Source organism: Falco cherrug, chromosome 2 (assembly GCF_023634085.1).
Source record: "Falco cherrug isolate bFalChe1 chromosome 2, bFalChe1.pri, whole genome shotgun sequence".
NCBI classification, from domain to species: Eukaryota; Metazoa; Chordata; class Aves; order Falconiformes; family Falconidae; genus Falco; species Falco cherrug.
In genome coordinates, this window is record NC_073698.1 from 21980557 (window position 1) to 22436270 (window position 455714).

Below are 455714 nucleotides of genomic sequence, written 5' to 3' on the forward strand. Positions count from 1 at the left end.
AGAGCTCTCTTGTCCTCACACTGAACCATTAATTTGGGTACAGAATAGTGTTCGTAATTAATAGACCAGAGTCTAGAGTCAATAACATGAAGCTGAGCCAGTCTCCCATATCCACAAGTTACAGAATCATTCAAGAAACAAAAAAAAATAAAAATAGGTGAAGTAATTTCTGTACTCTATAGCCTCTATCAGATACGATTCATCCATAAAATTCTCATTATTCAACATGTTTAACATTCATACACTATTATAAATGGACTATTTAATGCCCAGATTGGCAATATTAAGTTCATTTTATTTTAAGCTTTATGGATTTTCAAAACACAGACAAATACTTATTACAAAATTCCATTTGCTAAAGTTTCTTCAGGAATATATATCAAGCATGATCCCAGCACAAAGATAAATGGTTTTTACAGGGAATGTTACATAGAGCAATAAATGCTAGTGAAACAGCCACTTTCCAGATACATGACAATGAAGACAGTTTTCTTTCCCTTCACCACATCCAACAATTGAATTTTTTTATTTTTATTTTTTTTTAAAAAATAGCCAGATCTGAAGTTAAATTGTTTAAGTAAACCGCCTGTGGAAATCACCAGGCACTCAAAAGCCCTGAAAGGGAAAATAAGTGGTATTTTTCCAAGTTCACTAGTCCAGGGGTAAAAATGACACAGAAAAACAAATCAACCCATTTTCATTGCTGGAAAGATGTTTGTCAAGGGACATTGCTGACAGCCAGCCACAAGGATGAACTGTAAGACTGAAGAGCAACAGTAAGACAGAGCAAGGAAACCAATCTGTAATGCTAGGTCATAAGAAATGTCCTTGTGGGGCAGCATGGGCCTTCGCCAAGGCTGCCTACTTGCAAGAAAAGCACTCAGCAGAAATATCTGGTGCTTTGTATCTCTGCATGTATGTACACGTTAACCTTGTCATTAAAACGGAAAACGCTTTTATAGTGTGTGTCAAAAACTATAATCCTACTTAATTATAAACAGTATACAACTGACCTCAAGAGTTAAACCTATAAACAAGGATAAAGAAAATACTGCACCGCAAGTTCAAAGTTACCACCAGGACATTTATTACTTGAAGCCAGTAGGTTAAGAAACACAGACTCAGATGTACATTTCCTCTTGCCTGATGCCACTGCAGAGTTGTTCAGCTACAACTGTTTAATAGACCAGGTCACTGAATTCTCTGGGACCTGGAAAGTGACCTCAGGAGCAGCATGCCTCTGACCTTCCACCTCAGGACCCTGAGCTGCTGCTGGACATCAAAACAGCTCTACTGCTTCTCCTTTATTGAGTCGTACTCCAGCAGGGTCCTGTTCCTTGCTACATGCTGTGACAAGGGTCTCCAACCACATCCTTTTCCTTAAGCCTATGGCACATACAGAAGTTGCACCATGCTGGTTTTCAATGCTATTTAACATGCAGGCAGGTCAAGCTAGCTAGATCAAACATGAGCTCACCCACACTGTTCAGTAAGGCAGATCCAAGCTTTCAGAATAGTGGAAGGAAGTTGCAGTACTTCCAGCTTTTTGAAACATCCAGAGCATTAAGCCACCTGTCACATCTCACAGATACCAGGCACCACAGTAAGCAGCAGTTGGAGGGAAGTGTGGCCTAAGTGGCAAAAGCAAGTCAAAGCAAACTTCAGTCTAATCTACAGCTCTAATCCTAAAGGTTAATATAGGTTTCACAACCAGTATACTTAGACTATGATCAGCTACAGGTTTAGAACTATTAGCAACTAAAGAGTTTTAAGAGCAACCTTTAGGCTCTGACCTAGAGATCTATAGTTACCACTGCGGAGGGATGATCTAGTTTGAAATCAGATTATCTTTACACTAACTAGAAAGCAGCCATCACACTTATGCGAGGCCCTCGTGCTAGCTGTATTTGCTCAAGAGCAGGGCAGGACTCTAAAGAACAGCTGCTGATAGCGTGTGCCCTGTGCTATTTTAACACTGAATTTCTTTGTATTGTTTGTGTCACTTCCTTAAGTGGATGGTGGTGAAGCCAAGGTACCCCAGCCCACTTCAGCCCAACCGTGCATCTAGGTATGCACTTAGTTTACCAGAATGGGAGTAGCAAATTCTCAGAGATTTGCTGACGTGTTACTTCACCAAAAGGCCTTAGGAAAACAGCAGCTACAGAGGAAGACCACCACACCTTTCCAAGCAAGGCCTTCTCCAGCACACTTGCTTATCCTGAGGACGGGACACAAATTGTCACAGTTTTATTTGTAATAGCTTTCCCTCTAAAACAACATCACATTAGAGCATTTGCTCTACATAAAACCGCACATCCCTGTGGAAGGGTTGCTGTTCCAATTCTCTAAATGGACTCTCCAGACTTCAGGCTTTTGCCCTAGATTTAGGTCACTAGTAATTGGACATGTGTGGAAAATGCACACACTCAGTTCAGTGTTGCTTAATTAATTTCTTAGTCTGTTGATTTGGCAGTTGTCCTACAAAAGAGAACAGTTGGATATTTAAACTTGTATTGAAGAATATATTACAGTAATAGCAAGCCTCTTAAAAATAAACCCACCTCTTTCTGTACTAGTGAAATAAATATTTTAAATTGTCTGGAGTACAAAGTGAAACCAGTTGTAGTTGCTCAGGTGAGACTATCGGCTTGGTTAATTAAAAGGAAATATTTCTCTTTTATAGCACTCTGACTGGAAAAAAAGATCAACTACAGCACAAAACACAGAAACCCAAGGACTTTACCAAGACCTTCTCAAGATGAAGCACAGAACTGACAGGTGTCAAAGCCTTGCAAGCAACAGAGCAGAATCAACTCTAGCAACTTTTATCTGGGACATTATATTCCCAAGCAACTTGGTGAGTGTACCAACAACACAGTAATGCTGCAGCGTGAGAGTTCTGTGCATTATTTTGATCGTACCAGGCACCTTTCAGTGCTCTAACTGCTCTTGGAGCAGCACGTTCATTATGAAGAAAAGCTCATCCACTGAAATAATTAAAATTCTTTCTGCTCCTAGAAGGCTTCTGCCAGTTTTTTTTTTTCAGTCAGCTTGCTTGATGTTTTTTAAACCCTTCTTGAAGGACACAGAACAGCCCCACCCTGCTGAGTCCTGGCCATCCTGCCAAGCTTTCTGCTGAAGCTCACTTTGCTACTATCTATTTACTTCACCACAGGTCCCATGTGCTTTAGGTAGTTTTTGGCTTAAGCCTAAATAACAAATGAGAAGAGACAGCTGCCTCTCTGCAGGAACTTTTCTCGCTGGTGACCCTGGGGGCCGAGTTGGCAGAGCTATCTGGACTTTTTAAGAAGGCTGCTCTACAAAACAGCCTTATAAAGCTCTATGCGCATATTAACTGGAGTAAAATACTTACTTCAGATCAAGAAGTATGGTATTTTTTGACGAAGAAACAGGTTCTATGCCTGAGCAGATAGTATTATGGCATTTCAAAGCTGACCTAACATGCCTACCTTGATTTAAATAAAAACGCATCCCGATTCCTTTCGCTCAGAAGCAAACTCTGCCCATAAAAAGGGCCTGAGGACCAAAGTAAACTCACTTTAACAGTACTGAGAGGGAACACATCTCTTCAAAAGCCTTGTATACAGGGGCACTCAGATGGCTGTTAAAGTAAAAACAACATACAACAGTATTTGCAAAAAGGCTTAATATAATCTTTTGAGTCTATAAACTCTAAACAATAAATATGAAAAGTTTACATGGCACACCAGAGCAGCTAAATATTAAAACAAGTACATACAAATTATTAACACTTACCTATATTGCCAGCGATAAGTTGGTTTCACTACTGTGATACAATACAAGCTTAATATACATAAGATGTTTTTCCCAAGGAAAACCACAGAACTAAGTTGATACAGAAGTGTGGGAGAAGGGGAGACAATAAATAACAAGGCACAAAAACCTCTCTTGCTGCGACCCTGTAAGGCACCACTGTGCAAATGTGAAAATATCAAAACTTGTAGTGGAGAAATTCTAAGCATGTTTAAATGACTGGATAGTGTATTTTAAAGATGACACTATGGTCGTATCTTTGGGAATAAAAATACTTAGGAACATTTATTTACACTTATAGGCTTTTAAAAAAACAAATCAGTGAAATGGGTGAATTACTAATCAGATACAGGAGTCACAGTTAATTTCTCCCAGACAGCTTCACAAGAGCAACTTGATCATGACCCATACTGGCCTTGTAAATACGAGTCCTGGATCCAATATGGTGCAGAGGGAAACACTGCCAATTATGTTAAATTGTGTGGCAAACTAGTAATTTTAACAAAGCAGACTTCAGGGATTAGAATGAGAATAAACTAATTTTCACTTGTAACCAAAAAAAGATTTAAATCTAGAGCTAAAAGGTCAGTAGCATTAATCTATCATCATACCTAGGCACCTTAATACCCAAAGTTGTAATTTATACCTCTGTTTTAGAAATGGCCACCAGCATTTTTCTTCCCTGTTCTGTAATCTGCTCATAAACTTCATCATGAGACAAACTTCAGCAACAACCTTTTCCCTTACTAGAAGGTTACAGATATATAGTTAAGAAAAAAAGGGGGAACTCACAAACTTTAAGTTTGTGTCCCATGATCTCTACTTCATGCTTCTAGAAGTTTTTGTCCTCTCTCCAATTACATAAAAAACCTCCACAATGTACTGAAATTACTTCAAATATGCATAGATGGACAAGTTTTTACAAGACGAGAAGGGTGTTTCAATAACAACTAAAATTTTTTTTCTAGTGAAAGATTTAGGAGGCACTCAGTTTCTCATGAGCTTTGGACACATAAATGACTAACTTGGCAAAAGTGTCAATAGACTACACTTCCAAAACTTCTGTTTCCATTCTTGCAACTTGAACAACTGCACAGTACATAGTAAACAAACTGAATGAACCTGACTAGTCGGCTATTGGCTTATTTATCTTACATGATGTGTTTCACTCTTTTTACTCTACATTTAAAATACCTTGCCACAAATCAAAAAATTTAAGATCAGACAACCTGTAACTTCAACAATACTCAATCTACTGAGCTGCCAGAAAGGGGGAAAAAAAAAAAAAAATAATCAGGCCAATCATTATATTTTAAACAACAGAGGAAACTAAGAAAAAAGTCCTCAGTGATACATTAACATTCATACAGCTATTTGCTGAAAGACTGTGCCAGCTTAGGCGTACTTCATTCCTTATATTCAGTCCTGTTTTCAGGAAGTAACAATTTGAGCAAATGCAATGTAAACAGAGCCAGGTAGACTGCAGTAGTAAAGGGCAATATCATTGATCTGACAGGTTTAAGGCCAACTTTTTATAATCTGAAATATATCATACTTTTCCATGGCACTTAATACACTGAAAGTTAGTACTGGGTGACATTAAACAAGGGTATACATACTCATATCATATGCTAGTATATACATGTAGTTTCAGTTCCTAAAATATAAAGTTCAAGTTTTCTTGCCCAAATAAAATCAATTTGTGAAAGACCACCTGTTTTCCCATACTGAATAAAGTAATATTACTATTTTAATTTAGTGCAAACCGACTTGTCCAGAGACAAAGTCCAAAGACATACCATTCCTTGATTTTTAGTCACTACTCACCAAATGCCCTCATTTCTTTTAAGACAACTGAACTTTTTTTTCCCTTAAGAGAACAGCAACCACTTGACAACTAGCATGCTGTTCTAGTCTACATTGAAAAAACTTGCCAATATACAAATCATGTTTTGGTCATGCAGCACAGACCCATCCTCAACATGATCCATCTCTTAATTCAATCAGTCTAGAAGAGGAACACAGTGCAGGATTTTAATTAGCAGGTCATCCTGGCCACTCCATACTCCAAGCTGACAACAGCAGGCTCAGCTTTTGAGAACTCTGCCACAAATTCACTGTAGCGATTGTCTGCTGTGTTGCTGCCCTCTATAGTTCTCACAGCATCATTCACTGGGATCAGCGGCTGCTCTTTGAAGGATGGAGGGGTCTTCAGTGCCATGGGTGCAGGATGAGCAGACTGCTGATGTTCCTTCCCAAGGACTGCATCTGACTGCCCACTTCTCTGCTTTATTTTCTGAAACATAGATAATAGTTACTACAGTGAGCATGACTGCTTTACTGATAATATTCTGCCTTTAAAAGAACGCAAATCCATTTAGTTTCCAGGCCAACTCAGCGTCTGCAGAACCCCGTATTACATACCCTAGGTTAGATGTGTAACTATTATTAAGCGTTAGACTGTTGGACAAGACATTTTTCTCCAGTTTCCAGCAGATTCTACAAGTCCTGTATGCTTGAAATTTGCAGCCAAGCAGAAGGCAAAAAGGTTGCCTGTCAACGTCCATAGAGAAGGAGAGGTTCTTCCTGGCTTGCCCCTTGTTTAATTGCTATCAAGATGAGAATACTTCCAGGAGTGCAGGCAGAGGAAGGTGGCCTTGGAACTATTAACAAGCAGGAAGCTTACAGTAGACCACAAGTCTCTTAAAGACAAAGAGCATTTCATACTTAAAGCCCTTATGCCCTTCCTAAAAACCTTCTAAAATACTTTTCCTTTAGATCTGAAAAATGCCAATACTGTTTGTTCAAATGCAGAAATACACTAGATGTCGTCCACTAGAAAGCAGGACTGGAGGAAAGGACCTATCCTGCAAGCCTTGAGCAAGAGAAGAGGAAAGATTTGGATTAAGGTTTTGTCAGGTTTTTTTTAATTCAAAAAAATCTCACCCAGTAACTGGGAACTTGAACTAATTAACTGAACTGATTTTTTGTTGATGTGTTTGTGCTCTTAGAGCCGAGACCGAGTCCAAAAACTTCTGTCTCAACATCAACTTTTTGATGATGGAAACAGCAGTAGGAAAGTCAACATCAGTATTTCAAACAACTACATCTCTTCATCACTCAAGTGGTAAGTGGTATGAGCTCAGGTTACCAAGTTACACCTTGGAACAAGTTTTTAGAAAATTCAGAACTGAGACATCAGTTTACAGCTTGCTTATTCTTCTGCTTTCTTCATTTTGAGTTTTCATCTTGCTGCTTCAACTGTATAGACACTTTCAAATATACAATTAAGAATCAAAACAGTTTAATCTTAAGTGATGTGCACTCATTACATTACAGTAGGATCTTTTTAATAAGTGTCTTTCCTCCTAGAGAAGCTGTATTTCCTCTCTTCCACCCCCAACATCACATGCAGGAGTTGTGTTACCATTCCTAGCCACACAGAGTAGTAAAACTGGTAATTAGAGAACTTGTGCATTTCTTAAGAGGTATCATTCTGAAGTTTCAGCACTTCGACTATAACGAAGTATCAATTAAAAGCAACTGATTAAGTCATACTAGAATAAAGCGAGCTACACCATTCAGTCTTTCCTGACTGTTTACTGTAGCACCTAGAAGTCATTTCTATAAATCTGGTCTCTGGATTTAGCCCTGTCTTCAAATAGCATTACAGTTTATATGCCCCATAATTATGGTGACTTACAACAGCATGCACCTGCATATGAAGTTAAAAGAAGGACAGTAATTAATGCTTCCGTTTCAGTAGCTATAATGGAAATAAAATTTTCAGTCTCTTTGGTTTAGCACCACAGCTGTAGCTATGATGGGTACCTTGTTATCCAAGGTAAGTTTCACATAAATTTAGCCTACATTAAGCCATCTTCAGTAATGCTTTGACAGTAGAGGCACTTTCACATAATACAGTTCATCAGTAAAGCAAAATAAATTGTGTTTAAGAGCAAAACACTGGCTGCACAGTCTGGCATTCAGCATAGAAGCAGTGAAAGTCAAAGTCAACATTACACAGAGTAAGCAGCAGGCCATACAGTAGTGACATTCATGTGAAAGCAAGCAGCATTATTACAGACTATAAATATGAATCTGAAGAACAAGTCACAAGTACACACGCTTCTTTTATAATACTTACAGCTTCCAGTTCTTTAATGTCTTCTTCTAGTTGTTTATTTTGTTCATTCATGTTCATTATAAGATTGAGCACAGATTGCCTGGGATGCATACTTCGATCAAACTGATGGTACATATTTCTCCAAAACCTGCAGGAAGCATACAGTTTTAACTATGCAGGGTAAAGACAAAACTGAAGAAGATATACTGTATACAATTTAAGCTTACTTAAAATTGAATGATACTGTATTAGGCTCCAAAAGAGTCAGTTCTGGAGAAAAGTCTGGATTATACAGAGGATTCCGGTATTTCTTTTGTTCATTCAGAAGGAACGGCCACAAGGAATATGTCTTCTCTTTTAACCTTAAAACAAGAAAAGATCAAGGTCAAGACATTGACTGCAAGCAAAAAGAACAGAAGCTGCTCAACCCAATTACTCCTAACTTTCTTCAAAAAGTTACCGGAAATACTTATAAATCTTGAATTAAGAGCTCTTAGCAAAATCAACTTCTTCCTGGCATATGCTAATGTCAGATGTAACTGTCAGATTTAGAAGTAGTACTGCTTATGCTGTGCAAGTTTTGCCTAGTTGCAATAAATACTTTTAATACACAGTTTGAGACAAAAATGAACTGATGAAAACTTTGCAGAAGTTTTCAACTGAAAGCATTTGGAGACATCCTATTAAATCTTCTGACAGTAATCAGACTTGAGCAGGCAAGAATTTTAAGGTTACCCAAAAATAGATTGGGGGAGGGAATGAAGTAAGACTTCCAAACTTAGGCTTACCTATTTTCAGGGGGAAAGAAAAAAAACTACAATCAGAGGAGAAAGAAACCTTAACTTTCCCTATGGAAAATGAGCATGGGATTCTTCTCCCAGAATTAGAAAGACTGTCATCTTGTGCAAAAGTACAAGAAGCACTGCTGTTCCCTGATAGGGTTCAACATCACTTTCAGTACTATGAATCCTGTGTCTATTGCTGTTCAGAGCCTAAACTGCAGAAGATTCACAGGAGTTCTTAGTCTTCCAGAATAAACAAAAGACATCATGATGCCTGCTTACTTAAGTTCTTCTCGCTCTTTTTGACAGTTTCCAAGGAAGTTACCAAACTGGCATGAATGGACGTGTTCATGGATCTGAAGGAGGAAAGCTTCATTGTACTCAAAGGCTTGTGGAAACTGCTCAGTCAGATTCCACACACTTTCTAAAAACTGGGTGAACACTGGTGAGATCTCTTTTGGATCACCATCCAACTGACCACACCTGAAAAAGATTCCATAAACAGGTTGAAACTGGTTTAAGTTAGAAATCAAAAGTCTTAGTTGCACTTGCTTTTAAAAGACAGCATGTTAATTTGACACTAGCTTTGGTTTGGAGAGTAACCACCTAACTTTGAGAACACAAGCAATTTTTGAATAGAAATAGATCTATATTTAACCTGTTTTTCTGACTTGTAAATAATCAACACATCTATATTCAGTACAGAAGAGCAACACAAGACAGTTAGGTTCTTTTGTGTATTACTTCCATAGTCAACATTTGCAGTATAACAGCTAAAAGCAAATTAATAAGCAGTAAATAACAGCAAGGCTATTGTCATAGCTGACAATAGGCAGATCAAGGGGAAAAACAGAACTCTTAACATACAGGACTTCTAAAGGTAGATGTGACTTCATTAGAAGTAAACATAAACGTACACTCATTTTTACAGATATCAAAACTAAGTGTTTTATATGCCTAAATAGCGGGGACGTAGCTTGAGGTTCCTTTTGCACTGCCTATGCATATGTGCGGACCTAAGCCACAGTCATCAACATCTGAGAGCAAGGCACCAGTAGCACTAGAAGTTCATGTCTAAAACATAAATCAATTATCCAATAGGTATTTGAATAAATAGCAGTATACAAAATGCACTGCCTGTTGAAGATAGCTTACTCATTGCAAAATTTCTAGCAACACTGCAGTAGTTCAAAACCCATAAGTTGTCTTTTGCTTTTAAGAATATTTAGTTTAGTTCACTGTATACTTTTTACTGTATTGGAAGAGTGAACTACCTGTCAGAGAACTTGTGCCCAAAAGAGATCCAGTCTTTCTCTATCAAGACCTAGAGGGTAAAAAAACCAAAGTCTCATGTAAAAGCATTACTCAATCTTATACCTATAGTATTAACCTCACAGATTATTGATATATTGTATTTTAAATTTGAGTCAAACTACAGTAGGAGCAACTATTTGTCACTTTATAATTCTTTACTTTCTTGGAAGTCTTTCACAAGAGATTCTCAAAGTATGCTTCTAAAATCAGTAAAAGCGTTCAGCAAGTTGACAATCAGACAACTGCTGTTAAGCCAGGTTCCCTTTAAGCATACTAATGTTGTATGACCTCACAAGTAGATTATCAACCAACCTGTTAAAAACTGCAAGGCATAGGAAAAGTTTTAGTATTGCATTCCTGCTATCATGGTTTACATAAAACCACAGAATGTAATCTTTGTAAGATTTTTATATCATATAATAAGTTTGTTAACATCAACACTAGCTTGTGTTATTACTTCAGTCACAGTATGAAGCACCAAAAAGGGACTGAGTACTGCCTGCCTATTGCAGAAGTTTTCACAGAAATCTAATTGATAGTGAGGACAAAAAAAAAAAAAAAAAAAAAAAAGAGAGCGCGCTTCCCTAATGATTACACACATTCTCACTATTCACTAAAAAGGAATCCTCTAATTCCTCCTCAACTTTACTTTTGTTGCTTGTAATATTTGTGGTAGTTAGTTCTAACCAATACATGGAACTAGTTTTATGTACAATCTTTCAGGAGTTCCTATAATACCTTGTGCTGCCACTGCAAAACAGCATTGATTTTCCTACTCTAAAACATGGAATAATAAACTGCAATTCTTCCTGTCTATAGAAAGATGAAAAATTTAGACTGCTTAAGTATCTTCAGGTCTGTTATTAGCAGAGTTGTCGTTTTTAGATTTTAATAATGTTGATTTTGGGACAAGCAATAGAAGCAAAGAGCCACTATAATTTGTTATATCTACTATCTCACATAAGCACTTTATGTTATAGAAGAATTACAAAGTGCTTTTTTGGATACAAGAGGCAGTCGTTACAACACTTCTGCAGGGTGCCTAAAGCAATCCACTATTTGATTTCAGTTTAGATTTAAAATAAATAGTTCTTCCCAGCAGCAAAGTATTTTTAAAAGAAATACTTATCAGTATACTATAAATCTTATTTTTTATTTGTACCTACAAAAAAAAAAAAAAAGATACCAGTACATTTACACTGCTCCCTTACTAAAAAAATTTACGTCCTGTATTTACCAAGGAACAACTCAATAATGCAACAACTTGCTTACCATAAATCCTTTGATTGTTCTATAATAGGAATCTAGTAAGAGAGCTCCAAGAGAACAAACTTGGGAAGTCCTATCCCAGCCATCAGAGCAGTGCACTAATACACTGGCGCTCTCAACCGCTATTGCCTGCAAAACAGTTGTTTCTTAGTGAGCGTTCTAGACAGAAGTCAAAATTTAGTAAATAAATCCAGAAGCTACATTTATCCCAAACTCACAGCAACAAATATTTTTTATATTTTTATAATTATATAATATTTCTATATTAAGCCAGAAAAATATTTATTATAAGGAAAAGATCCTACCAAAAAGCTAGGAAATTCTCTCCATGGAAGTATGGAAAACTCCTTATAAAAAAAGAAATCCCACTACCACCTTTACACAAAGTAACAAGAACACCTACAGCGATTCCCAGTTCTCTTTCTACCCCTTATAAAACTAAATTTATAAAACCCCCTTGCAACACATGCTAAGAAAGCAGACTACACATTACAGACCAAACACGTTCAAAACCAAAAATAATGCAAACACACCATTAAAGAGACCCACTTGGTCCTCATTATACTACACCAAAGTTAAGGACTAGGAAATGCTTACTAGCTTCAGCTAAGAATTCAAATCCTGGTAGCCCAGGTATTTGCGAGTCATCTTTAGAATTACCCACTTTTCAGTAAAGTAACTCCTTGTTATTTCACCTACTAAAAACAAAGATCCAGTTTTTTTTTTTCACCCAGTCCCCCTCAGGTCAAGCCCGTGGCTTCATAGGTGTCTGGCAGAGGTAATTGTTCCTCTGAATTCTTCACAGAGTCCCATTTCCTTGCCACATTAAGTCAGTGTAGGCGGTTTGGCTTCTCTGGAATTAGTGCCCCGTGAGTTGTTTTTCAGGGTACACCAATTAGTTTGATCCATCCACCTCTAAACCAGTTAGACCTTTCATAAATATGTAAAAGAACCAGGGAATATAAGGATCCCTTCATCCCCCAATAAGGGGACCAAGCAGCATTCAAAAAAACCCCAAAAAACCAAACCCACGCACTCCAAAACATTAGCTAGCATATTCAACATCTCCAGTCATAAAGATATTTAAAACAGTGTATCAGATGGATCAGTATATATTAAGCATCTGCCTGCAAAAAGAAAAATCGCAGGATTTTACACATTACATAATATTAAGTATAATTTTGCCTGGTAGCAAGTCAAATTCTCATCAAACAAAGCAGCAGCACATAAGTTACCTTGACTAAGAAGACAGCAGCATCCAACACAGCTTTGATGTGACGCAACCATCCAGAATTCTCCAGACCAGACAAAAAGTCATTGACAGACAAACCTTTTGTGCCACAGACTGAAAGAAACCAAGAATTAGAAAGCCTTAAGCAGCTGCAGCTGCCTATACCCTGCAACGGAGAAAGAATAATTGTGTATTTTTTCTAATGCTCCATGTTGTGCATTGACTAAAAATCTTCCAGGAAACCACTACTCAAATAGTTGAGAGAGGGGTACTACAAAATATTCTCCATCCAAAATTCAACTCTGTAGAACTACAATAACCATGAACGACACGAGTAAGACCTTGGTGGTTTTTTTGACAAAGTAGCATTTAAAGTAAACACACTTGTTATCCCCAACAGGGAGCTTTACCAAGGAAGGCAACACAAATACCAAAAGCTTACCAGAAGTACTTAAAAATTACCACTACTAGTAGGAATAGCTGCATCCAGACAAAACATACAGTTCAGAGTAGTCAGACTGCCAGAGTTTCATCACCTTCCCCACTCTGCTTCGAAGAATAAAGTGAGTGCAGTAAAAGGACATTATGATAAACTGAAATCTGTTAAGATTTTGCCTACCTCCAGACCTGGTATACTACAATCCTGACTATTCTCTACCATTCTTCCCCAGTATACTTTGATCCCATAACAACAGTGGCAATTGATAAGGCAGCAAGAAAGATGCCTTGCACCACAGCAGCAAGAGGTGTAGAGGTAGAGTGACAGTTTCTCACACAGACACTTACCAATACAGAAATGGGACAGAGAACCTGGTTGTTGTACAACTTTGAGTAGCAACTCAGTTACATGACTGTGCAAACATGACAAACTTCTGACAACAAGAAATATTCAGTGGCTAACACAGCTTCATCTATGTTGTAAGACATACCCAAGTTGCCATTTATGGAAGTATGTGCCCCTATCACAGTGGAAACCTACTGTCTACCACGCTTAACTGTTGGACTTGATGATCTTAAAGGTCTTTTCCAACCTAAACAGTTCTATGATTCTAAGCTAACGGGCCCCAAATGAAAATAAAGAGGTTCTGTATCCAAAAAGCTGTCAGTGGGGATATTCATACCACAGCTGCAAAATAATCATCTCTGACTATGGGAGTGAGTCAATAAGGAAAGTAGAGAAAAACTTCACCAAGTCATTTTCTGATGCAGCTTGATGGTCACTCAAGTCCCCTACTGTAATGAAGGCTACAAACTCCTAAACCACTGCCTTATGGAACTTTCCTGCATCTGCACTACAGGTTTCTCAGCTTTCAGCCGTACAAGTTTTGATATATTCCTCACTGCCCAGAAAGTGTCACAGTGCCAGTTGCTGCTGAATGTTATAATAAAGACAGGCTTCCAAGAAGTGTCACAGCACCTTTTCTAAAGCCCATAGATCTTTGTCATCTACAAATCTATCTAGCAAACCACAGCACAGCGAGGCAACAAAACATCAAGAAACCCCTGGATGCAAGACCTAGTTTTAAAGATTAGTCTGGAAATACCAGTAAAAACAGAAAAAGCCATGCTAGTTTTCCCTGGGCTTGGAAAGAGCTAGCACTGTTAGGCAAGAGTTCTGCTTCTGAAAGGTCCAGCACATTGAGGAAATCAGCTGAGAACTACTTGATCCTTTCACCTAGCTCACGCTCTCTCTGCGCCAGTGGTTCCATACACCTGTTCCACCACAACAGCATGCAAAGAGGTCCACCACTCTATGGTTATGGTAAAGGAAAGAACGGAAAGCATTGAATTATCTAGAAATTCAAAACATGCAGGGAAGGGATTTCTAGAGGCTACTCATGGCTGCGCACCTCTACATTCTATAGCTCATGGCTTAAAGCACAAGCTTCCAGCTAGAAAATAAACAGCCTTCCAGCCCTCTGTTTTCACCCAGATACTGCTGTCAAAATCTGCTTTTGTTCAGAATTTTCAGCTTGGTAAAAATATTTACCATTACTATTTCCCTCTTCTAGCTAGATTTCTACATTTTTATAATCCAAGGCAGAGATACCAACACATATATTGAGCCCAAAGAATTACTCTCTATTTCTGTGAATTGACACATTTTTTATACTACTTAATGATGAAAAAGAAATTGTATTGACACAGTTTTGACACTTACATGCTAAAAAAAATATAAATCATTTTACTCCCTTATAGCCCCTAGAAGGGTCAAAAATGTTTAGCTACTTCACAATAACTATCATTCAAGATAGTTTTGGCTGCATGGATCCCATCATAAAAATGCATGCCCTGCATGCATGTGAACTCCAAAACCTGTATGTTCCACTGCTTGTTTGTCCTTATACACACTACTAGCAATTCAACAGGTGACTAGAACATGCAGACTGAAGCACAGTGGGTTGTGGGAGAGGATGTTTTTTAATAAATAAACCAAAAACCAAACAACTGCATCCCCTATATAGGCACTCCACAAAAAAATCCTTAGTTGACACACGTACATTATCAAAATACACACAGCAGACCACAGCAGCTATTATTGAGACTTTTCCTCAAATACATTGTTTCTTAACATCTACAAAGCCTTTTCGTTTATCAAACTTTTCCAACATGTAGTACTATAGTTTTGAATATTTAAGAACTGGAATTTATATTTAACACCACAGCCACAAGTTTAGTCTATGTGAAGATTCTTCCATTGATGTTGTATAGATGGACATTCTGCTCATCAGGGGAGCAGTATCATGTCCACACTGAGGAAAACTGTTTAGAAGTTTTGTTTCATGCAAGATATTTAAATAACAGCCGAATCTGAGATAAGAATAGACTGTAAATGACCCTAGCATGCGCCATGGTATAGTTTCATTACAAAAGGATGGTGGGAAGGATCTTACATTCTGCTTGCAAATAGAATCATCAGATTTGGAAGGAAACAGGGCAGATAAGCAACCTAGGAGCAGGACACATGCTGAAGAATGAGTAACAGTCATTCATGATAAAGTTGAGGACAGTCCCAGTTAAAATGGCTCTTGAACAAATGGGGTAATTGGTATCACATTCTTGATTTGAGAACATTCAGTTCAGCGTGTCCAGGGGAATCTAGTACACAGAAGTTAAGTGACTTTTCCTCATTTTAAGGTATGAGCCACTTGCATAGCATTTCCTTCCAGACAGCATATTTCTACAGGGGTCTGAAGAGTAAATTATGGTATACCTCCCTAATTTTTAAGGGTCCTTCCTACCCCTAAAGACAGTTGTACTTCTAGAATGGCATTCAGCAACACTCTAGTGAATTATACAGACTGAACAAAGGTAGAACTGCGTTAGTTTACCCCAAAAGCTGATCTGGAAAACAACTATAGACATAGACACAAAATCATGAGTAATCAAGTTCATTTAAACCAATCCTCCACACAAGGAAATACAAATAATCTTTCTGTAGCTTTCATTAAGGATGGAGTATATTTGGTAAGGACTGTCGGTAGGATGGTAAGTCAAATGGAAGGAATATGTAGTCTGAACTTTAACTGCATGATGCACACACTTCCACATCAGATGTTATTACACAGGAGCAGGCCTCTTCAAAAAACAACAAAAGGACATCGAGATGTATTGGCTAGTTTCTTGGAACTGAACATATTCACAAGACAAAGAGGATTATGTCAAGTTTAAAAACTGAAGTTCACGCTCATGCTGCTCATCTTTCCCTTCAATAAAGTTTGTGCAGGAATAGCCAAAAAAATATGTATTATCAGAGCTCAGTAGTATTCCATGCAGAGTGCCTGAAGAATAGGTTAGCAGCAGATACATGCTTAATGCAAGCAAGACTACATCGTCAGCCTGTAGGATTTCTTGACCAATGCAGCCAGAATGCCTTCATCTGAATAGGCTTCCATACAAGGGTAAACCTTTTCCATACCTGGAAATATTTACATACTTCTAAAAGGCATTTATATATGCCTTGTCAGTCAGGTGTGGAAGCCTGACTTCTGCCACTGTAATCTCAGTGTTAATACTCCACAAAGAGTCTCTAATTTGTTTTCAGCTGTTGACCTAAACAAAATATTAACAAAACTATTTAAAAGACTTCTGCCTCCCCATTTTCACCACCAGCTCGTGGTACAGTGAAGTGATTCAGTTTCCTCCTGCCCCCTTCTCTACAAACAATTTGAAAAGTACCTACAAGCACCGAAGTGGCTCGCCAAGCCAAAAAGCTCAACTTTTGTACAAATCATATGCTTATTGTGAATTCTGTGGAATTTAGTGCTCCTTGAAGAATCTGTATTCTATATATGAAAATGTAGGTACAGAACATGTGTATACATGCACGTATACTTGGAAAACACAGAAATCTTTCCCACAAGCCACTGACATACTGATCAAGTACACCCAAGACGTGTGCCACATTTAATTTTCTTCAGAATAACTTCATTCATTGGGTTTACAGTTTAAAGGTGAAGGTTTAAGGTAATTCATTAAAATAGAGCACAGCAAACTGGTACTAAACAGAGCTGGGATAAAATACAGAAACATCAATACAGTTTGTATAAGCTGTTATTAAAGACTTCAGAAAAATATTTATCCTGTTTTCATATACACTATTATAGTACCTTTAGAACATACCTTCCAGAAGTTTTTGTAAGCTGGATCTCATTACATGAATATTTTCAATGCCAACAAACTGGAACCTAATGTTAGAGTAGTTGTCCTCATTCTCATAGCCCTTCCCAGCAGCTCTGTTTGCCATTGCATTAAGCTTAAAAGAGCAAAATAAAAATACTGTAAACCGACATTTGAAGTAAAAATCTCAAATTAAGCAACAGAAGTCATGCAATTTCAATGAACTACACTGGGGAAAAAAACTACACAAGAGCACATACTGTAAACAGATTCTAATAATTTAATTCTTTGGCAAATCAACTTGAAAGCATGCAAGTGTAAGAAAGGCATGGTACGTAAAAGACAACAGGCAGCCTGCATTTAGAACTGACTTATCTGAATAATCCATTTAATGATTTCCTATTCTCTCCTTTGTATTCCCACCAATAAACCTTTATTTATTTCCAAATATTTCTAAGCAAATACTCTTTCCTTTTTAGGTTAACTTTGTAGTGTAAGACCCAGACTTAACCATGCACGCACTTTCCAGACATCCTAAAAATGTCAGTTTTGAGGGTAAGAACCTAATAAATTGCTGCAGCTATAACAATTACAACTACACCCCCACCCCCCCAGTTGGCTCAGCTTTGGTCTGTCAAACTAACCTACTGTTGAATCCTCTCAAAATCAGTACAGAGCCTGCAGTGTAGGATTTTCACTTTACATTCTCATTTTCCAGCTCCTGTGTTCAGAGATTTGAGTGAAATTAAAACCAATTTAAATTCAGATGAGTTTAAAGAGTGAAAGTTAACCCACACATTCCACCATGGGTCAAAACTCCAACATAATTCAATTTAATTAGACAGTGACCAAGCATGGTGGTGAGGTCCTGGCACAGGCTGCCCAAAGAAGCTGTGGCTGCCCCATCCCTGGCAGTGCTCAAAGCCAGGCTGGTTGGGCTTTGAGCAGCCTGGTCTGGTGGGAGGTGTCCCTGCCCATGGCAGGGGGCGTGGGACTAGGTAATCTTGAAGGTCCTTTCCAACCTGAACCGTTCTAGGATTCTATGATGACCTCTGAATGCTACAACAGAATTTCTCCTGCTAATTCCTGGCTAAGACAGACAGCGATAGCAGTTTTCACAGAATACAATACTCCTTCCTATTCTGAAAGAAAGCCCAACACAGCTCACCATTTCACAAGTTTAATTTCAAACAGTTACAATGACTTGGATCCCACTCAAATATTCACTTAACTCTGTTTTAAGTATTTTTTTAAACACATCTCCCCAAAAGTTCACTAGCATATTCAGTGAATTCTAGCTCAGTCCTGAGAGGGTTTCAGCTTCTTTAAGAAAGCAAGTAATCAAATATCTGAATACAAAGGCCTAACCTTACCTCTGAAGAACACTTTTGCCCATGACAGAACAATATTTAACATTTTTTTTCCCCTTCAAGATTACACCGTAGGCCTGTATTCTAACATTCAGGCAGAGAGGCTAGTCTGTAGAACCTGAAATACATACCTTTGGCCTGGTGTCCATGACATACATGTAGCGATTTAAAGGATTTGCTTTACTGATGGCTTGCAACATGTGTTCATCTTCCAGGCACCTGGCACTGAAACCTGAGAGAGGTTGACTGCACCTGCAAATTGCAGCCTACCACAGAAAACAAAGAACAAATTAGCATCTGTTTAATCCCGGTATCTGAAATGCTTTGCAGAATTCTAAAAAGACACTGAAACAAATTGTTTCCTTTGGCAGATGACAGCACTTAAAAACGTTTAGGTGTTCCAACTTTTTAAGTACATCACTTGCAGACCTTCAAACACAGTACCTACAACTTAAATCTAAAGGTTTATCAAAATCTGATCAGGTTCATCTATATGGGCAAGGTACCAGTTTATATAATAAACTTTCCCCAAGTATAGAAATTCCAAAAAACCCCACAGGCTGGAAAAAAATATGCCTCAGGAAAGCAAGTTGCTCTCTTGGTATGACATAAATCACAATTGGTTTTGCTACTGCAAGTACAATATGCTATCATCTAATATAATTTTCATCATGTCATTTTCAGTAACATATCACGTTTCAGAAGGTAATCAGGTGCATCTTCCAAACAGTAATTATCTCCAAATGGATCTAGTAGCTTAACACTCATCCTTCATAAATTCTTTAATTCAGCAAAGTGACAATCCTTCTCTCCCTTCAAAGATACCCACTAGCCAAGGCAGGCAGATGCTGCTTCACACCACCCTACCAAACCTTGCAAAGCTTATTTCTCATCTTCTAGTTCTTTTTACCTTGCAAATTCCTCCTTAAGGAGCCAGTTCTATTCTTTTGGTGACTTTTTTTTTTGGTTTTTAACCCCCATTTTGACCTAACATTTTATTCTTGATCTATCAAGGAAGACAGATGACTCGATGGAAAGTTATCTTAAGATAACTGAAGGTCAGCTACTGAAAACTTTAAGAGATTCAACTGATTACTTAAGCTAAGCCAGTTTAAAACAAATCCTTAATTCAGCATCCTGTTAGACACCACTACTGTCAGCTGTATTTAAGGTTATCATGAGTTATACCATTATCGTACAAGTCACTATCTCCTTACCTACCCTGAACTACAGCCAATTGCAGAGAAATTATCTTAACGCAAGTGTGCTGAAAAGACACACTATACCTCTTTATTTTTATGATAATATGACAACACTGGAAATCTTCCTTTGCTTCTGAACTTGGAGCTACCAACAATTATGGGCTTGCTTGCAGTTCTGGGAACATAAAGTTCTCTAGGATAGGTTTCACAAATCTGAAAGACAGATGCATAACATTATTTTTGTGTACAAGGCACAAAGCCTATACGAGTTTTATCGCATCCAATTTGAGATATGTTAGGTGAAAGAAGAGAGAAGACAAACACCAACATGTTTCTCTATATTCACATAAGTATCTCAGGAGACAGGCCATGGATAACGTAGTACAAATTAATAACCAAGTTATAGGAGCAAGCACTGCCATACCAGCATTCACCTCAAGGTTGCAACTCTTGCGCAAAAACGCCAAGAAAAATTTCAATATTTTATTTAAAACACATTTCCCTCATTTTTTGTATTTGCAGGCTACAAAAGGTGAAATCTTATCTGGGAATCAGTTGCACCACCACCGTCTCCCACAGCCGACACTGCAAATGCTAAAGTAGAAACCTTCTCAGTTAAGAGAGCTAAGAAAGCTGCAGAGCACCAGAATTGCTGGTGTTGGGTTTCAAACAAGTAAGAATACTCTAGAAACAATCTCAAAGAACACATGCATCCATGCACACATACTTTTTCAATGAGGCATTGGAAAAAGCCTCAGTTAGAAAGCCATGAGATTGCATACTGGTTAAGGAGTTAACTCTCCACCTGCAAGTTCTTGCTTATGCTGCAAGCCAAGTGATTTCATAGTATTAGGCTGTTTTCTGTAGGACTAGAGTCAGAGGATAAAGCAGAAACAGATGCAGAGCAAAACATGTTTTCATTACAACACTTACCTTATAATCACGATTTGCATCGGACAATTGCCAGTTAGCATTTGGCACTCCCATTCTCTTGTATTCTTCTGCTAGATCAATAAGCTGCCAACCTTTGACTTGCTCAGCTTCATTTTGTTTTGGATTATAGGAGAAAGCGTACAGTTCTTCATATTTTGCTAAAAGTAAAGAATATGACTATGTAATAAGTTGTCCCAAGAAAGGTCTGAATGGAGAAAGGTAGTCGACAAGTCCTGAAATTGCTCAAATTACAGAGAAAGTTTCAGGCTTTAAGATTGCCAGAAGAAAGCCTAAATAGGTACCTGACAATTGAAATATTTATCCTGCAACTATCATACAGTTAAGTGTCTGTAATTGTGTCAGTTATTTGAAGGTAGGTTATGACAGCTTTCTTGAGCGTGCTTGACCTATTTCAGCAGGGACACTTCTAAAGTCATGAGGGAATACAGAGGTCACAAAAAGACTGATAAAACTAAACAGGGCAAGAGCCAGAATTATTAGGCAACTTCACAAGAGCTAAAAACTCACCATTTCTGGAGTCAAGAAGTTTACATCTACCGACTTTTAAAAAGCACTAAATTTTAAAACATCTTTTAAAGCAAAAAAGATGTCAAACTATTTTGTTTTTCCTAATACACTCTTCACTTATCACAGATGACAACATTTTATGTTGTTCTAAACACAAAGCAGAAAATGCAAAAGAAATACTAGGTGACAGAAGTCTTCTGAAGTTGAACTGGTAGTGCTATTTCAGCGTCAAAACTTCTGCTTTATTTTTGAAACTGCACAAAACCAGTAACAAATTAATATTTGCTTAGTAGCATTTTATCTAGGGAACATACCAATTGAAAGACTATACACAATTATACTCACAATTTCAGAGATAACACTAGAAATGCAAAAAAGAAAAAACCCTAAAAGTCTCATATTCTGTTGGTGACCTACAAGAGCCAGACAGCACATCATCTGAATTTGTAGGCAAATTAATACTTAATCATTAAAATTTTTTACACACCAAATCCATTTAAGAGAATTTTCATATGTGTGTTATGTAAAAAAGCCATGGATTTTTTGTTTTCCACTCCCATCAACTCGTTATCCAGGCATATACTGCAATGTCTTTTATATTACCTGTTCTTGACAGCTGAAGCAAAGAGTTGTAGATGTCATGACAATCCCTTTCTCTGGGAACGACAAAATGAACTATCCTGAAGTTCTTGCACTGGATGACAAGCGGGCAGCCTGAAGTAGTCAAGGGAAGTTTTTCTACTGCAGCGATGTGATGATGTAGAATCTATGGCACAGAAAAACCTCACAGTGTAAGCACACTGCTGAGAAACAAGAACACCATACTATTTATAAGAACAGGTAAGACATTAATCAACGTTGAACAGGGATTTTGAGTAATTTTGTAAATAATTTAGTTATAAAAAGAAATAAATTTACAAGAGATCCAAGACTGGCATTTTGGTCAGGATACTTTGATTAGTCAATATTTAATTATTCTCTTCCCTCATATTTTGAGGTGTTTGTGAGGAACAGTAAATAGCCTTCTAGATGAAAAAGTGAGAAGTAGAACTCCACTGTGGTTGTTCAGTACTCTTCTATAACTTTGCTAACTGACAAGCTTACATCTAATGAAGGTCCAAACAGGGTATCTTTTTAAGAATCTACAGGAACACACTTCAAAATTTTCAGACAAAATAAAGCATGTCAGGCAAAGCAACTTAAAGAATAAGAAGAGATACAGAAGATGCTGAAGACTTTACAATTCCAGTATTTAACATCTACAGAACAAACAAAATATTAGGAAAACCACTTCCTGTATTACCCATAGGGTTATATAGACATGACAGTCTCTGCTACATGCCTTTCAGCCACTTTAACAGAAGACTGTCAAAACAATGAATATATAAAAGTCCTCCATATATTTATCTGTGCAGCAAATCTGCACAAGATTCAGGAAGATACATGGGAAAGTAACAGCTGTTCAGCCATGGGAAGAAAGCCACAGAAACATTACCTCAACCGAACAAGATGTTCTCGATAGAATTTCAATTACCTTACTGAAGCAATCATCTCCTCTTCAATATTGATCAGAATTGGACATGCATTTGAAAACTACACTGCCAAAAATGCATTTACAAAGAGAATATATCTTGGGGACATCATCATAATTATATTTGGTACTTGCATTATCATCACAGAAATGCAATACTTAGAATATAGGTTCAACTTCGCCCAAATTAAGCCTTTTAAGGTAGTGCACAGGGAGACAAGTAGTGCTTCTGAATCATGTTCTCCCCAATAATCCATTTTGTTCAAAAGGATAACAGCTTGGTTTGTACAAAATTGTATATTGTTTCCACGAACAAACCATGGAAAATTAACTTTTCTTGGAAGTACTGTGAGGCAACTAGTCAGATAACCAGAATTAAGGGTCATCTAGAAAAACACACCTATAGAAAAAAAATTAACCATACCTAGGGAAATGAGATTTCATCCTGGAGACACTAACTTTGTCAGGTAGCCAGGCTGCAGTGGAAGCCAGAACTTGATGTCCACATGTGTGCCACCATGTGGCAAAGAACAGAAAAACTAATGGTAATTACTGTACTAGCCAACTTTGATTGTACAACTGGTCTCCAAGAAACTGCAGTTCCTTTTATTGTGGAGATGAACACTTGGGAAGAAACAGCTGCTTACCACTCAAAAAAAAAAAAAAAAATAGGGCATGGGATCATCAGTATTTCACCAAAGCCTAGATCTTCAGATTTTGCTGTCTCATTTAACCTAAGCAGGATCTAAATACAAGGTAAGTTAATGCTGAAATTTTAAACCTGATGCTTAAAACTATCCAGCAGTCTCCCACTCCTGCCTCTGAATGGTGGTGCAAGTCAGTTATTTAAAGAAAACCACCACGCATTCACTCCCGAGCACAAATGAAAGCTACAGAAAAAATTACAGCAGCTTGAACATTTTCAACATTACCTGATGTCAAAAATGCAGCAGTGTCATGCAAAAATACAATCTGCAAATCATTAAGTTATTATGACGCCATGAACAAGGAGAGTGTGGGGAATAACTTATAACTTAGGTTGAATTCATTTACAAAAGTGTTCATCTTAGATCAGGAAGAAAAAAAATGCATGAGAACCTGTGTTTCTGAGCCATAAGCATTCATTATCCTTACCCACGTCTCTCTCTGGCTTGAATCTATGAATAACAGATGAGTTGCTGTAAGGTATAGAGTTCCCGTCAGTGACTTATTGCTCGTGCTGAACCTATCCAGTAATTTCACTTGCTCTACCTGTAAGAGAAAAGGGGAGTGGGAACAAAATCTAATTTTTGCAGGAAACAAACCCTAATTTTGCAAAAGCACTGTCAGTCTGTGCAGTAATTCCGAAAATGGTAGAAAGCATAACACAGCACACATAAGGCTATTCAGGCCAAACTATTATGAACACAATAACGGTCACATAATCTTTGAGAAAACTAGCTAGTTAAAATACCCTGTTTCAATACAGAAGTGCATAATGAAGGCACAGTGCTAAGCTCAACAGAGTACTTACTCCACATATATAATCACTATGGTTACTTACTAGTAAAAGAGACCAGGACATCAAGTTTTTAAAGAAATAATTAAAAACAATTATTAAGCTTTTAGACTGCTTCCCCAAAATAGAGCAAACACTAACAATTTCCTGGTATTGAGATGCCAGCACCAAATTAACAGCTGATCTCAGTAACATGCTTTTTTGGCTGTCTGCAGACTCAAAGCCACAAAGATTAAGTCCTCCTGACTTCAATTTTAGGTATCTACTGACTTTCATATCATCCTCAGCTTTAAAAATCTAGATCATCATTACCTTGCCTCACAGTCAAAATAAATACTAATGACATGCAAGTATTACACTAATAATTATAACAATTTCCTAGAAATTCAAGGACTGTGCAGGCGTTTGAAGCAGGTATTTCAAGCCCGAGTCTTGCAAGGGTAAACCTCTCCTCCTGGTATTCCATCAACATTGTTATCTCAATCCTATGGAAAACATTTCAAAAGAAAGCAATTTCTAGATAGCCTGCGTCTTATCTGCTGATTATAACTTCACAGGCTCCAGTTTGCTTCACTTGAAGCAAATGTTACATGATTTTTTGCGTGTCATACAGAAAAGGAGCATGGAGAATGGCTTACCTCCATGCATTCCTCTTTCTCAGCAGCACTACCTAATCAATGCCAAGTTAAAGGTCTTATTCTTGAGGCTTGCTGCTACTGCTGTTTAACGTATTGCAGAACTCCAAAAACTTGCACACCAGCAAGACCAGCGCTCAGATGAGGCGACTCGGAGAGCACATATCTACTGTGCTGATGTTAAGCATTTTAATCCATATTTACAAACTTTTTTTTTTTAATCTACTAAAAGCACATATAAAACACTGACAATTTGTCTTTTCAATTCAGCTATTTCTTATAAATTTCTTATAATCTAGCAAGGCCTAATTTTGTTTTTGAAAGTTAGAAAAGCAAATTAATGCATACAAAGAAAAACAGAAGAAATCCAAATACCTACTAAAAGCCCATGCTACTATAATAATCTAGATTTTAGTTTAGAAAGAAAAAAAAAAAAAAAAGCAGCTACACACATCAGTACCTCAAAATACGTTATGCTGTAACCAGCAAAGTATCAGTGCTCAGATACAGAGTCACATAAATCAATATAGCACAGCCAAAACCCAGAATTCATTTTGGGCACTTCTGTAGCGGTAACTCCTCAGGTACCTGGCACTGCATCTCTCCAGCAAATTGTGAAGTGCACAGAAACTGCTCCAGTTGTGTTACAGTAAAACAACCCACAAAATCCTGACATGCAAAGTTCCTTTCTCCTCCACATAACAAAGCAGCTATTCTCAAAGCTGTATTTCTATGTTAGATGAGGACAGGCGTTAGTGCTCCAACTTCCTCTTCGGTGGTGAAGTCTTCCAGAATTCTGAAAGCTAAGTTCTAGATACCTTCCTTAAAGACAACTGAAATGTAATTTAGATTGGCCTTCCACAGATGACAATGTTCATTTAAACTTGACCCAAACCAGCTTTAACAGGTATTCAGGTAGATAGACTTTTTTTTTCTTTTTCTCCTTTTTAATCATGAAGTTTAGCAAATCCTTAGTTATGGAAAAAAGTCAATCATTTTTAAGAGAATGGGTTCACAAGATTAAGAGATTTAAGACTGCTATTAAGTTTTTATCACATCTGTAAACAAAGGCCATTTAGGTAGTCAGAAGTGATAATTCTGACAGTAGCTACCACTAACAAATCAGTGAGTTTTTAAACCCGCAGAAATCTGAACAGCTACCTCAGTAATATAGAGTACAAAGTATCACCAAACAGTTTATTGGGATTAGGAGTTACAGATTATAGGCAATAAACCCCAAAGAAACGTTTCAATATAGGAGACAAGTTAGAACAGAAAGGAAGGCTGAAACTATACTTCTGAAGTCTTGCGTTAAAAAAGATGAGTGATTAAATTAGAACAATTAATCTAAAACAAAAACAGTTACAGTGTATGATTCCAAGATGCCTTTATTACGATTTTGTATGACATTTCCTGAAATTAAATGGCATTTTCCCTTCCCTATGTAAGTCTCAGGCTTGCGAACATAAATTAGGATTTAGCAGTCAAGCTAAGCAAAACTTTCCATCTCCAGTAGAAAACCCATCTGTATTTTCACTGAAAGAAAGATTTGACTAAAGAAATTCCAGTCTTTTTACTATGTTTTCCTTTAAAACATTTTTAAGGACACTATAGTTTTACAGCTTCATTGGGAAATTTTACCACCACATATTGTGAACTTGTTTTTATCGTTTGTTACTATTTCAGTACGAAATTTTCAGACAGCAGTGATTTTTAAGTTGACCTCGCTTCTTTATTCAACATAAGCCTCTTGGACAGTTTAATGCCACGAAAAGCTAAACTTAATTTCAGGTAGCTCTGCTGACAGTTCTAAGACAATTTTAACTTCAACATTTCCAGCAAACTGAAATTTGAGGACTAAAACCTATTTCACCATCTTCTCCTAGGGATGACAACTTCCTTGCACAGCAGCTAATTTGTGCAAGACCACACTTACTTCAAGCTTATTTAACTATTACTTTAATAAAACAAGTTGAAAAAAGCCATGAGGTGCTGTCAGATTGGAAAAAGTAGGTATGTCTCAGCACAGCTGGAATGAGTTCCAACTTGAACCTGCACAGAACTTAAGGCCCACAGTGCAGGCTATGCTTTAGTTTTCTTGCTTCCTGTAAGTGTAATAATTATTACCAACTAGCACGTATGTATTTCAATCCACCTGGATATTCAATAAACCAACAGCTTACAAAAAGCTAAGCAAGCCTCATAATTATAACCAAAAACTTCATCTATTTCTAGCCATGAAATTCTACAATAAGTTGGTTTATATTAATTATAAAAAAATTGCTTCATGTAGTAAGTCTTGTATCTTATAAGTTGTGTTCAGAGCTTGTTTGTCTCTTCATTTATATAGCTACATGAAGTATTTTCCCCAGCAGGGGCCCAACAACATGGAGAAACACAATCACTTGCAGATGCAAAGTCAGTCCCCTGTATCCTTTCTAGCCTCAATTTCAGGTTTGAAACTTAAACAGCTACTCGGGTCATCAAGACACTTTGGTTTTTGTCTACTTTTTGTTCTGAAATTAGCTATGGACTGTAGCAATACAATATTCAGTTCCCAAACAAGGAGTTTCAGGTTTAAAAGTAAATAGGCTGATAAAGAAACCTTATCTCCAGTCTGTCAGCCTGGTGCAAGATTATTCCATCCAGTAAACTGAAGTGCCATTTATAGTAGCTTCATCAGAGCCCTTCCTCTTATTTCATACATACACATGCAAATATATCTGAAAAATAAAATTAGCTATACACATTTTATATAAAACGTATATGAGCTATTACTCCAAAAAATTAAAAGCCTGTCCCTTCACATAATTATTGGTTATAAACCTACTATTTGGAGCTGAAATAAAACCACTCCTTTTATCCACACGTATCTAAGTCTAGTTTAAAGCCAAGACTATCAGATTAAGGAACTAATCACTTGACAAGTTCCAGGACCCAACAGAGAGGGGTTGTCTTTTCAGCAGCTGTTGCAGCCAGGGCTGATGAGCAAGATGAGAAAAATACTACTAGAAATGTAATTCTAGAAGAGCTGCAACTTAAAAACTTACTTCAAGCTTATTTACAAGAAAGAAGACTTTTTTTTACATTTTCATTATAGAGGAAGGACAAACTAAAAATAGAAGCAAATCAGAACATTCTAAAGTGTCAACTGCAGCTTAGCTTATTTTTTTGAATAGGCTAACACATGGCACGCATACTGACAGCCTGCATTCCTAACAACACACACCAGCCTTTGGGGGGGGAGGGGGGTGGGGAAGCAGCATTGTTTTCACAGCTGATTTGCCTGTAAAGCTGGAAAGAACTGCAGGGAACTGCATCCAGAGCACAAAACCCAACTGCAATCCCCTCCCAGCTGGCTGCTTCTATTCCCCACCCCGCATTACGACCATTGTCACACCAGAAGACTTTTTAGCGCCTACCCCTTATTAAGGAGGCGGTTCACCCCAGCAGGGCGCCACGGGCGTAGCCGGCACCCAGCTCCCCACGGCCGTTTTTACCCCGGGCTCGGAGAGGGCCCGACCCAGAGGCCTCCGGGAGCGGCCGGGCCCGGGGGGCCTGAGACTGGCACCCCCGCCGCCGGCGGCCCCCTCGGGCCCAGGGACACCCCGAGAGGCACGGGCAGGCCCGCAGCCCCCGCGGGAAGGCACCAGCCACAAAATGGCAGGAGAACAACAACGCCCCGGCCCACAGCTGACAGCGGCGGGGCGGGGAGCAGCCGGGCCCAACAGGCCCTCCCCGCCCCGCCGTTACCGGCGCGGCACTAGCAACGCCACCGCTCCCCTGTCGCCTGTCTCCCACCGCCCCTCCCGAAGCACCGCCCCAGCCGGTGCGGTGAGGCCGAGGCGGGGGTACCTTGGTGGTGCGGATGTGCTCCATAGCAGTGCCCGCTCAGCCGCAGCCGGGCCGGGGCGGCCGTCACCTAGAAACGCTTCCGGGGCGGGGCGCGGCGGGGCGGGACCGCTGCTGGGGCGGGACGAAGCCGGAGCCAGCTCCTTGCGGCGCCCCCCCGCGGTGGGCACTGCGTCTCCGCCGCGCTACGAGCGGCGCGCATGCGCACGCAGGGACGGGCGCAGTGAGGCGGCGGCGGGGACCGGCGGGCGCGGGCGGTGACGGGCCGGGCTGGGCTGAGCTGGGCTGCGGCGGCGGGGACCGGCGGGCGGGGGCGGGAAGCTGGGCCGCGCTGTGTGCCGCAGTGCCTGGGGATTCTCTGTGAGACCCAGGGGGAGGAAGGGGCAGTGGGTACTGTGCAGGGGGCCACGGAGCTCAGCGCTGGCCGTGAAGCCCCTCCTGGTGGCCAGCCCTGAGGAGAGAGCGGTCCTGGGCCCCGCGGCGGGGTGGCAGTAAGTGTGTGGAAAACAAGGGCCGTTCCCTGGTTGCCCAGGCCTATGTTCATGACACGGAGGAGTTTCAGTCTTTCAGAGTCTTAGGAATGGGGAAATTCCTGGAAGATGGTCCTTTTTGTTGTGGTATCACAGAGGGGCTGAGGTGGGAAGGAACCTCCGGAGGTATCAAGTCCAACTGGCCCGCTTAAGCTGGGCCACTGAGAGCCAGGTGGCTTTTAAATATCATCAGGGATAGAGGCCAACACCTCTCTGAGCAGCCTGTGCCAGTGCTCTGTCACTCTCACAGTAGAAAAGTGTTTCCTGATGTTCAGATGGAGCCTCCTGTGTTTCAGTTTGTGCCCATTGCCTCTGGTCCTGTCACTGGGCACCACTGGGAAGATTGATTGCATCCTCTTTGCACTCTCAATTATTTATATATGTGGATAAGATCCCCCAGAGCTGCCTCTTCTTCAGGCTGAACAGCCCCAGCTCTCAGCCCTTCCTCATAGGAGAGGTGCTCCAGTCAAGTAGTCAATGGTGTAGCCTCACCAGTGCTGCGTAGAGGGGATCACCTCCCTCAGCCTGCTGGCGATCCTTTGCCTAATGCAGCCCAGCATGCCATTCTTTGCAGCAGGGGCCCACTGCTGGCTCATGTTCAACTTGGGATCCACCGGGACACCCAAGTAGTTTTCTGCAAAGATGCTTCCTTGCTGTGTGGCCTCCAACAGATATTAGTGCCTGGGGTTGTTCCTCCCCAGGTGCAGGACATTGTACTTCTCCTTGTTGAACTTCATGAGGTTCCTGTCAGCCCATTACTTCAGCCTGTGAAGGTCCCTCTGGATGGCAGCAGGACCCCCTCGGATATCAGCCACTCCTCCCAGTTTGGTGTCAGTAAACGTGCTGAGGGTATGCTCTGACCTGTCATCCAGATCATTAATGAAGATGTTGAAGAGGACTGGACCCTGTATTAACCCCTGGATTGTAGTGGCCTCCAACTAGACTTTGTGCCACTGATACTTCCCTGTGGACCCAATTGTTCAGACAGGTTTCAATCCACCTCGCTGCTCATCCAGCTCATACATCAACAGCTTCTCTGTGGGGATCTTGTGGAAGACAGTGTGAAAGTCGTTACTGAAGTAAGAACTGGTAAAAGCGTGTTGGGATGGGGTGTTAGAATTTTAGGATGTACAAGAACAAATAACAATCTGCACAGTGCAGTGACTCATCCATGCTGTAGCTGTGTGGGTGTTGGTGCACAAAAATCTTGCGCGTGCTGCACAGTAGTTAAGAGACATGATAAAACTTAGCTTAAAGGTTGCAGAATGGGCTATATAAGTCTTGCTGGTTTGATAGTTATTATCTACATTAGAAATGGTTCAGTAGGATGATTTTTATACAAAATTAAGCTCTTTTACTAACAGACTTTGTGATCTTGAACTTAAAAGTTTTTGAGTGGTGACATTCATAGACTGTCACAAGTTATTAAAATCATATTACAAAGGCATCACTCTCCCTGACAAGTCCCCTTCTCCTGTTATGCCAATATATCTTGTCACTTTATGGCCTGTCTGATCAGAAGAATTTGTTGACAAATGACTCTGTAGAAATCATTCCATACATGCCACTTAATATTTCACAGTTTTGGGGCTTTCATTTTTTTCAGATGTTCAAAGATAGGCACATGCATGCAATATATAAGTAAACATGGACTAAACATCACAAATTACATTCAACTATGTGCCTGAAGCTCTGCTGTGTGTAGAGGGCAGCAATTCAGTCACACATAAATAATCTCAAAGATTTTTCCAGTAAATACTAGCTGTCGGCCACCCACAGTCATCAGCAGTCACAGCACTGAACATAGAGGTTTTTGCATTGCCTGGGATGCTTTGAGAAGCGCCAGAGGTAATAATATAAACCCTTTTATAGCACTATGACTCATCTAGACTATCAAGTAAATTTAAAAGAAAAGCCTAGTAATGGCTTTTCCTGAGCAAACGTGGTGTGTAGGATACTGAGGAACTCCCCTGCATTTCAGCAGTGGCTTCCTACAGTTCCCCGGTTTTGTGCGAGATGCGTCATGATCCAGCAACTGGACAGGGCAGGGATGGAACCATTTATGCAGCTTCACGCAGTGCCCCATTGCATTTGTGAGTGAAGCAGAGCTGGGCAGGGGAAACGTGAGCAGTAACGTGTGCAGTAAACGAGGGCTGCAATTAGTAATTGAGTTCGTGCTGTTCAGGTGCTGTAGTTTGTACAGGTGTTGAAAAACAAGGTGGGTCCTTGGGGAGGCAGATAAGGACTGTGTGCTGTTGTGCTGGCCACGACCCTGGGTTCAACTGGAAATTAAGTGGCTTTCGGGGTTTTCATGAAACTGGAGTTGGATTTTGAGCAGGTTTCCTGCTTCCTGGCCGGTTACCTGGAGGCAGCCGTGGAGGCATCACGGCCCGTCCCAGCCGCCTGGCAGGGCAGCCGCAGCACGGCGGCGACGCGGGTGGCGGGACCAGCTGGGCGGGCACCGCAAAACCCTCAGGAAGGCGGCCGGGTCAGCACCCGGCTCGATGACGGGCTTCGGCAGGAGGCTCTCCGTTATGTCCGCCTCTTGTGCGGGTCGTGCCCAGGCCCAGCCCGGCTGCCGGCAGGTGTGGCGCCCGGCGGGGGCGGTAGCCCAGGAGCCGTCGGCTGTCGCGGAGCCGCGGCCCCCCCCGGTTTTCGGCCGCGGATGCTTCCATCTTCCAAACCGAGTGTCTGCGGTGCCCGGGGTGCTGCAGAGCGGGCAGGCCTCGCCTGAATGGGCCGTTGCCGTCCCGCACGTTACTGCCGCTTTAAGGGCCGGCGGGCGGGGCGGCTGCGGCGCCGTCCCGTGGTGCATTGCGGCGCGCGCGCGGAGGGAGCGTGGCTGGGGGCTGCGCGCTCGCGACCGCCGTGCGGTTCGAAGTTGGCGCCGGGCGCGATGCGGTGCTGAGGAGGCCGTCGCCGCTGACCCTGAGGAGGCCGTCGCCGCCGCCCTCCCCCGCTCCCGCCGCTGGGGCTCGCTGCCATCTCCCAGGCCCGCTCTCCGGCCGTTCCCGCCGCTGCCGCCATGTCTGCGGGCTTCTCCTTCGGCGCGGGGACCCTGGGCTCCGCGGCGGCCGCCGCCGCCGGGGCGGGAGGAGGAGGAGGAGGAGGAGGAGGGGGCGAGGGCTTTTCCTTCGGAGCCGCCACGCCGAGGTAACGCGGCACCTCCGCTCGGCTCGGCCTGGCCCTAGCCCGCGGGCCCCTGGCTCCCGGGGCCGCCGAGCCCCGCGGCACGGCCCACTGTCGAGCCCGGCGTGCCCGGCCGGGGCGGACGCGGCGGGGCAGGCCCGGGCGGCACACGTGGGTGTGGGGGGGCGGGGGGAGCGCACGCCCTGCGCTGTGTGTCCTGGCGCCTTTCCAGCTGCGCTCGGGGGCCCGGAGCTCCGGTGCATGGCCGAAGGGGCCGTCGGTGCGCGGGTGAACCGGTTTCACCATGTCCGCCCCAGGGGGCGGGGGTGCCCTTCCTGCTTCATCTGCTTCATGGCCGGCTTCGTAAATACAGGCATAGGGATCAATCTGTTCAGCAGCTAGGAACAAAGGGAGGTGCTCTTCTAATTTTGCTGTATTTTGGCTTTGTCGGAGCAGCGTGTCTCCACAGTTCTCTCTAACGTTCTGAACGCAGAATGTGAATTGTAGGCGTATCTAGGTTTCAGCAGTCACCCTGAGCTTGCGTGTGCGGCATGGAGCTCGCTGATGTCAAAGCCCAAATGTTTAACGTTCAGATGTGAAATTGCCTTTTTTTTTCCCGAAGCTGGATGCAGCTTTATTTTTTCTGATACAAATAACCTTTCACTTGGTGTGTAGTGTCTTGGAGTAAAAGGAGAACTTGGCTGCACTTTGATGTGTCTGTGACATAAAGCACACTATATATTAAAGGCATTATTAGTATTTAGGTTTCTCAGAATAGGGAAGTCTTTGTTGTTGCTGGGGTTTTTTTCTCCCCTTTTTTCTTTCTTTGCACAGAACTGAGCTAGCACAGGTTGTTTTTTCTGACCTGCTTGTTCTTATGCCTCCATTGAAGATTAGAACTGTTGTAGTGGAGCTTTGCATCAGAGTTTTTCCCAAATCTGATCAGGTGAAATCAATCACTCAAGAGAACTTCACCTAAAGCAGATATATTGGAAAATACTTATTTGTCAGAATTGGCAGGAATTAGTAGCAGGAGTGGAAGGAAATTGAACATCTGCATGTGAAAGAGTATCTCTGGATTAAATGGCAGTATTGGTTTTTGGAAGCCTCTATGAGAAGGAACAAGTTTTCAGAGTCTCTTCTAATACTCTCAATTTTGTGGTCATGACAGATTGATGACATTCTTATGTTACCTGTGCTTGGTTTGGCATTTTCTGTTTGTGTTGGTTGGTTTTTACCCCCGCAGTTAAGGTGTGCTATATGGAATTGGTAAAGAACTTAAGGGGTTTTTGCTGCATGCCTGTTTAATGCAGGTTTCCTGTGATTAAAATGAGCAAAATAAAATAATATTTGTTTATTCAAAAACATTCTTCTAAATATACTGCCTTCAACAAGGGGAATGTTGATCTGCACTTGTTAACAACTGCCTACTAAACTTAAAAATACTTGTTTGTGGGTTTTTTTACTGTTCTGGCTGCTTTTTGATTACTTCAAAATAGTAAGTGAAAGTTTAACAGGTGCTAATTAATAACAGTATGGTACTCTGCATTTTTATTCATGTATTTATTCTTACAAACAGGATGAGTCTGCAGGGCTGTTGGTCAAGGAGTACCACAGAGGAAGAGTCCATTTTACTGCTGGATGATTGGTGAATCTTGAGCATCCCTACGGGATGACTTCTTTGAGACTATAAGAAGAAGCTGTTGTTCTTATGAGCTGGGTCTAAGACAGTATTGCCAGGTGTTGGGAGAAAAGAGCCTTTTTTGTGTTGTCCAGACATAAGTGTTATTCATCAGTGTGACCACTCAGACATAATATTCTGGTGGCTCAAAGCCTGTATGATACACCAGCCTACCCAATTCCTGCGTTGCACCAATAGCTGTTCATAGAGTACTTATGCTTGCTGTTCTTATTTAATTCATGTTCTCTATAGTATGCTTCAGGCAGGTGCAATGCTTTGTTCTAGTTCTAAAATTAGAGGTAAGACCTGACTTCAGTGACCTGAGCTCCTCTTCCTTCCATCTGTGGGGAGTAGATAGACCTTCTGGCACATGCTTTCTCCTACTGGTGAGAATGCTGTCATTGCTCTATTTCTATATTCTGGTTTCTTTCTGTTTGGAAAACAAACAAACAAAATGCCACTTAATTTTATTTGGGCTTTTTAGTTTGTTTTTTGTTTGGTTTTTTTTTGTCCCATAATGCTGAATTTTATATTGTGTACCTTAGCTTGCTTCTACTATAATGCTGAAACAAGAAAAATACTCAGTCACCCTTGTCTGTGCTGGAAAAAGATGAGAAACATGAACTCCTGACCAGTGAGAGAAGCACCATGTTGTATGTTTAAGTTTACAAGCCATTAGGTCATGGTGCTGTAGTTTGGTATGTTGAAATTCTGGGACTAAAGATGAAATGCTTTGGCTCCTGTGGAGTTGGATGATTAGTGAGTCTGCATTCTAAACAACTTTTGCTGGGCTTGCTACAATTGGTTTTGTAGGTATTTTGAAAAGTTTCAATCTAAAAGCTAATTATAACTTTTTTTTTAAGGATTTACTTTTGTGTTTAACTTATGTCTAGGAGCTGCGTCCATACAAAAAGAGAGGAGATAAGGGAATGATGAGAGAATACTGACCACCTGAAACAAAATACTTTGACAGCTGTTAGCATGAAGTCTGAATTGCATTCTGTTTCATTGCTGCTTTTGTACTTAAGCAAAAATTGTTTAGGTTAGAAAAAACTTATTAGTTCCTAAAAAGGCTCACAGATGGGGGCAGGAAGTTACTATAAGTAAGTTATTCAACTGATCTTTTGTCAACTTAAAGCAACATTTTGCATTTTGAAAATCATATATTCATCTGGCTGCTAGTACCTGTAATTTCACTGGTTAGAGATAGTCATGATTATTATATTCCCCTGTGTCTTGTACAGTAACTTAGTGTGTTCTTTGCTAAGTATAAAGCTTGTTCTCTATTTGCCATGAAACTTCTAAAATGTGTAGTTGCCCAAAATAAAAAAGGCTTAATTTTCCTAGTAGTGACTGATCTCTTGAGTTTCTCCTTCTTTCTTCCCCTTCATCTGTGAAAATAGCTGTGGAATTTTATTTCTGTAACTTTGACAAATATACATTCAGAAAAGAAAGTATGGTAGGCATGGATCCTCCATGGTTGACACCTGCAGGGGAAGGGATAGCATTTTGGTAAAAAAATGAATTCATGCATCAGTGTGTTTTGGTGGTAAGATATGACAAAGTTGTGTGGTGGATGTGAATGGTTGCATGTCTTTGCTTACCACTTAAGAGTTAAGTAAACATTGGTTGAGGTTTCTAGTCAGAGGTATCTAAACAGACTGGTAGCTTGCTTTTGTCCAGGTTTGTTGTCATCTTTGCGCTGCCTCTAGCATTTGTTCTCCCATCTCAGTAGTTCAGGGAGATAATAACGCAGAATTGATGAGATGATTTAATAGAGAAAAGTTCAAATTTCCCACTGGTCTAGCAAGATGTATCAGCTCAGCAAGGAGTTGAACAAATGCTGGAATTCAGTGTCGGGGAAGCAGTGGGAGCTGTAGAAGGAAAGGGGGAGATCGGCTTCCTCTTTCTGTTTGGTGTTAGGGAGCTTGGACTCTAGTCTTGTCCAGCTGCATTGTGTGTGGTTTGGGAAAATGAATGATGGCATGGGAAAGAAACTGAAATTCAAACTGTTTGATTTTTTTTTTTATTTTGAAAAATAATTATTGCAAATTGTCTTATTTTGTAATAGCTCAACAGGAGGACTTAATTTTGGAACTCTGGGCTCTTCCACTGCTACAGCAACTACATCAGCTTCTTCAGTGGGCTTTGGGAGTGGACTTTTTGGATCAAAAAAACCCACTGGATTTACACCAGGAGGCACCAGTACAGGTAGAAAACCCTCTTGTACAGCAGAAACTTGAATTAACAGTGAAGTAGTACATCATATGTACAGAAAAACTGGGTTGTCATAGCACGCTTGCTGCTTTTACAGTAGTTCTGTAGCTCAGAATACTACTTAACGTAGTTTTTTTAAAGGGGCATCACTGAACAGTTGAAAAGGTTATTAATCGAGAATTATGCAGTACTGATGCTGCAGAAACCCAAATGTAGTTACCAGAAAACTGCTTGCGCCTGTGTGTAAATTGTTCCCTAATTCAAATCCCAGTGTTTTCTAGAAATCTTAATTCTTTATCCAGGGTACTCAAAAAATATAATTTAAGATTGATCTGAGAAGTATTTTAAAACATTGTAAGATTATTAGTATTTGTAATGTGGTACTTGTAATTCTGCAGTAGTAAACATCTCTGGTTTTGTTATTTGGAGGTTTTTTAATGTCTGCAATAGCATGAAGAAATTAATTAATGCTTTCTTAGGTCTCTAATTCAGCCTATGAATGTACAGATTCTTACAGGAGTACCAGAGTGCAAAAAAAACCCCCAACTTTTCAGACTGGAAATATTTTCACCAGGCATCATTCAGACAGAATGAATATTACTTTGGCTCCAATATTGCTAACAAAATGGCCCTATTCTTTTTTTTTTTACTTGTATGGGTAGATAGGGGAAGTTCTAAGAACCAATCTACTAGAAATAAATTCAACAGTGGACTGAAAGCCAGTACTACTATGTTTGGCTACGTTGGGGTAATTTTCTTTTAGCTCTCAATAATTCTTTTGATCTTCTAATCAGATGGTGGTTTTAACATATGAAATGGCATAACACTGTTCAAAATAATCTCTTTAAATTACCAGTGGGACAGAAACCCTAAACCAAGACACAGGATTTTACAAAGACTTAGGACTCTATAATCCTCTTCATTATACTGTAAATCTGCTGTTTTACATGCTAATGTTAGGTACTGCCATATGGCTGAAAAAAATGCTTGATAGAATTACTAGTTTCTGTATTTTCATTCACTTTAATTTGCTTAAAATTTCAAACAATTTTCTATACTGCTGTGTTAACATCAGCTTCGCTGTTAGCAGATTCTTATGAAGAAAAATGACATTTTGAAGTCAGTTATGTTTTGATTTGTGCTGCTGGTGCTTACAAATACTGTCTTCTATGTTGTTTTGCTTTGAACATACTACAGAAAAAACTTGTATAATAGTCTACATATTGTCTCATAATGTTGCATTATTTTAATAGTTCATGTTTTACTATAACTGCTCTGTGGCCTTCAATTACTATTCTTTCTTTGTTTTCATTCTTAAAGCAGGAACAGCAACAACTATTGCTACAGGACTGACACTAGGTAAGGACCGAATTTGGGTATTAACGTTATACAGGCAAAAGAAAGATACAGATAGATCTTTCTTGTGATGTAGAAAGTTGGTAATCATATGTGAGATCTTTCCCCATTACTAACTGCAGTCTGCTTTGCAGCCCAAATGTTAAGGCTGCAAACCAGAGTGGAGCCCTGCAGTTCTGGGCACTGTTCCTTCTTAAAGGGTTCTTCCATTCCATTCCTGTACAGCAGTGACGGTGGTTGCAGTGAAAAGTTAGACTTTGTATTTATGCCTCCCTAATGAGTTTCATCCTTCAGCAGAGGGGAGTTGGAATACATTATCAAAGAATTCTTCTTAAATAATTTCTTGCTCTAATGAACTTCGTGTGAACAGGCCTGTTTGCTAATTACCTCTTCTAGAAGAATAGAAGGTTGAACTGGGAACAGACCTTGGGAATATTTTACTTTTCTGTGATGCATCTTTAGTGACTATTTTTCAGTTGGCATTAGAAATACTGGAATAAGTGGGTAGGTGTGGGGTTTGGTTTCTTTTTAAACACGAGCAGCTGAGGTCTGAGGAGAAGCTGAGCTTGCGTATCACAGATGTTAGGGGTGGTGCTACAAGACAGACTGCAGTCCCAAGATTTAGGAAGCTGTGCTGTGAATGAATTGGAAAAAATTGTGTTGGATAAAGAAGCAAATTAAATGGGTAGAAGAAGAGAGGAGCAGCATCTAACCCAGAACAGACTGTATGTTGCATAATCATATGTGGCAGCTATGCATATGAACATTAATTCTTTTCCGTAGCTGAATGAAATGATGTAATCTAAAACAGACACACAGCAATTACTGAGAACATAGAGTATGTGTTTCTTGCACGTGCTATTGTGGCTTGTTTATGTATGTGCATGTTCCTCCTTTACTTTGGAATATGGATTCTAGAATGTAAAATGTATTACCGTGAAAAATGCAGGAAGCAGAAGCTTTATTTGCTTCAATTTAAGTGTTCAAAAGCAGAGTTTGGGAGAATAACATCTCAACATATTTATCTTGCTTACAAATTGAAATTATGTGTGCGTTCATCTTGGCATGCACATCCAATTGAGAATTGTTAGTTTGTATTTTGGGCAATATTGTTTGCAGCTCTATTTACCAATATTTGGTTTGTCTATTAGATGCTCTTATGTGGTTTTTTTTAGTTTTTTTAGATTATCATTAGATATAATTGCCAGTCCATGATTCTGGAGCAAAAATGCCCATGCAATTAATGTAAACCTTTGAAATATATCTGAAAGTGCTATGGGGTTATTTTACTTGATGCACGTGATCTTGCATGCTGTGATGATTGTGATGGTTAAATGGGAATAGGTCAGAAGAGAAGATGAATTGAGCCTTTGTTCTTAAACAGAGTGTTCTTAGAGTGGTAATTGTTTTTGGGTTTTTTTAGGCACACCTGCCACCACATCAGCAGCTACTACAGGCTTTAGTTTAGGTTTCAACAAACCTGCAGGTTCAGCCACGCCATTTGCTTTACCTGTTACTTCTACCTCAGTGGGTGGCCTGTCGTTATCATCTGCTCTTACATCAACTCCTGCAGCAGGTAGGAAAATATTTAGGGGGGTCTGGGGTATTTTTTGTTGGGTTGGGTTTTTTAACAATAAAACTTTGTGGTAAAACAGTTCTAAACTCTGAAGTGTTCTAGTGTGTACCACTAGGAAAAAACCCCACATATAATCTTGTGGTACTTTTATGAAGTTCGTTGGACTTCACTAGTTCTAAATTTGGGTACCATAATACAGATAGATTTATGGCCATGTGAAATAGGCAGCATATAATCTGTCTTTAGAACTGTAGCGAGAGATGATTCATTGTGTGAAATCATTATTTTTGTAACTGTTAAGCCCACTGGAGGCTGAAAGCTTCCTATTTGCACAGCTGAAAAGTTTGGAAGATGTCTACCATTTGTAGATGGCCTGAAACGGTAAACCAGTAGTGGAAACAAAGTTTTCCTAGTGTAGTTCTCATACTGGCACACACCTGCCATCATATTTAACTCAGTTAAACTGCACCATGCATAATGATAATTAAGACTGGAGTTCATTTTTCTTAACCTTAGGAGTCTGCATTTGAGCTCAGCTATCTGTGCCCTCTGTGCTCTGTCCCTTTATACCTATGGTCTTTTTCTACTCAGTTCTTCCCTATCCTACCAAAAGCTGGGATGCCTAAGCCAGAAGGCTCAGACTACCAAGGAAATGTTCTTGTATCATGTCTTTTGTAAAATATTTCAATGTTTAACATAAAATATTAACATTTTGGCGTTTTAATATAAAAAGTCAATAGCACTTGTTAGATCCATTGTGCCATAAAATAAATTCTGTGTCAGTTTCTAGATTCTCTAGTGTTCTGGGGGACTTTTTTTACATAGTTGGAGGTAAATACGGACTTATCAGGATTACGATATTGTAGAACAAAATAACATCTAATTTGAAAGTCTCTATGACTTTGGAAAATCTGCAGGAAATAAAAAAACCTGAGTTTATTATCCATATTATTTGTGATAAATATGCTTTCAGACATTTCAGTTATTTCAGACTGGCTGTGGATGTATTTGAATGCAGTGTCTGCATGAAGCTGGCTTGCTTTTTCTGCAGGAACTACTGGCTTTACATTAAATTTGGGTGGCTCAACTGCTCCGACTACAACTGCCTCCACAGGCCTTTCCTTAGGAGGAGCCTTAGCAGGTTTAGGAGGCTCACTCTTCCAGAATACAAGCACAGCAGCAACAGGTGAAAGTTATTTTAGTTCTTCCCTCCTGTCTCAAAACATTGATATTTAATCTGTGATTGTGTAAATTCATAATGTAAGTTTCAGTTGATATAAAATCTTAACACTCTGAAAGTATAATTTTTAACAGTGTTTTAGTTAAGAACAGTGTTGCTATCCATGGACAATAAAAATGAAATCTGAAATCACTGGCAGCTTTTTCATTCTTAAATTCATTTTTACTTAATTTTTTTAAATAAAATGCAAGGTTTTGTCATTGCCATAATTGACTCAAGGAAGGTGATCATCAATGGGAGAGGGCAAATGATATACAAGTATCTCCTTTTAACTGCAGAGAAGTTAAAACTCGTTATTTTGGTGGCTTTTGGTCTGAATAAACTGTTTTAACTGCTTTTTTAACGTGTTTAAAGACATGTCACTTCATGTCTTCCTGTCTTTTTCAGCTCTAGAGGAAAACTGTTGTGCTGTGTTGTAGTCTGAAACTGCAAGCAAGATACGTGCTTTTATTTTAAGTAAGTTTTAAGTATCAGCTTTGTAAATGCAGAAATTCTGTGTGGTTTTATTGTAGGACTTGGGCAGAATGCTTTGAGTTTGACTCTGGGGACAACTGCGGCTCCTTCCACTACTGCCAATGAAGGTCTTGGTGGCATTGATTTTAGTAGTTCGTCAGACAAAAAGAGTAAGTTTGTTTTAAAACAGTCATATTTTTTTTTTATTGAGAAAATTATCAGAGCATTACAGCAAATACCCTTTGGCATTGTGTTAGGAGTATGAAATTAAAGCTGACACCCCCTGGCATGTTATTAATTTTGTTCTTGGATATCGTGTTCTTATAGAAGAACAAGATTTTGGTTGCAATTGCAATGTAATGTAAATTTATTTAAAATAAGTATAAGTCAATATTATACTTGAGAATGAGGATCTAAACGCTTTAGCCTTTTGGGAGTGAAGACTTGTAGGACCATTTGCTGAAGTGCTGTGGCAGATGATGATAAGCTGAGAGAGTTGGGGTTGATCAGCCTGAAGGAGAGAAGGCTCCAGGGATGCCTTAGAGCAGCCTTCCAATACCTAAAGGAGCCTACATGAAAGCTGGAGAGGGACTTTTTAAAAGGGCATGTAGTGACAGGACAAGGGAGAATGGCTTTAAACTGAAAGAGGGCAGATTTAGGTTAGACATTAGGAAGAAATTCTTTCCTGTGAGGGTGGTGAGGCCCTGGCACAGGTTGCCCAGAGCAGCTGTGGCTGCCCCATCCCTGGCAGTGCTCAAGGCCAGGCTGGATGGGGCTGTGAGCAGCCTGGTCTGGTGGGAGGTGTCCCTGCCCATGGCAGGGGGGTGGGACTAGGTGATCTTGAAGGTCCCTTCCAACCCAAAACACTACGATGATTTCTGTACAGCTCTATGTCAAATAACCACTAGAGGGGGAAACAGAGCTATGTTTAAGTAATGCGTTACAAATACAGAAAGTACTCGTTTGAAAACCAGCTTACTTCAGCTGTAACAGATCTTATACTTGGTTTCTTTTTTTCAAAAGCCTGGGCAATAAAAATTTCCTGTTTCTAGCTGTTAATCTTCAAAGCTGTGTTTCTGGTAGTGCATAGTTCCATCTGATACGTTCTATCAGGTTGTTAAAATCGTTAGAAAAACTACCTATGTGGTAGCTTTAAAGTATTTAAGTAAGGGAGTATTGAGCATTGACACATAGACACTTATTAACTTGTCTTGCTTTTATGCTTTCAGAGTAAATTTAACTAAAGCTGATTCTAAAATACACATTTTCTCTGGGGAATCAATACTGTTAATTTAATCTCTTCATTCTATTCAGGATCCAGATTTTAAATTAAGTATACCAGTAGCCAAAAGAAAAGGAAATACAGAAACTCTGTGAAACCATCTTTACAGAGTAACACAAGTTGTGGAGTCATAGTTCTTCATACTTGTAGAAGAGAAGACATATTGACTGTCCACGCCGGAGTGCTCTGCATGGTGCTTATTGTTTCTGGCATTAATTACTGAAATTAGGAGTGATGAAAAAGGTCCAGTTCCCAGGTTCTGTGGGATTTCCATTAATATTAGGATATCACAACACTTCCATAATATACAGGTATCTTAAAATGAGGACCAGAGAACCACAGACTCAAAATTGACTTCAGTTTGATAACTCTCAGCATTGTGTTGCCTAGCTCTTAAGGTAGAAACTTGAATGAGTACCTGAATTCCCATATGTTGCATAGTGAAACTGGGCTAGTTGAACTGTTGCTGTCAGGATGGTAAGCATATACCTCTCGGCTAAGCAGTGGGAAATGTTGAAGGAGACTGGTTTTTTGAGTTTGGTTTTTTTTTTTTTTAAGTTTAGGAGTGTTTCCCATAATGGGTAAGGCTGCTTAAGGCAAATGTCTCTACTTGTGTGCTGTTACTCTGTCCTGTTGGTACAATTGTTTGTACTGATGTATGAGGAACTGTGTCAAGGTTTGAGGGTGGTGCTTTTACGGTTTTGAGGGTTTTATTTCTTTTCCTTGGAAGAAAAGGAAGAAGACATTGCTACCAAAGAAAACTGCCCTAGAAATCTCAGCACAGATAGGGACTGGGGCCTGTGTTCTCTCTTCTGGAATAGCTTATAAAAGCTTTTCCTTCTGGAGACTGAAGACTGTTTAGTATTTCTTTAAAATACAGCTGCAGGAAAAGAAGCTGTTCTTATACATATTTTCCTCATCTATTATGAAAAAGAATGTAAAGAAAGGTAAAATCTGGAGCACTCACTTGCCTAGAAATCAGCATAATCTGATTTCAAATCTGTATCTTTTACTTTGTAAGTGGTGTTCTGATGTACAGCAAAAGTGGCTGAAGAGAGAAAGCAAAGTATACTTAGTTTTCTGCCTAATTTTTATCAGCAGAGAAAGCAGTCCTAAATTCTGGGGTTGACCCCTCCACCAGTTTTATGTAGATTTTTTTTCCCTTAGCAAAAGGCACAGGGAATGATTGTGGGACTCCAGGCTCTCTAATGTACTGGGTGACAAGAGCCAGCAGACAATTTAAGTAGATGTTGCTTCTAAAAGTAGTAGCTTCTCCTGGCAGGAGCATTGGCTTGTGCAGCTTGAAATATTTGTGGCACTAGCATTAGCTGCATAGCTACTTTCTGCCACAGTGGCACTGAGAGGGAAGTTGAGGATGTGTATTGCATCCAGCTGAAGAAGATGAAGCCCACTTAGGCTGAGTGAGTGTTCTTCCTGACAGATTACTATGGTTATAGGATGGATGTGATTGCAGACCCTGTGTTATGTTGCTTTAAGCTCCATTCTGTTACTCAGTCATTTGGCACCTTGATACACAGATGTAGTTTGGAGTACGTAGGTGGTAGGTGAGCAGTAACATCTTCAGTTCCGTAAAACCTTGTGAATTACTGGACTTGATGCAATAACAGAATTGTTAGGGAGGTCCAGTGGTCAGACCTTCATTGCCTTCATACTTGAGAACAGACTGCTATTGCTGAATTTAAACACTTCACCTGCACCCACAAAACATTCTTGGTGAGTTGTGGTTGCATAAGCAGGAACAGAGTTCTTGCACAACTGCAGTTGTGTATTGTATTTGCAGTGACTTGTACAGTGACACAAGGTGTTTTGCACTACTATTATGTGGCAAGAAATTAGCACCTCAACTGTTGAACCACTGTTCTTGAAAAGATGCTTCTCTGTGAAGGGGGAGTAAATGAAAACCGTCTTTCTTTTATGGTTAGCCTAGTCTCTTCCTTTTATCAAGAGAAACCAAGCAGATTGTAGTCGTCAGTTCTTCCCTAAAATCTCATTAAGATTGTTTTGTTCTTCAAAGCTTTATTTCTGACCTACAGTTCTTATTTCCTAGGTGACAAAACAGGAACAAGACCAGAGTAAGTATCAGATTTTCTTCGCATTTATGTCTTACTTGGTTTATATATAGTTTTCTAATATGTTGGCTTTTCTACAGCTTTGATCTTGAAAAAGGCATAAATGTCAATAACCAAGTTTTGCAATGTGACCAATGGTGGTTCATCATTTTAAACATTGAATTTTCCCATCAAATGCAATACCTCTGCTTATCTGGCATCTGCTACAGACTGATTATGTGGTCTGAAAAATGGTTTCTGTGAATGTGTATGATGCTTACACCACAGGCGTAGTATCTGTGTCATTAATCTAAATCATTCCTAGTTGCGGCATACATGCAATGGGTGCAGAACAGTATAATCCATCACTTGAATGTTTTTGTGATATTTAGTAGTCATGCAAAAATGTCTGGTAGGATTAAAGCACCGACTGAACATGCATTGTCTCTTGTAGAGATAGCAAAGCACTAAAGGATGAAAATCTACCTCCAGTAATCTGTCAAGATGTAGAAAATCTACAGTAAGTAGTATTTTTTATTTATGATAGTAAATTTGCTAAAGTATTGTATGCTGTTGATGCTCTGTGACAAAAGCACCCTACTGCAGGCTGCATGCAGGATAACTTACTAGTCAAGGCCTTTCAGGAGGTTAACCTTTGGAACAGAGTGGATAGATAGTTCTAATAGCTGAAGCCTAGGCTGTTTATTTTTTTTTTGACCTCACTTTTTCATGTGTTTACACAAGTGAGCGTGCCAACAAATATGCTCTTAAAATCTGATCCATCTCTCCCTGGGAGTATTGAGCCTGTTGCACATGCATAGTAAGTATTGAACCTTATGTCCATATTGCATGTGCATTGTGGATCTCATATGGAATTGAGAGAACTGTAAAAGAGCCATCCCTCAGGCAGGAACGAGGCAGGCTGTAGACTAGTAAAGGAGGCTGTATGTCACTGTATTTGTGGGTTCAAAGTAGTAATCACTTTTACTACATGCTATATATTATTATATATATAAAAAATACTCGATACATATCTTTGTCAGTGTTGAGCACAACGTGTTTAAGCACTTGCTATTGGAGTCTGGGAGGGTTGTTGAGTTTTTTTACAGTATTAGCACACTAGGAGTTAATATGGTGCTTTACAGTAGTTTTACTGTTCAGCACTTGATTTTGGAAAAATCAATTTAATAGCTATTTTAATGATGTAACCAGAATATAAACAGTTGGGTACTTCAGGTTCGATATATTATGTTTCTTTTCTCGCTCCCCCCTTCTTTTTCCCTTTCTCAGGAAATTTGTGAAAGAACAAAAACAAGTTCAGGAAGAAATTAGTAGAATGTCCTCTAAAGCAATGCTTAAAGTACAAGAAGACATTAAAGCTTTGAAACAACTTCTGTCTGTAGTTGCCAGTGGATTACAGAGAAACACTCTTAATATTGACAAGCTGAAGGTGGAAACTGCGCAGGTATAATTGAATACAAATTTATTAGGGAGATTTTCTGTGTCGGTTATTTCATATAAGATAACTAGCCTTCTTTATCATCAGTCAAGTTAAAATGTGCCCAAACTAAAAGAGTTGTAAATAAAACGAAAATTTGAATCCCTTCTAATCTATTTGAAGTTACCAGGGGAGACTGAAATATGTGAAGTCAGTATTTTTAGATAAGTACAACAGCAATAAAATTACTTTTATTCAGGAAAGCACTCCTACATAGCAAAGGCATTAGAAGGGAATGTGTGTCTACTTCAGTTTCAGTTATATATTCAGCTGCTAGTGAAGATGTATTTGTTACAACATCTTGGATTCTGGAGCAGCAGAAATGCGAGTACATTTTCCTCTGAAGACTGAAAAAAAAGAAAAAAAAAACCAAAAAAACCCAACCAAAACTCAAACGCTGCCCCATAACATTTCAGGGACCAAAATATCTTAACTAGCACTAGTATTCATTTAGTGAACTTGAGTCAGAATTCTGTCTGCCTGTCTGCATCTTAACTGTGCAACCAGTTTGAGCTCAAGTTTTGATGGAAGTGCTTTTCAAGATCTGTACCACTTAATTCATCTGGCATGTCAAAGCTGCTTGCTATATAAATAAGTATATTTTGTTCTAAAGTAAAAATGTTGATGTGTTTTCTATATCTTGTGATAACAAAAGGAAATACTCTGTAGTTGTGCCTTTCTGAGTTTTCTATGGAAACAAAAACTTGTTACTGATACTTTCATTATTTCTGTAAATGATGCAGTAGAGAATAATCACAACACCAGGCACTGAGAAATTCTTAGTGATAGAGTTGTTAGAAAGTATTGAACAGAAGCTTATGCTGTAATTGTCATGCATAAAAAGATCATTTCCATAGAAAGAGGCAGTTTTTTTAACTAGTTAATATTAAAAAAAAAATAAATGCAAAATAATCCTTTTTTTCTGTTCTTCTCTTTAAGGTGTTACTTCCTTGCACTTGACTGTTGCTTTTTTCCCCCCCTCTAGTCCTCAGTAATAGTGACAGGATTTCTGAAGTACAGTAGAAGTTAGATTTTATCTCTTGACAGTTAAGAAGAATATTTTTTTCAACTTCTGAGAGCTCAGTGTGCTTTCAGTATGTGCTGTTGTTTGTTGTTTTCCCAAACTTCTGTTGGTATTTACAGTTCTCCAGCTTTCTGGCAGTCTATTCTTTGAAGAGTTTCTGGTCTGATTCTGTCACATTGTTAACTTAAATATACAAAGAAAATATTTTATATAAATGAACAGTAGAGTTACAGCTGGTCTTTTTGAATACTTAATACAGAATCTTATCTTTTATTATTTTTTCCTATTTATTTAGGAGCTGAAGAATGCAGAAATAGCGTTACGAACACAGAAAACTCCTCCTGGTCTCCAGCATGAAAATACAGCCCCAGCAGAGTGAGTTACTGTTATTTGTAAATAATAATAATTTACCTTGGAGAATAGAAGACTCTGGGGAGACGTTATTGCAGCCTTTCAATATTTAGAAGGGGCTTATAAGAAAAATGGGGAGAGACTTTTTGGTAGGGCTTGTAGTGATAGGACAAGGAGTGAAGGTTTTAAACTGAAAGAAGGTAGATTCAGACTAGAAGAAGGAAGAAATTTTTTACAGTGAGGGTGGTGAAACACTGGAACAGTTTGCCCAGAGGGGTGATAAGTGTCCCATCCCTGGAAGTGCTAAAGATCAGGTTGGGATAGGGCTCTGAGGAACCTGATCTAGTTGAAGATGTCCCTGCTCATGGTAGGGCAGGTGGACTGGATGACCTTGAAATGTTACTTCGAGCCAAAACAGTTCTATGATTCTATGAACTTATAATAGGAATTTTTTTTTGCTTCTTTTTAACGTTTGTACTGAATGGAATCATGGTTTTATTTCTGTACTTGTTTATCCATAGACAGGAGGAAAAACAGTCTTTACTCTCTTCCTATTAGTAGAGGGATGTCAAGAATGTCATAGAACATAACTGCTGCAATTCATTAAATGAAAGTTGGCAGCTATTACAGATCGGATTTAAAAAGAAGTGGCAAACTAGTGAAGTTTAATCATGATTTCATTTTACTCATCTAGCTACTTCAGAATCTTGGTTGAGCAGTTTGAAGTACAGCTGCAGCAATACAGGCAACAAATAGAAGAACTGGAAAATCATCTTGCTACTCAAGCAAATAATTCACACATAACTCCACAAGGTAAATGTTTCAATTGTAGTATTTAGTACATTTAAAAAATTAAGAAATCTTACACCTATAAGGAAAAACTTAGTAATTAATCTCTTTCATTATTGTTGGCTTTTCTTATTCAATGTACAGAAATAAGCACTCAGATTCTGCAGTTTGTTCAATGTAAAGATTAAAGATTAAATTCATAAAGATTCTTGAGCTTTTTAAGATGGATCCAGTTCCTGAGGTGTAGTTTGTAAGCCTAGTTTGTTTTGATATCCACTATATCCATCTCTCTCCCTTCAGCATCTGTTAATAAAGCTGATGTCTGGCACCCCCTGTCTTGCACTGAGCTGTCTGACCAGATGAATATGGGCATCTGCTCTGCCAGTTCCAGATCAAACTGGGAATTTTTACTTAGTTTGGAGCCAGTTGGTGTTGCCTTCAGCTCTGACCAACCGCAAAAATTTAGTCTAGTTTGCTGTGACATCATTCAATCTTGGGAGAATCTCTGTGGTCAGAGAATACTGACCTCTGGACAGTAGTCTTCTAGTTGGTTACCATTCCTATGATTGTAGACATTTTTATCTTTTGGGTCTCACTTTAGGTACAAGTTCTCCAATAAACAGTGGTTTCAAGTGCATGTCTTCTTGTGCCAAATGATACTTGAACATTGTACCATCTCAGGATGGTACATAGACTCTGGACCTTATATGTCTAATCCAAGAGAACTGTCTAGATGTAGCTTCCAGAGTGGGATATTTGCTGAATCATGAGGGTCCTCTGTCTTTCCATGTGATCTTCTTGTTCTTCCAGAGTACGAGAGGGATGCCTTCACAGATTTTCCTCAGGTTTTTCAGCAGTTTCTGCTATAATCTAAACGTAATCTAAATCTTGTGTGGGCAAGGCTTAATCTGTTGTGCCAGCGTGGTCAAGCTGTCAGCAAATGATCTAGTGATCTAGTCAACACTGTGCTGCATATGTAGCCTTTACCATACAGGAAATCATGACCCAGTATGTCTTAAATTTTGAGATGTCTAGTACTTGGTTTCAATAAGTTATCCCCAGACTCTCTGGAAACTTGTGGCCAGCCTTCCTAGATACCACTGCCTCCACAACCCTGCAGGTTGGCATGAGATTTATTCCCCAGCTTTTCTTTTTCAGAAAGAAATGCAAATTATAATGGAGAAATGCCCTTATGGAGAGGCAGACCTTTTCAGTTCAAGAATCGTTGCTAGATCTGCGCATCTTCAAGAACTTGATAGCTACTATTTGCATTTCAGTAGGTTGTATGCATCCTTCAGAGGAAATGCAGAAGCTGATCTTTCCGCAGTGAAAGACCACTTCAACCCTTTTCTGTCCTCCATTTTCTTACGTTGTCTCAGTGCTTCTTCCAGAAAAGCATTTTTTGTCAGCAAATGCCTGATTTTGGCGAAACTTTTGAGATTTCCACTTTAGGATTAAAGTTTTGCGTTAGTTGGGTCAGTGCACTGAAAACACTTTCATATGTGTGTGGGAAATAGGATATCCTAAATCTAAGACTTTATGTAGGCAAGAAGCTCCCCATTGCGTTTCTCTGATATGCCTGTGGGTAGAGCTAGAATAATTGTTCCTGTGATACTTGTTAATTGCGTCTTTAAAATATAAGTTTCCATTCTACTGCTCTGTCTTTGGCAAAATCAACTGAACGTTTAACTGTACTTTAATTCAGAGTGGAAAATATATACAAACACAAGAAAATCTGATTTAACTATGTTTATGTAAAAACCAATGAGGTAAAATGTTCCTGTGTAATTAAATAGTTAGGCTAATATATTTTAGCTTTGTTAAATGATAGAATTATAGGAAACAAATTCCATATATATAAAATTAATCTGATAAAAGAGTACTTTTCAAAATACAGTTTGAAGCCCTTTCAAAAAGTAGTACTTGGGTAACTTGTGGCACCCAGTTGCTCTCAAATTGTGTATCTTTTGCAGACGTCAACTTGTTCACATGCGATTGCCTTTGTGCTTTGTGCTGTATGTATTTTGGGGGGGCTTCTTGCTGTGGTATAAACATTAAATCTTTTCTCCTGGTAGTGAGATTGTCACTTACCAATGCTTTATATGCCTTTTACAGATTTGTCTATGGCTATGCAGAAAATCTATCAAACATTTGTAGCTTTAGCTGCACAACTTCAATCAATACATGAAAACGTAAAGGTATGTTGGTTTGATGTGTTCCTGTGTATTTGGTGGAAGAACTACAAAGTCACTTTTTGAAAACATAATATATTTTCAGTTAATCTGGTGGTTTTTTTTTTCTTTTTTTAACTTCTGTTAAATTAACTGCTTTTAAAAATTTTCAAACTGTTCTGGATAAGTGCTTTGGTTAAAAAAAAAAAGTAACTTTTGTTTAGCTGAAGTCTAAAATTTGAATTATTCACTTACAGTGATGATAGCAACTGACCACAATCATTTAGGTAACAAAATGTTACCTATATTTTCTTTGTAATCGTTGATCAATTTTTGAAATGTTTGTCTTTGAGCTCATACTTCTATGTTTTGCTTTTGCCCAATGATCTCTTGACCTCAAACAATGATGATCTAAATCCACTCTTACTCAGATAAGTAACAGAAAAAGTAGGTGTTCATATGTAAGATTTTTCAACATATCAAAGAATTTTGGTGAAAATTGTGGTTTGGTTTGTTTAACTTTTTTCAGCCTGGTTTTCATGGAAAGTCATATGTATGGGGGGCGGGGGGAAAGACTACTGTGAAAAAAATACTAATGTATCAAAGGTCCTAGTTAGGCTTGTTTTTTCTATCATGGACTCTGCTTGAATTTCCTGTTTACAGTTTGGGACATATTGACAAATGTCAATGTTCTACAATCCATAATTTTTCTTAAGATCGTGAGAACCCTTCTTGCTCACAAAAAATCCCCTGAACTTGGAGAAGTGTTTGGGCTTGTTTCTGTGAAGTGACTTCCTTAATAGGAATAGTTCTGGTAAATTTTTGGCTTGTTTCCTTCTCGGAGTTTTTCTGCACAATGTTGATAGTTCTCTAAACATCTGAAGCTTTTTATTTTTCCTCAAAGAAGTTCAGGAATACTGAGGATCTTGCAATGCATGGAATCTAGTTCATACATTGCTTCTGTCAGCATGGATATTCACTGGTTTTTATAGCTACCTGCCATCAGATATTTGTTCTGCTCTTACTGAACTCAGTTTTGGTACCAGATACAAAATATATCAGCATTTCCATAATCTTGGCAGAATTACACAAAAAGGATCCCAGGTGTGTGCTGGGCTCTTCACTTCTGAGATCTGAGTGTACCCTGAACTCATGCGGTGGTCTTTGATGGTACATTTTTGTTGCTCTTCAATATGAAGAGCTGGATTAATATGCAAGTATAAGTAATGGTATCTTCAGTACCTTGTCAGCATGACTGAATAGGAGTGACTTCAGCTTAAGAAGTATTCTATTGCTTGAAACTAAGGGGTTTGAGGATTTTTTCTTTCTTTTGGGGAAGGTTTTTTGGGATTTATTCTAGTGGGTGGACATGAAGGCTGATATTTTAGAAGACACATTTATAACTAAAGCTTCAGAAATCAGAAAAATTAATATACTGCATAAGTGGATCTATCATTCTGAGCATCTATTTTAGTTTATCAGCTAGGAGATCCTAGGAGAGCAGAGCAGTTTTGAAACTCCTGTTGCTGCCTTATTTGATGGTTGTGATATGGTTTGTGAAGGCAGAGCTGTAACCACAATTGATTCCTTTGTCTGAAATAGGCTTTCTGATTTGCACGTATACTTTCATTCGAGGGTCTGGAGTTGTAGAAAAATATGGCCTGAAACATCTTTGTATGGGGCTAGTTGTTAAATATATTTATATAATTTATGAACATACAGATACATTCTGTATCCAAGATCAGTGAAGAGTAAAATGTGCATGGGCACAACTTGGGTAGAGAATGTCATTAAATCATTCTGCATAGATTAGCCTTAAAAACTGCTTTACATTGTCTAATGGCATTTCTCAGCTCCTATGGCAATCAGTATGACATTGTACTAAATCATATCAGAGTTCGGCACATGTCTCTTTCTTTCCAAAGACAGCACACCTGATGTGATAATGAAGTCAATCTTTGTGTTTCCTGGTGTTGCTGATAGACAAAAATCACAGTTGTTCAAATTCTGGGTCTGAATTTTTGGACCGTAAGCTCCTCTTCTTGGAAACAAGCATATCCTTAGCCAGGAACACAGGATGTAGTATGGCTTCTGTAAAATTCAACTGAACCTACTGTTCTTCGGCTTCAATAAATCTATTACTTTTAAAGATTCTCTGTTAGAAGATGGAAATCATTCTATTGGTTCTTTAATTGAAGCCATTTATTCTTTTTGTTACCTAAGATACCCATAGTTCCCTCATCTGTGACGGGTAGAAATGGCTCACAATGAACAGGCCAAGCTAAATGTTGCCACGGAAGGGGGGTGGGGTGGGGGTGGAAGGGGCATAGGCAAGGGGGAGGGGGAACATGACAACATATTCAGGCTACTTGTTAGACTAAAGCATAGTGATCTATTGCATTTGCACAGTGTTATGCTGTTGATGAAATGACTCAGAAACGAGTGAATTCTAAAATTCTGGTAGCTGCTTTAGCTTTGTACTAAGAAGGAAACACAAGAGTGAAAGGAAGGAAAAATAGGTGAAGGGGGTAAGGGAGCAAAAGCAGGCTCCATGCAGAAACGGTAGCACTGAAGAAGAGTGTTATTTTATGGTATAAGCTAGCAATGTGACTGTATTTTGCCTCTTAGGTCACCTAGTGCAGTGATACAAATTGAATTGTGCTGATTTGCACCAACTGTGAAAGATTTTTATACCATTCATTATGTCAGTCAGGCTTGACTGCTTTGCAGGATTTAAATGAAGAACCTCTTCTGGCTGTAAGTGATGCAAAACATTTCTCTCCAGCTTGCAGCTTGACTAGATCCTTCCAGATTGTGGGGGCTTTTTTTTTTTTCTAAAAAAAGGAAATGTTATTTATAATTCAGTGTTTTTCCTTATTAAGTTAAGGTTTTATGTCAAATACACTGAACTAAAATGGCTTCCCCCCCACCCCCTTCAGATGCTCAAAGACCAATACCTTGGCTACAGGAAAACCTTTCTGGGAGATGCCATGGATGTGTTTGAGGCAAGACGAGCAGAAGCTAAGAAGTGGCAGAGCGCGCCACGTGTTACCACTGGACCGACCCCTTTCAGCAACATACCAAATGCAGCAGCCGTTGCGATGGCTGCAACACTTACTCAGCAGCAACAGCCTGCTACAGGTCTGAGTGCATTCAAGTTATAGATTATTAGTGTTATGACAATAATAAATTTGTGTAAAGCTTTCTATGAGGTCTTCCTTTGTGTTAGACTAAAAATCTAAACGTTGTGACGAGCAAAGTTACTGATACATAGCCAATAGAAAAATGCAGGGTAGACTTAGCAATAATTATACAACAGATACTTAATCTTGTGAATTTACTTGTATTAGTGATATTTACTGTATTGTTCTAACTTAACCCCTTGGAATGTGAGTCTTCGCTCTTAAGTAACATCTCTGAATACATGTAGTATAGCCTCTTTCCAGAATTGTATGGTTATAGTAAATTATTTCACATCAGTGAGGAGAGATTATCTAAATACATATTACCTTTTTCTTATGTAAAACTAATGCATTTTTATATAGCACTTTGGACCTGTAAAATGGAAAATGCTGTAGAACAGGAAGGATAGTGGAGCAGAATTCTGTAGACTATGAAGACTGATGCCTGGCTTACTATTTTCTAGCCAACTCCTTTGTCAGGGTGATGATGGAGCATTTTTTGCTGGCTATTCTGCTGTTGCAAATAAATATTAGAGCAAGTAGAGCATATCAGTGGTTCTGTGTGCATATGTGTGTAAGAGGAAGACCAAAACAGAGGAAATGCTTGACCCACTGCTAATGAAGAATGGATATGCGTATGGCAAAGGAAATAACTTTAAGGCACCTTAGTTGACATTGTTACACTAACCAACACTTCTCAGAGAAGGATTTGTGAATGTAGAGAATTGAATTGATATTTAATCATTTAACAGAAATAAGAAAAATTCCATTTAATTTTACTTTAATATAGATATGTCTGTCAGCAAATATGAAAAGGAGATAGGTAACTTTATTCTACCATTTATTTTCTAAAATGTTACCACAGGTTTACTGAAAGTCATATTAGCACCTTTTCCTTCTCTTTTAACAGCAGTCATATTTTGAATGGTTTTGATTAGAGATCTATGCACCAACCACCCTGTTTGACAAATGATTAGATTGCCTTTGCCTTCTTCATAAAAGGAAAATACAATGTGCTTCCAGCCCTGGCCCTTCTAAACAACAAGGGGATGGGTTTAAAAGGCAAATATATCAAAATAATTTTGAACACAAGAAAAAATGAAGTCTTCATGAAGCATTTCTCTTCTGAATTTCCATAGTAGACCACAGTCTTCCTGTTGCTGCAGTGTTAATCCATGGAAGTTCTGTAGAAGTGACATCTGCGGAAGAGTCTGGTTTTAAACAGAAAACATGACATAATGTAATGTCACACTTCAAGGTTTTTAGTACAGATAGAAGTGTGGCTTCTGCAGCCTAATGTTGCCAGAGTAGTTCCCTTTCCCTTCATCTTTCTCCTTGTCTGAAGTTTTTTGTTAAAGTAATCTCCACAATCATTACAGGATTAGTTGTGTATGAAAGTCATGTACTTGGGATGTCACATTTAACGTTATACCTGCATTTTCGTGAATTGGGGTGACGGATTTGAACTTCCTAGTCCAAATTCAAGGGAACTGCTAATAACTTAGATGCCATTTGGTGTGATTTTGTGAGTATTCTCTTAGGAGTAAGAGTGAAGAGGAGGGGCAGGGTGGAGGACAGAACTGACCTGTACCAGCACGCCTTACATAGGGTGACTTTATACCTTGAGGTGTTTTGTGACATTCTGTAGTGAAAGGAGCAAATGGGAGTGTGTGTAGGTTGGTTTTGGGTTGGTTGGTTGGTTGTGTTGGTGGAGTATTTCAAAAGCCAAAAACGTGCCAACTACAAACATGGTGCAGATAGAACAAAGCCATTAACTTTACATCAAACATGCTAACAGAAGTAGACAACAATTTATTTACTACTTACTCGGTTTGAATACTACTCCCCTCCATGCAACTCATGGGAGGACCTGGAAAAATAGAGGTAGATTAATGTGGTGAGTGGCACTTCAAGAGTACTTAAAAAATAGGGTTAGATGGAACTTGAAGTCATCTTTTCTGTCCCTGTAGCTCAAAAGCAGGATTTGTCAGACCTGAACTATTTCAGAGATGTTTTAAAGTCTTAAAAGCATACTAAAAAGGAAAATATCACACCTTTCCTAAATTACTGACTTCAGTGTTTGACTTTTTCCCAACATTTTATCCAGAACCTTCTGAGCTTCAGATAAGGTTGCCACTTTCTGTATTACTCTTAGTAGAAAAGGAGAAGAATGTATCCTTTCAGTTTTATAAGAATCTTTTAAACATTTAAAGATTGCCTCTTTGTTTCCTTTTCCTTGTTTGAATTTTCTGATGGCCATTTGCTGCAGTAAAACAGCAAATGTTCTGATGTTTTGCCTTTGTTAATTTATCAAATTCATAATATCTGCTAGATGTTAAAATCATGCTTATTTCTTTGCAAGATCTAAGTCCTGAAGAGTGAGGTAGATGAGGAATGGTAGAAGGTTATGAGAGAAGACTATGAAATGAGGTTTCTGTAAAGGGCAGGGAGTGTCTTTGTACTACCTGACCTGTTGTTGCTGTTCTTGAAGATAAAAATAAAACAAGAAAATTAACCTGGGCTTCAAAGTTTTGACTAAAATCTAATATATGGTACTGTTGTTATTGAGGGGTCAGGATGGTTAGTCTCTCTTTAAAAAAAATATTTGATGTTTACATAGTTAAGTATTTCATAAGATGATTTTAGTGTTAGTTACCGTTCTCTCTCTGAAAAAGAGAATAATTTATTTTAAATTTATGTTCAGAAGTCAAAAGTTTAGTAGCTACGTCTAAGCTGTGGGATCAGGGAAAATGTTTCCCCAGTTCCTGGGTGTAGATATGCACCCTATTTATGTTCTCTCTGTATGCCAAGATACGTCTGGCTTCTCTTGAAAGAAATACAGCCAGTGGATCCTGGCCATATGGAAGAAAGGGAGCAAAGATGTACTCCACTGTTCTCCTGGGGTGGATAATCAGGATACCAGGATTGTGGCGTGCATACTGAAGCACGATTTTTGTGCAGTTTTTTGAGGCTAGAGATATTAAAAGTATGCTTAAGTCATGTCTGCACACAACCTTTCCTCCCTAGTTTAGCACTTTTGCTCTGAGCACAGCTTTATTGGTAGCGGTGAGGCTGGTCGTGCTTTTGTGTGGTAGCAGCTAGGGTTTTAACCACTGCCTCGCCTGCACCTTCCCCAAACAATCTTGAACAGCATGGAAGTTAAAATGATGGTGGCTAGTCTACCTATTTCTATCGTTGGGACTAAAGTAAAAGATTTTAAAGGAACTTAAAGCCTAGTGAACTAAGACCTGTGAATGCATTAGGCTGAAACTGATGATTTTCTGGTAAGACTAAGTTGTCTTAAATGCTTTTCTTCAGACTCACATGTCCTCTTCTATAAGTAAAGTAGTCCCCCAACAACTTAGTTACTCTCTCCTTAACTGGTGATGTGCAGACTTAGTCAAAGCATTATCAAGCTGTTAGCACACTTTCTTATGTTTTGACTTGACTTGGCATGAAATTGAAGTGCTAATGGGAAAGGATACTGAAAATGGCATTTAAAATTTGTATAGTGTGATTTGATACAAACCTTGGTTAAAATTAGTCAGTGTACTGGTCTGTCAAAATCAGATATAAGTTGTGACACTAAATTTGTTCACTGTTAGGACCAGCTGCGATTTTTAAAAATTGCAGAAAGTCATTTTAGGAAATCTGGCTGACCTGTCTGGACTCTGTTGTGGGTCCTACTCATTAGACTGAAATGCTCTACAGGGCAAATGTATATCAAGTTTCAAAACATTAAAATAGTTATTATAAAGAATTTGTTTCGTAACTATAATAGCCAGAAGTGCCAATTCTTTTGCTAGTACTTTTGGCATCAAAGAATCTTTATTACTAGGCTTTTGCTATTGAAAATTATGTTTACTTACAAGAATGATAAGTAGTGATGATGCCTTCAGAACATTATGGTACCAAATCAACAAATACCATATGCTGTTGCTCAATGAAAAGCTTGCTAGCCTAAGGCATAAGAGCCTGTTTTATATGATCTGAGGTGTTTTAGAATAATGTTTTTTACTGGCTCTAAAAAGCATGTTGCATTTAGTAAAAAGCTTGGCCTGGAGGACTGTAGTGTTTTGTTTTAAGGTCTTCCACTAACAGTGCCTCCCACTGAGATAGAAACCTGTGCACTTAAGAAGGAACTGGATATGTGTTTTGGGGTTCTTTTAGTTTATTAGATGACTAATTGACTTGTGTAGGGTTTTTTGTTTTTACTGATAATTTTTTTTTAAAGAGCTGCTAGGTACATGTATCAGTATTTAAACTGGATGTAAACAAGTTTAGTTAATGTGAAAACTTGTAATTACAACATCTGATACACTTTTTTTTTTTTAGTTGAAAACCAGCTTGGGTTTCCTAGCTATTCCCTGCTAAGCAGAGACTAAAAGCTAACAACTTTAGTTGCCCTTAAAATTTAGTTTAACACTACTTTGAGTATACAGATGTCATTCGGCTTGGATCACATAAGAATTGTGTTCCTAGCAAAAATGTTACTTTTCAATATACAGTGCCTTTCACTTGATTCAAATGATTGTCCATTTAAATCTTCAAATACTGAACTGATTTTAAAAGCTTGAAATATCTACATTTTAAAACTGTAGGTAAAAATTAGTAAGAGGAAACTTTGTAGTATGAAGTAAGAAATTTTGAATGAAAATAAGCCTAAATGTGATAATGGTTTAGGAGAAAGACTGAAATCATCAGAGCTTTATAGTAATATTTGAATAAATCATCACTTTCATAGATATAGTACATTAAGTATGTTCAAAAATGGGAGAAAGCTATCTTAAGGAAAGGCGTGAATGTCTGTGGATTAAGAGTCTGGCACTGTATTTTATCTTCAATGGTTAAACTTCTTAACTAGTGCACTGAAAACTGTTTGAAAAAGACAGGAATATAAGATTGTACTGTGAAAACTGTCAAAATATATTAATTATTTATCAGAATTAATTATTTTAAAATGTGTTAGTAATGGGCTAGCAAGTTGATTCTTTATTCCCCAAGGTTAAGAGATTAAAAAAAAAAAAACTGAGGCTGTAAATTTCAACTTGGCAGACTGAAGATGTTTTTTGACAGTCCTGCATCTCAGTGTGAATATGTAGGGAAAAGTACTGTCAGGTTTTTTTAATTATGGGACAAACTCTGACTCTGAAACTTTGAATGTATCTAATTCATTAAGGTACACAGAACTGTGCCTTTTGTAAATGTTTATTTAAAAAGATGGTTTGACTAGTTTACCTTATTGAATGGTGTTATGTAGCAGAGCTTAACAGAACTCAGTTATCACTTGTGTGGAAAAGAATTGAATTGTCATGTTACTGTGTAATTGACTTGCTTAAAAATGACCAATAAATTTAATAAAATAAAGTCATTGTCTTGTTTTTTATCTTAGTGTTCTGTTTAAATTTGGATGGAATACTTGAGTAGCTTTGAAGATTCCTATTTATTAAATTAACTTTTGGTAATATAGTTTTGGTTACATTAGTGTCAGTTTTTATGTTTTTAATTTGAAGGTTTTCCCTTATTCAGATTCCATTAATACAGGTGGCAAAATGTTGTTACCTATGAGCTCTCTTGAGGTTTTGATTAATGTTTTGAAGTTTAAGGTGAGACTGGTTAACTTTTAAAAATACTTAATGATGTTATTAGCTTTTACTAGTTTCACCTCATTACAGTCAGTGTTTTCTTAGATTTTTACCAGGTGGACATAGAAGCAGACAGTTAAGTGAGAAATTATGATGAGGTAAAGTTTGGGATTTTAATGGGATTTGTTGAAAGCAATGATGTTCACATTATCAAATACTTGAATAAATAAATAAAGGACCTCTTTACTATGAAAGAGTAAGGCAAGTTTGTTCTCATTTTTTTTATACCAGGGCCACAGCCATCTCTGGGAGTTAGTTTTGGAACGCCATTCGGCTCAGGTATTGGCACTGGCTTGCAATCAAGTGGCTTAGGTTCTTCAAGCCTTGGAGGTACACTTTAACTTTTCTAATCTTTCATTGAATTATTATACCACACATCTGAATCTCTTGCAAACCTTTAACTCCACTAAGAGAATGATCTGTTTCAGGGAAGACCTTATAACTGGACAGTCTGCACTTTCCAGACTTCTTGTGAAAGGGGTTGCTAAGGCTAATACTAAGGCTAATAAGCCATTATAGTGAAAACCCACGGTGAAGTAATCACATAGAAGTTCTGTTCTGAAAGCTAGGGAAGTACATAAAGTACATCTATTATAACTACAACTTGATGTAATTTTATATATATGAAAGTTAGGCACCTGAGACACTGGGTCACGCTGTAGTTAATCCATAGTAGTTTTTCCCCTGTATGTACAACTGTTAACTACAGGGACCCATTTCTGCTTGGATTAAGATAAGAATAAATGCAAAAAAAAATTACTACAGTTCTGGGATCCTGCCTGCTGAAACATACTTGCTTTAGCTGTCACTCTGTCCCCTAGTGCTGAGGTGGAAAAAAATCCATCCTCAAGCTGAAAAGCAACATTTGAAACTGAGGGAAAAATACTAATCAAAATGTTAGTATACTGGTGGGGAATATATTCCAAGAGGACACATGGGTGTGGAAGAGTAGGTGGTAATAAAAAAATGACAAAATTAATGTAGACATTTTCATTTAAATATAACAAATTCTCAGTACTAGAACTACAACTAGAAACTTAAATGATTAGTAGACTGTAAATTTCCTATCTGTATAGGTCAGGGGTTCTTACAGTGCAAGTCAAAAGACACTAGTGTCCTCTGAAGCTTTTGTATGAGATCTGCAAAGAAAATTGTTACATCTGCTGAGCACAAACATACTTTGTTGTGTTTTTTCTTGTTGCATCCTCTTCTCTCTGCAGTACACATTTCTACATTTTGCCTCTTTGTGAGCCGAACACATGAATCAGTGTTGTAATGTAATTAAAATAATTAAATATCACTCAGTATTACAAAGATGTTGTAACTTGGACTTTACACCTTGAAATTATCTTTAAATCTACCAATACCTTTCTGATCAGAATTTAGGTTTTTTCAGATAAAAGAAAACCTAAACAGTGACAATAACTGAGAACAGTGAGCAAAAAGAAAAGTAATTGTCATCTTTTGACAAATCAAGAAGACTATCTGATAGAAGCAAATGTAGAAGAATAAGGGAATACATGCAAAATATCCTGCAGGTGTGCCCATGGAAACAAATTGGCAGAATGAATACTTAAGATTTTTTTCTTATCTTAAGGGTTGGTTTTTTTAACAGAACAATTTTTAGTGTATACTTTTGAAACATCATTTTAATTGGGGAAGTATGCTCTCTTTCCATGATAAATATTCTGTGAATTTTGTCAGTGATAAAACATAGAGGCTTTCGCATTTAAAGCATATATGATATGTAGCACATAGATCCTGTGCTTCACTAAATATTTGCAGACAGCTTGCCTGACCATTGGCAATTAATTTCAAACTAGATAGGACAAAAGAGTGTATCATTTAAATAAACTTATCTTACTTTCAAATGATATTTGTCATATACCGTTAAAACTTACTTTGATTTAAAAATTGCAGAAGACTAGGGAACACTGCTTCAGATAGTGTGTTCAATGCTTACTGGTTTTAAAATCTAAAAATTATTTCTCTGAAGGAATGGTAAAGGCTCAATTTGCAGTAAAATACAAGTATTTTCCCTGACATAAGAAACTTAAGATGGGGGCATAATTTCCTCAAATAACAAGTACTGTTCTCTTTTTGAAATCCTCTTGAGACGGCCACAATGAGAGAATCTATTTCCCTTACTGTTACTTTTGTCTGGCCTCTGTCTCAAACTGCAAATATCAACATACTTTTCCTTTGAAGTGATCTCATTAATAACACAATTTGAAATCTTGAGATATTTATATTATGAAATTATAAATGTTAATTACAAAAATAATGAGTTTTATTACAGCCGTATGTTTATGGCTGCCCGTTACCCCTTTATTGTCATTTCCTAGATAGAGCTAATCTTCCAGAAACCTGGGGACAGGGTGTGGGTGATTCTAAAATAAGCCAAATAAAAACTAAAAATGCTTACTCTGTTGCCAGTATAGAGAATTTTCCTTTTTCGGTTGTGGATGAAGCTTGTGACTTTTTGCAATAGAAGTCATATGACTTGTGTCTGAATTTTCTTAGAGTTGGCCTCTTTGGTTACCATTTTCTTGCCAGTTTAACAGCAATTCAATAGCAATTTTATAAACTGATAGTTTACTTCACCTGTTCTTGGAGCTTTTCCTTTGCTCAGGTTTGAGGGAAGTAGTTTTCTCCAATACTTTCCCGTTTGCAGTGTTTCATTAATGCAGTGCTGTTGAGAATAAAACACTCTTGAGGCAATAATCTTAGGAGTATTTGTTTATCAAATAATACTTAAAATTATGTTTGTTGTTGGAATACTTGCCCAAAACCTACGTGTCTTTAATTGCTGTGTCTGTAATTTTTTTGTTGTATGTCTTACTATTATTCTACTAGGATTTGGAAGTAGCTCTGCCTTTGGAAGTAGTGCCACAGCATCATTGTTTGCGTTTGGAACTACAAGTAAACCATCAGGAAGTCTAAGTGCAGGTTGGTTTGTTTCTCTTGAATTCAAGTTTATTTTAAAGCAAAAATGTTATAATCAAACTACCGCACTCAGTCTAAGAAAGCTACTGAAACTTAAAATTGCATGTGTATATAACCATTAAATTAACTATTTGCTTGCTAAATACACATTTTTGGAGAAGTTTTTAGGTTCTGGTAAAGGTCTCCTAGCTAGACAGTATTGAGTGAGCAATGATGTCTTCTGTTTGATGGTGTCTAATTAGGAGTGGAAGCAGATCAGATGCAGTCTGAGGTGCCGAAATGCAGTTACTACTTGAATGCATAGGCTATACAGTTACTGAGCTATTGGAATTAGTGTACAAATTTGTGACAGATATACCAGTAATTTGACTTCCTGTATTTACAAGTAAAGTTAAAATTGTTTTTTAGAAGTCCAGAAGGATTCTTTAAAACTGTTTATCTGTTTATTCTTTCTATTTGAATAGTAAGTTACAGGTATTGTACCTCTGCATATATCAGAAATTCATTGCATTAACTACAAAAACATTTCTGTGGCAATTGAACTACTCTATGCTCATTTCACTTTTTTGGTTTACCTTTGTTGATGGTGAGAAAATGAAAATATGGATGCAATTGCTCCTTAACTCAGGTGTCTGAAATCTTAGTCACTTCTACAGCTTGCATCTCTATTTACTTTTTAAATAGGAGTTTGGTTTTGAGCCAAATAACTTACTATAGTCTGTGTTACAGTCTTTCTCCCATGACAGATTGAAGGAGTATGGTGTCTCCTGGGATTTGCTTTTGGTAGCCTGTTTCTTTTTTTAAAAGCAAAATGGGGTTTTGTAACTGTTATTCATACAAACATAGCAAGTGGCAGGTGTTTATTAGTAAGTTCCCGGTAGGTTGGTTAGCTTGGACTCTTGTTAGTTGCTATGCTTTTCAGTTTGTTTTGTTTTTTGCTTGGTTAGTGATGAGTTACCCTGTCCAATTAGGCCTGTGAAGTATCTTAAGCTTTGTATTATGAGGTGGAAATAACTCACTAAGCTGGCTGTGTAACATTCATGAATGTGTTAACACCCTAGTAACTTCTTGATAGAACATCTCTTATTTTGCAGTGTGCAGTGTCTAAGCATCAACTTCCTTTTGCTTAGCTATTTTTTCCTATCAGAAGCAAGTGGAAAACTTACACTTTTACATTTCTATCTTGTAGCTTATTTTATTCAGCCTATTTTGAATTACCTATTACTAATATTTATATAAATAGATAGTCTTGCAGTATTTCAAGCTGCTAAATTACAAAGTACATAATTTTGTTTTAAGTATTTTAAAAACATAATTAGAAAAGCAGTTGTATGGATCAGTTGTCCACCACTAATGAGGTATCAAACCAAAGTAAATAGTAAGTCAATATAATTCCCATTATTTTGTACTTATAAAGTGGTCATAAAATCCTGACTTAGAGTGGGATTAGGGAATAGAAACCTCCATAAAAATTTGGTAGCCCAGAAGCACGTCAACTTCTACCTTTTATATCCTTATGCTTATGGCTTCTGGATCTTTAATTTTATTGAGGGTGTATAAATGGGTTTGAATGATGTCTGAGGCTAGCCAGGTTATATATATTTTTTTAATTTTTTGTCCTGTTTCTTAGATAACATTTACAGGATCTTGAAACAGTATTCTGGTGTATATTATTGTTATCTTGATTCTGAATATTTTGCTTTTGAAAAAAACAGGAAAATGGGGTGAATATGGGTTATAGGTTATACTGTTGTTACTGCTTGTGTTTCGATGCGAGCACTTAAATATTTTCCCAAAATAATGTCTAGTAAGTGTTCCTTCACCCTGTCCTTCTAGGCCACTTAGATAATGCCCCGAGTCTCCTCCACATGTTTTCCATCAGTTTGTTCTTATTTTAGAATGAAAGTTACTGATCCCCAAATTGCTTCTGTCAAGTGTTTGTAAGTTGTGAGTTGGATTTAATTGCTTTAAAGGATTTGAAAGTGTTTCCAGTAGTATTACTGCTCTTCTCAATTTCTATGTTTGAAGAGAAAAATTAGTCCTCTGAAAGTACTTGAGCATCTTCTAATAGTAAATTTGGCTTTGTCCAGAGCAGTTGTTGTATCTACTGTGTCCAGACTTCCCTCTGAAACACACACAGACACTGTGGAAAGCTGACTCCAAATCAAGTCCCAATTAATTCCTGCTCGTATACATCTGGTGGCAGCTGAAAAAGCTGATGTGAGTGGGATGTTGTAAAGAGCATTAAGACTCCCAGAGTGATGGGAAAAGGGGGAAAAAAAATGACCACTGAATTTATAGGTATAATGTTAAGGGGAGGGGAGATGTACACACGCACTATTTTTGTGGAAACTGAGATGGTAAATGTACTTTGAAGAGCTGACTTGAGAATTTGTGTTGGAGACTTACTTTTATTGAAGAATAGCAGCCTCAGTACACGGGGGAAAAGATAATCAAGCGGGATCGTGGCTGGACATACTCATACTGCTGAAAAGTGGACCTGAATATAATGCATGTGTAACTGTGAGCAGCTTGTAGATATGAAGGCTATAGTAAACCGGTCACAAAGCTGTGCTGGAAATCTTTTGTGACCTAGAGCATCTATTGGGGTTTTATTTCTGTGTTTTAAAAGTATTCAGACATTGAGTTGAAGATGCTGATGTGACCAAAGGATTGCTGTAACGGTCTGCTAAAGAACTAACAAAACTATGTTAAGTAATGCATATTGAGAATATATCTTTTTTACTTGTGAACCAGTCCCGTTTTTTCTTATTATTTTAATTGTTTACAGGTTTCCATACGCAACATGTATGAAACTATTTGTTAAATTCTTAACTTGTTTATGTCATATTTATATTATGATATTTTGTATGATTGGTGAACTTACTCGGTTTCTTGAAAGAACAGAAAGTGTAGTTGTGAAGTTTGCCTTCTTGTTAACTAATATTTGAGAAATTTCTAGGTTTCTTTAACAGTTTCAATTGTTACCCAAGTTGGTTGTGTGTAACTGATATAAATTCACAAAAGAAAGTAGAATGAGTTGGTGTTACTCTGGCTGAAAACTGTAGGCAGACTTTAACTGACCTTGTTTTATAGCTAAACCAGATCTTCGATTTGTTTACCTTGATAGAAGAGGGTAGAGGAGTTAAAATAGCACAATTTGCTCAGCTAATCATGCAGTTTTTCCAAAACTTTGTTTTCAATGCTGGTTTTTGGTTTAAGTCATAAAGGGCGTTTTTAAATACCAAGAGTAAGAACTTGACGAGGATTTCGAGCCTTTTCTACCTTCTCATTTAAGGTATGTTCTGTGCCACATACCTTATAAAGGCAGGCAAAGGTAGCCTAGTCAGTAGGGCACAAGGCTGGGAGCTCCAACTCCAGCTTTGCCATTTGCCTGCTGTGAGTGGAGTGGGCTGTGGGCTGTGGGCTGCTTGTACTTTTGCCTTCCCTCCCAACCTACGTATGCATTACGTATTTAGGCTGAGATGCTGAGGGGTTATGGTTCTTCTATTGTACTATTTCAGTGGGACTTTGGGTGCTACTGTTTTGGATAACGGTATAATAGATGTGTGATTTGGGATATAATTGTTTACAGTCACTGAGGTAGGCATCCAAGTTGTCACAGTAAGTCCAAGTGTGTTAGCAATGTGGCATACTATTGTAGTTCCGTGTTAGTATAGAGTATTACAAATATCGGTAATAAAGTGGTTGGCGTTCGTAACTACAAGGAGAACAAACTTGCAATCCTGATATAACTTATGTTTTAAAATATTTTTCCCTCCCTCATAAGGCTTTGGCAGCTCAACTACATCTGGGTTTAACTTCAGCAATCCTGGCATCACTGCATCAGCTGGCCTGACGTTCGGAGTGTCTAATCCTGCGTCTGCAGGCTTTGGGACAGGAGGGCAACTTCTTCAGCTGAAGAAACCTCCAGCTGGAAACAAGCGAGGGAAAAGATAGGTGCCCCTTTTAGGCAAGGGGAAGTGAATCAACTTTGTTCACCTGAAAAGTCTATTTTTCTAGATTGATGCATTAATTGAATTGCATCCCAGGAGATTTATAAAGATTTTGCTACTTTTCCCTAGTCTGAAATACAAAAGGAAATCATATTGAACAGCTATTTTCTTGTGAATAGAAACCCGTTTATGTATTTTTATTTTTGGCCCTAGTTTTAGAAATGTTCTATACTGCATTATTATTAAAGAATCTTGTAAAACCATTTATTTAACCTAATGTTAGTAGCAGAATATTTTTTGTTAATAAGCTTTATACCATATGAATATATGCATATTTGTTTTTTTGTACAGATAAAATATATTCTAGTACAAATGCTAGAGTTCATATCTTCTGTTCCTGGATATGGCCTTTAAATCTACTTCAGGGTCTTTTTGTGTATATGGATGTAAATATATACAGTACAGCGCACACATATGTGTGTATGTATGTGTATATATATGTATAAAATACAGATGTGCAAACCTTGCCCCATAGACAGGTCTCCTTTTCTTTATATGTTCCGTTTCTCCATGTTGCCCTATGGTCCCATTTCTTGATGTTCCTAAGAGTTTCAAATAGTGGGTCCTGGGCTTGGTCGTCATTGCTGCTTGTGTTTTATTGTTTAAGACCAGCTAAAATACAATGTTTACTATCTCATAAAGTTTGGTAAGTAGTGGTTAGTAGCTGGATTTTATTTTTAAACCTTTTTCTTGACCCACTTAGCAGCCAACTCTAAAAAAGGATCTAAGATTGACACACACATTTCATAGGTAATGTTTGCAAACTGGTTTTGGTTTTTTCTCCTGAGCTGAACAGTAGAGTTGCAAGATTTCAGCTGAAAGCTCAGGGTGCCACAAGGTCTGTGTGCAAGCAGAGAGTTGTTGAGCTAGTTGAGCTTTTCACTGCAACTAGGGGAGATAGGATATGCTATTCTAATGGAAACCCAAATTAGCTGTTAAAACCAGAGTTGATTCACTAGTTTCTCATAAGCGCTACTAGCATTGACTTTCAAGAAGTTGCGTATCTGCTTTCAATATGAGGTATAGCATGATAAGTTGCTGCTAAAGAATGGAGGAGGAAAATGATGTAATTGGAGGGTTAAAGCTATTGCAACAGTAGTTTATGTATCTTGCATATTACATCACAGCTTGTTATGCTGCATCTCCAATTTGGTGTGCACGGGAAATACCTGGGAAAACATCTTGAGGAGGAGGTAATAGACCAGTTGAATCTTTGCAAATAAAAGTAGAGCTTGAAGTGTGAACATGGAACTTTGGAGCCAAGTTGCTTTTTATGTAGAAGATGTTTTGTATATAACATGCATCAAATGAATATCCACAATCATTTTCACAAAAGCACCTTTTTTTCTAAAACACAGTTACAGTGCGTAAGATTTTCTAGTACCAGGTCATTTGCTTTCTGTTGTTAAAAGCGTTACTACCATTTTGTATGTTTTAGAAACAATGTCTGCATTCAGCAGTGTTTGCTTTTTGACAAATGTTCAGTTTGTCACTTGATCTGATAAAATTAAGGGAAACTGAGCAGAATTCTTCACTTTTGTACTTGTATGTTATTGCATCTTTGTGAGAAGTCCCTTAGGAAGGGATATAATGTGGGTTTTTTAATGTCTCAGAATAATAAAGCTTACAGTTTATTTTGATTTCAACATTTTTTAAAATTTTATTGGGCTGCAGTCAAAACCGTAATGTTTATTCCTTTGTTATTGCTTTTTTTAATAGTTAATGTGTTAAACCACTGGACTCTCTTGTAATGTATTAATTTGTGAAACTAAAATTGTGTACTGTTTGTCCATATGTGCAACTTACCATTGTGCAAACAATAAAACAATAATGCTGTGATCCTTGTAATACACATTTGCCTATTTGAAAGATCATTTCCTGCTGTTTTCCTGTGTTATGGGTGAAACAAAAATGTCATCAGCTAATATGTAGAATTGTTTTTCCTAGAATTATAGTGCAAAATTGTTCTTGATGAAGTTAGGGCCTTGATCTCTGGATTGTAAGTGGGAGAGGTATTGTATTGTGGGTTTGTCTATTATCTTCTCACAGTGCGCTGTATACATCTGGCTCGTGCTGGAACACAGCACTGGGTATGGCTTTGTAAATTCAAAAGCAGTCTGAGGCTCCTGGGTCCCTGTGTTCTGTTTTGTTTCACATTAAGGCAACAGTTATTAATTACAGTTATTAATTACAGTTATTAATAAGTTATTAACAGTCCTTAAATTAGCCTAAGTAAAGAAGTGATTATCTGACAGAATAATCATGTGCTGTACTAGAAACTAATGTTAAAATGGGATTTGAAATAATTATATTCCCACAATATTGACTTGAATTTAGCCATGGCAGGCTGGGCCGATGGGCCGAGGCCAGTGGTGTGAGGTTCAACCAGGCTCAGTGCCGGGCCCTGCCCGTGGGTCACACCAGCCCCAGGCAGCGCTACAGGCTGGGGCAGGGGGCTGGGAACTGCCCGGTGGGAAAGGGCCTGGGGGTGCTGGCTGACAGCCGGCTGGGCATGAGCCCCCAGTGTGCCCAGGTGGCCAAGGGGCCAGCAGCGTCCTGGCTGGTGTCAGAAACAGTGTGGCCAGCAGGGCCAGGGCAGTGACCGCCCCCTGGACTGGGCACTGGTGAGGCCGCACCTCGAACCCTGGGTTCAGTGTCGGGCCCCTCGCTGCAGGAGGGACGTCGAGGGGCTGGAGCGTGTCCAGGGAAGGGCAGCGGGGCTGGGGAAGGGGCTGGGGCACAAGTCCTGTGAGGAGCAGCTGAGGGAGCTGGGGGTGTTCAGCCTGGAGAGGAGGAGGCTGAGGGGAGACCTTATTGCTCTCTGCAGCTGCCTGAAGGGAGGGGGTAGGCAGGTGGGGTCGGTCCCTTCTCCCAGGTAAAAAGGGACAGGATGAGAGGAAACGGGCTCAAGTTGCACCAGGGGAAGTTTAGAGTTTAGATTGGATATTAGGAAAAATTTCTTCACAGAAAGGCTTCTCAAGCACTGGAACAGGCTGCCCAGGGAGGTGGAATCACCATCCCTGGAGGCGTTTAAAGGACAGTGCAGATGTGATGCTTAGTGACATGGCTTAGTGGTGACTTGGCAGTGCTGGGTTAACAGACAGATTCAATGATCTTAAAGGTCTTTTCTAACCTAAACTATTCTATGATTCTATGTCACCTTTTGTTTCCAGGGCATTCACATTTTCTTACACTTTTTTTTTTTAAGGTAATAGGGTTTTGTTAAACTTCAATATTTGAACAATCCTTCTGACCCATTTGACTCCTGTTGTTATGAGGTTTATTACTTAATGCCTTTTTTACTCAGCCTCAGGGATTTAATCTTTATAACCCATCACTGCAGTTGAAGTGCCACAGTGAGGAGGTGAGTAGGGTGCGTGTTACTTTGATAACTTTTTCCAAAAAATGGTTTGCTTTCCATTTTCTCACCTTTTAGAAGTAAGGTAATTCTACCTTATTATGAACAGGTTATGATTAAGTTTGGAAGCTTCTACAAACTAGAAAAGGTTCTGGATTGATTTAACTTTTATTTGAGTATAGATCTGCCCCCACCAGAATATCAGGTCAATTCTGTTGAACACGTGCATGGAAAACTCGGAATACATGCATACTCCTGTCCTAAACAGGTCAACAGCTGAACGGGCAAGAGCTATTTTTCTTGTTTGTTCAACTAGTGTTTCACAGACTGATGGATTTCCCTCTTTCTTTTCTCTTCAATGCAGGTGTCGCTCTACAGCATGTGCTTGGGCAGCAGCAGGACAGCAGCTTTCTAGAACGTTGTGTAATTGCTTCCAAAATTCAGTTCTGATTAGAGGCTGGGCAAGAAATCCCTCACTGGCTCTGTGTATTTAATGTGGCTCGTTGTGGTAAGAGGATATGCTTCAGAGGTGATGATCCCAGTCAGAAAGGCAAGCTAGGATGAAGAGGTTTTGATCAGATGCTATAGCATAGTAAAAAGGGGAAAAACACAGACTTGACAAGTATTCAAAATCGAACTATTTATTATATGAAACTTGAAATTCTGAAAAATACCATGTACTCTTCGTAAGAGAAGAGCCTAAGTTCTCACGCGGGGAAAAAAACCCGCCGGGCAGTTGACTAGATTCCCAGTTGGGTGAAAATTTGGGGAAAAGAATATGCACAAACTATGTACAGCTGAGTAGCTAAAGCCAGTCTGTTAACTCCATGGTTATGTACCTAGGTAGAAGCTACTCTAGACTGAAAAAATACAGAAAACCTCTAATTCTGTTAAGTGTTAGCATTTCCTGGAGGTTTGGACTACCTTTGTTTCTTCATCAACATACACATAAAGGAATCGAACCTTTGAGCATAAACACTTTTGCTGTTGTTCTATCCAGGCATAAGGCAAGGTACATGTGATAAACGAGTCCTTTTCCACCTTTTGAAAGGTGGAAAAAATGTCCACCTTTCAAAAAAAGACTTGGAAGGGCTGGGCCCAAAGGCTAAATGGTTGTTAGGCCAGCACTGTCCTAGTCCTTAGTAGCGTGGGGACATCATCTCTGCTGGAGATGGATGGAGGAGTGGTGGTGAGCGTACCTGTATCTTACCAGTATGTCGCCTTTGTTGATTTGTGCTCTCCAGCGTGTTGCCTCCTTTATCCTTAACAGCAACACCAAAGGTAGCTACGGTCATTCTGATTTAGCATTGGGTTGGACCAAGTGAACCTACAGAAGTGACAGCAACAGGAAATGTGCTAGCCTGAATGCCGTGGAAATGAGTCTTAGCATTATCTCAGTTTCAAATAGGAATGGTCTTTTCTTCCTTTTGCCTTTTATTTTGACCGCTGACTAGAGGAACTGGTGGCTGGCTGAAGGAACACGCTGCAGCTAACGTCACCATTGCTTACCCCCATGGTAGTGGTGTAATGCTTAAACAACTAGAGTAACTTTCAAGGAGCAGGCAGATGTTCACTTACCTCTGGCAGCCAAACCAGAAGTCAGCCTGATCCCCAGGGAGGGTGAGACCTGCTTTGGCCGTTAGCTAAGCTTATGCGGTACAGACCACAAGGGCAAAGCTCCTACTCAATCCCCTGGTAGTAAAGTGAAGTTGATGCTGAGCTCTGCTCTGCAAGTAAAGAGGGAAGGCTTTTAATGTTGTTTATGTTGGCTTCGGGCATGGTAATGCTCTGTCAGTACCAACAGCAACCTCCTGCCTGTATCGGAGATGTGCAGAAGTGGCTGGAACCACAGGGAGGCTGCGGGAGCCTGTCCAGATTGCCCCATGCAGGGCAAGAATTGTTGTACTGGAGATGTAGGTCTAACACAAATGCCTGTTAGCTTGAATTTATACTTTGTTAGTAACCGTATTTAGCTAGAAATACTTTTCTGTGTAATTTGTCACTTTACACTTGAGAAGTATCACCTTCCTCATCACCTCTCCCCACGCTTTATTTCTAGTGCCGCAGCAGCCGGTACAGCTGTTATTTGTTGCTCTGTCATGGTGATACCCGCGCTGTGGTGGTGACGGGGTCTGCCAGGCTTCGGAGCTGCTGAGCAATACTGGGGCAAAAGGCATGCTTGAATAAGATCGTGGGCTCAGGCAGATGGATGGTGATAGCATTCCAGCAGTGACAGAAATAGTAACGTTAAAAAACAAACACCGTTGCAGAGTGGCAGATGTATCATTTAAAATTACCTCTGAGAATTTGGGGGGGGTGGGGGGTGGGGATTCCGAAGCCTCATTGCTAGGTTATATCATCTTTAAGGTAAGTTGTATTTGAGCTGTGCTATTGATGTCAAGTCAAATAGCAATGATGCAAGCAGATAGTCTTTTTACTTCTTTTGTAAGCAGTATAAAAAAAACCTTGATCTAGAAAATGTTCCTGTAAATATTGTTAATGTTTTGCACCAGGTTGCTGATTCTTGCTCATCTGCACTAATAATCAGTATAAAATCTAAAACTGCAAATTAAGCTGTAGTAAGTCCTGTTGAACTGTACCAAGAGTAGCAGCACTTTTTTTTTTTTTTTTTTGGTCCTCACCTGCAGCTCATTAATCTTACTGTTCAGGCAGCAATGTGGACTACAGCTGTATAGTGATGCTACATTCACTATGTGGTGCCTGAATCCTTGTCTTGTGCTATGGTATTAGGAGGTGAGCAACAGTAAATTTGTTTTGAAATTATCCTTAGTCCTCTCTTCCTGCATTTGATAAAATGTTTATGCTTTATGGTCTGCATGGCATAAATGGGAATGTGAATACGGAAAATCATTGTACTTCGGGCATTTTCTTCTTTTAATGGAAATAACTTTATAATAATGATACCTTGTCAAATTGGCCTGCCTCACTGGGAGGGCAGGCTGTGGGAAGATGGATTTAGTCCACAAGAAGTAATTCTTTCTCTCTTTTTGCCGGGGGGGGGGGGGGGGGCGGGGAAGCTAACATTCTTTTCTTCTTGCTAGTGGCTGGAGTGATCGGTTAGAGCAGAAATTATAATTCAGTTAGGAAACCCCTTTCAAATTGAAGATGTGCACATCAGCTTTTTGTCCAGGCTTTTATATATTCTAACAGCAATCCATTGTGTCTGCAGTAAGTGGGAGCTCCAAAAATCAATATACTAAGATGCCCCAGGAGAAAAGCATGACAGTTGTATTGATCAGTGCCGAATAGTTGGAGGACGATGCTAGCAAACTCCCTAAAGCCCTGGTCCAGCAGGGCTCAGTGTTAAAAGTGGGGGAAGTTTTCTTAGAAACAGTCTCCTCCTTAATTTGTTGCAATCTTGCCCTGGTGAATTTGGAAGGTGATGTCCCCCAGCAGTTACAGATACCGTTACCTGGTCACCTCCCTTCAGCCTCCATCCTTTAACCCCATTATTGAGACACGGGTGCATTTTGGAGCCAGACGTGCGATACTGGAGGTGTCTGCAGCGGCTATGATAACGTGGTGCCAGCGCTGATGTCTGCTGTCAGTGCTGCATGCACTGAGGCAGCGAGCACTGATAGCAGAAGCTGAGCTCTGCACATTGATGTGCTTGCTGTGCAGATTCACAGGCCCAGCCCCTGAGGTGTGCTAGCTTCATATAATTTCATTCAGTTATTTTTGCACTCCTTTGACTCTTTCTGTGAGGGTTTTGGTGTTTGTTGTGTTTTTTTTTTTTTTTTTTTTTTTTTTTCCTTGGGTCATCTTGTTCTAATTATTTTCCAGGAAATGAGAGCCAATAAAAGAAAGCCTTTCTGCTATGAATACATGTGTATTTAAAAATGTAGATATTAAATATGTTCCCTAAGCAGAAGTAAAAACCAGTTTGGCTTATGCAAGTAATACCACAATCAGAGTAGCAGTTTGGGCATTTAAATATACTGATAGTGTTTAAATAATACTTACCACAGGTACAGCTATACTAGTGTAAAAGGTAGCTAATAACCAGGGCAGGAGGAGAAGGAAACCCTAGTAAGTTAAGCTCATATATTCTGGTAAATATCCTCATTTGGGAAATGACATTAATATAACCTGTCAGTAAGGACTGTGCTCTTAATTGCAACAGTTCTCCGTACAAACCCCTTCGTGATGGTGCTTTAATAACGCTACCCTTCCCACCAGCTTCACATGGGGGCAGCAAGGCATTGCTTTATCGGCAGGAAATACGGGTTTACCTGAGAAGCAATTTTGCCAGGATAAATGTACGATATGCAGGGATTTCTGACTTCAAGGTAATTTGTTTGGAAGTTCAAAAAAACCACCCCAAACGACAAGACAAACAGTTTGTGTGTTTTTTTTAAATAACTAAACCCCTACATACTCAGCTTGGCTTTCGGGTGGGAATTGATTCCATTACTTTATATTACCAGGAAGAGGAATCTAGTGATGAAGTACAAACTGCTATAAAATCCAGCTCTGGCAGTAAGCATGGCATGGCTTTTACATGCCAAGTAATCTAAACAATAGTACCATGATGATGAATTCTAGCTTGTCTCTGGGAGAAAGGAGGGAGAAGAATTCAGGTTACAAGTTTTCATCTGTACTTCTGATTTGCAGTGTTGTGGACACAACTGCAGAGCCAAAGTAATTGCCAAGTTTCGGATGAGGTTACAATATTGTTTGACAGTAATGATGTAATGGTAGATAGACTAGCTAAATGTAATGAGAAAGGTACATAGAAGCCTGTCTGGCATCCAGGGTTGGGCAATGAAAAGCAGGTAAACTCACTTGTACCCGAGTGACTGGGCTACCAAGAATGAATATCCCAAAGGAGAAGAGGAGGCGGCATCCACCCAACATCTAAAGTTTGTCTACAGTGAGTCAAAAGAAAAAGGGGATAGGAGTTGCTGCCGGTTCTGTGTGTCTGTTACCGTTGAAGGAGTGTGGTAAATCTCAGAGCATGGGTTGGAAATGCAACAGGGAAAGCAAAACATCCCTAACAGCAAGAGCTGCTTACCCGCCCACAGAAGCTCACGGCAGCTTGGAGAGTCGCGTCACAGGGTTTTCCTTTTCCCTGCTCTAAAGAGATTCCAACAAAAATAGAGATACAGAACAAGGTGACAGGTCTGTGTTCCTGCTTTGTCTTGGAGAATTTGTTAAGATGGACACCCAAGTGGGAGAGGCACTGTTGTTTCTTGTTGTTACAGTTTCTTCCAATTTGTCCTGTCTCTTCTCCCCTTCCTGCCCACAGCCAGCCCCGACAAATGTTTGTGGTACCTCACTGTGACCAGTTCAGCAGCTCAGACTCAAGGTGGGGTGTCCTTGCTTTCCCCCCTTCTGAAGTGGGAGCTGTTCAAGATGAAAAACGTGCTTTTGTATTATCCCTCTTTTCATGCCTTTCCTATTTCTGATGTCTTTTTTTGATGTAGAAGCAGTTGCATTTGCAAGGAGCTTTTAGCAAACGGGGCCTGCAAACCTAAGGAAAGCAAAGCACCGTGCTCTGAAGGCACATACTTGTGAAAAATTCCCATCTGTAGAGGGATTGTAGTAGTAAAACAGAAAAAAAGCCTTTGTTACAATAAGGACAATACCTGTCAAGGCAGTGACCAAATGAATCTACAAGGTAAGAAGACACCGGTGTTACACAGTCATTTAAGCATGCGGTGGCGATTAACCCACAGCAGCTTGGCCTGCAAGGATCAGCATCCTGGTCTGGCACTGGAACAGGGAGCTGTGTCACAGCTCCGTGCCCGGGCGTGCGGGTGTGTGGTTATCACTGCCATGGCCAGCGCAGTGGCTGGACACTGTGTCCTGGAAAAGCTGTACGGTGCTGTAAATGTACTTCCTCCCTGTACTGCTGCACAGGCAGTTTGCAGTTCAAAGCATCAAAAATGTTACGGAAAATGCACTTTTATCAGTTTCAGACGACTAACAAAAGTAATTTTAACTATTTTCCTTGCTTTGAGAAGATTTTTCAGGAATCACAGAACAGTGTGAGAGTTCTTCAAATGACTGAAATAAAATGTGGTACTTGCTTTCCTGGGATCATGCATTTGGCTTAAGAAGGGCAAAGAACATTTCTACTGTGCCAAAGGCCTCAGAAAACTACACCTGGTAGAAAGAGTAAAAATTCAAACTTCTAGAGAAAAATAAAGCAAAGAGTAGAGATTTATAAATGATGTGAGCATTACTGAATATCTCTAGGCTTTAAATATTTACCCACTCTAACATATATATGATGTTTCAATTGTTTCTAAAAGCTGAATGTGATCGTTTGGATGGGACCCCGTGAGCTTGGTGTCCTGTGCTCTGGGGCCTTAGTGATGGGTTTAGTTCATGTTGAAATAGATTGAGCTAGTGTTATGAGGTTGCTAGACACAAAGTGTGTGAGAAAGTTGCAGAGTAGAAAAGATAGTTGCTATACTGATGCATTTTTGCATATTTTAGTTTGGTGTTGGGGTTTGGTGGGTTTTTTTTGGTTTGGTTTTTTTTTTTTTTGTGCACTTTAAATTATACAGATATTACCTGATCAGCTTGTAAAGACAGCTAGAAAAAAATTCTTTATGCTGATTAGTCTTGCTGAATATGTTCTAAAGCATTTTGCAAAGTGCCAGATGTTTTTAAGTTTTACAAAAGCATCATGAGGTGTGCTATTATCTCTGGTTTTACCCAGACAAGCTGAGACAAATTCTGAGCTTGAATATATAAAGTACCTGTTACAGGTAATCTCGGCAAGGGATCTGGTGCCGGTATTTTGTTGCGATCAAGGGCTCCTGACTGGGAATACAGGTGGGCTAGACAGGTAGAAGAAGCCTTATCTTCCAGAAGCGTGTTACTGCTGTTGAACGAGATATACCTCCCCGGGGGTCAGTGCAACCATGGACGTGAGGGAGGGGGCTGGGAAAGGATTTTACCTGCCACGTACAAAAGAATCAAGAAGCTGCTTTTCCTATTATAAAAACGCCAGCCCGAGCCATGGGTGATGACAGTGGTCTTGTCGGAAGACCTCTGTGGACGCACGCGTTTGGCCGTGGCTTTAGCTCCTTCCCCAGGCGCCCCCCGTCCCTCGCCGCTGACCCACACACGGGGGAGGGGGGGCAGTGGGTGCTGTGGCACTGCGGGCCCAGGGTATGGCATCTGTCGTGGGGCGCCCCCCCACCCCCCCCGCCGCGGCAGCCGCTGCTCGGGTTTGGGACTGGAGCATCGCCGGCTCCGCCGGGAAAATTCCTGCGCGTTTCTGCCCGTTTGTCCAGCTGGGTCGATACGGGCGATGCAGAACCTGTCGCGCCGCAATCCCGCTTTTCATCTCGGTAACGACGCGCTTTCCCAGAGCTCCGGGTTCCTGATCCCTCTGAGGTGCGGCGGGAGACGCGTGGGAACCGCCTCGGCACCCAGCCCGGCCGCGGAGGGGACGGGGCTGGGAAACAACCGCTGCGAGCACGGGGGGGGGCCGGGGGAGCACGAGGGAATTAATTACCTGGGCCGTAATTTGACCAGAATCCGCTGGTCCAGGCTAATACCCCTGCGGAAGCCTGCAGCTGTCTGCGCAGCGGTGGAGGGAACAAAAGAGGGAGATGAAGGTGGAGGGGGAAGGACCGGTGTGTTGTTCGTGAGAAGCAACGATTTAATTGTAGAAGGAAAGCTTGAAAGAATGAGGGAAATAAATAAACATAACGGTGCGGTCACCTTCCTCGCAGCAGGATGGCAGCAGGATTTAAGAACAGCACCAGGGACCGGAGCTGCCCGGTTTCTGCCTTTTTCAATAAAAAGAGGCGGTTTCTCCCTCGGTGGCGAAAGTTTTGGTTGGCAACACGTGAGCCGGCTTCCAGGAGAGAGAAACAACAAACTTCCCGGCCGCTGGAGCGGCTCGGGCGGGCTGGAAAGCGCATCCCCGCGCCTTGGCGCTGCCGCTGCGCTGGGAGGAGCGGGGAGGCAAAGCCACGGCCGGGGGGCGGGCCGGGGGGCCGCCGCCCGGGGGGCTGGGGCTGGGCCCGGCTGTACCCCTCAGCGGGGAGCCCGCCGGGCCGCGCCGCTCTCGGAGGGGGTAGCGGGCCGCCCCCCGGCGGAGCCCCCTCCCGCGGCGGGCCGGGCCGGCCGGGCCAGCGGTGCCGCCCCGTCGGGCGGGCGCATGCGCACGGGGCCGCCACCGCCTATAAGGGCGGGGCGCGGCGACCGCCCCCCCCAGCGGCCGTGGCGGGCGCGGCGCCGGACGGGGCGCGCTGCTGGTCGCCCCCCGGGCGGGCGGGCGGAGGTCGGTCCCGCTGCCGCCTGCTTCGCCCATGGGCGCGGCGCAGGGCCGGGCCGCGGCGGCGCGGCGGCGGGGAGGGAGTCGCGAGTAGCGGCGCCGGCCGCCCCCCCCCGCGCTGCTCGGCCGGTCCCTCCCGGCGGTGGCGGCGGCTCCGCACCCCGCGGGCAGCGCCGGGCATGCGGCGGCGGCAGGACCCGCGGCGAGACTCCCCGCAGCGCGGCGGCTGCACGCCCCGGGAGGCCGGGCGGCGCGGCCCCGGCGCGGGGGGGCTCTGACCGGGCGGCCGCCCGCCCGCCGCCCCCTCGGCGGCGCCATGCGGGGCGGGCGGTGCTGGCTGCTGCTGGCGGCGCTGGGCTGGCTGCTGCCGGCGGGGGCCGCGGCCAGCGGCGAGTACTGCCACGGCTGGCTGGACGGGCAGGGCGGCTGGCGGGACGGCTTCCAGTGCCCCGAGCGCTTCGACGGCGGCGACGCCACCATTTGCTGCGGCAGCTGCGCCCTCCGGTACTGCTGCTCCAGCGCCGAGGCGCGCCTCGACCAGGGCGCCTGCGACAACGACCGGCGGCAGGGCGGCGGCGAGCCCGGCCGCCCCGGCAAGGACGGCCCCGACGGCGCGGCAGGTGAGGCGGCCCCGGCCCGGCCCCCGCGGGGTTGCGGCAGGTGAGGCGGCCCCGGCCCGGCCCCCGCGGGTCTCGGCGGGCTTCCCGCCGCCCCTTCCCCCCGCCGCCGGCCCGTCCGCAGCTGCTGAGCGGGGGCCGGGGCCCCAGGCGTGGCGGCCCCTTTCTCCCTCTCCCTCGCTGAAAGTCCAGCCCTGTCCCCTTTAAAAGGGGGCGACGCCGCGTCCCGGCGGGCACGGGCTCTGCCCCGCTCCGAACGGGCTCTTCTGCCCCCCTCGTGGGAAGGAAGAGACGAATGGCCCATACGAGCCAAACAAAGCAAGCAAGGTGACATGTCGGAATGACTTCTGGCTGGGCCCCCACTCTAATTGCGGGTGTTCTTCCCACTCGGGAGCCCCCACTTCTGACGAGATTAACTTTCAAGGATAAACTCTACCTTTCTGCTGCTGTTTGTTGAGGGATGCCTCACGCTCGCCCAGCGCCCTCGCTGCCGTCCGCACCCGCTGAATGCACTAGAAGTAGCCTGAAGTGATGTTATAATTAGGACAGATTTACTCTCAGAAAACTTGCCTGCTGCAGTCTGTAGCAAGTGTGTGCACCTGCTCAAGAGCTACTCCAGCACCAGGCACGGAAGTAGAGCCGATTTTTTGCAAGCCTTTTGTTAGAAAAGCGCTAAAATTGTGGGAGAAATGGGCCCTTTTGCTTATAACTTCCTCCACCCAATTAGCTGTGCAAGGAGTTGGTCTGACAAGCAGCCAGACAACCCCCCTTTTGCAGTTCTGAGAACAAGGCATTTTTCTTGACAATTCATTTTCTTGGTTAATATTTACTGGTTGGCAGGTTTGGGAGCCACAGCCATGTGCTGGCACTGGGTAACTTGCAGGAGGGGCAGCTGCTGTGCCAGGGCTGCCTTAGCGCTGGTCAAGTAGAGGTCCACAGCCCTACCTGTGCCTCGGCACTGCCGGGTTTCAGCGGGAATGATGAAGCCCAGGCTTGTCGTCCTGAGCATCCGCAAGTGCTAAAGGGAGGCACCTTCCCCTCATTATTCCTGGATATATCCATGCAGATTTCTTACAGAGGCAGAGAAAACAGCTTTTTCCCTGGGAACGCAGAACAACTGGAGCCCAGGTCTTTCCAGGGATGGTGTTCACCATCTGCCTTGTCAGGCCTCTGACCCCACCACTGAAGCATCACCCACGCTTTATGCTCCCACCCTTCACTCTTTGTGCCCTGATGTCCCTTCTTTAAGCCTCGCAAGGAGTGATGCTGCTCATCTGCTGGCAGTGAAGCTTTGGAGCATGGAGCTGTTGCCCTACCACCTCCCCCATGGTTTCTCCCTGCACCCAGAGCTGATGGGACGCGCATCTGGCTGCTCTGCACCAGGGCTGCAGGGTGGCAGAGCCCCTGTGGCTGGTGCCTGGTCACTGCCTGGCTGCCTCCCTGCCCCAAGGGGTGACAGCACCAGAGAGGGCTGGTGCTGAAGTGGGATGTGATGCAGCACTGGTGTTTGACTACCCTGTGCCCCTCGACCAAAACCCAGCGTTCTCTTGCCTGATTTTTCTAGTAGGGTGTATCAGAGACCCCATCTGGTAAGGTGTGGAGTAGTGGTTGATGTGGTCTAGACCACCATCAACAGCAGCTAGCTGTCCTCCCTCCAGGCAGGAGCAGTGGCCTTGCCTCCCTGCTAGTAACTTTAAAGATGCTTTTGGAAACGCTAGCCATTGGCTTTGGCAGCCCTTTTCATCTTGCCTGTGTAAAACGCTCAGCTGCCCACACAGCTTTTAGTGCTCACCCTGCATTGACCTGTGCTGGGGGTGGGGGGGCTTGGCTTGGGTGAGGGGGGGAGTCTTCTGCCAGAGCTGCTGCGGTTGGTCCTTGCCCCCCCAGTGACAATGTTTTCCTTGCTGTTGCAGTGCCCATCTACGTGCCGTTCCTTATCGTTGGATCTGTATTTGTTGCCTTCATCATCTTGGGGTCGCTGGTGGCAGCTTGCTGCTGCAGATGCCTGCGGCCCAAGCAGGAGCCCCAGCAGAGCCGAGCCCCTGGGGGCACCCGCCTGATGGAGACGATCCCCATGATCCCAAGTGCCAGCACCTCCCGCGGCTCCTCCTCCCGCCAGTCGAGCACTGCTGCCAGCTCCAGCTCCAGTGCCAACTCGGGGGCCAGAGCCCCCCCGACCAGGTCCCAGACCAACTGCTGTTTGCCAGAAGGGACCATGAATAACGTCTACGTCAACATGCCGACGAACTTCTCAGTGCTGAACTGCCAGCAGGCTACCCAGATCGTGCCACACCAGGGGCAGTACCTGCACCCCCAGTACGTGGGCTATGCTGTGCAGCATGACTCGATGCCGCTGACCCCTGTGCCCCCCTTCCTGGACGGTTTGCAGAGCGGCTACAGGCAGATCCAGTCTCCCTACCCGCACACCAACAGCGAACAGAAGATGTACCCAGCTGTGACTGTGTAGCGCTGACGCCTTCCTCCCCCTCCACACCCGGCAGATTTTAATATCTAAACTGAACGAAGGAGAAGTGCTTCCTCGGAACGAAGCTCCCAGAACATCACTTGTAAATAATTCTGAGAGGCTCATGCATGTCAGACAGTGTTTATAAATTTATTTTCATCGGGGTCCATTGCCAGAAACTGTAGGATGGTATCTCTGAATTAACGTTGCCAGATACGCTCTCATTCCAGTGCGTGATTTACGGCGGTAAAGGATTACGCTGAAAATGCATATGTATTTCAGATCACTGTACTTGCGAGATAAATGCTGGAGCCATTAAGTGCCCTTCAGGTATGACATGGTCAGAAGTATTTGCCTAATTAATTCGTAGAAAGAGTTTTGTTACACTGTAGAAGATGGCAGTACTTAAGAAACCTCTTTTCTCCTCTCCCAGCTCCTTAATGACGTTTCCCATTGCTTTACAGACAATCACAACCGAGAGCTGAACAGTGCAATCCCTGTGTGCTGGGTGCTGGTACCAGCCCCTGTGGCTCCTTACACACCCCACCCCCACCCCCTCCCTATTTTGGGGTGAAATGCCATGAAAGGCTTAGTCTTGCAAAGACCGATTTTCCTTGTCCCTGGTATTTATGTAGGAATTGGAAGAGCGTGAATTATTCAGCTCTTCCTTCCAGTGCACTTGAAACCCTTCTTGATTTGGTTTTATCTCGAGATCAAGACCCAGTAGTGGTTTGCACAGACTTTATCTTTGTGAACTTTTTAGCAAAAACAGGGTACCAGGTGCTTGCTCTTCCTGATGCTCAGCAAAGCTTTTGGTACAGCTAGCGGCATCTGAGCAGAGGCTGTCTTTGTGGAGAAAGGTCGCGCTGTGACTCCAGGCACGCCTGCTTTAACCTCACTTCCCATGAAACAGTAAACCCGTGTGACTGCACACTAAGCTGTCAGCCCTCAGCCCTGCTTGTGGTGGAGTCAGACCGTAGGAGAACGGGCTCTTTCCTCCCCCACCAGCCTGTCCCCAGCCCTGCTCCGACGCTTTGCACTGGAGCTGGTGGCTCTGACTTGCTTTGTTTCAGCTGGGGAGAAATACCTCTCCCGGCTGAAGATGAGCAGTGTGCTGGGAATAACTGGACTGTGCTAATTGTAATATATCACCCTGGATGCAACAAACTATTTAAGGCTGGTTTTGTCTCTTAAAAAGTCGTAGGTCTCTGCATTTCCATCCCTTTGCTCTTCAGCCAAAACACTGCAACAGAGGACTGGGGGGCATATACCAAAACTGGGCGATTAGTGTAACCAGACCAGAGCTGATAAAAGGTTTCTTATTGTCTGATACTGTATCAATATGTAGCAATAACTGTGATACTACTATTTTTTGTATGTCTGTTATTAAATTACACATAGGTGCAGAAGCACTGCCAGATCCAACGGTTTACTCATAAACATGCCACACACAGGCAGTCTGCAGCGGGCTGAAACGGTTTGACGACTGATGTAGGAAAATGAATAGGCGGTCTATCCCAGATCTGCTGTTCCTGGCCGTGATCGCCCATCCAGCATGTAGGACCTGGACAGAAAGGTTGGCTTACGAGCCCTGGCTTCCCCTCCAGCCAGGCTGGGCGGCTTCGGCAAGGCAGCGCCCGGCTGCTGGAGGTGCTGGGTGCCTGCTCTGCCCACACCACCTGGGGGAACTTTAAAGGCAGTACGTGCACCAGAGCTGGGTGCTGCCAGGCTTTTGAAGGACCCAGCGTGCACTCGGGTCTCGTGGGGATGTAGGGTTTTACCTGCCCACGTTACAGCTTGGTCCCACGCTGACCTTGGAAAGCTGAGCTGGTGGCAGGCGCAGGGGCTGGCATGCCTGCCTTCAGCTGCTGCTGGCTCCGGCAGGAGCTGGAGGTGCTCGACCCCAGGTGAGACCCAGTCTGTAACTGGTGGCCAGACGGCAAGCTTGTCCACACCTGTGTGATCTTTTCTAACTGTGAACCAAGCCAGCTATTGCCCCCGCACCAGCATGCACTGCCTGCCTTGCACCTGCCCTGGCAAGGACACCTCCTCTGACCTATGAAATTCAGGTGAATCTCTTTGTATATTGTTTACTTGTTTAAAAATAAAAGAATAAGTTAAATTTAAGTCTGTAGAAATTAATTTACAACTGAAGGCAGAGAAATCTGAGTTGTAATAAAAGGAAGTTCGCGAGATGTCGTGGGGTTCTTTTTAAATGTCATGTACAATAATGTAAAACTAATGTTACCATTTGATAGAGCTTTTAAATCTCTGAAAGGGCACTTGCTTTAAAGTGTTTCTTACAAACGAAGAAAAAAGGCCCCTTTGTTTCTTAATAAATGCTTTATGGTGTGACTTTGTTTGCTTTGTTACAGTTTTTTTTCCCCTCAGTTTCCTCTGTCTACAAGAGCCCATCTGACCAACCCAGTTTTCCAGTCCTGGCAGAAAGCGAAGTTTGGCTTTTTGGCTGTGTTTTTAAAGAATGACAGCAAAACCAACAATTTACATGGCTGAGTGAATGGTGGGGCACGTCTGAGGGTTTGGAGGGAAGGGGAGCAGGGAGAGGGCACCTCAGCATCAGGTGTGCTGGGACGCCTCACGTCCCAGTGGCCGCAGGGATGGTTGGGGACCAGTGGTGGGAGCAAGATGGGTAGAGCCCATGGTCCTCTCCCTTTCCAATTAATGCCAAATACTCTGCATACATACAAATCCATGCATACAAAATACACATTTTCAGAGAATTTTTGCTTTCAATTGGATTCACAGTTACCAGCAAAGCATTTCAAGTGCATAGCTCAGTAAGTGGCCGTGCTGTTCCCCACCTCCTTCTGCACAGGGACCCTTCTCACCTGAGCAAACGTCATCCTCGTGAGACAAAAACCAAGCCCCCTTGTGCAAGGGTGCATAACGCAGACTGGGACAAGGCCACTCCGCTTTCACAGTGATTGCTCCCTCCTGCCACTGGTGATTCCAGCACCGGCACTGCCAGTGCTGCACCACGAGGGCAAGCAGGAGGGCGGCTGGGGGAGCAGGAAGGGCATGGGTGGGAAGTTGGGCTTTCTCAGATCTGCACCTTTATGACTCAAATGAACAGGAAAGAACAGTCTGGGAAGAACATAGCCTTGGTCAGTCTGTATTGTAGTGCATCCCAAAATGCTATGTATGGCTTCCTGGCATTTGGGGGAGGTGAAGTAGCCGGGCTGGAAGCAGAAAGCTGGCAGGGAAGGAGAGGGGTCAGCCATGGCTTACAGCAGATTTGCTGAGGTGGCGAGCACTTTGCAGCAGGAAAGGCCAAAGGTTTGTGTCAAAGTTTTCTCCCATCTTTTCACATGGTTTGCTTTTTATTTTTATATTTGCTTGTTAGTTTTTTTTCCTTGGTTGAGAGGGGTAGGATTTTTCCTGCTGCAGATGGTGACTATGGATGGCATGGGGAAAGAGTGTGGAAACCAACTCTGTGCAAGCACAAGTGGTGGTTAGGAGAGGTGCCTTTACTCACCTTGTATAGGCTACAGTGCTAGCTGAGACCAGGATCTGTTTGGTTGCAACTCAGAAGGAATAGTCCCACCACGTACAATACGATCACTGGACCCGCCCGGCGCAGCGCCGCTGCACAGCAGTGCTGTGGCAGCCCAGGGATGGGCTCGGACCTGGGACCAGGATGGGCACGGCAGCTTCCAGGTCCTACCAATGAACATGCATCTGTTCCACAGGAGAGCTGATCTTCTCCCTTACAGCGTAAGAGCCAAAAATACGAGGATTAGAAAAAATTGCAGCCACACTTCTAAGCCTGCTGCGTGGCCCATAAATACTTTTTTAGCCTTATAAGGCTACAGAGTGATGGAAACACTCCCGCAGTCACTTCACCCACCCTGCCGCCCTGGCTGAGCGCTTCCCGTGGGGCTCTCCAGGGCAGGTCACACAGCTCCGTGTGGGATGACGGAAACCCGCCCTGAGAGGCCATACGCCTTTTTGCTTGTGCAATTTCATCTCATTACTCAGTTCCATCTTCCCAGACTTCCCTAAACAATTTCTCCTTTTTCCTGCTTGCAGGCAGTTTGAAGTATGTGGTGTACTTTTTCAGTGCCTGTTTCTGAACATTGCTACCTATTTAAGGCACTGAAGCGTCCAGTGTGCCATGCTCAGTGGCCGCGTGCACGGTAAGCAGTAACGATGGTGGGGAGAAGCCAGCAAAATCCATCCTAGCTGGGCTGGCACTGGTTTGCCCGTAGCACATACACCTCTAGTGTCCTCACAAGGGGAACTGTGGGCACGGCAGTGCCCCAGGGCAGCTATAGGCAATCCCGCTGGGCTCAGCCCACGCTGGTCCGATGGCTTAGACCAAGACAGGGGCCTGGCCGACCCGTGGTGCCCAAACCACTGAGCCATGCAGGGGAACAGCACAAAAACCAGCTTTTCAGGAGACCCAGAAAACTTTACACCAGCAAACCCAGTAGTCACACCCCCTCACATCAAGCCTGAGTGATATTTTCCATTTGCATACGCCATTCTATGCTCAATCCCCAACAAACTAGATGGAGTGTTAGTACTAGCCGCCTCTGTACTAGTACAATTCTTAAGACCTCTCCTCCATAAATCCAAACAATGCACAATAACCTTCCTCCCCCTCTCCCAACTACTACTCTGAGTCCTCGTCACCAACCCCTTTGTCCTAACATGAGCAGGCAGCCAACCTGTAGAACACCCATTCATCACCACCAGTCAACAAGCCTCCCTCACCTATTTCACAATCCTTCTAATTCTTCTTCCCCTCACCGGGGCCTTAGAAAACAAAATCCTTAAATACTAAAAACATTCTAATAGTTTATAAAAACATGGGTCTTGTAAACCAAAGAATGAAGACTGCACATCCTCTTAAGAGTTCCCGCCAGCCCTGAGCTGGCATTTTTGCACCAAGTTATCCTACAGCTCCCCCAGATCCACCCACAACTCACTGTGCCCCCCTGTCCCCCCATGTATAATAGTGCATTAATATATTTACCCCATTAAGTTACAACTCAACGTAGTAAATACATCTAATGTATGTACTGAACCCATTGCTGCATAACCACGCACACCCCCTACCTGCAGCCACCTATACTGTCAAGGATTATCTAAGTAATGACACACGGAATATACACTCTATCCCCTCGGACTAAATCCATCTCCCTCGACTCTATACATTAATAATTTCTCCAGGATATGACAGTGCTCCAGCCCATACCATGAATGGTAGCAGGTCATAATACTTAAATCCTTTCTTGCCAGACCGGTTTCAGGTATCAGGTTATCTACTAATCATTCTTCTCGAATGAAATCAACATCTGCCGTTGCACATAAGGCCCTGCATGATTAGCTTCGGGATCATTCTTTCCCCCTACACTCCTAGCACAACTTGCTCTTTCGCGCTTCTGGTTCCTCTGTCAGGGCTACAACTTGCCCATTCCCCAAACCTCGCTTTTCCATGAGTCATCTGGTAGGCTATTTATCAGCTGTTTAGTCCCTGATTATGGCATTTTCCCTCTTTAGCACTTGTTGTTCTCTTGTTCTCTTTTTTTTTTTTTTTTGGGTGTCTTCAGGCTGCCCTTCCAGTGCACTGGGTAAATACAATCTAAGACCTGGGCATCATGCAGTTGGCGGTCTGTTACTCAGGAGCTACTGAATGAGATGGTTTGTGTGTTTGGGGAATCACCTTGACACTGATGCACTTTGTTTTCCACTCCGTTACCCCCGCTAACACTGACACGTATTGCTGTTTATGAATGCTTGTCAGACGTAGCTTATTACTCTCTCACTCCCTCTACTTTCCCAAGCAACACCAGTAACCTCTTCACTATTCTATCCCACTCAAAGCCACGTTTATTTATTCACCATGAATTTCATCGTGTTCCACGTGTTTTCAGCGCTGAAATTACATGAATAAGTGACACCCCAAAACTCTCATCCTTTCTCCACTAAAACTTCAGACAAGGCCACCCCCCTCTCCCAAGGCCCAACACATAACACTGAGTGAACAACGAACAAGTCCCTGCAGCTTACAATAAAGCACGGCACTGAAGGTGCCAAGACAGCCTAACCTATACACCAAGGGAGAAAAAAAGACTTACTCCTAACCTTACCGTTGGTTTTGGCTCGACATATACATGCAAGTATCTGCGGCCCACTGTAAATGCCCTGAACCTCTTACTAAGATGAAAGGAGCAGGCATCACACTCAACACAGTTGTAGCCCCAACCACCTTGCTCAGCCACACACCCACGGGTACTCAGCGGTACTTAACATTGAGCAATAAGAGTAAGCTTGACTAAGTTATAGCAGCACTCCAGGGTTGGTAAATCTTGTGCCAGCCACCACCGTGGTTACACAAGGAACCAAAACCAACAGTCACACAGCATAAAGAGTGAGCCAAGGGTTATCACAAAAACTGGGATCAAAATGTAACTGAGCTGCCGTAAGCTGAAGATGCCCCCAAAGCCAACCTCAAAATGATCCTAGCACCCCTGACTAATCAAACCTCACGAAAGTTAGGGCACAAACTGGGATTAGACACCCCACCATGCCTAGCCCTAAATCCTGATGCTTGCCCCACCAAAGCATCCGCCTGGGAACTATGAGCACAAACGCTTAAAACCAGAAGAACTTGGCGGTGCCCCAAATCCACCTTAGGGAGCCTGTTCTGTAAACAACGACCCACCATAGACCCGAGCCCTCCTTGCCAAGGCAGCCCACACACCCTGCATACCCTGCCACCGGCTCACCCGACGGAGGGCCTCGCTGTGAGCACAACAGCCTACTCCCGCTAGTACAACCAACAGGTCAAGGTATGGCCCATGGGGCGGAGGAAATGGGCTACATCTTCTAGACCAGAATACTCATGGTGTGAGTGAAATCACCCCTGGAAGGTGGATTTAGCAGTAAAGTGAGACAATAAAGCTTGCTTTAAGCTGGCCCTGAGGCACGTACATACCACCTGTCACCCTCCTCACAAGTTACTAACCCTAATAGCTAACACCCCTACCAGCTGAAGATGAGGTAAGCCGTAAGAAGGTAAGTGTACCAGAAGGTGTACTTAGCACACCAAGATGTAGCTATAAAAACAAAGCATTCAGCTTACACCTGAAAGATATCTGCCACACGCCAGATCGTCTTGAAAGCCACACTCTAGCCCAACCTACAATGCCAAAAGCTAATCAAAAAAATCACTCCTCTACTTAACTAAAACGTTCCCTTAACTTAGTATAGGCGATAGAAGAGACCCGCTGGTGCAACAGAGTCCTGAACTGCAAGAGAAAGACGAAATAACAGTGAAAAACTCCAAGCAACAAATACCAAAGATATAGCCTTGTACCTCTTGCATCATGGTTTAGCAACAACCAGCAAGCACAGCGAACTGAAGCTTGCCTCCAACCCCAAGCGAGCTACTCATAAGCAGCTACCCCCGAGCAAGCTTGTCTCTGTTGCAAAAGAGTGGGGTGACTTGCTAGAGGTGAAAAGCCAACCGAGCTGGGTGATAGCTGGTTGCCTGTGAGATGTATCTAAGTTCACCCTTAGTTCTCCTTCGAGGACACTCGACCCAACCTACACAAAATGAACTAAGAGCAACTTAAAGGAGGTCCAGCTCCTTTCACAAAGAATGCAACCTCCCCTAGCAGGTAACTCAACCACTGGTGCTGTGGGCCCTCGGCAGCCAGTGCCCTCACCGGCGACACGACCCCCTCATAACACGCACGTGGAGAAGTGCTGTCAAGTGTCTTACCCATCAGCTGGGCATGATCAGAGGACAAAGCCCATCCCCGCCCCCCATGAGCATGGGGTTTGCGTGCCCCTGTACAGCTGTTAGCAGCCATTGCCGCGTTTATTAGGGGAAAGTGGAGGATGTTGCTTACATCTGGCCCACATGCCCACAGGAGAGCGAGCTGGGGTGTGGGTCCCAGCGCAGCACGTTAACCTCAGCACCTCCCTTTCAAATAGCTAATTTGCTGCTCGCTTTTGGTCTTGCCAGAGCTCTTCTTTCCCCTCCAGATTTTCTGCTTTCCCGTTCTTTTCCTCCCACTGAAGTTGTTACTAAATATTATTCCCTACATGTATTCCCTTGTATTTTTCCAAGCTGAATCTCATTTTATTGTTTCCTGCTCATATTTCTTGCTTCTCTGTAGGTCCCTTTGTATTATTTCTCTGTCCTCAGTGGGGTTTGCAACATTTTCCTGCCCAGGATCACTTGCAAATGGACCGAACTTAGGCCTGTACCATCCTTTCTCCCCTTCCCCATCCGCACTGAATGGAGCCAGTTCAACAAGACCCTCCCTGGGGGCTGACAGTGTTCCCTGTCCTGTAGCAGAGCATTTAATCCCTGTGCCAGTATTTCTGTGCAACCTGAATGGTGCTGTAACAGCCTCCCACGCCTTAGCAGCGGGGAGATGCCCACCACACTGGACCACGTGGTGGTTCATGTGGCATCATGTGAGCCAACACCACGGCGTGGTTGCTTTGCACCAGCCAAACACCGTCAGCATTTTCCCACCTGCGGCAAGCCCTAGAGGTGAGGCTGGCATGGGTGATCTCTCGGCTCAGTGCCCTGGGGCGTGCCAGTGCCCACCTCCTGGGCTGGACCTGGCCCTGGGCACAGCTGCCCCTTGGGGAGCTGCTACAGCCCTGGTGCAGGGCTGGTTTCTCCCTCCCCACTGCAGAAATACCCCTTTTGGTCACAACACTTATCATCTTGTAATTCGCCCACAGAAATGCTGTTGTATTTGCTTGGCTTCATTTGTTCTTTGTATCCGGAGAATCTCAGCACACTGACCCCAGGCTTTTTTCACTTGGCTCATGACCCTGCACTTCTCACCTTCTCCAGCTCCTCCACACTGGCTTGTCCATGATGTTTTCCCTGGGTTTTGTGTCTCTTCCATCTCCTGCCTGCCCCAACGCCAGCCCTATGCCCTGCAGGGAGCCGGGCATCACGGCTGCCAAGCTGGACTTCTCACAGGGGCAGCTGCGCTGGATGGGGGCAGCTGGTTAACAAGGCACAGCTTAATTAGGAGGATATGTGCCCATTCAACATCAAAGGTGATGCCTTCCTGGTTTTCTAAATACTGAGAGCAAGTAGGCAAACATTTCACTAGGCATGGCCGAAAAGTTGCTAGTTGTTTCAGAGGCTGAGTATCTGCTTACTCCCTGATTTTCATTAGAAGAGGGAAGAAAAGCCTCTCTGGAGTGTAATGGGAATCACAGCTCTCAGATTGCATGTGCCTCCAGCACTGTACTGCTCACTGGCTTTGACAAAAGAAAGTGAATTTACTTTTTCTTAATATTTATTGATTTTGGTGGTTATTTCTGATGAGATGAAACCACACAGGTAACAACCCAGTCACCTTCTGCATGGGCAAGGCCTGGTGGGTATGCACAGCTCTCCACGGACACTGTCTCCATATCTTGTCTGCACTGTCAACAGTATGGCAGGAAATATGAAAGATAACTCACCTTAAACCTTGAAAACAGAATCTTGTCTGCTGTCATAGGCTCTTTTCACCCATTTAGGCTCATAATAGCAAAAAGAAAAACCTCAAATATTCATGAAAGAATAGAAATAACATCCTTTCTTCTCAACGTGATAGCCCCTCACTTTCAGGTAAGCAATCCCTTGTTTGCTGTTATCAGTCCTTCAGAAAACCTCAAACAAAATCAAGGCAAACAATGATACATCAAACTGAAAAACATTAAGTCAAAAGATGAGTTGCCTTGCATGAAGCCTTCACTGTGTTTAATGCTAAAGCAGCTCAGGGCACAGCCCAGGCTGACACGTCTTTGTAGGTTAACTTGAAAACAAAAAAGTAGGAAGGCACCACTTTGGATCCTATCAATGCTATTAAGCTGGGGCGAGTGAACATCACGTCAGATGGCAATGTTAACGCAGTAATAAAATAAAATTACTTACCTATCTCCCTCCCAGGATATTGAGTAACTTCCTTCAGTCAGGCTTGGAATGTACTTTGAAGGCTGGCAAGGACAGTCTGGCAGAGTGCCTGATGCTGCTGGGCACGGAGGCGAGCTTAGCTGGGCCACAAACTTCCCGGAGCTCGATGGGGCTGCGGCCACTCGGACCAGAGCAAGCCTGACCCATTACAGGACACGGCTCCTCCAAGGCGAGGATGAGAGCGTGTTGTGCAGTCTCTGCCATGATTTATTACCTGAATGGTAAATATTACCTTATGCAGCTGCTAATTCTCTCAATATTTGCTTTTTAGAGAAAGAATCCTATTGACTTCACTTACCAGACAGTCTGCACATGACTGTAAATGTCTTGCTACAGGGGAAAAAGTGATTCTCAGGTTTACATCGGTGCAAACCAAAAGCAACTGCTGCAGACCTACTGTCCAGTCAGAATCAGGCTCTTGGTTTAAAAGGTAAAATGCTACCTTTACTATGTACAGGTAAATAAGTAAAGTCATTATACAAGATTTAATTAACATGTACGATACAGGTATGCCGTTCCAGCTCTGATACCAGGTACATCCAAAAGAGCTGACGCTAGGGCCACATTAAATTTTTTTTCCAGACAAAGGCCGGTACTAGCATGCTTGCAGGCAGTTCCTTCCACAACACGGAGAAAGGGAGCGGGGAGATGGACCAGCACGGTTACAAAACCAGTGCACTGTACGAACCCAACCCATCCCACAGCCCCTTTCTTCCAGTCATTTTCTTTCTCCTGAGGGACCAGGAGGTGTATCTGCTGCCTGTACTGGTTACCAGCAAGCACCACCAGCTCCACAGCATCCATCAGGACCAACAAACCAGTCTTGCTTGTTTTACTGTGACAGCTGTGCTGGATGTTTGTGATCAGGCTGTAGGTCAGTGCCAGCCAAGCCATCAGACACAAGGTGATGTGAGAGCCGAGGCTCCCAAGCACTTCAACTGTAGGATTTAAGTGCCAATACAATACGACTTGAAAACTCGTAGCTTCGTCACTCAAGGCCCCACTTCAAGTGACTCAGCAAGCTCAGTGTCCCCTCCTGCTCCAACACGACACCCTCAGGGGCAGCACCTGATACCATGAGAAATGCAGAGGGGAACCAGGACCGCTTCTTCCACCATCACCCCACGGTCCATCAGATCAATCATGGCACAAAATGCAACATGAGCTCCCTCCTACCAAGCTTCCTCATGGCACGTGTCCCATCTGAGTGTGGCCACGGCAGCCAGGTCTGGCCAGCGTGGCTCTCCATTCCCACCTGGGCAGCCCGCTCACCACCTGCCCTTAGAGCTCCCTCCTCAGCATGGACACCCAAGAACCAGCAGTGGCTTTCAGTGATGTTTCAAGCCTCGTTTCTCTGCATCCCCACATTCCTGCCAAGGAGGAAACAAGAGGATACCCACTACTCCTTCCAAGTTTCAGGGGACCTACCTGCTGCACCCCACATGCTGGGGGAGCTGGAAGAGACACAGGGCTGTGCTGGAGGAAGGGCTGTGCTAGGTGGCTGGGTACTGCCGCAGCCCGCGCTCGCAGAAAGGGATTATGTTTCTGAAATCTTCCTGCTTAACATTCCTCAACCAGACCTTTCTCAGTTACACTTTTATTTTTTAATGCTCCCATTTCAGACTTGAGCATTAATCTACGGGTTTAGGGACTTTGATTCTCCTTTGGTCTGGTATGAGGCACCGAAGTCTGCCGGCAACGGACTTAACAGCTGCTCCAGCAAATATTTGGCTCTGGGACATGAGCATGAGACGCTCTCACAGTCTTGCCTGTCAAACTGTTAGAGGGAAAGTCTCTGAGGTGATTAGTCAACTAATGTGTCTAATAAGGGGTTTAAGCAGCAATCCATTATATTTAACAATTCTGAGAATCATTTCCCATTGTGCAAGAAACAACAGTGCAGGCAGCAGTCAGCTACGCATCAAGTTCTCCCACCACCAACTGAACGAAGCTCATTCAAGTTTATCATCAATTTTCCTTTGGCATAATTGATTGCCCAGATGTGCAAGCAGTTTTACATACAGTGAAGTTCCTGCTGCTACACGCTTGCGGGCTAGACTGCTGCTACGGAGGCCCAGGGAAGGAGCAGGCGTTTACCGCAGCACAACAGGGATAAACAAGGTCATCGCTCACTTTTTATTTCTCTGCAAAGGAAAAGCAGGTACTAGGTCTGGCTTCTGGGATAAAAGTGTTTTGAAGTGTGCTTAAGCGATGACTCGTAAAGGGAAAAGGCGAAAGTTGGCCTACACCTCCTTTTTTGTTTCCCAATTTAAAATATCCAGAAGTAATTTGTTGTTTTAGAAAAGTCTCTCTATGCTCTTAAAAGCGGTTCTGTTGGCAATCTATAAAGAAAAAAAAACTTTCATCAAGTTATAGCACCCTAAGGAGGAAAAGTTTTAGCCAGACTATATATAAATATGCATTTAGTTCCTGATAAAATGTTTAATTCCAGCATCTAATAATATTTGCAACAAAAAGATCTCTTTGTTAGAGCTCATACACTTTTACTTTCTGTAGGGCTGTTATAAAGTGTGTTCCCCATGGTTACCAAAAATTGAGTAAGGCCAATCTCTGAAAATTTAACTTCAGCTGTGGCTCAGTATCACTCCTGACTCGGTGCACATGCGATGGTTTTTCTTAGGAAGGATGATGCTGTTGCCTCGAGTTGGCTGTGCCCTGAGCCCAGCTGTAAGACCGAGCTGCTGAGGCTCTCCAGTGTGCCACCCTCCAGCTTCCCGGCAGGTCCAGCATGAAGGACAAGGTGGTTCACAGCTCGCTATGAAAAAATACTCGTTAAATGAAACGAACATATTGTAGCAGAGAGGATCACAGCACATGTCCCCCAGAGCATATGGATGCACAGCTACTGGCGACACGAGAGCCTTTGAGCGGTGCTTCACGCTGTCAGTCTTGCTTGAGGCAAGTGAGCTTGAGAGATGCTTCTCCAGGTGAGGCAACGCAAGTGAGCTCAGCAGCGTCCGCTCAGCACCATCAGCGGAAAGTGGACGTGATATTCCTGATCAGGCAAAAGCAGGAGAGATCCTGGCCCTGCACTCAGGATTGTTTGCAGAAAGACATCTCTCATGGTCTTTGCAACACCTCACATCTCGATGCACCGTCAGACCGCTCACCCCCCGCGAACACAAGCGCCCGCAGGCCCAGGGTTAAAAAAAGCCTCTTTCAAATTTAGCTGCAAGAAGGGAGCAAAGATTTTAGGGCTTAATCTTCCCCTGCTGTGTCTACGTGACTTAACCAGGACAAAAGATTTCCTTCCAAGGTTTATTTTGGTGAAGCCTTGCTGAGATCAGATATACCATTTGTAGAAGAATATCTGTCCATCTAGTTTATATAAAAAAAAATAGTTTCTCCCCATCCCCGAGATGCTATTCAAATATCAGGTCCCTACTGTAAGCTCACCAGCACTGTTCTTATTTTGCCGTACTAGCCTTGCGTTTGGGGCCTTATTTGAGAGCTACTAAAGGAATCTGAGCCTTGTTCTTGGCATTAACAGGCCCTTAAAACACACCCAAAAGGTCATGAAAAAATAAAAACAATCCACCCACCAGCTTTGCAGGCTAAACCTCAAATGCATTTAACATTGAACGCTTGCTACAAAACTAGTGGGGGGGATAAAACAAACAAGCCTTGGTCCACTGGATTGCTTTAATAAAAGGTTTATTGGAAATACTTTTCTGCAGACATACATCAGTCAACAATGCTGTTCAAAGCTACAAATTTTCTAAGTTTTCTGAACCTTCTAAAAATACAAGTAAATGACCTTCATTTGTATTCAGTCTGGGAGGGAAACAAACTCCACTGTAATGCGATGCTGTATTTAAACTACCAGAGGACATTAATAGGACCTGAAAATGGTAACACTTCTACAGGAAAAAACCCACGCACCCCTGCTGCTCTGCTGGGAGCCAATTAAACATCCCCCCACAGCATTACTCCTCTCTGCATACCCAGATTAAAACCTCCCCATCTGAAACAATATTTAAGCGATTTGAGTACAGATATGACAGACAAGCGGGCACATGACTTGGCTCGCTGATGAAAAAGATGCTGTTAAAGATCCTGTCACTGAAGCTGCTGAATACTTGACCTCCCAGCGCAATGGGCTGCACTTCAGGGGCAGGAGGAGGGACAGGGGGAGGTTTTCAAGTCAGACGACTCTTCCAACACACACATGCACACACAGTCCCAGAGGGCTTGGCTGCCTCACTGCTTTATATCTGGAGCCCCCCTTTTTTTTTTAAAAAAAAAAAAAAAAAAGGGGGGGGGTGTTGAGAAGCAACTTTCAGCAACTTTCTAGTCCATGAGCTCTTGACAACAAGAAGAGCAAGTGCTTGCTTCCCTTTCGTGAATGAAAATATCAACCAGCAGGGCAGAGGGGAGCATATGCACTGCCTGCTAAATTCTGTGTTTTCTAAGAAACCGTGCGGATGTTTTGAAATTGATTAATTTATGCCAAGACAACATCTGGAACATCTTCGCAGGGAAGCCACCCAGTAAGGTAGTCAGAATTTAAAACAATCACGTCTTTCTGTTAATGTTGGCTTTTCCCCTTGGCTTCATCACTCCGTAATTACAAGGGTGCTGACCTCCCGGCTACGCAGTGACAGTTTGGCAATGTATTACTTTTCTTCATCATTAAACTCCTGCATGACTGCCCAGAGCTGGACTTGCCCACATAGAATTTGTCATTTACTCACTTCTATTTCTCTGTAGTAGCTACAGAGACACTGAGGGAGAACAATCCCCTCGTGGCAGACTCCAGGAGAACTTGCCTCACCTTTTCCATGCATAAAGGAAGGCTTTAGAGAAACACCAGCACTCAGCTATTTTACCTTCCGACCACACCACAAATAAGCAGGCCAGAAATCCAAATGAAACAACCCCTAGGCTTCACACTCTATCACAAAAAGACCCAGGTCCCCAGATAAACAATGGCCTATGGAACAGGAACCTGCCCAGGAGCAACACCTAAGAAGTCCCATTAACTCTCCCTGAATGATATTCCCCATCAGGACTGAAATAAATTTCGGTGCTCAATTCCTAAGTGTCCGTGAGGCAAACAGCAGCCCATAAACAATTTAGCAATCTGCCATAAGCCAGGAAACAACCTGCCAGTGCCAAAGGACACTAAGCAGGGGGGCTTCTGGCAGGGACGCGTTCCCTTTCTCCGAGCCCATGACTCAGCTTGACGCCAGAGAAAGCCCAGCTTCAGGAGGTAACGGAGCTCCGCAGGCACACACACAGCTCTCTTCCTCCCTTCCCAGAGCCGCAGGAAGGAAGCAGAGAAGTAAGCTCCATCACAGCTCCTCAGGGAAGCCCGAGGAATCCCTCCCCTCCCTCCCCTCTGACAGCAGCAGCGGTCTTGGCCAAGCTATTTCGTTCCGCAGTTCTTTCACCCCTCCAGACAGCCCATCCAGGAGCACGTTCCTGGCCAGATAAACCCAGCCAAGCTGTCTGAGCTTCCCGCAGGTCACCGGGAAGCCACCACCTTTGGGATTCGCTTGTGTGGCCAAGCGGCACAGGGCACCTTCTGGTTTCTGTTTGCCAGCAAGGCTCAAAGCCTCCATTAATTTTGCTGCTATGCATGGAAAAGGTATGGAAAAAGTTATTCTCCGTACCCATATGGATATATTGTATTGTCATTTAGCGTACCGACCCGTCCTGTGGCCTTACTCCAGACACACAGCTCTGGTCACAAACACTGAAAGGTAGTAGAGGCTTTCTTTGGTGTCTGGAGGATAACGAAGCTTTCAGGTAAGTGGATCTGAACTCTCCCCCCCTCCTGGAGCTATTCAGGTCTAAGAAGTCAGTGTAAGCAAGATTATAAGACTAGGGAACATGAAATGGGAACAGGGCTGGTTTAACTGTGTAATCAAACTGAGGAGACTTGCCCCAGCCCCATATAGAAAAAAGCTCTAAAAAACCAAAACAAAACACATTTAAATCAAAATGTATGGCTTCACCAAATAAAGCACCAAGTCTTTCATGTATGGTACAGAAAGTGGGTAAAAGAGTGTTTCGCTGTTCTAACAGGAGTTGCTTGCAGTCAACCCAGAAAGCTCAGCACCAGGAAGAACTAGCTCCGGGAAGACAGCACCTGTCTGAATGCGCAGCTCACGTCCAAGGCCCGGCCTCAGCAGCACTAGCAGGTCATTTCCAAGGAAGCAGGGCCCGTGCTTCTGAAGGAGCTTGTTTTACCCGTGCTGCTGCTGGCAGAGTCCCACCAGGCATTGTCCATGATAGGAAGACAACCATGCCACCATGCCATGGAACGGGAGCTCCCTGGGGCTGCCTCTCTCAGCATGGCTAGAGATCTGCCCTTCGGAGCAGGATCTGGAACAGAGCTCCTGCACAGAGGGCTTCTGAGGCAGAGTGACATGGCTGCAAACAAGCAACACGCTAAGGAGAAGCGTCGCTGCCTGTTCACTCACTCGCCAAGTGACACAGCTGCTCACACAGGGATCACCAGCGGGATGGGAATGGGCCGTGTACAAGTGCAGTCATCAGGTTCATAACCTGCTGACTCTACATCTCTTCTATACCTCTTTATACCGCCTGCAGTGACTATCAGGAGTTACGGCTAGTAACAATACCTGGATTTGAATTCAAAACTCTCCCCATTTGAAAGGCACTTTGGCTGTGCCTCTAACAGCTGCCTGTGGGGCAGCCTCAGGGCTGTGCCCAGGGGACCTTGCAGGTACAAGGTACGGAAGAGGGTCTTGATCTGCTTAGTGCTCAGCATCCTTGAGGAGCTGTGGAGCTGCAATACAGACAAACTCAGGAAGAGATGAGTACAAGGGTCCTTCCACATAGGACAGAACGAGCCCAGCTGTCTGGAGACTGAGGAACATACATGGTCAGTGCTACATTTCAGAAGGAAACTGCTACCCAGATGCATTGGGGTACAGCACAGACACAGCCAAATTCTCCTCCAACCCATCTCACCGTTTATTGTTAGACTCAAAAAGACACAAAGAGCTCTCCCTGCAAACTGGCCGAAGTTTAAGGCATTCATACTGTGCGATGATCCAAAAATTAAGGTAAAATACCCTCAGTGCCTTAAAACTAGGGAGAAATCTGACAAATCCGAATTGCTTCTCAGCAGCGAACACCCACTCAAGGGCTGCTCTGCTTCAAGCTTCAGCTGTGAGGCAGAACAGCAAAAGTAGAGTCCTCAGAGTATTTAAAAAATGCAATTAAGTCATCATTTATAAAACCAAGGAAGAATGTAAATAGGGTATCACTAGCCTGCACTGATGACTAGAGGCAATGCAAAACAGCAGATTTGGTGAGTTAGCCCCAAAGGACAAAATAAGCCTGCAGGACAGGGACAGCGTGAGGACCATAGGCCTCTCCAGCTCGTGGGGCTGTCCACAGAGGACCAAGTGGCACACCAGGTCCCTGCATTTCACTTATTCTGGTTCACCTGAGCTTTTCCTCTTTATTTATGGACACTGACTGTCTCCCGGCAAACACAATCCAGTATATGCTGTAAAAACAATGTGATCTTGGTAACACGAGACTTCTCTGCAGCATCTATTTGCTGGCTGAGGCAGGGGAAGACACTGCACATTTCTGGTGTGCACTAAGAGCCACGTGGTCTAGTGAAGTGCACATCAGTGAGGCTTGACTGTTATCTTAATTTACAGCCCATATAGTTCACGTTAACTCCACACACGCTCTTAGATACGTTAGCTGCTTAGTCTGACTCAGATACTTGTATTGGTTATTCACCATTTCTCCTTGACAAGTTATTACTGACTTCCATTGCTAGCTCCCTACAGCAAGACCTGAAGCCCTGTTAAAGAAAAGAAAATGTCAGCAGACTTCTCAGCAGTGCTCACCTCGGGCTCCAGCTCACCAGCTTTAATTTGCTACTAGGCAATTGTTAAAGGAACAGCTTCTATGCAAAGCAGCAATTATGGCATTACAAAAAGAAGCAACCAGATCCAGGTTTAATTCAGGAAAATCACCACTTCCTTCTGAATATCCAACCCCCCACCCACCCTCACTTTGGTCAGTGCAGAGAGCTGCCCAAGAACCACTTTTCTGCCCAGCGCTAGGCAGTTAAGTCTGGATAATCAAGCAGAAATCTCCCATTCTTTCTGCTCCAATACCCTGTCTAGTTGATAACACTTTCACATAGTGCTTTCAAAGGCTGCTGTTACTGCTACATGCATTTGCGTTAATGAACAAAGAATTCTGTTGATGCAGAGCAGCTGCCATTCTCCTTTTGCTAACACACCACTGGAATACACCTCATCATTGCTCACCAAGACAAGCATCTCCAACAGTCAGGCTACAGCATATTACAATACATTAATTCCTGTAATGACTCCAAAGAACAAGAAGAATGCCAGGTCTTGACCTGGGTGGGCTCTACAGGATTAACTCTGCTAGAGATTAAGGCCTTACAGTGATGATAAAGTCTGACCCACTAGCCCCCAGTGTCACATACTGTATAGCCCTGTGACAAACCCCATGTGTAATTCCCATTGAGCTGACAACCAACACACATACCTCGATCTAAGCCACCATTCACTCTAGGGAGGGTTTGTGTTTGTGACACACACTGACCTCAATTTACAGAGAGGTCAAAATGATACAGCCCATAGTCTGCACTAATAAAATAAATTACATTAGATGACAGCTGCTCCTCCCCAGCATCTCTCATTATGTTTTGTAAAATTTTGTTGCGCTAAGTTAAGAACAGGAAAGACTCCGGGATTGTTTCTATTCTCCGCTCAACACATTTACTTGCCCTTCTTCATTATCCAGAGGTTTTAAAAAGTTTTGTTCTGTATCCTCATGAAAAGCCTCCAAATTGTTTACATACCAACGTTTAGTGTGTGGCTTAGAGTACAAAGACTAAGCTGATCTCACTTTGTCTCAGTGGGAAGTTAATTTTCCTTGTGTTGTTACAAAAGGAAGGAACGGTTAGCAGTTTTGAGGACAGGCTTACACCACACATTTCCTAAACAGATTTTGTTTCTAAATAAAAGAAAGTGTTTAACAGGTTCGATCAGCATTAAGATTTAAAAGCTCCTGGGATCAGGTTTACCCTCCCCTCATTTATTCTCTGCACCAGTATTTGTGCCTTTAAACAAAATTTGTCTCCCAGAAAACACATACACCCACACTTGGCCCCTTGACATTCATGCCTATGGCAAAATTATTTGCATGTTTCGCTTATTGCATAATTGTCTCATTAGCGCTGCAGAAAGAAGGTGATGACTTCTCCCTCTGTGCCATCAGCCTAATCCAAGAGCAATCCTGCCTGGTGCTGCAGGAGCAAAATTTGGTTTTTAACACGGAAGGGGACTGAGCCTCTGAGGTGGCGTTGGGAATTGAACTGTAACACTTGAGTGCTGGCATTTACTTGCAACCCTTAAGGAAGGTTAAGCCGGTGGGCCAGGCTGGCATTTTTCTTTTCCTTGATGAACATAAATATTCGTATTGAAATTGCTTTCAGATATCTTTAAATCTATAAAAAGTTCTGGATGATGGTCAATAGGGCAAAAAACAATGCCAACTTTCTAAATGCACAGATGTAGTATATACATTAACTACGAAACCTGGCTAAAACACAGCAGTATTTACTGTATATGATTCAGAAACATGGCTTGGTGACTAAAATTAATAGAACTTGTCTGGAGGACAGCGTAAGCTTTCTAAGAGCTCTTTCAGCTTTAACTTATGCCCCAGTTTTTGTTTTTTTTTCAAAATTCCAATCTATGCAAAAGCACGTCTGTCCCACTGGCACAGTGAGACCGTGGAGCCAGCATTCCTTCCAGGGCTCACAGGTACGAGTGTGTTGGGAAGCCTGGTGATGGATCAGATCTAGAAGAGGGACTGGTTTGACTGAACAAACAAACGGCAGGTCTTCTCTTCACAATGACCAGCTCTGTCTGTGTACATGTGGGTGCACGCATGTGTGTAAACCCTTCCTGACTTCCCTTTGCAAACCTGTCCTACTGGCCAGGGGAATGCTTCTTTAGGGTTACAGTATCAGCCTCCTGTGTGGATGCACATCTTCTTTCTCAACATCTGGCAAAAGCTTGCACCCTTTAAGTTCTCACTGTTTTGTTCTGTTCTTAAAGTGGGAATGGGATCATGGGATCAGGCTGTGTTTGAAGTGCACATCCAAATGCATCATGAAGAGTTACCAGGAGGCACCTATTTGAGTTCATCTTTGTGCACAATGCCATGTACTCAAGACAGCTGCCCTGCTGAGCTCTCTGCCTTCCACATCCTGGCTTTGTAAGCTATTTTATTGGGTTTTAGAAAGCTAAGATAGAGCATTAATAAGTCCTATAAGAGGGCAAGAAACATTCCAAGTAATTCATCGCTATCTTCTGTTACTCTGTCATAGAAAGGCAAATAAGCATTTTTAGCTACAGTGTTGCAATCAAAAATGTTATGCCGAATTGTCTGTTAAAAATTTCCGCCAAATTAGTAAACAGTGAATATTAGGGGGAGTAAGGTCTGCATGCAGCCGTGTGCACTTGGTCTGCGTGTAACAAAACAGGAAATCTCAGCATCCCGTTCCAATTAAGCAAAGGCCGATTTCTCATGGAACATAAATTTTTTACTTCTCTCCCAGAACAACCTTATGCTGATGTTTTAAATAGTGGTAAAACATTGTTTCTAATTTCACACCTCACATAGCACAGTCAAAGGCTTCATAACAACATAAACAAAACTTTAGGCAAAGCTTTGCAACTGAATTCAAACAATGATGTTCCCCCCACAATACGTACTCAAGGTTTGCAGGGAGAATACAGAAACTTGTTGGCTAAGGCCACAGAAATGAGTTCTCTGGTGTTTTGGCTGCTGCTGCCAACCCTAGTCAAGAATGTGTTAACAGTGGATGCATTGATCCAAATCCCATTATTCCCACCACCCATCGAGTAAAGAACCATTTATTCTATTTCTGCTCTCCTTTTGGTTGTATCGTAGGATCGAACAACTTGCGACTGGGAAACAACACCGTGTTCTTCTTGAGAAAATGCATACCCATCTGAAAAAGCAAAGGAAGAAGAAAAAAAAAAAATCAATCAATCACTGGAGTCCAGCTCAAGGGCATAGCCCATTTTTCAGACATTTAGTTTTAGACATCACTAAAAAGTTACATGACAGACCGCAACGATCTTCATGTCTGTGCTACGCTTCTGACATTTACAGCTGTGCACTACGTTGCCCAGGTGGCACAGAAAGGATGCCCGCTGCCCGCTCTGTCTGCTGCTCCCCTCCCCAGGCCAGTGTCGGGTTCAGAGTCAACATATCCCTCCAAGTTCATCTGATTAATAAACTACAGATTTGGACACCATGCGTACCCCATAGCGGCACAGCTTCTTGAAAGACTTAGCATACAGGTAGAGATTTGCTTTTTGGCTCGACTCCTCTATAGTCTGCTTGATATCAGCAGTTTCCCTGGAGGAACATGGAAATGTCTAGACCACAACTGGATCTGAGTCACACCTTCCTCTTAACTCCATTCAGGAATTTTTTTTTCTACAAGTTTCCAGGTGGCATCTGACAAATCACACAGAGAAACTCTAGATTCTCTTGGCCGGTCACCCGTATTTTGAATAAAGCAGAATTTAACATGTTCTGGAGATCTTGATTTTGCTCAAGTTAATTCTGCTAGCTAGCACGATCCTTACGTCTCCCTAAAAATTACTCTCATGAAATTAGCCAGGTGTCTGATTTCTTTTAAAGTCTTGTGGACAAGGAAAGTGACATTTCTGACAATCTGCAAAACACTGCATTACTATAAAAGTCGCAAAAGCTAATAGGTCACCACAGTGAAACACCAAACAATATCTAAAGCAGACATAACCCTACAGAAAATTCTGAACAGAAAACTATAGCAAGGGACAACAGACTTTGTGACACCAAGGAAAGGTGATTTTCAGGTGTAAAAGGGTAACCAGAAAGGAGAAGGGCTAAGATTAGCATAGTTACAAAACCGGAAAAATGGGAAAGGCACAGGCTATACGGAACCACACAGTGCTGTGTAGTAGGAAAGCAGGCAAGAGTTCACGGATGTGAATGCTGCCTGGGAAAACCCCAAAATTATACCATGGCTAACTCTCCATGGGCAACTCTCCATCTCCCTCGAGCAGCTCTGGAAGCAGGAGCTTGTGAATTCTGAACTCCTGCCCCAGATTCGCTCCTGGCCAACAGACACAGCATCAGACAAGGACAGATGTCCCAATTACTACCCAGAGACCTAGCAAGTGTCTTTCAGGGGTCATCCCTTAACAGGCTCAAGGCATACTCTCCCCCCTCCAGCCCCTGATCAGGTACCGAGGCCAGGTAAGGCTGGAGCACAGCACAAGGGACCCTGTGACAGAAAGGCACACGGGGTTGAACACACTCTTAAGGCAGAAGGGATGTGAGGCCCCTCAGCAGCTTGGCGTAGGCTGAACTTGCTCCCCATGGGCCTGAATGCAACTCTGAAGAAGGTCACTGATGCTGGTAGCCAGGAGAAGCCCAGAGATGAATTGTATCCCCCGAGTAAGGACCGTTAAACCTTCACCTTGACAACCAAGCTGGGTCCGTGTGAGCCAAGCACAGATGCCCAAGCACTCCTACATCTTTTCCTCAAGCTGATGCCTGCACAGGGAGGGAGATCACCAATTCCTACATAGCTGTAAGCTGCCTGGAAGAGACTTCTGCAACACCAGGGATGACCACTGTTCAGTTAATGTGGAGAGTCTCCTCTCTCACAGAATGCAGGTACACGTCACTTCTGAAACCACAGGGGCTTTGTTGCAGATGTGAGCTTAAGGCAGAACACACGCTGCCTTAGCAGGAGAGCACACTATCAGCAGGTTAGCTGACCTGAATCACAAGCATGGTAGGAAATCTTTTCACCAGCAAACGGAGTAGCTTCAAACAGAAATACGTCATCCGGAACTAACTCCAGTCACATCTTCCTCTTGGAGGGATTGCAGGACAGTATGAGATTTTATTATGTGACCAACCATCCCACCATCCCATTTTATTTTCCTTTAGCAATTCCATGCCAATATACATACAGCTACAGAGGTGCAGGTTATTTTTTCCTGCCTCCAGCTGAAGGTTCACAGAATACATTCACAAAATGCAAACACACAGTCTTTTGGAAAAAAGTATGTGCGTGCTAGATAATTGCAAATGAAATATGCTTTACAAAACAGGCTTTCATTTAAGAAAAGGGTAGATTCACACTTAAATACCTCCAGTGGGTTTGTTCCTTGCTAAGGGCCAGCACACCGTTAGCTTTTTTGGCTAAATTCTCAATGGAGAGTCAACTTGGCCAAAGACCGCAAGCTTAAGCCCTAAAAGACTGAAGCCGATGCCCCGTGACCTGGTCCGCATCAAGACTGCTTTGCTGTGTTTACCTACCCGGTAAGATCGGTAAGATCATCCAGCGCAGTGGATTCTTCAACTGTCCTAACTACTGCAAACGCAGCACTGACCCCACACGGGCGTGTGGAGCCCGTCAGCCCCAGTGACCTGCTTGTTCCCAGTGCCAGCACAGGCCAATGAACAGCCAGGCAGCCCAAGCACTTTGAGAAGCCGATGCAAAATGCAACCAAAGAAATACGTTCACCACTCTCACACCAGTAGAAAACATGTTAACATGGCAACAACTGTCAGGCTAAGATCATAAATGGTTAAGAATACCATACACATAAGGGTATCTATACATCCTTATGTTCTCGATCCATCCTGAAATATCAGCAATGAGGGTTTGGCCATGTACATCATGGGAAAGGCTGCGACCCCACACTTGCACACTGCCCTACTTAATTGAAGCTCAACATTTGGTAGTTTATGTAAAACTTTCCCTGTTGATCTCTATACAGGAAGATGAGTTCATATTACATTTTTTTTATTCACATTACAATTAAATTCAAGCTGTTCAGGCAGCTGACCGTGCCTTGCGGAATCAGACCGCTGCAAATGCTTCGAGTCCCATCCACACTCCCCAAGCAGCTCTACATTTTCACTATTTTCAGACCCCATCCAAAAACAATGAAAGTTTCCATCTGCCAGTTACTAGGGAACTTTTCGGAAGTTTGAACTTTTTCCCCCAACTCCAGCTTTCAAACCACACCTATGAGCCTGCTGTGGGAACAAGGCCCTCATTGTTCGGCTCTCCTGCGGCAGCCCACAGAAGAAGCACGTTTCTTTGGGGCTTTCTGGGCACAACCCCACTCATGGCTGCCACAGAAGGAAGGACCTTTGTCCTTGGAGACTTCCCATTAATGGAGGAAAGGCACACTTCTCAATATCTGTCAGTGGGCTCCCTGGTTAACAGGAGATTCTTATTCTCATCAAATCTAAGGTTTCACTCGTACCAGATATTATCAGGCAACCTACTGAATTTTAAAAGCATCCTGTTGGTTTTTTTTTTTTAAAGCTTTGCTATTCTATTAGTAGATCAGAATCTAGTCTTCTGTTAGGTTTCTAAATTAACACACTTTTTCTGTTCACTGCAATGACTATTCTGGTCTGTCCAATGCTGAATTAGAGAAGATGTCTCCATGCCTGTCTCTTGAACACAGACAGTAACACTGTGCAAGCTCAGCAGCCCACTCACATGCAACAGCTTCCAAGACCAGAAAGGGTCCCGAATGCTCCTTTTATTCCAGAAAATCTGCTCATGGAAGGACTGCATACAGTTTTAGTCACTTGAGGGATTTATTTTAGAGACCTCCTACTCCTTGCATACCTCTGTTACAGCTGAACTGTCTGTCCCAGGTTTTGTTTAACCCAACTAGCAAGGTGGCAGCTCTTACCGGAAGCCTGTCAGAAACCTTGCCTCCTGCAGTACTTCACTATTTCATACATGCAGTGTTATTACGGCTTAGTGTAGTCCAAAGTATAAAATGCATTTTACCATCATGTTGTTCACCTTTGCAGAAAGATGCCCAGATTCAAATCCACTAAAATTAAGCTTTAGGGTTTGGGGGGGATGGGAGAGTTGTGGGGTGGTTTGGGTTTTTTTTTGGGAAAAAAAAAATATCTCTTTTTAGAAATGTTGCTTCTTAGATACCAAAAATCTCTCTGACTTAAAAATCAAAGTTAGGGCATCACTTGGCCAACCAGATTCTCTCTCAGGCCAAACATCTGGTTCTGCACAGCTTTGCAGAAGATTTGATATGATGTCGCAGTTCATATTTACCAATTAAACAGTAAATATTAACTCAGCTTTGACTTCTCCAGCAACCCTCTTCCACTTATCCTGGGAAAGTGAGAGCTGCTTTAAATCTTTAACATTTTGATTAATCCTTACAGAAATAATTCATTTCTCTGGTGATAAACTATGCCTGTGTTTTCTAAAGGACCCACGAGGAATTCCTGACAAATGGTCCCATCTCTTTTGTCCCAGATACTAACCTACTCATATTTGCATGTAGAAAACTGAGCCAGATGCCACAGCGTCAATTCTAAACTAATTATTCCTTTTCCTTAAGTTGATTTTAAAAGATTGCAACACAAAAAATACAGAATGTATACTGTATTTCAAACACAGGCAAGATAAGAGGAAAGAGTTTAAAAAGCATCTCCTGTAACTACCCTGTTGTTTTTCAAATCAAAATGCATCAGCAGAAAAGTGAAAGGAAGAAGGTGTCTGCTAGTGGAGAATAAATGGTGGGATTAGAGCCCTCAGCATGAACACGTTATTATTATTTATCATTTCCCAGCCCCCATACTGTGAAACAAACCTCAGATGACAGGTGCTTTTTCTCAATTGATTAATAAGGTGCACACCATACACTCTGTGTTCAGATTTACTCTGTGCAATCACCATGTTCTGTCAATGGAAGAGGGATTTTCTTTGCTAGCATAGGAAATCTGGGCCAAGTGCAGTAATCCTCATTCAGGCATGCCTCTCCACATTTCAGAGGGAGTTTTGCCAGAGCAGTGCTTAATGAGAGTGGGATTCAGCTCTATTTTTAAGAGCATGCTGAGACAAATGACAACTAAACACTGTCAGGAGGTATTCTGAATTACAGGAGGGAAACTGCACTAGAGGGACGTTATGGGACTTTCCTTACAGACAGGCCTGAGGGTGCCTGAGCAAGTGGGGAGCATCATCCTTCTCATCTTACTGCTGAGGCTCTGGGGCACAGGTGACACAGGCCAGTCATGCAGGAGGAAAAGAAAGGTCAACAACCATCTTTTCTATCTACAGAGCTTGTCTAAAGGAGATGCTACTGTGGCAGGAAAAAAAAAAAAGACACACATGAACTTGGATGGAAACCTGGAGAAAGCTCACCTGGAGAAAACCTCATTGCCAGCAAACCCTCTGAGAGGGAGAGCTTTTGGGAGTCATTATTGCTCCTCCCTCGAGTGCGAGCCCCACAGCACACTAAAGGGAAGGGTCCAAAGACACCTCTGAGAGCAGCCTGGTGGCATTTCCTGCTTACTCTTAAGAGGCTTCAAAAAGCAGATGGCAACAGGCAAATTCAGATCTCACTGGGCACCTTCACCAGGAGCTACATCAAACCCAGAGGCCATCATCATCACTGCTGCCTACAAGATTACACTGAAATAGTTTTATGTTAGCACATGGGCTTGACAACCATCTACAACTCTTCCACTTAAGTCTCAAGACATTACCACCCAACCTTTTTTTTCCCACCACCCACCACGAAGTTTTCAGAAAGCTTCCCAGAAGTTGTACTGGTAGGAAGGAACGACATGATCTCTGACAGTACAGCGAGTAGATAGATTCCTTTCATGTTTTTGACAGCTCTGTATGATTCAGGAACACAAAAACAAAGCCAGAGCAAGAAAAACCAGCCATGAAGGTCTTACACACTTTTAACACCGAGCCAGTTTCATTTAAGAAATGAACCCTGGCTGGCCCTCCAGTATGGCACTGGCTGTGTGGCTCTGCCACCAACCCTGGGGACTGGATCCACCAGAGCCTGGTGCTTCACGGGAGCACCCCAGCCATGCATCCTGCCTGACGGACTTGTGCTGTGCCAATGCTTTTGGAGGCAGGCTGGCTCCATCAGAGAACTAAGGAAACACAATTTCTTAAGCTTCTGCCTTTCATATGGGGCTATTCAGACCTACCTTGGTTGTCTTTTTCCTCCCACCACAGACCACTAGTAGTAGCCCGACACCCCACTATGAAATTTTCCTCCTTTCCATGTGATTGGAAACAAAGCTATTTAGGCATTGTTTATCCTCCAAAAAAATGGAAACAGTTGTTGTCAAAAATAAACTGACTCTCAAAAGTGTACTGCATCTTTATAATCTGTGCTAGGAAATTTTTCTTTCTTGTTGGGACTCATTTGGTTAAGCTTTTGTCAGCTCTAACTGAAAAAACTGTTTTCCTGCTTTATATGCAAGTGTCAGATTCTGAATTGAAGTCACACCAGCAGTTTTTGGAAGAAGTGGCCTTCACAGGCTGGGAACTTGGAGCCCTGATGGAAACATACAAACAGTTCAAGATTTCAAACACAGCGCTTGCAGCGTGATTTAAGGTCTTGGCCCAGCACATCAAGGCTACTGCCCTATTCATCAACTCTTTGCTTTGAAGACTTCTAGCATTTAGTAAACAGTTGTAGACTTTAGGGTTGTGAAAACCACGCATATGTTCCCTAGATTTCACATGGCTTTGTGCATATAGCAGCTATGCAATATTGGAAAATAACACTTGACAAGAGATGACAAGTTTTAAGAGTCATGGATATGCCATAAAAAGCGTTTTTCAATCCTAACAGCTTCACAATCAAAATTTATGTTCATGTCTTGACTCATTTAGCACTTAATCATTTGCATTTATAGGGAAGCTGGCTATGCACATTAGGGCTTATTTTGATCTCATTTTTCTTTCTCAATCACTATTCACCTATTAACAACGTGATGATGTGTTTTATCAGACTAAAAGCATATATGAAGTCTGACTAGTTACCACTGGTGTATCTCCTTTCTGCACTGTGGTAAGTCTCCACAGCAGACTACTGTGACAGCAATTTTTTAACGCATTTTATGGATTTCTTCTGCCAATCATTGCCTTTGGAATCTCCTCAAAGAGCATGTTCGCATGCCCAAAGCCGTGCTGCCACCAGCATCCCTGGCTCCTTGATACAAAGGATTATGTCCTGGCAGGAGCACATGGTCCACGGAGCTGCTCTGGGCACTGGCCTCTTTTCCCAGGAGCAATGGGATTGATCGCTAAAGGCCCCACATCTATCACTTGACAGTGATGGCCTTGCAACAGCTCTGTGAAGGATGAAGACTAGCAGATCCGTCACTGTCCCACTCCTAGTTAAATTCCCCATGGAAAATAGGAATGCCTCAGGCATTTGGGTTCTCAAATCCCAGTCCTGCTTCCGTGGCCCAAACCACAACAGCTCTGCTACAGAAGATGACACAGCCAGCAATGAGATTTGACTTCCCTGGGATTCCTAAACACTCAGGTATCACTTCTCTCTGCAACAGCAACACAAACCCCAAATCCTGAGTGCCTGTCCCTTGCCCTGTGTGCAGCAATACTGCATGCTGGGGGGCTATTTTCTTTAGCAAAATGAGCATATTTTGACTACCAGTTTAAACACAAGAGAGACTGCATTTTACCACTAGAAAGGGTTGACTGGAGTCCCTAGTCCCTTGAGACAGCAAGGTCCTTCAGTGTATCTGGCCTACAGAGCTTCCACAACATAAAAAATAATCTAACATTGACAAAAGACATCAGGTCCAGCAGATAAAGGCTTATCACATGTTCCTCTAGGAAGATGAATAAATGGAAAACCTCTGCATCAACAAGAAATGCAATTTATTCCAAATAGCAGCAGTAGTGAGGTGTGATGTTGCTCTTCTTCTCCCAGCAGAGGACAAAGAGGGAGAGGAGAGAAGCAGCTCTGCATGCCATGGCTTTCCTCATCAGAAACACACAAAACCCCTAAGTGGCATCCCTGAAACATCACTGTTATCAGCTAACTGCAGGTAATATAACTTTTCACAAAGAAACTGTTTCTATTTAAGCCAGGCTCTATCACAACATTTATTTTATCCTGCAATGTTTTTGATTTTACAGTATTCTTGAGACTATCAGGATTTTACATTTAGAGAAACTGCATATAGGGATTTTGTCATTTAGACCTGTTGATTGGATCCTAGGGAATTATCCACATTTGAGCTCCACTTGCCTAGGGCCAAATACACTAATTCCACTTCCAAATTTATGTGTCTTGCTTGGCAGCTCAGCCTCTACACTAGATTATCTCTACCTACAATTTAATTAAAAAATAATCACCCTTTGCTTCACTCATCTGGGACTGACTGCTGTGAAACCCACATGCGTACGTGATCCACTACTTACGTGATACACTTTGCTGGACAGAATGAGCACGGAAAAGGCTCGGAGGAGTTTTCCTGCCAAGCCTTTTTAACAAATGATCACGTTCGTTCACGCTGAGGGAGAGAAAAAAAAAAACAAAACCCAACAGTGAGTAACCAGATAACTTCAAGGTAAAAGTCAATTGTATTTAAAATACTTGGCAGCTGTGACTTCGTCAGTATTTAAGATGGTTGTAGCATGAATAAGTTTTCTCTTTCTTTATCAAGAGAACTCTCTAATAATGGAAACTCCTCCTTTCTAAGGCCACTTTGTGTAAGTCTACTTTTTGTTAATCCATCTCTAATATTAACCTCATGACTTCTGAATGGCCAATGCCTAGAAATTACTACAAACCATATCAGAAGCCTGATTTCAAGTGATACAGAACATTAAAAAGGAGATTTCTCTGTAGTACTATGTACATGAATCATGGCACCCACAAACTGCCTTAGAGAGAAGGAGCAAAGCGTTGTGGCTTAGCACATGGTAAAAGGCTTTATCACACCTGCAAAACGGCCGGGAGCAACTGAAGGTGGGACCCATAGTTAATTCTGTCTTTTAGAGAACACCCTTATTTTCACCTCCCGTACTGGAAAGAAAACCTTCTATCCAGGTTTTGATTAAAAACTCCTTTGGTTTACACAGTTCCTGTCAAAGGCCTCAAAATTATCACTGAACTTACAGGAAGTGAAAATACAACCTTAAGGGGAAAAATACAGTATGCTTACAATAGATTAAACATACGTACACAAATCATTACAAACATTCTCTGCTGATTTTTATTAAAAACACAACTCATTTCATCAAGAACTTTATGGTCAGAATTAACAAATGATGGCTAAGATCCTGGCCTTTCAAAGCACATAATTACATATACAAGTCCCACTAAGTTCAATGGGGTTTAAAAATAATGTAGGTGTCCAAATCTCACTGCACTGGAGCCTCAAATAACTTATACATCAGATTATTTTGAAAAATACAGTGAAGTCTATTTTAGTTCAAAGTTCCTCTGTGATAGGGTTGATTTTTACCATTTCACCCTCATTCCTAACACTGAGATGAAGCCAGGGCACAGGACAGATCTGTTTGCTAGTGCAGCTCCTTGCAGTGTCTTTACCCGATTTGTACTACATCTACACTGTGTTTCCATTTTCACAGTCTGTTTGTTCCTTCCCATCTTTATTCACCAGCAGTAATTCCACTGGTTACGCTGCAAACATGGATACACATCTGAATGCCAACATTGATATCTTTTTTGGATTAGATTACAAATTCACATACATTTGGTATATGGAATGGAAATCCCAGCAAGCACAGCTGCTGCTGTCAACAAGCTTACAACAGCTTCAAACAAACAACTCCCTTTCACTGAAGCAGTTTGCCAACTTCAAACAAGAAAGTAACCAAAGACTCTCTGAGATACCTATAATGTGTAATCCAGCCATGCAGGCTTGTATTACACTTAATAGTCCATTAGGGTAATATCCAGACTCAGTCCTCTGTGTAGTGCATAATGAGCTGTCCACAAAAGAAAGGGAGGAATCTTCCTCTTTTTCCTATGGTCTCTAAGCTCAGAACTAAAACCCTGTACGGCCTATGGATCCCTCCTCAAAAACTTGACAAACCGTCAGCATTTTCAGACACTTGGTCTCTTTCCCTTCTTCCCTTGGCACCACAGAATCACACCTGCAACAGATACACCAGGTTGCTTTCCTTGCCTGCAGTCATTGAATGAGTATTCCCTCCATATTGAAACAGAAGTTGATAACAGATTTGGAAGCAAAACTATAGGTACCAATTGGGAGTGAGAGCGTCAAACAACCTTTAAGAGCTCTCGATTCATGAGATCTGCATGCATTAAAAGAAGAAAGGATCACAGGTTTCCACTAAAACCAGGGTTACAGCATGGAGGCTTCTAAAACCTTCAAAGATCCAACTAGTTAAAAAACCGAAGACCAGCTGACTGTAAGAAAATCAAGTACATACACAAAGAAATCTCTAACTGCTCAAAACAGGCAGCATAACGGAAAGCATGTACTACGAAGAATCACCAGGTAAGGGTATGGCAGGAACAAAGCAAGAGATGACATTTCTCTAACCTTTAACAGGCTTACAAAGTTGTCAGCCTGCAGAATCAAGCATTGCCAGTGCATGTGCAAACTATCAATGCTGCACTGCGCAACCTCCCCCAGACCACGGAGGACTGCTAGGTAACTTGTAAGTCCACTGACCAGTAAGTGCAGTGAAACACTGAATCTAACCGCTGTCCTGTGAATGACAGAAGTGGAAGACTTGTTCATCTTCTGCAGGTGAAGAACATAAATTGCAGAGTCTTTCCCATCTCAGCAGGAGAACTGGAGGGTGGTTTTGGGATAGACAGCTTAAAAAGGAATCTTAATCTGATCAAAAAATATTTGTTCTAAAGCAACATCTGCTGTAAAATTCTTACACTAATAAAGGAATTAACCGCGTGTCATGGTTTAACCTCTGGCCGCCAACCAAGCACCACAGCAGCAAAAGGCATGAGGACCAAATTCTTCATCTGCCTATCTACCACACCGCAACAGAAGTGCAGGATGGCATCTGCTACAGGCCAATAATGGTGAGCTCCTCGGTGCTTCTACATGTAACGTGTGGAGGAAAGTGCTGTCCAAGGGACTTCCAAACAGAAGTGATGCATTGCAGCTCCAAGGAAACCAAAGCTAGACTATCTTTGATATCACTAATTATAATCAGCTATTTCAAAAACTGAAGTCACACCTGACTTTCTTATTTGGGTAATTGTATTAGATCGTACCTGTGCAGAAAAAGAAAAACTCACAGAAGAATTAGATCATTTGTGGTTTAATGTGAAAGGGATGACTAAATCGGCTGCAAGTCACCAACCGGTCAAGTACTATAAAATGAGCTCTTAATCCACAGAGGTAAATGTAACACAGCTCTTCTGAAATGGATGAGCGATTTATTAACAGATATTAGACCACCCAATACAAGCCCTGAAAGGAAAGTGAAGTTAAGTGGGTTTCTTAACTGAAGTATTTGCACTGATAATGAGTCCCTGCTTTCCAACAAAGTTTTGGTCTGCTACCAACAGATAACAAAGAGAAGACTTCCCAGTCTCCCTCACACTTTGATGCAAAACAAAGGATGACATCAGACCCCCGAGGCACCAGGTTAAGCCTTCCTCACAGAAACATTGCTTGTAAATCAACCCTAAGTATTAGCCGTGATTTTAAGTGTTAATTCTGCTTTCCCAGTCACTCAGAGCCAGTGCTTAAGGTCCTCCCACGGGACATAAGGATGTGCATCTTAAGATGCACTGAAGCAAAAGAATAAGAGAACATGAGATTGTACTCTTGAGTATTGGATATAGTTATGTTCATACTCGGGACCTCAAAAATGGTGTTAAAATGGAAGAAATCACAAACTCAGACATCTTTATGGGAATCAGTGACGTGGAAAGTGACAGTGAAATATGCTTAAGTTGGTTAGTTCGTGACCTCAGAAGGGGTGAGGGAGAGACACCATCTATCTGTAATTATATGAAGGACAAAGGACAGGCGAAACTCTTTGAACTAAACAAAACAAATCAGAGATTAGAACAAAAACTATTTTAAAACGTCCCAATTCTGAGGGTTACTACAAAAATAATTTACCAAGTCATTATTACTCAAGTCATCTAAAACCAGATTCATTACTATCGATAATGAAAAATACCTTGGGCCAGAAATACCTTTGCAATGGCTTCCTCAGAGGGTCAAGATGATTTCTGTCTGCCTGGAAGTCTGTGCTAACAACATTTCATGAATTAAGTGAATGACAAATCAAAAGGTAAACTAAAGGCAACATGTTATTTAATAAGAATATTTTCCATTCCACAAATAAAATGACTCTTCCATTTTCATATTGGAATTGCTCTAAGGTGTCAACAGAGACCTTAATTTTATTTTTCTGTGTTCTCTTCTCATCCTTTACAAAAACAAACAGCCCTTAAATCTAGGCAACAAGCATCTGGCTTTACACATTCAAATGAGGTGCATCAAAACAAACAGAATAATTCAAAGCTGACCACAAGGTCCCGCTGTCTCATTTGCTCAAGTAATTAAAAAAAGATGAGCTTCGCCACCAATTAATCTACTGAGCACTAATTAGCGTTAATGAGGATTTGCCGTACTTGGTATAGCTTGACCCAGAACGTCCTCCGGAGTCCACTAATTGGCTGGTGGCAAAAGCAGGGCTCACAAAAAAGGAAAGGTTAAAGTGGATGCAGGTGTCTCTTAAAATTGGATCTTCCCTGAGAAAACACACACATATCCCAGTTAAAAAAAAAATTCAGCCCCCTCCCCCTTCTCTCACAAGAGCTGAACTCTTAAGAAATCGTTTGTGTGTTGTTACGAGTTACTAGAGGAGACAGAGCGCACTGGCGCTCCAAATGGGCAAAGACACTTAGTTACCATTGGGTTTAACTCCCTGCCCTTCTGGATTATTCAGAATTCAGTCAGATACACACATATACAAATGATTTGGTTTTCTGTTTTTCTAGTTTCTAGAAGGAAGAACTGAGGTAACCAGTGAAGCCTTACCAGGCTTGCTAAAGATGACACAAATAAAACACAACAGCACATATCCCAGCTGCTATCCCTCTGCCTTAAAAAATCCAAAGAACCTGTGGCAGAAGCATGGCTCTTCACTGCAAGATACCCAGCGTCCATGGGTAAGCCCAGAGGGCAAGCACAGTATGTACGTCCATAGGTAAGCAAGCATGCAGCTGTTTTTCCTGTCATCTGAACAGCTATGAACCCCCACGCCCTACTGCCCACAGGTGCACTGTCACCGTCATCCTATTGTCCAGGGCTGCCACAGCATTTAGCAGCAGGTAAATCATTGCACAGCTTAGTTTAAAAAAAAAACTCTCCAAAGTATAGGCTGAAATTCTGCCCTTAACTCCTAAACTTCCCTCCTTGCCCATATGCATTTTCAAATGGAGCAGCAGACAAACCCTTGTTCAGCCTCTTTCCTTCTACTGTCACACACTCTGTTAAACATGTTGCTGCCTGAGAAGCCCTGGCTGGCCTGCATTCCTCTCCTGTTGGAAGAAACAACTTGCAACGTGTTGTTCTCACGCTGCGACAGCATAGAGGGAGGGAGGGAGGGGAGAAGAAAATGTTGTTTGCAAAATATATAGTGTGGCTAAAACACAAGGTAAAAGACCAGGAAGTTTCTGTCCCTGTCATCTTTAGCTGTGGATTAGGTTTTGAGTGGAGAAGATACTCTTCTCTCCCTTTTTAAAATTTAGAATAAACACCTAATAATGGATTTCTTCCATACATTCAAACAGTAACTTACACTGAATTTTGCTGTTTCTTTGTTGACATGTTTCTGTCACCAAAAGTTACATCAACATAAAATATGAAGAGCAAAAAAAATGGTCTGAAACAGACTTCTCCAGCTTTGAACAATCCTGATCACCAAACTGTTTACAAGTGGATTGTTGTTTTTCCTTTCAGTCTCTTGATTCTCAAACTTCATTACATTTCTTCGAAAGAAGAACCAGAGGTTCAAGCACTGCAACTTCTCCCCAAGCATGACCTGGCAGCGGGGACTCGTGGATCCCTCTGCAGCTGCTAGAACACACCAAGTATTCCTGAGGTTTATTCACAAGTTCCACCTGTCACCTTCCATGCAGCAGAATGCTGCTTAAAGACTTACAGCATCAGTCATGGCCCTGCTGGACAAAGAGCAAGTACTGTAACCCAGGCAGCGTCTGTGACCACAGCTTTGTAACTGGCCGGAGGAGACCTATTTTTCTTCCTCAGATGCTCCCTGTTGGCAGAGTCCACTCCCCCAGCACAGCCACAGGCTTCAGTTCAACTTGTTTTTTAGTTTGGACTCAAGTGCATTACCTGAATTCACATAAGGGAGTTGTTAAAGAGTTATGCAGCGGGCAGAGAGATGACAACTAACATGGACTCTGTGTAAGGAAAATGTAAACCCGTCGTTCTTACAGTCCAGGAATTAAAAATTAGAGCATGCAAATAATCTCAAACGCAATTCACACTAATGTTGGGGGTTCAGCAAAACTCTGAATACTCAAATACCCCAACCAACCTAGGGCTGTGGAAGGAACACTTGACTGGCTGAGTGACCAAATGCACCCCCATCCTCCCTTTGAACTTTGGAGACGTAACAGTGAGGAATCACCCTCCTACAGAACAGCAGAAGTAGCAGCTACAGGCTTCTGCTGGTTTTTCTCTTCCGATCCACAAAGGGGAAATGTTATTTTTTGTTATCTAGCATTGGATTGCAGGAATGTTTTACTATGAGGTCAGAGTAGGAGGTCTTTTTAATTTAAAAGGCAAACAGGCACTACTGATAATGAAGCTACAGTATAATCAAAGGAAATCTCTGGGGCATTTCACAAAGAAGTGTCTGAGGCATATAAACAGTAAAACAAAAATCAGCATTTTCTTTGCAGAGTCAGCATCAACACACACTGCTCTTTAATTACTCAGGATCCAACTGAAATAAAGAGGCATCCAAATCCATGCTCCTTTCACATTCTTCTGTAAATACTCGGCAAGCTGTCAACAAAAATCCAGACCATGGCTAGAAGACCAAAGGGTCACCAGGCACAAACCACAGGGAAATGAAGACAGAAGCATGGCCTGTGCCACTCACAGGCTGAGAGGCACAAGAAGCTACCCATCAGAGGTAACACCTGCACCAAGACAGCCAGGCTTTAGGGAGCACCGAGTCCTTGCTGAGGGTTCAGCAATAGCCAGCTTTCCAGGGAAGCTCGAGGCCTTATGCCCTGCCATGGTGTAACATCTCCAGACCTTGTTAATGCAGCAGCTCCCCTTCAGCTGCTTCCCAACCACATGTCACAGCAACAGAAGGGAAACTCCCTTTCCCTAGATAGGAGGCAATTATTTAAGGAACTTCCCTTCTTTGTGAGTTATATTTGACATGATCCAGCCAAATGCTTGCCCATTAAGCATCAAATGTATCCGGATGCGTGGCCCTGCAAGACTGGCCTGGAGCGTGCTTAAAGCAGCTATGTGGTGGCAAGCTCTCCAGGCCAGCAACACACAGCACCCAGCGCAGCGCATTGACAGCTGCAGGCTGTTTATCCTGCCTGGATGTGAAAAGGTTAAGTGCCACACAACTTCAGCAGCGACTCCTCGAATGTCCTTTGTGGTGACTGACGGCTAAAGGAGCTCCCACCTTTGCCAGTCAGTCGGTTGGAGAACCTGACAGTGCTCCCCACACCACCCCACTTCCTTCAGCTCATTTATCACATCGACCCACAAACAGCTGAGCTGATCCAACCGAGGAGACAGGGTATGGAGATGGAGATGGGCTCATGCGACCACGGCTGGTAAGGAACAGTCAGGGAAACTCTGAAGCCAGCCCTGCAACCACACCAACAAAACCCCACAGACACAGGACCCTTGCCAATGCCCTGGAGCAACACTATTGTTACAGCTTGTGATTTGGCCTGGTGGCATGCTACTTCACCAAAGCAGCAGCTTTCCTTCCCCATTACATCTCAGAGGTTTGAACGCAGGACCCCAGCATGTCAGGTGCAGGCACGTCTACCCGTGTTGGCACATCACCTTGTACCAGTGACAGAACCACCCTGCAACAGCGGGCAGGGGTCAAGGCACACCACAGGCTTCAGCCAGCCCCCCACGTGCAGCACCCGCACTGCACGTTGAGTTCTAGGACCAAATTCTCCACTTGAAGCCCACAAAATCCTCTTCTTCATGTTGATCCTTGAAGTTGTACAGCTAAAAGCAGGACCAAGCTTTTCCTTCTGGTGACAAGCAAGGACGATTTACATTTGGACAATTTACATTTCCTTTTGTCATTAACGATGTCCTAAGGTAGAAAGGCCAAACAGATCCCTCCTTTGACTCTTAAAATCACTTGGACAAGCCGTTCTAGCCTTCATTTTTGAGGCTGTTATTCCTAAACTTATTTCCAAGACTACTTCTTTGAACAGAAATATATTGGGTTTGCATGGCAAGATTGGGGGGGGGGGGGGGGGGGGGGCTACAGGGGTGGCTTCTGTGAGAAGTTGCTAGAAGCTTCCCCTACGTCCAACAGAGCCAATGCCAGCTGGCTCTGAGACAGAAAGGGAGTGACAGAGCCATTTTGGTGGGCACCTGGCATCCAGCCAGGGTCAGCCCACCACAAGGCAACAGTACTGCCAAGCACCTTTTAAAAGTTACCTAAATAAAGCAGACACTAAACATCGCGTACCTCTCTGAAAAGCAACAACCCCAAGACAATAACAAGATCTCTCTCTGCTTAGAGTGTCCTCAATTTCTAAGCACTGCAAACATTAAGCACGTAGCACATGTTTATGCATTTCATTACGAGGGCAGGGGGTATGTGGGGGTGTCACTGTCAGCTGTCCCCAAGCCAACTAAACACAAATTTTGAAGCTGCCCAGTTTTGCCTTCAGCCTTTCCAAAATGCGGGAATTGACTCAATTTAAATGTCTGAGGAGCAGAAAAGGCTAAGTGTGGCTTGCTGCTTTTCAGCTATCCTCCTTTTGGTATCAGTGCTGTTTACTTCTTGTCCCTAAGTGCCTCACTTTGCACTTACTCTAGTGGGTGCTTGGTCATATCCTCTATAGATAAGGTGACAATACAGTTGCAATTATAAACATTCTTTGCCTACTCACTCATTTTTTTCAGAAGTAGTCACCTTGGAAACTGAAGTTTTCCATGCTTGGTCTCTATGTAAAGGTGGGGGTTTTGTTTATTTGTCTGTGTTTGGTTTTGGTGGCTTTTTTTTTTTTAATCCGAACTTTTTGGTTTTAAAAAAGCCTACTTAGATACTTTAACCAAAGTTAAAACGACTGCTGTGTTCAAAAACTCTAAACTTTTCCTATCAGTTTTTTCCTTTCTTTTCTTTAGAGAATAAAAAGCTGAAGAACAGCTCAAGGCAACGAGGAAAACTGATGAACTTTGAAAGCCTCTGGATACAACTGAAGCGCAAAGCCCAGGACATTTGGTTAATCTGCAGAAAACCAAATTGCTTTTCTTTAAGCTTTTAAGTAGTTTGTAATTGTCCACTAAATACTTCACATGTAGTACAAGGTCTGTTTTCTTGTCCTTGCTACCCGTAACTTAACTCTTTGCCACGAATCAGAGGCGTGAACACAGGCTGTCCTGCCTCCCTGCCAGAGGGGTTAGCCGGTGGAGGAGCTGAGGCCAACTGCTGAAGCCATTAGGCTGGAATAGTTGTTATGGAGCAGTTCTCCTGCTGTGCAGCCTGGAGGGAAGATTTCTTCTTCTCTCCCCCCTGGAGTTCCCCAGTGCCCAACCCAGTAACTCAGGATTAGGCATCAGAGAGATTGGCCCCTTAATCAGTTTTAACTCTTGTCTTGTTATGTTCTCTTTTTTTCTAATCTTTCCTTTCAATTTACAGCTTCATTTTGGCCTTTATGCTGATACTGTACCTCTGTCAACTTTGACTTCACTAGTAGATTTGATCACAGCTCTAAATCCTTCTCCAGGTCACCAGGATTTAACCCTATTTGTGCACTGGATACCCCTCAAGATTATGTGATAGGCACATTCAGGATGCGAAATAAACAATTGCACTAGAGAAAGGGCATGTCAGCTCCCACTGGTTTGCCCTAGCAGCTGGGCACTTGGGTCCAAAACCAACTTGGAGAGTTTTTTGATTTAAAGTAAGCTGTGCAATGGTTTAAATCCCTCTTCATCCCTCTGGCTGGCTTCTGAAACCCTCTCTGCCCTCTGCTCCTTCCCAATTCTGCCCTACAGCCTGCCCACTGCTCAACCTGGAGCAGAATCAAACCTAATAACTTCAACTGCCGCATACACAGGGGTTAGAAATGCCGGAAATTAACAGTACATATTAAAATGAGGAAATAAAGTCATGATTCCTTACTGATATAGGACAGGAGGGAGGGAGAAAGAGACAAGAGTAAAATAAAACAAAATTACGCATTTTCCACCTACTGTACATGAATGTTTACCATATGGAATCAAAGAATTAAAAAAAACCCCATTGATATAATTTTATGTGCTTTTTGCTAGTAAAAGGAGTCTAATATCTTTTTACTAGAAGAGCTGCAAGGAAAAAATCGTAAATATGCCAGTCACTTTGTTGTGTACACTGGTGGAGAAATCTCGCCTTTGCTTCCCAGAAACGGTGTCAAGAACATCTGGAAAAATTGATAAAAAGACTCTGAAACCTCAAAACCCAAAATACACCTCTCCCCTTTTTCAACCGCATTTTACGCTCAGCTGCACTGGATGGGCCACGTTCACATCACAGTCATGCGTATCCTGAGTAAATACACTGAAGTCAACACATTCATGAAACAAGAATTTGGCTCCAAACACCCAATGTCATTTAACCAGTTGAAAACACAAGTCTGAGTTTGTTTCAAGTAAGATTCATTGTACCTGCTGATGTGAAGGGGCCGTACCGGCACGGTCTCCCTATTCAAGCAGATGTAATTTGAAATGCATCAATAAAGAGACAAAGTGCTTTGAAATATAATGAGCCCAAGCCTCATTCCTCTTGATCTTAATGAAAAAGCTTGCCTCTTCCTCAGGAACCATGAGATCAGGTCCTCAGCTCATTCATGGGTTTGTTAAAAGTTAAGTCTTTTTATCATTTCTGCTGCTGCCGGCACGAGGCTAAGGGCTCTGCTGCTCTTGGCGCCGAGCACAGCCACAAGCCTGAGTCAGGATTCCCACATTCTCTTCTTGCTCTTCCCCAGGGACCTGTGGAGTGGGCAAGTCTCCACGGGCACCTGTGTCAGCTCACTGATCGCCCATCGGGTCATGCAGCTATTGAAATGAGATAGGCATCTGCCCTCACCCACCAAATAAAACCGAGGCTAAGATAAATAAGACAGCTTGCTCTCAGGGTGAGAGCTGGTCATGCCCATTTCACTAAAGCAACAGAGTTAGATTTGGTGAGAAGCACTTAAATGAAAGAGAATCTCCACCAGCCCGTCTCCTTGTGGAAGGCAGACAGCGGAGAGACTGTAGAGAACTGCTGTTTTAGATACACTGAAAAACAGTGTTTGTTTTGTGAAGTGGAGATCAAAGAAAGAGGTGGCTAGCTATCGTCAGTGGGTGCCTGAAAGCAGCACAAGTAAAAAGGCATACTGAAAAATGCTGTGCAAAAGCATACCGCAGTGCTTTCTTCTTGCTCGCAACTATACCTTGCTAGTTCTGTACTCACTTCCCTTCACCTTTGTTGAAGACAAGACACTCCAGATTTCTGAATAATTCAAAGAAATTCTTCCTAGTACTCAGTGATTGGCAGGTACTTTTCTGCAACACCCCAGACGGACCCTTCAGCTCCTTGTAAAGTACTTAAATCACGAAAGCTACATTGTTCCTCAATATCAAACAGTTGTCTAATCCCGGCCACCAACTGATTAAAAACAGAACAGAAAAACAACCAAAAAGCTACTTTCAAAAAGGGACCTCTCTAGCAATTCCAAGACAGAGAAACCCTCTGAAACAGGAAATGTACTGTCGCAAGGAGGGTGCTGCACAGCTTTGCTTGCTCTCTGTTAGTTGGCCAGTGGAGCAATGAAGTGACATGGGTTTCCAAAGTAAAGTTTGCTTTGGTCCCTAATCAGGCTTCACTCCACCTGAACTCCTGCTGACTTCAATGAGAGGTTAGATGGAGTGAAAAGCAAACGAGGACTTCAAGATCTGACCCTCTATGAGCCAAGATTTCGTTGTAAACTTAAAGACACAAAAATCTCTACAGCTGAACTCAATGCCGCTTTTGAACACAAACCTGAAGAATACCTGTTTGTTTTCTCTGTGTAAATCTCAAATGTTAACATGGTTAGGTCTGCTGGGCAGGTGTCTCCACATGTCCATGTTTGCTTTGGCACACGAGCTGCCCCTCTCACCTCTCCAAATTCATGTAAATTTAGTGTTAAATCCTGCCTTTTGTTACATGAGAGTGCCAGGGAGCCTCTCTCCCGTCCTGCACCAAAGCTTCCTCACATTACGGCTGGGCTGGAGTCCAGCCCAGCACTGCTGGGTGCCAGGCTGGGGAGGGCAAGTGTCAGCACTCATCTTCCACAAGCAGGCAGGCACGGCATGGGATTCATCACCAGTCCCTTACTGCACACTCTCTCCTCTGCTTCCCAAACTATTTCTGGAGTTGCCAGTTTTCCAGATACTCGTTTCCCCTGATGAAATCTGCTCCTGGAATCATCTGATCCTGTGATCATCCCAGCTTCCAAGGAAAGTAAGTTTTTAGCTGTCCAGATGAGAGATAGAGAAATGAGAACATGGCCCTTTACAGCTCAAAACAATACACTTGATATAACGTCCACACATTACACTGATGTTATCTGCAAGGTTTTGGGGACCCAGGTGTAGTGCTCAGGGTGCTGACACTCTTCCCTGTGCAGGTCAGACACTCCCTGATCTACCATTTGCCTTGCTGTTTGCTCCCTGCGCAAAAATTTGCACCTGCTTTTTGAGATAGATACAAGAAAATACAATTTTAGAGACCATTCAAAGGGGCTAAGATTCTGAAGAGCAGAATAAGCACTAGTGTTTTTATTAACTTGGAAAAATGGGTCTAACAAGAACAGTTGGTAGGGTGAAGACCCTCTGAGACAGGGTGTGCGTATTTAGGTATCACGCGGCACACGCAGATCTCCCAGCGCTCCTTCCCCAAGTGCAGTGAGGACCCAGGTGCTACCCTGGTCACATTTTACAGAAATTCAGCTGAGCCACAGTAAATTGTTGGCATCCTGTTGTGCAAGCACATACGCACTCACTGCTTTCTGGGCTTTGTGAATTGCTTTTTGTTTAGCAAATAAATCCTAAACATTCAGATCTTGCACCTCATTTTTTTGCCTAAGGTCTAGGCAATGATAAAAGAAAATAGCTCCCTAAATCCTTCTCTTATCTGTAATTGGGTGTGATTTTGTGTTGTTTGTTTGTGAAAAACACTGAACAAAAATAGCATCCACTATGTGGGCCAGGAAAATAGACCCTGATGACAGCCAGCTTATCTTCCACAGCTGCCTGCACAAACCAACACCTAATGGGTATGTTTTCAAGAACACTTCCAACCAAGAGCTAACACTGTTACTTGGAGGTGACGGATGGACCTGTGCAGTTTTAATGCATCTCTCCACTTCCCGCTAGAAATGAGGAGACTGGTTACTTTCCCTTCCTGCATAGTGTCACACTGCCAGAAATATCCCGAGAGCAATGGGGTTGCGGGCAGGAGGGGAGAGCGGCGCGTGCATCTCAGCACTTGTTTCCACTGGCTTCAAGGAAATCTTTAAAAAATAAAGAACATGAACCAGAGAGGCTGTGACTGCAGAAAGTTCCCACTCAGCTTCTTTCCCACCCTCACCCTTCCCTTTGGACAAGCACAGGATTTCTAGCAGGTGTGAAAGAGCCAGGAGACAAACAAAGGAGATAAAAGACAGAACAACTCTGAAGAGCACTCAGGAGGCCACATCACAAGCACAGCACATCAGCTCCTAGCAGGCAGAGGCACTCTACCATTATCTAGTTCACAGATGGACCACCCAGAAAATCTGGGAGCAATTAGGAAGGAGAACAAACAAATGCATGGAAAAGAAGGGGGGAGGGAGAATGGGAAGGAGGGCCAGAAGGGATTCCTTACATCATCTCCATGCAAGCGTTTCGAGAATGAAGTGAAGCTGTATGGAGGAGGAATGCAGATGAAAGCGTTTGCAGTGAGTATGTAATAAAATGAAAGGCTACGAAAACATGTAGTATATGAATTAATTACAACACGGCCATTAAATTTACAGAAAGTCAGGACAGTGTATAAACACAGAAGAAATGCATCCAGTTCTTGGAAATACGTACAGGCACATATAAACAGATCAAATACTAACTGTCTCTCACACTATTAACAGTATGTCAAGCCACCTTGCAACCCAGTGACTCATCAGGCAAAAAGCTGACTCGCTCTCCTCTCTGGCTATTGATAACCGGCACTAAATACTGGCAGGAAAACACAAATGTTACACACCAGCACCAATGTAACTTCACATCCTATGCAATGATAGGAACCACAGCAACACCCAAGGGGCTCATACTACCAGTGCCACGTGCCTGGGAACGGCCAGTTTTCTGCCGGCTTGGATTCCACTTGCATGGCATCTGATCAGTCTGTCAGTCACCCCCTCACAACACCAAGTTACACCTTTCTTGCCTGGGAGGCTCATCTGATTTTGGTACCAAGCACTTTGGCTCCAATTGACTTCAAAGTTAGCCCTCTTAAAGGTTCGTTTTGAATTAAACACCTGATTTTAGGCATCTTTGTTGGTTTTAATTGTGGCACAGAAAGTTGCCTTTGTTGACCAATGCTGCAAACGTTGCTTTTTCTTTTTAAATTATTTGATGTGTAGTTTGCAACTTTCGCAAGTGAGCACAATTTATAAATCATGTTTTGTAGGATCCAAAAGTCACAGCAGAAAAATTACTCGAAATGAAAACTGAACATATGAAGTGTTTTGAAGTGATCTTAATCAATAACACTGTTTACTTTGCCTTGGCCTCTGAGAAATGAACTCTGGTCACTAAGGACATCTTATAAACTCATTGAAGTTCACACAAGCATTTTTAAAAGCTTTCCAGTTTACTACAGTCTTGGTAAACTCACTCCCTGATCATTTTCCCTAAAAATAGTGCTTATTAACTCACAAGTTCTGTTGAAAAAAATCTACTATCCGCTCGTCTTAGCAGCAGCTACAATATGGCAATTAGTTTACCTTAGAATAGACATCAAAGGTTCAAAGGATGACCCTGCCCCAGAAGAACAAAATCTTTTAAAAGCCCCATTCCACTCAGTTTGCTAGTTTATAAGGTTTGCTAAAATCCAGTTTAATGATCATGTAGTTTCTTAGCAAGTCATGTGGTACCATATTGTGTAAGGAACAGAAGAGTTGGTTCTAAAACCTTTTTGAACTTGGGGAGCTTTTCCAACCAGCTGATGCAGAACCACATTCTGAGTTGGTAAATGAAACTGTTGGATGCAAAAGCCTCACTATGATTTTCTTTAGCTTCTTTCAGAAGAGACAAAAGTTCCCACACAACACATACTCTCCCCTTACAATGAAAGATTCAATAATAGCAATATGTTCAAGTCCATATGGTGTGGATATAATGGAAAGGCACAACAAGAAACTGAGAACCCTGGAAGCAGGGGCCTGTAAGCTACAGTGGAAAAAAAAGCAAAAAAATAAAATAATCCTTCAAGTGAGACTGTTGTAGGGTTGTAGGGTACATTAGATCAGCCAGTTCTCCTCTTAGCTACAGTCTTCACATCTTGAGTCACAGACAGTTCCTTCCCCTGAGGGTTGTGTGTGTATGTGAGGGAATATCAGATTTTTTTTTTTTTTTTTTTTTTTTTCATACAAAGTCCTTTCAAAACCAGTCCGGCTCAGTGGCCAGGTAACAGCACTACATGTTACCAGGCAGAAGACAGAGCAGCAGTTTCCAACAGAGCCTCGCAGCAGTTACGCAGGAGAAATGAAACTGGAAGGGCTGATTTTGGTAGGGGCAACGGACGCATATGAAGAGGAACAACAATAAATTAACAATACAGACAAGAAGTCTTGTTACCCTGTCTAGAATCAGATTTGAACAGTGGATGAGACATAGGATGGGAGAGGACAAGAAGAGCCTGTTTTAAACATTAGCATAGGCTTGCCTCACCTCTTTCCATTACTGTCACGAAGCATGGCTTTTCCCAGCTCTCTCGTCTTCGTCTCCAACTCCTGAACTTGCTCCAGCAAAGTTTTATGGTAGGTATGCTTGGCCCTGTACCACAAGGGAAAGACAAAAAGGAAAACAAAACAAAAAGCGCCCTGTGAACATTTGTTTTGCTACAAAATCCCAATTTCACCTCTCAGATGAGAAATGCAGGGCCTTCCATTGAAAGATTTGGGAAATAAGGCACAGTGTATGTATCCAGTCAGTTCAGGTTCACAATACCTGGGAAATATTACATTAAGACATGAGAAATCAGAAGGACTTCAAATTGCGCAGAGCTTGGCCGCTTCAACACAACACTCCAAATGGAACCGAGCAGCAAAGCCCCAGGACCACGGAGACCTGACCTGCTGCCGTGGGACCGTGTGGGACCCGGGTGTTCACACAAAAGAGCTGGGATTCACTGAATATTCATGGCAGGAAAACATGATTCTACTCTGTCTTTTGAGCTACACGTAGTGCTGCTCTGAGAACCTGAGGAGAGTCTCAGATAATAATTGCCATTCAAGCCCCTTTATTTTCATTTATCAGTCTCACATGACTTGGAAAGGCACCTCTCGCCCCACTGAGCTTTCAAAGTGGCGGTAACAAGAGCGGCTATGTCCTCTTTTCTCGGCTGGGGGATTCAAAGAGCAATCCATGTACCACTTGTGCAATGAAAATTTGGAGAGCAATGTCCCCCATGAAGAGACCTGGGCCTTTTTTTTCCCAGTTTCACCTACTGCTCCCGTGCTCTTCAGCGTAAGTTACATTGATATAAGGACATGATCTAGTCCCCTCTGCTTGACGTGTACAAGCAATAATACAAACCACAGGGAACTTCCTCCAACAGGCAGGTTTTGATTAGCTGCTTCTTTCTGTGTAACTTAAAGAAGTCCTGTGAGGTAATGTTGATTTGCACCTGACTACACAATAAGCCTGAAAACAAGATGGAGCCGAATTGGTTGAGACATCACTTCCTTCATGGCATGATGAGAGGGCTGGAGCACCTCTCCTGGGAAGAGAGGCTGAGAGAGTTGGGGTGGTTCAGGCTGGAGAAGGCTCCAGGGACACCTTAGAGCAGCCTTCCAGCACCTAAAGGAGCCTACAGGAAAGCTGGAGAGGGACTTTTTGCAAGGGCATGTAGTGACAGGACAAGGGGGAATGGCTTTAAACTGAAAGAGGGCAGATTTAGGTTAGACATTAGGAAGAAATTCTTTCCTGTGAGGGCGGTGAGGCCCTGGCACAGGTTGCCCAGAGCAGCTGTGGCTGCCCCATCCCTGGCAGTGCTCAAGGCCAGGCTGGATGGGGCTGTGAGCAGCCTGGTCTGGTGGGAGGTGTCCCTGCCCATGGCAGGGGGGTGGGACTAGGTGATCTTGAAGGTCCCTTCCAACCCAAACCATTCTATGATTAAAGTAATAGTCTTCAACTCTAGAGGTGGCAAAAATTTCTTTACAAATTTTCTAAGAGTCTTATATGCAGATAACAATCTTTAACCAAAGATGTAAAACAATGTAAAATTCCCTCTAGCAGAAAAATAATAGCTGCTGTATAGTTAATTAAAATATAATGAAGATGCATTTATTTTTAAAAAGCATGATTCTTACTACTTCGTCCATGGGGAATAACAAAGACCACAAAATCTTTGCTGGTACTATTTTAGATGACAGTGTCTTCATATTAATACTAGGTTATCCAAGTCCTGTGGTCTTTGTATTGCTGATTAGGCCCCCAATGTCTCAAAATGAGAAACTAAATTAAAACTACTTTTCAAAACACATCTGCATGTAAGAGGAAAAACATAGAACAACAAAAGATGAATCACGGCAACATCTGGAGGTAAAGAATATCAGGATGTACTCAGAAGAGCACCCTATTAAAACAAACCACCAGAGGTGTGTGTTTTGCAAGGGAACACCAATGTACTGTGATGGAAGAGATCAGCAGCAAGGATGTTTTTACAGTGCATGTTTCAAAAACTGAAGTTACAAATAGCTGCACAGAAATTAATTAGATTCAAGTTCCGATAACTACTTAGGCTAATGATTAGACTGGTCTCCTCTTTGAGGAAGGGAAACTATAGTGATTAAAATGAGAAAGCTTTGAGCTATTAATTCTTATAATCTTTACAGTTGGCTTCACTATCACACACCTTCATTTCAGTAAACATTTAAATTTGAGTTACACTGAAATTTTGACCTTGAACTCATCTCTTACCTTTAAAAAGAGGCTATACCTACTATTGCAAACTTGAAGACTGAGCATATTTGGAACTTTTAAAATAATTTCCAACCAGTTTTCCCCACAGACAAGAACACAGAAATCTACAAGTTATTCAGCCTCTCATAAGGTTCCATGTTTATCTTGCCGCATACTGTAAGATATAAGAGATTTTTGTCTTTTCCCTTAGAGCGAATACTGAATTCAAAATTTTACAGAATGGAGCCTAAGCAAAGTCCAGTTGGTGTAGCACAGCACAAAGAGCCATTGCACAGCTATTTCACAATATGGAAAAAATACTGTTGTCCTAAAGTTGAGGGTACTGAAGTATTTTTTAAGTAGTGTGAAATGATGAAATAGATGGGCTCTGCCTCTGGTGTGGTGGGTATCCAAAAAGCAACAATAAACCCACAGGTAATTGTCATGCACTGAGTCATCCCTTCAACTTGAAAGCAAGAGCATCCATGAAAGAGTCAGTAATTAAGTATTTATAAAAAGGACCTGAGCTAACCTATCCACACGTTTCTCCAAAAGCAAATACTAAAATATGGTATTACAATTGCCTCAGAGCTTGGGATTGCTCCTATCAAAGTCAACTGCAAATATTCCATGGACTGCTGGCAGCAGGACTGGATACTTCATGACTTTTTCGCAACAGTGCATTAATAACTTCTGATATGCAAAAATACAGGTAGAAGACTTGGCTTTTACCTGGTACTTCACAAGTTGCCCTAGATGCACAATCAGTCCTCAATAAATGATGAGATCTTGTGTTCAGTGTTATGTTCAGCTGAAAACTGATGCACTCCATGAAGACAAACTCGCCTTTCCCCTCACACACTGGGATATAAAGATCATGGACCATAAGAAGAGGCAAAACATTATCTTTGTATTTTGGGTGGCCCTTCCCCTTCCAAGCCAGGGAAGCACACAGCTTCACTCCACTGCCTCAGGAGAATATTTAGGGGGTTTGGGAGGCCAGAATCTGCCAGGGAGAAGCATGGTCACACTCAAACTTTTCTGAAACACGACGACACCTGTACTCTGGCTCATTATCCTCAACGCCATTTTAGGAGTCTTATGCTCCAGGGACCACAAGCATGTGCAAGGACAGGAAGAGCTCCTCATACCTTCTCTCTTCTTTACACTGTGGAGTTGGCGTGTACAACATGTTTCTTTCATCACAGTAAAAAAAAAAATACATGAAGATTTTGGTAACGATTGGAAGGCTCAGACAATTTTTCACTGTAACACCGAGACATCAATTATTAATAAACCTTTGCCCTCTTGCCTAATTTTGCTGTAATACACTCTTGTGTTTTTACGGCTCCCACACTGATTTGTGGCTCAGCTATTTTGAGACTTCCTAGCACCAGTGACATGTATTCAAGTGACACATGCCAACTGTGAGGAAGCACTCACCTTACAAAGCTCTGTTCATTGCAATGGTAGCACAACTGGGACTTCTATCAGGAAAAAACCAAATCCAAACCAAGCCACTGCATTCAGGGTAGTGGACTGAAGTTAACAATGTGGTATTGCAGCCAAGTATTAATAATAAGCTTCTTTCCCTTAAAAAAACGTTTTCCACATTTCCTTGATTCACTTAAAAGGGGAGGAAAAAAAAGTAAATAAAACCCCCTGGAGCTGCAGAAAACACGGAAGATAAAAGGTGTGTTGGTAACTGTTGCCTGTGTAATGAAGGCAACATGTAAAACTAGCTCTTGCTTCCAGCGTTACAAGTTTTGGTAGGGGATGCAGAACAGCAGTTTAGAAACAAAGATTTGTATGGGTTTCAAATACACTTTCCTAACCCTTTTAACCTTCTTCCAGACAAAAACCTCTGTACTATATTTATTTTGTACTGAAATTAATCATGTACCTTTTGGGTCACATGGATGCTCTTTCTGTGCATAACTTCATGTCCAAAAGAAACTGAAAGGGATAAATTCCATGACTCTGAGAAGTCCGAGCTGCTGGAATTTTACGGCCAAAACCAGATTCTGTTGAATTACAGACAGCAATGTGGTGTAACCACTGCTGTGGAAATGTGCCGGCTGATTTCCAGAGGCCTTAGGCTCAAGTTTTGAATGGCAAGGCTCTTGGAAAGGAAACAGACCTTTACTCCTTCCATATGGCAGTGCTGATAGCTGTGTCATTTCATTTATCCTAGTTAAAATGTTAATGGTGTTAATTTTTCAGTGACGGGTTAAAGGAAAAAAAAGTAGCCCTGCCCAGAAAACAGATTTTTTGCTTAATGTTGATAGGAGCCTCCTGTTTAAAATCTGTTGGGAAAATACCTAGTATGTCTGTATATATACGTGTTTGTCTTGAGAGCTTCACAATCTCTGTACATTCTTGGTCTGAACCACTGAAAGGATTGTGTTGCTGAGGTTTCTCTAAGAAATACTGAAGAACAGGCTGAGTCAGTAACAGAATTTTAAACGAGCGATAGCTGAGGATGAGCCTACTTTGGTCTGGTCTTGTATTACAGTTCTTGAGACATTTTCGCCAAGAACCAATAAGAACAGAGAACAACTTCGGGACGTTCAACTATCATGAAAACATTTCAACAGCTAAAGAGTAATCTTGGACACCTAAATATGTATTTGATCCCTGATGCTACAAACAGTTCAGCTCCTATTTAGCTTTAATCACAAAAGTAGTTCCAATGACTTCTAAGCAGGTAATTTTAACTAATGCCTGACACAGGGGCAGGGCCTGTTATGCTAAGAGAATTCGAAGTTTTTGGTTTTCAGAGCTTTAAAAAGCAGGTCATAGACAAAGCTAAGTATCTAAATTTAAACATTTTGGCCCCAACTTTAGAATTTTAAAATAATTTTCACTTGGAGAAGTTTAGTGAGTGTAACAAAAATCCCTCTAGTGTGCTAGGCTATTAAATCATTTTTTGGCCTGAACAGAAAATTTACATTATGATACCTAGTTTTAGTTTTAGTAGTGTAGCTCATGAAAATTAAGCTGAAGAAGAAAACAGGAAAACATTTAAGAAGTGCTTACTGATTGGTAGATTTGCCTCCTACCAGTTTAATTTAGCTGTGCTATCAATGCTATAGGGAAAAAAAAAAAGACTGTCAGATATATGCATATAACCTGATTTATTCTTTTACGCTAATTTTGAAATGTGCCTGTGTTTGGGAAACTTTCTGTTTTTTTCAGTATTTTCTGCAATTCTCTGTAAAGAAAATAGGTGGAATTGGCAGTGTTCAGATAATGGTTGGACTGGATGATCTTAAAAATCTTTTCCAACCTAAATGATTCTGTGATTCTGAGAGTCTTCATTGGCTGACCAACAGCTCGTTCCTGGGGCATAGTGTTACGTACATGTTACGATGCTTTCACTTGCAGCCTTTGTGACAATTGACAAGCTAACTTATATTCCCTCATCTCCCCAGCTAGGATCTGTCCTGGGTCCTCCTCACACAAGGTTATTACATATCCATGTAATAAAACCTTCTTGGTCATAACACATCTTTCCAAGAGAAAGGGTGAAAGCTTTGGTGCTTAAAACAATTGAAAGCAAGCTGAACAAAACACTAGAAATTCTAAGTGAAAAGGATACTTCTGCATTTCAAATTGCAATGGTAAAGAAGGTAAGTTGCTGCTCCTTAAAATCGAAGTTCTTGAAATTGCTTACCTTCCGCAATGCTTTGAAACCACAGTTTTTAAAGAGGCTTGTATTTCACAAGGATTGTTCGTCCTCTCTGGGCAGGGAAGGAATTATTATGACTTCAACCATAAGAGTGCAGAGCATTGCTCTTCCCTCAGTTATGTCTTGGAAGACCCACTGTTGAAGGAGAGCCTAAAGAGCAGCTGACAAAGAACTTGGAGCTTACTGGGTATGGATTAGTGCACCACATTATTGCTTTCTACCTAACCTTAGCCAAATGGAACAAATTATGTGCTCCTTTTTAAGAGCAGAGAATTTCTGATGTCTGATTTAAATTTGCATTTAACTAAAGGCTAGACAACACAAATAATCATAAGATGACACATATTCATTACACACACATGGCTGCCTCCTTCAGATTCAGGACTAACTAATTCTCTCACACTGCAGGTTGTATCGGCAAGTGAGACAGAAATCAGTCCCACTTCACTTGGCTTAGACATCTTCCAAAGGAGTATCACCATTTTGCATTCACTAAAAGGCTTTGTAGTTCTTTATAGAAAATACTGGACTGGACAACATGTGCTACAGAATAATTCCTGTAACACAGAGAGGAACGGTTCAGGACTTACGCTGTCCATGCCACGTCTTTAACAAGGCATGCAGTGGGCACGAGAAACAAGCCAAACCAGAAGTATCCACATCTTAACACCATTCCAGCCTGCAAAGAAAACAAATACATAAATCATGAATATTTTCAAGCCATTACATGTTAAGGGGTTTGTTTACAAGCAAAAAGGTAGAGCGATGGCATCAAACAGATCCATGATGTGGGTGATGTTGAAATCCGTTGGTGGGGTAAGTCTCATCAACTCTTAACATAAGTCAGGCCTACAATTAACAAACAGCAATGGCATTTTCACATTTCGGTCATTGCTTATGATCTTAAATTCCTTATACATTTTCAAAAAAAAAAAAATCAAGCGTTTTGACCAAATCACTGATATTGATTTGTGGATCCAGGCAAACACATCTTCATTCATGGAGAATAGCACCGCGAGTATATTTAGATTGCACTTTTGACTGTCTTTTGTACCCTTTGCTTAATCTCTTTCTACCCACTGTTCTGTATCTCTGAGCAGCATCCAACTGACATGAAAAAAATTTTCACATTTCTCACTAAAATGCTTCAGTCATATTCCACTTAAATACAGAACTTCCTCTTCCAACTACAGCTGCCTGAAACCCAGGGTGGGAAAGATTCACTCCTATCCTACAAATGGGTTTTTTTTACAAACAAAGAGCTCAAAGTTTATATTTGCATTTTTCTTGTTGTAACACTTGAACAAAAAGCTTGGTAGGATTTAAGAAGGAAGATAACTGGAAACCCTTCCAGTCCCAGCATACACACATGGTTATGGAACAAAGTTGAAATATAGCACTGTTTACAGAAATGCTATTTTAGGTGATCAGAATCTTGTACGGATAAATTAATGGTAAGGCCCAGGTTTGCTACATGGAAGACTTGAGATGACCTCACCACCTCTTTCATGCACACACATGCACAATTCCCGTAAGAATCATTTAAGTTCTCTAGTGCATTAGAAACAGAAAAGATTTTTCTTCTGTAGTGATTCGTGTGCAGTACACAACTAAAACAGGGGCTGAAAGGTGGCAGCAGCATTCCCAGTGGTTAGCCACATTTTACTCACTTGCCAGTTAGGAATGTTACCATATCACTTCCCCAAAACCTTTATTTACTTCTCAACGTTTTGTATGCCACATACAATACACACACACACCTACTGACGTTCACGTGCAATGTCACCGAAGGCGGGGGGACCCATAGCCATGGACACAGCACTAAAGCAGCTGTCCCCCCGCAGTGTAATACAGGCTTGGCTGTGGCTCACAGCTGAGCACCCCGCAGAGCGGCAGCCTGCAATGCTGAAGCGTCAGGGCATTTTACAGACAAAGCTGAGCTACAGAACACTGAACCAAATAGGACATCTACTAGCCTTTGAAACACGTTGTGAGAAGACAAAATTTGTAATTATACCCTTCCTAAGACAATGTGGTTGATGGCAACAGAAGGAACTTGCACCACTCAGCAAAGCTTTAAAGCCGAGAAAAGCTATCACTGCCTTGCCAGGACGCCCACCCGTAGCACCCAGCATCCTCTCCTCGCGTTGATGGCTGTTTAAAGTTATCCAACTCACAACTGAGTCAAATATAACAGCAACTTGCCCTTCAACTGCCAAGTAGTGAGTGCTTCCAAAAGTGTTTTTCACTTCTGAATGTTAAATCCTCCATGCTGTTGCTGGACTGACAGATCAGCGGTAAATCTTGTACTGAAACCAAGAGCGTGCTAGACTGTGCTAAAACATTTATGGAGACTTTGCCACCCACACAGCCAGTAAGCAAACACACTCCAGCCCCAGAATCAGCTCTCAGTTATTTGTGAGCCCTCAAGCCTACTTTCACATGGGAATGCCAGAAGCATACGGGCAGTTTTGTTCTAGGCCTAAGAAAGATGATGTGCAGGAACAAGAAGGAAATCATAACTTTATTGTTAGCCAAAGAGCCAAACTGTAGTTACACAGTGGCAAAACATAATGAGATTTATCCTGATGTTTTACTTTTCTTTGGCTGTGACCCTGCAAGTGCTAGCAGTCTGATCACATCAGCATTTCCACTGACCATCCTTCCACTGCCGGTGCTAAAAAGGGCTAAAAAAGAGCCACAGTATTCTATATGCATTTTCTGCTATTTTTGCTTCAAATATTTTAAATTCCACTTTTTGCTTTTCTAGCTGAAAGCAGCTCTACACACTTTCAAAGTGCAGAACAATCTTAGTACATGTTCAATAGAAGTTTAAGTGCTGTTACTGTTACTACAAATGTTGATATCTCAAGTCAATGGCTATGAATTTGGACAACTCACACTGACACCAAAAAAACCCTCAAGCCAAATACTTTTGCCCGCAATTAAGCTTTTTACTCAAGTATTATTCTGTTCCAAAACTGCAGCATAACAGTAAAACTATTCATCTCACCTGAATCCTGTCAGACACACGCACTTTACTACTGGCAAGCATTTTTCTGCACAACCCTTTCCAAGATTTTACTCCAATGCCCGAGCCCATCTGGAATTTGGCTTCCCTGCTCGTCTCTAGTTTCCTCTTGGAGTTGTATGACCGCTGTGCTGCGGGATGGGGAACTGGTTTATCTTGCAGACACAGCTCTGCCTCTGAACTCTGCCTCCTCTCTGAAAGCACCACCATCTGCTCACAAGACGAGGAGCTCCTCAGCAGAAGAGTCACTGGAAACCACCTAACATATTCTGGGGACATCCACAGACAGCCTTTTTACGATATTCTCCAACTTGTGGGATAGAGGACTGGGTTATGAATAGAAACTATAGTTAAAACACCTATATATCACAACAAAGCCTTCCTCAGGCTTCACAGCTGTTGCTGTTCTCCATCCCAGTTGTTCAGCTATTCCTGACAGCAGCAAAGACAGTACCACAATACATCTTCGATGAACCACAGCATTTCCATACTCAGTCCCAATGAGTAACACACTTCAGCTATCAGTTATCACCCCCCGATAAAAAAAGCAGAGCTACTAAACAGGAATCACCACCATTTTAAATTCTTTTTAAGAAGGTCACAAGAAGGACGAGTAGAAATAATTTGGTTTTTAAACAAATTCAAAAATTGACCAGTTCTGTCATCACACAGGCCCCATGATATGCAACTAAGTAATTTTTATCCTGTCTACTGACGTAAACATTAGTGACTAGCACATCCAAAGCTAGCTACCAGAAGCCATTAATCACAAGGCATCCCAAAACCACTCCAGACTAATGCAAGTCCTCCTGCTGAAGACACTGCAGCCTAAACTGCTGCCATCAGTAGACTGCCTTCCAAGCACTGATAAGACCGCCACAGTAAAATCATTCATTTTACAGGAGTGATACCATTTGTTAAGATGAAAGAATGGGAATAAGAAAAGAAAGGACAAAACACATTAGCTCCAATTATTTCACAATTGAGAAGCAAACAATTTAGGTCCCAATACCTTTAACCTCCTGTAAAGTGTTTTTGTAAGGGTGGGTACTTCCTTTTTTTCTTTGAAACACAGTTAAAAAAAAATCAATACTACTGGCCAGTCAGAATGACTAGGAATATGTGGCTCTGCACTATTATTTCAGAAAGCCTAAGTTAAGAGGGTGGTTGTTTTTTTTTTGTTGGGGGTGGGGTTGAGTTTGGGTTTTTTGGTTTGTTTTAAGTGAAGGACATGCTCTGCACAAGTGTACCAAATAGGGAATGGATTGTTTAAAAAAAAAAAGTATCTTATGGAATAAATTTCAAACTCTTTTCTCCATTTTACTACTCTTAGTATGCAAATATGCATAATTCATAGTTTTACTGTTCCACCAATAGGTGGTGCCACTATTTTCAACAACAACTTCCCAGGAGAACAGAGCCTGAAGCGCCCAGGAGTGGGAAATCAAATAGCCAGAAAGTTTTGGTTTTCTTATCACAGCATGGTTAGACAACTACTGGGGACCAGTAAATGCTTCAGACCAAACAAGGGTCTCAATCATCTTACAACATTCAAGAAAATTGGGATGAAATTTAAATTCATATTTTGAATAATAAAAGCTTTTCATTACTTCATTTCCTCATATATCCATGCAACCTAACTCTGATAAAAAATGGACAGCAAAAGTGTAAGACCACGATAGAAACCACTGGGTTTATATTTGCAGTGCAACAAAAAATATTATTGGAAGTATGCCTGGATCCTGATTATAATTCTCTCCACGAGGCATGGATAATGACCCAATAAGCTGCTCAATTATGATTTCATATCCATTTAATTCCAGCTTTATACACCAGGGATCCAAATCCAACCTGCAGTCAGGTGACCACAGTCAGATCGCTTTGGTCCCCACTAGTCAAAAGCGGATGATAGCATGGCACTGCCTTTGGCAGCACTTGGGAAAGGAGGAGAGAGGATGAAGATAGCAACATTATTATTGTGAAAGGTTCTCCTATGATAACACCACAAGAAGTGTTCACTGCCATCAGATGCTACTGATCTAGACACCTGGGCCACTGAAGGATCCAGCTGATGAGAGACCTGCCTGGAGCTGCAAGTGCAGCTCTAGGAGCCTTGGCCCTGCTGCTCCAATTGCATTGCCTCAATAAAACAAAAAAAACCAGAAAGCAGTGCATCACCAGCAGGCAGTTAACCCCATCTTAAGGTAGTCAGCTGAGATGGACAAGGTAGTCTACCTGCCAGCACCTCTCCTCCATCAATTCTAGACTAATGGCTTGGTCTGAACACACCACTTGAGAAGGGCTAAAGCTGGGACAGGGAAATCCCAGTTGGTCACTCTGCTCCCAGCCTATGTTAGACAAGTCACTGGGAAGCATGTCTGTTACTCAGTCGATGAGGACAATCATCTTCAAAGCCTGCCTCAGCCCATCGCTCTGAGGTGCTCCTCCTAGGGTCTCAGTCTCAGACATTTTCCCACCAATGACAGGGTGCTACTAGCTTGGGCAAACAGCCACACTCCATTGATCCCAAAGTCCCAGCACCTCACCTGATGGCATGGTGTATGGAGAAATATATTATTCTCCATGAGAAGCTCAGGCCTCAACACTGGGACATTGCAGCAATGCTCCTACTTTACCCTGGAAACTCCCATATTCCTGGGGAAGACTGCATTTTATTCGCTCTGCAGATTCAGTAAGGCTGATTAAGAAACTGCTTTTAAGGTCTAGGAAATATTTTCAGTAGAAAGTAAATAACCTTGAAATTGTTGTACTTTCAGTGATGTTACATCTTACGTATCTTTGCTGCAGGTTTTTGGTTTGGTTTTTTTTTTAATGCTTTTCATGACTAAATTTGAAACCTCACTGCAATATGACCAGGAACAGATTCCATACATGAAAAAACTATCCGACTGTGAAGAATATCACTGAGCAAACTCCCTTGCAAACATCTGATGTATTTATACAGTTTGCAGACCACTACCCAGCTCTGTTTTCCTTTAGAGAGCTACACCGTGCATCCTCTGCATGTTTTGGGTCCTCTTAGGAGTGAGTGTTTCAGTGCCAGCACCGGGTAGTTTTCTTCTTTCACAAGACCTGGAAGTTTAACCTTGAAAGGGCAAAAATGTTCATCCTTATCAACCAAGTGGCTATTTTTAAGGAGACACAGGACTTGCCACACACTAAAACTGTAAGCACATGCCATGCAACAACTGGAAGATACTGTGTCAAAGCAATCCATTTTTTCATAAACTGTTCTGAAACCATCAACTAGCAATGGCTTTCTCCCACTTTAGGTGATAAACCAGCATCTGTTAGATTCAGTCAAAAGCACCTACTATTTCTATCAGCTTATGTGGAATGATCAGTATCTCCACCCCATGCTGCTACACTGTACAAAACACACAAATTCTGTTACAATTACTGGATTATGCAAGATCCTTAAAATGCTACAAATACCAGACCCACCGTAAAGATCATATACATTAAAACCCAAGTGCCAAGAGATGACAGGGCTTGCTCATGGTCACACAAATCAATTACAGTGCTGGGCAGATTGCCCAAGACCCTCAATTAAATCACACTACAGAGAGATTGAGTGTACTGGAGCCTGAGTATGAAATATAATCAATATTGAAGAATGCAGTCTCAAGGATTTTCCCTGTGCACGCTGGAACATAATCTAGCCTCAACATGACTTGGTGCTTAAGAACTTTTCCCCCCCCAATACAGCTGTAGCCAACTCCAGGATGGATAGATTTACTAGATTCAGGGCTGACAGGTGTGATCAACAGATTTATCAGCTCCCTCTTCAACAAGCATCTTGGCTGGAAAGGTGCCTAAAGAATAACCCCTTTGGGTTAGTGGCAAAGTGTTAAAAAATGAGACAGAAGAATTTGATTCCCCCTCCCGCTTAGACCACTGGGAGTCAGGAGTACCTCAAATGAAATCAGCAGAGTTCTGCCACTGAAAGGTTGGCTGCATATTTCCATGTCTGAAATAAAGATGTGCAATGTTTTCCATAATGTAAGAGTTTTCATTCTAAAATGACTCAGATGAAAACAATGACCTCACCGGCTGGCTGGATTTAACACAATGACACATTGGTCCAGTCTCAAACCTATTTCCTCCCTCTCGCAGTCTCCACTCACACAGCCATGTCCCCTTGAGAGCAGTAAAAGGAGGAAAGAAAAAAAAAGTATCAGATACCTCACTCAGATATTTTACTCCTTTTCCTTAATTTTATCAGTCATACTTACAACCATATAAAAGTCTAGAGTAAGACATCTATCCACTAACTAGCTTCTATGACAGTTACCAAGCTTATTGTTAATTTTAATGTAATACCTGGATATAAATGTAGGGAGGGATGACAAGAGCAGTACTTGGAGCAAAAAGAAAAATGCCAACACAGTATCACAAAAGGCACATAATTCAGCATTCCTAGTCAAGCTCAAGGTATTTTGAGATAGGTCTCAGGCAAGAAGCTTTTCATTAAAGAACTTGCTAGTTGCAATGGTTAAAAGAAAGCATGAAAATACAAACTAAACTCCAGTAAACCCAGAAAAATATAATGTCAACTCAAAAAAAGACAAACCAGTTGCTCAAAGTTCTTTCATGATCAGAAAATTCCAGGTACAGGCAATACAAAACTACAAACCCCAAAATTAGTATCTTCAAGAGGAAAGAAAAAAACCCACATCAAACCCAACTTCACATACACCGCCGTGATTTTGGAAAAACTATTTAGATAGGAGCGCAGTGAAACCCTCAGATCTTTTACTTCCTTTTATTTTCTTGTTAGGAACGATTTTTCCATAATGGAAGAACACAGTGAGTTAGCAACCTATTTGTATTCTATTTCTTAATGTAATTTACAAAATTATTATTTGATACATAAATTAATATATCATTGGGCAAACGTGTCCCAAAGGGTGTTAATAAGCTCTGTTATGTGTTAACTAAAATATATTCTACATACACAGCCTCACCTAAGAAAAAAAATACTATCTCATTACTTAATTAGTATACAACACTACCAATTAAACATGGAGCCTGCCCATGTTACTCTCTATTATAACTGTGATAGCACAGAATTAAGAAAATAAATCAGATTGTGTTTTAATTTGATTTTATGATTCACTTGCAGTGTAAACTGATGTAATTTCATCCAGCCTATCACTTGTTTTTCATTATTGGTTACATTAAGCTCAATAAAAAAAATGTAAATTAGTGTTTCTTCAAAGCCACTTACAGAAGACTGTTGGTTAAAAATTAGTAGCAAAACCATGCTCCATGTAAATGGAAATAAGTGGATTCCTGAAATTTTATTAGAAAACACAGATACCATTAACCAAAGAACCTTCTCCTTGAAGTGGATGAAATACATCAGTAAATCTTTACATAAATGGCAGCAGGAGCTAATTATTCTTCCTAGTTAAAAATAAACTATCTAAAAATATAATTCTGTTTTACTCTGAGCTCCCCCAGTACAAACTAAAATCACTGAATAAGAGTAATTCCTTCCTTTACATGCGTTCTTGTGGACCATGGACTCTCTGAAAAAAAACCCAACAAGCTACTGAGGCAGAAGACACTGCTGATGGCATCCAAGGTTTATTTTTCTTCACCCGAGTCAGGCTTGATACTACTCTGAATCATAAGATAGTCTGAGTTTTCCGAGATGTCTCCAATTATACAGTTGTGCAACACTATATAATCTTCCTTTATATTTCAGTTTAAGATGAACTCACCCTCGAGGACGTGGAAGAACAGGCCCACGGGTAGCTACTTGCTGATGGGTGGTGACCTGCCACAGTGCTGTAAACTTCACTCAGCCCAAGTCAAATCTGTAGGAAAATGTGCTTCCCAGTATAAAAGCAAAGTCACCCCTATAGACATTTTTTTAGAATCTTTGCAGTTTATCTTTCCTTCCACCTCAAAATAAACCAACACAGGCATAAATAGGAAGAACAAAGTAAATCTGAAACAGTAACTTTGGTAGACCTGACAATGAAACAGTTTGTTTTGTTCACAGATTCATGCACTTTAGTATAAACTACTCTGCATATAAAAAGAAATATATACATTATGCTTCTCCTTTTGAAGTCATGGTCACTTGTTTGGTGCCTCTAACTTTTTCTGTGCAGGTTTTAATAGTAACCACTCTTGTATAGTGGTTGTCCTTATTTAATAACTGTGCCTTTATCACAAAAGCTGCAGGGGGAAAAAAAGAATTAAATTTTACAGACCCCACCTTTGAATTTAAAACTCTAAGGGAGTAATTATGTTTAGCAGAAGCCATTCCTTGCCAGTGAAGATATAAGATATTTGTACAACCTGCTGAGTTACACCTACAAAGAGAATCAAAACCTTTGAGTTTCCTGGCTTTGTGTGTCTAAATTTTCCAACTGTGCTACTGCAACAACACTAGCTTCCTCGCATAAACCACATTTGTTGCAAGATACTCTTTCCTCCTCAATATTAGCAAAGTAGCACGCCTGAGTAAAAAGGTGCTCTACCAAAAGAAGAAAGACCACTTTCAGGAACCCTGGTCTTACTCCAGCTCTGCCATGGTTTCACAGTATGAATTTGGGCATCTGTCCTAACCTCAGAGAAAATACAGAAAAAACAGTCAACCTCACTGGAGTGTTTCAAAAATAACTTTTTAAACAACTGTTTAAGTAGTATATTGAAAAATAGGTTTGTTATATTAGTATCAAATAACACTTTCCCCATCTCACATGATTGTTTTATTTTTTAAAAATAATCTCTGAAATCTGCACTTACTCCTTTTCTATTTGTTTTGCCACTGAGTAAGAGAGCAGATTAAAAAAGAAAACATACACCACATTAAGCTATACCATTTCAGGTATATTTCAGGTAAGTATACATATTTCAGGTAAGTATAAATTAGGTATCATCCACTTGCCAGAGCCATCTGAATGATTTAATCTTCTGATTGAAGCTGCTGACCAGAACTCAAGTTCTACAGCATGTATAAAGATCTGGAATGGCCAGTGGCAAAATTGTCATCAATATTAAATTAGATTCTGCACTTTGTCCCCACATCTGGCAAATAAGTTGACTTTAGCAATACTGCTGCTCTCCAGAGCCCTGATCCAGCAATTTAAATGGGGCGTGCAGACATCTACGCTTCCAGGCAGCTGGAAAGTACAGTGACTCTACACATGGTTTGCTGCTTGCAGTGGGCTACAGCATCACAATCCACAAATGGGAAGAATGGGAGTTTTGCTATTTTTTGTTTTTAACTTATTTCCTGATATGATTTGAGATTAAGTTTACCAGGATAACATTATTCCCTATGTCTTTTATCTTGTAGATTCCTTAATAGTTCAAGAGATTCAGAAAACGGCTGATAATGACACAGCATGAATTAGACCTAGTAACTGCAAGGCTCAGAGAAGTAGGTATTATCCAGTTTTTCAAACTGGGGTATAGTCTTATACATCAATGAGCAGGTTGAATTCTTAGTGAAGTTAACAGCAGCTGAAAGTACATCACTTCCGTAGAGAGGGCTTTGTATTCTGCAAAACTACATCCTGTAAACTCAATTTTATAGACCTTCATCTGTTCTTAATCTGTTGTAGCGATGGTGACTTGCATCACATAACAGTCATTACTTCCCTACACTGTATTTCTCCAGGAAGACTAGTTTACTAGCTCAGTCACTACACATTCAGCTGGGATTTTATCTTCAGGCAATGGTTATTTCTTAAAGCATACTCTGAACACAGTTAGCTCAAAGTTTTCTTCACTGTAATACTGCCTCTCTTGAAGGCTCTCAAGACTTCGGGTTATTTTAGTTCGACTCAGATCAATGGGGCCTTACCATAGATGGGTACTTTTTCCCATAAAACCATGGTTCTTTCCTTCGTTTTCATTCCTAGAGCTATTTATTTCACTGCCTGAGCACACACGGCCGCTTCATACAGCCACCTTGCCTTTGTTCCTTGCATTATCATATAAGCAGTACACGTGCAGTGATTCCCACCACACCCTCTGGCCAAACCCGGGAGATGCACCGTCTCTCCCTTCTTCCTTTCACCCTTTACCGAAATCTTCATAACAGCAGCACAAATAGTAGTGATTTACATAAATTCTCTTTTCCACACCACATAGCAAATCACAGCTACAAATGCCTGCTCTGAACCTATAGATATATGAACGGCAGACAAAAGTTAGCTTCCCAGCCCGCAGAGATGCCCAACAAGCCCACTGGTATGTGGTGCACTGTTTGATGTCTGTAGGGGATAGCTAGTGCCATGACAGATCTTCCGCGCTGCTCAGTCTTGGTCACCTTGTGCCATCCCTATTTCTCCATACACGGCTGATGTCTGGGCATATGACATGCAAAACACAACAGCCAGAGACACACCTAACCGCTGAAGACAGACAGTCCCACAGGAAACGTTCTCAATCATAAAACATCGACAAAATGCCACAACCACCACAAGCACTGGCCCAAGGTGAGGAGGGCAGGCAGCACAGCCACCTCCTGTCCCTGCATCCCTTCCCAGCAAGGCAGACCAGGCAACCTTTCCACCTGTGATGTGCGACGGAGGTGGCACCACTTTTAAGAGATGCATATTGCCAGCTTCTTTGTTGGGAAGAACACTGCAGAAGTACAATACCATTTTGTGCACTAACTTTATTATATTGATTTATGCTCTCCCTTTAATTAAAAGGTACCAGGAAAACATTTGTTTTTGATTCCGATGCTCAAACCCACTGAGACTCCTTTCAGACAACTCCTCAGCACAGGTTCAGCAGGCCCTGTCTACATCACCACAATGAATTACTTCCATGAACGCACGGGCCAAAACCCTTCCCGAATCCTTCCCCCTAATCCCCGACATCTGTTCTGCGTCCAGGCTGGGCTGCGGTGGGGACCTGCCAGTGCCTGCTGTCAGCATGGCCGCAGATGAGTAAACACACCAGCGCCCGTGTCGGGCTGCCATGTGATTTCAGCTGAGAGCTCCGGACATGGAGCACGGTTCTCATTTAAAGCCTTCGTAACTTCGAGGAAACACCTGTTAAGAAACTATCCAAAATAAATTTACCATGAGCCTTTTAAGAAAGAGAAAACCCATGATTGACAACAGCCGTACAAGATCCAACAGCAGCAGAATTAAAGCCCCATTACAAACCCTGACCAATTAAATACATAAACAACACCATTTTTCATTTCAGGGTAACAGTTACTATTTCATTTCTCATCTTCCACTTAGAATAGATACTCTTCACACTGGAAGACTGAAGTCTGACCTATTTTGACCCGGTTTATTTTCTTCTGTGTGCAAAAATCCTACAACGCCTTGTTGTGTGTAGTTTTAAAAGAAACACTCCCATATGGTTCCTCTTTAAAATGTCAGCAGCATATCATCGTGAGCAGTTTTAAAATAGTTTCTGCCTGGCTAGTGAAAAAAGGTGGATGGTGATATTCTGCTTAAAGCCTGCAAGGTACAGTAAATGAAAATCAGTAATTTTAGAATTACTATTAAAACCGTAGAAGTATTCAAATTTTCCAAAACATTACCAGTGACACCAGAAGCAGACCCCGAAGTCTTTCAAGTTTTTGAGTATCAGAGACAACCGTCATTTTTTAAAAAAAAGCTTGCCAACAATCTTCTAATTTAAACCATTGTTTTCCCCCCCTTTCGGGACTCTGGAGGTTTACCTAGGCTGATGCTGGGGACCTCTGCCTCCTCCCCATGCACACATCTGACCAGCAACCACACTGCAGGCCAGTTACTAATGACTGTGGTATTTTTCAAGAACACTTAAGCAATCTTGGAGCATGGGTCAACACCAACGTTCAGGTAAAACTATACCAGTTATTTGCAATATTTTGCATTGCCCAGTTTCTTTCCATCTAGGGCTCTCCAGCAATAACCATGCTGCTTACTAATTTGAGCACTACACCATGCCTGTGAGGCAGGAAATTTTACTTCTCCTACTGTAGGTATGGAAATCCAACATTCATAGCAATTAAAGCAGCCTTCCCTACATCACACAGCAGTTTTGGGGCCAAGGGCAGTTGAAGCCAACTCCAACAGCAATTTCCTTGGGATGCAGAATGCCAGGGGTGCAAAGTGCCTGCAAGGTGTCATCCACCGCCCTGCTGCTGTGCCTGCACCAGCAGAGAACAAGAAACACTCTGGGCATAGCACAGCAGGCTGCACAAACAACCCCTCTGGCGTAGTCAAACCGACTTCCTCACCAGATAACCTAATTCTGCTTGGCCCAGCTTGATCGAGTCCTTTATCAGAGCTTCAGAAAATAAGTTACCACAGGATAACTGAGAAAGGTCCTTGCACAGGAGAGTAACCAGTTAGATAACACGAAGTCATTGGCATGCCTACAAATGCAGTCAATGGAGAGAGATCATCACGGGCGTTCTGCAGATGACTGTGCTGCGATTTGCACCAACCAAGATATTCACAGATGGTCTAAGAAAAGGGTGAACAGCAAGGCAACAGTTTGAGAGGACACCATCACCCTTGGAAACCATGTAAAATAATAAAAACTAACCAGCAAAAAAAAGGTTAACAGGACTTTTTGTGCAATAAAATAAAATTCAATGTCTTCAAGTAAAAAGTGATAGACATGGGGAAAAGTGATAGTAGTAATAATCAGCTGAAGGCCTAAGGATGCAATCCTATTACCTAGCAGTCCAAAAAACCAAACTGAATATTAGCACTTGTTAGGAATGGGATATGAGAAATGTGAACATTTTGCTGCTGTAAAAATCCTGTGCTTCCTCTACATGCTGCCTCCATTCCACAAAAGGACATCAGAGAATTAGAAAAGGTCGAGAGGAAAGGCAACAAAAGAAATCACAGTATGGTATGGCTTTACTGTGAGTAGTGGCTAATGTAATGACTTTCCTTTTTGGGAACATGGAGAAGAGACTATAAAGAGGCCTGTAAAGACAAGAATGACAGAAAGCAGGTAAACAGAATAATTGCTCCTTTCTTCCTCCAGTACAAGGACTGGGGAAACCAGATCAGACAGCCAGTGGCAGGTTCAAAACCACTTAGAGGTAATATGCTTTCATACATATAGTGTAAGACTCATGCAGGTTGTGGACCAGGGAGTGATCCCATTACTCGAAAACCTTAACCTCCTTCCTGGAAAAAACACACACACTGAAGATGAATAAATACAAAGGCATTGTTTCTGGGTGTTGAAATAACTGGAGCTGCTTAGAGATGGGAGACTATACCACATAAGTACCATTATATCCTTTCATATTCTTTTATTCTTCCTAATTACCTGCCACTGCGCATTGTCACAGCTAAGATGGTATTGGGACCAAATACGCATCATTTAGATCACATTGGCTGGAGGCTGCAGATAAAGGAGATATTGAAAGCACCAAGGATAAAACATCTTTTTCCTCTATCATGAAATGAAATCAACTGGGCACAACTGAGAGGATTCATAACAGTGAGGGGGCCAATCCCCTTGGCACTGCAGACCCCTACCCACCATCGTACTCTTACATATCCCAGAGCCCACCTGCTTCCTCTACCTTCTAGAGCACACTCCTCCATTGCTCTCATATTAAATTTCACAGTCTCATAATTCTGTGTTCATCTTTAAGGTGGTGATGCTCAGTGAGACCCAGCGTGCTGGAAAGCCTGACTTGAAAAGATGAGCAGAGTTGATAGTTCTCTGGGACAGTCATCAGCCATTATCAGGGATGCTTGTTTCCAAAGACAGATGCTGATAAAAAGGCATTTGATCCATTTCTTCTAAGCCACTAAGCATGCAATAAGGTCTTCTGCATGGCTACCTAACATTGTAGTGAGTAACATTGTCTCAAGATGGTGACTATATGGCATAGTTTATACCACTCCTTTCTCCCTCACTCTCAGAGGGGAGAAACTAAGGTCCTATGCACTTAAGAGCTGGGATTTGACTAATTCCTCTCACAGCAAGACAAGACAGCCACCAGTCTCAGCGATACTTAAATCCATTGCAGGACTGCTTCAAAGCTTTTAGTTTTGCTTAACAGGTAAGTAAGCTAAACTGATAAAGCAATGTGTATTCCAATGAAGAAGTAGGAGAACAGTAACTCAAATGTAGATACGCATTATGTAGAGCTCCATAAAGAATAGTTTAGCAGAGGAAAACCAACACTGGAGTGTGAGTCTCCAAGTAAGGTTCAGCTCCTTCAAAACTGACAAGCTTTCAGCTCACAAAACCACACAGTGTGGCCAACTTGCACCTTCCTATTAAACTTGCGCTGCAAAGTGAGGCTTTGCAATCCCTCCCAGTGACTATTCCCTTTTCTAAGACACAGACATGAACACAGCTACAGAGATACGGTCTGGGATAAACACTCAGAAGAGTATCTTTGTATCACTTCCTCCATACAAACACCCTTTCCAGCATGTCTGGGGTCAGTCTGATATGAAAAGGGGTGACTCTGAGCATGTTCTGAGCCCCCAAATCAAAACCTGAAGTCCCTTCCTCTCCTCCTTTGGAGACAGCCCCACACACAGAGGGAGAAGGATGCTGAGAATCTGGGCTGCACAGGAAAATGCTCACAAAACAAATCCCACAACCATACATAATTGAGTAATCCAGATTTTGGCTTACTCGGGTTTATGAGAACCAAAACAGCATTTTAAACGCTTATTTTTGCTTTCCTTTAATTAAGCTTGCCTTAGGCTCACAAGCCTATTGAATTTGAAACTTATTTTTAAAATAACTGACCTGGAGAGTTTTCCTACCTGCTCTGCCCCTTAAAGTACAACTCAAGTTCCTTCACCCACTTTCAGTGTTTTACCACCAGCTTGACAGCAACATGGCAATCATATAATCATATCAGAGGAAAAGACCTTCCTCACCCCCCCCCCCACCCCCACCCCCACCCCCGCTAGCTGATAAACATTAGCCATACCAAATAGTTTCAACCTCACTTGTAGACTCCAGGAGTCCTCCTGCAAGGCTAAAGATTAGGTGAGACAGCAGATTTTACATATAGGTTGTGCTCTCCTGTTTCTCTCTCAGCTCTGAAACTGGGGCTTTCTGAAAGGCCTCCCGGCTCCCACAGTAAGCCCATTTGCTACAGGCAGCAGAAGCATTATCAAAGACTTCGTAACAGTCATCAGAAGCTGGAGCTATTCTGCAACTGACAGGAAAAATGTGGGCTTGCAACACCAACAGATGCATCCAATAGTTTCTTGAATCTCCAAACAGGCCAGGAAAAAATAATCCAGAATATTTATGTTAAACCTCCCCCGCTGCTACCCCTTCCAAAAATCCCTGAAGTCAGCAGGGAAGTATTGCTGAAGCAAAAGAGATTGCTAAACTCAGTACAGCAACAAGGTAGCACCACACTAATGAAGCCATTCTGCTTTTGCACAGGCAGAAAGGATTACAAACCTGTGCAGCAATAAAAAAAAAAGAAAACTACCAGATATAAATACAGCTCTGAAGATAATTATTTCAAGAAGGAAGAAGCTAAAACTTTTTGTATGTGCTGCTACTACACCCTAGATCATTAACGAAACAATCCAAGACAAAAAAAAAAAAAAAATAAACGCAGTGCAGTGTGGAAAAGAGGATGTAGCTAGAGGAAGATTTAGAGCGCCAGTTCCCTGTTAATGGTTCAGATAAAATCAGATGGGATATGGTCATAAAGGTCTAGGGATTCACACATCTCTGCCTTAATTCAAGGCACTAATAACCAATCAGTATTTTAGATAAGACTATAAATATTTAATACTTTTAATCTTTTGAGTGCCAAGAATAATGCTTCCCATCGTGTCCTTGCCTTTCCCACAGCAACAATGATGAGATTTCTCATCTGGCATTGCTGGCATCGGCAGGATGTCAGGTGGTTTTAGTAGTAGCAGTCAATTAACTTAAGAAGTTACATCTAATTGATCCATTTCCTGCTCTGATAAACAATTGTAAACAAATACTTCTCTTCAAAGGAGAAGCTTTGTTCACAAATTAAAAAAAGGAAAGGGGCCATCTGAATCACGCTAGTCATGGCTGTGTCAGAGATTTTATTATAAACACTATTTTTAGGGCTCTAAATGAGCGATGTGACATTAAATATGAAGAGCCAAATTCTTCCCCAGTTTAACATGACAGTGGCACTTCCTCACACAACACTCTTTGCTTTTTTGTTTTTTTAACCTCTTCTGTGTTACTGACAGCAGTATGTGTGTGTATTTACACTGTTTTGATTTTCCTAACCTGTATTTAGCCTTTCTACTTCATGCTCAATTTTGGCACAGCAAGCTCGCTACCCCCCTTCTCTTACACTTCGGTCAGCTTCAGTGTCTGGTTCCTGAGTCTCAGCAGAACAACAGTCCCAGCAGAAAAACAAAAGCAAATGACTTCTGTTTCTGTTTGTAATTCCCATTACAGGCAGAAATCCATTCCCATTTTGATCAGTATGCATTTTTGTGGCCCTTTTCCATACCTTTCAAAATGTAGCCAGGGAAAAAATTCAGTGTAAATTTTAGGCTTTTATGCTAATTTGCGAGAGGTCACAATACACAGAGTCACTTGCAGTACATCAGCTTCACTGAAAGCGCAGCCTTCACTGAAAAGTCATGGTACTACCTATACTTCACCCTGCCCATCCCCCCACCTGTAATTTCCTTTCCTTATTCACAGAAATTGAAATTGTGATATAATGATCATGAAGATATTTGCTTGCCTCTAAATGATTACAGATCCAATGATAAAGCACACTACGTAGTTTTGCTACTACTATGTTTTCTCCTCTGGCAGAAGGACAGAAATTCTTAAATTTGGGGGATTTAAACTGCCACTGTCATTTAATTACCAAAAGCATTTGTTAAAGTAATTAGGAAAGGGTGGTCCATTTTATTTTTAATTTTGATATGGTCACATACCTTTAGTTCAGGAGTTCACATCTATTTTTATTAAAATGCACAATTCACGTACCACTCGAGTGAAAAGATCAAGAGATTGATTTCTACACGCTATCAGCTGCCATGTCTGTCTTGACAGATTCAGGGTGTTTCCACACCCAATTGCCCTGACCAGCATGGTTATAATATAAGACAGCTATTAGCATGCCAATGAAGTTTCTGAAAATGATGGTAGCACCATATATTATGTATTTTCAGGAGTGAGGTGCCTGCTGTTAATTTTCCAGTCCAGACGTCCTGTGTTTTACCTGACACCTTTTTAAAGACAGGAAATCAAGGCCAAGTGCAAACTCAAACTACACAAAATAACCTCACCCTGTGTGCCACTTGGCAATCAAGTTCCAGGGATGCTCATAGGAATAAGGTGTTTCCTCTAAGCCGGAAAAGGCCATATCCAAGCTGTTTCACCAAGCAGTAAAATGCTACACCTTATTTACTAACCCAGGAGCTTAAGTACAATATTCCAGGACTAACACTGTCTGAAACTGCAAGTTCTAGACATTCAATACTTGTAAGTCTGGAGAACCAAAACAAAACAGCGGCTTACAAAAGAAGTGATTCTCTGCAAAGTGCATTCAAACCAGCAGAAGATAAAGGTGTACACACGCCTTCCTGAATCAGTTATGAAGCATAACTGATCATCACCAAAGTACTGAAAAAAAGCAAAAAAGAAATGAAACATTACAATAATTAGCAGACATCAATCAACCTCAGGAAAGTAATCTAGTAACATGATTTGGTGCCCTTCACTTGACTGACAGCATTAGTCTAGTGCAAACAAGAGGACTCACTGTCAAGTCAGAAGAAGGTAAGATAGCTTCATCATGTCTTTACTATTACAATAGCAATGTTCCTTGTAGAACAAACAGGGAAACATAACACAGGGGACCTCACATACCGAAAGGAACTGGCCAACGAAAGGGAAGCGAACCTGGAGCTCTCCAAGGCTAAACCAAATATGAAGTGTCCAGAAGACAGCTGCTTTAACCTCCTCAAGAGACATCACTGCTCTCAATCCCTGGCAAAGCTTCTACTGTTGAAAACATTATCAGTCTTGAGTTCATTTCCACTGACAGAATCCAGGTTTATTTACTCCTCCCTTACTTGGGGTAGACTCCTGCACCTGCTTAGATGTCAGCTTGACCCCAATAGGCTTTGTGGTTAGGCTTGCCTACAACACAATTATTGCATAGAAAGGCTCTAACAGGATCCAGATTAGCACGTTCCAGCAGTAGAAGCTGATCAACTAAGTGTTCATGTGACCAGCAAGTTTGATGTACCTGAAAAGCAGGAGAAACCCCAAGAAACTGTTGCCTGGGGAAGCCAGAGTGCCTGGGCTCTTTTCTGCCATAGTCACAGCTCAGCAACCTGGAAGCGAGTTCCCCCTCCAACAGGCTTTTCTCCAGAGCACCTCTCTTCACTGATGATGTATATGGCATTACTCCCCCAGGACCACCTTAGAGCTTTCAGAGAACAACTTCACATATGTATAGGAATGAAAAGATAAGCATATTTCCACTTTTTTTTTTTATTTGTTAGTTATAAACCGAAAACCAAATACCAAACAGAATAGTCCTATTTTCAGCTAAGAGCATTATCCCCTTCTGACTTAAGACACCAAACCCCATAAAGAATTCAGACCAAGAGATAAGACAGTCAGCGATATTACTGTCAACATCAGAACATTTAAAAGAAATAAGATGTGAACCACTGTTGATTTTCACATCTTTCGAAATCTTACTGACCCTGGCAGCCTCAAGCCACCAGAGCTCACAGAACAGTAAGTACTAACCTCTGTTCTTAGAAAGAGGCAATGTAGTTATCAATGCAGGCTTTTAAAGCATTATCCTTCAAACATGTCAGGTCCCAAGGAAGTATACATACTGGAAAATTAGGTCTGGAAATTCAGACTGAATAGAAAGAGGCAGACTTTTACAAATAAAAAGCCAAGTGAGAATCGGCGCACGCATCCAAACGCTGATGCAGGGGTACCTTTCAGTTTGAAGGTGTCTGGGCCACGTTCCAAGTCCATACAGGGACAAGACACAAATGTGCAGGTGACATTTCCTACATTCCAGTTTTCATGGAAACTGAATGCTGGTGCGTGGGCTGGAACGGAGCCCACAGCTTATTTCAACATGTTCCTGACGTGGACCAGTCAGGGCACCCTGCAGAGCACTCCCAAGTGTCTGTTTAGACATAGTCAGTGAAATCAAATAATAGCAGAAAGTCACATGCCTGCATTCTGTTCGGACTGCGGTACCTCTTGCTGTTCTGATTCATGGCTCACCACCTTGGATTTTATGTAACAGTAAAGCTAGTACAGTAAGACTGAAAAATTTTCTAATGTAGTATTAAAGTTAATTCGGATGTTGTTAAGGCAGAAACTACGTTCCATTTTGATTGTAACAATAGATTGAAATTTAAAAACACTGCCCAGGATACATAGAAGAATTACAGTATGGAAAAGTAATTAATCTTAGTAACCCAGAGGGGAAAAAATAAAAGGAAACAATAAAAGAAATTAACACAGGCAATCAAATAACTGGAAGTGCTGCATAAAAGAACTGGTCTAGAAGGATATTTATAAATTACTCCTCTTTCTCAGAGGACAACTAAATACCATGCTTCTGAAAGAAATGAAAAAGCAGTCAGATGCTGAAACAGATGTATTATGAAGAGAGCTAAAACTAATAAACTCCTCATCTACAGCTTAACCGAACAGAAGGAAGTGAATTACAGGTATAAAAAAAAACCGCAAAACCAGAAGTTCAGTATAAAAGCCAGAAAAACTGCTGGTTATAACTGGCCAGCAGGGCTGGGGGAGTTCCGGGCAAGCCTGGATGCTTCCTTGTACAAAGATCCTGTGGAGCGATATCAGTGAGGTTAAGAGCCCACAGAGCTTGAAAGACCAACAGAGGAAGAGGGGTCAGAGAGGCAATTAAACAAATACAAACACAAAAAGCCCCAAGACCACACAGGTTTTCAGTAGAGCTTTATAGCAGAAGACCCAGCAGACAAGGTACACAGTCTCTGCCCACTCTATCTGACATATCTAGAACGCATAGAGGTTCCCAAAACCAAAAGTGAGGCCAGTCTAGCAGCACAAAAATAAACAAGACTGTTACAAGTATTACGAAGGCCAATCTTGTCTCCAGGGGATGGAGGAGAGGAAGTGTTCTCTCCACCTCCCCAGAAGAACAATAACCATCCTTCCTCAATCTATATAGTCTAAGAGGTTTCCTATGGAACAAATCACTGAGGCTCAGAAATGGGCAGCCAAGAGCTATGTAAGCACAGACGTGAAGTGGTAGCAATGCACACGTAGTATGGAACTAAATACACTAACACATCTAGTTAACTTCCAGACTGCTGCTGGCTTCTAACCCTACATTTAGCTGTTGAACCCACTGCTGCTCTACCCAACTGTACATACATACAGTAATAGAGGACACTGCACAAACCACCGCGATGACAACATGTGATTGCTATCTGTCAAAGGCTTCTTGATGCTTACGGAGTGACCTTTTCTGAAAATTCTGATCTTGAAGATGAGGTTTAGAACCAACGAAGACTTGTGTAAGCATACTAGACACCCACCACCTCCATCCCCCAAAATTAGCAGAGTGAACTCCACAATAGCTCAACTACAAAGACGAAGACACAGGTGTTCCTGATTTCCTTTTTTGTTATTCACCCTAAATGAGTTCCTGTTCACCCCCTGCCCCCCAAAAAGAACAACCCACCCCTCAAAAAACCCCACCCAATTCCAACGTAACAGGATGTACAACAAAGTAAAACATAAGCTTATGCTCTATTCACATAATCTGACACTCATGTTAAGCACCTTCTCTGACTTGTGTTATGAAAAATGTGGATGCATTTTCATAACCCATTAAGTTGTAAGGTTTCCAGTGTTACTATAATTTTAAGTACAAGGCTGAAAGAATCTGTAATTAAACAGCTCCAAGACAGACTGTAGTTTGTGTGGTCTGACCTAATCAAGTATGCACCGCTCCTAACCTCAGTCAGCTATATGAAATTAGTTTTCCTCTTGAAAAGAATTGTAGGATTAGAAAAAGCCTACATTTTTCTTGGCTATGCACTCCACTAGTGTTTAAAAAAAAAAAAAGGATTGCTAAAAATTGCTATTCTGATTTGGTATATATCAAAAGTTCCTAAAAAGCATTCTAGACATCACTCAAAATGGAATAATCGGATTCAGCTCTAACAGCAAACGAACTCCTAAAAACAATTATGGCTCCTGATAGCCTCCTTTGGCAAAACAAGATAACAATACCTACCAAAACGGGACTGGCTGGCACAACTTTATGACCTCCTAGAAATCTTACTGACCATGAGTTCTGAAGCTGAGGTTGAACAATAGGATGTAACATACCTATGTATTTCGCTGTTCGTTCCATCCCCAACAATCAGAATTGATGCAAAAAGGGAATTACCAGGGAAATACACATCCTTCACGTGTGGGATTTGTTATAAAGAAGAGAAACGTTTTGGGTCTACCAAATTCAGGAGGCCTTACTCTTGTTGTTCCACTAGTCTGGCATCTAATGCACAAAAGAAAGTACAGAACCCTAAGCCAACTCTTCTGAAGTGATAAAACATTAAAAATGAATACCAGGGACATCATATTAAAATGCCAAACAGGCTTATCTAGAACAGAAAATCTATGATAACTAATGGGAATTTCCAACTGTAAGCTAACTTGCCAGTCGCTAAACTCACACTAGCAGCAAACCGTCATTTAAAGTACACATTTATAATGCTTTCTCTAAAAGCTGCTAAGTGCTCTGCTCTGACATTTTCTTTTTCTTTTCTTTTTTTTTTTCCCCCCAGTATGAAGTTGCAGTCACTTTTGCACCACATTAAACTATTCATCTCCTCCTTCCAAAGTGATTTGTGTTTTCTCTCTTGCTCTACTACTGCTACTATTACAAGAAAGCTGTCCCGGAATTTCCTCACCCTGGAAAGCAGCTTTGCACAAGTACTCTTCAGCTGAAGTTTATACAGGGCTTGTTTAGCTCCCTTTGCATCAACATCACCCTTTAGCAATAATAACTACATCTCCTTATTTGGTGCCCTGCCTCCAAATCTATGTATTTTAAGTAGAACTAATAATAGTCAAGGTATATTTTAAGTAGTATTTCCCCCTCATGTTTGCTCTCTTGGAATGTATAAGGCAATTTCTTAGTCTCTTCTGCCTTCCCTGAGCATTTGAGTAGCAACCCTTAGCAGCTTTTGAATTACCTTTTCTTTAGTGAGACTGCTCAGAACCATGAACAGTATTATAAACTGAAAAAGTTGATACTTGATTCTGGAAATATTTTTTTTTTTACATTTTCATTCAAAGGCAAATGGCTTATTGGACAGTTTGTTTCATCATAAAGGAATAAAACTGTAGCAAAAGCAATCATGTCCTTTGGTGGAAAATCTACAGTTCCAAAAGCAGCTTTGCTCCCTGCATTTCCCCTGTCATCTTGATGGAAAACCACCAAGAGCACCACTTCCACAGAAAGGTTAAGGAGAAAGCAAGTGGTGATGTTCAGAAGATGGACACTTCAGGGATATTAGCATGGGGTCAAGGCCTCACCTTAGGAGGAGCAGAAAAGAAACATTTAGGGGCTCAATAAACGTCAACATGGCAGGGTGGCAGAAAACCGAGACCTTCTCCTCTGTGGATGTAATGTGGACAGAGCCACTAGCTGCACTTTTAGCTTAACTGAGAAACAAAATAACTCCAACCAAAGGTGTTAAACAAAAGGCAGTATGAAAAGCCATCACACTCCTCAGTGCATAAATATACCTGCTAGAGCCCTTCTGGCTACTAGCTGTAATATTCTTGATTGATGAAAATCCTGGAATTTTCCATCTTGACAGCCATCTAGCTGTCAACTATCACAAAGTAAATGGACATGAGGCTCAGTTAATGGGCCTGGATGTAAATTCATCATCACTAGAGGGTCTGAAAATGTGAGCAGGATCCTTGTACTTTGCAAACACTTCCCGAGTGTCTGAAATCAGAACAAGCTCATCACCAGCCAGCAAGATCACTAGCTTGCCTTGTGTTTCCCATTGCTAATCACTCTTGGCAGGAGAAAAGAAAGGGCAAGGGGATGTTCCAAGTCAAGGGGAGAGCAGGTTTCAAAGTGGAAATCCCTGCTGCAGAGCCTGAAGAATGCACTGCAACAAGATCTCTTTGAAGCAAACAACCTATGGAACCACAGAGCAACCCTCCTCCCCCCGCCGGCTCTTCCGCTATGAGACCGTGCAGCAAGAGCGAGCCCTCAGAATTCCTATGGGAATGCACCATGCAATTAAGAGGACTGCTCAAAGGGGGCAGTTCCTCCCATTTGCAACTCAGTGATGACTTTCTACAACTACCCAGTTGCTTTCATGGCAGGATAGTATGAGGAAAATATCTGATGTATTTTTAGCTTTCTTTTATTGTGGCTTAGCAGCTGGATTCAAAGAGAGCCAACACTGTGTGACCTGTGTGTGGATCAGTAACATATGCTCTACCAACCAGCCACGAGCCCTCTAAGACATGACGAAGAGGGACAAGTCAGGGATTACAGTTTTTAGGGTATAAATCCTCATGGATCAGGGCATAAGGTGCTTCCTACTGCCAACCACATTACTATGGTTTATCAGCAGCTTTTCACATTTCAGTCAATCCCTGATGGTTCAATTCTTGTTTTTTTGAAAAACACTACTACTACACATAACCTGAGTGAAGACAGAGAACTAACTGGATTAGTGACCTGATACAGCAGCAATTTGTATGGCTTGGCTTGCCATAAATCCTGTTTCAATACTATCCTCTTGCTTAAAGCCGGACAGTCAGTGACCCTCCGCCTGCTTGGCCTGTTATGGAAGTGACCAGAGCAAACTACTTCTGAGTAAACTAAATCCCTGCTTGCTGAAGAGACATGCCTTCACCTCGCAAGGTTGAGAAGGGCAGGGGAGAACATGCCTGTGCTTTAGGTGGAAATTTAATCTGTGCGGGGGATATTACCAACTGTGGAAACATCTGACTTAAAGAGTTATGCGTTTCCATATATTAACATACTTCCCGCACTTGCTCACATCTGCCCAAATAAGCTATGAAATAAATATTTTCCACACTGTAAATATAGCACGTATTTCTAATGCTCAGTGATGCATCACTTAATCCAGAAGCCAGCTTTTGCAACTAAGCTTTTCATGGTACAGCTCAGCAGGCAAGTAAACAAGTTTAAAAAAATTCTGCACAGTTTACTCTGTGTTCAGTTTGCACTTCTCTTGTACATAGAATTTGTTCCATTAAAAAAAAAAAAAGAAAAAGACTAGTATCAACAGCTTAACAGTTTAACAAGCAGCACACTCCCCTTCTAAAGGAATACCTGTGACAAGAAGAGAAACTTGCTTACGCTTATCTGCTTTCTCAATATTGGCCAAACGTTTGATGCACAGAATTAGTGAGATAGAATATTAGCAATAAAAGGTGACTAGCAAAACAATTGGCCTCTTTATTTCATTCTGTTGTATTTTAAAGATCTTGATTTATGCCACTAAATAATGCCTTTCTGTCATCCTAGGAATCCAGTCATGGCAATATGCAGCCTCCTTTACTTTTGATAAATGATTATCTCAAAGATATTTTGTTTAGTAATTTTTTTTTTTAACAAACATATAATTTCTCTAAAGGGCTTAGTTAAACTTTAATCAAACCCATCAATTTTTTTTTTCTGAATTTTACCAGTTTTTAACCAGAGAAATATGAGGTGTACCACATGCATGTTGCCCCAGTTTGAGAAATTAATTTGATATCTCCAGAACATTAAAGATTCAGTGTATGAAAGATACCCCTTTCTCTAAAAGGTTTAGTCAGGCAGCGTAATAGGTGTTAATAAACGTTGATTAAAAAAGTTAGGACCAGTATGATTAAAAAACCCCTATCCATTCCCACCTTCAGAGCTCTCCTGCATTGCCAAGATTTCACAAGCCAACATGCCTACCAAAGTAGCCAAGTAATAAAATTAGCATTTGAATAAAAAAAAAAAAAAAAGAAAACGTTTATGTAAAAAAACTTTTTACATGTCAGAAAATTTGAATGGTACATTGTAAAGACACAGTATGGGGAAAAAAACCAAACACACCACAAAACAAAGAATGTCAACCAAATGATGTCTACATTAAGACAACTGTAATAAAGAACAATTAATTCCCAGTCATTTTCTGGTATTTTCAGCTACATAAAATATTAAATTTAAAGCAAAAAATCTATTTGCTGGAAAATAAAGTACTTCTGAAAGCCAAAGCAATATCTCCCACACTTTGCAAAGCTGTAACTAAATGACAACTACTTGTCCTGTGTTTTAAAAAAATTCTAATCCTACTTTTCTGAAGACAGCTACCGCAAAAAACAATCAAGTTTGAAGTCTGTTCAGGATACCGATGTACTAGAGTATTTGTGCAGCTTGTATGGAAGGAAAAGCAAAGACTGAGGTAACTGCTGCTTGGAGACTGGTCAAAGACTGCGAAAGGACTGTTCGCTGGAGAATTCCTCTGCTTGCTTAGGCTAGTGTAATTGAAGGCCAGCAGTAGTCCAGAATTTCTGGAAACTTGACCGTAATATGTGCTACCATAATTGCGTTACATCTACAGCTTAGCTAGCTCTGTTTACAAAGGAAACAACAGAATAAACTGTGAGCTCCTTTGCTAGATTATGAAATACTTTATTGAAAATATTTTTTTACAAATATTTGCAGACTGACCATGCTTTCTCAGCCACCGTTAGTAAAGATGCCATTTTACTAAGTTAATACCAATTTACTAGAAATTTCATTGCAGTAGGATTAAATTCTAATGATCCAGTCTCCAAAAAACCAAAAATTAGGTTTCCTCAGGTGCTAAGTGGTGACAACTGTAGAGCTATTTTCTAGCATCCATGCTGATTAGAATTCTAAAGAGCAGAAAGAACTGTATGTTTTGATGGTATTGTTTTCAACATTGATGAAGCAATGCTATACTTAGGCCACTCATCCCAGTAGACTGTTCTCGGTGATGGCCACTATTAGGACTTGCTGTGGCAGAAATCCAGTAACCAGTGGAACAGCCGTTGGCACTACACAGGAGTTGCAAGAGGAGAGACACTGATAATTCTTGTAGAAATCCAAAGGGAAACGAAATGTTATTCTAAGCAGGCATGAACTACATATATTTTCACAGTTTATGTGGCAGAACTGCTTAGATGCAGTATTTTCGAAGGCTGCTTTATTGCATTTTTAACACCCCTCAGTGCAGCACATGATTTGGAGTAGTTTAATCACTCCATAGGAAAGGGATCTTTCACTAGCATTTCAATCTCACCAACCATCCCCATATTTTTGTAGGGTAAACCAGGCAGAAGACTGGTCAGTTTTGCTCATGCTACTGAAGTGTGGTCTTTATCTGCCAAACGCTCTTAAAAGCTTTCTTTTAGGTCAAATAAACTGAATCCTCTGAGCAATTTCCAATTCCTTGAATCAGGGATTATTTTATGTTTCAATATACAAGCTAAATCTATCTGGAATTTGCTTCTTCTAACCGCACATCACTGTCTGCTAGTCTGACAGTTCCTACTGAGCAGCCCTTGACAAACAGCTGCTCACCCTTCTCTCCCATCCCTCAGTTTGTCTGTCATAGAGGCTCACAAGGCCTGTGAAGTCTCCCCCACACACCAAAGTCAACCCCTCACTGATATTTTCAGCCTCTGTGCCTGTTTCAAAAGCAGGTGATTTCCCTTGTAATCTCCTTCATCAGTCTCCCCTCTGTACGAACTCGACAGGAGCTTCCTCCCCTCTTTTCCTACATCCTCCACCATCTTTGCCTTAAAGCACTGCTGTGTTTATATCACTTCACTGACCTTGTCTTAGTCCTGCTTCCTACCTACACACCTGCCTGAATAGTTTTTAATCCACACTAGTACTTTGCCCTGGATTACATGACTATTTATTTTCCTCAATAGAATCTTAGGAGGGGTATTTTGGGAAGCTTTTAGGAAACCTGAGTAATTTGTCTCACCCAGGTTGCCTTTATCTTCCATCAACTTCTTCAATAATGCTGATAATTTAAAGAACTACAGTTTCCTCACCAAAGCCACGTCACTTAGACTTAAGTTACATTAACCTAATTTTCCCCTTATGCTCTTCACGTACAAAATCCCTGTGGGCTGAACTCCATATTCACTTACATAAAACCGTATCAGGAAAAATTTAAAAGATAATTGATGGAGTTATCCATGGCTATTGCTGTTCTAATGGGAAAATTCATTCCTCAATTTCATTTCCAAAAGCTGAAGTAAAATTAAGTTATATCTAATTCTTAGGCTCTCCCTTGAGGACAGACTTCATTTGCATACCGTTAAGGTTTTCAGGAGCACTTGTTAAAAAAGAACAGGAAGGGATTTTGAAAGTGTTTACTACGTTCTATTCATACAATAACTATTTTATCAAGGAATTTATGGGGTACAGATTTATTGTTCTGTCTTGTCACTGCTATCGTGAGTGATTTACTACACTTGAATTTCCAATAGGTCTCCTAACTTTCTCCTAAAACATTAAGATTTGCTAAGGTCACACACTGATTTCCATTAAAAAATGCCCTTGGAATACTAATTTCCCCTTCATCTTCTACAATGAAAATAGATGTAAAATAATTCATAACTTCGCTGCCACCTCATCATCTAGTTTAGCTATCACTCAAGTCTTGGTGCTTTGCAGCAACTAGCCCTACAGTCACACATAAAATGAGGACAATGATCAACTGATATTTCTGCTACAGAGCACATAGGCAGGAAGATAAACCTTTATAATACTGATCTTGTTAACTCGTCATGACTGCCACCTCACTCAAACATCAGTGGCCACATCCCAAACTCTCTCACTGCTTCAAGCCCCACTGAAAGAAGAAAAAAAAAAAAAAGGAGCTTAAGAGAGGCAGAGGGGAGGACACAAATCAAAGATCGAAGCAGCCAAGAAATCATGGTAGAAAAGGGTGAAAAATCAAGGTTTATCTTCAGACAAAATTTTCAACAGTATCTGAAGCTGTTGCCCATTGCAGACTTACCACTTCGAGCCAAACGTCCTCAATTTCTTTGTGGCTGCTCCTTGGAAAACAGTATTAAAAGTTATTTCACTCTCTCCCTTCGCTATCCCACCTCAGAACTCCCCTTTCCTGCCACATCTGTGTACTCACCACAGTAAGGTACAGATGGCACTCATACTGTGCAATATTAAACGTTGTCTTTGAACCTCCCCTTTCTCTGGTGCTGCATATACACAGCACACTGCAGGGATAGAGACTTTTCCTTAGCAAGCCTAACAGCAGGACCATGAAGGCTCTCTGGAGTTTCATCAGTATGAGTAAGTGCACAGTTTGGAGTGAAAAGGGAAGGGTGAAAGGGCCAGGATGCTCTCAAGATGTCTCAGGTGTAGTGTATCAGCTCAAACTCTACCGAGAGAACATGCAGCCTCAGTCGGAGTTTAATACATCCTAAAAGTACATCTTAAAAATTTGGTTCACAGTTCAGAAAATACGTGTAGCTGGTGATCACTGATGAAGTACAACGAGCTCCCAATACCACTGCTGCTGCTGCGCTGCCATCCTGTCTTGGTCTGAATGCTTCCTCCAGAGGAGTCTGAGCTCTTTGCAAGGATACGGTTGGGTTTACTGGACAAAATTTATCCTCAGGCCTGCTGCTCTCTCCTGGCAACCTGAAAACGCTGAGTCTGAGTGACATGTAAGAACAGATTAGAAGGAGCAGTGAAGAGTGCATTTAAATGGAAAGAGCTTTCTAAGACTTATGTGTAATTAATCTACAACATTCATTTTTGATTCATACTCAGCTCACCAGCCTTCAACTGAGATATTTTTCTTGCTATGCTAATACCTCTGCTGTTAGTTAAGGAGCATGCAAAGCAAGAAGTGCCTACTTAAAAGAAGCATCACATTGGAAACATCTCTGAATTGGAATATATTTTCTACAGAATACTGATGTACCCATACTTCACAAAAAATATTCCCAAATGACAACACAGTGGATAAACTGAAATGAAATTCAGCACAAGGAGGCAATTCCATCAGATCTTTCTGGTGACCTTATAAACACAACAAAAAGCACCATTCATCTATCACCTAGCCAAGTCAATATTTATTTTCTTGCTTTATGCATACTTTGCAGGAGTGACCTTAATCATAAAAGCAAGGCACGAAAAAGCATGGTTTGGTCCAAAACTTGTTTTGGCAGGCACTACATAGATTTCCCCAAGTAGCTCTGCCAACATATCTCAAGCCAAACTTGCAATGGTCTGACCTAAAAGGACAAGAGCACTGTCATAAACAAGACTACAAACATTTCCCCCAGGAGCATGCTGTGTGCACAGCCTCCTTCCATGTTTGCAAGGGGGAGGGGAAGGGATTTTCCATGTCTGTATGTGTTTTCCACATATATTTGCCAACAGTTGCTAGATTATCCCCAGAGCCTACTTTGAACACTAGGATAACTGCTCTACTGTAGACTGTATTTTTTTACGAACACTGAGATTTCAGAATAGAAGGCTGGATCTTGATTTCTGAGTTATTCTGGGCACACCAACAAAATAAATGAACCCTGGTTTTACTTCAGTGTCAGTGAGAATAGATCTAACCCCTCCCCTCCATAGAGTCTCCTGAGATTTAGGAGTTGAAAGGAGAGTATAAGAACAGATTTCTTGGATTTTTATCTTCACATAAGCCCCCCGCCCCATTAAATATTTTACACTTATCAACTGCTTGTTTCTAATAATGTCATTTTATTCTTGTGCAAGCATAGGGTATATATAAAATGCTGAGACAGATAAGAATTCGGATGAGACAGTAAAACCCCTCTCTCATTATCCCCCAGTATCCCTGATGAAAATAGGCTCTTAACCCCCCCCAGACCAGAAGTAGCTGCACAACACTTGACTGCCTGCCTCATCAAGGAAAGATTCCCTCCATGTCAGCTGCCAAACTACCAACCCAATCCTTTTTAAGTCTTCCTTTGTCATCACAAGAAGTCTAAAAGCTTTCGGCGCATTTCCTCAGTTAAACTCAAATTAGTCCCCTCTGCTGGACTCCTACTGGGACGCCTTGGTCTGTCCCAGAGCCCTTGCTGAGAAAAGCTCTTTTCAGTCCAGCAAATCACCTCAGTACCTGTTACTCTGACAAGGCTGACGCCATTATTTATCACATAATAAGCTCTCGCTGCTGAGGGTCAGTTATTCCATTGACTGGGCATTACGATAATTCTTGCTAATTAAAAGAGGTACTTATGTGAATCTGGACGCATATTGAAAGAAACATTAGTCCTTTTGTTATTTTGGTAAGCCCTTGTTCCTAGCCCAGCCCAAGCAATTAGCATCTTCTGGCAATCCCTGTCAGCTGGGGTTTGGGAAGCCTGAAAAGAGGGTCACTCAGATGCTAATTTAGATACAATTGTGACAGCCGAGTTTAGAAGGAGCTGCTCCAAAGGCACCATCAGGGTTTAATAAAGCAAACAGCCTGGGTCTCAATGACCCTGCAGGGGTAATTAAAAAGACTGTTCTATGTTGCTGTGCCAAATGGGAAAGTGGCATCACGAAGCCCATCCACAAACCCCATTTTAAAAAGGCATATAATCACCCATTTAATCTGCTCATTAAACAAGTCTCTCATGCGGACTTAACGAGAATTAGCGCTTTCTAAAAAGACAAAATTTGACAGAAAGCACACAGTTCAAATGATTCTAAAGGTCACGATTCCTAAAGGTTTTCCCATTATTATTATTATAAACTCATTTAATGCTAATGCATAATATTTGGGGATATCTGCGTTTAAGACTATCCTTTTACTGCCACCTTCACAGGAGAATCTGCTTCTCAAAAGGTAACAGAGGGTACTGACATCAGCTTTAACAAAAGCAGGAACCCCAGACCTACAGACTTTGTGTAAATAACCCCACACTCAACCCACACCAAATTCTGTAGGAGTACTGCTGGCCCATGGTTTCCCAGGATGCATCCCAGTAAAATGGAAGCTCAACCTCTAACACACAACAAACATTATGTACCTTATTATAACCACCTCCTGTGTTCCCCAAGGCTGTTAAGAGTTAGAACCATCACTACTGACAGAGAAGCAAGTTACTGCTTTAGTAACTGCTTTGAAAAAAAAAAAAAAAAAAAAAAATTCCTCCTCTTTCAGTCTGGAAACCAAAACTAAAGTTACAGAGGTTGTAGGGCACAGAGTAAAGGGTAAGAAAAACATGTACTTTGGTTTGACAATGAACCGATGCATATCAGGGCAAGCTATTCACCTCCATGTAGAACACAAGATTTTAATTTTTGGAAAGCTATCCTGCTTTGGGTTGGGGTAACCCTGTAGCAGCAGTAAAGGAAAAAAACAATAGAGGAAAAGACAGAGGGTAATACCAGCTGATTTTTTGCAGTTTTAAATCAGCATTGAAAAAACCTGATCTCTGTACAAGGTCTGGAAGAGTATGCAGCTGGTAAGTAATCACAGAGGTTAAGCAATTATATTGTTCCCTGGATATTTCACTATACTGCATTCAAACGCAGCCTCCCAAACATCAGTCCTCTTCAACTTCCTACTAATGAGAGAATAAAACATCGGGGAGGCCAACTTGGCCCCAGAAATAAACTAATAACATTAGGCGTTGATATACGCTCAGCCCAGCTACTAAACTTTTTTACAGACTCATGAGGCTCAATATTACATGTGAACTCATCATTGACAAGCTGAGGTTCTACTGAAAGCTGTTAATTAAAGACTCTAGAGATGGTGCCAGCATGCTTTATATCTCTAGATACAACTGAGCACACACATCTTTCACAAGGCAGAGCGCTGAGCTGGAGTGACAACCTCAGTTCCATGCAAGCTAGGAAAAAAAAAGTATGATCTACTTGGCATGTCCACTTTATTTGGAAATGAAAGGCCAAAGTCAGCTTGAGGCCCTATGTGCAGGTCATTTGCTAGATCAGTGTGTTCCTCATTTTGTGGTCTGCAGACTGGTAAACGATGAGACAAGTATCTAATTCCTTTTAGCTCCTGCTTAGCACATCACAAACAAGATCCTTGTTGTAGAGTCAAGACACTAATTTATGAATTCTTCGATGGTGATTACAGAGTGACAAACAAAGCAAGGACTCAGCCACCACTGTTCATTCTGAGAGAGCTGACTCAGTCGGACTGCACAACTGCAAATATGAATTGCTCCCAACTCTCAAGATCACCAGTGTGCTGCAGTCACACATCTAGCCACTATTACTGACCTGACATTTCAGTGCATTATCTTTTTCCTTCCCCATTCCTCAGCCCTAAAACATTACAAAGCAGGAAAGAAAAAGGAGTAGTACATACAGAATTATCCTCCTTAGCATCATTAAGTGTCAGAGAACCTCTTCATCACAGACCAAAAGAGCTATGGCCCCAAAGCTACTCCAGTCCTGCCTAAGACAGCTGACAGAGGAAGCCATGCCCTAGCCTGGGAACATTACTCTGTACAGATATACTAATGCCACAAGGGAACTTATTTTCCTCCCTCCAAGAGGCTGAATACAGTATGAAACAGGACATGTTAGAAATTCTGAAAGACAGACAAGCCACCACCTACAGTTTGCAGGATTTGCTGCAGTACAGTGGGAAAGACCATAACCTTGGAAAGGAAACTCTAGTATCTTAACTGAGTAACACCACAAGACCACTACCTCCCAGGGAATCACTTAAGGAAAAACCTATTCTATATTTTACAAGAGTATGCCCAAGTCATTTAGGTCAAGGAACAACAATGACACAGGTGATGATTTTTATGCACATTCCACCTAGATCTATTGAGACCTGATGGTCAGAGCATGCTACTTACTTGCTTTAGGTTGTTCCTAAAACAAACCACCTACCCCTGGAACAAAGCTCTTTACCACCACAAAACAAAGCTTAAACTGGTAGGGGGAGAAAGGTCTTTCCCACCATGAAACAAATGGGTGTGGGATGGGGTGCTTGGAAATAAACAAACTATTGGTTTTCAGAACAAAATAAACATTACTTTAGACTCAAGTTCTTTTTTTCTTAATATGGGGAAGAAGGGAGTGAGGAAGACTACAATGATGAGAGAAGAGCAAAAGAACATAAGGAACAGCAGGAGAAGAAAGAGAGAAAAGGAAATAAATCATCGAAACATTTATAACCCTAGACTGCCTCACAGGGGAGAAGAGGGGAAAAAAAAATTAGACTATTCGTCTACAGCATGTTTGCTTATTATCTCTTGGGAGAGCTTCAGATATAATAGTTGACACCATTATATGTATGTGCAGTTAACCTCAACATATACTATTTCTTTGTACCTTTGCAGTCTTATGCATGCACGGAAGGATCATCTTGTACTGATAAACAGCGTCCAGCTTCCCTTAGTACTGTATAGAGAGTAATTCCTATATAAAATGATTACAACTCTTTCTATTTGAGTACATTTTGGTACTGACATTTGGAAATAGGTCTGTCTAGCTCTGACGACTACTCACTCCCTCTGTATTCAAGTGTATTTCCTAACACACTTGAGAAAGTAATTCAATAGCTGAGCTAACTACAACTACACTTTCAGGTCTATTTAAAACTGCAAAAACAATGTGTTCTTTCTCTTGGGAGAGCTACACTACCATTTGGTCAGACAGCAACACATTTTGGACTCACTTCTAAAGTAGCTGCATGCATCGTGAAGATTTATAGTTGGAGAGGGATTGAGACGGGTACAACTAACTGGAAAACACTGAAATCCATACATAGATGAACCATCACGGACAAAGTCACAGATGCTGTTTTCTGACCACTTCTGCCGCAAGGAGATGGGGAAATTTGCCCAAATACTACATTTTTTTCCTAAAATTAATCTTCAGGTCACAAATGAATGCGTTGCTTTGCTGCAGTGTGTAATACCATGGGTACAGTTTACTACTTCTCCTCCACCAGCATGTGTGACAGTCATTCCAGACATTCCTTCTACAGCTTTTTGTTTTCTCAGGGAACATTAAGAAGGCTTTTGTGTTAGTTGTATGAAGAAAAAAACCCCACAACCTACTTTATGAAAGCTCCTACAACTGTAAAGGAATCATCTACATAACAGCTTCTAAAAGAATAAATACAGCTGCTTAACAAAGAGTTAGAAGTTATAGGAAAAAGCACTAATGGGTGCCAGTCCAATTTTCTAAGAAGTCTTAAAGGCTGAGTCTGTCCTTTGATTCTTTGGAGTTTTATTATTTTATCTAAACTGTAGCGTTGTTTGTTGTTTCTTTTTTTAATAATAAAAAAAGCCAACACTACACTAGCAGTTATTTGTAGCAATAAACATATAAACTACTAACAAGAACAAAAGCTGACTTATTAAAAGCGTACTTCAGAAAAGCAGCATTAGTTACACTTAGAGCTCTCAAATGGAACTGAGAGATTGAAGACTATTTAGGAAGAAAAGCATACAGGTCAATTTATCCTCAACAATAAATATTCATTTATTTTTGGTCACGGGGTAAATCTGGGTTATAAAGCTATTAAACCAAGATTGTAATATTAAACCAAGATCTTCATATTATTAGGCACGTAGTTAAGACATAAAACAAATGCAACAGGGATATGACCAGTTTAAAAACCTATGTTCTGTATATTTATTTCTCTCTGGTAAAACAGCAGTGTCAACTGGAATTTGAAATGTTTTCTTTATTTAGATCTTGTAGGCTGAACAATAAGCCCTGACAGCTCCATCTCAGCCCTCTCGAGGCCTGTACCAAATGAAGCCTAAACTCACCATTCAGCAACTGCACCAGCCATGGGATGTCTGGAATTTGTTGTGTGCACTCATCCTTAAAATGGAACAGCTGCCATGGAAGGATGTTACAAGACACCTCAAGAGGCAAAAGGCTCCAGTGATACCCTTATCTACAACCTGATATGAACAGCTTTTGCTGCTACCCTGCTCCCATATCTAGGTGTAAAGTTACACGCTGTAAGGGTCCAGAATACTCCGCTCAGTAAAGTAGAAATCTGTATGGCTCCTGTTCCTTTTCATGCCATTAATTGTACATAGGATTACATCACCTATAAAATTTACTTATTTAGTGTAACACATCCGTAAGACCGCTCTAAAAACATGTTTAGAAATCTACATTTACACATGCCCCCACCCCACTGCCTCATAGTTTAGTAAAAGCAATAAGACAGTCCTTGGGCCGTGCTGGGCTTCCCTTACTCCCTGCCAGACTATATAGCCTATAAGCCTGTAGACTAGTTTCATGAGGGGCTCAAACAGGATTCTGCCATTAAGGATCAGAAAGCAATAGCAATATAGCAAAAATAGCTCTCAGGGGAAATATATCTTATTACTGCCAGACAGAATATTTCTTTAAGAGAAGCATTTGTGTAATTCTTATTAGCTAAATAAAAGAGTGGAAATAACCAGAAGCATAAAGACCCAAGGGTCTGAGCTCCCATCAGAGTCAATGGCAGATTTCCCGCTGATTTCACTGGATACGCAATCAAGACCAAATGTGGAATACAAAAAGGAAACGACCAGAAAAAAGACTCATTCACAAATGCATTCTGCATCTGCAAAGTTTGTACCTGCGACTGAATTGTGTTCGTAAATCAGAGTAGCATCTACCCATCATACAAACTGTGATAAGTTCCAGTTCTGGTGGGAAAATCATAAGAACTACTTCTATTAAAAAAAAAAAAAAAAAAAAAGAAGAGAGCTTCATTTCTACAGATGCACAGCACTTGGCAAAGCCTAGTGTCATCAGAAGGTGCACTTTTCCATGGGCATCCCCCCCATCACCTCACTCCTATGCTCGCTCAGGTGACCCAACCTGCCAGGCTCTGCAACCAACCTCTTCCTTCCACCAAAAGCAGGTACAATTTCTTGCTAAAGTTTCCTTGGTACATCAAATCCTCTCTCGAAAGTCTATATTGCAGAGATAAACAAATCTAAGTCTGTAACCAGACAGGAAATGTTTGCCCCTAAACTCTTTTATGCCTACATAAACATTGTTATAATTGCAACAGATCATCAGCCCCACTTCAGCCAAAGCTCAATACTGGCTTGTAGATGCTTCTTTTAACCAAAATACAACTTATTTGAGTATGTGGATGAAATCCCACTCCCTACCTCTCACACCTACCTTTGGGATTTTGCTTGGCCAAGTTTCCTTTCACTGCTCTTCCTATGAGCTATGATTCTCAGCAGGATACAATCCCACCCTCTACTGATGTTCTGGCCCAAAGTTTATATCCTGAGACATGCTCTCTAGTGGGACACTGGGGGTTAGCAGCTCTACTTTCCCAAGATTATGAACAACCTACTCCTTCAGGTGGATTAAGAAATTGGAGTCCCAGAACAATAAGAATATCTAAGGAAGCGAGGAAGAAAGAAGCTGAGCAAGATGACACTAATTGACTAATATGGAGAAAAACATGGCCAGGCAGACATAACAGCAGCACTTGCTGCAACAGGGTGGAGCATAAAGTGATCTTAATTTGGATGCATCAAGACACAGATATGTACAAGCCACAAACAGCATTGAATTCTGCTCCAGAGCTTGGCTTTAGTCTCCACCTCAAGATGATTTACCGGTAGCAAAAGAGACAATCCCAACATGAAAATCCCTCTCCCTCTTGGAAAGTCCTCTCAGGAGCTATTACACTTGCCTTTGTCCTAAGGCAGGCAGGTCATCTCAGAGCAAAGGGGAAAATGAGCCAAAACACCTTTTTTATCAACTACTGTAGTACATATTGGTCACAGAACGGTTTGAGTTGGAAGGGGCCTTTAAGATAATCTAGTTCAAGCTCCCCCACCATGGGCGGGGACATCTTTCACTAGACCAGATTGCTCAAAGCCATTCCCCCTTGTCCTGTCACTACATGCACTTGCAAAAAGTCCCTCTCCAGCTTTCCTGTAGGCTCCTTTAGGTGCTGGAAGGCTGCTCTAAGGTGTCCCTGGAGCCTTCTCTTCTCCAGGCTGAACCACCCCAACTCTCTCAGCCTGTCTTCGCAGGAGAGGTGCTCCAGCCCTCTGAGCATCTCCATAGCCCTCCTCTGGGCTTGCTTCAACAGGTCTATGCCCTTTTTATGTTGGGGGCCCCAGAGCTGAATGCAGTAGTCCAGGTGGGTCTCATGAGAGTGGAATAGAGAAGGACAATTACCTCCCTTGACCTGCTGGTCACACTTCTTTTGATGCAGCCCAGGATACAGTTGGCTTTCTGGGTTGCAAGCACACATCACTGGGTGATGCTGAGCTTTTCATCCACCAGCACTTTCAAGCCCTCCTCCTCAGGGCTGCTCTCAATCCATTCTCCACGAAGCCTGTACTGATTCTGGGGACTGACCTGACCCATGTGCAGGACCTGACCCTTGGCCCTGTTGAACTGCATGAGGTTTGCACAGGCCCACCTCCCAGGCCTGTCAAGGTCCCTTTGGATGGCATCCCTTCCCTCCAGTGTGCCACCTACCACCCAAACAGGTTCTGCTTGCTTTGGGCACATCTGGAAACAGATGGCTCTTTTTCTAAGGTGGTTGAGCCAACAGTATCTTCCGTCCCCATCACAGACCACTGAGATAGTATATTAAAACCTCATTCAGTATAATAAACAGATTTAAGATGCCCCAAAATGAGTCTTCCATCTTAGATTCACCATATTAAAACTGTCTTGGAGCAGGTTCCTTCTTACAGATTTGTCCAATTGTACATTTACTTCACATTTTCAGCTCTTGTTCGTTGATGCTTGTGATACTAACTGAACTTCCAGTTCTTCAGAGCAAAGTGTTGTAGCTGGAAATCATGCTAAAAACAGTAACAGTGAAAAGCAGCTCTTTGAACCTTCCTGCTCATTCCACAACATACTTGCGTATGAATCATCTCTTCTACTCCCTGCTGTTGACCTTCGGTTATATGGGTATTTCTGCTGCTTCCATTGCTGTGTTACACATTCTTCTAGGTGCACTGTATTTCAGTTACCTTGAGGCAACACCCATTGGTATCCAGACACTTCAGCCTCTCATTTTAGAGGTCTTCTGGAGTTATTTTCATAGCTCAGAATGATTAAGCCAAAGGCTCAAAACAGGGGAAAGAAAAAACAAACCAACACACACGACAAAAAAACCCTCCAAACCCAACTGCCTAGAGCTCTACTCCTTCATTAACAGAAACTGATGACTTGGCCTCCAGCTGTTCCTTCAGCCTTACCACACTGAAATCCCTTGTGAAACAAAGCCCTGGACACAAATCCTGAGAGCTTACTACTCAGTAACTGGAGGGGTTTTAGTTTTGTTAGTGTCATCAGACCAAAATCTGTCCCTTGGAATCCCACAGTCAATCCCATCCTCTTCTGTGATCCAGCAATGCGCTGTACAATCATGATACTCCTCTTTGGATTGGTACTGCATTTTCTTCTTTCTCTCTCCTTCTTAGTATTAATCCCCCACCTCTTACTTTCTCCTGCACAGCTATACTGGGCTTGTGTTTCCAGCTACATAGTTGTAAGATAAACAGCAATCTCATGTCTGGTCACTGAACTTCATGACCGTTCTGTTTAATGTATGCTCTGTTTTTTGTGGTTGCCACTAGACTCATTGTTTTACATCTGTTTGCATTAAAGTGAGTTTTCCACTGAATGACTCAGACACTTAAAAGATCCCAAATCCCTCTCAATAGGGTTGCATAAACTCTGAAGTGTTTGCTATTCCCTTCCTCTAACTTTGGTAGCATCAGCTAACATTTACTATGATCTTACATCTGATATTCTCATTCAGATTTTTTATATATGTATTATTAAAAAGATCAGTCCCCTGGAGTATGCCACTAGTAACCTATTTCCAGCTAGAGAAATTACCATTTGCAGACAATGTATATAACCTGTTGTGAGACATTTTTCAAGCCAACAGGCTATTCTTGCTCCTAAGACCACGACCCTGGGGTTTAACCAGTAAGTTCCTTTATGAAATCCTACCATTTGTTAAAGTGTCATTAATTCACACAGTTTCAATTTTCACAGTATTCTTTTCTTCATAACATGGAAAAATAGGACATTATCATGATGCATCTGGAAAGCCAGAATTCAGAGCACAGAGCATGTACTTGTATCTCAAGATTCCTTATTTTCTGTTTACAACATTTTTTTCTTCTGACAAACAACAGCAAAAGTACAAATAAGCTATGCAAGGGAATTTCAAACACACCAACATTACAGTGTTAAACTTAGGTCTCCAAATTTTCGCTCCATTTGTCCTGAGTTACAGTATTATTCATTTTTCCTTCAAAAATCACCAGCATTTCGGTATCTGACATTTGGCAAGTAGGAAGGGAAACAGTTTTAAAGATCAAATTAAGTAAACCTGATTGAATAATTCAGATTTGCCGTGGGACTATTTCTATTAGAAACCCTCATTTTTCACAGGAACAAGAAGTTATTTTCTTTGGCATCCAAATAATTCTTTCTTTTACTTCTGGAAATGTTGAAATAGTAGTTTCCTGAGGTTTTCCCTGTTAACTCTTTCCTATTTTTTCTGAGACTTTACCTGTTAACTCTAGCCAAAAACAATGACAGATACTCCAAGAACAAGTATACAGTAAACCAGGGAAGAGAATATTTTTCTCTCTACTATGAAAAGCATGATATAGATTTGCATACTGAAAGCCTACAGTATTTAAATAAACCTGTCAAAAACTGGATGGGTTCCCTCACAATAGAAGTATTTCTCCCACTTAGTGTAAGTGCATTCACAGGTACGGTTAGCCCTGCCTACACAACTGTAAGCAACGTCAATATGTCAGCTAGCTGGATGTCACCACAGTCCCCATGTCTCTCTGGAGCAGAGAATCAATGTTAACAGTGACAATGTCAAGCTGAGGCGAGGCAGCATCACACCTAACCACGCAAATCCTAGGGATGAAGTAGCAGAGAACCACCCCCAGACGATGGGTGCACTCATCCACCACTGCACCACGGAGGAACTGCTCAGCCCTGCACAAAGGGCTGAAACTCCTCAATCCCAGGCAGCCTGCAGGATCAAGTCAACCAGGCACTGGGACAGTGCTGCCTTTTTCAGCTCCAACTCTCAACGCAGTAGCCCAGGAAGAGAAAAGCTATACGGCTCATACCCAGGGCCTTATGCTGATAGGGGACATGCTATTAGAGATGACATCAATTGAAGGGCCTTATGAATAATTGAAGACTTTTTACTACACGACATGCCAACTATTTGGAAGAGGAGCCCCTGTATCAAAGTCCACTGTAAACCAACTGTGTTAGACTTGATAGTTAATTTCCCAGGAAACAACACACACACACCCCAACCCACCCACCTTGAATTCAATCCCTCCCCTGAGAGAGGATTCAGGAAACTTTCTGCCCAGAAGCCTGCTTGTGGTGGCAGAGACACTTGGCTATTGCCTGCTTTCCTCTCCCCACCTCTGATATGGCTCTACTCTCCTCTTCTTCCAGGGTACGATGTGAGCTAGATAAGAGTCTCCAGGGAATTACCTGAAGCACAGAGTACAGAACTGAAAGGGTTACCAACTTCGCTCTCAATAGGTCTGTGTCCTTTCACAGTAAGCCAGTTAAATCCCTTCATTCTCAGTTCTTTGCATTTATACAGGGGAGTCTTTTTTTTAAACAAGAATCTTTAGATGACTTTAGATGACTTGCCTGCAGAAGCATCAGGCAGAAATAAAGCCCTAAAAATTTTATTTTTTGAAGCAGAAACATCATCACTTTTTAAGTACATTTGAAAGTATTCCCAGGTTTCAAAAGAAAGATAAAACTTAACATAAGATGCTTTTTCCCAAAAATGATATTAAAAATTAATGTAGACTATCTTATAGTTAAATATAACTCAAAAGACAGCTGCAGCTACAGTAAAGCCTCTTGAAGAAACAGTGCCATTACCCATTATATCTAACATTTGTCAATGAAAACTTTAAAAGAAAAAAGCAAATAGCAAGACAGGATTCAAGACTGAGATAAATATCAGTCATGAACAAGACAACATACTGCTCTATACAGAGTGGTGGAGAAGGCATTTTCCGCAAGCAAAATGATCCTGTTGCTAGTAGAGTAAGATCGCACTTACTGTGATTGTAGAAGTGCTCCAGAGATCTGGTTGCAAGTATTATATACTCCTCTTTGTACTGTACTGCTGTTACAACTGTTAAGAAAGAAGTGCTTCCCCAACTTGGGGCACTACTAGCAGATTCAGTAACTTAATTCTGCTACACCCTTACTCTGCAACATAGAGGAATGAACACCTCTACCTGAGGCGAAACTGAACTAAGTGAAATATATGGAAGGGAACAGGTAGAATTACTTTGTCAAACTGAATATACAGCATCACTTTTCAAAACACCCAATGACCTTCAAGAGCACCTCCTATTTACAAATAATGGCTGTGTCTAAGCTGTACAGGAAGAACAGGCTCAGCAATTCATGCAGGTTTCTTAAATTCGATGACCTGCTTTGCTCTCCTTCTGCACCACAGTCTACCGATCTGTCTTAAAGCTTCTCCTCTGGATGATGCTGGAACTCACAGATTTTATGCACTTCCCAGTAGTCTGGGCTGCAATACATTCAGCCCGACGCACAGCCCATGCAACAGTGAGCGCAAATGCCCACATAGCCCTCCAAAGAGAGACAGTCACTAACTTCTCACCAAAATACTTATCTATTAACAATATGAAGACTAGCAGGAGAACCAGGATGCAAAAAGCCAAGAACTCCTCAAGGCACATGCGCTCAACGCAACTATGCTTCTGAACCTGTCAAAAGTATCAATAAAAGGATGTGGGACGAGCAAAAGTCAGGTATTTATCTCCTTAGCAAACTCTGGTATAAAAAGATGATGAAAACAGTAACAACAAGGCATGCTGAGGTCAGCAACATATCCCAGCAAGGGATAAAAGATGATTAATTTTCAGGGATGTAGTATCATTCTGGCAGACTCCTCACCATGCATCATGCCGTCTTGGTATAACAAAGTGACCCTTCAGTTACTCTATCATCATAGCTTCAAATTGTAACAGCAGAAGTTTGTGCTAAACAAGTAACGGACATATTTTTAGCCTCTATGTTAAGAATAACAATTAGGTTAACATGCCTTGTTCTGTCTGACTCTTCTTAAACTTTGGAATATATTGATTACATTCAAGTAAATTTGGCAGAAGATCCCATCTCAGTAGTAGTTGAAGTTTGCCCAGATTTCACTGAAATAAGAAGATAGCTAGAGAAAAGATGTTCCAAGTGTTCTTTGAAGTGGTCTGACAAGGGAAAAGCTGCAGGGCAGATTCATGTGTTGACCAAATAGCCCACAGAAGAGTGACCTAGGTACAAACCAAAGGTTTGACCACAGTGGAAATCATGTTGCAGCAGAAGGCTGGCTCTCATTTGGTCTCTGCTAAAGCACCTGTTCAACTGAAGTAATACCTCCCAGCAGCCTTGGTATGGGAACAAGATTACTGCCTTTCTACCTTTGGCCAACAGCTGGCCTGAAAGTTTTCTCTGCCTGCTCTGACTTCGTGTCTTTAGAAGACCAGTGCTACTGGGACCTTCTGCTGGCCATGGCAAAACTATGATTTGAGCTCAGAAAAAAGGCTACTTGCATTCTCTCGGCTCCATTACCTGCTCACTGAAGATGAGGTATAATGTTTCCATGGCAAATTCAAGAAAAATCTCATTTAAAAAACACTAAGAGGAGTCCCATTTCATGAATAAATTGCTTCAGGACACAACTACTTCAAAACATCTGATGCATGTTGTGGACTACAGCACAAACCGTAGCTACCAGAGTTTCCTCTGACTCCCAAAACATCTATTTGAAAATAACATATTTGTAGTGCAGATTATTTCTCTTAAAACATTTAAGAGTTAGCAACATAATGAGGACATGCACCAGCCTTTTCTGTCTTCAAATAAAAGGTGAGATTTCACATTGGTTTGACTTCACAGGAGCTGACTCCTGACTATTGACACCCAAAGTTGCTTCTTTCTGAATTAAAATTTTGCCCAATTCAACATAATTTCAGTTAGTTACTTTCAACTGCCTAATGCAAGTTAACTCTGATCATAAAAAAAGACTAAGGAAAAACAACCCCATTCATAAGAGGTCAAAGATCAAAGAACACGAATATTATTTGGGGTCAAGGCAGAACTGTAATGACTCAGCAAAAGAAGAGCTTACCCGATGCCTGCATACAATGCAATTGCAATACACTGTAGGAGAACAGACAAAAGCAGAAATCCACATTCATGGCTCTATTTGATTAAAATGCATTTCAACCTGGAAAAATCTAGGGCAATGTTAAAGAAAGAAATCAGTAGTGTAATCAGACATTTCTGGACTATGCACAAAGTCTCGTTTCCCCTGAACACAGCAGAAACAGAGCATCACAAGTCTGGTGCTTCCCCTTCTGACCAAATTTTAGTGCAGCATTTGGCAAAGGCAAGCTCCCACAGAACAACATGGGAAGTCGTCTTACACGGATGGGCATGCACAACCACCACAATTTCTGCTGTCAGGCAGGGGCCACCAAATGTTCAGCTGTTCATTACAACCACCTTGAAAGGAGTAGTAGATTCTGTCTATAACATACGCCTTGCACGAATACATTCTTTTCCTTCTTACAAAATTATTCTTAATAGAAAACTAAGCCCCAGAAAGGTTAGGGAGGACTGGGATGGATTGACTACTCAGCTTCACAAGCTATAAAACACTTATGACCTTGGTAGCGAGTAGCAATACTGAAAGAACAGTTACAAAATCATGAGTCAGTTCAAAGACAAATAAATTTTAAGTAAATTTCTTATTTCAGATGCTCTCCTAGAGAAGCACAAATGATGACATAATTTATCACATACATTAAGATGCTGTGCCCTGCTGCAGAACTGCCTAGAAGACAACCTAACCAAAGCCAGAAGGGGTCAGAAGGTCAACAGCAAACATTCTACACCTTGAAGAACTGTTAGCCTCCTGTAACACAAAAGGAAGCTTAAGAAACTGGAAACCTAGCAAGGTGGGAGCAGGTGGTAAAGTTTCACCTACATTGCTAAATCAAGATGCAGTGAACTTGAAGTACCTCCCGCCACCGTTTGTTTCACTTGCTTAATCTGACATCTCAGATGTACTGGCACCAGTTAACTCTGGGTGCACCAGCAGGGTATTGTGTACTAACATTACTAAGGAGTGAAACTAAACACAATAGCACTTGACGTGGGTTATTTGAAAGGTGAAAGTGGGCTTCTAGACTAGCAGAGAGATACTAGGACTATCTTTAAGCCATCTTATGTGCTGGGTGAATGCAAAGCATTATGACACCAGTGTGCATTCAATAAACCTACAGCACAGACTGTTTCTTCATTAGATAGTATGGCAAAGAAAAACATTTTTTATCTATCTCTATTTATACAAACAGGTTTTATTCCTAGTGTGTCTTGAAGTCACCCTTAAAAGCTTGTCTTATATGTTAAATGCGTTACCTGCCCAAAGTAACACCAACTACTAGAAAAGGTTGAGAGAGGTACATATATTCAATGTCTATCACTAACAACTGTGAAGATATGGGATCCTTGCCCAATGAACAGAGCAATTTCCTTCATGTTGTAGTACATCAGGTGGAGATTTACTCAGTTTCTAAAGCATGTGAAAGCAGAAGGGGTATACTGCAAAATGTCTCCTGTTCCTACGGCCTCCTGAGCAAAGGCCAGGCTCATGTTGCTTGTACTAAATTAGCAAGAGTTGGCAACAATAGAAACAGTGCATGAGGAGCTTGAGAAGGAATTTGAAATAATGCAGGGTCTGATTAATCGGCTAGAAAGAGAATTTTAGCTGCTGAAGCTCGGAAAGATTGGAAATATGACTTGGGAGTTAGGAATATCAAAACAGAAGAGTCTGGAGTAATCAAGGAAGAAGATAATTAGCATAGAAAGAACACAGCTTTTAGCAACAGGCACAAGGGCATACAAAAAATGCTTGTTAACTCTAAGATGCATTTGCAAGTCTGAGTTAAAACCCTACTTTTCCTCAGGGACTAATGCCCTGAATCCCCTTTTAAAATTAACCCTTTCCGTTCTACTATTTTAAAAAGAATAGGTACGGGAAGTTATTTAGAGCCGGATGGGGGAGCTGGGTGCTAGATGGGGTTCTTGCTTTTGTCTGATTTTGGGAGCTGGAATGAGAGAAATGCTGGCACACGGCATGCTGGCAGGTTTCAGCCCACACATGTGGAGACCCAGGATGGCCCCAGTCAGACCAACAAGTTACTTTTTTACCTGTACTGGAAAGGAAAGAGGACTCTTTGTCAGGGCAAGACAGACTTCAGAAGCAGACTGAAACATTAGACAGAGACAGGGATTATGGTTTTACAGGACAGGAGGATGACATTAGTGCCAGATCACCTTGCAGAGCTCTGTTGAAGGCCCCTCAGCTTGCTAGCAGTTCCTGGCGCAGACCCTTAGAGCCACACTAGAATTAAGGGATTCAGCATCAAGAAAATCTGTTATTGACTCTTCTTGGAAAAGTGGTATCAATCTAGTCATTGCTACAGTCAGATCTATAACATGTACTAAAGGAGGACGACATGTAGCCATATTGGTGTGATTGCCGTTACTCAGCCGACTCTCCACAGGAACCCTCTTCAATGTACTGCAGCAGTTTCAGTTAAACTGTCAGGGCATGCCTAAAAGTACAAACCTGTTCTTGAACACTTCACTCCGCACTGGTGCTTTCCACTTTACACTTGGCTGCACTGAGGTGGACCATGATCCCCATGTAAGTTCAAGTGGGGCCTGCAAGCTTGAATAATGGGCTAGTCCCTGTCTTATGCTTCTTAGACCACCTACTGCAATTCAAATATGATAGAAAATGGCAAACAGTTTCCTGATCTCTTCTGAGCAAAGGAATGCATCACTGAAAAACGTAGCTAGCCACTGGGATGGACAGAGGGAAGATGAGGGGTGGAGAAGGGAAGGTGGAGAAGCGGATGAGAAGGGATTTTCAAAAACAAACTGTAAACTCTTCAGGTGTTCACACTCACCTACTTCTTGTCACTACCTACACTTCTCAGCTTAGCCCAGTGTAACTGTGAAAATACCAACAATCGTATGAACATCATATTCGGCGCCTACCACTATCGTGCTAGAGTTTGCATGCTGTCTGTAAGAGGCCTATGTCCAGATGTCTGTTCAGTAAAAAGACATCCAGTGACACAGTATTAAAGAAATTAGCTTCAAAAAAAAAATTAAAAAAAAGGGGTCCAAGTGCTTAGTCAGAGCAGAAGTCTCTCCTCCAAAGCTCTTTACTGGACTGGAAGCTTATTCATTATAAAACCCACAGTGTTCTCCCTCCCCTATCCTTTCTCTGCTCTTGTTCATCCTGTGGTTTGTAACAGTTTAGAAAACTTTAGGGGCATTCCTAAGTGGTTACAGATGCGTAAAGGATGCACACTACGGGCCATTTCATCAAAAGGATGACATAACCCTGCATGCCAGGTTCAAAAGTAGCTCATTTAATACTGAACTCGGAGACACAATTGTCCCAGCCTCGCTGTGTGCCTGTTGAGAGTGATGGGATTATAACAGCAGCTGGCAGCCTCTGTTCCAAGAAAGCTCACAGCATTATTCAGTCTTGAGTTCCCTCTTCCTCTGTGGAGCCATTTGATCCTTAATCTCTTCAATGGATTCTTAACCCTTTTGATGTACTTCTCCCCTCAAAGTTGTACACACATATCTTTATACCAAAATATGGGTGAACACTATTAGTAAGATGTTACGGCTGCACCTCTATTTTGAATACCACTTTTAAGTGCTTGTCAACCATGAATTCGCATGAAGAACCGTCTTAGCATGAATTTAATGAAATTAAGTACAGAGAAATAATATTTTAAAATCCATTGCACTGCTTCTCCTGAATCAGACTGTAACTGGAAAACATTAGTGCGATGTTGCTTGGTACCTGTGACCACGGACTAATACAACTAGTTCCCTGTATCACGGGAGTACCTGCCATGTGCTTTCCACACAAAAACCCGCCATCGCTACTGCTTAAAAAAAGCTCAGAGCCAATAGTTGAGAGAATTCTGCTCTATCCATTACTCTGTCCCTGTTCTGCTGGGACAGTCTGGTTAGGACCTACTTTGCTTTTTCTCAGCAGTGTCTTGTATAATTAAAAGCTAACTACAACTTGCTGTGTATGATCAGGTTTCTTCCCCATATAAACTGAGATGACAAGACACTAACATGACAGCCTGGGACAAGAGGTGGCTTCTACAAGGAAAATGATACCAGCATTGTCAAAACAACAAGACAAAAAGGTGCCAATGGCTTGAGAATTAGTCAAGAAGGTGCCCCAGTCTGTGATAAGGAGATAACAGAACCAGACTGAAGACAGTCCTGGTTGAAGAACAAAAGTGGAAATTGCACAAAGTTACGGACATTATGGTGACCACAGAAACAACAGGAAAAAAGGATGCAGGGGAGTACTTTGTGAGGCAGGTAGAAAAAACAGTGTGATTTATTAGATGTCAGAAGAAACCAACAGCTCATTGAGTAAAAGAAGGTGAACGGATGCAAAAGAATTTGAGACGCAGCAGTGGTTTTTTTGTGGGGGTAGAACTGTTGGAAGGAGAAAAGAACAGTTCTGCTGATGGCATAAAAGAAGATAGAGCATCTACACCAGATCTTGATATCTTCCCTTAAAGATCCTACATGAAGTGGAAGGGAATACATGGAAATTACCACTGACAAATGAGTAAACAACAGAGGATGGGAAGATAACTGGGAATTGAAGCGGTAGTTCATGTAGGTCAAAGCTGGGAAATGGCATAGCTAGGGAAAAAAAAATGACCTTGAACTAGCACTGGTGAAGTTACTTTACAGAAAATTATACCCCTGAAGTACAATATTTCAATACTGTCATTAAAGTCTTTTATACATATTTCTTAAATAGAAATGTTATTCATCACAAGGGTTTCTTGTTTAACCACCTGATCACTGTATGAAGTCCCTTGTAATTTCCCCTCTTCCCTGTTCTTGTCTATTTACTCAGTTCCCACTATCAGAAAATCCAATAAATCTTTATTGAGTTAGACATATACGAACATATCTCTTCTCCAAGGAATGCATTTTAATAATTTAGATGGCAGCTCTGTACTGCATCACTTCTTTAACTTCAGGGGATGATGCAGTGGGCTAGAAAGCTAATTTAAATGGGCTTAGAATTATCACATTTCCATGATTATCCTATGTTCTAGTTGGTGTGTATGAATAGTTACTGTAATTTTTCCCCCCCTGTGAGATTTCAAGGAATATATCATCTTGCACATAGCACAGTAAGTAGCACTATCAAACATGACACATGTACCCAAGTCATGAAAGAAATTACACAGCATTGCAAGCTATTGTTTGAAGGAAAACGTGCAGTTATAGTAGCAGGCATATTTTAAAGCACACAGATGATGTGTGTCATTAATTATGATACTATGATTTAATACAAAGTTACATTAAAACCCACCCAAGCCTTACAGGGACACTGCTCAAGCCTACAGCAAGATTCTATGGGAAGCTGATGGCCATTTGGGATCTTTTCACCATAAGAACTCAACAATAGGAGATTTAGATTACCACAGAGGGGAAAATCCGCAGCTTCCCAATGAGAAGCAGAGAAAGGTCACAACCTACTAGTCTATAAAATCACAGCAATAATTACTTCAACACACTAACATTCCCATCCTCTCAGCCTTCCAGCTTGAGGCTTCAACAACAAAAGCATCCACCTTCCCTTGTAGATATAAAAACTATTCCTAATGGAATGAATGCAATTAAAAACATCCCTATCAAGTTTTTTTAACAGCATATCTGATAACAATATGTGGTAGAAAGCATATATTGGCCCATGCATAAGAATCTGGGAATCTCTCCCTTCTCTACTGCTGTAAAATTCAGCTTCTTGCTTTATGACACTAAGATAGATCAAACCCTCCACTGGCTCAAAGCTGAAAAAAAAAAATAAACCACCATAATTTTGAGATGCTGGCCAGTATAGACTGGAAAAAGGAAGTTCCACATTTAGGGTGTGTGTGTGTGTGAAAGGTGCCAAGGAAACCTCTTTGAATGTCTGATTTAATAAATAAAAATTCCCAGAACAGGCAGACCACAGGAAGCTGACCGGGCTTTGGAATGCTAAACCCTAACTGCAGAGTGCAGGTGTGGTAAAGGAGGGCTCTACAAGTCACTGTGATGACCACAGCATGGCAATGCAGCCACGTTTTAGGCTATCAAATTGATTTTTCAGCTTAAGGCTGCACGAGCTGCTTTTAATGTTTCATAGCAGAGTTCTAGCACAGATGTTTACAACTTTCCAAACTGTTCAACAGACTACACAAACAGCCAGCAGCAGCTGAGCAGGGAGAAAGGGTTCTAACTCAATAAGGTATTCTACTGTGATAAATTCTCTTTCAATGAGGCTGTGACTCCTGTCCTAGTTGAGTCGCTTTGGAAGAAAAAGGAAAACGAGAGGAATCAAATATAAAGCAAATAACTCACTGAAATGACTCTTCAGGGCCTTCCCTGCAGTTTTGGCACTCAAAACTGTACCTGAGCTCCAGTAAGTCTTTAGCCACAGCAGCAGTAATTAATTGAGGGCACTTCAGAAAATGCGCTTCAATCCCCTGCTGTGACTGCTGGACTGCTCACAAGATTTCTCCCCCAAGTCCCTTCTGCTCTTTTGAAGCGCTACTGGAATATGCGCTGCACAGTCTGGGGCAAGGGAGCAGCTTTCCTGGATGGGACCTTCCTTGAGCTGGTTAATTGAACAGGTGCAGGGGGCCCAGGCAATGAGTGGGAAGCAGGACCGTGGCTGCCGGCCCTGAACAGCACAGGGGCCCTGCAAGGAGCCAGCTGAAGAGAAACGGAGTCAAACCTGAAGCTGCAAAAGCTGCTCCTCAGCTGTCTCTGGCAGCCAGAGAAGGAACAGTGTAAATCCAAGGCATACAAGAAAAAAAACAGAAAGTCCTATCTACAAAAAGATGCACATACATTAGTAGAAATTAAGTTTTGAAGCACCGTATTCTCCAAGCATACACAAACAGCACTTGGTGCAGGCAGCAACGTGGTGAACTGGAACGAACGTGGCTGCACCCAAGCACACCTCTGGGGTAATATACGCCAGGGTGCTGGCGGCACCTATCTGGGCAGCTATGGGTAGAGAAGCTGGAGGCAAGCAGCCATGTCAGTGAGAGTGTGCGGCACCCACATTTTAAACTTTTCTGGATGCCTCTCTGTACATCAACGGGGAAGCCTGCAAGAGACAAAATACAAAATCACAACTGATTTTATTCCAGCCAAAGCTAGCGGCAGAGACTTCCAGGGGGACTTACACACGTGTTCAGATTCACTGTACTGAGACTGAGGAAAAAGCATTCCTTATGCTGCTCTAGACAAGAGCAGATGATTAAAATTCAAGTTTCTCAAGAATGGCAAAGCCAGCCAGAGGCTACTGACCCAGAGGCAGCTATTGAAAGACAGCAGGTGTGAGCAGATCTTGCTGCTCTTCTATTGCTAAACCTCACATAAGATGATGTTTGAAGTTAGTGGTGTCAAGGGTGAGCTGGGCTGAAAGGGGCAAAAATAACACTGGATGTAAACAATAGCTTAAAAAAAGGGGAGCATAAAATAACATACTAGAAGTCTCAGCGGTTTGCCCTGAGTTTTGACCACCACTGCTCAGGCAGATACTTCCCATACTTAAACAAAGAGATTTATGACAAGCTTATAATTAAACTGTCTGAAAGATCAGTAAACCTCTGCATGCCATTGTTTTTACTTTTTCAACAAAATTATTGCCAGCGTTATGTGTGACTGGCTCTATCCTTGCTTGACCACTGGGCTGCCTTTTCCCAGATTGCTGTTTTTACATTTCCAAACATCCATCAAGACTCCAAATTCAGTGGCACAAAATCTCTAGTCTGTTCATGGTTTCTCTTGCAGAGCAATAAGAAAAACTTATGATGTGTTGGGCAAAGTATTTTATGCGGCTCTGCTTCTGCCACTGAGACACAGCTATTTAACAAAATAGCAGCCAGTTCAGATTTTGAACAATTAATCTGCTTGTTTGTGACACTTCCTGGGTGCCTCCTGCTCTATCATCAGCCACACACAGGTGCCTGTACTACATCCAACAGGAAAAAAACGCCACAGTGGTAAAGTCAGAGTACATGCATATTTCAAAATGGTATTTAAGACACCTATTTTGAAATTTTTAAGTGATATTGAAAAAACTTTGTTACATTTAAAAAGTTAGAATTAAATACATAAGCACCTTTGTATGCACTAATTTATCTAATGTGCAAAACCAAGAAGCTTTGCACAGAAGCTCTGCAAACCAAAACCCAATGAACATCCAAATACTGAGCATTATTACTGCTAACATCAAGTTCTTCCATTTGCAGCTTTTGCTCTACAGTTTTGACCTTACTAGACCTTGTTTTCACATAGGTTCCCTTGCCAGCGCACTAAGAAAATTTCAGATATACACACGTTTGAACACAATGGAATTGAGATGAAAACAAGACCTACGCTGAAGTTGGTTTTCATTTGAGGAAAAAAGTCTCACGTTTTCATTTATCAGTAGCTATCAGCTTTCAAGTGTTTGGTAAAATATAATCAATTAATACCTCAAATACTGTTATTAAAGCATTAGTCTGGCTGCCTTTAAAATTCAAACTGCTTTAGCTCTAGGTGACACCATCAGTTAAAATTCTAGATTGAAGTCAGCAAAACCAAGGATTCTTCTTTGGTCAGGACTGTTCACTTGGTTTTGCTTTACTTTTTAAGTAATGTTGATAATACATATGTTAAATATATGTATATAATATATATAATATTATAGATAACATTGATTTTATATAACATTGAAGCTCACATTCAAATTACTTTCAGACAAATAGCAACTGCCACTATGAAAGAAAACAACACAACTGAAAAATCCACTAATTTAGAATCCATCCATCATTAGTGAACTGTTGCAGGACCACCCCTCTCCCAGCCCCAGCTCTGCAGCACCCACTGCATTCAGACAGACCCATCTGCCTGAATATTTGAGAAGGCAGCGGGGGAAGCATATTCTAGGACCATGTGAAGCGATGGGAATGCTGTGACAGGCACTTGTGGGGATGCAGTATCGGGAAGAGGACCGAACACTAAACTCCTCAAGACACAAGCCAGTTTACTTCATGCGGACAGTATATCTGACTCTGTACATAGCACACACAGTTACACTGCCTATAGACAATTGCTTGTGAAAACCCAGACTCAGGCTGCTCTGAAGACACTGAACGGTACCAGTTACAATTCTCAGGCTCCATTTTGAGGCTGGACATTTGGAACATGAACAATGCCATTAACCCAGAAGAATTAGGTAAGCCCCGTGTTTTTTTCAATGACTTAGGTTTTGTCTGCACTAATTTTACCTCCAAATCTGCATGTCTGAAACTGCACACACTTCCAAGTCTGCTTGAAATGATTACGTCTTTTCAGTAAATCTCAGATTGTTCTTTCTCCTGGCTGCAGAGCTGTCTGCCTGCAATTTCTCAAAAGAGCGCCAGGATTTCATGTCCATTGGCCCCTGCATTCCTGCCAAAGCCCTGCAGAAACGAGAGCTGCTGCAGCTGCCAGGGTTTATTTACACACATTCCTGCCTCAAATTGAATTAATGAGCATAATTTAACTCAGGCAATGTCCTCCACAGCTCTTGTTTCCCTTTGCCCCTCTTGACATTTCTTTCTCTCACACAACCCCTCTTGTAGTCTTTCTTAAAGCAGTACCTTAAAGCAATTCTGGTGTAAAAAGTAATTGCAGATGCATTTGAGCTGATAAACTCGTACATATCTGCTTACAGTCTACTTTATGGAAAGCCCAGAATCCCCTTAATGAGTATCCAGAAGGTCAACTTGAACTTATTTGCTGTGTGCAATCCATCAGTTCAGCAACAACCTTGCACAATTTCATCACCTACAAAAGGCCCAACCTTGGAAAGAGCTCTGATGCAACAGATGAGAGCAGCTGATGCTACAACAAATCTACAGTTGTTAACATTTGTGAACTAGATTTAGTAAATCGTTTCTACACAGGTCTCCAGGCAACTTCTGCCCTTCACAAAAATGTGAAATGCTGTATCCACAGCACAAGGGGTCCCAACATCAACAAGCCCTGTGGGCACTGTACAGACAGGTCATGTACAGGAAGCTCCTGTTATGTCACTAACCAGACCAGTGTAGCATTTCCCACGTTATGTCAGAGAGCGCGCACAAAAATATTCCTTCAAATATTCACACCCATGTGACTAAAAAAGCCCCTTCCCCCCTCTATTATCACCCCGTACTGTGTGTGTGTGTCACACACTGTGTATGCTACATGAAGCCTGAAAGACTTAAAGCAAAAGCCTTATACTGACACTAGAAGAGAGTGGGAGAAAAGGAACTACAACCTTTAATGGTAAATACATTTGCTACATCAGCACTTCAACCACATCATGGAAAAGAGCACTGCTGGCAACAGACAGGGTACACCTGTCTCAAAGGGGAAAAAGGATCTTTGCACAGGAGTTAGCAGGGCTCATTGAAAAAGCTTTAAATTCGATTTGAAGGGGAAAAGGGATAAAAGCAGACTTGCTAGAGATAAGCCTGGGGGCAGCGTGCCACTGTTTGAGGGACATGTGCTAGCAAGGGTCCTTCAGTCTGCCGTCTCAGTAGAGGTAAGAGACATAGATCCATGAGGCAAAGACACAAGGTTTACCAACGTGTTAGAAACCACAGAAGCACCCGAAAATGGTCACACAGTAATTATGGCTTCTCCTCTCAAAAAGGCGGTGGGATCAACAGCCCAACTGAAGTGCACCTACACCAATGTGCACAGCATGGGCAACAAACAGGACGAGCTGGAAGCTGTTGTGCAGCAGGAAAACAATTAAATATTTGCCGTCAAGGAAACACGGTGGGATGACTTGCACAACTGGAATGCAGCGATGGATGGCTATAATCTCTGCAGAAGACACAGGCAATAAAGGAGAAGCAGTGAGGTAGCCCTGTACATGACGGAACACTGTCTCCCACAGCATTCTCCTGGAGAGGTGGGCTGTGCATACCTTGCATGGGTGTCCTCTGTGCTGGGTTAGAAGCTGGCTGGCCGAGCCCAAAGAGTGGTGGTGAACGGAATTACATCCAGCTGGTGGCCAGTCACAAGTGGTGCTCCCCAGGGCTCAGTGCTGGGGCCAGTTCCATTCAATCTCTTTATCAATGATCTAGATGAGAGGATCGAGTGCGCCCTCAGAAAGCTGGCAGACAACACCAAGTTGGGGGACAGGATCTGCTGGAGGGCAGGAGGCTCTGCAGAGGGGTCTGGGCAGGCTGGGCCGATGGGCCGAGGCCAGTGGTGTGAGGTTCAACCAGGCTCAGTGCCGGGCCCTGCCCGTGGGTCACACCAGCCCCAGGCAGTGCTACAGGCTGGGGCAGGGGGCTGGGAACTGCCCGGTGGGAAAGGGCCTGGGGGTGCTGGCTGACAGCCGGCTGGGCATGAGCCCCCAGTGTGCCCAGGTGGCCAAGGGGCCAGCAGCGTCCTGGCTGGTGTCAGAAACAGTGTGGCCAGCAGGGCCAGGGCAGTGACCGCCCCCTGTACCGGGCACTGGTGAGGCTGCACCTCGAACCCTGGGTTCAGTGTCGGGCCCCTCGCTGCAGGAGGGACGTCGAGGGGCTGGAGCGTGTCCAGGGAAGGGCAGCGGGGCTGGGGAAGGGGCTGGGGCACAAGTCTGATGAGGAGCAGCTGAGGGAGCTGGGGGTGTTCAGCCTGGAGAGGAGGCGGCTGAGGGGAGACCTTATCGCTCTCCGCAGCTGCCTGAAGGGAGGGGGTAGGCAGGTGGGGTCGGTCTCTTCTCCCAAGTGCCAAGTGACACGATGAGAGGAAACGGCCTCAAGTCACACCAGGGGAGGTTTAGATAGAATATTAGGAAAAATTTCTTTACTGGAAGAGTGGTCAAGCATTGGAACAGGCTGCCCAGGGAGGTGGTTGAGTCACCATCCCTCGAGGCGTTTAAAATACATGCATATGTGGCACTTTGGGACATGGTTTAGTGGTGGACTTGGCAGTGTTAGGTTTACAGTTGGACTCGATGTTCTAAAAGGTCCTTTCCAACCTAAAGAATTCTGATTTCAGAAACACTTTAAACCCCTAGATCCATAGAAAAATCAGACTGCTTAGCACACAGCAGTTTGGCTTTCTGGAAAGAGTATTCTCATAAGACCATATCTTTCCAGTTCAGCTGATTGATGAAGAATATTTTCCTTCCCCTACACAAGACTAGCAAGATCCTTAAGAATATTTCAATGAGAAATCAATGTTTTCCAGGACTTGTGGCTGAAACCACAACAGATTCCATGGACCTGAGTTTGCAACCCCTACAAATAGAAACTATTTGAGTAGTTCCAGTAAAATAAGTAGCACTGACGGAGACACATACAGCTACTCACCACAATCACAGAGCAGGCAGGCACTCTGGGATGGGAAGAGTTCAAAGGATCATCGTAGGGTGAGCCTCTCCTGAAAAACTCACTCCTGCTGGAGAATGCAAGACTGATTTTGAAGCACGTGCCAGTTCTCTTCTACATACACAACATCAGAAGCTGATAAAAAACTCTTTGACACCACATTGCAGAAAGCAGCTTGAAGTGTGAAGGCAGCCAACAACTGGAGGAAGGTGTGTGTTCATCTTTGAACATCCACAACCGAAATTCTGAACTCCCAAGCAGAAGCTTGCTCTAGCCACAACCAGTAAAAGCTGGTTGTAAATCTCAGCAACATTTGGGCTGAAAAGAAGTGGCATGTCCTGAATCCTCTGACTAATAAAGAGATACAGGACATTACTGCCAATTACAAGGCTGATCATGTGTTGTGATTCTGCAAGCAGATTATTTAGATGAGGAAAACCAGGGGCTTGTGTTCCATGCCAAAAAGAAGGCTCTACAAAAAGAAGTCATTGTCTTGGAAAAAAATGGGGGAAGAGTATCTGGAAAGAAGGTGAAGATGCTGCCTGCGGGGAAGATCCTGGAAGTGTCAGAAGATCCCAGAGAACAGGGACACACATAGACAGCAATGCTGGGGAATGGCCATGGACCTTGACGAGTAATGCTTTTAGGTGATCAACACTGACAGCAGTGGCACAGCGAGAACCAACCCAACAGGAGCTGGGCTGTCCAGCTTTCCCAGGCCAACAGTGACCTCCCTACAGGGAAGCTGAGGTCTAGGGAACATAATGATATGGTAGAAGAAAACAAATGAGAATAATCAAGTTGGGTAAGAATGCTAATCTCTCTGGTTCTAAAATAAACCCCAATATCCAGATGTACCACAGGCTGTCATTTACTTTGTCTTGCCTGTGACAGCCAGCATCTGGCTAAATTTGAGTCCTTGCAGGCCACTTTCATTAGAAGCTGAAGCAAACTATATATGGCTTCAAAACAGGTCAGCCTGCTTGCACAGGAAGAACATTTTTCTGACTTCCAACATCAAAAGACTAGAACATACCTACTCTTCAGAGTCTCAGTTCTAAATCCAGCCAGTAATTTCACTGGAAAGCTCCCTCTCAGTCCCTCTCTAGCTATTTCCAACTTTTCAGTTTATTTCCACACCCCTTGGTAGTATTTTCTCATTTACATACAGTTGAAATCAGCTTGGAAAACATCTTGGATTTTGAGGCTACATTTTACCTTTTGGTCTGTACAAAGACGCCAGCAATTCAGTTTAACTGTCACATATATTTTGAATGAACATTAGTGGTAAGATTCATCAGCTCAGTGATATTTTGCCTAACCCCAAATAACAACAGTATGTACTTTTCAGAAGCAACTAAGGAAAACTGTTTGACAGAGCCTTGTTTTTTCTTGTTCCACTTCCCACCAGATACCTATTTTGTCACTCTATATGCTCACCTCTCACTCCTCCTTTTTAAAAAATTTATTTTTATATTGGCATTCAGTTTTATAAAAACACAATGAAAGTCAACTGCATAATGCTATCAAAGAAATTCACCATCATTTCCTCTGACTTCTGTTATCATTCCAGTGTACAAACTTCACTTGAATTTGGGAAGTCCTTCCCTGAATGCAGCTTCTGTAGAAGTTAAGCTTTAAGTGGTTACTTTTCATGCTTCTCTGAAATAGAAATGGCCTAAAAATATCCCTTTTTGGTATAACTCTCTTACAAATTGTCTCAGAACCCAAAACCAAGAATATTTCTTCCACGCATGAATATGAAATGCCAAACCAGCTATTCTAGTTTATGTACATATACTGTTGGATAAAACTCTACAAGCAACAGCTTACATACAGGAACCATACGACTAATAAAAGACATAAAACCCTTTAGATGTTTACTGAAACAGATGCTTACTCCAAAACACTGCACAAAAGTAGTCCTTGCAAAGGTGATAGTCATTTTTTGTTGAGCCTAAAATTATACTCTGCTAGCCACATTATCTTCTCTTCCAGTCACTCACACATTTTGCACACCTCATACAATGGCAAGCAATGAGTTGAGCATGGCATGGAAACTTTGAAAGCCAATGTTTCTTCATTCTGCCCTGTATATTCCTTGCCCTCTCTCCAACTAAGAGTCCAACTCCCTCTCCTTTCTTCAGTCCCTGGTGCAGCTTACAGACTATTAAAGGTGGAACTGGTAGATGTTCATGCTCTTTGCTCCCAGAAACCTTCCAAAAAAGAGAAATGCTCCAAACACACAATTTCAAACTAAATGAGTCCATCACTTTAGAAAACGAGATGAAGCAATTCGATTTGCATATAATATTTTTCTGGTTCATTTCTTTGGAATGAATTGGCATCTTCCAGTTGCTGAATGGAGTAAGAAGTGGCAAGAAGAACCTTCTAAGAAATGAGAAATGCTGTTTGACACCACAAATTTGGGCCAATCTACTAAAAAAAAAAAAAGAAGCCATTTTGGGTCAATTGTAACATTTATTGTACACTTCAGCCACTGTATGAATCCTTCCTCCTCCTACCCCAGCACTCTGTGCTACAGAGAAAGAATGTTTATACTTGATAGTGTGTGTGACAACACTGCTGTCCCAGCTTTCCCTGCACGAGTCTGCTGACACCACCATAAGCACCAAACTGCCTTCCGTCATACACCGGGAAAGGGAGATGTGCCCAGAGCTGCAACAGAGCCCTGCAAGATGTTTGGCAAGAGGCTGCAGCTGTAACTGGTGAAAGAAACTCACTCCCCAACATCAAGCTACTGAGAGGTGCCGTTGTTGCGTTTTATGCTACAGAGACCAGTGGTGGCACATCTAATCACAAGTGGCTCCTTCACACTCCAGGCATTATGTTACGGTCACCACCCTGTGTTATTCTGTTCTTGCTTCCTCTCAGTCCTACTGATTCAGGTACTAAAGAAAATACAGCTCTCTGGAAGTTTACGTGTCTATCTGCTTAGCACCACTGTTAGTCTTTTCCACAGCCCCCTTCCTAAGCCTTCTGGCAAGGTTACTGGTACAGATATACCAGCTCAAGTGATACACATACCCCAAAATGAGAAGTCACACTCTACAAGACTAATAGGTGCAGTTTGACTTCCCACAGAGACACCCAAAAGCACTCCCCAAAAATACAGCGTTCACACCAGAAGGGCTTTGTGTCAGCCACATCCACCAGCAAACAAGTAGCACAGATATCATCGCTGCTGCCAGCTGTTGTGGTAACGTTAAAGCCGTAGGGGCCAGGCTGCACCGGCTGCCCCACAGCAGCAGGCAGGGTACCTAGGAATGCTGCTCTCCTTCCAGCCTCACTACTCCTGAAGCCTGTGTACCCACGTCTGCCTTAGAACAATATAAGAGAGATCATTTCCACTCCTCAGGGCTTTTTGGATCAAGTTTTGACATAATACAATTGGGAAAAAATGATCTCATGAAACGTATACTGTAGGGAGGAAAGGGAATAAAGGTATGTTTCAAATTGATCTGGAAATATTTTCGCATATGAAATGGTTATGCTTGTTTCTTAGAAAAATGCAAGCCAACCAGCGCAGGGAAGAAACAGTGGCATGGAGCACAAATTCAGCTAAACAAACCCCCCCCCCACAAACAAAACCCCTTTATAGTAGGTAAATTCAAATAAAAACATAACATGACCCTCCTGTCCCCAAGGAACAAAGGGAAACAAAACATCCCAACCAAACTCCAGATATCTGCTCTCTGGGCTTTCCTGCATCCATCAGAAAACAAAGTCACTTAAGTATAACCAAAGCAAGCTATAAAATCTCCAATTCCAACTCAGCCACCTCCTGCCCTCTGGAATAGATCCCATCTGCTGCTCTTACTTTCTAAAGGAGCCACGGCTTCATTGCTATGAGCTTAAATGATCTTTTAACAACCATCCTACATACTCAAGTACCCTACCACCTTCCTTTGTGTCCTAGAGAGTATAGGAACAACAAGGCATGGATCTCTGTACTTTCATGTCCTCTCTTCTCCTGCCAATCCTCATCACACCAGACCATTTAGGCAATAAACTCCATGTAGAAACAGGATAGTGCTTGATGCCTTCACACTGCCTGGTTCTCATGTATGACAACCACAGACAGGAGTGCTGAACAGCAAAAGCGTGCAGAGGCAGACCCAAGCCTCTTGGCTATGAAGCCTTTTGCATTGCCCTCAAGCCCACCCTACCCAACCTCCACGTAGCACACTGCTAGCCTACAAAGTTCACCTGCAAAAGCTACCACAGAGGCAGAGCGCTTTGCAAGAGGCATAAAAGCAGTTTAGCTACTCTCCAGTTACACTATCCAACAAAAAAAAGTTTTTTTTCTTTTACTGAGATGCACACAAACTCTTGTCATACATGACAAACCCATCCTGCAGAGCTGTTCAGTTTTCCCCATTAAGTTTCTAATGCAGAACACAGCCTACACCAGAAATGCTCTGATCCAGTATGGCAAGCCAAACATTCTTATTATGTCCTTGCTCGTCAACAGGGCTCAAAAGACAAAGATTTTTCGTAGACATGAGTATTAGTACACACTGCCTCTGGTACAATACAGTAGCTGCTTTTCTATAAAAGCCAGCTGCTTCTAATTAAAAAAACACTGAAGAGGATATCTTCCAAACATCTTTCTGCAAGCATACAACAAGGCTTTGCTACTTTTAAATATATGAAAAAGTGATCTGGGGAAATTTTGAAGGACATTGTGCAGCCCTGGACTCCAAATTGAAAAAGATGTAATTTTTTAAGTAGTCTGTTACTGTGAAATGATAATTCCATCTTGAGTGAAGGAGCTTGTTCCTGGACACCAGTACAGCACTCCAAAACCAATAAATCTGGATAATGTGCCAATTACGCAGAAGTGTAAGTGTTCTGTGTGTGCACTGCATTTCTATATAGGCTACCGAGTAGCATTTAAACTTGTTAACGTTACCTGATCTCCAAACAGGCGCTGGCCAGACAGCATGGCTAGCATCCAGGTTACACTGCAACACTGAAGGAAAACCAGCTGACAAAGCCCTATGCACCATCTGTACAACCTGCAGGTAACCAGGTATCTCCACTCACTTTCCTATTGCTCCCCCACCTAACACACTAGCTTGCCAGCCACAGTTCTTCTGCAGGGCAGGAATAAAGACCAAAGGGAAGGTGGGCACCATGAAGACCTCAGAGAAGTTAGCAGGCCAGCTGACTGCCTCGCTCTGCACTGCCAGTTCCCAAACCAGAATGAGTCTTTATGCTCGTGGCTTTACCCTATTTTCACAGGGCTCTGTATAGGAAATGCCAGCAAGTGCTGAGTACAGCTGCATACACAGTCCTGCTTTAAAGCCTTCACGTAATACTTTCAAAAGAGAAGTAAGTCTGGGACATCTTTTAGAAATAGTTAGGATAGGTTCACTGCAGAGTTGCCAAATAGGTAAAGTGGCACGTTTGGGAGGAATTAACCTCCAGAAAATCAGCATGTTTAATCTATTAGTTTCACATTCAGGAGTTTTGTTTATCTCAATTTTTTCATCTTTCTGGTGTATGACTTAGAACACCACAATGCCAGGGATCTATAAATGAAAGTAATTTCTGAAAGTCAGATGTGGCTCAAAAAAATACCAAACCCACTCCTTCAACAGATGCTTAAAAATATATGAATGCTTCATTAGCCTAATTTGTCTGCTCAGAGCGTAGTCCAAAACTGCAGAAAAAGTTCCAAAACCACATCAAGTGCCATGGAGACCGCTGTGTATAATAATAAAAACAAACATGATCAGCAGGCATTAAGGACCTCAATCTGCAAAGTCTGAGCTAGGCCTAACAGCTGGATAAAGCATTTTCATCAACAAAAACACTGACACCACAGTGTAATGTGCAATTGATTGCAGACAAACAAACCACAATAAGAACTGCCAATTTTCTAACTAGCACCAAACTGCAGAAATATGAGAAGCCAGAAAGAGTAACAACTGAGACCTCTGGAAAAAGGTTCAGATGTAGCGAGAACGGCAAAAATTTTCTGGAAAACATGAAAATGGACATTAAGCTGTCAGTATTTCAAGCATTGGATTTAAAAGAACAGTAATGTAAACCCTGTTTATTGTGTTGCAATAATGATTATTATCTTGCCTCCAGGACATTTTGTCTTTGTTTTGTGTTGTTTCCAAGTCTTCCAAACCATGAAGTTCTCACATGCTTTGGCAAGAGATAAATCAGCAAGATTTAAGAGAGCTTCAGACTGAAAGCCAGCTAACAAAACTGGCCATGCAACCAGAGTTTATCAGACTCTCTAGATAACCTCCGCCCTCAAAAGCCAACAACATCATGCAATAGCTAAGGTGAACCTGTCTTGCTAATGGCATACATGTAGAGAGGAATGAGAAGCTTTGCTAAAAAGCGAGACAGATATTTTCTTCACAAACCATTAATACGAGTAAGTCTTGCTACGGTCACATTACATGGGATCAACAAGAGATCTCAATTACTGGGATCTCTTAAAAAGCACTCAATCCAGGTAAAGCCAATGCACAGCTTCCTTGAAATCTTTATGTAAGTGAACAAATAACCTAGCAAGAATTTGACAGTTTAGCTGGAAAAAAAAAAAGCATGTTCCGTCAAGGATGTGAGCAGCACTCAAACAAAAAGCACACCTAACATTACAGCTATGAAAGCAACTCTTCCATGTAGCTGTTTCCACTACGCAGAAGCAGAGCTGGTGGTACAAAAACTATTTTGATTGTGATTCTGGATGAATCTTCTATAACTGCAGTTATACTAAAGTAACTAGAAACTGCAGCAGCTCCAACTTCAAAACCTCCAGCTGTGACAAGGCTGGAAGCCTCAGATGAGAAAGGGCATCCTAAAGCTATCCTGAGATCAAAATAACGGGTTCCAAACAATAAATGGTTCTTAAACCTCTGTTTGAGATATGACCACACACAGCACAGAAGAGTAAAAACCTAGAAGTTAGAACCTGCACTTCAGATTAACCACAACACATGACACTCTCAAAAAGAGATTAAAGGCTCCACTCTTTTAGCAGCTCTCCTCCAGGCTGAAAGAAGATGGCTGATACTAAATTTCCTAAAGACATTTCCTTAATGGTAACAACTAACGAGACAGAGACAAAACAAACACTTACATTAAGGGCAATGTGGAGGGATCACAGCTCAATAGTATAGTCCTTTCTTCATCCACAACCAATAACAGATGCTTCAGAGGAACATTCCTCCCCTGACACCCCCACTCTCCCTTAAAACACTGAAAATAAAGTATTTTAGCTTGTGGTGGGGAAGTAAGATATCTGTTCTTCATCTTGAAGTATGTCTGGATCAAGACTCAATGCATGATCACTTTCAGACACTTACATACATACACATGCTTTCAAGTACAGGTATCTAGGTATGTGCATAGGTGGGAATACCTGCACACAGACCTATTTCCCATACAGTGTAATATTATTCCCATAAACCTAAAGTATGATACAAGTCCTATGAAGGAATCCACAGAGGCAAAAAGTACGAGCAGCATTTCACTGACACCACCTGTATGCAAGAAATGAGCTCAAACATTATTGCTCACTGTTCCTTTCAGGGCACCAAATCCCCATCTCCCAGGTAAACAAAATATCCAAGATTTTCTGAGGGAAGGACTATGGCTAATGGGCTGCTCAAGAAAATGGGTTATGAGCCACAAGCCCCCAAAATTCAAGAAAAGGTACTCACCTCCTTACAGCAGCACATTTCTGTACCATCTCTTAATTATTAAATATCAAAGTGGGTACCACTTGCTGAAAACACAGGCATCTCCTCATTTCCAAATATCTGTGGCAGCAAGTTGTAACTACTAAAAGGTGGGAAAGGATTTACATATCATACTAGATACTGTCACCTGGAATGCTCATTCAAAAACAGTCAGCTCCCATTCAAGTATCCTGGCTCCACAAGCAAGACAAAAAAATTGGCACTGACTTTTTCTGCGTCACCCTTCTCTGCAAATAGAAAAAAGAACTTCTCTTTAAAAATTACAAATATTCAGGAAAGCCAAGAGAGCTACCAGAGGGCTTCCTTGGTCTTACATCACTGCTTCTAATACTATTAGAGGAAAATGCTGCGTGTCTGAAAAGGTTTCCCCAAAGCAGCAATTGAGTTTACTTCCAAAGTACCAGATACTATACTATTGGATGACTTCTATTAAGGACTACTGAGATTTTTATCACAACATTGCCTTATTACTTTACACGCATTCTATTATAAATATTGTAGCGGAAACAGGAGTAGTATGTTGACTCTTTGACAGAACAGAATAACTAAGTTGATTCCCTGCTGCCATCAAGAAGGAAAAAACAACTGGTATTATTTTTCCTGTGAGAATGCTCAAGATATAACGGGCAAGAGAAAGAACATCGAAAAAGGTTTAATAAATCCCAGCAGAAAGAATCTTTTCACATACTTACAAGTCTGCAAGACTCCATGCTGACATTTGATGAATGGACAGAATGAAATGTGTTGCACCTCCTATGCCTTCTACTGATGGCAGAAAGTCCTGACTGGCATAGATGCTAAATAAGTCTTACAGCTAAAAAAAGCTCCCATCAAGTGCTAACTGGATATGTGTAATATGAGGATCTAAAATATTCTAGACTTCAGTTTATTTGAAGATAAACACACTAGCAAGATTTGAAACCCAAAAAAGCTTTTAAAATACCTTGATTACTTGTAAATGCAAAAAAGAAGATAGCAGGACTAAAGGAACAGTTTAAGTCTGGGAAGCAGCAAGGCAACTAACTTTACTGACTAAAGCCCAGCACGATCCCAGCCATTTCATCATGAGCTGGTTTTATGACAGTAATTGATTACTCAAGATACTTTGTTTAAGTTAATGCAAGTGATATGCAAGTTCCCTTTACCTTGGGAGCTGTCCTTGATTTTATAAAAGGATAAACAACAACAACAAAAAATAATCCACTCTCTTCCATTGCTGCTCCTAATACAAGAAAACCGTAACAGAACGGTATTGATCCCCACTCCCATGTCCCCAAAATCATACAACAGATTATTTCTGATTGCTTCTATTCAAAAAGTGTCTTTCTAGAATGATGAACAATCCTTAATATCTTTGACTAACGATTACTGACTCAAGGACACTGCTCCACAAGTGCTGGACCAGGCAGGCAAAGTACATGTTCTCCACTGAAAAAAACCACACCAAAACCTATTTTATTGTTTTCTTCTCAGCAAGATATGAATACCACTTCTCAAGTCATAATGCCAGAAAACCAGAGCATAAAACCAAAGCTTAAATAGAAATACTGTCTAAAAAATTATTCAAGCAAAACCAAAACTTTATTAACATGAAGCTTTTGTTCTGAGACCTGTGGCTTATGTCGGAGCAAATACTGATGACCGACACAACATGAATTTTGCTGCAGCTGCAATTAAAAAAAACAGGAGCTAGTTTTGAAAAAATGCAACACCAAACTAAAGCGGATAGCCTGACCCTTCTTGTATGAAGAAACTGCTAACCTTACTGTTTTTGTTTCAGAAGGCTAACATGTTAACAGCAGCACTACAAGTCTGCTGTGGAGTACATGTTTGTGGCTCTGCATGATACTCAAGTCAAACTTCTGCTTGATATATGAAAATCCAAATTGGAGCTTCTGATGTTGTATGTGCTGTGAAACACAAAGACCACCATGAAGTCCTATCAGACAACTGAGGCTTTGTCTGTCAGTCACTCACTTGCTGATCTGAGCCTGTCAGCTGTCACCCTTGCCTCTAAAAAGCTGTCCATGAAAACGTACCATAGCCTCCATTATCCCCAGTGTTTTAGCACAAGATAATAAAATATGTATTAGGCTAGAACACTAACAATATCATGCCTGACTGATCTTGTTGAGTACAAAAATGAAAGTAACCTCAAAAATCTCTAATTGTCTTGCAAACACTCTGGCTTTTTTATTCTTGTTTTCTAGTACACACAAGGGTGACATGCATTATGCTTAGATTCTTCGTTAAATTCTGTACCATAAACAGCATCTTTGCTGTTTTAGAGTTTTAAGAAAACTCTAAACTTGTTACAAAATAGCTTTTCGTGGTGATTTTGACAGCAGCTCCACTTCTACAGAAAAACTTTTTATCATACATTTATCAAGTACTTCATCGTTCATGGGAAACACCTATTTTAAATAGGCACAAGGCTCCCGAGTGGTTTTGACAGGCTCATGACTCAGTCTTCTCACCACAGGTTGAGATAATGTCACCAAAGGGAAAATTGCACCACCTGGAACTCAGCTGACACTGAAGAAACAAATTCAAAATTCCTCTAGTATGCTAAAAGGGCCAGTAACACATCAGCTTCCCTTCTGCTTCTGACCATCTCATCCTATGCTCAAGTAAATTGTGGTTTATTTTAAATGAATGCAGGTAAAAAGGAACAATGTGAAAGCAAAACATATGGAAGAGAAAGAATGCAGGAAAAAAACCAAACAACAAACCCCCAAACTAATAAAACTAGATTTCTACCTGGCATTTTATCAAACGCAAAGTCTTACCAGGAAAGCACTAGTGAAAGAACCAGTCTCACTACTATCCAACTGAATTGAGAATTGTCATACAGTATCCGCAGTGCATATCATCATGTATGATGTCATTTTTGGGGAGAAAAAGAGCTCTTCTAATGAGAAAATTAAGATAAATGAAGGCAGAGATTAAAAAAAAAGGTTAAAATGAAGTACAAGCACTCTTACTAGAGCACAATTCCTTTCCAACCATTGTGTAAGTGTTGAGGAAGCAGCAGGCAGCGCTGGCGACAGCAGGGTGCTGTGCTGAGCAGCTCACCACACAGCCAAGCATTCATACTGACCTGCCCCAGCATGTCTGGTGCAATGGGAAACGTGGGCCAGATGGCTGAGTAGACTCCGAAGAACACCAGCCAGAGCAGCATGCTTCCCCAGACGGCCAGGTGACTGAACTGTCGAGGAGGAGGGAAAGGAGGAGAGTCAACACAGGGCACAGCGTCCACCTAACCTATAGCTCTTTCTCTGTTCAGGTGTCTGCTGGTCTCACTAAGGCCTGTCTACTGCACTTGGTTTCAGGCCAGTAGCACAGGTTGTTTAAACAGCATAAACCAGTTCTCTTTAATCTTTGCCTTACAACAGGGCAGGCAGACAGTCTTCTTGGCCAACATGTCTTTCTTGGAGCTCCAAGAACACATCAGATTTTCCTTGGAACCCTGATTTCTCTCATCTTGTTCCTGCTTCCCGTCATGCACATGCCAGGTTCAACACACACATCAAGGCAGAAATTTTCAAAGGCTCAGGTTAAAGTTCACACAGACAAATCCCTTATGGTAGAATATATACATACAAGCCCACGTGCACCGCTCCTACCTTTCACAAAGGAAGATTCAATGCCAATTGAATTCAATATACCACAACCAACATCTACTGATCAGCTTTGCTTTTTTTGTTTTAAAGGTATCCTAAGGGATTTATGGATATGCAATCCAGTTTGTATACTTACCGCTTCTTTAGTCTGTAGACTCACTAAGAGTAAATAAGACTATTATTGAAGTGACCAAGAACATGTCCAGCACAAACTTCGTTTCAGTTGCATTAAAGTAATTTTTCCTACATATCCCAACTACTTTGCTGTTCAGGATGATTTAAGATGTTTTACTTTTACACTGCAGTGGATGGAATCAGTAATTTCAGTTGTAACAAGCAACTGAGCTCATTATTGGCTCCAGCTTTTCTGGATGCCAACAGCTCTTGTGGCTGATGACTTTGGCTCCAATTCAGAGAAGTACCTGCATAAATCTTAATTACTAATTGCATATGGGTTTAGGACCATGGGAATAAATTCACATACTGGTTGCTGTGGTGGGCACTGCGTCTGTTTAGTTCTCAGCTTTATATTTTCTATTTGATGATTGTATTTGTTGAATTTTTGAACAGTATGTCTGAGAACCAAAGAAGTGTCTGAGCGTTGTGTTCTGCCCACTAAGAGACAGACAAACTTCTGGAATTAATATTGCTCCTCCTCTGGAAGCACTGAGCATCCTCAGAAAGGAGAGCTTTCTCCAGCTCAGGCACTAAGAAAAACCAAACAAGCAAGGACTCTGCAGCACCAGTGCAGACTGGCAGATAGCTGGGAGCAATTGGAGACTGCCTTACAGTAGAAGTATTCACACAGCAAAATATCAGAGGTGATGGAAAGAACACTCTTCTAGACACTGCTGGAAAGCTGGAATTTTGTTCAACCCTAAAGTTGCTGGGCTAATGAGCAGAACATTGGACAGGCCCCTTCCTGGACAGACACAGTGGGCAAGAAGATTTGTCTTCAGATTTTACTATTTATTCTGTTTCACCCAGGAGATCTAACCAGCAACTGTTTTATTTAAGAAAACCCACATTTTCTGATTCAGTTTTAATGTGAGTAAAACTAACGGACTGGAAGGATTTTTATTTTTTTTTTTAAACTCCTAGACAAAAGGGGGGGATTTTATTCTTTCAGTCTACTTGCTTTTCTGAAAACTAGTGGCAGTTCATGTCAATATTTGGACTAAAATAAAACCCTGCCAGTGAGCAACTGTAGCATTCAGTTTCCCAAAGAACAAGTACTGCGAGGCTGCTGCAAGAATTAATCTTTAATGAAAGCCAGCCCCATGCAATGGCAGAACAGCACCAGCACTGCTTTCCCAAAAGGTCATTACACCTCTTGAGCTACACAGCCTTCTGTCCATCCAAGCGGACAGAAGGCTCAGTATAGCCTGGACTGATGCTTCCAAGCTGCAAAACTCCTACAGACTTTACGGTTATAAACCGGAAAGATAAAAGCAAGCTGGAAACCAATCTAAGATATAGTCTTATTCTGTAGGAGATTTATTTATGCTAGTGAAGTGACTTTTTTTGTGTGTGTGTGTCTCAGTCCTGTTTCTTTTTCCAGTCTGCTGGTAGAACAGTTTTTGAGTTTTGCAGCTCTTCACCTTGCCCTTTCCAGCTCAGCAAAGTTTGCTGATTTTATGTTATCTTTATCTCAGGCTTGTACCCACCTGAATTGCTTCTATACCTTTAAAAGAGCTTCTGCTTTCAGTAAGAGCACTCCTTGAAAGTGTTATACTCTCACCCCACCAACCTTTGCACTGGTGATTCTCCACTGATCTGTCATTCACCCCCAGAGAATTCACGTACAAAGCAAAAGCAAGTCCATCAGATGTATTAAATGAACAACAGTCAAAAAAAAAAAAAGAAGTCAAGGCTCTCCATAAAAAGTAGACAAACTGTATGGCTATCTTCTGCATCCTATTTATTTGAAATAGTTCATTTAGTGTGGTAGAGCAGTGAAGAAAGCTGTAACCGTTTGGGAAAAAAGCCTACTGCAGTGTTCCAGACAGTTAACACATAACATAAGCTGCTCCACACAGCTCCAACATGCAGGTTTTGTTAGGTGTCATGTTAACGCTTCTACCAAAGCCTTTCTTTCCATACTACCTACTGGATGTACCACTTTGAATCTCCATTATTCACCTAAACCTTTTGGCTGAACCCATTATGTTTTGCCAAGTGGCAGTGTCCTTCTCTACTCTCAAGAACAAATTGCTTGTAAACAATCCACTTGAGAATGGGGAAGAGGCTTAACTCAATGTTGTATATTTAATACTTTAAGTAACCTAAAGATTCTCTGCATGTTGGTTAACTCACAGCTGAAACAATTATTGTAATCAACATCAGATTCCAAGATGACTGGCCTAAACAATAAGACAGGAATTAGAAGTGTACATAGAAAAAACCTTAATTATAAACACGTTTCTGCGCATAATAATAATTTCTGTATAAAATGCCAGTGTTAACGAACACTGAGATCTACTGAACATTATGGTATCTTTTAAAACAAAGTTCGGAAAAGAGTTGGATCATGATTATCCCCAAATGCCTGAAAAGACACCAGCTACCCAGGGAAGGGGAGAGATGAGGACCTATCAAATAATTCACAAATAACAGGATCTAAACAGGTTTACATGCCTCCAATGCAGACTTGGATATATCCTCTTTAGTACATGAGGGATTAATTTAAATATTTTTGCATTTTAAAATGTTGATACACAATACAGAACCTATTCATAAACAACAAAAAAAGAACAGATTTTATTTTCAGATGAGAGAACGAGGCAGATAATATTAGCATCTCCCTAATAATTAAATAACCCATACAGATAGCATTTCATCTTTAAAATTCAGAACAGACATCAGCTCATTAATCTTAACAATTCCTCTGTGAGGAATGAAAGAAAACATTTTACAACTAACAGAAGCAATGAGGTTACGAGATTTAAGCCAAGCCCCTCCAAGAAACTAAGAATATGACAGTTCTCGAAACAGCTTGATCTTGAGAGCAGAGTGTATTAGTATGCCATGAAAGCTAGATTCCCACAAGGTATCTCACAGGTGTTAAGAAACAGGGACTCCATCAAAATCAAAAGATTTCAGAGGGGCTAGGGGAAAGAAGGGGAGGAAGGTATTGGGAGGTTCATCAACACAGAAACACTTCTACCACCCTTATTATTTAGAGGTCACTGCCCTGCCAGATTCGGACACCTACCAGTAACAGAGCACTCACTCACTGCAAGTAAATGACTCAAATCTAGGGATCAAAATAACTGTTTGACTTAACATTGTTATTACACTAGGTCTCCAAACAAAAAATCTCATCCAATGTGAAGTCACTAGTGCTCTTTGTTAGCTTCAAAGACATTTTCAAAGCCTGGTTGTTTATCTGTGGGTAGACACCTTTCATTCCCTATTGCATTAATTTTTAAAGGAGCCACAGAGTACGAAGATTATGTTCTTGATCTGTTTCCTTCAGCAATTACAGTAGTAAGTTGAATTTATGCAAAATTTTAAATATTTAGATAAGCTGGCCATATACTTTCAGTGCTCTTTTCCCACTTCTGACAGGCTGCCCTTTTTTATCACATGTATCATGTGATCTACGAGTTCATTCTCTCACATTCTTTACTTAGGGAGCTCAGCAGCTTATCCTTGCGTGAAAGATCAAATTAAAACACTGAAGTCTCAAATTATTTTCAGTACTTCTTTTCTGTATTAATACTCATTAGGGAGGAAGGTGTGCTAATAAAAAAAAAGATACTGAAAAGTACTTACTCTAGTCCACGCAGTTGTTTCCAAGCCAGCTTTCAGACAAACAGTGACTACAACATACTGCAAGGAAAAAAGACAGCTTCAGTACTAACATTCTCAAATTCAGTGCTGTTCACAACCCAATCTCTCCTTTACACCTAAAAAGTTCCTATCATTTAGGTAACAACCCAGGACCTTGGCAGTGTGGGATAGGGGAAGGACAGAGCAGAAGATATTGTTGCTGCATGTCAGGGTCGGGGGGGGAAGAAATGAAGAAAGAAGGAGGAAAATCATGCACACAGCACAAATTTGATTTTATTTTACTCATAGACTGTCTCCCGATTTACACCACTTTCTGAAGGCGTATAAAAAAATTAAATAAATTATACCGTGCAAAAATTGCTAGGGTACACAAACTCACAGTGTAAACTATGTTTCCAACAAATAGATAGTCAATTCCCTGGCCATTTGTGAATACTGCATCTGAAAGGAAAAAGAAAAAAATACCGTATTTTTTACCAGTATATCAACAGAACGGATGAAATAACAGGGAGATTTTCAGGACAAAACAACTGGTCCCAGCCTTGCCTTTCAGGATATCTAAAAGCACTTTAGAAGCTGTGCGGTAATGGCAATGCAGAAGCTGTGCTAAGGCAGGCCTCCGACACCATGCTTGGATAGCGTGTATATCCATAATTCTAGCTGCCAGAAGTCAGCCTAGCAAAAGGGGAAGTGTCTGCCACGGCTTAAGGTGTTACTTGCCTAGAAGAGCTGAGGTATGTCAGTGCCACTTCTTCTGCCACTATCTGCTCTGTGCGACTTATTGACACCTCTAAAAAAACCCCCATTATTTGCACTGTCTGTGGAGAAAAAGCCTGTGAAACACCAGCTGATTTGTGGTGAAACAGAGCTCAATTAAGAAAAGCTGCAAAAATTTCATCTACGAAAGACACGTGTAAAACCTAAAATACCTTACTGGAGATTAATTCAGTAACTGAGCAGCATTCAGTCTCCATGCACCCTTTCTCTAGTCAAGTGTGCGCAAGGGTAAGTGCATGTTAATCTATCAAGTGCCAACCTTGGCAATACGTCAAATGTCTGTTTAGTCTTTCTTAGCCCTTGTTGAATAAAACCGGAACACCATGAAAGCACATTCGACAGCCACACTAATGCCAAATGAACATGTACTCACAGGAGCTTTCAAGCATTACTCAAGCATGGTAAGTATTGCTGTTTTCACAGGTTTTAAGACAACTGCTAGAGAAATACACAAACAGCAGGGATGAAAAAGGCTTAAGATAAAACCTTGGACCTGTTCCTAAACACATACTGCCTAGCATAGTGCTTCTACTATGAGGGTACCATTTTGCTAGATTTGCAAAACTGAATCTGACAGTCTTAAACTAGGGTCATCTATTTAGTTAACTATGTTCCTATAATATAGGTCTCCAGGATCGGGAAGTTTTTAAGTCTTTAGAGGAGTCCCAGACACCCTAAACTCTGTGGTGAAGACTGCCAGGCTTACAGTTAAAAAGACTACATATTTAGTCAGTGCAGTTACCCCAACCTACTTGTCATGGTTTTCTTCTACAATAGCTACATGTGGTTGTCTCTGAAGAAGTGACAGGTTGTGGGTATTTTCCGTTAGTTGCTGGTGCTTATTCCTGCTTTCTTTTGTCTTCTGACGCCCAACTATTAAGGAACAGCAGCAAACTAGTCACTGACACGGCAGCAGGAGCTAAAGCCTGAGACAGTTTGATTGCGAATTGATTTGGTTTCTAGCCACTGGCATCTCTATCAGCCCAACTCCTCCCCTGGTACTCTGTGGCTTCAGGCATTTACCACATCATTCACAAATACACGTCAAGTTTTAACAGTCACTTTGCTCTTTCCTCTAGTGTCAACAAAGAGGGTGAGGAGCACTACAGAACTGAGCCTTCCATGTCCAATGAACACTGCTGATGCCTGAAATCTCAGTTTGCTAAGAAAAAGGCATGTTTAAATACATACCCATTTTGACAGACCTAGAACAAACTGACCTAATGACTCTGCCAGTATATTGCTCTAGTGCAACATCACAGTGCGCATTTAAATAATTGAGTAATTTTTGGTGTAAAACTCAGGGTTTTTCAAAGTTACATTGTAATGCAGTAAGTTAATGCCTTTTTTCCCAGTGATTTCCATGACCTTGCACTTTGGGAGGCTAAGCGGTCCTGAAAGGAATGATACTTCTGTTAATAAGAACAGCAGGACACTCAGCGAACACACATTTTTCTAAAGCTATACAAGTGCCCATTCATGGACTATATGCACTTCACATTCCAAGGAACTCAAGAGGTTAAAAACCATCCCAGTGTGAACAGCATATTTTTGTCTCTGGCACTGAAATCCCTTTTTGACTTGGAAATACAAAGAAACTTGAAAAATCAATATTCATTCCTCCTCAAAGAAAATTAAGCAACCTATTCAGAGGAACTCAGAAAATTATCATCTGAGCAGGTGAGTATGGCAGTCTTACTTTAATTGTTGAAATTAAACAAATGTACATTATCTATTTAGGAATTAGTTAAAAACATATATGGAAGATTAAAACAAAATCTGTATTTTTATTTAACTGTAGCCACTACAGACAAACAGTCTAAAATTTCTTAAGTTGGACTGAAAGAAGAGCTATTTCAGACTAACATTTCTTACAAAAATAGCGACACAGAACAATAAAACCCTTCAAATGAAAGCAAAAAACCAGCAACCATGAAAACCCCCTCCCCAAAACTGAACTGAGCTCCCACCCACGTATGGAAGAAAGGAAAGTCCCTTTCTTGTACGGTCCATCAGACAGTGTGTGAAGCTGCCACTGAGGTTACCATACTGACATTTTACTCAGCCAGATAAACATAAACCTGCCTTCCACAAGTATCTTCACAATCATGCCCCTGATGTGAGCATTCATCCTCCCTCTGTTTTCATTTCCTTTCACCTCCTCCCCAATTAATTTATCCTGGAACTGAGAAGGTTTTCTTGAAATTAGTGTTTTCCAGGAAAGCATTTCAGTTTTGATAAATTCATTAGTTCAAATAAATACTATTCCCCCCTTGCTGCCCCAAAATTCCTTATCTGATCTACTCCTATTTCTTACAACAGTAAAGGAACAGATTTCCCATGTCTTTTCTGTCCACACAACTATATTGTAAAGCTAGGCAGGAAGCATATGGGATTTACTGTTCCCTGAAATACCAAGTAGTTCCAGTACCTTTCATGAAAAGCAAAACCTAATATGTATAGCAAAAAGTCTCATTTCCCCAGTATCTCTGATTCTTGATTTGGTCTACCTCCATTCCAATCAATTTTTTCCATGGACCTCACCAGTAGTGAAATTTCTCTCTTTTATCCTGTTTTACATTACTGTGTTATGGAACAGGAAAAGGTCCAACAACATATAAAGCAAGTGGTTGCAATGCAGCTTCTCTAAGAACATTATAGAGTAAAAAGTTGAGATCTCAACCGTCTACCTAAAAAATACAGCATTTTAGAGAACATCCTTCATTGTTCAAAAGTGAGACTTTTTGGCAAAGGAGCAGTTTCATTTTTCACATATTCAAGTCACTATATGAACAATAATTATGTTAAATTAGCCTTAGCTCTGAAAGTCACTAGATAACTAGCCAAGTTCAGCAGCTACAGCCTATTGAACTGTCTGTCAGCATTATTTTCTCAGGACTTGTCACGACCTCCCATTCTGCAAACACACAGGCTCTGTAAGACTGAACATCAGTTACTGACGTAAGAAATAATGAAGCCTTTACCGTGCTCCAGCACTTTCAGGGGAAACCAGAAGAGAATGATGGAATGGATCAGGGCATTGATGCAGTGACCCCAGAAAACCTGAGGGAAAACAAACCAAGTCATCAGTAAAGTCCAAAACTCTTGACCTCTTTCTAACTCCTAACAAACACTTCATTGTGTAGTTTTAGAGTCAGACAATGTTTGTCCTGAAGTGAAATACCTAAACTTCTGCAGGATCTATTTCCTCCTACAGTTTCTGCTCTTTCACAAGAAAACACTGGTCCTGCTGAATGGTTTTATTCTAACAACTTAAAATATAATAGGTAAACATCCATGTAATTTAAGATAGTTATCAAAACACAGCAAAGAGATGGAGTAATCCTCCTTTAATTACCTCAAAAAATAATTTTAAAAGATCGATTCAGTACTATGAAATGTTCTGTTTTCTTTTAATGGGCAAATATTTTGTGCCTCACTGTGGTGACGCAAGTTGAGATGGACATAAAGCCACTATATCTACGTGGCTAGGTTCGGACAAAATGGCCAAAAATAGCATTTATTATTTTTACATATTACTTATGTATCTTAGATAGTACATGTGTCAGATGCTGATAGGCTTTCTGTCTTCTTCTTCTTGCTTGCTATTTGCTGTTGCTGTATGTGCCCATATGCTGCCGTTCTAAGTTCTGGGTTTTCACATCCTGTTTACAGGCTTGACAATTTGTGACTGTCTTAAAGGTACACAATTAAGTCTTTAAAGTCAACTAACCCGTCTGCAGACCTGCTGCAGACCCCAACACCTCACAACTTTTAACTTACAGGTTTTACACAAATTAAAGCTTTACATACTGTACAATTTCTTCTCTAAACAAATCAAATGTACAGTTTCCTTGATTCAGAAGGACATTTAGATGTACATGTTATAGAATAAAGACAGAACTCCAAATGCTAGCATTGAAGTAAAACATATTCTTCAAAATGCAAAAGTCCAAATAATCCAATTAAAATATTATCTTCCAAAAGAACTATGGGAATAGAACTATACTAACTGTGAAAAAGCCACCTAGTAGAAAGCATTATGACAACTTCTATACTAAATAAAATCCAGGTGATGTTATCCAGTTCCGATCAAAGTCATAAACTCACCGCTTATCATTAGTTGTGAATTGAAAAATCATACTCTGATACAAATCTTAATTTGAATCAAAGTTTATGGATATTTCAGGACCAGATTCAATCAAAGTCAGAGCAGAAAATCCTTATTTAAAAATAAGGATTTTTTTTTTTAATAAAAGAAAATACAATCCCTTGAAAAGAACTGGGAGGCAGAACAATCATTCTCAGTGGCTAGCATAAAGCAGAAGTAACTGTGGGGAATAAGTTTTGTAATGAGAAAGACCTGGAAAATATGAACACTCACGGTTTTTCTTAAAGAAACAGACTTTCCCTTACCCTTGTGTTGAACCCATCAGCATTTTGAGTAATTTTATATAGCTGTGGAAATCTAAGCATGCTATCTTGAGTACACGATCGTTCAAAAATTCCCAGAGTAAAGGGTGGCAGTGCTGTGAAAATCTGCAAGAAAAGCAAATACTAATTAAAAGCAGCTATTAGTTTTAAGTGGATCTCAGATAATACTTCAGTACCTAAACAATAGCAAAATTCCCACAAACATCAGTGAGGACTTACTTCCAACTAGCATGTTATTTGACATAATTTTCAAATGCCCAAACAAGTCCAAACATGAATTTCAGCAATTCATAACTCAAATATTGACTTATGAACAAGAGAAACATGAAAGAAAATTCATACTAATAACCAATTAGTTTAAACCCAAGTAGTCAAGCATCATTAGCTTCTGATGTACCAGCTAACCTAGCAAGGGTAAAACACAGACTGCAAAGGAAAGACAAGTACTTCTTCAAAAAAGCCTTGTGGGACTGGGTTCAAATACAACTGCAGTTGTAGCCATAATTAAATGTAATACGCTTAACCAAAGCTAAGTTCACAGACAAAGCAAATGTGGAAATCACATTAAAAAAAAAAAAAACCTCCTGAAAAACAAAAGCCATTCTGTATTATGGTGCTTTGGGGATTCTCGAGGCAGGCATGAACCGATAGGAACAAATTATCTGCAGTATGTGTCTGTGCTATGGATAGACTTTTAAGATGACCAAGCCTCAGCAGCTTTCCAGGAGAGGCAGCAGGACACTTTGCCAGAAGCAGAGTAAATTAGCCTCTGCCGAGTCCCATGCTGCTGCTCTTCAAGTGCTTCCAGGAGCCGAGGCAGATCATTTAAAGCCAGCTTGGCTATCCATGTTTCTCACAGTCTACAGTGCAGGCACAGAGTGAAAATAATACCAGGGTGCACGTCTGAATACTAAACTTCATTCACTTCCTTTTACATTAGCAGTTTAGATTAGAAATTATTTTTCCGATATGACACACAGATACATTTTTAACAGTTTGAGAAGTGTTCTTGAAGTTAAGAATCAGCTTGAAGTTACGATTTGTTTCTAGTGTTTATGCACGTTTGCAGAAGGTAGGCTGTGGCTCCCACCAGCAGTGAGCTGGTAGTCAGGGAGCAAAGAGCAACACAGGAGATTAGAGACTAGTGAGAATCAATAATTACATTCCTAGATCCAACTGGGAATGTGCTGCTTTTGCTCATAAATTGGTAAACCAGATGGTTAAAATGGCAGTAGGCTAATAGGGGTGGGAACTGAAGCTAAGATGGCTGGTCCAATATATTGCAAAAAAGGCACATTTTCATACATCTTTAAGGTATTTCCCAGGTTCCCGAGTTTATTGGGGTATTTACATTCTCACTGGAAGTAAATCTTCTAGTGTTTTTGTTTATGAAGGTAAGCCTCCAGTGCAAAACAGTGCAAAAGCAGGAATTACACTGCTACTGTAATTTCTTACATGTACGATTTTAATGAGACTAGTAGTGAAATAACAGGTTAATCTGCACAGAAGAGTATGACAGACCTAAGACCACTTCAAAAATCTAACCTCTTCAAATTATGGAAGTCCCTAATATCCTACTAGCGCTTGGTTCTTCATGAGTCCATGCGACTAGTTCTAATTTTAGAATATACTGACCATACAAAACAAGGCTTATTTTCTACTTCATTGATTCTAGAAGACTAGTTTCATCCGTGAGCTTTATGTAGGATAGGTGGATCCATCAAATCAGGTTTAAAGGTAATAGATGCAAATATCTAAATGTGAATGACAGAGACCGAGTAATGGTCAGGAAATTAGGATGAAGAGAATCAAGGAAGTGGAAAATCCCTGGACAAATACTGTCCATGAAGAATATGAAATCTTATGGGATATGAGGGTTTGTGCCATCACTTTTAAAATTAATGCGACAGAAGTTAAGTGTTTCCATTAATACTACTCAGTGATAGGGATAATTTGCTGGCTTCTTCTGTATTACCATATATTTGGAATGAGTAATCTTTAAAAAAATAATTTAATTTCCCCCCTCCAAAGAGAAATTCAAAGGATTTTCTAACACTGACAAAATGTCCTAATGGTTTATAAACCCAGACACCAAGTCACTCATCAGTAACATTGCAAAGGTAACACTCAAAATCAGTCAATGGCATGGAACTTGGTCCCAGAGATCGTCCAGACTTTAATGAAAGTTATCGATTAAATAGTAGTATTGATTTAAGTGAAAATCACGTGCGATACTGTGGCACTCTATGGAGCACAGCAAAAATCAGGAATCAGTCTTGGACTGACATATCTTGTTCTTGGTTCAAGTGAAAAATGCTGGTGATGCAGCAACACTACTTCCCGTTCTGGACATAGGTAGCACGGGTCAACCCAAAGCATCTGCATGACACTTCTCTGAGCATCTGTTAAGAGTCTGAGGGGAAAAAAACCCATCAAAACTCAAAGATTAAGACTCTGTGTCTATTTTGAACATGAACAGTCAGCAAAATATTCAGTACAAAAGGCTGAAGATGTTTTTGAAGACCAAATTAAATTCCCTCTAAAAGCTACAGAGTATTCTGGAGGTTATATTAGGCAAAATGTGTATTTCAACACATTTTCCCAAATTTATTTTTGTGATAAAAACACCACCGAAACCAAAATTTTTTATCTACCTCAGAGTGGATTCAAAATGGCTTTTACAAATGAACTCACCTTTCCTGACATACAACCGAGACAGTTACCTGTGAAAAATGGGGGACACAGTAATATACAAGTCCCAAGCACTATAAAGTCAAAACTTGTAGCACTTACCACATTATACAGACCAATGCACCACCGCTCAAATAAGATCTGTCCAGAAAATCCATTAATGAAAGCAAACCAAAGCTGAAACAAAGACAAGTAACAAGAAGTTTTAGATTACTACTGCAGCACATGTTTCCATTTACAGTAGAGGAGGAGCATGGAGAACACAAACCACCATGTGGAGACAGCTGCTTGTCATGCTCTAAAAATAATTTTCAGTACTGTCAGGCAGTTATCTTCTGAAGTCTTACATTTTAAATACTGCCAGAATAATGTTTATTTAAAATAAAATACTCAGGTGATGGAACAATTTGCTATATTTGCACCATTGCGCTAAAAAATTAAAATTGCCTCAAACTATTTCAAAGTCTTTATTGCTGGCAAATGCTTGAAGCCAGAAGCCACTTTAGTTTCCATCATGGTTTGCAAAGAATTTCCAAGGTAAATGTGTTTGGATGGATGCTCTGCTTGACTAGTGTCCTACTTTTACAGTCCCAGAATTCCAGTGACACCAACTTACCAGTTACATAGTCTTACTAATATTATAATCTTATTGACTAGATTGTGTAAGCATGGTATTTAATAAACTACCAAATTAGTAATAAAAGGCTGTGGAGTCTTCATCTTCTTACAAAACCTAGCTGAGCAAGCCCAGAGCCACCTGGTTTGAATTTTATGTTCACCCTACTTCAAACAAGAAGTTGGACTAGATGGCCTCCGAGGTGCCTTCCAGCTGAGGGGATTCAGTAATGCCACAATCCCAGGAAACCACTGCAAGCTGCAGGACATCGGTAAACTCTTTTTAGCATTCCCTTGGACCTAGCTTCCTTGAGCCTATTTCTTATCTTGTTTAAGCAGCTTTTTGAAGCAAGAAGTGCTTTTCTGGGTTGGAACAAAATTTGTAGCCAGCGGGCATTGAAAGAAGCTTAGAAAACAATATAAGCAAGAAGGAAAAGAATTATCTTACCCCAAGAAATTGGAAGAATAATCAACAGTTTAAGGGCATCCTGAAACAGTTTGCATGTCAACCATTGCACTTACTAGATAACAAAGGATTTCTGTGAATGTGTGGCTGTAGTCCATTTTAAACTCCACACTGCAACATGGCACTTCATTCAAAATTAGCTAAACATTATGTGTGGGAACACTCCTTCTCCCCACCCCCTTTCAACACATTTTGTCCTGCATTTGCTTTACAAGTTCATGTTGCACTGCAGGCATAGGTATTGCAGACCAGTCAAGGGATGCCCACGCCTATTCCCTTCTCACTGCCCGAGTACCCACGGCACCCACTCCAGGCATCTCTTCCGACACCATTCTGTCACTCACATACAGCAGCACTCTCCTGCCAGCATAATTTCTTCTCTGGCTCACTTGTGCGGTATTAGTGCCCTAGCAAAACACCTCCAATGACAATTAGTTAACTGTATGTCATCTGATCTCTTCCCCTGCTCCTACCCAAAACGGATAAAATTAAGAAAAACAACAAGAGAAGATTACCAATACTGCATCAAGACCTACAACTGTTGCCATAGATGCAATGTCTAAACAGACTAGGACTCTTCAGCATGGGACAGAGGCAACTTAAGGGAAGATTAACATATTTATAAGATTGACAAGAATAGCAAATAGTTGTTCAAATAAGAACTGCTGCAAGACAGTAGATTAGCAAGCTACACAAAAAGAAAAAGCAAAGGGTTTCCACACAATACGTGGTTGACCTAAGGGAACTGCCTGCCAGACTATGCTGTGGACGCCAACAGCAATTAGAAAAAAAAAATCATGGAAGGAAAGCTGGAGACCAGATGTGTCTGCCAGAGAACTACCACTGTTCACAGATAAGAGATCGGGTTAGTTGAACTCTTATCCTGACCCTCTACAGCTGTTCTTACATCTAGTATATCACCATTCTTGTTTAAAATTAATCATTCTAATGCACTCACTGTTCAAGTGAGAAGCAATGCCACTGATCTCAACTCATTTGCTAATAGATATGCCTTGCACAGTAGGCAGCTATTTGAATTTATTTCCTACAGTTTTTTAAACCTGCAACTGCTCTTTCCACTAGAGACTTTCTATCAATTTCACCCCACGTTACTCTGAAGTTTTTACTCTGCTATACCTGCTGCCACCTTCTTGCAGCTTGTACTTCAGAAGTGCCCTTGTAAGCTTTCTTAAGAGCCAACAGTTTCTTACCAAGTCCATTTAGCTGAAGGGCATCAGCCTAGTATAAACCACAAAATATTTCTCCAGTTTCTTAAAAAAATTCCTCTTTCTTTCACATTGTCAATCACACAATATATTAAATCAGCATTTAAGTATTCACCTCCCCAGCTCTGCCCAGTAAAAGGACAAAGGGAAGACACATTTCACATCACAGCTTTATCATTTCTACTGTATAAACTTGAATGATCACTGCTCTTTAAATCTTGCTCTAAAGACTCAGTTAGTGGCTCAAAGCAGCACACATAGACCAGTCACACTCTCACACTTGGAGTCTTTCAACCAGCATTTTAAATCAGCTACTTAACTCAACACTTCAAATGAAATACATAAAAGATCTTGGGTACAAAGCCTGATGCCCCAAAAAGAAACCACAATTAATTTTGAGCTGTTAGGTAAGGAACTAAACAGTTTCTTCTCTTAGGAAGAAACAGAGATTTAAATAAGGATAGTCTCAGATATTTAGCAATGACAGTCCAGGCATTTAGCATCTCCAGGCTTCTTACAATTAATTGCAGCTATGAATGAAGGCAGCAATCCTACAAAACATAAATAGCTCACAAATCAGAAGCCTGTCTGGCTAGCTGGCAACCACAACCTGTGCACTACTGTTTTCTAGACCCCACTGAGAAAGCAAATTTCAAAGATTTGTAGCAAATGTTGAGGCCTTTTATGACATTGGCTCATGCTACTTAGAAAATCATTGCTTTCTGAAACCATAGCCTCCCATAACTAGTCCTCTAGCAAGATGTTGCTGATTTTCCATCAAAAGGGTAAAACAAAGCAGCCAGACTTTATGTAGCAAGCCCAAGGCTAGGAGAAAAGCCCCAAACCAGGCAAAGCTAACATCTTAGATACACATTTCCCAACAAAAATACTAGCAATAATGAAGTGATAATACAATCATTTAAAACTTGGACAAAGAAAAGCTGGTATGATGCCCCACAATGCAGCAGACTGTCAAAGTACAAGTGAAAAATACCCCCTCAACAACCCAATTCTTTCTACTCTGAGTTCCTACCCTACCAGAACTCATTGAAGGACCCTGCTAAAATCACCTTCAGACTAGTCATTTACTAGAGAATAGTACTGAGATGGATGTGTCTGACTGTGGTAAACAGGTATTTAAGTGTCACTATCTTTAGCCTTCTGCAGTGTTTTTCAACATAGAAAGAACCCCTTAAAGAGAATTTTTTTCCTTATTTCAAGCTGCTGTAATTCAGAAGGCCAGGAAGTAACATTCAGAAAGTTCAATGTTCTGCTATTTCAAAAGCCAAATTTGAACTATTTTTCTTTTGGCAGGATCCACACAGGTGAAAATTCAAAGTGAGAACATTCCCAACGCTTATGCAAGTCTGCATGCACCACATGCTCCAGACAGAGGGCAAAAGCTGTTACAGCTACGACACACTGAAAAATAACAGCTATCCTTGTCTTCTCCAGAGATTCACATTATCAAATGCCAATCAACAGAATGTCATATAATTCCTCAATATCTTAATGTCAAGAGTAAATCAGATACTCTGTGTAAAATATACACCTATTTGAATTGAACATAAACCATAAATTGTCATGCATGGTTTAGGACCAGCTGTTTGTAAGAGAGAATATGGTATTCTTTAAGGTCAGCAAAGAGAAAAAAACCAACAAAAAACCCTCCACCTCAATCTTCCTGTTAACAGAATGAAGTTGCAACAACCCATACTTGACTCAGAGTTGGTAAGCTGGTAGAAAAACTTGCCAAGTCTGCCTGGCTTGCCAAGCTCCAGGGATTTGCAGGGCTCAACTCCAGTACTGCTATGAACAAATGGACCCAGAGTTATTAAACCGCTTTTCTGGCTGGAAAAAAAGAAACCTTTTCACTTTAACTATTACCTGGCTGCCAAAAAGCTGGAAAAGCTTATTTTTAACTCTGCTACAAAATATATATTTTTCTCCCAAGGACAAGAGGTCCAATTTGACTGTAAAGAAATTCATACCTGCGGCTGAAATTTGGGTTGATATATTGCCGTGCTTTATTATAGCAGACATTGCAAAGATCTGAAACCAGTAGGTATTGTGCACACAAAGTGGAACATGTTGCAAACTAAAAACTACCCCATGTTTCCTGCCTTGAAGTGTGGCCACATTCTTTAAGTAAGAAACCCCACTGCTGAAGCACTCAATGCCAGCTGTGATGTGGGCACTGTGCCACTAGAGAAGGGGAAAGAAAAAAAAAGGAGGGGGGTGTGTGGGATGTGGAAATGAGACTGCTGCCTCCTTCCAGAGGTCGACAAAAGCCAACAGATGGTAAAACTTGGTTAATATTGACTTGAGCTGCAGGCAAACTGAGGATCTCAAGGTAAAAGAGTCTGGCACTGCCATTTTGAGCCACGAGCCCATCCACCTGCTCTAGAGTACATTTTGAGAAAAGATCAAGTATTATTTTCAAAAAATATTCCCACTTGAGCAAGTTGGAAGGCAATTTTAATTGCATTATTGCTTCATGCATAATTACCGCAACATTAATGCCTGAAATAGTAGGAACTAATTTATTTAAGTGCTCTAAGGCACTGGGATAGCAAATCATCTATTCTAAACATGTATATTTACGAAGTCTTGATAATAGACAGCTTAACAAGTACTAGAAATGTTTTCCCAATTCTGCTAAAGGGCACAGAAAGCTAATGTAGTCAGGGTATCAACAATTGCCACAGGCACCAATTATAGCCAGACAGGATGCCTTTCCTATTCAGAAATGAATTTAATTCTAAAAATCTGGGCTCTCAGCACACACACATTTCACATGTTCTTACCAAACAGGCTCATTTACAGTTTGCTCAATAATGCAGGTTTGTGCATCTCCTATGCAGTTCATTAATGATGTGTCGTGATTAAAAACCTCTCATTACAGATGTCTGTCTCCATGCCCGACTCCTATGCCTGCCCAAATGCACACAGCCTTAAAACAATCGCTTTGTTAGAGAAGGTACAGCACCCACTTCATAACATAGGTAAAGAGCCTCGATAATAAGATTGGACAGGGTAAGCATGGCTGCCTAAGACTGACTTGATTTGCCAAGGAATATTTCCCTTGCTCCTTTTATTCCCCCACACTGTTTATTAACTCTTTGCTGAAAACAGATCAATATTTTTCAATCGAAAAGCATTCGCTCCAGGCCTATGCACTCCAAACAAGTGCCCATTTAAGCTTAAAAATCATCTCCAATATTCTCCACCAGTGTTCACACATATTTTAAAAGTTTTGCGCTGCTTCTATCTCATTAAAAAACCCCTATGCATTGATTGCAGAGCTTGGTCAGATAAATATCAAAGCAACCAATACAATAGAGATTTCCTGGCTTTAAACACTAGTTTATTAAATAACCCTGAACAGCTGCTATTTCTTCTGTTGTTGACTACAGAGAGACAGTTTATATTTCAGCATACTAAAGAGCACAGTTTTATCAGCTTCATCTTTCTCTACTTATAGAGGAGACTTGTAGAAAATTTGATTTCTTCCTTATATGTGTTGTTTCCATGCTGCTCTTCTCCAAGCAATCAGCTACTGACACCCATCCTCCAAAGCACAAGTAACATACAACAGGAGGGGCAAGCACAGAGAGAGCAGAGGAAAAGGGGGCATGAGGGCCAAGAGCAACATCACTCACAGTCATACAAACTAGCAATTCGTAGTTTAAATCCTCAGAAAAATTCTGAAGACTTCAAAATTAAGTAAGAATTAGTGAACCTGTGGGTTTTGTTTGTTGGGTTGTTTTTTTTTTTCCCTAGTGGTTACCATTAGAGAACCATCATGTTTCTTGCCCTAGGAGTTGTGAGCACTGTGGAAAGATACCACATCTGCAGATGACTATGCAGTATACATCAGAAGCAACTAGCCATTTAAGACATGAGAAGATTGCCTCTCCCAGCAACATTTGGCCACAACACACTAATTAACGTGTTTTTAAAAAAAAAAAACAAACCACAAAACATAGCAAGCCATGGAAATTCTTTTTCTTCACAGTAGGGTGGTGGGTTTCTTTTTTTGTGTTCCTTCAATTACACAAACATCTAATCAGTATGTCAAATTATGTATTTAATATTTACCTCACTGGTAAAATGAACATGCAGCCCATTAGAGCAAATTTAACAGAAAACTATTATCTGACTTATTTTTTTAATTCTTATGACACCAAGTAGAAAGGGTAAGATATTTCTCCAGCTCTTCTGGTGTGAAGTGTTCCAGGGTCTTAGTATTTCTCCAGCATACTAATTGCTGCAGAAACAAGCCTACAATAACGTGATTAGAAATAGCCTGAACTACCAAGGGACAGACATACTTGCCTAAAGATGTGGTTAAACTTAGCGGTTCCTCAGAACACTTCCCTTCTACAAACAGAACCAACTCTACTCTGGTAGATATTACTATTTTTCATCCATCCTTAAGTTTTCTTAAGCTGACACGGCTACACTAGGATTGTTTCATCATGCATATGTGTGACACCTGAGAAGTGACAGTACTCACATAGTGACTTTTTAAAAAACATATTAAAAAACAACACGGCTCAGGACAGTTCTGTCCAGGACGCAGAGTTTCAGCACACCTGCATAGTCAAAGGGGTCCAAAGCACAGCCAAAGCAAGACTATCAAGACTGCTGATGCTGGGAAGTCACCCATCATTACCCTACAAAGCCAGCAGAGCATCCTGCTCTGGCTGGAAGTCAGGCTGAGACAGATGGAAGATGCCAGCTGAGAAGAAACAAGACAGAAGCTCGTTGGCTATATCGTTTTTTCACCCCTGCTTGGGGAGTGAGGTGGGCTCAGCTGCTTGGTTGGCAAGCTGGAAGCATCACACCAGGCCACTGTCTCCTGCTACTACAGTGTAAACTCATGCTATGAACTCCCTGTACCATCAGCCCTTTTTACAAAACAAACATTACTCATTAACACTCCTTCAGCAAAAAGAGTGCAGCTGTAAAGAAAGGTTTCCATTGTCATGGAAGACGTGCTTACGCTCAAAGCAGCAGTGACTGCAGTGTTGCAGCCATTCAGTAATGTAAACGTTCTTGGGGCTTGTTTCTCCTTTTTTGCCTCCCAGATTTCCCTGCCAGCTCCTTTAACTGCCCTTGAGTACTAGCACATCACTGTGGAACTAGAAAGTACAATATGACTATTAATAGCTTGGCATGTATTAATGAGAATTTATGGTATCTCATCAGCATGTAATCACTCCAGACTGGTCTTGATACAACTTTCACAACTGTGTAATTGACCCACATCTCGCATAAAAAGATAAGGACGTGCTATTACATGGTTTTAAATGACCTGCTGGCTTTTCTGAAGCTAAATGGTATCTTTAGCCAACAATGAAGTAATAGAAGTGCTTTGGGTTTGTTATTCTTAATTTGTTCTTTAATGCTGAAATAAATGGATAAAAAAAAGACCCAAGTTTAGCTATTTATATTATTAGGTGAGGAAACAGAACAGTTTCAGGTAACTTACCCACCTGAAATTTTGCTAAACACTTAGAATCCAATAATAAAAATCATGTCAGAAAGCAAGAAAAGTAGTATTTGAAATAGAAAGATCAGGGAACTGTGGAAAAAAGGATGCTACTACTATTAGCCAAGTAAGGACAATGAAAGGGAAAGCAAGCACAGAAAGGGCTATAGAAAAGATCAACAGGCCAGCAAGTCTAGCATTTGATGTACAAGCAGAAGGAAAGCCAACAAAACACACGATGCTCCCTGAATGAAGCCTGATAGCACCATGAGTCAAAAATATGGCTGAACGCACCAAGGCTGTTCATACCTGGGATGTGCACTAGGGCTCACTGCAGCCTGAATAAAGCACATCACCACAGACCTGTAACCACAAAATTCATCAACACCTCTCGTACCAAAACAAGAACAGAGACCAGAAGCTTTAACACAAATCCGGCCCTAGAAGATCTGGCACGCACAGAAAACCCCAACATTGCGCGCATTTACAAAGCGGAGAGTGGAAATGTCAAACCTCCGTTATCTAAACACCCACATTGCAACCCTGTATCCTTGTGGAGCTGTAACTCTGTGGGACACTGGTGGAATACACCTGGTCCCACCCAAGCTGGAGCTAGCCTTACTGCAACATGCATTCTGTCACAGACATGTATGCAAGTACCTTGAGGTGACTAGCAAGCAATCCATTTCTCTAAAATCATAGCATTCCGTTTTCACATCCAGTTAGCTGAAAGATAAAATCCCAAACCCGGACCTCATTTATCTAGTACCCCAGAACAGCATCGCAAGAACACGGGAACATGTAAAGATTTCTTTGAAGCACTGCCCCTAAAGGAATAAGAGATCATCAGAATGGAAGAAGATAAGATTGAATTAAAAAAAAAAAAAAAAGAATGTATAGAATGCTGTAATTCATTAAGAAAATATTACTTTTACTCTTAGTTGTCTTCTTCCCATAGCATTGTGTAGCTGGCAATTTCCCTGTAGCCTATGTGTAGCTTAATGAAGCAAAAAGTTCCCAATCCACATACAAATGCATTCACTTATACCTGCATATGGTACAGGGCACCAGGATAAAAAGTAGTAGGGAGATCAATATTCATTTTATGTAGCTAAAATACAGTTGTGTGTTCTTATTTCTTGGATATAAACCTAGGCAACATCTTGCAGTAATCAATACTATTTTAATGTTTCCAAGGACCAAATGCATTCCCTATACTGACAGAAAAGCTGATGGTGAGGACCAAGACTCTGACCGTCACTATTCAGTTCCTATTTTACACTTCAATCCTTTCCCTTCAAACCTTTATTTGCAGTAGTCCCTTATGTTGCACTCAAACACAGTTTCACAGATTTTGCTTTCCTTGTCACCACATAAAGGAATCCTTCTGCAAAGCTGCTGAATTAAGTGCAATAGAAGCAGTTCTGTAGCAAGGTCATTTTAGGTCTGGAACCACAGTCCCCTTAGGATTCCCTATTATGGCTACATGAACTGCCAGGTGCCCCTTGCAAGTCTGTTCCCCCCCCTTCCTCCCTATGAAATAAAATTCAGTCTCTGTAAGCCCTTGCATTAAACTACTTTTATCCAGGAAGTTTATACATAGTTCTCTTACAGTTTGGAACCCAAGGAAAAAAAAACAAACTCAGCAACAGAAAAGCCAGACCACTATGGAAACAGCAGCTCATCTACTGTCATACTGACAAGAGCAAACCTTTACAGTTGTAATCTAGGGAGCAGCCCATGTTTCTCATTACCCACAACTCTATTAGCATTGCAGCACAGAGACAACATGCTAGCCCAAAACTACCAGGACTCACGATGCAATCTAAACAGCTCCCTAGTACTTATTTTACATTTATTCCAGTTTTATGTAGTATTACAACCATTTCCTTGGTCAGTGAGACAGCCTAAAAATAGACAGGACTTTCCATTTTCTTTTTTTTACACACCTGCTTTTAAACATGCTACTGCTTCCCTAAAGGCTCCAAGACTAGTTCAAAAAAGGTCTCTCCCCAGCTCTCACTGCCATTCCTCTCATGTGGAAAATACACACAATACTGGTAATTTAGTCTAAATGTATTTCTTTACATGCAGACAAAAGCTGAAAGACTTGGACCCTAAATACCTCTTGCCAAAATACGCAGCACATGGTAAGAACGTGCAATCATTTCACTGGTAAATTACTTCTTGATTTACGTCTCACTAAAAAATAACGTTTGAACTTCTTTTGGAAAGCAATTAGTTTTCACTGCAATACCTACAAAGAAATTCTTGGTGTGCCTTGAAAGCATTCACCGTATCTTCTGATAGAGCTGTGTACGAAGAAAAAAAATAATCAAAGTAGCTAAGAAAAAATACCTTAGATGACAAAAAAAATAGAAGTTCATACATAGGAGCAATGCATTCATGTGATTGCTGAATTCAGTTCAAGACTTCATTTTGTGCCTTTGGGAGGGTATTGGACACTCACTCAATACACCAAGCAAGCCTCAGAGAGTGCTTCTTTTTATGAATGACTCTCCTGAAAAGGCTGAGTAGTAAAGGAGAGACTATGGCAGGCTAATGATGCTTGCTACAAACCTGTTCTTGGTTTCACAATGTTTCGCAAATGATTTAACTCCAGCAAGCTAACTCACACCATCACCTTCCTGCTAGGAAAACCCTTCATGACAAATGACCAAATTGCCTCCGAATGGGGGCCAGCAACATACCTCTGGTTTCTGTAGCTTTTTACCAAGCTCCACAAAAACACAGGAAGACTGAGTGGTTACACACAACAAAAAGCTGAGACTGCACCTGAGGCAGTGCTCACAGGAACAAGGTCTACAAACAAAATTTGAGCTTAGGCAATGCTGTAAGTAGCAACTCTGAGAATTAAGACGTATTTTTCATCTTTTACGCACAACATGGAACAAAAAATTATGAAGAACAACTAACCACAAGCTTACTTCTTACTTGAAAATTAGGCAAATACATATTAACACGAAAACTCTATTTGTACAAGACTCTAAAGTTATAAATCCACTTTATCTCTGAAATAAACTGATTAGAATTTCCTTTAACTAACTACAGTAACGAGCATGAGTATTGCTAACTTTTAATACAGCAGACAGTGGGAGGCAGGGAAATATGCACAGCATCCATACCATGATTCACTTGATCTACACAGAACAGCATGACACTAGCTGCTGTGCAAGCAAGTCCCTTCTAGTCCTCCAACAGTAGTTGTGCTTCAGAACTAGACTCAGGTGCAGAAAAGCACCTACAGAGTGCAAGAGGGAATAAATGTTTTCCATTTGCAAGCCAAATGAACTAAATGCAGTTAAGGTCCATATTTGCTCCCTCTTAATAAATTCTTGGGACAGCAAGCTCTTCAGAACACCGCAGAGCTCCAAAAGACATTATTCTCTATGGAAATCATATATTATGTGAAAATTTGTCCAACTAAATCATAGTTACAGTTTTCCCCCTATTGTATTCTCCCCTCATTCTAGATCGGAACAGCATACATCTTTAGAAAAGTAGTTCCCCTTGCTCCTTGGTGCAGAATGAATGCATCAATTCAACATTGAGTTGAGACACACTAAGACTTTTTTTTTTTTTTAATAAAAAAGCATACCATGTAAAGTGAAGGCAACCAGGAAATAAGAAAAATCATCAGCTGTACGGGGATTCTGTGAAGTCATACGCATTACTGGTTTGGTTTTTTTTCTTTCCTTGAAAGCATGTAGCAGCCCTTGTAGGCTCTTGGTTACTGGAGAATGTGCTCACATCTCTAAAGGAGAGAAATCCAGAAAGAACTGCAGGTGCTAACTTTGCATAAGAGTACCAGGATGGTCATACGCATTCAGGCCAATGGCTCATCCCACCTAGTTGCTTATCTTCAACAGTACATGCATGCCAAGTCCTAGAAAAGAACACGAACCACACAATTTCCAGGTACTCACTCGGCATCTGCAAATATCCAGCTCTGTGCATTTTCCAAGTCTCCTGTATCTTGCCTATGTAACAGCTGTACCTGCAACAACTCTATTTTTTTCTCTATTTTTTGGTGGTTTCCTGTTTCCTCTTAAGCCCCTGTACATACCCTGCAACACAATATCCCTTAACAAGGAGTTTTAGGTAGGGTTCAAAACACCGAGCTCAAGTGCAAGCTTCAGCAAGATAGCGCAGCAGCTGACAGGTTTATTTTTCAGGACCTACCTGACTAGCAAGGGGAAAAAACATTATGAATGGGACACCAGTGAGTCAAGGAAGGCTGAGGGAATGTCTCTCCTCAGATTTCAACAACTCAACCACCTGGTTAACATGAAACAATGAACACTATAGTAACAACAGATTTTTACCAGTTCTACCTAGAGAATAGGGCTGGTGAGCAGTATACGTGAAACAGACTGGTACCCCATATCACCTACAGATGTTTTCAGGCCAAGATGGAAAAAAAATACTTGTTCTAAACAATGCTACTAAGAGGTAAGATAGTATTCTTTTATCTAGGCATCAGAAAGATTTCCCCAGTGGCAAAAGCATTAAAGTTACGAAATGTGGGCCATATGCAGTAAAAGACATCTAGCCTGAAATCTGGCACCCTCAACCCATGCAATCCTTTAAGTTGCCTTGGCAGACTTAGTATCCTCAAATATCCTCTTATCTTGCCCTATATCCACATCACTAGACTTCACTAATGCTATAAACACAGACCTCATTCTTTCCAGCACTTCAAAGGTTTTAAAAACCACCAAAAAACGCCCACAAACAACCAAACAAAAAAACGCAACCCCCAGTCGGTCTACTCAGTCCAAGTACACCAAGTACCAAGGGCCACCAGCCAGTCAGCCTACTCCTCCTCCAGGTGCTAACGCTGAGCAATACGGACACAAGCCAGTCCACATCTATAAGCCCAGTAATCAGCTCTCTAGAAGAGCTGAAAGACACAGCATAGCTATTGCTCCCTCCAAAGACACCCGAGACCCCTGTAGAATTAAACAAAGCAAACAACCCAGCTTCCAGACTCTCAGGAGCACTCTCAGAAAAAAGTCATTCCAGCTCCAAAAAGGATATCACAACAGACAATGACTTCATGTTTCATTTAAGACTGCGTCTTCCATACTACAGCACAATCAACTCAATTTAAAAAGCAGGTTTTAGCTCTGCAGAACAAACTACCCAGGCTATCATTTCAGTTTAAATCGGGCTTAGAGCGCTCACAGACCATTTGGAACCAATTTAAGTGGATTTACAATCACATCGCAGTTAAACCACTGTAACTTCCTTGTGTAGGCAAGTCTGTATGGCAGGCAAGGGAACGTTTGTTTATAGTTTGAATGACTATATGAGGAGAAAGAGGATGTCAGAAATAGCCTTTGCTTCACTGCTTGGGGATTTCAGCACCGAAGGTTGAAAGGTAGGGGAAAAAGCTTATTATTTTGCGTGCACTACTCAAATATTAGAAGAAACCTTAAACCACTTTACACTGGGGTCTGTGTCAAGTCACTCAATTCTAACAGAATGTACCACCACATACTGCCATGTCCAACCACTTCTGGGGAAGTATGTCCAAAATTTACATGGCAGATCGTCTACCCTTAGTAACGTACGCATTTTCCAAGTAAATTATTAAATATAATTAATGCTTTTAACCGTAAATTTTTCCTTTAATCTTGCTTAATCCCCAGAAACACTGCCTAATCCATTTTCACTACCATAATGTTAGCTCTTCAGATAATTTTAAGATGGCAAGTGGTTACTAGCATCAGTCATGTCACCATTAAAAAGCTGCCATTCAAAGGGTTTCCCCCCACTCACTGCTGACAATGACACACATAGGAAGATGACCAGCCTCACAACTGCCCTGTGTATGACTTGGCTCATTCCTGGGCTCCAGTAGGTTGCAAGTCCCTTGTAGGGGGCTGACATGCAAATGTGTGGACCTCTGTTGCCTTCAGTCATTCCTAGGGAGCTATTCTCTACCTTGTTAGTATCAGGTTCTAGCACGAACACATGTTCCTTTTGCATGGATACTACAATGCCCTAATGGAAGACAACCGAATATTTTCTTCTTGAAGGGAAGAGGATTTGACAAGTTAGGAAATATTCCCTAAAGTAAAAGCTATAGCTGCTGGATTTTAATCATCTCTATTACCCCACAATCAACATGCCCTCTTCAGGGTCAAAATATTTTTTATGCTGCTGAAACAGAGCACAAGTTATTTCAACCTTCAGCTGAAATCATCACCCTGCCCCCAGAACTGCAGTGCAACATTTCACATGTCCCCAGATTTCAAGCTCAAGATCCCAAACACAGACCACGCCTGAGAAAACAGATTATATTCTATAAAAGTTTTGACCTTCTGCCCAGTGCTAGAGATGCAACCAGAGCTTTAAGGAAGTGAGAAGTTGCCAGGGCTACTGTTGGGGTAGTTTTACATATAACAGGGTGCTTCTCTAAAGAAATCAGCTTAAATTAATACTTTTGAGCATCAGGAGCTCCAAGTTCCTTATTATTAAAAAACCAGAAGAGCAAGGCACCTGCACAGCAAATAAAGGGCATTCATTTAATAAGCAAGTTCACAGTATGACACATGCTTGCATACTACTCAACTGTAAAATCAACTCACAGTCATTCTCATGGACAAACCTGCAGGGTAAATTGTATTTAAACCAAGATACTGTACTCAAGACTGCTGCACTAATTTTCTCCAAAAATTAACAGAAGAGGAAGAAGAATATTGATAGTTACAGGTTTTAATTGCACTCAGCCTCAAGGTCTCTCAGATAAGGTGTAACATGGAGCCTATGAAAAAGTCGGTTTGCTTTGTACCGAAATTTTAAAAGCTTTTAAGGTTATTTCTAATACAGCACAATACTTTTTCTTTAACACAGCACCAGACTACAGTCCTAACCAACAGCTCCAATATCTTCAAACAATGAACCACATATCTTGAAGCAAATCCAGTGCTGCAAAATAATTTATACCTTTATACCTAGCTTAAAAAAAGACCAAACACACACCACATAACTATGTCACAAAAGCATATTGCAAGCCATTTCTCATGGGTGAGTGTTCCTACTTGCCCATAGCCATTACAGAGGTATTCCTCTTGGCTTGCTGTGCATGCATTGCCATCAGCTTGCCAAAATTACAGATATTGCAAGCAAGTTGTTACATCCTGGTGTTCCAAAAAGCCACAGAAGACAGCTGTGCAAAAGCAGAGCAAGGAGCCCCCCTCTTCACTGTTAGGCTTTTTAGCAATCCCTCCCACACTTACACCAGATTAAAGCAAAACAAAACCTTTGTCAAACTGGTAAAACTTAGGAAATGGTAACATATTTCAGACTGCAGTATAGTAATGACTAGGTTAGTTACATTTCTGGAATTCTTAAAATAACCTGTTAGCTACACGCAGCTTAGTTGTTGGTATTCGAAGGCAAAACCAAACCTCACTCATCAAGACCTTCATCAACAGAAGTAGTTAAACAGATCCTATTCCTTGCTATTGAGAATGTTTTTAATGTTAAGCCTCTGAAGAGTTACTAACATCACCATGTTCTTGTCAGCATCAAAATACAAGAGACAGGGAATGAGCAAAGCATCTTCACCTCTGAAAAGGTGTGTTTTTCCCATCCTGGCACCTGTATTGTATAGAACTTCATCTGAGATTCAAGAACCAGCAAGGAGAAGGCACTTATTACTTGGAAAAATCAGAAGCAGAACATGGAGTTCAGATGGCTATCTTGTGAGAACTTTCAGGAAAAAGTGAAGACGACAAATGAAAAGTCGAGGGAGGGGGGCAGGGGGAGGTGACCATGCTTCAAAAGGAAAAGGGCCTAGTGGTTAGGAACGATTGCTGAAGAGTGCATGGCAGTTTTCAGGGTTTTTTTCCCCCTCTGTTTTTAAAATAAAACTGACTTTAAAGCCTTCAGCAAAGAGGTCTATAGTTTAATAATTTAGCCCATGGATGATGCTTTATTAACGGCATGCATCAGACATTATCACCAGAAAACTGGATAGAAGCCCAGGTGTCTGGTTAAAGACCATTTTTATTTCCTACGTTTTCAAAACATTGCATGGGGCTTGAGCTGCACGACTCAGATGAACTTAATGAGAGTCACGCAGCTATGCCTGCATATGCTGCTTTGAAAATAGAGAAGCACTGTTTTGGGTTCTGTTTTTCTGAAGCTCTCCCTGGAGTGATTTAAAGCTGTTTTTTTCCTCTCAGTCTTTTCTCTAAAGGTCTTCTACACTTCACCTCACCATGTCTGACAGATAAATAGCTGAAAACTTTGGACACGTCATTTTTCAAAGATCCCAGCACTCAAAGCTTGTGTGGTACTATGAAACCAAACAGTAAACAGCCAGGCAATTATATTCAGCCAATTGTGTATATGTCTTCAATTTAACTGCAATAAGTTACTTCAAATCAGAATACTGCTGTGGGCACTGAGCAGAGTTACAACTTGGTATCAACAGATGTCATTTATTATGATTGATTACTACTTACTGTAAACCATTTTAATACCCACACATGATCAAACAATATAGGTTATTCAGGTTCAAATCAAAACTTCAGTATATACATTGCATTAACACTACACAGATTTCTACTGGAAAGCCATGCCATAAATTGTAAGTTAAAAAAAACATTTAGGGAAAAAAAAAGTTAAAGAAAAATCATTTACAACCTATTTAAAAAAAACCCATTTTGCTGTATTTCTCTTGGTAAGCTACAAGAATGATTTCAATGTACTTGCATCTTTTCAAATAGTTTAAAAGCCAGAGTTCCTTATATTCTTTCATTTTCTTTAAGCAGGAGTGCTAATCTTACTCTTTCTGAGCTTATGAATTGCCTGTTTAAACAAGAGCCTCCAGTCATACGGCAGTTGGCAAGTCTGCCATCAGGTCCATACAGACACCAAGCCTGGGAAAGAACCAGGACTTCACTCTAATCTCTCAAGTCTGCAGTGACATTGCAGCAGAAAACTGAAGGAGAATATAAAGATTGCTACTTTTCAATTTTCAGCACTCGTTTTATAGAAATAAATAATACGAGAGACCATGTAAATCTTTAACAACTTCATAACAAGTTCTGAGAGAAGGAGCAAGCAATGCAAACAGGATCACTTCAGGGAAGCCTATCTAGATCAGAAACCACATGAATAATGTGAAGAAAAAAGGATCGCCTGTGGTACACCAGTAAGAATAACTTTAGAGAAAAATCAACTGCAGTGCAAGGATCTTACCCTCATATAGAGAAGATGGACATGTGTACACCAATATTACTGATGCATAAGCTACATTTCTGAATCGCGTTCATAATCATTATGCAAGCCATGACGCTCTGGAAAAGACTCTCCTGAAGTTCAGAGATCCTCCTGGTCAGGAGTAACGTGGTAGGGACTACCACAAACAAGACCACAAGCTTGCAGTCCCATAGGGTTTAGCCAGAACGACAGTTTCTTCTCAAGTTCCTGCATTTCTTAAGACCCCTGGGCTCTACAGCGACTCATTCTAACTATAAAGACATACATGGTGCATCTTGTGTTGCCCAATCTGTCATCCTCCAGGCATTGCCCAGCTGTCAGTTTTGAGTAGTATTGGTTCATTCCTTTACTGCACTGAAACATTATGGAACAGGATCTTATATTCAGGTACATGAGGTTTTTAGATTGATAGAGACTGGTTTCTGGTAAACATTTAAAAATGGGGCAGAAAGACAAATAGGCAGCTCTGAGAAGCAGTAGGGAACAGCTCCAATCCTCCCACAAACAATAAACATGCTATTTTTCTCCCAGATTCAGCTTGCTTTCCTTCCCAACATGGCCACTGCACTTCTGGACAGAATATGAGTAATGCTGCAAGTAGCATCTTGCAGCTTTTTGTTGTAGACCCCATAATTTTTTATTTTATCTAGAACGCAGATGAGTTTGTCATATGAAGGAGCATTATTCTAAATGTGGAATTTAAGTTTACAGCTTTGGGGGCAGATCAGAGCTGGAAAAGAAGTTTCCACACATTATGTAATGTAAGAGATTTAAGCACAGAATTACACATTGTGGATATAGCTAGTATCTCCTAATGAGCATATATGAATTACGTGACAAACAATGCTTCATCCCTTGCTTGGGAGCCAGGCATTGCTTTTCATGACAAAAACATTTAACAACACAGATATAATAAACTAGGAGTAAATCACAGCTATGTCTTCAGTACAATAACCAGGACAGGCCAAAGCGTGCTTAATGGCACCTAACAGAAATAACGTCAGCTATACAGCCCATGCAGGTAACATTTCAGGACTTTTTTTTAATTTTTAATTTATTACTTCCTAGCCCTTTTGCTTTCAGGGCACTAGCCAGTGGATAAGTAACTTGACTCTTACTCCAACAAAACTTGAATTATTTCAAGGAAACACTAATAGTAGAACTGTAAGCTGTTCCATGCCATTAGTGTATGACAGTCACGCAGGATAAACATACTTAGGAAGAAACACAGAAGTTAGTTTACTGTTTGCTGCTTACAGAACATACAGTGAAAATAGATGGTATTTAGTTAAGTTACCTTAGTCCAACCTATTTTGTTTAGACAAGAGCCAGCGTAGACGCTGGGCTGTTAATGTTTGCCAGTGACACTCCTGAACACTTGACAATTGGTAGAGAGCCTCAGTCCACTTCACTTACCCTGGGCAGCAAGAAGGCACCCACGCTAACACTGAAGAAGGGGCTTAAACTATTTTATTTAAATATGAATCAATGCAAGGCCAATCTTTTTTAAAAGGACAGGGAGATTCCACACTTCATACTTAAGTCGGCCATGGGAACGAGATGATTTGAATCCAGTTCAGATTTACTATTTCATAGCAGCAAATACAATGCTACTCCCACCCTTACTGACCCCATAGGAGAGCTCTGTCTTCTCAGTCATGCTCAAAGATGAATGAGCCAAGGAAAGGAAACCTGAATAACAAAGGTGGAAATCGGGGTAGAAAAGAATTACATAAACAACCTCCCTGTAAATTCTGCCTTCCAAGCATCAGTTCTACAGACTGTAGATTTTCTTAGGGGCAGCTCTCAAGTAAAGTTTAAGAGTGATTACAAAAAACAACCAGTTCTGAGGGCATGTGGTTCTTGCGTATACCAACAAGATGGCCTTTCAATAGATTTTTTTCCTTCCAACATTAATGCAATGTCATCTCACTTGCATGCATATTTCCTAGAAAACATTAAAATGCACTATATCTTCATGTTGTTGTTGCCCTTTTAAAAGTAATAGTAGTTTACCTTAAATTTTATATTACTACATAAAGCGGATATAAATACATTGGAGAAGTGACCACAAATGACTTGTTGCTGCAAGAGAAGCTGTCACTCTAGGGAAAAATTAAACTGTGAGATAGTTTAATTTTTTTACCCTTTCTTTTCAGCAGCACCAGGTGAGAACATTTACACTCATACCACAAAGGCAATTGATTTGCTCCATCAGATTATTTTCATAAGGCTATAGATACTATTTCAGAAGATTTTATTCATAACGAAGTCCAGTAAATAATTAAATCATTGTTTCAGAATTTGGGAAACAGCCACCACAAATTCAGATTCTGAAAATGTTAATTGCAATGCCCCTTGTTCTACTCTACTCCTTTTACCTTTTCATTAGAAACTAATATCTTTTAAAAATGAAGGATATGGGAATTACCAAGTTTGACACACTGCAACTATATAGCCTCCTGCTGTACATACAATGGGGATTTCAAAACAGTTTGGGAAACAAGTTTAGGCAAGAGTAATGCAACCACAGGAATAGCTTCTTTTTGAGAAATACATCAAGGATACAAAAGGACATGCGCATCCAAGTAAGTCAGTTCAAAATGCTTCTCGGGAAATAGCTGAAACTCACTATCATTAGTAGAATATGTTAAGCTATTAATTCTCAGATGGAACTGCGGTGGACTTCCAGTTTTCTTTATAGTATTTCAAACAGCTGGAAGTGTGTTTCCATTTTGGTACTACAATTTTTATCCCTTTTTTTTTTTCCCCTACTCCTCTTCCCCAACATAGTGGAACAGCTGTGACTAACTCCTCTTATGAAGGTACCCTTTTTGCTTTACAGCAGACAGTAAACATTATGAATGGTCAAGTAAGACCCCTTCAGGTGGTGCATAAGCAAACATGCACATTCAATTTAGATGGAAGCCTTTCATGACTGGAAGGAAATAAACCCCTCAAAATACTGTAGAACGTGCATTTCTAGGAAAACCCCTTAAAGCCTCTAATTCTTCTCTGATTTAGTTGCAGTTAGTCTCAGGTGATGCAGCAGAGAGCACTTGAACAATGCTGGTATTAACCCAAATTATCTTTCAGAGATGCAACTTCCTACAGCAGTTTGGCAAAACCAGATAATGAAAGATTTTGGGGAACATATTCAAACAGAAAGTTGCAATGTAAACAGATGATTTCACTTTCTAAACTGAATGGTTTTCTGCTGACAAAAATGATCAGTTAGATTATTTTTTGTCTATTGCTACAAACAAACCCAATTAATTCAACACGAAAACCTGTAAGTAAATGCATTACAACTCCCCTTACTGATATCAAAGCTCAAATGCAACCACAACAGGTTTTCCAACACACCCATGTGATGCCAACATAGTTTCAACAGCATATAAAAAATTACTTTTTCTTCTGCTACTATTTTTCGAAGCTGAAAGATTCAGTGGTGAGGCAGAGCCATGGAATAAAAAGGGATTCTGTATTTTGCTGTCTAAGCAGGGATTTGAAGGAAAAAGACTCAAGGAGGACTATTCTCAGTGGGGTATTGCAGCTCCCAGTACAGGAGCCAAACACGTAACAGTGCTGGCTTGAATGCGCCCATGTCTTCCAAAAGATGACCCTGCCGCAGGACTCAGGCACCCAGTGGAGGAAGTAGCCAACCCTCAAAATTTACACCAGCTCCAGAAGTGCTGACAAGAGTTGATAGTACTTTTTAATTTTTATTTTTACAATGACACCTCAAAAGATTCTTCTCAGTATCTAACTCCACAAGACAAGGCCAGGAGAACTTCATATTTGTAATAGAAGCAGGAACTATTTAAATGCAATACAAAAGCCTTTTGGTTTAGGGTGGGCTTTTTTAGGGTATTATTCTTCACATACCATTAAGCAGGCAGTAACCTACCAAAATTGCTTTTTTGGAACGGGATACATACTCACTGCAAGAATTTACTGTGACTGATGCCGGGGTGGGGGGGGTGGGGGGGTTATAACTAAAGCCTGGCAGGTAAAGGTCTGTTTCTCCCCATTTGCTAGAATTACATAGCAATTACTTGAGACAGAAAAGAACAAACATTTCCTGCCCACCAGAGTCGCTTCCAGCCATACTCCAAATGGAGAAACATTATAATTAATGTTTCATCTATCTTCATTATTTTTAATGTGAGAGTATTGCTAGATTTTATATTATAAAAGTATATTCAGCAGCAACTTGCCTTGCAAATGAGAAATTCAACTAAGTGCCTGAGCACAACCCCAAGAGGAGTTTATCATACCCAGCATTTCTATCATTTACTGTTGCTTTGGGGCTGCAATAAAAGCCTGTAGATTTGCTTCTTCATAAGAAAGGAATAATGATTTCAGTGATTCATCTCAAGTGAGTACCAGCATGGTTAAATGGAGCATTGGAAGCTTCTCATGAGCATGATTTCCCCACTGATGCACCAGTGAAATAAGTAGGGAGACAGACTATCAGCACAATCAAAAAAAAACCCACCCAAGAAACCCTGGTCAGTCACCAACATGCAGATTACAGTGCAGTCAGCTCCATGAAGAGTGACAGGCAATGACCAGAGGAATTGTGGTGAGTTTCTCAAGAGCAAAGCTCTCAGGAGACCATCATTTACTGATCCAACAACCTCCTCTATAGGGAAGTCAGACTGGGGTGGGGAAAAAAAAAGTATATAAAAAAAAAAGATGAATCAACCTTCTAGACAGGTACACCTTCATGCTCATAAATAGTTAGTTCTCGCTGAGCGCAGCTATCCTGACAGTAAGGAAAAGCACACCACAGAACCATCATTCATTAGAAACCACGTAGGTACCAGCAATATATTTAAGCATCAAAATCAGCATGCTAAAAGTTGCATTATTTTATGTGTTACCCTTTTAAAAATGCAAACAAGGTAATGATTTAATTGTTAAAGAGACAACAGACCTCCTCAGGGAGAGATGCAAGGTAAAAGGGGAGGCTTTCCACCTATCCAAATGCCACCTCCCCCTCCAACTAATGCGGGCTTTACAAGCCCTGGCCTTGACAGAGATCCTTCACAGACCACCAAGGCCAAGAACGGAGAGCACGCCAGGCTTACTTATAATTTTTATGTAGTCAAAAACCAAACACATCGATTTCCAATCCTAATCCATATTTTAAACTGTTCTGGATTTTCTCTCATGCCTTCCCTAGAATGCTTTCTCACTAATATCAGGCAACTGGAAGAGAATGGTAATTCTCAGATCTTGCATCCCCTGAAGCACTATCCTGGTTTTGGGTAACATATTCCTGCTTCTTCCCCTAGATTTACTGCTCCCACCTTCTTGCTTGAACTCAACATAAATTAAAAACTGCTTGAAAAATAGTAGTAACTGCTTCCAGAAAAGCAGTCTGGCCAGGACTTTCTCTGCTATCATTTTATCACTCCTCCATTGCAGAAATACTTTGTATTTTAGCACAAGCCAACTCCTCCTTGCTGCCCAGATGGCCTATCACACATTCTTCACAATCCACCCCCTCCCCCCAATATACCACAAATCACACACCATAAAAATCCAGTAATTGTGCATATATTCTGTTAAAATTTGGTCTCCAATGTATTCTCAGTTTTTGAGAAATCATAGTTTCTTTGTGCATATGAACAACACATGACGGACGCAGGGAAAGGGGGCTTTGTTCAGATGTGCCTTTGGGATCAACTACTACTTCTCAACTTCCTTCCCTCTTCCCCAGCCCTATGTTTGGGATGTCTTTGAGTAACAGATACCCAGACAGCCCAAAAAAAGAAAAAATTGGTTGATAAGTCCCAAAGCAGTTAATGACATGAGATTACTAGGGATATCATGAACACCAATTCAGGCCCTTCACCTGGCTCTACCACCAAAATTTTGTCTTTTCTGCAGATGCACAAGACGACTGTCCACCTGAGCTTACTAAAATAACATGTACACTTAAACCTGATAAATGTCTACACTGCTATCAGAAGAGCTGGTCCTACCTCTCATCCAATCACTCCTGTGTACATCAGGAATGTGATCTGGCTGAACTCTAACCTTAAGGAGCTCCTCCTGCAGCTGTGCAAACACTAATGCCTTGGCAAGGAAGAAGGAAAAAGAACACACTCCTAGGGAGAAATGAAGATCAGGTGGCCCTTTTTAATGGCAGTATGCATTTACATTGGAGTAAAGCACAGCCCAATTGCTGATTCAGGCGATGGTGAAAGCACAGCCCAGGGATGGGTAAAGCAACAAGCATGACACCATTGGAGGGACTTGGACTTTCTAGGGCAAGCAACACCTTGAAAGCAAGCACCGTACAAAGCTCCCAGCGCAAAAAGCTGCTGGACCCACCACCACCACATGGTGTGGTGCCACTAAAAATGACTAACAAGGATTAATACCGCCACTGTGGAAGTCACATCTTGAAGCTTGCTGGATTTCATTTACTTACATTCAATCCCAACAGTAAATAATAATAAAAAAAAAATAGGGGTAAGTAAAGCAACTCAAAAGTCTATCGCTATCCTGAGTAGTACAAAACCACATGTCATTTTTAACACTAATGAATGCCAGCTGACAAAAAGCACAGGCTGACTGTCATACTGCTTAGCTGCTCCAGACACCTGTCACTCCTTGGCAACAAAAGGCACAAAAGGTCAGATACTGTTAGTAAACCCAAAAGGGAGACTCACTTTACTATCAAAATTGAACTTGACAGGAACCATCATCACAAATAATGTGAAAGGTTCAGGTGTTACTAGTTACTGGCAGTTTACACTTCTGCAGCTACCAAGCCATCTACGTATTTTTAGTCAGCTAACATTAATAAACATCTATCTGCACTGTCATTGACTAATAAAGATATCATTATTTGGTTTTGGATGAGAATACACAGTATTAAATTTCTTCTCTTACACACATAGCATTTATACAGTTTACACAAAAATATATATACTTTCACTGAATCCCTGCAGACCTTAGATACAGCTCAGGCTAATATATTCCATCTTCTCGTTTTCCAAATCCTTAATTGCTTTTGCATGAATGCAAAGAAATCCACCGAGAAGAAAGAAAGCAAAATAACTTTGTCACATTTAAAAGCTGGCAGACCAAGTTTTGACCTCCTCCACTCTTTCTGACAGCATGAAGTCATCAGTGGTTATCCATGTCTTTGTCTTGATGGGGCAGAACCATATTGTAACACACACAAACATGCATTAGGACCACTCAGTTCTTGTGTTTCCATAGAATAGGCCCCTGTTGCCTTTTGGGGTATAGCTCCAGGGTTTTAGCTTAAGCCCATGAATACTGACTTTTTATTCAACACGTGTTAAGATTACGGTGGTTTCAGCTTTTAAGCATTGTCCCTGAACCTCCTCTCCCCTGTCTGATGCAGGCCCAGTTACAGAGAACTGTCAAACATGGCTCAGAAATACTCAAAAATACTGGTCTAGGATGCCTTTACTTCGGAGCGGTTTATATTCAAATTGCAACGATTCAAGAAAAGAATATCAGGTTCTAAGTAGCAAAGAAGAGGAGAACTAATGGGAAACATTATGGTATGGCAATAGAATATCTGGGGGGAAAAAGATGCAACTGACTCTTTTACATCTTTTCAGAAAAACAGACTGTATAACTCAGACAGTACTACCACTAGATAGCGTGATTTGCTATTTCTAGTGCATTTCAGTGCATTCTAAATTATTTTGTTGAAAATAGCAAGGAAATATAAAATGTAATGACATACTATAGAGCATATAAATAACCAAAAGCTTATAACAGTCATAGCTATCTGCACCATGCTCAGCATCTCAATATAGAGGAAAAAAAAATAACCTGTTTTGGACAGGTTACTTAAAGCTATTACACTTGCTGTATGCTATCACACAGTCCAACACATCCTAATGCTGGGTCAAATGAAGGGATTGAGAGCTCCCACACAGGAAGGGAGCCTCCCAGGGGCACCGAGTCAGAACTCCTTTTCTCCTGTCCTCAGCCACAGGGCACATATTCCTTGGATCAAATACAGTCAAACCACTGAAGTGGTTTTACAGCAGAGGTGGCTGTAAAAGCACATTTGAAAGCAACACGTATGCTGCCCCAGATTTTAGGAATGGACAGATCATGGAGAATATGGTGCATTTTTTACCTCTGACCTGCTGTACTAAAATATTTGATTCAACAGCTTGAACTCTGGCAAAAGCTCCAAACCTATATTCTAGTTTTTTTTTTTTTTTTCACAAATGTAATATCCATTTTATTTTAAATCCTGTACGTACACTTAAACTAGGTTACAGATGCCTTTTATGAATCCCAAAATAAAACAATCTCTAGTGGTTAATTAGCGAAACTGGATAGACATTTTTATCATTAGTGCTCATCCACGTCAGATAGCAAAATTATTTTCTAGCAGCATTTAAAATGGAGTCTGTATTCAGTTAAATTTGGGCTCTGCCCTAGCTTCTCTGGGTCATGATCCTAAAAACCCAAACATACAAGATATACAAGATGTGTCAAAACAATCAGGACCAGCTCATCTGACAAAGCAGACAGTGGAAAGAAATGAATTTTATATTCAAAAGATCTGGTGACACTGCATTTCTGAGCTACCGTTCAGAAGATTTTTGTAGTTGTCTGTGAAGCAGGAGTAAGATAATTACGGACTCATCAACTGGATGCATCTGTACTAAAGGACACACCACAAAACGTGGCTATTACAAACATACTTCAGCAGTGCCTCCAAACATGCCAAAGAAACACCCTTAAGAACATGAAAGGCAAGTTGATGACGAGACTGCTGTTGGGCAGGAGCTCAAGTAAGGACTGAAATAAGGATACTTTTTGGCTCCGCTTCCTCAGCATGAAGAGACAGAAGTCATAAAATCATAAAATGCTTCAAGATGATGAATCTGAACACTGAAACAAAATGTTTCAGTGTTAAGATAAATTAGTTATGTTCGAAAAAATCAAGCCATACAGCCTGACCTTACCGCTGGGCAAGCAGCTGGCAGCCAGGCAGACTTTATGCAGTTTAGACAAGTGAAACGCAGCCCACCCAAACTAGCACACTTTTTGTCCACAAGCACACACCAAACTATATCCTAGCACATGGCTCGGAACAAATAAACCCATTTTATTCCAAAGAACTAATAGGAAAGTAGAAAATGCAATTACTATTCTGTGACTTCAGTGGGCCAGCTCACAGGCAAGCCACCACATATTTTCAGAAGTGGGCTCAAAGTTAAATTTCACAGTACTTTGGACTTAAATAAGAAAAAGGATTTTGTGAAATTGCACAACAGCATGACTTGTGAATCAATACTACACCTTGTCTGCAACACTTCCAAACTCCCTGGCAATACCTAAAAATGCTTTACTGAGAGCTCTGCAAAAAGAAGCACAAACCTCTCCTCACTCCTGGGCTAAGCAGTGTTTTTAAACATTAGGTTAACACCTGAGTTTAACTGCAGCAGGTAAAGCTAATTGAGTAAAGGTAATTCTGCTTTTCTCTCCCCTGGAAGACTAAGATCTTCCAAGTTGCATTAAGTTACAGAACATGCAAACTTACAGAGCCATTTTAACACAAGTGCCTCAAAGCTTCTAAACCGGAGAGTTAAACTCATTATTCCTATTTGCCAGCAGTCACTGGGGCCAGCAGGGTCTATCTCCAAATCCTCTAAAGTAAAATGTAGCCTCATTTGTAAGTATCTGTATTACCATTCCCCAAAGTTAGTAAATTGCTGTAGAAATGCATTTTGAAAACAGCCATCTACACTAGAGCAATGAGGTACAGGTGAAAAAGCAGCAGCCCTCACATCTTCAACATGCCACCCCATGGCTTCTGTCTAGTAAGAAACAAGACAGATAAAAAAATCCTTCTTCATACATACAATACTTATATGGGAATAACTGAAGTCGTATATATCAGGAATATCTCCACTAAAGAGAGTCTATTTATAGGGGTATAAGCCAGATAGAAAGAAAACCAGCACAGGCCGCCCAAAGGATGTATTTGTCAAGAGCTGTATTGCCATACACATGTCTACATATATATGGTGTTGAATGTTGAAGAAGTGCTCTAAAGATCACCACCTTCAGTGCAGTGTAGCACATACTGCTACATTCAGCATGTGCTAAGTACAAGCTATTCCCTGATAAGGTTTGTTTGCACTCCAACACTGATAAAAATGTGATTTGGCCTTCTCTGTACCCACAAGCGACATCATGTGCACTGAACATGGCCTAGGTAACAGTAGGATCTGTTCCCCTTCATTTTTATTCAAACAAGAGATTATCCAATATTTTTGAGCCAGAATACTCAATGTTTTTCAAGTTAATAGTCAAAGCCATAGGAAGAATTATATTTGATATGAAAACTTTTATTGTTTGGAAAGAAAATGGGGTTGAAATTAAGAACGATGAACTCCTGAATTTCAAAGCTGGTTTTCTTTGATGAAAACCCCCCTAGGTTTGATTTTTCCTAACTTTCATAAGAGAGGTTTAAGTTCCCTCTTAAAAGCTTCCTCACATTAGGTTATCTCCCTTCTAAACATCAACTTGCATTTTCATTGAAGACAATTAAACTGAAGAAACATTTACTGATGATGGAATTCTGGCTTTGATAAACACACGGCTCAAGAGATGGCTAACGTTCCACATTTAACAGCCTCAAATTTACAGAGCAACATTATTATTCCTTTGTTGCAAGCCCTCCATGTACGAAAAAAAGATTTTTCACGCCAAACTAAGCACATACGTTACGAGAAAAATATCACTGTACCTGTCATACACCCCTTACATATGTAAATATACACAAAAAACAGATCCAGGCACGCTGAACATACCTGCCCAATAAAACATCACAGTAGATCTCTTCTTGAAGTAGTCAACTAGGTGTTTCACCTAGAGATTCTTAGACCATGCCAAAGAATTTATCACCTGTAATATTTGGGATGTTGAAAAATTGCAAGCTGTGTTGGTTGTAGGGTGTAATGAGGGCAGTGTTCTTAAAAAGTCAGAACAATGCTGGTACTCATCCCATCACTTCTTAGAACGGTTGGAAATAAATTCAAAACCGGCTGTTTTATAGTTTAATCAATTCAGTTTTCAGGGAAGATGGACTGCTCTCTAATGATTCCCTGTGCAGTGCATAGCAGTACAAACTGAAAAGAAAATTAGCATGGATTTATCTTCATGACTCATTCCTCAGAAACTCTTGGGATTAACATACGCAATTACAAATCCAAAAAAACAAGAAGTCAATCATGGATTAAAGTGGGTGAGACCAGCCTATATGCAATTCTGAATTTCTTCAGACAACAGGGGGGTTGAAATATGGAATAAATTGTCAGTAGTAGCAATATAAACTAGGCACTGTAAATCAGTCAAGAAAAAATATACCTTAATTCTAAGAACAAAAAAGCACAGCACAATATGGACAATTTTGAATTAGGTTGGCCAACTATATTTAGGATATTCCAAGAAGTTTGGCAGGCTATTTGCAGGATCTGTTTTCTATAATTTTTGCTACTAAAAAACGTTTTCTTGAATTGGAGCCTACGATTACCTTTTTTGGTGGGCGGAACAGGGTAACGTCTGTGCTGCCCTAGGTCTTCTACTTGTGCATGTTAAGCCTGTGTAAGCAGCTGATAAGAAACAGTGCGAGAGAAAAATATGCACACATGTAAGACCTGTTTTTCAAAAAATTACCAAGAGACAGAGCCGAGTCTCACATGCTTTGCTCTTCCCACTGTGTCCATTACTGTGCTTTCCAGGTCTGCAAGTTCTGTAGTATCATTTCCATAAATATTCTGCACTTTTTTGGATTGATTAACATTACCCTATCTAAGGTTTTATTCACACATTTCAAAATCAGACGAACAAGAAAAAAAAAATCCTTCACTTTCTCAATAGGATTTAGTTACCTCAACACAGATCTCTTAGTAACGCCACTCCTGCTCCAGAGAGGTGAAGGTCTTGGGCACATCCTGTAGCACCTCTGCTACTCCCATACCCCCCTCCATGACCCCAAGCATCTATAAAGGCCATCTGCATGGATACCACATAAGTTTCTCTCAGGCACTTAAATTTACATGTGATACCAACCTTAAGAACACCAAACTCTACCTTTGCCTACCTGAAAGCACCTGTCCACAGAGATAAAGTTACTTATTCAGGATATCCATGAATTTGTGAAAGTTCAAAACCAGATTTCCAAATTACATAAAACGGAAGTCACACACAAATTCCTACTTTGTTTCATCCTGATAAAGTATTGTTATAAGCTTACCACACTAAGTATACACACACAGAAGTAACACCTATTAAATGCCTACTATTAAATGCATTTGAAATAATTGAACAAGCAACTGAATAATTTGAATACATAAGCATGACAGCTAGCTGCCTGTATTGCCATTATCCTCACTAAGAGAATTTTACAACCACATGTTCTTATTTTTTTAACACTGGGGGAAAATATTGCTCATATCTATCAACGAAGTTACTTTTTATGACAACAGTTATTGCACTTCAGTCCTCAACTCACTGTAAAAATCCCCATGCTTAAGGTTTTCTATTGCCTGGCTGTGCCCTCAGAGATGAAAAGTCAATTGGAAACAGAAAGCACAAGGATGTAGGTAAAAGTCAGATCACATAAATCAGAGATCAGCACACAGAAGCGTTAGAGCTGTATATTTTTTAGTATCATATCAGATACACTCAATTCTGCATGACATTTGGGGGTAAGGGGGCTAAAATTCCCATGCCTGCTTTCCATATTTTAAAAAATAGCTGTTGTATTTGACAGGAAAGCATGAAAATAAGAAAAACAAATGAAAGGTCTCATGCAGTAACGTTTCACGTGTGCTTTCACAGCTTGTGCTGTCGGCTAGTCTGAAGTGGTGACCACTGAAAGTGTGTGGAGCACTTCACAGCTCTCATTGCCAGACCTTGCTGGACTCACAAAATCACCACTTACTTAAAAGCATGTTTATCTAGGCATTGTGTTTACTCAGAGCTTTTAAGACTCGAAAATTCAGCTCTAAAAGAGAAACTATGATCCTGGTGTTTTGTTGTCTAGTACATTTATGCTGTTTGTTTAACACTACTCTCATATAAGACCTCCCTCTCAGCCTCCACAAAGAAACAGCTTTCCAGTTTGGGCTTACAGCTTATCATGATTCTTAAGGCAGAAAAGAAAATAATGCAGCATCAGGATATGCACACTATACTCTCCCCTTCTCACTTGTCATTTGTTTCTCTGTCATGGCCCTACACTGCCAGACCTTGACCAGACAGGGACTATCTGTTTCTTACCCCCACCCCCGTTCCGCAATACATAACACAAAAGCACTTCATAGCAAGCACATTTCAGAAAAACATGCTCCAGCAAAAGTATTGAGCACATTCTTCCTGCATACTGTGTTGGCCTGAAACCTATCTTCCGTGCTACTGTTTCCACAGGACCATTCCCAAATGCCTTGAACTCTTACCTGATATTTCTGATATCACCTTGGATCTTGCTGTGTTTCTACTTCTCCAAGCATGCCATCAAAGCAACATTCCTATATTCTTTTACATTTGAAATCAGCTATATTTCAAAGTTCTGATGTCATTAGGACAACTTCATACCATCTCCAGTGAAATATATCTGCTCAACAGATGTGAAACAGATCTTTTGTTTCACTACTCAGTTTAAAGCCAGCTACATAAATAATTGAAGGACATGGTGCTCTGTAATGATGCCCAGGAATTTGTCTGTCAAATCTTTAAAAGCCAAATACCTGTCACTGACCTTCTGCTCCAAGATGATGCTGAATGATTGGCTTTCCTCAGTAACTGCTTTAATGCACACTGAGACTGCAGCCAGACACAGGAAATACAGGAATGGACACCAAAGAGGAGCTTGATATTTCTATGTCATCCCTGAAGCCATCTTAGTAGCTTTTTATGTGGAATCCCTTGCCACTGTTAGGACGGACCCAGCACAGTCTGGAATGGGGAAGCAGCAGCAATTTATCTACCAGCCAGCTCTGTGGATGGAACGGTTTGATTCTGCCCCCTCTGCCAGCAAGTGAGGCCATAAGCGAGGGAACCCCAGCTTTATACCCTGAAAAACCTTGGCAGCAGTCATATGCAAGGGCTCAAGAATCATGTCTAAGAACCACAGCGGAAGGACTTGAATTTCCAGAATCTGCTTCTTTTTCTGCTTTTGATTTCTATTTCACCGAATCCTGTATTTTCAAAAATCAAGGGGGGAAATTAAGAGAATGGCAGGAGAACAGCAATGAAGAAATGAAAAAGGAAAAAGAGATCAGGTCAGAGAAAGGACAGCAACATCAAGTTTCCAGCTGTTAAGCCAAATCAAAATCTTCTCAGACTTCAATAACCTTTATCACTTCGATGACTTAAAATTCACCTCTTAAAAACACTAGGAAGTTCTAATCAAGGCAGAAGGGTAACACACTCGTCTCCATTTCCCCTGCAATCACTAGACTACAAGGCCTGCTTTCTGTTATATCAGCTCTCTAGCTGCATTAAATTGTCCCAATATTGGCGCACATTTTAGTCATGGTCAAAGCAGCTGAAAACAGTCTCTCAGGCCCCTGTCCGTCCACAAAGAATCAGCCGTTGCAGGAAAGTAAGCACCAGCCTTAAGCTAGCAGCATCTCTTAGGAGTAAAGCCCATGATGCCAGTCACCTGAGGATATTTCCCATCAAATCCCAAATTCTAGATTTTAACTACTACTTCACCCAGAAACTGAATCAAAGCTGATGAAATCTAAGTTTCAGAGATGCCACAGTTTGGATCCTCCCAGTATAACAGTGTTTGTTATCAGGAAGAACTTCTGTGTATATTTGGGTGTTTAACATACCAATGTTGGGATCCTAGGAAAGGAGACAGAAATATGTTCTCCTCAAGCATTTATCATTGATTAATTAACTGAAGTTTAATCTTAATGTAAGTCTCTGAAAGTTGTGTCCAGACGTTTTGTGTGCTAAGCATGACCGTCTCTTATTTCGTTCTGATGTTTGGAAAGTATCAAGGAATGAAAGTCATGATAAGCCCCAGTGCTTCACTGCTGCAAAATTTATTTACATAAAGCTAACTAGAGTTATTCCTCAGGTGTTAAAGCTTCATTGACATAAAGCAGATATAGCAACAAAAAGGTATAACCAACAGTCACATTCACTGATGTGCTTTTTGATTCAACTCTATAAATATTTACTCAGTACAATCCTTTAGAAGATTAACTTAGAAAGTAGTTCAAGTTCAAATCCCTATTTCATTACGATGCTAAAAGGATGTTCCCCATATACCACACATCCAAGCAAGAAATACAGGTAAATATTAAACTTGTCCAGAGCATTGGGAAACAATCAGGAACATAACATATGCACAAACAACAGTGCTGGAGTGCTGGGCACTCAGCTACCATTCCCTCAAGTTGAAGGGTTTATTCCCTCATGGAGCTTCTCTTTCACAAACATCACTCCATACCACAAACTGACTGGCGCTCTCGAGCCTCACAGCAGGAACACAAAACAACTCAGCTTTCTTTGTGCAAAGTTAAGGGAATTTGAGACATCTCTCTCTCCTTGTGCATCTCTAGGATACCAAAATTGGTGTCTTTTCGGTTTCTCGTCAATTTGGCTAATTTTATGCAGTTTTGGAGGGGAAATTCCTCAAGGTCACTAGTAAGGCTAACTCACCAGGGGAACTAAAAATCAAATTGAGCTCCTACCATTGCTGCAGGTCTACAAGACACATTGTGTCACTTTACCTCCCTTAAGCTTGCTCCCAACTCCTAGGCTGCGTAAGCACAGAGGGGTAACCAAGGCATAGGGCTGAAGCTCGTTACACATTTTTTTCAGCGCTCACGTGTTAGATGGAACTCACTGTGCCCACCCTTAGTCATGGACATCAGAAGACACAAAAGCTCATTTGCCTCAGTATGGTATGCAGGAAGAACTGAACAAAACCCAATACACTGAAGGGAACAACTGACCTCACATTCTCAGAGCAAACTTGCATTTTATGTATCGTATAGTGATATCTCTGGTTAATAAAACTCCTCCTTACAGTAAGATGATTAAAGCTACCTCAGGCTGGAGGTCCCAGAGGCCTTCACCTGTCTTCAACCCCTTCCACAGCAGCTCGCATGGGAAGGCATAATTTAGCTATACAACATTTGATGCAGGACTTAATTTTACCTGTCAGACTACAGTAAATGAAGCAAAGACACACACTGCTACAATGGATGAGAAGCAGGACTTGAAAAACTAATTTTCAGGTGGAGAAAAGAATCCTAGGAGGCAATCATGAAACTGTTACGCATTTTCTAAACAGTTCAGGGAAAACCCCAGCAATTCCCATGCTTATTAAGAAACCCACTAGAAAAATTCTTTCAAATTTTTTTTCTATTTCTTTTGCACAGTAATGAATATTATTGTCATCTCCAAGAACACTTAACAACCCTTACTAAAAACATGAGTTATGATCAGCCCAAGTCAAATTAAGGACTATTTCAGAAAGTAAAATATGAACCAAATCTTAATTATCTAAGCCCCACGGCAAGGGGGTCACAACTAGATGATCTTTAAGGTCCCCTCCAGCTGAAAAGATTCCATGATTCCCAGTGTACTAAATTAATCTCAGAGCTGTGAAGATGGCTTCTACACTAGGACAAAAAACACCTGTGAAATCACAAGAACATGGATTTAGGTTTGGCAGATAATTTAGTTAAAGAATTGGAACACAATTAATATGTGGATACTTAAAATTTAGAAAATAAATCAGCTCCTTGTAATATTTCATATATCTAGCATACTGTATGTCAGTCAACCATACTGCTCTCACACACCACAGATAAACACTGCCATTATTTTGACAGTAATGTGTAACTTACAGTAAACAGACCAATCTATGTTGAAAATTATAACAGCCAACCACTAATTCAAAAATAGCAGAGGAAAAATGGAGCAAATTAGTGGAAAATATTTGTTCTCTCGCAGCCTAACATCATGCATAAAAGATGATCATACCCTGAGGGAGTCAGGTATACCCACACTGACCATGACACGTTTCACTGAATAGTAAAATATTACTTACCCACTACCTCCTTTAATTGATATAACTAGCTGCCTAATTATAAATGTTCTAATTTTCTTACCTATTAACCTCATTCATGTCTGCTTAATTGTAGAAAGAAATAGAAAACCTAATATATACAGATAGGCATGCATAAATAAAACCGACTAACACGGAATTGCTGTACCAAGTGACCATGCACTACTCAAGTGACCAATCCATTGAGTTCAAGTTCCTCGTGTTTCTAACTACGCACATGATAAACATTCTTTCCTGATCCTTCTTAAATTCAAAACCATATCCTGAAGCACAAGAACTACACCCCTATCTATGCAGGCTGAAATGCCACGTATTAATGTTCCTAACAGTATTCAGTCCTCTTAAAAATCCAGTTTTAGTACTTGCCATCTTCAGGTAAGTAATTTTTTAGAACAGTAACATGTTAATTATTATTAAATCAAATAACCTGATTAATTTTAGAATTTCACTGGCATTGTAGGGCAAAATTATGCCCTTTTTCCCAAAAAGCAAGGCAAACTGATTTCAGTTCCAGCTATGATCTTTATCATTTGGAAGCAACAGGTATAATTTTTGCCTAGTTTATTATTTGCCTATAGAGTTCCTCCCAATTCTATTAAATGAACTTTTCATTTAAATTTAGCCCCACTCTCAAGTTCTATAAATATAAGCTCTAACTGAAATGTTTCCATGAATACAAAGAAACTTTCAGTAAGAACATTTACACAGATTAAATGAACTTTGTCCCTGACATCTCATATCCAAGGCTTCACTGTACTGAAACTTTCAGTTTTCCTTTTGCAAACGTTAACAGATTCAGGTGAACTAACTTAATCTGAGAAAGGAAAACAAGTTCTTAAACACTGAAAAAAACATCAGTCCTTTTAGTTCAATCCATTTGGATGAGTTTTACTTTTTGTACAAGATGGTTTGAAGAGCGAGTACCAGGAAGACACATCAATTTAGTTACTCTTACCTCAATAATATACAAAACCACATTCTTGTAGAAGCAATATAGTATGCACTTGGTAACTCTATTATAACTCCAAGCTCCATGGACCAGCAACAGCTTCTCCAAGTAGGAAAACTGAAAGAGAGAAAACAAGTTTTTACATATATGAACAACTGTTAAAAAACCCACAACTGGTTAAAATAAACCCCTGACCTCCAAAAAACTCCCTCAAATCAGGTATGAAAACTATTCTTCAAGTGTAGTATTTACATAGCTTAGCAGAGCATACATGCTAAAAACACCACTTAAAATATTTAAAGGAAACACCTTTTTTTGTAGCAAAACTCAATGTTTAAGTGGTCTTCATTGGCTTTAAACAGCAAGAAGTCTTCAATTAGTATTATTAGCCTGATGGCAAAATCAGGCAAGGTTAACATGACACAGCCTTAAGGATTGGACATAGATGTGAACTCATATTAATTTCATGGTCAAAGAAGATTCCTGTGTTAGAGGGCCTACAATGTTTGTAATCTCCTTTCTCTGTGTTAAACAAACAGACTGGTTAATTGAATTGTCTTGAGCTGAAATAAAACGCAGAAGAAGGAAGGAACATAAATGGAAAAATAGATAAGCATTGAGTGTTTCATAGAGTATGAATACTTACATTAAATTTTCAGCCCACATAATGTTTGCAATCTTGTGTTAGAAAAATCACCTAAAATACCATGTAAAGAAAGAAGCAGCATTTGCCAAAAAGGGCAAGCAGACAAATCTTGTAAAAACAGATACCTTTTAATGATAGTTTGAACCACAGATACGGCTCAAACTCAGCTTCTCAATTCAACGGTTTTGAATATGGACTTTTACAGAAGCAGTCTCACAATGCAGCCTAGGAAATGCATAATTTTCCAGTCTTGAATTTGTCAGTGAAATTTTTTATGACCTGTAGCACTCCCCTTTTGTCCAGTTATAGACAGCTCAAACTGGTGACTACATTTACCATGCAGCATATGTACCTGAAGGGTTCTTAGACATTGAAGTGGGACCATCATTTGCTTTGTTTCCTTTTCCAGGAAATGACTCTATGTGAAAAGCTTGACCTCCTAAATTTAGATTCTAGATCATTTATTTCAACCAAAACTTACCTGAAACTGAAAGCTACAATAATGAATTCAGACTGTCACGAGATAGCTCTGTTCCCATGATTTCCAGCACAAAAATCACTGAGCAATAATTCCTTAAGAGCAGCCTCTCCCCCATGCATCAGCAACTCCAATTTGTTAGGATATACCAGCAAGAAAGGAGAGAAAAAAAGTGAACCAAGCGTCATGGTTCAGTCTCTGCCCAACTTGAGTCAGGGCTGAAAGTGGGACACTCACAAGGGAGTAGTTGACCTACCTGGCACCTAATGCCTCTGTTAATATGCAGCACAGCTGCAACTGTCCTCATCAAAATTAATTAACAGAAGACAGCAGCAGCTATGGGAAACTTGCACCCTGACAAGTCACCCCAAACAACTCTTGTAGAGAATAGTTAGATACATCCTAAAAAATTTTCTCTCTGCTGAGCCTAACAAGTGACCATCTCAGAGGTAGTCTTCTCTGGAGCTCAACACATGGAAAAAAATCCTACCATTAATTGCTCTCTTGACTGTACTCTCAAGAAAATGAGTGCATGGTGTAGCAGAGCAAAGAAGATACCAGTAACCTAGATAACAGTTCTGAGTCTGTTCACACTGGTTAAGAGTCCCATTTAAGATGTGGCAAGGAATTAAATTTGGTTTGATGCTGGTCACTGAAATGACGCAAACGCACAGTGACTGGCGTACTTGAGCAACTACAGGTATAGGGCTCTATTAAGACACTGCCTTTGTTTGGACAGTACTGTATTTATGGGGTTTTAAATCAGAAGGGAACAGCATGACCATCTGGCTGGCCTACCTACAAAACAGTTTCCATAAGTTTTCAGTCATCTAGGTACCAACCCTAGCATAACTTTTTTTATACAGAGATTATCTTTTAGAAAGATACCCTCCATCTTGACTAAACAATGAGGTGATGCCATGAGAGGATGAGATGGACAGGACTTAAAGACAGTGAAAATGCATCCAAAACGCAAGCTAAATTTTCCGAAGAAGAAAACTGAAACATAAGCATTTGTTTAAGAAAGAAGTTTCCCTAGTTAAGAAAAGGAAACAGTCCCTAGACACCAGATGCTCTCTGGATTAAGATGATAAAACCTTTTACTGAGGAAAAAAGTTATTAAATTATACTACTGTCTCTCTAAACAGGTCATTGGATTTGGGAATTCTCTAAATATGGATCACTAGTGCAATATCATTTCAAGGTAAAAGGATGATTTAAACAGATGCTTCTTGCACCTGTGGAAGCTATTTGGAGCGGAGTCAGATACAAGTTGCATTTTTATTTTTATTTGGTTTATGCTTTGATTCCCCCTGGAATCCTGAAAAAGCCTATATCGAGACTTTCTCTTCCAGAAGTGACTACTTCTGGCACTGCTGTATTTGAAATACTATTTAAACATGAGATGCTACGTTACAGTGGCCATCTTAAATTACTCAATAACTGTGTATGTGTCTGTATATATATATATATATAATAACTCTGCCTTCAAGGCATGCACATACAGTAACACTTCAATGGGAGTTATATGTCTTTGCTGAAAGAAATACACCCCACAGAGATCAAGTTTTTCTTTTGAACACTTTTTTTGAAACACACATGACCACACACTACTGGTCTCCTTCACAAGAGGAATTTATTGACTATGTTTTCTAATCAGCAAAAAGCTCTTCTACACAATCACAAAAAAACCAGTTCCACAGCATTTTTCAAGTTGAAATTCTGTGCTGTTGTGACCAGCTTTTATTCCATATTGTACTGGGAAGATTCATTGCTATTGTCAGTAACTGACTGGCATTTAAACCACGAGCAAGTTACTTTCCACATTCTAACACTAAATCCAAAGACAGGGGGTTTTGTTAATGCAGAAGCAACACATGAACATGGAATTACTTCTGCAGTTTTAACATTAGTGCAATTAACACAATAGGAATTAAGTGTGTAAGGCCCTCTACGGACCAAACTGCTTATGCTTACTTATTAAAAAGGAAGTAATAAACAATCCAAGGAAGTTCGGATAAAGAGTGTTCAATTAAGTTACACAGTCTACAGAAGTTAAAAGCCAGAAAGTCATTGTAAGATAGCACAGACTTTAAGATCATGGCAGTTTTTATAATCATATGTATTTGGAATTTGCTACTGTTTATGACAGAATAAGCCCTTGATAAAATAGCCTAAAAGTTTCAAGATAAATTTGGTGAAAGGTCTCAGCTACTCAAGCCTGAAACTGAAGTCCCTTCATTAGGCTGCAGAACAGAGCAGCAATACAAGACTGCCACTTTGCTTCACAGCAGGGTCAACAGAATAAACAGTTATCTGTGCAAATAACATCATGATCCATGCCTTTTCAAAATCTCACCTGCTACTGAAACTATCAAAAGATTACAGTACATTATATCACTTGTTAGATAAAATTTGGCTATACCCCACCAAAAGAGAACATCAGCTGATGCTCAGAGATCACTCAGACTGGATCATGTCTGCTTCCTGTCAGCTCCACCTGTTCTTGCCCTGTGATCAATCTCAAACACAGAGAGAACCTTAGCTGTAAAAAAGTATTCAGAGGATGTCCAGCAGCTGAATTATCTCCTTCCTTTCTTACATTTAAGTCTTTATTCTACACCTTGGTTTCTTCATTAGAGAAAAAAAAAAAAAAAAGGCTTTTTACTCTCCTCTTTAGATGAAGTCATCAGTACTGAATTTGATGAGATAGTTCGGGAGCACTCACCCAAAAAACATTCAAAATAATGTACCTAAAATGAAAACACTGGCCAGTTCTCTAGAACTGTGACCAATTCTTGGATATACCATCGTGGTTGTGGAATAAGAAATGTAAAGAAAAGAGGAAGAGAAACCTCATAATAAGAATTACCAGACTCTTATACACCTGGTTACAATGCCTACTCATAGCAAGAGAAAAAACCTTGCACCAAAACAAGTTACACTTAAAAAAGCATATTAACATTAGCATTGCAGACAGTGCTTCTCCCTGCTTGCTGAAGAACCAGAATGTTGCAGAGCTGTTGGGAGGAAACAAACTTTGAGGGGAGGCACAGCTTTGCCCTAAAGAACAGAAAGCCATAATAACAAATCCCAAAACTCCATCAAAGATACCCATTTTAGACAGCTGTCTTGAAAAGGAAGCAAGTAGAGATGCTCCTAGCTTGAAGACTAGGAGAAACCATCAAGCACTTGATGACCACACAGTACATTTCCTACAACAGGATATGGCAGTTGCTCTTTTTTGCCTCTGACCTGTGCAATAGCATAATCCGAGCAATTGGTTGCCTGCATGCCCTCATTGCCACTGATCCCCACTCCAACGTGAGCTGTCTGGATCATTCCCACGTCATTGGCACCATCCCCAATGGCAAGTGTTATGGCATTGACGTGTTTCTTGACCATGTCTACTATTTCAGACTTCTGTAGAGGAGATACTCTGAAAAGGAGAGAAAAAGGTGTCAGTTTCTCACATGCTGAGCTATGCGAAACTTTCCCAAAAGGACAGCTGTAATCTACATTTAGAAGTAATCAAAGGGCAGTTGCTGGGACATTTCTTTATTCAACAACTAAGCTTCAGAACCTGTGCCAAACTATTTCAGAAGGAGAAAATAGCTTTAAAAAGATAGTTTCACATTTATCTACTTGCCCATGTTTTAGGCCAAAGACACCAAACAGATATGAAATGTTTTAAAGCTTAGTTTTCCAACCCTGGCCCCATCCGATGCACTTTGGTATACACACATGATGTTATGTTAGGAACACTGGAGAAGAGAATTTCCTTATGCAAATACAACAGTTTACAGATTAACGGTGCAGGTTTCCCTGTCCGCTGTCAACAGTGCATCTCCATCCAGGAGAAAAAAGACCACTAATACGTTCAGAGGGTAAATCACAAGGTATTTTCAGTGGTTTGGCAAGAGGTAGTGCAGGCTTACCTTATTCCGTCCTCCAGCTTACTTGCCAGGCCACCTACCCAATCATCAGACTACACAGCATCAAAAAGAATGAAGCTTCTCCCTGATCTCATGTAAGCCTTGTGTGCTGGTGCAACTCTGACTTCCCGGATGATGTTACTCAATTCCAATTCAAAACACAAAAGGCTGACTACATGACATCTGAATATTCTTATCAATTTTACAGGTAGCTACTTTAACCTGATCCTTCTCTCTTTCTACATTTGTTCCAGTTAAACAAAAATTCATGGAATTCAATGGAGTTAAAACTAGTTTAATCCAGAGAGAAGTGGAAAAATACTCGACTAGCTTACTAAATTGGATAAGACACCCAAAATGCCCTTTTTTCATGGAAAAGGTGGATCAGGTTACAAAATCATATGAGGTATTCTGGAAATACCTACATGTAGATTAAATATTTCCATTCTAACCCCATCTGTACAAACAACCCTAATTCCTTTCCTCATCAGTTTTAGTTAAAGTTTCAAATGATTTTATATTCCCTTAAATAAAGCTTTAGACAAAACTTTTCCACATCTCAAGTCAGCCACATAACACTCAACAAAGAATGTAACTGATATCTAAAAGCTTTACTGTTAAAACAGGGGAAGAATGGGGAGCCTGGGGAATGGGGGAGACAGAGGGGTTTTTACATGGCATTTTTTCCAGAGTCTACATCCTGTGGGAGCAACTTACATAGGCTTTTAATACACCTGGCTGGATTACTGCTGATCAAAAAAAGCAGAGTTATCTTGTTCAGCATTTTGCTTTATGGCCTTGATTTTGTTTAGCGCTGATCACCTCTTAAAATAACCTGATAAGTAATTGGGGGAGAAAGAGTTCTTAAGAAAAATTTGTTGGGCTCAAAATTCACATGTGAACTAAACCACCTGAAAAGTCTAGCAGCTGTCCTGTTCCTGAAAGCTGAAAACAGGAAAAAGTTGACTGGGCCATAAAATTTACTTTATGCCATTGGATAGATTTATTAAGCACTCAACTACCTGGCAATGAAAACACCACTTGGCACTGTAGGGGCCCAGTTAAACTACCAACACAAAACCTCAGCACACTAACCAACCTGTGGTGCACAAAAAGTGTCAGTTCATTATTATAATGCAGCTCAATACAGTCTGCATCAAATCTTAACTTCTCTCATACATACCCCACCCCCTCTCACATAATAAAATACTAAAACATGGAGCAAGGAGTCAACAAGGAGTTCAAGCCATAAAACGGGGACTCCTGAGGGACTCGGAGGCAGTTCTGGAGGGACAGGATTGACAAATGCACAGACCTCCATTACCAGCCCCCGGGGCACCTCCAGCGCACAGGACCATATACTTTTGGCAGTCCCCTCGTGCAATTATTTCACTGCAGCTGAGCACTGTGCATATCTGCTAACATCCACCTCAGACACACACCTCTCTCAGAAGTCCATTTTTTGTTCATTTAGTTTTCAGTTACATGGCAATAGAAATAGCTAAGAAGCTTCCTGATTCCAAATATGCTTAAAGTAACAAAGGAATGAAACAAGACAGACTGTGAACAGCATTCTGATTCTGTGGTTTAAACTAGCAGCTTGTCTACAGACATTTCAAACATCGCCAGATGTGGCAGAGATGTTGCAGCTAAACTGCACTCTAACAAGCTCGACCAAGTCAGGCAAGCTAATATAGCTTGTAGTCACTTCTGTGCCTGCAGTGTAGGTGTGGCTTCAGATTTTAAATCGACTTTGCCATTAATGACCCATTATTTTTCCAATCAATGGAACACCTCAATATAAACACATCTATCAACTACCACATAATGTACACAGACTATGCTTTTACTGACTTAACCAAATAAAGTTAATTATGTCCACAGTTATATAACACCCAATTAAAGACTAACAATTCTGTATGCCTAGTACCACTAAACAAGCTACAGGAAACACTAGGTATATACTTTTATCACCAAAAATATTTCAGCACCTGGTTTAAGATGATGAAATTTAAGACCAGATTTCAGCACAAAGTGTTACCTGATTACCGTTGTTTATTTAAACAGAAGCTTTATAACAAGCATCCTCTTCAACACCTCCCCATCAAATACAGCCCCAAGCTCCAGAGAACATGTTCTGCTGCACACAGTAATTACAGAAGTTGCAAACTGGATGGCTACTGAGTTGTGAGGTTTTACTCCCCTCCTCTTCCAGCTCACTCTCCCAGCCTCCAAACCTCTTCTGCTCCTTGTAACCTGTTCAGTATCAACACACTGCATTAGATGATGTTAATTCCCTTAGCCAGATGATCAGAGCTGCAGTCCATTTCTACACATTCGACAGGCTGTCTACATGAGTAACTGGAAGATTATAGCACAGGACACTATTAACCTGCAGCTTCCCCCCGGTGGTATCATGCAAGAGGGGGAAGAACAGCAAAGTTCAAAAAGATTCCTTAAAAAACCAATAAATTCAAACTAAGAAGCACAAAGAAAGAACTAACTCCTTCAGGGAATAATTCTGCAGTGACAGGCAACTATTGAGACTTACCAATTGGTGGAACAACTCCGGCTTTCACAGCAGAGACCACTGCAGTTACATCAAGATGTAAGCCTTGCCTTGATACACACCCAAATAACAACTAAGATGTGAGCAAAACATCAGTTGCATAAAAATCTCCTGCTTACTCACATATTCATTCACTGGTCAGACAGCAATGCTTCTTTAAAAAGTTCCTAGAGTACAACTTCAAAAAGTTCACTGGAAATGTTTATTTACATGTTAATTTTATCACCTCTGCTCAAAAGCATCTTTAACAACAAACACAATCAATTTAGTCTAGACTGATTCTTTTTTTATACATACTCCTGGGGGAACAAAAAAAGTCAAGCTTCAAATACCACAATTATAGCTAGCAGATCAAGTCTTCAGATTTTTGCTCAAACTGCTTCCTTGAGAATCTGAATTTAACCTACTCTGTCTGCAGAGAGCCTGGGGTCAAGACTGTGCCTTTATGAAGTGTTTAGCATTCAGCATTTGGCTGTGCAATAACAAGTGTTCATGGCTGATGGAAGATATGCGTCAAGTTAGGTGTCAGCCATTCAGCAGACCACCTCTGGGACTTCCTCCCAGTGGCCTTGCTCTTGGGAGGGTAAAGGCTGACATATAAAAATGGAAGGTTCTCAGTCTCAAACTTGTCTAGTGTTTATCAGCACCTTTAACAGATTAATAGAGAAAGCCGTTTCCATCCTGCATGAGATGACTGATGCCTTAATATCACATTGCTTCCTCTGTAATGGAATGGGTCAAAGCAAGAGGGCACAAAGCACTATGACCTTGGAAAGAAGCTGGGAGAGAAATGCAGTACAGAGCCAGGGACCCTTAGACAGATGTGGACCTAATTATCTTTCAGATCACTTAAATCCATAAGGTAACTGGTAGAACATAAGGGTAAGTAGTTCTCAAATAACGCAGTACTATATTGTCGCTATCAATAAATAATTTAAGGTCCCTCTTGTACTTAGAGGAAACTCGTGAAAAAAATATCACAGGACACAGGACAGAGCAGTAACACAGCTGGTTTCCACAGAGGACGATGTAAGTGGCTTCCCACTGACTTTTGCAAATAAACTCCCAATAGCTTTAAACCTTCAGTTTGTATTTATTTTTTCAGCCTGGGCACACTTCTTACCAGAAACGTTTTGCCTGTTTAGAAAAGTTCTACTCATACGATTTAGTCTTACGTAGTCTGTGAGGAGCAGGGAGCTAGACTCTATGATCCTTATGGGTCCCTTCCAACTAGAGATAGTCTTCTTAGCATTTTGCTGGGAAGTTTACTCTGGCTTAGTTTATTACTTTAAGAGAATTCAAGCACAAATGGAGGATCTTCCAGTTATATTTTTTTCATCAGGAATACTTACGGGACAACCACAGCAATTAACAAATTTGTCTCAGCTCTGACATCTTTCAGTGAAAGATTATGCAAAAACACCCAAAACAGTGCACTGGTGATACTTTCAAAAATAAATACCTAACATTTTACTTAGAAACCCATTTTAATAGCAAAATTTTTTAAAACCTCAAAACTAAGTAGAAGCAAAGCATTAAAATATCCATTTTAAGCAAGCAATGCAAGAGTTTTACCATCAAATTTTTAGGTAATTCAACTGATTTAAATCAATCAAGTCCTTTACCACACACTTTTTGCAATCTTGCAATGCAACTATTCCTCTTATTCCCAGACTCCATCTATATAATCATATATATATAATCAATAATATATCAAGATGGATACAGTCACAAATGAGACTAGAGGGACGCAATCAGCACAACCAGTCCCGTGACATAGGGCAGCTATACTCCACAAGATATCAGCAGGAACTGAGAAACAGTTAATTCTGTCCCTATCCATATCTGTATTTATTGCACAGTTACAGATGTATGAGAGCAACTGATGGCAACTGTAAATAACACTTTTCTCACAGGCCCTTAAACTACAGCTGCATCATTGCAGATGCTTCAAAGCATATAGACATAAACCACAGATACGAAATAAAAATGCAGTATATCAGAAAATTACTAGGTTTATTTATTGCATTGAAATCCAAAGGATCCAATGAAGAGAAAGTTCTTCTGGAGAACCGAGACTACCAATTGTAAATAAAGAGATATAATTAATAAAGAACAAGATAAGTAAACTTCATTGGATCCTTTTTGTAAGACATAAGCAAAAAAGGCCTAGGTAATTTATAAGAGATCAGTTCATAGCCAGACCATCTTACAAGACTATGAAGAGAAGACAGACCCACAAGCTCTTCCACACCTAAGCAAGGCACAGCTTGATACAGAGTCTTAGCATGCTGTTCTGTCGATGTGTGTTGGTTATTGTGGGGATTTAATTTGTGGGTCCCCTCCCCAAAAACAAGGGGACTACAGCATTTCTGTTGAAGACTCTGTATTTCCCCCACATGCGATGTGATACAAAATACTCTTAAGAGACATTCTTACCCACACTTTTTGATTTTCAATGTTCATTTGTGTAAAGCGGAAGGTAAGGAAGGAAGCTGTTTCAAGCATTACCCCTTCCTGCTTCTATGCTGTAAAGGGGATTAAACACCAAGACATTAATGTCTTTAACATGAAACATTAATTTGATATTCTACTTCCTTAAAATGCCTTGTTAATGCAATACAAGAGGCCCTTAAGAGCCTACCAGTATTACAAGGAACATAATTTTACCCTGTTCTGTTGTAAAATACAGTAGTGCTTCAAAATGCTCAGCGGCCTCATGTTCATAGAAGGCAGAGATGGGAGACACCCCAGAAAGAGCCAAGGGCTACCAATAATACTGACATTCAACTGTATGCACTGGTCCCCAGAAAAAGAAACAAGATAAATTAACACACCACTAAAAGTAACACTCACAGAGCAAGGAATGTTCCTATTACATCACACTTAGCAGTTTTTAATTACAGATTTATTTCTCCTGACACACACCAGGCTGCAGATTTCAACCATGTGTCATCCAAGCAAGGGCTAGTCTTGAATTACAGTTATGATGCTCTGAGATATCTTGGATGGACTTAAAACAATACAGTAACCCACACAGAACAAAACAAAACAAGTGAACAGTGAACAAAAGCGTACACATATATCAACTTAAAATGTGCACTGAATGCTTTTCATTTACCAAGTGCTCTGAATCTCCTTCACCTGCTGACAAGCACAATCTCACAGGGGCTGGCTCTGGTGCAGCACTTACAACTTTGGAGACAACACTGAGTGAACTGATGGATAGTTTAATGTTCATACAAAGGAACTGATCTAACTAAATGTAAGCGACCTCAGTGGAGACATCTCCATCTGCACTAACCATGCCATGCTCCTTTTATAGTCAATGGAGAGAAACAGACACTTCTGGAGTGCAAGTCATCTGGCTTATTTTAGAAGTACTTCAAGAGTATAGTTTGCCTCCTTTTACAAGTGCCCTTTTCTCTCCACCACAGTAAAGTGGGCTGAAGATAACTAGTTCATATTAAAAGGGCTACTAATGACACGTAAAATTACACAGAACAAAACTCACCTTACACTACCACAGTACTGAACACCTTTGAATTTATCAGGTGCACAAGCCTTTCCTCTCTTGCTTTCTGGCAAAGTGGAATGTCTGCTTGCTTCCAACACAAGCACGCGATGCTATTGATGTCATGCCCCCCTCCTCTTTAAAATTCTTGCTTCTTAACTCTTCTTTCCTACAGTAATTTCCCAGTCCCATCTCTTCTGAACATAGAATGCTAAAACTCTTACCAATCCCCCTACTGACTTCTTTAAGAACAAACACAGCTTCATAACCTTCTGTCATTTCAGCTGCAACCTCACTTCTCCATCTCATCCACGTTTATCAGACCTGTTTCAAGTCTATTTTTCATTTTAAAGAATTTTACATCCTACTTCACTTACCAGACATCTCATTTCATCTTACAACTAACAAAAATAAATGTATCTTCCTTCAGTTTTTCAGGCTCACTGACATGCCAGTCACACTTCAACTTTCTGAGCAATACATTACCTATAAATCTCACGTTATCCAGAACAGGGTATTTTTGATGCCTACCATGGCTTTAAGTCAAAACACATGCACACAGCCCTACATACATACTCACAGAACGTGTGTCAATTTTTTTATTAAACGGTTACCAAAACAGTTCCTTCTGCATCACTTCAGGTATAACAGAAATCCTTCCTTAATATAAAGCTCTCTTTGTAGTTATAAAGCCACCAAGACATACACAGTCTTCTGAACAGGAAAAAAATTCAAATTCATTTAGTACCTTTTTATCACAAACGTTTCTTATTATACATAATTTTTAAAAAAATTATGCATCACTAAATTTGTCATTTGCATTCCATATTTCAACTCATTTGCCACTGAAATGTTCTCCAAAGGACTCTGAAATAATATCTAAGTTGGATTCTATGTATTAAGCAGCATGAAATAATACACAGCACCCCAGCGAACACAGGGTTAAGTTTCAAGTCAGCATCTTCCTTCTCTTTGATATCCCTCCCTGCATGTTTGTCTTGATTGCCCTTCCCCCAACGTGCTTTATAGGGCAAAGATTAAATAGGGGAAATGTAGTTTGGAAAATGAATGATTTGCAAAGTGATGAGCTGGCATAAACACAGTATTGAATGGGAGATTATTTTGCAGTTTTAACTACGATGGTCACTAGTGGCAACAGCTCTAATATGTTTAAAAAGTGAAACTGAAGTATCAAATTAATTTTGAGCTTCCCTTGCACCAAGCTGATTAAGGTGCATCCATTTCCATGCTAATCAGCCTGAACAGCTCTTGTTCAGCACAGAAATCTGCCTTTTTCTAATGACAGAACAAAAAATTCAGTCTGTGAAACAGACTGTTTGGTGCCTTCATAACCTTGAGGACATGCACAAAGGGTGAGCACCCACGTTTCACACAGCAGAGTTGTTTATAGACTTTTGCAACAAATGGTGAAATTAAGTGACAATTGAAATTATGTCCGTGAATAAGCATGTCAGCCCAATTAACGAGGCTCTGCCCTGGGGGGAAGCCAACAGATCAGTTGGGAGGGCCAGTGTGAGCACCTGCCTCTAGCAGCACTACAGCAGCACTGTGGTAGGACCAACCACTCCACCTGGGCAGCATCACTGCGTGACAGGTGGCTCTGCTCCTCCACACCAACAACAGCTCAGAAACACAACATACAGCAGCTTCAGACAGCATTACTGCTGTAAGCTACTGCTTCTCTCAGGATCATACACTTAAGAACCAAACCACAAACATCGACATGGGAGGAAGATGAAGGGAGAGATAGCTAATAGATTTGAAATAGTTTGCCACCTCAGCAGTGCTACAAGAACCAACAGTTTTATTTCTTCATTCTGAGTTCTAATAACTCAGCAGGCTTTTTCTCCCTCTCTGAAAAAAAGTCTCCTGGAATTTGAAATGAGAAAGCATAAAAAGGATCAAGTTGCAACTACATGTTATTTATTGTTCAAAAGCCTAGGATCTCTGAATTACATGCTTCTGGAGCAAACACAATCCAAAGCGTGTTATCTTACCCAGTAGTTATTGTCAGAGGGCTACAATGCACCTGCATATCATGTTGAGGACTCACTACCCAAAAATCAAAGTACTGCCCATTTGTAAAACCTGAGATTTTCAATTTCAGAATTATCAGTGTACCTCAAAAAGTCAAGGGGAAAGCTGAGCTCCCAAAACCTCTTTTTTGTGACAACAGAAATGCAAGTTATTTCCCACCCTCCCTTAAATTCCAGTCTCTATTTAACAAGAACAAAGTGCTTGCAATGAAATCTTTAAATCTTTAGACATTTAGGAAAAAAAACCCAAAACACCGAACGAAACTTCTAGTTTTCACAATCCCTTTAGAACTGGGGAAGTTGAGCACCAGGGTGTTCCCACCAAGATTAAAACAAACAAACCAACAAAAAAACCTACAAACCACTTTTAAACAGAAAAGACATTGACAACTAGAAGTCTGACCAGGACCACCTAAGCTTTAGTCAACTCTTAAATGTGTGTTCTGTTCAAAGCCAGGTTAAGTATTAACGTACAGAAAAATGCTGACAGCATGCTTACTCCCAAACACAAGCAGCAAGAAAGGATCTTCCCATCCATCCCTAACCTCAGACTCGATACAAGCAACACTAAGAAAAGAATGGGGACGAGAAGAAGGAAAAAGAAATGAGTAATATTCTACAACAAAGTAAGTTACACACGAGGTTAATGATTAAATTGAAGCATTAAGATACAGCATCTAGGGTAAAGGGATATTTTTGTCGTGTCCAGTCACCACCTATACTCTAAGTTAACATGACCAGATTTAGATCAAGAAGGTTTAGTAATAGCACCCCTGCTCAAAGCCAGCCACTAACACCTGTAGGCTAGGACACCTGGAACCCTCAAACACAGGGTTCCAACACATCTGTATCTCGGTGAATGTTTCCATATTCAGGTTTAAGACACAAGTGCCCTGCGGTTTGTGAAAACAACGTTGATTAATAGCAGCTGCTTCAATAAGTGAAATAGAAAAACAGACACAGCAAACACAACATATATTGGTCCCCTACACCCCTGATTTTCAATCACCTTTCCAGCGTGAGGACCCCGATGCAGAGAACCGCCACAGGCTGTCACACAGGGCACGAGCCCACCACCTGCTGAATTAGCATTGGCAACTGTTGGGTGAGAAGAGATCAACCCAGGGCAGTCTCACGCCTGCCAGACTTGGGGAGCAATTGCTTGACTGTCCCCAGAAGCTTGTCCAAGCATTTTGGAGCAGTCCAGGCAGAGTCAGGGAATACCTTAACAGTACAGGATGGACAGTCACAGTCAAGTGTACATACTTGCTTCTCAGTGCTCTTATTAACAGAGCCTGCACCTACTTAAGAAGTACTTAACACACAAGGTAAAGCCTCACAGAACTCACCTTTTTTTTTCTTAACTTGCACTGACTTCAGAAATATGCCTCTTTTGAAAGCTCCAGGCTGGCCACGTAGCTATTATTGAAAGGAATCTTCAAGGGTTTTGAAAACAATGCATAAAAGAAATTGTATTTTTCATTTCCTTCGTGTGGCTCAACTGTCAGATTATTTTCTTTTACACATATGATTTTTAGTTTTAGTCTCATCCACATTTCTGACCATAGGATCAGCCATACCAGTACAAAGAGCTTTACAAAGGACATGGCTCCATGGAGTACAGTCAGTCAAAAAAAAAAAAAGCACAGCTATTTTGCTTAATAGCTCAAACATGGCCAACATTTTTTCTTCCTGATTTAGATTAAAGATACAGAACTAGGAGCCAGGTCTTCACAATGTCAAACCTTTGCACCTTTATAGAAAGGACACAAAATGCTGCAGTTCAAGTTTGGTAACATACTTGCCCATCTTACACAGGATATGCTTAGTGCTATTTAACAGCTGCCATGACAGAATGTTCCTTCCACCACCCCTTTTACTTAGGGAGAATAAAAGGAGACACTTGAACGATTATACATAAAGAGCTTTAGAACAGCAGAGAGAAGATAGGTGCATTTAAAGTTAACCTTTTCCTGAAACTGAGCAGAAGGATATTGCCTGAAGGACCTTATTTCAAAGCAGTTTTGAAACATTCCAATGGGAAATATAATGAGCCCTTTTGTATTAACTTACAGTCTTCTAAGGTTAACTGGCAGGCAACTGAGAGGCAGCATGAAGCACCAGTCCATTACTGGGTGCAGAGGAAGGCAGATTTCTTCCACGCACACTTTTATACCAGATTAGCCTTCGAAGAAGAGAGGCATCCCCTCACTGCCACAGTGATTTTAAGGACCAGGCTGCTTCAGGCCATTAGTGCCACAGTAACATTGAATTTGAGCACGTCCAAGTCATTAACATCAATGGAACCTTAAGTACCAGACAGACCTACCTTCTTATTGCTAAGGTAACTTAAATCACACATAGCCCAGGCTACAACTGGAAGACCTAAGTGAGCCAGGCCACATGAAACATTTTCTGAAAAAGATACCATGGAAATCAAGACAAAGGGATTGCTAGAAGTTGAACTGTATTTGCTGACACTCTTCATGACTCAAGCAAGATCAGAAGTAAAAAACCTGGCAGGAAAAGTGATGATTTGGCCCAGTGCTGAAAAATTCATAAGCTCTACAGAAAGCAGGGAAGCAACTTCTGTGACACTCTCCATTATGTACCGGAGTATACCAGCGTGGCTAAACTGACACTTTCTTTTTTAAATTCAGTCATGAAAAGCAAGTCAGCTTACAGTGCTGTCCCTTTAAAGAAAGGCTTAGAGCCTAAGCATGCTCACCTCACTTAATAAAATGGCTTTTGTAGCAACATGTAGTCTACTCTCAATTTATGCAGTAATTTTATTTTGTAGTTACAAGACAAGACTCAGAAGCTTAAGTTTACATAAACCTGTTTACTACATATCGGAAATTTTTAATTTCCTATATTTAATGCTCTGGCAAAATTCAAAACAAGAGCAATTAGTTTTTGAAACACAACGCACTGAAAAATTCCATTGCTGAACAGGCCACCGAGGTAAAAAGTGAGCCCCGCTTTCAAACATGACCTGGCAACTGGAAAGCTCCTAAAGCATGTTGTAGTAGCTGAACATAATGTGATAAGCTGTAATGTTTGATCAACTTAGCAGACATAAAACACCTTCTACAAGCTCCCACTAGCTCTACAAGCTAGTCCACACAACAGGATACAAGGCATACTAATTGTACATACTATCTTTAAACTGTGCCCAAAAGAGCCTAGAGAAGGCCAAAGTGGGGAAGATGTGGACAATACCAAGAGGCTGATCAGAAGCCTCCTAAAATCAGATGTGCAGTTGTTTTGATGGTGATAACTGTGTACAGGAATTCACTGTCACAGTTCACATCACCCAGCTTGTACTCTAAAGCAGCTGGCTGGCTGGGCTGCCAGCATGCATCTTTAGGACACTAGGTTCTCCTAATATAAGTTTTGAAAATCCATTTCATTTTGTATACATCTATACAATTTCCTATACTCTATTTCTCCAAATAGGGTCAGAGTAGCCTTGCTAAAAATTTGCTGGCAGTAATATGCAAGACAGTCAAAGGTTACTACCACAAAATTCCAGGAGGACTAAGTAACTCTAATATAACATGAAAATGGTCAAAACACTCAGTTCATGAAGATGGAGAGATATTATATGAGCAGCTCTCCCATGAGTATACTGGAAAAACATCAAGATTACAGACTACTAATAGCCTTACACTCACACTTTATCATGACTTAAAAAAAAAAAAATCAAAGCTAACACTTCGCATTAAAAAAACTCTGCAGAAACAGACTGAATGCCAAAAAAAGTAAGTTATTAAGTCTTCTGGATGTAAAAAAAACCCCAATTTACATGGAACAGAAAATGCGCTTATTCTCTAAATGCACTTGGCAGTAATAGTACCATAGATGCCCTGCTGTTTAATTTTTAGGAATACAGATTTTATTCTCGTTCACATTGTTCATATCCAATACAAATAACACCCCAAAGGCAAGCCAACATGTTAAAGCAGGACAGACTGATTAGGCCAAGTAAGGACCCAACTGCTTTAACGTATTTGAGACATAACTAATACATCATTCTTTGTATAAAAATACAGTTCACAGAAATAAAGTCAAATATTCAGTGTCTAACTGGCAGTGGTCAGAGTACCATGAAGGTCTATCCTGCTCAACATCATCAGTAACCCAGATGCTGACAAAAAGTATACTCTTGGCAGGTCTACAGATGACACTGAACTAGGGGGACCAGGTTACAAGGAATCACAAGGCTTTTATTCAAAGGAACCTCAAGAAATTCAGGAACTGAGCCAATAAATCTCATGGAATTCAGATAGAAAAAGGCAAAGCTCCACACCTGGGACAGAATAAGCCACATACTAGTGCAGGCTGGGAAATGACAGAGTAGCAGCCCTGCTGAAGTGGACCTTGTTGTTATGGTGGGCATCAGATTCAGTGAGAGGCAAAGCGTGCTGTTAGTGCGATCAAGCCACATTGTGTACTGGGCAGTGATCAGGACAAAGTAGTTATTACTAGTCCTCTCCTCAGTACAAGTGAGGCAACATCTATAACACCACCAGGTTTAGAGGCCAAGTTGAAAAAAAGGAGATAAACGTGAAAGAATCCATCAGGAATGCTTAGATAATCAGGGGCCTAAAATACATAACCTCTAAGGGCAGGTTGTGCCAGCTGGGCTTCTGCAGGTACAGTAAGGGGTGTTTAACAACAACAGTGTACTACCACTTAACACAGAGTTACTTAAAGTCTCCTGTCACATGAAACAGTGCAAGAAGTGCCAATGGCCACAGGTGCAAACTGGGAGGTTCAGGCTGGATAGCACACTGTTTTCATGAAGGTGTTGAGCAATGGAAGAGATCTTCCAGAGAGGTGGTGGAATCTCTGCCCATAATTGTTTTCCATGGGTCAACTAAAGTCAGTCGTGACTGACATGATCTACTGTAGATGCCAATCCTGCCTTGAGTCAGAGGCTGGACTAGCCCTCCAGAAATCCTTTGCGTCTAGGGTGTTCTGAACCTGAAGTCTCAGTTTATTGACAATGGAGGCACTTTCCTACTAAAGAACTGATCTGGTCCCTCCACAGGGCTCCCGTGTGGTTCTGGCACACAGAGGCCTGGATTTCAGACAAGTATGCTTAGTACATATGCTGCCTTGTGTGCTAAAGGTCTCCAGTGAGACACAGTATAACTGGGCACTGCAGCACAGAAGTGACCTCATCTCCTTCCCCCACATGTAGTCATCACTCCATGTTATTGGAGCACCTTCTCCAGGTAAACAGTCATCTTCCAGCCTTGACTTTTCCTCATCCATCAGCACTTCAGACTCTTCTCACCATCACATCATCCCCTTTCTTTTGCCTGAATAACCTGCTGGTGCTCAAGTTATTTATATAACTTTGTGCATCATTTCCTTAACTTGAGAATTTTGTATTTTAACAGTGGATACATTAGACTTGGCAACTTTAAGTTAACAACGCTTTTGGTAGACACTATAAAATTTCTTGGTTATTTTTATGCCACAGACTCTTCAGGGAAAAAAAAAATACAGCTGGCATAAAAGCCAATCCATCAAGAGAAATAAACGGATCTCTTGAGAAAGCTAGACAGCCAGCGTAGACTCAACAGAAACCACTCTGATCCAGCAAAAAAGTTCCACATGGGAAAGATTCCTTCCAAAAGGGTCAGCTCTCACAGACTTAAATCTTTTAGAAGCACTCTTCCACATTACTGTTTCCAAATCTAGCAAAAATTAACATCTTTCTCTCACTAGTGCATAATGTGTGATTATAACCCAGTTTTCAGAGCAAGTCAGACATTGTAGGAACAGATAATTCTGGTTTCTTTCCTTCATCTTTGCTACAAAATAGGAAATTGAGAACCAGATCTAATTCTCCTTATTTAAGAAGACTGATGAGCAATAAGTAGTACAACTGAAAACTGACCATAACCCTCTTTCTGTCTAACAGTTGCTATCAAACGTCAGTATACGTATCAAGAGTTGGAATCTTTCTGAATACTATGTCACATATATTTGTGTTTTACTGTGAAACTGTTTGACCAAAGAAACAGAGCTTCTAAAAAGAACCAAAACCCTTTACAGTTGCATTGTGTCATAATAATCGTTGTCAATGTTAACTTATACATTAAGATTTCTCAGCCTTTTTTGTATGAGCTACACTTTTATTCCTCTTTATCCTCTTCTGTGAAGGGAAGCTGACTACATATCTGTGACATCTGTAAAACAGCATAAATAAGACTATTAAAAAGCATCTGTGGCTTTTGTAAGTGGCTTTTTACTCAGTTTAATAGCTGACAGCAATCACTATGAGCCCAGAGTAAAACTAATCCTTCCATGGATTTTAATGGTGCTTGAATAAGGTCCAGATGATGTCAGTCCTCTGTAGACCTGGGTTCTCCCAACGAGTTCACCTTAAAAGGTCTCCAAAGAAAGTTACAGCCACATGTCACGCTGAAATTCTGAATATTTAGTATTAGCAACTGCCTTTGCATTGGGTATGCTAATCAATGAATGAAGCAAAACATCACAAGAGCCACAGAGTACTCTCACCATCTGTAGCACTTGCCTAGCTGCTAGAGAGACTAAAGGAATTAAAATAAACAAAATAATAAAAAAAAAAGGATGGGGAGGAGGGAACCTTTCACAACATGTAACCCAAACTGGAATAATTGCTAGTACAAACAGGCTCATTTTCAAATATACGTGGGTCAGAAATAACAGCACAGCTCAAAGCAGCTGTGGTCATACTGTTTACTCTCTTTTTTGACATAAAAGCCTTTTCCTCTGTGAACCGTTCTTAATGCAGAAACATCTAAATGTATGCTAATGCCCAACAGAGCAATAACTTCCTTTGATTGATTCAACAGTACTGAAAGTACCAGGAAAAAAGATCAAACCGAGTATTATACAAACAAGCAATGTCTTCAATATGGTACATGTCAGCATGAAAGCTGAAAGGAGCTGAACAAGCCAGCTATAATGTCTTACATGGTTCTGAAAGTGGCAGCTTTCTTAAGTGCTTGCAGATAAAAGTGTTTTTCTTAAGTTGTGACATCAATTTATAGAGCTCTATAATATAATGAAAGTGCTTTGATTTAACATGATTTATGAAACAAAAGCACTTCTGGTGTCTTCAGAAAAAGCACAGGAGCTTACAATAAGCAAAAGATAGTTAAGTAATTTTGCAGCCAGTTACTCTCCTGAAACCATAATTAGGAAAAACCAACATGACCCCCCTCTTTTCTTTTTATGCTGCTTAAAATTCTTTCTTCTGTCTTCCATTTCACTGATTCACCTTTCTTTCAACATCCTTTCACTAAAGGGCTTCCAGTGACAAACTTTTTCAGCATTACTTTAGTGAAGACGTTTCCAATTTTCAGCTAGTGCCGATACCTTGTTTTTCCACTAAGATGCTCTAGTGTTTACAGAAAAACACTAAGACACAGACCAAAAAAATAAAATGTGGACAAATGGTCTATAGTGTTCAAGTGTGTCAGAAGTAGTACAAACTCTGGCTGCAGAGTGTTATGTTTTACCCTCCCAGGGTTCAGCACTATGTCTATTATTTCTGATGTGTACTTTACAATTGGAAGTTATTTAACTGCTAGGAAAACAAACCTCCGGCTAGATTTAACAGTCCACGTCCCTGATGCACAAAACACACAGAGTTGTTCCTTTAGGTACAGACTGATGACTAAAGCCCAATTCAAGAAATGAGGATAAAGCTGGAGAAGATGAAGGCATCTGCCCTTGGGATAACTGGTGGAAGCAACAACAGGAATAGGATTTGTAAGTCAGGATCCACTGTCCTTTCCTCTTCAGCCCAGGAGTAGCCCAAAAGAAGATGGGTAGCACACCTTCCCTAAACGTGATCTCCACCCTGCAAAGAAAGGTAGCTGTGGGTTTAAACTCCTACAGTCTAAAGGGGACACTGAGCTTAAGCCTGCTTCATGGAGTATCTTCAATATGCACACCAAAGCCAGCTCTTAAAAGCATTTACACATACGGAGGTCTATTTCACGCATCTCGGGCAAATTCACACACGGTAGCTACTTGTCAGCCTCAGTCCTCCTGGCTTTGTCTGGGATGTGACTAGCTAAAAGCTGTATCTTTACAGACCTTCAGCAGATCAGTTGTTAGGCAAGGCTTCGGAGTAAATGACATCTCTGGACCTAGGAATCTCAGCTCCGTGTAAGGAAACTTCTCTGCTATGTCTAAAAAGAAAAACTTTATAAATCCACAAAATATAAATGACAAAACTCCACACTGTATAAGTGTATAAATCCATACTGTATCAACACTCTTAGTAGGCAGCTCTTCTCTCTCAAACAGATAAAAAGAACCAGAACAGGTCTAAAAAAACGAGGCAGGCAGGTAAAATCAAGTATGTGGAAGTTATCTGAAAGGAAGTGTATCTGAAAAAGTCAATATACTGAAGGCATTTTTGATGAGGTGGTGGGAAAAGCAGCAGTGAGGTTACGATTATTCATCATTTCTCTAAACACAAGAACCTGATGGCATCCAATGAAATTACCAGGTAGATTAAAAAACAAAAGGAAATACTTTCCCTGCACAGTATATAGCACCCTCTGCCCAGGGTGAGATGATAGGCTAATCTCAATTTGAGACAAAGTTTAACTGACTCAGAGAGAAATATTTAAAATTTATGAAAGACAAATTAAATCAATCAAGGAGTATGAAAACAAGATACAGATACTGCTGCTGGCAACAGAGATCTCACATTCACTAATTATATACACCGGCTTCCAAGGCAGCTACTACTGGTCATTGTTTGAAACTGAAAACTGGATTAGATGGGGCCTGGTCCGACACAGACATTCATATATGAAACCGGGCTTAAAATCACTAGCAGACAACTACAGCAAATAAAAGTTACTAAACGGATTTACCACAAGTCAGCGAACAGCTATACTGCAGCATTATTCACTAAGTTTGGAGATATCCTACCAAAAGCCTCTTGGAAGAGAAAAGGTAGAACGCAAGCTCACCTTTAATTCTAGGACTGCAACGAGGCAGACAACAATCTGTACAATGAAACACAATGCAGTGTCATACCAGGTAACTGATCTCATCTTGCTTTGAATGAAAATCCTGACAGTGGTAAACCTGCTTATCTACAAGTTTTTCTTCCAGGCAAAAAGAAATCAGTTACCACTAACAAACTGAATAATTTGTAGAGCAAACTGTACAAGAGATTTTGAAAAGTAATGGTATTTATGAACACTAAGCATCAAGTTTCTTTTTCTACTCTCATTGCCTATTTCTGTCTGGAGTAGGGCTGCATTCACAAAAGAGAAGTGAGCCTTTTCATGAACATTATGGATTAATCCGCTTGGTCTGCTGTCATCTCCTTACCTCAGATCTGGCTTTTTCTGCATCTGGCAAGCATAGGTCAGTTACTACACTCCTGTGTTGCAGCATCCCTTTTGCTTTTGTTCTGTTCTAGGCTTAAGTAACTCTTTAACTTTTGTAAATCACTTACCTGAAGGTTGCAATAACCTTTAAGAATCAAACCTTATGACACAATCTAGATACTCAGAAAAATATCCCAAGATAACAATTTCTAATAGAAAAGTCAACTGCAAAGGAAATTCAAGGATCTAATTTCATTGTATGCGTACCACAGCTCCTTCACCTTTATTTTAGCAGTAAGAGACAAAAATAAAAAGAACTTACAACAGCAATGGAATGTTTTAAGAAGAATATTCAGCCTTTGACACACTTTAACCATTAGTACTAAGGAAATCCTCATGAAATGGGAAGCACAGGAAAAAAAAGCACAGCTACCACCATTCCTAAAATGTCAGACAGCTAACAAGAAGAATTAAATTCTTCACCCACATAGTTCAGCATTTACTGATATTTTTGTTCCTTTGTTTCTTTGGTGGTAGTTGTCTTACATGCCTAATTGAGCTAATGCATTTGCAGAAGGCAAAGCAAACTGGAATGACAAAGGTAGAGTGCAAAATCCCAAGGAGCTCTTACCAGGAAAGGATAACTAAGCGGAAGATCTTACAACACCAAGATTTTTTGTGCCCCAAGGACAGTCTGACATAGTGCACATGCGAAAACACACTGAACACTTCTCCTTAACCACTCTCAAGTCACCCTTTATCATAAAAAGCAATCTCATAATCAGCCAAAACATCAAAATAGTATTTTGCCAGAGTACACCTACCTCTGGTAATGCTCTTATTTTTACTTAAAGGGGACGTGAAAATAAATTGCAGTGTGACTTGAATACAGATGCTCACCTGATCAGATGGGGGAGTAGGCACCACTTACAGGGCAGGAGAACAGGAGGGCAGTGGGTCTGTTACATGGCAGAGGATACTGATACATGGTCTGCAAGTGCCTTAATATAAATTGCAGTATGTGTTCTATGACAACATGCTGGGCACCACTATGTAACTAAGACTTCTGGCCACCAGTCTAGCTACTTCTGTTTGGATAATTGTATCCATTCTAATGAGTGATTGAAGATATCAAAGGGCTCTTCAGTCCACACATGGTACAACAAAATTTGCATCAGGCAAACTAAATTTTCCTGCTATTTGTCTCCTTTGCTAGTGTTTTACTTGACAGAAGCTTCTCAGCTTTACTACCAATGTAGCTTCTGAACAGAGAATGCTTAATGAAACCAGCAATTGCTCCATTAAAGGATATTTTTCCTCCTGCTGCACAGATTTGCTAAAAGGCTAAAGAACCTGCGTGAAGCTTTGCTTTCAACACAGCACTACGGAAAGCAGACAAAAAACTTACTGCTTCCTGAACACAGGAAATAAATACTCCTCTCAGTGCTCCAGAAACCCAGGGAAGCTTCCAGCTGTGAAATAAGACAACTTGATGACTTCTGCAAGAAATGCACCAACTAACACAATATTTTACAAAGTACACAGCAAGATGTTAAGGATCAGTTTTGTCCTGATCATTTTTCTTCTGAATCTGAAATAGAACTATGAAGTTTCTTCTACTTGTTGACACAAATGAAGGCTTTTTTAAAAGGCAGTACAACTAATGCCACACTCAGCCTAGAGACTGCTCCAGCACACCCATGAACCAGTGATGTTTGCTGTATCTGCTGAAATCTCATTCCACTCCCACTAAAACTCCTGGCTTTTGAAAACAAAGAAATTGATAGAAATCAAAGTTTCTCTGGAAGTTTAAATAAAAAAACCACACTAGCCCCAGAGGCATTAAAATTTGGACAGACTTAGTTTGATGCAGAGAATTGAATGATCACAAAAGAAAGTTACTATTCCCACTGTAATATGTTTACACCAGATTTTGGCCAAATTCCCACTCACATTTCTTTAATTATGCCTGTATAAATAGAACTATTACACATCTGATTCAGTATCATCTACACTTAGGGAAGAGACGTCTGTAAAAAAATTCTTCTCATTAATGGAACAGTATTTTACAAGGGGTCAGTGAAAGAATGCAAAGTCATCTCCACCAAGCAGCTGAACCTCTCAGAGCTGCAGGGTTCGGTGAGAATGACCTAAGCTGCAAGCACGTTAATACACAGTCAGCTTCCTTCTCAGCATCCTGTCAATACCACCAGGGGCTGGTCTTATTTCATTTACATATGCCATAAAATTCTTTCCTGAAGAAGAATATTACATTACCGTATGCAGATTTTCAACCAGGAAACTGAACTTGAGGACAGCACTCATGAGACTCAGCTCTTAAAAAAAAAAAACCAAACCAGAAAACAGGCAAGGAAAAAGGAATAAAGCAGCCAGTAAGCTAGCATACATTTCTTCCACACTTTTTTAAAAAAAAATTTTTTTGTTCATAAAGACACTAAAAATCTGCACCAAAAGGAAAGAAAATATGCAGAAGTCTAGCAGTGCCATCTGTTTCTTCTGGTACATAAGTGGGTAAGTTAACACCAGCATTCCTCACTGCACCGGCATCCTGTCAGACAGCTGCCCTGCCAGGAGCCTCTACTCTCAATGTCTGCAAAAGTTAAGCATGATATCCTCGCCAGTTTAGTCCTGGGGCCCCTCCTAGAAGATCCTGTTAATTATGCCAAGGTCTGTTAAAATTATGTGCAGGGTTCTCTCAATACATGTCTACTCAGCTAAGACTAATAGCCCTCCAATACTTTTGGTTTGTCAGGTCTCCAAATGAAACAAATGAAAACCAATGGAGAGATACTAAGTGTCCCCATACCCCTTCAGGAACGGATTTAACACCATTGAATTTCCGAACAGAATGCCACAAAAAAAAAATACAGGCTTTCCATTTCCTAACACACAGTATCACTGGATGCCTATACTGCCTGTTTGGGCAGCAGGATTAGACTCCCACACGCTCCTACCTACTTGACACTACCATCTACAACAGTGATTCATACAGCTGGTGGACAAGAAGTTCAGTATCTCCACAGATGGAGCAGAAGGTTTTCAGCCTGCTAAAAGCCCACGCTCCAGGGCTGAAGTGGGTGCAAGAAGCTGAAGAGTAGGGTAAGATACACATGATGTGAACTGGAAAGAAAAGCAAAGGGAAAGGCCAAAGATGGTCAAAAAGTTCGTGCTGGAAGCCTCTATGACACATACACCCAAAGCAGGGACTGAAATCTCTACAGCTCCAATTGTTCAAGAAAAACCCAAAGACAGGCTGAGGGGCCTTTGTGAGAAGGACAAGAAGGGAAAACAAGAGATGGGGGAGAAAAGGAACAAACTACTCAAAGGTCACGACATGAGACGTCGCAGGGTTTAAACACAGACTGAAGCTATTTCCTGTTATAAAACAGAGAGAAAGTATTGATTAATATCAAGGAGACTGATTTAGGATAACGTAAATCAAACTTTTCAAGAGTTGAAATGCCAAGAATGTTTTAGCTTTTAGAAAAGGGTGGGGTTTGGGGAGTGTCACCCCACCCCCAATAGCTTTGCATAAACACATTTTGCCTAATACAGAAGTAGAATACAGCACGAGGGTTTTTTTCCACCCCTGAGGGGAATGGAAGGATCTTGGTGGCAAAGGCAAAACTGACACAGACTTTTGGATCAGTGAGCTGAAAGAATTTCCAGTGAAGCGAAAAAACTCAAAGCACACACCTTTCCCAGGCAAGCAGCACTAATTCTCATGTTCACTCTTGCTTCCTCTTTTAATTTAGATCCATTTGTACATAATGAAAATCAAACAGAAATAAATGGCTTTGTACTGTAAGTTTTTGAACACTTATTTTCAACTGAGTTCATACAGTTGTTTGCTTTGCATCCCACCCTGTAAGAGTTTTTAAAAGAATGTGCTACCTATTGTCCACCTTTAATCTCTGCCAATCCTCTCCATAAAACAATGCTAGTGCCCGTTTAATACAGGATAAAGTTATTTCCTCTGAGAAATGCATTGCAGTACTTTGAAAGACTTTCCTCAATTGCTACAAGTCATCACCACACATTAGACAACAGCATCCTTTCAGCCCCATGCATTTGCCACATCATCTCCACCTACATATGCTAAGAGATGTTTTTTGTCTACAGACTATGACTACCCCTCTTAAACTTAAGGCGACCGCATTAACTCTCAAATTTTGATATATTCTAACTCCAAAAGGAAGTCAGTGTCTTGCTATGCGACCTGCTAATACAAAGTTAAAACAATATACAATTGAAGTGTCCCAAACTAATGGCAAGTTTGAGCAACTGCTAGCACTACAAGAAAATAAAAAACCCTATGTTTTAATATTCTAGCTTTGTCTCCAGTCTAATATCTAACAGCAGTTAACTCGCCTCAGAGAAGGCCTTCCTCTGTTATTTGTACAGTGTAAAACACTGGCCTGGGGGCAATTTACCTAGAAGTGTTCACAGGCCTACTTGCAGCTGACTGAAATGTCTTCTGTTCCCTGCAGCTCATGGTCAGACACACACCACTTCCATCAATACATCTGTGACTGTCTCGGTCCTTTCATATTTCAGTGCTCTAACACCCCACACCTTATTAAGCTGTTACCTGCTACCAGCCAACACAGGCTAGCAGACTATACTCCAGCTAAGGGGGCTTTAACTCGGCCTGTATGAACTCCCCATCTCAAAACAGAACCAACTACCTAAAGGAGTTCTGCTTTCCTTTGACACTACCTCACCTTGATAAGCAAAATGACATTCATGAACACCTTGACAAGAACCCTCCTCACACACATTCGAATCCGCAGCTCTTTTTTTTAATCCCTGCCATCCTGCCATGCATCCAACCCACTCACATTGCCTTCTGATCTACTGCCCCTATGCACGCATGTTATCTTTGCTTTGCAGCATCAAGTGACATGTGGTGGGAACACCTAGTTGAGTTGTAGAAGCACATTCCTGTGTTGTGCTGCACACTTACCCCTACACCATAAACCCCACATCTAGGAAATGTGGATGCCTGACCTGTACACCACTTTTCCAGTCCTGTGGCCTGCCCTGCCTCTCATAAGGCTCTGAGACTACTTGTCATAAAAGCTTAACCTCGGCAAGTTTTTCAGACCCAATTCAAGCCACAGGCAAACACTCATAACTTATGGACACCACGGTTTCACACGTCTTAAAACTGTGTGGAGAGAAATCTGTTCTTTAGTGATTTTTGCAGATTTGGGGGAAGGGCAGGAATTCTGTCCAACTTAAATCTCTCCTGGCTAATATAAGTTCTAAAAGAACAGAAATATTACAAATACTGGAGACCTAAAAAGGGCAAGTTTCCAATTCCTTAAGTACTTTGGTTTCAGAAGCCTTCACACCTTCACTTTCCATCCCAGAAAACAACAGAAGTTCTAGTAAAGCAGTGTTTGCTCCTCACAAGATTCAATACCTGCTTCTTAATAATAAAAAAAAATTTCAAACAAAAGCCCCACAAGCATTTATGATCCCCGCTTCCCCTGCTGAAATATCCTTCCTACAAAAATTAATTAAAATCCTTAAAACAAATGCTCTTTGTTCTTCAGCTCTCAAGCAAATAATTTTCACACTCATCTAACGTATTCAGATCTCTTAACATTGCAACCAGGTTTTCTGTTCTTTTTGAAAGGAGTCTTGTTAGCAAAAAAAAAATTGAAACCCCTGTTAGAAATCTTTAGTCACACACAGATTTCAAGACATGGAAATGTCTTGAAGCAAGTCATCTTCCAGCTTGATGTCCAACTTTCATTTTTACACAAATATAATAGGTGATCCAAAATAACTCCTCCACCAAAACACTGCCTGGTTCAAAGCCTGATGTTTCATTCAGCTCATCACCCAAGGCCTGATGCCCTTACACTGTGGCATACCAAGTACATTTTTTTCCCCCTATGTTGCAGAGATTTTTCCCTTTTAATTTCTTCTTATTGACTAGGCTGCTTTCACAACTTTTCATCTCAGTCTTTGTGAAAAGCTTTGAAGCACCACTTACAAGAGACACTGCCCCAGTGGTATGAAATTTATCTTCTCATTTACAGTATTTCTGCCCAGTTGCATTAATTGTTATCAGCAGCATTTAACCCTTCAGTACACCTTGGAAGAGCCATCTGATTGCATCTACCTGCAACTCCAGGGCCTTTCAGGAAACAGTCTCTAAAGAAGCATGTTACATGGCCACCCAGTCCACCCTTACATTGTCCCAAATCACCAAAAAAGCACAGCAGAATCATCTGGTGAAGCCACATCTGAAGACTTACCTAAGCTGGACAGGAGCAAGAAATAGTGAATATTTGGTAGGGGCCCACTTTGGTGTTTGCACACCCCCCCTCCCCCAAAACCCCACCTCTACAATGTGATATGAAGAAACTCGTAAGCTAGAAATAGTGGTAGATGTATTTTTAAAGAGCAGTTTCTAGTTCCATGCTGTAAAACTTCCACCAGGGCTTGGTTCATGAGGCCTCTGCAATGCTTGCTCCCTTCCTTCTCCGAAGAGTTTATCATTAACAATCCCTCCTGGATGGCAGAGACCAGGCTTGGCTCTTTGGCCATAAATAACATGACATACAAAGTCACAGGACCGATGCTTCTCAGTGCGCTAGGAAAAGCACCAGATTTCTCCTCCAGACTGCTTCCTGGTTTATTTTCTTCCAGCGTCCTTTGTAATCGCATCAGTACAATTTAAGTCACTTCATTCTTCCTTGCAACAGCTTTTTTACATCCCTAAACTCCTGTCCAGACTGAACAATCTCACAATTAGTTCTTCATTCATATTTCTAGAATGAAAATTGTGCTTACTACTCTTTCTTCTGTTGGTCCATACCATCTGCATGCACTAGTTCCACAAGCATGTCCCTGTTTGCGTGAAAACAGAATTAGCAACTGTTACTATACAGCAAAATGTATTGCTTTTTTAAATGGGAAAGTACCAAGTGTCTTTTTAATACTCCACACTATTCAAAGCTGTTATTCATGCTCATGAAAGACAACTGGTTATAATATTTTTGTAATTTTATAATGTTTTTATATTTTTTTCAACAGGTAGAGAATTTTTAGACTGTTTCAGCACAAAGCAAGAATAAGTTAAAATGTTACATGACAATAACATATTTAAAGTAATCTCCAATGCCTTCCCAGCTCAGAAGCATATTATCTTTTAACTGGTTAGATCCCTGTCTTGATCTTCATTAACTCCATCTAATTATCATAGCATAAAGCAAAACAGAAATTTTTTTCTTTTTTCAAATCTAGAGAAACAACTACAAAGTTATTCCAAAAGCTGGTGAATACTTGGGCTGGCAGGTAAAGAAACAGTGGGGGGTGAGACACATACCTGCCATGAACGAAGAGCAAAAACTGCTTAAGTAGAGCAGTTTGACACTGTAAATACCCAAAGAATCAATGGAGTAACCAAATAACTTTCTTTTACCCATACAGTTTATTAAAAAATATTAGGAAGAGAATCATTGCTAGCTTAACAAGTGTATATTGAATATGTTCTTTCCCTTCCCTGTTTTGACCTAGGCATGGGCTTTCTTTTTTGTTTTCAGGCCTGCTATCTGTATTTGTAGCCAGCTGTTACTCAGCATAACACAGTCCCCCCGCTAAACCCCACAGAGCACTGCTCTGTGTGTCACAGGGCTTCAGAAGAATTGCCTCAGACAGATGTCAGTTCTCACATTTCTCAATATCTGAAGCTGGCACCGAGCATCCCTCCCCTTGCCTAGCTGCCTCCTGTCCCCTCACTGGTGGAACCTTCCGTGCCTGAGAAAGCAAGTGTCACAGGAAGGGCAAAAGACACATCAAATTGCTTTGTGTAAATTAGTCAAATTAGGAAACAAAACATTGCTGCTGTGGGTTATTTCTTTGAAGGTAACAGAAGAATGTCTACGCTGTAGTAACAATTTAATTCTATCTTGGGCATCTCTCAAGCCCAGGCTCTGCTTTGTTGTTACTCTCTAAGTCAGACTACAATGACTGGGGGGGGTCTCTGGGTTTTTTAGGAGTTAGATTTTTTTTTTTGGGGGGGCGGGGGGGCGGGTGTGGGGGAGCTGACAGCAGTATAATAAAGGAAAGGAGACTGTAGCTTGTGCTTCAAATTCACTGCTTTATACTGCGTCTTAACTGCTACTTTCAGGTGAAAGAAAACAAACCCCTACCATTCCTTCTCACTCCTGCAATAAAATTCAAGCAAGTGCACTGCATTTCATTCTGTAGCATACAGCTGCCCCTATTGCATATAAAAAGGATTCAGTGTCTGTCTTCCCAAAAAATCCAGGCAGGCTTTGTAACAGTCTTAGTCCTCGTGGGTACAAGAGCAACCATAACCTTTTTCATTACACTGTAAGCAAAGATATTTTCACCATCCTGAAGGAAGAGGCAAAAGCACCATTGCTTACACTGAACTATGAATAGCTTCTAGCAAAATCTTCTATTACATTCCTGTAACAAAATACAATATGACAGTCAACTCCAGAAACAAGTAACTAACAGTATGAAGGCAGGAATTTCACATCACATTCTACCTTATTAGTTTACACAGGTTTTCATAACAATGTTATTTATTTGCTATGAATACAGCTGCAGCAACAAAATGATTCCATTATCGGAACCCACAAGGCAAAATTGTCTTTGACAGCTCTCAAACCACTTTTAAGCAAACAATTTCAGGAACTCTGACAATCCTACAACAGAACACGCTTAATTCATCATCATTCATGGGAACAGAAAAAGAGGAAGTCCTGAAGGTTTATTTATTTTAATTCCCAGATATAACAGAAAAATAATACTGTTAAATCTGAAAAACATACAATGCAAGTAATTTTGCAAATAAATATTATCTAAACAGCAAACACTTTCAAACAAGACAACTACTTGGAGTTTATACAATACTGCCTACAACAGGATGATGAAGACACCTCACCATAGAAGCAAAGCAAATATTCAATACTTATCTAACAGCAACGTTCTCACTTTGGAAAACAGATACATTAAAACCCAACTTTATATTACACTTCAGTAATGAAATGTCTCACTGAAGTTTTCCATAATAATTTAAAACATCTGATGACATGATATATAGAAGGAAATTACAATAAGAAACTGTGCCTATCGGAATTTCCTGATAATTGCTTCATTAACAGATGACTGAATTTTTTTTCTATTAATGTTATGTCCAAATCTGAAGTACAAAATACCGATGTACAAAATAAAGGATTTATGTCAAAGTCATTTAAACACAAGGAAAAACTGTTAAGCAGCACCTGAAGGCAGCTGTTGTTGAGCAGCCAGCTTTTTTGCATTAACCTGGTCCTGTACATTATAGGGCCCGTGTTACATTAAAAGATATTACATGAACTATGAGCTTTCAATGGATGAATATTTAAGTCTTTAAGACTACTCAAGGTGGTTAAAGTATAGCGAGTTGCCCATCACAAGGACTGCAGCTATACCCAGTCTCTAAGACAAACAGGTTCAAGCCTGCAAATAACAAGCATCCCAGAACTGAGCTCCCTTGCTTTTCATGGAAAATTCATTTTTACTCCAAAGGCATTAAGTACCATGCTGAATGTGGCCTCAGATAAAATTTTACCACCATCTGAAGGTATTGCTGCTCTGTACGGTTATGTTTCAATTCATGCCTTAAATTTTCTTCAGTAAAACATTTTTTTGTTGCTCTTCAACGTTTAGAGATTCGTTATTTCATTGCTTTGGCACTTCAGTCCAGTGCGCCTCATGACCTTAAACTTCAGTGCACAACATGTTTGCAAACCATCCCAAAATTCAGAACCAAGCCTTCTAATGCATATGCTTCTGCCTTTGGGGAAAAAGTCAAGAACAAACATGCTGGTCATAGTGTTCAATTATTGTACAAAAAACCCCACACAGTATGATAAGTTACACAAATCTCTCAGCCAGTTTAATACTTACCCTTATTCTGACTTTTGTTTTTAAACCACTTAACATTTTAGATTATGAATAATTTTTTTACAATATGGTCACAGATTTAAGTCAGAGTCAAATCTCATTTTCACCATTGTAAACGCCTTTGAAGTGACACCCAAATTTCAGTACTCTGTTCCTCACATACCATCTTCTTGACATTTCAAACATTCTATGGAGCCTTTTACCATTTCTTATTAGTGAAACCATCATAGGACCGTCACTGCACAAATCTGATTTAAAATCCTAATCCCATGTTGTTTCAAGCACTCAGCTTCTAATAGGAGGCATTCAGTACCTCCACAGCATCAAGTTGTAAAGAGAATTTTATTACAGAGTCTTTAAATCACATCTACAGCCAAACTTAGACCCCAGAAGACAGTTTGGCACCTGGCAGGAAAAGGAGATTTAAGTGGAACATACTGAAAACTACTGGGGAGAACAAGGAAGGGCAAAGGCACCACACATTGCCACCAGGCAATTTCTGGTTTTTCCTTCCTTCTTTTGTTAACTTGGTTTAAAAGAGGAAGGTGTTTTACTGCACTGTAATAGTCCAGGTCCCTTGCTAGACTAGCACTCATGTAGCCTTTTCCCCAACACATTACCACCCAAACAGAACAGCACCACCATGTCGAGTGGAAGCAAGCAAGGGGCAGAACCTCAGGTATTTCTAATAGCTTTGTTATTCCAAAGATCAAGAAAATTTGAAACATTCCCAGAGGAGAGCCACCCTTCACTGTACAAACATTTCACTCTGCTTTGTAGCAGAAGGAGCAGAAGAGGAAAAAAACAAAATGCTCACCTACTTCTATTTGTGTATATGTCAGTTATCTTTAGAGAATCACCTTGCTTGATGGGAAATAGCTTCATGAAACTTCCAAAACTGAGCTTCATGAAACTTCCAAAACTGAAGTTCAAATACAGCCAGATTGTTATGGTTAAACAACAAGAACAAGGATAAGCAATTTTAAGTGATTATTCATTAGGGTTGATTTCAAGATAGATTTGCATTTTTTTCTTCTACAAGGAAGATACTCAGTACATAAATACTCTGAAAGATACAGTACTCAGTAAAAACTGATTGGTTTAGCTCAGAGATCCTAAGAAAACAAAGACATAAAACCCAGGACACGGTCAGTGGGAGGGGAGAGTAATTCTCACCTGTAAAACCACTTACAGATAAACACTATGTCTGGCAGTTCAGTACATATGATGAGGCTGCCATCCTCAGGGGATCGGGAAGCTATTGCAGCTAATTTGCAGACACAATTTATGCCTGGACTTCCACAGAATAACTCATGTAAATTAACTTCTCCAGAACTGGCTAAGCTGCCAAGTATTAGGATGCCTTAAATTGCCTTCAATGTTATTTTCTGTAATCAACAGTCGTTTTGAAATGTTAGACTAAAACTAGATTGCAGGATCATTCAAGCCTTCTTCTAGCCATAGTGCTGTACCGTAAGCTCTCCAGCACATTTCAGAACAAAAGGTTTCTTCAATGTGTTGTCTTACAACCACGCACACAACTCAACCAGCAGTAAAACAAAGAAGAACAAATGGAAGCTTCTTCAGTTTTAAAGGTAAACTTAATTATTTCTCTTTCAACTGCCTCAAATACTCCTAGCATAATAAGGGTTTAAATGATAGATTTAAGTTGGGAGACAGCACACAAGAAGTAACACCATTCCAACCACTTCTGATACGTTGCCATGATTTGGGATCAGCCTTCTGGGAAAAACCACCACTTCTCTTGACTTTCAACCATTCATCCAGCTTCTTGCACACAGAGTTCCTTTCCCCAAAGGCACTGTGGGTGCCAGCTGTGAACAGAATTCCTGACCTTCTAGTAGCAGACGATTTCATGTCTGGTTCCTACTTTTACCATAGTACACACAAGCCATTAGTTTCTTTTCTAAACTGACTACTTCCCATCTAGTATATCCTTCATACTAAAGATTACTTGCACTAAGTTTGTTGAAATGAACTTTTACAGTTTTTCCATTACAGGACACCAAGATGGTCTCTATGCCACTTTCAACTATTGCTCCTTTTGGTGCAGGAGAGGGAAACCAGATACCCCATAAACTTGATTTAAATATTCTGTTATGCTACTTTTCTTCATCCTATTTGTGTAGCATAGAAGTTTGTGAAGAACGCAAGAAGCAAGCAAAACGTCTTAAATATGCTGTGTACATGAAGGGAAAAAAGTGCTCACACACATTGCAGTAGACCAACTGTTCAGGAACACTCAAATTACTAAATTCCAGACAATCATACCATTTGTTAGAGAGAAATCTCTAGTGAAATAAAGCTAAAAAACAAAGAAACAATAGAGACATGCACCACTGGATTGCTGCCAAACACCCATCAAAAGCTAATCAGTTTTACTAAAGATAGGCCTGGGTTAAATAAGTTCAGAACTTTGTTCAGATTGCAAGTCTAAGAGATAAGTTGGTATTAAAAAAAATTACCTTTTTTCCCCAGTATCTCCTGTGACAGGTTCTGAATCTATTGATATTCACAATTATCTACTGACACCATTAACCATCACCAAAACAAACACAGACTCCAATTTACAACTTGTGATTTAATATTCAGCAAAGCCCAGCCAACAGATTGGAATAAAATCACCAAGCTGATATCCATTTCTGTGGACAAAGTATTTACATCAAGCTTTCAAAGATATTGATTGTTGAGCTACGAGAAATTAACAGTACAGGAGAAAATGCAAAAGTCACAGCAGAGGCAACACCCTGTGGAGAACTCCCCTTCCAGTGAGACACTTCAAGAGCTCAGCAATTTTAATGCATCAAGGTTTACTCAGTTACAGTCTTTACACAGTGGGACAAGTTCTCCTTATTGTAGAAGGTGACTGCTTTTTTATCCAGGCTTGTTTTTATCTAGGCTTGCAAAAGTCACAGAAAAGTCACTGTCCCGTTGGTGAAGCTGGACAAGATTTCTTCTTTCTAGGAACAGTAAGCAAAAGCCACTAGAAAGATTTGTTTAAGGTTGTGGTAGATCCACTGTTTCCAACTAAGTTTTCTCCAACAGGCTCTCCAACTCCTATCTGAGTCAGTAATTACTTGTCACCTGGATATTGTTGCATACAAAAAACGGACAGTATTTTGACAATAAATCAACGTCTAAACCACCAATGTTCTTCCTTCCAACTCAACAGGAACACTTACTAGGCCAAAAAAAAAAAACCATTCTGGAAGTCAAAAAATGCTGTTGCCTGTTCTCCCTGTCTTGTCAGAGAAAAGCTGGGTCTACTGTACAACTCACCCTTCACGGTTCGCCTGTTGCTGCCTGTGACCACTGGTCAAGTACATCTGTAACAGGCCCCAGACTACAGAAACTCTACCTCCCCTATGGATCCCAGACACCATAATACTCCACGCTGCTGTATGAGATCCTTCAAAAAAATATATGGTTTTTTTTATCTTTGCCCACTGTAAGAATGTACAAGCTACATACAGGACTGAGGAAGATGATTCAATAAATGTTTGTCTGTTCATTGCGAAGAGGTTAAGCAGTAGCATGAGATTCTTCAGTTCAAATCTACTCTGGATTCTCAGGTAGCAGCCATACCTAACACCTGAAGGTCTGAAAATAGAACCCTTAATCCAACCCTCCTCATCTTCCACCAGCTACCACAATCCTTTTTACTTCTACAAACTCTGCCTTCCTATACAATATAAAATGCTGCTTCAAAGAGATTACTTACTCATGACCAAACCGATCTCAATTAAGTCTCAAAAAAAGATGCCTACTACATCTTACCCACAAACTAAGTGGCCTACCCTTTACTTCAGCTGTTCATCACTAATCTCTCAAGTGCCCCCAAAATCACTTCCTGAGCTTATTATTACATTTTTGCTCTCTCCACATCTCTAAGCACCTCTGTAAACAACTTCATCCTCCAGATTTTTCTTTCAGCTCAGCAACCGCTCTGTGGCAATATGCACAAAAAATTTTAGTGATTAAGTACCCAGTAACTAGGGTTCACCATGACATTCAGAGTCATCCTCTAACAACTGCCAGCAGCACAAACCCCATCATATACTCTGGCTATCTCTTCTCAAGGACTGGCTTCTTGACAGAAGTTTATGAACTGCCTGATGCAAAGTTTCCTGCTGCAGCCCACCCAGGTTCCATCCTTCGTTAGCTGAAGGATTTTTTCTTTATTCAGTACTGGCAAAACTGAAGAGCATCAAAACACGTTATGAAAATCAGTTATACAAATACAAGACATTAAGAAATATTCTGAAGATGTTCTGAACCAATGGTAACTGGGAATATCAGGACTTAAACCAAGAATTTGAAAGGTTTAATAAGCCCTCAAAAGATTTAAATTATTTGATAGGAAGAGTGGAAGGCTTTAGATAAGTTTATAAAAAGTAATTTTTCAAGAGTAATGACAAATGTTAAGTATTTTGCTTCATGCTTGTCTGTCTGTATTACCTACATTCAATCAAGCAGAACATATCAGTGGACATTTTGGAGAACATTGTCCAGTGTTTTCTATGAGAGAGTTTAAAACTTCTTTCTATAATAAGCATGACCAATTTGAAAACTGCTTACATTGGATTTCCTCAGTATTACACATTTTATTAATGTCATTTATAAAACAATGCATTCCCCAAGCTGTAATAATATCAAGCATCAGTTACAACAGCATCTAGTAAAATGTTTTTGGCAAGACTGACAAATATAGCACTATTAGATCCAGAATTGCTCTGTTCCCTGAAAACTAATGAAGTTCTGAATAGGGGATCTATTGAAAGCCTATCAGTATTCCTGACTCTACAGAGCACAACACAGAAAAGGATGTTTATCTCACCTACATAGCTAATGTAAAAAAAACACCAAGATCATTAACTTGCTTGTCTGAAATATCCCAGAGGCACCATACATCCGGGGGGGGGCGGACGGACAGGACAGGGACACATGACAACACATGGAACAACTGGCCCCTCCATCCTCCCGCGAGTGCCCTACAGACAGGAGAAAACTTGTTTCACTGAGCCACTTACTATTACATAATTTAGAGTAGCTTGCACAAACACCAAATAACAATAGGCTGAACTATAGCTTAGCTCAGGACATGAACTCCGGTAACTACCTCTTTGTGACAAACTTTTAACAAGTTTGATTTCTAAAGTATTAAACGTCCTCATTTGTTTCAAGTCCTAAGGGATACAGCCCCTCAGTGTTTTTGCAAAATCAGGCTGCTGTTTAGAGAAGCATGGTTTTATGAACAATAGGCTCTCATTTGTAACAGTATGATCCAAGTTTAATTCTTACCCATAGTCTTTAGCATCAATAAGAATTCAACACTCATTACAGCTGCCAAAGCACATCTCCGAACTAGTACAACATAGGCACACATACAGCCGGGCAGAACATGCTGAACAGACTTCTCCCACATAAAAATATGCCAGTTCTCTCTCTTCACCAATACACACACATCTTTCTTGTCTTGTTTCTATACTGTCTCCTAAGATCTAACCACTCCATTCTTTGTACTCCATCTTTCTTTGCACCTGAGCTTGCAAAAAAATCCCCATTTAGTATCAAGTTGTGATTTTAACTGAGGAGTTGTTTAGCCTCTTCCTTTAAATCATTAATAAAGACATTCAGTTTAACTGAGCCTGATACTTATTCTACAAGCACTGTTCACTGCCCTGCAGCTCAAATTACTGCCACATCTACTATTTTTGCTTAAGGTCCTTCTGTAACTTTCCAGTCCATGCAATATTGAGGCCAGTAAAGTTTTCTTCCAAGTTTTAGAAGGAATTTCTTCCAAATGGCTTGCTGAAGTATTCACTGCATAAAGTATTCCTCTATCAGCAAAATTCTGTAACTTGTTTTTTTAGAAAAGAGTATGCTTTTTGATCTACATATACCAGCAGTTTATCGGTCACTGCTCTATTATTCTCAAGTCTATTAGAGATGTACCTACCAGTGTTGGTGTGAGTATTTTAAGTAACAATGGATATGGAATTCATGTTGAGGACTCTTACTGTTAACATACATACACAGAGCAAATTTCTCCGCAGCAGACACTCCAGCAAGCAGATACACAGAGCCCAGCTACAGAAGCCTGGACTTCACACTATGCAGTTTATCCTGTTGAAGAAGCTGGTGGCAGCTGCAGCTAAACTACTTTAAGCACCTAAGCCACTTAGATATTTAATTAATTCCACAGTCAAACAGCAGTTTGTTCTTGTACTTAAGTTATTTGTGCTGCGTTTTTTTCTCCTATCTGTAACTATCACCAGCCTTTCAAGACCCACTTGCTGATTTTGTAAATTCAATGGCTAATCCCTAATCCCTTTACCTTTAAAAACAAAGCTATTCTTCATTTACAGATGTCTTCTTACTGTTATTGCAAAACAAATTCCCACCAACATATCTGCAGAACCACACCATTGTCTGAAGCCATCCTGGAACAAACAAGATATTAATACAGCCTCTCGCAGTGCAAAGCCTGCAGGAACAGGCATCGTCACATACATAACCATGACAGAGTGCTGAACTACACGAACATCAGGTGTTTCAAGTCTAGACAGCAAATTAAGAGCACAAGTCAGGTATTCAGACATCCAAAACAAGCACCACAGATGCAAAGCCACCCAGTTAATTCTGCTGCTCCTTGTAAAGTCCCCAGAATGTGAAATAGATTCTCAGCCTGTCTACTTCCAGAGAAGGCATTTCTGCCTCAGTATCTGTGCTGTTGTAGCCTGCCAACTTCAGCATTACAATTTGGACTTTCACATCATCGTTGAAATGAATTTTTTTGTAACGGTGTGACTACACCATATGCAGATTCAACCTTCACAAGGTCTGCATCAAATTGTAAAAGACATGGCCGGCTTGCACTGACTTAAGAATTTAATACATGATTCACGTGCCTATATAATGCATCACACTCAGAAATACAGCCTTCATGCTGCTAGCACTTAAATGTTCAGCACTCCAACAGGATCTCCTCATAATGCCAGGAGATAAGGTCCCACATCTCCGATTTCATTGCTCAAGAGTCCAAGGCAAAAATATTATTTCAGGTCACTGGCACCACTGCATGAATAGCAAGACAAAAGCTCACAGTATAGGAATTCCTGACAAACCACACCACAGACCATCTTTTGAAAGAGTTACTTTGCCCTCCACCTCTTCCCACCCATCCCCCTCATTTTTGAAGCAGATGACAAAAAGAATTATCAAGTTCGTAGGCAAACCCCGTCACACTTGGACATCAAAATGGATCAAAGCATGTAAGAGCTTAACTAAACAAGGTAAACTACTGAAAAAAACCCTTAATTGCTATACAATGCTATCCAAGCTACAATTCTAAAAGACTGAACATCAGAAAGCTTGTTTCTTTAAAACCACCAGAACGTACAGGAACAGAAGTCCTCTTTTGTTCAGCAGCTTTCCACTCAATAAAATTCCCCATTTGTCTTTCCTTTCCTAGACTTCTTTCCTCTTGCTAATCAGTGCCAGCCGCCAATTAGGACTGACAATAGAAGAAAGTCTTTTTATGATCTTCAGTCACACCACACTGTACTCCTGTGTGTGCACAGTACATTCTGGACTCAGTTCCTTCTTTTTGGCAAAAAGAAAACTTAAAATAAGTTTACTGGTGTTTTAATCCTTTTCTTGTTCTCAGGCCAAAAACAAAATTCTTTCCAATCCTCCCTTTCTGGACTTGGACTGTGAATACTGAGTATGCACAGTGGGCTTGTTTGCTGCACCTTCAGCTAAATTGCTGCTGCCGCCACTGTTCCTGCTCTCTACCATCTCATAAAATATTGATTTCTGCAGTACATACCTGGTAAAGGAAAAAATCAGTTTTCCCCTAGACACAGCAAATTGGCAACAACAGATCAGCCTGTCAGCCTGGTATGCAAGACTAGCATCCAATAAACGAACGGAGGAAACCACGTGAAGAAGGTGGGAAGGTGTTTAGGGAAAAAGAGAAAGCAAACTGTAGCTGTAGCAGAGAAGAGTCACACAAGAAAAGGAGACTATGACTGTGAAAGGTGTAGTGTATTACATGTCTAAAATTCTTATTACAACAGTGTAATAAGAGAGCGGTATCCTTTATCAGCATTTCTACAGGATTTCCAGTGACAGTCTGTACGATTCCATCACACTCATCTGCCCTGACAAGCTGTGGCATAGGCACTGAAATACTACAATATTTGCAAATAAAACTAACGTAATTAGTAATCCACAACAAAGAGGGTGAGAAAGTAGTCAAGTGTTAGTATAAAATGGCCACACATCTTAAAGCATCAACATAAATTTACAGAACCCATGCTGGAATGCCACAATAAAAATGCTCTTGTTCCTTAAACACAAAACCACAAGCAAAGTCTGATAACTAGCAGAGGGGAATAAGTTGTCATACGTTAACCAAATCAATTTGAAACTGTAAAAACTGAGCAATACAAATCTCCTGGGTAGGCTGAAGAAATCCCTTTCTCCCTTGCGACCTCCACACTCAAAGCTCCCTGCTGTCACCCCAGCAACTTCCACTTTCCAGCAGGCTCTCTGCAATACCCTCTACACTAACACAGCCCAGGAAAACACGCACTGCTGTGGAACACACTGCAATGACAGACCTGTCTCCATCACACCGTAGGACACCTGGCTCCAAGAAGAAATGCACCACCTCTTCACTGCCCTCACATACTAGATTGACCTGACCCCACTGTGCCAAGGTACAGAAAACACTGCTGGTGCTTAGCATACTTAAAAATATGCCTCTTCCAAGCTGCCAACCACTGAAAGAGCAACATTCCTGACGCCTGGTACCCTGGGGTGCTTCACATGACCCATCCTTTAAGCAACAGACTGCAGAGACCATGCACTGGCTTCACCCCAAGAGACGTCTGCAAACGTGCCAGAGCTCCTAGAATGCTTCTTCCCCTTTCAGCACAGCCAGGAGCCACACATCAGGAGCCAACCTTTGATAATAGGCACAAATATACATTAAAAACAGAATTCCAAATCAATGGAGCTTTTTATATACTGTAATAGATCCCAACTGTATCAAAACATGAATATTGAGCTCTCAGGACTAAGGATATGGTATTGGGTCCAGGACACATGCTTTTAAAAGGTCCCTAAATGCTTATTCATATAATAAGCCACAAAAGCTCTGAAGAAGCTGTTGCCATCTGTTTTCTGGACTCTGATGTTTCCATATGATCCCCTCCCTACCCCCTCCAACTGCTTTTTTCTAGGAAACTATAAAAAGAGGAGAGAAAAGAGGAAACTAGAAACAGAAAAATTAAAACTAGGACTGCATCCTTTAGTCGCAACACTTCTGAATATTTAAAAGGATCTCCAAAACTTTGCAACACGCAGTACAGTCAAAAGTTGTCTTGTCAGCAGAGTTTGAAGTTTAACTCTACATGCCCTTACTTTTGGACTCAATTTCTTTTGCTTTCCAATTTATCGTAAATTCATTTACTACCTGTGATTTGAAGTAGATGTGTTTGTTTTAAACTGACAGTTCAGAGGTGGCGGTTGAGGAAGAGACAATAGCCAAGAGCCAGGTCTCCTGTGATCCTCAGGGTCTTTACTTAGGACAGTTGAAATGGGGAGGGACCCCAATAACCACACTACAGCTTAGGTACTGAACCCATTCCGTCCACATCATATAAAACATTAGTCTTTTGGATGAGCAAAAAAAAGTAAGTCCAAGATACCACCAGTAATTATACAGAACAGATTTATAAAAACGGAATAATTAAGTACCTTTTTGCTTTTTCTATTTTTAATTCAAATCAGGTGCAGTGCTTCCTTTGGGGAGGGCTACAACTACTGTGCCTTGCTTAAGGGGCCCCCAACCACTAGCTACTGTTAACAAGTATCTCCTCCACCTCCCCCTACATCAGCTCTGACAGAGGTAGTTTACACACTCCAATCCCATCAGGACATCATGTTAAGTGCTTTAAAAGCCCAGGTAAAGGCCCAGTAAGTGACAGTAGGCACTGACACCCAATGAATACACACAGCCCTTCAAGGCCAGTTCCTCCCCCAGCCAAGGACATGAATTAAGCAGTCTCTTCTCTGCAGGAAATATCCGGATGACTGATCAGAATCTACAACACTGAACATTCACATGCTTCCTCAAAACAACTGGTTAAACATCAGAAACTGTGCAGTAAAAAGCGGAAATAGGATCCATCTTAATGCATACTTTCTCACAGCCCAGGACCTCCAGAAGCACAACACTGCCACAGCAGTGCACTGGAGAGCAGCTGCTGGGTCCAGCAGCCTCCACTGGGACATGCCCTACTTTCCAAGGTGGGCCAGCCCAAACGGGATGCCTGTGCCCTCTCCATATTGATCTCCAGGTTATCCACAGCATTTAAAAATATTAAATGGTCACAAGAAGAAAAAAAAATCTGCAGCTTCTTGTCCATATAATCTGCATGAACCTTGCACGTACTTGTATATACATGCCAGGTTCTTACAGACCAGAAAATCAAGCATAGTCATCTGCTTTATGAACAGCAAAGCAATATTTACTCTCTAAATGTGAAGGTACTTGGTATTTTACAACTCTAAAAACCAAACTTCAAAGTGTGAACAACAGTCACCTTGTCATGGGGAGAAGGAAAACTCTCTTGGTTTTAAGTATTGCCATAAAATGAGATACTGAACATTTCAGAAAAGCAGCGTCTAGTCTTCAGAACAGCTGTTCGGTAGTTTGAAGTTACTTCACCATGTCTATAACTTAACAAATTGCAAGAAGGTTAGTGGCACTAGCAGACAACTAAAGGACAGCAAGTCACCAGGTATCACCCCAAGTCCATCCTTAGAAGTAGACATGGCCAAAACAGGTGAACAGGGTTCTAGCTGGCCAGGTACAGCAGGCAGGACCGTCTCCTAGAACAGCTCTACTGCTGTAAACAAGCTTGAAGTGGACTACATTAACAGTTTCTCTTAAATCATCACTACTTACTTCACCCATTCAACTAGCCAGACACAACCAACAAATCCCATCAACATGCTAACAACTCCTGAGCTCAGCAATTGAAGTGAAAACATTCATTAGACTCTTACACTTGGACAGGACAAAAATTAGTTCTATGTTGCCTTTAAAAGCCTGCCCTAACAAAGTATCCCTGAACAGCTTAGATTTCCAGCCCGCACATGTTGGTTATCAAAAGAATTAGACATAAGAAACAATGAGGGAGAAAGCTTGCACACATTACTTCCTTAAGACTCCTAAAACTAGTTGTGCTGAAAAAACAGTTAGCAGTCTGTCCCAGTGCAGGGACAGTCACAAGCACCAGGGGTTAACAGTAATGAGCTCAGATACCTTTAAGGGAACTGCTTACAAGTGGTGTTTGATTTTTTCCTCCTGCAATGCAATTGGAACTTCTTAACCAACAGTAATGCAGTTACAAACAAGATCTTGCAGAATATCCAAATAATCAAGCAGATACTTGTTTCTCTGGAGGTTATCCCCAACCCAAAGTTTAACTCAGTCATGTTCTGGCTCCTGCTATACCCTAACAGTATTTAACAGTCTATAAAGACCCAATCTGAATTGTAGAAAATCCAATAGTGCAGCTGCTTTCCACTTATAAAAATTAAGGACCCAAACCTTGTCTCAAAATGCATCTACATCAACTCTGATTTTATGAGGTGGTTGCTACTTCTGTCAGTTTTAAGGATACTCATTGGAGTGTAGGAGAAAGAAGAACAACACATAAACGTCCCACAAATATCCCTCAACAGAGCCAAGATGCAAACATCTGACCCTTGCGTAGTGATCTCAATGCCATCACTGTTCAACCTGGGATACATTCATATCACTAGAGCAGTGAACAGAGTCAGTCCATCCCCTGGACAAAAAAAATAAAATAAAATCAGTGACCCACAGTTCCGAGACACCCACACAATTCAGACTGGATTTGGACAATCTGTTGGTACAACATCGTACCGAGGTATATAGAAGTGGATGCTTCCCTGCAGGGTGAGGAATGTAGAGGTAGAAAGTTTTGGACAAACTTGGCAGGCAGTGACTTTGACACTGAACATGCCATACACAAAATGACGCTCCACCTTCAAGTACAGACAGTTCTGAACTTAACACTTCACCAGATGAAAGACTAAAGTTCAGTGAGAGACCACAGAGAAGCCAACTACAGCAAATGCTTCTGCACACATACTGCAACAGCCTGCCTTCAACTACAAAAAAGTTCTGACCTTGCAGAGGCTGCCAAACCCTGCCCCTCTATTCAGGATGATCAGTTCTTCAGCCAGCAACCCCTGAAAGCTCAGCACATGCTTCTGAAGAACAAGAACCTACTTTGCAGAAAGATGACAGGCATTTCTATTTCTCAAACAGTGTATTCATCACACATGCATCCATTTAGTAGCTTACCTTCATTTTGAGACCCTGACACACATCACAGGCTTTTTTTGTTTGTTTTAAGCCTGACTTTTTTCCTTACCAGGGCCCACAAGTAACAGCCCTTTCAAGATCACATGTAAGCAAGTAAATACAGGTAACATCCTACACAAGTTTAGAAGCTCTGATCAAAGAGCTCCCTGTAGGAACATCACATTCTGTGTGTTGTACACAAAAAGTATGTGTCAGGCATAAATAAAACAACACTAGAAATACACAAAGACAGTATATTTAACGAAGACCGACATTTGACAGAAGATCTGTGACATGGAGCAATTTAAAGTGTTAGCATATGCTGTGGCATGGAAAACAGTAGGAGTTGGATACGAAGAAGCAAGACTAAATTAAGATGATCTTTTTCAATGCCTATCACTGTACCATCTATTCTGGACACTAGGGGAGGAACAAGTAGAAGAAAACTTAAAGCACACAGACACGACAAGGATATCTCCATGCAGCCTTCATAAAACAGGGTGGAGCCATCTAAACCTGATTTTTCATACATCACACAAGAAAAGCCTAAAGGTGAAAGTAGAAATCAAATTTTTACCATTTTAATGCTGCTGGTGGTATCCAGAATACTGACTCCTTTGAACTGAATGGTAGTTCAACTGCAGCAATTTTTTTTTTTTTTCTCAAATTCTGGAGTATATCTTTGCAAGTCCAGGTATCCCTCACATATTTGTTCACTTGCCTTTCATTCTAAATGCTCAGGAGAATTACTGACAAATCCTTCAAAACAGAAGAATCTGAGTTTAGCATTACCCTGCATAAGCAGATGAGCATCACTTACAGAGGACTGTTAGCAAATTGCAGAGTGCAGTACATAGGAAATCCTGCAGAGAAATACTTCTGCTGCCTGTGGACAACTGTGCAAAGGAAGGTCTAAATCCCCCCAAAATTCTCACACCATCAGCTAGGGAAAACACTTCTGCTAAATCACTTTCAATTGGGCAGCCTTGATTTCCTTGCAGAATATGGTGGGATTTACTTACACAGTTAAAGAAAAAGCAAATCTATAGGTCTTGTCACATCAACATGACAAATACTGCATAACCCACTGGAGCCAGTGCCTCTTCAACTTTCTAATCACATTAACAAACCCAAAGTATTTGATTCCTATTCTAGCCTGTTGAATCAAGTCAGGGTTACTACATGTTTTTAATTGCCGTGACTTCAGAGATACAAAGAGCAGAGAAATAACTCGAAGCCTAACCATTCTATTCAGAGCAAGATTTCTAATTATCTAGTATGGATTCAGCTATGCTCCTACTGAACTTGTCCTACTCTAGTCAGCTTCCACCAACACTAAGCACTTTTGGAAACTTCAACCAGAACCATTTTACCACTGTAGTGGTAAAATTGGTATTTTAAAACTTTTAAGTGCCTATTACTATGGTGCACTAAAGCTCGGAGTTCTCATCAAGTTAATTCCCTGCAGTACTAAGAAGCTTGCAGGACAGACTGTTCCTGCCTCTGTAATTTTATATCCGGTACTTTTAACAATGGAAATAAAATATTTAAGCTGGTCCTGTGGGATAGAGCACAGGACTTTGCTGTATCTTATGAAAGCAGCAGTATCACAGTTGTTTTCAGTGTCTTGTTTCTGAAAGCAATGCAGCACCACATATTCTTTAGAGGCGCTTGTCTTCTGTACATGCATGCATCTGGGTATTAGTGAAACTCAAATACTAAACTTGGAAGAAAAATAAGTATTTCAATAAAAGCAAGGAGTATCCTCAAATCCTCCCCTCATAAGTAAAGTTTTGACATCTTTTATAACTTGTCAATATTCAGACAAACATTCAGAACAGTAAGCAATGATCAAGATGAGGAGAGTTGTTTATTGCCTCATAATATCCTCCATCATTAGGAGCACACAGAAAAGGAAAAATATTTCATTGTAGTTGCAACTTTGTGAACAACGAATGAAAGATCTTTTCTATGGAGACAGAAGCCTTTACAAAGCAGCTGCAAGGTTGCACAAAGGCACAAGACCCTTGGCCTCCATCCAGCCTGATGGACCAGCAGGTAATTCCATAAGAGGAAACATTCAGTCACTCCCTGGCAGGCAACATACTGTTCCAGGAGCTCAGGAAAGGGGTATTTGGTGCAACAAGCAAGAAGCAGTAAGAAATAGGAGGACTGTCAAAAGTCTAATCATGCCAGAATGCCTGAACAGGAAAAAAATCTGTATTACTAAGGTCTTACAGAGATTCAGAGTGTCTGACACACACTTTGGGTTTGGGGAGAAGCTTCAGTTGAGACAGGACAGTTAGCCTACATGTCTCATCATATTAAGAAACTGTTCTTACCAGATACAGAAGTATATATGCCAATGAATGTTCTTCTACACCATATCAGAGACCATATGCTACATATATGACATAAGCCATCCTAAAAGAGCTCAAACATTTTGCTGATTACTAAGTTACAAAGTTAATTTATAACCCCACTGGCAAACTACAGATACTTGGGTAAGCCACCTCCCAACTGAAGAAAAAAGACAAAAGCCACCACCAAACTCGCCCCAGACTCCACAAAAAACACTCAACCTAATATCCATACACACTTTTGTTTCAACACAGCACTGATAACATTTATGCTTCTAAAATTATTTTTACAAGCCAGAAGGCTAAAACCAAGGCTCGCCAACAGTTAGACCTGGGTTTCACAAAAACAACCTTGCTGTAGCACCTCTGGGTTAAAACCTGGCTACCCTTAGCGCTCACACTGACAGCTTCACAACAGCTTTGAGTAGGAAGTGAATAATATTATATTCAGTAGAGAAGGCAGGGGAATTTCAGTGAGAAGTAATTGTTCAAGTTGGAACATCCCCAAAATACAGGGGTTAACACACTAATGCTTATGGAAAGAAAAATACACGAGTGCTATGAATTTCTCATGGAACAAGGTATTCTAAATCACAGATTTATCTTTCTTCTAAAATAGCATACGTTGCAGCAGCATAGTGTTTTCTCATGTGTAGTATCTACGGAATGTTTATTTTCCAATTTGGGAAGTGTAGCACTAAACATAGCACTGCTGGCTGCTCCTGCTCAGAAACTGAAAAGACTGGTAGCAATTTGGACAAGGTACTGTAGCGTGGCAAAGAAGCTGATCCCAATACCATTTGGAACTGTTTGCGAGTTATCGCACCACTGCTCAAATTTCACTTGCATTGTATGAAATTCATCAAGTGAAATACTAAGATTTTGGTCACCCAAATACTAGGCTCACAACGTAAAAAGGCAACAGATGGACTTTAGAAATAACACCTAGGGTAAACAGTAGTTGAACAAGAAACTTGTTTTATCAGGACATACAGTGTACTTTTCCTACAAAATTGTTTCTAACGAAAAATGAAAGTCAGTTACATTTAGCTGTATTCGTGCCTTTCCTCCAACTTTTTCCAAATAATGGAAAATTCACTTACCAGCATGTAGAAATGGTTAGAGAAATAGGAAGTTCAAGGTGACTGTAGTAGAATATTTCAGGAACTAGTTCTTCATTCATAATTGCACTTACGGGTATGAGAAGTCACTCGGTCATCCAGTATAAAAACAAATCCAGCACTAAAACAGGTACCCGAACTGGCCTGAAGCATACAAGTTCTAAAAACACACTCCAAGTGTATTCAATTATTTTTCATTAATAACTACAAAAAAGTGAACATTTTGCCAAATTGTGAATAACAGTGGAAACTGGAATAGCGGTTCAACTTTGAGATTACTTGGACTGAATCATTTCCTCATCCCAGACACACAAAGAATATGATTCTAGTTGCAGTTATGGTCCTAATAATGGGATGAAATTAAGCAAAAGAAATGTTTTTTAAAAATCATTTAAGTTCACGCTGTGAGACAAATGAATAGGTACCAAAGGGAAAGAGTGAAACATACTTCAACTGTGTCATTTAAGAAACAAATAACAGTCAAAACATTATCTTTAACTACTCTTCTAGTGTCAACAAAAATAATTCTAGGACAGTGAGTAAGTGGTTACAGATGTTTCTGACTTGATAAGCATGTATTTCCTTATAAGAGAAATACTCTGAGTCTGGGATGTTAACTTGGTTTATTCATTTAATTGATACAGCAGCATTTTTGAGAAACATTAGTACACTTAGAGTCAAGTCTTTGCTGTTTGGGTTCTCAGTTGACCAGACAAGCAACTACAATTGCCAGTAATTTTTTCTCCCCTTCAAACACCAGCTATGTGCTTGAACGATTTAAGCTATAAGTGAGGCTCAGGAGCTGTCGTAGCTCAGGACACTGACTAACACGAACAAACAGAAGCCAGAACATTCAGCAGAAGCTCAGTTGCTCAAAAAACAAGATAATTACCAAAATTTTTTAGACCAGCCTTCTCCTAAATTTTGCCCATTTCCAACACAGAATCAGTGGCATTTTGCAAGTTTACTTAGCTCTTGCAAAGCAGACTATAGGCTTTTAAGAAAGATAGTTCTAAGTCCCAAGACTGCTTTACACACACCTACATACACACCGGACAGTTCAGGCAATCATTTCCCATCATCTGTGAGTAAACGCTATCCAAGAGTGCAGAGCGCACCACGTCATGCTGCAACCCCAAACCCTCCTCCCGCTTCAATTATCTACATACATTAAAGCTGCTGGAATGGTTCTTCTGTGCTTTTCAAAGTCATGAGATGAATATTGCTGTCATGAGTTGTCAGAAGCAGAACAAAAGAATGAGCATTGATAATTTAGTAGGTGACAGATGAGGGAAAACATAAGATGTACATACAGGAAGACATAAGGCATCCATAATTTTCTTTGGGACCAATTAGTGTTAGAATCTGTTTGCATACTCTTAATCAGAATTGTGTTGCAATTTTTTGTCACAAGAATTGGGATCTTTTCTAATGAAAGTCAACAAGACACTTTTTTGATTTAATAAACACACACATTCTGAACTACAGCACAGAACAATCACTTTGTCAAATATGAGGCAACAGTGTAAGACTTACAGGCATAAATATTTACAAGGTATTCCAGATGTTCATTTTGTGAGCTATATTATTAGCACCTCCTCCACATGACGATCTAAGACCAGAAGCATCCAAGCTATGGCCTTACAACCCAGAGTGCTGAGACAACTTCCCTCTTATACCCTCATCTCCTCGTTACCTAGTTGATGAAGTGACATTAACAATTAGCAACAGGTACTTTTCACAGGCTTTTTTCCTTTCTTTCTCCCACCTTCTGCTTTCATTTATTAAATCCCTTCCCTTTTAACACCTGAGCAGACACCCTAGGGAAAGGGCACCCTCATTTCTGTTCTCTGAGTGATGTTTGTGGGTGCATGTCCTCACTCCACCCACTCTGCATACTATTTGAAATAACAGCACAAGTGGAAAACCAGGGGATTTTATTGTTGGGGGTGGGTGGGGGAGTGTTTAAAGAACATGCATTTTCTGACCTTTTTTACTTCTTCCCTCAGTTCCTAGCCATTATCACTACAGCTCCACAACTGCTCAGGGTACTGAGAGCAATAGTTTGTGTCACTATCACCTAACAAAGCTATTTGGTGAGGTTAGGCATAAGTCCTGCAGTCAATTCTTAGATACTGAGCAACAGCTGCTCACCTTTCATACCTAAAAGCTATCAATATCATGCCAATGTAGTAGCCATGAAATGGCAAGTATCTCTGTGGAAACAGCAGACAGTCCATAGAAATCACTGTTGCTGAATTTCCTCAATTTCTGTTCATGCCGCATCAGTTTACAGATCTCTGCAGAACAGGACATCTGATAAAAGTAGGGCTTAAAAGCTGACATCGTACAGCAATCTAGACTTCTTTTGGTGTTCCTCTTGCTTAAAGATTATCATGAGCCAGAATCCAGCAACAAGATAAAACCTCAGGAACACTCAATTGCTCCAGACAGACACTGCAATCTCTTTTACTAAGAGCAGGCTTCAGGCTGATGAAGTCACTGTACCTTCACTGAATTTCCCATGGTTGATGTCTACTGATTTCTACCAGCACGTGAACAGTAGAAGCAGATGAACGCTGTATTGAAAAAGCCACACATCATGAAGAGCGAGTGGTGTTCCAATAGAGACAGTCTCATGCAAAAAATGCAGGAAAAGAGGCTGGTTAAAGCAACTTCATTACCTTTAAGCAGAATTCAGATCCAGTGAAGCATCTGTGTCTCTTTAGAGGGACAGGATAGAGCAAAAGCACTTCCTTGTACAAGCCATTTTTTCACAACTGGCTATGAAATAACCAAATAAAACTGACTGGCCTCTACATCAAATTATACACAGTGGATGTTTGAAGTGAGTGATAATCATCCAAACGTTGTATGGCAACTAATCTCCTCCATTTAGGAATATACAAGTTCTAAACTGCAGCTCTAAGAAGTCGGGGGGTGGGGGGTGGTGCTGCTTTTGCTACAAAGGCCCAAACACTCTCCAATAAAGGCATCAACTCATCATTCCCTCAGCTGAGCAAGGCTTTAAGTACAAATGATTTAAGTACAAAAGTTCAGTTTAACATTCTTGTTCTCCAGATACATGTGCGGAAAAGTAATGCTCCACCCAAACAACATCCTAGCACCATCACCTCACGAAGTATTGCAGAAATGGCCAGTAATACAAGAAAAAAAAAAAACAAAAAAACCAACACCCTAAAACAGCCTAATAAAGGATGTGGTCCCAGCCTTATGCCACACAGTCTGAAGATGCTTGCTTCATTGTGCGTACAACTGAAATATTAGAGGAAGGGCTACTTCCACTGTCCTACAATTTATTATAAGTAGAAGTACTTTTAAACTGCTCACAGTGATTTTTATGTATACAGTATGATTAGTTTCTTCTCCCTGATACAAATCTTGTTACTATGTCACTAAACCCAAAGGCAGAGTCCCTGTCACCTGCAGGAGCGGTATTCAAGAGCAACAACAACAAATCATCCTAAGTCATAAAAAACTATTTCTCAAACACTACATATTTCAAATACAAATATATCAACAGAAGACAGGCTCTTGAGTAGAGAATTAAATATGCTACTGTAACATGCAAGTTAAATACTTCTTGGCTGCTTCTACATTCAAAGCAAAACACAGCCATCTCCGGTACCAGCTAGCTTTGAGAGGTATCAACACTAGATAAATGGTAAAACTCCATTTTGCTATTAAAAAAAATAATCTTCTACCTAAGCCCTAACATTTTGCTGCTCTTTACAAAACATCAATAAAACCAGGTCCTTTTAAGGAACATTTGAAAACCTGAGTCAGGCAATCAACAACTCAGATTTCGTAAATGAAGTCATGAGTTCAACTGCTTTCCAAACTACATTTACTTGCACTGAAAAGTAAGTTTTGCTTGCTCTTGACACTCTGAAATCTCAGTCACTGTGAGGGGAGATAATAAGATCTGTCATTTTCGGGGGGGGGGGGGGGGGGGGGGGGGGAACAAAACCACAAAAACCCACACCACAAAAACAAACCCCAAAACTTTTAACAAGGTTTTTTCTTAGAGAATTGTTTGGTTTGATTTTGCAAGCTTCACCAAGTCTCCAGAGTCGTCTATTTCCTTCCACTGTGCCAGTGGCCGTTAGACACACTGTAACAGTGGAAGACAACCCCATCAGAAGATACCATCTTTCCCTCCTAATGCAAAATGGGGCCAGGTTTCAGTTTCTTTTTCAGATTACCGTGAGGAGAATCAAGTTCAACTACAGTTTATGCCTGAAGCCCAGCAAATGAATATACAGTATACCTTAAGTATATTTTTTAAAAAAATATCTCTGAATGGCAAACGCAGCTGAAACTCAAGACACAAAAAAGTTTTAGTAAATTTATGAAATATTAAGTCCCACGAATTCATGCTATATTTAGACTAGCAACACAACTCCTCCTAAAGTAGATAAACATCATACCGCTAAGTAAAAGACCCAGATCCCCCTCCCAATTAACATTTGTTTGAAGACTAACTCAATTTGACGTTTCCTCTTGCTATGCCAATTACACTTAAACTTCACAGGACAAAGTTTTTAAGTGCACTGTCTTTTCAACACACAAAATAGTATTAAAAACAACCCAGATCAGAAAAAAAGTGGTTTTCTTTCTTCAGTATCTACCACCTACCAAGTAAATTGATAGTTCCTGCAAAAACTTAAGGGCTACTAAAGGCATTCCTGTTTTTTCCCTGTGGATTTAAAACTCAGTTATTTTGTTCCTCTTTTTAAGCCTATGAAATTACATCATGTTCTCCCCTTTGATTTATACTTAGAAGTATTTTTTCTGCATTGTTGCTCAATTTGCCAATTCACTAAATTAAAACTGCTGCTGGCTCAGTCACAAAATATCGTGAGGGGAAATGTTCAATATTACATGTCTCTTTGCAAGACAGGACCATTCATTATCTTCATTTAATTACATATATTAACATAGTATAATTTTAATAAGTTGCAATTTTTGATTTGTTTCAGCTACACAGGTCTTTGACCTAGCTTATCAAATCTTTGAGAAATAAACTAACAAACTGCTTGGGAAGGATCTTTACCAAAGCATTATGATAGGAGTATGAAACTAAGAAACTTGTATTTGCTCAACATTTGTTAACTTTCCAACAAATTAAACAGTGTGTCTGCAACACAAGGTCAATTCCCTTCCTGAGCTTAGTGCTCCCTAAGACCATGGTCACTCTGCACAAAGAGAATGCTGACCTTCCTACTGTCCCTGCATCTGCGCCTGTTGCATTCAAGAGAAGATTGCTGTAATTATGTGAGCTCCTTCTTATAAAACACAAAACTGAAAAAGTGAGAACCCTCCTCTAACACCTCATCCGCTTTTACTCTACCCTCCCCCTGCACCCCGCCTCAAAAAAAAAAAAAACAAACAGCAAATCAGCAGGAGGAAAAAAAAATGCTATTAAAAAAATATTGGGGCAAGTCATTGCAATTGACAGCTATTTCGAACAGGACTTGAGAGAAGACAAGGAGCACTGGCTGGAAAAACCAAGATATCTGTCCCCAGTCCGAATCCTAGAATCACCCAGGTTGGCAGAGACTTCTGGAAATCAGCTGCTCCAATGCCCTTGGACAAAGCACGTCAGCTAGAGCAGCATGACCAGCACTGTGTCATCTAGTTGAGTTTTCCGTGTCTCATAAGAACAGAGATTCCACAACCTCTCTGGGAAGCCCATTCCCAAGCATTGCAGCACCCACACAGTGAAATCGTGGGGATGTGTTTTGCTTTCAGAAAGACATTCATGGGTTTTGTCTGTTGAATCTTGTCCTGTCACTGAGCACTGCAGAGAAGAACCTGACTCCCTCACCTTCACTCACTCCTATTTTGTATTTATACAAACTGCTAAGCACATCTCTGAGCCTTCTCTTCTCTAAGGTGACTGCTCCCAGCTCTCTCAGCCTCTCTAATCAGGGACTCTCCAGTCCCTTAACTGCCTTAGTGGCCCTGCACTTGCACTGAACTCTCACCATTAAACCTCTTCGTATCTTACACTGGGGATCCCAGAACTAGACAGCACTCCAGATGTGACCTCAACCTGCTGGCAACACTCCTCTGTGCTGCAACCCAGGATACTACTGGCCTTGTTTTGGGGGGGTTTTGGGGGGGCTGGGTGGTGTTTTTTTGTTTTCGTGTTTGGTTTTTTTTTTACCACTAGAGTACACTGCTGCCCCATAGTCAGGTTGTCTACCGGGATCCTCCTTAAAAAAACAACTGGACAAAGCTGCTTTCTAACCTGGCAGCCCCCAGCATTTCCTGGTGCAAGGGACTGCAGCTTCCCAGGCACAAGACTTGGCACTTGCCCTTCCCGAGCTTCATGAACTCTCTGCTCAATTCTTTAGCCTGTCAGGATCCCTCAGGACAGCAGCACAGCCACATAGCCTATCAGTTGCTCCTCCCAGTTTTGCATTACCTGTACACTTGCTGAGGGCACACTCCTTCTGACTGTCAGGGCATTAAAGACTACATTGAACAGCCCCAGTATTGTATCCTACAGTACATGAGTCCAATAGTCCCAACACTTGGAAAGAAACTAGTCAGAGATGGGAAAAGCTAACAGGTTTATCTACCTCAGGTTCATGGTCTACAATTGCTTTGCCATGCAATATTTGCATGCTAATGGGCACATCATAAAAGCAAGAAAGACTGCAAAACAGTACTACAAGGTCTCTATATACTCATTCCCTACAAAGCAGGTCTTGCTTCTAGAACACAGATAAAACCTAGTGTCTACCTAAATCAATAATCCCTTCACAGTTCTCCCCATATAACAACAACAAGCACAATCCCTCACATACAGACGCAGGGTCCTTAAGGCTGCATAATCTTTCCAAATTAAAAATGATGCAGCAGAAAGCTGTATCCAGTAAAGCAGGCCAGCTTTTGTCTGTCATTTTCTTGGTGCTCTTATTTCCTCCTTCTGAAGTAGTCATGACATGGGACCACATCTATGTATGGTTAAATCCACACACAGCAACAAATTCTGCTGTGACTTAGTCAAGCAAGTGGTAGTCTTAACATTTAATAGGGCACATTGCACTGTTATACACACTCTTGCATAGCATACATAATTGATAAGACAACTTGAATTCATCCAGAGACTTTCTCCAGAGCTGAATTAAACAGTCACACAAACTTCTTGCTACCCAATTCCTATTGCTTACAAAGGACCACTTCCATTACTCCTCCTCTTCAGTGTCTACTATCGTCAGGCAATCTGATTTAATATTTTCTCCTGATCTTTCATAATTTTACAAAAGATCAGACTCAGTTAGGACTGACGGCAGCAGAGAAAATTGCATTATTCGACAGCACTTAATTTCAGTGAAGAACTTAGTTCCTCCTCCATAGCAGCAGTGAAGACACTACTAACAAAGTTGGTTTCCAATGTACTTGGCATAGCAGTGTGCACCCCCACCCAAGCCATAACCACCAGAGGGGGTTGTGATGGCTGCATCCAGCTTACTCGGAACTTCGGCAGACAGATGGCAAAGTGATAGCCAAGGGCTATCTGGAACAGTGAACCCAACACTGATATGTAAACGTGACTAAAGTGAATCATATTATTTAACTAATACTGGATAGATCAGGGCCCAACAAGCTCTCCTGCACAGCACTGGGCTGCGCACCAGGACCTCCCCTTGAGTAGGAATGCCTCTCGAGGTTACTCCTTGAGATTGAGTAATTCCATGCTGCAACAGATATTGGGTAAAGTGATTAACAGCATGCTGAATTTTGAAATCTTAGCTAAGTAGCATAAAGGATTGATTGCACATATATAATTCTTAAAACATAAACCATTGACCACATCTAGGAGCGGATCCAGCTGCACCTAGACTCCTGAGGAGTTTAGAAAGTAAATGGGTCCTTTCTGAACCTCATGAGTCAATAGGAAAGTCTCCTTGACGGTTTTGTCTGATCCTGTCCTGTACACAGTAAATAAGTATACCTTGCCATCAAACCTTGTTAAACAACTGTCACTTTCACCATTTAAGTTAGTTATATCAATAAAGTATACTGTTACTTCTTTCTTACACGTGAGCAGCATGACTCCTTCCAAGACTGCTTCCAAGAGGTAGCGGAGTTCTACAATCAGGATGTAACCTGAAGCTGACTGAATGCTCACCTTGAAGGTGTACAAGCTCTCCCGCTGCACTGTAGAGGATCCAGTAAGAGAGAAAGAACTGAAATCTTAAATTTGTTGGCCTGTCAGCCTCATGAACACTTTCACAGACCTGTCTGCACTGTAAGAGCAATACCTCTCTACAGTCCTCCTTTACTCCTCCCAGCACAGCCTCACTTTGTTACAGTTCCACAGCAGAGGAATCAAGTATATCGACTAGCTCAGCGTGGCATGCCTCCTCTTGAATATCGCACTGTTGCCCCTACATCTATATCCCCTGTGAGCACTATAAGCATAAACAGAAAGTTAACATGACAAGTAAGATTTCACAGGTTTCATGTCCATTTCATTACCAGAATAAGTCCCAGAACTTCTTACCTGCAACAAATCACCGCTTTACAGGAAAGTGCCAAGTCCAGAAAGCTCTGCCTGACTTCAAATGAAAGGGCATACTTCAATGTGTGGCCATCAATAATCAGAGCAATATCGTTTTCCTTGCCCAGCGACTCCCCCAAACTGGTACAGTGTTGAGTCAGAGAGGCTCTTGTAGCCTGAAGAATAAACAAAGAAAATAGTGTTTCCTTCTAGTATAAGTAAAGTGCATCTAAACTACAGCAAGGCATCTCTGGACTATGCAATGGAGCACAGTATACACACACGCAAACTAGCACTGACATGAGTTAGTGTTTCCATAAGACCTCAGTCAGACGTATTAATCTGTCACAAATTAGCAAAAGCTGCACCTGTTCGCCTAGGAATACAGGCCTTGTTTCAGTGGAGACTCTGGCATCTCCACTACACACTGCCACATGACACATGACCACAGTAGCTGATACATTCTTTTCAGCTGTAGGGCAGGTATAACCTAATGCCTTTCATTGCTTTTGACACTATTCAAAGTATTACTATTTATTCAAACAGTATTTCCTACTCTAAAAAAGTTTTCACTGACATCTGCTGATGAGGAAAAAAGAAAAAATATAAATCAAGTGTTCATGTTTCACTGTCACCCCAAATTTTGCCATCTTCCTACTGCAGTGAATTTAACACTTACAGAAACCTGTTCTATTCCCATGCAGGTTAGTTTAATCATCAGTTCTAGCTGAGTTAACCACTACTAAATGGTTCAAGAAGTTTCTCATTATCTGAGGTGCACATGCAGTTTTTGATAGAGAAGGTCTTGACACACAGAACACAGAATAACAGAACACAAAAAGCAAACTCTTCAGAACCAGTCAAATGCTACTTTTAGGATTATATACCTTTTCAGTTTTTTTACTTTGTTTTAAAATTTGTCTCAGTGACATATACAACTGGTTTTTGTTTCAGCAAATCCTCATCCATTTCTTACACTAAAAAAAATAGAAAATGTACTCCTGCTCATCTTAACTGTGCAGCTTTGAGTAACTGCTAAACCAAGAAGTACACATGCTTCCGCTTATTGTTATTTAAAGGTACTCATTTTGTGACGTGTCTGTGCTGGTCTAAGCAAAATACTTTTTTTTTTATATAACACGAAAAAAAATCCACTAGAACAGAGTTATAACTGTCAGAAATGAAAACATGACATTTATGCCTCATTGCAATCCATTCATCAGTTTACAGATCCAGATTTCTTTAGAGGATTGCAAAACCACAAACCATTGCTAAGTGCTGCATTTCCTACTTGCATCTCCAGTTTAACAGACAGATGTAAAAAAAAACAAACAACAAAACTGAAGTAGCTAAAGTAATTATTCTGGACCACACACCTGCTGGTCTAGAGAAACAGGTTACCTCCATGAAGGCCACCAGTGATGTGGTCTGGATTTCTCTTTCTATATTCAACTAAAGAACATGAGTTGGGGGTTTTGCACACGGTTGAATAAACTGAAGTAGTATAGAAACCTGCATACATGAACCCCCTTAAGACGACAGCAGAAGTAATATTTAAGTTGCATCTCTTCAACATCAAGCACATCTGAGCCAAAAAGCTCTATTTCCACATCGTACTACTGAAACAGCGAGAATCAAGTTTACATCCTTAAAATAACTTAGTTCGGTACTCTCTCCAGCATCTATCCATGAAAGGAAGAGATGAGGGAAATCACAAAAAGAAACTTCTAGTACCATAAGGTTATTAATTTCTTGATGTAAGCTTTCACAAACTGTTTCTATGCACTCTGAAGAAAAAAAGAGTCATACTGAGATTATTTCCCGCCCCCCCCTCCCTAAAGTGACAGGAATTTCTTCTGACCTGGGTGCTTGCAGGACTGTTTCTTATTTCTTTCCCCTCACCATGGGTGCAGCGTGTTGTCCTTCCTTACACAGATCTTCCCAGAGGTGCTGCCATCCTGGCCGAGGGGCTCAACTGCGCCCTGCAGAACCGGCCGTGCCTGCCATGGGGCACCCTCCTTGCCAAGGCCCCTGCAGCCCCCAGCACCTTGCCAGACAGCCACACCGCCTGACCAAGAGGAGCGCTATTACAGTGGCTAGAGAAGCTGAGGTAAATTAATTCAGTTTGTTCAACTACTGTTAACAGAGCTAGTCAGCACCCTCCAGGACAAAGAACCACAGGCAGCACGTATAGTGGAAGACCTCCCCTCCCCCCCTTTTTTTTTCCCCTTGTTGCTACACTTCAGCGAAGTTGGGTTAGTGTGGTCTCTCTCTCACTTGCTAAAAACCAAGCACCAACAACAATATGGCTGCTCAGATGTTACACAGCCTGTCAGTGCTCCCCAGCCTCCCAACAGGCATGGCCCCGCGGGCCACCACCACAGCTCCGGCACCTCAAACCGCAGCCCTTGGGAGGGCCCCATTCGGTGCACCACAAGCCCTCATCTATTCCTCTCACTTCCCCCCCCCCCCCCACTCCCATTTTGGTGACAAAGTTTTAGCAAGGTGGTAATAGTAGTATTCACCCTGGCTACAGGTAACCTGACCATAGCCATCAGCAACCACAACCAGGCCAAATCTCACTGCCATCACAGTAACAGCAGGATCACCCAAAATACTTAGGATTGAACACTGCAATAATGTTTTACTGAAATAATCAAGAAAAGCATTCCCTTTCTGTTCAGTTTTTCTGCAAAGGTTTCTATTGCAGAATTACATCAATGATTTTTAAATGCCCATGTTCATAATATCATGGCAAAGGATTTTGTCCTTTATCTTTTTACTTCTAGCTCAAAAAAGAATCCCCTTGTTTCAGAAAGATACACTAGGTTCCCAAATTAAACAACTAATTCATTTTTAAGAATGTTTTGCGTGTGTAATACTGAGTGAACTTGATCTGACTTCTGTCAAGACAGCCAGAGTACACTGGGCAGCAAGACTGAGTGCACTGGTGGTTAGAGGCTACAGATTTTTGCTTGTCTTAAATCATGTTTCTCATATAAAATTCAATAAATACATTAAAAGTTCAAAATTTATCACAAAATTGCTAAACATGGCAGTACTTCCAGCCATCTGCTGCATAAAGTTCTGAAGTCTGCCTAAATCAGTTTTACACAAATAAAGCCAGCAAAATAAAAGACCAAAATAGCCATACAGTCAAACTACATCACATCCATAGCCCGAAGCAACCATCCGGGAATGACTGCAAGAACAAGCAAGCATATACCACCACTCCCAGAGGAGCTTCTGGGCCCCCCTGGCTGGCAGCTCAGGGACCTCCTGGGCCAGGTGCAGAATCTGTTATGGGAGAACACCTGATCCCCAGTTAGCATTAAGAACTGTGGGAAACAGATCAAAAAGCTAGCAAGAGGAGAGAGGTCACCTCCCTTCCAGAGGGAAGCAGGATGCAGAACAGCATGTTGGCGAGGAAACCCCAAGAAACATTGGAGATTAGGTGAATTGGGGGTGGTGAAGAATTTAAGAATATGACAGCAGTCAAGACAGCATTAATGAGTAGAGGAGAAGGATTAGGTAGTCAGAACGACTGAACTTTCTTGGGCCAAACAGGACACAGAAGTGGCACGCCACCTTAACACAACAATGAAGAAAAAGAAGAGGGGAAGTTGCTTTGCAATTTATTTTCTCTCAACACACAGACTGGTGTTGTAGTCAAAATAAATGCACCAATTCACTAAGAAACTGGCCCCAAACTGGAGGCAAATTTATGGATTGTGTAATTGAGTATGACAGCACACAATTCAACTATTTCCAACACACATTCATGACAAGAATGACTGTCATTCCCTGCTTCCCTGTTAAACTGTGAGGATTAGATTTATGACTTCATGGCATGCTTTATTTACACTGTACCTGAAAAATTTAACACAAAGTAGATGACAGAGCTTAAACCATTACAGACTGGTGTCAGGAAAACAAGGGTATGTCTTGGGGGAAGAAAACTGTTTTATCTAATTCAACACTAGTATGCAGTGACAACATTCACAGAAATCCTAAGGATGGTATAAAGGCATACAGTTTAAGTCATGTCATCATAACAGAACTTCAACTCAAGAACCTTGCCCCTGGGATCTTGAGGTAAGTGTCATCTCTCTTTCTTTACTTCTTCAGTCTTGCTCAAAACTTTTGCTTGCTCTCAGATGCCCAATTACCCCCGTCCGTCTCCCAAATCCACCCGTAAGAGTAAAAACTTCTCTATTTGAAACCAAGGGAGACAGTCCCTGCCCTTATTCCCTGTCTAGCCCTACTAGCAGTTCAGAAGAAACATCCTCATTTTCCTGTTGCTTCTTCACCTGACCCAACAGAAGGTAAAGGGCCAGAGTCCAACCACCCTCTTGTGCAGAGGCAGAGAAGAACCTGAGGGCAAGTTCAGGAGGATTATCCAGTATCCATCATCTGCTGCCCAAAAGGAAGTCACATCACATCAGAAACACTTAACAGAAGGTGTTGTTTCTTATCAGATGAGATTACTAGTCTCTCCATGGCTTATCATCATGGCTATGCCTAAACCTCATCCAATCCATGCCCTGGTCACTGAACTTACTTGTCTTACATAGAAGATGTCATGCAATTAGTAATATGAGTTAATAATACCCCAAAAAGCTATAAATCAAGGATTACAATCAAGCACCTCATTTAAACAGCAATTAGTAAAGCTCTCAATACACTATTGCATACACATGGCTTACAACTCAATAGCTTATACAGTAAAAAAAGCACTAGTTATTTTTGTTTCTTCCAACTACTTACAAATGTCATGTTTTAAAAAAGAACACAAACTACTGCTCCTGTAGGCCAGTGCAATTAAGAAAAAGAACCCAGCCCTAAATCTCACTGGGTACATAATAAAGACTTCCTAAGTAAGCAGAGGAACAAACATTTGGAAACCATGGGGAACTATATCTTTCCAGGGGCAACTCATTACTGATAATAACAGTAGAAAACTCTACTTTGATACCTAGCTTTTACTTTGTGCTTGACATCAAGGGATAAGTTTCTTCTTTGAGTCACATCAAACAGGAATAAATCAATCCTTTACTAAAACAAGCATCATGGAGCAGAAATCAATGCTAGTCCTAAGAAAATATCTGGATAAACTCAGATCTGTGAAATACCCGTGCCATTTTTACTGAGTACCCATCAAAATAAATTGAAAGTTCGTCAGCAATACTGTAATCCTGTATTTTTGTCAGAGGAAAATATTACAAGCACTTCACTTAACCATAATAAATTTGGTTTTCCCTGCCTCAGGATTTCCTTTGGAAACACAAAGCATCCAGCTACTCTAGGGAAACCTGGAGAGTGCCTGCCAAACTGAGTTGATAGTACTGGCATATCAAATAAATTTCCACCAAATATTTAAAATACAAATACAGTTTTACTTAAAGGTCAGAAGGTACATCAGCTGAGCAGTCCACAGGTTTAGTAGCCTTGATTCAGTGGGCTATTCAAATAAACACAGACACTTCATTAGCCAGCAGAGAACATGTACAAGCTTCAGCTCTCTGTTTAATCAGAGCAACATTACCAATTTAATTAGAGCTTCACAAGGGCTTAAGAATCCATTCATACAGGACCACCAAGGAAATCAAAGCTTCAGAGCACAAAAATTAGAAAAATATCAGTTAGATTGCAAAGAGTCAGCCACAGAGCTCGAAGTGAGGAACCAAAGGATATTAGGTTTTGATTTATTTTTATTCTACTTTTGCACATTTGACCTGGTTGGGGGAGTTGACTAAAAACATGAACAATTTTGACTCACACAAATGCATTTAAGGATTAATGTTATGGTCTTTATACTTTAAATTTAAGACATGGTGGTGTATTCCATAATAAACCTACTCCACATGCTTTTGCTGTTTGTTTTCCCATTTCCATATTGAGTCAGAACCAAACACAAACCTTGAGCAGAGCATTTACCTACATTACTGTCTTAACTTTCACATTTTGCTGTTCTGCATCCATAATTTCCATCCAGAACACAGAGTGACATGATTAGTTCACTATTACAAATCTCCATCGCAAAGTGTAATTTGTTGACAGGCAGACAACAAAAACATCCTGAAGCAGAGTGTGTGGTCTTTTCTCTCTGGACTGCACTCATGATCTTTAACAAACTTTTTAATAGCATGTTTGTATATTCTCACTCTCTAAAGCCTCAGAAAAAACACCCTGCTATGCCCAACTTTGTATTTAAACAACAAAACTGACAAATTTATTCTGGGATTTCCCAAGCTATTATTTTGTAATTTAACAGAGCAAATACTAATAATTCTCACACGATGCTTAGAGTGAATTTGGAAATCAGTGCAATCAGAGTTAATTAATCAGAGCTCTGATGACCTCACTGAAAACCAGAGCTGACCCCTCATACCATAATAAAAAAATTAGAAACATTACTACATCAACAAAACAGTAAGAGAGTGTGATTTTTTTGTTTGGGATTGTTTTTCTTTGGATTTTTTTTGCTTTTTTGTTTTCAGTTTTGTTGGGGTTTTGGAGGGTTTTTTTGTTTTGGTTATTTGGGGGGGAGGGGGGGCATTGTTTGTTGTTTTGTTTTTTTAACAGCAGCACACCATATAGCCCATTACCTCCCACAAAAGCTTGGGAAGTTTGCATGCTACAGCAAGCAATGTAAGTACAGAAGGCAATTTGGCATCCAAAACAAAACATCAGTATCAGATATGTGCCAAGAAAAAGTCAGCAGGAGCTGCAAAAGCTTTGGGTGCAAAAGACTTCAGCAGGATAACAGCCATTCCCTAAGATTATCTTACAAACTAGCTGATACCCAATGAAGAACTGGACAACTACTGTTGGATCATCAGCTCCAAATCTCCTCTTCCCCTTCCTGCCTGCTTTTCCCTGGAAAGGCTCACAAAGTCCCTGAGATTATAGTACAAAGATATAAGGCCTTGTCTGCACAGCCAACAACATTCATGTTTTATTCTAAGCATACAGTGATATGTGGCCCATGAAGCAAAAGGTCTTGGGAAGAAAACTAAATTCCAAACAGCATCACACAGACAAAAAGGCCTCTTTAACTGAAGAGAACTACTGATCCCTAGATTTGTGACCAAAGAGAGACACTCAAACCTAAAATGAGCATTAGGTTATGGCCTTCTTGGGCAGCCACATTTCATGTACCCTTCTTAGACAGCTTTTCTTCCATCTCAGAAGAGGTAAAGAGACCATCACAGAACAAGCTCCTGCAGTAAGAGATGTTAAACTAATAGTTTAACTGTCAGCTAAGTCAACTGTATATCCTACTTGTTGCTATATTTATCCTAAGTCTAGGAATTACTGCTAGCTATAGCAGTTGAAAGATTCTTTCAAAGTTAACTTCCTCTGTCATCCTGTAATTCCCTTCCAAACCGCTAAATCTGTGAGATTATATAAGTTACACAATCTGCTAACTCGTCCTGGAGTACACTGAAACGCCAGCTCAACCTATTTTACCAGTCCAAGAATTTACTTTTTATGATTTCTGCTGTTTCCTTCCTACGAGTGGACAATGTGAATAATCACATGTAACTATTTTTTTCTGTGCCGGAAAAAGTGGTTTCAAGTCAAAATACCAGCCATATCCCCCAGTGTTAAATGAAAACTCTTCCAAGGAGAACTTCAGAAAAGCAAGGATGTCACTGTGTAACCCCGTTAAAGGTAACTCCTGCCAGCCCTACTTCATGGAAAATTTCCTACTCTATCTTAATTGCAACTTAGAAGCTTCACCACACATTTAGTGAAGTCTTTCACTTCAAACTGTCCAGTTGCTGTACCTGAGGGATCTGCAAGGACATCTGGCAGAAACAAATTTACAGGAGATCAGGGATAATGAACATAAAGGCAAGACAAACTAATGTTTAAAACAAAGCTGGTGAAACCTGACAAGTTTTTAGAGCAACACTTGCTGGGCAGAAGAGTCACTGGAAGAGCTTTCCACAATAAATAATACATGTCCAAGAGCTAACCTTGAAAGCTCTCTTGAAACTAAGCAATAAATACCCCTATTTCCAGAACAGATACTCACTTAACCAATTATCCAGGTTTTGCACCAAACTTGACTAGGACAGCAAATAACTTCAATTTCGGAAAGCAGTCAGACAACTTCCAAAGGTCTAGTTATAAGCAAGGATGCTAAGTACATTGCCACAAGGCCTAATAAAGACAATTTATGCACAGAAAGAGGCCAGCTACAGGATTTGCTGGTCAGATTCCTCTGCTCCCTTGCATTTGTGACTTCCTGCATCTGATACATTTTCCAGCAGCTGATTCTTTAACTACCTCTGTGTACTTCTAGACTTAGATTGTGGATACAAATACAAATTCAAACATAGTGTTTGCTAGGTGCACTGTGTCACCTGTTTACATAAAACTGATCCAAAAGCCATGGTTTACGTACAATTAAATGGAAACTCAAAACATCAGTAGAACTGGTAGTACTTAGTTATTAGTATGAGGATATGTACGGCCTCATAAAAATCAACTCTATAACAACATGGCCCTCCATGTTCAACTCAATGATTTTTGAAAGAGCGTCTGCATACCTTCTCAATGACGAGGATGTTCTTAAGAGCTTACACAGAACTACCCAAGCTTTCTTCTACCTTTAAGACTACCACAAAGCCAAAAAAACCCCCCACTAAACAAACCTGATAGCGGTATGGACATTAGTCTGACCACCTAGCCATACAGTGCAACAGACAAGACAGTATACGTTGAACAGAGCAGGCTATATTACTGTGCCATAGTTTCTTGCCTTTTGACTTTTTCAACACAGCATAACACTTAACTCACATTCACAAGTGACCCACCTACTCCTTTTCTGCTCTCCATCTTGTGTTCAGATGGTTAAGCACTCCTGTGCAATAATATGACCTTGCGTCTTACTGGTTTTTTCCTGCAGCTTCTTTTAGAACAGGCCAGGATAAACAACAGAAAAGCACGAATATGTGATCAGGTGCTCACAGAAGTTCTGAGAGTCATGAGGGACTTGGAAGTGTCTAACAATATGAATATACTTGAAGGAACAGTAGTTATGTTGGGACCTACGAGTTACAGGATTATGGCAGAAAAGCCAAGAGTACAAATAAGGCTAAGATTGTTCCTAGAAAAAGAAAAATCAGGTACCAAAATATCTCAATATGCAAAAAGATAAACTATGCAGCTCTGTATGAAAATCCGTCAACTGTAAGGTTCTTATAAAGCCAAAAGTAGAAATATTAACAGTGAGGTGGTTTTGTTTACTAACTCACTGAAAACAATATTATGCAGAGATGCCTCCAAAAGTTACATATTTCCAAAACCTAATTTTAAGAGTCTATCCAGGCCTTAGCTTTACAGGACAAACAGAATATAAGGACACTCTCCAATTCCAAAGCCAAGAGAACCCTTGAAAGCTAACGACTTTAACATATGAATACTTCACTACTTTGCATTTCCAAAAAAATACTGAAAGCATCTCCCAGTTTAGGAAAGCTTGAATACTTAAAGACACACGAGTCACTTCAAGTTCAACCTGTACACACAAAACTACTCAGCAAATTGATCATGGGAAAACATCAGATCCCAGCTGATGAACTTCAATTTACTCTTTTCAGTAAGATCAACATTTAACAAAAAACAACAAAATAAAAAAAATAATCAGGCTCATCAATAGCTATTGCTCAGTACTATTGCAGTGCTCAGCCTGTGTCACATGCTGATTTGAAGAGATAAGTAAGAGCACATACTGTGGGAGCACTCCAATGACACTTAACACTCAAACACTAACTTGATCATCTAAGTCCCAATCAGTTATTTGACTTAACCACTTTGAAGTGATTCTCCAAAGACTGAAAGGTACAACTGTGTCCCATATTCACTCTAATATAAAACAAGCATGATTTAAAAAAAACTTCAGCCTCAACTAACTGTAACACATTTGATCCCAGATTCCTCTGACAGGAATGCCAAAATAGCTTAATATTCTCAGGACCTGGTGAGAAGAGAAGTATGCATGTAAAGTAGCTGGCAGATAGTCTGTTTTAAACCATTTCAGCAGGAAGCAAATAAAAAACCTGTAGTTTCAAAATCTATTCCCAACAAGGTTCCTCACAGAGCCCCTGGAAACTTCAGTTTAACTTAAGTGATATGAGTGGATGGTTTTCCCAGAACGTATTACTGTTACCATCATCCACCTTCCCACAAGAGTCTGCAGAAGTTGATCAAGCAATACCTGCATCTCTCTTACAAAACTACTTAATAAGCTCAGATACCACAATTATGCACAAACAACCCCAGCAATATACCATCTGTTCATCCAAACCCATTTATGAGAGTAAGTTCACCATGATGTTTAAAGAACCACAACGTTTAAAGCATTAGGTAAATACTGTTGTACAGCATGTGCAAGTATCACTAAAAACGTAAGACACTGTAAGAACCCACTCCTAAAACACGTCAATCAAATAACTGATTCTACACAGCAGTAATTGCTTATTTAATGGCACCATGATTCTGCTTGATAAATATGACCTCCTACCAAACAAAGAAAAACATCATATGGAGGACCAGAAATATCAGATGGCCTCACTCAGATAATTTTCATAGCTTTCAATGTAACTTCAGCCTGAAATTCCTTCACAGTAAGCCAAGTAATCTAAAACGTCTATATACAAAGAGTCCTTAATTTGCACAGCAAGTCTCAGGTTATCATACACACAGACTAAATCATGCCTTCAAAAATTAGATAAACAGATCATATCAGTACTTCCATGTCTCCAGTGGCAGCTGAAAGTCCAGATGAATTGGACCATCAAGAGCTATAGCAATTGTAACTCTAGCAAGAGCTATAGCAATGTAGACAATTAATCAAGGATGTTTTCCATTCTGTAGCAAACCGATTATGCAGGAGCCAGGGAACTCTGTAAACAGGGAAGAAAATATACCCTGAAGGAAACTCTGTACTGTCAGCAGTACATTTATCTCCAAGTATGTTCCATGTAGTTTAAGAAGAAAAATGAAACTGAACTTTTACAAGCTTTGTCTGATCACAGAAAAATTATCTCTACATATGTCAGACAGATACACCATCTCTAAATGCACATCCTGTATAAGGCATTACAGATAGTTCAAGAGCACAGTGAACAGCAGCACCAAACAGCTGCCCACTTTAAAAGTACAAGGGTAAGTACTTAATTCAAACAATACAGAATGCCAGATGGCTGCATGCTAAACTTAAGGATGTCTGTTAAAAAAAAAGTGCTGTCTTTATTAAGGAATAAGTATGAAGTAAGTATGAAGTCCCCCTGCAACCCTGAGCTGGGGGTTCAGGGGGAAGAGGGAAAGAAGTAGGAGGGAAAAAAGACTTTTTCCAAATTAATAGGTAAAACCGATTTGTTCAAAACAGGCTGAGAGAGCTGGGGTGGTTCAGCCTGGAGAAGAGAACACCCTGAGGACACCTTAGAGCAGCCTTCCAGCACCTAAAGGAAACTTTTAAAAAAGATAGGGACAAACATTTCAGTAGGGCATGTAGTGATAGGACAAGAGGGAATGGCTTTAAACTGAAAGAGGGCAGATTTAGGATATTAGGAAGAAATTCTTTACTGTGAAGACGGTGAAGCACTGGTAACAGGTTGCCCAGAGCAGCTGTGGCTGCCCCATCCCTGGCAGTGCTCAAGGCCAGGCTGGATGGGGCTGCGAGCAGCCTGGTCTGGTGGGAGGTGTCCCTGCCCATGGCGGGGGGGGGTGGGACTAGGTGATCTGGAAGGTCCCTTCCAACCCAGACCATTCTGTGATTCACTAACCAGTCATCTCCTACCTTGCAGATTAATAATCATGGCAACATGTGCTGCTAGAATTGGTGGTACTAGCATTTTAACTTTTTGAAATAAAACCCATAATTTCCTACAACAGTACTTTTTCCTCAGATTAAAGAGACGCTGATTACAGGAGTGGCGTCTTCAAAATGCCAATCTTCAGCATAAAATCCTACTAAAAATACTAATTTTCTTACATATCAAGAACAGTGATGTCTCAACATTCTCAGCCCAAATAACTGACATCCTAAGCAGTCAGCCAGTGCAACACAGCCGCCATGAAAAGCCATGAGCCTTTTGCAGCTCTTCGAGTTCTCAGAGGACAAAGCTTGCAGCATAACAAACAATTGTAGGAACAATTGTAGTCAAATGGGCAGTTGATCATCAACTGCTCTTCAAGTGCTATGAAAAACAAAAAATAATGTCAAACTGAACCAATGTCATATTAATAATTCCAACTTAAGTGAGAAACACATGTACCCAGGGAAAACTAAGTATAGTATAGTATCAAATAGTATAGCTAAAATCCTATTCTCTTCACACTAAGAGCTGGATTAGGTTTATTTTCACATTTTTCATTTACCCCAGAAATGCTCTACTTAAGACAACCTCTCTATTTCTTCAAATACATATTAGATGTTTGATGACAGAACAGTTTATGGTACACGTAAGATAGTTTATTACATACTACAGAAAAGGCAAGAAAGTAATGCTTGTTCTGGACACTAACACATCTGTGTAATTATTAAAAGCAACCATATTCTGCCAAAAGGAAGCAGTTTGTTAGTTTCGCTAACAAGCTAGAATGCCTCAGTGTCTTTACATTTTGGTATTTTAGCTTTATTAAATTCATTCAACAGAATAGGCTTTTTGTTTTACTTCCTTCTACATTTTGTCAAACAAGTCCCAGTTGCTTTTTCTCTTTCAAGTCAGAGTCCAGCTTTTCCAAGACAGGAGTAAGCTCTTTTGTTTAGACCATCAAGGAAATTATGTTTCTGCTAAGTAATATCCCAAAGATAAAAGCCAGCCTTTCAGCACAACTGGGTAAATCTTCCGATCAATAAGATACCACAGCCTTCTGCTTTGTATCGTGAAGATACAGGATTCTGTGTTACAGTGTCTTAACCACATGCTTCTGTGGTTGAAGTTGTTGGTACACTCAGATGCCCACAAACTGCTATGGAGAATTCAGACAAGTGACACTAGTGTGCAGACATACAAGTCCGCCTATTATTTATTCCCCCCCCAAAAAATGGTGTTTCTCTCATTATAAGCATGTAGGGTGCTTTAAAGACCCAGATCTGAGCTAGAGATCCTGACTTGTTCATATGTGTGTGTATAAAAAAAAACCCCATACAAAGTAACGTGTATGTGTATTACCACTGTTAGAAAACCCCAATTGATTTATATATAAAATATAACCATCCTGATTCAATAATATTAAAACAACTTTTAATGAAAGGGAGGCAGAAAGAACAGCCAACCATGTAGAGAAGACTATACTGACGGAGTTTTATTGTTGGCAGCAAGTAAGGAATCCCTGTGCGTTTATGCATAGAAGACTGAACACTAGCCACAATGACATACAGACTAGATTACAGAACCCATCTTTTCTCCAAAAGGATGCTATACACAGGGAACACATAGTATTGAGTAGACAGATTTCTAGAAGACAGGATTGCTTCAACATGATTTTCTCAAGCTGCAGTATCTTGCCAGTAGAGACACAAGCATGTTCCAAAAAACAGTGTTCACTGTGAAAAAATAATCTTGTTTTTTCAAGTCACATTACATCTGTAGTCTGGAAAATAAAAACTTTTTGGTTTACCTTTTTATATAAGGTAAAACCAATCTGTAAGACATCAAAATCAAGTTGAAGGACAGAATTTTCCTCTCTACAAACCAATAACATGAAAAAAAAAGGGGGGGGCTAGGGAAAGCCACAGCTTCAATTATTTTTTAAGTCTTCCACTCTCAGTTTCCTCTCCAAAATCCCCCTTGAAAAAAAAATATCACTATTAGCATCTGTGTAGTTAATAGCTCCGTTGCATGCTAGTGTAAGTAACAGAGGCCATACCGCTGTCAGAGTTCATAGCCAAAGTTATTCCAGTACTCAAGTAAAAGGAAACTGCTTTGAGCATTAAGCCAAACAGCAAACCATAAACTCAAAGCTACTCAAGACAGTCCCCACACATGCAACAAGCCAACCTGTCATATTAGTCTTCCTTTCAAGTGCTTGTGTACTATCAAATCTGTTTCTCCAAGTGAAGCTAAGAAAGTTCCAGAACGGCTGATTAGCACAGGCAAGCTCTGTAATAAAACTGGCTTTTAAGAGACAGATTTCTTTTAACTCAAGTTGTTTTCTTAAAGCCCTGTTTTTGATTTAAACACAATACAGGTATTGAACAGAAATATGAGAAAACTTATAGTACTTGAAATACCCTTTGAGATTTTACTTCTACCTTTAATGCATGACAAGCATCAGAAGTTACTCATGTCCTTGGACTATATATTTTTCTTTTTTACCCATGGCTGACTAGGCAATAAAGCAACACTAAAAGGTGTATCAGATCCTTCTGAAAACAAGCTGCAGTCCCATGACCTGACCTCTTTCCCCAACAGCTTCTTGGATATGGGCGAACATGCATTTCTGGACTGTTCACATCCAACTGGGATTGCTTGAAGGACTCCTGAGCTCATTTACAGTCCCAGAACATCACTGTGACTCATTAAAGAATTAGTTCCAGGTTCCTGCCCTTTGACAGGTGCCCAAGAGAAGGCAGGATGCAACAGGCTACCCCAGCCACATGGTTAGTGGCCTCTGTGCCCTCTCAGGACTACCAAGGAAACACAGCCCAGCAAGCAGGCAGCAAGGCAGCGCTCTCTTGCCTGAGCTAGCTAGCCCCTTCAGCAAGCAACTGGAAAGATGACCTTCACGTCTAACAATGCTCACATTTAAGACAAAACAGTGTCCAAATTGCCCCACAAGGGCAGATGAAAAAGCCTGAGGAATATCAAAAAGCACACTAAGCACACCCCGAAGGACAAAAGTCTGGACATCCTGCACCTGGGAAACAGACTGTCTGAGGAAGAAATGAAGACAGGAAAGCTGGAACAGCAAAGATGTGTATAACTGGATTTTCCCTTATGCTGCATAACTAAAAATAAGTTCTATACCCCAGCATTTAAGCAGAGGACAGTAGCAGGACTGAAAACGTTTGATTACAGTTTAAGCCCATCAAATACAGTGCTGAAGTAGAGGCATACACTAAGGAATGAGACACACGATTGGGTTAAACAAGCAAGATGCTAGGAAATACTCCTGCTACATCAGCAGAGATCTCTACTATCTGAACACCTGGTAAATCTGTAGGATCAAGTAACTCTCATTCAATAATTTAAGGAAAGTGACAGGAGACCTGACACTGGTAAAGCGTGCAAAAAAAATTTACAAAAACTGAAGACCATTAGCATTACACTCAAATACCAGAAATCCAGATAGGTATATACTTGTTCAGCTTATACAGGACCCATAACTGAATTGACTGCAAAGCATTAGATAATTAAATGGAAAAGAGCATAGCCAAAGTATCCAAATGGTTTTGTGCAAGCCAGCCTGTTGAATCAACTTCATCGTTTTGCTCAAATAAGATTTGCTCACAATGCCAACTCTTCTGCCACGGCCTGACTACAAAATCAGTACTACACAACAATAACATCAGGTAAATATCTTAAAATAATCCAGCTTTAACACCTTTTGGCAGAGGATATCTGAAGAGCAGTTTTACATAACCAAGTTCTACTAAGATCAACTCATCCTTGATGCTGCTGTTTATCTTCCAAGTACCAAAACAAATGCAAACCTTGCTTGCTAATCTGCTGTATGCAAGACAAGACAGAAACAAAAATAGAAAGCTCTGGAAAAGCAAATACAAGAAGGTTTCCTGGAACATTTAACTTCAACTGGCAGCAAAGGATGCAGCACAGATCAGAACCTACTCTCCCACCACCCTTTTCTACTCTTGAAACTGGGCACAAGGCAGCCAGTTACTCCAGCCTATCCCTTGCCACAACACACACGAAGAACCAGCAGAAGGGTACAGCCACTGCCCACCTTCTGAAGGTCACCGTCTCAGGAGAAGTAGGGCAGAGTAGCTCACCACCAACAGTCCAGAAGTTGCAATAAAAATGTCACTGTTCCTGCTGATTTTTTACTTCAGTTGTAAGTCAAATTCAATTATTTTTCATACATAATTTTTAAAAAAAGGTTTGCTATTACACCACAACTACTCAAAAGACATTAGGTTTAATGATAAAAAGCGCATTGCTACAGGCTCCTAAAGGAGCCTTTGTCTGGAGTGTTTTAAAACAAGCAAAGCAAAAAGTTTAGCATTTATAGAAGATGAGGATACAGGGCACCAAGATTTTCCAGAATATCAATTAGATTATTTTACATTACTTGACTGCCTTGAACAGCATTACCTTCCTGGCACAGGCTATATTCCGTGGGCAAGAAGGCATGAACAAGGGGAATAGGCATCAACAAGCACAGGTCTCCTGACAGCAGCTTCAGAGAGTCACTGCCTAGAGAATGTCTGGCCTTGCAACATCCATTTGTAGCTGTGGAAAAGGACACAAGCAGGAGCAAGAGCAGCTTGGCCACTGGCCTCCTTGCAGATCAAAGGAAGTGAGCGCTTCCACTCAACCGCTCCCTCGACAACATTCCTAGTTATTTTCTTAAGTAAGGTTGTTTTAACAAGTTAATAGTAAAGTCTTCAGCATTCCAAGCACCTCCAGGCTGCACGGGAAAAGCAAAATTGCCTTCACTAAACACAACCCTATTTAATACTATGTAAAAGACAGTAGTAAGACGTTAAAATAATGTTTGCCCTTATCACATCCCTCAATTTTAAGGCAGTTCCTTTACCAGCCATAGTATCAAGTCAGCACTAATATTTCAGACAGACTGCATACTTGAAATATTACATCTGTTCAACTGACAATTAAGTGTCTGCCTATTTTCAAAGCTGCAGAAAAGACAACAATTCCAGGCAGTGTGTTCGAAGGGGAAAAAGGTGAGAGACTTTTGCATTTTTCAGTAACCGAACAGTTTATCTAAGGGCTATTTTGCAACAGCTGTCCTGATGCTGGACCCTAATATGTTAAGTTTCAGATCACTTCACACAACTATTTCAATAATCTTGAAGATCCAGTACTGATGAGAATCTACTGAGATATCCCAAGCAGACGATGACTCACTGAAACAGTCTTAAAATTATATAATCTTAACACCATGTAACAACCAGTTCCAGCAATTTAATACTTCAGATAAAAAACAAAATCCATAAAAAGTCTTCTCCCAGCTGAAGTCAGTAAATGCTTTACCTGGGGCAATGAATTCTGACAAGAATCAGAAACACCCAAAATAACTAAGTCTACCACAGCAATTTTTCCAACTGTATGCAAACCCTCTGAAACTCACAGGGATACTGAGAAGTCTTTTATCCCAGCCTCCTAAGGCTCTGGGTACTGCGTTCCTCCCAGAGCTTATTCCATTATCTGACAAGATTATGATGTTCACCTATTGAAATCTTCTATACAAATGAGCAATTTGAAAAGGCAGCACCATATGCATTTTCATAGCAAACTCCAATGTATAGTAACAAAAAATTAAAGTAACAATATTTGTAATTCTAAGAGCAAAATATTCATTCTTATATCATACAGGCTAACTTTCTGACTACATGAACTGAAATCCTATCATGTGGGAATTAGGGATTTAGTCACAATGACTTTGGACATGGAAATCAGTTAGGGCAGAACACAGTCTTTTGAAGACACTGGCAGAGTTGAACAATAGAAAGTCTAGCTTTAAACAATATGTAGCAGTAATAATCCTGAACTTTGCCAGTGGTCCTCATTGTTACAAACACATCCCGTACTTTCCTGCTCCAAGCCTCCTTCAGGCCCTAGAGTTCACCTTTGCTCATAAAGCATCATGTGTTCCAAAAACACCTAATGAAGAATAATGTTGTAACCAGCCCTTAGTACATGTGAACCCAAACTCAGGGCTATTGAAACTTCATTTATGAGGCAGTAGACAGGGTCTTAAAACCACATTGGCAATATTTCCAGCAGAATGTATTACTATTTGATATCTTACTAGAATACAAAAAAAAAATTCCCCCCCTATTTTAGTTCATGTTATTTAGCCTATTTAGTCCTTAAAATATGCAGTCTGCTCTTAGTCCATATTAACACCAGGCTTCTGTTAAGCACACATGCTTCCCTCCATTTAGAAGCAGTAACATTAGAATACTAATGACAGCAACTACAGCATGTATATTACTAGCAAAAAATCTCTATAAGGAGCCAGGCCATTTTTTAATAGACACTGCTATGACTGAAAAGCAGAGGCTCTTCCAGGTCTTCATGTTCACCGAGTAGGGAATATGCAGCAGTTGGATCACTGGACAGGCAGGGCAGCTAAGTTCACAGTGCAGATATTAAGGCAGTACGAGTGCTTCATCTCTTATAAAGTTAAGAGATGTGCTAGAAGCATACTTGGTCCTACATGACACTACCATTCACTTCAAAATGCATTTTGAATAATATTTTGTTTGAGAATTTCTTGCAGGTGACCATCACAAAAAGCTATATGGAAGATCTATCTGCATTGCTCTTGGTAAATTAGTAATTCTACTACACTTCTGCACACAGCTACAGTAACAATCTATTTCCTTCCACACAGCACTCTCCTAGTATATTGACAAATAGGAATGACTCATTCTTGGCAAACATTTTCTGATTTTTTTTGCCAGAATAATCCTTTTGATTTGCAGACTTCCTTGTTGAAGGTTCACGTGGCTCCTAGGTGCTGGACAAACCATGAGTGAAATAGTCTGTCACAAGGTCTGTGTTACTTGCAACCTCAAGTAACTAAATCATTTCCATTTCTTAGTTTCACACACTTCTATCATACAAGAAAAAACACCAAATGAACTAAACAACTATCTGCTGCCTGTTCTTCCTCCAAAACCAGTACACTGGATTTTTCCACTGTCCTTCTGTGACTTCTCCAAAATACGCTATCCACCTACAACACAAATTCCACTAAAACTGATAACTGCAGGTAACGAACCGCAGAAGAGTCTTCTTCCAGATACTCTATACCCCACCAGACTCCCACAATAACCCATTTTATTCCCTTCCTCTACCACAGACTTGTTTACTACTTGGTGTTTCAAAAGCAACAGAACACATTACAATTGACATGTATCTGTTGGCAATTGCTACTGCTAGGAATTACTACATTGCATAATGCATATAGAGGTCACAGGGCAGCCTTTACATAGATGTTGTTTTTTGACTTGAACTGCTCTATAACACATTATAAACTAGTGATTTGCAAAGGCATTTCAGATACAGATCAGAAGCATCTCTGCGGCCTAAACTAGCAAATTTTAAAACATTCCTGATCCTACTCTTAGCAACTTAAATGTTCTATTCCCATATAGAGTTTATGCAAATTTATTATCTCCCCAATATGCACAGGTAGCTCAGGAAATAAAAGTAGCATTGCTACTGCATTGCTCGTGGTCTGACTGCTTTTGTCTAACTCTAGAAAGAGCTGGGAAAAAATAAACCTTAATGATACTGCGTAACTGTTGCCCAGAGACACTGGAACCCACTCAACTGAGAAGCTGCACACACCACCTGACTTGCTTTCACCGTGACTGTTTCCTGTATTTTTACTTTTTTTTTTTTTTAAACCAAGAATATAATGATGCTATGTAAGAAAGCCCCAGGCAAATTTTTCTTTTTAGTCAAATAAACATCATTCCCTCAAGTGAACACTGACTTTCAAAGACCTTTTTTTTCAGTGTTTTAAAACACACTACTTAGTTCCCTATCGTTTTACCCCATGTGTACATCTGAAGTTTTTATTAAAGTTTATCTAATAAATATGATACTCACTTCAATTACTAAAAATAATTTTAATAAGAAAACCTCACAAAACCATCAAGATCACATTACTTTTTTAAAATAAAGCCACCAGAGTAATTTCCCTAAAGATTTAGTTGTACAATAGATTTATTTTAGTAATATTTACTAAACCTATTAACTCTCTCTACTGAACCGTAGAGTTTGTCTGTCAAGCTCTGGACAGAACTATAAATCCCTTGAGAACTTTTAAAACTAATATAGATAGAGCCATTAAGTTTTAATAACTTGAAAAGTAAGTAGAGGTTTTCAAAGAAGTCAGCTAGTTAATTTTTGAACCCATGTCCCCTTTCCTTGTGTTATTTACAGATAAGTTGGGAAGTATTAATTCTGTAACGGAGACATAAATGTTACCATACCAACACAGACCTTACAAAGCCCCTTAACCATTAATTGGTTTTATCCACCCCTATTTTCCCAGACTTCTACGGACTACTAAACACCACATCCAAAAGCACACGCTCTGCTGACCTTCTTCCCCACCAAGAACACAAAATCTTCAAGGCAGACAACTTTAGTCACTATTAGCCACACAAATGGTCCCCAGTTGTACTGTAGAATTTACACTTATTTGTAGAAAGACCAAGTACATCATATTATTTCAGTGAATTCCATACTTCAGCTACAGAAACCTGAATTAATAACAGACACCAAATCAGAGTAAAGCTTCCTTGTAATGTGTCAGCCTTGCTGAACACAAAACTGACAAAGATCTTACATCCAGCTTTCCACCAAGTGCCCACCATCATTTCCCAGGCTTCTAGTGCCGTGTGGATATTGTCAATCCATTACCTATATGATCCCAGGTTGAAAAACATTTCAACCTTTAGTTGCCTCAGGGGTCAGTTGCTCTTTTCTGGGGCGTCACAGCAGATTGTGCTCAAATACTAAATACAATCCGTACATACCAGCCGAAAGAGGATGCAAATGCTGCAATCTAGTCAGTCTGTATGTGCATTAATTTTCACCCTACAGTCACTGTTACATGAACCAGCAGATGCCCCAAATTAGAATATTCCACATCTGAACAGTTCTTGCATCAGAGACAAGGTTTGCTCCCAAGGATTTATCTAAGGAACATTAATGCCCTATGGCCATACTTGAAACAAGAGGGACGTGCAGGTAGACTGACCTGGCATCCAGGTCACTTGTCTAAGATGACGTTGCCTGTTAAAGACTTGTAGTCCACAGAACCTAGAAAATAATTCTGATTTAGTTATTTCAGAGTCTCTGTGGAAACCAAGGCAGACACTCAGGTCACTTATACCATGCGCTTGCCCCCTTCACAGCTGTAATATCATTACTTGAATATGAAACTCAGCCTTTAAGTACACACAGTGATCCCAAATACTAGACTACTCACTAGCAGGTATTTATTTAAAACCAGTTTATTAGATATGGAACTGCACACCCCTAATTACAAAACAAAGTTTGTCTCTCAGAGGCATTGCGATAAACTGGAAGAGTATTGGAAACTGAGAAGCGAAGAATAAATCACACTTACAGGGCAGGCAAAACCAGGCTTTACAGCCACTTTAACTGCTTCCCAACACAGGTTTTCAAGCAAGGCGAGAGACCTGCATCTAGCTAATCCCCAGTGCAACGGGAATGCATAGTGTGAAGTAAATGCACGTGCTAGATGCACCTTGGCATTCTTCATCTTAGCCAGCAGAAGCTATGAAAGGTTAACAACTTCAGTGACCAAAACAGTTAGCCCTTTAAGAGGTTGTCACATGTTTGTGGCACATGCATTATCATATGAACAAAATTTGTACCAGTATTATCACTATTCCAGGCAGTGAGGATAAGGTTAGAGCAATTTAAAAAAAATATTTACATAATGCAGGACTGTGTCTGAAGAATTCCCCATAATTTCAACAGCATTATCTTGGAGTAAGTAGCAGGAGAATGCAGTCCAGTTTCTCTCAAGTCCTGAAGTGAAGAGCTGCCGCCCATAACAAGTAAGGACTTTTAGAACTGAGCTTACAGTCAACATTGTTCTCAACCATTAAGCTGCGGTAACAAACTGTCACAAGAGACTGTGCAGCACAGGTTGCCTGTGAGTCACTATACTTCCAGGATATTAGGCACCATGAAGACTAATCATTATACATGACTTTTTTTTTCCTTCAGACTTCTCTGTGGCTCAACATCACAGCACATACCCAACTATTCTGTAAAGTACTAAGGCAGCCACCGGTCAGAGCAGTCCTACTCGCAAAGAACTCGTCTGTCATGTAGTTTATGGGCCCTACTGCAGTTGTACTTAGGTCAACAGCAAAACACCCACAGAGTTCTCTAAGTAACCCTGCAAGCTGCTACATTTCTTTTTTAATTAATCAGCAGCAAACTGAAAGAAAAAAGTTTTTTATGCAATGTTGTATTTATAAACAAACAAAATTGTAGGACTCTTTAGAGTTTAAGTTCAAAACTTAGAATTTATTTCTCCCAATAACACAGCTTGTTCATGACAAACTTGCAATAAATCCCTCGCCAAAGAATAATGCAGGTGGTCTACTCTGCCATAGAAAGAGATCATCACAACATGACTATATCGTAGTCCTTTCGCTTTAAAGTTTGACTGGGTTCAAAACGTTACGATTCAACCCAGCTCCCATAAGATTCAGAGGGTCAAACAGAGTACCTTACAATGCTTATTTAAGCAAATAACAAGAACACATGAGAGTTGCCTCGATATAAGGAAACCCTCTGCTATTGCAGTAACATACTTTTCTTCTACCAAATCAAAAGCAAACTGCAAAGTCTAAACTCTGTGACAGCTCCTGTATATGCACAAATTTAAGATTTATGGAGGGGGTGGGAAGGGAAGTTAATCGGTTGGATTACTACCAATTCAGAACACAAATTCATTATGTTCTCCACAGCTAGTTTTGCCACACAAAATCTGTCACAAAATGTTTATAATGCTGCATTATAATAGCAAAAAAGTTCATGATATGAAAACAAAAAAATTGAAGCACTCCCCGGATAAGCACAGCTTGCAGCAGAGGGGACACATAACTGAACAGGAAGCTTTGCCACAGCTTCAGGGACTAAGCTGAATTTATTTTGTGACACACATTTTACTTAAGTGAGGCACACCATGAAATACAGTCAGCTTATCAAGAAACATGTTCATAGAAGTTGTTACCATTGCCCAGCTCAGAAACTCTTTTTATCGTCGTGGGGTAGGAAGGAGAACACAGTAACATAAGTGAACAGTTAAGTGTTCCATGGGTTTTGATTCTTTTCCTCAATTAGCCTATTTCCGAGTAAAAGGAAAAAGGATGACAGAAGAGGCACGCAAGACTCAAGTCTGCAAGAAATGAAGAGATTACACCAGTTCTAAGCTTATGAAACATTTTTTTTAAAAAATCTTACCACCACCAGTACCACAGCCCTGGTGTCCATTAGGGCTGCCAAGAACTTCACAAGTGCGCTCTTACCCTTGCCTGGCTAGCTTGAAAAAGCAAAGCATATACGACGAGCAGAGACACCATCACAACCCAGCACAACGGAAGCTTCAAGAGGATATCTGAATTACTTCAGCTCTGATAAACACTCATTCCCACAGCTCTCCAAAAAAGCATTAAGTCCTGACATCCCAGAACTGTGATTTTAGGCCTGCTTAGAACACTGGTTATGATAATTTTATGATTTGGGGAATAGTGGAAAATACAAAATATCCAGATTAGTTTTGTTTTGAAGTGACAGAGAGATCGTACTCACTACCTAGCTTCAATCAGCTTATCTTACGTAACTAATCACTTTCAAAATATGAAAGAGCAAAACTAACCCTCTAGCATTACCACCTCAATTACATGAATTGTTACAGATGTCAAAGTGTACCTTGACATATTTATCAGTAAAAAATAAGCAAACACCATTGTGGCAAAGGCACATAAACATTCTAGAAGTTTCTACAAGATTTCTCTGATGAGTTCTACTCCACAGAGTAGACAAAAGCAGACAGAACACACATGTAAACAGGCATTAACTTCACAGAGCTGGAGAATGGCTTAACTCCAGTTTCTGACAGACCAATCAACCCAGAAAAATTCAAGAGGACTTTTTCTAGCTTCAACCAAACCTAAAACATCTTTTTCCTTAATTCTCATATGAAGGAAATTTTTTCCTTCATGCAACTGATGAGCAGGCTTGGAGTAATCACACTTCAGCTACAAGGATGATTCTCTAATTCTGAAGAGAAAGGAAATTATCTCCAGAAAAAGGTTTAAAGAGTAGTCAGTATTATAGGACCCACAAAGACAGATACAGCTATCTGTGGTCTTATCATTACTGTCTGAAAATATCATCAAGACATACCCTAATTCTTACTCTAAGGCAGTAACTCTCCACTATCTTCACTAAGTTAACAGTGCAGGTGAATAAATTCTATTGATTTTGGCTGGCTCCACACCAAGAAAGACTGCTTATGCTTTAAAAACCCACAGAAATTTGCATGAACAAGGACTCCCCCTCCCCTTCAATGAAAGGCAAAGATCAGATATGAAAGTAAGCATCTCGCAAAAAGAAAGGAGTATTTAGTTCTCACCCTTCAGTATGAAAGAGAACTCTGAATTGTTTCTATAAAAGTGTAATATTGGTAACATCGATCAAGAATACCAGTATCTGTAACTCATTTACCTACAAATCAGACACCCATTCACCTTATTCCTCTAGAAAATCACACCACCAGGCTCTACCATACGAAAACACAGCACTTCACAGGTAGGTTCTCATTTAACAAAAACCTGCTTTCACTTCATCACACATCTTTATGTTTCCATGGTCTCTCATGCTTATTAGACATTAAGCCTATCCGTATGCTGCAGAGACTCTCATATTCAAAGCAAACATACTTCCTTTGCCATCCAACTGAAGCCATTATTACATTGTTAACTTAGACAACAGAAAACAGATCTGGGTAACTCAGGGATCATCTGTTTAGAAATAAGCCTTAACATATACGAAGATCATAAGCAGTTTTAAAAGAAATACTGTTTGTTCCCAGTCATTTTCCTCTAACACGAGAGCTTTTAGAAACAAAACAGCAAAAACTAGATTCAATTCAGATAAAAATTGAAAGGAAGAGTGTGTGTTATATACTATGATCTATTCTGTCTTAAAGCATGGACAAGGCATTAGCAGGATGAGCCCCCAGTTGCTAAAATACCTGCAGTCTAAAACTGCAAGGTCTTTTCTGGGTCTTGACAAATGGAAAAGTACCTTGGAAAAAACAGAGGCTTTGTTTTTTAATAGCCCTCCGCAGCCCCCCACGAATTTCCAGCTATAGAAAGAATGGTTATTTAGAAACCTGGTCTTCAGACTCCTAAAGGTCCTTGCATTCCTTCAGGTCCAAGTGCCCCCACTTCAAGCAAATCAACTATCACAGTGCCAGAAAACATTAACAGAAAAAACATCACCACAGATAAGGTAAAACAGTCATTAATGAATGCTGAAAAGGGAAAGCAGGATGAAACAAAAATAGCCTAACTCATTCGCCACTCGCAGCTCAAACCTATTAGTATTACTTCCTGAGAAAATGGTAACCTAATACTTAAGTTACACAGTCCAGTGTGTACTTAAACCTATAGGTCCAGGTAACACCTATATTCTTTCATTTGTAATTCTACACAGAACGCTCAAATCAAAGCAGCTTTTCACACGAAGAGTTGTGTATTTTCCACATCCATACAACTAACTTTCTATGTAGATTATCAAATACCTGGAGCTATGAAAGATTCTATTTGTTCCTCAAAAACACGTAAGAAAAAACACTAAATCTTTTCTACCTAGTATTTTTGAAGATACATCTGATTACTAGACACTGTTCCCTGTGTAAGTACATATTAGCTTGATGTCTGTTTGTAGATTAAGAACAACAGACATTTGAGCAATTAGAAGTATTTGGTACAATAAAGTAATGTGTTATTTCCCTAGTTTTCCTCATTAGCTTCCTTTGCAAATTCCTAGTACTACACAGAAGAGCCCATTAGAATTCCAGGCTGACTAATAACTGAAGTAACTTATTAGCTGAAATATACCAGAGGAGCTTCCCAAAAGCCTTTCTGAAAGAGCTGATGGTTGGCTAAAATGGGATTGTCCACATCAGGCAGTTTTCCAGAATACTGACTTCAAAAGCATTTCAGCAGATAATAGCAGGGAGAAAAAAGTATCCCACTACTCTGCACAACACGCAAGGATGCAATCTTCAAAGTGTTACAAGGCATTAGCAGTACAGGACCTGTTCTTTTCTTCCAGCAGTTATCCATACACCTTACTAGCTTTCAGCAGGACTGAAGCACACAATACCAAGGCTTTGGAGCTCCCAGTAGTAGGTAACTTTAGTTCTAGTCTGAAAAGCTGGCAATAACTTCACCCCCATTCTTTGGGAGTAATTAGCATAACATCACCAAGAAGGAACATCCTTTCTTCCAAAATCAAAAGCATCAGGACACAAAAAGCAACACCTTCAAAGTTTCTCATAGCTTCACAGGCACTGTCTCCTGTAGTTGTGCTGAAGAATCTGAAATGTAGGTTTATATAAAAACTACTTACATACTGCGTATGCTAAAGAAATTCCTGTAGTGAAGCTACTACCCTTCTACAGAACACACGTGCTACACAAATCTTTCTGTCCTGCTAAGTGTAGTACAGAAGACACTATTGGAACCATACTCTTTGCTTGAAGACAAACACACTGATAGACAATTTATTTTTTTAATTGCCTGCTCCCTTCAGGTTTTCCTCCTTTCCAGAACCAGTCTGAGTTTTCCCAATGGTTATTAGAATAAGTTTTAGATAGCAACCCAACAAGATTTATTTTAGCATGTGCGTAAACCCAGTATCAGATCAGAGCTCTAATTCTTTAGAAATCCAGAGCAATTTATATGCAGGATTCCTAGATAATCCCAGATTTATACATCTATCAGTATTTAATTACAATGAATAATGGTGCCTGTTAAAGATCTCCTTAACACATTTTTCTTAAACTGTTCAGAAGCGTGGCAAGAAAAAGTGCCCATAAGAATCAAGGTCATGAAAGTAATGGGATAAATCCAGTAATATATTAATTCTTAAGAGATTTTCCCTATAGGTGATAAAACCTTCATAGTAATGTTACCCTACAGAAGAGCAAAACTAAGAAAACTACATAATAACCATGTTTTCTGTATCCTCACTCTTCACTGCTAAATTACAAAACAACTGCACGTAAAGCTTCCCTGCAAATCCTAAGACCCAGTTTAGGAAGTCAAGACAGTGACTACAGACAATAAGTTACACCATGAATTTTTGTTGTTTTTTTTTTAACATGGTAGCACAAACATGTTTATCCATGCTCATATTCAGTAGCACATCCAAACACTGAAGCATGCAAAAGATACAGCGGAGTAAGCAGAAGAGTGACAAGAGAGCAGCTTTTGCTTCTATGCTAATACTTTTAACTAACATGATCATCAATAGACACTGACATCAAGGGTTCTTACGCTCGAGTATCAGTTTGTTATTTACATCTATGTATAATACAGGACTGAGTCAGTCTAGGCACATGAGTTCTGCACGGCACATTTGCTGTGTAGCTCATTTGTATCAGAGTTACTTTACAGGAAAATACACAGGCTCAGAACGGGCTTCCTCCGATTTTGCCTTTCTGCTACTGTTCAATACAGCCCAATGTGAAAACCAGTCGATACACTCCCCTATCTCTCCTTTCCACAGGACTGAAGAGGGGGAACACACCCAACGTTGCTTGGTTATAATACCTGCTACTCTCATCTCATGCTTTCCAGGGCCTCTCTGGGTGATCCAATTTCTCTTCTTCAGCTTTCCCTGTCACTGCTCTCAACTCAGCTTCCACGAGATGCCAGTGAAAGAAATTTACCCAGGTTAAGAGCTACACAATAAGACTTTATGGTGTTTCAAATGTAATTAAAGCAGAAACTGAATGCAAGAATTACACCCAAAGTAAATCTCATGCTCAAAATATTTTCATTTGAAAAAGCTTTATTAAGAAAAGGAAAGAAAAATCAAGTGAGCATATGTATGCATATAGTTAAGCCTATAAGGGATAAACATTTGCAGATTATTATGCTAAGTTTCTAAAACTCAGCTGAATCAAGCTAGAGATTAGTCTCTTCCATTCCCAGTAGATACCCGAAGAGAACAAAATTATTGATTTTTCCCTTCAAGTGCATGATTTATTGAAAAATTTAGCTCTCAAAACGAAGCCAAGGCAGTTGTTCGATCACATCTCACCTGCTGCTGCACACCAAAGAGCAGAAGTGGGGGGAAAAAAGTCACACAGGGACTGCACAACGGGGAAAGTGTATTAATATTTAAAGGCTCTAAGCTCAACTCGGATCTTGTAAAAGATTCGTTTTTAGCATTAATGGATTTCAGAGGTGGAATATATTAAATATAATGCTACAGAATTTCAGTGTGAGAATCTTCTACTGATGGATCTTGGGCTAAGCTGAGCAGAAGTCATAATTTCTGTTACAAGTGCAACATACAAATACTGCTATGGAGATTCAACACTGGAAAGATTGGCAAGTAACTAAAGACACTCACCTTAGAATTAAGAGAACCTGCAGCAATTAACAAAACATGTACAAGTTCTATGCTTAGACTTATGCAAAATTCAGTTCTATATTAAAAATGGTGATAAGAGTACTTGGAAAAAAAACCACCAGAAGTACTGTGGTTTGAAAACACGAGCGATGTAATACAAAGCATTTTTGATGTACCAGTTCAGAAGCTCCACAAGTTTGTGCTCCTGTTCTGGAAAAACACGTTATCTGAGCTGAAGCATTACAGTCACCTTCAACATTAGATATGTCATCATGATGTACCATGTAATTACCCATTTTCTTCACTTAAAAGACTAGCAACTATATGTCAATGATGTTTTTTTCTACTCAGCTGACATGCCATGGCTCTCCAATTTTCTGTCTTTTTTCTCATGTTCTGAAAGCTTCCATTAGGTTTCTTATGTTTACTGAAAAACTTCTAATACTACTGTCTTCCTTTACAGCTAGACTCTGTAACCAATGTCTTCCACGCCTGAACTTAATGGAGCATCTGCTAGATGAGGGGGCAGCAGAGAAAAATGAGAACATGGAATACTCATTTTCTACAAAGCTTTTTTTTAACATACAAAGTCTCACTAGAACTTGAATTAGTTAAGAATAGGTGCTCCTTTACCTGTTGCTTTTGCTAAAATGTATCCACATTTTAGTGGCTTGTTAAAGACTCTGCATTTCTCAACACCTATCAACCACGGTTACATTTCACAGAAAATTTCAAGTACAAAATCTGCGCTTCACACTGAAACGCTCCCAGACTACTGATGCATGGCACATCTGAAGTTCTCAACTTTGCATGGGAGATGTTTAACAAGAACCACTTTTCAAATTCAAATCAGTCCAACAGCAGCCACATCTCCTTCCTCAGAACCCTTGCCTAAGACATGCAGCTGAGATTTTGTCATCTCCAGCTCTGAAGAGTTACAGGACCAGAAAAGAGATATTCTCAGATTTTTTTGCAAAATTTAGGTGGTGTTATTTCAAAGTAGTAAAGCTACACAAATGAAAAGCATGAAAAATAAAGACACTGGTCTTTCACATTTTTTACAACTGTTGTAGTATTAGCTCACATATTCACTCATGAAAGGGAAACCAGAAAGTATCAGCAAAAATTAGGCATGGTAGATATAGTACTATGCCCAGGTGGAAACCCTCTTATTAACTTCGCACTTCCCACTCTCCCACCACTCATGTGCTCCAAGCAACATGGCTTTAATGAGGCAAGTGTTTAGCATTGAGTTCTGCAAAGTATCTTCAGCTATCTCAAGAGCGAATCCTCAAGTGATTCTACTGAGCTACTGCTGATCAACACAGTTGAAGCCAGAGTCAAGGTTTAAGGCATTCAATTCAACTTGAGCCATCAGCAACACTACAATTTCAACTTAAAAAAGGAAACTATTATCGTATTTTCCCAAGTGCTACCTCCAGTTCCATAGCTGAATGAGGAGTTCAGTGGAATAGAATGAGCAGAGGAGCTGCTTGTAATTTTTTATCTAGGGTGTTTAAAGTATGCCTGACAGAACATTGATCGCATATTTCCCTCCTATGTTGGCAGAGGTCAGGCAAAACAAAGGGGAGGAAAGAGCAGATCATTCTATATTAACTCATGTTTGATAAGAATTTCTCATTCTAGTGTGTCCTCACATGAAGCAACACAGCAAGATGCATACAAAATGGCACATATTAATGATTGTGTCAGCCTTGATCTCTCACGCTGTATGACTAACTGCTCTTACTGGAGGAACAGATCCATCATAATGGACAGTACTCTGCAGAGTCAGAAAGCCTCCCATCCCCATACACTCTTTCAAGACAAATAGAGTGTCCTCAAGGGTCTTAAAATAGGTTCCACACCCCCTACCAAAGTGCTTTCTGGTATTGAGACAGGAGGCGAGTCCAGTAATATTTTTGTGTTTCTTACATATGATCTGTGACCCCCTCTACCATCATGGGGTCTATCTGTCAATATACCTTTGATTGTTGTTCGTAGTGGAGACTGCTAATTAGATGAATCTGCCAACACTTCAACATCATAAGAGAACAGATTTTCAATAACATTTGTAACAGTAGTTTTACAGTTTGTCCTTATCTTAATTTGGATCATGAAGACTAATACAACCTCAGATCTTCTTAAGACAGTTCAATAGCCATTCAGCTTCCCAGTTTATTACCCTGGGGTGTTTTTTTGTACCCATTTTCTCATTTGTACTACACAGCTGTTAAAGTAGTCTTGTTTCTCTAGAAGTTTAAAGTTAACTCTCTGGAGTTCAGACCAAGAGACTAACTTCTTTTTGGGTATCACTGAAAAAAATTCTTCTGCGTTCAGTTTTCTGAACTCAACAGTTTCCACTTCTCAGGTAGTTAACACAATACCTCACGAGAGAAGCACCACATTTATTTACACAGAAGCTTAAAAATTGTTAAAATAATTGCTTCCTCTACTATTCCTCATTTGATTCTAGCATCCATCTCTTCAACAGCAAAGATGACTGTTTATTCCTGTCTTACCCCCACTGCCTCAGAAGACTTCAATCTGAAACTGGGCAGTGGACTCAAGATTCAGCGGTTGAGTGGGTAGATCCGTCACCTTTTCCCTTTCATACCCTCTCTTTCATGGGGAATGAAGTATTTAGCCTTTTGTAACTTAATGAAGTTCTTTCCACAGGGATCCTCTCTTTCACTTCAAGTGACATTTTGGCAGACCACAATATTTGCAGTGCTGGCATGGGGGAAGTGAGAAGAGATGCCATTTTCTCCCAGTTCAGTTCCCACATTACATTACCCCTTGGCTAAAGTTGGGGAAAAAAAACAAATGTATAAAAACCTCAAAGGGCATATGCTAAATACAGAAAGGAATCAAAATAAGCCTTCAGGAGCTTGAAAATGGGAGATTCCCTCTATATTTCCTTGGAGTACACTAGCTCCTATCTTCCAGCATTTCCTGCACCCTATTCTTAAGCTCTTTATTTCTTTCTCCAGTTGTGTTTTCTCTCTGGTAGCCATTATCGCTTTTGCAAGTCTATGCTGAGATAAAAGTAAGAATAGGTTTCACTTTGTTACAATTAATTTGGCATTTAGAGTATACACTGAGGCAGGGGTTGTCAACTGAAGCTGTCAGGTAGGCAGGTGACACTCTGAAAGGGACTCAAAAAGATTGGGTAAGGAGACTATTAGCATGCCTTCCCCAAAATCCACTACCCAGCCCACAAAGTGCAAGCAGATAGACCTGAACAGATACAGTCTCACAAGTTCTTGCTGAAGCAGCACATTTCAAATATTACATAGGATCTACTCAATTAAAACCAACTGTCTTAGGCCACCATTTTCTCATGTTTCAAGAGAAGAATCAGAGACTTATCTAAGCAGCAGAAGGATTTACTAGGACTTCAGGAATGTCAACTGCATAGATGACGTTTGTTAAAACCCCTACTTTCCTAAAGCAATGGAAAACATATCAAGTTTTCAACATAAAACACAGAAGCCTTTCTGGGAGTCTAAAAATCCTACAGTAATATATATATTAAGTGTATTCCTTTGTACAGCTATATGTGTTTCAGTGAGTCTGTGTCTGTTTTATAACAGCAAGACTGCAATCACACCAATTAACCAGAGTTGGTTCTATACATAGGCCAAGGCCAAGCTGTTACTGCTGTTGAAGATAGGAAAGGAGAACAACAGAGATCTAGGCACATTCACTCACTTATTATTGCTTAAGTCCAGCCTTTCATCCCAGAAAATGCAAGTTCATTTTTGCCTCATATTGAAAGTCCTTGAACCATCCTACCTACACGGTTTGACATTTAAAGCAAAACCCCACAGTCAAAATGCTCACCACTAAAGGCATACGTAGTAAATCATTCCATTATTCGGCCCACCCTCTCACGGTCCTTTCACTTGACTAACAGAAGTCACAATTTAAAAGCAGGTGCTGAAGCTGTTGAGATAGTACTCAGCACCTTCTGTAATAATATTCACTATAGAAAAAGTGAATATTATTCACTTTTTACTCACTCAAAAAATCTGCATCTCACTATATCATGGTATTCAAAACCGGAAGTAATGAGTCAGTCAGGCTAACATGGCTTAAGGTCTACTTTGTCCAACTTCTGGATATTTCTAAATACCAAGCAGCATTAGCTCCATTTTCTTCCTCTGATCTAGCAAGAACTTCTCAGCTTGCCTCCCTTGCTTTAGCCACAGGTAATCATTGTCTAAGCTTTATTATTTCTAAACAGGCATACACAAAAGGCACAATGCCTCTGCAAATTTAGAGGAATTACTTTTGATTCAGGTTGAACTAAGAGCTTTACTTACAGGGTCAAACAACTTCAGAGCTTCAGAATGTGTAAAAAAATTGAAAACTACACAAAGCACAACCAGCTTCTTCCCTCTAGGTTTAGTTCACAATACAATCAGAAAAAAACCCCTCACACCCAAAGTTTTCTTATTAGTATAATTCTAATCAAATAAACCTTTCTGCCTCAAGCAACAAAGACCACGAGTTGCTCATTTTCTGCTGAAGTTTTGCATCTTTCGTCACATTAAAAGGTCTAGTCAGCCAAGTGTGTTAAGAAGCTCGTAAGCAGCGCAGTATTTTGATATCACAAAAAGGAAACAGTTCTCTTGAAGAGGGGCCATTCGGAAGTGGAAAAGTGGGAGGAGAAAACAGTCTGAACTGATTGAAGTCTCCAGGAAGGCATTTAGATATTTGCTTGAAATACTTTGTATACTCCAATCTATACACACTTAATGCAGCTAACAGTTTGAAAAACAAAAAAAAGGAATCCACCTTATACCACTAGAGTTATCTGAACAAGACTCAATACAGTAACACAGAAAAGAACTTCTGCAAGAAAACTAACATGGTCTTTGTTGCTTGAACTCAGCGGCAAGACAGCTTGCATCAGGGTACGTTACACTGCATGGAACCTAGCAATCCAGCCTCTGGAGGCAGTTCATCTCCCCTGGATTCACTGGGATCTCCCAAGTTCTGGTGATCTAAAACTCTAAGCCTTGAGATGCCACAACTGCATACAAACAAGTTAAGTCTAAGCTGAAAACACTGTCAAGGCTACCATAAAGTACATTACATAAGTGCTATTTCCCAGCTATGTCTCACACAGTTACTTTGCCACAATAGTATTCCCCTCTTCCACCAGATCTCCAAATATCCAGCAACTCCTTCCATACTCAGATACAGGCTTTGCATCTCCCATCTGGTGAAGCCAGATGAATTGCCAACTTTAAATGCACATACCAGATACTGCTCATTACATATCTTTTCATCTATCCTACAAATACCTTTAATAGCAATCAGATATTCAAGTGATATCAAATGCCAATACAGATGTTGAGACAGGCAAACTGGAAAAGCTACCTTTGGGAAGTTTCACATACAAACTCAAGATTTTTCTAGTGAATTTTTGCACATACTCAAGGAGCATGGCAACCAATCACAGGCAAATTCTGATCCCATTTTTAGGTCCCAAAAGCAGTACATAGGTAACTTCACAATGCAGCTTGCTCTCAGATGTTAAGGTTGGTTACAGCTGTTCTATGCAATGCTGAAGATAGCTTATTAAGTTGAAATGAGTCTTTTAACTTTGTTTTCTTTCTTCATACTCCTACATCTATACCTTAAAACCCAATTATATTCCTGATGGCATACTGCAGGTTTCAACAGTTTGCAGCAGAATTAAACCATTGGAGCTAATTACTTCCTTGTTCTGAGACTATAGTTTGATCTGTACAACTTGTGACTGGATACCTCAAGAGTACATTTTGCACAACCCACTCCTGTTTTAGCATGATTTTTTTATCTTACTACCTTAAAGGAAAGAGATGAACTTTGTCATTTTATTTAACAGCTTTCCTTTTGTTCACACCTCCTTCTGCAAAGAATTGTCCCAGTATTAGCTTACTTACGTCTAGCGAATCCTCATTGACCAGGATGAGAGACATACTCTGTGAAATGAGTCTGCAAGAGTATCCTGCAAGAAAACAACAAAACACACAAGGATTTACTTCTCAAAAGATTATTTAAGGTTTAGTTAAACATTAAGATGAGCACCTATAAGCCAGATTAGTTTTTGAGCAGTTACTCCTACCAGGCAGGCTACTGGAAACATTGGTGTATAAGGACACATTCCAACTTGACAACTTTACTAGCAACACAGGCTGCATTTTATCTGCATTTCCAATACTCCACTTGAGATGTTTTAACCAAAGAAAACACCATATGAACTGGATGCAATAAATACAGTCTATAGCCCTACAGTAAAGTTAAGTATTTTTGTACCTAAACTTTATCTACATGAAGGCAGTGTCACCTTCAACACAACAGGAACAGATCTGAATGCACAGCTGCAGTTATGCCACATGACTGGAAGCACACACTAAATTAGTCCATGCTATTTAATCCCCTTAGCCCACACCTGGGTTACATGAGCATTTTTTACTCCTCAGAGTTTAGTGGGGAAGGTCCTAAGCTTCAGCAGAACTACTAATCAATGACACACAAATCCCCAGCGGACTTTTATAGCCATCAGGTAACTGCACTAGATTATTCTTAGTGTAGGACTAAGGCATGAAAGAACAAGAGCAAGTTGCCATAGTCCAGTGCAGCACTCTGAAGGCAGTTCTGTCCATTCGCCTCGACAGCAAAACTCAAAGCAGAAATTATCAGGACAGAAAAAAACACCTCTTATATTTGCAATAGTAAAAGCCAGTGACTGCAGTACCACTCAATGACACTGAAGTGACAGCTCCTCTGCTACATGATTGTCACCAACACGAGACAAAGTCGTATCCAGGATATATATACTTTGCGTTTACAGAATTAACAGTTTAATTCTAGCTCATATTAATGGCAGGAGAGAAACACAAACTCACATCAGACTGATCCCATTGCACTATCCTAAAAGTTCATACAGGTTCCCTTGGGATTGGCACAATCAGGTAGCTTTGTGAAACAGTAGAGAACTCATCTATTTTGAGGCGTATGCCTTTTAATGCTCATCTAAGTTACACAGGAAAAGGAAATACAATAGAATTATTTTATATTTCTAATGTGCTTTTGTATAGAAACCAATCACATCAAGTTTAAAAACTGCTGTCAAATAAAAAGAGGTCTCAGGAAGTCTTACTTCTCTTAAATGGAGACTGGAGACTACTGCTGTCTAAGAGTAGTATCCCAGTGATGAACCACTGCCAACAGGTTCAAAAGCAGCACAGCATAGTCAATATAAAGAGATTTAGAGTCCCCATACCTCATAAGTGCAAAAGAACAACTCAGGCATGAATTTATTTTCTGTGGAATTCTTTGTTTCTTAGGAAGGCCATACTGGCTCATCAATTGCAATGCAAATCTTTTCCTCAGGCTACAGAATTTTTCTAATTGGGCCAGTTTTGTAGGTGTAATCCAGTGTTAACCTGCCTGGAACATGAACAACTGCTGTCAAGAAAACAAATCCCTCATCTTCCTTTGTGGAAGGCATCACATAGCCAGGTGCTTTCAGGCAGCAGGTTTGATTACCTGCAAAAGCTTTGTTTCTCTTGCATTTTCACAGCTGTGTGCAATATCAGGTGCAACCTTGCAGATGTATTTTCATCTTATTTATGTTAAAAGGTAAGATTTACTTTCTGCTTTAGAGAACAATACAGAACAACATTGAACTTGCACGTATACCTGATGGGAAAAGGATGAAATACATTCTAACAACACACAGCCTACATCAGTAAAGCTTTGCAGATCATCTCCACTGCCTGTGAAGAAGTACTTAGGTGGTAGTACAGAACTGAGTAATGAAGCTTCAGCAGGTATAAACAAAACACTAACTTCGAAAAAAGTCAGTTTGCCTTTTTTGAAATTTAGTCCCAGGTTGAAGAACCACTTTCTTATTTTTACTGAGGAGAAAAAGAGTATATTAATAACTTAAGCACTTCCTTCCATGTCAGGGTTATTCTTTCCCCAGGGAATGGCAATAAGCCTTGCACAGTAGGCTGTTAAAAATTCAGTATAACTAATTCAAAAGAATTTTCTAGTAGTATTTGATTGGAACAGCAGTTGCAATAGCAAGCTGTAATTTCTAAACCACTACACAGTTTCACTTTACCTCTTTCAAGACCAGCACAATGCCACTTGACAAGTAAAGCTGAAAAAAAACCAACTGTGGAAAAGAGAGTTGCTCTGCTGTGCATCTTGGAAGTCATGGAATCAGAAGAACTGATCCTGCAATTTTGCGTCTTGTCAACACATTAAGCACAAAGGAAAGATTGGAGTAGGATGATATAATCAAGCCTAAAACAGATTTATAGGAGATCTATATACTACATAAAATTTCAGGACTATGAAGATGTTAAAATCTAGTGCTACCATAAAACAAACTGGTAACTGTAACAAGTGACATCTGAAGTCTTATCTTAAAGTTTTATACTAGTATTAAGAATAGTTATTATTGGCAGTACTAAAATGGCAAACAAAAAATACAATCTCTAAGATCATGGCCTATTTTTGTCAATGCTTTCCACTAAAGCAAGATCAACTGCTGGTTCAAAGCCAGGTATAAAATGTCAATCCACACCTGTAATTTGCTGTCTAGCTCTTTAAAAGTCTAACTAAAAGTCCATGAGGCAGATATATCAGATATTATTAGGGCTGATTTCCCTTCAAATGTCCTGGAAAAAAAAAGATTGCTTGAATCTGAGTTCAAGGCTATAGTACACAGGCACATTCATTCTGCAGGCATACCAGAATCCAGCATCTGCAGCAAGAATGATTATTTTTTTTGTTTAGAAAGGGCACATATGGCCCTGCTCAAACTTCACACAGGGATACAAGTATGCTTCAGCTCTCTTAATGTTGAGCTATGATTTATTATTATTTTTCCATTTAAATGAAGTATTCTCACCTCTAAATTGGAAAGATATGGGTTTGACAGATGAACTCTCAGATGTGTAAGGTATTAGCTGGATGGCTGCATCCAAGGAGTTACAGTCAACAGCTCCATGTCCAAGTGGAAACCATTAAGTCTCCCTTAGGGGTCAGTCCTGGGACCAATACCATTTAATATCTTCTCCAGTGACAGTAGGATTGAGCGCACTCTCAGCAAGTCTGCAAACCACACCAAGCTGAATGGTGTAGTTGATATGCTAGAGGGAAGGGATGCCATCCAGAGGGACCTTGACAGGCTCAAAGAGCAGGCCCATGACAATCTCATGAAGTTCAGCAAGACCAAGTGCAAGGTTCTACATCTATGCTGCAGCAATCCCAAATATCAGTACCAACTGGGTGATGAACAGATTCAGAGCAGCTCTACTTAAGTGCCTGGGGATGCTGGTAGATGAAAGAGACAAGACAAAGCAGCCGCAAGTTGTGCCATGGGAAGTTTAGATTGGATATTCAGAAAAAACTATTCACCAAAAGGGTGGTCAAGCATTGGAACTTGGCTGCCCAGGGAGGTGGTTTAATCACCATCCCTGGAAGCATTTAAAAAAAACCATGCAGAAGTGGTGCTTAGAGGCATGGTTTAGTGGTGGACTTTGTAGTCCTGGGTTACCAGTTGGATCTGATAATCCTAAAGGTCTTTTCCAACCTAAATGATTCTATGATTGGTTGGACCTTAGACCCCACCGGGGGTGCTGCATCCAGCTCTGGGGCCCCCAGCACAAGACAGACACGGACCTGTTAGAGCAGGTCCAGGAGGGCCACAAAAGCAATCAGAGGGCTGGAACACGTTTCCTATGCAAAAAGGCAAAGAGTTCAAGTTGTCCAGCCTGGAAAAAGGAGACTCTGGGGAGAGCCTTCAGTATATAAAGGGGGCTTATAAGGAAGCCTGAGAAAGACTTCACCAAGACCTGTAGTGGCAAGTCAAGGGGCAATGGGTTTTAACTGAAAGAGGATATGTTTAGACTGGAAATAAGGAAAAAAAATTATGATGTGGTGGTGAGACTGGTGGATGCCCCATCCCTAGAAGCATTCAAGGCCAGGTTGCATGGGGCTTTGAGCAACCTGGTCTAGTAAAGATGTCCCTGCCCATGGCAGGAGGATTGGGCCAGATGCTCAAAGGTCCCTTCCTACCTAAACCCTTCTATGGTTCTATGACTTGAAGGCAGTGCTCACAGCTATGAATACATACAGTGAGAGCACTTCAGCTCAACTGTAGAGATTGGTTCCTTGTTGAAGGGAGAGATGCAGTTCAGTAAACACCAAGTTCCCATTCCCAGAAAACAATCATTAACTGTCTGGAAATACATCAATACTGATTTTCTGGGAGGCTGCTGAGCACCAGGATGGTAGTAAAGAGAGATCCGTCATGGGGGTTTTTTGCCCCGTTGAAAGGCAAGAAAAGTCCAGAGTCTGGAGATAGTTCTAGAAGGTTTAACAGTGTTCTTGTAGTCTTATCCTTCTCTTAAAACAGTTTGCAGACAGTAAGTATAGTTTCAGCTGATAAAAACCGAAGACCATATGTCACACTCAGAGACATTTCTAAACCTGGTACTCATATTTTCTATAGGTAGAAAGTTCAAATGGTTGATCAGTATTTAAAGCTCATCATCAGGAACACCCTCCTCACCTGCTGAACTATCAGCTGGCACATGGCTCAGTGGAAGGCATACAATCACCCCACAGCAAAGTCAATCATTATTCTTCAGAGAAGTTGAGAAAGCAAGAGACAGACATACAAATTCTGAAGGCCACTAAATCAATATGAAGTTAGAAGAACAAAGCACTCCAACTCCTTGGGGCAGCTGCTAAGAGCTCAAATATACCTCGACACATATGCATATCCATACAGCAAGCAAGAATACATAAGCATAACCTTCACACACAATGAGAGCATGAAAATAGTTTTTAGTCCCCAGATAGCACATTTGCACTGGAAGCATAAAGTGTACATGTGGACTGTGTTTTAAATTTTATGTTTATTACATTTTTAATAGGTTACATACAACTGGAAGACTGCCACATATTTTACTTTCAAGCCCACTTGAACATGAAGCTAATTAAGTTTGAGTTTTACTACAAAATTGTACGCTAAAAGTGATAATTTAGAAGTTGAAAAGAATAAGTGTCTCCCTTACGAGTTGCTACCATAAATACAAAAAATTTTAGAGACAAGCTAGAAGTTAGTCTCCTTCACAGCCTTCAGAATAAGCAATTGGTGTAAAGCAAATTTACTTGTGTTCAGGCTAGCTGCTGTCAGTATATCACTTATGTCAGGTATTTATGCACATATCTGTAGCGCCTTTTTTTTTTTTAATTTGTCAGAGGATGATACTTCCCTCCTCAAGCTGACTACTACTTTTAAAGAAAGCAAAATGTGCAGATAGTGATTCAAACCAGATCACTAGCATTTAAATCCACTGTCTACATAAAATTTTATTAGGAATAAGGGGATGTCTTATCAATTCAAGTTATTTCATCTCTTGGTACCAGATTCAACATAGAAATACATGGAACTTGATTCAGTTTTGGCAAGTAAGCAGAAATTCTAGCCAGTTAAGACTACATTCTGGAATTCCACTACACCAATCAAAACAGAAAAACTTAAAAACCAGATAAAAATAGCAAATGCCCCAAGTTTTGCTAAAGGTAATGTAAGCTCAGTTACAGACCATCACAGTTCTGCCAAGAGGAGCCTGAAATACACCCAGATGCATCTGCATGCAGTTCTACGTATGAAAAGCTTCACGGGTCACATTCTCCCTATAGTTAGAGAATCTTTAGGTCAACATGATCTTGAGATGACTGAAGAAATAGCTCCTTCAACAGAAAGCAACCTATGCTGTTAAGGATCCCCTTAAGCTACACCTAATACATCTGAACAGACTAATCTGCAAACCTGAATGCAATTGTGGATGGCACTTTACATAGACACACTAGAGACAGGGCAGATAAGCAGAGCTTTCTAGACAGAAGAAACAAAATGTGTCACTCTAAGAGATGTCAGGTCACTAGAGTGCCACTCTGCCTCTTTCCATCTCCAGGCATATTTATGAGTTACACTGAGAAAAACCATCAAAAACTATCACAAGAGCATCTTGGCACTGTTTCCAAGGATACTCTATTTGGGAGACAGATGATGTCGTAGCAGGGGTGTGCTTATATCAGGACCTGTTCCTTTATTAAGTCTCTAGTACTCAATTAAGACCTGGATAGCCACTCTCCTAGGAGGCTACTAATGGTGTGTGAAGGGCTATGGCATAATGGCAGCGTAGGCACAGCTCACAAATCCGCATTTCAAGCGCAGCAGCATTCTGTGACAGCACAAGGCATTACCACCCAGGCTGCCCACCTTACAAGCATCCACAGTGAAAAAAAGCCTTAAGGATTTGAGTTTTGAATAGACCTACTCATGTGGCATATTCAATGCAAGCCTACATGATAGCGTGTTACAGAGCACAACATCTAGCTGCTACAGGACTGAAATTACAGTGTGCACCTTCAGTTCAGCTCTGCCTTACTGTAAAATTGTATTTGACAAGTAACAAATGGAGTTGGGTATACAGACTGCTTTATCAGATACATTTACGCCCTAAAAGTCAATGTGATGTTTAAGGGCTGCTCCCAATAGCAAACCTAAACTTACAGCACTAAAAACTCTCCTGTTTTATACTGCAAAAACAGGTAACCAGATAAAATACCTATGTCTTAAGTAGGTTACCGTTCTATTATATCAGTACCCAAGCACACCTGTTTGTGTGTTTTTCACATCACTGCAAGATATTTTATTTTGCATTACAAAGAGCTTAGTTTACAAGTTAAGATGCATCAACAAGCTTGAGACAAAGATATCCATGTTCTGCCTCGATAAAAGAACCCATATTAAACTCTATCCATACACTCAATAGCAGCAACACACTTCTACTAACAAGCACAACTTACTTGACCAACAAACGTGCCATAAGGTGACAGCAGGAGCAGTTATTCACCTGTACTTTCACAGAGAAGTTCTGCAAGAAGTTGTAAACTATATGCTTTGTATTACCATATTTCACATCATATCCCAAACTGCGTGAAAGTCTAGAACTAAAGGAAGTCAGTAAGAACAGAAAAAAAGCTGTAAAATAGTTTGATATAATGCACAGTATGACTGAAAGATGAGTCTGATTGAACTCTCTGGTTTTCTAAGAACACAGAAGTACTTCTCTCAGCACGAAAAAGAATTGCACTTAACCAAGCGCAGCAGCATTCCCTTTTGCCTTAAAAGAACACCTGAACTTAGCCTGACAGAGTAAAGACTTTACTCCAAGACCCCATGTCCTCCAAAGTGAAGGCTACCACATGCCTGCCTGCTATGAAAGAACCGTTCTGTAAGAAGCAGGCCTGATTTACTTTAAAACCCCACACAGCAGATCTAGCATGTAACCTGCTACATACTGAACACATTAAGAGTAACCAGAGACTGATACCTATATTGAGAGCTGTTTCCTGTTTGTCACCAGTCAGAATCCATATCTTAATTTCTGCCTTCATTAGTGTGGCTATTGTTTCTGGAACACCTGCTTGCAGGCGATCTTCAATGGCTGTAGCTCCAAGAAGCAGTAAGTCCTGGAAAAAAGAATTTGAAGGATTGTTTTCTTAAGATAAACCTCTGTTTGGAACACAGTCAAAAAGGAATTAAAGACAGCATGTTGCATTTCATTGCCAATACAGCATTTTGACAAGCAATATACACTACAGTAAGTTTTTGGTGTGCCTATTCTACTTCTTCTGCATACAATTCACATTTCAAGAGGTACCAAATGGAAGAGAGTGTTTCTGATCAGAAAGATGACAGTGTTTCAAGATCCATTAATTCACGTTATACAACTCCAAAGCTAGCCTATGGATGAATGAATGTACTAGAGCATTCAGTAAACCATAGCAACATGAGCAGTTACAGTTTATATGTTTCTTAAGCTCACAAAATGCAAGTCACCTGGCATCACATCATTTAAACTAATCTCTCTCCCATGAAGTGTACATACAGACTGGATACAATCACTCAAAGCAAAAATTATTTCAACTATTTATGGATATAATCACTACATTTATGTAATACAAGTGGTATGAACATTAATCAGTCCAAGTATCTCTAGTCTACATAGACATGTCTGCCAGAAAAACATGTCTCATACAACAAATTTAATACTACAGAATCAGTCATATTCTTAGGCAATTTTAAAACAACTGCTTGAAAAGATTTGGCCGCATTACAGAAACAAAAAAAGGTCAGGCAGACAAAAATACCTAAGAAATACACCCTGTCAAAAGGCACCATCTACTCAGAAGATGTTAAATTCAAAAACATTTTAATGATTTTTTTAGACTATACATAAATTTATTTTAACTTTAATATCTTTATATAAATTAAGTTTAGTCATACTGTATCATTTCAGAACTTGCACTGAAAAAGTAACAGCTTCTATTCTTTGTTGGAATTATAATGATTCAAAACAAGTGAGAACAGATGAATTGAACAGAAGTAGTTAGGACCGCTGGTATTGTCCAGCCTGGATAAGACAAGGCTCCAGGGAACCTTATTGTGGCCCTTCTACATATAAAAGGGGGCTTACAAGAAAGCTAGAGAAAGACCGTTTACTAAGGCCTGCAGTGGCACGAGAAGGGGAAATGGTTGTTAGCTCAAAGAGAATAGGTTTATATTGGTTATAAAGGAAGAATTTTTATTACAACAAGGGCCTTGAGGCCCTGGCACAGGTTGCCCAGAGCAGCTGTGGCTGCCCCATCCCTGGCAGTGCTCAAGGCCAGGCTGGATGGGGCTGTGAGCAGCCTGGTCTGGTGGGAGGTGTCCCTGCCCATGGCGGGGGGGGGTGGGACTAGGTGATCTGGAAGGTCCCTTCCAACCCAGACCATTCTGTGAAGAGGGCATTAGAACAGCTCCTGCTTGTATCTGTCTATGCATGCATAATTAACAAAGGGAAGTTGTGATTCATACAGGTGTAAGCTGGCATTAGTTACAGGTCTGGACAAAGTTTAAGTTTTGTTACAAGATATTCAGCTGGTAAAGGCAGTAGATCAATGCAACCAAGTCATTTGCTTTAGCGCCCTATGGCCTCCTGATGAAACATTAGTCCTACTGATGCTAACGTTTGAATGTTACAAATGCAATCCAAGTGTACTATCACAGATGATCTTTCATTCCCAAAATCACTTGTTAAGCAGTTAAACACAACAGCACTGGATTCAGCATGGCCATGCTACTGAGTTACTATTGCGCCTGCTGAAGCCCTCTCAGCTGGTGCACAGGCAGGGAAGGAAGCCACCTCAAGTTTTTTTCCACATGTACACCAGTACTATGATCCAGTGACCTCAACCTTCAGACTGACAAAGCAGCTCTCCCACTCTTCTTATTGTTTTTTTCATGGAAGGCTCAAGTGAAACAAAATTGGCCTGTTAAAATATATTATATTTTCTGTTACAGCCACAAGCAAGTTTATTATCTGCAAAGAAGTGCCTATAGACCAGAGTTTAACCTGGGAAATACCACATCTAAGAAAAAAGTTGAGTGCAGTTCCTGCTCCTTGGTATGACCAGCAAGCAAACATTAAGGAGAACAGAATACAGTGGATATTTCCTACCAACATGCCACTAAATCCGAAACCACAATTCTACAACCCACTCAAGTCCCCTTTTTTCAAGATAGTAAAATGTAAAAAGAGACAGAAGGCAGATGGCCAAAAATTATCTAAGGTTTGAGAAAACATTTTGGGAAGTAAGAGAATCAAGTCATGCTACTTCCTCACCTCAGTAAAAACAGAACAGCAGAGGAAGCAGAACGCTGAAAAGAACTATGCAAACCTACAGAATCAATGATTAAGTAACTGCACTGTTACTGACCAACCAACACAAAAGACAACTTCAAGCATTAGCTTGAAAAGCAACACCCATCTTTAGTTATCAAAGAGTTCTTGGAGTTTTTCTGTATCCTGTTAAAGTTGCTCCCATCCTAGTTTTTACCTCCTTTTGTCTTCTGCCCCAACTAACTTAAATAACCAACAGTGCTCCAGAACTTCAGTTGCATTGTTAGTATTTATTAATAAAGAAACTGGAATTGAAAGACTGTTTTAAAGAAAGCACTAAATAAAATCAGAGTGAAATAACTGGAGCAAGGGAAAAGAGCATGAGCAAGTGTAGGTGAGAAGAGCGATTACCAGCATCACCCAAAGCAGCAAGACCAACAAGTATCAAAGAAATACCGGCCCCTACTGTTGACATTTTAATATTTCATTTAGTGTGGAACTACAGTTTCACACTGGTTCTTGGATATCTACTTTCCCCTTCCAGAATTATGAGTTCTGCAGTTCACATGGAGGGCAGTTTTTCACCTTTTTTCAGTCCATGTGACTAGAGGCCTCAGTGAGCAGTTTGTTTTTTCTACAATGTCTAGAACAGCCTTCAGAAAACTTGAACTGTGAGTGCCGTATAAGAAGGAATAAATTTCTCTTAATATGTTAGTACTATGGGAACTTGTTGAGATACACTGTTTTATACATTTAAGTTACATCAACCTTACACAAGGGAGCACGACACAAAGAATGCAAGAAGTGTTTGTAAGTAGCAACGACCTTTTATATGCAAGTTTGTCTCAGATTTCTGCATTAAAACTTGAGAGGTCTATGGACTGAGCAGGTTGTCATCTACAACTACTTTTTCAGTTTCTCGTGAATGAAATGAACACTTTGTTTTACTGTACAAAGCCCAAACTCCATGGGAAGAGACACATGTAAGGGATTCTGTATCTGGTCATCAAAAAAGTGTGTCTTACCTTTTCAATGATCTCATAGCATTCCTCCAGCTTCTGAGTTCTATCTTTCAGAACCGTACTGCTTTCATTGTAGACATTCAGCCACTCCCTGTAAGAGTTTTCTGACAGATCCGCATAAGCAATGCACAAAGTCCTCAGACCTACAAAAAACAGCCATTAGACACAGTAAAACTACACTGAGTATCAGCAAATCATTGATGTTATGAATTAGCTAACGAATGCTAAATTCTAAATATGTCACTGGATCAACAGAAGCTTTGAATGCACACTGTTAAAGCTCTGGATTCCAGAAAATCTCCCTGTACAATTTTAAAGCATTTCTGTTTTCACAAATGTAGAACAAAGGTCTGGCTCATTTAGGTTACAATGTTGCTGAAAATCAAGATACCCTAATGATCACAAACTTCTTCATTTTCAGTATTGCAATCTAGTCATACCGGAGCAATAAAAGTGTCATCTTTTTTTAGTTTAAATATGAAAGCAAGTTTGGGTTTCAAGTATTGTATCAAAAAGATCAAATGAAAGAACTGCCTACCTATTGTGATTAAAGGTATTACTTTGTCAAACATACTGCACAGCCCACGTTGCCTTTTAGACCGTTTCTTTCTTCGGTGTATGCACGTAACTCGCATTAATAACGGGAGTCACATGCACAGAAGAGAACAGGGCCCATGAAGTCAGAAAACTATATTGTTAGACCACTGAAAAAACGTTAACATACACAAGTATGGATTTCCCCACACCCCTCCCGGCACAAGTTAAGCAGAAAGGAGCGTGTGCCACAGAACACAAGAGTTTAATTACCACGAATGTGGTAGCCTGCAAAAAGAGTAGTTTTGTTGGAGTGGGGTTTTTGTTGTTGTTTTGGTTTGTGGTTTTTTTTCCCAGAAGCTGAATATATTTTCAGATTTAGGAAGAAAGCCACTGGTTCACGGCTTTACTATAATACAAATATCTTATGCTACTGCAGAAGAGGGAACAAAGGCAAGTACTTCCCTGTGAACAGAGGTGTTAGATCAGTCAAAAGCCTTACAGACAGTTTCAGATCATCTTTGATGTCTTGGTCTTCCAGGATTCTCAGCACGTTCAGGTTATCACTCTGCCTCATAAAACCAGGGACTCTTGTCATCTGACTTTTGCACTGATAAACCCACCTCTAACACCAATGTAATTGCAGTACTCTGGGCACCACAACTCACACCCTTTCCCTTCACCATGGGCACACAGAACCCTATCTTTTCTGTCTAAATTCCACTTCCCTACTAAAATCATACAGAAGCGGGGCACAAACTTCCTTAGGCTTGAAGCTGCCCTAGAGTTGTTAATTGACTGATTATGCACCACATCTTAATTTACCTTCATACAGTCTTATTTGGTAATGCAGACAGTGCAGAACACTGCAAGTAATTTGATAAACTGAATTCTCATGACCTGATGTTTCTCTTACCTTCTGTTGCGAAGTATTCAAGATGGCACAGTGTTTGTTCCATATACTGGGAATCCTTTGAAAGCCTCTCAAAAATGACATTATCCTATTAAAACCAAATTCATTACAACAGAGTAAGTCTACATAAAAAGTTTCCATTTGTGTATTTACAAGCTCAAGTGAAGTAACCTGAGTGGACTTGGTAATATCAGAACCCAAAGACTATATACACAAGTAATACATTCGGGTTTTAGGGACTCTGGTTTAAGTAATCTGGACAGAGCTCAGTGGGAGAGATACTGCATCCATTTTAAATAATGGGGACATAAGTACACTCTGCCCTCCCCTCTTTCCATGCAGGGGTCACCGTTATGGGACAGCACAGAACACTCCTTTCTGAATTAATAAGGAAATACATTGATCATAGATACATATATCAGAGGATATAACCGTCTGGTCTTATTCAGTACACATTGTAGTCCCATGCAGAAAAGCTTGTTGCAACCCCTACTAGAAAGTATTCCCATTGATCTTCAACAGGAAGCAAGAACACTGATCAGGTTCTACCACAAAATTCTCCCAGAAATAGCCTTCCTCCTGCAGCAACTTTCTTCATCACTAGAAGGGCAACTGAAAAGGCCCTGAAAATAGCCACAATCAAAACACAGCACCATCACCTACATCTCTCTAGTCTCTGGATTTTCTTTTGCAACTATCAAAACAAGTTGCTACACACATATAAATTACAGAAACCCTACTTTTGCTCAAATTTGTACTCTTAAACCAAGTAAGCAGGCCTACAACTGTCACTGATCAGCAGGCATATAATACAATTTATTACCGATGTGACAGATGACTACGATCAGAATGTGGAAGAGTTCATGCAGAATAGGCAATAAACTTAGTTTGAGCAGTGGATGCAGCAGAACATACAAGACAGAACACCAGATTACACTAATTACTACAACCCTTTTGCTCTGTTAGACATCTGAGCCTGCTCATATGGAAGACAGCATGAAATCTTACTACAAACTCTCCTGTTCTGCATCCCTTCCCGTACGACACTCCAAAACAACATGAACTCTGGCATAGCATGAGCCACAAAACAATTGCAAATCCATGCAGTCCTATTAGACATACAACTTGGAAATACCACACAATGACAGTGAACTTAAATCACTCCTACCACACCAGCATGAAGCCAGCACATCTTTACTAAATTAGGGTAGTTAAACTGAAGCAATAGAGCAGTGCATCTATACCTATGTGTCAGGACAATTTCCAGTAAACCAGACCCTTAAAGGAGTGAGAAGTTATTTTCCCCATTGGAAAAAGCCACCTCTAGTTTTCCATTGAAATTATAACTACTCTGGTTGTGGCCAATCCTAGTTTTGCAGCCTTTGTACTTTGTTAAGTTATTGCTCTTGTCAGTGAAGACATAAGCACAACACAGTGCAAGTGATGATGACAAATAGCAGGTGTAGAGACACAAGGGAGCCAGATCAAGAGCCAACCACTTGAACAGATTTTAGTATTGCAGATTCAGACAACAGCATTTAGTTTAATTCCTGAACTGCTGGTGCACAGCTGGGTGAAATCCTGACTTTACTCAATTGAAGGGTACTGCTCCCATTTGTTTCAGGATTTCAATTGGGTAGTAAAAAGGCTAGCAATCTTCCTGCCTGCAAGAAGTCAGAGGAGTGACAGATGTCTTAAATCACTTAGTCCTAAACAGAAAGCAAACAGGTCATGAAATGCCAGCATCAGCCACAGCTGTTGAAATAACTGGTAGTGTTAGCTCTCCATTAGGTAGCATAATTACTTACAGCCCCTTTGCAGTAGAGACGTAGCTGTCCTGCTGGAGTTCGAACAATCACTGACATTCTCTTCCTGTTGCTATTACAAAAAAAAAAAAAAAAAAACAAACCACACACAACTTGCTTTCATAAGTCACAGTGATGACTATTAAGTCCTGTTCTAGCCAATGAATTCTCATATGTGTTTAGTGCATCTGAGATCAAGTGAGATAACAGTATTAATTTAAGACCCCACAATGCCCCAAAAGAAATATTAAGTTTCCCATCTCCAGCTTCAGCCCTATGGCTCCCACGGGCAAGCACTCAACCAGAACCCAGATTCACACCAAAGGTGAACAAGAACTTGAAGAGCAAGATGGCATAAAAATCCTCTTGAAAGAAGGGTAATCACGTTTATCCTTAGCTTTTCCTTATTCTTCAAGCAAAACTGTTTTGGGAACTCAAGCTAGAAATGGAATCATTAAGGCTGAATACATAACTATTATAGGCACAACAGACACTGAAATAACCATTCACTGGCAAGGACAGTTACTGAACTTCCTAACTCAAAAAACACAGAAATATCATTGAAAGGAATTATGGTATAGTTGAGCTCTTGGCCTCCCTATAGGTTTTTTTTATATTAGTCTAATCAGATCTACATAGCTGGGATTATGTAGAACAAAGTCAGACACTCTAAGCAGGGCTGCATATCAAGACAGTCAGGTCTGGGATATATTTTTTAAATAAACAATAGCATACTGTACAGAGATGTTTAACAAAAGAAGGTAGGCAAAGTCTTTTTTTAAACTGTTTTGGCATTTCACTTATCAATCTCTCCTTTGAAAGGACCACTGGAAGAAATATGCAGCTTATAAAAAGCAGAGACAAGCAAATCTACTCGCACCAGGAGAACCCTCAGAACACGTGGTTTCATGTAATTCTTCTCCCTGGCAAAAGGAATGCTCAGAAGCATCATCCTTCCTCATTCCTTCCTTGCCATTATGTACAAACACATCGCTGTGTCAAGCAACCTTCTTCCTCCTCTGAAGCTGCTCTCGGAGATCTAGCCTCTTTTTCAAGAGCCATGTATAAGAAAGTAAGCTCTTGGCAGATGTGGTCAGACAAAACAATCCCATCTGAGGCTTCCTAAAGAAAGTCTAGAAGGACAGCAATTGGCTGCGCCGAGAATTTCTGGAGCAAGCTAATGACACTAGGAAACTTCCATACACTTTTAGAAATCTGATTATAGTAACTCCCTCACGGGTCAAGTGGGAAGTTGCTACACACAGGGAGACGTTAAGTCACCTTTTTTCCACTGCATGCAGGCTACAGCTGCTCCTGTCTATAGACACCAGGGTACTGTTCAACTTTTCAGAAATCCTGGAAGACTCTACTAGTGCCTTTTTAGATATTCCCACAAGTCGCTTAAGTAACTCCATTCTGAATGAAAAGGGGAAGTTGTCAAGGATAATCTTCTAAGCAAGCCAGGACCCAAGAAAAGCTACCTACCCAAATCTTCTCTGACCAGTTTTTACATACTACTTTGAACGAGCCAACTCAAAGACAGCAGAGAACAAGACTTCAAGGCTTAAGCCACAGTAAAAGTAAAAGAAAGAGCATAAATGCCTGCTGACTAGCACCATCGAAACTGACAGAACTCCATCAACTGATAATGAGAAAGCACCTTTCATCATCTCCAGTGATTTAGGGGTGCAAATCATCACAGTAAGCTTCTTGCTAACCAAGCAGTGCCCATCCTAACTAGCCTGACAAGCTAAGAGGGCTTGCAAGGTTTAAGTTTTCATCGCTGGAGTGGTTCTTAAAAAGGGGCACCAAAAAGCCCTCCAGCTGTCAGTTCCATGTACTCAAAACAAAGTAATTTATAGAAGCACTATAAAAGTACAATCCCAAAGCATGTTCTTGAAGTAGAGAAGAGACATCAGGAAAGCACTGAGTCACAGAACACCGCTTCCAGGGAAGCAACTCTTCAAAATAAGCAAACAGAACTAGAGTAGCAGAGGAGAGTTTCATGCTCACAGGCTGACTGCCACCAGTTTGTAAGAAGTTCTGTATTAATCCTGTATTGGAAACGAGGAGATGGAGGGGCAGGATAAAATTAGGGTAGTTCAGCTTTTCTAGTGCATCAGATGAATCTTTTTATTCTCAATATATTATTTACAGAAGCAGTTTTCTTGTTACCCTGCATTTAGTATATTGGAGGAGAACTTACCTGGAAAACTCCAGCACATTAAGAATTTCAAAGGTTTTTTCTTTTCCCAGCTACAAAAGAAAGCACGTACTATTAAAATTTGCAGTATACTCTTACCTGTGTAAACAAGCAAGTTGGTGTCACACCTCTACACATCGCCCTGTAAATAAGCTGTGGTAATAGCTCCCTCTGCTGGTACAAGTGATGTAGAGCCCCGTTTAATAAAGGCATTCTTGAACATCTAGGACTGCGGCATCCTCCGTTTACTATTTTTACACCATTTCAAGGATCCAGTATACTACTCCAGAAGGATAAGCGTGCTCTGACAGTTAATCTGCTTATTTACTACTTAAAGCTATCAACTAAGAGACTATCAACTAAGAAACATGTTACAGACTGTAACACTATTCCAAGTTAATAAACATGTCATCCACATTTGGTATTACAACAACTTTACTCTGAACTACCTTAGTATTTCTTTTAATTGAATTGCCAACATTGGACTTTTTTTGTTGAAAAGAAAGGTTCTCTGAGGAGTAGTTCCTGTTACAGGAATTAATTCCAGCAACAACCGTTTGCTGGGGTTGAACTCGAACAACCTAAACAAGGGAAAGGATTTTGAAACACCCTGTCTTCGCCATTTCTGTCATAAAATAGAGGGAATGAGCAGTGGGAGTTACTGGAGTCTCACAATTCCAGTGGTATTTTCCATGGTTAAGGAAAGGGCTGTAGCAAAATCTAACTGCAGTACAGAGTTATGTCCTACAAGACACATATCAATTCAGCAGTATCCCCAAGACCAAAAGTGATCTCCAACCCATGTTACATGTACAGCCACTGACACAGGCAATGAGCAGAGACAGGAACCTCTTGGACTGACAGCTTTTATTGCTGGGTATAGACTGACCATGCTCTCAGGTTGGTATGTATGGGGAGTACAGAACAAGGTCAGGTGGGCCTAGGTCCTCCTGCAGAGAAGAGCCTACATAGCTCTAGATGACACTGCTCATCCTAACCTCTTCCCCTTAAACTAAGCAGCAGTTTTCCGAGGAGCTGTAAAAAGTTTGTGACAAGTCTTTGAAAAATACAGGTTTTAAATGCTTAGCTCAGCAATACACCAAGAAACTTGAAAGTGAACACACCTGAGGGAAAAGACAACAACACATCCATTGTTCTTAATAAGCACCCTACTAGTTGCACGTGTGTAAATCTGGGACCGCTTTAGCTTAGACTGCAGCTTAAGTCAGAACAAAGCTGCCTGAGTTTGAGTCTGTCTGTATCCTATTTAACCCATTAACTACACACCCCTGTATGCAGAACTTGTTAAACAGCTACATCTTCTATGGAAGATCTTCCTCAGAAGAAAAATCCCAATTTAAAACTAGGAATTAAACATTTACAAGTACAGTAACCATTAAACCTAAGTAGTCAGAAAGTCTCTCAAACAACAAATTTCCTTCTAATACGAAAGTGTTCTCATCTGTGCTTCCCAGACAAGAGAAATACTCTTCAGACTCAAGTGCTGTGGTTTCCCATAGAAGCTTGCAGCTTCCTTTTACCCTGCTGTGTGGCACAGGCAGAGGACCTGGCATCAAAAACCAGAGTAAAACAACTTTGCCCAGTCTGCAAAAGCTTTTTGTACGTAGCATCCTAAAAGCACTGTAAAGAGGAAGTGAAGAACCACACAAGAGACATTTTATGCTCTGCAGGAGCTCGGCAGTCTGTGCCATGCGCACCTACTTACCGCATCAATGATAACAGAATGTGGAGTCCGTCCTGTGAAGACATAACCAAGTTTTTTTGCTCCTTTCACTAACGCCCCTTCATCTGCCAATACAAGAACAGCTTAAGTTTAATCAGATAGGTAGAAAAGGCCTGCAAAGCCAATACTTAAATTCGCCACAGTGCAGAAACACAGAAGCCCCCGTTCCTGTGTACTCCCTATCTGTAGGGCTGCTAGAGTAGCTCTGCACACTCTTCCACAAGTGCATTCCCATTTTAGTCCTACAAAGGCCGTGCAGTATCAACTACACTAACTTCATACTCCATCTGTATAAAATAACCTTTAATTACTGAAGCATTAAACACTATTGTTGTGGAGAAGCCAGATTTCTCTACATGAAAAAGCAGAAATACCTGTTCTGAAAGCACGATCTGTTACTCTAAATTCCTATAACATTCACTTAATCCATTTCCTGTTGTAAAGGCACCAAGTTCAGGTGCTATAGAAATGCAACATGGTCTTCTGGAGACTGAACTGACCAGTGTCATTAAAGAGATCAAATAACCAAGCTGACACTAGCGCCAACAGCTCTACTTCGAGTAGGTAGTTATACCTCATTCAGGAACAAGTGTCATGAAGCACAACCACCGTATAGGTGGACTTAGTGTCCAACTCCAGCAACCTAATGCCTCTACAGCTCCCTCGCTCTCCTCATAGTTCACCAACACTGTGACCAGAATTGGTTACATGGGCTTTTCACCCTAATCTTCAGGCACTCTATTAAGACATAAAAAGAAATAATGCTGCTTCATCACTCAATACACCACCATAGAAATTCTAGAAACATCCTCAGTAACAGAGATAAATTTGATGGAGAGCAGGGCACTGCTGTTCTGCATTTTGACCCTGCCTACCTCCTTCAATACCCCTCTGCTATCTGAAAGGAAAAAGAAACGGGCGAGAGGGAAGCCCTAATATGACCAAGGCTCTGCTCTTGGATCTATTATGCCATGTATCAGCACTGTGTATCCGCACACAGATAGATAGGAAGCTACTAGATCAAGAAAAACAGTTTGCAGTCCTGCCAAATAAAGCAAGTAACTTAACACAGAATCAAATCAGTACTTCCATGTATCAGCTCTAGACACTGAAAGTCCTACTTTTGCTTTTCTCTGCTGCAGAAAAGCCAGAGTAGGTAGTTTCAAGAGACGAAAAGGGATCATAAGCCCAGCCTAGCTCTAGAGAAACATCATGGCCTTGGTGGTTTTGTAGGAGGCATTCAAAAGCAGTACGCATTGATGACAGAAGATACCAGATCTACACTAGCATCATGGGGAACGCCTTGCTTTCAAAGTCAGTGACCTTCACAGAAATTTCTGGACCTTCCTTCCATCTGTTTATATTCCCCTAATTCTTCACTCCCAGAAAATAAGTCAACAACCAACCTGGAGAGGAGGCCTGGTAAATTATTTTATTTCCTTGTCTCTCAGGAACGACAGTGTGACACACAGCCAGCAGAGTGAGGAACTCCTGTATATGCACAGCTGTGGGCTAGAGAGGACATCAGAAGAGGCAGGTTTAGTGTTACACACAGACTGAGAAGGCTGACCTGAGAAGACCTCTTAAGTATCACAGCCAAAAAAAAAAATTTCCTGTTCTCTATTTGTAGTACTTGTCTTAGTCCCAGAACATCAAAACAGTGGAGTTAAGGGCCAGCATTAATGAACTAGACTGCTAATGATACAGACTTCACTTAAGTTGCAGACAGCTGGAAAGACAGAATATTCACACACACACACATAAAAGCATCAGTTTTGTAGCTCCCCAAGCTTCATATAAACAAAAACGTCTGCCACAAAGTGTTGATGATAATCAAGCAGCAAGAAATACTACTTTCGTAGCTTCCACAACAGTTTTCAATAGATTGACAGTAACCACACCAGAATTAAACTCACCATGACTGCACCTGCATCAGCCTTAGTGATGAACATCCAGAGCTGACAGCAGCCGATTAGGCAGTAGAAGACAACATCACATGCTATTCCACAGGAACATACCATCCAGCCAAGCAAAAATTTGATCAACAGTCCCTACACATTCAGCAGCACGAGCACATAATGTAAAACATCCACACACTGCACAGTCACCAGCCATTCTAAAGTGCTTAGAGACACCAAGTCTCCAACTCCGTGAAGATGCTATGGCACATAAACCACAGGCCTTTGAGCAGCAAGTTCTGGCAACTGTAGATATAGTGACTTGAAATGAAGTCCCCCATCCCATTCTTCCTTCCTTTCCACTGCTGCCTCTGGCACAACATTCCCAGTCTCATAGCAGTCAGGAACGGTACTCAGCTGCCCAGCTCACAACCTGCCATATTAACTTAATCCACAGTTGACACAGGTCTTTAAGACACTTGGCTGAATCAGCTTAAGTGAATACATGTTCCCCTTCAACTCTGCTATACCCATAACATCCACAGTTGGCTGCTGTGACATAAGATGTTGATGCTACCATTTGCTCAGTGACAGCCAGACATAACTTCGCAGTTTTCCCTTTGCAGAAGGCCTTAGGTGACTTCGCAAGCTTACAGAATTTCTGCATATGAAAACATCATCTAGTTTTCAGAGTTTTCTTCAGCATAGTATATTTTATATATAAATATATATATATATACACACACACACACGGTCTGTCTGAAGAGAGCCGCTACAAGAACCAAGAGCATGACAAGGCCTGTTAGAACAAGGTCAGGCCAAGACCCTACTATTTTAATATTACAACCAAGATCAGATTGAGATGAATCCTACAAGATTTTAGTACAACAGAATCCAAGGGGTTTTAAATATGTTAAAAGACACTTCTACACAATTTATTCTGCTGCTACTAGTACCGGAATGTTTCACACCAGAAAAAAGGCTAGTGTTTACATGAAGTTTTCAGGTGAAAACTACATGCGGTCAAAAATCCTGATGTGAGAGACTTATATTACATGCATTTTTCTAAGAGTATATGCGGTATTACTACCTGAAATGCAGCACACGTATTTTATAAAACCCTTAAGTTACATAAAACTACCAAGACATTGAAGACTCCCACTTAGAGAGGTACTTAAAATGCAACTCCTCACAATTAGACCAGCAACATTCACAATTGGCTCTGACATGTTAATGCTTTTCTCCCCAAGCCAAGCTGTGTCGAAAATAAAACCAAACAGCTTTGTTGTAACTCAGTGACAAGACCGAGAATAGGGAAAAGCTGTTGCCTTTTTGTTTGTTTTTTCAATACAGTGCACAGGCTACATACTTGTGTAACAGAAACATGCATTGGCAATAGCAAGATTGAATTAGCAGGAAGTATATTACTATGAATGCCACAAAACAACACCAGCTGGCAAATATTGTGTTAACTGTTTACTGCTATAAACAAAAAGCAAGCAAGTAAAAAAGTGTAACAAAAAGGCTAAACATCCAATAGTTATATTCTTGTTTTACTTCACATACTCTGTCATTATTTTCAAATGAACTGTTTCACACAGGACCTTTATCTTTGCATAGTTGAACTTCTGAATTGTATGCTCACTTGCCACTCAAGTTAACAGTTGTAGCTTTTGACATGCTGGAGTGCAGAGGCTGCGTTCAAGAAAATGAACAGATGGAATATAATCAGGGAGTGGTGTGTGAAATGTTAAGACCACAACAAATTACTGGTCAGGAGGTTACCGCTACTCCATTATTTCCAGTGAAAGCAGTGAAAGTTTCATCTCCATCTCAAAACATACAGCCTACAAGGTTCTCATTTCAGCATCCATTCCTGCAGACCTTTGATGTCCGTCTTACACTTATATCACCTAGCCCCCACCCATTTTCATAGCATGTGTTCTATCAGTTGGAAACAACCTGTCTCCAGACTTTAATCCTTCCTACATATATATTTCTGCTTTCAAGCCAACAATGTAATTTGTTGCTGTCTGGCATTTTCACAGCTCACAATGTATTACATGGCAATCTTCCAATTCCATAGCAACAGATCAACAGAGGCCCAGCTTATCACATCAGCTCCTCCACAGCTGTCATTTGTTTCCTTTCTGTATTGTTCCAGCACTGACAACAGTATTTGTTGCACTGGCATGAATCAGGATAGAGCATTCAAACTCCTACTTCGGAGCTCTGAACAGAAAATTCTTTAATGGCTTCTGTGGCAATACATCCCTTGCAATGTGCAGAGTTTGACCCCAGCACAAGAAGTCCCACAGGTTAACAGATTCTGCTTTATTACTTTGTTCCCTTTACTAAAGCAAGTCTCTGCCATTTTAGTACTCACATTCTTACTGATGGTTTCTGTGAGACACTCCTCGACTGCTCATTTGTTAAACTCTGCTCTATTTCTTCCCACCCCATTTTTTGCTTCTATTTATCTGTAGCAGAAACTAAGTTTGCATATTTTAGTCTCTTGTTTATCTGTCCACAGGTAGCTCTCATTTTAAGTGCCTTCTCCCGCCCATTTTTCTTCCTGTGTGCCAAAAGCTCTGGGTGAAAGTTACTGCTTTCTCTTACTCCAGCAATCAATTAAACACCTGGTGTACAACCACCTATGCCAGCAATACACCCCACTGGCTAAGCTTACTTTGCACAATGCCCCTACAAACTGAGAACTACAGACATTTTGAGACACAGTTACACATTTCTGGAACCAGTTTCTATATTATCTACAAAGCATTATCTGCACTGAAAGCAAAGTTTCCCTATCTAGAAGGTACACCACTATCCATTAACAAGCAGGGCACAGACCACGGGTCAGGAAGCTCTATCACAAGTTTTCATCCCCTTCTGCTCTTCCTTATTCACTGCAATTTCTACCTTCAGAGTGAGAAGGGCAAGATAAGGACACGCATGACAAATGTACAGTTATGTAGCTCTGCAGAGTGCACCTTGCTCCTTTAAAAGGCTGAGTTTTGACTCCGTGTTTTGTTTTGCTTTATTCTAGCCAACTGTTCAGAGCCCAATAAAGTTACAAGGAAGTTGCATGTGAAGTTTAAGATACTCATCTCTCCTCCTACTTGTACCTGGATCACATCAGTGCCTACATCCACAGTATTTCCAGATGAGCAGGACTGACAGGTTTTTGAACAAATGGCCTAGAAATAGCCAATGGGATGTTAAAGTACAGTCTAACAACTTGAACTTGATAGATTTAGCACATTCTGCCTAGGACAGCTAGTAAAATACTTACCTACTTCATTACCACGGAGAATCATGACTCACCATCTTAAAAAGATGTGAGCTTCTTACTGTTTTGCTCATTAGAATATCTGGAGAGCAGTGTGAAGATCCAGCCATGCTGGACACCCCCAGAACAGTGAAGCTGGTAAGGCTAAAGGGGACCAAGACATTTCAGGAACAGACTCAAAGAAAACATTAATCAGCATTTGAATATCAACAGAGTTAAATGCAAGGTTCAAAAAACCACTGAAATGTGACCTGTGCTTGTAATTAAAGATACTGCCTTGTGCTTGAGCAAAAAAGTACTCCAGTCCCACGCACAGTAAGGGCAAAAGCAGGAGAGTGAAAAGTATTTCTCACTGAGCTATAACAATTTAATTGTGAGCTGTAAAACAATGTGTTTGGATCGTTTTCAGGCAATAGTTACGTTCTGAACTAAATCCTCCCAGAGGTTCTCACTACCTGAGTGTATTTCCCCCCTACTGTACTATAAATTACATTTTTCATTCCAGTAAGTAGTTATGGATGCTTTTGTGGTTCTGCTTTCCGAAGGAATTAAGAATCAGTTGTCAACAGTTGTCATTTCAACAAAGCCAGATAGGATAAAAGCGTCAGTTCTCACACACTTCACAAAAATTAGCAGATACAGTGGAGAGATCCAAATGAACACTTTCACTCAGGTAAAGACTCAACATGATCACAAGTATCTGTTCTGCCCGGCCAGCTGCTAAACTACTCATCACACATACTCACCGAATCAATTCATGCATCTGCAGCTATACCACGTGCTTGCTGCTGCTTGCACAAGCAGTCGTTTGAGTGCCACAGAAAAACTTCATATGTGAATTGGAAATTAAGTAGAAGAAGCTCAGAGTAAAATATAGAGAGATAGAGTCGTCTAGGATGAGATCCAAGTTTTAGTTCTGTCACTTCTTGATCTCATTCCCTGCACTCATACCATCAGGGTAAATAACCCCACACCAAGTTCATTCACAGCACATGTGCAAATCAGAAGCACCAAGATAAAGATCATGTAGCATATTCACCAAACATTTAAGTGTTTGGAAATAACTGATTAATTCTTATTCTAATAAGAGGTTACATCATTTTCCCCTATAGAAACAAGCCGGCATCATACTCTTGGCACAGCTCCACAGTTCATCCAACAGAAGCTGCTACAAAGAAAAAGCACAGGCAGACAAACCTAGGTACTTTCTTCCAAATAAAGTCCCCAAGGAGCCAAGTGAAACCTCCACATGTTTTCAAGACCAGTTATTTTTCCTTGGAACATTTCCTACAGGGCAATAATTCTTTAACTGTTACTCAAGAGTGGACTTGGCCATCACTTATTCCTCACACACCAGTGGTCCAAAAGACCTATGAAATTTAGAGGCAATACAGGTTGCTACAAATCTTCCTAGCAGATGGAAGAGAGTCTCATGAGGACAAGTACATAATTTCTTATTTCCAACCTGGAAAGAAAATTACTTGGCACTGAGACAGCTCTAAACACTTGCAAGTGGACTGAAAGAATAAAATTTTCAAGACCAGAGCAATGAACACTTACTGAGTGTTTGTGAGAGATTGCATTGACAGCTTCAGCTGCAAAAGGTCGTAAGTTCAAAGGTAGTTCATTGCCCAGCTGAGTATAGCACCATCTAACCCCACAAGGCACCTTGTGCTAGAACACTTCAGTTTTATCACTGCAGTTAACTAAATGAGTTGAGATTGTCAGACATCTACCTTCAAGTGGCATCTGCAGCCATCTACTAGCTATGAAAACTAATGCACTAAGGAGTTTCAGGTAGAAGGAAGCAGGTTATGCACCTTAACAGCTGACATAATGCAAAAAGCTAGAAACATGTGACCCTTCCTCCTCTCCCACCATCCTGGAATCCAGCCCTCATCTCACTGATGCAGTCTGATAAACGGACCTGAACTTCCTAAGCCAACTATCACATGCAGTCCTTGCAATGTTATGTCTTGTGCTAAATCACCACGTGTCAGTGGGTAGCATCTATCCTTTCGGTGCAGTGAGGCTGTGAGATTTCTTTGGTCTACACAAGGTAGACCTTCAGTCTTACCAGCAAGAAGTTCCCCACCCACCCCCGATTGTCTGAGGGCTGAGTTCAAACACTCAGTCAGCTGTGCAACTACAACACTATTCATCTGTTCAAGTTGTCAGCCAAAAGAAAGCTTGATAGATAAGAGTTCAGCCTGTGAAAAACAAAGACTTCTGAGCTATCTGAAGTGACACCTAAGGCAACTACCAAAATCCTCTATTTGCCTGCAACCACAGCAAATATTCCTCCTATCTCCCAAAGTAGAAGCTTTACCCAGACAATTAGAGACAACCCGAAGTTAAGGAGCCATCTCAAAGCTAGATGAAAAAAATCTATCCCACAGCCCATTTGATACACATCCCTTCTGCTGAGTCTGTTTAAAGTGTACCAAAGCACTTTTCTGTATAAGTGCCTAAAGCAACAGCCAGCAAGTAAGAGCTCAAATACACTTTATCTGCAGCCTGCACCTAAACCAGCAGCCTTCCACTCAGGAGTACCTGGAGTCAGTAACTGCCACAAACGTTAACTGTAGCCACACGTGAACAAACAGAACCCAAAGGAACAAGAGGAGGTAACCAAATCTTGGCTGCAAGTGATGCCCAGTGGGATAACCTTCCAGTGCAGACAATCACAAAAGTCACACAGGAAATCATTGTACATTGCCCTGGGGAGGGGCACCTTCCTGATGGTTAGGATACAGGAGCCATCTTCAAGCTCTATCACCCCAAGGAATATGTAGTGCCACACAAAATAATCAAATACTCCTTCAGGCATTTACATCATGCTGCATTTCAAGTTAAGCACTGTAAAGCAAAGCAGAAAGCAAAGCTTTGCTGCACACCAGCAGTATCTTGTAACTGTATTTTAGATGCTCATACTAAACTTAACCAGCCCAATTACAGAAGTTATGCTAAGGAAAGCAATCAGCTAACTGAGTTTGTATTTGCCAATGCCCAGATCCCCCACTGTGAGACAGCTTCTGCAGACGAGAAGGGTCATGGTTTTTTGCTAGTGACTTGAGTTGCCTGGTCTCCAGTCAGACACCTCATAGGTGCATGGTTTCTGAATAAGCAGTGAACTGACACTCTCCCTGACTAGGTTCCTTAAAGACACAGCAGTTCAGCTAAAATTACTAATCACTAAGTCTCAGGCTAAACCAAAGATTGCAATTAAGTCCCATCTCTTACATCCTTTACACAATCTGAACTCCCAGCATTTGCAGTATTCAAAGCAAGTCACAGACTAGAATTATCTTGTAATGCTCTAGATAACTGTTTAAAATATTATTTCAACAGTACGGATGTTTGAACACTAAGTAGTTTTTCTTCTGAAAGAGTTACAATTTCTGCTATCGTTTGCTACAAGACATTATCTTCCATATACACTAGCATATTTTAAGCTCTTTTATAGCTGGCTGTTATCTGCATCAATGCCACTGTTACCTTAATTTACTAGTAAAACAAGTGGGTAGAAAGGCACTGGGGGAGCTGTTTTGTTTCCTTTTTACCCCCCGTATGTTTTGCATGATATACCAGCAAAGCAGACTTGATCACACAAATAGATTTTTTTAGCATTCAATTCCAGAGAGACTTAGAAGAGGGTGTTAAAAGGACATGATAATCAAAGAACAGACTTACGTGGTCATTTTCGATGTTTTGCAGCAGTCTTGGGTCATCAAATTCACATGATTCACTGGTAGGAGGTAGCTGGCTGCAGAGCAAGGCAAGCATATTCAAACATAAGTAGCAACACTTACAACCTTACTACTTCATCTATTTTATTGGGAAATGAAGAAAAAACCTAGGATTCCACTGCCCTTGAAAATATTATAATAAGATAATGACTAATGCACAAACTGCTGAAAATGAGCAACAACTTCCTCAAAACACGAGCAAGAAATGCAAAATTGTTATACTTGAAAGTGTATTTGAGAAGATTCAGGTGTCAACACACCGCCTAGGACAGACATAGCACAAGCAACTTTTACTTGAAAAACATCCATTTCAAGGTGACTTGCTTTTCCAGTACATCAAAAATCAATATCCTTAAGCCCCCTCTCTACTCAGTGAGTTCTGCTTAAGGTTGATCCCTGGAGTACTTTAAGCCCAAGTATTCCAAATTTATACCTGGAACTAACTAGGAAAGTGCCATACAAGGCGAGAAAAGATTGTAATGAACAGCAAAATACTGGAAGAAAAAAAAAAAAAAAACAGAAAAAAAAAAAGGAGGCATTCACAGAAACTACATCTCAGCAGAAGTAGCAACTAGCCAGCAATACCATCATATCACCTTCCTAGAAGGTGATCATAGAAGTGAGCTGGACCAATTGAGAAGCCTAACTTAATTCATCAGAAAGTGGCTTTCCAACAACATTCAGTGTCTACCTGTTTCTTGGGTGCAAACTCACTTCTTAGCTATACTTGCCATGCAAAGCCACACCAGCCCTCCGTAGGCCTTCCTCCCTTCCTGTTCATCTGAACAGGATAAATGACACCTGCATAACACTTCTAGGTTTTCAGACCTTTCTGTAGAATGGGACAGACCCATCACCTCTATTCATTAAATCTCTGGATAAAGAAAAACAGGGTTCTCTTGACATGAGACACCTCTGTATCAAGCTCTTTCCCAGTTTAAATATTAAAACAACATTTTAATACTGAAGTTCCTTTTCTTGTCCTTGTCAGGTTTGAACTTTATTGCAGAATAACATTCAGTTTCTAGCTAAGTAGTAACGTTACTGTAAAGGTTACTCTTAGCTTCTAACTTTATTGTCTGCAATTATAACCACTGCATTAACACGCATCCAAGCCACCCCAGCCACTGCCTATCACTCAACTCCCTTCACCCATCATCTCTCTATGCAGAAGAGAAAATCCATCACCACCCACCAGCTTAGCATTAAGCTCCTGCTGGAAAAGCATTTTACTCTAACATAATGCTCCCTTGGGCTTCTTCCAGTCCCAAATTGGAAATCAGTCTTTATATAGACTGTCCCCACCCTGTTGTGTACAGAACACAAACACTTAAAATATATTTACCTGAAGTCTTCTGATGAGCGTTCCCTTTCCAGCTCAGGAAAGTGACTGAGGGATAGAAGAGAGAAAAAAGAACATTTATTCCACCTTGCAAACCAAAAAGTAGCTGTAAGGCAAAGATCAATGAGTCATCACACATACAAACATATGTTGGAATCACGGGTTCAGCTGTGCATACATTTGAATCAAGTTTTCTGCCTTTTGAGGTATCTAATTTAGTACCATGAAATTCAAATCTTAACTTGCACATTTAAAACTACTCATTTAAGACTAAGCAAAGACAAAGATTCAGTATTCAAGACTCAAAAGGTCAAGTGCTATGAAATACTGGCATGACTCAAAGGGATGCTTTTGAGTGAATAACAGAACAAAAACAGTAAGAAATTATCCCTCCCATACAAGGAATATTACACTACAGCTACAATTACAATTACACACTTGTAATGAAATCCTGGTTCATCTGAAGTAGTCAGAAACATGACTGACATCTGCTACTCTTGAGCTGCATCTTCTTCCCTCTGGAAAGGCTAGAAGTTATTTAGCACTTCTGGTTTAGTCTAAATCATGATCAGATAAGTTAGGGAGCAAGGGAGGGTTTTTTTACTTCATGTCAGACTCCCCAGGTTTGCATTTCATAATTTGCGTTGCAGGACATGAAAAGGAAAGCTATTAACTGAGACCACAAAATACATTAGAAAAACTGAAGAACAATGTTCTAATCCTGTTGATTTAGAAGTATGTACTATTAATACCCATACATTAAACTACAGAGTTTGGAAAAAAAAAAAAAGTCATGCCTACCCATATGTCACTCCAGCAATACTGCACTTCTTGAAGTTCATGATATTGCATGTTAGAGTACCTGTTTTATCAGAAAATAGGTATTTCACCTGAAAGAAAAACAAACACATTCTAATTTTCTACTTGCAAAGTAACAAACCCCTCGAAAATAGGTGAAGTATGAGGAAAATTGTGTGAGACATAGCTCAGATGTCACAATACTGGCAATGCAGGCTTGTTACAGCTTGGTTTGTCTTACCAAAGCTACAGCAAAATAACCAGTAAAGTTATTTAATGTCATTATTTCTTCTTCATCTCTAAATGCAGAAAAGCTCAAATAGTAGGTATTAATTGCCAAGGCTACAGTGTTGTCAGTACAGATACACATGCTTGTGCTACTTAAACATTCATCAAATCTTTCAACTGTACTAATATCAAAGAGCAAGACTCGAAATTAAAGCAAAGACTCTTAAGACTGTTGAAGAATCATTAGAACTTAACATGCTACAGAAATTCTGTGTTCCAAAGATCATCAGGTATTTTTTTAGGTTTTTTCTCCCCCCTCAAACAGTACTGGCCAAGGAATACCCTAGTTTAAGTCCAAGTGGTATTCTGCAAGCAAGCATAAGCTGCTTTTTCTAGTATCATCATGAGCAGTCCTGAAGTGCAAGATGCAACAGCCAGTCAGCACTGTCCAAGCTAATAATCCATTTACAGAAACCAGTGAATTCCTGCTAGAACTGGAGGTGACCCCAACAGAGCAGCACAACTTCTTGGAGCATTAGCAGACTCAAGATTCCCACCCTCAGTAGAACACAACAGACCAAAGTTGCAAGCTAAATTCCATCCTGTTTCACCTCTGCACCCAGTAAGATTTGAAACTAGCAACAGGTAGAAAAGGATGGTGCTAACATAGGAGTTAGCCAATTTCAAGACCATTTTGCCTAGAGTTGCAAAAAGCTTTTCCTCAATAGTTGCAATTCAGTGCAAGACAATGCACTATACTACTATTGAAGTGATCCTTTAGCTGTGCAGTACCCTGCTTCTGAACACAGCATTGGAGATTGACTTCTAACTTGCATAGGCTCTGAGTGGGTACCCAAACATCTGAGGAACTTCAAGTATATTCTAGCATATAAAATTTTTAAAATGCAGCTGTGAACACATAATTCAATTAATAACCAAAAATTCAGTCTTGTTAGACTCACTAGAAAGTAATTTCTGAAAACATATAGACCAACATTATAGATTATGCCACATAATATAGCCTACTTCAGACAGAGACATCACCATAATCTAGATATAGATTACTTTGATGTGAAGTTATTAAAACACAAATAAAACTTACAATCCTAAGGAAAAGACAGTCTAATTAAGCAGGAAGAATACTGACTACCACTGTATTGAGCAGCACACAATGTTTAGGTATTTTACACACATAAACATTGTCTCCAACACTAAATTCACACAAATTATGACATTTGATTGGTTCAGTTACATAGCTAAGACTTTGGTGGTCAAGTAGAAAAGCTAGAATTTCTTAGTGGTACTACAAAACTCCAATGGCAAAGTTGTGTTTCCCAGTAACCTTTTTCTGGAAAGCCCTTCCATTTTGAAAAAAATATCTCTCTTACAGAAATTTTAAGAAGTCTCTTACAACAATTACAAGTTAATATACAGTTATCTTTATCTGAAAGGACAATAGAAGTTCTTGAAGAAGCACTATCTAAATTAGGAATAGAATTGCATTTTTTTTGACTTTCATTTCCTGTGAGGTGGTCAGAAACACAAAGAACTAAGAACATAGACTGAGGCTGTTGGCCTGCTCTTCAGTCAAACTTAGTCCCGTACATTCTGTTGCAGTATAGACAGTCACAGCCACAGAGCATCTCTCCAACATACTTGAAGGAACAAGGCAATTCAGAGTGAACATACGAAAGATTTAGTTTCCTGACTTAAAAGTGCTTATATGACCTTGAATTTAATCCTGGGATCTCATTTCACTTATAAGACTTGGAATAACAAAAGTAAAGGCATCCTATGAACCTGAACCACGGAGCAGCAGAATACAGCAGATTTGTACAGTGTGCTCTCATACCTCCCATCTTCCCCGATCATATCACAAACCTAACACCTAAAATGTTTTCTTACCTGCCCAAGTTCCTCATTAAGGTTTGAGGTTCTGGCCATTGCAGGTGTATCTGTTTCAGGATAATACATATCTATGTCCTGAAATGAGAGCAAAATTAGACCTATGCTATGGAAATTAAACACTGACATCTCCAGTCTTCTTTTAGCCAGCTCCAACCTGGCTAGATAGACTTAATTCCATTAGTGGAGGTTCTGAAGGCTTGAGACACAAACAGCATCCCAGGCTGAAGAGGGGCACCTCTTCTCCAAACTACACTTCCATACTACATCTACATGAGAAAAGCCAGATTCAGTTAAAGGTAATTATGATTTTCTTTACTCTATCTTTATTTAAGAGTTCAGTAGGAAGAAGTTATAGCAGGCTTCAGCCATGCTAATCATAGGTCTTCCATTACAGCAAAGCAACATATTGTAGTCACATCCATGACTGCAGAGACAATTTGAGCAACTGAAATCATCTCCTATTGCTACATTTAATTGTGAGGGTCAACAGAACAGCTGTTACACGAACAAAGCAATTTCTTATAGAAGCTGTAATGCAGTGGAGATACTTAACTACGCAGCTTGGAGAACAGACACAAGTTAAACCTTATTTGCTTGTATTTTAGAGGAAACATTCACTTTACTGAAAGTCCAAGGATACTAAGCATACCAAGACAAAGTATTTCTCTGTTTTGTTGAGCTCAAGACAGACATTACTACAGTATTTTTGTTCACAACCGGAGAAATACACTTAAAAGTTAAAGCTTGCCTGAACAGAGGGATCACCACTTTTTTCACAAGGCACCACCAACTCCTCTCCTTACAAAAGTACTATGATTCATACCAGAGGTGACCTCAAGGCCAGCCTCCAGATTTAAAACAAAAACCCCACACACTACAAAAAAAAACCTCCCATACCCCCAAGTCTATTCTTTCCCTCTGCTGTGGCTGAGAGAAGCTATAAGGTACTGAGGAGTTTTCAGAAGATAATGACTGAACATGAGTCAGCTGAGAGACCTTCAACCAGAAGAGCTGTGCCTTCATTCTCATCCTGAGAGCCTAAAGTTTACAAGAGCAATCATTTGCACAGGGGACCTTCCTACAACTAAATTTTTTAATTTCCTGTGGAACACGGAAGTAAAACCTCTGAACTTCTCCCTGCCTTTCCCAGAAGTTGCATCAGAAAATCCAGTGAAAACTTATGGGTGGGTTTTTTTTAATGTCACTTTCTAAAACTGACATTAGTACCTTTATTATTGTTACTTACCCAATTTATAAAAAGAGCCTGAGTAAACTTGACAACTTCCAATGTCACCAGAAGACTGATTGGAATAAGGTTGTTGTACAAGATTATAAATGTCAGCAGATTGTATCCGAAGTTGACAGACAACATTTCTGTGGACCAAAAGACAAAAGACATCAGCAGACAGAAGGCAGAAGCCTCTAAGCCTAAGTGGTACAGTACAGGGACAATCATCTCTCTGCATTTGCCATAATCAGATGTAGTAGTGTTAAACCAATTCGCAAGTGTGTTCATACCTACTACAAGAGTCAATACTTATTTCAGTAGTACATATATAAAACACCCACAGAACACATGCCTGGATACGCAGCATATTATGCCAGGTGAATGGCAAGATTGGTGAGAGGCTATATATTAGAGAACAGAACACTTTCTGAACAGTTTTTGCTTAACAGATGGTGAGAAGTATGGTATTCCATGCTCTAAATCTGGGTTATGGATTTATCTGATTTGTCAACTGCCCCAATGAAAAGCCACCAATATCGTTAGTAACATAACTTCACCTTTCATAAAGTGCCTACTTGTCTCAGTAGAGTTGGGGAGGGAACTAAATTTCATTCTAAAATCTGCCAGAATTGGCACAACCAAGAAGTTACTCACACTAAAGAAATTTAAGAGAACAAGCTGACCATTAAACAGACATCTAGTAAATGAAATATGGCATCCTGCTCAGGCAGGAGAGCTATGATCAATAGTGACAACGTTGGGCAAGTTGCCCAAATAAATCTGCAAGCACAACTGGTGCTAAAGGGAAGGGAAAGCAGGCAGGAATGGACAAGGCTGAGACACTGAATCAATGTGCCCGTTCACTGTGCAACCCACAGCCTTTCCTCGCATCCAAAGCCTCTGCATTTCTCTGTTCTTCACTTTACTAGAAGCTCAGGGAGGCACTTCAATCGGCATGCAGAGCTGCCAGCACAACAGTCACTGCCCACAATTAGGGGTTTTCAGCATTAAAAATCAGTTAAGGCAGCAGGGGAGCAAACTAGAAGAACACAGAAGCCAGAAAAAGTTGCTGAAGCCCAATGAAGATCAGAGCAAGACTTGAAATTTGGACTCAGGCACCTCCAAGTGCGAGTACACATGAAATCCATTATCTTCTATCAGTTCACAGAAAGATTGGAAGTACACTTGATATTGGGAAGGGTTTCTTCAATACAATCTTTACAGCAATTAACAGATTTTTAGTATCTACCTGCCTAGCCTGAAAAAGCACCTTTCCCATGTGTGTTAGTAATAGAAGTGACAGAAATGGTGCATTCAGTTTACAAAAAAGCATCTGTAAAGACAACTATGTCGCCCTATTTTATTACAGGTTGCACCTGTTCTGCATTAGCACAAGTTCAAGAGTTTGTCCAATTCATCTTTTCCAGTATTACTTCCATCATTGGAAGGCACCAATTTAAACTTCCTCATTAAAAAGCAGGAGAGAGGATGGAAGAAATTGAGTTGCTGATATCGCTACTAGAAGATATCAGAACTACCAAAACCCAGAGTCAGATAATTACAAGGCAGTTCCATGCTCTTTCTACATGATTTTTTTATTACTATGAGAATTGCAGTTCTTGAACTGCAGGAGACACCCTTTGCCATCTGTTCTGCAATAACCATTAGAAAAACCATTTGCAGTTTTGAGAATTGTTTTCAGATCGGCATCTCAAGCTGTTTGTAATAACATATTTTGTAGCTAATGTAGCCACCTCAAGTCAGAAGTCTACTGGAGAGCAATTTATTTCATCCTTAAGTGTTTGCATAAGGCCCATCTTTCTTATGTGAACAGTCATTTCAAGGAGTATGAATGAAATAAAACCCTTTAAACATAGTAAGAGATCAGTTTCCTTATTACAAAGTAACAGAACTGAGAAGCCAAAGTAACTAAAACGTTATTCAATAAACACAACATCACAACATCCAGCATTTAAGTTTTCTCCACAACAAAAGCGAATCAGCATTTCTGACTGAGAAAATAGCTAATGAAATCCTTTGCTTCTATATGTAAGCGTGAAGTTCAAGACTGTATTAGACTGATACCCACTATCCTGCAACCAGGTACAGGCAAACATGATACATAAGGCCACAGTACATTACCTGCTCTGAAAGCCAACTCATGTGTGGCATCTCCACAGAGCTTAAAGAACTTGAACACCAAATATCCAAAAATAACTCTTGCCCCTTTTCAGTCCTGCTCCCTGGGTGATAGCCCAGTGATATTTACCTAACCTTTAGAAGGTTTTATTAACAGAAGCCTCACTAGAAAATTCACTTATACCAGCCCATTCAAAAAAAAAAAAAAAAACCCAAACAAAACCGAAAGACAACAAAACACACAACCACACTGGGCCATCAAAAAGGTAGCAATGGACTTCTCTTGTATTTCTTTCTTAGTTTTTATTTTATGCATTCATTCAGCAAAGCTAAGAGGCCAGCCAGCCCCTACAGTCTGACACATCCCTAGCACACTGCCTGCATACTCACTGTTGGAGCCAAGGTACCAGACGACTTCACCGTGTGTCCTGTTCCATAATAAGGCACCTACAGAACTCACAAGGGCCATTACCAGAAGAATACAGAACAAAACCAGGATCTGCATGTTGGTCACTTTCTCCACATTTGATCTCTTCAGAGGTGCTTTGGTTGAATTCTGAACAGCAGTTAAAAAAAAAAAAAGGAAGTCTGGCAATGGTTTATACAAGAAGAAATTGCAGAGGCAAACTCAGACTTTATTTTTAGAGTCCATTACAGAACTTGCTACTTCAACTGTTTAGCTCAATATGGTAAGAAATAGGAGCCAATACTCCTAATGACTCAAACTGACTGAAGATCAGAGGAACAGAATGATTCAGTTGTAAATATTCATCTCCTGGCTGTTCAACCCACTGGTAGTCAGCACAGGTGAGCACCACATACATTTTTCTGGTTCTTTCCAGACACTCCCTGCCATTAAGTCAATACAGAGACTGCAGACCTTATTATATCCAAGTGCTAAAACTAGAGGTGGCCATTACTGTCGTCTCAGCTGTTAAACCTTACTTTTAAATGTTGTCCAGCTGTCAGATAAGTTAAAACAAATTACAGTTAGTTTTGCTTACGTATTGAAGGGTTTTGACAGGAATACTTCAATCAGTCTTTACACACGTGCACACGCAACCTCAAGTACAACAGTATCCTTATATTCTCCAAGGCCTCCAGGTTTTGAATAGCTACGATGGGTCAAACCATTTCATAAAATCAAGTCCAAAAGACAAGCAGAATACAGGAAACATGACCAGCTTCCACAAGAACATGCTCTAGATCTCGTTAAACACTTTACCTGCATGAGTTTTGTATCATGTCCTGTATATACAACAATACCCAAGACCCACTGAGTGTTTCTCAGTTGTGCACCTCTTAGCAAGATCTGGTCTGGACCAACAGGAACTGGGCTGCAAAGCAAGAAGTACATGTATCTTTCAATTCTTGGTAACACTTCAGGAAAGTAATTCTCCTTTCAGCCTTACTCCCCCCTCAAAAAACCCTGCAAACCACAAAAGGAATTAAGTAACATAATGAACTTAAACTGCCCACACAACTTGAGAGCATTTAAACCTGCGCAAGCCTAATTCCTGCTGAAGCACAGTAGGGCAAAGGTGATACAAGGAAGCTAGTAACGCAAAACTCAAAACTTGTGGCAGTCACAAGACTCCTCTGCACTTTACCTCTGTAATATGTTCCCTCCCACATCAAGGAGAGCGAATCATCACAGTTGCAAAGAGCCCATCCACTGCAAGCACACTATAACTTCATATATCCCGTTAAAAAAAGTATTTTGGATAACTATTACCCGTGTGATTTTCAAGTGGGATGCAAACGACCTACTACTCTTGCATCTGTCACAGCTCAGATCAGTTGCCCAAGGAACAGTTTTTGCGCAGGAAAACAGGTACGGCCAGACAAAACCTCTGTGTTCCTACTGACCTTTCAGGTTCTATGAATTCAAGTACTAAAACCAAGTTCTTTTCTTCAAAGAGTTGCAACATATCAAAGACACACTGATAAAGACTCCAGATTCTGGGATCATTTTCCTCTATAGATCAGAATTTGGTGCAGACTTTGGCCACGGTTGGAAGGGAAAGGTTTCCCATTTCCTCTGCGTAACTCCTGCAATGAGGCCCTAAAAACCCCAACCACCTCCCCAATTCCTCCTTCTCTTTAGATAGTACTTTTGATTAAGAAAACCACTATGATTCTAAAGAAACAAACTCTCCCATAACAAGCAGGAGACTCAGAGTGACACAACTTTGTTACCTTATACTGGCAGATTCTCTGATTCACAACTTAATTACTGCCCTTGTCTCCTCCAGCAAAAACATGCATGTGCTCAGCATTGCAGACTGAAAGAACACAGGAAACATTTTTCCTAACCAAATGTATTTATGGCTTTTTTTGTTAAATACCTTTGACCATCTAAACGCAAGTTTCCAGTGAAGTCATAAAGATGACGGTTGGGTCCTTCACATTCTATCCTTCCAGATACTTTCATCAATTCTTCTCTTGACTGGAGACTAGCTGTTTGAGACAATCCCTGCAGAGACCAATCCAAAGGAGATTCTTGTCAAAAGTTGTTGTTAGAAGGCAACCTAGGAAAATGGTGCTTTTTTCCAACATCTAAGATACCAAATGTAATAAAATATGTACAGGTTTCCTACCAGGTTTGTTGGTGGGGTTATTTTAGGGTTTGGTGTTTTTTTACTTTTGTTAATGGGTATTCAACAATTCTTTCCTGCAAGGAAGACTCATTGTGAAAACTTAGGATCCTGCTTATATAGAAGTGGCTTAAATTCCACTACAGAAGAGCCTTATACTACCTACACAATCTGCCTGTAATCAAGAGCAGCAAAATCCCATCCACAAAGCACAAAGTTGCACATGTGCCAGAGGAAGTAGGAGACAGTATAAACAGGCCTGGCTTTTCTCTCAAGGTATAGGTTCACTGATGTGTTACCATTGCTAAATATAGTCACACCTAAGCGTAGTCTCTCATGTCACTGCAGCCAGTACCCTCTGATCCTACTCAAGGTTAACTATCAACCCATCATGGAACTGTAACCTAACATATTACTACTCCATCGCAGATACGCTATTGCTTTTCATCTGTCTAGGAACATCTCCACTTGGTTAAGAGCAAACCACTTACTGTTTCTTTTGCCAGACCTTGACCACAGGATGGCAAGCCAGAACAACATCTGAAAAGGCCCCATGGCCTTAATTTTGTATTTTAAGCGTGGGTCCTGAAACAAAATCTGACAGGACCTCAAGATCTGATCTACTGAGCTGAAACACAACACTAAGTCACATGTCTACTAAGGTAGTAAATCAGCAAGTGTACAGCTTTTTAAAAGCAAGTCATCTGTTTCAAATGCCTAATCCAAGTTCATTGCTTAGTACTGAACCATTTCTAAACATCATAATCACAGTATTTCTTAAACTACAAATACCCAAACAAATTCCACTACTTACCACAAAAAGAGAACAAAGTAACTTAAACATACAAAAGGTCTTTTTGAGCACTTCACAGGGGCAGAAGCAGACTGGCACTTGACAGCAGAAACTGCAGCTCTCATCACAAGCACAGCTGATTTTGTGTTTTGGTTTGGTTGCTTGTGGGGTGGGGTTTTTTGGGGGTTTTCGTTGTTTGGTGGGGTTTTTTTTTTTGGGGGGGGGGGAGTGTTTTTCTGTGGTTTGTTTGGTTTTTGTTTTTTGTTTGGTGGGGTGGTTTCTTTAATACAGCACAGTTCCCACTTACTGGGCCTCCAGCAAAACACAGCCGAGATCTGCTTGATTTGCCTTTGTGGGCTTATAATACTTCCTCCAGAGTAGTTCCTTACACTTGCATGTGAAACATTATTGCTTGGGTTTGTATCTGTTGAAAAGGCAGCTTACAGCCACCTGAAAAGAAATATGCTTTTCAAAATTAAATAAATAAATAAATAAAAAAAAGAGTACTTCCACTGCTGTTATGCAAGCTAGAGTCTGCTTTGTAGCTAGTATTAGATACCGAACTGGGGAAAAAGTGAAATTGTTTGGTTTACCTGTCGTATTTTAAGATTTGTCTCCCCGTCGAGATTAGCTGTTTCAATATAGCACATGGCTTGTGGTTCACTGTAAGAAGCATAAGATTTTCAATATTAGTACTTCTTGTATACTGCATTTCCACTAAAATGACCCACAAAATACTTCAATAGATTGCAGGAAACAAAAATCCATATTGGTGGTATATGATCATGGAAGAACCATCTGAACATACATACTTCAAACATGTATTTGAATAGGAACAAACTATAGAGAAAGTCTAAATCAGAAGGTTAACAAGAATTTAACGAATCAAACTAAGATGCCTGAAGTGCACTATTTTACATTGCAATCCATAACATTGTTTCAGACTGCAAGAGTTGTAGGTAAAATAGTAAGTATTTAATAGTGTATAAGAAAAAAAAAATAATATGTGCATGATGAAGAAGGTAGCATGCTCTGCTATCAAGTACTGTCCGAGGTCTGTGCACACTAAAGGTCCTGGACACAAGACCACCTTAAAATTAAGGGACCTGTGGAGGTAGGTCTGAGGCCACTGCTAGTCAGCCTTTTTTTTTTTTTTTTTAATAATCAGAAAAAGGCACAGTAAGATTAAAACTGAAGGCTGTGATCTACATCTTCCAGAAATGCTTCTGCCCTTTCCAATAGGGGCAAAAAACCCCAACACACAGCCTTCCTCACAGAACCACATTTTCCTTTAGCTCATATCTACATCTAACACAGAGAACCTCTGCATAGATAGCACCTGTGATAAGGAAGGATACTTCTATCATGGATCCTTTCCTGACATGCCCCGTAAGATTTAAAACCTCTTTATGGCACAACCAAAACTTTTTTCCTCGAGTGTCTTATCAGGCTGCTAAGGATTATCAGTTTCTCCTCTGCACTCAACTGCCTCTTCAACATATGACTTCCCGTATTCTTGAGATGTTGCAATTTCTTTTGCTAAGTAACCCATTGCTTTAACAGCAAATGTACTTAATCAGCAGGATAGTCAGAAATAAAGGGTCCTTAGGACAAAAATTGTTAACAAACAGGTACATTTATAGTAATGTTTGTGGGTTTGTTTTTTTTTTTTACAGTAATAAGCTGGATTTTTCTCTCCAGAAAATTTTCTTAAAAAGAAGTTCAGAGTCTGTTATTTGTCTCCTCCTGTACAGACAACCTGACTCCAAACCAAAGAAAGATACAGATTAAGTCCAGCTTGATTCCGATTTTAGTTCTGCCACAGTCACTTCAGCTATAGTAGATAAGGTGTTTAACTCTGAAGGGAGACCTCTTAATACAATTCCTCTTATTTCCACAGACATGCAGATGTGTTTCCATACAAAGTTGTATTTGCATTCAAATATTTTTTTCCTTCATGTAAATTTATTATCTAAAACTCATTTGATATCACTTTTAATTGGGGAGGGGGGGAAGATTACAACTGTTAATTTCACATCTAACAGTCAGCTCAGACAGAAAATTAACACATACAAGCAAAAGACCCCACCCCTTCAGAACATGCAAAGTCTTCTGGTGAACTGAGGACACTTAGTATTGTCATTTAAAAGAACCATGGAAATAATACCAATTCTAAAGCAAAACTGCCACAGAAATTGCTATTTTCTTCAAGCAAAGCTTCTCCCAAATCAACATACTTCAAGTTAAGTTCTCCAGTTATTGCGTGATTATCAATGACAGCAAGTTAGTAGTCATGTAGAACAAAAAGTTTATCCATGCAAGTTAAGAAATAAATCAGAATGGGTTTTAGTATGATAAATTTGAGCTGAAATTCTATGTAGAACAAACATTACTCTGTGCTGAAACAGCAAGTTATTTATATCAAACTATAGCCTAACTAACTGCATATTAAATTTGACAACTACTTATTTAAAGTTTGGGGCTTGTTATTAAGAAAAAACACAATATTGTATACCATGGAATCAAGATACCTCTATCCTCGATCATGTGACAGTTCACAAGGACTGAGCTTCCCCATACAGCTTTCAAAAAAATTAAATTCCCCAGGAAAGGCACAGGCAAGAAGGATGGAGCAAAAAAACCTTAGAAAACAAGTTCACTAGAAGTTGGGACATTTAAGAGCTATAACCTGAAGACCAGCACAACCTCCAGTCACTGTTGAGGAGCACGGAAAGGGAAGGAAATCATGGAAAACAGCAAGGTGTCATAACATTTGGCTATTCAAAAAAAGCATGTCCAAGAACAGCAATTTGTGCTATTATCTCTTGTTTAAACCTCATCTAAATGGTCTTGATTTGGCCTTAGGTTGTTGAGCACGTTATAGAACCTACATTGGCAGCCAAGTACCGCTCAAATGTTTTTAGGAACTAACAACCAAGCTTGGCTTGCCAGTATGTTGATAAAGAGAAGTTGTCCTGTATTTCACAAACTAAAATGAGCAGGACTCATGTACTGTTGCTACCCAAGCTAGGTATGGGCCATACGTGCACTGTATCAAATACAAGGAGTAAACAAATCTAGCCTGCAAAAGAGCTTTTGGGCTTTTTATTAGATGCCAGCTGGGCTAGCCTTTTAGTTTGAAAGGGAAATATTTCCTGAGGAACAGGAAAATATAATGGACAGTCAGTGGAATTAGTTGGAAGAAAATTTAAGCTTCCTTAATTAAATGGAGAAATTCTCAGAAGACCATAGAGCAGCTGACCACAGGAAGCTTTTGTAACAGACTTAAGCCTTTCAAACTCAGTGATACACTTAATGAATTACAGGTATATAATACTAAGAAGCCTTTAAGAAGCCTTCTTTAAGAACCTAGCTACATTGATACGTGAATCATTGCCTCGTAAAGCACTGTTTTGACATTGCTGAAGTTTTATTTCAGATGTGGAGAAGAATTAATGCCATCTGATGTCTGCTTTTATTACCATTAAATACAGAGTTTTGAGTCCTCTGCACCTCAGTTCATCAGACACATCATTTCCACACCCATTCAGGATACCTGGAAGATATAATGATCATGTCTGCTGGAAGATGTTGCCCATTGGTGACCTTCACAATATCTCCTACTGCTACCTGTTGAGTCAGGGGCAGGAGTACAGTAGCATGGAAAAGAAAAACAAAGAATTCGCTTGTCTGGAATGTTAGTTCGTTATTTTCTTTCACCCAGTCAAAAGAACAGCATCATGCACAGAACAGCTACAGACAGTGCTTCTGAAAGTCAGAGTACTTTTCACTGCAAGTTTGGAAGTATCAAAGCCTTCCCTTTCCTGAATGCAAAGTAAACATATCTCTGTAGAAAAAACTAGATACACTTTATCAGGAAGCGTGAACTACTGCCACTTAGGTTTAGTTAAAATTACTTCTATAGTCCTGCCATTACCCAAATTTGAGGGTTTTTTTTTTTAACTCTTATTTAATGTACAGAAAGTTTTTTCCTATTAAAAGTTACCTTTAAACTTTACCTTCCTCAAGTTTCAAGAGTTTCTCCTATTCCTTCTCTACACTACTTACCTACCCAGTCATCACTATTCCTCTCCCTTAGCCCTCTCTTCAGATGCACTGCTCGTACTAGTCACTAGCAAGGAGTATCATCTCTACAGATAGACATTAACAGCCAGTTATTCCCTGACCTGTAGTCACTTAAGATGTGCAAAATCCTGACTTCTGAAGTACTGAAGACCGAAGAGATGCCAGCACCTTTAATGGGAGTCACACATGCATGGGAGTTATTCTAAAAAAGACCAAGTACCACTCTCAAAACAGTAAGCCAGGCTTGCCTGATGAGTATGAGGCTGCTCAGCACCAATGCAGTGGTGAGAGTCTGAAATGAGCTTTAAAATATCCCTAACACATTCATTCATAAAAATTTAAAACAGGTGGCATGTTTGAATAGGCAGATGCATTAGACTTACTCTGATCCCACTGAAAACAATTTCCCTACTAAATTCAGCACAAGAAGAGACTGGAAGTCTGCCTTAAACAAGGTAGATATGTAGAACTGTTATTCCGCAACAATAAATGCAAGCCTAGGCAATACGCTGATGCAGGCCAATACAATAAATGATTAAGGGTCTAAGAAAACCAGATTCCAGGTTCAGCTTTGAATATCTCACAATTCAGTGTTCTCACTACAAAAAGGGCATGGAACAGCACAAACATGCATCAGCATTACCCATCAGACTTTCTGGCATTCTCTGGTTTCTACTATAACTTAATACTTCAGCCAGATTAGGTCTCATTTCCTGGAGATTTTAAAACTGTGTACTTTTTCCTCCTTTATTAAATAACAAAGCTAATTTTATCCTTTAAAAGGCATTAAAAGCCACAATTACATCAACACATCCTGAGGGATTTCAGCAAGTTCTAGAAATAAAGCTAAGCAGGTCCTGGCACGGGGCTTCAGAGAACAGGGGTCTCAAGTGCCTGAAGTAGCAGCAGGACTTGTGTTCCTTATTTGAGCAAACAGCTTACTCATTAACCTCAAAATCTAAGAGCTTCTTAGCACAGGTAGCAAAATAAGTCGGTTAGACTTTCAGGGGAGCTACAGCATTGCAGTGAAAGTTACTCTTTTCTATGTGAACTAAATAAAAAAAAAAAATACTGTTAACATCCTAGAGCATATTAACTGCCCAAGCAAAAACACACCAGTTCATTAGGATTTGACTGAAACATGGTACTAGGATTTCAAGATGGGTACTCAGGTGCCTTGCTCAGGGCAGCTTTCACTATTTGCAACAGAAAGGATCCCTCCCACCTCAAGTCACAGGGAATTCTCACATTGCTAGGCCTCTGAACTTATTTTGAAAGAACGATTCTTGAAGACCTTCTACTCCCTCCCACCCCCAATTTTATTTACCTCTTTCCACATAATGTTCTGCCACATCCCATTTCTTAGAACTGGAAAAAAATGTATAAATTCTGATTAGAATAAATAACCAAAATTCAGACAAATCTCAAAACAACTAGAGCAGCAGTAGCAAGCATTGACCAGAATGGCAACTAACACTGATTTGAAGAATCAGTTAGCAATATTCGAGTGAGCAGAGGTTATCTTTATTCGGCAGCGCTGGGTGCATGGGGAATCACTCCACCAAAGTCATGCACCCCGAGGGAACCTTTCAGCCCCCTCTTTATACAAGTCACTCATGTCTATTCATTAACCTTCTGGGAACTCATTAACATATCTCACACCTGGACAATTAGCACATTGCTTTCAAGGACCCAGCACATCTTCAAGTTAACAACATTAACATATCTTGTGCCTGGACAATCTCCTTGAGGAGTTGTCTCTGCGCAGACTCTATTCCTTAGTGGTCATGTTTAAAGCCTGCATCTTCACCATGTTGCATGTACAACAGGAATCCAAGACAAAAGGTCCTTTTAAAGATAACCAACCCAAGGACTTAGCAGTCCGTGCATCCGTCATGTTGTAATAAGGGTCCTTGGACATCTCCTGACTAACTAAACATAGGTGCGTCATCCTTTAGGTAAGTGGACCAGCATTCACTATTCACACACAGCTCAGAAAAGCAGTTTTCAGAAGCTGGGACCACAGCTCTAGGCATGTATATCCGGCAAAGTGAAAGATTCTGCCCCTAATATTTATCATTTTTATCAACTCCTTGGCAACAGCTGGTGACCCGATTTCTTCCTGGCATCATTGCACACTAACCTGCAGATGGGCAGTGCTGTTATTTGCTTGGGAAATCACCTTCCTTAAAATAAGGGCATTACTGGCCACTGCCAATCAGTATCACGAACCATCTTCAGTATGTATGATTTAACCACAGAATTTTTATCTCACCTTTTTTCTTGCATTTTATTATGTTTCGAATCTGACACATCAAACTTCACTGCCATATCAATTGCACTTAGGGCTGAGAATTAGTTGTCAAGCAGACTCAAAGTCCTACTGAAAAGCAAACGTCAGTTCTGGCAGAACGACAATCCTAAAAGCTGAATTTCACATTGAAATTAAAAAGAAAACAAGGTACAACTTACTGGTAGGCAGCAACTTGCCCATTAGCCAGCAGCATGCCCTCGTGGCCAAGAAGGCCAGTGAGACACTAGAGTGTATCAAGAGAAGCATGACCAGCAGGTGGAGGGAGGTTCTCCTGCCCCTCTGCTCTGCCCTGGTGAGGCCACATCTGGAGTGCTGTGTCCGGTTCTGGGCTCCCCAGTTCAAGAGAGGTGGGGAACTACTGGAGAGGGCCCAGCAGAGGGCTACAAAGGTGATGAGGGGACTGGAACATCTCTCTCATGAGGAAAGGCTGAGAGAGCTGGGCCTGTTCAGCCTGGAGAAGACTGAGAGAGGACCTTATTAATGTCTACCAATATCTTAAGGGCAGGTGCCAAGAGGATGGGGCCAGGCTCTTTCCATTAGTGCCCAGTGACAGGACAAGGGGCAACGGGCACAAATTGCACCATGTAAATATGAGGAAGAACCTCTTTACCTTGAGGGTGACAGAGCACTGGAAGAGGCTGCCGAGAGAGGCTGCGGAATCTCCTTCTCTGAAGACATTCAAAACCTGCTTGGACATGACTTTGTGCAACCTGCTCTAGGAGAACCTGCTTTAGCAGGGGGTTGGACCAGATAATCTCCAGAGGTCACTTCAAGCCCTGCCTATTCTGTGTACTGAAGCAGGCCTTGGCTTCTGTGGTGTCCAAGTCCCTATAGTGCTGTCTTAACATACTCATTGGTCACCTACTCTGGAACATGCTTTTCTACCCAAGTAGGTCCTCTAGATGCTTGTACACATACTTAATACTACCCTAGCCTAAAATGTAAGGTTCAAAGTTTATGCCAAATCATTGCGGAGTAGCCAGTCCAGGTCTAGGCACATCAAGTACACCTAAACAAGATCAAACCCTTGAATGAAAGCAGCTGTGGCCAGTTTTCAAATGTCTTCAGAAAGTGTAGTGTGCAACAGCTGAAAGTGGAAGAGGCCAACTCTCTACTTAGAATATGATTTTCTCCTCAGTTCCATGCAACTCAGATATGGTTCATTTATTGAAAGCCATGCCAAATTCCCAAAAGATAGAATTCTACTGAATACAGCCTCAGCCACTCTACTCAGATTAGGCCACTCCACAGACAGGAATGCAAAATTTCTCAGACCAGATCAAAGAAGAAACTCATCTTTTGATTCCTGTCCCCAGGCCCCAAGCTTTGGAGCACTGAATCATGAGATTTAATATTACAGTGGATGAATCACAATCAAGTAAACTATTTAAGAAAAAATAGGTGGGTAGTAACAGAAGTGCTGCTAATGATGTGTCTGAACTGCTGAGCTTCCATCCAAATAAGTATACACATTTTAGGGGAAAAACAGTTTAGCTGCACCCCTTCCTTCCCTGTAAACTGTGCTTGAACTGAGCTTTTCTTAGTTCAGAACTCCAGAGAAGGCCTGAACACAAGATCTCAAGTGAAAGAGCCACATACCTGCAGCCTTGGCTCAACACCCAAACCTCAGAGAGGTATTACAACACTTAGCATCTCCTATGCCTTGCTTTAAACACTTCCTGTTCCACCAGAAAAATCTGGAGACATTTCACCAAACAGTTCACATTGCTTTAAGTGAACTGTCTAGAACACCAAGTTCACGGCACTTGAAGCTACAGAATATCTTCTTTGCATGTGAGCATTGAGCAATTTATATTGTACTTGCTGAAGTTAACTTTACAATTAAAATTAGACAAATTACTGAAGCAACTTGTAACTCATAAGCCCAACATCTGAACGAAGAGCTTCCATTCAGACACAAAACAGTTCATAAATTTTGGGGTTGCAATATTGCACCTTCTGCTCTGCTTAACCCAGTTTTATAGGAGTACTCCAAAGGACAGAGGAAACTCTCTTCTCTAGAATATTATAGGAAGGTAAAATTGGTGAATTATTCATTGTCAAAAGGTATTTGGTTAAAGTAACAAAGAACAAGTACCTAAAAAGACTGCTCCTACCCAAAACACTGTTTCTATATAAACCTTTTATCTAAGAATTCCTAAGACTAAAACCAGTACATTGATACTCTAGATCTAGGACTTAACGCTGTCACTCACATCCAGGCACACAGGGCCATTTAATGTGCTGCTCCTGAAGGGCAAGCATTTCCCATCAGTCTTGTGCAACAATGTGCTAGCCCTGTGCTTGTTTTCTATTCAAGGGCATCCCATACAGTATTAAATGCTCATAGCTTACTCTATATTTTGACATTGAGAGGATCAATGCATCAGAACAGTTATTACTGAGCTCTCTATAACTATGCAATATGCTGCTCAGAGGCTTCACTTGGGATTAAACTTAGTCTGCTTCCCAGCTTCAATGTCACCTCCACATATACCATGTGAAGCCATCGAAGACATGAAACACTATCTCAAAGCCTAACATGCTCCAGCTCCTAATGCAGATGTACAGGGCTCACCTCGAGCAGAACTTATTTATGTTTCCTCCAAAAGTAATTTAATTCCTATGTACCAAAGCCACTCTGCAAAGCAAACCAGTGTTTTCAGTGGTAAACTTAATATAAGAAACATGCTTTGAAGATACACTACTGCTCCAAAAACTATGAAGATAAATGCAAAGCCTACACACATGCTACTGAAGCAAGCATCTGCTCATCGCAGGCAGAGTTCAAAACACCACCAAGCAGCCCGTAGATGTCTACTGAGCAAGCTGGACTGCCATCTGTACTGACTGCATTGACTAGACCTCACTCACCTTTAAGAGCAACTTCAAGGCACACAGAGAATCTAAATCTAATTCATCTCAATCCCACCGTGAACTTAAATTAGCCTTTCATTCTCATAATACAAGTCCAAAGAGTAAGCCTCTTTAGCCTTCCTCATATTCCTCAAGTATCTTTTTGAAAATTATAGAGTATTCAAATGTAAAAAATAAAAGCTGAACTAAATTTTAAGTGCTAAGATCCACCCAGCTCCATAAAAAGACCTTGCTTTCTTGTAAGTTGTCTCTCCACAATTACTGTGATAAACTTCCTTCGAAGTGTTCGTTAGCACACGTTCTGTAACTACAAAGGAATCCGTGACCTTTGAAAGAGCAGTCTTTCATACTACCTACAACTAGGCCTGCTGTGCTACAGGTAACTGCTGATTTCTCTTGACTAATAAATAGTGCTCTTGCACTTGAAATACCTTCCCAGACCTCTTGTAGAGAAATAATTTTTAAGGACTAGTAAAGCAACACTTTTTGTGGTTCATTCATATGCAATCTCAATGATCAACAACTTCTCAGGCACAAAGGAAAAACCTCACTGAAAATAACAGGCATTATATTTGCTGGACTAACTGAAGCATGGAGCTAGCAAGTTGTTTGGTTCCCCGTGTTCCTGTAAGTGTTTCTCTAGCTGTTTTAACACTCAAACATGTTTGTGAGGAAGGCACTCTACTTCAGAGGTCAAGTCCCTGTGTTTTCCATTTCACCTGCAGACCTCCACGCAGGAGCAGCAGAGCAGTGTCCAGCACAGGAACATGGAGACCCTGTGACTGGAGGCCAGACTGATTACAGCACAGCCATCAGCAAACTCCTCAGTGCCTTCTGCAGAAGTTTTCAGTTAAGGGAGATCAAGTGAAAATTATGTCTTCAGGTATTCAGTGCCAAGTGGTGTCAATAAATTAAGGATGCATGTAGGCATTCAGAGGAAGTCAGCATTAAATTCTCTTTCAGTCACACTTCAGGAAAGCAAACCCACAAAACCCACAGTGCTCCTGTATTTTAAGGGCAGCAGCATTTACAGAAATGACTAGAAATTCCTTTGACACCAATTTTTAGTGTTTCAAGGGTTTTGGAGCTTCGTTTTGGTTGTGTTTTTTTTTTTTTTTTTTAGAATAGTTAGGATACAGTTTGGTAGGGAAGAAAATTGCTTGCTTTTCTTGGAGGAGCTGAGAATTGTGTAACTTTGGACAACCTTGAAATTGCAGGAAGTCTAATAACACCCCCCATGCCTCACCCTCAAATATTCCACTATGCCCATCAGTCTGAAACATCTCATAAAATAAAATCATAACACTAACTACCTAGTCTGAAAAGACACGCATTCCCCACCATCACGACTGTTACGTAATAGAATTGCTCCAAATTAAGTGTTCCAGTATGGTATTCACTATTTGCACTTTAAATATTTAGGTTAAAGACTGAACAGTCTTACCTATAGTTTTCTTTTTATTCACTGCACTGTCTGCCTTATGCCTTTTCTGCAAGGAAACAAAACATTTCATTACACTTCATTATAGCTTCCAAAACCATTAGAGCTAGGAACAGGACAAACTGCAAGATGATACATAGGCTCATTTTTGCCTTAGTTTTTATTTTCTTTTTAAGAAGCCACACAGATCATCTAAATTCAGATGTTTTTTCAAGAATATAATGTAACCTCGAAGTGAGGCCCAAACCTGGATCAACTAAGTCTCCAAAAGTTTTTTTGGAAAAAAAAAAAACACTAAACAAAACAAAAAGAACAATGAGGAACAGTGTATTTAGACAACAGCTGCACTATACATATGTGCTGTTTGTTTAGACTGACTTTAAATTATTTTATTCAGCAGAACCTTGTTAAGCAGGAAGACCACTACTATAAGCAGTACCCAAGCGAATTAGTGCACATTTTCTCCAGATCCGTTTGCTCTATGCTGAAGTTGCTTCCCCCACCCTGCCACCTGGAAAACCAACTGAAAAGGCCATGTATCTGTCAAGAGTCCACAGTGTCTTTCCAAGCCTGGCCTTTCCAATAAAACCATGAATAAACACACTGTTTCCTTGTTCACCATCTATGATGAAAATCCTTGCTTTACTTTGGTGTGCCTCAGAAATTCTAGTCAAGTTCAGAGCTTTCAAATTCAAGAGGTTATTTTGTTGCTGCTCAGCAATGACTCAATAGACTTCAGAGATGCATAGCTTTGTGGCATTTTGTGGCACTTGGTCTTTAGCACAGCAACTCATAATCATACTCACATAATCTTCTATGATTTCTTTGATGCCAGCAACTGTTAAAATAAATAGCAATGGCACCAAGGTGGTGTATCTTCCTGTTGGAGAGACATCTGGAATTTGCTGTGAACAGAAGAAGAAGATACATATTTTATATTTGTATTTATAACTAGTTTCTAGCTAGTTTAGAACTTTATGCAAAGCTCTCAGAACACAGAGCTTTCTTATTTATGCCTGAACAACATCCTATTTCAGTGGGCAAACTACCCTAAGCTCTCAGTAGGTTTGAATAAAGTACTACAATGAAGTCAGGAGATGAAATTGTTATACATACCTTTTATTCTATTTTTTCTCTCTTCAGAAGAGAAGCATTAAAATTATCAACTCACCTGGAAGCAGTGATAATCTGGACTATCTAAACAGTCGGCAGTTTCACAAGAAACCACACATTTTTCTCAGTATGGTCGATAGCTCATACTGCTTCTGGGTTTTCTTAATAATAACAGCTTGATTTTACAGAGTACATTGAAAAAGGCTATAAGTTGCCTTCTAATTTCAATTACAAAAAGGTACATATCTCATTAATTAAATAAGAGACTATCAAAACATGTCTAAGAATTTCTTTGCAGTTCAGCATAACAACTGCAACAAGTTCTACTGCATTACAATTTAACTTTATAATCAAGGCAAACCAGTAAAACAATACCTGCAGTAAGGCAATGAAGAGGAAGAATGCATTTGCAGCTTTTCTTATCTGCTCATACAGGAATCGAGGTAGAAATGTAACCACACTGTACTTGGCTGTGCTGCAAGTTAGAAAAAAATTTTAGTACTGCATCAAATACCGTACAGGGATTATGACCAACAAGTTTCAAGTAGGCTTCTACAAGCCAGCATTAGAAAACAGTTCAAAAAAACCACACAATAAAGGCATACATAGAATACAGAGAAATTAAGCTACCCATGTTATGAGGAAGAGCTTTACTAAACGAAAGAGGTAGAAGACAGAACCAGAAGGCTGGCAGTCCCACTTGAATCCTGGTACCTTTATTACTAGATGAGCTATCAGATAATTTACTATCCACCCAAACTTCAGCACTGTGAACAGTCAACCTTTCACCTCAGTTCCAAGCACCTGATCAAGTGCTTACCCCTCATCAAACCACGGAATTTAAGCATTGGGAAAGACAGAGTTAAATATGGGAGAAATGAGAAAATCTGTAGTGCCATCTTTAAAATGCCCCATTTCCCATTTCAGAACCACCAAGTTCTCAGTTATAAATATACCTCCAGAAAAAGATGCACTTTTTCCGATTCATCTTTTCTGGCTATTTTTCTTAAGTAGTTACATTACTATTTCTTCTGCCTTAAATCAAAAGTATACTGCACATTAATTTAAGTAATCTCTTGTCCTTTTCATATTTAACCCATGATGGGCATGAATACAACTTCATGTAAAAACTGTCCAAGACGACAACATGATTTAGGTATTCATTTTTAAAATTAAGTCATGTGCTATCAAAATTTACTGAAACTAACCTATAAGAGATTAAAACTCTTCATCTTGCAAAGTTCTTGCTCTCTGAACACATTAGTAACTACTCAGTTATCCTACATGCCTCTTTGAGACAATGCAAGTAAACTCACCATGCTGCAGAACCTGCCTGAGCTGTATCAGTGACCAAGTCTACCCAGCACCACACAGTGCTGCATTATATGGGGGAAAAAATATTTTTAGAGTACCAAGAGCAACTCTGCCCTACTTTGCCCCTTGAATTAGCAAAGCACCTTCCCCCACTGTAAACTACCAGGCATCAGCAAGACTTGCAGTTTTAAGAACTGAGTGTTCAAAGCTGTAGGTCAGGTGTCTTTCCTCCAGACACTGAATGTAGGCTTTGCGAGAGCCAGACAACCTGTGACAGGAGTTCTGCTTGTGTTTCAGGGGCATCATTTTTTTTTTGAGGTTTCTGGGGGACAGTTGGGATTTGGGGTTGTTTTTTTTTGTTGCTGCTGTTTTGTTTGTTTTAAAATAGTCTTGTATTTCCAAGGAACTGCAAACCCTAGATAATCCTTTCAAGGAAGAAGAAAAATTATTTGCTGAAGCACTAACAACTTCACTCCACAAACACAGGCAAAATGCTGTTTTACTCAAGTATCACATGTCCAGAGCACCTTTCCATTAAGCCTGGTTCTCCATGTGAAACATTTTTCCGATTCATTCCACCAATAAGTCTTCCAGATCAACTGAAGCGCACGGCATAACTATTCCCAAATCGTGAAGGACTAGTATAATCAAATGTTTTATCTACATGATCTGCTTCTCACAATTGACTGCTACGCATAGAAGTCCTACTACACCCTTGATCCACAGGTCATTTCAGTGGAGCTCTTTTATATTTATCTTTATATGTACAAGGTTAGATAACTGCATTCTTCCAGATCACTATTTGCTTTAACCATTTTGTTCTCCCTCTCATCTTCCCCATCCCCAGCTCTAAGCCGTCTAATGAGATATTGCTGTGTATTCCGCAATGGAACAGTAACAAGCTACAGCGTGGCACTATTTGTAATACAAAACTCTAGTTTAGACACTAGAACAGAATCACTGGGGCAAATTAAACGAAACAATCAATTAATAAACAATTAAGACCCCATCCTATCACCTAGTTTCCTCTTCAAGCAACTAAAAGGCCTAAAAGATTTGTTGCAAATCACTTCAACTGGATCTCTAAAGAAGGCAACATGACAGCACTACAGCCTATAGACATTCTGTTGCTACTGCTGCTCAGTAGAATCACATAGTCAAATACACAATGTGGTTATTTCACAGAAATCTCAGGTGGTCTGACTTTGACAGATTCATCACACCAACTAAGCCAACTGAGTGAAAACATGCATCCAGGTTTAAACTATGTAACATAGTACATTTTTTGTATAAATGAAGATGCTATTAATTTCTTCCAGCTCTAGGTACTTTACTGTTTTAATCCATATTTGCTTGGTCTCATGTCTAACAACCTTCTTTTAATACAGAACATAATTAAAACACACGTGTCTCCGAAGTACCTTGTGACATAAAAAAATATGGGTTAATCAAATTAACTTGTAGGTCTAAGTTAACTCTCCAAGCAATATTAATTAAAAACCAAGCACTGAGACTTTTACATCAACACAGTGTTTCTGTGGATACAGAATTGCTATGACCATATTCAAGCAAGAATTTGTCTGACTGGATTCAAAAAACATTCTACCATTTACCAACTCTACAGCTAACTAGTCCAAACAATACTCTAATGATTATGTTAATGCCAACACAACAAGGCTCTTTTGTATGAGCTTTATACATACTAAGTCACACTATTTTGTTGGTTAAGTAACATGACAAATGCCTACAGAAAACAGGTACAGTCAAATTACAGGGACACATTCAGCTGTTACCATGAAAAGCAGGGACAGTAATCATGTGTACATATAAAAGCAGGTGCATGTTATAATTAAAAAGAAAGCTTCTTATAAAAGCTAACTCATACTCCAAGCTGGGCAGATGTACTCTATAAATTTGGCTCTGATGAACAGCTCTCTAAAGGACAAATACAACCCCTACAAATAAAAAAAAAAAGGCTCTGTGCTCCCTCCCAACTGACAGATGCATGGTAAATGACTTAAGAATAATCAAAGCTCGGAAAGAAGTTAAAAGCCACAGCTGAACAAGTAGAAAACTCAGGCAGCTCACTCATAGCTCAAGTTTTATTCCTAAAAATTAGTATCTGATCAGGTTAGCCTTCTGACTAGCCCCTGTCAGAGCCATCTTATCTTCAAAGTGCCTGGTACCCAACTCCAAGAACAGGGTCTGCAGCTCAGAACCAGCTGTGGCAAGGGGAAAATGGGAGCACATACAAAAAACAAAAACTTTTTTCCTTAAGCAATAGCTGTTACCTATGCAAGCCTTACTTAACTACACAAATTTGATGTTTAAACAAGTGAGCAAACATTAGCAAAGATGCCACCTCTATACCTGCAACTTAATGTAAGTCATATTTCAAGTTACACCATCAAACCCTGTTTAACACATTAATTTGGATACACATCAGTTCAGCTGAAAGAGTCTGGCCCTACTGTTTCTAGGGCAATACAGAGATTTTTCCAAAAGCAACCACTGCATAATTTGAAAAAGTTAGTGTTATTCATGTATCTTAACTCACTACTGTGTTACTAAAGTAGCGTGGATTAGTTATTTTGCTAACAGACAACTTAAAAGTAGCAAACAGTGCACTGAGAAACTCAGTAGTAGTTTTCCAGTATAGTTCCTCCATTTATTAATGTGGAATTTTTGCATGACAACCCCCATAGCTACCATTTTCCCTGCTTCCCTAAAACTTTTCATAAAGTCAAGTTTTACTTTATTGAATCATCCTTGAAGAGGCAAAGGCTGCCAGCAAGAGACAGAAAGGTTACTTAACTGAGAATTCTGTGTGCTGGCAATGTGCAACTGGACACAGCTCTACATTTTCCCTGTCAGCCATCTAAAGTACTTCCACCCCTTCATTGAGAATTTAGACTGGCAACTGAGATGAACTTCATCTTCAGGCTAATCATAATAAACAAAACAGGACCTCCTTGAGACACAAGGGGTGTCATTTCCAGGGGTGATAAATACAAAGTGTCCTTTCTTAGGCAGCGTTCACACACAGCTATGCATTTCACAGTTCATCCATTTGAAAGACTCTCAAATCTAGGAGCTGAAGAATGAGTATTGTTTGATGTTCAGTTCACATTAAGTGTTAATAAGAAAGCCAGGCATGGACATATGAACCACAGCAGAGGGGTTGGGTAATTAAAGTGAATGTTAAGGACTTGAACTCTTCTCTCAAACAGGCCATTAACATGTACATTTACATTCTCTCCATTATCATGTACAAAAAGATCAGATGCCCTGTAACAGAGAAGGGAAAAAAAAAGTAAGAAAACCAAGATGATCTGCTTGAATTAAGGACTCTAATACTGTCTTCCATGTAAGAGTGTGTGCACATTAAGGTCCTGCAGGCACGTGACCCTTCCTTTAATGGCAAGATTGGTATCATCTTGAGAGGTTCTGCTGCAGCTCTCAAAACACAGCAGCTGCATGAACACAAACTATCTCCAGACAGTCACCATCACTGTAGGACAGCAGTAAGCTTTACATATATCAAGTGTTAACTATGTTAACACAAAAACCAACACACAATTAATTATTACACTGGGTACAGAGATAGTTTATTCATAGGAACATCCCACCAACAAAGGTGCCAAGCACAATACTGGTTACATTGTTAAAAAAATCCCAGTGTCACAAGGTTTTCAGCAGTTGCATGCTTATGACAACTAAAGACCATTACCTCCTTGCACATGTGGAAGACTATTTTAATCATGAAGCTCACTAAGACGACATAAAAATCAACTGTGTTCTTCAGGGAATTTGTAAACATTATGAAGGGCTTATAAAGGAACAAGTACTTATATGCCTGTGCAATGACTATTGATAGGCTGGAAACTACGTCCTAAGCAGTGTTGGTTTGTTATAGCAGGCAGCAATTTCTGCCTGAACCAATGCAGCCCCCAATTTAAGAGCCTCAGCCTGTCAGATGACTCCTTGAGACTACAGCTGCTGCAGAGGAAAACTCCAGCCAGTAAGGATTTCACTGCTCTGTATGTGGCCTGTATGTTTCCAGTGGCTAAGAAAAGGATATGTGATGCTTAAATACTCTAGACAGTTTGAGTCAGACTCTGAGCTCAGGTCAGAATAGAAATTTAGGAGGAACACAACTTGTCTTGCACAGAATCAAGTGCAAGACTTGAATGCTACAAGATATTGTTGCTTTAAGCTTTCCAGAGCAAGGCAAAGAACCAAGAGCCATCCCATTACCGTTTCGGTCTCTCAGCTCTGGAGCAACCACTGTCCATAGTCCAAGTGCCTGTTTTGTTTCCCTTTCCCTGCACTTCCCTACAGTTTCTCCATAATCACAATGTTATCTTACACATACGATGTTATCTATTGTCAAGGCAGGTTATAAGTTCATTTAAAGGACATTCTTCTGCCTTGTCACCAAAATATCCAACTCAAAGATTTCCCAGAGCTCCAGCAATAATGTAGCAGAAGGATAAATCTGTTGTCCTAAATTATCCACACAGACAATGAAACTTGCTGTGAGCATTCAAATATATTACAATTAATGCATTTGAACTTTGGCAGAAAACGCTTCTAGCAGGTTCAAACTGCAGTGCCCAGTAACTTGTAAAAACTCTTATCAGTGGGACAGTTTTCATCGAGGACTTCACTACTTCCTCATATTTCTTAGTGCAAGGATTCCTTCATTTATAGGATGGGCTCCCACCAAAAGCAACTCAGGGCACCACACTGCATGTTTGGAAGATTACTCCTTCCCCTTCTTTCTAACAGGAAAAACTGATCATGCTTTAGAATCTCAGAGCCCTCTTTTCTCAAGTCATATGATTTGGGGAGAAAAAGACTGTTTCATATAGATTTAAAAGACTCAGGACACATCAAGACAGCCTACTAACTACCCTGCAGGTCAAGTTCCATTAGAATTTTTCTGTGGGCCAGAATGGTTTGTCTGCTGTAATGACACACTGAAGCTCTTCTGAAGAAAAGTTTACTTCAAGTTATATTCAAGACCTCATATGTCACCAAATGAAAAAAAGAAAGAAGTATGTAGCTGTCAGCTAGACAACCAGTCACTGAGGTTTAGAAGTGTTTTACACAAGGTGAAATCTAAATTAGTACAGACTTCTCAAATCTGTTCTTATATCATTATTTTATAACAATGCACATTATCAGTGTTCTATCCTTATCGTGGTTTAACCCCAGCCGGCAACCAAGCACCACGCAAAAAGGACTGCTGGAGCTACTCACTCACTCCCCCTCACCAAGAGGAATGTGGAAGAGAATCTGAAAGGAATGTAAAACTCAAGGGTTGAAATAAGAACAGTTTAATAGGTAAAGCAAAAGCCGTGCACGCAAGCAAAGCAAAACAAGGAATCCATTCCCCACTGCCCATGGGCAGGCAGGTATTCGACCATCTCCAAGACAGCAGGGCTCCATCACATGGTTACTTGGGAAGACAATTGCACAACATGTCCGCCTCCTTCCACCAGTTTATACACTCAGCATGACATCCCATGGTATGGAATACTTCTTTGGCCAGTTCAGGTCACCTGTCCTGGCTGTGTCCCCTCCAGACCTCTTGGGCAGGGCCCAAGGAACTGAAAAATCCTTGATTTAGTATCAACATCACCCAGCAACAGCTAAGAACATCAGTGACCTATGAACACTGTTCTCACATCAGAGCCAAAACACAGCACTGTACCAGCTACTAAGAAGAGAACTAACTATCCCAGCTGAAACCAGGACAGTCCTACACCAAAACCTAATGAAAAGACAAGGTGTTAAAGTGCAGTATTCTCTGATTACCATTGCTTCTGCTGGCAAGCTGTGTTACCTGCCATCATGTACAAGTTGCATTTCAGGAATAAGATGTTCAGGCTGACAAACCCAGCTTGGCTAAGCGAGTTACCTCAGAAGCTGCATCAGCAACAAGTTTTATCTTCAAGTGCTTCAGTTTGGTTGTTATCTTTCTATAGACCATTGTTACGACAAAAGTACATGAGAAAGCATTATGAAGTACTGTCCACAGAAACGTAACAGTCTCACTACCCTCTAGTCAGTAAGATTGACTCCTGACTGTGTGTAAGGATTTTTCACAATTTCTAACCTACATTTTCTTATGCCAAATTGCCCCACTTCTGCCATACATAGGAAGTGAAAGACCACAAACATAGTGTAATTGATGTTGCCGGAGCAAGTATTACTTCCATTACAAAGACCTCCTACAGTAGTGCTCATGGCAGTCTTAACACAGAGCAGACGTTAACACAACTGCTTACGCTCAGATTAACCTAAAAACAAGACCTCATGGTCACATTTAATAGAAGCGATAGCATTTCTGCTTCCAAATCCTGCACCCTGGAGGCCTTTCCATTTGTTCTCTATTCATGCAATCTCTACAGAAAGGGGAACAGACTCCTGGCTACTTTTCAGTAACAAATACATTTGACAAAGACTGTTTATAAACAGCACAAAGCTCTGTAGGCATGATATTGTTTCAGCATTCTCTGCTATTGTCAGGTCATTGTTATAGAAACATGCCCTTGTTTTTCAGTAGCCCTGCTGGCAAGTACAACTCACAATAGATCTGACTGGAACAGTTAACCTAGAAATACTACTGTCTAATAAAGGAAGTTTAGTACAATATTTAGTTACTGTGCAAACCCAAAATAGGCTTCAAAATAAATACATAGCATTGATATGAAGATGGCTGAAAAAAATACCAAAAAAATGTCACCTAAGTTAGCACTCAGGCTCTTAGACAGCTAGCTAAGTTCAGCTTCAAAGCCATTACTTAATTCCAAGTGTCACTCAACTTCAGCAGCTATTGTTCTAGTGACAAGCAGGGGGATAGTAGAAGAAACTTATATTTACATTTCTCTCTCAACTGACCAAATATATTTACTGTCCACAGAAAACAAATTGAAAGCAGTTATTACAGATCCTGAGCTTACTGAGGTCAACTTAAGACAATTTCTTACACTAACCTTTCCTACAGGCCACCAGTAGGACAGGTGAGGTCTGTAGCACTGAGCAGAAGGCCACACACACAACTCAACAGCAAGAGACTTCAGAAAGTGTGATTTATTGTACATGCCACTGCTAAGTTCTGTAAAGACACCTGCTTTGATTCCAAACTACACAAAAAATCACCAAAAATATTTAGTCTCTTCCTGTTCACTTATTTCTCTGGACAGGGATCACCAACAGTGGACAAATAAGTAGAAATGCAGAGTCAGAAAGGAATACACACTACTGAATATAGGTCAATATTTATTCAACAAATATGGGGGAAAGTAGCTTTGTTTGCATGAAGTCAAACTGCATTTAAACATTGGCTCCAGTGTCCGATAGTGACTTGATCTAAACACACACAACCCACACACCACAAGAGGAAAAAGATCCAGTTTAATTCCCCTGCTCTGTTGCTACTGGTGGTATATGAAATCCATCACTATTCAAAAAAAACCAAAAAAAACCACACACACACACCTGCAGCATGCCAGAGAGCTCAGCATGCAACAAGTAGAAGGGCACTAGAACTCTCACATTGCTGGTTTTTCTTTATCCAAACATTTTCACCTAGGCAAAACAACAATTTAACTGTCCAGGGGCTCTGGCTCTAGGCATAAGACCAAAGATGCAACAACTTCAGATACATTGGCACAATCTGGAAACATATCAACACCAAACATACAATACCACTTACTTTCAGTGATTTTTAACACCTAAAATAATTCTTCTATAGCTGTAGCCAAGCCTTTTTCATTTTAATAGGTTACAGTATCAGCAACAGCGGCACTCTGTGGGAAAAAATCAGGTTTTGCTTATTTACAAGAAGTATGTAACATCTGAGTATTTCTTTTCAGTTAATAAAAGTATCTGCCTAGAACTGAAGAGAGTTAAAAGGATTAGTGTAATACATGATTAGACTTGCACCATCCAGAATATAATACTACATCCCTTCTTTGAAGAATTCCAAGTGCTTTTCTTCAGTCAGGCAAGTAATCTGTTCACATAATAAAAATACTTCCAAATGCAATACAAACACTAGTACAAGTGGCCACAGTGTCTGAACCCTACCAAAAATAAATTGAACACACATAGGGGCAGTCTTACCTAAAGAGCAAAGGTACATTTAAGTACAAGAGGAATGTTGGTCTAAGTTTGTTTACTGCAGATAAATGCACCTGCATATAGCAGACTACCATTCACACTTGCAACTGCAGATCCTAGTGAACACTGTTTGGGATATTCATGTACAACAGTCAATAACCGGGTAGTGACACCAGCAACTCCTGTTTCAGCAGCAGGGACTCATTAAGCACCAGTGAGAACCTCCCCACACATTCAAAAAGCATTAACACCTCCAAAACACAAGTGGCTTCTACAGTACCTGTTTACAAGCCAAGAAAGCAATGCCCTTTGCTTCATGTAATGCAACATACTTCTGAAATTAAAGTAGAATTCAGACTGTGACTACAATTTTGTCACCAGCAAGCATCCTGCAGACACTGATGGGACAGTCTGGGACTACAGATAAATAACAGCCTGTTTAACAAAGGACTTGAGGTACTACTAGAAGCCTCATTACAGTCTTCAGTGTTAATTCCTAGTGGTGGGGCTTCTGCCTAACAAAACAGTAAATCAGTTCTCACCAGTCTACTTCAGTTTTAAGATCCTGTACAGTTTTCAACTGGAACGCTGAAGGTTTTTTTGCTTATTATCTTTCTGCCTGTACAGAACACAAGTTTCTGAACTAAGGATATCAAAACACAACTTTTGGGACCTCCCAAAAAAGTTGGGATCTTTTGGTAGATCAAGCCACCAAATTCTGTTCCAATTAGCAGCTTTTCAGCAAGACTTCTGAATTCAAAATCAATTAAAAGCATACCAGTAGAATTTTGCCCTTCCTAACGCTGCTCTGGCCCAACCTCCCACTTAATCCACACACCAGAACTGAAGTTGGAGTCTTGATTCAGACTTGCACAAAGATGCAGTAACAGTCATTGAATATAAAGAGTATTATGTAGAGCAACAGTTACAACAGCAACTGCAACATACTTGGAAAATTTGGAGACAGTTACAAATGTCATTCAAATTATTTAGGTGCTTTGGTGTATCCTGGATCAAGAAACCAGAAGTTTCAACTACTTTTGCATCAACACATGAAACAACTAAGGGGCTCATACCACTTAACTAGTGATTTTTACTGCATGCACTGGAAGAAAGTTTCAGCATAGTGTTGCTGTACATTCAGTATAAGCCACTAGTGTCAGAGTAGGTTCCTGTATTAATAAGAAACATCAAGGAATTTAATTCACACAAAACCAGTATCTGTAGAACATTCTCACTTTAAGCAAAGTAAGCCAGCTTTACCTGAGCATGTATTTGGAAAAGTGTTCACGCCATTAGTTTAGCTATCTCAGAAGTATCAACACAGCATTCAAACCCCTATCATCACACCCCACCTATTTCCCTGTGTTTTTACAAGGGAATAGGCAAGTTTGGTTTGTTAACTTATTGGGGGTTGACCTTGGCTGGATACCAGGTGCCCACCAAGCCACTGTACTACTCAGGGTAAGTAAGATTTTAAAAACCCTCACGGGTCAAGATAAATGCAGGTTAACAAAGCAAAAGCAAAGGCTGCGTGTAGAAGCAAAGGAAAATACTTCCCAACAGCAGGCAACATCCAGTAACTTCCTGGGAAGTAGGGATTCAGTACCTACAGTGATTGCTCTGGAAAACATTAAGAAAAACAAATGCCCACTCCACACTCCACCCCCTCCTCCTTTCTCTCAAGCTTTTATTGGTGAGCAGACCTCATATTGTACAGAATATTCCTTTGGTCAGTTTGGGTCAGCTGTCCTGGCTCTGCCCCCTGTCAAGATCTCGCCCACCCCCAGCATACTGGTGAGGGAGGGAATGTCAGAGAGACAGCCTCGATGCTGTGCAGCACTGCTCAGCAGCTGCCAAAACACTGGTGTGTTACCAGTGCCTTCCTAGCTACCAACACAAAGCACAGCACTATGAGGGCTGCTGTGGGGGGAAAGTTACCTTCATCTCAGCCAGACCCAATAAAAAAAAAAAAACCACAGTAAAATAAAAGCTTCCAAGTCACCTTCCTCACCATTCAGGTAATCACATAAATCTAACTTGGAAAAAGAGAGCTATGGCTTAAGCAATCAGGCAAACTCCGATAGCAAAAAAACACTTTTAAGTCAAAGCCACCAGACAAGCTGACATTTCTGCCAAACAGTTACTTTCACACTGTGCTGTCTGCTACATGATGAATGTACAAACTACCATACTCACTCACACTGAATCAAGCCAACAGCAGAAGAGTTAGAGGTTAGAAACATTAATGATCCTCTACCATTTTGTTTCACACCTGAACTAGAAGTAAAAGCCAGTATTTTAAGGAAGTGCAAAGAAAGCCTTTTATCACAGTAAATTGGAAGAAAAAAGGGGGGGAAAATGCTGGCTGGGGTCTCTGTAGAAGGCTGACTACTGCCTCACACCATCTGTAGCTGTAGACATCTTAAATTTACAATGGCTGTTAGTAGACTTCAATCCCCAGATGCAGAATGCATCAGTAGTTCATAACTACTGCCTTTAGGTGGCATAGAGCTGTGTACAGAGTGGCTGGAAGTTTTCAGGACCTAGATGATCCGTTTCTTACTGAACTTACAGTACAGAAACACTCATACTAAACAGACACATATTTAAGTTACATACCTTAAACAAGTCAAAACAGGTACTAATTAGTTTCAAAAAAACATGCTTATACCATAACAGCAGCTGGCTGCGTTGGACAAACTAAAGATATTTTTTTTTCCCCTTTTGTTCCCCCCCATGTTTTGAAGTTTCTAAAATGCTTCAGCTGAAAATGAAACATGATTTAGCTTTTAATAAAAGGTCCAGAATTACAAGGTTTTCAAACTGAACATAGTAGGGATCAAAATAGCTTCTAATGCAGATAGAAGAGATATGTTCCTACAGAATCACTGCTGCTGCAGCATAATAATGAATAGTGACAGTCATATATACACATATGTAGAGGACCAAACTTAATCCAGCCTACAACACTAAGCTTTATAGCACTACACAAAAAAAATTTTACTCTACAAGTTCGCATAATCGCACTTATTTACACCAGAAAGCATGGGGAAAGAAGAAACAGTTCTTCCTTCTACAGTCTCACACTTTAAGCCTTTTTAAAGCATTAGTGCCATCCACTTAGCTTTTGCAATAGCACTACACAAGCTCTAGAAGCAGTATGAGGGAACGATCATCCATTTGGCTTCACCTGTCTAAAATCAGTAACATCAGTATTTATCAGTTTTTCCTTTTGCTCCCACAAACATGAGAATTCACTTTTAATAGTGCTCTCTCCCCAGAAAGTTAAAGCTCAGGATGCTCAGAACATCTTAAAAACCCATACCACTGACCTACCTTCCCCCATTCTCTGTATTCCCATTTCTTGCTATAATTTGCTTCATTTTGAGCAAGGTATTCCATGCTACCCTTTAATTTATAAAGAATACTATGAACATTCATATTCCCACTGTTGTTTGGAGAATCCTTGAGGACTGTCAAGAAGGTGACAGAGAGATCACATGATTTACCATCTGCTTTGTTATCTCCTTCAGTTTCATTTTCCATATGCCCTTATATACAGGTGTTAACCCACTTACACAGTGCCTTTCACTGTGGTACACTGATGCTTCCTATGTACACAATATATCTTCAAATCCAATGGCACTCAGATCCAGAAGCTGAACACAGTAAGGAAGTCCAAGAGCAATACAGAACTGCATTTCCTCGTGAGAAATTCCAGTATATGTCAGCAAGTGAGTAAATAAAACCACCAGTCATAACTCCACACAAGGTACCCTTGCAATATTACAAGCTCAAGTCATCTTTGCCTTCATTTCCCACTAGGCTGAGGGAAGAAGGCTAATCCAAAAGAGGGACAGATTAGAGCCGAAGTCTGTCACCCTTTCAAGAAGTCAGAGATGAAAGCCTTCTTAGTAAGCAGCAGCAAGTTATTATAAAGTGAACTTAATTTCAAGGTAACACGAAGGAGCTAAGATCCTTATTCACGTAATGCAAACATTCTACTCTCCACTACAGTGCCTGCATTTTTTCCAGTCCCTCATACACCAATATTCCTTACGGGTCAAGTTGCCCTTGTCAGGAGGCAAAGCTACAAAAAGCTACAGAAAAAAACTTTTACAGCTACCAGGGGATGGCTTCCAGACAGCAAGTTGGACACAACAGCTCTCAGATGTTGGTAATAGCACTATTGAGAACAAGTTCTTGGTAGCAGAGTCATGCACTGCTTTTTCATAACGTTAAGCCAGATCAGAACAGAATCCCTTCAGAAGAATCAAAAGGTACAGATTCTGCTAACCCTCCATTCCATGCTTTCTCTTTCTGTGAAGCAGGAAAAGCACAGTAGTCCATCCACAGAAAACAAACAATTCATAATTAGTCAAGGAAAAATGAAGTGAGAAAACATCCAGTGTTGCTGCCCACATAGAAAAAACAAGACACTAAGGATATCTGACACATGAACAGCTCCTAAACCATAGACCTCCCAAGACTAGTATGTAATAAGCCAAAGCTGAAGACAAAATCCTGTATAAATAAGTTGCTGCACTATCCAGAACACCAACATCCTTCCAGAGGATGTTCTTAGAATTGCCCTTGATAATCCATACAATAAACCAGCTAATGGAAATCATTTCAGCAGGATATAAAATTCCCTTTTTCATAAAGGCACTCATTGTGTGAGCTGCTCTTTGAACAATAACCCAAACATCTGCATTACCAAACAGAAGCCTGCTAAATAGCACTCTTCCTTAGTCATGACAGGAGCCATCTGTTCACCTAGCTAACCCCAGGCGAGTGTGGCAAGCACCACCACAACTTGCTTATGTTAAGCATCCTCATACTCCATGTTTCAAACTGCAATAACACGGCATTAATCACGCCGATAAAAGTCTTAAACACACACCCCTACAACGACAGGCTCCAAATGCCAAAGAAAATTCCTTCTGGTCTTCTACTAAAAAAATGCAAGTGGCCCATAGCCTTGTATGCACGGGGATGCGGTTTTGTAAACTCTATAGTTCTTCTTGCCCTGTTGGAATGACTTCTTCTTTTCTCCCTTCCCATTCCATTCTTTCTTTATGTCTGTTCTTCTTACAACTGGATGCTACTTTTTAAGAGAGCGCTCCATGGAGTCTACGCATGTGATGTGGATAGAATCTACCATTACACTTTCACAGGTTAGCCCAAGAGTACTAGATTAGGTCCTGTTACTCCCAGGTTCAGTGGCCCTGCTGAGGCGATGCCCTTTTGGTGCACCTCACCTGTGCGACTCAACAAGCTCCCTGCCCTCCGTGCTGTTGATGGAAGCAGCTTAGCCCCTGCTGTTGCTGCCGCTGGGTGCCCCCTCCCCACCTCTCCTCCCGCCCCGCACCCCTAGCCAGACCCCGGGCCCACCTCAGCCGCCAGCCGGCCCCGGCCGGGGGCGAGCGGCAGGAGCGGGACCGAAGCCCTGCCTGCCCGCGGCTGCGGCCGGCACCGGCGAGGGGACAGCGGGGGCTGCTCCCTACCTGACCCAGTTGTCGCGGAACTTGCTCTGCTGGGGCTGGTTCAAGTAAATGGTGCGGGCTGGTGCCTCGTCCAGATCCGCCGAGGACGTGGCTCCGGACATCTCATCATCCGCCTTCTTGTAGCCCGAGGGGGAACAGACAGGCCCTGCGGGGAGAGCGCAGAGGGCAGCCGGTCAGCGAGGGGCCGCGCGGCCGCGGCCGGGCCGGCAGCTCCCGCCGCGCCGCGGGGAAGGGCCGGGGGCGGGCGGCGAGCGGCGGCTGCGAAGGCAGCCCCAGCGCTTACCTCAGCGGAGGCCCGTAAATAACGGATGGCCGGGGAGGGGGCGGCGGGGCCCGCCCGGAGCCAGCTGGCGGCGGGGACAGCGGCGGGGCCCGCGCCCCCAGCCCCGCCCCCGGGCCGCGAGGAGGGGCGCAGGCCCCGCCCCCGGCGCGCCCGCCCGTGCCCGGCCAGCCCCGCGCCGCCCCGTGGGGTGAAGGCGGGGTGGAGGCGGGCGGGCAGCGGCGCCCCCGCAGCTCCCCGGTGCTGACCGCCCGGCCCGGCCCGGCCCTGCCCGCAGCCCCACGCGTCCCCGCCCGGGCCCCCGCAGCACGGCCAGCGCCAGCCGCGCCTGCCTGTGGCCGTGACCCGCGGGCATTCCGCGTCAGACTGGGAAGGCCGTTTCGGACTGAAAAGCACAAGCGACTTTTTGCTCTACACCTACAGCTGCTAAGCTGAAGCCTGCGACTGTGAGTTTCAGCTCCAGCTGGTCTGGAGCGAGTCGAGTCCTATGAAGCACCGTTTAGCTTTGCATTACCAAATACAAGGGAAAGGCGCTGGCCATTTCATCCTGCCAAGCCTCCAAAACACTACCGAAGCTGTCCCAGAGGTGTATTGCTTTCCCCTTCCATTCTGAGCCATGGAAATGCTGTACGTTTCTTCAGCTGTAAACACATTTGTAAAACGAGCCATAGATTCACAACCTGGCACAGGTGGCTTAGAACAAGAGAACTCATTCCCTAACCCTAAAATAACACCTTTACTAGACTGTTATCTGCAAAGTCCATCCAAAGATAACACCGAGAAGCAACTGCTGTACAGCCACATCCAGCAGCCATTTCTGACTGCTGTACAAAGCCAAGAGGACGCTACAACCCACTGCGATCCAACCAGACAGCAGCTAAAATGGACTCGTTCAACACACACAGGGCAGCCCCTGAAATGACATCCTTTCTCACTACAGCTTGAGGGGAAAACTGCAGTCCTAACAAGTATTCACTGCGTTAAGGTTGTAAGTTTTCACGCGTTACCACTCCTTGTGTTTTTTGAGTAGAATATTGCTCTAAGCTAGCATCCTGCTCCCATCCCAGACTTTCCCGATGACCGATTCTTTATCGCCAGGGCAAACGGGCTCTGCACGCTCCAGAGGTTAGCCACTGGAGGGCAGCATATCCCACGTGTTACATCCCTTACAGCACACAGACCTCGGCAGTGCTAGCGGCCGGCCCATAAAGCCAGTGTAAAGAACAAACCAATGTGCTTTCGGCAGCACTGTCTCTTGCCCAAGGCTAGTGTTGCACATCGTGAAACCGTACTTTGGAGACGTTAAGCTGAACCTCTAAGTGTGAGGTAATGAATTGATTTTCTTTCATTTCAGTTGACACTAATTCAGACAGTAAGAATACGCCAACTGGCTATATTTGTTAAAAAGGACATAAATTTAGCAAGTCAGATAACGGAGACTATACATTATGCAAGACTATGCCATTATAATACTATATTAGGCTACTCAGCCTGCAGCTTGCCACAACACAGAGGACCATTCAACCTTGCTGAGTGGGTATTTTCCCCTTTAGAAAGAGAGAGCTAGGAGTGCTACGGGACATTCACTGTTCTTTCCCATTGATTTCATGTTGTGTAACTGCGAAGAAGATCAAACAACAGTACGCTTAAGAGCATTAAGTGCAAGGAAGCAGCTTTCATCTGTTTTCCTAGTCAAGCTCCAGAACACAAGTGCAATTATTCTAGAACAAACATACTGTAAAAACTGTTGTGTTATCAAAGACCTTATTTGTTTCACTTTTTCATTGCTCTGATGCTCACAATCCTCCTGCTAACTAGTTCTCTTCACTGCCAAGTATCATGAAGCTGTGCCACAACTTCAGCAGCTGTACTGACTCAGTTAATCCTTAAAGTTCAGAGATACTTAGGTTTACTTAGTGCGCTACGCTCTTGACTGCTCTCTCCAGGATAGGTGCCCCAAGGACAATAACATTTGCCTTATTCTTGGAAAGTATTTCAGTGCATCCAAAGCAGATTGTCAATGTGTAGAAGCAACTGTACTGAAAAGGTTTTCGTTTTTAAAATGGCTCTAGTCTGATGCTTGAACTCTTAGTGGGATAAACCTCATTTTGGAAGATAATCCAGTAATCCTGCCTATCAGGAATGCCTTCCACCTCCCTCCCCTGTTACTAAGCAGATCATACCCAGAAGCCTGCAGACACAGTGACCTATGCTACTGGCTGTAGGTGCTCTCCTTCCCTGCTTTTCAAAAGGTTAAGGAGCCCTGAGCTTCTGAGCTGCTCCTGATGGGCAGCAGTCCCAGAGGTTACACCACCCTCAGAAGGCACCCACCTCAAGGAGACCCAACCACATGCAGACCATCACTTCACTACGTGACAGCAACTTCACCTCTGCTGTTTGTTTCAGAAAGGCTATGGATAAATACAGCACAGATCTGACCACCTCCAGGAGTGGTGGAACTTACAACTGAAGTCTGAGCAGCTCTTACTCAGTAGTGTTTACTTCTCTGTACCCAGAGGAATCCAATTCCTTGACTTCACTTCAGGGCCTGCCAACTTGTCACTCTGGGAGCATTTCTCTCCCACAAGACCTGCATCTTCTCTGTTACTTGCCCAAGGACCTGCAATACAGCTACACAATTTATTTTGGAAAAAACTATGCTTCAAGAAACATATTAATAGTAGACCATTGTACCTCAGACTGTTCATTTAGTATGCTCAGCTACTTTGGATCTTCCAACTACATTGATCTTAAGTCTATATATCACACAACTGTAGAATTGTTTAGGTTAGAAAAGACCTTTAAAATCATCAAGTTCAACCATTAACCTAGCACCGCCAAGTGCTTCACATCTGGCTTCAAGTCTGAGACATGAGACACCTGCAGCAGAAGTCTAATACTGTTTCCCACTGTGCTTTACAAGTTCCATGAATTAAACTTGAATTATAAACTCCCTTTTAAAGCCCATTCATTTCCTAACGGGTTTTACTTCACACTATTTGACAAGTTTATTTTCAAAAAGACAAAACTATGGGATTAAAGCTTGACAAAAATGAAGAGATTTTAGGTTTCTCTCATCGTTTAGAGAAACCACACTTGATGCCATGAGTAATTCACATGGCATTGCTTACCAATGAATTATAATTTCATACTCTTACTTCACTGGGCCTGCAAAGATGGCATCTTCCATGTGTATCTGCCTCCTTAGTATCTGCTCAGTAATGAACATAGCTTCTATATGATTGAGTAAATAAAGTGTTGTGAATTCTGTAGTGGTTTTGAAGATGAGTCACTTGTGACTTCTGACCACTGGCAAGCATCCTAAGGTAACTCTTACTGAGATTGTATCACTTCTCTTAAGCACATTAGCCACCTAGTTACTACTGTCTGTCTGTCTTGGCAAGGTGCTTGATTGCTCTAACATATGTTCTGTTTTTAAGAACATGTGATAATAGAGCAATTAACATTGAAACAGTTCAATTTATATCAATTACAACTAATAATAGAGCAACCTCACCAAGACAGGAGAAACACAGGCTACAAGAAACAGCAGGTTTGTAATGGAGAAGTTCACCAGACAGACTTCATTATGTCAAGTGTAGAACCTAAAACAACACTAAGGGTCAGAGCCAACAATCATCCTACTGATTTTGTACAATGTTTGCAAGACTAGGGTCTGGCAGAACAACGGACGCTGAGCTAAAGAAACTGACTCCACTTGAGCAGTGTTGGACTATAGTCTGCAGAAGCTGTTTCTGTTCTCAGCTACTCAGCAGTTCTATGCTTAGACAGTCACAAGTCAAAGTTCAAGTAGCCATACAGAGTTTCTTGTGTCTCTCCAACCGCACGAAGTGGCAGTTTTCAACAAGAGACATTTGAAAGACAGCTTTCCTCAGTGTGAAAGACAGCACTTCACCAAAAGCCTCAGAACTTGGTCACGTGGCATTACTGTTATAGGCTTAGCCTTAGAAGAAAGGGTTAAGAAACTGAACACTAAGAAAAAGGCTCATATTTTGAGAAGCAGTAGACAAGGTTCAACTTCTGTCTGCACTGAAATACAAAGTTTGCTCTTAACAAGTCACTCCAGATTCAATGACTCACCATCGCTTTCTTGGGATAATGTCCTCTTCACAGGATTACTGTCACAAACCAAGTACCAAAGATGACAGCAAATGAGAACTTCTGCAGTTGACAACTGTCAACAAGTTGATACATAAACAGTGACGTTGAAGCTTGGCAAAGTTGTTTCCACCCAAAATACATTCTTTCTTCCACTATTTCATGAGCTGCCTTCACTGTTCAACAGAAATGGACTTGAAACTGATTCTAGAAGTACATAGAGTTAAAGAGTTCAAACAAGCAGAGCACTGCATGCTCTCATAAGAGATGCAGGGCATGACCTCAGCTACCCTGTCCTTCAGGAAAGCTTTGTTCCCACCAGGACTGGAATACCTTGACCCTGACTTACAACTAGTTCATGTGAAAAAGCCCTGATGAACAGCATTAAGGTTTTATTCTTTAGAATTTACAAAACTCCTATAGTGTTCAACAGTCTAAGATTGTAGTGAATGTTCTAACATACTGAAGTCTGAAGAAAGGAAGTTCTGGAGTAATTCACAGTGAAGCTTCTATTTTCTAGCTCTTCTATTACCAAGAGCAGTTTTAAACATGCTTCTTTCTTTGTAGTATATGTCGGACCAAGTAAGATGTCCTTAGATTATCTGCATACAAGTACCAGGCTTCAGAACAGCAACAACCTTGAAGTTAAGACTGCAGTTGCAAAATACATCTCCCTTCTCTCAAGAATTGTGCAAGAGCTGCTCTGCTTGAGGTTGCTGCAAATACAATGGCTCTTTGATTCACAAAAGGAGAAACAAACATGGCACAGCATTCCTGCCTAGAAGACATTAGCCCTATATCTTAAGATTAGATCAAGTTGCATCAAGAAAAGAAGCTATTATTTTTAAAAAATATATTGCGAAGTAAATCTATTGAGTAGGTGGGCTTCTTAGATCTGTTTGACTTCAAGGCGTTCTCAAGTTTTGTCAACAGCACCATGGACATTACAAACATGCATCTTTCAGGCACTTAAGAGCTTTTAGCAGGTACAGTTAAGAAGTCTGGTATTCAATTAACTTTAATCATGGAAACATGAGCAATATTATCGGTGTTAATAGGCAGTTATAAAGCAGAGAGGAAGATGATTCCTTTCCTCAACTCTCCCAAGAGAGTTCCTTGGGGTTTGAGGCCAACCAGAACTTCTGAAGAGGGCATTTACTAAAAGCAATCTTTTACAGGTGGTAGTAGAAGTATAAGATTTCCACAGAAATACAAATGGTGAGTAAAAAAAAAAAAAGGAATAGGGAATGAAGTACTGTGTATTTTAGCCTAGGACTTCACTAGCACTGAGCCTCTTCTAACCTGATTAGATGCTGCTAGAGAAGGCAGTTACCCGAGAAGTGAATGGCATCAGTTCTGCTAACATGATGGCTAGGCATGAACAGATAAAGTCTTTTTAGACTGGCATACTAACATTCAGTGCTTCAGTCTAGGGTAACAAGGAGGCCATGGCAAATTCTCTTAACAGAAGACTGTTGCCAGCTACAACATACACAATACACGAGAGAAAACATGTACACAGTCTTCAGAGTATCATCAGGAAGTGCTTGTGGTGCTGGAAGCAAGAGCTGTTCCTCCAGCACCACCATCCCAGGCATTAGGAACCCCATAACAGGCCTTTTACACTGACAGGATTCAATACTTGCCACCGTGCAACACTACCAAAGTTGACAACAAATTAGTGTAGTTCAATATCTGCATTAGCATTTCAGTAACTGCATGACAAGTCAGTCCCATCAAGACCCTCCGGTTACCAGTTTGTGCAGTAAGACTCAGAAGCAGCATTATATGCAGCCCCAGGGAAGGTACTGGTTTTTGTTACAGGCTAAAGGCAATATACTTAACAGAAATGTTGGAACGGAACACAGTTCTGACACGGTAACTAGAAGGTACATTGTCCAAATGCCTGTAATTTTTTTGGAGTTTCCTCAGTTTTTTGTTGTTTTTTGTTTTGGTTTTTTTTTTTTTTTAAAGTAGTCACATGTTCCAACAGAACTACTGGGATGCAAGTGAGCAAAACAACATCAGATTAGAGCTCTTCCACAAGATGTTATTCATAAAAGTTAACCTGGATTTTGATGCTGACAGACAAAGCTACACTGGAAAAACCTTGTGTTCAGGTCAAGCAACTTGAGATAGCTATGGAACAGTCCTGCTACAAGTCAGACTTGGGACAGTGGGGCTTAAAGCTCTCAGATAAATCCTCTGTTCAGGTCAGAAAACAAAAAGACATTACACCTTTGGAGCATATGTTTTAGAGATGCACAACAAGGAAGAACAGCTCTTATGTACAAGAGAAAATCAGATTTCAAGGCAGGATTTTTTCTGTGCCAGATACAGAGTAATAAAGAAATTGAGACTCAAATGAAGACAGTAGCCCCTACAAGGCATATTAAAAGTAAATAAAGCTTCAGAAGCATGACAAGAGAGGATTGAGCAAAGGTAGCTTATTTTCTGAATTCCAAGATGCAAGAAAGAAGTTGTCATCAATCAAGCTAACCCTGACATTGCCAAGGAAATTGAGTAGACACAGGTCTGTAACTTCTTTTCTCTTCATAGCTATGCTAGATGGGTAGACTATCAAAATTAACAAGACTAATAAGGATATCGAGCAGTTAAGTTAACCACTGTAATAACGCTCAGTGATTCCAGAAATTGCTTAAAACTCCGAAGTAGTTGCCTGTAAGAGTAGGTAGTGAGTTGTTCTCTAAGAAAAGCTGCTGGGGAGGAAGAGTTCTATCAAGCTTCTCTCTGCGAGAGCAGCTGTCACGCTGGAAAAAAAAAAATGCTCTTATCAACCTACTGACACCAATTTTGGTGATAATTTCATTTAATCAGTAAAAACAACCCCACAAGACAGGTGAGTGGCCACTAGTTAGGGCTTGCTTACTTCAAAGACTGGAGAGCTACATGCAGCTTACAAGCGTTCATCTTGAAGAGATGCATTAGTCTTCAGAAACATATATAAGTTAAAAATTCTACAGTGTAGACACCTAACAGTGCAACTCAGGCATCAGTGCACAAAGTGCTGCTACAAATTGGGAGCTCAGCTAAGCCAAAAGAAAAGCTTGGATATACTGGTTGATCCAAGGAAGACATATGGCAGCGAGATGTAGCTACAGAACTATAGCATTGTATTAAATGCAAAGATATTCATAGTATAGGTAAATCAGTAATTAATAAATTATTGAGCAACCCTGTTTATGTGCACACAGCATCAGTAGCTTTCACTTACAGTAGGGGACTAGAACCACACACTTTATATTAAAGACTTCTTGTAGCCTTGACCAATACAAAAGCAACTGTTGAGATTACAGAAATGAGGAAAACAAGCACTCCATGTGATCAGCCTCATTAATGTAAGCCTGAGCAAGAACAGTGTATGCCTTTTGAAGTAGAGTAATTTTTTTCTTGTGCTTTTCCCCAATTTGATACATTTGATAACATTGAAAAAGGTCTTTCTGAATAATGTTAAGTTACAAACTACAGAGTTCTTAACTCCATGAAGTTCAAGGCAAAAAAAACAAACCTTGTTTTGAAGAGCAGCCTTTATCAGGCTGTGAATGGAATTGCATGCTGTGAGCAGAGACAGCTGGAGCCTGGATTTTAATACATATACCCAAATTAATTTGGGCGAAGCTGCTATGCTGTTCTGCTAGGAATCTGTTTTGTCAGTAACACTAGGGACACCAGAGAACTAAAAAGCAGCAACCAGCATTACGCTACTGCAGGAGCGGAGCATACAGTTTAGCAGAAACTATACAGCCAGAACATTCAAGTGCATGATCCCACACAAGTATGTGTATTTCAAGAGACAGAACAGAACTCATATTGAGGCAACAGGTAAGAGGCAGGTCCACCCTGTAAAATCCACTTCCCTCTGTATGAATAACAGACAACCACAATATTCAAAGCAAAAATGAGTTGGCAGAATATTCAAGTATGGCAGAGCAAAGGTGCCTAAGATTGCCCGGGGTCTGAGTTAAGGTCTCCTCGGTACATTTTTTTTTTTTTTTAATTCTTTGAATGGCAAAATAATGGCCTTATGTTTCTATTCCCTTTAAGAACTCTCATATGCAGCCTTGGCGAGACCACAAGAGGAATACCTCTCTGCCTAAAAGGGCTCTTCTCCACCTGCCAAGTCATTTTGTACCTGCTTAGTGTCAAAACATGCAGCTCCTGCAGATAATACCAAGCTAATAAAACTGCATGAGACTAACATATCTGTTCTTACTCTGCCTCATGCTTCATAGCCATTACTGTCAGCTAAATTCCAAGGCTGAACCTGTATCACTTGTAAGTAAAAAGGTGTTAGTCCCTTTTCCTGCCCTGGCTTCCAGACTAAATTTAAAAATACACTAGGGGCGCAAGTGATTGACACCAGTCAAACCAAGTTGTTTTGTTGTTTTTCATATACCATAGTGCATTGAATAAACGGCATTTCTAGAAACTTCGCTCCTATTCCAGCCTTTCCTTAGTTGTTCTCCAAACTCACTTGTGTGTTTGTGTATTTACTAGCAGCTTATCACTGTAACCTGGATTTCAAGCAGGTTTTTTTCCTGGTATACAGTGTTGCGTCTGATTTATGAGAATCAGTAATACATGTAGGGGTCTGAAAAAAAAAATATATCAGACAGCAAATAAATTAGATCTAATAGCCTGATAAAGTTGAATACTCAGCTTCAGCAGCTACAGTTCAACACCAGAATTTTAAATAGTAGGCACAAAGTACTGCAGCTCTAGTAATCCAGAGAAGCCTCCTCAGCTGTCCCTGAAATCCCCGAAGGCCAAATGGAAATGCTTCACACGCAGTAGGTTTTCTAAGAGCTGGTTCAAACAAGTGACACTTTTCACACTCTGATTCAGCTCTGAAAACTACCTATGCATTCCGTATGCTCCAGGCTTCCAACAACTTGACAAATACTATAAGGGTACCAAGGTATATCCTACAAGAAATAGGTCATCAATTTTTTTCTGATTAACAACACACAACTTTAACAAGTCCTGTAGGAAGCAGCAGTAAGGCAGCTTTGAAGGAGGCAATGGAGGCATTAGTTCTGCGAGAACTTCATACTCCAAGCACTATTGTTCCCTGTTTTGGGTTAGATAGTTTTGAGGCTGTGGGGAACTGTGTTTCTGCTCACCTACTGATGATGTCACACATCAACATTTCAGTGCTCTCTTCATAGTTTTGTTTGGTTGTTTTGTTTCTTTTAACTCCTGGATTAGCATGGCCTACCAACTGTCAGTCAAGTTCAAAAAAAACTTTTGCACATGTTAGAAAGCACTGAACACAGCATTTGAGACAGTATGGAGGACACTGGATTTATAGCTCCTTATTTAACATAACTTAGAAGCATTTTATATACAAGGCAACAGTGCAAGTGCAGATTCCGCTATGCAAACACATGAAAACACATATTGTATCCATTCTGCATGCAGTTCCAGCCTCCAAGATGAGGACAGCTTTACTGAGAAGTTCCTTCTGAGTTTTCAGCTCAAGAAATCTTCCTATACAAAGGAAGAAAAAAGAGCAAACACTGAAGCCATTGCATTTGACAATGCACAATGACAATTCTACTCCCTTCTTCTAGTATCATTATTTTTAGTTCCTGGAATTTATCATAAGTTTGATTGGTAAAGCAGTTTGAAAGAGTGAACATGACATGGCAGAATTGACAGCTAAACTGCATTCTTAAACTTCAGACAAGCATAAGGATCTCTTCCCCCAAGTCATCCCACTGCTCAAGGAAGATCCTGGAATTCTAACACTTTTGTTAGATACACCTTTGATAACCATGACTAGTAATCCTATCTGTGGGCCATGTACATCACTGTCAAGCACAGTGGATCCAAAGTTAGGTGATGAGTGGAATATTTCAAAAACAGTCATCAGAAATCTCCTTAGCACAAGTGACAGTCACAGTTAATCCTTAGAAGACAGCAGTTGCAGCTTTATCTCCACCCACCTTGGAGGCTTGTTTCCCTGTATTAATATTGGTTGAAGCTAAAAATATCTTTGGCACATTATAATTCTATTAGTATTATGGCACACAAGTGCTTTTTTCATTTCTGTAATGCATCTGTTCCTATAACAATTTACTAACAGCTTTGAGCTTATCAGCTGCAAACACAGCTGATCTTAATTTCTAAAAGAACAATTCAAACAAGAAAAAGTAATGTTTTCCCTTTTATATGCTCATGATGTGAGGCTATCTGTATTCTTCTACTAAAAGCCCAGGGGCCTATAACACTGGCTTCTAGCCAACACTAGATTTTCTAATCTTTCTAGATTTACTGAATACATACTGGCCTTCTGCTCCAAAGCATTCCTAAAGCTCTTGTTCTTAATTCTGTCCACCCACAGTTCACTGTAATGCACAACAAAAGCAGCTGCCCATTGTACAGTTACCTAGAGAGAAGCATCTCTTCCAGCGACGACACAGAGACATGATGTTCATTCCTTCTTGCACTGGCTGCATGAAGATGAAAACAGCAGTAGTCCTTCAAAGATCTCTACAGCATTAGCAGGTCTCAAAGCTGATTAAAGTGATCCCCATGGTAATCTGTGAAATATATGTTTGCACTTTCAAACTGCTCCGCATTGGATTCACAGAAGGTAAGCGTACAGTAAGTGCTTGTGTATACCCCTGCACAATGAGACAGCTGTGGCTTTTGCTGGAACTTTCTAGTACAATTCAGCAAAAAAGAGGAATTCAGCATCATCCTGTATTTCAGCACTTAAAACCACCAACCACCCAGTTCTTGGACTTGAACCTTTCATACCAGGTTTCAAAGCACAATTTCTCAAGCGAAATCCTAATCTAACGATACAGTAGAACTCAAGTACTGTTCTTGCTGGAGATGGAAGTTATAGGTCATGAGATCCATTAATTTTTGCACATATTGAAGATTCTTTTTTAAACTTGCTTGTCCTTGCCTCTGAACAGGTTTAATGAAAGTATTTCACCTCTCAAATTAAATGGTTAAAAAATAATTCAGCTATCACTTCAGCTAATAAAAACCCTTCTCCTTCTTAAAGAAAAGGGAAGAGTAGTTTTTCTTCTCACCTGTAGTAACCTCATTAGTAAAAGCATCTCATTAGAGTCATACCTATTTACATGGCCCTTTCAGCAGCTTTCCAGGGTCCTTCCTCCCTGGCAGTCTGTCTCCCCCCCTTCCAGTCATTGCCCCCCTCCAGACTATTCACTTGCTCCTTGGCTGGGAAATAGGAAAGGCAACAGTGTGCTTAAAGCCTCGGGAAACAGCTAAAGGAGAAGACAAGGATTTGGCTTTTTGGACTGTATCTGAAGTTGCCAACCCAATCAAGTATTGGACATGCAGAACATTTCTCTGGGACCATCAGGCCCACTTCAGTGATACATCAGCCATTTTCAGCGAGGGAGTACAGTTAGGCTAGGACAGCTGCATGCTCCAAGGAAGCCAGACCGCATTAGCAGGGAAAGACGACAAGAACCACCACTAGCTGTTAATCACCAACAGCAGCTTGGTCAGTTCAGTCAGTTCAGTCTTTCTGAAGCTACCAGCATTACGTTCTGTGCAAAGCCAGGCTCCAAATGCAAGATGCGTATCAAGCCCATCTCTTACCAGTAACAGGAAGCTGGGTAGAACAAAAAGTCAGAACATCACCTGGCAATTAGCACAACTAAGGCTGGTGAGATAATCACATAAAAGGTATCAAATATTTATGAGCAAGACAATGACAGGAAACCATGGAAGACACTCCTAGCTACAATAAGTGCTTTTTTTTCCCCCCTCAGGAGAGGAAGGTAACTCAAAATTTTAGTTGCTCTTATCCAGCTTTCATTAGAGAAGCATGTTGCATAATGCATGAGGAAAACATCTGAGAACAATCTCTGAGAACATTATCTGTTCCCTACACAGATGAATCCATGGGCAGACACTATTGTATCCGTTTGTCCTCTGCATATAGCTGTACTTTGAGTTTCTTACTAAAAACGGTAGAGGCTCACCAGCTGACTAGACTAGCCAAAGTGAGCAGTTCCATATTATGTGGCATATGAAAAACTTATCTTGAGCCAAAACTGCTTCTCTCCTTCTCCAGGCTAGTGAAATTAGTGAAATATGACAGCAGAGGCACCGTTATCACATCTAGAGACAAGCATGGCAACAGCACCAGACTGGCCGGGCAGGATGTCACCTGCTTCCTGTCCTGGGCTCCCACTTACAGTCTACAACCTCACCACAGCCATAAAAATGTGTGGCCTTGGTAACATCTGCCTAACATCATTCTAGATGAAGGTGCAACACATTACCCACAGTACTAACGGAAAGACTTGTGCTACATGTTCCCTTACAAAGCCATCCTTAGGTCTTTCCAGACGTAGTACCCGATAGTCACACACACCTGACCGAAGTCCATCCTTCGGTCAGCAAGCCTGATACGTGTCTTTGGGACAGAAAGAGTCCTTGATCAAGGGTACAATCACTCAGCTTTGTACTGCTATTTCTTTTGAAAGACAAAAAGCCTCAGGTAAACACTTCTACTGCACTGATACTGTGACTTCAAGTTTTTCCAAACAGCTCATTTTTGCCTTGTTAAGTATACTCAGTGGAGACAGTAGAGAAGCTGACTTAACCATGTTATGTTTTCTATAAGGACTAGTTCTGGGTTTTGTCCCAAATGTAAGTATGAACTTGTTACACATTTAGAAAAACATCAGTAAAAGTGTTCCTCAACATATACTTAGCATTAACCTCCAAGATTTTTGTGACTATTCCAAAATTGTTGGAATAGACACACAGAATAAGAGCACAATATAAAACTATGTTCCTTCACCACTGAATAGCACTCCTCATCAAGCAACGTGATCCAACTCAAACTCTCTCCATGCTTGCCTGTCCCTAGAGCTGCTTACATCCCTCAACACCTTGTGCAGACCCCTCATCTCCTCCCAGAGCAAGCAGAATGTACATAAGCCACGTTGACAGCATACTCAGAACCAGCACCAACCATTTTAGGCCAGTACCATTGGCATATTTACCATCAGCTGTGTGCTGCCTTGTATCAGTACTGCTCTTCATTATTGGAAAATCCTTCCACGCATAATGTTGAGTTCAGTAACTCAGTACTGGCAGCTCCAGACACTGACAAAAATGAGTCAGATATCAAAACATACAAAACCTTTTTTTAAGCATCACAATTTTTAAAGTCTTCAGGTTTGAAGTTTGGTTTTGTTCTTTTTAAAAAAAAAAAAAAATCTTCTCACCCCTGACCCTTCATAGTAAACACGTCACATTCAGGATTACCTGCAAGCACAGCTTGATTGTTCTGCAATGCAGGCTCATCTCCTCACATGCTACCTTGCAAGTGAGCTGGAGGCTCAAAATAAGGCTGATCAGAAGTAGCATGCGACCTGGAAATACTCTGAATTTGCTTTAATGCTGGAAAAGTTCAGCTGCGATTTAATAGATGTTTCCACATCAGGTTTAGTGAGATCAAAGTACACGTCATTTAGAATGTAACATTTATTCTAGTACAATAGCAGACACAAACATAAGTTTCAGTTTTCTTGTGTATGCCCCCCAAACAGTTTTTTTGCCAGTTTAATATTCACCAAGTACCCCACGTAGCGTGCACATGAAAGGGCTAGTAGAACTTCATTAAAAACACAAACTTACAAACAGAACAGAAAGACAGGTAATTCCTTACTCTGTTTCTTCCTTAGGGAAACCACTCACACTTGAACTATATAGAGCAACTAAATATCAGATCAGTTTTAGTATTACATACACTTATGTCTGCTCCTAAAGTCACCTTATGATTTTGATCATCTTGTTTACCCTGATAATCAGAACTACAAACTAGCATAAGCCAGGAATACACAGCTCAATGATTTACGAAGGAAGTACAGCTAACAGCAAGTATTTTAGACAGTGACCAACAAAGCACTTCACAAAGAAATCTCTGATCACCTAATTCACAAGGGTTCATTCCATCTCAGCATACCTGACACCATCAGAGGTTCCCTTTTTTACAGCCAAGGCATTAGGCACTGCTGGCCAAGGTAAGAGTCAGAGCTGTGTAGCACTTCGACAGCACAGAAGTTCATTTAACAGACACACCAGGCCCTTCTCCCTCGATTCCAGCATTCCTGCCTCTGAGATCATTATGTCAGAGATGTGGACCAAGACACATCATTCATGAAATTGAGCTATTCTTTTAGTCACAGGTACCACATTGAGTGTTTTAATACTGAATGGGCCTTTAGTCAACAGATTTCACCAAGAGCACTTAATTCCTGAACTCTCTGGGTTCCTAGGAACCCAGCCCCAAGAACTCATGCAAGTCTTAATCTTCCCCTGGCCTTTGTTCCCTATAAACTCAACCATATCAGTTAGTAATTTGCGTATCCCAAAAGGGCATTGAGGTTTTTGGTTTTTTTCAATGTATCTTTTACCATTAGATTATGGACCAGAACAGATGAACTTTTAAAGGGTGATTCTTAATCAGGCAGAATACAAACCTCTTCCCTTCCCTATTTTCCATCTCCCAGATTTTGCTCATTAAGGTAATTAATGTGGCCTACACTTCTCAGAACTATCAGCTCCTTTTTGGCCCTTGTGGGCCCTTACTTCTTAGCACCTTATCAAGCTAACAAAGTGCAGGACTAGCAGTGGTGAGCATATCCTAGGGATAATGGCTGCAGATACAGATCTGAAGACACAGGCTGCGCATTAAGATAGCACTTTTTTTTCAAGTGTTCTCCATCTTCATGCTTTATTTGTAACATGCAAATACTTCTGGAGGCCAGAAATCTATTTTTGACGCAGTTCAACATCACAGTCACTGTTGGAATTCTTAGTAAAAAAAAAGCTTTTCCTTCTGTAGTCAGCAAGAGATTTGTGCTCCTCAAGGAAGAGAGGTCTGTACCAAAGTTTAACCCACTTAACACTGTTCAAGTTCAGATTTTAAGCCACATCTGTGCCCTCACATATAAGATCACTTCACTGTGTGCTGAGCACATGTAGCACCTTCATTCCCCACAGAAGGACTGCTAAAATGTCTACCTACCAGCTGGTGACCAGCACAGCACCTTCCCTTCATGCTGTCAGCAGCATAGGGAAACACAGCATAGCACTGGAAGCCAGCACATTGCCCACAGCCACAAGCATAGCTCAGAGCTCTACAAGTGGTTAAAACTTCAGTTCCACCCAGTGAATAATTCGCAATAAAACAAATCTCTTCACTCTTTGTACTTCAAAGTGGAAAGTGAGTAAATACATAGGCCAGGTCTCTGGCAAGCCAACAGCAAGGACTACAAGCCAGAAACCAAATACCACAATTGGCTTAAATGCATTTGTTCCTACTGTCTTGACTTCATGAGTACTGGCCACAAACCACACCAATTAGCAATTACTCAAATCTTGTAACAGCTAATGACTGCTAAAGTCTTGGATGTAGCTACATTTACACATAAATTGTATTTGTTACACAACAATTTAGATTCTTAGTACTTTACAGCAGAAATATCACATATGTGCAAGTAATTTCAAGAAAGATTTGGTATCATTGAAGCTCATGGGAATTTTGCTGGGATGAACTGGCAAGTTCTTCACCCATTATACCTCACCATCCCACCCATTATTAGCTTACCTGCTATTTCATTCTAAAGGGTTAAAAAGCTTTAGCGTGTTGACTCAAAACACATCAGATCGGTAGGGGTGAGCATCTACTTAAAAGTTTAATCCTTCTCCCTGAGGCTGTTCAGAAAACAGAGTGGCTGAACATTGAAAACACAGCTCTTGTACCATCAGCTTAATACACACTGTATTCAAGTGATTTAAACTGATTTTATAGGTGTATCAAACCCCACTAGTCCAAGCTCAGTTTTCCCAGTCATGAAATCAGCTTTCAAATGCAGATAACTAGCAGGGCAGTAACTGGTATAGCTACATGCATTTCAGAGTATCTTCCAGGCAAATGTTCAGGCACAGCAGATTGCTGTTCCTTTGTTCTTAGCTGGATGTTGTTCCGTTTCAGAAACCTGGTCATTGCCTTCCTCCAGGATTTATCCCTTCAAGATTTTAGACAAAGCACCTGTTCAAAAAAGTCCTGAGATAACACTTGCATCAAGCACCACTTTTATATTTTCATGGTAGCAAACACTGACAGATGTGTGTAGAACTGCCTGCAGGGTCAGGAAGGCAATTCTTCCTACAGGCATGTGTTAATAATTAAACAGTAGCTGTCAATTCTGTTTTAAATACATTTCCCTAGCTTGTATAATCAAACATTCATGTTCCTTACCCATAGACTCATAGGGAATTAATTCTCAGAGCAGCTCAGCAGCTAGGGAGACAATAGTGTAACCTCTAATAATTTACTAAGAATTTTCAGTTTCCCATTAATTCTTACCAGATCATCTCCAAGATCTCCAAGATGCTGGTAGCATGCCTCAGTCAGAATATAGTAAGCACAGGCATGCAAACACATGCAGTACAAATACAAAAAAAACCAGGTTTCCAGCCTCTTATTCTGTTTTATGTTATTTCAGTAAGATTAAGGGGTCCAATGATGAGTTATTCAATGCTTATGGAATTTTGATGGGAACAAGCACGTATAACAACTTTAATTTCATAATTGCGCAGCAAAGCCCATATTGCCATAAGATCTACAGAGGACTCAGTTTTTTACCTTTTTATTTACATATATATTAAAAACAATAAAAATAAGATTCATCACAATCTACTAACCCTCTGAAGCAGGCCTTCCCATATTCCCCTCCTCTGCAAACATTACTTCAAATGTTTTTTCAAAAGGTGAGGGGAAGAAATTACATTGCGTGGGTTTCCAGTGCAACACGGGAGCCTTGAAAGACAGCCAGGTTGAGCTACCCCCTGTTTTGCGAGGCATCCCTCAACCAGCATTAAGGTATTTGGTCCCATGTACTAGCAATCTTTTGTTACGTATCAGCCCTACAGCAGATCTGACTACAAATATTTTTTTCTGCTCCCCTGCAACATTTGCAGCTGTATCCTACAGGGAAGACAGGAATGCAAAACTCGTTTGCAAGCTAGGTTGTCACAGAACTTGGTACTAAAACTTTTGAAAATAAAGAGGTTTAAAACAGACAAGTACAATGGAAGCCAGTTCCTGTATCAGAATTTACTCTTTAATGGGGGAAACCAGCTATAATTTAGAGTCACAATTAAACCTCCCTCTTTGCATACCACTTTTGCCTCACAGAGTGAAAATTCTGACTGTATCCAAAACAGCCAAGTTCCAGCTGGAAGGAGACCTGGATCGTCTCTTTTCTCACAGTTCATACCTCTTGCTATAGTCTAACACCATCCTCTTCCTTTATTTCAAATCCACTTACCGTTCTTCATGAAGTTTTCCCTTCAGCTGCTAACTCAGACTCTTGCTATCTAAACAAAGCAGTCCAATCTGATAACCCAAAGCTGTAGATGTGATAAAACTATAGAAACCCTATCTTCTTTCCGTAATAGCTTTGACTTCTCCGACCAAGACTTCTTTTCCTCAACTTCCTTTTGTTCTGGAGTCCAACGCTCAGTTCACTTACCCAGACACCCAGTACACACAGCCCAGGAGAAGAAACCTGATGCTACTGTGACTTGTACCCCTAAGCAAGCAAAAACCCCGTGGGCCTTCTACAAACTTCAGCCACAGTGTAACATGTGACTAAGAGCAACAGTGCAAAACCACTTTTCACACTCCCACTCCCCATACCACTACTGGTCCCATATCAACCCAAAGTGAGAATGTGTTTGGACTGTGGAGTCCTGGCTTTCCCATTACACTCCCCCAGCACAGCAGGTCTGAAGAGCAATACTGAGGCTTCCCACAAGCCAGAGGTGGCCCAAAAGCATAAAAATGCAGCATCATGAAAGAATGGCTTTTGCTCCTCTAAAAATTTGAAGTTTATTGGCCAAAGTGTGCTTTTAAAAGAGATCGACTGTAGCTTCAAGAAATTTTCAAGAACTTAGTTCCCAAAGTTGTTGACATCTCTGGTCAGAAACTCAGCAAGGTACAGAAGCATTAATTCACCTCAAGAATTTGACTTCAGGCCTTTATCTCAAGTTGTGCTCCTTTGCTATGAGCCAAGTCCCACAACAGAGTCAGTACTGTGGCCTGAAGCCCCTACAACTTGCCTAGAAGACTAGTACCTTGTTTAAGTATGATTTTTCACAACTATTCCCAATTAAACAGAAATGCACCATAAAATGAAACTCTGAAGACAACAAGAATGGTCTTGTCCACCTACCCCCAATTTGTACTGCTTGCTTACCACTCACTAAGTACACACCCTTAGAGGCTTCTTATGGGTCACCTCTAAACACTGTGCCATCTACATATACTCAAGTGCAGGTATCTTTAAAAATGCATTTTGTAAGACACCTAGCATGCCAAGGAAGAGAGAGCAAGCTTTCCATAAAGCCTCGTTTCTTCCTAGATTATCTTAGTACTACCTACAGCAAGTGCTCTTGGTGTTTACAAAGTGCTTTCCTTTCCAGGAAGAAATACTCATCCAGCAACTACAGTCAAGACGAAAGCACAAACCATCAATTTTATCTTTATGGAGAATATGCAATAGGGTAACAGCCACTCATATTCCTATAATAGTGTCTGCTTCTGAGCTTTTACAGCCATCAACAGTTATCACAGAATAAACCTCTGTTCTCCAGGTACTCCAGAGCAGTCTTCCAGTATCAAAGTGTAGGTGATGCAGGATCACCTCTGTTCTCCCTGTAAAGATGTCATACATGCTGACAACACTGTGGATAGGGACATGACAAAACACAGGATCTAGTTACACCTCCAAAGCTGCTTTTGTACTTGTACTGATGCCACTGTATAGATACCACTGTATATACATTTATGTCAAAGTATTCTGTTAAGGGAAGGTTGCTGAATCAGCAAAGGGACAATACGTCTCTAACTCCTGAATTACTAAACTGATTTAGTGTTTAGCTATATGTTAATGAAATTGTGCACGATGTTTAGGCCAAGCTGACTCTCTAAAGCTGTTAAAAGTGACGAATGCAGGGACTTCTAATCAAGGGAGTCAGCCTTGGGAAGGACGGGAAACAAAGAATGGATGGTAAAAAGAATACAGTTATCTTAAATTATGCAGAAAGAAGCCTCTAAGTAAGGAAAGTTCTGGCTCCAAGAGGAGACAAGTTGATAGTGTTGCAATCCACAGAAAGCTGGTTGGAAGTAGGACAAAGGTAATCATGGCAGTGGGAGATTACAATCTCTAACTCAAATAGCCTCCCTAAAAGAGGGCAAACCCCCCACGCAGGGAGCATGTGCAGTTAATAAAAACTTCAGTAGTGCTATGTGAGGATGTGCACTAATCTGCATTAGAAGCGAGAAACCTGTAAGCAATGCTATACATGAATGAAAATGAATCTGTAGCACACTCTGAATGTGCAGGTACTCTACTTATATATATATATGAGGAACTTGGTTAGCACACTCAGGAAACATTCCCCCGTGCTCCCAACACTGCAATAAAGAATACCTGCCTTCTAAAACTTCAAATCAAGTCTTCGAGGTTTTTTTCCTCTGTGACTGACTTTACAGTATCAGTACAGCAAGAACACCCCTGCTATGTATGTGGAGTTCAAGATTAAGGCTGTAAGGAGGGCACACAGCAAGCTCACTGCCCTGGACTTCAGGACAGCAGGCTTTGGGCTCTTTTGGGATCTGCTTCGTAGAGTAGCATGGGATAAAACCATGGAGGGAGCAGAGGCCCAAGAAAGCCCAAGAAATCACCTCCTCCAAGCTCAGGAGTGAGGCATCCGAGCAAATAAGTCCAGCAAAAATTACAGGAGGCCTGTATGGACGAACAAGGAGCTCCTGGACAAACTCAAACACAAAAAGAAAGCCTACAGACGATGGAAGCAAGGACAGATAGCCTGGGCAGAATACAGAGAAACTGTAAAAGCTGCCAGGGACTGGGTTGGATAAGCTAAAGCCCTGACAGAATGAAATCCGGCCAGTGACATCAAGGACAAGAAACGCTTCTATAGGTAGATCAGCAATAAAAGGAAGACCAGGGAAAATGCGGACCCTCTCCAGGAGGAAACAGGAGACCTGGATACCCAAGACAGAAAAGGCTGTGGTACTCCATGACATTTTTGCCTCAGTCACACTGCCCAAGTCACAGAAGGCAAAGGCAGGGACTGGGAGAAAGAAGAACTTCATTGTAGGAGAAGATCAGGTTCAAGACCATCTAAGGAAGAACCTTGAAGGTGCACAGCTCCATGGGACCTGATGAGATGCATCCACAAGTCCTGAGAGAAGTGACAGATGAAGTGGCTAACACACTATCCCTCTTATCTGAGAAACCATGTCAGTCTGCTGAAGCTCCCATGGACTGGAGAAACAAAATCCTCATTTTTAAAAAGGGAAAAAAGACGCAGGGAACTACAAGCCAATCAGTCTCACATTGGTGCCCAGAAAGATCATGAAGCAGGTCCTCCTGGAAACTGTGCTAAGGCACATGGAAACCAAGGAGGTGATTGGTGACAGCCAACATGGCTTCACCAAGGACAAATCACGCCTGACAAATCTGGTGACCTTCTACAATGGGGTTACAGCATCAGTGGATTAAGGAGGAGCAACTGGTGTCATCTACTTGGACTTATGCAAAACATTTGACACTGTCCTGCCTGACATCCTTCTCTCTAAATTGAAGAGATGTGGATTTTATGGATGGACCACCCCATGGATAAGGAATTGGCTGGATGGTTGTGCTCAAAGAGTTGCAGCCGACAGCTCGATGTCCGAGTGGAGACCAGTGATGATGAGTGGCACTCCTCAGGGGTCGGCATTGGGACCCGCGCTGTTTAACATCTTTGCTGGCAACACGGACAGTGCGACTGAGCGCACCCTCAGCAACTTTGCCGGCGACACCGAGCTGTGTGGTGCAGCCAACACGCTGGAAGGATGCCATCCAGAGCGACCTTGACAGGCCTGAGGGGTGGGCCAGTGTGAACCTCATGAAGTTCAACAAGGCCAGGTGCGAGGTCCTGCACATGGGTCAGGGCGATCCCAATCACCAGTACAGGCTGAGTGGGGAATGGACTGACGGCAGCCCTGAGGAGAAAGGCTTGGGAGTGTTGGTGGACAAGAAGGTCAACATGAGCCATCAATGTGCACTCACAGCCCAGAAAGCCAACCGCACCCTGGGCTGCATCAAAAGCAGCATGGCCAGCAGGTCGAGCGAGGGGATTCTCCCCCACTGCTCCGCTCTCATGAGACCCACCTGGAGCGCTGTGTTCAGCTCTGGGGCCCCCAACAGAAGACAGACATGGACCTGCTGGAGTGGCTCCAGAGCAGGGCCATGAAGATGCTCAGAGGGCTGGAGCACCTCTCCTGTGAAGACAGGCTGAGAGAGTTGGGGTGGTTCAGCCTGGAGAAGAGAAGGCTCCAGGGACACCTTAGAGCAGCCTTCCAGCACCTAAAGGAGCCTACAGGAAAGCTGGAGAGGGACTTTTTGCAAGGGCATGTAGTGACAGGACAAGGGGGAATGGCTTTAAACTGAAAGAGGGCAGATTTAGGTTAGACATTAGGAAGAAATTCTTCCCTGTGAGGGCGGTGAGGCCCTGGCACAGGTTGCCCAGAGCAGCTGTGGCTGCCCCATCCCTGGCAGTGCTCAAGGCCAGGCTGGATGGGGCTTTGAGCAGCCTGGTCTGGTGGGAGGTGTCCCTGCCCATGGCAGGGGGGTGGGACTAGGTGATCTGGAAGGTCCCTTCCAACCCAGACCATTCCGTGATTCTATGTATACTAGAAATACAGGTTTGTCAGTTGAAGTCATCTATGCCTATGACTTCCATAAAGACATCCAGGACTACCAGAAAACAGTTATTCAAATACTGATTTAGAAACACTCCTGCAGGGAAAAAAAAAAAAAAAAAAGGTTTCAGCAGGAACAAATTAGATTTCACTAGCAGGACAACCAACTTCTCACTCACCTTCATCCCCCTCCCCTTCCACCCCACCTCCAGTTAGCATAAAAACCAAAGCACAGAAACCCAGCCTTTATATCAACAGGTGCAATGCCTATATATAGATAGATATATTATCTGAATTTAACAGCAAATACAGTAAACTATTTTCAATTTTGGGGAACTAATACCCCGACACTAGCTTATGCTCTACACCTGACTTGGGGCACAAAACAATGAGCTAAAGCAGCTCTAACTATTAATAGATAATCCTTGCAATCCACCTATCAATGGTTTTGTCTCTATGTTATCAATGCAGTTGCTTCCATATTAAATAGGCCTTCTACTTCAGAAGGCTAAAATATTGATGTCAATAAAGAAGATTAAGTACTTGCAAACAACATAATACTATCAACAAAAAGAACAGACATTTTTCTTCCATCCTTTTAATATCCTCTTGAGTAAACACCAAGATAAGAAAAAGTATTCACCTTATTAAGGTATATCTGGTTTATTTTAAGTAGCCTGAGGCCACTACAGCTTCTTGCTTTTATTTGCAGTTACATTAACCTAGAATTAACAATGCTATAGAGCTGATTTAGCTCAGTTTTTATTTCTAGAAGCAAGAACACTAGACTTCTATAAGGGAAAAAAAAAACCCCACCATTTAAAAAACAACCTTAAAAGTTACAGGATAAAGCAAAGAAATGCATTCTTCATACCCTGTGGCAACAGCACTTGGCCTATGCCTGAGACTGCTGCCTTCTAACAGGCCAGAAGAGAAACACTGTAGAAAAACGCCTTTTAAAACCAGAGGCCTCACATGCACTAATCCAAAAGGGAACTTCATCACTTACCAATTCTTGCCTAAAAAAGCCCTGTGGTGTTACTTCCAGCCTTTGACCAAAGGCTAGCTGAGAAGTTAAGAATTTGAAGACGACGTGCTGTAGCTAAGCACTAAGACCAAGTCTTTTCCCTACAGGTTCTCAAGACTGGTTTAATGCAGCCCTGAGACTCTTCTCATGAAAAAGTTCTAATGATTAGTGGATCCACAGGAACTCCCTTATGAGCAATCCTCACTACATATCAAGAACAATTGTTTCTAAAAAAAATAAATAAATCGAAGGAATCCACAGCAGGCAAATAGGCTGGAAGGTAGAGAAAGCTCTGTTCTGGCAACCACAGATAACCAGTCTGACAAGTCAGGGAAAGCTGGCTTTAGCTACCACAGGGGAGTTTTGGAATAGCTCTTTAAGTCCAAATTTGCATTAGATTAAAATCCAGTACTGTATATCTTCTGTCATCATTCAGCTTCTGTTTCCCTCACCCACTCTAACTAGACCTGTTTGAAACATGTAAGCCCTATTTATTAGTCACAAAGCACACCTGCTCTAGACATGCAGGGCACCAGCAGGTGCACCCATTACTTAAGAACTGCCCAAGAGGCAGCAGGAGGGGAAGAAGACAGACAATAGACAAGATATACCACTAGCAATACTAACAGCACAACGTTCACTGCTCAGACTTGGTTAATGAACTGGGCTACAGATAAATTCATTTGTCAAACCCAGCTCAGACCAGCCATTTGCTCACCAGGCAGCACTATGCAGCAGCCATGAGATACGTGGACAGCAGGTGAGACTGCCTTTCCAAGGAGACATCTGACTATGAAGTAGGGAACTAAGGTTTAAAGAATCTCCCTTGAACACCAGCATTTCAAATCCCTTCTTTTGCAAGGAGGGGAAAGAAAGACCACCAAGACTGATCCAGAAGTAATCAGGAAGAACTGTTTGATCATCAAGGACTGACTGGTATGGACCGACTAAGCAGTCGGCCGCAAACTTCCCTCCCAGCATTTCTTCAAACCACTTCTCTCTGCTTCACAACTGCACATGTAATGCAGAGGACAATAGGGAAGGATCATTTGCAGGAAGAAGAGACTAGGACCTTCTGGAGTTCATTTTGGCTCAGCTATTTCAGAAGCAAGGCCCAATTTTACCTCATCCTCTGTTAGACTGAGGACTATTCAGTATGGACTTAGACATCCAAGTTGTATGTGTAAGCCCAATTCAGCTCCTTTAAATGAGCACACAGCAGACCCTGTCTGCAATGCTGAGGGATTTCACTGCTTGTACAAGCCACCAAAATGCCTCTAAGGCATTGATCCCACCCAAAGGGTACCCCAGCATCATACAAATCAAAGTTGAAAGCGTTGAGTGTTAAGCCAAGAACAGCACATTATTAATCCACTATATCCTTACCACTCTGCTACTTCCACCTTTTTTCAAGTGTGCTTTTAACACAGATATGTAGTTAAGTAGATATGAAGGAAATAACAGGGGAGGGAAGAATGAAGTTATAGTCTACTCTTCTCAGTGAAGCAATGTATTTTAAATACAAATAATACACATCATTGATTAAGTACTTAATAAAGCAAATAGCAAACCTGACTGCATAGTACCATTACAGAACATACCATGGACCAAGCCACACAGGCTCACATGGGTTATGTGGCTTATCATATTCATTAAAGGTTCACTACAACTGTTCGTGGGATTGTTAATGGAACCGTTTAGGAGAGGAAATTGGCAAACAATTCATTCTCACTAATTGCAATATGCTTTCAGCTATCTCAGGCAGCAGCCAAATGCCTTGCAGAAAAACAGCATCTTCATAACTGCCGACTATAATAACCAGTAAGATTCTATCATGTTCTTATTTAACTCATATCAATTTTTCTAGTGTAGTATCTACTCTATGTTTAAGTTTGACATAATGCAGGAGCAAAATTAATACAGTCTTGTTAATCAGACAGGCTATTTTAGCTCTCCACCTTCAGACCAAGGACTGTTCAGCAATCCCAACATGGTAGAGAGGACACTCCACATGCATGTAGAGGACTGCACTGAATCCCAGAACTGCAAACGAAACCCATGCAGACTCATCACTCAGCTCCAGCAAGAGAAACAAGAAATGCCATCCTCAGTCCACAATGGACAACATGGAGTTAACTATTAACAGCAGAGGGAAAAAAAAAAAAAAAAAAAAAAATCAATCTCAGGCTAACTATTTCAGAGCTCTAGAAGTAACAAACACGTTCCAGAGTGGCTCTGCTATCCTGCATCACCATCACAACACAGATAGGGTTTGCAGAGAGGTAACACATTCCTCAGATTCATTTTCCAGCACTAGCATTTTCTGCCTTTTAAATTATCTTAAAACAGGAGTATCTGTGCTGATGTGATAATTAACAGCCCTCCCCACCACCTGGCTGTTTCTCAGAGGACTTGGAGGCTATACTGAAACCACAACCTTCCCAAGAGAAGAGTTACAGCAAGGTGGTAGAAGAGTGGGTATTTCAGGTTTCTTATATTTGGACCTAGAAGAACAATTCCTGTTCTCTCAGCTTTGAGCACTCAATGAAGAATCCACTGCAGAACCTCTCATGTTGCTTATAAATGATGTGTATCACTGAGGACTACCAAAACCAGAACACAGCTAATTATGTTTAAAGCAGCTTAATGAAGACATACATCCGTACAAAGCTCAAGACAGACTTGCGAACTTAATAAAAACCTTCAGCGTAGGACAAGTTTATTTTTAGTTTAGTGAATGTATAAACAGACTGGTAAAACACAAAATTCAACAGCAGTTCTATGTTTAACCAAGGACAAGAGAAAAGCTGCCATCACACGCCTCTGCCTGTCCCCTGCAGGAAAAGAACGCTACTGACAGATAAGAGAGACTTACAGGTTTTGCAGTATCAGCCAGTCTCATCTCTGCTCTACAGCCTCAGTCAGAAGATCAGATCAGGGATGATAAGAAAGCTCATAGAGCTAGAACCTCATGTGGATCCTTCCTTTTCTCTCTGAAGCACATTATATGAAAAATTACCAGTTATTTTAATGCTGCAGTAGCATTCTTTATCCACCTGCTGCTGTGAAGTCCTATACTATAAATATGACTGGAGAAATTTTCCCCAACAAAGTATTTTTATTAGAAAAATCTCAACCCAAGAAGCCCTTTCATGCTAGTTTTTCTTCCTGGAATAGCTGTCTTGTCTGCAGCACCTGTACTGTTTAAGTTTTAGAACTATTCTTTAGTCTCTTCCCCCACTATTTCTTTTTTCTCCTCTCGCCCCCACTCCTAAAGAGATGAATAATAGTCTCAGTGGCTTGATCTCTAAGAGATACATTACAGTGCTTCTAGAGAATTTTCTGCAAAGTCTGTAGACTAGACCTGAACTGCTGCAGACTGGCAGCAGTGAATTTGACTTAGGCAGAGTTATGCTGACTGGACCAGCTCGGGCTATGACCATACAAATCTCCTGCCAGCTAGGGTTCACAAAAACCCTGTCATTGGCAAAAACATTAAATGCTTGTTTACCATCAGATCAGGTTTCAGCTCGACCTATTCCATCCTTGCTGATGATTAAGTACATTTGTATTGCATCTGTCTGTCACTTTTGAGACATTCCGGTACCTATCTGCAAAAGGCAGTTTTATTGGAACTGCTACCAGAATGAGTGAAGACAAGAATCACAGACCTTTTCAATATTTTATTATCTAGTATTACATAGGCTTATGTGGCTTTAGAGGAAATTATGCTTATGACTCATATGTTAGTACTGGAGGAGTTTTTCATAAAAAAGTAGCCCTAGGGAAAGGAAGAAAAAAAGCCCAAACCAACCAGCCAACCACTGCTGAAAGCTGAACATCACCACCTAGCTGACTCAATTACCAATGACAGCGCATCCATCCAGGTTCAGTAAGCACTACTGTTTCATTCCTAAGAAAGTCTTATCAGCTAGACTCCAGTCACTCCTCTCTTTCCTCCTGTTCAGCATAAGGAATTGTTTAAGATGCAGAGTCCAAAAGTGGTTCTAAACTTTTCAGGACAGAGCTTCAGACAGTGCTGAGCTGTGTCCATTCCCAGATTAGATACCATGTTGCTCAAGTTTCTCATTCCTTTGTGAAGAAGACACCTTTTGAAAGGTAAACAGCCATTCCCCACCCCGAGCATAAGCGTCACTTTTTTTTTTAATAAAACAGAAAATGAAAGCAAGCAGCTAGTTCTCTCAAATACTAGTGAGGAGAAGTTTCACATAACAGTTTTTTCTGAAAGCCTAAAAACCGCCTTCTTCTTCCCTCTACATACTATTACAAAAGATACTTGCTCATATATAAGCAGAAGACCCCAGCTAGTAAGCATTTGTTTACTGAATTGTGCTTAGAGCTCTTCAGAAATATTACTACCACATTATTTCTACATAGCTGTTCTACTTTGCAGCAAATAGCAGAGCTACTCAATGGAAAGAAATCCCTTCCACGCAGTCACTATCTTAATACTGAATTCATTGCTAAACAACAGTTACTCGCTACTAATTAGCCCTTCACCCTAATAAGTTAGAAGGGTTTACTCACATGTAAGTAAACCATCTTCAACATAGCTCCTACTATGCAGCTGTTGAGAACAACCACTGCAGTACTTGCATCAGAGTTTAAGCACATATGACAAGAACACAGAATTACAGGAAGGAATTAATCTGATATTGATTTATAGTTGCTTGTACTCCACGTTTAAGTTTTAATTATACTTTTATCTAGCAGTATCTAATTATGAATAAAAGAACAAAACCATTACAGTAAAAGCAGGCATATGCTTTGCTTACTACAAGATTCTTTCTATATTTCTGAGTAAATCTTACTACCAGGAAAACAGGCTTTCAGCTTCTCCACATAGGAAAGTGAAAAAAAAATATACAGGTATCTTTTCTAAAATCAGTATCTACCTCAAAGCACTACAAATGAACATGTCAAAAAAATTTATTTTCTTTAATAAGTACAACCTTCCCTCCCCTTAAATAAACTTACCTGACTAAAATCCAAAGCTAAAAGGGCAAACCTCCTAAATACTACAGCTTATCCTCCCAAAACCTCTACAGACACATCCTTCTACTTCCTTTCTCCTCTTATAAAGCGTTATCTCTGTGCATTAGCTTCTCCCACCCACAAATTAGGGGGCTGGGGCTCATTAGTGTAAACAGAGCTGTAATAATAGGTATCAGGCAGAACTTACATGTAATTAAACTTACTTTCTGGTGACTAGTTACAACACAACTTATCCAGCTTGAATGATCACTATGTTGCCCCACCTGAAAGAGTTTTCAGACCACTTTACCATTCCTTTGATTTTGTAAGTGTTTATATTGTTACAGCTATGTTTTCTAGTTTATTTTTTAATTTGTAACATTATACATGTTAAAGTATGTATAAACAATCAGGAAAGGTTACTGTATTTTTTTTGCATATTTTGAAGTTTAGTTCAGAATCTCTTAATTGACTTGTTACTATTTGAGTCTTCTTTCACAGTTCCTTTTAATATGAACTGATTTTTCATTTTTACAGGTGTATATAATATGAGAACTGCTTGAATATCTTTTTCTGTCTTTTGGCATATGAGACAATTTCAAAGCATCTATTTCTGCTTTGACCTTAGATTTAGCTGCTTGCTTTTTTTCTGTTAATCCAATTCTATTTTGGTTATATCCTCAGTCACGGCATAGTCTTCTAGTTGAAGCACTGCCAATCTTCTTAATGTAGGACTTCCCTTCCCCCTTCTTCACGTTGTTAATCACGCTTCTCAAATTTTAGTTTATAAAAACTGATGTATCAATATTTTTTTATTATTAGAATTGTTTATGTAGGAGTAGAGTCATTGTTAACAAGCTATTTAAATATTAAGAAATAATGCCCAAAAACTACCAAGGTATAGCTTATAAAATGTCCTTGTTAAAACTAAACCTTTACAAGAAATAGAGGATTAAATAAAAGGTCATGCTCTGTTTGTCTTTTCCAGAATATCCACATGGGCTTGGTTTCATGAGGTCTGACACCACCAAAGCCAGATGGCAACTATGAAAAACATTTAAACCTAATAGTTGCAAACTTACCTGACTAAAGAAACCTTTTCATATACCATCTTCTATTTTCCAGCACCATACGAATAATATGTAGCTGCCTGTAATCTTCATATTGACCCTACGAGTAGACAACTAAAGTTATTCCCTTGCTCTGGAGACACTGATGACAAAATACTGAGAACTGAAGTAAAAGAGCTTTAGCTGCCCATGAAGACAGAAGCCACCCCATCACAGCTGTCCTTCTCCATCCACCTCGGTAAATTTTGTGGCTTCTGTTTAGGGTACTAATATTTTATTACTGAATGCTAGTCCATGTACTAATTCTGATGAAAGTAAAAAATATGGTTGTTTACAGTTGCTCAGTCCCAAATTAATGATGGTGTACATTCCAATAGTACCATCTGCCCTGTCTAGACATGAACTAGGCCATAGAAATATAAATCCTATCATCTAATCAGTGGGGAAAACTGATGTTCTGATTTGATTTGTAGCCTGTAACAGAATGAGGGAGAAATTCAACAAGATATTTGTGTGTAAGGTGCTGAGTATCTTACAAGGGACTTTAATTAAAAAAAAAAACAAGTTCTGGTAGGAAGAAGGTTTGAAAGTAACTCTTGCCTCTGGCTGTCAGGGATCTCTCCACATAGGAGATGGCACTGATAGCCTAATAAGAGTTTAATGTCTCTTTGAACAACAGCAACGATAGCAGAAATGGCCGGTGCACAGAGCCTGGGAACCTGGCTATCTAATGAACCAAAAAGTACCAAAAGGAGTACTAAATTATTTAAATCCTATGCTATTTAGCAGTAAAACAAAATTGCACTGCCTCAACAAATTCATATCAGACCTATTACTGCAGCTGTTTTATTCCCATTTTTCTCTCTCTGGGGTTTTGGCAAAAAGCTCTCAAAGAAAATGGTCTAGATAATCAGTTGGCAGGCCACAACTTCAACAAAACCATCCAGTGTCGACGACTGCAGACTCTTCTTCATTGCAGCCCTGGATGCACAGTCTTTCTTGATGGTGAAAGTTTAGGATGGCTGAGGTCTCTCCTGCAGTTCAGGCTTGGAACACTAACTGCTCTCCCCCAGGCCATGCCAGGTGTAGCCCTTTGCACCTAAGGAACTCCTACCAGAAGCAATGCAGGGAAGCACGCTGAGGGAGATGGCATGGAGTCAGTGCTGGAAATGGGTAGGGATTTAAATGGTAGATACACCTACTGCGAGACAAAATATACTCATCAGCTGATTTCAATGGAGATCCTGCAACCAAAGAGACGTACCTGGATCTACTGTAGGATTTGGGATTTTGTAATCTCCTATGAGCTACTCTATCAGAAGAGGAAGAGTGGTAACAAGGAGATGCTGTGTATGGAAGATGCTGCGCACACAGTCCCAACTAAGACATCCATGACAGAAGGGCTCCCTGGCATGCATTTAGGGAAAGCATCATCTGTGTTACTGGGCAATTTTAGGTTGACAGCACACATTACAACTCACAAGAGGAAGCTCTTGATAAATTGGTGTTAAGAAGGAGACATGTGCCGTTCTACCTCCTGAGTCACTAATGTATAAAACACCCTTGTGGTTTGATCGCCAGCTGTATCCAAAGGCTGTCTATATTCCAGAGTGAAAAAAACCACACTGACTGGAATTCAGAATATCAGAAAACATAGTCCAGGCAGCAGAACACTCCCAGAGTTTATCTCTCTTCCTGCACGCAGTCATACTAAAAAAAAAAAAAAAAAAAAAAAATTGGCAGATGTTCTCTACTTACGTACAGTTTGTAGGAACATACGCATTTTCTTTTATCAGTTCAGGCTGCTCCCTCAGTCAGTCATGGTTGTGCTGCTTGTAGTGACTTAATTTTGTCCTCTTTTGGCTTCCAGAGAAACTGATTTACTTTGTTCCTACTGGCAGGACATTTAGGGATACTGACTCCCCCCTCCTCCCTCTGCCACTATGCCCTTCTGTTAATTTACAGTTCTCATATTACTGCCTTTATGCACTTTTTGCTATTTCCCAAGACAATTATTACCCATTTCTGAGTAAGAAATTAATCTGAAACTCAAATGACAGCAGACATCACAGATCAACCCAATCTAGCACGGTCAAAAGAAAGTACTGGAATATACTGCATTTGATGGTTGCTATTGTTCAGTCAAAATCACATATTAAGTGTGGGTGGTATTTTTCAACCTGCTCCTGTAAAGATCTTTGTATACAGTCTATTTTCTCCCATTAATTGCCTGGTTCTCCCTGGTATTTAAAAACACAGATCTACAAGGAAAAGCCTGTTTAAAAGTTCAGATCCTCCTGTTCCAGATTATTATGTTATAGTCCTTTACATATACCAATCAAACTCAGTTATGAGATCAAGCTAGATTTCTTTCCCACTGCTCCTTCTGTAAAGCTATTCTGAACAGTTGTCTGATATTTAGAAATATGCTTATTACTTTCAGACTAAATGTCTGTGAAAGTTTGTTCTTGTACCAGCACTATCTTCTACTTGAAATAATTTTTCTCTCTCTTGACTATATGTAAAGAAATATAACTGCTTAGACGATAGCTAGGCTGACAGAAGATTGCATTTTGTAGCTGGTAAGTAAAACACCAAAATATTGTAAAGCTCACAACAAATATAGAAGTGTTGGCCAAACTGAAATGACACATCCTGTCCTAAAGTGCTTCATCACAATCAAAACACCAACTATAGTGGCCCCTTCAGTAATGTGGATCTATATGGTATGCTACAAGATTATATTCCCTCACCCTTCCCAGAAAATGTATTTTTAATTCTTCCTATTATAGGGGCTCGACACTATATATAAAGATGTGAAATGATGTCCAACTCCAGTTTCTCAATATGAAACACATTTAAAATAATGAGTTCCTCTGCGCATTTGCATGTTAATAGTTTTACCAATAACTGCACTTCCCTGAAGTGTCTTTAATTGGGGACCCCAACCCCCCAAAACTTCATGTTTTTCCTGTAGGAAATCAACTTTTTCTCCTCAAATCATTCAGATCTTTCTAGCCACTCCTTTCTCTTTCTGAAGACTGATCATTCCCTTTTGTTACCCTAATAAAGGTTTGTAGGGTTTAAAATCTTTTGAAAGATCAAATAAGCAAATTTCAGATTTGTAAATAGAATTGCTTTCAGCAAAAAGAGAGGGTAAGAACCTTTTCACTTACTGAAGATTGTGGGGAAAATTCAGCAAGGGTCAGGACTTCAGTTAAGGTGTGAAGAGTGAATAGTTCCCACTTTTCAGGCTGCACAGGATTAGGATGACTTTGACTGGGGACAGGGAGGAAGAATAGCTTTCTCCTCTCCTGTCAGTCTGGTAAACTCTTGTGAAAGCTCTCTTTTCCCCCTATGACCAGGCAGACAGATGGTACAAGGATGGCTTCCAGGTGCAGACATGTATTAGTGAAACTCTGGGACCAAGATTTAACTGTTAATCTGTAAAGCAGGACTGGCCCTCTCCCCAGTCTGGGGAGCACTAGCATACCTTAATTCCTCTGTCTTCCTGTCTCTTTTCAAAACAAAGCACCAGGATTGAGGTCAATCCATTTCAGTTTAGTTGCCACGGGACCACTGAAGCAGGAACTGCACTGAGCCTTCCTAGTGATACAGAAATGTTGAGCAAATGACAACGAGATTTCAGTTCAAAGCTTCCAGCTTAAGTCCTGATTCCCACCTGTGTAACTGATACGACAAATGCAGATGTAGCCTCTGCATCTGTTTCAGTTATGACGGCTGCTGTTGACCTTGCATATACTTTCAGCACCTTTTGTCTCCCATTTACAAATAAACTGTATCGTTTACATTAAGGTGACATTTGCTTCAAGTATTTAAAGGCACACAAAAGCCTGGGGTGTTTTTTCATGTATCTTTATATATTTTTATAAGCATTAGGTTGAATGTTCCTAGATCTCACAGGCACGGGATGTTAGATTACCTTCACTGTGCTTCGCATGAATAGGTACAACAGTGCTGGGTCAGCAGGAGATAACACCTGAGCCCTCCCTCTATTCAAAGTAGCAAATGAATCAGGGTGGTGTTATTGTAAGGAGACAAAACACTTTTGCTTTCACTTTTTATGACTACCTACTTATTTAATGAAATCAAATAAATGGGTTTGGTCATCTGCATTTGAGAGCTTAGGAATTAAAACTCAACACCTTCCAGGCACTTCTAAACAAAACGTAAGGCTGCCTTCTCTCCCTTACAGAATCTATACAGTAATTTCAGTTGTGTTAATCCTGATTTACAACCCTCTAAAAGAAGGCAGCTTCATCAGACCAAGCCTTTGGCTAAAACAAACTGACGTACTTTGTTGGATCTGTTATGAATTACAAGTCTGACGCAATCATGGCTCTTCCATTTTAGCCAAGTGGAAGACAGGTTCCCATTTATTCACACTGATACCCCAGTGCAACAATTTCCACATTGATAATTAGAACTAAAAGTAACAAAAATATCCTATGTGAGGGTGGGAAGCAGTGGAAATATATTAAAAAATCCACAGCATGTCTTGTGATTCTTCATGACAACATAGAAGTATTGGGACTAATTTACTGACACTTCATGTTCTTTCTAATTTAAACTGCTTTAGTGCTCACTGCAAGGATAACTACATTGTTAAGAAACACCTCTAGCTGTCTGGAAAACCTCCTTTGAATGTCATATACATGTTCATATACATGTATGTGACATTCATCCTTAACTATATGGATTCTGTTGCTTCTTTGGAGTGCAAATAGTTTGATTGGCTCACTCATTAAAATCTGTATAATGTCAGTTTTGCCTTATCGTGCCTTGGCTTAAAATACAAAACTTAGCATCTTCTGTTTTCAGGTGTGTTCACTCTGTTCTGGCTTCCAGTATTCACATTTAAAATGTCCAGAATCAAGAATTACTGCCATGGTAAGACATGGGTCTCAACCAGTGGTCTGAGAGCCAGCAGCTTCTAAACAGGCAGGAAGCTTACCATCTCCTTAGGCTGGAAAGAAACTGCCCAGGAACTTTTCTAGTAGACAGAATTCATTATGAAAAGGTGGCAATAATGCTAATCGAAAATCCGGAAGTTTTCCAAACAAATACCGTTCAAATAAGAAGTTTTCAAAACTGGTACTTTTTTTTTTTTCATTAAAAAACCAAACAAACCAAACTTTATACAATTTTACATTTTTCCTCAATCTTCCACATGTCAACAATATTTCACAAGTTATCCTTTTGAGTGTGCCAGCTGAGAATCATTTACCTAAAGCTCTCAGATGTCATGTCTTATAGACCTGCAACTGCTCCAAAAGGCTTAGTTAGAAAAGATAAGAGACTGAAAATGTCATGGTTTAACCTCAGCCAGCAACTAAGTACCATGCAGCTGCTTGCTCACTCACTTTCCCCCACCATTGGGATGGGGAGGAGAAACGGAAAAAGGTAAAACCGGTGGGTTGAAGTAAGAACAGTTTAAAAATTGAAATAAAATAATAATAACAACAATAATAACTGTAATGAAGAGGAGAGGGGGAGAGAGGAATAAAATCCAAGGGGGAGAGAAAAACAAAAAAACCCAAAGTGATGCACAATACAGTTGCTCACCACCCACTGACCAATGCCCAGAGCAACCCGCCGGCCCCAGCCAGCTCCCCCCAGTTTATATACTCAGCACATTCCTATGGTATGGAAAATCCCTCTGGCTAGTTCGGGTCAGCTGCGCTGGCTGTGCTCGTGCCTGGTTTCTTGTGCACCTGCTCACTGGCAGAGCATGGGAAACTTGAAGTGTCCTTGATTTAGAGTAAGCACTACTCAGCCACAACTAAAACATCAGTGTGTTAGCAACATTACTCTCACGACAAATCCAAAACATAGCACTGCACCAGCTACTAAGAAGAAAATTAACTGTATCCCAGCAGAAACCAGGGCAGAAAGGAAAACATTTCTGTCGATAAAGAGGTAAGCCACACTTAATGGCTGTCCCAGAAGCAGAAAGCGGTTGCTGCAGAGATGTTCAGCTGCCTTTTTGAAGTCTAATATATTGCTCTGCCCTATCAACTATACATACAAGAAAGATTTTGTGATTAACTGTCTCTTAAAAGAACCTGTCGGCAACTGGGCTCTACAGATACCGTCTGTAACAGATATTCTGATATTTGTACTACTACAAACTAATTAAAATGTGCCACAACGCAACATGGTACAGGAAAACATATGAAACAGTATTATAGTAATAAATCTAACATAGGCGCTCAGAATATTACTTCACAAGTAGCAAATCAGTCCTCTCAGTTTCAAAGATTATTTAGAGGGTATACTTGACAGCTCAAAGAAGAATGGCCAAAGGGAAATGAAACGGCAAAGAGTACCACCATGTAGCAAGTCTGCAGAGTATCACTTGACAACCTTTCAGAAGAGCGGAAAGGGATGACACGATTGTTAATAGGGCCCTCAGCAAATCTTCACTACAATAAAAATGCTTTGTGAGTTGGTAACTAACTGGAGAGCGACCAGTTTGAGATGCTGCCATTAATTTTCAGATGATCATTCAAAACATCATGTAGCGTCAATGGGAGCTGTCAGCTTGGAACTTCTTGGGGAGGGAAAGAGAGTTAAATATTTTACAAAAAAAGGAATGCTTTAAATCAGCATAATTTCTGATACCGTAGACTCCCACAGAAAAAGTCTCTACAGAGTTGGCGAGATCAAGACTGTACTCAAACCCTGTGGCGATGAAAATGCAATACTAAAAGACTATTCTTTCTGCACCCAGTAAGTACAGTTTCATTGTCTTAGAGATATTCTAGGACCCTGAACAGACAAGCAGGCTTCCTTGCAATCACTTTACTGTCAGGCGTTCTAGTCCTGCATGGAATTACAACAGCATTACCACCAAATCACACTAGCAGGGTAGTACCTTTAGATCTACCCAGAAAACAAGGATGCTGACTCATCCAGCACAGGGAAGTCCACTAAAAGCAGATACTGCTAGGGAACTAAAACCTGAAACAAAAGTCCTGTGGAAAGAGAGTGGAGCAGAGAAGAAATAAAACAGTTCATATAAATAGACAGTACATGCGTCTGTTTTCAGTGGAGTTATGAACATAGTCAAATAGCATAATATTAGAGAGTTCATGTATTGGCTATACAGTGCAGTGGAGAATTTTATTTTTATTAAATACATTTCCTTTAATTTATTCTTAAAAACTGAAGGTTAGTTAAATCTCTTACCTCTTCAACTAATTTCTAAATAACTGTGTTCCCCATCATCTGAGTGGTTTGATCTTTAACAGATTTATTCTTGACCTCACCTCCCCATCACAGTAAGCCAAAAAAGTGTTTCTTCTGCCACACTACTTAGGACCTTGTTTATTTATTAAGTTTTTCCACAGTAACTGTGCATACATCTTCTTCTAACTTTGTGTTGTAAACAGATGTATTTTAAATTCCCTCCCATCCTAATGCAAATTCTCACAGCCAGACAAGCTTCATGCAAGCTATCCAAGACAGTAGTTCAGGCTGGCCTCTTCCAGTTGGCCCTATCACTGTCACCACTTCACTTTACAGTTGAGCAAGATCTCACACTGCTTGAAAAGCCTCCGCTTTGTGCCACTATAGAAACGTAGTAACATAAAACATGGGGTTTACTGTGATGAGGTCTTGCTGAAAAGGCGTAATTGTCACTGGTGTTTACAGAAATAGGATTGGGCCTTTGATGTGATTGAACAAGCTGCACATTATACTACATTAAGTGCCAGTTAAACGTGGTTGAAAAGAAACAGGTGCTCTGTAACACACGGAATTGCTACCACACAGTTTGAATGTGTGCATAAACACACACCTACTTTAGTCTTCACCTGGAAAAATTTCTTATTGTTGGATAGTAGAACTGCTGTGCGCCAACACTATGGTTGCAATCGTCTTGCTAGCTGTTTCTGTAATCCTTGGTAACGTTAACAGGCATTAAATGCAATTGCTGTGGAAGTACACCCCTCTGTTTAGTGCCCACTGTCACTACACCTGCCAGGTACATTTCTCACAGCAGAAGAGAGCTTTTGCTCTTAGTTAAACATTTAAATGTTAACATTTTAGCAATCTGTTAGCTCAGCACTGTGCTGACCCCTTTCATAGGGTCTGTTTGCTTAAATATGCACGCAAGACCACTGCTGATCTGCAAAATGTAGATATCCCGTCAGAACAGGTGGCTTCAGTGAGCTTCACAGTGAAAGCTTCAGCCTTCGCTGTGCTTCTTACAGTCTGAACCTGACCTCTGCCAACCAAAATACTTGGTATTCTTTGAAGCAGCACTGGCGATGTGTAAATAGTGCAAAGCTGACTACTTTGCTCTTTCACCTATAGCTACTGTGCATTTTATATATATCTATAGGAATTATGTCTAACCTGTAAATGGCTACAGATTAAAGCTTTGAACAAAACAGAAACGCCTGTGTGCAATTATAATTGCTCCATATGACACTTCCCAACAGCTGCAATCACAGTAATGTAGCATCACAGCACAAAGATAGGATCTAACCCAAAGAGGTTCTTACACAGACATTCCTCTGACAAAAGAAAGAGACAGATCCTTTACAATCAGAAGGGAGTAAGACTCTTAAGAGACAGTCGCTGTTCTTAAAACCAAATACAGAGCATAAACACAAGCAAATATCTCAGGGGAAATGCATATGGGAAAGGTAGAGAAAGACTACAGTTTCATACCATGAAATCGCATTTACATTTCAGCTCCTTATGTCTTGGGAAAAGTATCTGTCACTATCTTTGCACTCAAAATATTTTTTTCTTGATGATATGCACCACTGAGCAGTTTTTTAAAAAGACTGCAGTAAATTACATCAAGATCATTTGTACCTTTAATCCATTCTAAAGTTGGAATTTGTTTTTTTTTCCCTAAAAATAAAAATAATATTGTATAATCATCCAATGTCTTATTGACAGTTGCGTATTTTTAGTGATTTTAAGGAGGCAGGAAGGAGAAGAACAAGTTAGTCTTTGATGTCTGTGGTTCCGACAGTAAAGAGCTGGAGACCTCTTTGAGAATAATTTAAATCTAATCAATTTAGCTCAGCTGGTACAACATTACAGCAATAAAAAGATATAGTTGTACAAAGCAAAAAAAAAAATCGATTAATGAGAAAATGCATAAAAAAGAAGAGGACTGATCATCTGAGTGGCAGGAAGTGACTTGCCATCTCCAGGTTCTCCTTTTCACATCATTTGCTTTTCTGTGAAGTCCTTTGTACTGGTGCTAAGCGGGTTTTAAACCCTACCAAATACACCAATTACATTTTATACTGTATTAGCACATGTGGAAGCCACACTACAAAATGCAGAAAGGTAAAAAATCACGATTGGATCTGACGTGAAAAGACATCATTAGACCATCATAGATGTAGTGTTGGTCTTGACTAAAGAAGAGTATCTATAAGCTACTGGAATACTTTACACAATATGAAAATAAATATGTGACCCAAACTAAAAGCTAATACTTTAAGATTACCAAAACACCCTCAAGAGTAAACAGGACTAAAAAACAAACTGCAAGAATTTAAAGCAGAAAACACCTCTTCTAAAAACAAAATAAGGTAGAATATTCTGATACATAGCTGCCAAGAAACCCACAGCAGATGAAGATGGGGTTACCTGACCCTAACAAAAGGGTGACCCGTCCCCCCTCCACACCATTCAGCTCAGAAAGGTCTTCAGATTTTGCAGTGCCACCACGCAACCACATCTAAACTGCAGCTCAGTCTCCAAATGTGCACCTTTACAGTCCAGTTCACACAGCCCAGAGTCCCTCATAAGAACCTGTTTGGCTCCCACAGAGAGCATGCTGAGAAAAACAGAGCGCTCCTGTCTTTCTGTGTCTCTTCCCTGCTGCCATTCAAGATCATACAGGCTGGCAGAGAGGCACATCGGCACTGATCCAGGCAACCATGTAACCATCTGATGGCTAATGTTGATGCAAGCAAGGCGACGGGAATATGTAGGAAGGACCTTCTTACTGGGTGGCAGAGAGATTGGCTCTGGTTGTCCCAAGCCAACTACAAACACAGCCTTTAATAAGTCTATGTAACAAGTTACACAAACCTCTGTTATGTATTTTTAGAGGCATGACATATATATATCCATCTAGATATTACTCTTGTTATCCTTCAGGAAAATATTCTAAACAGAAACTATATTGTTCAACAACTGAAAAGCAGTGATCTTAATGCTAATCAGCAACCAGCACCCCACATCTTTCTTCAAAGTATCATCTAATCTGGATTTCACTTAGGTGAAATGAAAGGAACATGTAACAATCTAAAGCTGTTACAGATAAATCCCAGATGGTGGAAGATATGGGTGCCTCAGGCACCCAGGGCACGACTGAGGTGCCACTTAACCACCTAGATCCACAACTATGATTTACAAATGCTGAAGCTTAAATTCTTTATGTAAGCCATGTTCAAGCTAAACATTCTCCAAGTGCCAGTCATTCAGCATCTGAAGGGCTGGTTATGGATAAGGGCACCTAGGCCTGGATTCCAAATGTTAGGTCACAAACAGATCTGCCAAAGTGCATCTCTGGGAAAGGAGCCTCCCTGTCACAGGACAGGATTTCAGATAGGACTGTAGGTCTGGACACAACCCCAAGCACAGGAGAACGGAATCTGCTTAACTGCGACTGTTTCATCTGAATGGCTTAACGCTGAAGGCAAGTAAAGCTGGTAATGTGCTAAATCCTACTCTGAAACCTTACCATGTCCTATGAGCTGGCATTACGCCTCTCTTCGCTTAGCATCCTGCTTACTTCAGCAGCTGTGCAGAAGTCCCTGAGGTTCTGTCCTTATTAGCAACCAGTGAGGCCAAACAGGGGAATGCTACTAGAGTGACCAGGTTGCGCAGAGGAGCCAAAGGGAAGGTAATTTCTCCTTCAAGCTTGCTTTACCCTTGTTCCATGGGCTGAACAGCGACGAGTGGCTGGAGGACATCTTCCAGTTCAGCATCACCCAAAAGCAATCCAGCAAATGCTTTCCAAGATGCTCTGAGAATTAACCCAAAGTAGAGCCGATAAGGAAATGTGTTTCAAAATCCCATTCCTTACTCAAGGTGTGGAAGGAGCATTATACTGCACCCTTACTCATCGCAGAGACTGTACTAGGCACCTAAGTATTTTGCACAGGAATGGGTGTCTCAGCTTTTTACTGGGCCTGTCTTGTAAGTCACAGACAATGTCACTGATGCTTCATCTATCCCCAAGTAAAACAGATACCACAAGTGAATTCTGAATGCACCTTGGTCCTACAGAAGTCAGCGGAAGACCTTTGGGAGCAGAATTACACCTTCAAAGTATCCCATTTTTTGTCTGTTTCCTTATGAACTAGTTGGTAAACATTTTCCAACACGAACCTCTTGAGAAACCCACCCCCGCCTGCCCACCGCCGGCGGTGCTGTCCTCTAACCAGATGCACACCCAGGGATTCTCCTGCCAGAAACCATCAGAACCAGAGAAAGAAGGGGCACAGCACTTTGCCCCCTGCACGGTGCCATCACGACAAGGCAGCACCCGGGCTCTGTCGGACTGTCCCCGACCTGCCCCGAGCCCGGCGGCGCAGGGCAAAGGCTGGCACTGCCTGTGCAGCGGGGCCCGGGCGGCCCCGGGGCCCTGGGGGCTGGGTGCCCGGTGGGCTGGGGCTGCAGGGGGGGCTGCGGGCCCTGCGCGGGGTGCACCCCGGGGGTGCAAGGGCCCTGGGGGTGCAGTGACCGGGGCGGCGGGGCGCAGCGCTGGGGCCGGGCCGTGCAGGGGGGGCCAGGCTGCCCGCCCCACCGCTCCCGGGGCCGCGGCCGCCTCCCCCCGCGCAGCGAGCCCCGGGCGGGGGCGGCACCGCGAGCCTGCCGCCGCGGCCGCCGAACGCCCCCGGCAAGGCGGAGGAGGAGGAGGAAGAGGAGGAGGAGGAGGGGGCGCGGGCGGCCCGGCCATGGAGGCGCCTGTCCCTGCCCGGCGCGCTCCTTCCTCCGCCGCGGCGCCTCCTCCCCGCCGCCGCTCCCTCCCGCCTGGTCCTTTCCTCACCAGCCGAGGAGTGGATCTTGGAGGATTTGCGCTGCAGGGACATCCTCAGCGCCGTGTCCAGGCCGGCCCTGTTCGGCATGCTGCAGCCGGGGCGCCAGGCGAAGCCCGCGGCCGGCTAGGGCGGCGGCGGGCTGGCCATGGGCCCCCCCTCACGCAGACGCCGCGCTGCGGCGGCGGTCGCTGGCACCGCCGCGGCCTGGCTGCGGGGGCGGGCGAGGCGCTAAGCGCTCGCCGGGCTCGGCTCCCCGAGGGGTGCCCTCCTGAGGAGGCGGCGAGGCGCCGCGGCGGCTGCTGCGTCCTCCGCCGCCGCCACCTCCCTCAGGGCCGGGGCCAAGGGCAACCCCGCCGCGAGCGGGGGCTGCTGCTCCTGCCCCGCCCGGCACGGGAGGGGGGAGGCCCGGCCCCGCCGCAGTCCCCGCCGCCCCCCGGGGACACGGGCCTGAGGGGCCGCTGCGGCCCAGCCGCCCCGGGCGCCTCCCGGGCTCCGCCGCTGAGGCCCGCGGGGCCCAGGCGGGTGCGGAGCCGGGCCCTGAGCGTCTCCTCAGCGCCGCTTGCGGGTGCCACGGCTTCGGGGAGCCCGGCCCCGCGTTGCGGGCCCGTTCTGTGGGGTACAGACCTGCAGACGCGGTGTGGTTCCCTGCTGCCTCACCCCATCTGTGCTCAGCAAAGCGCTGCTGCTCCCATGGCACAGCCCCTCACACCCCCATCCACCCGGCACCCGTCGCTACACAAGGTACCATAGAGTCTGGGCCTGGGGGGTTGGTTGGGTTGGGTTGGGTTGGGTGGGGTTGGGTTGGCTTTTTAGGTGTCTGTCTGGAACCAGTATTTTAGGCACATAAGGCATCCCAATATAGCCCCTGCTGGGATCAGGATCCCTAACCATCCCTCTTTGTTCCAGTTAGAAGGATATCTTTCATCGCTGTGGCGTGCTGCCAGCCTCTTTGCAAAAGATATCGTTCCTTCTTAACTTAAAATATCTGGTAAATCAAGGATAAAAAAAAAAAAATAGAGGGAAGATTGATCAATACACCACTTAAATCTTAGAGCACATCACCTTCCTATGCAAAACATTCGCAGCCGTGAGAAATCGCCTACGAAGGACAGGCAAAGAAAGACTGAGATAAAAGGGTAAAAAATTAACTAAAAAGAAGCCACTCAACCTTTACAGATGCTGGTCTCAATCAGGCATAGCTAGCAGTAGTTGCTGCATCTTAAGGAATTGCCTTCTCTGCTAGGTGAGCTTTGAGGTAGGATGGTTTAAAAGAGGCAGAAGCTCCCATGGGATGAGGATATATTGAGTTTTGGGAAGACTTACCACATAAGAAATCATCTCCAGTACTCTCAAGGTCTGTGTTATTTCAAAGATCATAAATAATGCTAAACTGCTGAATCTTGCTGTACGTTGGTGTCCTCACATATAATACTGAAACTGATACCTTCCAGCTACAACTTCACAAAAAGTTGCAAATAGAAATGTTGTTGACAGATCACTTTGCCCTTTGTAAATGCAAAGTAGTACAGAACTGTAGCATGTTACACTGGCTTCACCAAGTGCATCATAGTCTACCTAGAGACGTTCACTTTGGGACAGGACTGCTGAAGACGCGTATTTCTTGAGCTGTGAGAAGCTTTTACTCTTGTGGGCTTAATCACTCTGGGAGAAGGCTGACCCAGCTCTGGGAGAAGGTTGACCCACGAGTTTTTGTGAATGAAACCATCTAGTAAAGGTGATGCTGAATGCTCCTGTTCCTCCATGCCTTTCCCATTTTAAGCCCATGACATGGCTGGTTACTTTAATGAACATGATTTTCTCCATCAGCTTACTCTTTTGCCTCTCTACAAATTATTTTCTGTTGTGGTCAGTGTTTTTGCACCAGTAGGAATTGCCTGGAGATCCAAAAATCAATTCACATATGTTGTTAGCTAGTGAAGTTCACTTTGGGTTCAGGCTGTCAAATCAGTCAAGGAAAGTGCTCCAAAAAAGGACCAAAAAAAAAATGGCAGCTCCTGGTTTCATGTTTACTTTTTCTGCAGAAATTAACCCTCAGGTGAACTGTGTTTACAGTATGCTAAAGTATTGTCAACTGTAAGCCGTCAGCCCTGTCAGCCTACAAGCCCAAGTAGCGGCTAAATGCACTTGTTCCTTCTCATGTGTTGCATTTGTTTCCACCTCTGTGTCCTCAGTGTTCTCAAAGAGTGCTCCAGCTAACACGCCATCTGGCTTGCATCTACACATGGCTACTCACTCATGTAAACTTGACTACTCGAGCTCCTCAAAGATATTTAAACGCCCGACTCACACTTACCTCAACAAGCCTGAGATTTATTCCTGTGGAAGGCAGATCCCCGAGCATTAGTGACCAGGCATTTCAGGGATGTTTCATGTCATGGGAGAAAGAAAGAAACATCCTTGCCCTTGCATAAACTGCGAGCATCAGAAGACCTGCCTGCAATATCTGTCTCCAGTCACAAGTTGGTATAATCGTACACTGCAGCCTAAGGGGAAGTCAAGGGGAGAAAGTGGACTGCAGGAGTGTCTAAGGAAACCAAGTGTGCAGGATAGTCTCAGTAACTGAGAAAGAACCTGAGTCTGGCTCAGCAGGCTCAAGAGTAGTTCCACAGGAAAGAGTTTTTCCACAGGAAAGCTAAGTGGGCAGTCCAGAGGTGAACGCAAGTTGGTTATGTTTCTGAAAGCTCACGTTCATTAGTAACCAGCTGACCAGTAAGTAGCAGGTTAGCCCCGAGTTTTGAGAAAAGAAAAAGATTGCTCAGCTGTGCAGGACTCACCTTTGTCATTTTGTTATGCAGCGCCTGTCTTTGTCATAGCACTGATGTCCACTAAATTGTATATTAACGGACCGTGAGTCATGGCAGTATGATTCCCTGGGGTCTGTCATAATGGCTCCATGGTTTGAATGATGTACTGAAAAACAGGAGCTGGTATTTTTCAAATCACAATGCGCTCACTTTTCTAGTATTTATAGCAATGTACTTTCAAAGAGCTCAGTATGCATAATAATTATTTCAATGTAATAAATAAAGCAAAGGCAGGAAGAATGGTCCTGTGGTTAATGTGCCAGGCTGGGAGACAGGATATCTTTATTCTATTTCTGACTGCCAGATGCCGTCTGGGACCTTGGAGAGACTGTTATGCCCAAATTTCCAAAAGATGCATCCTTTGCTCCAATTACTAATGTTATGCACAGAGTTTAGTTCTGGAAAGAAACAAAAAACAAAAAACAAAAAACACACCTTACTCAGAATTAGTATAATGGAAATAACAGTGTAATCAAATAGGTATTAGGTGAGAGCTAATTACTATAGAAAACAAAAGAAAAAAAAAAGAAATTAAAGAATGCTGCTACAAAAAAAGTATCAGAAATAATAACACAGTTCATTTTTTTGTAGACACGCTCTTCCTGTCTGTCCTGTTTTTGGTGTTGTGTTTACCCTTCCATTGCCCCTCTGGGACCTAGGGCTGACACTGCCGGCCTTCCTCAAGCAACGGCTGTCAGGGCTGAAGCTGGTCATCGGTGTCTTCCTAACAAGTTCTTTGCTGAGAAAAGCAAAGAACTATTATGGGACTATTTTTACATGGTTTTTAACACACCTTTACACTTTGCTCTTTCTTCATTTGTCTACAACTCCATGTTACACCCAATTTTACTATCTGTGATGACATTTATGTATGTTATATACTTGTTCTTTGTGTTATCTCTAAACAAGCTTTGCCCAGCTCCCAGGTCTGCACTGCTTTAGCTGACTACTGGAGAGCTCTTCATAGCTGTGAGTTCTCCAGTGCTAAGGCTGTGCCCCTTTTTGTATCATCCTATGCCTCCTCTACAGTGCCCTATGTTGCACTCTCGGGGGACTCTGCTGTTATACCAGGTCTGTATTCCTCTACGTTACATCATTGTTAGTCATAAATATCTCATTTTATGCAGTACAACTTCTCATCACTCTCCATAAAAAATCCAAACCAGCTTTCTAACAGGGAGGGGAGGAAATAACTGGGGGAAGAGAGGAGAGTATCGGTTTTAGAAAGTGGTGTAAGTTCTAGGTGGGATGGGGAGGTGTGTGGGCAAGGCAACAAGTCCATGGTGTTACCAGGACAGAGAGGATGGTGTAAGAGCCTTAAGTCAGGACAATGCAGTTGTACCATACAAGGTTAAGCAAAAGTAAAACAGACATAGCCACCTGCTCATTAGAGATACTGCTGTTACAGCTGAAGAAAGTAAAAAGAAAGCCACCGACACATCAGGAAAAGCTCAGACAAACCAAGCCTCAGTCCTGAAGCCTTGCAAAGTCAATACAAAGCCTGTGGCCTCCTACCAGCAGTGGGTTAATTGGGCCACAGGACTAGAGTAGTCACATGCAAGTTCTGCTTGTCTAATTCTGCTTGTCTTAAAAAACCCACAACAGACTGACTTGGTCTTAAATCAAATCTTTGTGCCATGGTGCTTTGCCCTTTGTTATGTGCCCATGATCGAAACCAGCATGATGCAAATCATATGCTGAGATACATGGCAGGTGTCTGTCGCTCATCATGACATTTTTAAAAAGGCCAAAAAGGCAATGCTTGCTGTTTCTAGATTGACAGAGGAGGCTACTTCCAGATCCAGAAAGTGTGCTTAGCACCACTCAACTTAAGCAAATGTATGAAATCATTTATGGATCTTCTTCGCAGAGATTCTGTACCTTTAGAGACTGACGTGGGACGTGAGCGTCGATACATAAACACGTATTAAGGCATGCATGGCCCACCTGTAACCTCTTAAAGGATCCAACAGACTCCCGTACTTTCTAATGCAGAAGGGGCTTCACTCAACAATATGCTCCTCTTACAGTTAACCATAGCCCACAGGTTTAACCTGGAGATGGAAAAAAAAAAAAAAAAGATGAATTGCACATGCGATGGGCACATGGGAGAGGGGTGGCAGGGTGGAGGAAGGGTAAACCATTACCTGTCAGTGCAATGGTGGAAAAAAAGGTCAAAGATTTGGAAAAGTATCTTCATTTCTCAAGTCCCACTTAAAGCTCGTTAAAGGCTATACCGTTCTTTCTTCTTATTTCCAGTGGAAATTTTCCATTCAATGGAAAATAATCAGCACCAGGCACATTAAAGTTTTCCAGATGCCTTTTGAATAATGACACGTGTAATTCAAAATATAGTGAGTAGAATAATCACATTGAAATGTTGTATTTTTTGCTCATTTTGTAGTGGGAGGTGATCTGTGATTTGCCTGAAAAATACTGAAAAACTGAAAAATAGTGAGCCCATTCTATATTAGCACTAACAAACCCAGTGAAACTAAATAACAAAAAACAATGTAATTTTTTCTAATATACTCAAGACTAAGTGCTTATTATAATCATTGTTGGGACTTCTTCATACCTGCAAGTTAATTCGGGAAATAAACATCATACTTTACCAGAATAACTCCAAGTTTGTGTGCTTCAAACACATTCGAAATAGAGTAAGCTAATCCAGAAGGAGTAATTTTTATTCTGTGATAATGGTGTCCACAGAAGGACTTCATCAGGCTGGCAATTGATGGAAAACTGTGTGTAGAACAACCCTTACAAATGCTTTGCACAGAAAGGACATACGGTACAGTGGACCATACACTCCCTCAGCTTATACTGAGCGAAGTTAGTAATTAACTAGGAATGAAGAAAAAAATGTATTCTTAAGGAAAGAAGAATACTACTGACGAAATGAGATGTTATGTTAGTGAAGGGATGTTTAAGATCAGATTCATTTCCAGAATGTAAATAGTTCTCAAAATGCATGAGGTGTATTTTCATTATTTTCACTCACTTGCTTGTCCCATAACTAGGTTGCTAGCTGACGTGAGTCCAGTATTCTCCAGTTTTGTAATCAATGAGATTGGTGCAAAGAGAATCCAAGGCATGCACATAATATTGCCATACTGATTTGATGGCACTCATTTGGTACTGTTGTAAAAAAATGTGGAAAGGCAGAAGCTGGTCCCAATCGGATGTGTTCAGAAAGACTGAAAAGAAGCTTGAGAGAACTGACATAGTTATTAGGATGAAACCATGCTCTGCAGCAAGTGTGTAAATGTTCCAAAATATGTTTTGAACCAGCTTTTATGGCCAGGCCATAATTTCATTGGAAATAGAGTTCAGTATATAGAATATCCGTGACTTACACATTATCTAAAGTATATAGATCCCAGAAAAATTAAAATGTACAACATAGAATAAGCAATTATTCTATACAAATATACATGTCTGAAAATATACAATTTTTCAACCACTGAAATATGGTTTAATATAACAGCGAGGCGTTCTACATGTTCTAGGAAGCAGAACTTGCGGCACCCCTTGCTTGCAGTGTTTTGGCTGCCTGGGATAAAAGGCACGTTGCCTTCTGTCCTGCTAGCGAGGCAGCACGCCCGCCCCTGCGAGGGGCCTGCCACCGCCGGGAGCCATTCCCACCGGCTGGAAGCCCGCTGCTCGGGCACCGCTCTCCCAGCAGCCTACCGAGAGGCGAAACCACCATCCCCATTCCCCAGGGCAGAACAGAGAGAGGCGGCGTGGGGCCGCCGCGAAAACAAACCCCCAGCAGGGACCGCAGCTGCCCCGAGCGAGCGCCCCGTCGCCACCGCTGGCCCGCAGCGACGGGCCCCGCGGGCGGCGCCGCTGCAGCACCTCGGAGAGCTCCCACCGGCCGGCGCCGCTGCCGCCCAGGGGCGGGGGGAAGCCCGGGCGGCGGCCGGGGCGGTACCGGCGCCGGTGGCCTGCAGGGGCGGGGGGGCGGGGCGGGGAGCGCTGCCGTGCGGACGGCGGGGGCTGTGCCCGGGCGCGGCGGCGGGCGCTGGGCGGGGGGCGGCCGCTGTGCCGGGCGGGGCGGGGGTTCGGGGCGCTGCGAGCCGGGGGCCCGGGGAGCCGCGTAACGTGCTGCAAGCCCTGCTAGCGAGATCCCAGGCAATTAATTCTGCGGTTGGGCTTTGCTTAGTTTTCTTTAAAGGGTAGTTCATTAATTTTATTTCGCAGTTAGCATTCATGTAAGGTGCTGCTCATCTCACTAGCGTTCTCACGCCCAGCCAAACAAAGGGCGCTGCGTACTGTCAGAGCAGCCTCTGCCTGCCGCTCCCTCCCACGGGGAGCCAGCGGAGCGGGAAGGGAAACCTTTCCTCTCAAATCCTTATTTTCTGCCCTCCCTGTCAGGAGAAGCCGGGCTGGGAGGGAGGAGCAGCGTGTCTACCTCTTGCTACCCGCGGCTCACGGAGCAACGCACCCCCACAGCCCCCCCAGTGCCGTGCCGCCGGTCATCCTTCCCCCTGCGAGGCGGGCCCGTGCCCGGGAAGCACCGCCCACCCCACCCCACCCCACCCCACCCCACCCCACCCCACCCCGGCTCCCGGCCGCCTGGCGCCCCCTCCTGCCGCCCACGGCTCGGCTCGGCTCCGCAGCTCCGGGCCGCGCACACCCGGGCGAGCTGTCGCTGCCAGCGCGCTCCTGTCCCCAGCGGTCCCTCCCATTCCGGCTGTCCTGCCTCCGCCACTTCTACCACCGTCCGAGCGGGGAATGGATGGATGACCTGGCGGTATCTCCCGGGGCTTTGGGTGGCTCACAGCGCATCCCCCTCGGAGACATCCCCCAGCTCCCATCCTGGTTAGCGCAGTGAGGCGGGAAAGGAGCTACAATGGTTCCTGCGAAGGACCAGAGCACAGCATGGGTGGAGGGGAATGATGTGAACTGAGCGACTAAGATCAGCTGGGAGGCCAGGATCATCATCTGAGATTCATGTACAAGGGAAAAAATAACAATAAAATGGAGTCTGGACTTGGAGATGCCTTTAAAAAAAAAGCGGCTAAATTTTAGAAACCTTTTGCTGAAATAACCCCAGTCTTGGGTTTTTACTTCAATCCCACATTGAACAGAAAATTTCAAGAAAAACAAACGAAGTCAATTTAAATGGTCTAAATAACAAAAAGGTCTCAGTTGTCATGATGCTGGGGACAGCCCCCAACTGTGGTGCCTAGATGGTGCTTAAGCCCAACAGAAGGACCTGAATCCAGACATGCAATAATTCTGACTTGATCATTATGCTATGATGCTTTTTTTCCTTAGGAATACATGCTTTTTCCTACAGAATTCAATTTACAAATGTGTATATACATATCTATGTGTGTGTGTAGATACAGAGACATAACCTACAGTGCTAGGCAAGAACTAATATGATTCTTTACTCTCCCTGTATGCATAATCAAGTTAGCTGCTACACATACACACATTAACTACACACTAACTCTATGCTCATACGCAGACTGGCATTTTCTATTCTTTCAATGTTTATATGTAGACTGTTAACATTGAGTGACTGGAATAAACTGCATGCGAAGTGTGCTAAAGAATCAGTAGAAGGAATAGCACCAGCAAACCAAAGCGCTCTATTCATGCATCACTCATTCCGATAAGGGCAAGACCTTTGTATTAAAATAGCAACTGGGTATGCTCTCCTGAGCATGCGTGCTTGGAGGTAAAGGGATGAGCCATTACTAACGTAGCTCGAACCTGTGTGAACGGCAGAAATAGCTCACGGGCTGGGTAAGGCATGTCAAACATTCAGCACAGCAGAACCAACTTTGAGTAAGGAAATACATCATAGTGGAACTGGCCTAGATGGAGGCTTAATACTAAAGGTGAAACAGAAAGGTTCAAGATAAGAACTGAAGTGCTTTCTTTGGAAGCAGAAGCAATATCCCGTAACTGTTCTACTTTACTGAGGACAAGAACCCCAACTGTGGGTTATAAATGCCTGAAGTTAGACCTTTATAAAGGACTGCTTAAAATAATGGGACTAAGTGATCCCACATACCCCATTATAGCTGCTCAACGTGTACAAGAAAATCAAAGCTGTGTTTGGTTTGTTGTGTATATGTTTCATTTTTGCACTTCAGGCAATTTACATTACACTAAAGATAAATTTAGTGATGGGATAAACATTTTCCTTCTGGAATCGGTATGAATGCCAAAGAGCAAGTTGTGCTGAGCTGTTATTTGGTGAACCTGTTCCAGGTCTCGTTCAGACTAGTAAAAGTCCACTGTAAGCACAGGGAAAGAAAAGTAATGGAAGAAATTTTGCTTTGGGGTACTTCGTGCCTCCAAAATGAGGGCTGACCCCATTCCCACTGTAAATGAAAGCAGGCTGAGGGAAGGCTGCAGGATGCTGGGCAGTACTCGTTGGTTGTTGATGGTTTCTGCGTACAGGCTGAAGTAAGATTAGTTGCGCGGCATCTCAGGAGGGCAAATGATACATTTCACTTTAAAGACTCACCTCTGAGCGCTGCACTGGTACTGTGCCCATTTCTTTTGTTGAGTGTGCTGCTCTGACCAAAGCTGGGTACTCACAGCTCCATAGTTACAACCACAGTGTATGACTGCATAATGTAATGCAGGGCTTCCTGCCATTTGCCCCCCATCTCCCTTAAAATCCTGCAGACTGTACCGATCCATGGTCAGTGCATTCAAAAGAAGAGTCAGGTCTCAAAGCCTCTTCAGGAACTGGTAAATCCTACAGCTACTCAAATAACAACATCAGTGTCTCTTTTCAGGGGTGTATATTGAAATAGTCCTTAAATTTTGAGGGGATGAGGAAACTGGCAAGAATACTGCCATTTGTGAAATGATAATCCAGAAATCTCCTGGACTTTGTGCCCCGCTGTGTGGCTCTTCCAGCAGGTATCACTGTGGTTACAGTGCCCCGTGAGGAGCAGGGCCTGTGAACATGAATCTTCTTCCAGTTGTCTGAAGAAGGTCCTATTTACTTCTTTTTCCTGATCAGGCGGTGTATAGCAGACACCTACTACAACATCAACCACATTGGTCTGCCCACTAGTCATGACCCACAGGCTCACCCCAAGACAGAGCTCACGCATTCCCGCTGCTCTCACAAACAAAGGGCAGCTTCTCCCAATCACTGTCCTGGGCCGTCCTTCCTAACGAGCCTGTATCCATCCATTGCAGCACTCCAGTTGTGCCGGTTATCCCACCATGTCTCCGAGATCCTGATGAGATCACAGCCTTGTAACTGCACACTGACTTCTAATTCCTCCTGCTTGTTCCCCATGCTGTGTGCACTGGTCCACAGGCACTTGAGATGCTGATCTCCCAGAGAAGGTAAGACATCTGTTCCCACCTGTAGGCCCTTCCATATTTGCGTGCACACACCTGGAATGACCACACTTCAGCTCTCTTCTATTGATTAAGAGGTTTCTCCTGTCCACATCACCCTGCACACTCTGCTTATAAAGTTTGTCCATCACTTCCTCACTTGGTTGTGGGTTGTCATGTCGCTCCCACCAGCTGGCCTGGTGGTCAGGTTGGTTTCCTCACCAGGTTGATCAGGCTCTGATCAGTCACTTGGTAGCCACTACATGACTGCACAGGCTTACTTCAGCAGGAGCTTGGGCATGGTGAAACAATATCTGCTTTTAAAAACAGAGCAGTTATTTCCCATCAAGGCAAAAGCATGAAGTGGCAGGACATAACCTGCTATAATTTACCATGTCCTTTCATACTTCCACATTTGCATACCTCGCTAATTGTCATGCCAATAACTCCATAAAACTGTTCTCACACATGCCTCCGGTTCCTTTCTTTCTGTACTTACATGTTTATTTTTCATACTAATTAACAGTCTGCCTTATATTAACAGAACTAGGCTGTGCAGCTCTGCTTGGCTGTAAAAATTCTGCCACGTTTATGCCAGACCCAAGCCAAACCTTATTGTCATATTTACATTAACATAATCTAATGACGCCTATGGCTTCGCAAGATGCCTGATGCCAAAACCAGCCTGATAAACTATCATATTTCATGTTCCATTTTCCATTTAACTGTTGTTTTTAGATGAAAAGGCTGCATTTATAATTCAGTTGTATATCAGACAACAAACCACTTAAGTAAGTAATTGCCTCCTTGTATTTCTAAAGATCTAAAAACACAAACACAATGATCACTTGACACCAAGTTAAGCCAAGTGAGGTTGTGCAACCTATCATGGCGATGCTGCTGCACAAGTCATAACTTCTTGCATTATTCTGTATAATTAAGAATAGAGGGTCTGACAAATCTCTCAGGTCACAGCACTGCAAATATACATGGTACATGCTGCTTTTCAGAGTTCCCTGCTATTGCTTCTCTGGTTTGTGGAGCAATATAAAGCAAACATCACTGTTATGGTACAAATGCCACAGAACTTCTGAAACACAAAACCAGTATGATGCCCTTGTAGTAGTTTTGGAGCTGTTCTGGGACACACTGTGTTCAATAAACCCTGAAAGTGAGACTGAAAATGAAGGGAAGTGATGCCCCTATTATCCAAAAATCTCTCCCCCTTTCTAGACATGTACATGATTCACATGAACTTTCCAATAGTACCACAGAAAAGTACTTGGAGGAAATAGTGTGTTCCTAAGACAAAAGGATGCAAAAATGCTTGGAAATTGTTCTAGGTATATGAAAAGATTTTATGAATATGGAAAGGAAGGAAAAGGTAATTGCAAAGAGTCTGAGAAACCAGGTGAAATTAAAACACTTCTGCCTACTTTGCAGTTATTTGGTAAAACAGGAATCCATTTCCACATCATATATTATTAAAAAGACTATTAGAGAGGCATACAGGGCCATATAATCAGCTAGAAAGTCGCTGATAGCATCACACGTGCAAGAAATGGAAAATCCTATTAACTCAGCCTGGTAGTTATATCTTTTCAAGGCCTCTGTCCAGTCCAGCTCTCTTGAGTTGTTTTCCACATTAAGGCTTTCTACAGAGGCTCTGGGTTAGTGCTGCCAGTTGACCTGAATTTCATATTTCAATTGAAATATACTGTTATTTTTAAAACTTATGCTCACATTTTTCTACTA

At 40.9% G+C, this 455714-nt stretch overlaps 4 protein-coding genes across 10 annotated transcripts; 2 read left to right on the forward strand and 2 right to left on the reverse strand.

Moving 5' to 3' along the window:
• Nucleotides 1–271: 271 nt before the first annotated feature.
• Nucleotides 272–28805, reverse strand: MTMR6 (myotubularin related protein 6). Of its 2 annotated transcripts, XM_055702598.1 has the most exons (14): nucleotides 28690–28805; nucleotides 23836–23952; nucleotides 21774–21936; nucleotides 20643–20800; nucleotides 19794–19922; nucleotides 18639–18773; nucleotides 17141–17273; nucleotides 12522–12631; nucleotides 11290–11415; nucleotides 9978–10027; nucleotides 8986–9186; nucleotides 8149–8283; nucleotides 7943–8069; nucleotides 272–6091 (listed from the first exon to the last, which is right to left on the reverse strand). In XM_055702598.1, the coding sequence occupies exons 1-14, from the start codon at nucleotides 28711–28713 to the stop codon at nucleotides 5834–5836; spliced, it is 1866 nt and encodes a 621-aa protein (XP_055558573.1). In that variant the 5' UTR covers nucleotides 28714–28805; the 3' UTR covers nucleotides 272–5833. The 2 variants fall into 2 exon arrangements, with proteins under 2 accessions (XP_055558573.1, XP_055558574.1); XM_055702599.1 differs by lacking the exons at nucleotides 23836–23952; nucleotides 28690–28805 and adding an exon at nucleotides 23126–23329.
• A 3248-nt stretch (nucleotides 28806–32053) lies between these two features.
• Nucleotides 32054–67680, forward strand: NUP58 (nucleoporin 58). Of its 2 annotated transcripts, none has more exons than XM_055701712.1 (16): nucleotides 32054–32369; nucleotides 36098–36237; nucleotides 37564–37602; nucleotides 39023–39175; nucleotides 40227–40361; nucleotides 40928–41038; nucleotides 44219–44243; nucleotides 44674–44739; nucleotides 45510–45684; nucleotides 47037–47116; nucleotides 47787–47905; nucleotides 49997–50079; nucleotides 52992–53193; nucleotides 59111–59209; nucleotides 61736–61828; nucleotides 65616–67680. In XM_055701712.1, the coding sequence occupies exons 1-16, from the start codon at nucleotides 32242–32244 to the stop codon at nucleotides 65783–65785; spliced, it is 1818 nt and encodes a 605-aa protein (XP_055557687.1). In that variant the 5' UTR covers nucleotides 32054–32241; the 3' UTR covers nucleotides 65786–67680. The 2 variants fall into 2 exon arrangements, with proteins under 2 accessions (XP_055557687.1, XP_055557688.1); XM_055701713.1 differs by having other exon boundaries at nucleotides 37567–37602.
• A 9710-nt stretch (nucleotides 67681–77390) lies between these two features.
• On the forward strand, nucleotides 77391–82903 carry SHISA2 (shisa family member 2). Of its 2 annotated transcripts, XR_008731096.1 has the most exons (3): nucleotides 77391–78082; nucleotides 79993–80873; nucleotides 81945–82903. XR_008731096.1 is itself a non-coding variant. In XM_055703163.1 (2 exons), the coding sequence occupies exons 1-2, from the start codon at nucleotides 77779–77781 to the stop codon at nucleotides 80544–80546; spliced, it is 858 nt and encodes a 285-aa protein (XP_055559138.1). In that variant the 5' UTR covers nucleotides 77391–77778; the 3' UTR covers nucleotides 80547–82903. The 2 variants fall into 2 exon arrangements, 1 of the variants encoding a protein (XP_055559138.1); XM_055703163.1 differs by having other exon boundaries at nucleotides 79993–82903.
• An 11265-nt stretch (nucleotides 82904–94168) lies between these two features.
• Nucleotides 94169–444145, reverse strand: ATP8A2 (ATPase phospholipid transporting 8A2). 4 transcript variants are annotated; one of them, XM_055702611.1, is made up of 37 exons: nucleotides 443814–444145; nucleotides 402459–402603; nucleotides 387877–387976; nucleotides 387195–387293; nucleotides 386392–386437; nucleotides 381084–381124; nucleotides 379227–379300; nucleotides 376264–376333; nucleotides 374629–374756; nucleotides 373506–373617; nucleotides 372671–372836; nucleotides 370160–370287; nucleotides 368911–368988; nucleotides 366781–366869; nucleotides 365983–366027; nucleotides 364582–364654; nucleotides 357105–357210; nucleotides 355681–355763; nucleotides 353958–354007; nucleotides 351755–351824; nucleotides 349950–350034; nucleotides 348503–348642; nucleotides 345147–345285; nucleotides 337659–337723; nucleotides 303332–303504; nucleotides 250731–250914; nucleotides 246358–246468; nucleotides 211312–211386; nucleotides 208501–208623; nucleotides 207069–207147; nucleotides 203687–203748; nucleotides 203290–203346; nucleotides 198990–199097; nucleotides 132139–132227; nucleotides 125623–125727; nucleotides 109868–109959; nucleotides 94169–101548 (listed from the first exon to the last, which is right to left on the reverse strand). In XM_055702611.1, the coding sequence occupies exons 1-37, from the start codon at nucleotides 443890–443892 to the stop codon at nucleotides 101451–101453; spliced, it is 3567 nt and encodes a 1188-aa protein (XP_055558586.1). In that variant the 5' UTR covers nucleotides 443893–444145; the 3' UTR covers nucleotides 94169–101450. The 4 variants fall into 4 exon arrangements, with proteins under 4 accessions (XP_055558586.1, XP_055558587.1, XP_055558588.1 ...); XM_055702612.1 differs by lacking the exon at nucleotides 443814–444145 and adding an exon at nucleotides 413270–413386; XM_055702613.1 differs by lacking the exon at nucleotides 443814–444145 and adding an exon at nucleotides 402742–402875.
• Nucleotides 444146–455714: the final 11569 nt, after the last annotated feature.

Excerpts from the sequence above, each read along its gene's own strand:
- MTMR6 (XM_055702598.1), bottom strand. The coding sequence starts at position 28,713 with ATGGAGCACATCCGCACCACCAAG. Across the intron at positions 10,028-11,289 it reads GAACAATCAAAGGATTTATG|GTCTTGATAGAGAAAGACTG; the intron begins GTAAGCAAGTTG and ends TTTACCCTCTAG. Across the intron at positions 9,187-9,977 it reads GGGCACAAGTTCTCTGACAG|GTGTGGTCAGTTGGATGGTG; the intron begins GTAGTTCACTCT and ends AATCTTTTTCAG.
- NUP58 (XM_055701712.1), top strand. The coding sequence starts at position 32,242 with ATGTCTGCGGGCTTCTCCTTCGGCGCGGGGACCCTGGGCTCCGCGGCG. Across the intron at positions 44,244-44,673 it reads AAAACAGGAACAAGACCAGA|AGATAGCAAAGCACTAAAGG; the intron begins GTAAGTATCAGA and ends TGTCTCTTGTAG. Across the intron at positions 61,829-65,615 it reads ATCAGGAAGTCTAAGTGCAG|GCTTTGGCAGCTCAACTACA; the intron begins GTTGGTTTGTTT and ends CTCCCTCATAAG.
- SHISA2 (XM_055703163.1), top strand. The coding sequence starts at position 77,779 with ATGCGGGGCGGGCGGTGCTGGCTGCTGCTGGCGGCGCTGGGCTGGCTG. Across the intron at positions 78,083-79,992 it reads CGGCCCCGACGGCGCGGCAG|TGCCCATCTACGTGCCGTTC; the intron begins GTGAGGCGGCCC and ends TTGCTGTTGCAG.
- ATP8A2 (XM_055702611.1), bottom strand. The coding sequence starts at position 443,892 with ATGCCGAACAGGGCCGGCCTGGACACGGCGCTGAGGATGTCCCTGCAG. Across the intron at positions 351,825-353,957 it reads AATGTGCTGGAGTTTTCCAG|CAACAGGAAGAGAATGTCAG; the intron begins GTAAGTTCTCCT and ends TTTTTGTAATAG. Across the intron at positions 203,749-207,068 it reads CCTGAAAGTGCTGGAGCACG|ATGCAGTATTCACAAATGGC; the intron begins GTAAAGGCTTCA and ends TTTTCCTTTCAG.